Source organism: Pongo pygmaeus, chromosome 3 (genome assembly GCF_028885625.2).
Source record: "Pongo pygmaeus isolate AG05252 chromosome 3, NHGRI_mPonPyg2-v2.0_pri, whole genome shotgun sequence".
Classification (NCBI taxonomy): Eukaryota; Metazoa; Chordata; class Mammalia; order Primates; family Hominidae; genus Pongo; species Pongo pygmaeus.
The window spans coordinates 6,301,019-6,872,897 of NC_072376.2; the positions used below are offsets into that span (position 1 = coordinate 6,301,019).

The 571,879-nt window shown below is 50.8% G+C and overlaps 5 protein-coding genes and 1 long non-coding RNA gene across 15 annotated transcripts in view; 4 read left to right on the plus strand and 2 right to left on the minus strand.

Moving 5' to 3' along the window:
- The first annotated feature begins 1,950 nt into the window (after nucleotides 1-1,950).
- PPP2R2C (protein phosphatase 2 regulatory subunit Bgamma) lies at nucleotides 1,951-249,401 on the plus strand. 6 transcript variants are annotated; one of them, XM_054484751.1, is made up of 10 exons: nucleotides 1,951-2,045; nucleotides 2,122-2,220; nucleotides 188,977-189,074; nucleotides 191,530-191,695; nucleotides 194,091-194,203; nucleotides 197,303-197,480; nucleotides 221,170-221,334; nucleotides 236,356-236,525; nucleotides 240,663-240,754; nucleotides 246,395-249,401. In XM_054484751.1, exons 1-10 carry the CDS (start codon nucleotides 2,030-2,032, stop codon nucleotides 246,684-246,686), a joined length of 1,389 nt encoding a protein of 462 aa, XP_054340726.1. In that variant the 5' UTR covers nucleotides 1,951-2,029; the 3' UTR covers nucleotides 246,687-249,401. The 6 variants fall into 6 exon arrangements, with proteins under 6 accessions (XP_054340726.1, XP_054340730.1, XP_054340731.1 ...); XM_054484755.1 differs by lacking the exon at nucleotides 1,951-2,045 and adding an exon at nucleotides 32,946-33,052 and having other exon boundaries at nucleotides 2,175-2,220; XM_054484756.2 differs by lacking the exons at nucleotides 1,951-2,045; nucleotides 2,122-2,220 and adding an exon at nucleotides 97,089-97,625.
- A 9,657-nt stretch (nucleotides 249,402-259,058) lies between these two features.
- Nucleotides 259,059-260,559, minus strand: LOC134739247 (uncharacterized). The gene is made up of 2 exons (XR_010125859.1): nucleotides 260,293-260,559; nucleotides 259,059-259,533 (listed from the first exon to the last, which is right to left on the minus strand). It is a non-coding gene; the product is annotated as an uncharacterized LOC134739247 (long non-coding RNA).
- Nucleotides 260,560-266,800: 6,241 nt separating this feature from the next.
- WFS1 (wolframin ER transmembrane glycoprotein) lies at nucleotides 266,801-300,311 on the minus strand. 2 transcript variants are annotated; one of them, XM_054484759.2, is made up of 8 exons: nucleotides 300,125-300,311; nucleotides 292,527-292,759; nucleotides 282,866-282,948; nucleotides 280,922-281,066; nucleotides 278,629-278,799; nucleotides 278,037-278,117; nucleotides 274,522-274,670; nucleotides 266,801-269,401 (listed from the first exon to the last, which is right to left on the minus strand). In XM_054484759.2, the coding sequence occupies exons 2-8, from the start codon at nucleotides 292,756-292,758 to the stop codon at nucleotides 267,590-267,592; spliced, it is 2,673 nt and encodes an 890-aa protein (XP_054340734.1). In that variant the 5' UTR covers nucleotide 292,759; nucleotides 300,125-300,311; the 3' UTR covers nucleotides 266,801-267,589. The 2 variants fall into 2 exon arrangements, with proteins under 2 accessions (XP_054340734.1, XP_054340733.1); XM_054484758.2 differs by having other exon boundaries at nucleotides 292,527-292,763; nucleotides 300,125-300,308.
- A 69,470-nt stretch (nucleotides 300,312-369,781) lies between these two features.
- On the plus strand, nucleotides 369,782-548,385 carry JAKMIP1 (janus kinase and microtubule interacting protein 1). Of its 2 annotated transcripts, XM_054484760.2 has the most exons (21): nucleotides 369,802-370,100; nucleotides 460,067-460,342; nucleotides 467,061-467,555; nucleotides 486,636-486,845; nucleotides 487,324-487,443; nucleotides 490,528-490,674; nucleotides 491,968-492,108; nucleotides 493,286-493,345; nucleotides 508,633-508,761; nucleotides 511,215-511,343; nucleotides 513,152-513,235; nucleotides 516,880-516,942; nucleotides 519,430-519,528; nucleotides 522,880-522,981; nucleotides 523,692-523,745; nucleotides 524,642-524,707; nucleotides 531,342-531,410; nucleotides 532,846-532,923; nucleotides 536,519-536,722; nucleotides 544,804-544,869; nucleotides 548,306-548,385. In XM_054484760.2, exons 2-21 carry the CDS (start codon nucleotides 460,214-460,216, stop codon nucleotides 548,354-548,356), a joined length of 2,496 nt encoding a protein of 831 aa, XP_054340735.1. In that variant the 5' UTR covers nucleotides 369,802-370,100; nucleotides 460,067-460,213; the 3' UTR covers nucleotides 548,357-548,385. The 2 variants fall into 2 exon arrangements, with proteins under 2 accessions (XP_054340736.1, XP_054340735.1); XM_054484761.1 differs by lacking the exons at nucleotides 467,061-467,555; nucleotides 522,880-522,981; nucleotides 523,692-523,745; ... (4 more) ...; nucleotides 544,804-544,869; nucleotides 548,306-548,385 and having other exon boundaries at nucleotides 369,782-370,100; nucleotides 519,430-519,819.
- LOC129034919 (uncharacterized) lies at nucleotides 503,606-508,664 on the plus strand. The gene is made up of 2 exons (XM_055019512.1): nucleotides 503,606-503,711; nucleotides 508,633-508,664. Exons 1-2 carry the CDS (start codon nucleotides 503,606-503,608, stop codon nucleotides 508,662-508,664), a joined length of 138 nt encoding a protein of 45 aa, XP_054875487.1.
- Nucleotides 548,386-555,047: 6,662 nt separating the features above from the next.
- Nucleotides 555,048-571,879, plus strand: part of C3H4orf50 (chromosome 3 C4orf50 homolog) — a 96,141-nt gene continuing 79,309 nt past the window's right edge. The window contains exons 1-4 of one of the 3 annotated variants that reach the window (XM_054484762.1): nucleotides 555,048-556,988; nucleotides 561,176-561,577; nucleotides 567,756-567,894; nucleotides 571,209-571,748. In XM_054484762.1, the coding sequence (XP_054340737.1) occupies nucleotides 561,291-561,577; nucleotides 567,756-567,894; nucleotides 571,209-571,748 (966 nt within the window). In that variant the 5' untranslated portion in view covers nucleotides 555,048-556,988; nucleotides 561,176-561,290. Of the gene's footprint in view, nucleotides 556,989-561,154; nucleotides 561,578-567,755; nucleotides 567,895-571,208; nucleotides 571,749-571,879 lie in introns of those variants that run through there. The other 2 variants (XR_008502051.1, XM_054484763.1) reach the window with 2 other exon arrangements.

A 571,879-nucleotide genomic window follows, 5' to 3' on the forward strand; every position in this document is an offset into this window, starting at 1 on the left:
CTTCAAGTCCCTTCCTACCACAAGCCCTTTGCACGTGCTGATCCTCCTGCCTGGAAGCACTTCCTCCATTCTGCGGTGGGCTGCTCTTCCTCCTTTGTGTCTTGCACATGAAAAGCCAAAGAGAGCGTCCATGAACCTCCCCTCCCCATAGCATTGATGGCTGTATAGAATTCAATAGTAATGTGTGCATTTGGTTAACATCTTCCTCACCCGCTACACCATATGCTCCATGAGACTTTTTTTGGTCACTACCAGATTTGGCACCTGGGAGAAAGGAGGGGCTGTCTACCTTCTGTCGAAAGAACAAACGAATGTATTATTACCTGCGTGCCTGTCTCCCTTGCACACTCAAGGAAATGGGCCATGCCCTGGTGCGTGCAGAAAGCTCAGCTGAGGGGCTCATCCCACCTCCACAGCTCACCTGCAGTGTGAGCAAGTCACTTAACCCTGGGGCAGGGACGATGCATCCCGTGGCTCCTGGCAGCCTGATCCAGAGCCTCCAGGTTCTAACCTTTAAAATGGGGATATTTATGCCTATTCATAGGGTTGTTGTAAATATGAAACTAGGCTATGCCAAGTGACTGCCCGGGACCTGACCCAGGTCCACCCCACCTCAGGCTGTAAGGCTGCCTGTGGGACCTGTATTTATCAGGAAACCCCGCCATGCCCTGACGCTGTGCCAGGCGGAGGGCTGGGAACTGAGATAACAGGGGCTGCTGCTGCTGCAGGATGACCTCGTGTTGGAAGACAGGCACTGCCTGGGGGAGAGGCTGCTCTGGGGCTTTTGGGACTCCTGGGAGGACCCTGGAGGCCTTCCTGGAGGAGGAGGTGAAGAAGTTGGACTTTCAAGGCCAAGAAGGAAGAGGGAGGGGGTCAGAGGCTTAGAAGGCAGATCCCTCCTGCTAGTGAGGTGTAGAGGGGCTAGGGTGCAGCTCAGGGGCCTAGAACTGGGCTAAGGTGGGGTGGGGTGGCCTGACCTTTGGCCTGGGGCCTGCAGCACTCTTTCCTTCCCTCTGCTCTCCTTCTTCTGCTCCCTGGAGAGCCTCTCCTTAGCCATCCCCGCTCCTCTCCCTTCCTGGGAGGGGAGGGGAGGGGAGGAGAGAGGGGAGTGGGGGAATTAACCTGTGTCCGTGTGGCTGTCTGCTTCCACTTTGTTCACACTGGCATCACGGGGTTCTGTGCTCATTTAGGGTGAGGCAGCTGGGACCCCAAGAGGGCCAGCGGCCCCTCGTGCCTTAGGATCACCCTGGGAGCATGCTTTCTCCTCCCTCCTTGGATGGGCTTCTCTAGCCCTGGGACGTCCAGCCTCCTCCTCTCGGCGTGGCAGATTGCTTTTCCGCCTTGGTCTGTTGCACGTGGAAGGTCGGAGGGCGTGGCTGTGAAGCTCCCGTTCCTCCTCATGGCATTGATTGCTGTCCCCTTCGCACCCGGTGGGGGGGCGGGGGTGGGCAGCGACCCCGGCTCCCAGCAGGGCGGGTCGGGGGAAGGGCAGGACGCAAAAGGGCTCAAACCAGAATCGCAATCTGGAGCTGAGCCCCGCCTTGGCCGCTTACTCCGCCTGAGTCCCTTTTCCTCTCCGTGCCTCAGTTTCTCCTTAGTAAAATGGGCATCGCCGTCAGGCAGGCGGCCCTCGCGCGGTGACGGCTGGCAGAGGCGGCTGCCGCGGGACCGGTGGGTGGGGCAGAAAGGGACGCTTCGGTCCGTGGCGACAGCCCCGGCGCCCGCACCCACACCGCGCCCCGCGCCCGCACCCCGCGCCTCTTACCCGGTGCCCGGCCCCGCGCCCCGGGATCCGCGCCCTGCCATCCGCGCCTCGCGATCGTCGCCCCGCGCCCACCCTCGGCGCCCGCAGCCGCACCCCGCGCCCCGCACCCGCGCTCCGGGCGGAGCCTTCTGGGCGCGCCTCCCCGCCCGCCCGCCCGCGCAGGGAGCCGAGCCCGGAGGAGGCGGAGGAGGAGCGGCCGCCGCGCCCGGCCCCCCGCAGCCGCCCGGAGGACGCCCGTCGCGGTCGCAGCCTGCGGAGCCGCCCATGGCCCAGCAGCCGGGTTAGCCTCGCCGCGCGCCCCCGCCCCCCGCCCCCCGCCCCGGGCCCGCGCTCACGCGCCCTTGCTGTTTTGCCAGCTGACCGCGCCCCCGCCGCGCCCGCCGCGCCCGCCGCCGACCAGGGCTCCTGGTGCCTGTGCCAGCTCAATGGGGCCGCCGACCTCGAAGTTTCCGAAGGTAAGCGCGGGCTGCAGGGCGCCCGGCCCCGCCGCTCCGGAGCCGCCCCGCGCCCACCCTGCCTCACCCCCAGCCCCGCAGGACCTCACCCTGCCCAGGGACGCGGCCCTCGGGTGCGGGACTCCCGCGACTGGAGGAGAGGGCGCGTCTTCGCGGGCCAGAAGCGGGACTCAGAGAGCCCGGGCACCGACCCCGGGGCGGTCCTGGGGCAGGGCTGGCTCTGCTAGGGTCCGAAGTGCCGGGGTCGCTCCGGAGCCCGTGCTCTCGGGGTCTTGAGGGAACCCGACAGAACCGCTTGGAACCCTGCCTCCAGCGCTTGCTCGCCGCGCGAGCCCGGGCAGATCGCTCCACCGGTGTCAGCCACAGCGTCTCGGCCGAGAACCGGCGCGCTCGAGCACCCCCTCGCTGCCCGGCTGAAGGTGCGGGCGCGGGGTCCGGCTCTGAGTCTGGGGTAAGACCCAATGCGGCGGAGTTCAGTCCCGGCCGCGGGTACCATCCAGCAGTGTCTACGCGCTCCTCCCGCTGCCCGCGCCGGTGGGTGCTGAGTCAGGCCCGGCTGCTGCTCTGGTTTGGAGAAGCCTTTTTTTTTTTTTTTTTTTGCTGGCAGGGACAGTCCATGACAGTGGCGCGCCCAGAGCCCGAAGAGCGTTGGTGGGATGGACAGCTGCTCTCGCACCCTGGGAAGTGACCCGGGTTGGCTTTTATGCGGAGGGTCCCAGGGACAGGGACCACACACTCTGTGGCCCGAGACGCTGCCCCGCCTGGATTGAATCCTAGCTTCACCCTGACCGGCCGGGTGGCCTTCAGCAAGTGGCTTACTCTCTCAGGGCCTCAGTTTCTCTTCTGTGAAATGGGGATGACGTTGCTCAGCGGGCAAGGTTGTGGCAGAGATAAAAGAAGAGGCCTATGGGGGGTACTGGTGAGGGCCCAGGAATCTGTTTTTGCTTTCTTCCCTCCTCCCTTCAGGGGCCCAGTGAGGTGGGTGATGGAAGGTACAGAGGGCTGGTGGACCCGGGCAGGGTGCTGGCCTCTGTCACTTTATATAACAAACACACTGTTCCAAGAGCTTTCAAATATCCACTCCCCCGACCCCGTTGAATCCTCGCCACATTATCCCCATTATAGGATAAGGAAACTGAGGTGCAGAGAAGTTAAGTAACTTGCCCGAGGCCACACAGCTGCCAGTGGCAGAGCTCCAGAGGCTGTGCTTCTCCAGGGCGAGTCCTCCTTGGCCTGTGCTCACATTGTCACAGGAAGACATCACAGGGACACTGTCAGCAAAATGGAAGGGACGGGCTGTGGCAGGGAGTGGGGCCCGTTGCCCACAGGTGAGCTCCTCTGTCTGCTCTCAGTGCCCCACAATCTGCTGCAGCTGCCTTCTCAGTCTCATTGTCCCCCACGCTCTGACCACGCCCTGGTCGCCTGCTCATGCTCAGCTCCCTCCAGGCCCCTGAATGTGTCTGTTTCCCACCTCCCTGCTGTGGAGCGAGTGTTTCTGTCCACCTGGGATGCCTTCTCTGTCCCAGGTGTCCTCACCTCTGGGAATACCCTCACCCCTTGAGGGTAGGGACTTATCTGGTCATGTCTGCAGGACACTGACTGTGCTCGGCAAATCGCAGCTTCTCAGTATGGAATTGTTGACTGTCGATTAGTGAGTGCATGAGTGAGTGAATGCCACATGGCCTTTCTCTTCTTTTCAGAAAAGGGGTAGGCAGGCTCGATGTAGAACCTTCTCCAGCTCTCTTAGGACTCCCTAGAGCCTGCTTGCTGCTGGCAATGGGTCACGGAAGATCTTTGGGCTGGGAGTCAGTCCCTGGGTTCTAAACGCCAGTGTGTGTATGTGTCCATGTATGTATCCGTGGGTGTGTCTGTGTATCTATGTGTGTATCTGTGTGTGTATCCAAGTGTGTCTGTGTATGTCTGTGTATCTCTATGTCTGTATAGGTGTGTCTGTGTGTGTGTTTGTGTCTCTCTCCGCGTGTGTAGCCATTAAGCTCTTTTTGGAATAAGAAAATTGCAGAATGAATGCACGATCACATGCATCTTGGAAAAACATGAAACAATATGGAAATAGTTGGAGTAAAAGGTGCAAGTCCTCCCCTCCCCCTCCCCCTACCTCCTTCCCACCTAGGACCAGCTACATAATTTGTGGGGCTCAGTGCAAAATGAAAATGCAGGGCCCTGTGTTCAAAAAGTAGGGGAAAGTGTGGTTAAAAGTACTCACTTTCTTCTGTACTCTCTCTCCACCTGTCATGGTGGTTTTATTTCCTGTGTAACATCGTGTTCCTCTGGGCATGGGGATGCTTGCAGGGTGAGTGCAGACTCTTGCAAGACACCTGTCTTCTGGCCAGGGACAGGGAAGTTGAGTGTTGAGTCAGGCATTTCCCCTTCCCACGGGTCCACAGGCTGATGCCCCAACCCATGGCAGACAGGTAGCCCACAGGGCATTGCAGCCTTGGGGTCGAGACACAGTTGGTACCTGATGTTCCTGCTGAACTGCCCACCGAACACACAGTGGCACTGCCAGCCCAGGGAAGGGTGGTCACCGCCATGATCCACCCCAGGATGCACTGGGGTGTGTACACTCCTAGACTCCAGACTCCTGCCAGGGGAGGAGGGCAGCAGTGACACTGAGACCGGGCACAAAGAGGAGGAAGGGTGGGGTCCAGGGTGCCAGAGGCCAGGGGAGCAGGCAGCTGAGAACCCGGGTTTGGGAGGTGGCAGGAGGCAGAAGCACATGCTCCATGCCCACAGCACAGGCTCTGCTGTTCCATCAGACATCGCTTAGGAAACACACATTCAAAGATACAGCTATCAGGAATTGTATGACTCTGCAGAGCCTTAAACCCCAAGCACGAGCCCCTTCCAAGCATGAGGCCTGTGTGGCTTCCTGGATCACATACTTGTGAAGCGGGTCCAGCTCCAACCCCATGGCTGTGGATAGGCACAGAGCTCCAGTAACAGCAGCCAACACTGAGACGTGCTTTGTAGGATCCAGGGGCGCTTCCAGTGCTTCCTAGATATGAGCTGCTTTCCTTCCGACCACAACCTGGTGAAATAGGTGCTCTTGGCTCCGTTTTACTGAGGCACAGAGAGATTAAGTGATTTGCCTGAGGTCCCACAGCTATTAGTGGCGGGGAGCCTTTCAGTCTTCCCAGTCCTCCCCCAAGGCTTGTCCTCGGTCACTCTACCTGACCACCTCTCAACAAGGGCCTGGAGCTCACTGCTGCTGTCAGAAAAAAAGCAAATCTTATTTTTTTTCATTTGCCGGTATGGAAACGCCCCTGGCTTGGAGTTGCTTCCAGAAAAACATAGAAGTTCCAGCCCTTAGTCTGGTAGCCAAGAGCCTGGGTGGGCTGGGCCTGGGGGGCTGTGCACTGTCCCCTGCTTGCCCTTCTCCAGGAGTGTTCCCATGAGGCTTTGGGTCTTGCATGGGGCTGCTCCCTGCCCTGGGGCACCCCTGCCCCTGCCCCTGCCCTGAGGCACCCTTGCCCCTGCCTCGCCTGGCTAATGCCTGCATAGCCTTCAAGGGCCCCAGGATGCCTCTTCCTTGGTGGGCTTCCCCTGTGGTTCCCCCAACACCTTAAGGGACATGTCAATTTCAACGTGGAATCCCCAGCGTTTGAGTTGCCCCTTGGGGTCACACACCACATGTTTGAGGAGTGAATGGATGAAATGGCCTGAAATCTGGTTAGCACATGGAACGCAGTTCAGGAAGGGAGCTGTCTTAGTCCGTTGGGGCTGCCGTAACAAAACACCATATCGCCTGGGCAGCTTATGAATAACATAGGTTTATTTCTCACCATTCTGGAGGCTGGAAGTCCGAGATCAAGGCGTGGCAGATTCAGTGTCTGGTGAGGGCCTGCGTTCTGATTCATGGATGGTGCCTTCTTGTAGTACCCTCACAGGGTGGAAGGGGCAAATGGGCTCCCTTGAGTCCATTTTAAAAGGGCACTAATTTCCTCCTAATTGTTTCCCCAGGGCCTGGCTCCTCATATCTCACATTGGGGGTTAGGATTTCAACATAGGAATTCAGGGGGACACAGGCATCCAGTCCACAGCAGGGGGGATTTCCAAGGAAGTTATGCATGGGGCAAGAATGGGGCTAAGGTGTTGGGAGTGTAGTTGGCACAGTGGTCACAGATGCTGCATGTTGCAAATTTGCAGCCCTGGGTGAAGTTTAATCTCTTTGCCTCTATTCTGTGTGTATGTCTGTGTGTGTGTGTGCTGTGTATTTTTTCAGAACTGCCATTTATTGGGCACTTCTGTGAGCCTGGCACTGCACTAGCACTATGCCCTATACCCTCTATCTCACTTATCGTCGTGTCAACCTGTGAGGGTGTGGATGCGCCCACTGCCCCTATTTTACAGAGGAGCACACTGAGGTGCAAGCGATGTGCTCCAGGCTGCTTAGCAGCGAGTGGTGGATCTGAACCTAGTTCTTCCTGCCTTGGCTGGACCGCGAGCTGCTCTCCCAGTGTCTAAATTTAGGTTCCGTTTTGTGATTCCTTCTCAGGAAACTGCTATTGTCAGGGCTGCCTGCTCATCAGAGCCCCTGTCTCAGCGCAGTGTTCCCCTGGCATTGCAGAGCCACAGAGCTGGGAGCCACTGTTGCTCTCTTTCCTGTGCACTCCTGGCTGGAGGCTTGCGTCCCATCAGAGCCGCAGGGCTGGATGGTGAATTCCCAGGATGGGCACCTGTGAGGGTGCAAGGTCAGAAAAAAAGATGACACTGGGCTTTGGGGGCTGTGATGGAGACTCACTGGGTGGGGCATCTTTAGATGGGAGGCCAGGCAGGGAGACACTGTGGAAATTCTTCTTTCCTGGATCTGGAGTGGACCGGTTGCCCAGGTCTTCATTCCAAGCTTGGCCTGGTGCAGGGCTCCATGTTGAGTGGGGTGTGGCTTCATCATGGGGACACTGTTGCACTCTTTGCTGGCACTCTTGCTGAGAGGATGGTGTCCATCAGAGCCTCTTCCACTGTGTGTTTCCTGTCTGCCAAAGAATCTTTCTGCAGCAAGAATCTGAAATCCAACCTAGTTTGACCCAAGCACAGAGTTGATCGGGCTGAGTATTGGGAAGCTCAGGGGATGCCCTGATATTTTAGGAGGCTGAGCACAGGTGGCCTTCTCCTTGTTAGGAGGCAGGCAAAGGTGGCAGGTAAAGGCTCACACACCTGCAGGTCCCAGGAGGAGAGAAGAGGGCTCTCTGTAAGCCCTGAGAAAGGCTTCTCCTTGACCTTGCATGGGTGGCCTTCCCACTGCTGGCACAATTTCCCTGTCCCCATGGATGGGCTCTCCCAAGCAAGGGGATGGGGCCCCTTAAGTGACAGCCCCACCAGCACCCCAGGTCACAGATGGCAGCTGAGAGTGGTGTTAATCTTCGTAGCTGGCATTTATGGAGATCTTGCTGCATGCTTGGCACAGGCAGGGCCTGTTAGGTGTATCAGGCGCTCACTCGGTGATGGGATGCGATCATCACAGACACTTTGCAGGTGATGCTGTGACATGTGGTGAGGTTGGGAGAAGTCACTGCCCCAAGTCTCACCGCCAGGGGCTGTCCTGCTGGGTTTGGGCACCTTTAAGAGGATGGGTGCTGAGGCTGCTCAGAAGCACCTGGCTGCCTCCTTCGTCCTGCCTTCCTGTCTACAGGAGAGGAGGAGAGGTCTGGGGTGGGACTGGGGAGGGTTTGCCTGGAGTCACACAGCAGGTGAGAGCAGAACCAGGGCCTGTGGGATGCACCTCACTCCAGGCCAGCGTCCATTGTGCCCGCCCCGTGTCATCTGGGTCTCCAGTGCCCAGGTGAGGAATATTCTGCAGTAGCCCACCCTCAGATCTGCCTCCTCTCGTTCTTCATCTCTACTACCCCAGGTCAAGCCATTGTCTCCTCTTCTGGACTACTTGAGGGCCTCCCAATCCAGACTCCCCTTTCAACTCCCTAAAATAACCATGTTAACCTCTGCTGTGCCCATCTCCCACTCCTGGTGCTAACCCAGCACTCACTCTAACTCATCCTTCAGGTCGCAGCTTCCATGTCCTCTCTCCAGAGACCTTCCTTGCCTCCCAACTAAATATTTCCCACCCAGGGAGTCTCCATCACAGTACTCCGGGTCCAACGTCATCATCTTTCTTTTTCTTTTCTTTTCTTTTTTTTTTTCTTTTTGCTGACCTTGCACCCAGCATCTCCTGACTATAAGATCTGTAAGAACTCATCTGTGTTCTCAGAGCCTGGCTTATAGTTCCTGTTGTTGTAGATGTTGTTGTACTAATGCATCAGGTATGTTTGGATAACACCAATGGGTGGTTCAAATATTCTTCCCAGATTCTAATGTCAGTGCTGCAGGACCGAAATAAAGTGAATTTAAAGGGACTATTTCACTCTTTCTCAGGAAAGGAACCTATTAGCGAGTACAGTGTAGTTAACAATGACCTCCTTGAAGGCTGGTGCCTTGAATCCTCCTCCGTATCTTCTAAGGAGGCTTGTACCCCTTGTTCCTTTCCAGCCCCAACTTCTCTCTGCCCTGGTCTGTGCCTGGAACCTGATCCTGTCAAATTTACCACCTGGATCTCTGCTGGGGAGTCTTTGGGTGGGTTTCGCCCACAGGAGGCATTGCCAGGAGCTGGGAGGGCAGGTGGAGAGAGAGGTAGGGGTGCCGCCTCCTTCCCCCCTCCCTCCTTTGGAGGAGGGTGCAGTGGCTGCATCCTTCTGTGATAATAACCAACTCAGGGGCACCCGGAAAGATGCTTGCAGATTCTCCCAGGAGGCAAAACTTCAGGGGGAGAATCTGGTTGCTCACGTCGCTGGGGAGGAACCACAGCCTGGAGTAGGGATCTACACTAGTGCATGGGTTGGCAAGCTGGGCAGGGCTTTGGAAAGAACAAGGTTGGAGGATGATGACAAGGTGTCCTGGGGAAGAGGTGTGTGGATGGACCTCTCAAATGACTGCAGAGCATGAGGTATTTGTGCCCTGTAGTAGTCAGGGTTCTTCAGAGAAACGGGGGCAACAGGATCACTGCATGTGTGCGCACAAACATGCACACGGAATTGGCTCACGCAGTTATGGAGCTGAGAAGTCCCCTGAGCTCCATCTGGAAGCTGGAGAACTAGTTGTTCTAGTCTGAAGGTTTGAGAACCAGGAAGGCTGATGTTGCGATGGTGTGAGTGCCAATCCCAGGGCAGGAGAAGCTGATGTCCGAGCTCCAGCAGTCAGGCAGAGAGAGTGAATTCTCTCTTCTCCTGCCTTTTTGTTCCATTCAGGCCCTGAACAAACTGGGGGAGGCCCATCCACACTGGGGATTACTTAGTCTACTGATTCAAATGCTCATCTCTATTGGAAACACCCTCACAGACACACCTGGAAATGATGTTTAGCATGATATCTGGGCATCCTGTGGCCCCGTCAAGTTGACACATGAAATGAACCCCTACATGCCCCATGCGGATGCTCCCCAGAGGCATCCTTCACGCAGGAGGCTCTCGGTCACAGGATAGACATGCTAGCCTGCCTGTGGGTGCTGGGCAGACTCCAGCCAACCCAGGTCTCGCTCTTGGGCTCACACACAAAATATGGCAGAGATGGGGAAACACACAGGCAGAAAATATGGCCTTCAACTCTCCAGGGCTGAGCTGGCCACTGCTATAGCTGAGGTCCCAGTCTCCAACATCAGGGGACAACAGTGACTTTGGGTGTGGCAGCATTACCCGAGGAGACCAGCAAGCACCCGGGGGCAGGTTGGTTCCCTTGTTCTCAGGGGGGCGGATGCATAAGCCAGATACAGAATCGCCTTCCCACCCGCTTCTGTCAGCAGTGTCATTGTGGAATTCCTGATTCACAGTCACCGTCGCCCACAAGCATCACATCATTCAAAGGATTCCTGCGGTGGTGCAGAGCTGCGGCAAAGGGCCCTCGCCCGTGGGGTTCACTCTCATCACCCAGAAGCAGGGAGAGGGGCCTGCGGCTGCAGGCCTGGCTACCACACCAGCCTCCAGACAGCACGCAGCAGGTGGGGCCTTGTCCTGTATGCCTTAGATCAGCGGCTGACTGTTTTGTGACTGTCACCTGCACAGCCACAAGCACAGGTTTGAGGGCCAGTGGATGGAGTTAGGAGGAACCCTTCACTGGCTTATAATCACTAGGGTGTCAAATAATTTATCATCCAAAGTAGGGTACCTTAGAGAATGAAAGGGTGTGTTATGAATGATTGCACAGGGCAGCCCCAGACATGGCCACTGTGTTAGTGTGTTGGGGCTGTCCAGTGGTCTGAATGTTCCCATCTCTCCAGTATTCCTGTGCTGAAATCTAACCACCAACAGAGTATTGAGGGTGGGGCTTTGGGAGGTGATTAGGTCAAGAGGTCAAGAGGGTGGAGCCCTTATAAAAGAGGCCCGAGGCAGACTTCTACCATGTGAGGACGCAGTGAGAAGGCACCGTCCTTGAAGCACAGAGCCCTTGTCAGACACCGAATCGAAACTGCTGGCACCTTGATCTTGGACTTCTCAGCCTCCAGAATTGTGAGCAACCAATTTCTTTCTTTCTTTTCTTTTTCTTTCTTCCTTCCTTTCTTTCTTTCTTTCCTCTTTTCCTTTTTCTTTTTCTTTCTCTTTTTTTTTTGAGATGGTGTCTCACTCTGTCACCCAGGCTGGAGTGCAGTGGCATGATCTTGGCTCACTGCAATCTCTGCTTCCTGGGTTCAAGCGATTCTCATGCCTTAGCTTCCTTAGTAGCTGGGATTACAGGTGTGCACCACCAGGCTGGCTGATTTTTGTACTTTTAGTAAAGACAGGGTTTCACCATGCTGGCCAGGCTGGTCTTGAACTCCTGACCTCAAGTACTCTGCCTGCCTTGGCCTCCTAAAGTGGTGGGATTGCAGGTGTGAGCCACTGCATCCGGCCAATGAGCAATCAATTTCTGTTATTCATAAACTACTTAGTCTAAGGTATCTTGTTGTAGTTTACAGACTAAAGCTGCCTTAACAAAGCACTACACACAGAGTGGCTTGAAGAAGGGAAATTGATTGTCTCATGGTTCTGGCAGCCAGAAGTCTGGGATCAAGATGACAGCTGGGTCGGTTTCTATGGAGGAATTAGAGGGGGAATCTGTCCTGTACCCCTCTCCCAGCTTCTTGTGATTTGCTGTCCATCTTTGGCATTCTTTGGCTTGTAGATGGTGTCACCATGGTGTCTGCCTTTCTCCGTGTGCCTGTCTGTCTCTGTGTCCAAATTTCCCCTTTGATGAGGGCACCTGTCATTTTGGATTAGGGGTCAACCCTACTCCAGCATGGCCTCATTTTAACTAATGACATCTGCAGTGACCTATTTCCAAATAAGGTCACATGCTGAGGTACTGGAGGTTTGGACTTCAATATGAATTTTTTTGGGGGGAGGGCACACAATTCAACCCATAGCGGTCACCCCCTGATAACCCCTTGAACTAATTTTGCTTGTAGTTCATTAGGCGTGGTGTGTTTGGGGGTCCTGGTGCCCCAAGAAGGAAGGCTTCCATCAGGGGGCAGGGCCACAGTCCGTGAAAGTGGACACTGGGACTGAGGCCATTTGGGGCTCCTGCTGCTGCTGGGTGGCATGGTAGAGAAGGGGGCACTGGGATGAGGGGCGACTGCTCCTAGTTACCAAGGATAAATGAGGTCACTTCTTGGTGGTATCTGGGTCCCAGAGGATCCACGGGGATGCTTCTTAGCACTGACATCTGATAAAAAAGGTCTGCTTAGCATGGCAGCCCCGAACATAGAATGGGAGCATAACAGACCCAGATCACGGGTGGAAGCTTGGGTCGTTCCCCCAGGTGGAGAACCAGGTGCTCTGGCACAGGCAAGGTGCCTATCAGTGGGCGGAGGAAGAAGGACTCACTGCTGATTGGCCCTTTTTCCCCCGCCCTCATCTCTCCTGGCCACCTTGAATGAAGGCTACCTGTGGTGGATGGTGTGGTACTGTAAGCTCCAGGCAGGCATCTGAAGTGGCGTCTCCCTCAATGATACAGTTGCTGGTGGGACCCTGTGCCTCACTGTGTTGGGCTGAGTGTTTCTTCCCGGATAGGGGGACGAGGATGTTTGCTGAGTGGCCACAGTGGACTGTGCTGGATTTCTTCACTTGACCCGTAGATCTATTTTTCACCTCTCTCTGTCCAGTGTGGTGCCCTGGAGGCTGCATCACCTGTGGTCCCTGCCCTAAGGCTCCTGTGGAGTTTGGCCAGTGGGAGGCACCAGTCGGAGCTTGCAGGGCAGGAGGGAGAGGGGGAACACTCCCCGTTCTTCTCCCTGCTGTGGCGCTGCAATCCCAGGGTCGGCTGTGCTCTCCATAGTCACAGCTTGTGCCAGTGGATCCTGTCTCATGGTCCCAGTTCTCCTCTCCTGCACCTTTCAGCCCAGGGGGTAACAGCCTCCTGTCCTTGCCCCTAGTCCCTGGGTGCCCCAAATGCTTCCTTGGTCACTTCCTGTAGGTCACCTCTTTGTTTACTTCTCTTCTGTTGAACTATCTGGGGTGAATTCTGCCTCCAGTGAGACCCCAACATCTATGGAGGCCATTGGAACTGGGGCATGTGTGTGGCCATTCATCCTGAAACTGGCTCTTGCCTCTGCTACTCACATGACATCAGGCAATGGCCCCACCTTCCTGAGCCTTATTGTCAAATTAGGACAATAAAGTCCACTTTTGCAGGATGTTTGTGAGTGTAATGGAAAGAATAATGCCCCCCAAAGATGTCCACGTTCTAATCCCCAGACCTGTGAATGTGTTACCTTACACGGCAAAAGGGAGTTTGCAGATGAGATTAAGTTAAGGCTCTTGAGTTGGGGAGGTTGACCTGGATTATCTGGGTAGGCCCAATGTCATCACAGGGGTCCTTGTAAGAGGGAGGTAGGAGGGTCAGAATCAGAGAAGGAGATGGGATGACACAAGCAGAGGAGAGAAAGAGGAAGAGAGGGAGAAGAGAAGAGAGGGAGGAAGAAAGAGGAGAGAAACAGGAAGAGAGGGAGAGAGATTTGAAGATGCTGCGCTGATGGTTTTGAAGATGGAGGGAGGGGGCCACGAGCCAAGGAATGTGGGCACCTCCAGAAGCTGGAAGGTCAAGGAAACGGATCCTCCCCTGGAGCCTCCAGCAGGAACCAGCCCTTCCCACACCTTGACTTTAGCCCAGTGAGGCTGATTTCAGACTTCTGACCTCCAGAACAGTCAGAGAATAAGCTTCTGTTTTTCTAAGCCACTATGGTTGTGGAAATGTGTTACAGCAGCCATAGGAAACTTACACAATGAGAACAAATTAAAAAATTGCAGGCAGACTGCCTGCATTTCAGAGCAGGTGCCATGGTAATGATCACTGCATTTGGGAACAGTGGGCTCAGGTCTCCCCTTGTGGGAAAAGTGGATCTGTAGGCTCAAATGTGTAGCACAGACAGCCCATGCTGTCTTTGCTGGTCCTTTGCTGCCACTTATCTCATCTTCACTCACATCTTTTCCTTCCACTTCCAAAGTCTCTCCACTTTCTCTCCAGTCATCTGTGGCTGCCTAACAAATGATCCCATGATATGCCAGCTGAGAACGGCCATTTCATTGTGTTTCATGGTTTTGAGAGCCAGGAGCTGAGGAAGGGCTCAGCTGGGTGAGTCCTCTGCTGCATGTTGCCTACACTGAGGTTGCTTGTTGGTGTTCAGCTGGAGGATGGACTGGGCTGGGTGGTCCACAGTGGCTTCCTTGTCATTTATTGTGCCTTGGTGGGGACAGCAGGGGCTGAGCTCAGCTAGGACTGTCACCTGAGCCCTGACATGTGGCTTGTCCAGCATGGCAGCCCAGGGTGGTGGGACTCCTTTCATGGTGCTCAAGGCTCCTGGTGCAATGTCCAGGGAACAAGACAGCAGTTATGTGGCCTTTGATGCCCAGCTTTTGATGTCCCAGAGCTTCATTTCTGCTAGACTCTTGGTTGAATGGGTCACAGGCCCACCAGACTCAAGAGGAGGAGGCATAGACCTCATCTCTTGATGGGGGGACTTGTGGCCATACCACAACACTTTACCTCTAGTTTTATTTTCTCCTTTTCCAGCTGGGAGTTTCAGTTACGTTTCTCCCACTGGACTCCTATTGGCTTTGTTCTCCATGCCACGTGTTTGTTCATTCATTCTACAAACATCACCTGAGCACCCACTGCAGGCTGTGGTCTGTGCTGGAAACCCAGAGAGCACATTAGGAGCATGTGACATACATGAGCACTCGTGATATGCCAGGGGCTTTCTAGTTGCCTTCTGAGGCCAAGTAGCCTCCAATCCCCCTGGAAGGCAGGTACATTTCTTATCCCCAGCTTACACATGTGGATACTGCAGCACAAAAGGGGAAGAGGCTCACCTGTGGCTGCTGAGCTAACCTGTGGGAGAGTGGGCTTTGAGCTTGGGCAACCTAACTGGAGAGGCTTGTGCATAACCACCAGGCTCCATGGCCGTGGAGGCGAGGAAGGTATGGCAATTGACCTTCAGGAGGACTCTCTTGCTAGAGAGAGACCAAAACAAAAGTGTTGCTCTAGCTGGGCACTGTGGCTCATGCCTGTAATCCCAGCACTTTGGGATGCTGAGGTGGGAGGATCACTTGAGGTGAGTAATAAGATCAGCCTGGGCAACAGTGAGCCCTTATCTCTACAAAATATTAAAGAAAATTAGCTGGGCATGGTGGCATGCACCTGTAGTCCCAGCTACTTTGGAGGCTAAGGCAGAAGTATCCATTGAGCTCAGGAATTTGAGGCTGTGGTGAGCTGTGATCGTGCCAGATGTGGAGCTGTACTCCAGCCTGGGGAACAAACAAGCAAGGCTCCATCTCTAAATAAAACAGAGTGTCCCCCTAAGATGCTCTGCAAAATATTGTAGACTGGTTGCCCTGGAGCCTCATGCAGGGAGTGAGGAGGGGCCAGGTCTGTCTCTGCTTCCCAGAGTAGAAGATATTAAGCTAGAAGGATGAGGGGAAAGCATTCCCGGCAGAGGAAACAGCACGTGCTTCGGGTTGGCGTTGTAGGAGCGCATGGCTTGTTAGTGAAGGGTGAAGTTCTGTGCAGCTGGGCGTAGCCTTCCCGGGAGGAAGCAGTGGGAGCTGAGGCTGCAGAGGGTAGTGGGGGTGTCTTGGCAAGGGTCTCATGTGCTGGCCTGAGGGCACTGAGGGGAGGGGGCGGACCTGGTAACTGGGCTGGGGGTTGATTGTGTCTATGCTTTGGGATGTGCCGGCTGGTGGCTGTGAGGAGGGGAGCAGGAAGCTTGAAGGTGGAGAAGGTGGGTTGTCATCCATCTCATTCCACCAGTGGGGGACGGGGAGGCTCAGAGAGGCTGAGTGACTCACCCAAGGTCACGCAGGCAGTGAGCATGGAGGTGAGACTGGGGCCCAGGCCCGTGGGATGAGCCATTGGCTGTCCCCCCACCCCGCTGTGACCTCAGCTGCACCTCGTGCTGCGGTGACAAGGTGACAGGTTAAAAATAAAGCACTGTGGTGCTGCCAGACCTTTATTGGCACAGGGTGAGGGCTGGTTATGTCACTTTAAAGAAATACTTCTCTGCAAGCGTCAGTTGAGCATGTTTCTCCCCAGACATTCACCTGGGAACTGAGTCTCGAGAAATAACGCTAGTTACAGCTGCTGTCCCATAAAGACTGTCAGGGCAGGCTCAATAGTGGCCACCACTGAATAAGTGCCTACTGTCTGCCTATGTGGGAAAGTAGCTCATACCTTAAAGCTCATCCGTGGGCTCCAGCTACTGCCCATGCTGCAGGCGCCTCCCGTTATCCTCCCTAGGGATGAGGAGGGGTTACGTGAGGTCACACAGCCAGCAGGTGTCATCAGAGCCCACTGCTCTCAGGGCTGCAAACCTGTGGCCACTTTACAGGAGCAGGAAGGAGCTGGTGTTATCAGTCTGGCTCTGCAGGTGGAGAAGTGGAGGGTCTTGCCCAGGAAGGCACAGGTGAGGGGCATTTCACTCCTGAGAGCTTCACCTGTGACTGCCTGGGACTCGCTTCCCTGTATCTTTCTCATTATTCAGGTCCCAGCTGAAAAGTCACCTCCTCTGGGAGGCCTCCCCTGACCACCCTCCATCTGGAGTTGTCTGTCACTGGATCCAGGTGCAAAGCCCTGGAATGAAATGAGCCTGGCGTGTTCTGTGGCAGCAAGGAGGCTGGTGTGGCCAGAGCAGAGACTGGGAAGGGTGGGGGTGGAGGTGGAAAAACGACGTGGTCCAATTTCCATTTTTACAGTGTCAGTCTGCCTGCTGTATGGGGCATGGACTTTGTGGGGGGCAAAGTGAGAACCAGGGGATGACTTTGGAGGCTACTGCAGTGTGGGAGTGAGCAATGATGGTGGCTTAGACCAGTGGCTTAGCTCCAGAGGTCTGGACAGGATTAACCAATTTATTCAACACATATTTACCAGGCACCTTGCACGTGGCAGGAACTGAGCCAATGGGGAATCTGTCAGTGAAGGGAGAAACACACAAACATACAAGAGCATATTGGGGTGACAGTACTGCTAAGAGGGAAGGCGGGGAGAGGGCTGCCAAGGGCCAGGCACTATTCATTTAGGGAGGCGGGCAGAAAGAGGTGCGAGGCTCAGATCCCCCTTCAAGAAAGACTTTGCTGTCCAGCCTCAGGGCAGGCAGTTGCTTGACTGTCTCTGGATTTTGGCATCTTCAGGATCTGCCTCTGCCACTGAACCAAGGCCATTCTTTCTAGCAGCTCTCAGCCAATGACTGCCCTCTGGAGGGGTTTCTAGGGCCTGCCCATTTCTGCACACCCCAGGACTCTGGCAGGCAGCCTTTGCCCTGGAGCTTGCTGTCTGTTGGCTGAGAGGGTCAGTTACACTTGCATGGCTGTCGGGAAGCTCTACCTGCCCACACTGGCTCTTCTACCTTTTACCTTTAACAAGTGCGATCTCCCAATAAACCTCTTCACTCCTAACTGACTCAGCATCCAAATACAGGGCTGTTTTCAGGAGTTGCTGCGCTGTCTTTGCATCCACAGATGTCATGCACGAGGGTTCCAGGTGCTCTGCACCTCATCAGCCCTTGTGTCTGTGCTTTCGGATGTGTTGGCTGGTGGTTGTGAGGATGGGAGCAGGAAGCTTGGAGGTGGAGAAGGTGGGTTGTCATCCATCTCATTCCACTAGTGGGGGATGGGGAGGCTCAGAGAGGCTGAGTGTTAGCCATCCTAACAGGTGTGGTTGTGCCCCATTGTGACTTCTTCTTCTTCTTCTTCTTCTTTTTTTTTTTTAAGACAGAGTCTCGCTCTGTTGCCTAAGCTGGAGTGCAGTGTCATGATCTTGGCTCACTGCAACCTCTGCCTCCCGGGTTCAAGCAGTTCTCCTGCCTCACCCTCTGGAGTAGCTGGGATTATAGGTGCCCACCACCACGCCTGGTTAATTTTTGTACTTTTAATAGAGACGGGGTTTCGCCACGTTGGCCAGGCTGGTCTCGAACTCCTGACCTCAAGTTATCTGCCTACCTTGGCCTCTCAAAGTGCTGGGATTACAGGTGTGAGCTACCGTGCCCGGCCCCATTATGATTTTAATTTGTAATTCCCCCATGGTTAAAAATGTTGAGCATCTTTTTATGTGCTTATTTGAGACTTTTAAAAGTCTCATGGTTTTAGGCTTCACATGTAGGTGTGTGATCTGTTTTGAACCAATTTTTCTCTGAGGTGAGAGGCCTGTGTCCCGTTGTGTTTTTGCATATGGATGCCCAGTTGTTTCAGCACCCCTAGTTGAAAGATCACCCTTTGCACATGCCCCAGGCCCATTGCAGATGCTGAGTCCTTTATCCTGTAGGAGGTCCTGCCTTCTGGGTGTACCTATGCCTTCCCTGTGGTGTCCCTGGGCACTTCCCTCCCGCCCCTCTATTTTCATAATCAGAAATCCGCAGAGCTTTTATTAGATTGAGCCTCAGGCCTGTTTTTCTTGGCAGGAATGCTTGGTTATTGGTGAGGTGGGCTTCCCAGTGCATCCTGCCAGAAGGCGCCCAGTGTCCAGTTTTCCCACGGGTGCTGGAGCACAGGGGGACCAGTGGGGTTGGGGGTGAGAATCTGCTATTTCCTTGGTTAGCTTCCTTATCATCCCTTCTTATGGTTTCACCGAGACACTCAGGAAAGTTAGATTAGGGACTCTACTAGATGATTCCAAGGAGCTATTGTTGCTTTGTTAGGTGCGATAATGGCATTTTGGTTATGTAAGGAAGTGCCCATATTTTTAGAGATGCATGCTGAAGTGTAAGGGCGTGATTTTACTTTAAAATCTCCAGTGGAGAAAAAATAGGCAAGAGAAAAAAAGGGAGAGATGAAGCAAGTGTGGCAAAATCTTGATAGTCGTCGAATCTGAGTGACTGCATGTTTTGAAGATGAGTAAATGTTTTAATAGGCCGGGGTCTGGGTTGCACAAGTTTCCCCCAAATGCTCCCCCAACCCCAGGTTATCAGGTGAATGTGAGCCGCTGGGAGCATTTAGTGGCTGCCTGCTACCTGTACTTTGGGGCCATTAGCTGTTGCTCTTCGCATTTCTCTTTCCTCCCCTCTTTCCTTTTCTGCCCTCTTCCATCTTTTGTCTCCACCCTTTTCCAAAAATTCCGGGCTGACCCTCGGCAGAGCCCCCGCTTCACGGCCTGCCCTTCCTCATAAAGACCACCAGAGGGCGCCATGATTTAAGTCTGTCGCTGTTCTTGGTGCTGAAATTCTGAAAGCGGGTGGAGCACAAGATGGGCCCGGGAGCTCCAGAGGGCTTCAGCCCTGTTTTCTGTTCCTTTGAAAACAAACACACCTTTGGGTCTAAGAAATATACGGTTTTATATTTCCAAGATGTGGTCCCCAACCTTTGCATCCCTGAGGCTGGAAAGAGAAGGGACGGCTGAGATGCTTAGTGAAGGGTGCAGGCCTGGGAAGGCTTTGTCAGAATCTACCACTCACCAGATGTGTGGCCCTGGGCTAGTCACTGCACATCCCTGAGCCTTGATTTTTCTCATCTGTTAAATGGGAATGATAACCACGGCTCCTTTAAGAAGTTATTGTGAGGATTAATGAGAAGCTGCAGATTTTAGTAATCTCAAGATACTATTATCCCTATTGCTATGACCACTACTAATACTTTTTTTAAAGCACATGCTGTGTGTCAAGGGCCCCTCCAGTGCACTCCCTCCCAGGTGTGAGGTCAGGAGATGCAACGTCCAGCTCAACCCTGCCTTGCCTGTGATCACCGGTTTGACTCTGGCTGTACTGCAGCCACCCTTGAAACCTTTTGCCTTCCTCTTATGGAAGATCCTGACCATAAACCTGACCTTGCAGGGTTCCCATGGATATGTCTCCAAAGCTCTGAATACAGTGGCCAGTGCACCATTGATGCTAAGTCAGCGATAGCTGCTATTATCATTCTCAGGGCACATCTCGTTTAGCCACGTGTTGATTCTGTGCTTTGTGGGTCCCAATAATTCCATCTCTTCATGCTTCTCTGGAAACTGGCCCCCGCAACCCCCCACCCCCCACCCAGGGAACTGTGGTGCTGGGGCATTGCCTTCCATAGCTTTCTACCTCTATTCCCACAACCCTTTGTAGCTAAATCAACAGTCGATGTTGGTCAGCGAAATACTGATTTTGCTACAATATCTTGCTTGAATCCATGTGATGGCCCTAAGAGAGAAGCAAACGTTGCCTTACTGTGTTTACCTTACAGCTGAAGAAACTGAGGCCCTGAAGAACGAAACTGCCCACCCGAGGTGCCCCAGGTAACAAGAGTCAGGCAGGGAATTGGGGATTCTTAGAAGAGGGTTGCTCAGAGATTCTATAGGAGAAACTGATATCAGAGAGGTGCAGCCGCTGGCTCAGAATTGCTGAGTGCATTTATGTCTGAGCTGGGATGGGAACCAAGTCCCCTGACCTTGGCCCAGAGCCTCTTCCTTGGTGTCTAGTTCTCTGCCTTGAGCCTCATGGGTATCATGGAAAAGAGACTTATGTAAAAGAAACATGCCTGGCTTTATTACACTTGAGACTTAAGACAGTAATTTTTGGTGATTAGTCTTCTGGCATGCCTGGCCCCTCATGGCCTGCACCTTTTAGGCATTTGATTTTGTGCTCACTTGTGACTCTAAAGCACCTTGTTAGTGGAGGTAAATTAACTTATTGATTTTGAGCTCCACTGCTACTATGATAAATTATAACACGATTTGAGTCATTTTGTTGTTTACCTAGGCAGTTGTTGAAATACTGGTGCATTGTTAGAACTTCTGAAATGAATTTTTAACAAATCCCTAAAAACTATGTGAGCTTTTCCAAAATGTCTGGAGGAGGCAATAGGCCTGACTTTTTCAGATCTATGTTCTTTGATTAATAACGTATCTCCTGGTGCTGGTATGGTGAGGGTGAGCCCGGGAGAGCCCCAGGCTGTGGGGCCCCCTTTGAGAATGAGCCTGGCATTAGGCAGCAGGCACTGGAAAAAGCCGTCATCCTTCCTGACACTGCATTTACACTCTTGGGGATTTATCCTGAGGAAACTGTCAAAAAAAATTTAAGAAATCTCGTTCTGCCTAAATTCACTGCAGAATTATTTGACAGTAGGAACAACACAAAATAAACCTGGAATCAACCTCAATGTGCAGTGACAGGGACATTGTTTTCCAATTGTAGCATTGGTTTGCTTCTGGGAGTTTGTGTTAATTTGCTTCTTTGGGGCATCCACACTTGCAGAGCACAGGGAGAAGGGAGTTAGCTGGCCGGCGGTTTTTATTTCAAGGGAAAGACTCTTGCTTACGCTTCCTCCTTTTCTGCCCGAGCAAAGGGGGACACTTTGTGCAAAAAATCACATACTATTTAAGAATGCTTTTGGAGCCGGGTGTGCTGGTTCATTCTTGTAATCCCAGCACGTTGGGAGGCCGAGGCAGGAGGATCACTTGAGGCCAGGAGTTAGAGACCAGCCTGGGCAACATAGTGAGATCCCGTCTCTTAAAAAAAAATTAGCTGGGCATGGTGGCCCACACCTCTAATCCCAGCTACTCGGGAGGCTGAGTTGGGAGGATCACTTGAGCCAAGGAGTTTGGGGCTGCAGTGAGCCATGATCATGCCACTGCACTCCAACCTGGGCAACAACAGAGCAAGACCCTGTCTCTAAAAATAAAAATAATAATGATAATAAACTAGGAAAGCGTTCAGCTACAAGTAGGAGGAAAATTGACTAGAGGGACTTCGGTAGCTGGAACTGAAAGATAGGGCTGCAAAAACATTTTCACCATAAAAGGCAAGGGGTCTGCCGTCCAGAGCTCATGGCTTGGCTGGGTGAGGCCAACAGGAACCAGGCTCCACTGTCTTCCTGCTCTGCCAAGCTCAGCCTTGGACCAGACCCTCTTTCTTTGAGTCTGGTTCTTGTCCTTCAGTAAACAAATGGGGCCAGGGTGAGGACGGTTGGGTCGGGGGACACTGGGCTTCTTTTTCCCCTCCTTGTGGGCAGTCCACTCTGGGGACTTGAGGGTCTTCCATGGAAGGCAGATCCTTGGATGAGTGAAGGCTGCTGTATTGACAGCTCTGCTCCGGGGCCGAAAGTCAGAGATGAGATTCCTCATGGGTGTTACGGAGAGCAGACCCATGTAAAAGAAACATGCTCGGCTTTACCACCCCCAGTACTGCTTGGGGCAGTATCTTAGGTGTGGGTTTCTTGCTCATGGTCACGAGGTGGCAACTGGATGTCCAGGCCTGGGATGTGAGGTCATAGGTAGCGGGACGGGCAGGGGAAGGGAACCTGTTTCCTGGCACTCCGCACTCACGCTTTATGTGACAAGCTGAGTGGCCCCTAGCTGCTTCGCCGTCTCCATGTCAACCGCTTGGTTAAGCATGGTTCTCAGGGGTCCCTTGGCCAGCTCTCCTGCTAGCAGCTGACATCAGGGGAGAGGCCTCTGATGCCTTTTCTGGCAGCCAGTGTGCATCAGGGCAGTGGTGCTGGACGCTGCTCCCACAAAGTAGCATCTGGGCTTCTGTTTGGGAGGGGCCTCTGAGCCTTGTGGCCAGCTCCGTGGCATCTCCTCAGTAGGAAAAAAACCTGTGTCCCCAGAGGAGGAATTTGGTCTTTGGGAAAAGACAGACTCATCTGCTGCCCAGGTTGGGGAGAAGATTGGAAGGAGGTGGAGCCTTCCCGGTTGGTTGAAAAGAGGAAGAGCAGAGGCCTCCCCATCTGAATTGCCCTCTGCAGTTTCAAAGCTGGTTCACTAGTGGTGTCTCCTGAGCTTCACCCCACTCCTGGGATGTGGGGGCCAGAGCTACAGCTCACTGTGGGGGCCACGGCGGGCCCAGATGCGAGGCTCTTGGGAACCATGAGAGGGCGTGAGCCTCTGCTCTCCACCTTCCCAGGACAGGTGTGAGAACCGCATCAGCTCCGCCCACACCCACTGAACATCCACTGTGTGCTTTCATTTTTTAGGGGATGCTTTCTAAGAAAGAAACCTGCCTTTGGCCAGGTTAAGAAGTCTTTGTGGTTCTTTTGTAGGTTAAGTAGAGAGACATCAGCAATGCTTCAGAGAGTTAAGCACCTGGCAGGGTGGTGGGCAAACCACCCTCACTAGACAAAACTCCAGAGCTCAAATCTACAAACAGTTTTCTAAAACAAATGTTTTAATAACCATAGCATCCTTTAACAGCATAGTGTGGTCTCAAGATCAATAGTCATCGGGATTATTGTGGATAAACTTCTCCATCTGAAGGAAAGCTTGATGCCTTCTCAGCAAACAGTTCTAGAGGGAAACTTATCTTTAGGACAAGATACAGAATACAATAGACTTTCAATGTCCACCACAGGGTCCAGGGTGTGTAAATATTCCCTTGCCTTCTCTGTAATAGTTTGGCAGAAAGTCCTGGCTGGCCCTGGCTTGGTCTCTCAGGGCAGCTCTGTGGTCTCATTTCTCTGTCACATCTGACCCTGGTTATGTTTTCACCAGCCAGGGCTAAAATAAAGAGTACAGAATGGTCATTTTCTGTTTCCTCCGCACAAAGACAACTTCCTGCTTTGGTCCACTCTCCAGGGTCCGTTAGATCTGCTGTGTTATTCATAATGTATGTAATCCATATGTCTAGCCTAAGCAAAATCACGAAATGAATATCTGTGCACCCACCATCCACACTAAGAGAGAGAATAGAACATTTTAGGATGTTAGAAGCCCCCAGTGGCCCTCCATTGGGCGTTCATCCACTCCACCATCTAAGGCAAGCTGGTCCAACCTGGAGTCTGAGGGCTGCATGTGACCCAGGACGGCTTTGAACGCAGCTCAACACAAATTTGTAAACTTTCTTAAAACATGAGTTTTTTTCTTTTTTCTTTCTTTCTTTTTTTTTTTAGCTCATCAGCCATCGTTAGTGTTAGTCTATTTTATGTGTGGCCCAAGACAATTATCATTATTGTTAGTGTATTTTATGTGTGGCTTGCAGAAGCTGAAAGATTGGACACCTCTGTTCTAAGGGAACTGTAACAGCGATTCTCTGGCTTTACCTTAGTTTTGGTGTTGCTACACAATGTATTGGTTAGTGTTGTCTGCATTTGCAATTTACATAAAATCACAGAGCAGGCCTTGCTTTCAGCCATCTAACACTGTGTTTGAAGATTTCTTTCTTCCTTTCCTTCCTTCCTTTCTTCCTTCCTTCCTTCCTTCTCTCTTTCTTAATTTCTTTCTTTCTTTCTTTCTTTTCCTTCCTTTCTTTCTTTCCTTCCTTCCTTCCTTCCTTCCTTCCTTCCTTCCTTCTCTTTCTTTTCTTCTTTCTTTTTTTGACACAGTGTTTCTCTCTGTCACCCAGGCTGGAGTGCAGTGGCTCACTGCCGCCTCAACCTCCTGGGCTCAGGTGATCTTCCCAACTCAGCCTCCTGAACAGCTGGGACTACTGGTGCACACCACCATGCCCAGCTAATTAAAAAATTTTTTTTAGTAGAGAAGGGGTCTCACTGTGTTGCCCAGGCTGGTCTCGAACTCCTGAGCTCAAGCAATCCTCCCGCCTCGGCCTCCCAAAGTGCTGGGATTACAGGTGTGAGCCACCGTGCCTGGCCTCTTTATGAAGGCTTCTCACATGATGCCATGTGCTGCTGAAGGTCGCTCATTTCCCTGCTCTGTGGCATTTCATTTTGTAAATATGTCACAGGTGTGTACCTGTTTCACTGCTGATGGGTGTTGGGTGGCTCCTTCTTTTTGGTATTTCAGGAATTTCTGTAGGGCACATGCCCAGGGGCAGACTCAGTGGCCCAGAGAACACGTGTCTGTTCAGCTTTACCAGGTCCTTTCAAACTGTTTTGCAAAGTGGCCCACCAGCTCTGTGCCTTTGCCAAAAACTGGTATTTTTGTTGTTGCTGTTGTTGTTTGTTTGTTTGTTTTGTTTTGAGATGGAATCTTGCTCTGTCGCCCAGGCTGGAGTGCAGTGGCACGATCTCAGCTCACTGCAACCTCTGCCTCCCGAGTTCAAGTGATTCTCCTGCCTCAGCCTCCTGAGTAGCTGGGATTACAGGCATGTGCCACCATGCCCAGCTAATTTTTGTATTTTTAGTAGAGATGGGGTTTGGCCAGGTTGGTCAGGCTGGTCTCGAACTCCTGACCTCATGATCTGCCCACCTCGGCCTCCCAAAGTGCTGGGATTACAGGCGTGAACCACCGCGCCTGGCCTGGTATTTGTTGTTGTTTTTTTTAACCATTGCCATTTTTTTTTGGTGACCGTGTTCATTGGCTGCCCTGGTTGGCCCATAGGAGGCAGAGGCTGAGCTGGAATTCAGTGTGTGGGGTGTTGATTAGGAGGTGCTCTTGGGGTCCATGCCTGATTGATGAGGGAAGGCAGCAGGATTGGGCAGAGGAAGAGCTGAGCCGAGCTGTAGTCCAGTGACAGCTGTGGCTGACTGTGAGGAGCTCAGGGGCTGCGGTGGTGCATCCACGCCGTCCTGCCTTGGGCCCAGATGGCTGCTTCTTCACGCTTGCCCAGTCACAGGAGGCGAGCCACCCTGCAGGTGTCTGCTGACAGCACCCCGCCTGCTGCGGCAAAGATCCCTCCTTGCGGGGCGTCTGGGTGGCCCCTCTCTGAGTCCACTCTGTTGGCCAAACAGGTTTCTGTTCTTTGAAATGCAGACCTCCCTGCTTTTTTTCCTGTTGAGTTGTCTTCCAAAAATTGATTACAACATTTTTTTCCTTCTAATATATTCTGCACATGAATCCTGAGTTCATACGGGTTGCATATATCTAAGGTTGTGGCTTTTTCACTTAAACTTTACAGTGGAAGCACAAAGTCTGATTTTCTATTTCTTCTCGTGTCAGTGTTGGTGAGCTGTATTTTTCTAGAAATTTATCTGTTTCTTCTAAGTTTTCACAGTAATCTAGCATTATCTTTTTTCTTTTTCATTTCTTTTTTTTTTTTTTTTGAGACAGAGTCTCGCTCTGTCACCCAGGGGGAGTTCAGCGGTGCGATCTTGGCTGACTGCAACCTTTGCCTCCCAGGTTCAAGCAATTCTCCCTGCCTCAGCCTCTCTAGTAGCTGGGATTACAGGTGCCTGCCACCATGCCACCATGCCTGGCTAATTTTTTGTATTTTTAGTAGAGACAAGGTTTCGCCATGTTGGCCAGGCTGGTCTTGAACTCCTGACTTCAGGTGATTCGCCCACTTTGGCCTCCCAAAGTGCTGGGATACAGGCGTGAGCCACCACGCCCAGCCATTCTCGCATTATCTTTTAAATCTCTGTAATGTGTTCTGTCCTGTCAAATTCATTCTTCCTTAGTTAATGTTGTTGGAGGTTTGTTTACTTTATTAATCTTTTTGAAGATGATCGTGAGGTTTGGGGGAGCATCCACTAGGCATAGGACTGGCGTCTGCCTCCAGTGTGGCCTCTGTCTGCGGCATGCCTTGTTTAGTGCAGATCTCCAGGGGTTATCGTTGGGCGACCAGGGACAGTCACAACACCTCTCTGGGCTTCAGTTTGTTCACGTGATGGCTGGAAGTGAGCACACTGCTCCCTAAGCTCTGTAGAATGTCACTGTCCCTTTTGGAGGGTACCGTGGTCTTTTATTGTGATCACGAGTGCATTTGACTTAGCTCCTGGATAAAGGACAGGAATTTGTCATGAATCCCTTAAAGCACTTGGCAGCTTAGCCCACACTAGGTCTTTGAGAAATATTTGTTAGATGACGGAACCTATGCAGCGAGGGAATCAGTAGCTCAGTCAGCAATTTACGGCCTTCTCAGGGATTCCACTTGGTTCCCCTCCTCCCTTTTTTTAAAGTTAGAAAATGACTCACATGGCTGGGCACAGTGGCTCACGCCTGTAATCCCAGCCCTTTGGGAGGCTAAGGTGGGTGGATCACTTGAGGCTAGGAGTTTGAGACCAGCCTGGCCAACTCTACTACAAATACAAAAATTAGCTGGGCGTGATGGCAGGTGTCTGTAATCCCAGCTACTCTGGAGGCTGAGGCACGAGAATTGCTTGACCTGGGAGGCAGAGGTTGCAGTGAGCTGAGATCGCGCCACTGCATTCCAGCCTGGGTGACAGAGTGAGACTCTGTCTCACCAAACAAACAAAAACAAACAAACGAAACAACTCTTGGTCCCCTGCGAGGGTCTGGTCTGGTGAGGGCAGGGTTTTTGAGAATCTGACCACTCTGTCCACCTCTCCTCCAGCACTCCTGTGTCACAGGAAACCTACGTGATGGACAGCAAGCAGAGAGAAACAGATATTAATTAATTAATTAATTAATCTTGACCTGTATTCCAGTAACTCCCAAACGCTGCAACCCTCAGGTGGCAGCTATTTTGGAAAATGGAACACAGGACAATGCTGGTTGCCTTCCCAATATCCATTCTTCCTGGATTTCTGGCTAACAGCCCTGACTTAAATCAGGGGGCTGTGTGCCTAGGTCTGTAATTCAGCAGAGGTGGCATGGGACCAGTTCTAACCAATGGGACATAAGCTGAGATCACTGGGTGGGGCTTTTGGGAAAGATCCTCCACAGAGAATGACTCAGCTGGCCCCTGCTCTTTCCCTTGTTTTCTTCTTGTCTGGATGTGATGACTGGAGCAATGGCAGCCATTTTGTAATCATGAAGTGACTTGAGGACACCATATGCTAAGGATGGAGAAGCAGATAGACAGAAGGGACCTGGAGCCTTAACCACAACACAGAGTTCTGTTCCAGTGCTGGATTGCTGGCCTCTGGCTTTATTTTATAAAAGAGAAAAACCCTACATTTCTTCCTAGCTTTCTAACACAGCTCCTAACTGATACAGGCTGGGAAGCCCAAATGGAGATTTTTGCTTCCTTCCCATGTATCCCCATCAGTCTCTCCCTGACGCACAAGGAAAGGCCAATCTGAGCACACCCGTCTTCATGCAGAAACCACGTGTGTGGAGCCCTTATGCACTGTGGTGGGAACGTGAAATGGTGTAGCCACTTTGGAAAGTAGTTTGGCAGTTCCTCAAAAGGTTAAACATAGATTTATCTCATGACCCAGCAATTCTACTCCTAGGCATCTACCAAAGAGAATTGAAGACATACATCCATACAAAAAGGTGCACATGAATGTTCATAGTGGCACTATTCATAGTAGCCAAAAATGAAAACAACCCAAATGTCCATCAACTGATGAATGGGTAAACAAAATATGGTCTATCCATACAGTGGAGTATTATACAGCCCTAAAAAGGAAGGAAGCCCTGCCGCATGCTACAACATCAATGAACCTTGAACACATCACGTTAAGATCATGTTAAGTGAAAGAAGCCAGACACAAAAGACCACATAGTGTATGATTCCATTTATAGGAAATGTTCATAATCAGAAAATTCATAGAGGCAAAAAGCAGAGTAGTGGTTACCAGGGGCTAGGGGCTTGGGGAATGACCATTAATGAACATGTGGTTTCTTTTTGGGGTGATGAAATGTTTTAAAAGTAAATCATGGTGAGGGCTGCACAGCTCTGTGAATATACTAAAACTACTGAATTATACACTTTATAAAGGTAAAGTGTATGGTATATGGCTTATGCCTCAATAAAGCTGTGATTAAAGACTGCATATGCTTTAAAGTGAGAAGCTTGGTGTCATTGGAGCCAGGCGACAGAGCAGGGCAGGGCTATCTGCAGGATCCCCACGGGCCTGGGGCAGGTGGCCACGTGGCCGGTTTCTGCCTTCTCTAGTGGAATAGGGTGGCGTGGTGGTTAGGACCCAGACCCCTCTACCCACGCAGCTGCATGGCCTTGAGGAGATCTAGTTTCTGTGCCTCAGTGGCCTCACTTGTCAAATGGGGAGACTCCTGTATCACCCACAAGGTTGTGGTGAGGCTAAGGGAGAGTAATCAGGAATGCCTAGCGCAGCTTCCGCCTGCAGGGACACTCAGCAAACCCCAGATCTCATTCTTCCATTTCCCCACGCACTTGCCACCCTTGACCACTGCCTGGTTGGTAGGCGCTTCTGTAGTCTGGGCTTGAGAAGAACTTTCAGAATGGTAGATTTTTTTATTTTTTATTTTTTGAAGGAGAGAAGGAAAGCAGTGGCAGGAATCGTCCTCTGTGATGTTACAACATATTATAAAGCTCAGTCATTGAAATAGTCTGGAAGTTACACTAGACTTGGGAGAGAGACTGGTGAAGTGCGGCATAGTACATGGGTGAGTGCCCTGTGGCCGCCAGAGCAAAGTCCGTGGACTGGCTGGTTTAAGACAACAGAAATGTATTGTCCCCAGTTCTGGAGGCTGGAACTCCAAGCTCACAGTGTGGGCAGGATTGGTGCCCTCTGAGGGTTATGGGGGGAAACTGTCCCAGCCTCTTCTCCTGGCTTCTGGTGTTTTGCCCACAACCTGTGCCACTCCCTGGCTTGTGGAAGCCTCATCTCAACCACCACCTCCATCCTCACACGGTACTCTCCCTGTGTGTGCATGTCTGTGTGTCCAAATTTCTGCCCTCTCTCTTTTTTTTTTTTTTTTTTGGAAGGACATCAGGCATATTGGATTAGGGACTCAGCTTAATGACGCCATCTCAGTGCATTTCATCTGCAACTACCCTATTTCCAAATAAGGTCACATCCTGAGGTTCTAGGGGTGAAGACTGCAGCATGTAGATTTTAGGGGGAAGCAATCTAGCCCTTCCTGGTGGAAAGTCAGAAGCAGGTTTGAGCCGTATAATAAATCACTCACTGTGTAACGGGCTCAATATTTGTGGAGCACCTGCTCTGAGCAGGTACCGGGAAACAGCACTGATACACCGACAAGGTCCCCGCCCATGAGTAGCTCAAGCAGCAGGGCCGGGAGGACATTTCATGACGGCGCAGGAGAGCGGCCAGCTCCTCGCGTCTGCTGCCTTTATAATGAGAACAAGTTAGAGGGACAGACTGCATTCGTGGCTGGCTCTTTCATGAATGTAGCACGTGGTGTGGGTGGTGCCACCGCTCCAAGGCTGAACCTCGAGCCCCTTCTGCCAAGGGAGCATCTGCTGCCACGGTGGATGACTTGAGGTTTTATTTTACAATTTCATTTGCCGCGTTATTGGCGTTTGGAAGATGACATGACCTCATCTCATTTTTCTTTGCCTAGTGAAAATAGCAGGGGATTTTGTTCCCTTCCCACCATTGGGTGTGTTTAGCGCCATCATAACACAGATTGTTAAATCATCCTTGTATGTTTCCGTTTTGCTCTGAAACACTTGCGTCGCTGGGGGCGATGAACTTGGCTCAATGCACCTGTGTGTCGGTGGAACTTGGCAGATGGGCGGCGGGCACCTCTCCATGCTGATATCTCTACCCCGAGGAAGCAGCCGTGGGGTGGGGTAAAGAGCCAGGAAGAGGCGAATCTGGGTTGGATTCCCATATCTGACGCCCCAGCTGTGGGACCTGAGACAAGTCATTCAACTTGTAGGGGTGCCCGCCTCAGTGGGCTGTCGGGAAGATTAAATGGAATGATGAATGCAGAACTTTTTTTTGGGATTGTTTTTAATGTGGTAAAATATACATAACATAAAACTAATCATTTTAAGCATTTTTCAGTGTCTAATTCAGTGGCATCCGGTACATTCCCGTTGTCGTGCAACCATCTCCACGACCCATCGCCGGAGCTTTTTCTTTGTACCCATTAACACCAACTCTTCATAACCCCAGCCCTGGTAACCCCTATTCCACTTCCTGTCTCTGTGAATTTGACTCTTCCAGGACTTCATATAAGTGGAATCACACAGTATTTGTCCTTTTGTGACTGGTTTATTTTATTTAGCATAATATCTTTGGCCGGGCGTGGTGGCTCACACCTGTAATCCCAGCACTTTGGGAGGCCGAGGCAGGTGGATCACGAGGTCAGGAGATCGAGACCATCCTGGCTAACACAGTAAAACCCTGTCTCTTCTAAAAATACAAAAAATTAGCCAGGCGTGGTGGCAGGCACCTGTAGTCCCAGCTACTCAGGAGGCTGAGGCAGGAGAATGGTGTGAACCTGGGAGGCGGAGCTTACAGTGAGCCGAGATGGCACCACTGCACTCCAGCCTGGGTGAAAGGGCAAGACTCCGTCTCAAAAAAAAAAAAAAAAAAAAATCTTCAAGGTTCGTCTACATGGTAGCATGTGTCAGAATTTTATTCTTTTTTTCAGGCTGAATAATATTTATGGAAAGGGTTAATCTGTAAATTGCCATGCCACTAAAAACAAAGTTTTAGAAGGTATGTAAAAATTAATGGTTGAACCAAACAGAAGAGGTGAACTGAAAGGCACACTCTCCTTTCCCTTCAACCCCAGAGCCATTCCCCATGTAATCGCCTGTGCATCCTCCAGACATTTCTCTGCACTGATGAGCATTTATGTGTGTGTCCTTTGTTTTTAGACCTCCATGCCATGCACCTTGATTTTTTTCCCTTTGGTGTCCTTTGTTTTTAGACCTCCATGCCATGCACCTTGATTTTTTTTTCCCTTTGATGTCATTCTTCCTTTTTTTTTTTTGAGATGGAGTCTCGCTCTGTCGCCCAGGCTGGAGTGCAGTGGAGCGATCTCGGCTCACTGTGACCTCCACCTCCTGGGTTCAAGTGATTCTCTTGCCTCAGCCTCCCGAGTAGCTGGGACTACAGGTGCCCACCACCACGCCTGGCTAATTTTTGTATTTTCAGTAGAGACAGGGTTTCACCGTGTTGGCCAGGCTGGTCTTGAACGCCTGACCTCAGGTGATCTGCCCACCTCGGCCTCCCAAAGTGCTGGGATTACAGGTGTGAGCCACCTCACCTGACCTGATATATTTCCATATTGGCACACACACATAGAAATGCCTCATCCTGTTCAACAGTTGCTTAGCATCCACTGATAGATGGCCGTGTCTTGTTTCCCCAGGTCCATGCTGATGTCCATGTATGTTGTTTACCAATACTTGCCATTACAAACAACACTGGAAATGATTGTTCTTGACACAAGAGTGAGATTTACACCCGAATCCCTAGCAGACAAGGGGCCTGTGCATTGAGAAGCCTCATGTTGTCAAATTGTCCCCTGTGGAGGTGCTCGCTTCTCCACTGCACCCACCCTGCACAAGGTGGGCTTTCCCCACTGATAACACTCCTGTGGGGTATGGGCCACAAGGCCTTTTTTTGGTCACTGCCATATTTGATAAGTGCTACATTTCTGGTTTAATTCACATTCTTTTAAAATGATGAGAGTGGACATACCTTTTTTCACTTGCCTTTCTTCTTATGTGGATTAAAGAATTCTTTCTTTTTCTTTCTTCGTGTGTGTTTCTTTTTATGTGAATGACTGGTGAGTCTCCTTTTCTCACTTTTCTACTGAGCTTTTCATCTTTGTCTTCTTGTTGATTTGTAAGAGTTCTTTACATAGTTAGGAAAGTGCACTGTGCATGCTAGTTGTTGAAATCTGTTCAACTCAGGGTCATCTCTAAACGTCTTACCTTCTTTGAAGTTACCCATAAAACTATGTGTGCCCCTGAAACAGCGATGTTTCCTTTCATAATCCCAACTTCCTATCCTTCACCTTGAGGCTGAGAGGCTCTCCTTCAGTGTCTGTTGGTAATTTACCGAACCCTCATCCCTTCCTCAAGCTACACAGAGTGAGGTGGGGAAAAGATGATGGTCAGATGCTATGGAAGGAGCTGGAAAGAAGCTGTCAGGGGTGGGGGTGGTGCGGGACTAACACTGTGATAAAGGCAGCCAAGCAACCTCAAGGTAAGTATTAGTTCAGTGGACTGCAGTGTGGGGTGTTGTCCCTGCCACAGGGCATCAGGGAAGGCTTCCTGGAGATGGTGACAATTCAGCTGAGCCGCAGTGGGACCTCAGTGGCCATGTGCTCTCATCCGCAGGCTCAGAAGTTGGCCAGGAAAAGCTGTCCCTATGCCCGAGTGGGCTGTGGGCCTGTATGGGGTTGAGCGGGACTTCTAGTTTCATGTTTTTAAGTGGGAGTGACCTGGAGTCCCTAGTGAGGGATTTCGTAGGCTGTGGGGAAATACCTGCTGCGGGGTGAAGTTTGAAGACAAATGACAGATGGGAGATGGGGAGGAGTAACCCCTTTTGGGGCCAAAATAGCCGGAGGGGAAGGTGGTGTGTTGTCCCCATTTCACAGATTTGGAAGCTGAGGCTCAGGCGGCTCCTGCAGCCGGGAGGAGGGAGGCATTTCCAACCCTGGCCCAGGGCTGGCTGGAGCTGCGCCGGGCGGCGGCCAGGGTGGCCGTGGGTGGCGGTGCTCGCGTTGCATGTGATGTGTGGCGGCGTGCATGCACCAAGGCTCTTTGATTGCTCAACTTTAGTTTTTTTTTCTGATTATAGAAGTAAAATAGAAAGAAGACCTTTTTTGAAATGACCTGTGTTAGTCACCTCTCTCAGGATGCGTGAGGCGGACACGTTGAGGCCACCTCAGCTGATGGAAGTTTCCGGTAAGAAGCCCGTTCTCATAGCCGGGCAGCAGCGCCGGTGAGCTTGGGGACGTGGGCTGTGGGTCACAGGCGCCCGACACCGCGCCAGCCTGACAGCGGGAAGCCAACCCCACTGTGCTGGGATCCGGTCCCTCTCCTGCTTTGGCCCCTGGGCCCCCGACTCTGGCTCCTGCCGCCTGGGCCCTGGCCCCACCCCACCAGCCACCATCGCCGCCCCTGTCTCCCAGGCTGATGGGTGAGGCCCCCCTCATGTGCCACCTCCTTGTGGACTGTGGCAGGGTCACTTTGTCAGGCAGCTGGGGCAGGAGCCAGGAGCATTGTTTACTCACTGGGCCAACAGTGTTGAGTGCCTGCTGTGGCCAGCACTGGGCCGGCCCCTGGGGTTGCAGCAGTGGGCAAGGGGACAATGACTCTCGAGGCTCACACTGAGCAGCAGACCCAGACAGACAGATTCAATCTGTTAACTAGATCCCGACTGGGTGCGAGTGCCGTGAGAAATCCACCAGGGCAACCATGGGGAGACGGGGTCACCATGAAGTACAGGGTGCAGGAAGGCGCCCGAGGGAGTGTGCGGGCTGTCCGTGTTGGGGTGTGTGTGTTGGTGTGTATCTGGGGGTGTGTGTGTTGATATGTGTGTGTTAATGTATGTGTTGATGTGTGTGTGTTTAGGATGTGTGTGTCGTATGTGTTGATGTGTTTGTATGGTGGGGTATGTATGTTGGGGTGTGTGTATTGATGTGTTTGTTGATGTATGTATGCTGTATGTGTTGCTGTGAGTGTTGGAGTATGTGTGTTAGGGTATGTGTGTGTGTTGGTGTGTGTGTTGTGTTGTGTGTGTGTTGGTGTCTGTGTATGTTGGTATGTGTTAGTGCATGTGTTGATGTGTGATGTGTGTGTTGGTGTGTGCGTGTGCTGGTGTGTGTTAGTGTATGTGTTGATGTGTGATGTGTGTGTTGATGTGTGGTGTTGGTGTGTATTGATGTGTGTTTATTGATGTGTGTATGTGTTGGGGTGTGTATGTGTTTGGGGTGTGTGTGTTGGAGTATGTGTGTGTGTCACTGTGTGGTGTGCTTATTGTGTGTGTACGTGTGTTGGTGTGTGTTTGTTGATGTGTGTATGTGTTGGTGTGTGTTGTATGTGTTGCGTGTGTGTTGATGTATGTGTGTTGGTGTGTGTGTTAGTGTATGTGTTGATGTGTGTTGATGTGTATGTTGGGGTGTGTGTGTGTTGATGTGTGTGTTGGTGTATGCTTGTTGTGTGTGTGTCGGGGTGTGTGTGTATTGGGGTGTGTGTGTTTGGTGTATGTGTGTTGGGGTGTGTGTGTTGCTGTGTGGTATGCTTATTGATGTGTGTGTGTGTGTTGGGATATGTGTATGTTTTGGTGTATGTTGATGTGTGCCTGTATTGGGGATGTGTTCACACATACCTTTTCACCGAGCAGCCTGCTTTGTAACGGCCACCCAGGTCGATGGGCCTGTAGGAAGATCCTCATTTATTGAACCAATTTCCTGTGTCGGACATTAGAGTGTTTCCTGGTGTGCTCAGTTATAAATAACGTGCTGCCATCTTGAGTTTCTACCCTTACTTGAGGCACAAACAGCATCTTCAGAGAGTCTTAAAGTCCGCAATCCTGCATTTGGATGGCAATGTCAACTGCAGACTTACGGTCCCCAGGCAGCCTTAAGCAGCTGTGCGTCTTAGGCAATAACAACATAAAACAGTATGTTTCTTTAGGCGCAGTGCTGGGCCCTGGATGGCTGGTATGGGAGCCGTGGGTACCAGGCCTGGTATCCCACAGTTGTTCTGCCTGTGCTGGGGCACCTTTTGTTTGGGGCAGGAGGACAGGTCTTTGTGAGGAATTACAGAAGGGACTCTCTTCTCTGCTGGAGAAAGACCTTTGCTGTTTCATTTTACAGCCTTGTTTGAGGGAGGCTGGGAGGCTCTGCAGTTTAGAATCCTTTTCAAAGCTTATGCTCATGGGCCTAAGAGAATTTGGCTGTGACCAACTTGTATGACATGGGCTGTTTGTTTTTACTCCTGCCATGTTCTCTTCTGGGTCTTGGGCATGTGTTCTTATGATTACTTTCATTTACAGCCTGGGATGATTGTGAATTCTTCAATAGCATTCACCTTTTAGAAATAGGAAGCTTTCTAAAGCCATGTTTGCAAGCCCAGCCTTTCCAAATTCTGTGTCATTAACTCAAGACCAGAGCCGTCTTTCTTCCCCCTGCTTACCCCTGCCTCCATGCACCATGCTGAGGGCAGAGCGTGGGCTTCACTGTGCTGTGTAAACTGTGAAGTGCAGTACCCTCTGTGTTGAGCTCGCCTCCCACTCTGAATAGAGCAGACAATGCTGGGGACGCGTCTTCCAGCCTTCCTTGCAGCTAGGGCACAGACACCTGGCCCCCCGGTGCTGCTGCCTTGGGACTTGACTCAGAATGTTGGCTGGCAATGTGAAGAACAGGGACCGGGGGCCATGTGTGTGATGGTGGTGGCAGCAGAGGAGGCAGCCGCAGTGATCCAGATGGCGGCTGCTGGGTTAATTTGGGAAGAACAGGCGCCTTCAGACACTGCTTCATCTTCTAAGCCAGGGGCTGGACACTGTGATCCTTGGACATTTCTGTTCCTTGTTTTTAATGCTTCTGGGAAGTGTCTTTATTTTCCCTTTTAAAAACGCAGAGTGGAATGTGCATTTAAGGGAAGGCAGATCCCCCTTTTCTAGTGGAAATGAGCCTGCGCCTCCCCAGACAGCTGGATTCTGGAGATGCTGCTGCCCATGAGTTCTGCCCCTTTGTTTCTGTGTTTGGAAGGCCTGGCCCAAAATGGGGATTGGGGGTGCCCCAGTCTGGTCTGGAATGGGCAGGAATTATTTCCCAGCAAGGTCAAGGCTGCTCAACGCTGTGAGAACCCTGGCCTGGGCATCAGGAAACATGGCTTCCTCTCCAGCTCTGACTTTGCTGGGCAGCCCTGGACAAAGCCCTCACCCTCTCTGAGCCTTCATGGCCTCTTCTATGGACTGGGGATGATGATCATAACCAAGGCAGTTGTGAGGATCATAGATCACACTTGTCATGGCCAGGCCATCTGTAAAGTGGAGTCTTCAGGTTAGAGAGGACAAGTTGGTGTTATTGGAGGGAACCTGTGGTGATGGGGGAGAGGGTGACCTGGTGACACAGCCCTTGATGGCTAAACCTTCCCGACAATGTCACAGGGCCAGCCTCCTGCCCTTTGCAAAGCAATGGATCCTCAAAGAATAATTTACATTCCAGAAAATGGAATCCAGGCTGGGTGGGTTCTATCACGTGCAGCCTCGGGGGATGAGAGCTGAGAAGACCCATGTGAATACGTACAGGACGGGGCATCCGGTGTCTGCCAGCTGCCACCTGCTCCGGACCTGGGCCACTGGCTCTGCTGTCTAAACCTCTTCACTTGCTCCATTTTAACCACAGCTCACTCATCAGCCTTCTTTGGAGAACACTGGGGACCGAGTGGCAAGGTGGGGAGACTCTGGGCTTTACCTTAGGTGGACATATGTTGGAATCGTAACTTTGCCCCCTAATAATAATAACAGCAACTGAGGAAGAGCTGGGGTTCACAGAGCACCTGCTCTGCAAACAGCCTGCAGGATCTTTCAGTGAAAGTTGTGAAACATGGACATTTAGGTGCTCCATAAATGTTAGCCAAAAAAAAGGAAAAAGGGAAAGAAACCCAGACATGATTCTGCTCATTCCTGCTTTGCTCCTTCAAGTCCCTTGGAGGGGCGTTATCTGGGCTACCAGGGACTGTTTGTTTCCTGGAGGTTGTAGATGTGCGTCAGCCGCCCTCTCCTGGACGCGCTTCCTTTTGGTTTGGGCACACTTGGTGGTCTTCCTGCACCTCAGCCTTTTGCTCTGGGCAGACGGCCTTTGCTGTCCCAGGTTGGCTCTGACGTCCTCTCCTCTGTGAGGCTGCACAGCACCCCTGGGCCCCTGCAGCCTGCCTCAGCCCCTCCTCACTGCCATCTGCACCCTCAGAACATGAGACTTGGTGGGTGCTTCCTCGAGGGACTGAGAGGCCTCGAAGGACACTGCCCCGGAGAGCGGTGCCGGCTGTCTCAGGGTGGGAAGCCTCCCTGGAGGCGCCGTGTGAGTGGAACCCCACCCGCCCTTGCTGCCTTTGGTGCCACTAGGCACAGCTCCCGGCCCCAGGAGGGGTGATCTTTCTTGGGGTTGCCAAGCTGGCTCTGTGGTCCCTATCACTCAGAGCAGGCTCCTCCCCCCCACACCCATTTTGAGACTCCAGAGCACAGTGATGCCGTAGCTGCACTTAAGAAGCAGGAATGCGTCCCTCCTGTTGGTCAACATTTGGGGCATCACTGTGACAGGTACACAGCAGCCTGGTTGAGAACCACTCTATGTGCCTGTAGAAAGGGCCAGATGGCAGGAGCCACCTTGCGTTTTGCCTTGAGGTTTAGTTGGGATGGCCATTTACAGTGGTTACAGCCACTGTTCTGAGAGTTTTGCATGTTCAGTGGGTACAAATCTCATGGTTGCCTAGGAGGTAGGGGATGGGGCAGTGCGCATTTGGCAGAAGAGGAACCTGAGGCTGAGAGAAGTTGTTTCCCCAAAACACAGCCTGTTGTGGGGGGCCAGGGCCCCAGCCCAGCAGTCCGGCTCAGAGTCACACCCTGCTGTCATGTTGTTACCCGCACAGTGGGCAGGCTCAATTGCGTGGTGGGTGACAGTCCAGTGACCACAGCCAAGGAAGGCTTAACGAGGGGATTGTAGGACTTGCAGCAAGTAAGGAGGACACCAGGGATGGTCCCCAAAGCAGCGCCTCCCGGGCAGAGGGGATCCCAGGGTTTCATGGGGCTGCTGGGCTGAACCATCTCATGGGGGGTTAAGGTCAGTGCAGGCGCGGTGGCGGATCACACTTCTACATACATCGCGTGCATGGAAATGGCGGATAAGCTCCTCGCTTGGTGGGGTTTTTAGGATGGGCTTGAAACTTTTCTGAAACAAGGAGAACTCAAGATGCAGTTACATGTGGGTGCTTTTTCACGGTGTGTACCTCAAAACCCCAAACACGGGACCCCGGCTTATGACATCATATTCCATGGGAGGTGCTAAGGGCAGAGCCTGGCCCAGAGTAAACCCTCGAGAAATGTTACTCTTGTTGCTTTCCTGGGGTTCCGGTAAAGCAGGCATGGTGCCTTGTGGTTTCTGAATCTGTGTCCCCAAGACACACGCTGTGGTGAATGATTCTCTGGGACTCATCCAGCTGCTTCCCCCAGCACTGAGTGTGGCCTCACAGCGGGAATAGTGGGCTCCATCACTCATGCGCTGTAGCCTCTCCTCCCATTCACTGCTGTCCCCTCCCAGTCTCCTGGCCATTGTCACTCTGGGGGAATCCTTGTTGTGGGAGGCCTTCCCAAGCAGGATCCTGACAGAGACATGAGTGGTCCTCACCCACTGTTCTTCATTTCACATACATTTATTGAGCACCTGCTGTGTACCCGGCCCTGGGTCAGTGGCTGGGGCCACAGCAGTGGGCAAAGCAGACCTTGGGCTCACGGTCTAGTGGGCAGAGAGATGTGGACCCTCTCAGCCTCGCCTACTTTCTCTCTGGGAGGACTGTGCCAGGGAAGAGGGATGGGGGATGGCGTAGGGGCTTTGGAGTCAGTGGGGCTGCATGTGAACCTTAACCCAGTGGCTTTCCAGCACTTTCCCAGGGGCGCAGGGCTGAGCTTCAAGAATCCTTAGTTTTCTCATCTGCAAACTGGAGGTGTTGGCACCCACCTCACCGGGTTGTCTGGAGGCTAATGGTTGATACATTCCACGGGGCCCGCGCAGCTTGGCTCATGGTGTGCACCCATTGACTATGAGCCCCCTGCCGGCTCCCAGCCTGACCGCTTAGGTGGGCGGCTCAGGTGGTGCCTAGAGGAGAGGCCAGGGCTGCAGGGGAGAGGCCAGTTTGAGGCTCTTTGTCGTGTGTGAAATCCCTGGGTTAATCCCTGGCCCTGCCCAGAGCCTGAAGTGGGAGCTCCTGCGTGGCTGCCTTGACCGTGAACCTTTGCTGGCTGACTAGGCCTCTGCTTTGGCTGCCGATGAGGCTGCCAGGAGTTCAGGACTACGGCCCAGCAGCCCCTCATCCTCCAGCTGCCCCCTTCCCTGTCCCTGTGAGGTCCCAGCCAAGCCATCTGTCTATGGAGACATGAACAGGCCAGCTCTGGGCTGCTCTGCACCTGGTGATGGCAGGAAATAAAGTAAGGATGGGTGATAGGTTGGGCTTTGGTGGCGAGATCTGTTCCTGAGTCTCCCTGGCTGTCAGAACACAGTGGCTCTCAGACGCCAGGGTCAGATCTGGTGACTGGGGCTCCAGGCAGTTTGGGTTGAGTGGAGGAACGCTCTCTGATGATTCATGAGACCTTGCCTAGGTCTGCAGGATCCTGAAGATTCTGAGGCAGGGCGCTCACCAGCTCAGGCAGCCACCCTTCAGCTGTCCTACCTTGCCTGGGCCTGAGCACAGGCCCTGGAAGCCCCCGTTTAGGACATGTTCACAGGCAGGCAGGAAGGGCCCTCCTGGCCCAAGCCAACACCCTCCACCCCAGCCCCCTGCACAAGCTGGCCTTCCGGAGAGCCAGGGCAGGCGGTGCAGACTGGGAAGAGGAAGAGATGTTTGCCCAGGCAGGGGCCGAGGGCTTCCCAGGCCGAGGGTGCAGGGCAGGCAGCAGCCTGAAAACACTGGTCAGTTTCACAGGCTGCAACCAGGTGGTCACACAGGGCCCCGCGCTCAGAAGGGCCCACTGGGGTGGATGCTCTGTGCTCACCGTCTAGAGATTCTTCATCATCTTATCCTGGGCTTGGTGTTCTGTAAGTGGAGTTGCTGGGACTGTGGATCATGTCCTGGGGCTTGGAGTATGGGCTCATGGGCCTCCTTTGTCCCTTCCCCAGCTCCTGGGACAGGTTCTCAGCTGCCCGCTCTCCTCCTGCTGGGGCCCCAGGCCCTGCCTTCTGTCCAGGGTGGCAGCCAGGCCACTTCTCGGGTGGCCATTGCTCAGGGGTGGCCTGTCCTCCATGGGCTGAGGTGGTGGGGCCTGTGGGAAGGGGGCCAACGTCTCTGTTCCCGGCTGGGGCCCCATATTTTGGTTTTGCACCGGGCCTGGAAAATTCTGGAGCCAGTCTTGCCTGAAGAGAGGTGCATTCTGGAAACGGCTGGAGTCCCATGTGGCCAGGGCATAAGGAAGCTGGGGTGGTGCCTGGAGGTGGGGTGGAGTCGGGTGGGGTTACCCAGGCCTGGGCAAGTCCCTGGCAAGCTGTTGAGGAGTGGGGCTGTGTTCTCATGGTGTTGAGGAGTGGGGCTGTGTTCTCATGGCACATGTTGGCTGGGGCACTTGGCAGGTCCATGCACCTTGGCCACAGAGGCTGCATGGCAGGGAGGTGACTGTCACCATCTGGGGCACCAGGAGAAAGAGAGAGGGGTGTTCTGTTCCGCCTGGCACTGCTCAGGGGTGCACAGCAGCTCTGTGGGTTTATCTCACACCAGACTTTTCTTAGAGCCAGAAATGGGCAAGGACTGGAGGCAGCTTGTCCGGTGCATTTCTTCTAGCGGGGTAAACCGAGGCCCTGAGAGGGGACAGATCCCCGCTTCCTGGCCAAGGTCTCTCAGCGAGTTGGTAGCAAATAGCTAATATTAAGCCAGTTCGTTTGGAATTCTAGGCAGAAATGGAAATATTTCAATGGCACAGATAAAAAAACTGAGGCTCAGGGTGGCCGAGGCTGCCTGGGATCAAGCGATTTATAACGGAGCTGAGATTCAAACCTGCAGCTGCCAACACCTACTCCTCCTTCTCCTCCGCATTGGAGCCGTGGCTGGCGTCTCCCACTCTTTGGGATCCTGGAGTAGGCTAGTGAGCAGCTGGGGAACTCGGGGCTGGAGTGTGAGGGTGGATGGGTGGGTGGCAGGGCTGTAACAAAGCCTACCGTGATGGCCGTCCCCCTCCTCAGGGAATCAGGCCTGATTGCACTTAATGAGGCTGGTGGGGAGGTGTTGAGTTTGCATTTTCTGCTCAGTGGGAGGTGGCCATGATGCATATTCATTTATGCAAAACCAGGGTTGGTTCTCTGTACCCTCTCACCCCTCTACCTCTTCCTTCCTCCAGTCGGGTCGCTGGACTCCAAAGACCAGCCCCTGGATTCCCTCCCTCCTTTGCCAGCTTTCAGCCCCAAATAACAGGCCAGGGAGATGGACGGACATTCTTGCTCTCCAGGGTCAGGCAGGCACTGCGCTCAGGGTGCCCTCAACACGGAGCATTCACTACCACCCCCTCTTCTTTTCTTTTCACCAATTTAACCATTTTAGAGTGCACAGTTCAGTGGCATTTAGTATATTCACGTTATACAACCATCACCACTATCTAGGCCCAGAACATTTTCATCACCCCAAAAAGAAACTGTTAAACTTGTCAGCTGAAGAATTGCCAGGACCACGCACTGAGCGCCGAGAGCTTTCTTCCTCATGAAGGGCTGTAGCCTGCGGGCTGGCCAACTGCAGGCTGGGAAGCATAGCCTCTGGCAGGAGCCAGAAGCAGGCATTTCCAGGAAGGGAATTTAAGATGAACGGGTTAGCTAAGTATAAGTATTCAACAGGCTATAGGAAGAGCTATGAATATTCACGGAGACGTGTGTGCATTCGTCATAAGCTAACATGTATGTTACATGCATCCTATGTTGACTTTGGTGTTGAGACTTAATATGTAAGTATTACAGTCAGGGCCCTACACATCAGAAGGTAAAGCAGAGGACAGGAAGAGCCTCTGTGCAGCCTCTGTAGATGAGCCAGAACCACTTCAAGATCAGGACTCTCTTATCAAGAAGGAATGCTGGGCTGGGCAACGTGGCTCACGTGCTGTTATCCCAGCACTTTGGGAGGCTGAGGCAGGCAGATCATGAGGTCAGGAGTTCAAGACTAGCCTGGCCAACATGGTGAAACCCTGTGTCTACTAAAAATATAAAAATTAGCTGGGTGTGGTGACGAGCGCCTGTAATCCCAGCTATTCGGGAGGCTGAGGCAGGAGAATCACTTGAATCCGGGAGGCAGAGGTTGCAGTGAGTGGAGATCGTGCCACTGTACTCCAGTCTGGGAGACAGAGCAAGACCCCCTCCCCACCCCCCCAAAAAGGACAGTCTGTGTTGAAACTGAAAAAGAAAGGGGCAGCACTGAGTGGTTGGTTGGAATCAGCAGTAGGGCAAGGCTTTCGAAAGGGCTGGTTTCTGCTTAACCCTTAAGAGGGAAAGTGTAATGGCATTTAGTGAAGGAGGGGGTATAATGCAGTGTGTCTGACCTCGGGTCCCATTGTGGCCTGGAACTCAGGTTTTTTTTAAAGGTTTCTCTGGGGTCCCTTTGGCCAAGAAGGGGGTCCATTTAGTCATCTGGGGGTGGTTAGGATTTTATTTATTTATTTATTTATTTATTTATTTATTTATTTATTTTGAGATGGGGTCTCACTCTGTTGCCCAGGCTGGAGTGCAGCGGCACAATCTTGCCTCACTGCAACCTGCACCTCCTGGGTTCAAGAGATTCTCCTGCCTCAGCCTCCCGAGTAGCTGGGATTACAGGCACGCACCACCATGTCTGGCTAATTTTTGTATTTTTGTATTTTTTAATTTTTGTATTTTTGTATTCATCATGTTGGCCAGGCTGGCCTCGAACTCCTGACCTCAGATGATCCAACCGTCTCGGCCTCCTGAAGTGCTGGGATTACAGGTGTGTGCCACCACGTCCGGCCTTTATTTTTATTGTTTATTTTGTTATTTATTTATTTGGAAATAGTGTCTCGCCCTGTCGCCCAGGTTGGAGTGCAGTGGCACCATCATAGCTCACTGCAGCCTCAACTTCCTGGGCTTAAGTGATCCTCCTGCCTCAGCCTCTCCAAGTAGCTAGGACCACAGATGTGTGCCACCATGTGTGGCTAATTTTAAAATGTTTCTGTAGACATGGGTCTTGCTATGTTGCCCAGGCCACTCTCAAACTCCTGGGCTCAAGGGATCCTCCCACCTCAGCCTCCCAAAGTGCTGGGATTGCAGGTGTGAGCCACTGTGCCTGGCCTATTTTTATTTTTCAAACTAAATGAAATTTAGCCTGAAGATGCCTCTGTACATGAATCCTTTCTTAATGAACTGCAGCCTAACTTAGTTTGTGACTAACGGAAGCCTGACTTAAGAGGGGCTCTTGTAACAAATAGGTGAAGCTCAGCCCAACCACAGCAGCTGAGCATCTGTCAATCCAGTCCCAGGCGGCCAACTGTTCAAATAAGGCAAAGGCTGAGCTGTAACCAGTCAAGCGGTCTTGACCCTCTCTTCTGTTTTGTGTCCATAAGTGCTGCCTGATCACGGTGCAGACATGGATTCGTAGACCCTGTTCTGGTTCTGAGAGCAGCTGATTCATGGATCGTTTTTTGCTCAATTAAACTCTTAATTTTAACTTGTCATACTCAGTAAGCAGTCACTCCCATTCCTCTTCCTTCTAGTCCCTGGCAACCATGAGTCCACCTTCTGTTGCGGTGGATCTGCCTGTTCTGGACAGTGCATGGAAATGGAATCATGCAGTACACTTACATTCAGCTTCTTTTATTTGGCTGAGTGTTTTCAAGGCTCATCCAGGCTGTAGCTCACATTAGAACTTCATTCCTTCTGACTGGGCACAGTGGCTCATGCCTGTAATTCCGGCACTTTGGGAGGCTGAGGCAGGCTGATCACTTGAGGTCAGGAGTTCAAGACCAGCCTGACCAACATGGTGAAACCCTGCCTCTACTAAAAAAAAACAACAAAAAACAAAATTAGCCAGGCCTGGTGGCAGGCACCTGCAATCCCAGCTACTAGGGAGGCTGAGGCAGGAGAATCTCTTGAACCTGGGAGGTGCAGGTTGCAGTGAGCCAAGATCGCGCCATTGCACTCCAGCCTGGGCGACAAGAGTGAAACTCTGTCTCAAAAACAAACAAACAAAAAAAACCTTAATTCCTTCTCTGGGCTGAATATGTTCCACTGTATGAATGGACCACATTTTGCTTATCCATTTGTCTGTGGATGGATACTTGGGGTGTTTCCATTGTTTGGCTATTATGAATAAGGCTGCTGGGAACATTTGTGTTCCAGTGTTCATGTGGCTGTGTGTTTTCAGTGCTCCCTGATGGACACCCAGGAGTGGAATTGGTAGGTCATAGGATAATTCCAGGTTTAATTTGTTGAGGCGGTACCAAGCTTTTTTGTGGTGGCCCTGCCGCTTCACCTGCCACCAGCAGCGTGTGCAGGTCCCGCATCTCTCCCAACAGCTAACACTCGCTTTGCATTTGGATTCCAGACATCCTCGTGGGTGTGCGTTGTCTCATTGTGACTTTGATTTGGATTTCCCTAATGACTCATCACGTTGAGCAACCTTTCCTGTGCGTGCCGACCATTCAGAGAAATGTCTGTATCCAAGGCCACTGCCCATTTTGAAATTGGGTTGTTTGTCTTTTTGTGGTTATCATCCATGAGGAAAACAAGGATCAGAGAGGGTGAGTAACTTGCCCCAGGGCACACAGCAAGAAGGAGGGAAGACGGCCTCAAAAACCCAGAGGGCCTGACTCTGAAGTCTTGTGTTCTTTCTTTCAAACACAAGGGAGCTGGTGGTTGGAACTAGGGAAGGCCTTTCTTTCCTCTGGAGCAGCTGCTTGGGATGCATCCTGGATTTCTTGCCCCTCCACAGCACTTGCCCCTCTGAGGGCACAGTCCTTGGACATGGTTCTCAACTCCTGGGGAATGTGATCAGGAGGCCCTGGGACCGCACTTGGAGAAACACTGGCTTGGGGTTTGCCATAGGACGTATGACTTCTTGACCCAAGGCTTGAGTTCGGAGCCTCCCTGGTCCACCCCTGCCAGGCTGCTGTGCATCTGTGGCCTGCCTCTCTCCCTGCCTCAGCTTCCTCATCTGTGTAATGGTGAGAGAGGAATGGGATCCCACAGTGATTAGAAAGCCATTAGGAGTGTCAGGGGATGGTCCCTATTGGTGTGTCTGTCTGTCTGTCTCCCTCCTGGGCAGAGTGCCTCCAAAGTAGGAGCTGTGTCTGGCTCAGCAGATATTAGCCAAGAACTAGGGGCCAAGGAGGAGGGCCCCAGGGCAGACCCCTGCTGAGACCTCACCATCCTGTGGTATCAGAAACTGGTGCAGCTGGTCCCTCCGTGCCCTGTGGCCACTTCAGGGTGCTCACGCAGCCGGCCCCTGGGCCCGCATTTGAGCAGAACTCAGTGCTCAATGTGGTTCCTGTGGGGGAGTCCACCCATGCCCAGTGACTCCAGGGGCCCCAGCCCTGCCATCCCCGTGTGGGGAATATGGGGCTGGAGGGAACACAGGGTGGGAATTCTTGGAGCTCTGGAAGCAGGTGCTTGGGAAGTGTGAGGGTCTTGGAATCTCAGGTCTGGATTCATTTGTGTCCCCAGCTGTGGGGTCTGGGGGGGCACATTGTGGACCTCCTCAGCCTCAATTTCCCACCTCTACAGTGAGGATTGGCAATGCCTGAGAGGCTCCCAGCACAGCTGGGGTTATGTTCATTTGAACAACTACTGAATGACATCAGCCTTCCTGGGTCTCAGAAAAGGGTTAAAGGCAGCAACTTTCTGCCTCTGTTGGAGTCCCAGATGCCCTCTTCCCGGGGTAGGGCGGACTCCAGGCCAAGGGACCAGGAAAGGCAGGGAGAAGGCAGGAGAGTGGGCGGGAGGGAGCTGTGAGTGGCCGGGAGAGTGCAGGCAGGAGCGGTGCATTTCACAGAGACAGGTCCATCAGGTGAGGTTTGGAAACAACACATCTCTGTTCCCAGAGCTCAGTGGCCCCCACTTGTCATGGCCCCCAAAGCCATTGGCTTAGGGGCCCCCTTGCCTCTTGGGGAGAACAGAACCCGATAAGAGCAAAGCAGTCACTGCTGGAGGCAGGTTTAACGGGTGGCTCTGGAGGCAGATGGCCTGGTGTGCCTCCCGGCTCTTCCGTGAGCTGTGCCTCAGTTTCCTATTTGTAATACGAGGGTAGCAATAATTCCTCCCTCATAGCCAGCTCTTGGACGGTAGTAGATGCTCACAAATGGGCTGTTCTGCAAGTGTGTGGCAAGGGAGAATGGTCCCCTGGAAAGGAGACCGGTGGCTGGTCCAGGGGAAGCAGCACCAGCACCTGTGTGAGCGCCTCCTATGTATGAACTTACATCACCTTGAGGGAGGAGAGGAGGGCCCTGGAGGGGTGGGACGTGGGTTAGGGCTCCTGAGACGACCCCTAAGAAACACATACGCAGGGAGATGAAGCCACACTCCGAATGGGTGGGCTCCTCTCTGGAGCTCTGGGAGGAAGCCACTGTGTGGGGTGTCCCTTGTTAGGGCCTTGAGGGGGCTCAATGAATGGCGGAAGCTTCTAACCCACCTGAATGACCACCCTACATTGAAGCCCCCGCTTTCTGGCTAGATCATGGGAGAGGGGAGCCCTGGTGAATGAGAAGATCCTGGAGGCGGTTGGTAGAAAGTAGGCGTCTAATTGATGGTAGCTAATGTGAGCAGTGGTTTACGACCAGCTGAACACAACATACAAGTGGCAGGATAACCCCCCAAAATCCCTCACCAGCAGGTTTGCCTAGGGCACAGGGCTGGAACTGGGTGCTGCATTTGCACATTGGAGGCATCCTCTTCCTTCAGACAACGTGCAGTGGTGGGCACCTGGCTTGGAATCAGACAGACACTGTGGCCACTGATGCTGTGTGGCCTCAGGCTGGTTACTTCGCCTTTTTGAACCTTACTTTCCAAGCCTTGTGCATTTCAGACTCTGCTAATTGAGGGAATTGAATTTGCTCCTCATCTGCATTCTGTCCTATTAGGATAAGGAGGTATGTAAGCCCCAGAGGTCATGGTGATAATTAATAAGAACAATGGACAAAGAATACAGAAATCAGTCTCCATTTGGCCACTTCCTGGCCCTGGGCACTTTGCCTCCTGCACTTCAGTTTCTCTGTGTGAAACATGGCTGATAACTCCAGCCTTGAGAGTTGCTGGGAAGAATCTGTGACCCAATGCAGGGAAGACTGCAAGCACACCTGGGCACATGGTGGGCCTTGCATAAATGACAGCTACACCACAGCTCCCAGCCTCCAAGTGCAGTGCTCTCCTGTCCCCCTCAGCCCCTGCATGGCATCTTGTCCCCAAAGTGGAGATGAGGAAGGCTGCTGTTGGGGAGTGAGGAGCTGCGAAGCTCATGTCATACACCACTTGGACTTGAGTCACACAAGGCTGCCAGTTTTTATTGGTTTTGGGCTGTGCTTTGTGCCCTGGGGATGGCCCTGTCATGCTCTGTTTCAGGCAGCTCCTCGCCTGTGTGTGACGTGGGTCATTTGTCACCCTGACAGTATTGACGGCTGCTGCTGGCCTGGGATGGAATCGACTCCACTCAGGGCAGTGCCTGAGAGATCTTGTCCAGAAGGATGTGTGGACAGTGAGCTGCTCAGGGACAGAGTTGCCCTTTTTTTGGGTATAGACCATGCTACCCACTGCGGTAATGTTGGCTGTTGACAGAGGACTGTTGTGAGCCCAGCCCGGGCAGGAGCCCCGCTTGCTGAGTGTCCACTCCATGCCTGCCTCCTCCTCTGCACATCTCCCACCCTGGGGCAGGCATCATTGTCATTCTTGAGGTTCTTAGGACCCCTCTCAACTCCCCAGCGTACCCCTGCATCTACTCACCCCCTGCACCCAGAGCCATTGGTCTAACCTATGAATCTGATCCTGTCCCTCTCTGGCTGTTAAAGCGCCTTGGGGGCTCCCTGGGGAATAACATCCAGCCCATCTTGTCACTCTTCTGTCCCCTCTGAGGGTATCATGCCCTCATTTCAAATAACCAGGCAGAATTGCAGGGGCAAAGCAGCTCACCCCAGGTGGTGAGATACATATGAGCAAGCCAGGACTTCCTGGTTACCTGACTGCAAGCCCGCACCCCCATCTCAGGCCACTCTGTCTCCTCCTTCCTTTTCTGCAGTTTTGTGCCTCTGTGGATCACTTTGAGGTCCTTCTTGCTCTCCCACACTGGTGTCTGAGGGGCTTGGTTGCTGGCACACAGCATGCATATCAGTATTGCCTGGAAGAGGGCAGGATCTCCCACCCTCTCCCCGTTAGCTCCTCTGTTACCCAACTTGCTTATTTATTCATTCATTTAATGAATAAGTGCCTGTTTGTGAATAGGTGCAGGCAGAATGGGGCAGAATGTGCATGCCTCACCACTGAGTAGTGGAGGCACAGAATTATCAAATGGGCAAGGAAACAGCCGATGCAAAGGCCCTGTGGCAGGAGGCAGCATGTCCCAGAGGCCTGTGTGACTGCAGAGGAGAGGGAGGCTGCATGATGGGAGCTGGGGCTGGGGAGCTAGGCATGGGCCTGTCCTGTGGGGCCTGGGTGGACTTTTAGGGTTTTAGCTTTCTCTGTGGCTCTCAAAAGCATGGGGCCTGGCTCTGTTCTCCCTCCTCACACCACAGGGACTGTTTTGGCTTGCACTGTGATTTATCCCTTCCTACCACAGTTCCCTTCTTTCCTAGGTGCTGTGGGGGCTCTCATATGACTCCAGCACTAGGCATCCCCTGTAACCTAAGGCTCCTAGAAACTTTGTCTCCCAACATAGCTGGGGGCCCAACACAGCTGGTATTCTAGGGGAGTCAGAAGGGCGGATGGTGGCAAAATGCTCCCCTCTCAGGGGTCTGCTCACTGTCCTCTCCATTCTGTCTTCCAAAAGAGATGGTGGAGAATTGCTATAATTTCTTCCTTAAATGTTTGTTAGAATTCACCAGTGAACCCATCTAGGCCTGATGCTTTCTGTTTGGGAAGGTTATTAAATTGTTGGTTCCATTTCTTTTTCTCTTTTCATTTCTTTATTTCTTTTTTTTTTTTTTTTTTAAGACAGAGTCTTGCTCTGTTGCCCAGGCTGGAGTGCAATGGCGTGATCTTGTCTCACTGCAACCTCTACCTCTCAGGTTCAAACAATTCTCCTGCCTCAGCCTCTTGGGTAGTTGCGACTACAGGCATGTGCCACTATGCCTGGGTAATTTTTGTATTTTTAGTAGAGATGAGATTTCACCACATTGGCCAGGCTGGTCTCAAACTTCTGACGTCAGGTGAGCCACTTGCCTTGGCCTCCCAAAGTGCTGGGATTACAGGCCTAAGCCACTGCACCTGGCCCATTTCTTTAATAGATATAGGCCTATTTAGATAGTCTATTTCTTATTGTGTGAGTTTGGGCAGATTGTATCATTTAAGGAATTGGCATTTCATCTAGGTTATTAAATTTATGGGCATAGAGTTGTTCACTGTGTTACTTGATTATCCTTTGAATGTCCATGGCATCTGTAGTGATGTATCCTCTTTCATTTCTAGTATTAACAGTTGTGTCCATCTCCTTTTTCCTTGGTAGCCTGGCTAGAGGCTTATTAATTGTATTGATCTTTTCAAAGAACCAGTTTTTGATTTCATTAATTTTCTCTGTTGATTTCTTGTTTTCAATTTTATTGATTTCTGCTCTAATTTTTATTGTTTTCTTCTGTTTACTGTGGATTTAATTTGCTCTTCTTTTCCCAGTTTCCTGAAGTGGAAGCTTAGATGCTTGATTTTAGATCTTTCTTCTTTTCTAATATGTACATTCAATGTTATAAATTTCCCTCTAAGCACAGCTTTTGCTGCCTCTCATAAATTTTGATAAGTTGTGTTTTCATTTTTAATTAGTTCAAAATGCTTTTGAATTTCTCTTGAGACTTCTTTGAGTCATGTGTTATATAGAAGTGTGTTGTTTCAATCCTCTCCATTCTGATACTGTCAGGTGGGGTTTTTGCTTCTTTTTCCATTTTGCATGACAGACTCCCTTCTGCCTGGAGACAGATTTGCTGGCCTCACCTGGGACTGTGCACAAGTCGTTAGCTGAGCCTCAGTTTTCTTATCTGTAGAGCAGGGGGCAAAGTACCAACTTCCCAGGTAATATGGACCTGGAGAGTTTGTAGGTAGGGGAGCTGGTATTGGAACCCCTGTCTACCTGGCTTCCAGACCCCAGTATTTCCCCTTCTTCCCACACTGGGCTCCAAGGTGGGCCTCCAGGCTCAGCATGATGGACTGTTGAAATGATAAACGAAAGGAAGGGGTGCATCAGGGGAGGGGATGCATTTCTATAGGAAGACATCCCAAAGAGCCGCAGGGTAATTTCTTCCGTCTTTTTTTTCCTAGTTGTGCAGGCCGGGCCCTCTCACCTCTTAGAACCTCAGTTTCTTCATTTGCAAAATGGGGAAAATATGTATTAAAGATGGATAATAACAGCAGCACCTGACGTGTAGGGAGTACTTTGCACATGCCAATTTCCACTGTCACTGGAATCTTCATGTGGCTTCTGGGAAGTAGTCCCTCTTATCATTGCCACTTCACGGAGAAGAGAGTGAGGCTCAGAGAGGCTAGGTAATATGCCTGGGCTTTCCCAGCTACTGAGTTGTCCAGCCAGGTTTTGGACCCAGGTAGGCTGACTCCAGGGTGAGCTGTTGGGCTGAGATTCAGTTGTGTGCCCAGCATGGTGCCTTTCACGTAGGGCAGGTGCCGGGCAACGTGTGGTTCTGGGGAGTCAGCATCACAGGGGAAGATCGGTCCCGTCCCTCACTCAGAGACTCCTGTCTACCTTCTGCCAGGCGAGCAACCTGGTGGGCTTGCTGGGGAGGAGGCCACATATTGGCATCAGGGTCTCCCTGCTGCCTAGGGCTGGTGAAGGGGAAAGCCACTCACAGTTATTCCTGGGAGTGTGGGCGTGGGAGGGACCCACTGCAGCAGGGCTTTTTAAAGAAAACTCTGCCTTGTCTATAAATATCCTCCTGACGTGTCCCCAGTTCCTGAGCTTCTGGGACAGTGAGGCAGCGCCCTGCCTACGTGCCACTCACCAAGACTGCTGAGTGATTTCGCAGTGGGAGGGAGCTTGGGGTCAGCTGGGGCAGGGTTTCATGAACCAGTGACATCTCCCACAGACACTCAAGGGGACTGCATTGCGCTGTTTATATTGCCAGGTGAGGACTAAAAACAGGATCCCTTATGATCACTGTCTTGTCAGATATGAAATGGTGTTAACGCCAAAGCATGTAGAAAAGTAAAGTGCAGGCTAGCGAATGGAATATTTTCTTTTAAATGAAAAACTCGCTGCAGGGTCCATGCTGTTTTAATTCCTCCAGAATTTTATAGAAGCCACGACGGGCAGCACATGCTCACAGAGCCTGGGAGGGGGAGTCATGGGCCCGGCAATGCTGCCCACACCTGGGGCAGGGTGGACAGATGGACAGACGGCCTGGCCCAGGAGCTGGGCATCCTATCAGGCCCTGCGGATGGGGAGTTAAAAGCTAGCCAGGCCCTCTCTGAGGTGCAGCTTGCTCAGCTGCACAGAGGAGTGGCGATCCCCACCTTGCAAAGCAGCACTGTGGGTAAGACGAGGCAATGGGCAGGAATTTGCTGTGCACACAAGAAGTCCTTGCGATCATCCTCTTTGTAGGCTGCAGTGCCAAGAAACTCTCCCAGGATGGTCCTGGAGACCCCAGGGCAGGGTTCTGGGGATGTGTGGAGGATGACGGGCAGCCGGGAGCACACCGTGGTGGGTCCTAAGGACGCCTGCCAGAAAAACATCACGTATGTGGATAGGAGTTGAATTGCATCACTCCCCCACACCCACCACCAAATACATGTTGAAGTCCTAATCCAGTTTCTCAGAATGCGACCATATTTGGAAATAAAGTATTTGCAGATGTAGTTAGTTGAGATGAGGTCATACTGGAGCAGGGTGTGTCCTTAACCCAACATGACTGATGTCCTTATAAGAAGAGGAGAGGAGACACAATGACACACACAGGAGAACTCCTTGTGAGGACAGAGGCAGAGATTGGATGCTGCAGCTACAGGCCAAGGAGCACCAACCATTGCTGGCAATGCCAGAAACTGGGAGAGGCGAGGAAGAATCCTCCCCTGGATCCCTGGTAGCTCTGCCGGACACCTCGATCTCGGACTTCCAGTTTCCAGGACAGCATTACAGTACTTTATTATGGCAGTGCTAGCAAACAAATACAAGCACCTAACTTAGTGCTGGCATGCAGTTGGAGCTTGATAAATGCCTGCTGCATGAATGATATTTATTGAGTGCTTACTACATACCAAGCAATAGGCAAAAGGATTAGATGATAGTTAAAATTTCTTGTGTGTTTATATGCAAGGCATTCTTGTAAGCATGTTAGAAGTACTCACTCATTTAGTCTGCACGACAGCTCTTTGAGGTGAGTACTCCTGTGGTTCTCTTTTTGCGTGTGAGAAAACCAGGACACAGAGAGATGAGTCTCTTGCCCAGGGTCACATAAGCAGCTGAGTTGAGATCCAAACCCCATCAGTGTTAACTTCCAAGCTCTTGCTGGTTAGCCCTGCAATGCTGCCTCCCAGCCTTTGGCCTGGCACAGAGTAGGTGCTCGGGAAATGTTCACCATCCAGTACTTGTTGAATGCTCTTCCCAGCTGTGCCAAGAAGGTTCTGGTTTTGTGAGAGTGTTTGGTTGTCAAACAAGAGAAGTATTTTGCTCTCTTCCCCAGTTTGCCAGAGCCTCCAGTTGACTGGTTAAGATTTAACCATTAAGAGCTGATTTGATTCTACCTTTAAAATGACCAGCCCCCACCTGTATTAGCATCCTGTTGTGGGTGGAATTGTGTCCCCTCAAAAGATATGTTGGGGTCCTCACCCCTGATGCCTGTGAATGTGACCTCATATGGAAGTTGGGTCTTTGCAGATGTAATCAGGTGAGGATGCAGCAGGGCCTACTAGATTAGGGTGGGCCCTGATCCAGTGACTGGCATCCTTATAAGAGACACAGTCATACCAGGAGAAGGCCACATGGTGATAGAGGCAGAGATTGTAGTGATGCAGCTACAAGCCGAGGAGTGCCCAGGCTTGCAGGCAACACCCGAAGCTGAGCTAGGTGTGGAGCAGACCCTCTTCTGGAGCCTTCAGAGAAGACACTATGATTTCAGATTTCTAGACTCCAGAACTGGGAGAGAATATGATTCTGTTGTTTGGGGCCACCCAGGTTGTGATGTTTTCATGGCAGCCCTAGGAAATGAATATCCACCCCAGGCATTGCAGAACTGACCTGTGCTTGTCCTGCACTAATTTCTATCCCACATTCTTTGGGCATATTCTAGAACCCGGTGTCTGAATCTCCCCAGCATAATAGTTCAGACCATTGGAACAATCTCTTTTTGAGTTCAGAGCCTGTGGGAGGTGAGTCCTACAAAAACCAAGGGCCCTGGGGCCAGCCACTGGGGGACAAATACTCAGCTCCACTCCTTATCAATGCTGAGACCTTGAGCCAGCCAGATCACGTCTTTGATCACCAATCACCTCTTCCATAAAAGTGGCCGTAACAAAATTGCCTTCAGACCTGTGAGGGTTAGAGGGGAATAGATGTACAAATACCTGGGCAGTACCTGGTCTTACCTGGTCCTCAATAAATGCTACTTGAATTGAACCAAAGAGAATACCAACTCCTCCACTTGGTTCATTTAGTAAATGAAATTAAATTTCTGTTAATCTCATAGGTTCACAAAATTGAAAAGATTAGTTGCACAACATTGTCACCTGCTATTTAGATACATAGGAAAAGAATAACTAAATTATACCAGGTTTTGTACCTTCTGAAAAAAAAGTCAGAGGAAGGTAAATTATTTTTTCCTTACATAAAATGAATTTGGTGCACATGAACATCGTTCTGCTTTTGTATTCTTCAGCTTCCTAAATATAAGAGGCCCAATTATACACCCCATCTGTATTTGAACATTTTTAGCATGCCTCAGAATTAGTGTTGATTTAATTTATTTCCACCAGAGATTTGCAAAATATTTCCTTAAGTTATTCTGAACCGGAGGTGATTCATTCAGGAGAGAGTGGGTGCTGTCTTCAGAGTGCGTGCTCCCCAATGGAGAAAACTGAGCCAAGTGGGAAAGAGATGGGGGCCTCTGGGGGCCCCTCCCTGGCCTGCCCACCACCCCTTCTGGGGTGTGGCCCAGTGCACGCCCTTTTCATGGGTCTGCACTGCTGATGGGGGAGCTCAGCTGAAGCTCCCTGGTTGGGCACAGATACCCTTAACGAACTGGTCTGGGCTTGTTCACCCTCATACCTGACCTGTCCCTTTCATACTCACCCTACCTACTTGAGACTCCTCCAGCTCATCAGGGAGCTGCACAAATAGGGTCTGTGCATGGCAGTTGCTGGCTTCTCAGGCTGGTTGGCATGGCCCCTCCCTCGCAGTGACTGGCAAGCCTCTTGTTTCCTGGGAAGCCTTTCTTTGGCTCACTCTTCACCCTCTGTTCCACCCCTGGGAGGACCCTCCTCTGGGGCTCCCCAGACACACACTGTCTCTCTGCCTCTGCCCAGAGGCTTCCTCTCCATGCAGCAGCACCGCTGCTCCTTGAAAGGAAAACAGCATCTCCGTGCCCACTCTTTGGACTGACTCCATCGTATTCCAGGGCCTATTTGTTAAACTGGATGGAAAACCAAAGCCTGCAGGGCTGTAATTTATTCATTAATATCTTAAGTTCTCAAGATTGAATATATTTACTGGGTAGATGCTTATTAAATGCTTGTGAATGAATGGATGAGTGAGTGAGTGAATGTATAAATTGGATGTTGTCCTTTGGTAAATTTTCTAGCTTTATGATATAATCAAATTATCCTGTCTGCAGCAAGTCTTTAAAAAGCCCATATACTTAGAGCAAAATTAATTGTATTGTTAAATAAAATTCCCCAAGATGCAACGAAGTGCAGTGAAGTATTTTTTTTTATCCTGATATGTGGACCAGCTAAGGCTGTTAAATCAGCATTTTAAATGTGTGGTTTTATTGGGTCTGATTTCACTGGGTTTTATCATAAGATGAACCATTTGCTTTTGAACTGAATTGAACTGAAACCTACAGCTATTGGGTCCTTATCATAAAAGTGTCAAGTGCCACTCTGGACACTGTTATGTACATTATATCATTGTGCAGACCCTGGCCCAGGTGAGGTCTTATCCTCACTGCCACCAATGGCATCATTGTAATTATCAACACTCTCACCATCATCACCACCACCAGTATCACCACTACCATTACCATCACCATCATCACCACCACCACCACCACCACCATCACTACCACCACCATCACCACCATCACCACCACCACCACCATCACCACCACCACCACCATCATCACCACCATCACCATCACCACCACCATCACCATCACCACCAACACTACCACCACCACCACCACCATCACTACCACCACCATCAATACCACCACCACCACCACCACCACCATCACCACCATCACCACCATCACCACCACCACCATCACCACCACCACCATCACCATCATCACCATCACCACCACCACCATCACCACCATCACCACCATCACCACCATCACCACCACCACCATCACAACCACCACCACCACCACCATCACCACCACCACCACCATCACCACCACCACCACCATCACCATCATCACAACCATCACCACCACCACCACCACCATCACCATCACCACCATCACCACCACCACCATCATCACCATCACCACCACCATCACAACCATCACCACCATCACCAACACCACCACCACTACCATCACCACCATCACCATCACCACCACCACCACCATCACCACCACCACCACCATCACCACCACCACCATCACCACCATCACCATCACCACCACCATCACCATCACCACCACCATCATCACCACCATCACCATCATCACCACCACCATCACCACCACCACCACCATCACCACCACCACCACCACCACCACCATCACAACCATCACTACCACCACCACCACCACCACCACCACCATCACCACCACCACCATCACCACCACCACCACCACCACCATCACCACCATCACCATCACCACCACCACCATCACCACCACCACCACCATCACCACCACCACCACCATCACCATCACCACCACCACCACCATCACCAACACCACCACCATCACCACCATCATCACAACCATCACCACCACCACTACCACCACCATCACCACCACCATCACCACCACCACCACCACCACCATCACCACCATCACTACCATCACCACCACTACCATCATCACCATCATCACCACCACCATCATCACCACCACCACCACCATCACCATCACCACCATCATCACCACCACCATCATCACCACCATCACAACCATCACCACCACCATCACAACCATCACCACCACCACCATCACCACCACCACCACCACCACCATCACCACCACCATCACCACCACCACCACCATCACCATCATCACCATCACTAACACCATCACCACCATCACCACCACCATCACCACCACCACCACCACTACCACCACCATCACCACCACCACCACCATCACCACCATCACTACTACCACCACCATCACCACCATCACCACCATCACCACCACCATCACCATCAACACCATCACTACCACCATCACCGCCACCACCACCATCACCGCCATCACCACCATCACCACCACCATCACCATCAACACCATCACCACCACCACCACCACCATCACCACCACCATCACTACCACCACCACCACCATCACCATCACCATCACACCACCACCACCACCATCACCACCACCATCACCACCACCACCACCACCATCACCATCACCATCACACCACCACCATCACCATCACCACCATCACTACCACCATCACCACCATCACCACCATCACTACCACCACCATCACCACCATCACTACCACCATCATCACCACCACCATCACCACCACCATCACCATCAACACCATCACTACCACCATCACTGCCACCACCACCACCACCATCACCACCATCACCACCATCACTACCACCATCACCACCATCACTACCACCATCACTGCCACCACCACCACCACCATCACCACCATCACCACCATCACTACCACCATCACCACCATCACTACCACCATCATCACCACCACCATCACTGTTATGACCATCACCACCATCACCATCACCACCACCATCACCACCACCACCACCACCACCGCCATCACTGCCATCACCACCATCACTACCATCACCATCACCACCACCACCACCACCACCATCACCACCATCACCACCACCACCATCACTGCCATCACCACCATCACTACCGTCACCATCACCATCATCACCACCACCATCACTGTCACCACCATCACCATCACCACCACCACCATCACCATCACTACCATCACCGCCACCATCATCACTACCACCACCATCACTATCATCACTACCACCTTCACCATCACCACCACCACCATCATCACCACCACCATCACCACCACCATCACCACCACCACCATCACCACCACCACCGTCACCACCACCACTGTCACCACCACCACCATCACCACCATTACTACCACCATCACCACCATCACAACCACCACCACCATCACCACCACCACCACCACCATCACCACCACCACCACCACCACCACCACCACCATGACCATCACCATCACCACCACCAGCATCACCACCACCATCACCACCACCACCACCACCATCACCATCACACCACCACCACCATCACCATCACCACTACCACCACCACTGTCACCACCATCACCACCATCACCACTGTCACCACCACCATCACCATCACCACCACCACCACCACCATCACCATCACCACCACCACCACCACCATCACCACCATCACCATCACTACCATCGCCACCACCACCACCATCACCACCATCATCACCACCACCACCACCATCACCACCATCACCATCACCACCACTATTACCACCATCACCACCACCATCACCATCACCACCACCATCACCATCACCACCACCATCACCACCATCACCTCCACCGCCATCACCATCACCACCACCACCATCACCACCACCATCACCACCATCACCACCACCACTACCACCATCACCACCATCACCACCAACACTGCCATCATCACCACCACCACCATCACCACCACCATCACCATCATCACTGTCACCACCACCATCACCACCATCACCATCATCACTGTCACCACCACCATCACCACCACCATCACCACCACCACCACTATCACCACCACCATTACCATCAACACCACCACCACCATTACCATCACTGTAGTTATCAATACTCTCACTGTCATCACCACCATCAATACCATCACTACCACCATCAGCATCAGCATCAGCATCAGCATCACCAGTAGAACAACTAAGATGTATTGAGCACTCATGCCATGCCAGACATCATTCTAAGCATTTTGCTTGTTTTTATCATGTAACATCACTAAACCCCATGCACTGGGTGATTACTATCTCCATTTTACAGATGAAGAAATTAAGAGAAGGACAAATTCAGGGACAGCTAGCGAGTGTTGGAGACAGAAATCAAATAAGATTCCTCTTATTCATTCATTCAACAAACATTTTCTGTTTTTTTTTTTTTTGGTTTCTTTTTTGAGACGGAGTGTCACTCTGTTGCCGAGGCTGGAGTGCAGTGGCGTGATCTCGGCTCACTGCAACCTTCGCCTCCTGGGTTCCAGCAATTCTCCTGCCTCAGCCTCCTGAGTAGCTGGGAATACAGGCACCTGCCACCACGCCTGGCTAATTTTTTGGATTTTTAGTAGAGACATTGTTTCACTGTGTTAGCCAGGATGGTCTCTATGTCCTGACCTCGGGGTCCACCCACCTCGGCCTCCCAAAGTGCTGGGATTACAGGCGTGAGACACCGTGCCCGGCCTCAACAAACATTTTCTAAGAGGGCCTCCTCCGTATCAGGCACCATTTCCAGGGGCTGGGGGTTGTTGGGCTAAGAAGACAGAGGCAGGGGTCTACATTCTGGTGTGCGTGTGTGCGTGTGTGTGTATGCGTGCGTGTGCCTCTGTGTGTGCGTGCGCATGCATGTGGGTGGGGCAGGAACACAGATAGTGAAGAATAAATGAACAGAAACAATTTCAGGTACATATAAGCACCACGAAGAAGTTAAAACAGGATGATGGATAGAAGGTGATGATGGAGAAAGGCCATTTGAGGCTGGGATGTCCAGGGAAGATCAGAGTAGGTGTCATTTGAACCGAGACCAGAGAACAAGGGGGAGATCTGGGGATGGAGTTTCAGGGAAAGGGATGGTAAGTGCCCAGCTGGTCAGCCTTGCTCCAGAGGCAGAAAGAGGCTGGTGAATCTTCAGGGTCCTGAGCAGGGGTGGGGGTGGTGGGAGGTGGTGAGACAGGGCCAGGCCATGCGGGTTGGAGTTTGGGCTTACTCCGTGTAAGATGGGAGGGGTTTGAAGCAGGTGGGTGGCGTGATCCTCTGTAGGTTTTGTAAGGCCATTTGTTCTGCTGAGTGGAGAATGGATTGAGGGGGGCAGGAATGGAGATGGGGAGACCAGTCTGAAGTTGCAGGTGAGAGATGTGGCTGGCCTGACTGGGGTGGTGGCTGTGGAATGAGAGGAAGTTAGAAGCACCTGGGACACTTGTGGAAATGACATAGACAAGAATAACAGATCAGTTACACGTGGAGGGTGCAGGAAAGGGAGGGCCCAGGACCCTGGTGACAGCCCCCACCCAGTGCACTTACTGCTCATGTGCATTGCGTGGAGTTGGCCTTGTGACAGCCCAGGAAGGTGGGTGCCATTGTGATCACCATGGAAACCCAAGGAGGGAACTAAGGCAGGGAGAGCAAAAGTCACTCAGCTAGAAGGTAGGGAGCATGACTCACAGGCATTCCATGAGTGTTTGTTGAACGGATAAGTGAGTTCAGGGTGGCATAGCTCACAGCTTTGCAAATGGGCACAAGGGCAGGGTTGAACTCTCTGAGAGGGTGGCGTCATTGGACTAGAGGCAGACACAGCCACTTGAATATTATTGTGGTAAGGGTAGATTAGTTTGGTTGGATTTCTGGGCAGATTTATTAAACACACCATTTCCCCTGGTGTAAAGGTTTACCTCCTCACTTATTTATTTATTTATTTATTTATTTAGCCAGAGGCTCAATTGATTTTTTTCATTGCAGTTATTGATTTCTGAATGACATTTTGACTTTTTTTCCCCCTGAATGTCTCTTGTGTTTTAGCTAATAAATCTCTGACATGTTGCACTGGCTCTGTGGGTGGAAGGTTATGGGAAGTGCTGAGATGCAGACAGAGATGAAGATACCGCTTCTCAAGAAGGGCTGCCAGGCAAGGCTTTCAGATTTCCTCCTTTGTTTTCAAGCTAGAGTGTTTCAGCTTTGCTATTGTTCTTTCCCAACCATGGGAAAATCCAGTTTCATGTACGGTTTGCTGTTTGAGAAGTTCAAGCTGTTTTAAACCTGCAGTTCAAACAATGATCTGATTATCCTTAAGAATCAAATACTGTTAGCAGCGGCAAATCCGCATGGGTCTGCAGCAACTCAGTGCTCACCTCCTAAGAGGAAAGGATTCATCTGAGGGACAAAAGGCAGAGTGAGAGACTGAGGCAAGTTTTAGAGCAGGAGTGAAAGTTTATTAAAAAGTTTTACAGCAGGAAGAGGGCCAAGTGTGCTGTTTGACCTATGACTTGGGGTTTTATACGTTGGCATGCTTCTGGGATTTTATGCCTCTCTTCCCTTGATTTCATTTTTGGGGTGGGCTGTCTATATGCGCAGTGGCCTGCCAGCACTTGGGAGGGGCTGTGTCTTAATGTGTTTACTGAAGTTGTGCGTGTGCTCATTTGAGTCGTTTTTCCCTTACCAGTGGAGTGTTCCTAGAAGGTCATACTCCAGTTAAACTCCGTCATTTTGCCTCTTCGTGTGCATGTTTGAACCCACTCGCCCAACTGTTAGATCCTGTCAGGAAGCTGCTGGTCACCAGCTTCAAGTGTTTCTTTTTTCTTTTTTTTTTGAGATGGAGTCTCACTCTGTCGCCAGGGCTGGAGTGCAGTGGCGCGATCTCGGCTCACTGCAAGCTCCGCCTCCTGGGTTCAAGCAATTCTCTTGCCTCAGCCTCCCGAGTAGCTGGGATTACAGGCACCTGCCACTATGCCCAGCTAATTTTTTTTTGTATTTTTAGTAGAGACAGGGTTTCACCATGTTGGCGAGGCTGGTCTCAAACTGCTGACCTCGTGATTCGCCCACCTTGGCCTCCCAAAGTGCTGGGATTACAGGCGTGAGCCACCATGCCCGGCCTCCAGCTTCAGGTGTTTCTATTGGGAGACTGCCTTTCCCTCATGCCATCTGCGACCAATTATGATTTTAGAGAGACAGTTTAATAACCGCCTGACCATCACCTGATGGTCACCTGACAGTCCTCTTTTGGGGCAGGCTCTCCTGCCCTGCTCAGGTCTGCCTAACTACCTACTCTAACAATATGATGTAGTTGTTTATTTTTATTTTTAGAGACTGGGGTCTCACTATGTAGCCTAGGCTGGCCTCAAACTCCTGGGCTCCAGCAATCCTCCTGAGTACCTGAGACTATGGGCATGTGTCACTGTGCCCAGCATCGAATGCTACATCATTGTTTTTTGCTCTACAGCTCATCCTAAATTTATTTGTCCTCTAAGGTTACCAGATTTTCAGAGCTGAAAGGTATTTTGGCAATCATGTTCAACCCTCCCATTTCATAGATGAGGAAATTAAATTCTAAGGAAGAAACATGGTTTACCCAGAGGGTCAGAGCTGATCTTGAAGGAGACTGGTTTAGTGAAGACATGAGGAGTGGGCAATTGAATCTTACGTAGTGTATTAGTTAGCTATTGCCGTATAACAAACCACCCCAAACTTCAGTGGCTTAAAACAACCATTTATTTGCTCAAGAGTTTGTGATCTGGGCCAGGCTCAGCTGGTGGTTCTTCTGCTGGTCTCACCTGAGGCTACTTAGTGACTTTCAGCAGTCATCTGGAAGCTCACCTGGGCCTGAGTGATCCAAGGTGCCTCAGCTGGGCTGGTTAGAACAGCTGGAAGCTGGCTCGGCCTCTCTCTCCCCACATAGAGAGTCTAGTAGGGTAGCCCACCTTCTTTACAGGGTAGCCCAGGGCTGCCAGAGGGCAAGAGTGGAAACTGCATGGACTCTTAAGTCACACAGTAACTTCTGTCTCTTTCTATTGCTCAAGGCTTTCCTGCAACGTTGCTGCAGCGTCAGTACATTTGCCCAAGGCCTTGATGTTCCCAGTGTTGCATGTGGTCAGAGGCAGGAAGGTCTTCCAAGATCACCCAGGCCAAACCCTTTAGTTTATAGCTGGGGAAACTGAGGCTCAGGCCTCATCCTTGAGCACCTGTGCTTTTGTTCCCAGCTGCAGCTTGACATTCTGTTAGATGTCTACACCAGGCATTGCAAACTTAACATGACTGAGATGGAACTTTGGAATTTTCTCTCCAGCCCTCTTCCTCACTGGCATTCCCACTGTCCTGGCTGGTCTTTCCTATCTTAGTTCTGCAGGCCCGACACCTAGGACTCATCCTTGATCCTCCTCCTAGGATGTCTGAGGCTGCATCATAAGAAGCCATGGAGCTTCCATTTGGTGATCTGGTGATCTGGGTCTTTTGAGTTTGCTCTTGAGATGCTCATCCTGGGGGAACCAGAAGTCATGGTGTGAGAATGGCAACCCACATGAGAGGCCATGTGTTGACAGCCCCAAGTAAACTCCCAGCTGATGGCCAGCATCGACCACCAGACATGTGAAAGAGCCATCTCGGACATCCAGCCCAGTTGGGCCTTCAGATGAGTGCAGCCCCCACTGCTGTCTGCAACTTCATGAGGAACACCAAGAGGGAACAGCTCAGCTAAGCCCAGTCAGTCTGCACAACCACTATAGCAGATGGTAATGAATTGTTTTAAGGGGCTGTTTGTTACACAACAGTAGGTAACTGGAACACCTACTCAGAATCTTTGCTTTCCTATCTCCTGTGTCCTGAAAGTTCTTTCCCTAGATATTTTCATGACTGAGCCCTTCTCATTGATTGCTCTTTGAAAGTCACTTCTCAGAGAGGCCTCTTATGACCTCAGAGTTGGTTTATTTTTGTGGCTGTGTCCTGTTTCCATGTGAATAAGATCTGTTGTGAATAGCTGTGTTCCATGTGATGTTTATTTTCTGTCTAAATGCCAAAATCATAATACAGAGACCCACGTAAACTTACATGATTTAATAATTTTTAATTGAGGTAGCTATGTTCCGTAAAGTGTACAGATCTTACATGCTCTATTTGATGAGTTTTGACAAACATGTAACCATTACACAAAATAGATATTGGAAGTTTTTATCACCTCAGAAAAAAATCCCTTGCTCCCCTTTCAATCAATTGTCCATTATCTCCCCAGCACCACACCTGAAGAGCCAATTATTTCTGCTTGCTGAAGAGCCAACACATTAGTTTACTGGTTTTAGAATGTCATGTGAGTAGGATCATGTGGTGTGTACTCTTGTGTTTGGATTCTTTTGCCCAGCATGTCTATGAAATTCATCTACATTATTGCAGGAAACAGTATTTCATTCTTGGATTTTTATTTTTATTTTTTTAATTAAAAAATGTTTTTGAGAGGGAGTCTCACTCTGCCACCCAGGCTGGATGGCAGTAGCATGATCTCACTAAAACCTCCACCTCATGGGTTCAAGCGATTCTCGTGCCTCAGCCTCCTGAGTAGCTGGGATTACAAGCGTGCACCACCAAGCCCAACTAATTTTTGTATTTTTAGTAGAGACGAGGTTTCACCATGTTGGCCAGGCTGGTCTCAAACTCCTGACCTCAAGTGATCCACCCACCTTGGCCTCCCAAAGTGGTGGGATTACAGGCATGAGCCACTGCACCTGGCCTCATTCTTGGATTTATAACAATTGCATTTTAATTTGTCTATGAGCTTTTAAATCTCTATCTCTGCATTATGTTTTTAATGGTTGCTCTGGGATTATACTACACATCCTTAACTTTTCATTACTATGAAAAGTTTATAAATTTTCTACCACTTTACATAAATCATAACAATAGGTACCTGTACTTCCTCCTTCATCCTTTTGCTATGGCTATCACATGGATTATATTGATATATACTATAAACCTCACAATACAATGTAATGATTTTTGCTTTAAATAATTATATGTATTGAATGGTCTTTTATGTTTACCCACATGTTTACCATTTCCAGTGTTCTTCATTGCTTCCTGAAAATCTGTGTTTCCATTCTGAAGAACTTCCTTTGGCATTCTTTGTAGTGCAGGTGTGCTGGCAATGAATCCCTTTAGTTTTTTTAAATCTGAAAATGTCTTTACTTCATCTTCATAATTGAAGGATATTTTCACTGAATATAATATTCTGGATTGACAGGCTTTTTTTTTCAAGCACTTTAAAGATGTCATCCCACCGCCTTCTGGCCTCCATAGTTTCTGATGAGAAGTCAGTGGTGATTCAAATCATTGTTCTTTTGTTTGTAATGTGTCATTTTTCTCCGGCTTCTTTCCAGAGTTTTTCTTTATACTTGGTTTTTAGTAGTTTAACTATGACATGCCTTTATGTGGTTTTCTTTGTGTTTTTTTTCCCTGCTTGTGATTCACTGAACTTCTTGGATCTGGAAATGTATGCGTTTCACAAAAATTGGGGTCATTTTCAGCCATACTTTTGTGCCTCATTCTTTTGTCACCTTCTTTGACAACAGTCACACTCATGGGAGACTGTTTAGTGTTTGGCCCACAGGTTCCTGAGGCTGGGTTATTATTTTAACTTCCCTCCTCTGTTTTTCAGATAGAGTAAAAATTCTGTCGATCTCCTTTCACTTTCACTGACTCTTCTGGAATTTGTTATCTGCTTTTTAGTATATCCAGTGAATTTTAAAAATTTCAGGTAGTGTATTTTTCAGTTCTAGATTTTCCATTTAATTTATTATTTAGTAGTTTCTATTTCTTTGCTGAGATTACTTATTTTTAAATTCAATATGATTATGTTTTCCTTTACATTCTTGAGCATAGTACAAATAGCTGCTTAATTTTAAAATGATTGTCTGCCAATTCCAGCATTTGGGGTCTATCTCAGTTGATTTTTTTTCTTTTGGGTTTTATTTATTCTTACATCAAGTAATTTTGATTTGTATCCTGAATTTTTGAGTGGTACGTTGTAGATACTCTGGGTTCTATTATGTTACTCCTAAGAGTATTGTTTTTTTGTTATAGGCAGTTAAGTTGGCTGTACTCAGACTGTAAAACGTCCCTCTTGCAGAGGGTAGCAGCTAAATCCTCCATTTAATTCTTTTAGCCTTTGGTGGACTGTTTGACATCTGTCCTGAGAAGACAGAGATCTGGGTTGACTTCATACATGGGACTTGGTGCTCCTCATCTTTCTTCCTCCTCATTCCCTGCCAGATTCCAGCAGCCAAGATTGCCCCACATGCCATCAGCTACTTCTTAATGCCACTAAGATGGGAGATTTCTATCACAGTTGTAGCTCTCTGAATGGTGCAGGAGGAGGACTGCTCTCAGGCCAACTGCCACAAAGCACGGAACATTTGGTGCTTTTCCCTTCTTACATGAGTTGGCCCCTCCAGTACCCATCTGCTTTTGATTGCCCTTAGGTGCCTTAGGTGGTTACTTTTTACATTTTGTCCAGAGTTCATGGTTGTTATTTGTGGGAGGGTTGGTCTGATAGGACCTACTTTGCATTTATTAGCATTGCTAGAAGCAGAATTCTCAGTTTTTGGGTTTTTTTTAAATTGCCAAGTAGTATTCCACTGTTATGTATATGCAGTGTACTTGTCCATTCTTTTGCTGATGGATGTTTAGGTTTGCTTACAGGTTTTTGTCTGTTAGGAATGAAGTTGCTGTAAACATTATGCATAAGTCTGTATGGACATAAGTTTTTTTTTTCTCTTGGGTCAGTGGCTAGGACTTCACACAAAACTGTCGAATTGGTTATTTATAGGGTCTCCCATGAGCCTGTAAATAGGGGATACAGGGGCTACCATTCACAGGGGATACAGTCATGAACAAAACACATACAGTAAATAGAAACAGGTCCCATTGGTGTCACCTATACTATGCTAGCAGATGCTGAGTGCCAGGGAGAAAAAGAAGGCTAAGAAAAGTGATGGGAGGGGAGGCAGTTGGGCAATGGGCTTCTACTGAAAACTGGCTGGGCAGGGGAGGCTTTGCTAAGAAGGAATATCAAGGGACTCCAGGGTGGTGGCTGAGTGAGTGTATGCATATCTGAGGAACAACATTTTAGGCAGAGGGAACAGTGGCAGCAAAGGCCCTGAGGTGTGGCTGGAGTGGGGTGGGCTGAGGAAGGGAGGAGGTCATGAGGTCTGAGGAGTGCTGGGGCAGGCTATGGGTGGATGACCTGGGGTTCCTGGGCCACTGTGTGGAACCTGGGTTTGCTGCAGTGGACAGGAAGCTGTTAAGGTCTGCAGCAGTGGCATGGGTTGGAAGATTTGGACATTAGTTTAAGGAGAACTGCTCTGGACAGGTGTTGAGAACAGACAGCAGTGAGGAAGGGCTGAGAAGTGAGAGCCAAAGAAGATGCTTCTGGAATGTGCAGCCCAGGGTGACAGCAGTATAGCAGACGGGAGGGGTGCAGGTGGCAATAGCAGCCGGGTCTGGGATACTGTTTGAAGGCAGAGCCAGGGCATTAGATGTGGGTGTGAGAGAAAGAGGCATCCAGGACATCTCCAAGGTTTTTTGGCCGCAGTGACTGGAGGTCTGAATATTAGAATAGTACAAATGTTGGGTATTGCTCGGATAAAATGAAAAGACACCCTCATTGGAAGGAGGGGGTCAGGAAGTGTGCGAAGTCCCTCTATCCTATTACCCTGCCTGGTCTTTTCCAGGGTATCTGGAACTGATTGATTGATTGACTAATTGTCTTTCTATCCCCCTGGAAGAAATGCCAAGACCTAGCACAGGTTGGGTGTGGCATGTGTGGGAACTCAATAAATGTTATGGAATAAAAGGAAGGAGGAAGGAAGGAAGGTAAGAAGGAAGGAAGGAAGGGAGGGAAGGAGGGAGGAAGAGAGGGAAAAAGGGAGGGACAGAGGGATGGCAGGAAGAAGGGAAGGAGGGCAGGGGAGGGACTCACCCGAGGCTGAGGCCAACCCACAGTCGCCATCCTTCAGCACCCCGCCTGTGTTTGCTTCTTCAGTCCACACAGCTACACCGTGCGTCACAGACCAGAGGGGAGGTTTGCTCGTTTCTTTTAAGGCGAAGTCCCAGAGGATTTCCCTGGCATATGGAAAGGCCCTGTGGACTTCAAGTTAGGCTTAGGTGTGGCTTGGCTTGACGGTCCCCAGTGAATGAGAAGCACAGCTCCCAAAGGTGGGACTCATTTACCCCACCCTGGGGGGCTCTCATCACAGAAATGCTTATTCTTACATGGAAAAGAAACACGTTGCATTCATTTGTCCTCATCCCCTAGAAACCCACTCCCCACCCTGCTCCAGATCGTGTGGAACAGGCTGGTTCCTAGTGCTGTTTGGTGGCCCTTTAGACACCTGAGGACAGAGATATGCCCCTGGGCATCTCTTTTCCAGACCAAATCCTCTTCCATCTCCAATTCCTCATTTACTCGTTCAGCAAATGTTTTCTAAGCACCTGCTATGTGCTGGGCTTTCTGCTGACCTCTGGGACCAAAAAGACAAAGATACGGGGTCTCCCTCCTTATGGGACCTGCCATAGGCCATTGTTTGGACCAGGTGCTCCATCTATCCTCTGGAGGCTGAGGTCCTTGTGGTTGAGAGAGTAGACTGAAGGCCAGCAGAGCCAGGCAGAGAGTGAGTATCTGGAAGGCCAGGCCACCCTAAGCCATGGCTTCTTCGTCTGTAAAATGGGCCAACACACATGCCTTCCTCATGGGACAAGGACCTCCTTTCCCCCATTGCTTCCTTCTCTAGAGGCTAGCCCAGTGCCAACCCACTGAATTAATGAATGAATGAATGAATGAATGAATGAGTTACAAGGATTAATGGTGCTAACGTGCATCAACCTCTAAGTGCCCATGAGATTCTCCTCCCTGGGGAATTTCAGGAGGGGCATGGTCCCCCAGCTGACCCATCCCAGGCAATCTTGAGAACTGGGCCGGGAAACTCAGAAGGTCTCCGTCAGCATTTTCTGGATTGAGAGGGGGTGTGATTTCAGCCCCCATTCCTGTATTCTTGGTATCTGCTCCATCCCTGATGCAGATGAGGCTTGTCTGTTCGCAGGGCGCACCCTGTGCCAGCCCATCAGGTCCCACTATCAGAGTGGTTCCCAGGCCCGATGGGTGATTGCCTCATCTGTTTCCAGTGTCTGCCAATTACATTTTATGGCAGCAGCTGGGTTAGATGTGCAGCAATCAGAAAACAGCATCCTAGGCATGGAGCAAATGCAGAGTTTGGGCTTACATTTGTCACAAAACAGCATCCCGGATCACTGAATAATTTATAGTTAATTATTCTAACTTAAAAAAGCCTTGGATCACAATGATTCTCTCTCCCCCCAGAGTTGCGGGCCCTGTTTGGGCAGCTTGCCTGGCTGTGTGGCAGCAGGCAGGCATTCTGCCGTCTTGCCCAGAAAGGCTTCCCGCTCCCTGCCTCTCCCGTGTGGATGTGTGCCGTGTGACGGCTTCGCAGCCCTGTGGTTAATGTGGCCACTCTTCCCGTGTCAGCTTTTATTACCATGAACACCCAGCTCCCTCAGGGCCCTGCAGGGTTTTAGATAATTCCTCAGATTAGAGCAATTTGTCCCCAGCTTCAGGGTGTTTGAACCGTTAATCCTGGGGCACCTACAGGGTATGTACCATGCAAGGACCTTGGGCTATTTGTCATTTGGGGTCCAGGGCCCTGGATGGACCCCAGGACTCAGCTCAAATGAACCCCCCTCTTTCCTTCCTGGTCACACACAACCATGAAAGCAGGTTCTTTGGCAATGTCCTGGTTCCCTCCTGGGATGACTGTGGCCGAGGTGGGGGTCCCCTGTGACATGGGCCCCTTCCAAATGATGGTAGGTCCAAGGCCGACAGCTTGGAGTGGATGAGATCAAATAGGGTTAGGGTGACTCCTGTCTTCTCATCTTCACCCTTCTAGAATACCTTCTGCTGGCTGGGCGCGATGGCTCACGCCTGTAATCCCAGCACTTTGGGAGGCAAGGCAGGCAGATCATCTGAGGTCAGGAGTTCGAGACCAGTCTGGCCAACGTGGTGAAACCCCATCTCTACTAAAAATACAAAGATCAGCTGCGTATGGTGGTGTGCACCTGTAATCCCAGCTACTCGGAAGGCTGAGACAGGAGAATCGCTTGAACCCGGGAGGTGGAGGTTGCAGTGAGCCGAGATCATGCCATTGCACTCCAGCCTGGGCAACAAGAGTGAGACTCTGTCTCAAAAATAAATAAATAAATAAAATACCTTCTGCCACTGCAATCTTAATTCATTTCATGTTGATTAAGGACCTGGTGTGGTTAGGAACAAACAGTTCTAGCCTAGGGACACAGTGGTGAAAAAAGCCAGAAGTTTCCTCCTCCTGAAGCTCACATCTAGTGGGAGCAGGCAGAAATACATGGATCAACAAATAATTCCTGTGTCTAATCACTGGTGGTGTAAGAACTTGGAGGAAGAAAGGGGAGGGAAGCCTGGAAGGAGGAAGGAGAGTGGCTTGGTGGGGAGGGGCATACCCTTGCATGGGGTCGTCAGTGGAGAAAGGCACCTTGGGCGCAGGCAGCCGAATGAAGTAAGGAGGGAGCCCAGCAGGTGTCTGGGGTAGGAGTTTTTTTTTGTGTGTGTGTGGTTCAATGGTCCATTCTGTTTATTCAGAACAGTAAGATAAATATACCTTAAATATTACACATTTTTATATACAGAAATGACCCACTCCCCAGCAAATTTGAAAAGACAAAAAAAAAAAATCTCCTCCTCCTTTATAAAACCCTCGATGACCCATTAGGCAGAGCTGAGCCCTTGATGCATTTTCCTCAGCACACTTTGGCCAACATTGGAGGGAAGGACAAGAATGTGGGAGGAAAACATTACGTTGAAAATCCCTTTCCAACGAGGGTGCCAAGCATCTGGTCTTGAAGGAAGTACCCTGCCTGGGCAGGTGTGAAGGCCCAGAGGTAGGACTGTGTGTGGCCTGCCGGAGGCACTGCGAGAGGACTCATGCAGCCGAAGGGAGAGAAGGATGGGGTGGGGTGAAGCTGCAGGGGGCAGGGTTGTGCTCCACAGTGCTCCAGATGTACTTCATGCCTATCTGATTCCCTCAATATTTCCTGAGCCAGACACCTGGGAGGACTGGAGATGGGTGAGTCAGTCCTTCCCCTGGGCTGCTCATGGTTGGGTTTTTTGTTTAGTCACTCAACACACCCAAGCACTGAACGGGATGAAGGAGTCCCAGCTCCTGAGGTCCCCAGTCTAGTGGGGGCACCTGAAAGCAGGAGTAGCCACCTGGTTTGCTTTTCCCCTCCCAACCTGCCTTGGGCACCACATCCCGGCCACTTTTGCCTGCCAGACTGTCTGTGTGGTCTGCTTTGTCCTGAGCTGTCTAATTTGGGTATGTCTCCCAAGTTAGATGAAGTTCCAGAGGGAGAGGGAGAGGGAGGGGGAGAGAGGAGAGAGGGGAGAGGGAGAAGAATATGATACTGTCTAGCTGCCTTTTCTGTCGCCAAAAAGATCAGAGGTGTAGATTCAGGGACCCCCATTTCAATACCAGCCCCATCAAGAAACATGGTGATGTTCAAGGCTTGAGAAGAGTCCTTTTCCCTATTGATGACTGTTTGAGTCGCTCATGTCCCTGTGCAGGCCCTAACACAACCCGGGAGCTCACTGGGCTCAGTGAGTGTGTTTGCCGTCTGGGTGAGTGAACTGTCGCTCCCCAACATCACTGTGCATAGACACCAGCTCCTCCAACTTGGAGCTCGCACTGCAGGGTGTCACCTCCCATGGTTCCCTTTCCAAACTGCTGACCCTTATTAGTATTCATGGCACACCCAATGAATTATCTCCACCCCATTGCTATTTTTTTAATCCTTGATACTTTAAATTTCTATTTTTATGCATTTAAAATTATGAAATATTTGATACATACAGCAGACTGTATCATCATTTGTGTAGGTTGTGGAGCATGGTAATAAATTGCAGCATCTGTGGATCCGTGCTTAGCATTGAGCCTGTTATTCTCTGAGTTTCTCCCTGCCCATGAAAGTAACCACTGTCCTAATATTAATTCCACCATTGCCTGGTTTTAAGTTGCATCACAAAGATATAGGCTTAAAACCATCTAGCGTTGAGCTGCACAAGGCTTTTGGATTTTTATATAATGGAACATGCTGTGCGTGTTCTTCAGGAACCTGGCTTCCTTCATTTCATGTTCCGTGTCGATGTGTGTAGAGTGATGTGCTACTTTCTATGGCTGTGCCCTGTTCCCTTATTTGCACGATCGTGTCTCCCAAGATTTGGACTCTAAGAGTTTGGCTAGGGTGTTTACTGGAGAGAAATTGCTGGGGTTTGGGTGTGCATGTCAGCTTTACTGTATGTACTGGCACCAAAGCCAACAGCGTATGGATGCTGTAAGTCCTCGCCAGCTCTCCACATTCGCAGGCTTTTAGATTTTGCCAATCTGGTGACTGCTAATGGTCTCTCATGTGATTTTAATTTCCATTTCCCTGCAGAGCTTTTCATATGTTTTGAGGCACTTCTCATGACCTCTTCTAGAAAACACTGTTCCCTGATTTGTGCAAACCCTCTTTTTGGGTCCTTTGACTTCTTGTTGCCATCTTGAAGGGCCTTGTGTACTTTCTCTGTTAATCATTGTTCATTTTAGCTGTGGCAAATGCATTCTCCCTGCATGTAGCTTGTCTTTTTGCTTTGTTTGTGATGATTTTAATGTAGCAGAAGGCATTGCTCTGTTGATGGTTTGTACTTTGGGCTTGCTGAAGAAGTCTTATCCTAGCCCAGGGTTATAATAACAAGTTTTCTATAATGTCTTGCACAAGTTTTTCAGTTGTGCTTTTCATGGTTAAATCTTTAGTTTACTTAGTATTTATTTTTGTCTAGGGTTTGAGGTAGGGATTTTAAATTTTTTTTTTTCCCAAAAGGAAAACAATCTCCCAGCACCACCGAGTGAATGGTTTACCTGTTCCCACTAGTCTGGAACGTCCTCTCTGTACTCTGCCATTTCCTGATATGCACAATGTGGATTCCATTTTGTTCTGTGGACCTGTTTGTCTATCCTTGCACCAATATCACACGGCCTTAAGTATTGTGACAACCTTGCTATCTGGTAGGGCACGTTTTCCCCACTTCCCTGCCACCTCCATCTGTTTCTCTTCTGAAAATAAGTAGCTGGCCACTCTTCCTCCTGCGCCAATGATCACACCCTGCTGCTGGGTGTCCTGCTGGTGCTCATGGTGCTGTTTCCTCGGTTGGGGTGCCTCCTCCCTCTTTTCCCCGAATGACCCCTGCTCAGGTGTGCACTCAGATCAAGCATTGTCCCCTTAAAGGCCTCTGGAAATTCTCCATCCCTCAGGAAGAGAGGGTAGTTGTTGTTTGGCACAGTCTATGGATCACACTCTTATACCTGCCCTGCTATTTACTATGGCCCTCCCACCCCGTCCATACGTATGGCATCATCACATTTCCTGTGTCCATCACAGACTTTATTTATTTATTTATTTATTTTGAGACGGAGTTTTGCTCTTGTCGCCCAGGCTGGAGTGCAGTGGCGTGATCTTGGCTCACTGCAACCTCCACCTCCCAGGCTCAAGCTATTCTCCTGCCTCAGCCTCCCAAGTAGCTGGGATTACAGGCATGCACCGCCGCACCCAGCTAATTTTTTGTATCTAGTAGAGACAGGGTTTCACCATGTTGGTCAGGGTGGTCTCAAACTCCTGACTTCAGGTGATCCACTCGCCTCAGCCTCCCAAAATGTTGGAATTACAGGCGTGAGCCACTGTGCCCAGCCCATCACGGACTTTAATGCACAGAGGGTGCCTAGGGAATATCCATGATTCCAAATGGACTTACACCTAGACTTGGCTCTTCTTCCCCTAACCCTAACCCTTCCCTCCTCCCTTCATCATGTATTGATTGTAGGTGGGCGTTCACTGGAAATACAAAGATGGGTGTCCAAGCAAAGCCTTTGTTGCGTCCATTTCACAGATCAGCTCTCGGTAAATCCCATCCTCAGAGGCCTGGGCTGGTGGGGTCCAGATGGGATGATTCTTTGGTCTGATTATTTTCACACTATGAATGTGTTTCTTTCAAAGTTAGGATTTTCTTTCCATAAATAGAGGGCTGAACTTTGTCCCCCCGCAAAATATGTCCAAGATCTAATTTGCAGTAACTGTGAATGTGACACATTTGGAAATAAGAGTCTTTGCAGAAGTAATTAAATAAGATCTCAAGACGAGATTGTCCTGGTTTTGCTCTCTGGTAACTGGTCCTAAATCCCATGACTGGTGTTCTCATAAGAGAAAAGAGAGGGGGGTTAGGGAGATACAGAGGAGGAGGCAGAGACTGGGGTGATGTGTCCACAAGCCAAGGGGCACCAAGGAATGCAGCCATGGGGAGCTGGGAGGGGTCCCTGGGATACAGTCTCCCCTGAAGCTTCTGGAAGGCACTGGCCCTGCCAACATTTTGATTTTAGCCCTGTAAGACGCATCCAGAACTGTGAGAGGACATGTTTCTGTTGTTTTAAGCCACAGACTGTGTGGTAATTTATAATGGCAGCCTGGGAACTCATACACCATGCAAGGGTTATCCAGCAGGAGAAACTCAGAAGGGCCAGCCCAAGAGCCTTCTCTCCCTCCCGGCAGCAGTTCTGTTTCAAAGCGCCTTGGCATCTTTGAGCTGATTTTCACCACATCCCCTGGAGGAAGGCTCAGTGACCTACTATCTCCATTTCCAGGTAGAGAAAGTATCCTCACCTCCCTCTCACCCTCATGCAGTGTTGCTTTCTCTTGGAATCACTGCCAGAGTGTGGGATGAACCCAGACCCGACCCCGTGCCTGTTCCCTCACCAGGAGGACATAGGGTTTGGGGGCAGGCAGGGATGTGGCTCATCCCAGGTGGGATCCGGCAGCTGTTACACTCATCTCCAGGTCGCGAGCCCCTCTGCATGCCAGGTACTGTGCCAGGCACCAGTGATCTGGGAGTGCCTGGGACACTGTTTTCCTGGGTGCTGGTCTGCAGGGGCCCCAGGCCTGCCCCAGTTGCTGTGTTCTGGGGCCAACTGTCCTTCCAGCCTCCTCGATAGCCATATGGCATTCCCTGTACCGATACTGGCTTGCTGTCACTTGGGTGGACCCAGGTGTGGCAGACATTAGAGTGGCAGAGTGGACCAGGCTGTGTGACCCTGATACTCACCCCACACTGTGGCTCTCAGCCTGAGGACTTCATGCTGGCTGTGGAGGCCGCGTCGTCCCTTGGCAGGGCAGGCTGGATGGGCAGGAGAGGCAGGGCCCTCAGCTGTGGGATGGGGTGTTGGTGGGCTGTGCCCACCAGCTTGTGGGCCTCCTCAAGTTGCTCTTCCTCCAGCAACCTCTCTGCATGGACAGCTTCCCCTGTCACAGGGACAGCAGAGTCCTCCCAACAGTATGTTCCTGGGCCAGGCCCCCACCATCCTGGCTGCAGTCTCCTGCCCCCAGCCTGGTCTCAGGGCAGCCTCTGGACAGGGCAGCCAGGAGAGTTCTCTGAATAAAACTCTTTTACTCAGGTTTCCCCTTGCTTCCGCCCTGGCAGCAGCAGCTGGGCGCAGTTGCATGAGAGTTGGCCCCAGGCTCTCCAGCCACGCTCCAGGAAGGGCCAAGTATGGCCTCCTCCCTTCCCGTGCATCCCTGACCTGTGTCCCAGAATGCCCGTCTGCCCTGCTCCCAGCTGACACCTCCCTGTGCCCAGGGCTCCCACCTGGACAGTGCACCGTGTGTGCTTGGTGCCCTGGGTGCTTGCTGGCCTCTACCTGGGCTGTGAGTGTCTGAGTTAGGGGCTGGGTTTGTGTCACTCCCTCTTGTATTATGGGCATCCGGCACCCGTATGGTCCAGGTGGCCCTCCATCTCGGAGACCAGTGCTTCGGTGTTACATTCAGCTCCTTGCCCCAGTAGGATGCAAGCTCTTGAGGGCAAGGCCTGGCGCACGGGAGGTGCTGTGTTCCTGTCTGTTGAATAAGTGAATGAATGAATGATTGAATGCGTTAGAGGGTCCAATATGGGGGGAGTGAGGGATTCCCCTGGACACCCCAGGAGGGCCTTCACACCCATATTAACCCACCCAGCGGACCAGGTTGATGGCGATTTGGGGACCTACGGTAAGGAACCAGGATCTCCTGTGTCCCCTGTGTTTCTAGATACTGCAGGGCTAGTATGGGCCCCCTGGCTGTAGGGCTGAGACGGAGGCATTCAGGCTAGACCAACAGGTCCTGCCCCAGCCACGTCTGCAGAGCCTGCCTGATCCTGTCCCTGGGTGCTGGCCAGAGTGCCAAGAAAGCTCAAAAGACTCAGGTGGAAAAATCAGACAGACCCTAAGGTGGTTTAAAAAATGTGCAAACCCAGGTATGTTGCAGGCTGGAAGCTGGGTGTAGCCAAGGCGTGGGGCAAATGAGCATGTTTGGATTAAAAAAGGCCAACGCATCTAACAGCCAGGAAGGTTTGCTTTAACATTCCAGCATGTTCTGTTGATTTATGGCTGTTGCTAGGTAACAGAGTACACCGAGACTGCGTGATTTTAAAGCTATGGCTCCCGACTAAAGAGTCGACAGAGAAAACCATTAATTGGGGTGGGGGCTGGGGGTGGATTTAAATGCAACCCAGAAGACAGGGAACTGTTGGGAGCAATGAGAGCGAAGCCAGGTCCACCCCTCCGTGTCTGCCGTCCTTCAAGGGTGTGTTCCACTGCGGGTGTGGAGAGCTGGCTACAGACACTGGCTGCTCCTTCAGGAAGGCACCAGCACAAATTTATCTTTCATTTTGCACTAAATCGATCTAGTATGTGTCAGATTTCTAACACAGCACTGTTAGTGTACCAGATGTACGGAGTGTGTCATCTTGATGGGCAGGATGCATTGTGCCATTTTTATGTTGCACACAACTCCCACCTCTCCCCAGCGCCATGCCTTTGCTAAGCTGTGCTGCTACCTCCTGTTGTGGCCTGCTTGGGATAGGACAGTGGAAAAGACAGAAGCCCCCAGACTCTCCTCCGTGTCCACACGACCCCTGCCCCGGCTCCCTGAAGCTGACATTCTGATTGAGGGAGACAGACAATAGTCATGATAAACAAGAAAAAATTTTAAAGTAAAGCCCAGAAAGGGGGATCACGAGGGGTGTGTGTGTGTGTGTGTGTGCGCGCGCGCGTGTGCATGTGTGTTTGTGTGTGGGTGGGTGGATGGCGGGCGTGCTGGTTGCAATTGTAGGTAGGGGGAACCTGGTTGGCCTCATTAGGAAGGTGACATTTGAGTCAAGTCTTGTACAAGGTGAGGGGCCAAGGCTTGCAGCTATCTGAGGGAAGAATGGCCCAGGGGAGGAAACAGCAGATGCAAAGTCATCTTTGCAGGGGTATGCATGTTGAGCTGGAGGAACAGCTGGGAGGCTGGTGTGTTGGAATGGAGTGAGGAGGGAGACTGGGGAGGGGAAGCAGATCCTATAGGGTCCCCAGGCCACTGGGAGGACATCATTGTCTTGGCAGGTCAGAATCCTAACCCTGAAGTTCAGTCCCACACCTGGGGCCCATGCCTTTGACAGGCCTCCCTCCTGCCAAAGGCTGGCTTGCTCCTTTTGGAGCAGTATGCACCTGTGTCATTGCTGCGTGTTCTCCAAACCCCAGGCCCCTTCTCTGTGGTGTCTCTTACTTTGCATTCCATGAAAGTAGTGCCTGAGCCTGGCATGTGGGTGCAGGCAGTTTATTTGGGATGAGATCCTAGGGCACATCATTCGAGTCCCTGCTGTAGGGATGGGGGCTCCAGTCTACTGAGAATTATACGGAAGGCTCCAGAACTGATCTCTATGAAACAGTAGGGTAGCAGTAGTTCTCCAGGGATTATCAGTTCAGATCGGTGGAGGGTTGGCGTGGGGGCACTGACTTTCACTCACACTTGAGCATGTGCTCCAGGCCCAGTGGTGTGGGTAGAGGCCTTGGAGTGGAATGCAGAAAGACGCCAGAGCACTCGAGGGGAGGCTCTGATGGCATCCCCCTACCCCATCAAGTCTTCAGCACCACGACCCTGGACAGGCCAAAGACCAGACCTCCCTGTCTGTGGGGTTGGCCAGGGGTAGGCAAGGGCCCCGGCTGACCCTGTTGGAGTCCATCCTGGGTTTTTGGATGGCAGTGGGTGGTGATACCTTCTCTGGCTCTGGCCAAAGCACTGTGAGATGTGTCCTCGGAGCTGCTACTGGCTGTGTCCACCCCATGAGAGAAACAGAGAGGAGAGGCAGAGAGGGTCCCATGGAGTTTAAGCCCCAGGGCCCACTGTCAGGGCCTGGAATTGTGTCCCCTTTTTTGCTAAGCTAGTTTAGGCTGGCTTTTTGTCACTTGCAATCAGAGGATCCTGATTAAGCCTCCTTATTGTCCCTGGTGTTACCGGTCCCTGGAGGACAGTAGTTTACTCAGGCCCTGCAGAAGAGCCAGTGGGTGGAACCCGGCCGTATTAGTCTGTTCTCGCATTGCTATAAGGAACTACCTGAGACTGGGTAATTTATTAAGAAAATAGGTCTAATTGACTCACAATTCTGCAGGCTGTACAGGAAATATGGCTAGTAAGCTTCCCTCAGGAAGCTTATAATCATGGCAGCAGGCGAAGGGGAAGCAGGCACATCTTCACGTGGCCAGCAAGAGAGAGAGAGAGAAGGGGGAAGTGCCACATGCCTCTAAACAACCAGATCTCATGAGAACTCACTCACCATCACCAGAACAGCAAGGGAGAAATCTGCCCGCATGATCCAATCACCTCCCACCAGGCCCCTCCTCCAACACTGAGGATTGCAATTTGACATGAGACTTGGGTGGGGACATAGAGCCAAATTATATCACTGGCCCAGTTCCAGCCTGGCCCCCTCCAGAGACCTGTCCCATGACAGCCTGGCCTTGCCACCCTCCTGTTTGAACCAATCATCACTTCCTTGGTTCTCAAGGCCTTGTGGGTTCTGATAGCCCCATTGGACTCAACCCTCTGGTTCCCCAAGGGAATACCTGGACTGGTTCCACCACCCTACATGGCCCCCTGGCTTGGCCCACCATGACACACCCCAGTAGCCTGCCCCATCTTCCATGCAGAAGCTTGTTGGCCAGCCTGTGTCACCATCATGCAGGAGGCATAGAGATGTTGGGGAGGGGCAGGATGAGGGGCTGGCCACCTGAGCCACTTACTGGCCTCCTTGATCATCCATTCATCCACAAATTCATCCAACAAATACAAATTCCTGCCACACACCAGGCACTAGAGTACACAACACAGTGAGCAAAACAGGCAAAAATCCCTGTCCACAGAGATGACATTACAGTGGGGGAAATGGGGTAAAACAGATCTGTGAGTGACACAGAGCAGGGCCCTGGAGCATTGGGGCTGTGGCAGAGAATTTACGTGAGGTGGTGCCCCGCGTTCAGGAGAGGTCTGGGGCCCAGCTCTGCAGCCAGGCCTCCTGGGGTCAGGTCTTATCCACCGCTCATGTGCGACTTGGCTGAGGTTGTTTAACCTTTTTAAGCCTCAGTTTTCCCATCTGTGAAAGGGAGACACTAAGAGTCCCTACCCACAGGGTGTGTGGAAGTGAAATCATGCGTGAGGAGCGTTTTCCCAGGATGTGGTGTGGGAGTGGGGCTGCAACCTCGGCTTCTCGCCATGGCTGATGTTCCTTTTCAGAATATATTGAGAGATGCGGAGCTGCCCTGACACTGTGCCCTGACACGTCCTCTCTCCCTGGAGTGGCGAGACAGGGTGGGTCTTCCTCCCCACCTCACTCTAGGGGATGTGGCTGGTGTGGTTTGCAATCATGTTTCCCCATTCCTCTGTCCCACCTGTCCCATCTGGTTCCCCTGTCCATCTGTTTCTCAGGACTGTGGCTTCCTCGAGCCCTCAAGGCAGGATTGGGTGCTGTTCATTGGTTTCTGCTCCAGTATGTCCTGTAGTCCTGATATTTAATTGGTGAGCAATCGTTTTTAAAATTAATGAATATTTAATAACTGTGGTATGGACTTAGTGATGACTCTAAGCACAGAGGTAATCAAGGAAGGCTCCATGAAGGAAGTGTCATGAGAGGATGGCTTGGAAATGCCAGTGGGAAAGAAGAATGCCATCTCCCTGCTGAAGGCTGGGTAGAGTTCATTCCCTGCAGTCCCTTTATAGATGGAGGACATAAGTCCCAGATGAGCGCTCCCAGGAGCCTGTCCACAAAAGGCTTGGAGTCTTGTTTTCCTGACATGGCCAGGCCCAGGTGGGAGGTGGGGATGAGCATCAGGCCTTTGGGCACCTCTTGAAAAGGCTGAACAAGCTGGTGGGACGGATGGATGCCTGGGGGCTGCACATGTGGCTGGCAAGTGCTGTGAATTATTGATCACTAGAGAGCAATATGCAGGCGGAGGTCATTTTCCTCCTGGGCCAAACTGCTCGATCATGCTTAATTGCCTGTTTTCCAAATTTCCCCAGGGCTGGCCTAGGGGAGGGATTAGCTCTATGCCCATTTATTTTTCTTGAATCCAGTGTATGGGGTAAAAAGTTATACCATCCATTTCTCTTTGGTATTAAGTTCGAAAATAGTGGATGCAATTAAGTCAGGTGTTAACAGGTGGTTTCCTGTCCTACCTGGCGTGGCAAAGAGGTGCTTCTCTGTGAATCCCAATCCCCACAAGACTCGGCTCACTTGTTTGAGTAGTGGGCTGGCAGAATCTGAAAAAGTTAGGGGCAATAGAGACTCCCTGAGCACCCATGATGTGCCAGGCACTAGGTATATCAGTGCCTTCAATTCTCACTGAGATAACCAAATAAAATAAATATGACACATTAAAGTGAGGAACTAGTTGAAGAAATATTTTCAAAGAAAATTGTCAAAAGTTTGTTGCAAGGATGCTCCCACTGTTTACTGACGGGCAGGGTATGAAAGGGTTGAGGGGTGCATAATAAAAGGAGTTTTGTGGAGCACACCGCTTTGGAGAGGGCTATGCTGGGAATCCCATCTCTGCATGAGGAGGAATAGGAGGTACCTGCCACTTACCTGAAGCCCGATGTGGAGGGAGGGTTCAGGGCTTAAAATGGAGCTGCTAGGCTTCTGGCCAAGATGGAATAACAGGGACCAGACTTAGCTTCCCACCTTAAACAAGTAAAAAAATTGGCACAAAACAAATGAAACAGTGATTTCCAAACAACTGGACATCAGACATGAAAGTGATCATTGAATGATGGGAAATAAACAAGGTGAGGCCAAGGACTGCTCCAGCTTACTGCCTTGAGAGATTCCTGGCCACGTTGCAGGGAGAGGTTGCCCACTGGAGTCTGCTGGAACCCCCGAGTTGAAAGAATGAGCTGAGTCTGGGGAGATCAAAGTGGCTGGATTTCACAGGGCAGACTAATGGAATGGAGAGAGCTGCAAAGAAAGAGAGCTCTGGAATTATGCAGAAGTCCAACTTGAGTGCTCAGTTGAGTAATGATCAGCACATGCATGCAAGGAAATTACACAGTCAGGGAAAGAACCCCCAAAAGGACCTGTGATACCAGTACTTAGAGCACGCACACAGTCAGGAGTACTGCCTGCTCTTACCAGCCAGACTGGAAAATCCGGTAATTCACAGGAAATTGGGTAGACAACTCAGGAAAGTCTTGCCTCAGTAGGAGGAAATTATTAGTCCTAGATTGATAATTTCTGCAAGCATGCTTAGCAAATCATCAGAGCAAGACTTTTGAAAGGGTGAAACTGTTTCATTTTTGTTTTTTTAGACAGGGTTTTGCTCTGTCACCCAGATTGGAGTGCAGTGGTGTAATCGTGGCTCACAGCATGATTGAACTTATCTCTCAAGTTCAAGCCATCCTCCTGCTTCAGCCTCCTGAGTAGCTGGGACTACACGCACATGCCACCATGCCTGGCTAATTTTTCCATTTTTTGTAGAGACAGGTTCTCACTATGGTGCCTAGGTTGGTCTTGAACTCCTGGGCTCAAGTGATCCTCCCACCTTAGCTTCCCAAAGTGGTAGAATTAGAGGCATGAGTCGCCATGCCTGGCCAGGATCAAACTGTTTATAAATGTGTTGACTACATCTCAGAACAAAGCTCGGGAATATTTATAGGAATACAAACAAATCCAGCACCCCAAAAGGCAAAAATCACAATGTCTGGCACCCAGTAAAAAATTGCTAGCCATGCAATGAAGCAGGAAAATGCAAATCATAATGAAGGAAAAGTCAATCAGTTAAGACTGATCCAGAATTGACACAGATGTTAAAATTAGCAGACAAGGTCATCAAAACACTTATTATAATCATGTTCTGTATGTTCTAAAAGCTAGAGGAAAGATTGGACATACCATCAACATGGAGGATATAGAAAAGACATAAATCAAACTACTACAGATGAAAATTACAATGTATAATATGAAAAACACACTGGATAGGATTAACAGCAGAGAGGACATTGCTGAACAAAAGATTAGCTAACTTGAAGACAGCAATAGAAACTATCCAAAAAGAAATATAGACAGTAAAAAGATAAAAAAAGAACAAAAATTTTAAAAAGAAACAGAGACTTTCTCATTGAGTTGTGAGACAACTTTAAGAGGCCTAATATATGTATAACTGGAGTTTCTGAAAGAGAGAAGAGGAAGGGACAGAAAAATATCTGAAGAAATAATAGCTGGCAAATTTCCAAATTCGATGAACGTGGTACACCCACAGATACAAGAATTTCATTGCCCTGCAAGCACAATAAAAATGGGAAAAAAACCACACTAAGGCACATTATAATTAAATTGCCCAAAATAATAAAGAGAAAATCTTAGAAGTCGCCAGAGAAAGGTGTGGGGTGGGGAAAAGCATGTTATATGCAGAGCAGCAAAGATATAGATTACAGCAAATTTCCCTAGAAAATAATGCAAGTGAGAAGGCAGTGGAACAATATCCTCAAAGCATGAAATTTAAAAAAGTAGTCAGCCTAGAGTTCATACCCAGAAAATAATCTTTCAAGAATAAAAGCAAAATAGACTTCTCAGACATAACAGCTTAAAGAATTCATCACTAGCAGGCCTGTAGTACAAGAAATGTTAAAGGATGTGCTTCAAACAGAATGAAGGTGATACTAGATGGAAATATGGATCTATGCAAAGGATCAAAGAGCATAATAGTAACTACATAGGTCAGATATGATATTTTCTCTTATTATTTTAATCCCTTTAAAGTATAATTGGCTCTTGACACAAAATAATAACCATGTAGTGTGAGGTTTATAACATATATAAAAGTAAACTGTATAATAGCAAAAAGGCTGAGAGAGGAGAATAGAAGTATGCTATTATAAGTAAGTATAAGTATCCTAAACTATATTTGACATGCTATAATATCACTTGAAGGTAGACTGTGATAAGTTAAAGATGTATACTATAAACCTTAAAATAACTACTAAAACAATAAGAGTTATAGCTAAGAAGCCAGAAAGTAGATAGAATGGAATCATTGAAGAATGCTTAACTAATCCCAAAGAAGACAGAAAAGGAGAAAGAAGGGAACAAAGGAAAATGGAATAAATGGAAAATGAATATCAAGATGAGAGATATAAACCTAATCATACCAATAATCATATTGAGCAGCCATGGTCTAAATATCCCAATAAAAAGACATCAGATTGGATGAAAAGGCAAGACCCAAATATATGCTGCCTACATGCAACCCACTTTAAATATAAAGACAAGAGTTAAAAGTAAAACAATGAAAAAGATATATTGTGTTAACTAACACTAATCAAAGGAAAGCTGTAGTGCCTATATTAATCTCAAAGTAGATCTCACAGTAAAGAATATTACCAGATTAAATAAAGTAATTTCATAATGATAAAGGGAACAGTTAATTAAAAGGGTATGACAATCTTAATGTTTATGCACCTAATCAGAGACATGAAGCAAAAATGATAGAACTGCAAGAAGCAATAGGTGAATCTACAATTATACTTGGAGATTTCAATAACCTTCTTTTACTAATTGATGAAACATGTAAACAAAAAATGTGTAAGAAAATAGAAGATATGAACAACATTATCAACCAACTGGACCTGGCTTATATTTGTAGAAAATGCTACCCAACAACAGCAGAATAAACGTTCAAGTACACACCACAGAACATTCATCAAAATAGGCCATATTCTGGCCACGAAACAAGTCTCAATAAATGTAAAGGGACTCAAGTCACAAAAAGTATGTTCTGTCATAATAGAATTAAATTAGAAATCAATAACAGAAAGAGCTCTGGAAAATCTCCAAATATTTGGAAACAATGAAACACACTTATATAACCCATGTGTCCAAGGAGAAATCAAAAGGGAAATTAGAAAGTATTTTTATGTGAATGAAGATGAAAACACAATGTATCAAAATCTATGAGATGTCGCTAAAACAATACTTAGAGGGAAATTTACAGCACTAAACATGTATATTGGAATAGAAGAAAGTTCCTAATCAATGGCCTTGAGTTCCACTTTAAGAAACTAGAAAAAGAAGAATAAATTAAACCCAAAGTAAGCAGAAGAGAGGAAATAGTAAAGACCAGAAGAGAAATTGGCTAAATATAAAATAAAAACAATAGAGAAAATAAATTAATCCCAAAGTTGGTTATTTATTGATTAAAAAGTTATCTAAGATTTTTATCAATAAAATTGATAAACCTCTTGCCAGACTGACCAGGACAATAAGAGAGAAGACAAAATTGCCAGTATCAAGAATGAGAAGGTGACATCAGTATATATTCAGCAGTCATTAAAATAATAATAAGGGAAGATAATGAACAACTTTTTGCTAATAAATTCAACAACTTAGAGGGAATGGGTAAATTCCTGGAAAGACACAAACTATCAAAGCTTACTGAAGAAGAAATAGATATCCTGAGTAGTCCTATAACTATTGAGTAAATTGAATTTACAATTTAAAACCTTTCCACAAAGAAAACTCCAGGCCCAGATGACTTTAGTGATGACTTTCAGTAAACATTTAAGGCGGGAATAATACTAATTCTACATAAACTCTTCCAAAAATTTGAGAAGAGAACACTTTCCAAATCATTTTGTGGGGCAGAGTTACCTTGATCTCAAAACCAGGCAGACATTATGAAAAAAGAAAACTACGGACCAATATCAATAGTCCTCATGTACATGAATTTAAAAATTATTAGCAAATTCATTCTAACAATACACAAAGGATAATACATCATAGCCAAGTGGGTTTATCCCAGGAATGCATGGTAGGTTTCACTTTCAAAAATTATCAATGTAATTTACCATATTAACAATCTATAAAAACCTATGCTATCATCTCAATAAACACAAAAAGGATTTCACAAAACCAACCTTTATTCTCAATAAAACTGATAAAACCTCTCAAAAAACTAGGAATAGAAGTGAAGTTCCTCTACTTGATAAAGAGCATCTATGAGAAAAACCTACAGGCTAAACGAAAGATTGAATGCTTTCTCCCTAAGATCAGGAGAAGGCAAAAATGTCTACTCTCAGCATACATTCTTCTGGAAGTTATAGTTAGTGCAATAAAACAAGAAAGAGGAAAAAAGATGTTCAGATTAGAAAGGAAGAAGTAAAACTGTCTTTATTCACAGATGACATGATTATCTATGTAGAAAATCCAAAGGTATCTACAAAAAAGCTACCAGAGTTAATAAATGAGTTTAACAAGTTTGCAAGGCACAAGATGAATCAGAATAGAAACTTAAAAACTACCAGTTATAATATGAGGTAGGGAGGAATACATCTGACAAAAGACATGAAAGACTTATGCACTGAAAATTATAAAACATTGATGACAGAAACTAAAGAAGACCTAAATGAGTGGAGAGATATACTATGTTAGTGGATTGGAAGACTCAATATTGTTAAGATGGCAGTTCTCCCCAAATTGATCTGAAATTCAACACGGTGTAAACAATATCTGAACAGTTTTTTTTTTAGAAACTGAAAAACTTATTCTAAAATTCATATAGAAACACAAAGGATCTAGGATAGCCAAAACAACTTTGAAATAAAAGAACAAAGTTGGAGGACTAACACGATCTGATTTCAAGATTTATTATAAAGCTTCAGTAATGGGTACAAGTGATACTGGTGTCAAGATAGAGTAACAGATCAAGGGAATGTAATGCAGAGTCCAGAAATAGATGCATGCATATATGGCAGCTGACATAGCTGATTTTGAATAGAGACTCAAATGCGCTTTAGTGGAGAATATTTAGATAATGGGTGCTAAAACAATTGTATATGTGTAGAAAATGAACTTCAATCCATATTTTGTACCATATACACATATTAATTCAAAATGGATCATAGATCTCAATATAAACCCTAAACTTATAAAACTTCTAGAAGAGGAGGTAAAGAATTTTTTCTTAAAGGACCAGATAGTAAGTATTTTAGGCTTGTGGGCCATATGGACTCTTGTAATGATAGAACTCTGCTATTGTAGTATGAAAGAAGCCATAGAAAATACATGAATAGATATGGCTGTATTTTAGTAAAACTTTATATATAAAAATAGGCAGCTGGTCTGCAAGCTGTAGTTTACCAATCCCTGTTGTTGAAGAAAACAGTGTAAAAACCTTTGTGACCTTCAGTTAGTCAAAAATATCTTAGATATGACACTGAAAGCAGGCTGCATAAAATTAAAAATTAATACATTGGGCCTCATCAAAATTAAAAAATCTCCTTTTTGAAAGACACTTAAGAGAATGAAAAGACAAGCCCTAGACTGACAGAAATTCTCTGCAAAGCATGTATCTGATAAATGGCTTGTATCTAGAATATATAAAGGATTCTCAAAACTCAATAGTAAGAAGACAAACAACCCAATTAATAAGTGGACAAAATGTCTGAACAGACATTTCACCAAAAATGATATACAGATGGCAAATAAGCACACAAAAAGATGAGCAACATCATTAGTCACGGGGGTAATGCAAATTGAAACTACAATGAGATACTATTACATAACTGGTAGAATGGCTATCATTAAAAAGGCTGACTATACCTTTTTAGTATGGTGAGGATATGGAGAAACTGGAACTCTTATATACTGCTGATGGGAACGTAAAATGATATAACCACTTTGGAAACTGTTTGGAATATGATCTCTATAATAACACAAACTATTCTATAAAAACATAAAAAGTGAAAGTTCTTCAACTTATTTTATGATGTTAGTACAAACTTGCTAGAAAATTGCAAGAAATGAAAATTATTAATCAATATGACTTCTAAACATAGGTGCAAAACTCAAATAAAAAATATCAGCAAAACAAATATGGCTCTATCTATCGTCTATCTATCTGTCTGTCTGTCTGTCTGTCTATCTATCTATCTATCCATTTATCTATCAGTCATCTAATTACCATGTGAGGTTCACCCTAGGAATGTCAGGATAGTTAAAGACAAAAAATGTTAACTTAATTCACTTCTTTAATAGATTAAAGGCAAAAGTCATATTATCTTATTAATAGATACCACAAAACAAAGCAAGCAGTCAAACAAAAATCATCCACATTAGACAAATTTTAATGCTTATTCTAAGGAAATGCTCTCAGAAAACTAGGAAAGGAATTTACTCGACCTGAGAAAGGGTATCTATCAAAACCTGATCGCAAACATCATTTTTCATGATGAAACTTTGAAAGCATTGCTAGAACTAAGACAAAGAAACCTTCTACCACCACTGCTGTTCGATACTGCCTTGCATTGGAACCAACTGGACTAGACAGCAAGTGGGTTAAGAACAGCAAGGAAAAGCCAAAATTGTGTTTAATTGCAGATGACATAATTGTCTACATAGAAAATCCAAGAGAATCTGCTCTCAAATTATTAGAAGCATGTGACAGTTCAACAAAATTGCTGGACACAAGACAACATAGTGAAATCAATAGCCTTCCTACTGAACAACAGTACCAATTAGAATATATAAGAAGGGGCAAATCCTATTTACAGTAGCAGTAAAATCTATAAGACACTTAAGAGAAAATCTAACAAAAGATGTACCAGCCCTTTTGGAGGTCGTATAGGAGAGTGGTTCAATGGTTCACAGCAGAGGATCCCAATCCAGATTGTCTGGCTTCAGGTCATGGCCCTACTGCTTCCTGGCTTGGGAAAATTACTTGATCACTTGGTGCCTCAGTTTCCTCATTTGTACAAGGGAGATAATAATAATATTCACCCCACAGGGAAGCTGGGAAGATTAATTGAGTTTACAAATATAAGGTGTTTAGAACAGTAGTTGGCACATATTAACTTCTATATAAATGGCTGTTATTGTTATGAAGAAAATTATAAAATTTAATTGAAGGACATGAAAGAAGGTCTGAATAAATACAGAGATAGACCATATCCATTGATGGGATGATTCAATATCAGAAAGATGTCCATTTTTTCCTGGTTAATTATAAGCTAATTGAAGTTTCAGTGAAAATCCCAACAGGATTTCCTTTTTACTTTTTTCTTTTTATTTTTGAGACAGAGTCTCGCTCTGTCACCCAGGCTGGAGTGCAGTGGTGTGATCTCGGCTCACTGCATCCTCCACCTCCCAGCTTCAAGCTATTCTTCTACCTCAGCCTCCCGAGTAGCTGGGACTACGGGCACGTGCCACCATGCCTGGCTGATTTTTGTATTTTTAGTAGAGACGGGGTCTCATCATGTTGACCAGGCTTGCCTCGAACTCCTGACCTCAGGTGATCCACTTGCCTCAGCCTCCCAAAGTGTTGGGATTACAGGCGTGAGTCACCATGCCGGGCCCCGACAGGATTTTCAATGGGATCTGAAAAACTGAAAATTTGCATAGGAAAAACAAAAGTCCGAGAAGAACCAAGACAATTTTGATGAAAGGCAAAGACTGTGCCATTTGACCTACTTGACACTGTCTTGTTATACAGCTGTCTCTCTAAGGCAGGGTAGTACTGCTACATGGGCCAGAAAGAAAGACCAATGGAACAGAATAGAGAGTCCAGAAATAGAGGCACATGTATATGGGAACTTGGTATAGAAAAGAAGTGGCATTTTAAATCAGTGGGAAAAGGATGGACTATTCAATGAATGATTTGGATATTATTTTCTTCATATGGAAAAAGTATGTAATTTGATCACTGCCTCACCCCAAACAGAAAAGCATACTGTAAATGAGGTAAATATACGTCCTAAAACATAAAGGAAGGACATTCTGTTCACTACCTTTATAACTCAGCAGGTAGACAAGTATTGGTAAAACAGAACACAAAAGGCAAAATGCTTAAAAGATAAATATTGATACATTTCCTACATCAAAATGAATGACTTCTGTAGGACAAGAGTACCATAAACAAAGTTAAGACAAAAGCAGCAAATTAGAAGAGAATATTTGCCACATAGAAACAGACAGAGGATAGGTTTGCAACACATATAAACAGCAGAGGATACAATTATATCAAAAGCTCTGGGAAGCCAGTAAGGAGAAAGTCACACAATCCAATGGAGACATGGGCAATGGGAAAAGACAGGCAGTTCATCAAAGAGGAAATTCAAATGGCCAAGTGGAAAGATTCCCAAACACTAGGAATCAGGAAATGCAAAGTAAGCAATCATCACATACCCGTTCACCCATCAACTTCACATGAATTTAAGTCTATTCCAAGTGTCACTTGAGAATGTGATACACTGCTGTAGGAGTGTAAATTGCTTCTCTATTTGGCAACGAGTAGGAAGTTAAATATGTATATATTCCAGTATGCATGACCCAGAAGGAATGTCACCAGTATGACTCAGTAGTCTCGCCCTCCACCTGTCCATCCTAGGAAACCTTTGCACTGCAGGCTATGAGAAACTAAGTAAAAGGATGTACCTGCAGTGTTGTTTGAAATCCAAAAAGGTTAGAAACAACCTAAATATTATCTGGGTGGGTGGAGAGCAGGTAGAAGAAATAATACATTAATTTTACGCTGGTAAATATTTAACAAACTGCTATCCAGGAAAAAAAGCCTTAATTTGTAGAATTTGCCAATTTCTGGGATGTAAATACTCTGCCATGGCTGATTTCTAGCTACCATCATGACATCATCAAACACAGAGTTGGGAAAAGATATGCATGATCAGCTCTTGCGAGAAGGTTCTTGGAGCAAGCTCCGGCACACCATTGATTGTTTTCTGCCAGCATGCAAGATCAATGAAGAAACAAGGGTAGAGCTGAAAACATAATGCTTAGGGAAAAAAGCAGTTTGTAGTATGGTGTGATCAATATGATCATGTTTATATAAATTTCTAAATTACATAAAATGATACAATGCATGTAGGTATGTTAAGGAATAGAACATAAATAGGAAGAAAGCACTACTTTGGAGATAGTGTTTGCCTCTGGAAAGAGAAAGGAAAGATGAGGACTAGGAAGGGAGGTAAAGGAACTTCAGCTGTATCTCTGTGGTCTCATTTTTCAAATAAAAAGAACTGAAGCAAAGCTGGGCACTTTGGCTTGTGTGTGTAGTCCCAGCTACTTCAGTGGCTGAGGTGAGAGGATTGCTTGAGTCCAGGAATTAAGAGACCAGCCTGGGCAACATAGTGAGACCCTGTGTCTACAATAAATAAAATAAAAGTAAAAAAGAAAGCTGAAGTGAATATGTCCATACTAATATTGATTCCTTTTGAATCAATATTTAAAAGGTCGGGGATTGTAATAATACATTTTAGTCATTTAAAATATGTCACTAAAACAAATAAAATACAAAAAAAAAGGTCTGATCATGATTATGTAAAAACAAAACTCTACCTTGAAAAGGTCCTGGGATAACACACTCTAAAGGGTTTCTGGCAATTATATTTGGACTCAGGACTATAACTTTTATATTTTCCTTTATTTCCAAATTTTCTGTTACAAGCAAGTGTTACTTGTGCAGGGGCAGAAATTCACTAACCTTGAGGGTGTTGGGCTGGATTATGGCTCTGGCCCTTCCACACAGACTTCGTCTTCATTTGCTGGGTCTTGGCATTATCTCAGAATTCCAAGACATTCTCTCTCCGTCCAGAGGCATGGCGACCTGGGCTGTGGGTGGGGTGGGCGGGCTTTCGTCTTATCATTTCACTGGAGGAAAGATCCATTGCGGCACTGTTTTGCCCAGCCTCTACGAGGTTCAAAGTGGTGGAACAAGTCAAGAGAGCCACCTAGAAGCTTGGTCCTGGGACCTGGGTGGTCGTGGAGGGGAATGCTGGCAGAGAAGCAGCTAGGTTAGTACAGCTAGCTGCTGTATTATACCAGTGGTATATGGGCTGACTATACCAGCCCTGGAATCACAGACCTGGGTACATCTCCGGATTGCCACTTAGGAGCTGAGTAACTTGGGAGAAAGGTGCTGTTTGTTCATTTGTAAAGTGGGTCCTGTGGTTGGCTGTATTATAGTGCAACGTATTGTGCAGCCCCATCCTGGAGGGAGACTGTATTTGTATGCTCCGCTGAGGTCACGTGGCCATGTGACCCGCAGTGCCCTCCCTGCCCTTACTGAACTTGCATGTGGTAGTTTTGTGACTTGTTTGGGCCAGTGACGCTGTAGAGTGAGCTCACCGCCCCTGTCTCTCTCTATTACCTCTGCACAAACCCAGCCATGTGCAGCTCCAGCAGCCGGGGTCCTGGGAAGAAGATAACAGGGGTCAGAGCTGTAGCCCACTCGAGATGGACATGCAGCATGAGTGAGAAATAGCCTTGAAGCCGCTGCGTTTTGGAGGGTCATTCATGGCTGTGGTCTTCTAGTTCATTCCGGCTGAGGCAGGGCTGTCATGTGTTGAGGACAGAATGAAGTCACCTATGTGAAGTGCTCAGCCACCAGCTGGCAAAGGGGGAGGTAGCAGGCAGGTAGATGAGGATGTGCTGCTGTTACCAACAACCCACAACTCTCAGTGACAAAACACATCACATGGGTGTTTCTCACTCACTCAGCACATCGAACAGGGGCCCTGTTATTTGTACTCAATTAAGGACTTGGGCTGATGGACAATCTATCTTGATGAGTGCTTTTCCAAGATCCTGAGTCAGGGAAAAAAAGAATTTGTCAAACCCTACAGCGGCCACTGAAGCTGCACTCAGAACAGACGCTAGTCACTCACCTCACCTTGTACTCTGCAAAGCAAGTCTCATGACTACACCTAATATTAAAAGGGATGGGAAAGTGCAAATCTACCGCAGGCACAGAAGGAGGCGAGAAGCAGGATGTGTGTGGTCAGCACATAATGACCTCCCCTGTGGCCATTCAATAAATGCTAGCCGCTGCTAGAGTCACCATTAATCATGGCATTTAGGCTAATTCCAAATGGAGAAAAGGTGAGACGTAGGGATGGCATTGTCGGTGGGAGCATGAGTGTGTGCAGATGTAGAGTCTGGGAGGGGCAGCTATCCAGGGAAGAAGCAACGGGGCACACAGGGAGTTGGCTGGAGACGCAGTTGGGGCCAGACTGTGAAGACCTTTGAGCTGAGATGTTGTCATATGGAGCTGGGAGCCTGGAAACATCTGAACCAGGAAAGGGAACATGGGCCACATGAGGGAGGGGTGAGGCTCTGAATTCTGGCGGAGTGAGGAGGCTGGCTCGAGGAGGGGAAGGGCTGGAGAGGTCTGTGTGAGTGCACGTCGACAGGGCTGGAAGGAGGACAGGCTCTGGGGGGTGACGGCGTGGGAGTAGGGATGACTCCAGTGCATCCTAAGTGCAGACGAAGAGGAGTCCAGTTCCAGTATTTTTTTTTTTTTGAGATGGAGTCTTGCTCTGTCGCCCAGGCTGGAGTGGAGTGCAGTGGCGCGATCTCGGCTCACTGCAAGCTCCGCCTCCCAGGTTCACACCTTTCTCCTGCCTCAGCCTCCTGAGTAGTCGGGACTACAAGCGCCCACCACCACGCCCGGCTAATTTTTTGTATTTTTAGTACAGACAGGGTTTCACCGTGTTAGCCAGGATGGTCTCGATCTCCTGACCTTGTGATCCGCCCGCCTTGGCCTCTCAAAGTGCTGGGATTACAGGTGTGAGGCACTGCGCCCGGACTCCAGTTTTAAGAGAGGATGCTGGGTTTGGCGTTAGAGGTGATGAATAGCTAGAATCAAAATGACAATACCTCATTTAAGGAGGTTGTGGATCAACAGGGACAATCTTCTGTTACCTCTTTGGTAAACTGGTTGACATCCATGACTAAAGCTAAACAAACAGACCCTATCACTTGGCAATTCCTAGAATTTTTTTTTTTTTAAGAGAATCTTGCTGTGTGGCCCAGGCTGGAGTGCAGTGTGGCACCATCTTGGCTCACTGCAACCTCTGTCTCCAAGGCTCAAGTGATCCTCAGCATCCCTAGTAGGTGGGACTACAAGCATGCACCACCATGCCTGGCTAATTTTTGTATTTTTTTTAGTAGAGACAGGGTCTCCCATGTTGCCCCGGCTGGTCTTGAACTCCTGGGCTCAAGCAATCTGCCTGCCTCAGCCTCCCAAAGTGCTGGTGATACGAGCCGCTGCACCCAGCCAGTTCCCAGAATTGTGTACACACAAACGCTGAGCCACAGAAGTGTTGTTCATAATTAGCCTCCACACTGAACAAACAACCTACGTGCCTAATAACAGTGGGGTCAGCTGCAGTGTATTTCTACCATAGAATATTATACAACCATGAAAAATGAATAAATTACAGCTACATATATATAAATAACATGAGTGCCTCTCAGAAAAAAAAAACATTGTGCAAATGAAAGCAGTTATGAAAACATTTCTACCTTACAATTCTACTAGTAAACTAGTAAAACTACAGTGTTAAAAGTCAAGATGGGGGTTATCTTTGGGGTGGTGTCTTAGTCAGTTTGGACTGCTAGAACAAAAATACTGTAGCCTGGATGGCATAAACCGCAATCTATTTCTCACAGTAATGGAGGCTGGGAAGTCCAAGGTTGAAGTGCTGGCAGATCCTGTGTCTGATGAGGGCTTCCTGATTTGTGGATAGCCAACTTCTTGTTGTGTCCTCATATGACAGAGAGAGAGAGGGAGAGGGACAGAGAGGAGAAGCAAACTCTCTCACATCTCTTCTTATAAGGGTGCTAATCCCATTATGAGGGCCCCACCCTTGGGACCTAATGACCTCTTGAAGACCCCACCTCCTAAAACCATCACATTAGGGGACAGGATTTCAATATATGAATTTTGGGAGTCAACAGCTGTTCAGTCCATGGAAGTGGAGAGAGAGGGGAGTGAGGGAGGCCTCGAGAGGTGGCTAGCGCCCTTTCCTGACTTGGTGGTTAGATGAGTGTTTACTTTGTGGTCGTTCTTCAAGCTGAACAGTTAACTTTTGTGCAGTCGGCTTGGGCTGCCATAATTAACAAGATAGGATAGGTGGTGTAAACAACAGAAATGTACTTCCTCCCAGTTCTGGAGGCTGGAAAGTCCAACATCAAGGTTCTGGCCAATCTGGTTCATGGTGAGGCCCCTTCCTGGTTTGCAGGCGGCCACTGTCTCGCCATGTGCCCCCGTGAGCACCTGGGGAGAGAGTGGGCAAGCTCTTTGGTCTCTTCCTATAAGGGCACTAATCTCTCCACGAAGACCCCACCCTCATGGCCTTGTCTAACCCAAATCTCCCAAAGGCCCCACCTGCAAACGTCATCACATTGGGGGTTAGGGCTTCAGCCTGTGCACTTGAGGGGATGTGGTGCGGTGCGCTTTTCATGCATGTTCTCTCTGTCAGTTACAACAAGTTGGGGGCACAGAAGCACAGGGAGACACAGCCTGGTGGGGCCGTCAGAAGGAGTGGAGCATGTAAACCTGCTGAGAAGTGGCAGCGGCAGCGGGAGGTGGTGCCACTGAAGTAAAGGGAAGCGCGTGGTCCACAGGGTGAGACTCATGAGAGCTCAGCATAGAGAGAGGCCAGCATGTGTCCACTGGTTCCAGGAACAGGAAAATCATTCTCATGCCCTCTGACACAAGTTTCTTTTCTGGGGTGGGATGGATGGCAAGAAGCCAGTTTGGAGGGCAGTAAGTGAGGAGATGGCGAGTATAGATGTGCCCTTTGGGCACTGTGGTTGTGAATGGCAGAAATGCAGTGTGCTGGTGGCTGCAGGGACATGGAGTGAGGACAGCTTTTGAATGTGGAAGAGACCCAAGCAGGCTTACGCTGTGAGAAGCATCTGGAGAGATGCTGACAAACTTCACCTTATTGAGCTGTCCTCTACACTCACCTTTATAAAATGGCACCTCCTCCTCCCCGTTCCTCTCCATCTCCATCTCCATCCCCGCCTTCATCTCCATCTCCATCCCCATCTCCATCCCCGTTCATCTCCATCTCCATCCCTGCCTTCTCTGCACCAGTCATGGCCCACACAGTACATGCTCACTTTCTGCTGTCCATCTCACCCCACTGGGAGGCCAGCTCCATGGGAGCAGAGCATTTCTCTATTCTGTCTTCCACACTACCCTAGTGCTGGGAACATGCCTGCACATAGTAGATGCTCAATAAACATTCCTCATGAATGAATGAAAGGACAGAGAGGAGTCTGTACACAGAGGCTGGGGGTGGCAGGATCTGGAGCTCAGGCTCTGTCAGCAGGGGCAGGGCTGTGTACGGATACAGATGAGGAAGCAGCAGACTGTGTGATTGAGTGGGGGTGAGGGGTGGGCAGGGGGCTGAGGGAGAGTCCTTGGTTGTGCTGGAGGGGGAGGGCTTCCAGGAAATGGAGGAGACAGTGTGGAGGAGCCCAGACACTGCTTGTGGTGGGGGTGGGGCAGGATGGGGTGGTGAGGGGTGAGGAGGGGATGGATGCAAGCCTTGAGGCCCAGTCAGGTTGGAAAGACCACCCACTGCAGGGTCCCCAGCATGGCTCAGAAGCTGAGGAAAGGGATGATGTACTGTGTCAGGCCAGAGTGCAGTTGTTTTCATTGCAGTCCAGGACATCCCGGGAGATGAGGCTGATGCCAGCATAGGGTGGGTGTTTTGGCAGGATTGACAGATGGGGAGAGGGGACTTCTCCATGATCAGAGAGGGAGGCTGAGGAACATGCGGGAGGGTGAGCCTCAGCGTGATAACAAGAGAGCTCCCAGGAGGCCTGACCCCTGCTGAGCAGGACTGCCCACCCTAACCCAGTGAGGCCACTCCTGCCATCACATCCACTTTACAGATGAGGTTGTGCCTGGGCCCCCTTGTGGTCAGAACTTGAACCCAGCCTGTCTTTCTCCCACCATAGCCATTTTGCTGGCCCCAGCTAGAGAGGTGAGGGGGTGTGGACAGAGAGTGGGGGGCTGGGCTTAGGATGTGAGGTGGGGGGCATGTGAGCAGACAGGTGTGAGAGAGAGAGGAGAACATGCCAGGTGGGTGGGGGCCAATGTGGGTGTCAGTCACTTTCCTATGGGGTAGAAAGTGACATAGAACAAGCACATCCTTCTGGCCCTTGCATGGGCCTTGAATGGAGTCCGCACAGCTGGGAGATTTTGGCTTGTTCCACAGTGAAAAGGTGGAGGCTGGGACAGGGCAGGACACTTGCCAACGCAGGTGCTGGCAGGGCCCCAGGGCCTCTCCCCAGGCCAGCTCTTGCATGACACCCTGCAGAGTGCTGGTGGGGCTGCTGGGGGGCTTTCTTCTCCTCATAGGTCCATTCTGGGGATTTCAAAGGCACGAAAGCTATAGCTTCAAAAACTCCCTCTCAGTCTCCAAGAAACCTGAGATGGCATCACCTTCCCTCGTCTTTCCCACAGCCCCAGTCTCCCTGCCCCAACACCTTTGGACTCTCCTACCTCCACTGCTGTTTGGGGAGCTGTCTGGAGTTCCCCCAAAACCATTTGAAACAAGTGGAGGCCATTACAGACCAGCCCCCACCTGGAGCATAGCTCCACTAATGCCTTAGACCCAAGAGCCCCTGCAGCCTTGGTTACCCCACTGCACTTACCCCTCCCAGGCAAGCCACAGAGTCCCTCCCTTTCCAAGAAGGCTCTGTTGAGCTCCTAGGGAGGCCTAATGGTTCCTCACCCACACTTCTGAATCCCCACTGGGGCTTGTGCCCCGTGCAGGGGACTTTGATTCATTAGGCGGTGGGTCACGGTGGAGGAGGTGGCAGCTTGGCAAAACAGGAGGCAAATATTTTTTGAGGGCCCACTATGTGCTAGGCTGATGACCAGAGGGAGGTTCCTGTTTGGCAGAGCCCTGGGTTTGGAGGGGAGGGTGGGGAGGGAGGGAAGGGAGGAGGGGGATGCATTTTCCAGCCTGGTTTTGGATGTACGTAGCTCTGTGTTTCTTTAACTTTCTCACTGATCAGGAGAGGTGGGCATGAGGAGAGATCTCAGAGCCCTGCCTGGGGGAGGCCCAATCACCCCTCCAGCCATTTCATCCAGTTTTGCCTTGTCGGGTGCTGGACCCCCTCCACCAGCTTCTTCACATGTACTTAATGCTCCCAACGGGCCCCAGAACTTGCGCGACCCACCCTCTTCTACTAATGAAGGGGGCCAGTGTCCTTCCCCTTCCCCGAGTCCCCATTCTTCAAGTGCGCCCTCTTGAACTGCGACCCCACTCCTTCCTTCCCAGTCCTTTCTGCCTTCTGCCTGCGAGGCTACCCTCCTCCTGTCCCCTTCCCAGCACCCCCGCTCTTGGCCTTCACTCCCATAACTGGAGCACCTGGGCACCCAAGGTACCCTCCCCCCAAGCTCAGCTGATCACCCTCTCCCCGCAAGCCGGCGGTCTCCTTCCTCCCTCCCCCGTGACGCACCTAGCACCAAGGTGCCCACCGCGAGGGCCCGAGCACGGCGGTGCAGCCTCGGCTTGGGCGCCGGCTCCACCTGCAGGGCCGCGGGGGCGGAGAGCGGGCGGCGCGAGGGAGGGGCCTGCGGCAGCAGCGGCGGCGGCGGCGGCGGCGGCGGCGGCGGCGGCGGCGGCCCCAGCCCGCGCAGCCCGGCTCGGCCCCGGCTTGGTCGGCGCAGCGCAGCGCAGCGCCGCGCGCGTCCCCTCGCCGCCGTCGCCGCAGCCAGGCGCACAGGCACCAGGCCCCGCCGCCGGGCGCACAGACGCAGCGCGCACGGGCCGGCCGGGATGCGCGCCTGGGCCCCGGCCCGCCCGAACCCGCGGCCGCCGCCCGCCCGCCGCGCGCTAGCTTGACCGCGGCTCCCGCCCCCGGCCGCCCCCGCCCGTCCCCCTGCCGCGATGCCCTCCCTTCGGGGCCCCGGCGGCCCGCGCCCCTGCTAGGCTGCGGCGGCATGGCCCGCGCGCCCGGCGCGACCTCTGCGGATTGCATCGGTGTGTGGCGGCGGGGCATGCCCAGAGCACCGGGCACGGCCTTCAATGGGCGAGGACACGGACACGCGGAAAATTAACCACAGCTTCCTGCGGGACCACAGCTATGTGACTGAAGGTAACGTACGTGTTGTCTGAGACCCCTCCGGCCGGCCGCGGCGTGGGGATGCCGTCGCACCGAATGCCCTCCGAAGGTTTGGACCGCGCGATGTGTGTCGTGTCCCCCCGCCCCACCCCACCCCACCCCACCCCATCCCACCCTGCCCGGGGCCCAGGAGGGAGGGAGCCCGAGGGTACCAGCCTCCGCTGCCCAGCGCCGGGACAGGGCAGCGCTCTCCTCCGCGCCGCCCTCCGGGAGGCAGCTTTCCTCTCCCAGGCCAGGTGGCATCCTGATTCGGCCCTGACCATAATTTTTTAAAAGGCCATGCCTGTGGCTAATCTGGTGAAGAAATCTCGGGGAAATTTAATGGTTTAAATCCTGGATTTGCCATTTCAGCCCTGCCCAAAGCCCGCAGAATTTTCTAGGCTGCCCTCTCCCTGGAGAAGAAGAGGGACCCAGGGGGGAAAAAAACATAATCCATTGCCAGATCCTCCTGGGAGGCCCGCCTGCCCGGGCCCCTCCCTGTCCTCCAGAGGCAGGGTCCCTGAGTGGGAGGGAGAAGGCGGCTGCTTTGGGGCTGGCCTTTTTATTCCTGGTGAGTTATATTGAGACAGGAGCAGCTGGGCTAACTGTCGGGATTTTCCAAAAAAGTGGGACATGCCATCCCTAACAGGCCCTGTTAAAAATCCCCTAAGTTGGCCCTACAAGCCCAACCCCCACCCTGACCCTACCCCGAGGCTGGTGGGTCAGCGTCCCTCTCTTACAGGCCTGGAACTTCCAGGGCCCCCTGCTCTGCCTGCTAGGGGAACAGTGGGGACAGCTTCCGTGCGCAGGCAGGGCCCGCGGAGTGACCCCGATGGAGGATGGGGACCGGGAGGTCTGGGCTCGGGGCCGCCTGTGCTGGAGCCCTGCCCGAGTGCGGGGACGGTCAGCCGCTAACCCACGGGCTGCCGGCCCGGCCGCAGAAGTGTGCGCGGGTTCCCCGGGTGGGTGCCCCAGTGGGAGGGGCCCTGGGCACGGGTCCCGCGGGGCAGGTGCGCGTGGGTGCCTGTGTCAGGGAGACCGAGTGGACCAGGCGGCGGAGACCGGGCTCCTGCGGCTGGGTCCGCCTCCTCGAAGCCTGGCTCTGCCGGAAATGAGGCCGAGCGGAGCCGGAGCCCCGCGGAGGCCGGGGGAGCGCGGCGCGGGCGGGCTCGGGGCGCCCTGGCCCGGGAGGCAGAGGCTGGGCGTGGGACCTGGGCGGAGGGAGGCTGCGGGGGCCGCGCCCGCTCCCGGCGGGAGAACCGCTGAGTCACGCTTCGCCGCCGGGTGTGTGCGAGAGAGGGGCAGGGCTGCCTGGGCCTCCGGCCCGGTGAGGCTCTGACCCGGCCGCGGCTTTGGGAGGCTCGGGGAGCTGAGAGCGGCCCTTTGTCGCCTGCCTCGGCGAGGCTGAGTCGGGATCAGCGTGGGTCCGGGATGTGGTTTCTGCTCGCAGCCTGCAGCGACAGAGGGTTGGAGGAAGCCGCCGGGTTGCTGGCCCGTGCCTCGGTGGCCTGGTTCGGGCCGAGAGCGGATCTTGGCAGGTTGCCCCGCTGCTCCCAGGCTCGCTGTGGTCTGGCTTCCTGGAGGAAGCCTCTGTTTGCTCATCTTTACGTTGGGGATGATGATGGGTTGGGGCGCAGGGCTCGTTGTGGGACTAGGCGTAAAAAGCGCCATGGTGGACATTTTCAAACATTAATTCCCTCTGCACCCTGCCCGTCCCCTTTTCTTTCATAAATTCACCAGCCCTCAGCAGGGGCCAGCAACGGGGACAGCACAGTTCCGGAGGTCAGAGCAGTGCTATCCAATCCTTCATCCAGACACAGATATTTACCGAGCACCTGCTGCATGCCGGGCACTGTTTTATCCCTGGGGACTGGACAAAGACTCCCTGCCCTTGTGCCGCCTATATTCTATCAGGGAGCTGTGTGACCTTGAGGTCTGTCTTCTCACCACGGCTCAGTCTCCCCATCTGTAAAATGGGAGTGAATCCTGCCTACAGGGTCTGGGGGTTTCTGTGAGGAGCAGGTGCAATGGTGATGAAGGAGCCGTTCAGAGCTATGCATTGCTAAGGTGCAGCCAAAGGATGCTGAGCACCTGTTGTGTGCTGGGACCTCATACGAAGGTTCACCTACGCCTTATCCCCACCTTTAGATGAACAAACCAAGGCCTGGCCTTGTCCCTGGTCCAGACCGAGTGCCAGTGTGTGCAAGGCATAGGGCTCAGGTGCTGCGGATGCAGAGAGCAGGATCGCAACAAGAAACAATAATAATCATTATAATAGGTAGAATTCTGGCCTCCCTAATGAAAAACACGCTTTCACACTGTTGCATCCTGACTATATTTCATGCTCAGAGCACAGGGAAGGTCACAGATTTGAATGTCAGAATGTCAGATTTGAATCATGTTAAAATCCTGCCTCTGACTTCTGACTGCTGTGTAGCCTTGGACAAGTTACTACACCTTCCTGAGCTTCACTTTCCCTTTGTAAAGGGAGAAATAATAACGACCTTTCATACAAGGTTGCTGGGATGATCAGTGATTTTGCTAATATTGAAAATGCCCAGCACAGTGCTTGGCTTGTTGGAGGCATTGAACACATGGCATTGTTATTATTTATATGCCTTGTAACTGGAAGAGCCTGTGGGCAAATAGCGGATGCTAAAATTCAGTTTGCGAAAGAACCAGGTGCACAAACTCCTGTTCTACCTGTGGTTGAGTCTACACTCCCCCACCACACCCCAGCTACTCTGATCTACCTCCTGTTCCTTGAGCAGGCCATTTTCTTTCTTGCTTCAGGGCGTTTGCACTGGCTGTTCCTCTCCCTGGAATACCCACCTCCTGCGTTTCTCACCACTGACTCTTTCTCATCCTTTGGGCCCCATGTCCAATGTCATCTTTGCCCGTGGGAGCCCTGCTTCAGTTCCTGAGTCTCTTATAAAATCTCAAACATCTTGGGAAGAGTTTAGGTTTTGTTAGTCATTCACATCTTGATGTGAATTCGTCAGAGCAGGTTGGATTTTTTTTTTTTTTTTTGTGGTGGCAGGGTTGGGGGGCTTACGCTTGACTGGGCTCAACTGCATTGAGGGTTATGGTGATGATTAGGTATATATGCAGGCCACCTGGGGGCACAGAGAACTTTGCATGAATGGGGTCAGGGTGTGGGGAGAGCAGTGCAGCAGATGGGGCCCTGGACCCTGGAGGGTGCTAGGAAGTCTCCATCTAGTTAGATATTTCTCAGGAGCTGGATACGGTTCCAGGAAGGACTCTTCCTGGCTCTGTTTTTTCTCTTTTTGCGGCAGGCCCCAGCACTTAGCTTTAGAGTGAGTTGAATAAGCATTTCCAGACTAGACTGAACTTACAAAACCCATCCATCCTTCCTTTGCTTAGCACCATTTGCCAAGCACATCCTGCCCTGGGCACGTAGTGATGACCAAGACACAGGAGCTCAGCCAAGGGGAGGTGGCTGAGGCTGACCAGGTAGATCCTGGCAGTGACTGAGTCTTTCTGGGGAGCAACAGTTACTCTCATGTGCCTGACACGTAAGGCACTTCCGGAGCACACTTTTCAGCTGAGGCCAGAGGCACAGCTTCCCCTCATTTGAGCATCTCAGCCATCACACACTGTTGGACACTCGTGGTTTTTGCATCTGCATAAAGGATGTACCCGTGTTTTCCTAACTCCCATCCCTGGATGTCCTGCGTGATTTTAGAGTAGTCTGTTTATTCCCACAGAGTTGTCCTGATTTTATAGTTGAGGAAGTGAAGGGTGCTTGGGAATTGCTAAGGTCAGCATGGGGTCCTGAGGCTGTCTGAACGCAGCAGGCAGGCAGGTTTTCCTTCATGGAATTGTCTGCAGGTTTTGAACTGGTTGTGCCCTGGATACCATCTACTTTCTGCCCAGGAAACCACACTGAAGAGGGGGTGCTGCTTGTGGGAGACTCAGCATTCAGTGAAATCTGCACCCTTATGGTGGACATTGCAGTTGATCTCCACAACAGTTAGTCTCTCTTCTCCCAAGGAGAACACATATATCCTAGTAAGAGATCTCGGGCCATAGCTGGATCTGATCAGTGCAAGGATGATCTCATTCCCCTTGCAGTGACTGGTTCCAGAATGGATGTGGGAGTCAGTTCTGGAGGTTGAGTGGAAAGTAGGGAGAACCGCAGGTAAGTTGGTCCCTGTCTTGTGATGGGAACAAGGAAACCCTGCGATGGCTGGCAGCCATCTGACACCATGAGGGGAGCAAGTCTTAGGCCAGCACTGTTGATGGCAGGGCAGAGAGTGAGTGAGATCCAGGACATTGAGGCCTGATGTCCAGCTTGCCTCTGAACTTCCAGTTACATGAGCTGGTACTTTTCCTTTTCGTTGTGCACTTTCAAGTCTCTGTTACTTGCAGCCCATAATACCCCAACTCATACAGCCCTGACTGCTTATCAAGAAAACCAGGAGGCTGATCTGTAACCCACAGCTAAGACTCAAGATACATAAAACCCAGAGGGATTTTTGTTTGCTTTCTGTTTTGAGAACCCTCTTTCATTTCACTCAAGTCAAGGTTGTCAATTTCTGGTTTTCCCTCCTCAGTCCTATTGAGGAGGTATTTTTGGCCAGATGAGAGAGCTGAAGATCTGGTGTCGGGAGATCTGGATTCCTCGTGGGTCTGACCCTGGGTCTGTAACATTGGGCAGGTCACACGGTTTCTCTGAGCCTCAGTTTATTCTTAATAAATATAATCGGTAAGTGATGATGTCTATTCTTTAGGGGCCAGAGTTAGACTAGCCCTTAGAACTGTCATCAGACTGGCTAGCCTAACTTCCACCCCAACCTATTGGGAAACTGAGGCTAAGAGGGGGGACATTAGTGGTGGTACAGAGGGAGATTAGGGAGAGTCAGCCTTTGACTTTTGAAAATCAAGATGTGGACTGTTCAGATTCTGTGTTCCTTTCGCTTCTGTTTGGAAATGCCACTTACATAAGCTTCCCTTGGGCTTCACAGTGAGTGTGGGCTCCATTTCAGTGCTGGGGTGCCCTCCATCAAATCACATCACTTTCTGAGCCTCAGTTTCCCTGCACCGCCTAGTGCCCTGGGTTGTCATGAGGCTGTAAGGAGCCAAGAGCATGTGGACTCTGAAGTTCTACACGTGTAAAAGGCAACTGCTGTCAATTTCCCCAAACTGTAGTGTAGGCCAGCTCCCACGCCCCTGCTGTAAGCAATGTGCTCGTTTCTTTTTAATCAACCCAAACTTAAAGCTTGGTGTAGTCACAGAGCAGGATTTTTCTCATTTTCTGTCTGGAAGATGAAAATCAAATTCTAATAAAATTTTTCCACTCCATCTCCTGACTGTTGTCATTTGCTACAGTTTTTAGTGTTTATCCTTAAAGCTTGCAGAGCTTAGGGATGTTTGGTAAGAAGTGTTTAGGCCTTGAGACTGGAAGAGCCGCTGTATGAAGCACTAGGCTCTATGGAGAGCGTGGTGGGGAGTAACAGAAGGACAGTGAACTCCTGCGAGTCCACCAAGCAGAGGGACATACTCGCAGCAACTGGGGTATTTCCTTCCAGTCTTTTTTTAATGCCCGTGTCTGTTTTTAATGAAAACTGTAATCTGTATCAACAATTTTGAAGGCTACTTTTCTAGTTTGGCATGAGATTATAGGAATTTTCCAGGGCTTTGCTCCAGGGCTGGCTTCATGGATATGCAACCCGTGTGGTCATCTAGGACCCCACACTCAAAAGGACCTGTGCTTGGGTTCATGCTCTGCTGTTACTATCTTGAAATTTTTAAGAATTTCACTTTGGATCCTGTGTTTTGTAAGTGAAGTCTGATGGGATGGGGGAGCCTGGGAATGAGCAGAGGGGTATGTGCGGCAGGCGAGTCTGTGGCTCCCACAGCACGCTACCCTGTGTTCACTTGAGCGTCTGAGCCCCACGCACAGTGGACAGCTCATGCACCTTCTCAGTGCGTCTGTAATTTCACAGGCAGGGGCCCTGCTTTCAACTGACGCTCCAAGGCATTGATGTTCTCATGCAGTGACTTCTAAGAAACATGAATGACGCAGGAACCCTATGGTGTCCTTTCTTAACATGTGTTACGTGCCCATATTTGCCAATTGCTGACACTGAAAATGATTACACAGAAGGGAAGGGAAAAAGAGGGCACCCATAGTTCCTTTTCCTCCTAGTCCTTCCTTGTTTATTATTGAACCAAGGGTAGAGGGTGTTGGAAGAATGTACACATACCCAAAATGAAATAAGAACAGTTAAGTTAGTTTTCTCTGCTCTGGTAAGAACAAAATCCATATGCGAAATATAACTTGTGCATTTCGGTGAGTCTACATTCCAGTTACATGCTCTTATGTTTGCATTTAAAATTGGAGGTGCACACTAGAATGGTGAGTGATGAAATGCATGCTAACAGTTTAAGCTTTTTTTTTTTTTTAAATTTCAATTGACATTAAACAGCAAATAACGCCATGACAAAATACGGAAGACATGAAAAGGCTTTGTATCTTAGTACCTTTAATGATGCTTTTCCTTTGCTTTTTGAACAAGGGGCTCTGCATTTTCATTTTTCCCTGTGCCCCACGAATTATAGGGTTAGCCCTGCTTTGCTGGAACTCTGGGTAGGGTGAGCTCCTTGGCCCCGCCTTCTACCCCCTTAGCTTTTGTGATTGGTGGAAATGGTGAGAGCCTGCCATCCATTGGGCAGCTCTTCCCTATGGGGAGGGGTTACAATATTAAACGTCCGTGCTCCTCTCTCACCCATTGGGTCCATGGGCCTCTGACTTCCAGGTTGCTCTACAGGGGAGAGGCCAACAGTTCTCTTATTTTACAAGCTAGATGTTAGAGCTACCTCTCCCCACAGGACCAAGGGGTGGGGAGGTAGAGTAGGGGTCCATAGCTCTTTTTTTTCCTACAGGTTTACCATTAATAAAGCAGATTTTTTTATTCCTGTCTTGCGGCCAATGTTTTCTGTGTAATCCCAAGTCCCAGCAAGGAAGAGGGGTGACTGGTTACCTCGGCCCCGCCCCCAAGTCACACAGTACACGTATTGACAACCATCATTTTATTGGCTGCATACTATTCCTGTGATAAATGTGTCATCATTCAGTAGTTCAATTAATCATCTCCTTATGGCTGGATATTTAGTTCCCTCCCTTCCCTCCTTCCCTCCCTCTCTCCCTCCCTCCCTTCCTTCCTTCTCTCTCTCTCTCTCTCTCTCCGCCCCCTTCTTATTTTCATAGCTAACACTGCAAGAATGAACACCATTTGTGTGTGTGAAGACCCGCTACTCCCGTTCTTCCCCCTTAACCTTGGAATGATGCTCTTCAGAAGGAATTCCACACGTGCTATTTCATATAAAGATCACGAGCATTTTTAATGTTGTTGACACACATTGGCAGATTATTCTCCAGAAAGTTTCTCTCTTTTACCACATGCTGATCAACATTAGGTAGTCTAATTTGTTTGACCTTTGCAAATATCAAAGATGAAAAATATTTGTTGTAATTCACGTCTGCATACCAATGAGGTTGAACATTTTTTCCTTTCGTTCAGCGGGTATTGGCTGATCCCTGTTATGTGCCAGGGTGATATTAGATTCTAGACATACAAAGTTGAAGAGCAAGGCTGTGTCTGCCTTGAAATGTGGACTCTCCTCTCCCAGTGTCTTGGGTGCCACTGAGGGACCTAGCTGCTTCTCAGGAGAGAGTCTGGAGCCGCTGGAGGAGTCTGCACATCCCTCAGCACCCTGGGGAGTCCTGTTAGTTACACAGGGCCTTGCAAAGACAGACATCTCACCATTAAGCCCTTGGGCAGAATGATCCACGTGGACTTTAGGATGAAATAATTACAAACCAAACACAATAGCCATTATTATGATTCACCATTTATTGGCTACGTACTATAATACTGTATGCTGCACATGAGGCTGCGTGCATCTCATTGGAGATGCCCCAAACCTGATGTTGTGTATATTATTTCCCCATTTTACAGAGGAGAAAACTGAGGCTGAGGTGCTTTCTCAATGTCACATGGTTTGTAAGGGACAGAGCTGAGTTTTGAATGCAGCCTGCCAAACCCACACTCCTGACTGCTACATTAATTGGCTGGGACCCACAGGGCAGGAATAGGTGGCCTGTTCAGTTCTGATTATGCGCCACACTTAGGAGGTTTTGGGATTTGAACTAGACTACCTGGCTTGGTGCTCTTGCTATCTGTGTTGTGATGAAAGGCAATTGAGAGGGGTCAGCAGGAGGAGAGACTCCCTTCACGGCATAGGTGGACGGCAGTGGCAGAGGCCACAGGTGGACACGTGGTCCAGGGACTGAAGGGCAGGTGGCATTTCCAGGTTTGGGGGTGATGATGTGCTGGGACATGGCATTCTAGCGCATTCTGGGCAGGAGGAATGGTGTGTGCAAAGTGGCATAACACTTGTCCCCTGACAGTGTCCAGCTCCTCTGCTTGAGACCAGGAGGCAGTTAGTTAGTTGCCAGCAGGCCCGGGAGCAGGGCACACCTGGGAGCCCCTGTGCGCCCAGGACGGGCACTGCCCTCCTTGCACAGTGGGGGCCATTGTCCTCCAGAACCCGGAGCTGAATGTCCCATTGAGGCAGAACAAAGGCTGCTCAGAGGTTCCCAGCTGGGGTGTGGGCTGCCCCAAGCAGGGATGGGATCTCCAACTGCAGGCCAAGGGCCTCCTCCATGCTGGCCTGGCCTCCTGCAGCCCCACCCCCACCCCTCCCCAGGACCAGGACTGTTGCTACTAGAGGCTGGACCTGGGCTTGGACTCCCAGGCCTGTGCTCTGGGGTCTGGCACAACTGCCGCGCCCTTGGCAGCTTCTTCATCCTCTGGGCAATTTCCCCATCTATGAAGCAGAGAGAGAGAGAGAGCTCCCAACCAGCAAGGCTTTCAGGCAGAATCGAATGAAATAGTGCACACTCTGTAGCTTAATCTCAATAAAAGGGAGCTCTTTCATCATCATGATTAGCTTCTGAATGTTTTTTTTACAATTTCAAAAAAGTTTTGATGCAAACTTTCAAATTTGTGCCACTTCTGGGCCAAAGTGTTTAAGAAGGGAGTGCACCTTCCCCACTCCCTCTTTCCCAGAGAAGGGAGAGATGCCGCTCCCTGGAGCCCCTCATCACTCTGTGGAAGGGACTGCTGGCCAACTGTTACAAGAGGAGAAACTTCTTTGCATTTGTGAGAAAATAGTCTATTGAACTGCTTCCAATCTACCAAGATCTTGCTGTACTTCCTTCATTTACTCTCCCCTGCTTTTGGCTGAAGAATTTTTAGGCAAATCCAAGACTCCTGTCATTTCCCCGTTCCATCTGCAGGCATCTCTGAGTATTGAGGGCATTTCTTATAGCCCAGTGCTGTTATCCCACCTCACAAAACACATGCAGTTTCTTTGTTACCTAAATTCCGGTCCATTTTATGAACGTCCCCAGTTGTCTCAGAAATGTCTCTTATGATTGGGTGGTTTGGCCCGGGATCCAAAGTCCGGCACCTGCGTTTGGCTGTTATGTTTCTTGTCTTTTCTGACCTAGACTCAGCCTCCATCCCCTTTTCAGGCCACTGACTTGTTGAAGACATTCGTTATTATTTTATTTTATTTTTTTTAAGATGGAGTTTCACTCTGTCGCCCAGGCTGGAGTGCAATGGCGTGATCTTGGCTCACTGCAACCTCCGCCTCCTGGGTTCAAGCGATTCTCTTGCCTCAGCATCCTGAGCAGCTGGGGCTACATACAGGTGCCCACCACCACACCTGACTAATTTTTGTATTTTTAGTAGAGACGGGGTTTTACCATGTTGGTCAGGCTGGTCTTGAACTCCTGACCTCAGATAATCTGCCTTCATTATTATTTTAGAGATTACAGTGTCACTCCCACTGTCCCTAATTTGTGCCTGGATTCCATTTGCCCTGTGGGTCTGGAAGGCTGAGAGGTGGTTGCCGGGACCTGGGCATTGGCCTTGGGGCTGCCCCTCTCTCCTCCAGGACCCCTCTCCGCAGAGTGGTGCCCTCGCCACTCCCTGGCTGAGTGATCTTGGGCAAGTTGTCCAGCCAGGCTGTGCCTGGGTGACCACATCTGAGCTGGGGGTGAGTGTGGCTGCACCATCCTCTCTGGGATATGGTGGGTGTTGAATGAGATGGTGCATGCCACGTGCTCCATGGTCCTGGTGCCTGCGAGTCCCTGTCTTACCCCCATGATGGGGATGTGGCAGGAACTGGGGCAGCCACCGCCTGCCCACACAGTGCTCACTTTCTGTAGGGGAGACACCCCTCAGCTAGTCACTGTATACAGCAGGACCAGCACTTTCTGAGGGAAGAGGGATGTTCTCTTGGGAAGTCTGGTTGCTGAAGACAGTTTGTTACTCTGATTAATACCAGTTACAAAGAAACCCCCACATTCAGGGGCTTGATGCCATAGAAGTTTATCCCTTTGTAACAGTTCATTGTGGATGATCCCAGTTGGCCCAGGAGTCTCTTCCACAGAGTGATGAGGGGCTCCAGACCTTTCTCATCTGTCAGCTCCCATGTCCTCTCCATTCTCCGGGGAAGAGGGTGTGGGGAAGGTGCACTCCCTCCTTAAACACTTTGGCCCAGACATGGCACTTGTCACTTCCCTCACATTCCATTGGCCAGAGCTAGTCACATGGCCCCACCTTATGCAAGGGGTGCTAGGAAATGTAGTCCCTGGCTGGGCAGCCCAGTGGCTACTCTGCAGTGGGAAGAACCTGCATCTTGGTGGATGACTTGCCATCTTTGCCACATGACTCCACAAAACAAACTTTTACATTCTCAGTCCAAAAAAACCCTACTAAGACTCCTGCGCTGGAGACACCCTCACTCAACCCCTGACCCTCCCCTCTCCCTGCTTCAGTGTCCACACGTGCACGGTGCTGTGAGATGCAGAGTCCAGAGTCATGCGGTGGCTAGGAGGTCAGGGACGCCTTCCTGGGAGAGGCGATGTCTGAGCTGTGTCTGTAAAGCCAAATAGGTGGTGCCCAGGTGGATCAGGTAGGAGAGGGATTCCGGAATTCGGCTGCAGCAGGGGTAAAGGCTGGTGTCTCGGGAGAGGGCATCCTGTGTAGAGAGGGGTCTGTGGGCCACTGAGATTTAGAAGATATGTATGGGGTGGGGTGGAGAGAGGAGCTGGAGCGGGATGGGAAGTGGGAGGCAGGACTGTTTGTGAAAGGCTTCAAATGCCGAGATAAGGAGTTTGGATTGTATCCTATTGACACTGTGGAACCAGATGGAGATGGGGCATTTCCTTTTGTTTGAAAGTATTTTGATTTCTATTGGCTGTCTTACTACAAAAAACATATGTAGTCATAGCAAAAAGTTCAGAAAATTTAGAAAGAGAAAAGGAGGAAAAGAAAATCCTACCACTGAAAATATTTTGGTATATGTTTTTGCATATGTGTATACATACTATCTAGGTATATATATATATTCCTACACTTTTTTATTCACTGAAAAATGGTTTTTGAGCATCTACTGTGTGCGTATCCTATTTTGCAATCTTTAAAATTTTCCCTTAATGATGTGGGAGCTTTCTAGCTTAGAAAATACACAGCCCATTTTCTTAGCTTGCTGGGCCTTCTGTAACAAAGTGCCACAGACCGGGCGGTTGAAACAACAGAGACTTACCGCCTCATAGTGCTAGAGCTTGGGAGTCCAAGATCAAGGTGTTGGCAGGGTTGATTCCTTCTGAGGCCCCTCTCCTTGGCTTATAGATGAACATCTCCCTACTGTGTCTTCACATGGTCTTTCCTGTGTGTGTCTGTGTCCTTAGAGGGACACCAGGCATATTGAGTTAGGGCTCATCAACGTGACTGCATTTTACCTTTGTCACCTTGTTAAAGGTCATTTTTGTCAAATACAGTCACATTTTGAGGTTCTGGGGGTTAGGACTTCAACAAAGGAATCTTGGGGAGGGGGCACATTTCAGCCCGAAGCACCCATCATCATTGGTAATATCAGTCACATGCTTCTTCTATGTATTTTAATGAGTTCCATGCTGGTGGGTATCAGAAGTTACGGTTGGTTTAGGATCATGAGCAGTGTTGTGAGGGCATCTTTGCACCTTTTTGCATGCATATTTGGTTATTTCCCTAGGGTGTGGAATGGCTGCTTCTGAGAGTTTGGTCTTTCTGAAGTATCTTCATCTAATGTCAAATTTTCCTGATGACCAAACTTGGCGCTAACAACTCCCTTTCCCCAGAGCATTGCTAGTGGTGACCAGATCCAACATATTTAATATTTGCCAATATTATGGTAAAAATTGCTGTTTTTTTTTTTTTTTTGAGACAGAGGCTTGCTCTGTTGCCCAGGCTGGAGTGCAGTGTCGTGATCTTGGCTCACTGCAACCTCTGCCTCCCAGGCTCAAGCAATTCTTGTCTCTCAGCCTCCCAAGAAGCTGGCATTATAGGCTGTGTTCTTTTAAAGCATTTTTTTCAGTGAGATTGAACTTCCTTTATTATATTTATTGACCATGGCATATATTCAATTGTAAGTATTTTTGTGCACCATTCTTGGCCTGTTTCTCTACTGTAATTGTCATCTCTGTTGCAAATACTGACCCTTGGTTTGTTGTTTCTGGTAGCATTGATTTTATGTGGTTAGATGTCATGACTCTTGTCCTGCTGAGCATGGATCTCCTATTCCACAATCATGAGAAGAACCAACAATATGGAGGAGGTGACACCGTGTAGCTTTGGAGGCTAAGTAAACAATAGGTCATGTACTTCTGCCTTGGAGCCAGCCACCATATTGTGAGGAAGCCCAAGCAGTTTGTGGATAGGCACATGCAGAGAGGAACCAAGGTCCTGGTTGAGCTGCCTGCCTTAATATCCAGCACCACCTTGCCAGCAGGTGAGTGAGCCATCTTACAGGTAGAGCCTCCAGCCCTCAGGCAAGCCATCCATATGGAACAGAGATGAGCCATTCCCACCAAGACCTACCCAAACTGCAGATTCATGAACCAAATAAATGGTTTCTGCTTGAAGCCATTAAGTTTTGAAGTGCTTTGTTACACAGCAGTGGGTAACTGGAAGAGTCATGGATTCCTGACATTGAATTCCTGGTCCTCCTCCTTCTAAGGCTACTTGTCTAGATGTTCTGTTCTCTCAATGATTCTGTGGATCCCTCAGAGCCTTCCAGTAACTTCCTTCTTTGCTTGTGTTAGCCTGGGTCAATCTCTGTTGCTTATAACTGACAGACATGGGAAACCATCCCCAGCAATGAGAGGTGACCCAGCTCAGATCATGAGACAGGACTGGAACCCAGGCCTTTCTGAAACGTAGCCCAGGGTCCCATCCCACAATGTGTCAGTAGACGCCATGCCTGCTGGGTCATGCCTGCTTCCGCTGCACCCTGCACCCAGCTCAGCACCTGCTATCTTCCAAAGGCCATTGCTGATTGTTTGTACACACCTGTTAGTTCATGCACAGACAGCAAAGCATGTAGTTGTGCTGCCTCCTTGCCTTCCTGCTATGATCTGAATGTTTAAGTACCCCCTCCAAATTCACAGGTTGAAATCCAGACCCCCAATGTGAGGGTATTTAAAAGGTGGGGACTTTGGGAGTGATGAGGTTGTGAGGGTGGAGCCCTCATGGATGGCATTAGTGCCCTTATAAAAGACCTTAGAGAACTCCCTTGCCCTTCTGTCATGTGAGGACGCAGCGAGAAGACACTGTTTGTGAGTCAGGAAGTTGGACCTCAGCGGACACCAAATCTGCCGTGCCTTGATCTTGGACTTCCAGCCTCCACAATTGTGAGAAATAAATGCTTGTTGTTTATAAGCCACCCAGTCTATGATATTTTGTTATAGCAACCTGAACAGACTAAGCCACTCCCAGTGATGAGCCTGCATGACGTTTTACACAAACAGATCACTGAAAGAAGGAATTGGCCAACAAAGATGATGCTCAGCAAAGACGTGAAAAATGTTAATGCTGGAAGTGAAATTTAAATTGGAGGTAAATAGAGTCATAGAAGAAATCTATGATATTGGGAAGCTGAAGCTGCCCTTCAAGAAGCTCTTATATGCAGCCAGAGGAGCTGAGTGAAGGTGAACACATTGATGTAAACCAGGAAATGAGTTGTGCCCCAAAGCATGGAGATGTCCCAGAGGAAGCGAGGCTGGGAAAAACGTTAAAGGAACTCTTGAAGATATTTCACAATGTTGAAAGCACAAAGGATAAAATCCTGGAAGCTGATGTGGGGAAAGATAATTCTGCAAAGCATAGAAAGGGTGCTTTTTTTGGTATTGTAAGGTATACAATAACAGTAGCGAGCGCTGCGCAAACTCTCTCCATATGTCTTTTACAAAGAAATAAAGCACTTGACATCTCAGTGTTTCTAATGCTTTAAATTACAATGTACTAAATAAATATTAGTTGTACTATTTTAAAAAAACTTTCCCGGTTGGGCACTGTGGCTCACACCTGTAATCCAAGCACTTTGGGAGGCTGAGGTGGGAGAATCGCTTGAGCCCAGGAGTTCGAGACCAGCCTGGGCAATATAGTGAGACCCTGTCTCCTCAAAAAATAAAAAAAATTAGCCAATGATGGTGGCATGTACCTGTAGTCCCAGCTACTCAGGAGGCTGAGGCTGGAGGATCACTTGAGCCCAGGAGGTTGAGGCTGCAGTGAGCTATGATTGCACCACTGTATTCCAGCCTGGGTGACCTGTCTCAAAAAGAAAAAAAAAATTCCCTATGCATTTGTAACTGTCCATAAAAGATTTTTAATGTCTTCACAAAAAATTTTAAAGGCTACAGAACAATTGTAATTTCCTCATTGATTATTAGGATGGCTTTAAATGGTTTCAGTTTTCATGCTCTTTTTTTTTTTTTTTTTTTTTTGAGATGGAGTCTCACTCTGTTGCCCAGGTTGGAGTGCAGTGGCATCATCTCAGCTTACTGCAACCTCTGCCTCCTGGGTTCAAGCAATTCTCCTGCCTCAGCCTCCTGAGTAGCTGGGATTACAGGTGCCTGCCACCACATCTGGCTAATTTTTGTATTTTTGGTAGAGATGGAGTTTCACCGTGTTGGCCAAGCTGAGCTTGAACTCCTGACCTCAGGTGATCTGCCCGTCTTAGCCTCCCAAAGTGCTGGGATTATAGGCACAAGCCACTGCACCTGGCTCATGCTCATTTTTATGGATCCACACCACCTGTACATCAAGGACTGCCTGCGCTCATTCCAAGTGGTCAGAGTGGTCACTGCGTGGCCCCTCCACGTGGCCAGGCCACAGTGATGTTTCAAACCCTGGCTGGGGGATTGCATTCAATATCCTCCTTATTAAAGGTGGCAATCAAGAATATTAAATCATGGGAATTCCTCACTGTGGAAGTGGGAAGGCAGCCCGTGGTTCACCGTGAGGAGCACCCAGAGCTCCCCCTCTACTGTGTTCAGTGTGCAGCCCTCCAGCCAGCCTGTCTGCTTCGGGAGCAATCCATCATGGAATGAACTGGCCGAAGAAGCCGGGGGCTGAATGATGTGGTTCCTACACCGACTTTCAATGTGAAAGGTGATAAAAACAGCCCTGAATATTTTATAGCCCCAAGGAGAGGTAAGGCTCTTTATTGAAGCTGTGAAAATATAATCCATCATGATAATGTGTCCCATATCGTCAGACTCTGCGAGCTAAGTTGTGTGTATGTTAAGGTGCTCTTTTTGAGAAGATCTTAATTTTATTTCTCTATTTTATCTCATTACAGAAACGTTTGAACGTGTAGGCAGTAGAATAAAGCAGGGGGGCGGGGGTGGGTAGGAAATAACGTCCTTCATTTCACGACTCCAGAAACACTGCTCACATTTTGTTGCATTTGCTTCTAACTACCCCCTGCAGATTGTACTATAAATATATTTTGTGTCTTTTAAAATATTAAATGCACTGTCAACATTTTCTTATATTATCCTGCACTCTGAGTTAACAATTTTTATTGGCTGCATAATATTTCATGATGTAGGTATTATTATTCATTCAATAACTATTTATGGATTCATTGATCTGATTAATGTTGATCGTCTATAACAGGTGTGTGGGTGGGGTAGGGGGATTCAGGAAGAAGGAATAGGGCGCAGCTCTCCCTCCCCAGGATTTCTGGAACCAGGGAGACATAACAGATGGCTGTGATCTGGTGTGAGGGGCAGGGATGCAGCAGGCCCGGTTGCAGCCTGGGAGCAGGTGGTCAGAGATGCAAGGCTGTGGACAGCAGTGGTTGGTGGTCCACAGCAGTAGGCAGCAGGGGGAGGGGGCAGCATTCATGGCAGGAGGGACATTATGGGCACAGCATGGCGTGGTGTGTTCAGTGTTGGTGGAGCATTCACTTACAGTCTTGCAGATCCTGGCAGGTGTGGTGGTGATCTGCCCAGGCAGGGGAGGGAGAGGGAACTGAGAGTCATCAAAAGTCTGTGGGAGTTTGGAAAGGAGAGTGGGGGGCTCAGAGGGGGTGTGAGCACTTCCAGCAGAGGTGAGAAAGCCCCCAGTAAGTTGCCCAGGGTGGGCAGTGGAAGGGAAGTGGAGGTGAACGTTGTGGGGTGGAGAGGGTTTTCAGGCAGGCTGGGAGCTGCCCAGTGTGCTGGAGGAAGGCTGGGTCTCCTTGCATGGTGTTTGGTCAATGCAAGACCACAGGAGTGTGGCTAGAAGGCTGGGGGTGCAGATGGCGGCAGGTGGAGGACGGAGAGAGCTTCTCCCACTGCTGAACGACTGCCCCAACTTTATGGGATGAGCATTCTTATGAATGCCCATTATCCTGTATTCCAGATTATTCTTGTGTCTGTCCAGGTAGGAATGCAATTTCTTGATGTAAGGCTATAGGTGTTTTTAAGGGCTTGCATAAAGATTTGAATATGATGTTGCCTAGTAGAGTAAAAATCAAATTGGGCGAAACATTTTTGTTTGGGCGATTTTTAGAAGAATAAGTCCACGAATGCAACGCAGCTCTGGAGTCATCTGTAGATTACAGCAAGCCCATCAGTCTCTATGTCTCTTGCTTACAACAAAGGACTGATTTCAGCTCCAGCACTAGGTGACTTGTGCTGTGTTCATTATCTCTTGATAGGTGTCTGACAGGAGATGGGGCTTGGGCTGTGCAGGGAGGAGCCGTGGGGTGCACCACCTATCTCCGCGGGCATATTTTGTTTTCATGGCAAAATAATAGCGATGATGGTGATGAGGAGGGAAGCTACCATTTCTTGACTGCTCCTGTGTAATGACATGTTGGTGATCACATTAGGGCTTTGTGTCCACTCTGGGAGGTGGTGAGAATGACGTCACGTTTGCACATCAGGACACTGAGCCTCAGAGAGGTTGAGTGCCAGGACGAAGGCCACACAGTGAGTGCCACACGTACCATTACCACCTAACAAATGACTCTGGAGCTCAGTGATGGGATGACAACCATTTTATTCTGTCTCCTGGATTCTGCGAGTCAGGAATTTGGGCAGAGCTTGGCTGGGCAAACCTTCTGCTCTAAATGGCCACCCATGACTCTTCCACTAGTGGGTGGACTGATCTGGAGGGACTGAGATGGTCTCACTCACACATTTCCTGCGGGGTGGGGAGAGTTGGAAGGCGGGGCTCCCCTCTCCAGCCTGCAGTCTCAGGGCAGTTGGACTCCTTCGATGGCAGCTGGCTTTCCCGAATCAAGTGTCCCCAGATAACCAGGTGGAAGCTGCTTGGCCCTTCCTGACCCCTTGGACATCTCAGCGTCAACTGTGTCACCTTCATTTAGTTCAAGCAAGTCACAGGCCGGCCCAGGTTGCAGGGCAGTTGGACTCAACCTTTGCTTGTGGGAAGGGCCAGGTTACATGGTAGAAAAGCAGATGGGATAGGAGACAGTGCTCTGGTCCTCCCTGGGAAACACGGTGTGCCACAGATGCCCTGGGCAGAGCCAAGACCCCCACTGGGCTCTGTCTGACCTTGGAGCCACTGCCCTGCTCCTGAGCAACACCCTCTTGTCCCCATGAAGAGTCACAGGAAGCACGGGTCCCTCTCTCTGTGCCATTTCCCTGTTCAAAAATGCAAAAGCATCCCATACTTTTGCTCATTTAAACACAGAGGAAAGGAGGTGAGTGAAAGCTTTCTTTAGGGGTAGATTAGATGTGAGGCAGACCGGTGGCCCTGGGTGTGCACCGGGTGGAAATTATTCTTACAAACAGGGCCGGGTGGGAATGTAGCCTGCCACTGCCCCTTTGGCCGTCCCCCTCCACGGGAGGCTTGCAGGTGCCCACATCAGCCAACGTGGCCCTTGGTGGGGCTGTGCTTGCCTTCTTGCCAGGGCCACTGCGGTAGGGAGGACTGCAGAGCGGAAACAGGTGAGCTGGGCTGAGTTTTCTGCTTGGCTAATTCAGTGTGGCTTGACTCCAAGAAGGACACACCGACCTCCCCATCATCTTGTTTGTTCAGCCTTGCAGAAACAGTTTTATGAGAAACCATTACAGCCCCGGTGGTCTGGGCCCAGACTCAGTGCGCACCACACGCCCGCACTAGCGGGTGGGGACCATTCTCGGTGAATATGATGGATGCACAGGAAGCCACCCTCCCATTCAGTGAGAGCTCACCATGTGTCTGCCCCTGGGGTGGGGTGGGGTGGGGTGGGCAGTTTCCAGCCTTTGCCCATGGGATAGAGCTGCTGGAGGTCTCCCTGAGCTGAGGAGGCAGAGCTGGGGTGGCTGGAGCTGGGGGATGCCATGGATACTTCCTGTGAGTCCTGACGCCATTCCTTCCTCTTTGGGGATCCGTCTCCCATACTGTCCCTGCTGCCTTTACATCTTCAGGGTGGAGAGGGACTCTGGTCACCCTGGGGCCAACCATCCTGTGTCACTGCTGGTGTGTGTGACCTGCGGTGGGCCCTCCCTCAACTCCGTATCTCCAGCTCTAAGCCAGAGACAAGAATATCCTCTGGGGTGGGGGTCCCTTCAAGGGTGGTTGGAGACGAGGCGTTAGGTGTGTCTGATGCTCAGGAATGGCCCCGCACCTGCTCGTCTTTATGATGAGCAGTGGGACTGCGGGCGGAGGGAGCCACACGCATCCATCCTGGCTCTCAGCATCCCAGGGAAATACGTTCTGCTCTATCCTGATCAGCCTCGCCCTTTAACCAACCACAGTCTGCCTGCAGTGTGGCCATGGGGAGCTGGAGCCAGGCATGGTGGCAGCCCTTCTAGACAGTAGGCAGTAGGGAAGCCTGCTGATCATGGAGCCACGATTCTCTGTGGGACAGAGCTGGTCCCCAGCATCCCTGTGGCCTTTGGGCCAAGAACTCAGTCGCCTACTTTGCTTCCAGGCTTGGGAACACTCAGGGTAGGCTGGGAGCCCCCGGTCTTACCCTGTGAGCCCCACATAAGCCTGTGGATAGCACCAGCTCGGCAGGTGACCCCCTCATCAAAACCCCAAACTGGGATGCTTCTCTGGCTACATAGGCATGGCCACAAGGGCACAGTGGGAGGGCATGTGATAATTTGGGGCAGCGGCTGAAAGCCTAGGGGTTAGGGCTGCTGTGTCCTTCTAAGGTGGTGCAGAGCGCACAGCCCTCTAGGCCTCAGTTTCCTCTTCTGTGAAATGAGGACTCTATCTTGGGGCCGCAAATGCCAGTGTCTTCTCTGGAAGAAAGGGAGACTGCTGGGAAGCAGCACACAGGTGTGAGGGCCCAGGCCCCAGACGGGATCCCACGAAGACCTAGGACAGTGAGCCAAGAGCGGAGAGAGGGGACGAGGGTGGACTGGGGTGGGCCCCAGGAGCTGGGAAGTGAGGAAAATCCAGCTGTGCCCTGGGGGTTAGACTCCACTGCCAGTGTTCACAGGATCTGGAGCTGATGGGGACCGGACCTGTGGTGTCACCCTGAAGGGACAGATGACCCCCAGGCCAGCAGGAGGTGGCAGAGTCCATTTGGCAGCAACATTTGACAAGCAGAAGGCAGCTGGTCCCTCCCGCTTCCTGTCCAGGCTCTTGGGGCTGGGACCTCACTCCCAGCCCTGTCCTCCCCAACCTCCCCACACTTACACAGGCCACTCTGGGGCAGAGGAGGGGTGCTGTGATTTGTGGGTTTGGGAGAAGTTAGAAGCATAATGGGTCAGGCCTGCAGCTGGGTCCACACTGCCTGTGCCAGGTGGAGCAGGTGAGGGCACCCTGGCTCTGGGGTGGTGTCACTGTTCACACTTTGTCCTATAGCCAGGCCCTTCTCGGGGGTGAGGGTTCCATGGAGCCCTCCATCTGCCTGGCTCTGCCGATCCAACTCTTTTCTCTCTCTTGGGGGTTTCAAACTTAGACAGGAACAGGGGTGTCATTTATTGGGCCCCAGACAACCTGACCAGGTCCCTCAGAGCACTGAGGCTGGGAGGAGGAGGGTGGAAGGAGATGGGAAGAGTTTCCTTTGTCCTCTCTCCCTGGCCATCCCCAAACCTCCACACAAACCTGGGGTGGCTGAGCATCCATTATGCTTTGTCTTTGTAAATAGGCAGCTATAAAAACCTATCAGCGTGCAGCACCTTCTCCATAAAACAGGCTGGACGGATTTATAACCCAGGCCCCCTCCCCGAGAGACACTGGCAAAGCAGGCCCCACCCCGCGCTGGCTGCCCTCACCCTCCCTGCCCCCGCCCCAACTCATGCAAGAAACAGAAGGGAAAGCACATTGAGTTGTAATATGTTTTCGAAGGAATTTGTCACAATAAGAAAGTGGATTTTGTTGGGGCTCATGGAATGTTTAGGAAAGAGCCAGAGAGTGGTACAAGCTGTAGGCCGTGCCGAGAAGCCTGGGCTACAGGAGGGCAGGGGCTGGAGTGTTGGCAGGGTCGGCACAGTGGCTCATCTGGACAGTCCACAGCAGATCCAGCCCACACTGTGTCAGACACTTTGCTGGGACTGGGGGATGTGGCTGTGGGTATGATTGACAAGGTCTGTGTCCTGAGGAGCCCCCAGAGCAGATGAGATGGACATGTGGTCAGTGATGGTACCATGTCGGGTGGAAAAGACAATAGGCTGAGCTGCCCAGAGCATCGCCTGACCAGCTTGGGTGGTGGCAGGTTCAGGAGGGCTTCCTGGAATAAGTGAATTTATTCAGCACATGTTCATCAGAGCCAGCGATGCTTAGGCACTGAGAGTGCTGTCAGGGATACAGGAGAGAATGGGAGAGTCCCTGAATCATTCCAGACTGTGGGGCTGAAGTGTCCGCTGATGGAGGTACCGGAGGGGCACAGCGGCTTCCCACGTGAGCAAGGAGCTATGCAATGTGGCAGGTGGCAGGGCCAGGTGGAGTTGTCTCCACCTGTCTCCAGACCCCACCCCCTACCCAGGTATGGAATTGCTATCTCCAGTTGGCAGAGAAGGAAACTGAAGTGGGGGTTTCACCTCTCAGGAATGGGTAGGCCAGGATTTTAACCTAGGCCTGCAGACACCAAATCTATCCCTCACTCAGGCCTGCACTGACTTCCGTGCACCTCTGGGGCTCCAGGCAGCTGCCTGGGTGGGTGCTGTGTCTGGGGTCTCTCCTGGCGTTCCTTAGGCCCCTCCCCTATCACCTTCCTTCATTATTCACTTGGATGCCTTGATGGCCGGCGCTGGAATCCTCCGAGCTGACCCACCATGCGGCTTATCTTCCTTTTCCTTCCAGTGCTTGGTGAACTTGAGAGTGTTGCTTGATTTTTCTGTGACCCAGATGAAGAACTGGGTAACCATTTGCTTAATAAAGTGAGAGACCCCATGTTCTGGTTAAAGTGGAGGCACTGAGGACCAGCGAGGGGAAGGCAGTACTTGTATTTGTCAGCCTGGAGGAGATGCCAGATACCAGCCAGAGCACCCCAGGCTTTATCTCAACCACCACCTGCGGTTGGTGCTGAACCCCCCACTCCACCCCATAGATGAGACAATTGAAGCCCAGAGAGGCCAGGCTTCTTGCCGAGGGCTGCACAGCCAGCAGGGATGCTGGAATTGGGATTCGGCCCCAGCCTTGTCTGACTCCAAAGCCAATGCTATTTCCACCATACCTAGCGTCTCCCAGAGCTAATTTTGCGGCTGGAACTCCAACCCGCAAAGCTATCTAGGACAGGCAACTTGATGAAAGAGAATTAGGAGGGAATCCTAGAAAAATGGGGCTCAGCAGCTCCCGGGGAAGCCTGGAGAGGAGGTGGCGCTGAAGCCTCTGCCAGCAGATTGGGGTGGGGCTGTTTTCAGTCGTCTCTGGCGAGGCGTTTTGAAGCCTCCTCTGGGAGCCGTGTGCCTCTGTCCAGGATTGGCTGTTTCTCTGGAAATCATACCCTGGCAGCATTTGGCTTTGGGTGAAAGGAGAAGAGAAGATTCTGGCCATTCAGAGCAGGCCCTTGTGTGGGATGGAACCCATTTTCCAGAACTCTTGGGACAGGGACCAGGGTGGCAGGCAGGGGCCCATGGGCTGCCTGGGGGACCTGGTGCTTGGGGACTTAGAGATTTGTTTTCCTGCTGAATATATTGCTTTCTCGTGCCTGCTTTGTGCAACCACATGAGGATGTGGGGGTGAGGATGGTCGACAGGACACAGGAGTACCCCCCGACAAGGGCTGGGTGGCGGCGGGGGTCCACATGTCTCACATCAGCACGGCTCTGTGTTTTCACTCCTCTCCAGCACATATTTAGTGGAAATTAACTCATTTTATTATTAAAAATTAAAGTCATGTATTCATAGGGTAAACATGATTGAGAGCATGCGGAGGTGCACTGAGAAAGTGCAGTTCTCTCTGAATGGGCACTTAGAGATGCGCCTGTTCTCTGCAGCTGCCACAGGGGTCTCATCTTGTTGGGACAGAACACGGTTGATTCATCCAGTTGCCTGTTGATCAACATCAGGTTGTGTCTAGTTTTGTTTTTTTTCCCCTGTTTCGCATGGTGCTGCAAATTCACGGCCGTGCCAGTGTATCTGAGGGTAAATCCCACGAGTGGGCTCTGGAGAGTCAGAGGGTGGGGCCTTCTATGTGGAATTAGCGTGGTTGGGTATGTAGTGCCTGCACAGGGCTATGTGTTTTTAGCCCTTCCTTCTGACAGGTTCTGGAGGCCTCCTCTGTGCCTGCCAGCTGTGCAGCCACTGAGCTGAGCATCACCCAAGGCTTGCCTGAATCTGGCCTGGGTCCCAAAGAAACACTGCTCTGGGGCACGGAGGTTGGCTGGTTGAGAACTAAGGCCACATCAGCAGGGGCACTCCCCCCACCTGCTGGGGTCAGCCCCCCCGGGAATTCAGCAGGACCTCCGTGAGCCTTCGTGCAGGTGGCTCATTGCAGCACGTCCCCTTGGGGTGATGGCCATTGGCTTGTGGTTCCTTTGCTCATTAGGGGGAGGAGGACAGCCAGGCACAGGTGAAAGGGGCTTGGGGGTGACAATTCTAGTCCTTGGCCCGGGGAGTGTCCCTGGGCTTCTGCGGCCTCACCTCCCTTGGTAGTCAGGAGGGTTAGGAGGGTGGGGCCTGGCCCTGGGGACTCCGGCGGTGGGAGAGAGGAAACGGCCCTGAGGTGGAGGGAGAAAAGGACGATCCAGATGGCAGTGGCCTCCTCACCCCTCCGCCAGAGATGCACGATAGCGGTTTTGACGGACTGACCTCAAGGGTCCGCCTGGGAGCCACTTGGAACTCTCTGGGGGTGGGGCCGGCCCTGGTGGGGGCAGGAAGGTCCCAGAGCAGCTTGTTAAGTGGGCCGAGGACAAGTGTCAGGAGACCTGGGCCTGGATCCCGCTCCAGTACCCCTCTCCGTGTGACTTCCAAGGGATCCACCTGCCTTGGCCTCTCAAAGTGCTGGGATTACAGGTGTGAGCCACTGTGCCCAGCCTGTGCCCAGTGTACCCATCAGTAAAGCAGGGATGAAACAGTTCTTAAATCCTGCAGCGGTGGTGAGAGCCACCTGAGGAAACGATGCAAAGGGCTTTGATGGAGTCTGGCACAGAGAAAGCACCCAATAAATGACTGCCGTGATGATCTTTCTTCTTCTCACCCCCAGGTGGTCTCTGGAAGCTCCTCTGTGCGGGGTTTTCTCATTTGTCAGCTGTGCATCCCTGGTCGTAGTGCGGCTCCCACGGGGGTGTGCGCAGGAGCCTCTGCTTCTCCTGTGCTTCCTGAAAAAGGGCCCAGAGAATATTTGCATCAGGAATAACTGAGTGAATCCCAGAAACTTCCTATCACATTTAGGGTGATTAGGCAAATGCATACGATTCTCGCTGTGGGAAGGGAGTTGGCGACCTCGGTGGGTTGTGGTTCCTGCAGGGATGTGCTTGCCCTGCTGTTATTCCAGCCATAGCTGAGGCACAGGAGAAAAGGGAGACTCCGAGAAGTTCAGAGGCTTGCCCAGGTCACACTGTTCCTACGAGGTAGACCCTGGATTTTACCCCAGGCTGTGTACCTGCCAAGCTTGGAGCCTCTTTCTCAAAGGGAGACGGATGGATGTTGTTACAGATGTGATTGCCAGTTTCCTCCTTTTCATTAAATTGCCAAGGAAATGGTCTCTTGCAACCCCCCTAAAGCAGGGGGAAGGAGGAGGATAAAGGGCAGGTTGCCATCTCTGCTGTGTGTGAGTGGGGTGGGGGTGGGGAGCTAGGAGACCGGGCGCTGGGCCCTTGAAATATCCAAATTTCCACAACATCCTGTGTGTCATGAGCCCCTGCCTTCCTCCCTCATATTTATCCGGAGCTCTTCCTCCGCAGGGAAGAACAACAGCCCGTGATGGGGTTATTTCAAGGGGATTTCCATGGAAACGGGAGGGTGGGAGGTTCCTCCCAGCACTTGTATAATGGGAGTTGGCTGAGGTGGCAGCGTGTCCCCACGGAAGGGTGCGAGGGACCTTCTCTGCACCGCAGGCCTCCTCAGAGTGGGAGGCATCAACCCGAGAGGGGCTGGCTCCCCTTACATGCTGCCACCCTCTCTACCCAGCTGAAGACCCCAGGGCTCCTTGGTGTGAGTGAGAGCCAGGCCAGCTCCCCAGGGACCCCCAGGCCTGCTCCTTCCCATGGTCTCTTTTCTCTAGCAGGTCTTTGTCTTGGGCTGCCGCCAGCCACAGCTTCCTGGCAGGACCTCCTGGCAGGACCTCTGTGCTTTGAGCCGCTGTTCCTCTGCCAAGACCTTGCCCCGCACCGTGGCCTGAATCAGCCCAGCACCCCTTCGCCTCTGTTGCAGTGCTCACATTTATCCCTCACTCCTCCGTCCAGCACGGTTTTTTTTTTTTTTTTTGCAAGCAGACACTTTGCTCAATAAAAGAATTCTGCTGTGAGCTGCCATATCCTCTCTGAGCCTCCCGTTTCTCATCTGCTTAATGGGAACAGCAGTGCCTGCCATGCCTGCTTGGTGAGGATTCCATCAAGCAGGGAGACAGTGGGCCGTCGGCAGGGAGTCTGAGCAGGTGTACCAGTATTTCCAGTCAGCCAATGGCTGATGGACACGTTCTTGGAGGCAGGGAACTTGGAGGTCTGCAGACGTGCCCCGGGATGACAAGATTCATCAGTTCCTACAAGCCCTGCCTGAGCCCGGTGCTTTTCAGTGTGTCCTGGGGTTTCCCGTGTGAAATCTTACCTGATTTTTATGCCACCTTGAGGAGAGTGATACTCATCTCCGTTGTACAGATGAAGAAACTGAGGCTCAGGGAGGCAACGTGATCTTTGCAAGGATCCATCTGTTCTCCCCGTGGCCTGGCTGCCCCTCCTGGCAGTGCAGGTGGGGTTAAAACCATACAGGAATTAAAGTGATCCTCGATGGGGGTGGGAAGCTGGGACTGGAAAATGTCCGATGCTCTCCCAAGTCAAATTGTGCTTGGTGTCTGTGGGTGTGTCGGTGTAGGGGAGAGAAGCTCAGCCCTTTTGAAAAGTGGGGGGTGGTTTGACGATGCTGCAGGGGCAGCTCCGAGTTCTGGAGTCTCAGAATGTGGTTCTAGGCGGTTCTTGTGGATCAAGTGCTGTTCTGAGCACTTTAATATCCAGCTTGACCATAAGGATAAGTGCCGCTGTTACTGGCTTTTTTACACACGAGGAAACTGAGGCACAGAGGGATTAGGTAAAGTGACTGGAGTCACTCAGCCAGGATGTGAATCACAGCCCACACCCATGAGCACCAGGAAGCCGTGGCTTTCAGGATCCTTGGAGGGTGTGCCGGGCAGTCGCCTAAGCTGGGAAGCCTTGGGCTTGTCTCCAGGCCGTGTGGCCATGTGAGACAGGAGTCCTCCTGCGTTAGGTTCTGCAACACTGTGGGCAGAGGGCTGAGGACCCCAGCCCTCCCTTAGAATGTTGGTGTGAGACATTTAGAGCCAGGCCTCCCTGCTTAGAAAGCACCTCTTGGGTCACTTGCATTAGTGAAGTTATACATTTGAAGCTCCATTTATTTATTTATTTAGAGACAGTGTCTCTCCTTGTCACTCAGGCTAGAGTGCTGTGGTGCCATCATAGCTCACTGCAGCCTCAAACTCCTAGACTCAAGTGATCCCCCTGCTGGGGCCTCCCGGAGTGCTGGAATTATAGGCGTGGGCCACAGCACCTGGCTAAAACTCCCTTTTCATGAAAAGAAACAGCTTTAACTTTGAGATCTCATCTGTCTGTCTATGAGGCTGTGCCTTTGCGTGAGATGAGAGCAGTCACTGTCACTTGCACTTTGAATATCTGATTAACATGTAAACAGCCTGAAATCCATTTGACATCTTATCCTTTTGCAAACTTGGCTAAATTCTCTTAAATTGGTTCCAGTTGGATTAATTAAATGCATGGTTGCTTATACATGTGTGTGTAAATGATTCTGGCAGGTCATGTCTTAGCTAGATAGTGAACATAAGCATCTAGAATATTCTCAGCTGTTACAGAGATTGCCAGGAATGACCTTGAAAAAGTTTGGGAGAGGGTTTTTTTTTTGTTTTTATTTTGCTTTTTTTGAGACAGGGTCTCACTCTGTCACCTAGGCTGGAGTGCAGTGGTGTGATCTCAGCTCACTGTAACCTCTGCCTTCCAGGCTCAAGCGGTCCTCCTGCCTCAGCCTCCCGAGTAGCTGGGACTACAGGCATGCACCAACATACCCGGCTAATTTTTGTATTTTTTTTGTAGAGATGGGGTCTCACCATGTTGCCCAGACTGATCTGGAACCTCTAGGCTGAAGGGATCCACCTGCCTTGGCCTCTCAAAGTGCTGGGATTATAGGCGTGAGCCACTGTGCCCAGCCTGGAGAGGTTTTTGGATGCACTGGGCCATGGATGTGAAGGTGAACACGTGGAAATGATCCCTGCCACCTGCTTGTGTGTCCAGTGGACGTGTCTCTGATCTATCCAGATTGTTACACTGTGTCAAAGTGAAAACTGGTGAGAGTAGAGCCATCTGCCTGGCCAGGCATCGCTTGGAAGCGTGGAGACGCTTTGCCTTTTTGTCTCATGATTCTCTCTCCATGTGCAGCTTCATTGGCTTAAAGGAAATTAAGAAACTGGGCCCCCGCTTAGGACCTGCTGAAGGGCAGAGTCACTGTCTTTGAAGTGTTGGGGTAGGGAAAAATTAGGAAATAAGGGGTCTGATCATTTTGAGAAACCTCAGGGAGATTTACACCTGGGCTGTGCGAGGACCCCGGAGAGTGGCAGAGTGTATTTGGAGTTTCCAGTAGTCCTCATTCCCCCCTTAATATCCAGGGGATCTGGGGCCTCGGTCTTCTTCTCTGTTAAATGGGACAAGTAACGACTAGGCTTTGGGGTTGTCAGGAAGACTGATTAAAAAAATGGGTATGAAAACAGTGGTCACGGTGCCTGGCCCTCCATCCCTGTCTCCACCAGGCCTACCCGTCTGGCCCAGCCCTCCCTGATCTCTGCGGGAGCAGACCTCCTGTAATGGTGTCAAAGGACCCTTGTTCTATTTATCCATCTGATTTCCATTCTCAGGGCCACTGCCTCTAGCCATGTTAGGCACATGGTGGGTGTCTGTCCCATCGATCCTTGTCGATTCTGTGGTCCTGGGTGGGCCATAGTGTTTCTGACCTGTCCACTCTCTCCTAATCAGGCATTTGGACCTGGTTGGGTTCCCAAACTCTGTCACAGGCAGAGGGCTGCAGGAGGCTACTCACGGGCCAGGGTTGTTTGGACCTGGTTGGGTTTCCAAGCTCTCTCGCAGTCAGGGGGCTGCAGCAGGCTACACATGGGCCAGGGTTGGGCTGCTGGGCTGCTGCTGTGTTGAAGCCGCCTAGCACTTGCCTCGTCGCTGCACCTGAGAGGCTGTGTGGGCTGAGACAGCCAGAAAAGATGCACCCGGGAGCCATCTGTTTGCAGCCCTTGGACCAGATGGTCTGCAAGGACTCCAGCGGGGGGTGGTGGGGTGGGGAGGGAATACATTTGCTGAGCACCCAGCATCTTTCAGAGCCTCAGCACAGCCCTACAAGCTGGGCATTGCCATCATGTTTATACGGACCAGGAACACGAGGCTCAGAGTGACTGAGTCACCGGTGACAGTCACCCAGCCAGGAAGTGGCATAGGTGGGGCTTGAACCCGGGGCTTCCTGAGTCCCAGGCTAGTGTTCTTTGCCTCAGGCTGCTGAGGTTCCAGCTGAATGTTGCAGCAGAGTGACTTCTGAGAAGTACCACGGAAGGGGGTGACTCACGCCGGGGTGGTCTGGCTTCTCTGCCCAGTGCCCGAGGACACCCAGGTCCCTCTGCGGCCTTGGGGCTTTACCCAGCGTCTGCATGGCATCCTGCAGCACCCTGCCTCTGGAGCGCACCCTGTGTGTATCCTAAAGTACGCTTTGCCTAGAAAACCTTTCTAATAAAACTGGTGGAAGATGGAGAAGCCAAATTCAGTTTTCAGAGATGACACTAATCCTATTAAGGTTGATGGGGCCAGAGCATGTGTGGAATTAGTCCTGCCAGGCGGCGGCCGGGCACCTGCCAGGAAGGCTGTAGGGGATCCTAGCAAGAGTGGTGCCTAGGAGAGACAGGGAAGGGGCCTCATCTCTCCCAGAGGTTTAAAAAAACTGAGGCCACCGTAGAGCTTGGTTCTCCCGGGTTCCTGGGGTGGAAAACAGGGCTTCCCACAGCACACGGAAGTGGGAGGTGGGCAGTGGTCACCGAGTGGGGAGGCTGTAGAGTAGTCATTTAGGCCGGGAAAGTCACGCAAGATCTCCATGCTTCAGTCTCCTTAGCTGTGATGCGGGGAATGGGTGCCTCCCTCGGGCGACTTGTGGGACCAGAACTCATCACGCAGAGTGTCCCACTGCTGTGCAGCTGCTCGGTGCTGGGGCTGTGGTATGAGCATGGACTCTGGAGTCAGAATTCCTGCCTTCAAAGCCCCACTCCTCACCTTGCTAGCTGTGTGACCTGGGGTGAGTTGCGTAACCTCTCCATGCCTCAGTTCCTTCATCTATGAAATGGGGAGAGTGAAACTGTACCCCGCACCCTAGGGGTGTTGGAACTTAAGTGAGTTAATTCATATAAAACACGGAGTGACTGCCTGGTACGCAGGGAGTGCTCAGTTCCTCTTGGTGCCTGTGATTATTCCCATAATCATCACTGGTGTCACCTTGTTACCTCTCCCAGTCCTTGGGGCCATGCTATTTGTGGTAGGCAATGGGGCCTGAAACCACCAAACTAAACTGGACTGAATGGTCAGTCGACCGACCACTGCAGTCACGGCTTGGTGGCCCCACGGACTGAAGCAGGTGGCCAAGGGTAGTTTTCCCTTCTCTGTGTGGGTTCCACTGGGTCCAAGTACGTTGTTCCTGAGCCCAGGCCTCTGCCCACTCACCCACCTCCTGCTGAGAGTGGGCAGAGCTGACGCCCCTCTCTGGGCAGAATCAGCCCACGGCTGGGAGGGGAGGCCAGGCCTGCTGCTGGGGGTGCAGATAGGGGGGAGCTGCAGGCCAGCCACTGGAAACCTGGCCTGTGTGCCGAGACAGCACATTAGACACAGTCTGGTGGCCTTCCCATAGATCAGGCCACAGAGTCCTCATCCTGAGTCCACCCAAGGCACTGGCCGTTTCCAGATCAAAGAGCAGGGTAGATTCCAGAGTGAGACGGTCCTCTCTGCTGGCTGCCTTCCCCCACCCACGGACACCATTTGGCTCTGATGGGGCTGTGTCCTAGGCTTGACCCAAGTGGTCAGGAGCCTTCCACTATGCAGTGGGATGTGCTGCAGGAGTAGGGCAGAGAAGGAAGGGAATGGCCGGTGGTGAACAGCCGCCATGCCCCAGGCATTTAATCTTTACAGCAGTGCTGGGGGGCCATACCCAGTAATACAGATGAAGGGCTGAGACTCAAGGGTCAGTGCTTGCCCAGAGACCCACAGTGAAGAGTGGGGCCATCGTGTTGCATGCGTGTGGCTGGGCCCCATCCCCTCCTTTCTACAGCACCACCCCTCTATTCCTTATCAAGTTCACCTTTAAGGCCCCTTTGCCCCTCACTGGGGCAGTCATGAGGGGAGCAGAGGCCTGGGATCTGGGCATGGGTGAGGGTAGAGCCCTGGCTGTGTCCTGCAGGTGACAATGTACAGAGCAGAAGGTGATGCTGGAACCATCTGCCAGGGAAGGGCTGTCCAGGAAGAGGTCACAGCCTGGACAGAGGTGAGGTGGAGAGAGAGTGCTCATGTATGGGGACTGGAGGCAGTTCAGGAGGATAAGACTGTGAATTGCAGGCTGGGAACCAGGGAGGCTGCAGGTCATGGAGGCCCCATGGGGCTCCTGGGGCGGGCTGAGGAGCGTGGCTCCTCCCCTGCAGCTGGAGGGGCCAGGAAGGGCTTTAAGCCATGGAGTGAGGGACCAGAGTTGGGTTTAGAAGGGTCACTGTGGTGTCGGTGTGGAGGGGCTTGAAGGGAGGAGTTTGGAGGGAGGGGCTGTAGCAATGTTGAGATTCCCTGATCCCTTTAGTGTTTTCATGCATGAGGGCCCCAAGGTGCTTTTTTGCAGAGCCTGCACTGGGGTTCCCTGTTGGTGGCTTCCCTCAGGCTGCTGGAACCCTCTTTTCCTGTGTACCTGGAGAGCTGGAGGTTACTGGAAACTCATGTCCTCTGCCAGAGTCAGCCCTCACCCAGTCACTGACAGGTGCAGTGGTATAAATACCCCAGCTCCCTCCATCCTGATCAGGACACTTTGAGATGGGACCTACACTGTCCCCAGAGCTCCCATGAGACTGAACTCAAGTCGCCCTTCTTGAGATTTTTCCTGTTATCACACCCCACTTGGCCTCCTTCATGTCCTGACCCCACTTCCCTACACCCTTCCTGGCTTTCCCAGCAACACTTCCTAATCACTTCCAGAAAAATCTTGGCCTCAGGGTCTGTTTCTGGAGAACCCAGCCTAGCAGAGGGCAGCAAAGGTGTTGAGGCACTAGGAGAAACATGGTGAGATACAGACTCAGGTGGCGTCCATCAGCTATGCCAGGAGGCTCTGAGACGTGCCAGTCAGGGAGGGAGGTGCTGAGGCCACGGCAAACCGGGGGCCAGAAGTAAGCACCACAGACAGCGTCAGGGCTGCCAGGGTTCATCATCTTGGGTCTCCCAATTGGCTGGGCCCAGAGACCAGCCTGCTGGGGTTTACAGAGTCAGCACGTTACATCTATCTGTGTCCCCACTGCTGAAAACCTCTGGTCAGTGCCATGGTGCTGAGGGAGCTTGGGCCTCCCTTAGGGGTTGCTAAGAGCCCCCAACACCTGCCCTGTGAGTTGTTGGCCCCAGGGGACTGTGAGTTTCCCTGCTTCTGGTTTTCCTGCTCATGGGATTGGGAGTCTGACCTGAGCTTGCTGAGACAGATAACTGATCATTCAGATACAGAACTCTAAAGGTTAGAACTCTTTTCTGATAACTTAAATAGAAAATGAATTCATGCAACACGTACTAATCTGTCCATCTGCCCACCCATCCATCATGTATGTATCTCAGTTGATTGTTGACTCCATGCCAGGCCTTGGGGATCTAGAGATGGCTTGGTCCCTATGGTCATACCCATGTGAAGGGAGATAGAGGTGGACAGAAAGACAACCATAATGTCATTTTGACAAATTCTGGGAAAAGATGGGCCACCCAGGCTGTGAGACCTGTATGTAGTGATGGAGGGATGGGGAACAGTGGAGGTGTCAGGGAAGCTCCCCTGGGGAGCTGTTCTTTGAGGTGGTTTTAAGAGCTTAGCAAGAGCTTTCTATGCAGTGAAGTGAAGATGTAGGGCAGGTGGAGTGGCGGGTTGGCACCTAAAGGTCCTGAAAAGGAACGGTGTTGCAAGAGGCAGCAAATAGCATGGGGTGGGCTAAGCTCCAGCTTGTTGAGTTTGGGTCAGAAGTGTGGACTTGGTTGGTAAGGACTCCTGAGAGTGTCATGTCCAGGCACTTGGACTTGATGCTGAAAATACAGCCATTCAACAGAGAAGTATGTATGTCTGAGTGTGCTGTGGTTAGATCTTTAGTTTAGGAAGATCTCTCTGTTCATGGTGGGGAGAGTGGATGAGATGGGGGTGGACTGGAGGCAGAAGAGCAGAGGAGAAGAGCAGACTTTCTAGGAGATGAAGTGGGAGGGGCTGGTCCCAGGGCCTGGCTGTGAGTGGTAGTGACCAGAGCCATCCATCAGCCCAGATCATGTCTCCCTAATTTAGAAGAAAATGAGAGGAAAGAGCCTTTTCATCTCTGCCTCTTCTGGGATGGAAATGAGCTATTTTGAATCACGCTAAAGTTAGATTTCTAATTTTCCTTTTAATCCGTGTCTCATTTAGAGCATTAGAAACTGGAAAAGCATCCCCGTATGAATGTAGTGTCATAAATCAGTGCACGTCACAAACTGCAGAAGGAGTCATTTCTACAAGAGTGTGCAGCCTTACATTTATAATAAATCTAATTCTTTATCTTTTTGGGCTTCAGACTAGAGTAATTAGTCATTTCTGCTGATACTGGCAAACCATTGCATGTGCAGTGTTAATGGAGAGCAAATGTATTTGAACTGTTTTTGCAATTGCTTGTGAGCATTGCTGTGTGTCTCTTCTACCTGTTTCTAGAGGGGAAACATCTTGTCTATTTCATTCTTGCCTCTTCTAGGAATAGGTGTGGTAATAATAGTATCAGGTAACACTTACTGGGTTTCTTCCACATCTCTGGCACTGTTCAGAGATTCAATAAGAAAGGATCCTTTGTCCAAATGGAAGCTGCCGTGTGTGTGCTGAGGTCCTTGGATCAATCTGATCATGTTCTGTCTCCTGCTGTGTGCCCACACTGTGTCAGGGACCACCTGGAAACCACTCATGTATTATTCACCGAATAGATTTCTTTAAATGTTGGCCTTCTACCATAAATGGAAAACCAGTAAATCAGGCCAAAAATAGAAGTAACCAAAGACAAGTGCAGGTGTTTCTGCTCTAATGAAATAGAGACATCCTGAGAAACTTCTCATTCTGCAAAATCCCAGACAAATGACATCAGAGCTGATGGACAGAATGGGGTTGGGACAGATGACTGGAAATCTATGCAATGTGTCACGAGACACCCATAAAAATATTAAGTTTTAGAAAAATCTGGCACAATTAAAGAAAAACATATTAATTCCTGATAAAGAAACATTCCGACCATTATACAATCTTATCTTGAAGGAAAAAGTGAAGGTCATTTAATGGAAGGGGCTGAAAGGAAGGGAGCTGAACTATGGCTGGAGACGTGGCCTGGGTATAGAGGGAGACCCGCCCACCAAACTCTTCCAAACTGAGCTAAGAGGTAGGAGCGCAGGGAATGAGTCTGTTCTCTTGGGCCACATTCCTGTGAAGCTTGATGTTCAGCCATTAGTGTATTTTGCATTCAGTTGCTTCCTCTGGCTGGCACAAAACATTAACACACTGAGAAAGGCTGTGTTTGAACCAACCTAACTTTTACATTACATGACATCATTCCCCTATGTACGAATTGCGTACGACCTACTTTGCAAAAGCAATGGTTATAGTGACCGTATGATGGTGAGTGGGGTTGTTAAATGCAGGCCAGATACTGCTGTAATAGGGCTGTGATTCAGGACTGTCATTCAGGTTGCCTGATATGAAAAAGGACATGAAGGAGAAGGTTTTATGAGAACTCTGGCAAAGACCCATGAAACCACTCTTCTTTGCCCTCCAGAAAACCTGGTAAAACTGAAAGTAAGCCAGCAGCCCCACGGGTTTGGGATTGATCCAGAAGACTGAAGGAATAAAAACAAGCTAATATATTTCTATCCCCTTCCTTCTAAGGCCTGTAGTTCTATTATGATGAGACAGCAGCTGATGCACGTAAAAACAAAGGCCATGCATATACGCAGGGGTGTTGAGGATTGAATGAGATTAGGTCTGAAAGAACACACAGTGGAGACAGTGTTGTCATTGTGGGGACAAAGATTTCCTTCCACAATTTGAATGACACCTGTCATTTCTATAGGCAGTTAGGAGACAATAACTGCATACTGTTGGCTGCTGTACCTTTCCTGTGCACTGAGTCCCTGAGCATATTCGTGAGTCTTTAAAAGTATATTCTAGTCAACATAGAAAACAGTTAGTAAGAGACATGACTCTACCTAGATTAAGCTCAGTTTTGAAGCAGGGCCTAGAGGATTTAGAAGTGACAGAGTCCTGGATTAGGTGACATTTGACAAGAGCTCTGTCCCTAACTTCCTCTTAACTCTGATCAAGCCACTCCCTGCTCTGGCTGTAGTTTCCCCATCTTTAAAATGAAACAGTTGAATCAAACAACTACAAAAGGACTTGTCAGGCCTTCTGTCTCAGATCCTGTGTTGATGAAGGGATGTCTGAGGCCAGAGATGCAGTTTACTTCTGAGCAATTACAGTTGTATTTCTTGACAACTGTGTTCAGCCTAGCCCTTTACCAAGCTTTGTTGAAGAAATGGAGCAAGACGCTTGTCCTTTGCTTTGGTGGTTTTTAAAACTTGGATGCCTAAAGAAACCAGGAAGGTCATATCAGTGAGCAAAGTACAAAATGTATAAGCAAGACACAGTGCACCGTGAAGCTGAGAGTGGCAAAGTAACAGTCCATCCATGCATCAAGGAGTGGTGGGGACTGTGGTGTGCTGGCAAGCATAGCCTTGTGGGATTCTGCATTGGACAGCTCTTAGAATTTCTGGAGAGAAATCAGAAATTCAGGTCTACATGTTGAATCTTTTAATATTGAAATATTCACTTGGCAATGTGTAAACATCATTTGGGTCAAAGCCCATCTGTGAACGAAGTTAGCCAAAGACAACTTGGGCATTTGGACCTCAGCTTTATAGTCTATATAAGGGTTGGTAAACTATGGCCCACACGCTGATCTGACCCACCTCCTGTTTTTGTGAATAAAGTTTAAATGAAGATGCAGTCACACCTGTTTGTTTAGGTATTGCCTGTGGCTACTTTCACACTACAACAGCAGGGTTGAGTAGTTGTGACAGAGACAGTGTGGCCCTGTACTTATTCTCTGGACCTTTATGGAAAAAGGTTGCTGACCCTTGGTTCATGTCAATGACTCATATGGAGCAGCAGGAAACATTCTGAATTTGGAGCCAAATGACCAGGGTTTGAAGCCTGGTTCAGGGAACTCTAGTAACAGAGTAGAGAGTGTTTCTCTTTTCTCCTTTTGGAAATGATCCTGAAGCAACAAATGGAACAAATAGAAATGCAAATGCCATCTTTGATGAAACCATAGCGTCTGGAACCTCATATGTGGGGAAGTGCAGTAAAGGTCAAAAATGGGTGCAGGATGTCTCCAAAGGGAAATAAAATGCCCATGGCTGTAAAGCTCAGACAGAGCAAACAAAGCAGAATTTTCTGCACCTTCTGTGGTGGGCTCAGATGGCAAGACCTATAGTTCCTCTCATGGAGCAATAAGAACAAGGGCATTGGCTGGTGTCTTAGTCTGTTCATGCTGCTATAGCAGAATACCATAGATTGGGTGGCTTGTAAGCAGCATACTTTTATCTTTCACAGTTCTGGAGGCTGGGAAGTCTGATATCCAGGTGTAACAGATTTGGTGTCTGCTGAGGACCTGTTCTCTTGTTCATAGATGGTGCCTTCTTGCTGTGTGCTCGCATGGCAGAAGGGGCTAGGGAGCTCTCTGGGATCTCTTTTATAAGGGTACTAATTCCATTCATGAGCGCTTCACCCTCTAAGATCTAATCACTTCTGAAAGACTTTACTTCCTAAGACCATCACATTGGGGGCTAAGATTTCTATATATGAATTTTGGGGGGACACACATTCAGACCATAACAACTGGTGTGGGAGCCTTCCCAGATCTAGTTTTGCACAAAGTAAAATCAGGGAAGTCTGGGGTGAACAAGATCTCACATGGACAAGCTATATTTTCAAAAAGCAGTCTACTAGAGAGGCAAAGTGGAGAAAAGGGGCTGTGTTATGTGCCAGCCTGTGGCATCTGATCTTTAACAAGAAAGAAGTAAAGGCCACAAGAACTGACTCTCACTCACAAGCTTGTTTTCTAAGAACTAGATTACTCTTTTGGACACTCTTGTGCACGAATCTTGTATAAATAGATGGTTCAGGAAGAACTCATCACATTCAGAGATGGGTAATAATTAGTAAGGACCAGTGCAAGCTCTATCTCAAGATCCTCCAAAAATGAAGACAGTAACAAATGAAAAATATGTGCAAGAAAACATTTGCCATAAATCAGATGAAAATGTCAACTGTACATAATGTCTTGGACTAAGGAAAAAAATAATTGAGCAATCACACCTCTAAAACAAGAGTATAAAGTTGAGATACAAGAACTCAGGAGAAGTGGTAACATGACAGAAGAGAGTGAAACCTGATATGATGAGCTCCACAAAGCAGATAGATTAACAAATAAACCCATCTAAAAAGTGAAGTATGCAATGGAATGATCATGACAGGGAACACAGAAAACACAGTAAGAGATATGGAAGATGGGATTGGGAAAAGCAAGATAAATTAATGTAAAGAGAGAGAGAAAAATATTAGAAAGAACATGATACAGAAGACAGATAAGGGGATCTAACATACACATAATTGGTGTCCCTGGAGATGAGAATGAAAATAATTAAATAAAAAAATTTTAAGGCATAATTCCAGAACTTTCTAAAATAAGATTTGAATTTATGGACTGAAAGGAAATACAGTGAGTGGCTGAGAAAATATTGATATGGTGAGGTCAACAGAAAGGCATATAACAGAGAAGGACTAATTTCCTCATAAATCAAGAACCCCCCAAAAAATTCAATAGAAGAATGGATAAAGGATGTGATGAGGAGACGGTTTACATAAAAGGAAATAGAAATATCTTTTAAACACATAAAAACTCAACCTCATTCATAATAAGAAAACTCCAAGTTAAGATACTGTTTTTTATCTATCATATAGGCAGGGATTAAATAGCTGATATTACCATGATGATGTAGATATAAGGGAAACAAGAACTCTCAGAAACTTGGCTATGGATTTCACTTCTAATCCTTGTCTGATGGAAATACACAAGTAAGGGGCCAGGTATGGTGGCTCATGCCTGTAATCCCAGCACTTTGGGAGGCCGAGATTGGCAGATCACTTGAGGTGAGGAGTTTGAGACCAGACTGGCCAACATCATGAAGCCCCATCTCTACTAAAACTACAAAAATTAGCCAGGCCTGGTGGTGCATGCCTGTAATTTTAGCTACTTGGGAGGCTGAGGCACGAGAATCGCTTGAACCCAGGAGGTGGAAGTTGCAGTGAGCCGAGATCGCGCCACTGCACTCCAGCCTGGGTGACAGTGTGAGACTCTGTCTCAAAAAAAAAAAAAAAAAAAAAAAAAAGAAAAGAAAAAAGAAATACACAGATGAGAAATGACATTTGTCCACATTTGGCATAGCATTGTTGGTAATGGGAAAGAATGGAAATATCAGTAATGGCCATCACAGGGGACTGTTTACATAAATTATTCCAGAGTGTGATAGTGGATAGCAATGAAAAGAACGTGACAGCTCAGGGTGCACTGATGTAGAATGATGTCTAAGATTCCTTAGGTGAAATGAGCAAGGTGCAAAATAGTGGATGATCCATGACATCCTTTATGATTAAAACATGGTATCTTATGACTGCTTGTGCATAGACTCCTTCTGGTAGGATGATGCACCTGAAACTGCTCATAGTGGTTGCCACTAGACAGGAGAGCTGAGTGAGTGGGAGAAGGGCTTAAGGGAGACTTATTTTCACTGTTAGCTTTTTTGTGCCCTTTGCATTTTATAGTCATTTCTTAACCAAAGGTTGCACAGCTTAGGTTATGACCGTAAGCTCTAGAGTCAGCTGTTCGAGTTCAAACCCTGACTGGGCTGCCTACTCGCTGTGTGACCTTGGACAAGTTACTTCACCTCTGTGGGTCTCAGAGGTGTCAGATGGATGTAACAATGGTGCCTATTTCATAAGTTGTTGAGGATGAACTGAGTCAATTCAAGGGAAAGAATGAGGACAGAACCTGGCACGAAAAAATACAGTCAAATTAGCTATTATAATGACTGCATGTATAGTTGAACCCAGGGTCTGGGTTTGGAACCCGTATGCTTCTTGGCCCAATGGGGGAGGATGACTTGGCCACAGAACAGCCACAGCCAGGCAGTAAAGGGCACAGGGAGGGGGCCTTACTTAGCCTGGGGCTTCAGGGAAGCTGCCCAGGGGAAGTGATGCTGCTGGGTCTTACAGAATGATGGGAAAACTTGGCGGCACCGTTTCAGGCGGCGCTCCTTAGATCTGCGAAACTCTTGATGTCTCACAATACCAAGTGTAGGGCGGGGCTGGAGAAATGGAAACTCACACCACCACTGGAAATGGATATGAGAGCAAACCATTTGCAAAGTCATTTGCCAATATCCAGATATGTCCAAGGCCTGCAGCCCCTCTGTTCCCCTTCTAGGTAAATAGCAGGAAAGCCTTCAGCTGTGCACAGAGAGCCATTCAGCAACAGAGCGGACCCTCGAACAACACGGGGTTGGGGGAGCCAACCCCCTGCACAGTCAAAAACCCACATATAGCTTTTTACTCCCCAAAAACTTAACTAATAGCCTCCTCTTGATTGGACTTCCAAAAACATGAACAGTTGATAAACACACATTTTGTATGTTATATGTATTTTATACTGTATTCTAATAAAGTAAGCTAGAGGAAAGAAAACATCATTAAGAAAATCATAAGGAAGAGGAAATATATTTTCTGTTCATTAAGTGGAAGGGGATCACTATAATCTTTATCCTCGTTGTCTTCATGTTGAGTAGGCTGAGGAGAAGGAAGAGGACGGGTTGGTCTTGCAGTCTCAAGGGTAGCAGAAGTGAAAGAAAATCATATATAAGTGACCCTCACAGCTCAGCTCGTGTTGTTTGAGGGTCAACTGTATTCTAAAATCCAAGAGGCTCTGAAAGTCTAAAGATTTTTTCCTAACTTATTTGGCAGTGAAACCCAACCTAAATTGATGTGAAACCATTTATAGCCCTTCTCTATCCCTGTAGTGTGAAGTTTCATATGTTATGTACAGAAATAGAAATGCGTATGCGTGTTGTCCCAGAAGCCCTTGGGGGTGCCAGATGTCCTAGGTGACCTGTGCACTATATTACTGTACAGTCCAAATCCTCTATCCTGAAATACTGGGCCCAGCCTCTGGGATTTGGGTGATGACAGTGGAGCTGGTGTGTGTTCAGGGAATTCCAGGTTGTTGAAGGTGCTGGAGTAGAGGGGAGAGGGGGAAACGAGGCAGCAGGCGCTGGGTCGTGACGGTCCTTGGACACCTACTGAGGATGTGGGGCACAACATTTGTTTCATCCCTGGGGCTCAGAGATGTCTGCTGAATCAGTCGAGGGGCCTTCAGTCCACTCTGAGCCCCGGAAGGCAGAGCTGTGGCCTCCTCTGACTTGTTTCTCAGAAAGGTCACTTGGGCAGCAGGTGAACATGGCTCAGGAGAGGCAAGGGAGGGTGGGGACAGGTAGGAAGCAGAAGCCATTTACTGGGCAAAGACCATAGCTGTGGGGATGGCGGAGGGACTGAGTAGTCAGAGAGGTGGTCATTAAAGCCTACTGCTGTCGTCTGAAGGTCTGGGTTCTCCCAAATTCGTATATTGAAATTAAGCCTTAAGGTGATGTGTTAGGAGGTGGGGCCTTTGGGAGGTGGTCAGGTCATGAAGGTGGAGCCCTCATATATGGGATTAGTGGCTTTATAAAGGGACTCCACAGTGAGAAGATGGCCATCTATGAAATATGAAGAGGTCCTCCCCAGACACCGAAGCTTCCACACCTCGATCTTGGACTTCCCAGCCTCTAGAACGGTGAGATGTAAATGGCTGTTGTTATAAGCCCCCTGAGTCTGTAGTATTCTGTGGGAGCAACCCCAAATGACTAAGTCCACAGCCCATCCTCTACCCACTGAGGCCACACCACTGGGAAGGGTATCAGAGGCAGGGTTGGGGTCTTAGAGGTCCCCAACCTCTTGTCCAGGCTCCCCAGAGGCAGGCCCCGAGGTGTGGACTACAGTATAAGTGGTTTATCAAGGAAGTGTACCCAGGGGAGTTCCAGGTACAAGTAGGAGGGGGTTAAGCACAGAGGAGCCAGGGAGGGGGGGCTCTGTACCAAAACCATGTCCCCTCCACGGCTTTGGACTTAGCCCCTTGGGGACACAGACGTGGCTGGGGATGGGTCACAAAGTAACCAGGGTGACTGCCGGCCTGAACTCTGGGCTCTCCAGAGTTCTGGGGACTGTAGTCTCAGCCTGAGCAGCTTTCTCCAAGGAGGGTCCTGGAAGCCTGGGGCCTGCCCCTGATTTTGTCCTGGGAGCAGGGCCCCTCCATGGTGTTCTGGAGCCCCTCATACTAGCTTTTGAGGTTGATTGCTTAATTTTCAGTTTGGAGAGCCAGCAGACATCTTGTTGGTAGTTTGAAATTGGCCAGGGCAGGGGTATTTACACCACGGAAGCTGGCAGGGGCTGCCTTCCAGAACCCCTCTCCCTCCAGGTGCAGGGAAACACGGACCTGCACACCCTTGTGGCTTTTACACCTTTCCCTCCTCAGGCGGCTCCTCCCCTTGCTCAGTTATACTGGTCCTTGGGCTTGCAGACAGAACCATCTCTGTCACCCAAAATCTCCCCAGTAACCCCAACCCCAAAAGTGGGCTCCCAGAAGGGGCAGATGGCAGTGTCCCAGGGCTGTGGAAGCCACTGATAAACATCTTGCAACAAACACGATCAGGGATCTGCAAAGTTTTTTTTTGTTTTTTTTTTTTGAGACAGAGTCTTGCTCTGTCGCCCAGGCGGGAGTGCAGTGGTGCGATCTTGGCTCACTGCAACCTCCACCTCCTGGGTTCAAGTGATTCTCCTGCCTCAGCCTCACAAGTAGCTGGGATTACAGGTGCCTACCACCACACCTGGCTAATTTTTGTGTTTTTAGTGGAGGTGGTGTTTCACCATGTTGGCCAGGCTGGTCTGGAACTCCCGACCTCAGATGATCCGCCTGCCTTGGCCTCCCAAGGTGCTAGGATTACAGGTGTGAGCCACCGTGCCTGGCCAGATCTGCAAAGCTGTTGAAAGGAGGAATGGATAGGATTACAATGTTGGCCTGATTCTGCTAAATGAACATTTCAACATGTTCCCCCTCATGCACCGAGGAGGCATGCACTCTCCTCTGAGGGTCTGAGGCTTTCTTTACGGAGACTCTGTAAACCACTTCTCCCCAGCACTCTGGAGTGGCGGAGTCACATAGGGAAGTCATTTCTCTCCTCCTGGACCTCTTGGTCCCCTTTGGCTTCTCGCTGATACCAGGCAGTCAGGTGGATCAGAGAAGACATGGACTCTGGAGCTGGATGTCTGGTGCAGGCTGTGTGGCTTCAGGCAACTTGCTTTGCCTCTCTGGGCCTCAGCTTCCTCCCGGAAAATCATGATGCTCATACCTAGGGTTTCGTAGGGGTTGGGCAGGACGGTGCAGGTACAGGTGTGAGCACCATCCCATCAAGGACATAGTCCTGGCTGCTTTCATTGATCTTGGTGCTGGGGAAAATGGGGCTGATTCTCATGGAAGAGGAAATGGATTCATGTGCCCACTTCTTAAATGGGAATTCAAGACCTTGATCGTGGCCCACATAAGAGGTGGGGACTAGTGAGGTTTCAGGTGGTGTCCTAAGATTATAAAACTGGAGCATTCAGTTGGGAGTCAGACCTCTGCTGATGTGCTGTGTGACGTTGGGCAAGGTGTATGACTTCTCTGGGCCTTGTGTTCAGTAGAAGCAGGTCCATCTTCCAATAGACCTCCTTCCCAGACCCTCTCGGATGCTGTGGGCATCCAGCTGGCCCCCATTCCACACCTGCCTTCTCGGGGGCTGGCCTGCATTCTCACACACTTTCTTTTTGGCTCTGATAGGCATTTGTTTCTCCCCTGCCAGCAAACTCCTTTGGACCAAGAATTGATGACTGTTAGCATACAATAAAGCTTCAAGGAGCTGGTGAAACACTGTGAGACGGGTCATAAATTTGGCTTTTCATCCCTGTCGGAGCTTTCTTATTACGGACAACAAGAAGTGCTAGGGAGCAGCGAGGTAGATGCTGCTTAATCTAGCAGCAGGCGAGACTGAGGGGGTCTTGTGCTGTTTGTCACCACCGCCTCTCTGAGGTCATCCTCAACCCATACTGTTGACATTCATTGGGATACCTGACTACCTGTTTTGGGTTTCCTTACAATTTTTTGATTTCTTTAATGGTTTTTATTTTTCAAAGTCTTAAAAAACACAAGTGAATGAAGGTTTTGGTCTTTGTTACTGTCTTCCTACCAGGTACGAGGGCCTGAAAGTCACTGTTAATTGATTATTGATTATCTGATTAGAACCATACATTTACTTTTTAAGGAAATGTGAAAAATAAGCCTAGAAATGAAATCAAAAGTGTGGTGTTGAAGTTAGAAACGGCAGCATCACAGTCAGAATTAAGGCTCTTCTTCTCTGTCACATGGTATACCACAGGGGGTGGTAGCTACAGCCCATGGGCAAAACTTGGCCCACTGCCTGTCTTTGTAAATAAAGTTTGATTGGAACACAGTCATGCCCATGTATCTACACATTGTCTGTGGATGCCTTTGTGCTATAATGGCAGAGTTGCAGAGTTGCCAAAGAGGACACATGTCCCACGAAGCCTAAAATATTGGCTATCTGGCCCCTGGCAGAAAGAATTTGCTGACCCTTGGTATAGAGGAAAGTTTGTGGCACAAGTTTAGATCACCTCTAGTGAAAGACCGTGCAGGACCGGGAGTCAGGCAGACCTGGGTTCGAAACCCGCTCTGCCACTTCCTGGTTGTGACTTCAAGCTGCTTGCCTTTTCCTCTCAGGGTTCTGTTTCTGTTTCTGTCAAATGCAACCAAATACTGCCCAGTATGTACAGCTGTTTTTGGAGACTGAGACACTCAGCAAGGGGTCCAGCCCCTGGTGGGTGGTATCCCAGTGTCACTGTTGGCATTTGCAGTGTCAGTGATGTCTGGCTTATTCATCAGGCCCTCTTGAGTTTGCCCCAAACGAGTCAACCCTCCATGCCCGTGAAACTTCTGCTGCCCTGATATGATGTGATTTCCAAACCAGAAAAATGAAGGAGGCCCTGGCCCCTGATGGTAAGGTCACAGGTGACTCTGTGCAATTGGTTTCTTCCCTGTCTCCTGCCCCTCTAAAAAGAACCACCTGAGCTCCCGGACTGTGCTATATCCAGGCCTAAAGGCTGGTGGACCAGGACACAGTCACCGGCAATCAGCTTCCATCGACTTGGCTGGACCTTGGAAACTTAAGGCTTGCCCTGCTCTGGCTTCTTGCGGTGAGCAGGTCTTGTGGAGTTGCTCTAACCACTGTCCATCCAGGCCGGGGTTAGAGGATCCAAACACAGCCATGTTGATGGGAACCTGGAGGCAAATAGAGGGCATGAGACCCTCCTCTCCTGAAACCTTTCCGGCCTTCTTTTTGGATACCCACCAAACAGTCCTGATCTTAAAACTTTGTGCAAAGCAATAGGATGAACTTGTAGGACATGCATAAAGAGGAAGGTATGGATCATGACATGCGGCTCTTGGGGGTGCTCCTCCTACAGTGCTGAGTGGCCCTCCTCAGAGGCACAGGTGTGGGCACAACTTGTTCTTTCAAATCCTGGCACCCCAGCTGTTCTGCTGTCTAGCTCGTTCCCTCATTGGCAAAACAGGGATAACAGTGCCCACCTCCTTGGGCTGTTAGGGGATCAACTGAGATGGTAAGTGATCCAGGAGGGGGAGCCTCTTTCCCAGAGTCCTGCCTGTGCCCGGCGGCTGTGCAGACCTGATACCCGCAGCTATCCACCTCTAGACCTCATGTGTGTTAGAGAACGCCACTCTGATTTCAGCCTCTCAGACTGGGGGTTCAGTCACTGGCTGCTAAAAGCTTCCTAAAGCCAAGGCCTCTCCCTCCCTCCAGGGGCTCCGTGTCTGTTAGATGTGTAAACAGACCCATCACCGAGCATACTGATGAGTCCTGGCCTAGGGGCAAGCATGGCCACAAATGAGGTGTCTGGAAAGGGCTCACAGGGGAAGGAGCCACTGAGGATGGCAAGAAGAAGGCTTGGCCAGGAAAACGGAGTAGGGCTCATTCCTGGCAGGTCCAGCCTATGTGAAGCCCAGAGGCCCAGTGAGGAGCCTGCCCATCCTTTGACCTTGCTGGAGCCAAGGGTGTGAAATGGGAGCTGAGAGTGGGATGTTAGTAGCACTGGCCTTCTGGGAAGGGCCCTCACGTGGGAGCCTCTGGCCTGGCTGCAAATGGCAGGACCAAGGAGGTGGTTGTTGAGTTAGTTGGAAGGCACTGTCCTGCCAGGATTTCCCAGGTCCTTGTTTGAGCATTGAGATGCTGAACATTAAACTGTCCTTCATTCTCCAGCTCAGTTATTTTATTCATCCAAAAAACATAGAGTACCTACTGTGTGCCAGATACTATTCTAGGCACTGGGCATACAGTGGGGCCCCCAGCTTGTCCTGGCTTCCCAGCCCAGTGGGTGTGGAGCAGTGAGCAGGAGGACCTCGAGTGTCACCCTTGCTCCCCTTGGTACACATTGGCACATGGCGTTGCCAGGTCAGATATTCTCTTCTTGGGGTTCACCAGCATCCCCCTTGGATGCGCCCTCCGTGGTATGTGGCAGCTTCCATCTCAGTCTCAGGCCGATGGAAGATATTTTCAAAATTTACTTAGCTTTTGGAATTGGCTCCTCCCCATTTTGGTGCTCAAGGACTCCCCAGAGGGACAGCTGCCTCTTTGAGCTCTGTGTGTAAAACTTGGGGAGCAAGACTTCCTTGAGCCAGTGTTTGGCCTGGCCCAAGCTGTTGGGCCTGCAGAGCCTCACCTGCCTCTGTGGCTCAGGGCTTGGTGTCTGAAGTGGACAGAGGCAGCTGAACTTGGTTTCTCCAGGGCCTCGTCCAGCCTGCGTTTCCCAGGCTGCCATCCCAGCTCTGCTCCACCCGAGTCTACTCTGCCGCCCCCTGATCCTGACACTGAGTGTGTTTCTGAACACTGCAGGGGGTGCGGAATAAGGTGGACATACTGTAGCTTCAGGAGGTGATGCTTGTGTCTGAAATACAAGGACCACAATTGCCATGCAGGTGTAAATATCTCCAGTGATTATACATTTCCCTGCACCAACGGAGTGGCTGCACCCAGTCTGGGGCTCTGTCTCTCCTGGTCAGTCTGTTCTTCCTGAAGCCAGGAACACAGGAGGGCAAGTTTCTCTCCATCCCTAGTCCTACCCTGGAGCCAGCACACAGTAGGCTGCAGGAAGTGCTCGTGGAACAAACACAGGCAGCAATGGAAGAATCCCCACCACTGGGATTTTCAGCAGCTAATCATAGGAGGGTAGAAGGGAGCTGGACTGCAAGGCCGTCTCCGACCGCCTCTCTCTTACTGCCCAGCTGGCTAGGGTGATGAGTATGGATGAGGAGGGCGGCAGGCTGTGGCTGCTGTCTTATCCAACTAGCCTCTTCCTGACACCCCAAGGCTGGGCAGAGGGACTGAGTTGGTCCCAGGGCGGAGCCTGCTGGGAGGGAAGGCTGTTAGCCGCTGCCTTGCAGGTGCCATAGCAATGCCAGGCAGCCCACCTGCTCCTTGGATTAGATGGGGGATCAGAGCTGTGAGGGAAGCAGGCCTGTACCCGGGAACAGGCTCATCCCGCCCCTGCCCTGGCCCGGTACTGATGGACCTGGAGCCAGAGTGCCTCTCCCCACAACACACATGCACATGCATGCACGTGTGCATGCACACACATTCACACACACACCACACACACACCACACACACATACACACACACCACACATACCACACACACACATACACACACACACCCACCCCCACACACACACCACACACACATACACACACACACCACACACACACACACACCCCCACACACACACCACACACACATACACACACAACACACACCCCCCCCCACAAACACACCACACCACACATACACACACACACACCACACACACACACACACATACACACACACACAGACACACGGCCAAGCATCGATTCTGGGCCCTGTTCTGTATGCACACCGATTTGCCTGAACAGACTCTCCCTGTCTTCTAGTACTCGGGAGGATTCAGAAGTGCCCTGGCTGCCCTGCGGTGATGGGGATGGCAGGGATCTGCATTTTTGTGGGTTCCTGCATGTGATGAAGGGGAAATTGCAACTGCCCAGGCAGCCTGTGCAAAAAGGCAGTGGGTTTCAAGTGTGCTTATAAACCAAAAGCCTCAGGTTCACACGTCATGGGGGAGGCTGAGGGGAACACGCAGCCTCTGAGCTGTGCTCTCAGGCTGATTCTGAGCTCGTGCTGGTGGGGACACTCCTGGGCTTCCAGCAGCACTGGGAGGGGCTGGCATGTTCCTGAACTTCAGATGTTGACTCTGCAGTGAGGTAATTTGGATCAGAGAGGCTGTGCAGGTGCCCAGGACACACAGCAGGCGAGGTGCACAGCTAGGCTTGGCTAGCAGTTGGGCTCTTAATGATGCTCACACTGGACATGTCAGAGTGCCTGCCCCTGGGTGTGCACAGCCTTGTGGGAGGGGCCGACAGGTGGACAGGGAATTATAGGGTGGGGGGACAGGGAGCCATGCTGGCTGTTGTAGGGACACCACAGAGAAGGCCCCCTGACTCTCATGCTCCAGCATTGCCACTTCCTGTCATCCTCTCGGCAACCCTATATGAATGGGAATAGGAGTAAGTGCTCTGTAAAGACCCCTCTGGCTGCCAGGCACGTGCTAAGCTCTTTGCCCACACCACTCAGGCATTCTTCCTGATGGCCCTAAAAGTAGAGACTCTTGTGTCCCCATTTTACAGAGTAGGAAAGCGAGCCCTAAAGAGGCTGCCTGCTGTCCTGTGGCCACGCAGCTAGGCAGTGGCGGCATCCGGATTTGAACCCAGAAACTCTGGCTGTACGGTCTTAGCCTTGGCTCACTCTCACCTCCAAGAAATAGACTCTGAGCAGTGAGGTGACGTGTCCCAGGTCTCATGGGGGCTGAGGGATCTGGGAAGGGTGATCTGCCCCCACCCCTGCATCTCCCACACTGTCCCATCCCTGAACCCTTGGACACATGGCCCCTCTGCCTCGATGCCCTTCCCCTCACTTTGTCAAGCCCCAGCAGCTGTTCAGCAGCCACATCAGAGCCCCCTCTGGAGGAGGCATTGGCTGGTGTCCTGTGTCAATGTCATTGACACTGCCTGGCAAGGTCTGGCTCTCCAGCCTCCCTGTGTATCCACAGGTCTCCCCAGCTCTGCAATCCCTTTACGGCAGGCTCAGGTCAGTTATGCTATGGTCACCCCTCAGTGTCCTGACATGGGTCAGCAGTGTCCGGTGACTTGAATGGAGGACCACAAAGGGTCCTCCCTCTGCAGAGGGGCCCCAGGTCATATCTGCTGACTTAGCACCGCCTATAAGATTTAAAGACCACTCTGTTTTCACCTGGAGGAACCGTCAGCTCACGCAGGATGGCAGGTGGTTTTCCAGGGCTCCACAGTGAGGTCTCCATTTCATCTTTTGATGAGGGTGATGATGGGACAGTGGCCCTGAAAGCACATGGCTCTAGAGTGCTTAGGAGCCTGGCGACCTGCTGCTGTGACTTCCTCTCCAGAGCTGGAGCTCCAGGGGCTGAGGTTCCCCTTCCCTGGACAGCCCCTTCCTCCTAATCCGGCTTTCCCTGTGAGGAAGAGCCTCCTGGCCTTAAGCCGCATCCTCAGCAGCTTCTGCCGTGGCCCTTCTCCAGCCCGGGGAGGGGGGACCCTGGCAGAATGCATGGGCAGGAGGAGGTGCCTTGGCCCCAGGACAGCCAGGTAGGCAGTGAATGGACAAAATCAGTCTGTGCAGGAGGGAAACACTAGCCCTAACCCTAACCCTAACCCTAACACACTCTCAAAACATTTGATTCTAACTTAAAACACACAAGGGCACTCCTTTCCATGGCCCTACTACATGGTCTGGCCCGACCTGCCTTTCTGGCCTCTGCTCATACCGCTACCTCCCTGATCTTTCAGTTCCTCAAACACACCAAGCTGGTTCCTACCCTCCAGCTCCCTCCCACTGACTCCTCCTCACCCTGAGGTCCTCCTCAGCTTATCAAAAAAGATTCCCCCATTTTCTCTGTTTCAACCCTTTTTCATTTCCTCCATAATACTGTATTACAGTTAATGATTATTTTTTGGATCTGTTTACCTGTTTGGACTTTGCCTCCCCACTGGTATGTAAGATCTTTAAGGGCAGGGTGCATGTGTGTTTCTTGCTTTCCAAAATATCCCTAGTGGGGGCCGGGTGTGGTGGCTAATGCCTATAATCCCAGCACTTTGGGAGGCTGAGGTGGGTGGATCACTTGAGGTCAGGGGTTCGAGACCAGCCTGGCCAATGTGGTGAAACCTCATCTCTACTAAAAACACAAAAATTAGCCGGGCGTGGTGGTGTGCACCTGTAGTCCCAGCTACTTGGGAGGCTGAGGCAGGAGAATTGCTTGAACCCAGGAGGCAGAGGTTGCAGTGAGCCAAGATTGTGCCACTGCACTCCAGCCTGGGTGACAGAGTGAGACTGTCTTGAAACAAACAAACAAAAAACGAAAACAAGAAAACCCCCAAAATATCTCCAGTGGGTAGCACAGGGCCTGACACACAGTAGGTCTGCATGAATATTTGTTGAAGGAATGAAACAGTGTCTGGATGAGTGTATTGTAGCCCCTTCCAGGTAGGGCACAGCCATCCGGGAGCCAGCCTGACAGATGTGAGTGCTGGGGCCCTGGGATGCGATGACAGCCCCTTCTCACTAGGGTGTACCCTGGATTAGGGGTGGTGCATGTAGAGTATATGGCATGCTGCTGGCACTTAGCAGGTGCGCTGTCAAGGTTAGTTGTTGTTACTTAAAAACTCTAGTCAAGTAAGCATGACATATACGGAGGTCCTACTGTGTTACTGTTATGGGCTGAATTATGTCCCCTCCAAAACACACATGTTGAAGTCCTAACCCCCAGCACCTCAGAATGTGACTGTATTTTGAGACAGGGTTTTCACAGAGGTACCTAAGGTTAAATTGGATCATTAAGGTGGGCCCTGATCCAATATGACTGTGTCCTTATAAGAAGAAGAGATTAGGACAGAGACACACAGAAGGACAACTGTGTGAAGACACAGGGAGAAGACAGCCATCTGCAAGCCAGGAGAGAGGCCTCAGAAGAAACCAACCTGCTGACACCTTGATCTTGGACTTCCAGCTCCGGAACTGTGAGGAAATAGATTTCTATTGTTTAAGGGGCACAGTCTGGGGCACTTTGTTTTGGTGGCCCTAGAAATGAATACAGTTACCAAATTTAATTCTTCAAGCTCTCTCTAGCAGCAAAGTATTTCCCCCATATAAAAAAATGAGGATGCCGAGGCTCAGAGAGGTGAACTCATTTGCCAGGGTCACAGGGCTTGCTGGCTGGCATTGGCACTGATATTTGAACCCTGGTCCACCAGTGTTCCTTTGGAGACAGTGCAGGTCATGCCCTCTGCCTTGGTCTCACGCAAGTGGCAACCAAGCCCAGAGGCACTTGTCTCCATTTCAGTGCCCTGCTATTGGCTGGTTAGAAAGTCAGTATTTTATGGAGCCTCATCAACCTCCCTTGGGTCTCATTTCCCCCTTTTGGTGTGTGCCTCTGAAGAGTGGTTGAGTATTTGTGAGAAATAAAGGTTTGACTACTTAAGACTCTAGTTTAAAAAAAAAAATTGTACCAATGTGCCATCCGGCTGCAGCGTCTCAGAGGCATGATTCGGTTTTTGCAACAGGGAGTAGCTCTTTTTGAAACATTATAGAATTTCTTTCCAAAGTTGACTTCACTTACATTCTGCTCAGCACACGCAAAGCATTTGGTTATCGGGAGGTGTAGAGTAAGATGACAACCCTATTATTGAAGGTATGCAGACCTGGCCTGTTCACAAAGCCCTTTTTTACGTCCTGTTTGATTCTTACCAACAGGGTAACTGTGAAGTGGGTGGGCAGGAGCTGTGACTTCTTCTATTCAAGTTGCAGAAGGTGTCAGCCCCCCAGGGAGGCTGGCCTCCAAGTGCCAGTGCAGGTGGCTCCCCCTTGGCAGTCCTATGCCACACGTCCCCTCCTCGTCATTCTCAGCCCCCTCGCGTCTGGAGTCACCTCGCTGGTTTATCGTCTTGTGGTCCATCTGCCCGTGAGCATTCCAGCCAGGTCTGTAGGCTTCGTTTTCACGGCCGCCATTTTGGCTGCCAGCAGAGTGCCTGGTGCAAAGCGGATGACACTGAGTATCTAGAGCTGCACTTCCGGGTAATCCACAAACACTTATCAAACACTTAGGTGTCACTTGGGGTGCTCTGAATTGCAAACATGAGGACAAACCCTCACTCCATCTGGGGCTTGCAGATTCAGCAAGAGTGGAAAACCCAGCTTTTTAAAATGGCAGCCTGGGAATCCCAGAAGTAGGAAGCACAAGCTTGTCTTTGGCAGGCCAGGCCAGCTGCTGACCCGCACGGCCTTCAGGGCCCAGCCAGTGCGACCATGATTGAATTCACAGCCATGACCCCTTTGTGGCATTGGCTCTTGGGTCCCAGTGGGAGCATCTGATTGGCCCCCACTGGTCATGTGCTAACCAGGAAGTGGTGTGTGATGGGCTGAGTCTAGGTCTCATACCTGCATGTGTTTTGGGGGGAACAGAGAGAAAGGTGTGGCCCCTCCACTTCTGTGGTGCACACCTAGAGAGGGGACACCCCAAATAGGAAGAAGGGTGCACACAAAGCACCTCTTCCTCCACGAAGCCCTCCTCAGGCACATCGAGGAGAACCAGCTGCCCAAGCTCTTGGCCGCTGCCCTTCTGAGGCCTGCCTGGTAGGTGGCAAAGGAGGAGGCTCGGTAAGCAGATGATGGGACATCATGTACCACATCCCATCAGTAACATCCAACAAGTATTGAGTGAGCACCTATGTGTGCCAGCACAGACCTGGGTCCTGGCATGTCCCAGCCATCATTCCATGTCAAATACTTATCTGTGCCATTATTGTCGAGGTCTGGTTTCCAACTCTATGGCTCCATTGTCTCATGTTTAACCAGTCCTCTTATTGGGCATCAGCTTTTCCATTTTTGCTCTGTGAGTGGTTGTTGAGTTAGTTGGAGGACCAAACCCATAATTTCCTGGATGACAGTTCGTGTCCCCGCAGACAGAGCTTAACCAACAATGGTTCCCTTTCCAGACCGAAGCAGGTGGGAGCCAGAGGTGAGCATAGAGAAAGGGTGAAGGGGTGCCTCTGGGCTCCCAAGGCAGGGACATAGCTAGGGGAGCTGCCTCTGGACTCCCAAGGCAGGGGTGTGGCAGACACTTTGCAGAAAAAGTACATCTGTCTCTGGGTCGAGAGGCCACATATGCAGCACCAAGTCCCTGGACTTGTGAGATCCTGGCTGCCTGCTGTTGATAGAACAGGGCAGGTGGGGGGATGCTTTTGATTCATGTACGGTGAATGATCTTATTCTCACCTTTATCACTGGTGGCACATTCTGATGGAAGGAGACATTGGCAGTGGGACTGGGCAAGAAACAAGTCATTTGTCATGGCTGTGTGCCAGCCTCCTGTCATTGCACAGCCTGTCCTTGGGAAGTCTTGCTAACCTGTCATGTGGAGTAGTTGTATGTGTGTGAGTGTATGTGAGAGAGAGAGAGACATACACATATGCACATACACGCAGAAGTGTCTGTACCTCTGAGAATATAGTTCTCCAGGGGATGCCGAAAAATTGGGGATCGCAGACTGTCGTGGGTTTAAATGTGTCCTTCTCTCAAGAATAATGTCCACTCAGAACCTCAGAATGTGACCTTATTTGGAAATAGGGTTCTTGTGTATGTCACTAGTTAAGATGAGGTCATATTGGATTCGAGTGGGCCTCAAGTCCAATGGCTGGTGTCCTTCTAAAGAGAGGACACACAGAGGCACAGGGAGAGGAAGGCCATGTGATGACAGAGGCAGAGATTGGGGTGATTTATCTACACACCAGAAGCCAGGAGGGGGTCAGGGAGCGGCTCCTCCCTCAGAGCTTCCAGAGGGAGCCAGGCCTGCCCACGCCGTGATGTCACACTCCTGGCCTCCAGAACTAGGAGAGAATAAAGTTCGATTGTTTTCCAGCTGTCTGTGTGTAGTAATGTGTTATAGCAGCCACAGGACACTGATACACAGACACATCCCAGGCCCTAACATCCCAGAAGAGGAGTCCCTGATACTCCTCTTTTGCAAAATGAGGTGTGGGCTCAGAGCAAGTTCGATTTTCTGTGAAGGGCCTGATAGATATTTTAGACTTTGCAGGCTGTGTAAATCTCTGTTGCATATTTTTCTTTTCTGTTCTCTTCTTTTTTTTTTAGACAGAGTCTCACTCTGTCACCTAGGAGTGCAGTGGCAGTGGCACCATCTCAGCTCACTGCAACCACCGCCTCCCGGGTTCAAGCGATTCTCCTGCCTTAGCCTCCCGAGTAGCTGGGATTACAGGTACATGCCACCACGCTTGGCTAATTTTTGTGTGTGTGTTTTTAGTAGAGACGGGGTTTCACCATGTTGGCCAGGCTGGTCTCGAACTCCCTGCCTCAGGTGATCCGCCTGCCTCAGCCTCCCAAAGTACTGGGATCTGTTGCACATTTTCCTTGTTTGTTTTGTTGTCGTTTGTTGTTTGTTTCACAACCCTTTGGAAATGCAGAAAACATTCTTAGCTCTTTGGCTAGATGTCATTGATTTTGTCCTAGTGGAGCCCTCACCGCATGCGAAGCTGAGTGGGCACGGTTTCCTCCCCTGTCAACGGGAATATTGATGGTTTCCCTGAGTGAGGACCCAGGGGAAGCACTGGGCTGGTGCCTGCCCCCTGTCTCTGTGCCCAGGCCTACTGTCTGCTTCACACTTTACTCCCCACAACCAGGCATAGCACTTAGTACAGGGCAGGCTGAGCTTGGGGGAGATTTGCTTGAAGAATGAGGAAAGTTTCTGGAAGCCTCTCTGACCACCCAGCAGGCAGGCGCAGGTCTTCCTCTGAGACCCAAGTCCTCTATGCTTCCCTCCATCCTAGCAGTAACTTCCATGACACGCCTTTGGGAGCTCCCTTTGGGAGCACAGGACTCTGGCTGAGTCATCTCTGAAGTGAGGTAAACCCAGCACAGGGACTGATGGCTGGGGAAGAGCAGCTCGGCCTACGTGGGGGGTGTTGAGGGTGCCCAGGCCCAGGGGCGATTTGATCCCACCCTACCCTAGCGCAGCCAGAATGCTGGGGCTGAGGTTCGCCTGGAAGATGCAGGAGTTTAGAGAAGAGGAGAATGATGTTTAAGCGCGTGAGCTGGTGATAGGACGGTGGAGTTGGAGCTAGACCCAGACTTGAATTCCAGCTTTGCTGCGTGGCAGCAGCTGTGTGGCCCTTGATGAGTGTCTTAACCTTGCTGGGCTTTAGCTTCCTCTCCAGGAGGGCATAGCAAGTCTTGCCTGTCAGGGCCGTCCTGAGGATGGGGTGACCAGAGCATGAGCAGCCGGGAGCCCAAGGGCACCTGGGCAACAGCCCTGTGGGTAGGTGGCTCTGAATGGTTGAGCCCCACGTTTTTGTCAAGACCACTCTCCTTCCAGAGCAGTTCATGTCCACTTGCCCACATCCTTCCTGTCCCAGCACCGTCCGTAGGTTGCTATGATCACCCCATTTTACAGATAAGGAAGCAGATGCCCAGAGAAGCGAGTGACTTCCCAAGGCGGCAAGGCAAGGCAAAGGGCAGAATGAGGACCCTAACCCGGTTTTCCCCACTCCCTCCTTCCCTTCCAGAGCCCCTGCCTGCTGGAGGCATTGTCCCAGCGGCAGAGGGTCAGGCCACATCTGCCAGAGCTAAGGGGAGTCTCCGTCATCTCAGATCATTGGGTCAAGTGGCAGAAATCTGCTGGGATGCTGCCATTTGAGGCCTGGTAACTTCGCTGAGCCCTTCCCGATGGCTGCTCTGGTTGTCTGGAATGAGCTGTGGACGAGGGCCGTCCTCTGAGTCACCGTGCCTCCCACGCAGCCGAGGTTCCCCTCTGCCTGGCTCAGTGCGGGTTCTGAGAAAGCCTGCCTGCCCTCACTGGAGGCACCTCTGACTCACTGCTGCAAGGCTGTGGCCATGGACTGGGGTCCCCGGGGGCCCCCGAAAGCCTCAGCAGGAGAACATGTTTATCCAGAAGCCTGGGCAACACCCAGAGGGACCTGGCATGGGTGTGCCAGGCAGGCTGGGCCTGGAAACATGCCCCGTGGTGTTGTCTTTGGGATCCTGGGAGCCTGAGGCTTGTTCTCAGCATGGAGGGCAGGGGCTGGGTACCACCCGGGGGGGCAAACTGAGCTCACAGAGAGGGAGGCAGGACCCCCAGAAAAGGTGATTCTTCTCATTGGAAGATTCCCAAGGCCCAAGGCCTGGGTCAGCAGACAGTGGAACGGGGGTAATGGTCATGTCCTTAATTCATGTAACCCCGAGGTGGGTCCCTGTGAAAATCCCGTGGACGGGGCCTGGTGATGGCTACACTTATTTTCTCAGAAGCAGCATTAACACCTGGACCCTTCCCTTTTCTCTTACTCTCTCCCCCTCATGGAGTCTGCAAGGGAGTCTGGTAAATGGCATCCCCCTCCCCGCCCAGGGGCTGGACCCATGGAGCATAAGCCAAAAGGGGCAGCAAACAGAGACACGGAACCTCACTGCCACTGCCCAGCTGCCAGTGCTGCAGGACCTGGCTTAGGTTCAGGGGCCCAGTGGGCTTCCCCAGTGCTGGACCTCAGCAGGCAGGCATGGAGGGAGCAGGCGGGAGTGGAGCAGAGTACAGTGGCCCCTGGCTGTTCTCCCCGAGGAAGAGAGGAGCGGCGGGGCTGGGCTCTTTCCCATCTCCCTCCCCAATATTCCAGAGTCAGTCAGTCTCCCTCCCACAGTGGGTGGGGAGAGAGGCCAGAAGCCTTCCCCTGGGGCACACACAGGGAGCCCAGCAGGCTTGGAAGAAGTGTCTCCCTCCTCCTCCAGCCCTGCCAGATGGTCCCAGCCCTCCTGCAGGGTTCCCGAAGTGGAAGGATCTGGACTCAGAGCCCAGTGCTGCTGCTTGGCATCTGTGGTCCCGGGCTGGAGGGCGTGTTGGCAGCTCATGCCTGGCCAGCGCATCGGGGTGGCTGCAGCAGAGTATGGGGGAGGGGAGCAGGGACAAGAGGAGCCTGCAGGCTGCTGGGTGCAGCCAGGGTCACAGCTGCTTTCTGTTGGGAAAGCTCCCCCTGGAGGTATGGGGTGGGCAGTACTGGAGACCCTGGTGGCAAGTGCTGAGCTGGGGCACAGGTGAGGATCAGGAGGAGCTGGGAGGAACATCCGCAGATTGTGCTGATGGACTGCCTTTGAGCATTTTGGTGGGATGGTGGAAAGAGGCTTTGAGTCAGACCTGGGTTCGAATCCTGGCTCCTACTCTTGGTAGCAGTGTGACTTTATGTGACCTTTCTGAACCTCAGTTTTCTCTGTTGTAAAATGGGGAAAACCACACATCGTGGGGGTGGTTGTGTGCACCTAAGGAAGCCACTCCAGGGCTGGGCACATGGGTAGCCGATTGTCATATCCTTGTTACGGAAGGTGAGGGGGGGAGGGAGGAGCGTTGAGCTGACTCCAGCTTTCCGGTTAGGCTGGTGGGCAGAGGTGGTAGAGGAGTAGGTTGTTTTTGGAAAATGGCGGACTTAGTCTTAGACATGTTGTGTTTAAATTGCTTGTGAGAAATCCAAATAGAAAGACCCAGGGTGACAGCAGGGACTGCTTGGAACTTGAGATAAAAAATTGGTACTGGGGTGCTGGTCACTGATCCTGTGGATAAAGGAGTTGGGGTGCTCTGTTTGGGCCCAGCTGGCAGAGTTGGACCAGTTGAGAGAAACTCCTAGGAGGAAGGTTTAGAAGAAGAATGCTTTCACCATCAGAGCTATCTTAATAGCTGTGTAATGTGGTAGTGAGCTCCCCATTGTAGGAGGTTTGTGAGTCTTGGCGGGAGGACTACTTGGAGGTCTGTTGTAGAAGAATTCAGACACCAGAGAGGGTTGGACTGGATGACCTTCAGTTCCCCTCCTGGTTGACCACAGCTCTTCAAAGCCCCTCACTGCTGCCCGCTTCTGCAGGATTCAGGGTTGAATGTGAGAAGTCTGCTGGAATGCTGTCGATTGAGGCACGGTGACTTGGCCAAGCCTTTCCTGGTGGCTGCTCCGGTATCTGGAATGAGCTGTGGGCCGTCTTCTGAGTGACTGTGCCCCCCTCGCAGCTGAGGTTCCCCTCGGCCTGGATCAGTGTGGGTTCTGAGAAAGCCTGCTTGCCCTGACTGGAGGCACCTGGAGGTGGTTTTCAAAGTGTCACTGTCACCGTGACCCAGACATGCTTGGGCCCCAGGCTGGGAAAGCTTTTTTTTCTTTGCTTTAAAAAAGGAGAAACAGTGAAGCAAGCATAAATTTGCCTTTGAAATAAGAGGCTGAATGTCTGCCAAATGCAAATGGATTGAAACGGCCGGCGGTCTGACCTTGGGATGTTCCATTGGTAGTTTCAGAGGGGCTCTGAGCCCCCAGGCCGGCTGTAACAGTGGACATGCTGGCGCTGGCCAGTTTGATCCCTTTGAAAGCTCCCCGATATTCACCTCCAAGAGAGAAGGCCCTGGCAGGTCCTCCAGCATGCAGACGAGGCGCATGCACTGTGAGGCAGCGGCTCTGTGGGAGGACGGGGCCTTTGTCCACTGTCCTGGCATTCCATGGCCCTGTGCCCCCAGATATCCGCACCTGTTCGTGACACCGTCCCTTCCTGTCGTGTGAGCGAGATGCTCTTCTGTGGACCCTGGGTTCCTATGGTCACTAGGAGGGTGACCCTGAGTTCACAGAGAAAGGGGAGCAGGCTGTTCAGGAAAACTAAGCACATGTGGTGAGCATCCACAGGCGGTGGGGGATGGAAGGCTTTTCATCCGGGCTTTCGGATGAGGCCCCCGAAGCTCAGAGGGGTTAGGCAATTGGCCTGAGGTTGCACAGCCAGGAAGGAGTGATGGTGTAGTGATTCCCATTGGGCTCTCCCACCCCCTGTTCCTCCCTCCATCCAGCCCAGGGCCTTGTGGATACATTAGGAGCCCAACAAGAGTTCCCCTCCCTTCCTCCTTGCTTCTCTGAGCCTCAGTTTCCCCATCCATATACCAGGAGGAACCCCCGGCCCATCTCGTAGGGCTCTTTGACGTGGTGAAATGAGATCCAGATACTGGCTCTCTATGTCAACTGTAAAGTGCTGTCCTGAGTGACCAGTTGATGTTGGTGCCTGTAGCCATCCTTGAGGCTAAAAGAGACTGCTGCTTGCCTGATGGCCTGATGCTCCTCCCGCCAGCCTCCTGCTTTCTGCGTGACTTCCCTCGCCCCAGCAATGAACCCTGGAGCCACCTGCAAATCGGAAAGCTCTTTTGTTAGTTTCCACAGAATGCCCACCGTGCACATGATCAGAGAGTTTGCGAGCCTAGCTCAGGTCAGTGGAACTGGTTCTTTTTGTACATGTAGGAAGTAATTCAGGGTGCTGCCGAATAAATCCACTGCCTGCCTGGCCTCTGATGAACTTACCAGCTCACCCCAGTTCTAGCTCCAGCCAGTTCTAGCTCCAGCCAGTTCTAGCTCCAGCCAGGAGGAGGAAGAAGGCATACTAGGCCGTATTTTGTTTCTTTCAATGTTTATTTACTTGTTCACACACACACACACACACACTTGCACAGACACACACACACACACAGGCAAAACTTTTATTACTGTCCCGTGCATAATTCTCTAGATTTGGGCCACATAGATTGACTGGCAACATGGCAGTAGCCAACTGCAGATCCACCAGGGAGCAGCCTCATTCTGATTGAGTATAACAAAGACGCTGATGGGAAAGAGAGACATGGGTGATCAGGGGCTGTGGGGGATCATGAGAGTTGGGAGGGTCCCCGTCGTGGAGCTGGCCAGCCCTGAGTGGGAGCCCCAGCACAGTCCCCTGCTAGCTGTGGCCTCTGACCCCAGCTGCCACCACCAGGATTGTTGGGGTGTCCAAGAATGAAAAAAGGGGTCATCCCTGGCCTTCAGGGGATATGTGGGCTTTCCCCTCATCATGAATGGAACAGGTGCGTGCTGTGGTGCAGGCTGAGAGGCAGCAGGATGTTCTCTCTCGGCAGGGTCAGGTCTTGCTCTGATAACTGCAACAGGACAAACATCCCCAGCCTTTGGGATGCACACCCACCAGCATCTGCCCGGCAGATTTAATTACCGGCTGAGATGGGTTGTGTTGGGCTCACTAAGTGTGCTCCATAAGTGATGAAATTGGGCAAGTTCTCACCTCTGGAGGCTCTTAACCCGAGTAGCTTTGACCCTGAGTAGCTGAAGGAACAGGCAGTTCAGCCTCTGCTTATGGGCTATGTGTGCACACATGCATGAGTGTGAGAGTGTGTCAGTGTATATCGCGTGAATATGTGTGCAGGTAAATGTCCATGCATGTGTGTAAGTACATGACAATGTGTGTGCGAGTACATGACTGTGTGTTAGTATGTACAACTGTGTGTGCACATGTATGTCCGAGCACATTGGCGTGTGTGTGAATGTGAGTGTGAGAGTGTGTGATTTCATGACTGTACATGTTCACTCTGTTTATTCGCGGGGGAAATAGCAGGCAATCTGTAAGAAAACGACTGTGTAAGTTTCATGGGTGGAGGCTTATGATACTGCTAGAGTCTGTCTTAGTCTGTTGGTGCTGCCATAACAAAGATACCATAGACTGGTGGTTCATAAACAACAGAAACTTATTTCTCACAGTTCTAGAGCTGAGAAGTCCAAGATGAAAGTGCCAGCAGTTTTGGTGTCTGTTGAAGGCCCTCTTCCTGGTTCACAGGTGGCGACTTCCTGTTGTGTCCTCACATGGGGGAAGGGGCAAGGGAGCTTTTGTAGGCCCTTCTTCTAAGGGCACTAATCCCATTCGTGGGGGCTCCACCCTCATGACCTCATCACCTCCCAAAGGCCCCACCTCCTAACACCATTATCTTGGGGTTAGGGTTTCAACATATGAATTTGAGGGGACACAGCCATTCCGTCTGTGACCATCCTCAATCAGCCTTCTCCCCACAGGGCTGCAAATGAGGATGCTGCCAGATTCATAAAAGAAGATACATTGTAACATCCACAGCACACAGGCACTAGGTTGGGAGACTTTTCCAGCACTCAGATCAGGGTTCAAACCCCAACTGTGCACTTCAGGAGCTGTGTGACTTGAGCATTCCTTCATTTTTTATTCAATCATCTACGTGCCTGCTGTGTGTTGGGGAGATAGAAATAGAAGGGTGAGCCCCTGTGATATTAGGCAGGCAGCTTTCCCTTCCAGGGCCTAATTTTTCTCACTGGTGAAATGAGGGCAGGGGCTTCTCCCCTGGGGCTACTTTGAGGGATCAGTAAGGTAAACAGTTACAGTCTCTTGCAGAGCCCCTGAACGTTGTTTAGAAGTCAATACTCTGTTCCATCCCTTCAGCTTCGTCTTCCCTTGTTTTGACTGGCGAATAGTTATCACCTTCTGAAGTCATTAAGAGAATGTCTTTTTAAACTATTATGATGCCATCAAAACTGACTTTTGATCCAAAGTATCTTTTAAACAAGCTGATTCAGTGAGGATTTGCCAGGCTCCTGTGTGATCCATCCTTTTGGGGCCAGGGCCTGTGGGGCCCAGAGCTGGACATCATGGAACTAGCTCTGAGGAGCTCATGTTCAGGTGGGACACAGTCTCCTGGAATTACAGTTCTAAGCACTTTCCAACTATTAACTCATTTAATTGTTAATTACTGCCATTTCCCAGATGATGCACCAGGGATGTTAAGTAACCAAGGAACATGGCAGGGCCACTGGGATAGTGGGCTGTTAGAAAAGTCAGGGTGGAGGCCGGGCACGGTGGCTCACGCCTGTAATCCCAGCACTCTGGGAGGCCGAGGCAGGCGGATCACGAGGTCAGGAGATCGAGACCATCATGGCTAACACGGTGAAACCCCGTCTCTACTAAAAATACAAAAAATTAGCCGGGCGTGGTGGCGGGCGCCTGTAGTCCCAGCTACTCAGGAGGCTGAGGCAGGAGAATGGCATGAACCTGGGAAGCGGAGCTTGCAGTGAGCTGAGATCGCGCCACTGCACTCCAGTCTGGGCGACAGAGCAAGACTCTGTCTCAAAAAAAAAAAAAAAAAAAAAAAAAAAGAAAAAAGAAAAGAAAAGTCAGGGTGGAGTACAGACACAAATTAGAGAACTTAAGAGGCACCAACAAGAGTATGGGCAGTTTAGGGAGAAATGGAATTAGCATGGAACAGAGTCTTCCTAGGGAGGAATGATGGGAGGAGACACCTCCTTCCTGCTGCTCCTGCTGCGTGCCAGCCTGGGCTGGGAGCATCACGCCATCAGCTCCAGTATTCACTCCAGCCCTGTGAGGCTGGCAGCAGGGTCCTCCTAGTGGGGCTGAAAGGTGCAGTGGTGAGGAGGAGGATGTCGGGGGCTGGAGTCCTGGCCCCACCACTTCCTGGTTGTGTGACTGTGGGCACATTGCTTACTCTGTCTGGCCCTCCATTTATTCATCATTAGAATGGGATTAGGGGCCAGGTACTGGTGGCTTACACCTGTAATCCAAGCACTTTGGGAGGCTGAGGTGGGTAGATCACTTGAGCTTAGGAGTTCAAGACTAGCCTGGGCAACATGGCGAAACTCTGTCTCTACAAAAAATACAAAAATTAGCCAGGCGTGGTGGCATGCGCCTGTAGTCCCAGCTACTCGTGGGGGGCTGAGGTGGGAGGATTGCTTGAACCTGGGAAGGTTGAGGCTGCAGTGAGTGGAGATCGCACCACCGCACTCCATCCTGGGTGACAGAGTGAGACTCTGTCTCAAAAATAAATAAATAAATAAATAAATAAATAAATAAATAACTGGAGGAATAGTAGTCCCTATTCCATAGGGCTGTTGTGAGGATCTAGTGAGCTCAATGTTCATGAAGGACTTTGGCGCTGTGCACCTGTTTCTGAGAAAGGGTGACCTGGCCAGGCTCACTGGGGTGGTAAGTGGCAGGGATGGGCTTCTCCACGTCTCCCCTGTGATATTAGGCAGGTGTATGTGGTTGCTTCACATCCAACCACACCCCCTCACACACCTGCAGACCAGCCAGCGTGGCACACCAGACACATTTCTGCTGCACCTTTCCCCACACAGTACCTACCACCTGGCGTGCCTCTCTGCCCATCCCAATCTTTTTGATATTTTACCTTCCACCTAAATCCGAACTGAAATCCCAGACCTCACTAGCTGGTGGGTGCATGGGGTCTCTGCTCTGCCACTCCTGGAGCTGCTTCTAGTGCATGCCCCAGTTACTCACTCATGGCCACCACCCCCCAGTCAGGGGTCGAGAGTCCCCTTTGTCCGTGATGGGTGATGAGGGCATACCCAGAACAGAGGGCTAATTAAATCACACGCTGAGGTTTGTAGAACACGGGACGCTTCATTAGGCTCTGTGTGAACGAGTGCGCCCAGCCTGCTCCCAGTACCCCAGCAGACTCGAGCCTGGTGTAATCACAGCTCACACTCAGCTTCATCAGCTCGCTGAGGCTGTGGAGAGGGCTCACACCTTTGGGCTCTAAAGAGAGTGGGCCTGAGGTGTGGGAGCCTGCTTCTGAGCAGGGGTGTCTGCCCTGAGCCAGCTTGCCTAGTGGTGTGGAGCTGGAGCCCCCTCTGCTTAAGTAAAGTCATCTGAGGGACACATGTCATGCAGATGGTGATACCAGACTGGCTCCTCGCTTTAAACTCTACTTCCTGAGAGCAGAAGTCAGGGAAGGTCTCAGTTGGAGGTGAAAATGGAAATTTCACCCACCAGATGTTAGATAAAAGACAGGAAGGGTGTTCCAGGCAGAGGGGAAAGTCTGGGCAAAGGCTTGGAGGATAAAAGGGTACCGCATGTTTGGGGAGCGGGGCATGTTCCCTGGGGCCAGAGACCTGAGTTCTCCTCTTGGCTCTATCCCCAGCTCCACCCATGACTTGGGGTGAGTCCTGAACCCTGACTGACCTCAGTGTCTCCAGGGCTGGGATATGGGGGGTGGCAGCCTCTGGTCTGTGGTCACAGGGAGTCTCGGCTGTGGTGCTCCTGTGCCCAGTGCCCGCCTCCTCCAGTCCTCTTCCTCATGGGCTGGCTGCTCTGGGCACATCTCAGGGCAGCCCCAGAAGGTGGGCTGAGCTGTTATTTGGGGCATGGGGTTCTCAGTTCCTCCACTCCATGCTGGTGGGCCTGGTGCCTGGCACCACTGGCCCGTCTTCCAGGAAGCTCACTGACACCATCCTGGATGGGCCTTGTTTTCTCTCTGGCCTGGAAGTCAGCTGTACTCTCGCAGGTCCTAGGCCAAGGTGACCTGCTTGTTTCATTCTTGTCTTTCTCCTTTGCTTTATGGTATATTTTTAAGCATAAGATATATTTATTTTTTAAATAAAAGTTCATTATAAAATGATGCCTTAATTACCTTCCTGCAATATAGCGATTATTTGGTTGTATAGTTCCTGTTCTCTGTATTTTGTGTAATAAAATGGACCCAATGGGTGCTGCACAATGCTGGGTGCCACAAGGATCACACACTGCTATTTTCTCCTGGATTTTTAAAATTTTAATTCCAGTATGGTCCTTTTATATGTGCTTTCACTCTAGCTGTTTACCTACATCTCCACAGTTTTAATTGTCCAGGGTGGTGAATAAAATGCAACACTTGACATCTTTTAATGTTTAAAAAAAATCAACAAGTGTTTTATTTAAAATAAAATGTGAATATCTGTAATCCTAAAAAAAAAAAAAAAAGTCACAAGATCCTTGAGAGGCCCTCTGAGACAGTGACACCCCTGACCAGCTCCAGCCCCCTGTCCACTCCCCAGGCTCCATTCTCTCTACCCACTGCCTTTGCATCCTCCGCCCTTGGAGTTTCTCAGGGTGGCCCTCAGATCACCTATGGCCCAAGTGCTCAGGGACTTGTTTAAAATTCAGATTCCCAGGCCCCGCCCAGGCTTGCAGGTAGCCAGGGCCAAGGAATCCAAATACTAATCAAGCCCGCTGTAATTGCCCTGCAGCTGAGGTCTGAAACCACTTGCCTGCTCTGGATTATCTGTGCCCCGGGGTGGCCTCAGTTTACACCATCCTACCTCTCCGTAGAATCCTTACTGCTCACGATGGCCCAGGTTCCCACCCATCCTGGGAGAGAAAGATGATTGGCTCAGTTCTCTGGGAGGCCTGGTGATTGGCTGCCTCTAGGAGGGTGTGGCTACCCCTTGATCCAATCAGTGGAGGGCAGTATAGGGGTGTGATCATGCAGCGAAGAGCCTGTACTGGGGGGAGTTAGGCGCCAAGGAAGGGGAGGAGGAGAAACCAGTTCTACCGTTAGTATCAGCTCATCTAACATTTGGCCCCTGGTGGGGGTTTTTGCATCCTTTTGGGGGTCTAGGTCTCTTCTGCCATTTTGTTGGCACTTTAATTTCTTGTTCACCAACCCAAGAGCACATACAACTTAATTTTTAAATTCCCAATAATTTCCAGCATCCTCTAAGTTAGTGCTGAGTGATAGAAATGTAACGGAAGCTGTATGTGTAATTTTAAAACTTCTGATAGCCACGTTAGTCACATAAAAAGAAACAGGTGAAATTAATTGTAATAATTTGTATATCCAAAATAGTATAAACTGTAATCAATCTAAAGTAATTGAGACATTTTACGTTGTTTTTCATATTAAATCTTTAAAATTCGATGTGTATTTTATGCTTACCGTACATCCCAGCTCAGACTAGCCACATTTCAAGGGCTTATTAGCCACCCATGGCTGGTGGTCCCTGTACAGGATGGCGCAGCACTAAGTGATGGCTTTACTTTGTATCCTTGGGGAAGTATGTATTTTTGAATCTATTTTCCCCACTTTTGAATAGTTTAAGAACTTCCCAGTCCATTTGTCTAAGGGTATTTGACTTCCAAATGTTGGGTTTCTTGGCCGGGCTCAGTGGCTCGCACCTGTAATCCCAGCACTTTGGGAGGCCGAGGCAGGCGGATCAGTTGAGGTCAGGAGTTTGAGACCAGCCTGGCCAACATGGTGAAACCCCATCTCTACTAAAAATACAAAAAAAAAAAAAAAAAAATTAGCCGGGTGTGGTGGCGGGTGCCTGTTGTCCCAGCTACTTGCGAGGCTGAGGCAGGAAAATTGCTTGAACCCGGCAGGCGAGGTCGCAGTGAGCTGAGATCAGGCCACTGCACTCCAGCCTGGGCAGCAGAGTGAGACTCCATCTGAAAAACAAACAAAAAAAAAACAGTTGGGTTTCTAGCAATAAATGCTCATAAAATCTGCTGGAGTTTTGGAGGATTAGTCCATTCATCCTGACTTGTTGTGTCCTGTTTCTGCTGGGTCATTGTTGACTTCCCTCACTCGCCTCACACTTTTAAGGCCACACTAGCACACCGTCAACATTCATCTCTGATTAAGGAGCTTGTTTCTTGTAGTGGCTGCCATAACATATTATCACATGTTTGGTTGTTTAAAAAGCAGAAACTTACACTCTTCCTGTTCTGCAGTCCAGAAGTCCAAAATCGTGGTGTCCACGGGCCTACGTTCCCTCTGTAGCCTGTAGGGGTGGATCCTTCCTTCTCTAGAGGCTGCCAGCATCTCTTGGCTTTATGGTCACATCACTCTAAGTTCTGCTTCGGTTTTTACATCACCTCCTCCTCTTTCCCCTGTGTCTTCTCCTCTGTGTGTCTCTTATAAAGCCGCTTGCCACTGCATTTAGGGCTTACTCAGATAATTCAGAATGATCTTCTCATCTCAGAATCCTTAATTATGTCTTCAAAGACCCTTTTTCCAAATAAGGTCACATTCACAAGTTCCAGGGATTAGAGTGTGGACATATCTTTTGTTATTTTATTTTATTTTAAAATTGTATTTATTTATTTATTTATTTATTTATTTATTTATTTATTTTTGAGACAGAGTCTTGCCCTGTTGCCCTGACTGGAGTGCAGTGGCGCGATCTCGGCTCACTGCAGCCTCCGCCTCCCAGGTTCAATTGGTTCTCCTGCCTCAGCCTCCCAAGTAGCTGAGATTACAGGCGCGTGCCACTATACCCAGCTAATTTTTTTTTTTTGTCTTTTTCTTTAGTAGAGACAGGGTTTTCATCCAACAGATGTTAGATAAAATGTTGCCCAGGCTGCTCTCGAACTCCTGGGCTCAAGCGATCCACGCGCATTGGCCTCCGAAAGTGCTGGGATTACAGGCGTGAGCCCTGCACCTGGCCAGGAGTGTGTACGTATCTTTTGTGGGGCACCATTCAACCCATCGCAGTGAGGTGTCAGTGTTTTGACAGGAAGAAGCAGCAAAGAAGACAAATCAGCACTTTATTTTTCTAAGCTTTGAAATGCATAAAATGATAGTGGGTTATGAAAGACCACCTTCCCCACAGAAGGTGCTGGTCCACACTGGCTGGGGTTTAGATCCCTTTGGCCAGGACTGGATGGGAGTCAATTTGAAGAAGAAACACATCAGACACATTCAGGAAGGCAAACCCTAAGACAGCAGAAAGGCAAGAATGTCTCAAATTGTTCAAAAATAAATACGTTAGTTCGTGTAACGTGCTCTGAATAGGGTGAGGCTCAGCACAAGCACTTAATAAATGCTCAGTTTAATTGTGGTAATTGTAATTCTCATTGGTATATATTTATGTCCCTATCCTATACCTCTGTTATTAATGAGACTGATAATAGGTAAGTGAAGGGAGAAAGAGACCCCCCTGCTGCCAGGAAACAAAACAAAGAATCGAGCCAAATGCCAAATCCATAAGTCACCAAAATGGGTTTTGATGACAAAACCTTTCTTTCTGGACTCCCCCTGCCCCTCCGCGAAGCCGTTCCCCGTAGCCACGCTTGTCCATGGCTGGCTTTATAGGCCCATCCTTCTTTTATATGATCATCAAGATGGCACTAATTTGGGTTTGCAAATGAGGTTTTCATGATGTTGTCATGTCAGCATCTGGATTCAAGAGGGGCTGCTTCCCAGACCCTGACCCTCCCCTGTGGCCCAGGAGCAGGCCCAGCCCCTCCCTCCATCTAATCACTCCCCAGGAACCTGGGGGATTTACTAATGGGCCCGGGAAGCCATAAAGAGTAATGAAAGTGCTGTGTGACTGCTCTGCATGGGGTTGCCCTTGGGGTCCCTTCCTCATAATTAAATTGGGAATCCTCCTTCTGCCTTTGAGCTGGAAGAGAGGGTTTTATCCTCCCCGTGGTCTGTTCATCCCTTCTTCCCCCCATTCATTTGTTCAGCACTTATTATCCAGTTATTTGTTTATCAAGCCACAGTTGAATGCCTGCTGAGAGCCAGTTTAGGGCACTGAGCTTCCTGTTCTCAACAGGCAGAGGTGGGAGCAGCCAGGCTGCTGTGGGAAGAGCAGAGTGGCCGTAGAGCCGCCCTGAGCCAGCTCTGCTGTGCGGGAGTTCAGCGACCTGGGGAACCCGCTCGCTTGGCTTTCTCATCTGTAAAACGGGGAGACTAATATAATAGCAGCTACCTTCCAGGGGGGCTGTGAGAATTAAAGGGGATGATGGATATAAACTCCCACACACTGTTGGGCACAGGGCGGTAATAGCAGCCCTGTCTCATGTCCCACTTATTTTGTGCCCGACACACTTCTGAGCATCTTATGTCTATTCACTCATTTAATTTGCCCAGTAACTCTAGGAAGGAGGTCACGTCCATGATTCTTATTTTGCTGATGAGGCAGTTGAGGTAGGCAGAGGTGCGGTGCCTTGCTCAAGATGGCACAGTGAAAGGACACGGGGCCGGGCGGACCTGACCGCAGTTGGCCCTCCCTTGCCTGCCTCTTAGCACGCATGGAGCCCCCTTGCCTGCTCTGCCTGTTGTGTCTCAGAATCTCCACTGCCATTTGCGGGCGCCCTGAATCCACCTCGCTTTTCCATGCCTCTCTGCCTTTGTGCTTGGTGCAGACCCCTGCTTCCTCATGGGCACCTGCCTCCTTAGAACCCCCCTTGGAGTCTGTTAAATACAGATACCTGGGCCCCACGCCAGGGTCCCTCTGCAACTCAGAATTCCCAGGGCCCATAATTTCCTACAGGCCCCTCGGGTGATTGCTTTCTCAGTAGGCAACTTAAGGCAGTCCCTCCAAACCTTTAGAGTGACAAGCGTGCTACCTGGGTGCTTCATAACTGATGTTGCAAGTGTTCAACCAAGTGTAGGAAGTGAACACACTTTGTATCTGCAAAGTGCTGTGCATACAAGTGAGGTCAGGAGCAGCTGGCACCCCTCCCCAATTGTTTCCATGCCTCTGGCGAGATAGGGTAGGAGTATCTGCAAGTAGCTGCCTTCTTGGCCATGGAAGAACAAGTTCAACAGGGCGCCACTGTGTGCCTGCCCCTTGCTGTGCACAAGGACCTTGCACTTCAGGTCCATCAAGGCACCTTCAGCCGGGCTTTGGGGAACTTGTGTATGGGGGGGGGACCTCTAAGGACCTTTCCTGTCCAAAGAGCTCCCCAGAAGCCTGTTGCAGTGCCCAGCACCCCAGCCTCATGGTTAAGTTAGGCAGTCCCCAGGAGTCCCCTTCCTGGGACACCAACTCTCCTGGTGGGAACAAATGCTGAGCACCTCAGCATGAGATGGGTACAGTCAGGGACACCACAGGCAGGTCATGTCACAGACAAGGTCACATAGCTAGGTGGTGGTAGGTTGGAGAGAGAGGGCAGTCCCCTGACTCCCATCCCAGTGCTCTTTTTTCCCGTGACAGTGACGGGTGAAATGGCACAGTGTATCCCTGTCAGGCAGGAGGGGGTTTGTTGTACTTTTTTTTTTTTTTTTGAGGTGGAGTTTCACTCTGTCACCCAGGCTGGAGTGCAGTGGCGTGATCTCTGCTCACTGCAACCTCCGCCTCCCGGGTTCAAGCGATTCTCCTGCCTCAACCTCCTGAGTAGCTGGGATTACAGGCACCCACCACCACGTCCAGCTAACTTTTGTATATTTACTAGAGGCGGGGTTTCACCGTGTTGGCCAGGCTGGTCTTGAACTCCTGACCTCAAATGATCCCCCTGCCTCGTCCTCCCAGGTTGTATTTTTAATCCTCCACAACTAAATACTCATGTCAGTGGAAAGGTTCCAAGCTCTTTAAAGACAGCCTCAGCCAGCGTGCTCCCGGGGGAAGCCAGGGAAGGCTTTGGGAAGCCTCCGTGGGAGTGGGGACCTCCTGCAGCCCCTGGTGCACAGCCCCACCCTGCTGTGAACAGAGCTGGGATTGAAGTGCGATTTCGGTTTCTTTTTCTTTTTTTCTAATCAAATAAAAACACCTGGGGGCGGGAAGTGAGGAGGAAGAGGCCAGGGAGTAATTCTTGTTGCCAGACCAGTTCCTAAGGGGCTCCGCTCCGCTCCCAGCATTTCCGTCTCTGAGGCTCTGACCTCTGAGATGATCAATCCTCCCATTTCAGCCAGATGAGAATTGCTGCAGGCCCTGCCTTTTCTTCATATTTTGCATGACAGCGACAGCCCAGCCAGCGGCGGTAATCTCCCACCCACGTGGGGAGGCACCCACTGTCCTGCCGTGTGCATAATTGAAGTCCTCAGACTGCTCGGTGGTTCTAATTAGCCCAAAGTGGCCCCTTCTGGCCTCAGTGGAAATTACGGCCCTTCTGCCGCCTGGTCTTACTAGCTGGTCTTTGAAGGTGTGAGTGAGCCAAGAGACGTGCAGAGCCTAGCACTCCCTCTGCTGCATCGCTCTTTCTTGGCAGGTCTTCATGGCTTTGCAGAGTGGGGGCAGTTGAGGCCTCTGTCTGCCGTTGAGGTCCTGCCTCCCTCCTCTCTGCCACCACTCTCCATGGGACAGGTGCTCCAGCTGGGCGCATGCATGCCCCTCTCACCTGAATGCCTCCCACTAGCAGCGTCTCTGCTCTTTCTGACCCTTCAGTTATGCAGTGCCTCCTCCTCCAGGAAGTCATCCCTGATCCCCAGGCTGGGCCCTCAGAATCCCCATGTCTCCGTCCATCGCGGCCCTGGCCATGCCGTGTGGTGCTTGTTTACATCCATGACTGCCCCATGAGACTGGGAACCCCTAGGGAGCAGAAGCCGCTCCATGTCCCACCTACTCCTGGCCTAGCGTGGTCTCACAGGACGTGTCTGCGGAAATGGAGGGTGTGAGGGTGGGAGGAAGGAAGGCAGGCAAGAAGGAAAGAAGGAAGGAGAAGGAAAAAGGAGAAGAGAGAAAAGAGGGAGGGTGGGCAGGTAGCACCATGCCCATTTTGCAGGTGAGAACACTGAGGAGACATAACCGGGAAGTGTCAGGGCCAAGCACACCCTTGCCAGCTCATTATACTTTCCCTTCAGCCTAGCAAAGCTGCTGTTCGATTTGGGGAAATGGGGCCGCTTGTATGAAGAGGCGCAGGCGAAGTGGAAAGTGCCGAGGGCTGGAAGTCAGATGAGTGTGGGTGCACAGCCTACCTGTGTACCTGTGGGTACCACTTACCTGCTCCGTGACCCTGGGCAGGGCACCTTTGCCTTCGAAACTTGGCTTTCCTGCCTGTAACATGAAGATCACAGTCGTCCAGGTGGATTCCAGGAGATGAACAGCAACAGCGTATGCTTGTCCCGAACAGTATTCCTCTTATCCTCACTGCAGCCCCAGAAGGTAGCTGATCCTTGCCACATCATTAACCTCAATGCACAGATGAGGATGCTAAAGCACAGAGAGGTTGAGTGACTAGCCCAAAGTCACACAGTGTGTGAGTGACAGAGCCAGGATTTGCGCCTGGGTTCTTGGCTCTGATATCAGTGCCATTGACTCCACTCTGTTATGTGAGGTATGAAGGCATCCAGTACAGTGTCTGGCATCAGCAGGTAGCTTCCATGGCAGATACCCCCCCTCTCCCACCAGGTTCTGCCCTTTGAGCAGCAGGAAGATAAACAGCACTGTTCTCCAGTGTCACTTGTGACTTTCCTCTGTGAGTTCGTCGTCAGGGTGCTCCTGAGCTGAGCTGTGGCCACTACTCATTGGTGTGGTCCCTGGAGACACTTGGATAAAATTATGATGACAGAGGGCTCTCAGGCTCATGAGATCACACAGAGGAGGGTGGAGCTCAAAGGGGTATCTCAGACTGGGATGCTCCAGAGGTTAGGTCTTGGTGCTGTGTTTGGCCCCCAGCTGTTCTTTCAGGCCTCGGTCTTGCCCTTGCCCTTGGTCTCTGGAAGGCTGAATAGCTGCATCTTGTTCATCTGGAAACTCTCTGGGATGAGTGACTCTAGAATCTTGGATGTTGCCATCGTAGCCCATGTGCATAACAACTTACTGTGCAAGCATGTACAGTCATATTGAAAATAAATGTAGAAGTGAAGGAGGCAGTCCAAAGATGGTTCTTGACAATACTCGGAAACAGCTTCATTAGGTATTGGCCAGAGCTTCTATTTGTGGGTTGCTTTGGTGAAACTGCTTCCTTACCATTAGCCACATCCAGGAGGTGGAGGGGAAAGTCTTCACCTGGGTCGGTTTTTCTTAGAGGGGCAGGCAAGCTGAATAATGGGAGTACTAACATTTCCAAGAAGATTAATGATTAAAATGTTGAATACAATTTGAGACTTGTTTTCATGTTCATATTTTATAGTCCAGAAGTTCTTTCTATAATGTCCTCATAAATATTTTATTTGGCCTTAGGTTAAATGTCAGTTTCCATATCCTGCCATGTGCCACTTGACCGACATGTGTATGAGACACGTCTCTACTTTGGACACACTGTCTATATGAGTGGAGGCCCTTCTACCCCTTGAAATGTTCCTCAGCTCCCAGCTCAGTTTCCCTTCCGCATCCCCTTGCCTGCGTGAGTGGAAGCGAGGCATTACAGAGAGGTTTGAGGAGCCAGCCAGCCAGCTAGCAACGGCTTCAGTTCATTTCTGAGATGTTTGCATTCAGGGGCCCCATTGGCCAACCTTAACTTCTCCTTTGAGCTCTAGGCATCTTGTGATGAATGGCATAAGCCTTAGAACATGGGAGAGGCTTGGATGGGCCAGGAGCTCCAAACACTAAGGAATGTTGCTTACATCAATAGATGCCTTAGTTACTTAGGTCAATAGATACCTTAGTTGCTTAGATCAATAGATGCCTTAGTAGATCAAACACCCAAATCACCCAACGTACTTTTAGGGCAATGGTTGCCAAACTTTTTGGTCTTAGGACCCCTTTTTACACTCTTAAAAATTATTGTGGCTCCCAAAGAGGTATTGTGTATGTGGGCTATATCCTTCAATATTTGCCAACTTTGAAATTAAAACTCAGACAGTTAAAAAGATTTATATGAATTCATTGAAAAATAAAAAGAGTAAACCCATTATATGTTAATGTAAATAATATATTTTTTTGGAAAATAACTATGTTTTCTTTTAAAAAGTGAGAAGAGTGGCGTGTGTATCAATCTCTTTAATCTCTAGCTTAATAGATGATGGCTGGATTCTTACATCAGCTCCTGCATTCAGTCTGTTGTGATACATTGTTTGGTTGAGGTATTGTCGAACATCTGTCCTCAAACAGATATGTAGTTGGAAAAGGGAGAACCCCACTATCCCCTGAAAGGATCTTGGGGTCCCCTGGAAGTACTTAGACCGTAGTCTTAGAACTGCTGATTTAGGTGGTGGGTGAAACTCAAGATGAAGACAAAAGAGAAAACATTTCAACCCCAAGAGACTTCAATGCATTGACGTGCATTGACTCAGGATCATTAAAGCCTTAACTGAACCCAACATGGAGACAGAGCAGGAAACACAGCCATGGCTGGCTTGACTTCAGGCTCCCATCAAAGACCCCCATCTTTGGCTCAACTGTCCCCAGTGGTTTCAATCAGCCACAGACTTCCCTTGTCCAGCTGGACTGGATGTTCTGCATTTGACTCTCTGTCAGCTGCCCACTGATTTTCAGGCTGCTGAATTACCCATTAGCTCACCTGAACCCCTAATGCCACATCTAAACGGTCCTCACTCTGCCTTTCTCAGCATCCGAGAATGTCCTATAAAAGGCTTCTTCCATGGAGGTGGGCAGCCTTGGGCCTCTCCCAGGGTCAGCTCAGGCTGCCCACGCTGGCTATGGCTTCCTGCTGGTCCCTGGAAGCTGTGTGCACCTGGGAGAGTGAGGTGATTGTTAATTTCTTCAGCATGCAACTAATGAATCCTACTCTGTGCCTGGCACGACTCATTTCTCATGCCCAGGCTAGGGTGGATCAAACCACCTTGGACAAATCTGGATGAACTTGTGGATCGATCAATGATCTTAGTTGATGAAAAATGCACCAAATGACTGTTTCCTTTAATGTGATTGCTTGGGTGGTCGACTCGATTACTTTTAGGGGATTAAATTAGCAGCTTGCTGGGTTTCAGATGAGAGCAGGTGGCTGCTGGCACTTCTCCCCTCTTTTCTTACTTTCCCTTTTACTGCAAACGAAGACTTTTCAAAGCTTTACTAAGTACAATAAATGCCATCCACTTGAAGTGTAGACTTCCATATTCTTAGAATTGGCAAGCTATGTATATGTTTGTGAAATCACCCCCATAATTAAGATTTGGAGCATGGCCTTCACCCGCAAAACGTTTCCTGTTCTCTGTGTGGTCCATTCCTGTCTCTGCCCTGCACCCTGGGTAGCCAGTGATTTGCCTTTGGTCACTGTAGGGTAGTCTGCACTTTCCAGAATTTCATATGAATAGAGTCATAGATGCATGCATTTTTTGGTCTGGCTTCTTTCACTCAGTGTGGGTATTTTGAGCTTCCCCCTGGTTGCTGTGTGTGTCAATGATTTGTTCCTTTTTCTTTGAGGAGAATTCTGTTCTGTGAATATGCCATGATTTATTTATTTCTTCCCCTACTGGTGAATATTTGAGTTTTTTCTAATTCTGAGCTACTGTGCAGAAAGCTGCTATGAACACATACGTATGCGCCTTTGTGAGTTTGTGAGCTTTCATCACTCTTGGTTACAAGGATGGTTGGTTCGCATGGTAGACATGTGCTTATTTTCACTCTTTAAGACACTGCCCAGCTGTTTCCCACAGAGCTCTATCGTTTTTCATTCCCCCAGCAGTGTGTGAGGGGCTGTTTGCTCCACCTCTTCACCAACTCGATATTATTAGTCTTTTTAATGTTCGCCACTCTGGTGGGCGTACACTGGTATCTCGTTGTGATTTGCATTTGCATCTTGTGATGACTGATGATGTTGAGCACCTTGCCGTGTGCTTCCTGACCATTCTTGTATTTTGGTTTAGGAAGTGTCTGCCCAAATATTTTGCCTATTTTAAATCAAGTTGCTTGTGTTTGTATTATTGAGCTGTAAGAGGTCTTTATACATCTGGGCTACAAGAGGTTTACTAGATACATGTACTATGAATATTTTCTCTCATTCCATGCCTTCCCATTTTCTTTTCATAACAGTTTATTTCACATAGCAAAGGTTTAAGCTTTGATAAAGTTCAATTTGTCAGTTTTTTGTTGTTTTTCATGCTTTTTGTGTCTTGTTTGAGAAATCAAAGTTGCAAGGAGTTTCTTCTATAATGTCTCCTAGAAGGCTCATAGTTTTAGCTATGATAGATATGCATTTCATATATCATATATCATAGCTATGATAGATATGGTAGATGATGCATTTCAATGTCAGTTTGTCAGATGGTGTAAGAGTTGATATTCATTTTTCCCCCAGTCATTTATTGGAAAGACTGTGCTTTCCTCATGGAATCACCTGAGTGCCTTTGATGACAATCTAAGTTCACCACAGACTTGTGGGTCTAGTTTTGGATACTCTGTTTAGTTGTATTGATCCATATGTCTGTCCCTTTACCAGGACCACACTGTCTGTATCACTGTATCTTTATATCAGCTGGGGTAAATCCTCCAACTGTGTTCCTTTATTTATTTATTTATTGCAAAGTCATTTTGGCTATTTTAGGTCTTGTTTTAACAGGAACACATTTTTGCTTATTTAATCCTTAGGACCCTCTGAAGCAGGTGTGAATATTAAGCCCATTTTATGGATAAAGAAACTGAGGTTCGGAGAGGATGAGTAACTTTCCCAGGTAACTGAGGAGGAAGCGAGCCTTGCCCTTGGTAGGTCTGGCAGCTGCACGGCCCTCTCTGTGGGTTCCAGCCATTCCTGGTAGACACCCCTAGCCAAGAACTTGTGAGGCTGAAATGAGTGTGTCGGTTTCCTTGTCTGTCTCCCTGTGGGCCACTGACACCACAAGGGAGAAACTGGACACTGACCTCCACGGCTCCCCACTGTGGACCTGGTGCAGAGTGGACACTGGTGAATGTTGGGGGAATGGCTGAGGTCCCCACCAGCCCAGGATCTCAGTTGGGTGCTGCCATGCCGGTGAGGAAGTGGAGGCAGGACCCTATGGCCTGAGCTGGCGGCGTGGCCACAGAAGGCTGTGGCTGTCCTGGACTGCACATGCACCACCAGGCGTAGGGCCCAGCCTCAACTCCAGACTGGCCCACACCTGCTGATGAGACAGAGACTTCTTACGCTTCTATGAGGGGAGGGGGGGAGCAAAGGAGGGGGAGGAGGACCAGGGCCTGCTCTTCCCTCCCCAGGCTGGCACAGAGCAGGCTGGGCAGGTGGGGTCCTCTGAAGCTGCGGGACCAGATGTCCCTCCCAGAGGGGCAGACTGGAGGGGAGGGGCTCTTGCATGAGGCCTCTTGTCCAACTTCTGTTTATCCCATCCCAAAGAGGTCAGTGAGGGACCCCCAGGGCCACCTCTGTTCCCTCACCCTGCACCTTGGCTGGGAGACCCCCACAGTGCAGGAAGCATCCCTCCGGATGTTTCTTCCCAGGCAACAATATCCTGTTTGTCAAGACAGGCCCCGAGGCTGAGGCCTCCCACTGGCCTGGGGTGATTTTTGGTTCGTGGTGAGGAGCAGCAGGGGTGCCTGGCGGCCTGGCTGTCATCGGAGCCAGCTCCCTGTTCTGGTCTCTGCTGTGCCGGATGGCATGGGTAGGGACTTTGTGCAGGATGAGGGTTGTGCCGACTGGGACGTGGGCTTTGGAGGGGCCACGCTGTCCTTACAGGGGCGCCTGTGGCTGTGTGAGGAGTCCAAGCTCTGAGGTTGAACACCGGGATTGAAGGATTCCTGCCAGTGTGCACTTAGGTGACTTACTTGGCCCAGAGTGAGCCAGAGCTGGCTCACACCAGTGCGCGGGAGTCAATAGTTACATTTTTAGGAATTTTTTGAGCCAGTTGTTAAACTGTGGGTAGCATGGAAATCAGCCCTGGCTTGAGTATTCATGCCACGGACTAGGCAAATGCCACAAATCCGGGCCTTCTCTCTACCCCCTCCCAGCCCCAACCCGAAGACCTGATTGTTAACTGCACTGGCAAACCCCTGGCTCTGCCTCCTGGAGCCTCAGGTTCCTTATGTGTAAGGGGGGAGAATAGTGCCCACCTCTTAAGGCATCATCAACACCCTTAAATGAGATCATGGGTATGAAGAGTTTGAGTGTGACACGCAAGTGTGAGGGGTGCCCACCACCCTGGCCATTGCCATTGTCCTCCTCATGGCAGCAGCTGGACAATGTGCCTGGGCTGGGAATTGGTGTCTCCAGGAAAAACTGGAGGAAAGGAGCCCGATAACCCATGGGCAGCAGCCGGGGTAAGGAGGGCTCCAGACCTGCCTATCTCCGTCAGCCCTGCTGAATGTGCCCCTGTTTGCTCATCTTTACGATGGGTGCGCTGATCCCAGCTAGGAGGGGTGTGGTGTGCTTAGGGGTACAGGCCACAAGGTGTGGCCTGACTGCAGCTCCGTCAGTCTCACGGCTCAGGTGCATGGCTGTCCTACAGTGGAAGGACCAGGGGCTGGCCTGATCTGCACTTCATGGCATCAAGAGCACAGGCCCTGGAGTCCACAAGGCACAGAGAAGCAGCCTGCTCCTGGGTGGAGTACAAGTTCAACCCTCGGGAGCTGTGGTTTCCCCACGTGGAAGCTGGCAGCATGCCACTCACCTGCCAGGGCTGCCGCGAGAGTTCGCGCACAGTGTGTGATGCTCCTGTGTGAGTTCCCCGGTGACCCAGGTCCCACTGGGGTGACCGGCGTGTAACCAGGACAGGAACATCTCCAAAGCCACTTCCTTGTTTGCTGCCTGGTGGCTCAAGCAGAACATCTGTGCCTGCAGGGGGCCCATAAGCCTTAATGCCCTGCGGAGAGGGGTCCTGGGGGAGGCTGGGACTCACACCAGCCGGGGAACAAGGCCTGCAGCCGGGGGGCTACCAGGATGCTCCTTGCCAGTAAAGAGGGTCCTCAGGAGATCAGCCACAGCTCAATCAGGAGGGCCTGCCCATTTCACAGGGGAAGAAAGCGAGCCTCTGGAGGCTGAGCTGCCAGCAGTCACGAGGCCAGCACACAGCCAGAGCTGACCACTCTGTACGACTGGCGGGTCCGCGCCCTTGGCACACGACAGCAGCTCTCACAACAACAGAGGCTGGAACTGCTGATCATCCCCTGCTGTGGGGGGTCCCGCCTCTGCCCACACCCTACCCCACACCTTCACAGGGCTGGACTGTCACCCTCTAGCAGACTGTCCTCCAGAGACTGAGACACGGAGCCTGTCCACAAGGAGGGAGGAAAGGGAGGTGGAAACCAGCCTTAACCTGGACACCGGGTGGTCCTTGCTGCATACCCAACCCTCACTGTTCAGACTGGTCTGGGAGGGCCTGGACATGCCCGCGGGGTCCATTTCTGAATTCCCATTGCCTGGCATAAGCTCTGGCACTTAGTAAGTCCTCAGTTAATACTTGTCAGATAAATAAGTGGCCTCCTTTGGGGAAATGAACAATGTCCAGGCTGGCCACAGGGAAGGGGCAGTGTTAGGAGTGGGGAGCGAGAGGGTGAGCCAGGCAGATGGGGCCTTTATTCAAAGGGCAGTGGGGAGCCATGGAAGGTTTTAGGGAGGGCCATCGGATGAGGTTTTCATTTTAGAAAAGTCCTTCTGGCTGCTGGGTGGATGGGGTCAAGATGAAGACGAGAAACCCAGAGAGGAGGCAGCTGCAGGCTCGCGGGTGACAGGTGACTATGGCCAGGCCAGGGCTGAGGCAGGGAGGTGGGTGGAGGGGGGCTGCTGGCTCTGCCAACTGTGACCCCGGCACCCAGCTCAGGGAATTATGGCCAGAGACAAAGCAGCTTAGAGCCTGACCCCTGCCCTGGAGTAGATAGGCCTGGGAACGGGGCTGATGGACATGCTGATGTGATGGGACCTGAGAGGTGTTCTTGTCACCAGGCCAGTTTGGCCCCCATCGCCCGCCTGCCGGCTGGGGTCTAAAAAGCTGGCTGTAGCCCCAGCAGAGAGGATAGGGCCTGTGGGACCCCAGGTGCTGGGAGCACAGAAGCCAGCCCAGGCCATCTGGCCCGGCTGAGACTCAAGTGATCGGTCCGCATCAGTGTCAGGCCTCCACGCCCCCCATCCTGGGATGGGAACAGCACATCACAGTTTGCAGAGCCCTGTGGCAGGGGTGGCTCTTATTGCCATTTTGCAAATGGGAAAACTGAGACTTAGAGTCTCTCTGACTCACATAAGCAGGACAGGAGACAGTCGAACCAGGTCCCCCAGCTGCAATTAACCACATCTCAAACCCTTTCCCTCTCTCTGTCATTGATTAATCTTTCCTTCAATGTCCACATAGTTCTGTGATTTGCTTTGGGTACATAGTAGCAATAATTATAGCAACAATTTCTAGCAGTTTCTTGGTGCCAGACACTTCTGTCTTTGTTGCCTCATTGAATCTTCACCATCAACCTTGAATATGAAACCCATTTTAGAGATTAGGAAACTGAGGCTCAGAGACTGTTTGTAACTGGCTGAGAATCAGGCAGCCCCACTGAGGTGCTTTACCAGTCTCCCCTTTACCAGTGGTTCTCAAACCTTGGCACACCACAGGAGAATCTGTCAGAATGCAGATTCTAGGCCCCAGCAATTCTGGTCCTATCTGTCTGGGCAGAGCCTTGGGAATCTTCATCTTTAGGAGAGAAGCCCAGGTGACTGGGGGTGGGGCTTTCCGGAGCCTGTGTTGCAAGAAGGAAGGCAGGGAGCATGTGATCTTCTCTCGGTCTCCCTCACCTTGACCCTGTCCCAAGGTCAGCTGCTGGCCTCAGGCTGTCTGGTCGCCTTTGAAGGTCCATGGGGATCCGATGGAGGGTTGGTTGTGCTGAAGCCAGGCTGGATGTCATCCCGGCTCTGAGCACCGTCCAGCCTGGCTAGAGTCAAACTCAGCAGCCTGACCGGATCCTGCTGACCACAGACAAATCCACAGCTACCCCGTCCACCCTCCCCCAAGCCCATCTGCCTCTGTGCCAGCCAGGCTGGCAGACACTCCATCGGGCGGGCTCCGCCTGGCCTGGCCAGGGAGAAACTGGCAGCCACAGTCCCTGGCCTTCCCCGATCCCTGTCCCTTGTGCACTGCCCATGGGAGGGGCAGTGGCCTTCCACGCTGGCTCTGGCTCCTGCAGTAGCAGAGCTGGGTGCAGATACGGGTTGGAGGCCGGGGCCATGGGGGCATTCGTAGGCTCATGAGTCCCTTCTCACTCTCTTCTGGGGCCGGGTTTCTGCTGGAAGAGAAAGGGACCAGTCTTAAAAGACATCATGGTTAAAACGGAATTATTATTTCAGCCTGGAAAAGGAATGATGTACTGATCTGTGTCACAACATGGATGAACCTTGAAAACATTCTGCGAAGTGAAAGAAGCCAGGCAGACCCCAAAGGCCACGTGCTGTATGATTCTATTTATGCAAAATATCCAGAGTAGGCAAAATCCATAGAGACAGGAAGTAGATCAGTGATTTCCGGGGGCTGGGGAGAGGAGGGGATAGGGAATGGCTGCCGACGGATGTGGGGTTTCTTTTCGGGGTGGTGGGAATGTTCTGAGTTTCTTTTTGGGGTGGTGGGAATGTTCTGGCATTAGACTGTGGTGATGGTTCTAGAACTCTGTGAATCTGTTAAAATCCAGTCAAGTGTACACTTTAAAGTGGTGAATTTCATGTTATGTATATTGTATCTCAACTTTAGAAATGCTGAAATAGAAACGACAAAATCATCATGATGCAACGCCTTTCCTCATAGACCTGGAGCGAGGCCCCGAGAGAGAAGCCATATAAGGCAGATGAGGGGTGGGATGAAGGAGAGGTTCCTGTCACCCCCTGCCTGCCCAGTGAGGGTCTGCTCCCTCTGGCACTTACTTAACAAGCCTGAGAGTCACCCATGTGTGAGGCGTGGGCTGGGCACAGAAGGGTCTATGCCCACCCCTGAAAGAGCTTGTCCGTGCTAGAAAGACAGAAAGATGGGGTGGTCATTGAACCTAAGTCAGACCGTGGCTTCCCAGCTTACGTAGAATAAAATCCCCAGGCCTCTCCCGGCCTGCTGGGTGCAGGGCCCCGGCCCAGCCCACCTCTCTGAGCTCATGTCCTGTCCCATCCCTCTCACATGCACACTGGCCTCCTTGCTGGCCTGCAACAGATCAAATTCACCCTACCTCAGGGCCTTTGCTCATGCTGGTCACCTGATATCTGTGAGGCTCCGTCTCTCACATCCTTCAGGTCTCTGCTCAAATGCGTTTCCTCCATGAAGTCTTCCTTGGCCTCCCCAGCTAAAACAGCCCCTCCCACCCCTCCCATCCCATTTACCATACTATAGTTTTCATCTTAGCCCTTATATCTCCCTCCAAGAGCTATTCATTGATATGAAAATTTGCTTATTGGCTGTCTCTCCTGTTAGAGAGTGGGCTTTCTCTGGGGTGTGTGCACTGCTGAATTTCCAGTGCATGCAACGGTGCTGAGGAGACAGTAGGTGCTCAGTTAATGCTTTTTAATTAAATTTTCTATTGTGGTAGAATATACAGACATAGAATTTACCATTGGAACCATTTTTAAATGTACATTTCAGTGTCATTAAGTATATTCATGTTGCTGTGCGTCTGTCACCACCATCCATTTCTGGGATTTTCTCATCATCCCAGACAGAGGCTCTGTGCCTGTTAAACAAGAACTCGCCATTCGTTAATATTCTTTTGAATGAATAATTGAAGGACTAAGTGTATTTCCTGTGTGTCAGTCACATGCTAGGTGATGTGCCAGTAAACCTGACCCCTCGGAGGGTGTGTGTTCCCGTATCTGTCTCGCAGAAGGGCAGATCGACTCAGAGAGGTGAAGGGCTTTGCCCAAGGTCACACAGCTGGTCAGGGTGGGATTCAAATGCAGGTCTTTCCCCCTTTCCACACAATGGCAGTTCCAGGTGATCACTGCATGTGAAGGGCATAGCCGTGGCAGCTCCAAGCCTCCAGCCCCACCCAGGGCTTCCCCTGCTGCCCCTCCCTGCAAGGGTCACTGTGTCGGCCACACGTTCCTGGTGTCCTTGGCTCTGGCAGGCTGACCACTGGTCACAGGCAGGTCTTGGGACCACGCTTGGAGGTTTCAGCATCCCATTTCACCTGGTGCTCTTGGGGTGGAGGCCAGGATCATGGAATCCTTTTTCCATGGCCTTTAAGACAAATCAATACTGTGCCCAGTTTAAATGTTTACGTAACTCATCATCCGCCGGCTCTGCTGTTACGGTGTGCTTTTCTTTTTATAAACCAAGCTCAGGGGAGGCGATATTAAGTCCAGGACTTGCCTGGCGAGACCCAGCGGGTGTGCAGAGGATTCAGTGTGGCAATAAGGGCAAGTTCCCTGCACAGCACCTGCCATCGGGCTCGTCCCAGCCTCCTCCCTCATCTGCTTGTGTCCTCTACACAGCAGGGAGGAGGGGGAGGTCCAGAGAGGGAAGGCGGCTTGCCCAGGGTCACAGCCACAATGAGATGGAACAGGGACTGTCCCCACGGTGTGTGTGGGGGTGGGACTCAGGCTCCTGCCAGATGCCAGGGCAGCAGAGCCCTGATGGGCAGATCCTGGGGTCCTGGGTGTCCAGGTTATGTGGGTGGGCAGGTGGCAGCTGGCACCCACCCCACGCAGACACTCCCCAACACCCCCCAAAAATACTCCCACCAGCCCCTTCACCTTTTCCTCCAGCCAAGTGACCAAAGCACAACTCAGAGCCCATCTGCCCTGGCCACACCGTCCCCACTCTCCCCACCCAACCTCTGACCACAGGCCTGGGAGCTGCCCAATCTCCAACAAGTTCAGGCTGCAGGAGGAAACCTCTCACCAGGCCCGCTGGAAGGCGGGGTGGTGATGAAATGTGGGGGTTCTTCAGCGAGAGTGGAATTCAGTAATAAGGTGATCATCGCTGCCGGGCGGTGCCTGGACCCATGATGAGCCAGGAGGAGGTGAGTGCAGAGGGCTGGTGAGCAGGCCTGGTCTGTGACCTCAGTGGCCCTGCGGCTCTCAGACCCCTCTCATAAAATCCCATCAGGGATATTCCGTTCCCTGGCCCGGAATGAGGTCCTCGTCTTTCTGATCACCCTTGGAGAGCCCAATGGCCTTCCTTCACTCACTCAGTACTAATGTCCAGTCCCGGCAACAGTCTGACTCTGCCCAGACTTGGCGCTTCTCCTCCCGTGTGCCCGCCGCCCAGCATGCTCCCTGCTGGAGGGCGACATGGGGAGGGGCCTGGCTGCAGCCCCTTTCAGGCAGCTCTTGTTGGCTGGGAAGGGAGTCTGGGGACGGGCCGCCTTCTACCTGCCGGTGGCTGTGCCCACTCTGGGTGCTCTTGGTAGGTGATTACAGCTGCTCACAGCTGTCAGGGGTCCTTCACAGGGCAGTCTGGAAGTTTCCTGTAGAGCCGTCTCCTGCAGAGTCCTTACCTAGGGAGACCCCGCTGTATGTCCTGTGGCCAGTAGCATCCTGTGGCTTTGCTCAGTCCCCCAGGCGCAGTGTGTGCACCCCCAGCGTCCCTCTGCTGTGTTCTCCACGCCCCTCTGGGCAGCCAGCACTCAGGACCTAATGTGGTCCTAAGCTAGCTCTCCCCTGCCCCTGGAAGTACCTGTAGCTAGAAGCCCCATCCCTGGCAGAATCAGACCCCAAACTCCAGATCCTTTTGCTGTGAGTCTCAGGCTAGGGTCTCCCACCTGCAGGAATCATTTTGGGCCTTTTGAGGGTCTCTTTCACAGAGGTGGGTGGGGCCTCTGCTCAGCACGTGCTTTCTCCTTCACCAACTCCTCAGTCCCCCATCTCTGACCCCATAAATGCCACGAGGAGAACCAGGCCTGGGGGGCGAGTTCAAGGACTCAAGAGGCAGTGTGCTGGAATCCAGTCTTTCCCCTGCCCTTACTAGCTGAGCAGCTGTTGGCAAGTTGTCTTCTCTGTACCTCAGTTTCTTCATCTGTACAATGGGGATGATAACAGCAAAGAACAACTTCTTGGAGTTGTTAAAAAGATTCAGTAATAGGTGTAAAGTACTAAAGCTGGGGCCTGGCTCCCAGGAAGTGCCCAGAAGGTGTACTGTTATAACCACAGGCGCCACGCCACCCCGCTGGACCTGGACTCTGTGAGGAGGGGGCTCCCCATCTCCTTATCCCAGTGTCAGCCCGCTGCTGGGTAAATTCGCTCGCCAAGCCCATGCCAGGTGCTAGTGGCTGCAGGAGCCCCTTCCTCTCCCTGACATTTCCCTTCGGCAGCAGGCGGACCCCTCCTTCCTCGCCCACCTCCATCCTTAGCAGCCCTGATACCTCTGACAATGCTAATTAAATGCAACAACCTCATCAGAAGGCTCGAGCTGGGCTTGCCTAAGGCCCCCTCTCTGCCCTGAACCCTCATGGATCATTAATGGTGCCAGCAGCACTTCTGGTGATGGACGAGGGGAGCAAGTCCCCTGACGTGCTGGGGAGCAAGTCCCTGACGAGCATCTTCATCTCCTGTCTGCAGGCCTCGGCCAGAGTTTCCAGGGAACGTCCTAGTCCACAGAATCATTTGAATTTCACATTTACCCTGGGAGAACCATGGCCAGGCAGGGATGACAATTCCCATTGTATCCATGAGGCAGTCAGGGCTCAGAGAGGGCGAGAGATTTGGGTGAGGGCACACAGCTGGTAAGTAGTGGGGCTGGGACTGGATTACCACGGCCTTGAAGAAAGCTGCAGGGGGCATCTGTAAGATCCAAGGGTGAAGTCCCCCCAGGTGGCACGTGGAGAAGAAAGCCAGCAAGTGCCACCGGCTTGGAGGTAGCCCAGTTCTTGGGGGCTGGAGCCTGCACACTCTCGTTTCAGCTCTGTGTCAGTTTCCTAGGGAAGCTGACAAAGTGCTACAAAGTGCTACAAACTGACAAAGTGCTACAAACTGCGTGGCTTAAAACAACCGAAATTTGTTCTCTCACAGTTCTGGAGGCCAGAAGTCTGCAATCACGATGCTGGCAGGGCTGGGCTCCCTCTGACGGCTCCAGGGAGGACTCTGTTCCAGGCCTCCCCACCGGCTTCTAGTGGTGGCCGGCAATCCTTTGCATTTCCAGGCATTTCCAGGCATTGGGAGGCCCAGCTAGGCCTCCCAAAGTGTTGGGATTATTACAGGTGTGAGCCACCGTGCCCGGCCTGCCCTTCATTCTTGATGCCTCCCTTCAGCCTCTGCCTCTGTGTCCCCATGGCCTCCTCCTTGTATCTGTGTGTGCTGTGTCTTCATATGGCCTTCTTATCAGGATACCAGTCCTTAGATCTGGGGCCCACCATAATCCAGTATGACCGCACCTTAACTTGATCATCTGCAAAGACTCTATTTCCAAATAAGTTCCCGTTCATAGGTACCAGATGTTAGGATTTTAACATCTTTTTGCAGGACGCAGTTCAACCCACGATACCATCTTTGCCCATCTCTGGCTGTGGCGTGCAGGGACCTGTTACTGGGCGGGTCACTAGGGGTACCACCTCTCACCTCTCTGGGCACCCATTGGTAGGCCTGTGCTGTGCCCAGCACCAGGGGGCTGGCTGAGGCCTCCATGTCCGGTGGCCCCTGTGTGCCTCTCCATTTGGGGGTTGCCCTAGAGCTGCCCAGGAAGGGAGGAGGCACCTCAGGGGGGAAGGACAGCATGAGTTTCCATGTCACCCACACAGAGCGACTTGGAATACTGCACCCAGTGGCTGATCTGGGGCCCTGAGCTCGAGGCTGCAGCCAGTGGCAGCTCCAGGCCCTGCAGTGTGGGGACAGGGATGGCTGAAAAGAGCACATGGCAAAGGCCCTGCCACTTAGGGGACTTTGGGAAAGTTTGACCAAGTTGCCTTGTCTCTAAGTAGAGAATGATAATTGGTCGATGGGATTGTTCTGAGATAAAAGTGCCAGTCCTTGGGAAAGCTTCAGCTGAAATGTCTTTTTATTTTGCCCTTCACACTTTTTTTTTTTTTTTTAAAGACAGAGTTTCATTCTTGTCGCCCAGGCTGGAGTGCAATGGTGCAATCTTGGCTCATTGCAACCTCCGCCACCTCTCAGGTTCAAGCAATTCTCCTGCCTCAGCCTCCCAGGTCGCTGGGATTGCAGGTGCCCACCACCATGCCCGGCTAATTTTTTTGTATTTTTAGTAGAGACAGGGTTTCATCATGTTGGCTAGGCTGGTCTCGAACTCCTGAGCTCAGGTGATCCGCCCGGCTCGGACTCCCAAAGTGCTGGGATTACAGGTGTGAGCCACTGTGCCCAGCCTGCCCTTCATTCTTGACGAATATTTCGACTAAATTCAGAATTCTGGGTTTCCAGGTTTTAAAATTTTCTTTTGGCACATTAAAAGAGTCTTCTGGGTGCCATTATTTCTGCTGACAAGTCAGCAGTTTCTGAGTCCTGGTGTCTCTGAAAGTAATATGTTGTTTTTATTCTAGCTGCTTTAACATTTTCTCATTATTTCAGTTTCCAGTAGTTTGCAGTTTGACCAGGATGTACCTGGGTGTAATTTTCCTTGTACTTATCCTGCTTGGAGTTAGCTAAGCTTCTTAAATTTGTAAATTGATGTCTTTTACCAAATTGAGGAATTTTTCGGTCATTATTTCTTTATGTGTTCTTTTTAGTGTATCTTCTCTCTCCCCTCCCTCTACAACTCCAATCACATGTGTGTTGAACCTTTTGATATTATGCAACAGGTCTTTGAGGATCTTTTTCTTTTAAAAAAAATTGTTTTTCTCTTTATTCTTCAGATTGGGTAATTTCTATTGAAATCATCTTCAAGTTCACTAACTCTTCTATTTTCTCAGACTTTCTGTTAAGCAATTTCTGTTAAGCTGTGATTTTTTTCTGTCTCAAACATGGTATTTTTAAGTTATAGAATTTTCATTTAGTTCTTTTTTAAATTGTTTATATTTCTCTGCTGAGATTTATTTTTTCATTAAGTATGAGCCAATTTTCTTTATGTCTTTTAACACAGTTATCATAGCGACTTTAAAAATCTCTCTTTGCTAATTGCAGCGGCCAGCACATTTCGGGTGAGTTTCCACTGACTATCTTTTATATTAAGTATGGCTGGTTTTCCTATTTCTTTGTATATCTTCATATAATTTTGGATGATATCCTGGGTGTTGTGAATGATAGCATAAGAACGACTTTAGATTTTTGTTACTTCTCTCCAAAGAGCATTTTTGTTTTGCTTGGTATTTGCAAGCAGTTAACTTGGCTGAAAGCAACTGTAAACCGTCTGCAGTGGTGAGTGGTGGGCAGTGGCAGGAGCCTCTGTTCACTTCTTCTAGCCCTGGCTGGGCTGCAGCTGCTGGAAGTCTGTCCTGTGTGTGTGTGGTTTGGGGTCAGCCCAAGACGTGGGCAGAGTTTATTTGCCCCCTTTGGGGATCCGTCTTGGTGGCTGTCTTCATTCCAGGATTTACTCCCACACTTTTCCAGCTGCTACGAGTGTCTCAACTCTGTTTTCTGCTCTATCAAGCCAGTGAGACTCTGGCTTTCTGTCTGAGTTCTGGCAGCCCTGTGACACAGGCTGGGACTTGTCCTCAGGCTGAAAGCCATGAAGCCTGGAAAGCCAACGCTGGCTGTTCCTCCCAATTGCTGGCCGCCTGCAGCGTCCGCTGCGGCCTCGCCCTCAGATGCCGTCAGAGTGTCATTTTGTTGTGGTTTTGTCAAGGGTTTATAGTCTATAGTTATTTGTGAGAGTTGCTGCACTGGGAGCTACTGGGCCATTACCAGAAGCATTTAGAGCAGGGCCTGGCGGACAGTAAGCACTTAAGAAATGTGAGTTAATGTGGTCAACCACAGTGTGGCGCTGTTTCCTCTGGTCAAGGCTAGAGACAACGTGGACACAGACAGCACCATGCAGGAAGTGTCAGTAGCCTGTGAAGGGCACACAGTGGCCTTAAGGCTGCAGTTGTAGGCCCGGCGCGGTGGCTCACACCCGTAATCCCAGCACTTTGGGAGGTCGAGGTGGGCAGATCACTTGAGGTCAGGCGTTTACCAGCCTGACCAATATGGTGAAACCCCATCTCTACTAAAAATACAAAAATTAGCCGGGTGTGGTGGCAGGTGCCTGTAATCCCAACTACTCAGGAGGCTGAGGCATGAGAATCACTTGAACCTAGGAGGTGGAGGTTGTAGTGGGCCAAGATCGCACCGCTGCACTCCAGCCTGGGTGACAAAGTGAGACTGTGTCTCAAAAAAATAAATTAATTAATTAAATAAAAGACTGCAGTTGTAGGAGAGACCACTTAACTGGGGGAGGGGGGAAAGGGGACTATCCAGGAAGGCTTCCTGGAGGAGGTGGTATTGGAGCTGGAAATGTCAGATAATCCAAGATGAGAAGATGGACTTTCTTCACAGAGGTGGCTGCCGAAACAACCAATTTTATGGCCTTACTGATGAGAATTTCTGGCATTCCAGGCAGGCAACTTTTCCTAAGGCAAATCCTGAAGACATTTACCTATAAAAATGAGTAGATGTTAAACATCCACTAGCTCCTTCATGGGCCAGAGGAAGCAAGGCCCTGGCCTGGGCAAGAGGGGATCTGAGTTCTGGTGGTTCTGTAGATGTTTGCAGGGGGCGACTGGCGGGACTGGTAGACGGGACCATCCACAGTGAGGTTTGGCCCCAGATCCATCGCCACATTGCGGAACTTCTGGCTGTTAATTTGGTGGCAGCCAGGAGCACAGGTGACCGGGAGCTTTAGTTTCTGTCCAGTACATTTTGGTGATTCATTATTCCTGGAGTCCTCTTCTTCTCTTCTCCCTCTTACCTCCTTGTCTCACTTGAACCTCTAATCCTGGGAAGGCTCCACCATAAGCACACTACAGATAATGAAACCAAGGCTCAGAGAAGTTGTGTGGCTTACCCAAGACCACACAGCTGAGACACTGGAGCCAGGACTCCAACCAGCATTTCTGTCTGCAAAGAGTTCATGGCATCGTCTCTCATGGTGGGAGCCTCCATCTCCTCTGCTGCCAAATGGAAATCACAGTAGTGTCTCCCGCAGGGGCTGGCGTGAGGTTAAAGGAGGTAGCAGATATGAAAATGACACATAAATTGTAAATTGCCCACAGACATTAGTGTGTGTTGCCTGGTAACCACCCAGCACTTGTGGACTGCATTTGCTTGGGATAGCAATAGTTATATTGGCATTTTAATTTAATAGCATTGTTATGTTCCCATCATAAAAATAATATACACTATGTGTTTGCCCACCCTCATCAAATTATATACATTAAGTATGTGCTGTTTTTTGTATATGGATTGTACCTCAATACAGCTATTTAAAAAATGATGTAACTTCATTATAGAAAATCTAGAAAATATGGACAAGTTAAAAGAGGAGGAAATATTATTTCGTTCCAGCTACCCTAAAGCTACCTCCGTTCACATTTTGGAGAATTCTCTTCCAGCTTTTTTCCCCACTGCCAAGATTCTTTGCTTATTTCACATGGCTATGATCACTGATGTAGATCATTACAAGCATTTTATACCCAATTTTATATCCCACTCCTTCACCCTCAGGGGGTTTTAATATGAAATAGCAAGAACCAGCCCCCCATCGTGGACCCTAGCACAGCTGGGCTGTGGTTCTGGCTTCCGCCCAGACATGTCTGGGCATCCCTGGGCCAGGGCAGGCTGCCCCACGGAGGGACAATGTCAGGACAGCTGGGATCTGACCCTGTTCTGACTCCATGCCCGGTGGGTGTTTCCGTGTTCCCACAGAGCTGCTTTTCTTGTCTTGTCTTTTTAAGTTTAATGACATGTGCATCTGTCTTGATGGATGGATGGATACGTCCAGCCCGTCATCCCACTTCTAACCACCCTCTCTCACTCTTTTCTTTTGCCTCAAAGCTGGCATTGACTCATGGCTCAGAAGGCCAGTGCAGGCCAGGAACTGTCCTAAAAGGCCCGGACTAGAAAAAGAAAAGGCATTTCTTGGATAGTTATCTCTGGTGTGGCTACTGCGTACAGGCACCATTTGAAGCTGTGAATTAAGCCTGAGACTCCTGCCCTCGTGGAGTTTACGTTCTGGCCAGGAAGACAGCCAACAGATGATAAAAACCTTTAGAGAAAGAAAAACATCAGATTAGGTTGGGGCAGGGATGGTCAGGGTGTCCTGGATGAGGGCGCTGGGGTGCAGACAGCAATTTCAGCAAGTCGGTCCAAGTTGTGCTCATGGGGAAGGCAGCAGTCTGGCGGAATTGGAAGAATAGGAAGGAGCTGTGCTGGTGCCCAGGGAAAGCCACTGCAGGCTGAGAGAGCAGGTCTTGGGACAGAAGGTGGCCAGGACTTTTGGGAAAGGGCAAGGAGCCTGGTGTTTGCAGGGGAATAAGTAGGTGGAGAGCAGTAGATGAGGCTGGGCAAGGGGAGGAGGTACCTTTTGCTGAGTTAAAAACACAAGACCCCCTGCATACAACAGTAAACGTTTTCATCATCTTGCATCTGCGATTCTGTGGTCTGGGCTTGGCTGGGCTTGCCCTGCTCTGTGGGTCAGCGGGGCCCTGGTGGAGGCTGGGCTTGGCCGGGGGTGGGGGAGTTCTTCTGCACCCACTCTTCCTCCTCTCCCTCAGGGACCAGTGGGCCAGCCTGCGCAGGTCCTGCTCCTGGCACCGCCAGAGGCGCGGATGGCAACCCCCAGTATGCAAGCCCCTTTGCATCTCTGCTTGCAGCTTGTTGAATTGCCGTTCTGCAGGCCAAAGCAAAACACAGGGACAAGCCCAGAATCAAGGGGGGGGGCAGAGAACAGGTTACCTGGCCCACGGTGGGAGGGGTGGAGGTTTGGCTCTGGATGCGGCCCACCTGGGCCGCGGCGGGTGGGGGCTGATTTTAGAACATTCTGTGCTTTTCTCTGAGTATACAATGGGAGCCGCTGGAGGGTTTTGAGCAGGGGAGTGCCAGGATTAGTCCTGGGTGTTACCAGCCTCTCTCCTGCCAGTCTGTTGAGGCTACGTCATAGCCAGGGAGAAAGAGCTGTGGCAGTCATCCAGTGAGAGGTGGGAGAGTGGCTGGCATCCCGATACGCTGTGAAGGCTGAGCAGGCAGGATTGGATGTGGGGTGTGTGTGTGTGTGTGTGTGTGTGTGTGTGTGTGAGAGAGAGAGAGAGAGAGAGAGAAAACGAGCAACTCCAAGGCTTGGGCCTGAGCAAGTGAACGATAGAGCTGTCATCACCTGAGACTGGGGAAGCTGCAGAGGATGAAGTTGAGGAGGGATTGGAATTCAGTTATGGCGACCAGTGAAGGGTTTTGAATAGAGGGACACAGGGATGCACTGGCTCAGGAGTTCGGCCATCACATTGCCGCCAGAGGGAGAACAGAGGCTGGGACAGGGAACCCTGTGGAGCGTCCTTTCTGTGGCTACAGGGAGCAATGGTCAGATCTGTGGCTTGTTTGAAAGTAGATCCATTTTGCTAAAGGTGGTATCAGAGATTTTGGAGCCTACAGAATCCAGGCCAGGAGAGCAAAGAACGACAGAGGTCCCATTCACAGCAGCGGGCCATCCCGGGCTCCTACTAGCTGTTGCTGCTTGGGCCTATGGGGATGGTATTCTAGAACTTTCCATCTTCCAAGAAATACTGGAAATGTGGGTTTTTATAGGAAATCTTCTACTTTTCAAATATTAAGAATGACTTCAAATTAAAAGTAATAATCATTTTGGGGCTGCAGTAAAACTTGTTGGTGGAGCAGGCCTCAGGCTTCAGGCTGGTGAGCTGTCCTCCAGCGGGGGTTCCTCTTCCAGGCCAGGGCCCCGTCCTCCCCTGCTCTCCCACTCCCAGGGCTGGCCACCCAGAATGTGCAGGCCACTCGTCTCTGTGACTCGTAGAACCTGAGAATGTTGGTGACGGAAGGGGTGTTCCCCTAGTTCCCACATGCAAAAAGTGGGGCCTGGAGATGGGGCTGTCTTTTTTTTCCAAACACTTGCCCATCCAAGAAGGCCAGCCCTGGGCATTGAAGACTCCAGGTATGGGGGTGACTCCATAAGGAAAGGTTCCTGAGTACCTGAAGAAATGTGGTTGGGATGAAGTGCAGGGAGGGTCAGGGCAGGCAGGGCTGAGCTCTGCTTCTGCGAGCAGAGATTAGAGAGCGATCCCAGAGGCCTGCCTGGAGGTGGGGCCACAGAGCAGGAGTCTGAAGGAGAGGGGGTAATTCACCTCTATCCTACTGTGTGGGAAGCCCTGAGTAGGCCCCTAGCAGAGGGTTGCCTTGCTTATCTACGGAGATATTGGGAAGGGCTTCCCTGACCCAGGTTGCTGGAGCATGGGGGCCTGGGTATCAGGGGTGGGGGTGGGAGATTCCAGACAGGAGGACGAGGCCACATCCAGGTGGCTTCAGATACCACCGTGAGTCCCATAGAGTGTCTAGTTACTATAAAGTCTGCCAGCCACTGCAGTCACCCCAGGCCTGTGCCAAGTCCCGAGATCTCTGCCCTGCAGCCAGTGCAGAGGGAAGAGGAGGGCAGGAGGGGACAGGTTAGTGGCCCCTTGCCGATGCTCCTGACTCCTCAGGCTCCCTGCTGCCTCCTGCCCAGGGCTGTGGGGCCTCTGGGAGCGGGGAGCTCACCATTGCTGTGGCACTGTTGAGCACCGGGGAGAGGCGGGTTCTGACAGCCACCCCTTCCCGTCTTGCTGTTCCCCTCCCAGCTGACATCATCTCTACCGTTGAGTTCAACCACACGGGAGAGCTGCTGGCCACAGGTGACAAGGGCGGCCGGGTCGTCATCTTCCAGCGGGAACCAGAGGTGCGAAGCCCTGGGTCTGGTGGGAGGTGGGAGGGGTGGGGAGCAGTCAGGTGGGAGGCGGGCATGGTTGGAGGGGATAAGGATAAGGGGGATAAGGGGTGACGTGGTGAGAGGTGGTAGGGGACTATACTCCAACCCACAAGAGGGCTTTTAACTGACAGGAGGTGTGGGGCGTCCTGTCTGGATCGCATCTCCCAGGGGCACGGATTCCAGGGGTGGGAATGGGATGCTCTGGAATGCCAAGGTGGGAGTGGCGGGCGGTGGTTCGGGGAGTGCACTGGGTGGGCTGGCAAAGCCACGTTCTGAGCCCCCTACCCTCAGCCGATGTTTGCAGAGCTCCCTGCATCCCATGCTGTGTCCTAGACCCTGGATGAATGGTCAGGACGCGGCACAGGCAGCTGCTGCCCCAGCTTGTGCCTTCGGTGAAACCTTCCTCTGCCTGGGTGACCTGCGTTGTCCTGGCCAGACTGGGGAGCGGGAGGACTCCACTCTTGCCCAGCTGTCACAGCCCTCAGACTGAGCTAGGTGGTTTTTGCTCAGGCCTGGGCCCTTGTCCTCACCCCTGTCCTCACCCCCACCCCCGGGGGCTTGTTGTCCAGCAGAACTCTGGGTAAGACAGCAGTGGCCTGGACAACCTGCCCAGGACCACGTTTCTGGAACACTGAAAGAGCCTCGGGACAAAAGCCCATTTACTGAGAACACTTGCTAAGTATTCTGGAGTTGCTTCTCGTTTACTCTGCACTGCTCACCTCCGAGGGTCAGATCCACACCCCTGTGACAGATGCGGAAACTCAGAGAAGCCACCCAGCTAGTGAACAGCAGACCAGGGATGGAAGCCCGGCTGCCCGACGCCAGGACAGTGGCCAGCAACGTCACACACCACCCGGCCTCAGAGAGGGGCGTCTCCCCCAGCAAACATGGACTGTGCCTGGAATTAGATGCAGAAGACATCCAGGAAACCAAAGAGGAGGGAGGAGGGGATGGAGCAGGAGAGGCACGGGAGGGGAGGGGAGGAGGAGAAGAGAAGGTGGAGAAGGGGAGGTAGGAGGGAAGGGAGGAAGCGGGGGCGAAAAGAGGACCTGCGGAATCATCTTTCCCCCGATTCACTCCTGAGCATGGCCTACGAGCTGAGGCTCCTTGAGTCTGACTATCTTGGTGACTCACGTAACCCTCCTCATGGTGACCCTAGGGGTGTAGTGCAGTGCAGCTACTCCCCTCATTTTACAGATGAGGAGCCCAGAGTGCAGAGGGTTAAAATAGTTTACAAGGGGCACATCCTAGCTGCAAATCAATTCCTCAAACACAGCACTCAGCCAGCACCTGTGGGCTTCACCAGATGCACCTGTGGGCTTCACCAGATGCACCAGGTGTCCCACCAGGCACTGAGAAGCTCAGCCTTCTTTTTGCCAAGCTGCAGAAAGAGATTAGATTGGTTGATGCAATTTTCTTCATTTTGAATTTTTCTCCTTTAGTGTTTTCTTCCTTCTGGTCCCACTGACCTTTGTCGTAGCGAGTGCTCGTGGGAAGTGAAGTGAATTAGAGGCAAAAATATTGGAGAACTTTTAAGCTTTTCAAAAGCAAGACAGGGATAGAAAAATAAAAATCGATACTTAAAAAAATTACCAGGAAATCTTGAAATTGTTCTGGGTTGAATGTCTCCATTTCTCCCTGGTTGGGGTTTCATGTTGTCGTGTGAAGTCGAACTCTCTCCTGGGAACGTGGTCCCTGGTGCACACAGTGGACTCACCACCTGACTATTTTGGGAGCTCCACGGTGAGGGGTCTTTATTAGAAGGAGCTCTGCTGCCTAAACCAGGCCGAGCACTGCTGAGGAAAGCCGGGGACAGATTCTAATCCAGGTCTGACATTGCCAGACATTCTGTCCCAATGTTAAAGTCTGCTCCTAAATTCATTTATTCCTCAAATCAGGACTGAGTTGGACACGTGGAATTCAGGAGCAGGTCAGGGCCTGAGACACGAGGGTGGCCAGAGCCTCAGCCTTGGCGTCAGGCAGGCCTCAGCAGAGGGGTGCTGGCCAGAGAATGGCCTCATGGCTCTGGGAAGTCACTTCCCCTCTGAGTCTCTGTTTGCTGGTCTGTGAAATGGGGAGAGTCGTGGTGCTCAAGCAGAGGAGGCCTGGAGGGTAGAATGCAGTGGTGGGGGAAGGACTTAATGGGGTGTCCAGCATGTAGCACGCGCTGGGGAACATTCGCATTAGCAAGTTAGCTGGCTCGGGTGTGCGTGTTTCATGGGACCGCACAGGAGTGGGGCTTATCCCTGGCACACTGCAAGTCACGGGCCGGTTAAGCTGCGGAGAGTTTCATTTGACCCTCGAATTGGATCCCTGGCACGGCTCGGCACTTGGTCCCACGGCCGGCCCTGCTGGGTCCCCGGAGGTCCTAGCCGTCGCCCTGCAGGTCACGGTGCTCAGGCCCCTTCTCCGGGTTTCCCTGCAGAGTAAAAATGCGCCCCACAGCCAGGGCGAATACGACGTCTACAGCACTTTCCAGAGCCACGAGCCGGAGTTTGACTATCTCAAGAGCCTGGAGATAGAGGAGAAGATCAACAAGATCAAGTGGCTCCCACAGCAGAACGCCGCCCACTCGCTCCTGTCCACCAACGGTGAGGCGCCGCTCGGCCTCGCTTGCATGGGCACGGGCCGTAGATGTTTCTACCAAATGCTGGTTTGTATTTCACTTATATTGTGAGCATTTTTCTATGTCTTCAGAATGCCTAGAAAATAATATCCTTTTTGAGCAGCATGTAAATCCCATGAGTGAGTATGCCAGACCCCCTCAGATGCTCCCCGTGGCTGGACACGGGGCTGCCCCTTGCTGTGAATAGAGCCGTCCAAGCCATCTTTGTAGGCCTTTGCTTTGGGGTGAGGGAGTGTGATGGACAAGGATGCAGGTCGCAGACACAGAGGACACTTGACACAAAGTGAACTCCTCCTCCCCACGCCGAATCCAGACCCCCAGACTGGGGCTGTCACCGTGGCCTTGTGGGGCAGTGGGAGGAGCCTTGGTTTAGGACCCTGGCCGGCCTCTTAATCCTCCTGCCTCAGGGAGGAGCATGTACCCCTCAGGCACCGGAGGCTCTCGGCCTGACGCCTGCTTCCCAGGCTCCACTCTGAGGGAGTGGCTGGGGCTGTCCTGCTTGGCTCACCATGGGCCTGGGTCCCCTACTCACGCCCCTGGCCCATCCTCCTTCACCTGGGCCTCCTGCTGACCCAGGCAGCCTGGGGTCGGGTAGGACACACCTGAATTCTTTTTTTTTTTCTTTTTTTGAGAGACAAGAGTCTTGCTCTGTCACCCAGGCTGGGGTAGAGTGGCGCGATCTCTGCTCACGGCAACCTCCGCCTCCCGGGTTCAAGCAATTTTTCTGCCTCAGCCTCCGGAGTAGCTGGAATTACAGGCGTCTACCACCATGCCCAGCTAATTTTTGTATTTTTTAGTAGAGACGGGGTTTCACTACATGTTGGCCAGGTGGATCTCAAACTCCTGACCTCAGGTGATCTGCCTGCCTCAGCCTCCCAAAGTTCTGGGATTATAGGCATGAGCCACTGTGCCCAGCCAGGACCCACCTGGATTCTGTCCCTGCCCTGCCTCCCTTGGGCAGTGGCCTTGCTTTCCTGAGCCCCAGCAGGGTGGACACAGCTCCCTTCTGGGGTCCGTGAAATGGTGCCCACTCAATCCCCTGAGAACAGTAACCACTGCACAAGCACCAGCCAGGCTTCGAGGCGCTGTCACCATGCCTTCCCCGAGGACGCCCACACTCCTCAGCTGGGCCTCCAAGGCTCTCCTGAACATGGCTAGGCTCAGCTCCTGCCAGCCCGCCTGTGCCTGAAGGCTGTCCTCGCCCTGTACCTGGCCAACTCCCTCCTCATCCCATAAGCCTTGCTGGGTGCCAGCCTTTTCTGACCTCTCCACTGAGCCAGGCATCCCTCCTGTGACACCTTGGCTCCTCTTAACTCCGGTTCACCCCCTCTCTGGGCACCTGCTATTCTGATGGTGTTCTCCCGCCAGGCACCTCAAAGGCAGGGTCTGTGTCCCCTAAGGGGTCCTGCCCAGCAAATCTGTCACCTGAGCCAGCAGGGCATGAGAGGTCCTCCCGAAGGGCAGGCCCTGGGGGACGGGAGCCTCGGGTGAGTGCTAAGCCCCACGCACCTGCTCCTTTTAAAAATATTTCAGAAGGACGTGTCAGCCACATGCGGTGGCTCATGCCTGTAATTTCAGCACTTTGGGAGGCCGAGATAGATGGATTACTTGAGCCCAGGAGTTTGAGACCAGCCTGGGCAATGTGGCGAGACTCTATCTCTACAAAAATATAAAATATTAGCCAGGTGTGGTGGTGAGAGCCTGTAGTCCCAGTACTCAGGAGGCTGAGATTGAAGGATCATCTGAGACTGCTAAAGTCAAGGCTGTAGTGAGCTGAGATGGTGCCACTGCACTCCAGCCTGGCTAATGTGAGTGAGACCTTGTCTCAAAAGAAAAAAAAAAAAAAAGACATGTCACTTTCTTCCTGCCTCTCTGGAGAAAAGGTCATCTTTCAGCACTCCCTACACTCTGCTCCCCTCAAATCTTCCCACCTGGGTTTGAATCCTGGCTTCACTCTTTCCTAATGGCAGGGCCTTGCGTACCTTTCAAATGCTCCACTGACACCAATTCTCTTCCCAGTTCGTTCTCATCAACATGGTGCTATTTGTTTTGACTCCTGTAGTAGTCAGGGTTCTCCAGAGAGAAAGAATCAGTAGGGTATGAGAGTGAGAAAGAGAAAGGGGGATTTATTTTAAGGAAGTGGCTCACGTGACTGCGGAGGCTGGCCGGTCCGAAATCTTCAGGGAGGCCGAAGGCTGGAGGCCTTGAGACAGAGCTGCAGTTCTGGTCCGAAGCCGTCTGTTGGCAGAACCCCCTCCTTCCCCAGGAGGTGTCTCATGATCTCACCTTCTAAAGTGGATCTTCTATTCCATCCGGCTGGTTAATTATGTGACTCACTTTATTTTGTTCTGTTTTTAAAGATAAAACTATCAAATTATGGAAGATTACTGAACGAGATAAAAGGCCCGAAGGATACAACCTGAAGGATGAAGAGGGGAAACTTAAGGACCTGTCCACGGTGACGTCACTGCAGGTGAGCTCCGGCGAGGGGGAAGCAGGCACATGCCTCTTTATTACACCTGAGGATATTAGGGCTGGAAAAACCTTTGAGATTTGAGCCAGAGTCACGTGCAGTCCCTGCCTGGGCTGCTGGCTGCTGGGTGGCCACGGGCATCTCCCTGCCCCTTGCCTCAGTTTCCTCACCAGCAGCACAGAGATGACCACGTTTCTTCTAGGCGTCTTGTGAGCATGCAGGGGTGGTGTATGGCTATAAAGTGCTTTTCACCTATAGCTGAGGGTGGAGAGCAAGGCAGATAATCCATTGTTATAAGAAGAGGGAAACTGAGGCCCAGAGAGCGACAGCAACTCACCTAAAACTGCTCAGCTGAGTGAGTAGGCAGAAGGAGAATGGGTCAGCAGAGCTTTGTGGCTCCTGAGTCCTTTACTGAGGGCAGAAGGAAGCCTGGACCATGTGAGCATCTACAAAGGCCTGAAACAGACATACCCTGAAACAGACACACACGTGCCCAGCATCCAGTGAACCGCCATAAATATAAAGCGGTAGTCAGTGCTCTTCCTGAGAAGAAGAAGTAAATGTTTAAATACATTGGCCTAAATGACTGGCAAATTGCACAAATAAATTCTGAGGAAGTGGGCAGCCGATTAGCTTCAATGTTGAGTAATGAGGGTGCTGGTGCCCCCCGTCCCACCCCCAGTCCCAAGAAAGTTTATGAGGGTTTCATCTAGAGGGAGGGATACAGCGATCACATCTTGATCACTCTGGTGTTTGGGGCAGAGCCAGTGGCCTTCATAAAAATCCTGTTTGTGTCCCTCCCAGTGTTGGAGGTTTTTCTCTGTAAGTCACACACATCCCAAGACACTTAACTGTCACTGAGAACATGGGTGCCCTGGTCTGTCCTCATCGTGCCTCTCACCTTGTTTGCTTCCGATTTCACCCACACCATGCCAACCCTGCACAGCATTTCTACCCACCTTGCACAGTTCGCACTGGAGGCAGCTGTTTACTGAGGAGCTGCTCCATGCTAGGCCCTAGGCTAGTCCTTGGGGCCCTAGAGGTGAGCAAGGTTCAACTCAGTACCTGTCCCCAAAGTGTCCCCAGCCCCCAAGGAAACAGACATGGAATCGCCATCACACTGGTGGTCAGTGCGGTGACAGAGGAACACAGAGAGGCCGTGGGCACCCCGGGAGGCCCTTCTCTGTGTTGTCAATTTGGTGAACTCCCATACATCCCATAAAACCCTACTGGCCTTCACCTCTGTAAAGGCTTTCTGCACAGGCCAGATGAAAATTGTGATCTTTCCTGGGTCCCCTCTTGCCTTTTGGATCCGACACTGTCTGTCCTTAGTGTCTGTATCTTCCTTACCCCTCACCTTGACTAGACTGTGACTTCTGCGGAGGCAGCATGTTTTACTCATGAAACCCCCAAACCTTCAGGGAAGGTTTCCTTTCTCTCTTCTTCTCTTTACTGAAAAAACTGGCTTTGAGCCTTGGTTTGGTGAATGGCAGCCGACGGCTGGAGCACTGGATGAATTGGGTCCCAAGGCTGCCTGGAGAAAACAGAAAGCAATGTCGCCAGAAGGAAGGGGGAGGCGGACTGAGATGCCAAGACTTTGCTGGGCCAGTGATGCTCTGCCCTTCTCCAGAGCAGCTGGATCTCTCTCTCTCCTGAGAGTCCAGGGATCCCCAGGGTGGGCAGTGGCTGCACCCCGAAGGAAGGGAAGGTTAGCAGCTTACCTAAAATATCCGACACAGGAATACATGCAGAGAGGACGCCTTGGAGGAGTCCAGACACACTAACACCAACTCCCAGGCACACAGCCTAGAAGCAAAGATGCAGAGGCAACAACGCAAGAACCACCCAGAGCCAGGCTGTCACTCACACCAGTGCTGCGCGCACACACACACACACACATGCATGCACATACACATATACTCAGTCATGCATGCACTCACATGCACACTCATATGCACACACTCATACATGCACTCTCAGCCATGTACACTCCCACACACACATGCTGGGTGCCTTGGTGTGTGGGAAAATTTAATGTGGGCTGCAGAGCTGCCTGTGCTCCAAAGGAGCTCAGTGCTTGTCATTCCGACTGCAGCACCGAGGCTGTCACCTCCCATCTCAGCTGTTCCCTGAGAGCTCAGGGACACAGCCCATTCATTCATTCACTCACACATTCACTCATTCACTGGAGAGTCTCTCTGCTAGGCCTTGGACTGAGCACTAGACAGACGGAGAGATAAACAAGAGGTGACGCCTCGCTCCCATAGCTGGTCCCTAGTCCACTGGGAAAGCTGATGGGACCAGATGACAGCCTCAGGGTCGGTCAGGGCTGTGCAAGGGACCTTCAGGGCTGTGAAAGCTCAATGTCTGATGCCATGGCAAGGACCCCTCACACCAGCCGTCCGAGATGAAAGTTTGTATGAGTCAGGCTAACTCCACCCCTGTAACAAAACAACACCAGCAGTCCAGGGCCGAGCACGGAAATGCATTTCTCACTATGGGAAGGTTCAGTGTGGATGTGCTGGTTGGGACACAGCTCTCCTGCAGGATCCTTCCATCCCCATCCCATGAGTCTCAGTCCCTAAGGCTTGGGTCCTCACCTTCCAGGTGGGGAAGGTGCTCCCGCTGCTTAGCAGCATCAGGGCCAGGTATCACTTTGCTTACATCCCATTGGTCAGAACTAGTCATGTGGCCATATCTGGGCACAAAGGCTGCTGGGAAATGTAGTCCACTTGTAGACAGCTGTTTCCCAGTGACAGCACTGCTTTGCAGGAGGGAGGCGAGGAGGCTTGGCAGACAATTGGCTGGCTCTGCCACAGTATCTTTTCATTTCATTTTAGAGTTGAGGAAATTGGGGTATAGGAGGGTTCAGCCACTTATTCACAGACCCACAGCAGGTAAGCATCCATGCCTCTCTTGCAGGGCTGGTGGGCGGTGGGCATTTGCCATCTGTCACTGCCTATTTCAGACCACGGAGGATCAGGATGGACGCCCACCCCTGTGTTCTGGCCTCCGGTTGGGATCACATGCTCACGGCATGCTATGTCCTGATGCCACCACCTGGCCTTCACCTCCTCCCTGCCTCCTCATCCTCTGCAGGTGCCGGTGCTGAAGCCCATGGATCTGATGGTGGAGGTGAGCCCTCGGAGGATCTTTGCCAATGGCCACACCTACCACATCAACTCCATCTCCGTCAACAGTGACTGCGAGACCTACATGTCGGCGGATGACCTGCGCATCAACCTCTGGCACCTGGCCATCACCGACAGGAGCTTCAGTATCCTTCACTGTGGCCCGGCCGGTGCCTCTCATGCGCAGAGTAGCTTCCAGTGGGTGGCGGGTTTGGTTTGATTGGCAGCCAGCTGGTTTGGGGGTGGCTGCATTGTTTAACTTCTTCAGTGAGGCACCTCTGGCTCCTAGTATGCGTGTGAGGCCCAGATACAGAATCATATGTCATGTCTGTTTCTGAAAACCGCAAAGTCACGGTTGCTGAGCATTGCACACATCGCCTCCTCCAGCGTGGCCATGATCCCCCTCATCCTAGGGCCTCACCAGGGTCCAGGAAGGAGACAGAGTTCAGGGTTCAGCTGCTCTGGACGAGGGACTGCTGGCCTTGCTCAGCGTCCACTGAAGGCCCCTCAGAGCCCTCCCTACTGGGGCCCAAGGCAGGCTGTGTTAGCATAGGAGGACCAGCACTGGGGCCCCAACCAGGGCTTCGGGTGACAACCAGGGTGTCAGAAGCCCAGCTGGGTTGGGGTCCTGAGGGCCCCCTGCTCAGTGTTCTCCTGTGTCAGGGCAAGCTAGGGGGCAGCAGCACTGACGATTCCCACCGACTGCTGGGAAGAGAGCTGGTGATGACATGAGCACCGGCCTGCAGGCAGGGCGAGGCTTGGCTTGCCGGGGGGCTGGTGGGCGGGCAGGCAGGTTGCAGTGATGTCACTATTCTGCATACAACCAATGATAATAATAATTATAATAACACACAGTGAGGCTCTGTGTGCCAGGCTCTGTGATTCACATCAACAAGCATTCATTTTAACTCATTTCATCTTCACAACAACCCTATGAGGTAGGTACTATTATAAGTCTCCTTTACACATGAGGAAACTGAGTCACAGAGCACTCAAGTTAACTTGCTCAAAGCTCACAGCCAGCAAGTGTCAAAGCTGGGCCTGAAACCCAGGCCCTCAGGCCCCACACTTCCCGCTTCTAACCTCCATACCACACTGCCCTTTGTGGAGGATGCTGCCCAGGTGTGTCTTGGAAGGGGTGGGAAGACCCTCCTGAGAGCCTCCATGCAACCGGATGGCCTCCCGACTCCAGGCAGCCTGGGCACCCAGCAGTGGTCAGGAGTGGGCTGTGTCCCTCGAAGCAGTAGAAGCCGGGATAGCTGTGGGGAGCAGGGGAGGCAGGGAGCAGTCCGGGAAGGGTGAAAGAGAGTAACAAATGCCTTTTGTGAATTGGGAGCCAGACACAGCCAGAGACCCCTGGGCAGGGAGACCCTTGGAAAACAGCAGGAAGAGAACAGAGCAAAGCGTCGGATGTCCCCTGAGCCAGCCAGAGGGTGCGGGGCACATGTGTGGGCTTTGGAGGCAGAAAGTCTGTTTGGGTCTGACTGCCACCTTCAAGCTCTATGACCCTGGGTGAGTACACTCACCTCCCTCTCTGAGCCTCTGTCCTTTCAATCATGCCTCCTTATAGAGCTGTGGGGTGCCGTCAGTGAGCCCCTCTGTGTGATGTGCCCAACCCTAAGTCAGCACTTGGTGGGTATCAGGAAGCATCAGCATCTCTCTCCCTTCTGCTCTCCCAAAGGCATGGAGTGCCCAGAGCTGGGAGGCTGGATTGGGCTGGCCAGGAAAGTTCCAGGAAGGATTGGGACCCGAGCCGCTTTGAAGGCTTGAAGCTCAGATTTCTCTGGACATAGAGGGCTGGGCTGGACATCTGTCTGACCCTCCATTGAAGCTGAAAGGCCATCGGGCCCCACCAGTCCACAGTGCTTATAGCAGCAGTTGGTTAGACTCTTTCTGCTGTACAAGCATGTTTGATGTGGATAACTGTAAGAGAGCTGCGGGCCATGTGGCTTCAGGGGCTGGAGCAGCGTGGGCGATGGCTCTCTGGGCTGATTGCCTCTGCTGTCTTCTGTGCTTCAATCTCAGGTGCCAGTAGTTCGGGCCCCACCCTCCCAGAATAAAGTCCAGGAGAAACGAGACCAGTTCTCTCTGAACTGTCCCACCAGGACCCTAGATGGCACCTTGTGGGCTTTAATTGGGGGTGAATGCCTTGTGATTGGCCAGGCCGGACTCCTGTACCTCTCCCTGGTGCTGGAGGGAGTCAGCTCCGCCCCCAACCCCTGGATGTGGGGGAGGGGCGGTCTCCTAGCAGGAGCTCCAGGTCTGCAAATGGGGAGGGTGTGGGGCTCACTGAGCGGCCTGGACAGTACCGTACCGTTTACAAATCAGCCTGCTGTTCGCTGTCTCACTTGGTGCTCAGAGACAGTGGTGATTTGATGATCAACCCATCTCACAGATGAGGAAATGGAGGCTGGGGGACATGAGGGACTGGCCCAGAGTCCCCAGTCGGCAGGGGCAGAGCCAGAGCTCATGCTCGGGCCTCCATGCCTGGTCCAGGGCTTTGCCCTGGCCTCAGCCTGCCCCCTGCAGCCCTGGGACAGTGGCAGCCACCCTTCTCGAGGCCCCGCCTCCTTCCTGCTGGAATTGGGTGGGAATGGTAATTGCTGATCGGTTTTCCTGTCTGGGCTGCTGTGAGGATTCCGTGACACTATGGATTGCTGAAGCCCTTTCTAAAGAACCATAAAGCCCTGGAGTGTGGAAGGGATGCTGCTTCATTTCATTTATTCAACCATTCATTCCCCACGCCTTTCGACTCCCAGGCCCACACTGAGCCCTGGGGACATGGGGATGAATGGGAGAAACTCAACCCTTCCCTGGAGGGCTCAGGGGCTGTTGGGGGACACAGCCCCGCCATGGCAGTGGAATTGAGGGAGTCATCCTTGCTGTAGCCCAGGGTCTGGACAAGCTGCTGTGGGAGACGCCAAGGAGGCCAGAGAAGGAATTTGGGTAGGAAGCTCCCTGGGCTCGAGGAGGCTGCCTGAGGGCATGGGTGTGCGGGAGGCGGATGCATGAGGAGGCGGAAGGTGCTGGAGATGTGGCGCTGCGGATGGTGCAGGCAGGGGGCTTTCTCGTGGGGCGGGGGCCCCGAACGCCAGTCATTCACAAAACCCCCCACAGCTGTGACTGCCTCCGCATGCCACATGTGGTTCCCTTTACTTTTCCCACTTAAAAAAAATTGTTTTCTTTAAGTCAAGTTGCTTTATTTTTGCCGAAGTAATTTTCTTTTGAAAGGGAATTGAATTTCACCATCATGTTAAAGTATCACATACCATAAATAGGAGGTAGCCGCAACCATATGTCTATGCACACAAAACGGTGGGAATAAGATACAGCCTCAGCCCTGTCTGTTGGAACTTTCTGTGATAATAGACTGCTCTGTCTGCACTCATGGGGCGGCAGCCACCAGCCCCATGTGCCTGCTGAGTGCCTAAAACGTGGCTTGGTGACTGAGGAGCGACATCGTTAATTTGATTTAGTTCCAGTTAATCATACTTCAAACAAAATAGCCACATGTGGCCAGTGACTACTGAACAGGACGCTGCAACCTCTCTCCAGGTTGCCCTTAGACCCTGAAGCTGGTTCTCTCTGAAAAGATGAAGGTAAACATGTGCTTCAGTGTTAAGGGGGAGAGTGCAAAACAGAGACATCCCCCTTCATTCATCAGAAGGGTTGAATCCTGTCTCCATGTCTGCATCTATATTACATTACTGGAGGCTGTGCCGACTTCCCACCTGCCTGCTTCCAGAGGACGGGAAGCTATCAAGCTATTGATATACCGTAAACAGGGGTGTGTCACTAGCCAGCTTTGGAGGTATGTGTGTCGTGGGTGTGTGTCATGGGTGGATTGGATTCCAGCAGACAAGGCTGGTGGCTTGGGAACCAGCAAGGAGACCTGGGGAGAGAGAGTGAGAGGCAGGGCCAGAGCGTGGCCATGGGTGGGAGGTGGTGGAGGAGTGAGATTTTAAGGATGGAGATGTCATAGATTTGGGTTGTATCATAACTATTTTTGGATTGGGGTGGCCACAGGACATTCGAACAAGTTGGTTGTGAATAAGAAAAGGGGGTTGGTTCATCCCAGGACTGCAAAGTCCTCCCTGGCCATTACCATGAGCCTTGCCTCCTGCCCCGTCCCGAACACACGGATTGTGCCCTGTCCACATGTTAAAGAGCCCACCATTTACCAGCAGTTATTTATTAAGCACCTACTCTGTGCCAGCCCTCATGGGTGATGCTGGAACTAGATAAAGATTCTACCTCCAGGAGTGGACACGCGATAAACCATTGGTAAAATACCCGGCATTGGAGCAGGTGGTCCATGGGTGCTACAGGGAGTCGGTGGCCCAGCCAGCACAGCCGTGTACATTTCTCTCCAGCCACGCCTGCTGCTGGCTGCAGGCCTCAGGTCTGTGGAGGGTAAGCCAGGGGTGTGGTTTTTGCCAAGTGAAGATGTAGACGTGGAGCTGATGGTGTGTGCAAGAGAGTGAAAATAATGGTTATTGACCAAAGAATCGGAGCCAGGTGGGGAGATAGTGATAAGGGAGGAGTGTCAGCAGATCGGGGGCCCCTGTGGTTCCTGGGAACGTCCCTGGCCGCACACCCTGCCATGTAACTGAGTGTCAGATCTCTGTGTAACTTCCCATTCTGTGAGAATGATTATTAATTCATCAAAATATAAAGCACCCTGGCCTTAGCGATAGAGGAATGTGTGTCTATAGCATGCACAAGATTCTGAGCTGGGCTTGAGGCAGCCCTGACAGGGCAACTTAGGCATTTGGCAGGAGTTGAGTGGAGTCTCCAGGGGCACGTGGTAGCCATGGAAACCTCCCCGATAGGATCTATTCATTGGGGAACCTCAGTGCACCTGGTGCTCCCCGTGGCCTGCTGCTGCAGTGACAAGACACAGACCCAGGGCTCACACCACAGAGAGAAGCCTCACTTGGCAGGGAAGGTGTGAGGACTGTGGGCTGCAGGTGCCACGATGGGGCTGATAGCAGCCGAGTAATGAGAGGAGGCGTTTCATTTCTGACATGGGAGGAGGCCAGAAAGGCAGCTGAGACCCCATGCGGAGCTGGGAATTGCTCTGAATGTTTGAGATACCTTCTGAGCAAGTCTCAGTGGGGTGGATTCTGGCTGTCAGAGGGTGACAGTTCTGATTAGTCCTGACAAGAAAAACCCAGGGTTGGGAGGCCTGCGTCCGCGCAGAGCCAGGGGAAGGCGTGGGCTGGACTTGGGGTTTGCGTCCTTTTGACCCTTGCTCTCTGGGGTCCTCACTTGGCCTGGGGACGCTGTTCAGTCCTCCGTGCCCGCTGGAGGTTTTCCACTGCGTCGCATCTCCTAAGTCCAATCACTAATACTTCCCGTCTCAGCAAAATTGACTTTTAGTAACCATATCAAGAGAAAGGAAGATGTTTTTTAGTAAAGGAGAAAAAGAGGGCATTGCTTTGACTATCGGACAATGAGAAAGGTGACTCAGAGGACGTCTCTGCTGGAATGCCATCATTGGCTCTCAGATGGAGGGAGGGAGCCTGGTGATACTGAGGCTCTGTGACCTGTCTTGGTGTAGTCACCAAGGCTCAAGCAAGAGAAGCCCTCCAAGCCTCCTCCCTCTCCCTCACCCTCAGAATGGAAAGAGGTGCCCAGCCCTCTCTACTCTCCCCCGACACTTGCCCGAATCCCACCCTGCCCTGCCCAGAGCCTTCTGCACAGCTGTGAAATTGGCTCATTGGAACCTCTGGTCTGACCATGTCAGCCCCCCTTAAAACTCTCGCGGGTTCCCCTCTGGCTTCTGGAGAAAGCCTGAGCCCCTCCACAGTGCCCTGTGCCTTTGGTGACCAGCCCCTGCCCACCTCTCGGGTCACACTGGCTCACTCATTCAGCCACTGGGTCCCTGGCATGGGGCAGGGTGGGGTGGAGCACTGCCATCCGCCATCCCTTCTCCTGACCGTGCCATTTGCCTCTTTGGCCTGGCTGACTCCTGTTTGCCCACATGCAGCATCTCACAGCCCATTATCTGGGACAGCCTCTGACCTGTCCCTGCTACACCCCTCCCAGGCTGGTCAGAGCCCCTCTAAGCCTGCAGCTCCTTGGCTGCCCCCGGTCACATTGAGTTTTTTGTTACTGTGACAGCCTCCTCTATTTTGTGGTGGAAGCCCTGAAATTAGGAACCCAGGGTGAGGCCTCTCTGCATCCCCTGCTCCACACAGGACCTGGTGATAGGAGGTACTTATGAACGGTTGTAGGTGGAGTGGGCTGGAAGTTCACCATTTCCATGTGGTCTTAGGATACAGACACCTCCTTGTTGATCTGGGCGCCTGGGAAATCAGAGACCCCAGACCCTAAAGTGCAGGAGAAGGAGCCCTGGCTTTGGGCTCTGGCGGGCCTGGGCTCAGACCCATTGCTCAGCCTTCTGGGCTATCAGCTTCCCTAAATATAAAATGAGAAAATTCTCTTTTATAAGGATATTTGTAAGGAATAAAGAAATCTTTCACATAAAGAGCCTGGTGCCTAATTGGAGCCCAGCAAGAGGATGGTTTATTTTGTCTCTTAAACAACAGCCCTTCAAATATTTAAGGTTGGTTTTCATAAAATCCAACCTTTAAACTCCAACCAACCAGTTTTAAATCAACCAGTTAAAACTCCGTTTTCCATGGTGCAGTTTCAACATCTATTTAAGCAACCTCTCGCGTCCTTTAATACCAATATATTTTGAGACTCTTAATGCAGCACTGGGTGATTTTTCTTGAGTCTGATGCGTCTTAAAGGTAACAAATTGCACAGGAGGTCTCAGTGGACGGACCTCTGCTTTATTTTTAGCACCCAGAGAATTTAAAAGATGGTTCGATTGATTTTTCTCTCCCTTAGTGATTTCTCATGGTGGGAACTGGCATCACACCAAGCCTCGGCCTGGAGCATTTCTAATTCCCATTTACAGAGCAGGTCCGCGCTGCCAGGTGGGCTGGAGGGGGGTGCAGCGATTCACCGCAGGAGGCTCAGAACCTTCATCAGCCCATGCCTGCCTGAAGACTCAGCTTGTCCTCTGTGCAGGGAACAAAGGAGGGAGCAGACACGGTCCCTCTGCATGCAGGCTCTGTGCTGGGCCAAAGGACCCTGAGCCTGGGCTCTATCCCTGCCTCTGCCACTGACCCTCATCAGTCACTCAGTCTTTCTGCACCCCCTTTATCTCATCCACCCCATGGGAGTGCGTCTCCTGTACCAGGAGCTGTAAAGGTGGAATGGCTGATGAGTATGGGGCCTGATGTGGTGTAGACACGCAACCTTCACCAGCCCATGACCCACTGTCGGGCACCTTACAGGAGTGTGGACCCCGGGGTTCTGAATCCAGCTCTGCCGCTACCTGTCTGCGGTTCTGTGCATTCATTGGTTCATTCAGCAGCATTGGCCGAGAGTCTACTCTGTGTTGAGCATTGGATTTTGTGCTAGGGAAGCAGACAGGGTCTCTGCCAGGGCCTACGAGTACAGTTGTATGGGTTATCTGCTGCCCAAAAGAGGTGATGATCTTGGGAAGAAGGGACTTTTTTTGTTTTTCAGTTCTGCAAGGAAGAGCTGTATTTTCATGATTGGCACAAAGGCACTTTTTGAGTGAATGGGGATCCTGATGCTGCCTGGGTAAACTTTCTGGGTGAGCAAGAAGATCTCACCCATGATCCCATTGTCCGAATGCACCCAGAGCCCACCTGCCTCTCTGCCCCCAGCACGTGTCCAGGCCACTGCATGATGGTGACCTGATGGGCCTCCCTTCTTAGGTCTAGGAGCCAGACTGCCAAGGCTCAGACCTTGGCCCCAAGACATAGGGACTCTGCGGCCTCGGTCAGCTCACTTGGGCTCTCTGTGCCTCAGCTCCTCACCTGTAAAGTGAGGAGAAGCCCCTGCTGACACCTTATGGCTGCTTGAGGACTGGGTGCTACGATGACACCTGGGAAGCCTTTAGGGCAGTGCCTGGCAAATCACTGAGCTGCAGCATCATTGCTTCATTAGCTGTGTTTCCCCAGGTGTCTCCTTACAGTCTCTTCTCCTACATGAGAGAAAAAAATGACAAGATCATGTCACTCCTTGCTCAGAACCCTTCAGCAACTTCTCCCAACTTGGGGTAACTCCGCCCCTTTCTCTGGCCTCCAAGGCCCTGCAAGAGCTGGCCCTGGCCCCTCCCTGGCTCACTTCTTGCTCTCTCCCTTTGCTCCCTGGGCTCAGCCTTCCCGGCCCCCTACTCTTCACCATATTTCCAGCCATCTCCTGCAGCAGAGCCATTTTGCACTGCTGTGCATTTCCCTCCGCCTGTGAAGTTTCTCCACCCTCATCCACTCAGTGGACACCTTCTCAGAGACGCCTTCCTTGACCAGTCTGTCGGAACTAGTCCCTCCCTTCCATGACTTCCTCGAGCCCCTTCCCTTGAGGCTTGGCCTCCACCTCGTTCCCTGTTCATTTCCCGCCTCTCCCTCCTGGGCTGGCAGCTTCATGAGAGCAGGGACCTTGTTTGATCTACCTGGAATAATGCCTGGTCCAGAGTAGATGCTCAAATAATGGAACCAGCATAATAAAGTGAGATGGGTGTTAGGATAAGGTGGGGAGGACCCCAGCCTCCTTAGAAAGTCCTTGATGGAAAGGCATTGACACTGAGGCTTCTGTCCTGGGCCTGCCACGTGGTCCCCTGGCAAGTTGCTTCACCCTCCTGGACACCAGTTTCCCCTTCTCTTGGCTGGACTGGTGTTCTGAAACTGGCTTTCATTTAGACAGTTGGGCTATCCTTGCCAGGTCTCTCTTGATCTGGCTATGTGCGACCTTGTGTCTTGCCAGCTGCTAGCATGACACAAGGTCACACACAGCTTGTAACAGCCAGGTGTGCACATCTCTTCCCAAATCCATGTTCATGGGCATCTCTTTGGCAGCTTGAATTTGGCCATGGTGATAGTATTTCTTTCTTTCTTTTTCTTTTCTTTTTTTTTTTGAGATAGAGACTCGCTGTGTTGCCCAGGCCAGAGTGCAGTGGCGCGATCTCGGCTCACTGCAATCTCTGCATCCCAGGTTCACGCCATTCTCCTACCTCAGCCTCCTGAGTAGCTGGGGCTACAGGTGCCCGCCACCACGCCTGGCTAATTTTTTGTATTTTTTAGTAGAGACGGGGTTTCACCGTGTTAGCCAGAATGGTCTTGATCTCCTGACCTCGTGATCCACCTACCTCGACCTCCCAAAGTGCTGGGTTTACAGGCATTAGCCACTGTGCCCAGCCTGGTGGTAGTATTTCTACAGATATCTACAAACACTACAAAATCAATCTCTCCCCTCCCCAGAAGAGAGGGTATTGTTCAAGTTACCAGCACACAACTGCTCTGGGGCCTTCACAAGGCCAGGCAGTTGGTCAGTCAGCCTCAACCATGACTGAGGGCTTCCTGCGTGCAATGGCGCTGTCCATGGTGCTGACCCCGTTGTGAGCCATTGCGTCGAGGTCAGCATCTCCACCTCCCACCCCCCACCCCGCTGTCACTACTTGCTGTGTCACACGGTGTTCTGAGCACGCTGCCGATGTTAACTGGTTGAATCCTCCCAACAACACTATGTGGTAGGCATTATTAATATCCCCCTTTTACAAATGAGGAAACAAAGCCACAATAAGTTTCAGTAATCTACCCAAAGTCAAATGGGGAAAGGGGGTGCCAGGCCTGGGATTCAGACTTAAGCTGCCTGGATGCAGAACCATGCACTTAACTATCACGCTACACTGCCTTTCAGTCATGATGGTAACAACCCCAGTTGCAGCCTGCCTGGCACTGGGGTGAACAAATGCAAGATGCCGCTGGTTGCATTTCCGTCTCATGACCACTCGCCAGGTGGGGGCTGTCACTCTCCCAACTCTGCAGAAGTGGAGATGGGCTCTGAGAGGTAGGCTGTCTTGCCCAAGGCCCCTCTGAGCCCAGTGTCCTTCTGATGGCCTGCCCAGCTCTGTTGAGACAGCCATATTTCTTGGTTCCTGCTTTAGGTCCTGTGGAAAGACAGGCCCAATTGCAGGACAGATTGGAGGTTGTTTTGTGATGAGCATGGCTGTCAGTAGCTGTATGGCAGTCCTCACGTTTGCCCTGCAGGTGGCATGGTAGAGGTGTGCGACCCTGGCTTGCCTCTTGTCCGTTCTCGACAGACCTCCCTGGCACTTCTAGAACACACTCCCTGTTAAAATCCTCTTGATCCCAGGCCTGAGCCCCAGACCCTTGGCCTGCTTCCCTCTTCAGGATGGGTCCTGCCACTCCCAGCCTTATGTCAGGACCCCTCCACCCTCATAGCTCACACTCCATCACCCTGGAGCCTCTCCCTCCCTCTTAGAACTCTTAGAATCCTCTCCTTTTGGACAGAGCCTATGCTCCCTCTGAGTTCTGCTGGCGCCGCATCCTCTCCAGCCTGGCTCTCGCCCTCTCTGCCTCCCTCCCTCATGCTCAGCCACCCAGCCTCTCACACCTCTGAGCCTTGCACTCCCCCTCTTCAACCCCCTCACCCCCTCCAACACACACACACACCAAACACTTTCCCACCTGCTGACTCTGCTGGGATAACTCCTACTCACCATGGGCTTCAGAGGGCCCTTCCCGACCCTATACCATCTCAGGGCCTTGTTACAAATCTCTGATATGAGCACCTGTGTCTCTCTTGGGCCATCGATTGATCGTAGAGCTAAATCTGCTTCCCTGCCAGGCTGGGAGCCCTGGCAGTCAGGGCAGGGTCTGATCTGCTCCTTCTCAGTGCTGTGGGAGTACAGCTGCCTGGGTGCAAATCCCAGCTCTGTCCAACCTTGGATTCCCCCTCTCGGTTCTTGGAAACCAAGGCATGCCATTCCCCCACAGACCCTCCTAGTCCTCCCAGGGGGTGACAAGCACTGTACCTTTTGCATCCTGCTTAGTTGTATGCTTTTTTCCCAGAGGGAGAGAAAGACTCTGGGAATTCTAATTTAACTAACTCAATTTAACTGTAGCCGTGTGCTGGGTCTTTTGACATATGTCATCTGGTGAAATCCTCATTACAGCCCTGCAAAGCAGAAATTATCAACCCATTCTACAGATAAGAAAAGCAGAGCACAGAAAGGCTGAGTTTTCAAGAGGTCACACAGATGTTAGGCAGTGGGGCTGGACTTTCAAGCTCTGGGCTTTGTGGTTCAGAAGTAGGACTTTCTTTCTTTTTCATAGCTTGGTTGATTCCTTTCTAAGCACTTGTGAATCACCTGAGCTGGGCCGTGGCAGAGCTGTGAAGATGGGCTCACCACACAGAGAGCGTGCAGGGCTCGGTGGCTTGTGCAGTGAGCGGTGAAATAGAACAGCACCTTTCCCATGGTTCCAGCAAGCTGCGTTCTGCTCCCTGAGAGGAATTGCATCATCATTAAGGTGTTCTGAGTGGAGAAGGGAAAGAGACTGTTACAGGCTAGATTGTGTCTCCCCCATCCCCATTCATATGTTGAAACCCTAACTCCCAGAACCTCAGAATGAGACTATATTTGCAGACAGGGCCTTGAAGTAAGGGTGATTAAGTTAAAATAAGGCTGGCAGGATGGACCCTAATCCAATCTGACTGGTGTTCTTCTAAGAAGAGGTGATTAGAACCCACAAAGAGATGTTAAGATGCAGGAATGAGAATGTGAGGACACAAGGAGAAGGCAGTCACCTTCAAGCCAAGGAGACGGGCCTCAGAAGGAGCCAGCCCTGCTGACACCATGTTATTGGACTTCGGGCCTCCATAGCTATGAGAAACACATATTGTTTAAGCCACTCGGTCTGTGATATTTTGCTATGGCAGCCAGCAATCCTCCTGTAGGGTCTGACATGCCTTGGTCTGAGTGCTTGCAGCTCATGTTTATAGTCAGGTCATCTTTTGGAGAGGATTTGCTGAAAAAGCAGTTTTTCAAGACGATCTCCGTGTGCAGGAGGCCTTCTAGGGCACCTCCGCATCTGGCGTCCCTGGTGAGCTCATGCGGGAGGCCTTTTGTGGCTCTTGGCAGGGCTGCCTCCATCTCTAACTCTGGTGGCTGGTTGGTTGCCATGGCGACAGCTTCCTCCATCCTTAGAGCAGGCTTCTGCTGAGACATCTGGATGAGCCTCGCTGTGCTCGGTGAAATCTGTGGAGCCCAAGGCTGCAGCCCTCTCTCTCATGGATCCCTGCTCTGCACCCAGCATCCCCCTTGCTGAGGACACAAGCCAGTCCAGCCAGCCAGGCATCAGGGTCCTTGGGCTGCCCACCCCATGGGGAAAGCTGCAGATGGTGTGGAAATGCGTTTACTCCAGAACAGTGGGAGGAACGCTGACTGGAAGTTAGGGAGCCAGGATTTCAGTCCTTACTCTGCCAGGGCTCTGAGTGTGGCCCTGGGCAAATCACTGCCCACCCTGAGCCTCCCTCTCCTCCTGGGTGGGGTTGGCACATGGGCAGTTCCTGCCTGCAGGGGTGAACTATTTGCCTGGCCTGTGCTAGGCACGGCTCTCTGGGGTTATTACCATGTCTCAAAGTTCAATTACTTGCTGTGGTTTTTAGATTAGCTTGTTGTGGGATCTCCACTGGGGCCCATCATGTGAACCAGTATTTGCACACTGCTTTGGCATTTGTGGAGTGCTTTGCATACCTGCTTCTCACTTGAGCTCCTTGCCTGAACCAACCAGTGATGCTTCTTCATTTCATGTACCTGGCTATATTTCCAGTCAGCAGAGATTTGCCCTGTAGAGGAGCGAGCAGCCCTTGGTTCCTGTGCCCACCTTACAGGAGAGGACGACCAGGGGGCAGACTGGTGCAGCTTGGCTGCCGTGGCTCCTGGAGGTGTAGCCACCTCCTCCAGCCTCACATGGGGCTGGTGTGGCTGAGCTCATGTAGCTGGGCACCAGGAGAGCAGGCCATGCCTCTGGTAGCAGGAGATGAAGGAGTTTCTTTTTCTTTTTTTTTTTTTTTTACAGGTGAAATAAATTTTAATGATAAAATTATTTTAGTTATAAAAATCTTAGTAATAAAATTTATTTAACTAAATATACCCCAAATATTATCATTTCAACATTGGCACTAGCTACATTTCAAGTGCTTTTTTTTTATTATTGAAGTTCTAGAGTACATGTGTACAATGTGCAGGTTTGTTACATAGGTATACATGTGCCATGTTGGTGTGCTGCACCCATTAACTCGTCATTTACATTAGGTATTTCTCCTAATATTATCCCTCCCCCATTCCCCCACTCCATGACAGGTCCTGGTGTGTGATGTTCCCCACCCTGTGTCCAAATGTTCTCATTGTTCAGTTCCCACCTATGAGTGAGAACATGCGGTGTTTGATTTTCTGTCCTTGCAATAGTTTGCTCAGAATTATGGTTTCCAGCTTCATCCCTACAAAGGACATGAACTCATCCTTTTTTATGGCTGCATAGTATTCAATGGTGTATATGTGCCACATTTTCTTAATCCAGTCTATCATTGATGGACATTTGGGTTGGTTCCAAGTCTTTGCTATTGTGAATAGTGCTGCAAGAAACATACGTGTGCATGTGTCTTTATAGCAGCATGATTTATAATCCTTTGGGTATATACCTAGTAATGGGATTGCTGGGTCAAATGGTATTTCTAGTTTTAGATCCTTGAGGAATTGCCACACTGTCTTCCACAATGGTTGAACTAGTTTACACTCCCACCAACAGTGTAAAAGTGTAAAAGCATTCCTATTTCTCCACATCCTCTCCAGCACCTGTTGTTTCCTGACTTTTTAATGATCGCCATTCTAGCTGGTTTGAGATGGTATCTCATTGTGGTTTTGATTTGCATTTCTCTGATGACCAGTGATGATGAGCATCTTTTCATGTGTCTGTTGGCTGCATAAATGTCTTCTTTTGAAAAGTATCTCTTCATATCCTTTGCCCACTTTTTGATGGGGTTGTTTGATTTTTTTTTTTTTTTGTAACTTTGTTTAAGTTCTTTGTAGATTCTGGATATTAGCCCTTTGTCAGATGGGTAGATTGCAAAAATCTTCTCCCAGTCTGTAGGTTGCCTGTTCACTCTGATGGCAGTTTCTTTTGCTGTGCAGAAGCTCTTTAGTTTAATTAGATCCCATTTGCCTATTTTGGCTTTTGTTGCCATTGCTTTTGGTGTTTTAGTCATGAAGTCCTTGCCCATGCCTATGTCATGAATGGTATTGTCTAGATTTTCTTCTAGGGTTTTTATGGTTTTAGGTCTAACATTTAAGTCTTTACTCCATCTTGAATTAATTTTTGTATAAGGTGTAAGGAAGGGATCCAGTTTCAGCTGTCTACATATGGCTAGCTGGTTTTCCCAGCACCATTTATTAAATAGGGAATCCTTCCCCCATTTCTTGTTTTTGTCAGGTTTGTCAAAGATCAGATGGTTGTAGATGTGTGGTGTTATTTCTGAGGCTTCTGTTCTGTTCCATTGGTCTATATCTCTGTTTTGGTACCAGTACCATGCTGTTTTGGTTACTGTAGCCTTGTAGTATAGTTTGAAGTCAGGTAGTGTGATGCCTCCGGCTTTGTTCTTTTGCTTAGGATTGTCTTGGGAATGCGGGCTCTTTTGTGGTTCCATATGAATTTTAAAGTAGTTTTTTCCAATTCTGTGAAGAAAGTCATTAGTAGCTTGTTGGGGAGATGAAGGAGTTTCTATAAAAACCTCTGCATACCCAAGGACTATACGGGAGGCCTGTGTGGATCATACCTCCTGTGTCCTTGGCAGGGATGGCTGCAGACTTTACTCTTGGGTGGAAGAAACCCCGCTTTGCTGACTCCCCCAGGGGCAGGCTCTGAGCTCACAGGGGTGGTCTGAACAGCTGGGGGCACCCAGCATCCCTACCCCGACCCACCAGGGTGAGGAGCTCCTTGTACTGTGGATGGGGGACTGGGATAGGCCCACCTGTCCCTCCAGGGCTGCACTTGCTCCATCTGACATTGAACCTGGGGCTGTGTGCAGTAAAGAAGGGAGGCTGTGTGACCCAGGCAAGACTGCATCGCCTCCTCTAGGCCTGGGGCTGTGGGCAGCAGGGCAAATCCACGGTGCATGGGGCTTTCTGCGCACATAGCCGTCCTTTGTTTAGCTAGCACCTCTGGCTGGTTTTCTGTTACAACAGCAGAGTTGAGTCCTTGCAGTTTCGATAGAAATCCTACGTCTGGCTAGGCCTGAAATATTGACTCTCTGGCTCTTTGCAGAAAACACTTGCCAACACCTGTGAACGTTTACTCTCAGCCACTGGAAGGAAAAGGGGGTTCATTTCAAGACATGGGGGGCTGAAGCCAGACAACTGCCAGGTCCCCAGGGCCCTCCAGGGACCTGACAGCCCCTCCTTGCCCAGCACCTCGCTGTCCCTGTCTCATGCCTATGACTGCAGCTGTGACTTTCTCCTCCTGCTCCCTGAGCCTCAGATGACACAGAGTCCAGAGAGGCTGAGACTGGCCCGAGGTGCCACAGCAGATGAAAGGGGGATTTGAGGCTGGGACCCAGGGTCCCACCTGACAGCCCCTCCCTGCCCAGCGCCTCACTGTCCCTGTCTCATGCCGGTGGCTGCAGCTGTGAATTTCTCCCCTTGTTGCCTAAGCCTCAGATGACACAGAGTCCAGAGAGGCTGAGAGACTGGCCCGAGGCACCACAGCAGATGAAAGGTGGATTTGAGGCTGGGACCCGGGGTCCCTGGCAGCCAGGCAGAACAGGTCTGTCATCTGGCAGACCTTCTCAGCAGCTCACCTACAGAGCACCCACTCTGAGCCTGGTCCTGTTCTCAGCGCTTCACGTGGACTACCTTACCCCATCCTCATCTGGGAGCTGCGGAGTGCAATTGCCCTTCTGAAGTTGGGGAAACCGAGGCACAGAGAGGTTCAGAAACTTGCCCAAAGACACACAGCTAGCAAGCAGCAGAGCTGGAGCCACCCCCAGATGGTCATGGGGCAGGGATCGTACTCTGGAGCCACAGAGGGCATATGGAAGACTCTGGAGCCCAACTGAGTCCCGGGCCTGGTCTGACCCTTCTCTCCTTGTCCCTGAACAATTGGCTTCTCCTCACCGAGCCTCTGTTTCCAATGTAGAAGGGGCACATCTCACTCACGGAAGGCAGAGGGGATTGGATGAGCCACAGATGCGAAGCTAGTCCCGTGCAGCCAGCCTGCTGCACGTGTTAGCTGCGGCAGGTACCAGGTGCTTGGCTGGGGTTTGGGGGATATAAACAGTAGAACAACTTTGCCCAGTCAGGTGAATGACATAAGCAGGTCAGCCAGTATTTGCAACCTAAAAAGATCTCGCCTTGGAGCAGGTGCAGTGGAGACCAGAGGAAGTGGTGTAGGAACCAGTTCTTCCTGATGGACTTCACTGGACCCGCAGCACGTGGGACGTGCTGCCCAGACCACAGCAATCTTTTTTATTTTTTTCCCCAGACAGAGTCTCACTGTGTCTCCCAGGCTGGAATACAGTGGCACGATCTCAGCTCACTGCAACCTCCGCCTCCCGGGTTCAAGTGATTCTCCTGCCTCAGCCTCCTGAGTAGCTGGGATTACAGGCGCCCACCACCATGCCCAGCTAATTTTTTTTGTATTTTTAGTAGAGACAGGGTTTCATCATGTTGGCTAGGCTGGTCTCAAACTCCTGACCTCAAGTGATCCTCCTGCCTCGGCCTCCCAAAGTGCTGGGATTACAGGCGTGAACCACCATGCCCGGCCAGCACAGCACTCTTGTATTTGTACCGCAGCAGCAATACTTTCAACACCCTGCAGAGGGACGGCCCCTTTGAATGGCCTTTGTCAGTGAGAATCCACTCCTAAAAAACCCCTCACACCCTGGGGCCTCCTTGACCATGCCTCTTATCTCTACTTTAAGAGCTGCTTCCCCTTGAGATGGTTTGCAACCTCCTGCCCCCTGGGCCCTGATCAGAGGGGACCACAATGGGCTGATTCATTCATTCAGTCAGCAACCACTTACTAAGCACCTACTGTGTGCCAGGCATTGAAGGTGCAGCAGCAATCCTGACAGGCAGGTCCCTGCCGTCACTGGGGGCAGACAGCAACAAACAGGCCAATAATGTAATAAGCAGTGATTAATGCTTGCAAAAAGAGAAAGCAGAAAATCTATAATTAAACAAGGTAAAATAAATGTTTATTCTGAGGGGCAGAGGAGATTTATAGGAGGTTACTTTGTTAAGGAGCATTCAGGCAGAGATCTGAAGGGCATGAGTGTGAGGGCCCTGCAGTGGGAATGTGCCCATCACTCCCTGGGTTGATTGGACACCTCCTCCTTGCGCACAATCTACAGCTTCTTCTAAGGGGCAATGGGGCCCGGCTGTGGGGGGCTGTGGACGGAGGAACCCAAGCTGGATTCGCAATCATGCACCCGGGCTCAGGTATCAGCTCTGCTGCTCACTGTCTGTGGAACCCTCTGAGCCTGTCTCTGGACCTAAAGAAAGCGAAGTGGAACATCAGCTGCCTTCTGCACCCTATTAGTGTGTGTTGGGATGGGGGTGGGGGGCAAATGAGTGTGAACAGAGTTTCTAAATTGGAAGGGCTGTTCCCAGGGAAAGGTTCAGAGTCGTCTCCTCATCTAATATTTGTGCACAGATCAGTCATGCAGCGAACATGTCCCAGGCACCAGCTCTGGGCAGGTCGTGTGTGAGGGGTGTGGGGGCACAGAGGTGAATCAGGAGGGGGAGCTGGCCCTGGAGCCGACTGCAGGGTGGGACAGATGGGCACATACACAGCACGGTGGTCCTGAGGATGAGCAGACGGGTAGGGCCTCGCCGTGGTGTTCAGGCAGAGACTCAGAATGCTCCGGCAGCTTCGAACTGCTGGATATGGCTGGTGGGTACGGAGGGAGAAGCGGCCAAGGTGAGACGGAGGAAGAGCAGGCAGGGGCAGCACGCTGGGCAAGTCCGACCTCCTCGGTGGGGTGGGAGAGGCCACCACGCAGGGTGGTGGGGAGTCCTGCAGCTGTTTGAGGAATTTCACTCTAGCTGAGCTTGGGCACGGACCCCCATGGGGACAGAGATGCTGATGGCCTGGGCTGAGGGGCAGAGCATAAGGGGTTCAGGTGGAGGAGCCCCGGGACCTGAAGTCTGGCTGGACAAGGGAAGGGCTTAGAATGAGGAAGAAGCCCCCTGATGCCTGGCTTGGTGCCCCAGGGCTGGGGATGGGGAAATGGGGAGTTCTAGAGAAGGAGCGGTGTGGGGGGCTGTCAGTGTGGGGGGCTGTCGGTGTGGGGGGGCTGTCGGTGTTGGGGGGCTGTCGGTGTTGGGGGCTGTCGGTGTGGGGGTGTGTCGGTGTGGGGGGCTGTCCATGTTGGGCTGTCGGTGTGGGGGGGCTGTCGGTGTGGGGAGGCTGTCGGTGTTGGGGGCTGTCGGTGTTGGGGGCTGTCGGTGTTGGGGGGCTGTCGGTGTGGGGGTGTGTCGGTGTGGGGCTGTCCGTGTTGGGCTGTCGGTGTGGGGGGGGCTGTCTGTGTGGGGAGGCTGTCGGTGTTGGGGGCTGTCGGTGTTGGGGGGCTGTCGGTGTGGGGGGGCTGTCGGTGTGGGGGGCTGTTGGTGTTGGGGGGCTGTCGGTGTGGGGGGGCTGTCAGTGTTGGGGGGCTGTTGGTGGCTGCCCATAGCACTGGCATTGCGTCTGCTCTTATTTCCCAACTCCCAGGAAGCACCTTGGGTGGGTTAGTGTCCTGTGGCTGCTGTGGCAAATTGCCATAAACTTCATGGCTTCAAAATACAGATATATTCTCACCGTCCTGGGGGCCACAAGTTCTCAATCCAGGTGTTGGCAGGGCCGTGCTCTCTCTGAAGGTTCTAGGGGAGGAGGCTTCCTCGTCTCCTCCAGCTCCGGGGCTCCTGGTGTTCCTGTAGCCATTGCTCCCATCTCTGCATTTGTCTCCACATGGCCTTCTCCTCTGGTGTCTCCTCTTCTGTCTCTTAGAATGTCACTTGTCATTGCATTTAGGGCCCACCTGGGTAATCCAGGGTGATCTCATCTCAAGATCTTTAACTACATCTGCAGAGACCCTTTTCCCAAATGAGATCACACTCCACAGTCTCTGGGGGTTAGGATGTTACGGACATATACTATGCTAACTTATTTGTGGGGGCCACTATTCAACCCACTGCAGTGGAGAAAAATAGCCTGTGCTCAGTTGAGGTGTATGGGATTGAAGAGCGATTTTACCTTCTCTCCTTTTCATCCTCTCTGCGTAACTTGCTCCTCTCTCTGGAATTCCTACCTGTGTCTGACAAACTTTTCTTGCAGGGAAAATGACTCTTAGCTGCTAGAGTGTGATTGGAAGGGAAACAAATCCCACCAGACAGTTGGAGTGGAATTAGATGGGAAAACAGAAGATGAATAATTCAAGCAGCTTTGCCAGGGGAAGGGGGACTCTTAAATGAGCCTAATTATGCTCGTTCCCAAGGGAGGCCAGTCCTGAAATGAACCTTGTGAAGCAGTTTTTCAAGCAGGATTTAGGTGGCTATCATGAAGCTGGGGTGGGGCCACCTGCGGTTAGTCCTGGAAAGGAAAGGGCCCAGGCACTCATTTTGCAGATGGGGAAAGCAAGTCTTGCAGAATGGAAATGATGTTCCAGTGACAGCCAAGACCAGACACCCAGCCGGGGGCCCCCAGTGACAGCCAAGACCAGATACCCAGCCGGGGGCCCTCAGCTTCTGACCTGGTGCTGGTCCTGCCTAAGTTAAAGCCACCGAGTGTGGTCACTGGGCCAAATGCTTCAAAGTCTACACACAGGGGGCCATGGTGTGGGGCAAAAAGGTGTGTTCACAGTAGCTGAGTTTGGGTGTAATTCTCGTGCCCCGGAGGCTTCTCCCACAGCTACTTCCCTTGTCAGGAGTCCATCTTCAGGGCCCTGTGTTATGATGGATTGAGGGAGCGCCAGCAGGGACCACCCCACTCGGTAATTAATTCTTTTTGCCAAGGGCTGGGCTGCGGGCCCGGGTAGGTCCTATGGCCACCTGAGGCAAGGTCTTGGAGAGGCGGTCCGAGGGACCAGGTGAGCATGGACCCAGCCCGGTGCCCACACCCTAAAGGATGCTGTGCTGCCCAGAGGTGCTGGGCACGGCTCTGGGCCTTGGAATTCAGAGGCTCGGGACTGCTTGCCTCCCCAGGGAGCTCTCACCGTGGGGACCCTGTTGTGGGGGGCCTGCCTCATTGGCTGTGACAGTGATTTTGCTCCTTCTGTAGGGTGACGTGGATGCAGGGCCTCTGTGTCACACGGTTGTTTCACAGCAGCCACCCTATCCAAGGACAGAGAGAAACAGCAGGAGAGATTCCCTTGTGATAGCTCCCCCATGGTCCTGGGCTGTTGGTGGGACCCAGGTTTGGGGGACTTTATCTCCCCAAAGCCAGGCCCTCGATCCCTTTGCCTTTGGGGACTCTGTGTCTCCAGCCTATACATGGGGCGCTTGATTGAGTGTTCCTGCCCATTAGCCGGCCCCGGCTTGCCGTGGCTCGGGTGTGTTTGCCACAGGGCTACAGATGTAATGGAGCCCTGCATACTTTTATTAATTAATTAATTTATTTATTTATTTACTTTTGAGATGGAGTCTTGCTCTGTCACCCAGTCTGGAGTGCAGTGGTGCGATCTCAGCTCACTGCAACCTCTGCCTCCCCAGTCAAGCGATTCTCCTGCCTCAGCCTCCCAAGTAGCTGGGATTTCAGGCACACGCCACCACGCCTGGGTAATTTTTTTTTTATGTTTAGTAGAGACGGGGTTTTGGCATGTTGTTCAGGCTGGTCTCGAACTCCTGAGCTCAGGTGACCTGCTCACCTCAGCCTCCCAAAGTGCTGGGATTACAGGTGTGAGCCATGGTGCCTGGCCTCCTACATACTTTGAAAAGTTCTGAAACATCCCCAGGTGGGAAAGGAAAGAGCGTTTGGGTGGACACTGAACCTGTCAGGGGGCTCAGGTTTTGCAGTGGTAGCAAACAACCTGAAGGTCTCCGAGGCTTCAAACACCCACTTTACACCTCCCACTCACGCTGCAAGTGTGTCCGTCACAGGCTGGCTTCGGTGCGATCTCATTGCAGAGGGAACAGTGTCACAGCAGACCACGTGCTGGCTCTCAAAACTTCAGCCTGGAAGTGACATGCCTCACTTGTCTATTCATTGGCAGAAGCAACAAGCCACTGGCCACTCTGGGTTCTGAAAGGCCGAGGGAGAGGTCTCCCCTGGGAGAGAACCTGGAATGTTCAGAGAACCCCCTGGGTGTCAGCGTTTGACTTCATCCCACCGAGTCCTCCTGCACCCACTGCACCCCATGAGTTATAACCCCAGGAAATACAGCGAGAATGAGTGTCCTGATGACGTGAGCAGAACTCATGCGGGACCCACGTTCCTGGGCACTTCTGTTGCCACCAAGCCTCCTGTGGCTTTTGTGTGTCTCAGGGTGTGCAGAGAGAATTTAGCCCCTGTCGTCTGCCTTGCCTCTCTACTGCACATTATCCATGGGCCGTCGCACTAATGTGCGTGATATTTCATCAGTGGCTGCACTTTTTCTGTGGATCCCACTTTAGTGAAGTTCAGTAAGGACCTGAGAGCCGCTCCGAGCGGGCAGCGTGTCCTGGAAAGACATGGGAGTCATTCGGCCCGGGAGGGCTGGGCTGCCAGGCGGACGCTGGTGAAATCAGCATGGCAGGAGGAGGGCTCTTTTCTTGCTTGGCCTTCAGTATCATTTTTCATTATTTAATCACTGCTGCTTTTCATACTGGAAAACTGTAGTTTCCTGGGAAACCAGCCAGGCGGTGATGACTTAACTCATTTTTCCCTCTCTTTCTATTTTTATGTGATTCTCAGTTTCTGGTTAATGATGTGCTTCCGGGAAGCAAGATTTGAGCACGAGGACAGAGACCCTTGTAGGTGCTTTCTGACTGCACAGATCAGCCATTTTTTTTTCCTGGCATTTTATAATCCCTCGTCTTTGGAGAGGTCAGAAAATACTGCTTGCTTGCTTTTTTTTTTTTTTTTTTTTTTTTTTTTTTTTAACAGAGTCTTGCCCTGTCACCAGGCTGGAATGTAATGGCGCAACCTCGGTTCACTGCAACCTCCACCTCCTAGGTTCAAGTGATTCCCCTGCCTCAGCCTCCTGAGTAGCTGAGACTACAGGTGTATACCACCGCTAATGTATTTTTAGCAGAGATGGGGTTTTGCCGTGTTGGTCAGGCTTGTCTCCAACTAATTTTTTTTTGTATTTTAGTAGAGACAGGGTTTTCCCACGTTGGCCAGGATGGCCTTGATCTCCTGACTTTGTGATCCGCCCACCTCAGCCTCCCAAAGTTCTGGGATTACAAATACTGCTTTCTTATTGAGAGAGGCAGCAGCTTGGGTGGAGGAAGAGGGAGGGCAGATGGATTTCAGAGTTTCAATCAGTATTTTCCAGATAGAAAATAATAAAAATGGAAACTGACATTCATTGAGCTTTGCAACGCATCAGGCAGTGTGTGAAGGGCTTTGCCTCTGATGATCTTCACACCAAAGTGATAAGGTTCTACTGCTGACTCATTTTATAGATGAGGAAGCTGAGGCATGGATAGCTGGGAACTCGCTCAGGGTCACACAGCCAGGAGGTGACAGAGCTGGGATTCAAACCCCAGACCTTCTGACTCCAGGGCTCACGTGCACCTGAAGAGTCAGAGGGAACAGACTGTGCAAAGCCCCATGCAGGGCCAGGGAGACTGGAGCCCGAGGTCATTGCTGTGAGAGGGGAGAGGGCCGTTCTGTCAGGGTGATGGGTGGGATCTAAAGCTGGAAAGCCGGAGAGAGGCTCGGGGGCGCCAGTCCTTGCATGCTCCAAGAGATTTTGATCTGCTGTTGGGCAGCAGGGAAGGGACGGGAAAAGAGCAGGTGCTGGGGCTGGGGAGGTTGTGAGACTGAATCCAGCCTTACCACTCACACCTGGGCCACCCCGGACAAGTTGCTCATCTTCTCTGTGCTCCAGTGTAACAGTCAGGGATACTGCCTTTGCAAGCAGCAAAGTTCTTGACTCTAAACAAAAATGGACATTTATTGGCTCCCACATTTAGCAGTCTGTGGGGAATGGCTTCAGATGCAGCTTGATCCGGGATTCCAATGGCATCACCAGATCTTTCTATGCACTCTTTCCACTGTCTGCCCCACCCTCAAGCTCCAGGGTTTCTCCTTGTCCTGGCAGCAGATAGAAGCTCCTTTCTACACCACCCAGCCCAGCAGGGGTGACCAAGCTGCATCCCAGCCTTTTCAGTATTCCAAGTCCTGGGGGCTGGAGGGCACAGATCAGAGCCGAGGTGGGGCCGACCCAGAAACCCAGAAGAACTTTTGCCCAAAGAAGAATCTCCATGCTGTAGACAGAAGAAGGGGAGTGGGTGCTGGGGACAGGAAGGGGAGCTCCCAGATGCCCACACACTCAATTCCAGAAACAATTTGAAAAGGGACTGGGAAGACTTGAAATCATTCACCAATAGCATCCACTGCCCAGTATGCAGTAGGCACAATATAAATGCTCTTTTTCTTCTGCTTGGCAACCAACAGGGGGAGGAGGGCAGAGGAGAGGGGCTCCACAGGTCAGTGCTATGTGTGGCTGGAACTGATGCACCTCACTAGGGTGGGGTGCAGGTGGGGGTGTGCAGGTCAGGAGGGAAGTGGTGGGTCCAGCTTCATGGGAACAGTAGACAGGCACCTAGAAGGGGTGGCCAGCAGGCAGTTCACCATGCAGGTCTGCAGCTCAGGGGAACACTTGGCTGGGATGCATTTTGAGGGTCTCAGGAACAGAGAGGCAGCTCAGACGCAAGGGTGGACGGCTTTGCCTGGGAGAGGTGTGGGAAACCTCGGGAAGGTGGAGCATTGCTCTTCACTGCCCCTTCCTTGACCGCACTGCCCCCAGACATCGTGGACATCAAGCCGGCCAACATGGAGGACCTCACGGAGGTGATCACAGCATCTGAGTTCCATCCGCACCACTGCAACCTCTTCGTCTACAGCAGCAGCAAGGGCTCCCTGCGGCTCTGTGACATGCGGGCAGCTGCCCTGTGTGACAAGCATTCCAAGCGTAAGTGCCTATGCCTGGGGGTGGGGGGCTGTGCATCGGGCAGGCGGGCGGGGAGGATGTCCTGTGCTGGTGCAGCTGCTGCAGGGGTGGTGGGTGTGGGATGAGCATGTCCTGGACTGGCCAAGGTGGGTGGGCCCATTGCTTCTTCAGTGCTGGCTGGTCAGGGAGCCTGGTCTTGCCACCTGCTGCCCCCCAGAGTCCCTGCACAGCCAGGGACAGCCCAGCTTTTAGGGTTCAGGGCTCTAGGGCAAGGGTCAGGGCATCCAGAAGGTAAGGAGGCACCAAACTTAAATGTCACCTCCTGTAGGAAGCCTTCCCGGACCCCTACTTTAGATCTGGATCCTCCTCTGTGGCCCCGTAGCCCCCAAAGCTTCCCTCTCATCTGGAACTAGCCACACCCGGCAGACTTGCTGTGGGCTGCCCATCTTCTCCGGCTCCTTGGAGCAGGGTCTGTAACACGTCCCCTCATCCTAGAGCCCACCACAGGGCCTGCTGTGGGGGTCTCACAGGGGTATCTGTGGAGGTCTGGGGCTGAACCAGTTCCAGGGGACATTTTGTGACACAGCAGCCCCCAGCATAGCAGCTCACACTGAACACTCACTCTGAGCCCAGCCCCCACCAAGGGCTTTACCTGTGAACTCATCGAATCTTCACACAAGCCCCAGGAGGTGCTGTTCGGAAGAGGAAACAGAAGTTCCAGTTATTGGCCCAAGGTCACCCAAATTCAACAGTGGCAGGGCTGGGCTGCCTGGCACTGGGTTGTGGCCATGGGCTGCACACTGCCACAGCCGTCCCAGAGGCGAGGGATCCCTGAAGGCGAGGGATCAGGCCACGGCATTCTCCTTCCCAGACAGCCCTGCAGGGCTAGCAAGGGGCCAGGCAGGAGGCGGGGTGTCCCCCAGGCAGAGGGCAGGGACTTTGCTTATCTGGTTCCCCTCACTGTCTGTCCCCAGCACCTACCACGGTGTCTGGAAATAAACACTTGTTGAATAAATCCCGGAGGAGCCTGACTGAAGCCTGGGTGCCAGCGGCAGAGGGCTATTTGGGAGCAATGGGGCCACACTGTTCCCTTAGGGAGTCTGGTTTTGCTGGGCAGTCAGACAGGGTGCACACCAGCCCCAGGACTCAGGCTCAGGGCCCCCCAAAACCTCCAGCTTCTGCCTCCTTCCTTGGCCAAGTTCTGGCCCCTACGTCCACCCCCTCATCTCCTCTGGGTTTGTCCACGCTCCGTGTGTCATGCTCAGCCATCCAGGCATTCAGTAGGCGCCTATTCCTGGCATGGGCGTGCAGCAGAGGCCCACCCTCAGGAGCTGGCATCTGCGGGGGAGACAGACAGTGAACACACACCTGACGCATGTCTGGGTGTGGTGAGCAATGGCACCAACACCCACAAAGTCAGGTACAGGGACAGAGGCGGTCAGGGAGGGCCTCCCTGAAGAGACCACAGTGGAACAGACACCCTGAGGAGGGGGGCGGTGCCGATCTCTGGGGAAGAATGTTCTAGAAGGAGGGCACTGCAGTGGCTGTGACTCCAGACATTGCCTGTAGGTCAAGGGAGGGACTGGGTTTTGTTCTGGGTGAGCTGAGAAGGAGAAGCTGTGGGTTGTCATGAGATTGGGACTTGAAGAGGAGGAGGAGACGCCACAGAGGGTCCCCGGGGGAGCAGGCATCAGAGGTCCCTGCAGGGTCTGCAGGAAGAAATGGTGACCCCGGTGATGGGGGGTGTTGGGAGGTGGGGCAGGGCTCACCTGGCTACTCCCTCTGGATGTTGCTTGGAGGTCGAGCTTTGCCTTGTGGGGCGTGACTCTGTGGTTTGGTTTGAGCTGTGGGTGAAGGTGGGGCCGTGGCCTGGAACAACAGGGGGTGCCGGGGACCAGCAGGCAGGTTTCAGACCCGTGAGCCTGAGGCCCGTATTGGGCTCCAAGGAAAGGGGTCGAGTAGGCAGCCAGATGTCCAGGCAGCAATGCCACCTGGAGATAAATGTGGAGTTAGTGGCCATGGATGGATAGGAGGTTGGAGACCAGCTGAGATTCCCGGGATGCAGGGGGCCTGGGGCTGCGTCCTGTGTGCCACAACAAAGGACCACACACTTGGTGGCTTAAAACAGGGCATATGTATAGTCTCAGTCCGCAGTCCCACAGCCGGCTCACTGGCTATAATGAAGGTGCCGCGGGCTGGTACCTTCTGGAGGCTCTTGGGGAGCACAGGTTTCTCTGCCTCTTCTGGCTTCTAGAGGTGCCGAGTTCCCTGGCACATGGCCCCTCCCCCATTCTCCAAGCCCACAGCGGCCAAGCCTCTCTCACGTCTCTGACCCTCCTGTCTGTCTTTCGTGTATAAAACCCTTGTGATCACCTTGCCCCCGCCACCCCCGGTGATCCAGGATGACTTCCTCATCTCAAGGTTGGCTGAGTTGCAGCCTTGATTTCATCTTTGGCCTTATTTTGACTTTGCCGTGTAGCATAGCATAGTCACAGGTGCTAGGGATCAGGACGCAGCCGTCGCTGGGGGCCGTTCCACTGCCTACTGCAGGGCACTGCCCCCTCCCCCCCCAACCTACGCCTCCCGCCCAGTGACTCAGGCTGCATGTGCCTCCAGCTGTGCCTGTGTGCAGCCAGCTCTGGGTTAGAATAGAATGGGAGAATATTGGGGAAGAGAGGGGGTTCTTCCTGCTCCTGGTCCGCTGCTGACCCCGTGTGAGCTCTGTGGGAAGGAGGATGGGGCTTCATGGCACCCTGTTGTTTATAGGGGTGGAAATCCAGAAACATTCTCAATATCCTAATCTTAAATGCTAAGATTATTCAACTCTTCTAAAATGAGTGAGGCAGCTTTTCCTTTCTTTTTCTGGAACCGTTAGTGTAATATATCTGCTCCTTGAAGTATTAGGAAAACTTGTGTGCAAATCTATTCGGCGTCCTTTTGAGGGACAGAAGGAAAATTTTAAGCAAGCAGTTTAAAATGCCGAGAAAATGATGTCAACAATGATGACATCCATGTAATAGGAATATTGTTCGGTCATGTCAGCTATTGTTTTAGAAGATTTTTTAATGCCACAGGGAAATGATTACGTTGAAAGATTTAGGGGATAACAAAATAAGGCTATGACCACCAAAAAAATGGAAACAGAGAAAACTCTGGAAAGAAATATACAAGTTGTCCCTGAGTGGTGAGCTATAAGAAACTGATGGAATATTTTCTTTTTATTTTTCTGTGTATTTTTACCATTTGAATCAGAAAACACATGTGTGTGCAGGAAGGGTGGAATTTAGAGAGAACAGAGACGGACATAGGACAGTTTTGTGCACCGCTCAATGTTTGTGTGACATTTTTCAGTGGGCTAGAGGGGGCCGTCAGTCCCCCTTTGGCTCCCGAAGCCTGTGCTATCCAGTTCCGCAGGGCAGAAGCAGCAGTCACATATACCTTGCACATTTCGTGAGTCCAAGCACAGACACATCCATTTCAGCCACGTAATTTCATATGCCTGATGATGTATGAGCCTTGTGTGAATCAGCCAATGAACTCAAGAGTGCAAGAAATATGACTGTTTTCGATGACTCAATTCAATTTCATTCTTCACCCCCAGCTCCCAGGGCTGCAGTGAACGTTAACTTTAGGGCCTTGGCAGATTCCACTCCTCTCCGGATTGCACTGAGGTTCCGGAAGGCTCTGGCAGGCCGAGGTGCAGAGAGAGGGACGTGGTGTCTTCCAGGCCACTGAGGACTTTTGATTGTGCCTGGGCGACCTTGGGGCCAGGTCCTTGCTGACAAATCCCCAAGGGCCTGTTGGCTGTGCCCAGTGACTCACCTGGGAGGTTGGCAACATGCTGACCTCTGGGGGCTCTTGCCCCCACCAGTGATCCCAAGTCTGTAGACAGGGTGGGGCTGCCTGTGATTTACTAAGGTTGTATGTATGCTTTTTGCACACACAGTCATAGGTGAAGTTGGTTTATAATTTTCTTTTCTTATACTCTCTTTGCCCAATTTTAAGATTATTCAACTCTCCTAAAATGAACTGGGCAGCTTTTTCTTTCTTTTTCTGGAACAGTTGATGTAATATATCTGCTCCTTGAAATCTTAGGAAAACTTGTGTGCAAATCTATTTGGTGTCCTTTTGAGGAAGAGAAGTTTTTTTTCTTTTTTTTTAGACAGAATTTGGCTCCATCACCCTGACACCATCTTGGCTCACTGCAGCCTCCACCTCCTGGGTTCAAGGGATTCTCTCACCTCAGCCTCTGGAGTAGCTGGGATTACAGGTGTATACCACCATGCCTGGCTAATTTTTTTTTGTATTTTTAGTAGAGACAGGGTTTTGCTATGTTGGCTAGGCTGGTCTTGAACTCCTGGCCTCCAGTGCTGGGATTATAGGCATGAGCCACCATACCCGGCCAAGAGAAGAAAAATTTTAAACAACCAGCTTAATTTCTTTTTTGATTATTGATTTATGCAAATTTTATTTAAAATTTTTCTAGAATATTTTTCATTCTCAAACTCAATATCCTGTACGGAAACTTTCTCTTTCATGCCAGCAAAAAGATTGTGGAGCAGTTTTTAGCATGCTTTTACAGCTTCCATTTCTCCAAATTTAATTTGCCACACATCGGGGCAAGTGGCTGAAGTGTCTGTCCTTCTGCGTGCCTTGTCCAGGCTGTGTTTTTGCTCTGGGGCTCTCATGGGAAATCAAGCACGCAGCCGATTTCCAATTAGCAGGTGGCGGCGGTTTTTAATCTGAACACAAATGGCTGTTATTTGAGCTAATTTTTTAAAAGAGATTTGGGGATTAGGATTAGTTCTTCACCTCCCACTTCCATCCATGTATCCAATTACTGCTCAAAACTCAGGGAGCGGCTGATAGTGACACCCCAGAGACGCGCTCACAGCATCATTTTCCTAACAGAATCAGATCGCGAATGAAGAGTGTCCTGGATGCAGGAAAGTGCGCATTTCTGCCATTGGACAGATGAGGAGACCGGGGGTCCGAGAAGCTCTGTGACTTCCCTGGACCCCTCCTCCATCAGGGCAGAGCTGGGGGCACACAGGCCACTCTGTTCCCTCTGCAGCTTCCCACCTTTCTCCGAAGCACTGGAAATCCGCGTCTTGAGTCTGCTTGGCAGGGTGACAGGGTAACCATGGAAACAACCATACATGAGTCCTCAAAATAGACAGTTACTTCTGCTTATGACAGCACAGAGCCCGTGGAAAGAAAGGGCCATGCCTGGAACACTGGGATTTCTTAGAATCGGGGCTGATGATGGCCGAGACCCTTCATAGGCCCCCAACGACGTGCCTGGCCCGGTGTTGGGTGAAATAATAACCGCAGCTCATTCCTTGCACACTTAGTGCACACACATGCTGTTTTCAGTTTATATCTCATTAAATACTCAGTACCTATGATGGGTGTGTTATAGTATTCATCCTACAGATGAGGAAATTGAATACACTTGACCCTGGAATGATGTGGGGGTTAGGGGTGCAGACAGTGCCTGAACGCAGTTGAAAGTCCACACTTAACTTTTGACTCCCCCAAAACTTCACTTCTAATAGCTGGCTGTTGGTGGGGAGTATTACCAGTAACATCAACAGCTGATGAACATTTGAAGAGACTGTTGAAGAGACTGATGTCTACGTGGATTTTATGCATTTGTGACATACCTAACTTTTTCTTTTCTCATATATATATGTATGTATGTATATGTATATATGTATGTGTGTGTGTATATATATATGTGTATATATACACATATATATATACATATATATGTACACACATATATATATACACACATATATATATATATATATCCGAGGCTACAGGGTTCATCTGAGTTTTTTCAAATTGTGGCAAATCTCCAAAATGTTTTCAGTATATTTACTGGGAAAATCACACATCAGGGGACCTGCAGGTTCACGCCTGCGTTGTGTGAGGGTCAAGAGGCAACTGTATACTCACTTCTCATCACTGTGGGAACAATTGCCACGAGCTTAGTAGTTCAAAACAACACAAAAGACTGTTGTACATTCTGGAACTCAGGGGCTAAAATGAAGGCGTCAGCTGGCCTGTGTTATCTCTGGAGGCCGCAGGACGGGGCTGTTTTCTGATCTTTTCCAGCTACTACAGGCTTCTAGAGGCTGCCTGCACTCCTCAGCTCATCATTCCAACGTCTGCTTCCATCATCCCATCTCTTTCTTCCATCTTTGACCTTCCTTCTTCCTCCTATACAGACCCTTGTGATGACATTGGGCCCATCCAGATTATCTAGGGTCACCTCCCTACCTCAAGGTCCTTCACTTAATGACATCTGCAAAGCCCCTTTTACCATGTGAGGTAACAGGTGCACAGATTCTAGGGTGGAGGATGTAGATAGACACCTTTAGGGGTCATTGTTGTCTACTACATTGAAGCACAGAGAGATTAAGACATTTGTCCAAGGTCACACAGCTAAGTAGAGCCAAGATAGAGCCTCAGAGAGTCTCATGCCTTCAGCCTGCACTCTTTCTCCCTTACTAATCACAGAAGCCTTGAGAACTAAAACTCTTACAGGAATTCTGGGTGAGCTGGGTTGTTGTTGTTGTTTTTTTTTTTTTTTGAAACGAAGTCTCATTCTATTGCCCAGGCTGGAGGGCAATGGCGTGATCTTGGCCCACGGCAACCTCCGCCTCCCGGGTTCAAGCAATTCTCCTGCCTCAGCCTCCTCAGTAGATGGGACTGCAGTTGCCCGCCACCACGCCCGACTTTTTGTATTTTTAGTAGAGACAAGGTTTTGCCATGTTGGCCAGGCTGGTCTCAAACTCCTGACGTCAGGTGATCTGTCCACTTCGGCCTCCCGAAGTGCTGGGATTATAGGCGTGAGCCACCGCCCCCAACCTGAGTGGGTTCATTTAAAAGGGCTGTGTGGGCTCAACTCCCAGGGCTCACTCTAGTAATGGATCTGCTGCAGAAAGACCAGCCCCAGCCCAGACCCTGCAGCTATCCAGGTGCAGGACCAGGGCAAAGCTCCCCAACAGTGGGAATAGCCCATGTGAAGGCCCTGTGGCTGGATACGGAGGCTGGAGAGAGGAGGTGAGGTCAGAGAGGTGTGTGGCTGGAGGAGGCCTCACAGGCCAGGGCAAGAGCTTCGGGTTTCCTCTGAAAGAGACAGGAACCACAGGGCCTTCTGAGCAGGGAGTGGGCCAGCCTGGCCTTGTGTTCACAGGATCCCTCTGGCTGCCCAGTGGAGAATAAGCTGAGGGGTGAGGTAGAAGTGGGGGCCGGCTGGGGGCTAGTGTGTTCACGCAGGTGAGAGACGCTGGTGCGCAGAGTGAGCGGCCGGTGCAGGTGGGGAAGGTGGTGGGCCCTGCCCCCCATGTCAGGTGGGGCCTGCTGGATTTGCTGCCGATTGGATGGAGAGGGAGGGAGGGTCCGGGATGGCTTCAGGCTCTGTGCAGAGACCAGGCTCCCATCTGTGTGGAGGAACCACAGGAAGTGGACTGGTAAATAAGTAGGTGCATTGGAGTGGGAAGGTTTCCATGAAGGGCGTCAGGAGTCCTCTGATGCATTGCTTCTCAGGGGTCAGGAGAGGTGTCCCTGGATGAGAAAGAGCCTGGGAATGGGGGCGGGGGTGCCCTACCCCACAGTAGTGTCTGAGAGGAACCTGGCTGATGTCAGGACCCGTGTGGCTAGAACAGGTGGAGAGGCGGGCTCTTGTGTGCAAAGATGGGTTAAGGGGAGAGCGTGCCGGGCCTGGGGGCCACAGCTGGGCTTGAGTTATTTTGTTTGATGGGGCTCGATCACATGGTGCTGGGCAGGGAGTGACAACTGTCATCTCTTCATCAGTGAGCACTCATTGTGCTCACCTGTGCCCTTGTAGGAACTCCCTGCCTCCTCCCCACTGAGTACAGCCTCAGGGATGGGGAAGGAGGCCGCACAGGAGGCCCATTCCCAAACAGTGACATCACCTGGAACCCAGGAGCAAGCCAGTGTCCAGGGGTGCTCCGGGATCCATAACCCCCATCGTCCTTCTTCTGCTTCTCAGACCCTCCAAGCTCCTCCTGGAGCATGGCCTGAGGTGAGGCCAGGTGGCTCAGGCCACTCCACCCTCGTGGATGACCTTGTATCCCATCAGATCACAGGAGGGAGCTGTGGCCAGGGTAGCCCAGGGCAATCACTGCCCAGGACCCCATAGGCCCCTCTCCCCTCCAGGCCACCTCCTCCCGTGTTTTCCACCTCCACCCACCTGCAGGTCCCTCCCACCCTCATCTGTTTCTCTGGAGGCCTCACTGAGCTGCACTTGTCCCTGAATGCACGGTGCAAGCCCATGCATTTCTACCATCTGAACCCAATCGGCCTCCACCCCAGCCCCAGAGGAGTGTCGTCCACACACTGACAACGATGGGGGTGGGACACAGCAGGTACCACCAAGAGGGCCACAGAGCAAGTGCCACGGGCACACAGGGGCCACCCCCAGGCTGGTTGAGGCTTCTCCGCCAGGCCTGGAAACTGCAGTGGAACCGCATCAGGTTGGGGAAGAAAGGTGTCAGTGAGGGGCTGGAGCAGAAATGGCAGGCAGCAGCACAAGCTTCTCTCTGCTCAGGGAGCAGGGCAGGGCCATGAGGCAGGGTACGTGCTAGGCAGGGGCGCCAAGATGATCAGTGACTAATGACCAAGGCAGGACCCCTGGCCCGAGGGAGCTCACAGCCCCATGAGGGGACCCTGCCCTCCTGCCAGTGCCACAGAAGAAGGTACCCAGCAGCTTGGGGGCAGCAGAGGGTAAGCACAGGATTTCTTTAGAGAGCATCTGAACAATATGCACGAAAGCAAGGTGTGAGCCTGGGGTTCTGGATGATGTATAGGAGTTGGTAAGAAAGACCAGCTAAAAATGGGAAAGGGATCTCAGGGAGAGAAAATGATGTGAAAAATAACTCCAGGAATCCCTCCATGGTTTTATTGAGCAGCTACTTCAAGCCCCACACTGGGCCAGTGCCTCCAGGCATGACCTCTGAAGATCTCATCGTGTTCCTTCTCCAGATGAGGGAAGCTGGGCTCAGAGACGACCAGGGGCTTGCCTGAGGTCACACACAGCACGATCCACTCTGCTCTCTGCCCAGCACATGGCGGGGCAGGAGCTAGGGGAGGCAGGGGGAGATGCCTAGGGCTCAACATTGAGGAGATGCTCACCCCCAGAGCTTTTGAGTGGATGCAGTGCTCTAGAGGCCCAGCAGGAAGGGGGCTGGAGCGTGCGGCAGAGGGGAACTCGCGTGTGTGGGGCAGCAGCAGCAGGCTGATTGGAACCCATTGAGAAGGAGCCGGTCAGCTACAGGTAGGAGCCTAAACCTTGATCCTGTGGGCACTGGGGAGCCAAGGAGGGCTTTAAGCAGAAGGAGGTACAGTCGGTTGTGTGTGAGGCTGGAAAGGAAGGCGGGCACCCGCTCTCAGGCTTCACCTCCCGTTTCCTTTGATTCACAGGTCCGTCAGAGCCACCCCACACCTTGGTTGGGCTCCCCAGGTCCCCTCCACCTTGGCCTGAGCCGGGGATGGGGGTGGGGAAGGCTCTTTGTGGCCACAACACCGTGCAACACCCAAGGAGGAGGAGGATGTGGTTGTCAGGGAACTGGCTCGAGCCATGAGAGCCCTAATTATGCAAAATCATTAAAAAGAAACAGGATGGAGATTTTGGCTGATTGAGAGCTCTCCAACTTTTAAATAATTAGGGCGTGGGGGAGTGGGTGGAGATGGGACTGGGCCCATCACAAGTGACGGGGCTCTGAGACATGTTTCTTTAAACCCATGGCAGGAATAATTACTGTGAAATGTCCTTAGCGATTCAGTCAATTAGAGGGGAGACCCCTTATCTCCTGTTAGCGCTCTGAAGGAGGTGCAGCGGGGTGTGTGTGTGTGTGTGTGTTCGCGTGAGCACTCGGGGGCAGGGATTGATATGGAATAGTAGATTCCACTATCTTTTGGAAAAAAATCTATTGTATCAAAAATTTCATAGAAATGTCTGAAAAGAAAAAGAGGAACTTTTAGGAATGGTTTTTCAGGCTTATTAATATCCCTTCTGATCTATCGTTTGCATTTCTGTTCCTTGTGTCCTTAAAAACCCTCAGAAATGCCCGAGTACAGCCAGCAGTGGGGCGACAAGGGCCAGCATCATTTGGCTTTCTGTTTCCACCTGTCGATTCAATTGTCCTCTCAGCCTTTGATCTTTGTGGTTTTTCCTCCTGGAGGCTGGTAGGAGACTTGGCTACTCGTTCTGCCCTGTGACACCCAGCGCCAGTGCAGCCTGTGATTCTGGCTGCATCCACCTGCAAGTACTGCTGGGAACCTAGACCAGCCCTCGAGGTTTGGGGGAGTCTGGTCTGAGAGACCCCTGAGCAGGCGAGGGGGTACTAAGGCCACTGCCGAAGTCAGCCTGCGAGAGGCCGCCCTGGCTTAGCTTTGAACTCAACTCTGCCTCACCCCCAAGTGGCAGAAAGCCTAGTTCAGGCCAGACAGCGTTGCCGCCACTCACCTGGGCAGGTGCTGGGAGCCACCAGGTCCTGCTGAGATTCTGTTCCATGTTTACATCCACTTAGCCACCAGGGGTCCCTCTTCTCTCAAGCCTTCTCCCTGCTTCTCCTAAATATGAGGTCTCTACCCAATGCTAATCGAAAGGCAGCACAACATCACCCGTTTAAGGAATCAAGCGTTCAAAGTGATTTTCTTTACTGTAGGCATCAGAGAGAAAAGGGCACTGTGGTTGATCCTTCTTTGGCTTAACAAAGAAAAACTACAAATATATATATATCTATAGAAACAAAAATGCCAATTTAATTATTATTATCGGGGCACAAAACATTATCGTGTGAGATGACCAATTGGAACTCAGAGGTTTCAGAAGCTCAAGGTGACTCCCAGGGAGATTTTACTACCCCTGCCCCTACCCATCCTCCTCCAGGAAGGGAGGGGTTGGAGGGCTAGCAGGAGGGAGGGAGGGAGAGAGGGAAGGAGGAAGGGAGGGAGGAAGGGAGGGAGGAAGGGAGGGAGGGAGGAAGGGAGGGACAGAGGGAGGGAGGAAGAGAGGGAAGGAAGGAGGGAGGGAGGCAGGGAGGGAGGGAGGGAGGAAGAGAGGGAGGGAGGGAAGGAGGGAGGCAGGGAGGCAGGGAGGGAGGGAGGGAGGGAGAGAGGGAGGGAGGGAGGGAGGGATGGAAGGAAGGAGGGAGGGAGGCAGGGAGGGAGGGAGGGAAGGAGGGAGGCAGAGAGGGAGGGAGGGAGGGACGGAAGGAAGGAGGGAGGGAGGGAAGGAGGGAGGCAGAGAGGGAGGGAGGGACGGAAGGAAGGAGGGAGGGAGGGAAGTCGGTAGGGGTGCAGCACTCATTGTGCACTGGGCTCACTCTGCACAGGATCTTTGCTGCCTGCAGCCCTGCCTGTACCCAGGGTGGTGCCAGGCCTGGCTGCAGCCCCTTCCTCCCGCCCCTTCCTGAAAAGCGCCCTTGGCTCCTGTTGTAGGGAGGAGCAAGGCCAGGGCTCAGGGAGGTGAAGGCATTCAAGGCCACATGAGGGGCTCAGGGATTGAGACCCTGGCAGCCTGTTCTCTCCCAGCTCCCTCTGCGAGCGGCCTCACCCTTCCTTCCCATGGTGCTGGTTTTCTTTCTGGTCCTCCCTTCAATGTGCCCTTGTGGAAAGACGAAAGCTCGGGCCACTGAGAAGGGCATCCCTGTGAACGATGGAGGGAGATTGAGGTCAGGAGGCAGGCCTGCGGACCGGGGGCGTGTGGAGGGGTGGGTTGGGCTCCTGGAAAGGGAGGAGCCTACTATCAGTTTTGAGTTTCGTTAAACACCTGCCAGCCTGACAGCATTCTAATTCCAAAATATGACACCACCTATTAGTGGGTAAACTAGGCTCCCTCCCGCCTTCCTGGTCTTGACGCCAGGACTGGAAGGAGCGACCACCTGCCCTCAGGATACCTGGTACAGTGCCGCGGCTTCGAGGGCAGAGGTGTGGGGTTGAAGGCTGCCACTGCTCACCAGAGGCCGTGGAGAGGCTAAGGACAGAGATATAGATCTCCTGAGCTTCAGGGGTCTGCTTCAGAGACAGGTGTTTGGAGGCCTTGCTCTCAAGAGAGGTGGGGGGGACCTTCCTCCTGCTGCCTGCTCTGATTTGGGGGGGATACCAGAGGCATGAACATAAACCTGGGAGCCTTTTCCTGCCCTGTAAGCAGCTTCCCTCCCCCTCCCCTCACCTCCCCTCCCCTCCCCTCATCTCCACCTCCCCCCACCTCCCCTCCCCCTCACTTCCCCTCCCCCTCCCCTCCCCTCCTCCCCTCCCCCTCCCCTCCCCCTCCCCTCCCCCTCCCCTCCCCCTCGTTTCCCCTCCCCCTCCCCTCCCCTCCTCCCCTCCCTCCCTCCCCCCTCCCCTCCCCCTCCCCTCCCCCTTCCCCCCTCCCCCTCCCCCCTTCCCCTCCCCCTCCCCCCTTCCCCCTCCCCCTCCCCCCTTCCCCCTCCCCCTCCCCCCCTTCCCCCTCCCCTCCCCCCTTCCCCCTCCCCCTCCCCCCTTCCCCCTCCCCCCTCCCCCCTTCCCCCTCCCCTCCCCTCCCTCCCCCTTCCCCCTCCCCTCCCCTCCCTCCCCCTTCCCCCTCCCCTCCCCTCCTCCCCCTTCCCCCTCCCCCTTCCCCCTCCCCCTTCCCCCTCTTCCCCCTCCCCCTTCCCCCTCTTCCCCCTCCCCCTTCCCCCTCTTCCCCTCCCCCTTCCCCCTCCCTCCCCTCCCCTCCCCCTCCCTCCCTTCCCCCCTCCCCCTCCCCTCCCCCCTCCCCCCTCCCTCCCCCCTCCCCCCTCCCTCCCTTCCCCCTCCCCCCTCCCTCCCTTCCCCCTCCCCCTTCCCCCTCCCTCCCCTCCCCCTCCCTCCCCCTCCCCCTCCCTCCCCTCCCCCTCCCCCCTCCCTCCCCTCCCCCTCCCCCTCCCTCCCCTCCCCCTTCCCCTTCCCCTTCCCCCCCTCCCCCCTTCCCCTTCCCCCTCCCCTCCCCCTTCCCCCTCCCCTCCCCCTTCCCCCTCTCCTCCCCTCACCTCCCTGCACGCAGTGGCCTGGGATCAGGGTGGTGACACCTCGGCTCTGGAGCCCTGGCCCACCGGGTGCTGGAACTTCCTTCCTCCATGGGGAGGGGACTCCAGCCTCCTGCCTGCCCCTCCCTACCTCCTTGACTGAGATTTCATCCTCCCTGTCTCTGAACCCTCAGTGGCTCCCATTTCCCTAATGGTGACTTCCTCACCCCTCGCCGTGGCCCATGAGATCCTGCGTGGGTGGCCCCTTGAGTCTCTCTTCCCCCTGCTCACTCCTTTCTCTGCCTGCACGGCCCTTGGCATGTCCCTGCCTCAGGGCCCTTACGTGTGTCATCCCTTCTGCCCAGCGCACCCCTCTCCAGGCATCGCCACCGATCTCTCCCCAACTTCACTCAGACCTTGGTCAAACAGCACCTCCCATGGAGGCCATGTCCACCTAAACTGCCAGCCCCCAGTGCCTATCTCCCCGCAGGCTCTTCCTCCCCAGCACTTGCTGCTCCCTGGCAGTGCAGGGCGCCACTTAGTTTTATTGTCTGTATCTGCAAGGAGAATGTTGGCCGCACAGGAACAGTGGCTTTATGCTGGTCACTGCATCATCCCAGGGCCTGGCACAGAGTAGGTGCTGTTTGCATTGGTTGATTGATTGGGTGAATGAATGAATGAATGAATGAATGAATAAGTCCATCAGGGCAACCAGTGGGCCCTGCAGAGGGGAGCTGGACAGGAGTTGTATTTCTGGAGGGGCAGTGGCCAGGCACAGCGTCCACCTTGGACGGGGGGGAGAATGGGGTGCTGCCATTTCCCATGAGGGGATAAGGGGCTGGGACAGACCTGGGAGGCAGGACATGAGCCCTTGTGGCTGAGAGGGGCCAGCAGGGAGGGGCCTCTCGGGAGCCTCAGGGTGCTGTGATCAGCTCTGCTTCCCTGTTTCAGGGGTAGAGACCAGAGCAGGCCAGCAGGCAAGGCTGCCACTCAGCTGGTTTCCATGGGGACAGCTGGACAGGTTGTCATACGTTTAGGTCTTTCCAGATTGGCTGATGAATGGCTGTCAACCCCACCACCTCGTCCTCTTCCCATGGCTCCCTGGGTCTCTCTGTGGCCCAGGTCCCAGGGAGTTAGTACCTGGCCCAACAGGGGTCCTAGTCCCCACGCTACTTCAGCCCCAGGGTCACTGCTACCAGTGAGACAGATACCAGCAGAAATGAGCTTAGAGACCTTGTCCCACTTTGGGAACCTCTGCAGCTCAGGAAGGACAGGTTATGGGGGCAGTGGGGAGGGGATGCTGTCTGGGGAGTCCTCATTGCCCACTCTGTCCCAGTCTGTAATTGTCCAGGATAGGCAGCAAACTGTTGCCTTTAGGGACCAGATAAGCAACTTCCTGTGCGGAGCAGGTGCTCCAAGAAAAAAGGAGATGGTCAGTGGGTGGCACACAGGAGACTGTACCACCTCTGTGGCAGTCAGATTTGATTTTGTTCCAAACCCCATGGCAACAAAATAAAACCTACCTGTGAGCAGGGCTCAGCCATGCCTTCCCAGGACACCATAAACAGAGATAACTACCAGCCCAAGGTCCCAGGGCCAGTTAGTGCCAGAGCCACAAGCAGTGCCCAGCCTGGTGGAGGACATTGTCCAGCACATTCAAGAATGTCAGGACACCTTTGCAATCTGGCATTCAGCATCACCAGTAAGGGGCAGTAGAGGGCAGCACATCAAGTATAGATCTGGCTTCAAATCCCGACTCTACCACCTTCTTCCAGCACTGACTCCCCAGGCATGGGTTTCAGCCAGCTGCTCCTCCGTTTTCTTGGCTATGAATGGGGATAGTAATGGCTATTTCCACACAGCACAGAATCTTACCAAGCTTGTTCCCTGGTAAGTGTTTAGTTCTAGGTTTGAGGAATGAATGAATGACTGAATAAACACAGCATGGGCCCAGGTGCAAAACAGAGTCATCTGTCGTGCCAACCCCAAGGGCGGGAGCAGCCCAGTGACGGCCATTGCTTCTCTGTCTTCACAGTCTTTGAAGAGCCCGAGGACCCCAGTAACCGCTCCTTCTTCTCGGAAATCATCTCCTCTGTGTCCGACGTGAAGTTCAGCCACAGCGGCCGCTACATGCTCACCCGGGACTACCTTACAGTCAAGGTCTGGGACCTGAACATGGAGGCAAGACCCATAGAGACCTACCAGGTGGGCACCACAGCAGGAGACCCCGAATCCCGGGTCTTTTTTCCCCATACTGAGATCCCCGTGGAGGGGGCCTTCCTAGCCAGGCGTGGCTTTCATATGCCCAGTATGTAGGTGAAGACACGGAGGCTGAAGAAATCCAGCAGCTCATCCCCACACGTAGCTTGGCAGAAGGCAGGAGTGCTCAGTCTTGCCTCACAGGGAGCTTCGGATGTCCCTGAACAAGGCCTGCAGTCCAGGGCCCAGGGGCCTCAATTCCAGGGAGGAGAGAGATGTGGGAACAGAGATGAGCGTCAGGCTGGACCCCAGTGGAGTATGTAGACGATGGCTTCCCTCCCCACTCCCCGGGAGCCTGCATCGGAGCTGTACCATTAAAGTGGGTTAAGCGTTGCCCTCCCAGGGTGCATCCGTAAGCAGTGCATGCAGAGGTGAACTGAGCACGTTTCCTTTCCAGATCCTCATCACAGGCCTATAAGCCCAGAGTATAGGTGAAGCCTGGGCCCTTCTTGGACAGTATTATTTATTATCTTGCTATTATCATCCATTCAGATATGTTAGGGGGTAGACAACAAAACTCATGTGATGTTAAAATAAAATGTGGACTTGAAAGAAATGTGGGATGGCTTCAAAGCTGGTTCCAGTTAGGTGGAGAGATCAAGGAGGCTTCTTGGAGGAGGTGGCATTTGTGCTGGGCCTTGAAGGATGAGTAAGATCTGGCTGTGCAAACATGGGTGGGAAAACACCCCACCAGAAACCCCAGCCAGTTCCTCACCGTGTCATTCCTCACGCACGCGGTAGCACGTGCTTGACATCTCTCACCTCCATTCCTTACTGCCCGGTGACAAGGAACCATCATCTCATTTGGTGGAAAGGGAACTCGGGCACTAAGAGGTGGGGAGATGAGGGAGGTGTCTCTCGGCTGGGCGGTGACAGATTCAGAGCCCAGGCTCAGAGCCCTACACTTTCCTTTCCTCCGTGCTAAGACCTAGTAGGGAAGCATCCTGGGTGGCACAGGCCCCGCTGGGAACAGGTGCAGAGCTCAGAGGGTGGGCTGCTGTGATCTGACCTGGGCCCCAGAGGAACAGCACACACTCCTGGAAGCCACACACCCCCAAGGACCGCTATGGGGACCGCCTGTTTGTCAGCGATGTGTGTTTCCTTGAGTTCTTGCGACTGCCCCAGCTCCTCCCTCAGGCCCCCTCCTCACACTGCACACCCCAGGCAGGACTCAGCCCTCCTCTGTCCCTGTGGGAATGGCAGAGACCCCAGACTAGGAGAGGGACAGGATAAGCCTGGCTCAAGCCTGCAGGAGCAACTCTCTGACTCCCTCTGGAGGCAGCTCAGGGAAATGAACATTTCCAACTCCCTCCGGCCCCTCGTCTGGTCACTGACGTCCATCCCTGTGGTCCACAAAGGCCCGTGAACCCCTGAAACTACATGGAGTGTTTTCAATGGGCATTTTCAGGGGGAGGGGGACACAACTTTCCAAAATTCTCATGAAGGACCCCACGAAGGAGGGGAATGACTGTTCCGGAGGGTGAGGCCCTAAGCTGGGCACTTGGCATCTGGCCCAGCTGACCTATTGATGCTAAAATAATAGCAATAACTACATAAAAGCAGCACAACAACCAACATTTTTTGGTGGCTTATGATGTGCTAGAAATTGTGTGTAGCAGGACTGCGTTCGGCTGGTGTGCAGTGCTTAACAAATCGGGGCTGTTTTTCTCCCACCACGGGGAGTCTGGAGAAGGCAGTCCAGGAAGATGGGGGCGCTCCATGACTCCGGCAGTGCCACAGTGGTTCCTTCTGTGATCCAGTCCACCATCATTTGGGCGTTGGTTTTCCACCCTCACATGTGGTACCTCATGGTGACAAAGTGGCTGCCACACCTCCAGGCACTTTGCCTACATTCCAGGCAGGAAATAGGAAGTGCGCTAGATCTCACCCCTGGGGTCTGTTGCGTGTTTCACTGTGATTGTAAAATCTTCCCCAGAATGCTTCTCAGAAGACTTCTTACACCTCATTGTCTAGAATGGGTCCCTGGCAGCCACCACAGTGGCTGGGAAAATTAATAGTTTAACAGCCTCTGTGGTTGAAGAAGGCAAGGGTGAAGGGGCTGGGGATGGTTGTTGAATGAGCCACACTGAGGTAAGTCCATAGTATACGTTGCCTCATCTAAGCCTCCCAGCTGTCCTGGGAGGTGGGGCCGGTATTCTCCCCTTCCATTTTATTGGAAGACAATTGAGTTAAATGGCAAATCTGTGACAGAGCCAGCAAGCAGCGGACCTTAGATTGACATTCAATCTTTCTCCAGAGCTCTTCCTCACCCTGCCACTAGAGGGCAGGAGATGCTTAGTGCACGTTAGAGAGACCAGCACGCGCATTTGGACGCGTGCATCACCAAGGCTGCTGGGACTGAGTAAGGAGGACACACAAAAATGCAGACCCAGGGGTGGGATACGAACACTAAAACCTGCTGCCGTTCATCCCCCTTGATTTTAGTTGTTACCCATACTGAGCCAGTACACTGTGCCCAACACAGTGCTAGACCCTGGGCCCAGAGAGAAGGAAGAACCTCGGCCTCACCCTCAAGGGTCCCAGACAGACAGGAACACAGTGACCTTCAGCATGGTGGGGCTGCAGCAGGGGCCCAAGGGGAAGGCAAGGGTCACCAGGAGGACACGGGGGCTGGGGAGGGATGAGCAGGGCCCCAGGTGGGAGTCAGGTAGCCTTGTGTAACCATCCTGTCTGCAGTGAATAGCAGGCCCCTCCTCCCAATCCTGCTTCCCCAATGCCACTCTGTTTTCCTGTGTAGCCCTTACCACCATATTAGTCAGATGGCTGAGAGAAACAGAACCAACAGGATGGGGATGGAGACTGAGAAAGAGAGGGAGATTTGAAGGAATTAGCTCACGTGGCATGTTCTAAGTCTGCAGAGCAGGCCGGCAGCCTGGCGACCCAGGGGAGAGTGACTGCGCGAGCCCACAGGCATCTAGATGGCGGAATCCCCCGGTCCTCAGGGAGGTCTGTCTTTGTTCTATCAGGGCCTTCGACTGATTGGACGAGGCCCCCCACATGATAGAGGGCAGCTTGCTTTACTCAGTCTATCAGCTTAAATGTTAACCTCCCCTACAAAATGTCTTCACAGAAACACTTAAGTATCTGGGTACCATGGCCCAGCCAAGCTGACACACGAAATTGACGTTCACACCACCCTTCACGTTTTCTGTGTTCATTGGAGTTGTTAATTTCAACTCCTGGGAGTTGAAACCAGGCTCCATGGCACCCAGTTACCTCCCCTTCCCCACCCAGAGGGCAAAGCCCATGCCCTGTTGTCCTGGCAGCTCCAGCCCCAGCAGAGGGCTGGCACTCACGCGGCCCTCCGGGTACAGGGCTTGTAGGACCGGCTGCAGTCAGGTGGATGCAGGTCATGGGGTGTCACCATCTCTCCTGTGGGGTAGAGGAATCCTGGGGAAGGGTCCTGGTCAGCCTCTTAGAGGCTGTGTGACCCTGTGAGCCTCAGTGCCTCGTGCTGTGGATAGATGAGAAACCTGTGTGGGTTCCCTCTTCCCCTTTCTTGATAGCCGCCACCCTGTGTTCTCGGTGATCATTACCCTCAAAAGGCCTGCCCTGCACTTAATCCCAGAACCACTGTGAGGTTCACCCTCTTATCACTTTAAGTTTGAAGAAACTGAGGCTCAGAGAGGTGAAGTCACTTGTCCAAGATCACACAGCCGGGAGGGCGGAGCCAGGATCTGGACCCCAGGCGGTCCTGGCCCCTGTGCTGTGGGAGTTCTGTTTGTCACAGTGGACTCTGCTCCCTGGTGCTGCTCCCGTCTCTGGCCACAGCTCGGAGGTCAGCCATGTGCCTGGTCGTGGGCCCTCCGATAAGACGAGCAGGGCTCTATTGGGCTGTGTCATGGCGGAGGTCAGCCGTGTGCCTGGTCATGGGCCTCCCAATGAGATGAGCAGGGCTGTGTGGGGCTGTGTCAGAGCATTCAGACCCTCGCTGAGATGAGCAGGGCTGCATTGGCCTGTGTCAGGGCATGTAGACCCTCACTGCTCTTTGAGACCCTTCTTGTGGAGGGGCTGGGACGGTCGGGGCGCCCCGTCCACTCACCTCATCCCTTCTCCCACCAGGTCCACGACTACCTTCGGAGCAAGCTCTGTTCCCTGTATGAGAACGACTGCATTTTCGACAAGTTTGAATGTGCCTGGAACGGGAGCGACAGGTAAGCCCTGACCTCAGCCCGCACCTCACCTCGCCGTAGGGAGGGTTTCTCTCCTGCAGAGGTCTGGGCTGGGATTCCGGTGACCCACAGCATGGGGCTACTCAGCCTCAATGGGTCCAGGTGTTTGGGTGAAGCCCACACTTTCCAGAGCAGGTTCAACTCTCAGCGCTCAGATTCAAGGGGCAGGACATGAAACTTTCTTCATCTTCGGTCAGTGAACCTCACAGCCACGTTGGCGCCTGCCCTATGGGCAGTAGTGGGAACATGTTTAGTTAATTCAGGGTCCCCAGTGATGTGCTCCCCTCTCCCAGCTTGTCGGGGGCAAGAGCTGTATAGCCCAGCACCTGGTCACCATCATCGATCCACACCTGTGTGTCCTGAGACAGCCCTGCGCCCCTGTGGCTTTGACCATCGGTCTCCTCACCCCTCCTCCCATCACCACTGCTGTCTCTCTCTCTTCTGGTGACACCCCACTCAGGCCCGCTGAGGCTCGGGGGCACCTTGGAGCTCCTGTACCCTCCAGGGCTTGTCACAATCCACAGGTCCAGCCGTCTCTCAACCCCACCTGCCTGGAAAGTGGCCCCCCCCCAGTGCCAGAAGTGAGTTCCTGTGTCTCCCCAGCCTGGGCTCAGCCCAGGGCAGGCATGGACAAGGGGGCCATGGCAGGGGCCCCTGACCTGACCTCTGTGTCTCTTCTCTGGGATTATTCCTCCATTCTGGAGGTGGGAAAATCCCTCCGCTGCCCTCCCAAATCACATCAGCTTTGTGCTCAGGGTCCTGCCAGGAGTAAGATTCTGAAATGGACAAGCCTACTCTCCATCTGTGAGTTTCGAGCTCAGAAGCTGAGAGGTGGCCTCTCAGTGTCTCCTACAGCTGCTTCCTCAAGGACTAGATTCCTTCTAGTCCAGCTGCCCAGATCCAGAAGTGGGTCTCCAGATGACATACAGTGCGGAGATAAAGACCACACTGGCTGCTAGATCAGAATACCACCTGTCAGGAGCCCATGTACTGTCACCTTCTCCCTGCAGTCCTGTACAATGTGGCGGGCAAGGAGGGTGGAGCGAGAGCCAGCAGCCCTGACTTGGGCGTCACCTGGTGGGGGGCTGTCCACCCTGTGGATGGCATCAGTCACATGACAGGTCTGGGCTCTCCCAGACCTCTGAGAGTGGCCAGCACTATGGTGGTCATGTGACAGCTGCCGCGCTATGACTCTCTGTGGCTTTGGGCACAGGGCTGGGACCATCAGAGTTGGTGTGTTGGATAAGGGGAGGGGCTAGACATGGCAGGTACAGGACCAGGAGGGAGGCCCCTGGAAGCAGGGCTGGATCCAAGTGGGGGGCCAAGCCATTGTGTCCAGGGAAGGAGATTTCTGAGAGAGCTGCCAACATCCTGGAGCTCCCCCAGCCCGCAAGGGTCTCTGAGCAGAGCCCGAGCTCAGGTGAGGGACTGGCATGGTGATCACAGGGGGCCACTAAAAGATGCTTAGAAAACCAGGATGGAGGCCCGGCCTGGGGCTGGGCTGGCACAGCTGGGTCAGCAGGACACAGGACCTTCTCTCTAGGCCCTGCCCCCAGATAGATCCCAGATAGATCCCAGACACCCCCAGCAGACAGGGCTCCTCCCATGCTCCTGAGCTGCAGGCCCTGACACATTTGGGGTTTCCTGGTGCAGTGGGTCCCAAGAGGGTCTATCCAAATCGGACGAGAGGGACCTGCAGCTGTAAAAAGCTGATTCCAGCTTTTATGTGCGTTTTTGGGGGTAGGTCCCCGCTGGCTGCGACCCACTGCCCGTCCTTCCTTCAAGCTGCCACCAGGGGGCACCCGCGGCCAGGTGATGCCTGCTCCCAGGACTGGAGAAGCCGCCCAGCTGCCCCAAGGCTGACAGTGGTGTCCAGGCCTGGGCTCTCCTGCCCTGCCTCCCACCCGCCACTTCCTGCGTGCACTTTACACGCCAGCCACGCCCTGTCCTAGTGGTCCCCCACCCGTCTCAGTCTCTCGCTCCGCACCTGGCTCTGCTCTGCGCGGCTGGAACCTCTGTCCTTGTTTGCCTCCCGCAATGGGTGTGGTGCCCTGGGGGGCTACTATAACTCGACCTGTTCTGAGCCCTTCACTGGGGACCTCAGGTGTGTCCAGTGGCTGTGGATGTTTCTAGAAGGCATAGAGGTGTGCCACCTCCCACTTCACTTTTAGCACTGTTCTGAGAACAACATACCCCATGGTCAGGGGTCCCAAGGTAAACAGACCCTGGGTCCTGCCTTCCAGGTGCTCAGAGGCTCAGGAGAGAAGCAAGGATTCCCCCCAGGTTCCCACATCCTTGCAGACCAAAGCAGACTCGAATCCTCGCGGGCTCCCAGTTGCTGCCCTCGTATTCCTGGTGACCGCTTCTGACAGTTGGCCCGGCCCACAGAGCGCCGCTGCTGCCGCACAGTGGCTGCCCGATGGCCCCTGCCGTGGGGCTTCCTAGCACCGGCAGAACGCGGATGGGCAGTGCGCTGTGGAGAGGCAGCAGCTCTCCTGCTGGACTCTGTCAGTTTCTGGTCCACATTCTACCCTGTCCACCGTGTGCTTGAGGAAGCCCCTAAGTCAACTCAGTAGGAAAGTGGTTCTAGGAAACTGTGGCCTTCGTGGCCGCTTTGGGGATGAGACCATGTGTGATGACTTCAGCAAGATCCCAGTTCATATGGGCAGGGGTGCCGCAGTGATCCTGCGTGGACTATCCTATTGGCAGGCCTGCCCTTCCCCTGGTTACCCACCCGGAGGAATCCTGCAGACCCTCCCACAATCGGCTTCAACGCCCCCTCCTCCATGAAGTTCTCCTTGATCTGTCCTGGGGGGAGGGATTTGTGCCAGCCCAGCGTGCTCGGGTGCAGGAGTCAAACACACCTACACTTGCTCTGAGAAGTCCCGGGCAAGGCTACCCCAGGGGCTCATGCTGTATCCGTAGGGCTGTTTTTTTCTCTCCGGCCGTTTTCTTCTCTCCATGCTTCCCCATCTCCGCTCCTCCCTGCTTCTTACACACTGGCCTCATCCTCTCCCTCTTCGGAGATGACCCCAAAAATCATTCCCCTTTCCATTATCCTCAGCCAGCCAACCCCTCCCAAGGGACTGTGTAAAACTCTCATGGAAGGATCTGATTGGCTCTGTGTGGGTCACTTGCCCACTTTTTCAACCAATCAGCATGGACAGGAATATCACATGCCCCAGTTGGCCAGGCCAGGGGGCGGGGAGAGCACTGTGATTGACCGCTCACAGGGATAGGGCGTGCAGTGGCGCCATCTCGGCTCACTGCAACCTCTGCCTCCCGGAGTCAAGCACTTCTCCTGCCTCAGCCTCCCAAGTAGCTGGGATTACAGGCGCCGCGGGTGGCGGGGGCAGGAGCCTTTCTTTCCCCAATGGAAAGAGGAGCGGAGCACTGGGGCTGAAAGCAGCCGGCATTGTGGTCCCACATGCAGATGAGGCTAGGAGAGGTGAAGCAGCTCACCTGCTCTTTTCCCTGTTATGGGAACCTTCTGGAATTTAAGAAACCTGCATGAATTAAGAAACCTGCAGGCTCTCATGGTGCTGGGGCCTGGTGCTCTAGGATGAGAGGGGCCCCTCCCTCTCCCCCAGAGCACGTGTCAGCTGAATTCCACACCCGAACAGGGAGAGGATCAGGAACTGTGTGGGTTGCAAATGATTTTAATTATGTCGCTCTCCTTCCACTAAATGGATCAGAAGAGCCAGCATTGTGTGAAATCACCCAGGTTCATTCTGTGAACTGTTCTCTGAAGAACAAAGGGGGCTGCCTCCCCGCTGTGCCGGCGCGGGGAGTGTGGCCTCCCCCAGTCAGCCTGTAGCGCCTGGGCAGGCCCTTCTGTGCGACTCGTTCACCCGGCCCCCCTCGCATGCCGCTTTCCTTGTCCCAGGCTCTGAATCACATATAAAGCGGGTGCGGCTTTGGTCACATGGACGATTAGGATCGAGGAGTACCTGGTAACTAACAAGAGGCAAAGTGCCTCAAGCCCAGCACTGTGCGGGGTGTTCAGCCTATGTACCCTGATTCACGCTCACCAGGGGCTGCGTTCCCTTGTTGATCCTAGTTTTTATAGAAAACTAAGATAGTGCACATGTCAGGGTAGGGCAGAGCTGGGATCCGGACCCAGGCGGACTGGCCAGAGCCCAAGACCCTGACCACAGTGCCTGAGCTCACGTGTGAGCTTTTGTCCTCTGTGCATAACCCCTGGAGACCCAGGGATCCTCCTGGTTCTGTCACAGAGCAGTGTCACCCTCAGGAAGCCTAGCTCAGCTTTCAAAAGGGAACGGGATTTCCTCCCTGAAGAGCCTTCAGCAGGACAACTTCTTTATGGTCGCTTTTTGGAACATCCTCTTCCTCCCCGGTTACCTTGTACCCCACAGCTGCTCCAGGGCCCTGCAGAGGCCAAACCCCAAAACCCTCCCTCTGGGAGCAGGCCCACAGAGCTGTGCTTTCTCTCCTGCCTCTTACTATGTGGATGAACTTATCCTTCCTCCCACTGGCAGGAACCCCTTCTCCTTAGGAGCAGGGAGAGCAGAGAAGTGGTGTGGAGTTCTCTTTAGTGGGACGGTGAGGGCAGTGAGCCCCTGCATGTCAGCACTGCTCGCCCCGACCCTCATGGCGATGCATGTTTGTTTATTCGCCCGAGTCCTCGGGACAGGCGGGCCCCTGGAGGGAAGCAGGGCCTGGTGGTTTTCTGTCCCAGCTGCTTCCGTGTCTACCTCCTGCTGTGGTTGCACAGTCCGTTTGGAAGGCCAGAGCTTTCTCTCCTGGACTAACAGAAATTACAGGAGGGTCTTTTCTTTTCTTTTCTTTTCGAGACGGAGTTTTGCTCTTATTGCCCAGGCTGGAGTGCAGTGGCATGATCTTGGCTCACTACAACCTCGCCTCCTGGATTCAAGCAACTCTCCTGCCTCAGCCTCCTGAGTAGCTGGGATTACAGGTGCCCACCACCATGTCCAGCTAATTTTTGTATTTTTAGTAGAGACAGGGTTTCATCATGTTGGCCAGGCTGGTCTCAAACTCCTGACCTCAGGTGATCTGCCCGCCTTGGCCTCCCAAAGTGCTGAGATTACAGGTGTGAGCCACCACGCCTGGCCAGGAGGGTATTTTCATGATGATTGGGGCAGAGCATAAAAAGGATCTTAGCTCCTGGCCTCAAAGTCTGCGTGTTGGTGGCAGCTGACATGTGAGGGGGTATAAGAGACCCCAAGAGACGGGAATAGAGGCAGGTGTGGGTTCCCTTTCCAGGGAGCGATGGCTCTTTAGGCTCTGGGATTGCTTTCTTTTTCATTTGTTTGTTGTTTTGAGACAGAGTTTTACTCTGTCACCCAGGCTAGACTGCAGTGGTAAATCACAGCTCACTGCAGTCTCTGCCTCCCCAGGCTCAGGTGATCCTCCTGCCTCAACCTCCCGAGTAGCTGGGACTACGGTCATTTTTAATTTTTTTGTAGAGGTGGAGTCTTGCTAGGTTGTCTAGGCTGGTCTTGAACTCCTAGGCTGAAGCGATCCTTCTACCAGGGCCTCCCAAAGTCCTGGGATTATAGGCATGAGCCCCCACACCTGGGCTTATTTCTTGAGAAGAGGCTTATGCTCCTCCTCACCTGACACCTCTCCTTCTCCCACCAGCGTCATCATGACCGGGGCCTACAACAACTTCTTCCGCATGTTCGATCGGAACACCAAGCGGGACGTGACCCTGGAGGCCTCGAGGGAAAGCAGCAAGCCCCGGGCTGTGCTCAAGCCACGGCGCGTGTGCGTGGGGGGCAAGCGCCGGCGTGATGACATCAGTGTGGACAGCTTGGACTTCACCAAGAAGATCCTGCACACAGCCTGGCACCCGGCTGAGAACATCATTGCCATCGCTGCCACCAACAACCTGTACATCTTCCAGGACAAGGTAAACTCTGACATGCACTAGGTATGTGCAGATCCCAGCCCCTGCCACCCAGCCTCATGCAAGTCATCCCCGACATGACCTTCATGACCGCAGTGCAAGAAGGGGAAGAAAGTCACAGCACTGATGAGGACAGCTGCAGAGGTGGCAGTGTGTGGACACAGGAAGCTTGGGCCCCATCCCTGCCCCAGCTTCCCTAGGCCAGAATTGTGTTTGGCAGTAATTGTCTGTTTAATAAAATAAAAGGAAAGGAAGCGTTCACCGCCACAAATCATAAAATGGACACGACTGTGGAGTCTTACAGTTCAGGGTTCTTTCATTCACGTCCCTTCCTGTCTCGGTCTGCGGTCTTTACCACATCAATAGGACTTTTTATGCGTCTGGGTTAATTTTTCACTCCAGTGTGTCCTGTTGTGGGGGCCGGAGCTGATGGGAGCTGCTTCTCCCCCATGCCTCACTGGTCCCAGATCAGGGCTCCAGGGACAGATGATGAATCTCAAACGAGCCAGCCAGGGGTTCTTTTGCTTATAAATGGGGCAATTCGCCCTGTCTCAGAGCTGATGATCTCACCTTTGTTTTTTGGATGGTGAATTCATGCTGAGAATTTGCAGATGCAAGCTCCTCTCCTAGGTCTTCTGAATGTCTTGAAACATCCCAGGTCCCAGGTCTGGTGCGGTTTCGCGAGAGGAGCGGAGTGGGGTTTGTCTTCTGTGTGCCTGTGTCCTCATCTGATTCACCTGCCATTTGCTGAGCCTCTGCTGTGTGCCGGGTGTGGTGCTCAGCCCTAGAGGCAGTTGACTTACCCCCTGCAGCCCTCCCTGCAGCCTCACCCTTCAGCATTCACTGGGCACCTTCCCGGAGCAGACACTGACTCCCATGCACGATTTTTTGGAATCTTCCTCCTGACTGTGAGGTGGGTGTTCATTCATTTCCTCCACAAACACCAACTTCTTGAAGCATGCCAGGCTCTGGGCTGGATGCTGGGGATAAGCGGGAACCCTCAGGATCCCCTCTGTCCACAAGAAGAAACTGAGGCTCTGAGCAGATGCACAGGTCACCCATGGCAGGTGCCATGCAGTGGTGTCAGGAACCCGTCTGGGTCTTCGCACAAGGTTCTCTCCAGTCCATCTCGTGGGTGGCTCATGTTACAGCGACATTCGAATGGAAGGTTGGAAAGGAATGCCTCTTTGTCTTGTGAAGTAGGACATGGCAGACTTGGCGACAACAAGGGTCCGGGAGAACTGAGACGCAGGATGGAAGATGGAGAAGACCCCCCAGAGCTCCTCGCTCTGCTTGGTGGCTTCAGGAGTGCGGCCCTCCCCAGGACTCCACTTCACCCTGGGCTTGCACCCTCCTTGAGCCAATGCACTGAACTGCCTTTGAAAGGAAATTGCATGTTCTGACCATTTTAGGATACCTTTATTTAAGGACCACACAGTCCCAGAGGACACATCCCTCGGGAACTCTGCCCCTCTGACAATGAGGGCCACAGAGAAGGTGGTGTTTCCATGGTAGATGCTCCTGTTCTGGTGATACCAAACCTGCCCACCCCTCTGAGTCGTCTTTGCTCATGGGCTTGCAGCAGAACCATGTAGTTTGGCATTTTGATTCAGAAAGTGGGGAGCAGAGACCTAGCCAAATCCAACCTTTTTTTTGGTTTTGTTTTGTTTTTTACAAGATATAACATAACCCAGGAAACAGACCCAGCTGAGGTTATTCTCAGTGGATTACAGTAATACTTTTGTGTGTGTAAAAGCACAAAGTGCATGTGTACTCACTTCTGGCCATATAACATTTACACAGGGAAATGGATCATTGATTTTTTTTTTAATCAACGTGAATGAAGAATGTTTGTTTATATATCACTATAAAATCCAGTTGAGCTGGACAGTATTATATGTACATATCTATTCTAATTAAATTTAACAATCAAAGGATTGGATTACTTTTTTCCCCCTTGTAAAAAGGTTCGAGAATGTGGTCAATTGTATAGATAGCGTGTTAAAGCCAAAACCCAACTCTGAGGGCCTTACCCATTACTTGGATATTTGCTACGATCCATCTCCCTTTGTGAGTCAAATGTTAAGAGAAGAAACTTGTATTTGCAGCTAGAGGTTACTGTCACATCATAGATTTAACATTTACCATCTTCAAAGTACGAATCTTACATATTCTTCAAAAGGAGGTCTTAATACAGTTCCTAGTTCCTTACTTCTGTTTTAAACTTTGGGTACCAAACCAAAAAGGAGAAAAAAGAAAGGAAAAGATCTTCTTTCAAGAAAAGTATGTCTCTGGATCCCTGGAAAATAATGATGTCCAAAGCAAATTGTGAAGATAAAATGTGTGTTAAGAAAAGGTGTCGGCGGGAGGGATAAAACCAGAAACGGTAGAAGGACCAGTGTAATAGTCACAGACTTGCATCCTGGCTCTGCTTACATTTCCTGGTCTTCTCGAATGTACGGGCGTTCACATAGTCATTGTGAAGTTGTTGGGGTTTTTTTGGTTTTGTTTTTAATTTAGCTTTTCTCTGAGGACAAAGCTCTTGGTGGTGGTGGTGGTGGGGGTGGTGGTGTGGGATACATGGTGGTCAAGTTGTCAGCCCTGATCAGTTTGGACTCTGTAACTCATAGGTGCATTCTTTTTTCTTTGGTGTCTCACAAATTACCCAATTGTTGAATAAAACTATAAATATGTTAATACCAGCTTTTTCCAATAAAATAACAAATGTTACATCAAAAACGAGGTCCAGATGCTGTTTGTTTTTAGTGAGTCCAACCTCATGGAGGTGGAGCCCATCAAGAGGCAATACAGTGGGTGGGGATGCCCATGGGCTTTGCACTGGGAAGCTGGGTTCACATCAAGGGTTTGCTCCCTCTAGCTCCTAATGCAGCTCTTAACTTTCCCTAGCTCTGAATTCATCACTGAGGAAATGGAGCTAATAAGACTGCCTATCTTGTAGGTTTGTGGTGGGAGAGGAAGGGCAAGATTAACTTGGATAGTGCAAAACACAGTGCTTGGCACATGACACTCCGTAATGATAGTTGTCTTGTCTTGCAGCAGGTGTGCATAGCCCATCATCATCTCCACACACACTCACACTCTCCATGAGAATATGATACAGATGAGGAAACTGATTCAGAGAGGTTAAAGAATTAGCTCACAATCACACAGGTAGCGTATAACTCCTCAATCAGTGCTCCCCCACAGACATGCCTGAGGGTCCAAGAGAATGGAAGCCCGGGGGCAGAGAAACCACAGGGTACCTGGATTCTTCAGGAAGCCAGAGAGGCCCCGCCCCACCTGCCACAATGGCTGAGCTAAACAGGAGAGTGTGTGGGTAAGTGCCCCACGCATGCCTGGGTTTCCCTGCACCTTGCCCAGAGCCAGGCACTGCCTCTGGCTTTCAAGAGGGAATTCTGGGCTTCAGGTTCAGCAGGAGGAAGGCAGGCGCTATTCTGCGGGTCTGCTGGCAGGGGCTTCATTGGCGCTTAGTTCCACAGCTCCAGGACAGAGCACAGGGAGGAGGTGGCCACTTCCTGGCTGTGTGTCACTGGCCACTCACTAACCTCTCTGACCGTGTGTGTACATAGAGGGAGGGCATGCTGCTCCTCCTCAGTACTGTGGGGTGACTCGACTGAACCCCGCAGTCCTGCTGTGCTGGAGGTCACCCGGCCCCTACAGGGAAGGGATGTCTCGTTGAGGCTGCGCGCTATCCTTTCTGCAGAGCATGGGGATTGCTATTGTTATACCCATTGTACACATGGAGAACAGGAGGCCTAGAGAGATGAGATAATTTAACCGATACCCAAGTTAGTAGAATTAATAAGTGGAGGGGTCAGGATTCACACCCCAGGGATGGAAGTGGCAGGCATGTGCGGAGGCCCAGGGTGGTGATGGATCCTGCAGTCTCAGCCTCCTCAAACCCAACTTCAGCCAACATTGACCGAATGCCAGCTCTGGGATCTTGCAGATGTGATTAAGGTCATGGACCTGAAGATGGAGTTTAGCCTGGATTATCCCTGTGGGACCCATCTAATCGCCCAAGACCATGAAAGTGTAGAACCGTTCCTGGTTGTATTGGAGACAACTGTAGCAACAGAAAAAGGCTCAGAAAGGCATGTCATGAAGACTCGACCAGCGGTGCTGGATGTGAAGATGGAGGAGGGGGCCACCAGCCTAGGAACACAGGCAGCTTCTAGAAGCTGGAAAAGGCAAGGAAATGGATCCTCCTGGGACCCTCCGGAAGGAACCAGCCCTGCCCACACCTTGGTTTCAGCCCAGTGAGGCCTGTGTCAGACCTCTGACCTCCAGACTGGAAGAGAATAAATATGGTCTTTTAAGCCTCTCAGTTTGCAGTCATTTGTCATGGCAGCACCAGGGACCCCATATCCCTGGGCACCTTCGTCCTGGTGACAAAGCCACCCCTTTAGGTAGGGATTTTCCCTGCTCACAGGCAAGGGCCCTCGGGAGGTCCACAGCACGCAGGGAAGCAGCAAAGCGGGGCCTGTAGCCCTGGTGGCACCTCATTGCCTTTCTTGAGCACGGCAAGGGTAGGGCTCTTTCCTGGGGAGCTTCTGGTGATGGTTTATGGGGCTGCAGGGGACAGAGGGGCAGCCAGATGGTGGCAGAGCTAGTGAGCAGGGCTTCTAGAGGGCCAGGCGTGTGAGGGCTGGAGCCTGTGGAGTGGTGGGGAGCTGGCCCCTGGCCAGGGACGGCTTGGCCTGCTCCAGCAGGGTCTGAACACATGGATGGGCCCCCACTCCACACCAGGCCCTGCGCTCAGAGCTGTGGCAGGCAGAGATGGCCTTGAGAGGGCTGGGAGAAATGATGCTCAATGCTCTCCCTCCCTGGACCTCTCCGGAGCTCATCTCTCCCCAGCCCTGCAGGTCCTGAGGTTCCTGACACCCACTGGGCTAGGTCCCGGGCTTGGCTTGGCAGGGGTGCCCCTGGGTGACCTGCCCTCCTGCCTGACCTGCCCTGCCCTCCACCCACTGGGCTAGGTCCCAGGCTTGGCTTGGCAGGGGTGCCCCTGGGTGACCTGCCCTCCTGCCTGACCTGCCCTCCATGTCATTCCTAGTATTCACAGGGGACACACCAGGCTCTATACGGAGGCTCATCCATCCACACAGCCACCTGGTCAAGAGGATTCTGTGATTTTTCCGCGGCTTTTATAAATAAGGAAACTGAAGCGTGAAGAGGTGGGTGAGTCCTTCATGGCCACAAACTGTGAGTGTTGGGTCTGACCCCAGGCAGCGTGTCCGCAGAGCCCCAAGGTCTTAATTACTAAACTGTGTCCTGGACCTTCTGGCTACCTGGGGGGCTTCAGGTCTTGGAAGGTGACATTCTGGTGTGTGTTTTCCCAGTCGCTGCTCACACCTTTCCCCTCCTGAAACCGACTGTGCACCCTTTGCTCCTGAAAAGCCTCCTGAGCTGAGAGCCTCGATTCCTCCTGGCCCCACAGCCCTGGCTCCTCTCCACCACAGCCCGGGCCCCCCTGGCACTGGCACGGACATGGATGTGAGGCCAGGGACCATCATTCACTCACCACCGTGTCTCTGGTGCCCTGCACAGTCCTTAGGGACTACTTACTGAGCAAGGTGTATGTGGGCTCAACACTGGGTCCCCTGCAGGAGCCCAGAGAACCCTTGTAAACACTGCAGATCGAACACCCTCACTCCCACAGGCTCGAGAGTCAAAGAAGGGATCGAAATAAAGAGAATAGGAGCCGGACTGTGGCCTTGAAGATGGGAAGCAAGAAGGCACGTAGGGGAGTGGAAACGGCTTAGAGACCGAGAGAGCAGAGCCCAAGCCCGCGGTGCGGGCATCCACAAGGCAACTGGTTTGCATCATAGAACCCCAGAAAGGCTCTGGGCCTGGGGCACCAGGGACCTCTGAGGGTGGGGAGCAAATTGAGGTTTTCTGAATGTCTTCGTCAGCAAGCATCCCTCTCCCACCCCTGCAGAAGGTGGGAGGTTCATTCCCCAGGGATTGTGCCAGAGGCTGCGGGGACCGGGACCCCAGGAAGACCTGGCGGCAGGCAGCCAACTGAGAACAGGTCACACCCAACCCACCCACACCCCGGGGAAGGTTAAAGGCCCCCTCACTGGGAAGCTGGCCAGCTGGAGAGAAAAGACCTAGGTTTGGACACTTGGCGGTCCCTCAAGATACTGCTCCATCGGCTAGACACGGTGGCTTACCCCTGTAATCCCAGCACTTTGGGAGACCAAGGCGGGCGGATTACCAGTGGTCAGGAGTTTGAGACCAGCCTGGCCAACATGGCAAAACCCTGTCCCTGCTAAAAACACAAAAATTATCCAGGCATGGTAGCATGCACCTAGAATCGCAGCTGGGAGGCTGAGAGGGAGGAGAATGGCTTGAACATGGGAGGTGGAGGTTGTAGTGAGCCAAGATTTTGCCACTGCACTCCAGCCTGGGTGACAGTGAGACTCCATCTCCAAAAGAAGAAAGGTACTGCTCCACCAAAGCATCTAACTGGGAAGCTGGCAGTTTGACACGCATCCCCACTCTGCCACAGGCACACAGAGATTCCAGGCAGCTGCTGAGATAGAAGCAGACAGCCCAGAACGCCAGACACTCAAGGACAGCCCTGCTGTGGAAAAGACCAAGATGAAAACAAGCAAACAAGCCAAGAGGAAGGAAAAGAAGCTGCAACTTTCAGCTACAGTGCCAAGCGGAATACAGTTTTCAAAACTCTGATAATGGATATCTGCATAGAGATAAGAGAATATGGAAAACATAGCCAAGGAAACATGTGGAGACTCTAAGGAAACCAGGGAAATTAGAAGCATGATTGCAAAAATAAAGATCTCTGCAAAGATTGGAAGATACGGTTAAGGAAATTTCTCAGGAAGTAGAACAAAAAAACATCAAAGAGAATCCCAAAGAAAATAGGTGAGAAAAAGAGATAAACTCGGCCGGGCGTGGTGGCTCACACCTGCTAATCCCAGCACTTTGGGAGGCCAAGGCAGCCTGATCACTTGAGGTCAGGAGTTTGAGACCAAGCTGGCCAACATGGTGAAACCTGTCTCTACTAAAAATACAAAAATTAGCCAGGCGTGGTGGCGCACACCTGTAATCCCAGCTACTCGGGAGGCTGAGGCAGGAGAATCGCTTGAACCCGGGAGGCAGAGCTTGTAGTGAGCTGAGATAGCGCCACTGCACTCCAGCCTGGGTGACAGAGTGAGACTCTATCTCAAAATAGATAAATAAATAAACAAACAAAGCTAACCTCAGCACGCAGATACGAGGAGTTCAACAAAGAAAATGGAGGAAAGAAAATATTCAAAATTTTTCTGACCTGAAGAATCAAACTTTGCAGATGGAAAGAAACTACAGTGCCCGGCGCAATGGTGGAAAGCCTACCCGCTTCCAGGGCCATCCCTTTGAGGATCAGAACTCAGGAAGACTGAGAACACTGTAAACGATAGCTTAGGAGAATCAGAATACGTCTTCAGTCTTCCCAGCAGCAATAAGGGAAGGGAGCGCTGCTTTCAAACTCTAAGAAGAAATTCTCGGACCTCGAATGCTGGCTATGCCCCTTCAAACTATTGATTACACTTGAGAGGGAAATGAAGACTTTTTACCCACTCAAGGTTTTGTACCAATTAGCTTTTGGTGTGTAATGAAACACCCCAGAATTTAGTGTCTTAAAAAAAAAAAAAAGAGTAAACATGGACTATTTCTTACAATTCCGTGTGTGGGCTGGGAGGCAGAGCTGAGGATGAATGTTTTAGAACGGCCTCACTCACAGGTTTGCTGGTTGGCTCAGGGCAACACAGATGCCATCAGCAGGCATCTCTCTCACCCAGCGGGCTCTCCCAGGCCAGCCCTGTGATCGCCCCAGTTGTTACCAGAAAGTGGTCTGAATCCAGACTCAAGAGAGGGTTTTTGGTTCTTGCACAAGATAGAATTTGGGACGAGTCCACAGAGTAAAGTGAAAGCAAGTTTATTAAGAGAGTAAAGGCAAGAAGGAATTGCTACTCCATAGGCAGAGTAGGGTGTTCCCAAGAGCAAGAGGAGGAATGCATGTGCCTTAGGTACAGTGCTTGTTTATATATAAGACAACAAAGCCACAAAATCCTGGGGGAGGTGTGCTCTGCTACGAGGGCTGGTGACTAAGGATTGTTCATCTTTGTGCAACTACTGTCTTCTGCAAGAATCTTTAAAGCAAAACTTTTTTTTTTAGACAGAGTCTTGCTCTGTCGCCCAGGCTAGAGCGCTGGAGTGCAATGGTGCGATCTCCACTCACTGCAACCTCCGCCTCCCAGGTTCAAGCACTTCTCCTGCCTCAGCCTCCCAAGTAGCTGGGATTACAGGTGCCAGCCACCATATCTTGCTAATTTTTTGTATTTTTAATAGAGATGCATTTCACCATGTTGGCTAGGCTGGTCTTGAACCCCTGACCTCAGGTGATCTGCCCACCTCAGCCTCCCAAAGTGCTGGGATTACAGGTGTGAGCCACCGTGCCCAGCCACCAAACTTACTTTTAAACTAAGAATGCTTTTGTTCTTAAGGTATCGGGACATCAGGACATCTCCTGGGTCTGTTAAGTCCGGGGTCTGTTCGGTAAACATTGTTCACTTATTCCCCATCTGTAAATCTCCTGTTGACTAAGAATGCCTAACCTCCTGGGAATGCAGCCCAGCAGGTCTCAGCCTCATTTTACCCAGCCCCTATTCAAGATGGAGTCACTCTGGTTCCAATGTCTCTGACACTGGAGCCCCCAATGTCAGTAAGATAAGCCCCAAGGCACACCTGCTTCTCAAGTCTCTGCTTGTGTCATATTTCCTGTCGTCCCATGCGCCAAAACAAGTCACAGGACCAAGCCCAGGTCACCATGAGGGGAGATGACCCAAAGGTATGGACCTATGTTGGGAAGTTTTCAAACTGGCTCCCATTCACACAAAGGCAATTTCTCAGGAAGTCACTGGAGGGTGTGCGCCACTAACACGAAACCAGGAAAGAAGGAAACACACGAGGCAGGGACTCCTGGTTGTCCCTGACATCTGACCTTCCCTTCATATATCGCATTGGAGTTGTTATCTGGACACAGGATCGTCCCCCAGAGCCAGGTGGGGCCAACAGCGAGGACATGGAAGTGATCTGCTCCAGGCACTGCTGTAAGAGGGGAGAAGCCTGTCTTTTACCTGCCCTCCCATCCTAAAGGCTGGCCAGACTGTAGACACAGTGCTGAAAGTGTAACCACCCAGTGGGTTCACCTTGCCCACTGCCTGGACAGAGCCGATTTATCAAGACAGGGGAATTGCAATGGAGAAAGTAATTTATGCAGAGCTGGCTGTGAGGGAGACTGGAGTTTTATTATTACTCAAATCAGTCTCCCCAAGCATTCGGGGATCAGAGTGTTAATTTTAATTATAACTTAATTAATTAATTAATTTGGAGACAGAGTCTCGCTCTGTCGCCCAGGCTGGAGTGCAGTGGCACGATCTTGGCTCACTGCAACCTCCACCTCCTGGGTTCAGGCGATTCTCCTGCTTCAGCCTCCCAAGTAGCTGGGATTACAGGCACCCACAACCATGACCGGCTAATTTTTGTATTTTTAGTAGAGACGGGGTTTCACTGCATTGGCCAGGCTGGTCTCAAACTCCTGACCTCAAGTGATCTGCTCATCTTGGCCTCCCAAAGTGCTGGGAGTACAGGCGTGAGCTACCGCGCCCGGCCGGGATCACAGTTTTTGAAGACAATTTGGTGGGCAGGGGCTTGGGAAGTGGAGAGTGCTGATTGGTCAGGTTGGAGATGGAATCATAGTGGGTTGAAGTGAGGTTTTCTTAATGTCTTCTCTTCCTGGGTGCAATGGTAGGACTGGTTGAGCCAGATTACTGGTCTGGGTGGTATTGGCTAATCCATCGAGCGTGCAGGGTCTGCAAAATATCTCAAGCACTGATCTTAGGTTTTACAATAATGATGTTATCCCTAGGAGCAATATGCAGAGGTTCAGACTCTTGGAGCCAGAGGCTGCATGACCTCTAAACTGTGATATCTAATCTTGTAGCTAATTTGTTAGTCCTGCAAAGGCAGACTGGACCCTAGGCAAGAAGGGGCGTCTTTTTGGGAAAAGGCTGTTATCAATTTTGTTTCAGTCAAACCATGAACTGAATTCCTTCCCAAAGTTAGTTTGGCCTATGTCCAGGAATGAACAAGGACAGCTTAAAGGTTAGAAGGAAGATGGAGTTGGTTAGGTCTGATTTTTTTCACTGTCATAATTTCGTTAGTTATAATTTTGCAAAGGTGGTTTCAGGACCTGGAACAACTAGTTTAGATCTCAAGATAGAAAATGTGGGTCAAAAGAGAGAGAGTGACAAGAGAGAAGAAACCTGCCTGGAGCCAGCACACTAGCCTAGGCCACCTACTCAGATGGTGACCTGAGAGAGAAATACAATTCTGTTTTGCATAAACTGCTGTATTGGGGGGTCTCTTTGTTATAGCAGCCTAGCCTGTTTCCCAGCTAATCCATCTGGGATCCCAGAAACAGGGATACCACGGAGGAGAGACACAAAAGGAACACCCAGGTGACAGTGAGGGAGTCCCCAGGGTGACAGCTGCGTGGTGGGCCTAGAGAGTGAACAGTCCAGATCGACACAGGAAGATGGAAAGTTCCAAACAACAAATCTACGGGGCTGGGGAAGCAGAAATTGAGAGCTTATCTGATAGTTTTAACACATTGAGAAGAATTTTCTATTTTTCACAAATGAATTAGTGATCAACGTGGAGAAAACTAGACAAACAAAAAACTAGATAATTATTAGGCACAGCGTAAACAAAAAGTAATCATAAGCCGGCCGCGGTGGCTCACGCCTGTAATCCCAGCACTTTGGGAGGCCAAGGTGGGTGGATCACCTGAGGTCAGGAGTTAGTGACCAGCCTGGCTAACAGGATGAAACCCTGTCTCTGTGGTAGCGGGTGCCTGTAATCCCAGCTACTTGGAAGGCCGAGGTAGGAAAATCACTTGCACCCGGGAGGCGGAGGTTGCAGTGAGCCGAGATCATGCTACTGCACTCCAGCCTGGGTGACAGAGTGAGACTCGGTCTCCAAAAAAAAAAAAAAAAAAGAAAGAAAGAAACGTAATCATAGTGCCTTCCGTGGCTCAGCAGTGAATCCTATTTACACAGCACAGAAATGATGGACACTGATTTAACAGGACCCAGTCAGATGGTGATACTGGGAAGGTGGCTTGTCCATTAAAGTCTCATTGAAGGAGGCCAGAAGGGCCATATGAGAGATGATTTTTCTTTCATGGTGTCTACACATATTATCTCAAACTGGAAAATCAGAAATAGCATATGAACATGTTATTCCAAAACATGGAGGTAATTAGCAGAAGAAACAGCTGAAAGGGGTGGAGGCCATTCCTCTGAGGCATGGCAACTGGGGGTGAGAGCAAAGGGATAGGGGCTTTAAAATCCATGAGCATTTAATTTAATTTAAAGAGAAAGGAAGCGAAGATGTTGCTGGAAAGGGGTCCCGATCCAGATTCCAAGAGAGGGTTCTTGGATCTCGCGGAAGAAAGAATTCAGGGCGAGTCCATGGAGAAAAGTGAAAGCAAGTTTATTAGGAAAGTAAAGGAAGAAAAGAATGGCTACTCCATGGACAGAGCAGCCCGAGGGCTGCTGGTTGTCCATTTTTATGGTTATTTCTTGATGATATGCTAAACAAGCGGCGGATTCTTCATGCCTCCCCTTTCTAGACCATATAGGGGAACTTCCTGACATTGCCACTGCATTTGTAAACTGTCATGGCGCTGGTGGGAGTGTGGCAGCAAAGACGACCAGAGGTCACTCTTATGGCCATCTTGGTTTTGGTGGGTTTTGGCCGGCTTCTTTACTGCAAACTGTTTTATCAGCAAGGTCTGTGTGACTTGCATTTTGTGCCAACCTCTTATCTCATCCTGTGACTTAGATGCCTTAACCGTCTGGGAATGCAGCCCAGTAGGTTTCAGCCTCATTTTAGCCAGCTCCTATTCAAGACGGAGTTGCTCTGGTTCACACGCCGCCTCCACAGCCCTGCCACATGGCCCCTGATGGGTGGGGTGGAGAGTGTGAGAAGGGTTCAGGGACTGGCAGAAACTGGCTGGGCTGGCAGGAGATGGAGATGCCTCCAAACCAAGGGGTTCCTGGGTGGAACATGCTCTGCTCTGTCTCCACTCTGGAGCAGGGTTTGCTGATGACAGTCCCTTCACTTCCTCAGGCCCCCACTTACCTAGCTGCCCATTGGAAGGGAGTGTGTCTTGACCATGCCCAGCACAGGAGCCTTGAGAACTGGCGAATGAATGGATGATGGACTAAATCCATAAATTCATGAATGATTGAATAAATGATTAAAGGAATGAATGGCTCCATGAATGAATGATTGTGTAAATGATGGTGTGATAGATACTTTATTTCTCAACAAATCATAGCCACCCTGAAAAGCAGATCTTTATAATCCTGATCTCACAGAGGAGCCACCTGAGGCTGGAAAAGTTAGGAGGTGTGCCCAAGGCCCATCCTATAGGATAGTGACAAGTGTGACCACTGATTGAGACCTACTGTGTGCTGGGCCTTGTGTCGCACACTTTGCACTCTATTGTATTCTACACAAACCCGTGAGGCAGGTCCTATTATTGCTCCTGTTCTAGAGGTAAGGAACTTGAGTTTCAGAGAGGTTAGGGAACCTGCCCAGGGCCACACAGTAAAGGCAGAGGCCAGGCTGGAACGCAGGTCTCTGAAACCTATGAGGTCATAGGTTCTGGAGCTGAGGTCTGGCCCCATTCTGTCTCGACCCCAGCGCCTCTGTTCTTCCTCCACTGATATCGCGAGGCAAAGGGTGGTGAACTCCATGCAGCCTTCATAATCTAGGGAAAGTTGTAAGGTTTCTATTGGTACCTATGTTAGGGTTCTCTGGAGGGACAGAACTAATAGGATCTATGTGTCTATGAAAGGGGGTTTATCAGGGAGAACTGACTCACACGATCACAAAGCAAAGTTTCATGATAGGCTGTCTGCAAGCTGGGGAAGAAGGAAGCCAGTAGTGGCTCAGCCCTTGTCCAAAAGCCTCAAAAGTAGGGAAGCCGAGAGTGCAGCCTTCAATCTGTGGCTGAAAGCACAGATTTCGGCAAACCACTCGTGTAAGTCCCAGGGTCCAAAGGCCGAGGAACCTGGAGTCTGATGCCCAAGGGCAGGAGGAGTGGAAGGAAGCATCCAGCATGTGAGGAAGATGAAGGTGGAAGACTCAGCAAGCCAGCTTCTCCCACCTTCTTCTGCCTGCTTAGTTGGAGCCGCGCTGGGAGCGGATTGGATGGTGCCCACCCACATGGAGGGTAGGTCTTCCTCTCCCCGTCCACTGACTCAAATGTCAGTCTCCTCCAGCAACACCCCCACAGACACACCCAGAAACAATGCTTCACTAGCCATCTAGGCATCTCAATCCAATCAAGTTGACACCTAACCATAACCATCACAGTACCTATCGGGATTCATTCTTTATATGCTACAAAAAGTTCCTGTGTAATAACTTCTGCTACTTTTTGCTGAAACAAATCCAAACCGCCTCGAAAAGGGGACAGCCTCCTTGACTTAAACTAAACACAAAGCCCTCCCTGGTTTGGAAATACCTGGAGAAACTTGCCCCTTGGGTCTGAGCAGCCGAAGAGCAAGCAAGGCCAGTGATGGTGACAGTTGACAGCGTACTGGCAGCCCTCGCTTGGTCTCGGCACCTCCTCAGCCTCGGCGCCCCCTCTGGCCGCGCTTGAGGGGCCCTTCAGCCTGCAGCTGCACCGTGAGAGCCCCCTCTCTGGGCTGGCCGAGGCCGGAGCCGGATCCCTCAGCTTGCGGGGAGGTGTGGAGGGAGAGGTGCGGGCGGGAACGGTGCTGCGCTCTGCGCTTGCGGGCCAGCGCGAGCTCCGGGTGGGCGGGGGCTCGGCGCCCCGCTCTCGGAGCAGGAGCAGCCGGCCGGTGCTGCCGGCCCGGTCAGTGAGGGCTTAGCACCCAGGCCAGCAGCTGTGGAGGGTGCGCCGGGTCCCCCAGCAGTGCCAGCACTGCGCTCAAATTCCCCCCCCCCCCGCCCCCGCCCCGGCCTCAGCTGCCTCCCCGCAGGGCAGGGGTCGGGACCTGCAGCCCACCATGCCCGCGCTTCCCCCAGGCCGTGGGCTCCTGCGTGGCCCAGCCTCCCCGACAAGCGCCGCCCCCTGCTCCGCGGCGAGCCGGGTCCCATCGACCGCCCAAGGGCTGAGGAGTGCGGGCGCACCGCGCGGGATTGGCCAGCAGCTCCACCTGCAGCCGGGGTGGGGGCTTCACTAGGTGAAGCCAGCTGGGGTCCTGAGTCTGGTGGGGATTTGGAGAACCTTTATGTCTAGCTAAGGGATTGTAAATATACCAATCAGCACTCTGTGTCTAGCCCAAGGTTTGTAAATGCACCAATCAGCACTCAGCACCCTGTGTCTAGCTCAAGGTTTGTGAATGCACCAATCAGTGCTCTGTGTCTAGCTAATCTAGTGCGGACTTGGAGAACTTTTGTGTCTAGCTCAGGGATTGTAAATGCACCAATCAGCACCCTGTCAAAATGGACCAATCAGCTCTCTGCAAAATGGACCAATCACCAAGATGTGGGTGGGGCCAGATAAGGGAATAAAAGCAGGCTGCTGGAGCCAGTAGCGGTAACACCTTCGGGTTGTCTTCCGCAGTGTGGAGGGTTTGTTCTTTCGCTCTTTGTGACGGCTCTCACTGCTGCTTACTCTTTGGGTCTGCACTGCGTTTATGAGCTGTAACACTCACTGTGAAGGTCTGCAGCTTCACTCCTGAGCTAGCGAGACGAGGAACCCACCAGAAGGAAGAAAACGCGGAACACATCCTAACATCAGAAGGAACAAACTCTGGATACACCGGCTTTAAGAACTGTAACAGTCCCCACAAGGGTCCGTGGCTTCATTCTTAAAGTGAGACCAAGAACCCACCAATTTCAGACACAAAGGAGGGCGCCAGCCTTGCTGCGGGGCCATAAATCTATTTAATTTCCTCTTATCTTCCCCCCGGTTCGAGAGGAAGGTGCTTTCACCTGGACTGTTCCCATGAGGAAAGGAGGCTTCGGGAATCTGATAAAGCTTCCAAAGTCCCGTGGCCGGCAGGAACCGAGGTTTGGATGGCCGGACTTCTCAGCCCCCCAGGCGGAGGAGGAGGAGGAGGCATGACACATGAGGGTGAGAGTGCATGCCAGGTCAAGCCGAAAATGCAGCAATGCCACATGGTCTTTTCCACTTAGCTTAGCTCCAGGATGACTTTGAACAGTGTTGCAGCCCCGTGGGCAGAAAATTGTACTTGCCTCAAGCTTCATTAAAGCAAATCGAGTCAGAAGGGATTGAAACACCTGGAAGAAATACGATGGATTCAAACAGGGAAAAGGTGTGGGTCCATCCCATTTTCTGGCAAATCCAACAGCCTAGGAGACATCACAAAAACATTCCAAGGCTCCTGGACTTTTTTAAAGAGGCTAAGGATGGGGCCTGCCAGGTACAGGATGGCCCATGCAAGTGGAGACGCAGCCACAGGATATCTGGGTTTTATCGCAGCCTCGTCACTTACCAGTGTTGGGACCGTATCAGTTATACTGAATTTAACAGCCTAAAGTCACATTCATCATCTTATACTTTGTGGGGGTCAGGAACCCAGGAGTGGATTCACCAGGAGGTTTTGGCTGGGTGTTTCCCTGGAGCCGCAGGCGAGTGTGGGCAGTGGCAGCCATCCCTGTTTCCAAGCGCACCTTGAGGCAGTTGGCTTGAGGCTCCAGGTCCTCGAAGTGCAGGCTTCCCCACGGGGCTGCTGGTGACATGGCTTCGTCACCCAGAGTGACGGATCCGAGAGAGAGCAGCCGAACTGAAAGCCACAGCCTTTTGTAAGCAAACCTCAGAAGTGACATCTCGTCACTTCTGCCATATTCTACTGGTCACACAGACCCATCCTGCTACATGGAAGGAGCAGCAGGAAGGTGGTGGGGACTACTGGGACCATCTTGGAGGCTGCCACAGACATTCAAGGTGAGTTACTGCCCTGCTCCGTGCCCGGGTCCCCCTGGATAAAGTGGGGACAATAACATCACCCTCACGAGGTTTTCGAAAGCATGTCCACAAAGCAGCCACCAGTGTCTGGCAGGCGGTAGGTGTTCTGCAGGGAGTAGTCGGCTGCCCCGCCCAGCCCTGGGCCCCAGCTCCCTCCTCTGATGAGGCTGGTGGCCTTGGGGCTCTTCCAGCTCCAGCAGAAATGGGGAGCGGGGTACCGGGTCACCTCACTGCCTGGCTTGCTGGGCCAGGCGCTCGGCTCTCAGCCCCAGTTATACACTTAGTCTCAGCCGGGGCTTCCCAAAACGCAGCACCCGAGTTCTTTCCATCTTTGGGGGTGGGATTCAGCACAGGACCCCCACTGTCCTAAAGAGACAGGTTATTCTGTGACTAAAATAGGAAGAAAAGGGCCTTTCTGGCTAACGGCAGAAGAAAAACACATCTAGTTAGAGGAAAGCTAGAAACAGTGAGTTTAGCTGACTGATTTGATCACTTCTGGAAGGAAAGAAAAGGGAACCCGAGTCTTTTCTGTTTTGTTTGTTTTGTTTTGTTTTGTTCCCCAGGCTACCTTCCAAAGTCACTGTAGAAGTTCAACACTTTAGGAACAACTTTAACAATGGTTTGCCAGCCTCCAAGGTGTGGTTTCCTAGCAACTGGGAAGCTTTTAGAGCTCCAAATAATTGATCAAGTTATGAGTGACTCAAGCAACAGCGAAGTCCTTTTTAGAAAAACAACAAAGCACCTTTATCTTTACCTGGGTGCTGTTAGAATTACGCGTGGGGCCCACACAGATGACATCATGAGCCTCAGGGACAGACAAGCTGCAAAAGGCAGCAACATTCAGGGATAACAGGCAGGGAGCAGGAACCCAAAGGTTTTCCAGGAGACACCTCAGAGAGGGGCTCAGGAGCCATGCAGAGGGGTGGGGGCATGGGAATCTGGGACGCTAGAGCCCTGTCAGTGGCCCAGTCTGACGCTATCAGCTATGTCTCTCTGGAGGCTGCAGGCGAGAACCATCTCCTCACCTTTTCCAGCGTGAGAGACACCCACATTCCTTGGCTCATGGCCCCTTCCCCCATCTTGAAGCTTGCAGGGTGGCATCTTCCAATCTCTCACCCTGATCCTCCAGCCTCCCTATTACAAGGACACTTGAAATTACTTTGGGCCCTTCTGGATAGGAAAGTCCAGAATCATCTCCCCGGTATCAAGATCTTTAACTGAATCCCATCTGCAACATCCCTTTTGCCATGCAAGGGAACACATAAGTAGGATTTGGGGATTAGGACCTGGACATCTTTGGGAGCTGCGATTCTACCGCCCACAGTCTTCACAATGGAAATGTCTATTTTGCAACAGTCGCCAGGATGAGAAAATGCATGGTATGTGTCCAGCATATAGTGGGTGCTCCATTAATGTTGGTGAAACTGGGCAGAGCATCATAGCGCTCACGGTGGATGACTGTAGCACTTTTCTCTACCTGCCACTGTTCTATATTCACTGACTGGTGCACGGTCCATCTCCCCACAAACACCCCTCCCAGTGGAGCAGGGGCTCTCTGTTCATTGCTGCATCCCCTGTGCCAGGAAGAGTGAAGCACACAGCAGGTGCTGAATATTTTGAGTCAATGAGTTCATTTTCTTTGTCATGAAGAGGAAGCACCATTTATCAGATAGGGTCCTGGCTGTCAAAGTGTGCTTTCCCTGAGCTGCCGGATGAGATGTGTTGGGCCATGTGGCTGTTTAATAGCTCTGACACCCCATCCTGCTGATCGGGAGCTGGGGTGGTTACAGGATTCTGTCCTCAGGTGGCAGACTCAAGAGAGACAGGTCCTGCTTCATGGGCATCTGCAGAAATGTGGTTTTTTTGTCACCTCACTTGGGAGTGCACTTGCATGATGTAGGATAAAAAAAAAAAAAGGAAAAGAGCACTTGAATAATTGAACTTTGAATGATTGGTCTTTAACAGCATGTCCAAAGGAGGCAGAGAGGTCTTTCTGATGGCTTCACTACCCAAGAATGGACAGTGAAGGCCCCCTGAAAGAACACCCCTGGGGAGCTGGGCTTCCAGAGGGCTTGGAAACTCTGGTGCCAAACCCTCTCTTGGCACTTGAGATGGCACCACCCAGTTGGGTCTTTCCTGACTCATTCTCTCAAATGCTACTACCTCGTGGAAGCAAAGTGAGACCCTGCCCCCGGTCCCTCCCTGGGTGTCCTACAGCTCCATGGGGTGAAGGCCCAGACCAGAGCAGGTGGCCAGGATGGGGTGTTAAATTAACGGCTGTTCCTGTAGACAGCAGGTTCTTTCCTGGGTGGGGTGGTCAGGGGGCCCGGGGAGCCTCTCTGTAAAACCCAGAACAAAAGTGGAGGCTGCAGTGAGCCGAGATAGCACTACACTCCAGCCTGGGTGACAAAGTGAGACCCTATTTCAAACAAACAAACAAAAACGGTGCTGCTAAGAAGTTTTGAAAACCACTAACCTAGCCCAGACTTTCCATTTTACAGATCGGGACACTGAGGCCTGGGCACAGGTGTTAAATGGTGCTGGGTGGCACAGGGGTTTGTGGCAGAATGAGTGGAACCCAGAACCATGCCCATTCTGGACTCTGCCCAAAAGACAGCACCACTTCTCCAACCTGCGCCTCTGCTGGTTGGTTAGAAACTAATTGTGGGTGCTGAGTGGCAGCGTGGTGGCCCAGGGGAAGGGGACAGGCAGAGCTCCATTCCTCCTGCTCTGCTATGTGCCATGTGATAATGTGCTAATGTGCTATGGCCTCCACTCTGAATCTCATTGTCATCTTCTGTAGATGGGGGATGTTGGAGCATCTTCCTCATCCAGGTGTTGTGAGGGAGACGCTGTGTTGTCATCTTTGTACATTCGGAAAGCATCAGGCGACTTTCCTCCTCTGCACAGTCAGTGGGGATCCTGGGGGCAGAGTCACAGGGCAAGGGCCTTCCGTGGCCTCACAAATCCGCAGGATGGGGAGAGGAAATGGGGCTGAACCCCAGCCTCATCTCACTGCCTGGGAAAGAAACCCAGGGGCGAGCACATGGCTCGGAGTGATGACACCTCCTAAGCCTCTCGTGTGGTTTCACGCAGAGGACAGTGTGGGGGTGCAGCTTCCACCACCCGTGGCTTGGAGTGATGACATCTCCTGAGCCTCTCATGTGCGGTTTCACGCAGAGGACAGTGTGGGGATACAGCTTCCACCACCCGTGGCTTGGAGTGATGACACCTCCTGAGCCTCTCATGTGTGGTTTCATGCAGCCCCTCCAGGCAGGACAAACCAGGATGAGAGGACAGTGTCAGGGTGTAGCTGCCACCGCCCAGTGTCGTCCAAGGAAAATGGAGCAGCCACATCCTGCACGGCAACACCAGGTGGCCAAGCCAGAGCATGTGACCACTTGATGCTTCCCACCCACAGCAAAGAGGTGAGGCCTGGTGCCCAGCAGAGAGCAGCCCAGCCTACGGGGGACAGGAGCAGGTACAGGTCACGTCAACCTCAGGGAAGATGCTAAAGACCCAAGGGGCTGGGACAGACACAGGCTGCCCAAGAGAGGTGAGGTTTGCTGAGGCCCACAGCTGCTCGGGTACTCCCAAATGACTAAGTTCTGATTATAATCCCATGGGGTCATCACTGCAGGTTAGGGAACACAGGAGGTGGTTTCATAACATACTCCCGCATGGGCAGCAGCCCCCACACCATCAATGACCCTGTAGGCTCCACTTCATGGGTAACTGGAATTCAAAGATAATTACGATTGTACACTTTACGCTCAGTAAGATCTGAGGATGGCTGGGCTGACACTCCATGGTCACCTTCAGCACAGGTGTCTCTGCACAGGCAGCCCATGCCCAGGCCACCCCACAGTTATGGCAGATGCCCCAGGGGCCCCTCCAGCTGGAGGTGAAGCCAGGGTCTGGCTTTGGCAGGAAGCCGTCAACTGAAACGTCAACCTTGCTCTTTTATAACTCAAATTGCACTTGCATTTCATTCAACAGGAGTGCAGGCTCTGCTGATTCTCACGCACGTACAAGAAAGACTTGTTTTCAGTAAAGAAAGGAAGGAAAGCACTGCAGGTTCCACCAGAGGTTTTTATTTCAGCCACTCAGGACCCTGGCTTTCTGCTCCACAGCACTAAGCACAGTCAGGCTCTTCTAAGCACTGGCAGGGACCTCCCCCACCGCCCCCACAGGGTTCTCTGTTTCTCAAGTCCTGATGGATTCAGGCAAGACCTTCACACATTCACCACCTACCTGCTGGACAGGAGGGTCAGGAGGCAGCCTGTGGTGCTGAGCTCAGTGTGACACACTGCCAGTGTGCTGCCTCCCCCAGCCTCTGATGGGGCCGGGCCTTGACCACGTGACAGGCTCAAGCTGCTGTGCACATCCCCCAGGAAAGGGGAAGAGCTACTAAGGTTTAGCAGTGACCAAAGAAATAAGAAATGCTACTGTGGAGGTTACACAGATGCTTATTTGGTTCTTTAAACAAATCTAACACAAAAGAAAGAGGCAACAGGGTGCTTGAAGGTGGGGGAGGAGAGGGAATCTCATCTGTAGTGCTTTTTGAGACACGGGAACCTCCTAGTCTAGCCTGGCACACCCACGTCACTCGGAAAGGTCGGGCTCGGGGTGGAGATGGCATGCAATTCCCAACACACTTGGTATTCACAGTGGACAGAGCTACACAGCAGTCTCCCCTTTGTCAGGGTCCACGCAATCTACACATGGACACAAGGTCTCTGCAGCCACGGTCTGCACACGTGGGCACAGACGGCACTGGTGGATGCCTGTGGGGCTGGGGCCACACTGGGGAAGGGCCTCATGGCAACATGCACTGGAAGCTCCTCGTGGCAGACCATCCTCAGGCCGCCGACAGGAACGGGAAGAAGAAGAAGTCGAAGGCGAACTTCACGGCGCCATGCACGGTGCTGCGCCAGTCGTGCTCGATCTTCACGTGCCGCCTGGCGGGCGAGAGCTGGGCCATGCAGTTGAGGCAGCTGATGGCCTTGAGCTCGAAGACAGGCCACTTGCTGCCCAGGCGGCCCTCCAGGATGGTGCTGAACTCAATGAGGCTGCCCTGGCGCAGGCTGAGCAGCACACTCTTGAACTCGCTGCTGGCCCGCAGCACGATGTCCTTGGTGACGTCGTCCTCCTCGCGGCTGCGCGAGCCCTCGGCGCCGCTGCTGAATGGCATGCCCACGGTGATCTCAAACTTGTAGCGGTCAAATTTCTTGATGTGGCAGGGGTGCTTGGCCAGCAGCTTAAGGCGACAGAGCTCCTCCTCAGCTGTGGAGGTGTTGCCAGGGCTGCAGGCGGGGTAGGCCTCGCCGTAGAGGCAGCGCATCCAGTCGCCGATGAAGAACGGGAGCATGTTGATGGCAGACTCGGCGCTGTTGTCGATGTCAGTCACGCGGACGTACTTGAAGCGGCCGGTCCACGTGACCCTGTGGCCCTCCAGGTGGCTGCAGAGGATCTGGGTGCGCGCCATGTTGGTCTCCTTCCAGGCGCGTGGCCCGCACAGCACACCATACTGCTGCCAGGTCAGTGTGGAGTTGTAGACCTTCATGCCCTCTGAGCGGTACACATAGAACCAGCAGAACAGCACGATGGCCGTGAGCCACACCAGGATGAGCTTGACCATGGAGCTCCGCGTCAGGGACTTCACCATCCCCACCACAGAGAAGCTGGCCTTGGTCCACCAGCGCAACAGCAGGGGCACACTACAGACCGCCATGGTGACTGCGATCTTGGTGAGCTCCAGAGACATGAACCACCGGGCAAACTGCAGCACGCCCACCAGGGCCAGGCCGGCCACCAGGATGGGGAGGGCAAAGAGGAAGAGGAAGTAGCCGATGGAGGCGCGGAGCAGCCCCAGGCCGGTGGACTCCAACAGGATGACCACCGAGAGCTCACACCACATGAAGCACACCAGGTAGGGCACCAGGTAACAGTAGGTCCCCTTGAAATTCCTCAGCTGCGCCATGCGGAAGAAGAGATAGAGCAGGTAGACGTACAGCAGGCAAGGGACGCTGACGTTGAGGACGACCAGGTGGCCGACAGGCATGGTGATGAAGGTCTGGCCAAGGAACTTCAGGTAGGGCCAATTCAGGGGCATGGAGGGCAGCAGTGACAGCAGGCCAGCAGTGACCTCGGTGGCCAGGGCCCTGCGCGTGTAGGGCTCTGCGTGGGTGCTCAGGCTCAGGTAGCTGGTCACAGTAAAGAAGCCGGCGATGACAGCCAGCTCCGAGCAGGGGATGCAGTCCTTGCTGGCGATGGGGAAGGAGAAGATGACGAAGACAACAGAGAGCAGGAAGTGGGCATAGGGCTCCAGGTGGTTCCAGCCGAAGTTGACCTCGGCCTGCTCCACATCCAGGTTGGGTTCGAAGCGCAGCAGCAGGTCAGTGAGGGTGCGGAAGTTCTCCCAGGCCTTGCTGTCCTGGAACACCTTGAGGGTGCAGATCACCATGGAGATGAAGGACAGGTAGAAGATGACCAACGGGATGAAGAAGGCGAAGAAGTCGATGGTGAGGTTGCTGATGATGAAGAAGAAGATGAGGGCGTTGATGTGGTGCGTGGGGATGATGGTGGACAGCCAGTGCATGCCCGCCCTGGAGGCCATGTCAATCAGGTACTCCTTGATCTCCATGATAGCGTGCAGGGGGTACTTGACCACCTGGAGGAAAGATGGTACGTGGGGACCAGGCTTGGACAGGACCCCCACTGCTGCCATTTCAGGCCTCCCTCTGACCACCCTGCCTCTGGGCAAAGGGAACACGCACCCCTGTGTTTTCCCATCACCAGCCCCATCCTAGTGGTCCTCCCTTCCACCCTTCTCCAGGTGGCCCTCCCCACGCTCGTGGTCCCTGTGGGCCCTCCCTCTTCTGGGCCTGGAGCCCCCTTCTGCCCCCCACCTACCAGCGTGACTAGATGCATGCGTGCTTCTCTCCCTGCAAGACCTCCAGCACCTGGAGGGACCCAGGGGCTCCCCACTTCCCTCCCCTCAGGGTCACCCACATGAAGAGATGACAGAGCCCTGAGATGCCTGTCTGGGAGCTGGTTTTGTGACCCAGCTCTGCACTGCAGCAAGGCCGTCACCTCCCTGAGCCTCCATGAAGGGAAATGGCAATCCTTACAAGGAGGGGAAGCCGCAGGTAGTCCCGGGAGCGGCGGCAGAGCAAGCATTAGGGAAGGAGTTCAGTGCAGACACAGGCAGAGGGACCAGCACCACTCTCCCAGCAAAGACACCGTTCAGCTGCACGGGGCGGCCGGGTGAGCTGCCTTCCCTATGGCAGGAGTCCCTGAGAAGCAGCTGCCAGGCCACCTTCCGCCCCTACACACACGTGCACACTCACACACACGCAACCCACCCCTACACACATTCACACATTCACACGTGCACACGTGCACACCCACCCCTGCACACTCAAGGGCACACCCACCCCCACACGTGCACTCTCACACATGCACACCCACCCCTACACATGTACACATATGAACACCTACCCTACACGTCTGCACCTACACATAAACACCAGCACACCCCCGCCCCCCATAGTGCTTATAATAGGCGCACGATCCCACAGTCACGGCCAAAGGCTGCCTTCCCCCAACCTGTGGGTCCTGCTCCCCTGCTCTGCATGCAGCGCTAAGGTCAGAGAGTTCTTGGCCTTCACCACAGCCAAGAGGAGCAGAGGGCTGAGGGAGGCATGCTGGGAGCAGCCTCGGGATGGGGTGAAGCAGTGCTGCCACCCAGGGCCGGCCCCGATGCCTTCCTGGTCTGTGCAGAACTCAGAGGCCTTGAGCCCTGCCAGAACACGGGGCAGCCAGGCAGAGGGACTGGAGGGGATGGGGGAGAAAGTGGCCATGGTGCCAGTGCTCACGCAGCATGGCGTGGCATACAAAGCAGGGTCTGTGCATCTTCAGAAGTGCCAGGGGCCTGGACCAACACCAGGAAGTGGACGCCTAGGGGGCGGCCCCACATGGGGGTAGGGAAGTCTGGCTGCGTGTCCAGAGCCCACTGAGGGGCTATATGACACAGCCAGGCTGCAGTACCAACAGACAAGAAGTGGCAGCCACACCCCATCAGCTCAGGGCCTCGGGCCAGCACCAGACCCCACAAATCCCCTGGGGTAGGTTCTCTCCACCTGGCCCACCAGAAGGCCAAGGAGGGATCCCAGGTGAATGGCAACTAGGTGACAACACCAGAATGTGGCCCTCATCTGCCAACAGCCTTGGCTGTCAGCTCTGCAGGACCAGGACACCTGGAAACAACTGGAAAACTGAGTCTTCCACAGATGAGAGGGACAGGCTCATGGAAGAAACTGAAGTGTTTAGGAGTGCGTGCATGCACATCACACAATCTTCTACAGATGAGAGGGGTAGGCTCATGGAGGAAACAAGTGTTCAGGAGTGTGTGCATGCACGTCTACACGTGTGGGGGAACAGCTCTGCTGCTTCATATATATTTGTGACAGTCCACTTAATCTCTGTTTTATAACAAGCAAATAAACGATTAACGCAGCTAACAGCTCCCCCAGCTCTCTGGGGTCAACAACCTTCTACACAAGCAGAGAGGCGCTCACACTGCCAGGAGATGGCCAGGGAAGACCAGGCACTACAGGATTTGAGGGCATTTCCAATGCTTGCCAGAGAGCCAGAGGGCATTTATGAAAACCAGCCTACTCCAGGGTTTGTTTGGGGCGAACCCCTGTAGTATGACGCCAGGCCAGCTGGCTAAAATCAACAGCTACACATGAGTCAACATGTACGTCAGCTGGCAGGCTGCTCAGTTAATCCCTGTGTGGGGGCCTTGCTAACAGCAGCACAACTAAAGGTGGCCCGGGCCGCCACTGCTCACTACCACTGTCTCACGTACAACCGCCAGGGTAGCAAGGGGGTGGCCTTGGTAAAAAATCTGAAATCCTGTCTTACTCAAAGCCATGCACATTCTTTTGCCTAGAGGAACACACACAACCGCCTGGTTGAGAGGGCCTTTAAAAGACAAGGAATATTCTAGAACATTACGTTGGATGGCATCTAGCCTCTGCTCGGACAGTGTGGAGGGGCTGGTCCCCCACCTGAACTCAATGACCAGGGAACGATCCCCTTTTTAAAGCCCCAATTTCTGCTCCCTGCAATGTCCACCCAAGACCTTCCTCTGACATGGGATTAAAAAGTTCAGCCTCCTTTTCTGCAGAGAAGGTCCAAACAAATTCAACTCCTGAGATGGAAAAAGAAGGAAATTTTAAAAATATGAGTGAGGAGTCTGCCTCTATGAATAGAACACTGCAGAGCTCTCTGTTTGGGCCTGTAGTGATCGGCCCTTCTGCTGCCACGAGAAACCAGGCAGCAGCGTCACCACACGGGTGGCCGAGCGGACCCGTGAAGAAGGCAGGCTGGGGAAGGGAGCCAAGACGAGATTCTGCTCAAACCTGTGGGCAAAAATGTTCCCGTGTCGGATCTTCCAATTATGTAACGTTAAAAATGTTAGGATTTTAAGATATTAAGTTTGTTTTCATAGGATTTTATCTACGATGACAGCTTGCACCTCCAGGCTCCAGAAGAGAACTGTGTGGAGTCTGGAACATTCTTTGTGGGAGTAAGGCTGGCTCACAAAGAGGCGTCTGTCATTTTCACTTTGAGTGAAGACCTCTCCTTATTCTACAAAAGGCTACTAAAAGCTGGGACAGCTCTCAGCCCTGGGAGATGCTTGTGACAATTCATTACCTCCCTCAAAAGAGACTTCTAAGAAGACAAACTGCAAAGGAATCAAAGTGCTCTGACAGCATCAAAAACTGAAGGGAAACAGAGTCTTGTTTACTTCTTGTCAAAACAGTTTAAATCTCTCCCTTCTAAAAAGGACTTTCAGACTGGACACAGTGTCTCACGCCTGAATCCCAGCAGTTTGGGAGGCCAAAGTGGGAGGCTCACTTGACCCAGGAGTTTGAGACCAGCGTAGATAACAATAGTGAGACCCCCATCGCTACAAAATGTTTTCAAAAAATCAGCTGGGTGTGGTGGCACATGCCTGTAGTCCAGCTATTTGGGAGGCTGAGGTGGGAGGCTCACTTGAGTCTGGCATGTTGAGGCTGCAGTGAGCTGTGACCGTGCCACTGTACTCCAGCCTGAGCAACAGAACGAGACCCTGTCATTTAAGTAACATAAATAAATAGGACTTTTAGATGCTACACAACACTGGACTCACCATCCATAACTAGGTGACATAATTTTCCGAACAGGATGCATACGCAAGGAGGCATTATTATAATAGTACTTACACCAGATGGCATAAACTGCGACACCTGGGCCATGGCTGCCTGACCCAAGGGTCTTCTCCAAGTTAACTCTTTCACCTGTGACCCTCTCTCTCATTTCGGGAGTGTCTTTGCCAAAACCATGCCAGCACCCCAGCTTCCTCATCTCCTGTAAGGAGATGATGGCACCCAATCTGTGAATATGCTCGCCCAGTGCCAGCTCTGAGCAGACCATCAGTAAAGACCATGTGCTCCCTTGGTTCAAGTTCTTGGCCATCCTGGCCCATGTCTCAGAACCTCTGCAGAGCGGTCGGTGTCAGACCCTGGACATACAGCCTGTCCCAAGTGGGAGGAGCAGAATCTTCCACCTGCCACGCTAAAGGACTCGCAGCTCTGGGCACTCAGGGGGCTCACACACAGACCCGTCTGGCTCCGAGTCCCTGGAGCAGGGCTGCTGTGCCTGCTGCTCTTTGGGCTGAAGCTGCTCCTGCAGCACCTGCGTTCCTGCTCTTCCCCACTGGAGGGCGGGCCTACTCTGACCCTCTCCCTGGCTGGAAGATGGTGACCTTTCAGCCTACTGCCTGCCTGACAGCTGGTGGCCCAACCATCTCCTGGTCTTGGCCCTGACTCACGTGCCCATCTGAATACACTGAGGGCAGTTCCTCCAGGTTCTCAGTCAGTTCAGAAGACAGAACCCCAGGGTGTCTGCATGATACTGCCCGCAGCCTCTGTGACAATCATCTGCTGGGGCCCCTTGTGCTGGCCTCAGCTTGGGGATACTGGGTCAGGAGGCCAAGCTTCTGGAAATCCTGGTGTTCTCTGCAGAGTGAGACAGGCACACATCTAATTCAACCATGCGAGCTGAACCGTGGGCAACTCTGTGAGAGGCCATAGGGCCACATGGCCAAGAAAACAAGCTGTCAGGCCAGGAGTAGGGGCCGCACTGCTGGGCTTCCTGCTCCCCGCTTTCCTCCTGCCGCCCAAGCTGCTCATGTCCTCCAGGTGTGCCCAATGGCACCCTGCACAAGTGCCACCCACCACGCTCCCACACTGGCCTCACTCCCTGAGCCCTTGCAGATCCAGGGACAGTAGGCGCCTCTGCACGTCCTCCCTGGCCTGACGGACACGGCACTTTGTTTTCAGGGAAGGCATCTTCAAGGCACTGGCCTCCACTCTGGACCATACATGGAGAAATCCGCTAAGTGATGAAGTCTAGATGGAAGTCGGCGTCCAGCCCGCCCCACTGCCCCCTACACTCTGCACAGAAAGACCCGAGGGCCCCTTGCTTGCCATCCCAGCACTCCTGCCCAACACTGACCCTGGTTTCTGAGCCTGACAGCGCAGAAAAGAAAGGCCTCTCTCCCGAGGGCACATCCTTATGAGGATAGATGATGCCCCAAAGGTACCAGCGGCATGGCTGTAAGACACTCTGTGTTAGGCGAGAACCTCCCCACCTGCAACTTCCTGGAAGGTGCCCCGCCTGAGGTGCACAAGTCCCTGGGAGGCAGGCTCCGGCCTGACCAGGGTCTTGGTTACTCACTTTCAGGCGCAGCGGCAGGTCCTCAGGGCTCTTCCCCGCCAGCTCGTCATCATCTTCGTCATCCTGCAGGAACAGGCTGCTGGGGATGACGCCCTTGGCATACTTCTTAGTGATCTCCACAAAGTCATCCAGCGCGATGTAGTTCTTGGCTGAAGCATGAGAGAAAACAGCATGGGCGCCCCACACTGCAGCCCCACTGCCGCCCTCACACAGAGCAATGGGCTGGGGACGGTGGCGTGGGGCCAAGCTAAGAAAGGAGCTGAGTGGGTTCAGGTGGAGGAAACCCTTCCCTGGGCGGCCTGAGGGTTGAGGACCAGGCTGGGTGAGGAGGAAGGGGGCAGGTTTGCCGAGTACCAGCCTCCACTCCTGGCCCCCGGCCCCTGGGTGTGCTGTCCCCCACCCTAAGTGTCCTCTGCCTAGCTCCTCATGCCTGGGGCCACTCACCCACACCTTTCACCCAGTTTACCTGCCAAGCCTTACAACCTGCATCTCCAGTGCATGCTGACGCCCTCCTCTTCCAGCCAGCATGGGGCTTCTCACAGCACAGGTGACAAGCCGCCCTGTAGGCCAGCACCCTGCCAACTGCGCCATCCAACATGATCTGCGCCCCCAACCCCTCCATTCAACATGATCCACCCAGGGCCTACTGTGCACCTGCTAACCGCTCCATCCAACATGATCTGCCACACACCTACTATGTGCCTGCTAACACCTCCATCCAACATGTGTCTGCCATGGGCCTCCTACATGCCTGCTAACACCTCCATCCAACATGTGTCTGCCATGGGCCTCCTACATGCCTGCTAACACCTCCATCCAACATGTGTCTGCCATGGGCCTCCTACATGCCTGCTAACAAACACCTCCATCCAACATGTGTCTGCCATGGGCCTCCTACATGCCTGCTAACAAACACCTCCATCCAACGTGTGTCTGCCATGGGCCTCCTACATGCCTGCTAACAAAACACCTCCATCCAACATGTGTCTGCCATGGGCCTCCTACATGCCTGCTAACACCTCCATCCAACATGTGTCTGCCATGGGCCTCCTACATGCCTGCTAACAAACACCTCCATCCAACATGTGTCTGCCATGGGCCTCCTACATGCCTGCTAACACCTCCATCCAACATGTGTCTGCCATGGGCCTCCTACATGCCTGCTAACCCGTCCATTCAACATGCGTCCTGCCATGGGCCGACTTACCCCTCCATCCAACATCTTCCACCAAGAGCCTGCTACGTGCCCACTGATCCCTCCATCCAACATGATCCACGAGAGCTACATGCCCACTGACCCCTCTATCCAACATGATCCCCTAGGAGGGAATGAGGCCCCTGAAGGACCCCAGCTGCCGTGGTGAGATGGTGACCAGGAGGGCCTCCATGGGAAGGATGGGAAAGAAAGGACCATGCTCGGGCAGGGCAGAGGGAGACAAGCCAGGGTGCTGCAGAAACCCTAGGGAGGAGACAGGCTGCATCCAAGATGGCAGCCACGATAGTGGGCGCTGACAGACCTCCTAATGGATCAGCTGTGTGTGCAAGAGGAGAGGAGTCGGGGCAGCACCCAGATGTAGCGGCAGCAAAGAGAGATGAGGCAGCCTTGGGGGGGCCCACATAGGTGGCAGGTGGCACAGGCCTCAGCAGCTCACTGTAGACCGAGCTGTGAGCTGACCATGGGACAGCCAGATACAGGAGATGTGGAAGGAGCACGGGCTGGATGCAGCCTGGGCGGGCAGGGTGCTTGCGGGTTGAGGACGGCGTCTGACACACGAGAGTGGTCACCAACGCCACCCATACATCTCCCTACCAGGGCACAGTCCCTATGGGAAGACCCTGGTCCCCACAAGGAAGGCCCCTGTCCTCATAGGGACGAATACCGTGGGCAGGATATCCTGTCCTGAGAGACAGGACATCAGTCTAGGGACCCCAAGAAGGAGCAGCCAGTGTGCCATCAAGGACCCCGGGCCTGGTTGGGGAGAGGGCTCGAAGGAGAAGAGCAGTCATCTCTGCCCACGCCACTGACGGATCAAGTCAGACAAGGACAAGAAGTGACCAAGCAAGGGGGTCACTGATGGCCTAGACGAGCCGCTTTGGTGGAATAATGTGGGAAAGGCCTGAGAGCAAAGGACGGGGGACGAGAGAAGGGGACGACAGACGCCCCTTTCTGGGAGTTCTGTTGGAAAAGCGGGCAGAGAAACAGATGATGCCTGATGGGAACGTTCTGATGGAGGGGAAACAATGGAGGTGCTGGGGCCCTGTCCCTGAGGGCCTGGTGGAGGGGACCACAGGCTGGCGGCGCTGACTCCTAACTCACTCCCAGCAACAGCGACTGGGCCCAGCAGCAGGTGTGCCCGGCTCATCACAAACCCCTGTGGGACTGGGAAGTGAGGTTGGGGTTCAAACTCTGCCTGCAGTGCCCCCCAGGATGGAGACCCAGGCTGGGCTGCTCCTGCCCAGAGGCGCCTCACTTCAGGACAGCAGGCACCATGCCACCTCAGCGGCAGGACACTGTCACAGCCTCTCTGGTCCTCGGGCTTCCGAGAGTCACAGATTTCTTCCCATTTGCATGTGAGGTGTTTCTTTGTCTCCCCCAAATGGAGCAGGAAAACAGCAGCGTATGCACCCATGTCCACCCACGCAGAAGCAAGGGCTCTGACCACACCCTCTGGACGGCTTCCTCACGGGCCCAGCGGGAAGGTGGGATCTGTGCTCCCACCTGTACTCTGCCCTACGTGCCACAGAGGCTCCTAGGACGGGCGAGGTCCTTCAGTCCCCTCGTCTGATCATCTTGCTGTTCAGAAGGGGAAACTGACACCCAGAAAGAAAAATGAGACCTGCCCGTGTCACAAGAGTCTGTGGCAGACCTGGGTCTTGGCCCATCCCCGCATTGATACTGAGCCCCCGAACCCCTAGCCTATCTTCTCCAGGACAGGAGCTCCCAGTGCCTCAGACTGCAGAGTCTACCCCATGTGGATGGAAGACTGAGGCTGGCCAGCTGCACGTGGAGGATGTGAAGTCTTTTCTCATTCTTTGACCACAAACATCCCAGAGGCACCCCCAGCTCAGTGTGCCCCAGAGACTCTATCCCCCCGCCTAGGCTCTGCCCGCTCCGTTCCCTGCCGACCTACAAAGGGCCTGTGCTGGGGCAGAGCCCCTTCTACAGCCTGCTGGGTCTCCTGGGCCTTTGCTCATGCTGTTCCCTCTGCCCGGAGCCCCCTCTCCTAACGCCCTCCTCATCCTTCCCCACTCAGGACTCCCCCGCCAGTCCCCACCCCCAGTATTTCCCTGTCCAAGAGGGACTGGCACATCATGGTTTCTGTCCTGGGTCTGCCTGCCCTCCAGTGCGTGTGCTCCAGGTGGGCAGGATCCACTCCCAGCGTCCAGAACACTGACCCCCAAACGGACTGCCTGAGATCCTAGCAGGGCCAGGATGGGGTCGCACAGGAAGGAGAGGTCGCCCTGCAGGTGCAGGCTGGGAGGCATGGGTGAGATGGGGCAGGGGCTGCACTCACACTCGCTGCTGACCAGGCGCTCCAGCATCCGCCTCTGCTTCTGCAGGGACTTGGGCACAGGGCCTGGCTGCACCCCTCCATCTGCAGGGGAGAGGGTGGATTAACAGTCAGACAGGTTGACTATCCCCTCGTGCCTTGCAGCCCACCAGAAACTGGCGCACTGTTCCTAGGGCATGCCAGTTCCAGGGGCATCCTACGTTCTGGGGAACACAGGGCCCCCAGGGCAGGCAGTGCAGGGGCCACCACACCTCTGCACTTCCAGCTGCTAGGGTGAACTCAGCACCCTGTAGCGTGCTCCCACTTGGTGACGGGCACAGTCCGTCCCATTGGTAGATGTGGTCACAGAGCACTGGGCAGAATACCCGCTGGTTCAATGAGTGAGCACTTGAGCCAGGGCAGATGCTGTCAAAATGCCATCCACACACCTCACCACTAGGGCATGGTCTCTACAGGAGGGTTCTGGTCCCCTGGTCCCCACAAGGAAGGCCCCTGCCCTCACAGGGAAGGTCCTGGCTCCTATGGGAAGACCCAGCCCCTGAGAGAAGGTCCTGGCCCCTGTGGGAAGGCTAGCGCCCAGGGTGAATCCTCGCACCGTGCTCATTGACCTGGCCGACGTTCTCCAGCAGCTCCGCCACGGCCACCTGCTTCTTCTTCTTGGGGTTGAGCTTCCAGTACATGACCAGGGCTGCCTTGCGCACAGCCCTCTCCAGGTCGGTCTCGGAGGAGAGCTGCCTCACCTCCTGTTCATTCTCGGATGTGATGCCTGAGGGACAGGATGTGGTCAAGGCCTTGTGTGCCCTGCCTAGAGCTTTCAGTGCCGCTCTGATCCCGCCAACTCTGCCTGGAAGGCTTTCAAGGGAGACTCATACAAGGTGTCAGGACTTGGTTACCAGGGAAGGATAGATGGACACCTGACCTAAGAGGACATCGCGCCATGCCCCTGCCACGCCCACTCTCCAGCTGGGAGGCCAGGCTGGTCTCGCACTAGACGCCCCTAAGTGCCCCCTACGTGCTGGCGGGAAGAAGGCAGCCTCTTCCTGTTCCTCCTGCTCTCATTTCACCCTCCCAGCAGGTGCCGCTATCCCCCTCTCAGAGGTGCAGACACGGAGGCACAGGCCTGTGCTCTGGCTCACCAAGGTCACACAGTCAGAAAGAGGCAGAGCTGTCTTGAACCCAGGGTGGACTCACTGCAGTCACCAGCCTGGGTGCACTGGCAGGGCCACCCCTGTGTCCACAGAGCTTTCCTCTGTTTCACACACGGCCCAGCCCCTTCTAAGGAAGGCTTGGACAGTGGGGAGAGTGAGAGCAGGTTTTACCGCTGGTCAGCAGCTGCCTTCCTCCCTTTACTCTCAACGGCCTGGGACACAGGCACAACCAAGCAGAGGGCAGGAGGACTGGCACGGAGGTCTGGATATTTTCTCCTTTTGAACATTTCCCAAATTTTCCACGTGAGCATGTATTTCTTTTCAAATCAGAAAGCACAACTGCACATCAGAAGGTGTGTGCAGCTGGGGGAACACGGGGCCAACCGGCCTCCTTGCACACTCTGCCCCAGCAGCCTCTGGGCTATCCCTGGCTCCCGACAGTGAGCTGTGTGGGCCGCCTGAGCCCCCTCCAGGTCATTCCACCTGCTCTGGAATCAGCAGGCCGAGTTGGTGAGAAATTCTGGCTAACAATGCCACTGTTAGTTTTTTCAAAATCATCAGTTTAATTTTCAAAGAAAGACTCTGTATAATAAATGTAACTCTTAAAATATTACGATACAAGCTGGGCGCGGCAGCTCACGCCTGTACTCTCATGGCTTTGGGAGGCCAAGGCGGGTGGATCACCTGAGGTCAGGAGTTTGTGACCAGCCTGGCCAACCTGATGAAACCCCGTCTCTACTAAAAATATAAAAATTAGCTGGGTGTGGTAATGCACGCCTGTAATCTCAGCTACTCAAAAGGCTGAGGCAGGAGAATTGCTTGAACCAGGGAGGTGGAGGTTACAGTGAGCTGAGATCACACCACTGCACTCCAGCCTGGGCGACAGAGTGAGACTCCATCTCAAAAAAACAAACAAAACAACAATAACAAAAACCAGAAGGAAATACACCAAAATATGGGGAGCTGCTTCTGGGCTTCAAGGTTATAAGTAATTTATATCTTTATGTTTTCTACATAGTCCAAGTTTTCTATGATAAGCATAAAATACTTTTATAATCTGAAAAAAAAGGTATCATTATAAAAAATACCTTTGTGACACCCACTTTTATCTTTCCCTGAGGCGTGGAACCTTCGGGAAGCACGCTGCCCCATGGCACCAGGGACAGCCACTTCCCTTGCATAGGACAATGTCCTAACTGACCACCCATGGCCTGAGCTGCATCCCTTTCCTCCCCTGCCTCTCTGTTTGAAAGAGATTATCTATGAAGGGTCAGCCTGCCTCCTCCCAAAGTGAGCACACCTGCCCGGGTCTGCGTGAGCCCACAGCCCCTCAGCTGGTCCGCCCAGACTGGATGGACATTAGCTCAGGGGCATGGTCCGCTCTGACTGCAGGCCACATCACAGTCTCCAGCTTTGCCTCAGGGAAGCTGCCTCTCAGCTGAACCCAGGATCGATGTCTCAGTTTGGATCAGAACCCAGCAGGGAAGCAGGATGTATAGTTACCGCTTGGAGACACCAACACAAGCCAAAGAGAATGAAAATGGCTTGGTCTGTTAAATATCCCATGTTAGGTCCAGAAACCGTGTCTAAAATGACAAGGCCACCAGCAAAACAGAAACTGAAATTTCCCAACAGCATCACCAGCATTAGGTTTGGTAAGATTTTAGTTGTTCAGTTAGCAAGCAGCATTACAAGCTGCTCGACCCTCCAGAGGCTGTTCTAAGCCTCATGCAGACCCACCTTTTCTGTCCGCCAAGCACCGGCGAAGCAGCTTCACAGCCTCCCGACGGCCCTGCTTTGCGGCGAGGACCAGCCAGTCCACAGCGGTGCAGCTGTTGAGTTCTTCATCTGTGTTGCCAGCCAACTGCAGGTAGTGCTTCCCCACCTGCAAGCCAGACACCAGCCAGCCTCCAGCTTCTCAGACCCTCTCCCACCCCACGCTCCCAGCCAGCCTACCACCTCCTTTCACCCACTTCCCTTTGTCACCCAGGCCAGGAAGGAAAGGGCGGAAATGGGGTCACACCAGGCATGTCCACTAGGCTAGGCCCTACTGAGCCTCCGGCCACTCGCTCCTCAAAACACGGTGAAGAAGGTGTGGCCACCCCATCCACACAGTGAGGGAGTCACGGGCTCCGACTGGTACAGGTTCTCTTCCTTGAGTTGCTCCCGCCTGCCAAGGCTCACCATCAGTGCATGGAAATCAGAACCATGACTGGGTCCTTTACACCTCTCAAAACAGGGGACCACAGAAAGCCACGGCTGGAGAGAGGCCAGCTAACCAGGGGTTGGCACTGGCCCACTGCCTGTTTTTGCAAATAAAGTTTTATTGAAATACAACCATAACCACTCATTTATATATTGTCCATGCTGCTTTTATGTGCTCCACAGCAAAGCTGAGCAACACGGCAGAGATTGTGCGGAGTCCAGAATATTCACTATCTGGCCCTTTGCAAAAAGAATCCCTGCTGAAATCATCCAGTCTTCTCATCCTACAGATGGAAAAAGTGAGGCGCAGGGCACAGAGAGCCCATAAAAAGGCTCACTATGCTCCCCCAGCCTCCAAATGCCTGGGCAAAAGGATGTGGGAGGAACTTTAAAGTACAATATGGCTGTGAGGTCAGGAAAGAAATTTTTTTTTTTTTTGAGATGGAGTCTTGCTCTGTCGCCCAGGTGGGAGCGCGGTGGTGCGATCTCGGCTCACTGCAACCTCCACCTCCTGGGTTCAAGTGATTTTCCTGTCTCAGCCTCCCAAGTAGCTGGGATTACAGGCATGCACCACCATATCTGGCTAATTTTTGTATTTGTAGTGGAGACACAGTTTCACCATGTTGGCCAGGCTGGTCACGAACTCCTGACCTCAGGTGATCCACCTGCCTCGGCCTCCCAAAGTGCTGGAATTACAGGCGTGAGCCACCGCGCCCGGCCAGAAATTCTTAATTTATGGTTTCGCGTGGAAGCTTTTCTCCTCTTTAGGGAGAAGAGGGGGCAGGAAACTGCTCAGGATAACTGTGGTCACTTGCTCGAGCCCTGTGCAAGGGGACAGAGTGAGGTGGTGAGAACTTGCCTCCACAGAGGACACAGGACCCCCGGCCACCTCCCGTCTCAGCGTTCTGCTGGCTTCTCCCCTCACCAGAATTCAAAATCACTGTATTTCTGTGTCTTGTCTACTTGGGTTTTTTGGGTCTGCTTCTTCCACTAACCTGTCACCCATGAAGAGAGGGCCACATCACGTCCCCAGCACTGGCACAAAGCCCAGCCCTTGGCTGATGCCCGAGTGAATGGTCACTGCTCTGAGGGCCCCGTGCACACAGCTAACAGCCAGGTGAAAGGCCAGTCAGGGAGACAAGAGTGTGCAGCATACACAGTGTATGTTGAGGGGTGGCACTGAGCAGGTAGCTGCAGGAAGCCAGGAGGTCATCCTGGAGGAGGTGATGCCCAAGATGTGGTGTGAACTGGACAAAAGGGGGATGAGCGCTGCTCCCCAGAGGGGTGCCAGGAGGAAAACTGGCACAGTGAACATGGGCACCCTACCAACATGGGGCTCAAGTGGGGTAGAGTGCACCATGCTGGCTCCTGACCCCGATCTCAGGCACCAACACTTCTCTGTGGGCTGTGGGGCTCGTGGACAGGCCCGTTGTGCTGGGGGCCGCGTCCCGAAGTCCCCGCCGGCACCGCAGTCCTCACCTCAGTCTGTGCCTTGGGGTCCCCGGCCTTGGCCCTCTCCAGGACTTCTTCAAAGGGGATTTCCATGTCTCCCTTTGTAGGCCCTTTAACACAGAAGAAACAAACACAAATGTCACAAAGCCAGACTTTGTCGCTTGTCAGGATGGACGGGACAAGGCAGGAGGGTCTTCAGATCTGCTGCTGCTTGTCACTTTCAAATCCAGGCCAGAGTACAGAGAGACACAGACACAGACAAGGAAGATGCCCAGAAAGCCACTGTTTGCCTTCCGATCACAAGCAGCCCCAGAGCAAGATGAGCAAACTGTACACGGATGGGGTGGTTCAACAGCAACTCAAAGCCCTCGGGGTGGGAGGCATGGGAAGGAGGGGAGCACAGAGCCAAGTCCCACCATCACGCCCCTTGGCTTAGGCCTGCTCTAGCTGGGGCTCTAGAAAGATCCAGGGACTCAAGTTTGACAGCCCATGACCTAAATAATACAAAGAACCTGCACCCAAAGCCCAGAACCCCAACAAATCAAGTTCATGTTTTCCATGATTGTACCAACAAAAAACACAGTTTTTGGAAACTATAATCAGTGTATATACATCTTGATATTACCTTTTCCTTCTTAAGAGTGAATGCCTTAGTCTGTTCGAGCTGTTATAACAAAAATATTAATACCATAGACCAACCTGGTGGCTTACAAACATCAGAAATGTATTTCTCTCGATTCTGGAGACTGGGAAGTCCAAGATCATAGTGTTGCAGACTCCGTGTCTACTGAGGGCCTGTTTTTTGGTTCAGGTCTTCTGGCTGCATCCTCACAGGGTGGAAGGGGCAAGGGAGCTCTCTGAGGTTTCTTTTATAGGGGCACTAACTCCACCGTAAAGCCATCGCTCATGATTCATCACCTCCAAAGGCCCCACCTCCTAACACCATCGGACTGGGGGTAAGGATCTCAGCACATGAATCTGGGAGAGACACAAACTTTCAGTCCACAGCAGTGGATTGTTCTCTGGTTTCCCACGATGCGCTGCAGTCAGCTCACCATTTTGGTGGCTCCTAGAACCGTCAAGGAGACACAGTCAGGTTACTGGGCCTCTCCTCTCCTCTCCATCAGGTCTGTAGGTTGCTTCCAATAACCTCTTGTTTTCTACAATGGTGCCATGAACCGTTACTTCTCTTTTGGGAAGTCACTTTCCTAGCACAGATTCTCCAGTTGAATTATTAGACCAAGGGTCCAAACATCAACTACAGTTTGTGCTGTATTTTACTTCCTAAGAAGTTATCTGAATTTACAAAAGCATCATGCAGTCTTACCCGTTTCACCCAAGCCTGGCTGACAATGGGACAGGCTGCATGGTTCCCAGTAACACCACACTGAGGACCAGCCTTTCTGGTCCAATTCACCCAGGGCTTTTCCAGAACCATCCCATGCCAGGCTCTGAAATGGCTCTGCAGCACCAAATGCTGCCTGGCCACTGCCTTCAGATGACCCAGGTGTGCGGGAGACAAGACTCCAGTGGGAGACAGCATGGGACATGGCCAGGTGCAAAGGCAGAGAGGAGGGGTCACATCCAGTTTGGGGAGGGTAGAGGGAGGCTGGGACAACTCAAAGTTGCAGGCGGCAGGTGAGGCTGTGTGGGTGAGGCATGCGTTTGGAGAAGGGAAGAATTAGATGGATTCTTCACAAGCTCTTGTGGTGAGGCACACACACTCCAGCCCTATGGATGGACAACTTGCCAACACAAAGGCCCCCCTCCCTGGATGCCCCCATCCCTGGACACCCCTCCCTCGATGCTGCTTTCCCTGAACACCACCCTCCCTGGAAGCCCACCTCTCTGGATGTACCCTTCCCTAGAGGCCCCTCTCCCTGGATGCCCCCTCCCTGGATCCCCCTGTCCCTGGAGGCCCCTCTCCCTGGACGCCCCCCTCCCTGAATGTCCCTCTCCCTGAATGCCCCTCTCCCTGGACATCCCTCTCCCTGGACGTAACTCTCCCCAGATGTAACTCTCCCTGGACGCAACTCTTGCACAGAGTTTCGGGCTCTGCTTCCTTGCCGGGGTCCTCAAGGACATTGCTCAGAGATGGCATCAGGTCCCGCAGGGCAGCCCTTTTGGACACCCACCCTCCCCAGAGCCCCCAGACCTTGGTGCTCCCTGAATCCATCAAGGACAGTTCTCCCTCCTTGCTGCCGTCGCCCTGCCAGCCCCCCAGTGTGCTTTCTGGCTGCGGGCTCAGCAGCAGACTCACTATCCCTAGAGGAACTGCAGACACAGAGCCTGCAGGCACCAAGGCCATGGGCCCACAGAGCAGCGTGAGCGATCACAATGACACAGACGCACGTGTGGATCCACGCTCCACAGTAAAGTGCTGTGTGACCTGCTGCAGGTCACATCACTGCTCCGAAACAGCTTCAATCTGATCGTTAACATCAATCTGATAGGATGGTTTATGATGAAAAGAGATGCTTTGTAGTGAGTGGTCCAAAGTTGCTGTTCACAAGAGGAGGCTTTCTCTTCCCTCCCTACTTCCCCAGGAGACCCCAGGGCTGTTGCTGTACTTCCCACCACAATGCCAGCACCTCTAGTGAATTCAAGTCTCTTTACTTGACTGAGTTCACAAGTCATATTATTCTTCCCTTTTTCAAAAAAATCAAAACATGGAAGGTCCAAGTCTATATGGTGGTCTAAAAAGATTCTTCCAGTCCATAATTTATTTTTCACAGAAGTTATTCACAGCCTGACATTTCAAGACATCTCACCAATATACAGAATCTCTCTTTTTTCATTTTTTTTTTTTGAGACGGAGTTTTGCTCTCATCGCCCAGGCTGGAATGCAATGACAAAATCTCGGCTCACCGCAACCTCTCCCTCTTGGGTTCAAACGATTCTTCTGCCTCAGCCTCCTGAGTAGCTGGGAATACAGACGGCCACCACCATGCCCGACTGAGTTTTTTTTGTATTTTTAGTAGAGACAGGGTTTCACCATGTTGGCCAGGCTGGTCTCGAACCCCTGACCTCAGGTGATCCGCCTGCCTCAGCCTCCCAAAGTGCTGGGATTACAGGTGTGAGCCACTGTGCCCAGCCCAGAATCTCTTTGAGATGGACACACACCCTCTTCCTTATTCCAGCTTCCATGTGGCAGTGGTGGGCTCGTCCTGCAGACCAGTTAGCTCAGTCCATGAAGCAGGAGGCTTCATGGGCTCAAAGGCAAATCCCAGCATGCTCACTGCTTGGTGTCAGAAACATCACCCCTAGAAGCCGGCTGCATCAGTGTGGACCACCAAGAACCATCAAACACACGTGTTTTCTGTGTGCTCGACCTCCGTTCCTTGCTTTTCTGATGACTGCACCTTGATGCCCCTTTTGGGGTACCCCCCTCCCACTCTCAGTCCTCATGGTCTGGGTGGCACTGCCCCCTCCCCTGTGCTGCACAGAAGGCCTGCACCCCCACCTGGCCAATCAGAGTTCCCGGTCATCTCCCCGACTACAGCACCTGGTTCAGGGATGGACACGGCCCAGCGGGGTTTGTGCTAGAACTGCTGGGAAATGGGCTTTCACCTTCTGCTGATCTTGGCACATGGATGCCAGCTTGAACTGTGGAGGGTCACCCTGCGGGCAGAGCCCTGAGAGACAGGCAGCACAGGAAAGCAGAGTGGATTGGGGGCGGGGGACTACTTCCTGATGACATCATCTGAGCCCCTGGATCCAGCCATGCCTGAAGCAAACTACTCTAGGCTCTACAGATCTATGGACTCATCAATCCCTTGCCCCTCTACTTTTTTGGCTTGTGTCAATTTATATTGAGATTTTGTCACTTGCAACTAAAAGGGTCCTGAATCTAACTCATTCTTTGAAAGTGTGCCTATCAATCACAAAATAGCAGTGTGATCAGAGCTGGATACCATGGGCAGGTCTCCTTCCCTCTGTGAGGTTCCATGGAGAACACCCTTCATCTTTTTAATTATTTGTCATGCACAGGCCTTATGGATTTGAGAGATTCATGGATGCCACGCGGAATCAGTCAATGACTCTCACTTTCTCAGGCACTACCTAGGGCCTCCTCCAGGATGCGCCCCTTCCCGGCACAGCCCACTGCCATTTCTTGCTGGAACCTGGGTCATCATTCATCGTCTACCACAGGCTCCGCCAGCCTTCGTGGATGCCATCTATGTCCATGGGTCTCACCTGTCTCGCCCCCAGCTTCCACTAGGACACTGGACAGTACACAGCAAGCAGACGGGGATTCCAGGAGGGAGCCACTGCAAACAGGGCCTGCAGCTGCCCTCTCTCCTCCTGAAATCCTAGCATAGTCCAGGACACAGCACCTGCCTGGCTGAGCAGCTGAACTGCCAAGCTCAACTCCCTGATTGAGCAGATATTCTGCAGAAATAGAAAAGGATGGAGAGAAGGCTTCTTCTCACACAAAGAACATCAAACCCACCCGAGGGGCAGTGGCTGGGAACTCCCTTCCCAAACAGCTGGCTCAAAACATGCACAAAATTCTCCCAAAGTGGGCTGGGAGCAGGGCAGCTGGCTTCCACTTTCACATTACTGATGCATCCAGACATACTTCCATAGTGTTTAAAAATTTTTGGATGTATGTCAAACGCTCTTAAGAGTGCAATCTTAGGCATGTAGTAAATAAATACGATGTAATCCTCCCGTGTCCAAGGGTGCTGCTGCCCTCTCCCTCCCTCACTGGTCCTGGGCAAGCCCTTGACCTCCACGATCTCCCTGCGCCTCTCGTGACGCCCACAACAAGGGGCTGTGCCAAAGGGAAAGGTGGAAAGAACAGAGGATGTGCTGTGTGCTGTCATCATCCCTGCGCCAGAGACAGGGCACAGGGTGGTGGCCTTGCACCACCAGCGCATCCCCCACATGGGGAAGCTGCGGTCACCCTGCACCACAGGCATCCCATCAGCCTCTGTGACACTGACAATGGTTCTCGTGAATGAACAGGCTGAATGGTCCTCGGCCCTCTCTTTCTAGGGCTGGCTGAATTCTGAGGCGGGAACAGGGCAGACAGTGGTCTGGAGGCCCTGGCAGGGAGGGCACCCTTCTAACAGGCCCTGTGTAGCCGAGGGCACCAAACTGAGAGGCAGGACCCCTGAGCTCACTACGGCCTGCCCGGGGCCAGGCGAGAACGAGCACGTCCACCCGTGAGGGTTGGGGCTGTGTAGGTGACTGCAGACATCACCTGCAGTGGGAGGCTTCCTGGAGGTGACATCCAAGGCTTGGAGCGCAAGTAGGACAGGCACACTGCCAATTTCCCAGAAGACTGAGCCCCACCAGATCCTGTGGCCAGTCCTCACAATGTGGTGTGGGGGGCTCAGCAGGAGCACAGCAATCAGATGGGCCAGGTCAGGATAAAGAACAGGTGCCCTGAAAGCTGCTTCCTAAATAATCAACGGCAGGTGACCCAAGCAGCACCTCCTGCCGTGCCTGTCCCCAGGGCAGCGGGGGCTTGGCACACTCCCACATCTGCATCAGAGCCCCAGCCCCTCCTGGGCCCCCCTGTACCCCCCATCTAAGACTAAGCTCGGACCCTGCTGGGAACCACCCCCAGAACCCTACCTCAGGCTGTGCCACCACCGTCCACCCAGCAGCCCCAGCCAGAAGCCTGGAGGCCACCCTGGCTTTCTCCCCTCCCTGTCTACCTGTCCCTCAGCCTTCTTGTGGCCTGGCTACTCCTCTCTCTGCTCCACCTCCTGGCTGGCCTTTAATGTAAACAATCCATCTAACAGCTGAGCCCCACTCACAACAACACCCTCTCCTTTCCCTGACCCTCAGGGCCCTGCTTGGCCTGGCTGAGCTCTTGACACCACAGCCAATTCCTCATGGGTCTTGGGTGCCCCCCGCTGGGCTCGCTCTCTGCTCAGGGCGCCCTCAGTGTAGGAGCTGGGGTGCCTGCTTTCCCCACACCCGAAGGCCCTTCTTTGTCCCTCCCCCAGCAGCTCTGACTGGCAGTGCAGCCTCAGTCAGCATTGGTGGGTGCTTCCTGGTGGGGTGCACCTCCTCCCCAGGGCTCCTGCTCCTGTGCGCATCTGTGTCCCTGTGGCTGCCAAAGCAATCCCCCTACCCCCAATGGCTGGCAGGCCTGGCAGATTCAGCAGTCGTGTGGGCTGGCCGCCCACTGGGGTCAACAGAAAGGGCATATGACTGCCCCAGAGTCTCACAGGGAGCTGGGCCACCTCACAGTAGGGTGGGCCCCCCGGTCAAGGTGGTGGCAGCACTGCTGTAGAGACTTGTAGAGATGAGAGAGCTGCTGCTCGGAGACGGAGTGGCGGGTACGACTCGGAAAGCTCCCGAATCTCGCCTCCTTCCTCCTCCACCAACCCCGGGCCGTGTCCTACCAGTAGACCCGTGAATGACCGAGGCAGCAGGAGAGCTCAGGGCCACATAGTGGGAAGGGGTGGGGCCTCAGCTGGTACCCAGGAGGCCTGAGTGCCCGCCAGAGCCACATGCTTAGCACACACTTAGCACAGGCTAAGCACATGATAGCCACAGCCCGCCCAGCCTGAAGCTGAGAGGACAAAACAGTCTGCTTTCCTTCCTCCCACCCGCAGCAGGCCTGTCCCTCTGTGCATCTGAGCCCGCCCTTTAGCCCCAGGGCTAAACAGAACAGGCCCAGAACAGGCTCTCTGCCAGGGCGTGGACTCGAACAGCAGTGTCATGGTGGCTGAGTGGGGCTTGGCGTCAACTCTACCTCTCTGTGCCTGCTGGGTCACCTAGGGCCAGGTGTGATGAGCCCAGCTTTATTCTCTTGTTGAGCAGAACAACAGATCCCCCCAGGGCTGAAGACAACACTGAGGTGATCACAGGACTCACCACAGCTACCTGTGAAGAAACGGCCCCCGCCCATCAGCCCTGGGGCAGCCATGGACAGGCAGCTGCTGGCCCTGGCCCACTGGCACATCACTTGGGCTGCTGTCAAAAATCAGAACAGACAACACCTCTCAGCACGTGGGCATCCACACTCCACACAGGACACAGTTTCCCCTCTCAGGGCTGCCATGAGGAGTCCCGCCCTGGCACAGGGACGCCCAAGAGCCTCACAACTCCCTGCAGTCTCCTTTCTAGCCTGAGTCACTGTTTTCTTTACCTGTCTGGGCCCAGGAGCCCCTGAGTTTCCAAGCCCTGACCCATCGGCAGTGGTTCCCCAGGTGGCAGGTGACTTGCCAAGGCCACAGAGCCAGGATGGGAAGGAAGTGTGGGGCTCCAGCCCAGTGAAGTTTCTGAAGCAGCCCCTCCCCAACCTTGCTGAATGGAGTGCTGAAAAGGGGGTCAGTTCCTCAGGGAGGCAACCAGAGAAGGGCGACCCCAAGGCTGCTCTTCTCGTGTTTCCCAAGTGTACAGGCCAAGGAGCAGCTCAGATAGGACCGACGGTGCCTCCTCCAGACAGTCCTCCTGATGCCCTGAAGAGTGACCAGACTCTCCTGGGGGGCCCCTAGGGGACTGCAATGTGGGTTGTCCCCCGCGCTACATGAGCCCCCAGAATGTAGTTCCTTGTTCACTCCTGTCTCCCATATTGCTCAGGGCTCCTGGAGGGCAGGACTGAGCCTTCACTCCTGTCACCAGGGCCTGGCCAGGCATTGATCTAGGGACAGGCCAACCTGCTCTGTGCACTTCTCTGAGCCTGGGACATGGGGATCCCTGGGCACAGCTAACCCGAGGCCCATAGTGAGCACAGGCTCTAGGGTATGTTCAAATCTCCCCTCCACCCTTCACCAACCACGGGACGCTGGGTCATCTACTTAAGCCCTCTATCCCTTGGTTTCCTATCTGAAAAACGGGGCAGCAGCAGAGTCTGCCTCCCAGGGCTGTTAAAGAAGCAAGTGGGCTAATGCCCTAAAAAGATGCCTGGCTCGGGGAAGTGTCAGTTAAATAGCCACCCTTGCTGTCACCTACTGGTATTTTAACTCATGCTCACCCACCTATGTTGGCTGGACGGGGAGCTAAATAACAGATTCTCGCAGCAGCTGCTACTGGCAGGGACCCTGGGCTCTGCCCTCCCTGCGGCCATTGGGCATGCAGGGCCAGGCCTACTGTGGCCACATCAGTGACCAGTGACTGGGGGACGGGATGCCCACTGCCCCCAGCTGCAGGCCCAGTGTTGGGGGCTGGGCTGTCAGGCGGCGCCCAGGGCTTGCTCTTCACCACCCCCACATTGGAGACCGAAGCCAAACAAACCACAGCTGCTTCCTGACTCTTCTTATCTGAAACACACAGTCTTGGACTCTGTCCTTTGCGGGCTGTTCTCATTACCCAGATTGAAACCAAGCTTCCGAGCCCTGGTCTCTGTTCCCCTGAAGCCGTGAGGCTGGGCCCAAATCCCAGGGTCAGGCCCTCGTCTGCCCAGAGGCCTCCAAAACAAAGCAGAGGAGCACAGTGATCTTTTAAGGAGACGCAAAGACAAACAGGGCCCAGGGCTGCGGTAAGTTTCCAAGGGCACGCCCAGCATAAGTGGTACATGGGAGCCTCAGCGTGCTGCGACCACAGCAGGGAGGCCCCACGGTCCTGCCAGTGAGGTGACTAGGACAAGAAGGAAACCTGGGCCACTCGAGCACCTCGTCTCTCACCTGCTGGGTCTCTTGGGCAAGTCACCGAGACTCAGTGCCTCAGTTTCCCCTCTCAGGACTGCCATGAGGAGTCCTGCCCTGGCACATGGACAAGGCTGGTGTACACAGCAGGCACTCACCATGGGTCTGGGGCTTCTGCATGGGCAGGAGGGGCAGTGATGAGCTGGGACTGAGCCTCCCTGGCAGCGGCCTCTCTAGCAAAAGTGAAGGCTGACCGAGGCCTGAGTGAGCTGGAGAAGGTGCCCAGGGGCCGGACTCCCCTGGCTCACACCCACCACCCTCACATCACCACCCGGGAACCAACAAGCCTGTCAGCTCTGCCTGTGAACACCAAGGGCCTCAGCTCTGCTCTGAACACCCAGGGCCTCAGTCAGCTCTGCCTGTGAAGACCAAGGGCCTCAGTCAGCTCTGCCTGTGAAGACCAAGGGCCTCAGTCAGCTCTGCCTGTGAAGACCAAGGGCCTCAGTCAGCTCTGCCTGTGAAGACCAAGGGCCTCAGTCAGCTCTGCCTGTGAAGACCAAGGGCCTCAGTCAGCTCTGCCTGTGAACACCAAGGGCCTCAGTCAGCTCTGCCTGTGAACACCCAGGGCCTCAGCTCTGCCTGTGAACACCCAGGGCCCCAGCATCACGCCTCAGGATATAGGTGAAGGACGCCCGTCCCTCATAAGTCTCCCTCGGGGAGAGGAGAAACTCAGCACCAAGGGCTTCACCCGCAGGTGGCCTCACTCCCGAGAGTGTGGCTGTCACCTCTGGCCTGCCACCCTAGTTGGTTACGGAGGGCCCGTGGATTTACTCCACACGTTTGGATGCTGTTGCAAACGGAAGCTGTGAAGTGCTGCAGAGGCCCTGGGAAGAGAAGGACTGCAGAGGAGTGGGGGCACCAGCACCACCTCGAATGGGTGCCACACAGGTGACAGGTGCAAGGCTCTGAGGAGGTAGGTAGCCCCAGTGGATGGACGCCTGTGCACAGCATGGGAGCTGCACAACACTGAACTGCAGAGGACCTGGCAGGGGGACCCTCCAGGGGTGGCTGAACCCCATTCCCACCCAGCTATCCCTGAACATCCCCAACCTGGGCTTCCCAGCCTGCCCCCTTACCGGTGCCGTCTGCTCTTTCCCGGCTCCTGGTATGCTGGGCCTGGGGCTCAGCGGGGGCCGCTGTGTCTCTAACACCAGGGCCAGGGCCAGCCTGGGGTCCGGGTGCTCGGGGCCTTTCGCTCCTCTCCTGCTCCAGCGAGGCCGTGGCATTGAGTCGGGAACGTGCCTGGGGCTGCGGTGCTGGCGGGGGCTGCGGGCAGGAGGGGCCCAGCGGAGCAGTGTTGGAGTCCATCCTGCCTGGAAGAAAAGTCAAGGTCAGGCATACCCAGCCCTGGCAGAGCCCGCTCTGGCACTTAGTGTCTGCTGGAGACAGAAAAGCAGAGGGAGGCAGGTGGGAGCTGCCAGACACTCCATACAGGATCTCGCTAACACTCAGCACAGTCCCCATGGGCCAGCCCTGCTTCCAGGGAGGAAACCATCAGAGGACACTCACCCATGTGACTCTACAGATGCCACGGCACTTACAATCTCAGACCTGCACATGCCAAGGCCTGGAGTCCCTGCCTCACCGGGCATGAGCCACACAACCCTGGCCTTCCCTCATCCAAGCAACGGGGATGATGATAGCAACACCCAGAGCCCACCCATGTGGAGCCCAGCTGCAGGGGGCTGAATTGGGCCCCACATCACGTGCCCATCAATGTCTGTGAATGTGCCCTTATTCGGAAAAACAGGTCTTTGAAGATGTATTTAAGGATCTTGAAATGAGATCAGCCTGGAGTAGGGAAGCCCTGGCTCCAACAGCTGATGGCCTATAGGAAGAGGAGCATAACAGAGCCATGCGGAGATGGGTGACAGTGGCCAAGGAGCAGGAGGACCACTGGCCACTGCCAGAAGCTGGACAGAGGCGAGGAACTGAGCCTCCCTCAGAGCCTCCAGGAGGGACCCACCCTGCCCACACCTCGACTTCGGACTTCTGCCTCCAGAACCATCAGAGAACAAACCTCTGTTGTTTTAAGCCACCAAGTTTCTAGTAGTTTCTTACGGAAGCCCTAGAAAATTAATACACTGGTACTGAGTAAAGTTAAGTAAATATGAGAGGGGAAGGGAGCTGGGGAGGGGAGAAGAGGGCAGGGGAGAGAAGAGGGGGAGCCAAACGGGTGGAGCCGGGATTCATACCCAGATCTGCCGCTCCACAGCCCCTACCCCAGGCCCAAGCCACAGCACCAAAGTCACAGGACTGATGCCCTAGAAATCAACACACAGAGTAAAAAGCAAACTAAGGCAAACAGTGCGGTGGGGGCATCAGAAAAGACTAGAGTGCGCAGAGATCCCATGACCCGTGTCACGCCGGAGCAAGGGCTTTATTTTATTCAACAGAGGCCCTCACATGCTGCTTAGCAACATGGAAAAACACCACCATCCCTGTAATGAAGGACAACCACCGGCCACAGACACAGAGCTGAAAGTGCTGCAGGACCCTGAGCCCCGGACCTGGATGGGCCCTGGATGAGCGGCGTTAGGGGTGGGATGCAAACCCCTGGCGCTGCTGGACCTTGAACCTGCTGCCATGTGAGGCTGTGGAAACTTTTCCTCAGATTCCCAAATGACCCTTCCAAGCTCAGGGCCACAGCCATCCTCTGAGGCATGGAGCAGGGAGAGGCTGGTAACAGAGAGTCTCGCTCCCAGCCCCAAGCTGCCATGGTGCTGTGCTCCTGACTCTGTGCCCACCAGCTGTGTGGTCCTGAGCAGCCCACATCCCTCTCTGCACCTCAGCCTCCTCATCTGAAAATGGGGATGGGGCAACTGTGAGGACCAGTGAGACCAGACACCATGGGCAGCACGAGGGAGTCCCCTGGTCACCTCTGAACACCCAGCACTTGGCATGGAGCCAGGTCCAAGTAGGTGCCCAGAGGTCACTTTTGGGGACAGCTGTGACTGGAAGAGTCAGGAGTGGCCCCAGGCTCCATACACAACAATTTCTGCTCCATTCCCAGCTGCAAATGGGCCCTAAAGATCAGATTGGTGCCGCTCAAGAACTCTGCAGACTTCAATCCACACATTCCTCCCTCAGAGGGACTGAGCCCTTAGTTTAAAACATCCCCCAGGTGCAAACCATGCATGGTCAAACACCCCCAGGTGCATCCCCCAGGTGCAAACCATGCATGGTCAAGCTTGGGAGCCTGCTCCGTCCTGTTTCCAAGTTCCAAGCTCCCGGGAACTGGCACCTTCCACAAAAGCAGCCATTTAACTGCACATGCAGACCTAAGTGTCCCCTTAGTCAGCTGTGGCAGAGAAATACAGGATCGCATGTAGAACCCACACGCTGTGGGCAAACAGAACCATGGTCCTGCAGGCCACCGGACCACCTGAGACGGTGAAAAGTCAGGTCTTCAAATGACACGTGGCCATGTCTACCTTCTCTCCCATCATTCCCACTGCCCCCAAGTCAGGTGTCATTTTCTCAGACAGAGAGAGAGGGCACCTTTACTGAGGGCTGACCTACGCCAGGGCATCTCTGCCATCAAGACCAATGGCTCTGTTCTCGGTACTTGTCTTCTCTCATGAGTTTCTCGTATGGCCCTGGAAGGTAGGTCCTATTGTCATGAGTTCCTCGCATGGACCTGGAAGATAGATCCTATTGTCATCCCAGAGTTATAGATAGGGAAATGTTTTATCCTTCAACCCCACTTCACAGACAGGAACCCAGGTGCAGGGAGGGGAGGGACCTGCTCAAGGTCAAACAGCTCCAGGTACCAGACTTGAAATTCAAATCCAGACCTGCCCAATTCTAACGCTTCTGCAAGCTCATTTCTGAAAAAGACGACTTTGAAATCCGACTGCCACTGCACCCTCTCTCCCGGGGCCCATTCACTGCAAAACACTGGCTACCCTTCAACATCAGCACACAAATGCCGACCTCCACACTTCTGTTTCCACGGGGCCCTCTTCCCGGAATGCCTTCCTACCCCCTCCTCCAGCCTAGACCCTAAGCACCCTTCAAGTCAAGAGCTCCAGCGATACCTCCTTTGTGGGAGCTTCCAAGCTATGTCTGTCCCGAGTCCTTGTCTTCCTCACCTGCTCAGGTAAACACACAGCACTCAGGCGATCACCTCTCCATCAGAGCCCTCCCTCTGCTAGAGTTTACAGCTGGAAGCAACATGGCATGGGGCGTCGGTTACCCTTACTAGTGGCCACATTACCTCACTGTGTCTGTTTCCCCATATGTAAAATGGGGATAGCACCTCTCACATAGGGGTGCTGTGGGGATTACGTGTGTGGCAGAAGAGAAAGCAAACTATTGGGCATTAAGAAAAACCCTAAGCCGGCCAGGCGCGGTGGCTCACGCCTGTAATCCCAGCACTTTGGGAGGCCGAGGCAGGCGGATCACGAGGTCAGGAGATCAAGACCATTCTGGCTAACACAGTGGAACCCCATCTCTATTAAAAATACAAGAAAAATTAGCCAGGTGTGGTGGTGGGCGCCTGTAGTCCCAACTACTCGGGAGGCTGAGGCAGAAGAATGGTGTGAACCCAGGAGATGGAGCTTGCAGTGAGCCAAGATCGCGCCACTGCACTCCAGCCTGGGTGACAAAGCGAGACTCCATCTCAAAAAAAAAAAAAAAAAAGAAAAACCCTAAGCCATTACTCCCAGGCGCTAAACAAAGGCATGTTCAGTTGGAAAACACTTCATAAAAGGAATTTCAGGAAAACAGATTCTAGCTGGCCTATGTACCATGTATGTTACACTGCAGTTAAAAAAAAAAAAAACTGTTTAAAGTAAAATCTCTGGTTAGTAAGAATGGATGAATACAGGAGGATTAATTTTCAGGTTCCCTGAGGGTTGGCCAAGTCTGGTTTGGATCAAAGGGCTTGTTATTTCAAAACAAGCACAACAATTTCTGGTCATGGTTGGTCACAGGGACAATGAAGATCAGAAAAGATCTCCCGGTGGAAGGACCTGCTGTCTGGTCCTTCCCTCTCTGAGTCCTCCTGCGTGTGACAGCCACTGTGAGCCCTGAGGGCAGGGCTGCAGCTTATCCACTCAGAAGACCTGCTGCCTTGCCAGGAACACGTTAAGCACTTAATGCACGTGGGCAGAAGCCTGAGGCAGCCTGGCGTAGGGCAGGAGCACCATCCAGGCCATAATGCTGTGGGACCTTGGCAAGTCCCTCCCCCAGACCCCAGCATCCAGGCATCTCCAGCTGCATCCACTCTGCACCCTCAGATCCCTACCTGCACGGTGGGGCACTCAGCCCCAACTCCCTACTGGTGACCAGAGCAATGGCTTAGAAGCCGTCACTGTGTAAGATCCACAAAAGCAAAGTTGCTAGCATTCTTTCCCCATGAGCACTGAGGCGTATTTTTATCTCATCCAAACACAAACGCCGGCACCAAGGAGTTCAGCTGAGAGGCCATCACCTGGAGAGGGCTGCAGGCACCATGCATCCACTCAGACCCGCACCAGAATGCCCACACGTGGCCTTCTGCCCTGAGGGCTCTGACCCTCACCCAGGCCGCCCCCATTCTGTTCTCTCTGTGGGGGCAACCCCACCTCCCAAGCCAGTGCCTCAGAAACAGCCCCCTTGGGAAGCCGAGATGATGTTCACACTCTCTCTGATCAGTGCCTCTGCCTCCAGGATGCCAGTCCAGGGGAGTCACTGGAGATGCCCTCAGGGCTCACACACAATGTCACATGGCACTTTCAGCACTGTCCAGAAAGGGGCTGGCTATAAAGCCTACATCCCTCCATACGGTGCAATGCTGTACAGCTGGTAAACGTGACCTCACGCATGAACGTTTCGAGACAAGGAAAAGGCGGGCATAACACTGTTAAGGCAGGATTTACAGCAGCAGAAGATATTAGCCGGAGTCTGTTTAGGATGAAAACAAAATTTATCTGCCAAAAAATGGAAGAAAACGCCCCCTAAAAAAGATACTTGCTGTCTCTGGGGATAAAGCTTATGCGCGGTTTCATTTTATTCTTCTTTTAAACATATTTTCCTAGTTTTCTATAATGAATGTGTAATGTTTTTGAAATTAAAGCAAATGTTATTTTAAAACCCATCTGTGAGCAAGCCCTAAGGGAGCAGGCCCAGGAGGTCCCGGCCCTGGGATGTCTGCTCTGGCCTGGCCTGACCCAGCCCCCTGGCACAGGGCTGCTCCTCAAGACAAGGGCACAAAGCCCTTGATGGATCTCAGGTACCTATTTTTGCTCAGAGTATTAAGGGACAAACCAAGGACCATTCCAGCTCTATCCAATGTGGCACATTCACAGGAACAGAGGGATTTGAATTGGGACTGCCCCAAGCAGCAATCATGACAGCCATAGTGGCCAAGCCCCCACCACACACCTGGCACCTGCTCCAGCCCTGGCCTGGATGGGCAGCAGGTGTGGACTGAGGGTAGGTCCATCTTGTGCCAAGCACTGTGTTGGGCCCCCCTGCCCTAGAGAAGTCTTGTCCAGGGCCAGCGTTGGAGCAGCTTCATCTAGATGGGAAGGGTAACACCTAAACAGACACCCACAAAGATGGCACAGAAGGGGGCCCTCACACCACTGTGGGAAGAGGCAGGCCAGTAATCCTGCAGGAGGCCTTGACTGAGCCTTCTGGACAAGCAGGCAGGAGCCAGGCAAGGTGGGAGGTGGCTGGGCATTCCAGCAGGGGTTGTGCCCAGAAGAGGAGGCAGCAGAGGGACAGTGAGCCAGCCTTGTGGCCAGGAACACGCAGGTGGCTGGGAGGTGACTGCTGGGGAGAAGACACAGGAGGGAGAGGCTGAATGAGCAGCGAGGCGGGTCCCTGAGGGCCCGAAGGAATGCCGGCTCAGGAGGCGGACCTGACCTGATAGCCCAGAGGGAAGTGGCAGCTGAAGAACCAGCAGGGCTGTGTGCAGCCAGGCCTGGATCGGGACCAGGGAGGAGCCTGGGGGCCGTCCAGGGAGAGGCGAGGGTCCTGAACCAGGGTAGGCATCCGAATGAGGTGCAGGAGCCAGGAGAGACAGGAGAGAACCAACTGGGATTGAGGAATGAAGGGCACAGGGGGTGGTCTGGTTTGTGGCTGGGGCTGGCTGGCTGTGGTGGTACCACTTCCGGAGGTAGGGAAGTGGGAGAGGAGGGGAGCTGTGTAGGCATAAAGCTCCCGACCTATTATGATTCTTATTGCCACCGTCAAGGATGGGTGTTTTGGGTCTGTCCGGCAGTGCAGACATCTCTGGGGGTTGAGACTGAGCTGGGGTCCCCTCTGTGACCAGCCCCAGAAGACTGTCCAGCCCTGGTCCGGGATGGGCAGGGAAGGCCTAAGTCAGAGACGCCCTCCATGCTCTTCCATCCTGGGAAAGAAGGTGAGATGGGGTCTCCCAGCCAACTTTTCCTGTGTCTGCGAAGGGAGGACGACAAACCAGCAGGCAGGGAAAAGAGGCTGAAACGTGGAGGAGCCGCCCTTTAAATCCCTGGTTGGATATAACGGAGCCCCCGTGAGAATCACAGACCCTTGGAGATAGAAGTAAACAGGTGGGGACAGTGGCAAAGGTGGCCTCTGGGCTTCCCGTGGGCTCCCTCCCCTGCTGCAGAGAACAGGCAGCCAGCACATGGGGTACCCAGGGCACAGCTCCTTGAGTGATGGATGCTGGCAGAAGAGAAAGCCCTTTACAAACTGCAAAGCCCTGGGCCAAATGCCAGGAGTCATTGTCCAAGGTGAGGAGAGGCGGAGCTGCTTCTGGAGAGATGGGGCAGAGGCCTCATACCAGGCTCTGCCCCGATCAGCCTCGTGGTCCTGGGCTGGCACCAAACCCTGCTGAGCCTCAGCTTCCTGGGGCGTCAAATGGGGACTATAACTTCTCCGTCTAAGGCTACTGAGAGGGTTAAATCTGGGTGGTGGGGGGTTGCACAAATGCGACTTCCTTGGAATTCATAACATCAACTACTAAGTGGGTGAGAGGCCAGGGCGCCATCACATCCAAAAGGGCTGGGCAGGATTCTCCAGAAAGTTTCCGTTGATCAAACAAAAAGCTAATGATGCAGAGGGTGGAGTTCATACGAGGCAGGGTCCAGGTGTTGCCACTGAAACCCCTCAACTCTCTACTGAGGGGCCCGGAGAGGGAGAGGAACTGCCACGGCGCTCCTAAGTGGGCTGTGGGGATTCAGAGTGACCCCTAAGCTGCCCCTCGGGCGGGCCGGGTCCCCCTGGGGGACTGAACCCCCCTTCCCCCCACAACACCTCCCGGGGGCCCAGGCGCGTTCCAGCTGCCCGGTGGGCACCGAGGGCGGCCGTGGGTCCCGGGACCGCGGGGGAGGGGCATGACGGGGCAACTCGGGGGGGATGGCGCGGAGCGCGGGGAGGGGGCCTGCCCGCCGGCCGCTCCGCCTCTCAGGCCTGCTGTCCCGCCCGCGGCGGGGCTCCAAGAGACAGCGCGCGGGGGACCGGGGCGCGCCCCCCGGCTGACCCGTTCGGGCCCGGGACAGGGGTCGCTTCGCGCGTTGCAGAGCGGGCGGGACCCCCGGCCCTCCAACTTCGGGGACCTTGCCGGGACTTTGGGACCAGCCACCCATCAGCTCGGAAGGGGAAACTGAGGCCCGAGGCGGGCAGTGCCTCAGGGCTCTTGCCCGCCTCCTGCGAGCTGCCCACAGCCACCGCGCCACGGCCCCAGCCCCTAAGTACTCACCGGCCCGTGAGTGGGCCGCACGCGGCGCTGCGACGCCCTGGGGCCTCTGGGCCGGCAGTAAAGTTGTTCGGGAGCAGCTGAACGCGGCGCAACCGGGAAAGCGGCGGCCGCGAGGGAGCAAACTGCACTGGCTGCTGAAGAGCCGGCTAGCGCGGCCTTCTGCACGAGGGGGCGGGGCAGGGGCGGGGCCTTCGGCCTCTCTCCACTCCAGACGCGGCCCCCCGGATGCGGCGCCAGCTCGGCCTGCTGAGTGGCCGGTGCGACCGCCAATCACTTCACACCTCCGCCAATCACGGTGCGCCTCGCCTAGCTGCGGCCCGGCTCTCCCCCTGTGCGGTTGGGCCCGAGGGGCCAGAGGGCGGGTCCGGCTCGCCCACAGCGAAAGTTTCCGAGTGGACTCGGGTCCCGGCCCCGCCCCGCCCGCAGAACGTCCAGTTGCTAAGCCGAGGCCGCTCGCCTTCTCCTGTAACAGGTGGTTTGGACCCGTGGAAAAGGCTCCGGCCACCTTTCATCCACCACTCCGGCCTCAGCGGCCCCAACTGCAGATTCATTATATATGCTGTTGCAATATTAACACACGTTTTGAGCGCCTATTCCGGCGCTGCAAGAGAGTCTAAGGGCTCCCCTAATAACAGCAGCAGAGATGGAAAAATGGGGCCTGTTTGGAACGGGTGTCTGCAGCCAAGTACTGCTTTCAGTGCCCAGAATCAAATGCAGTGTAGCAAGCTTTTCACACGGTGACTGTGGGATTCCTTTAAAGCGTGTGTTAGCCCAGGGAGTGAGCAAAGCTCAGGCAGTTTGGAGACTCTCTCGTTTGGTTCCTGTCTGGGAGGCGTGGTTTGGCGATGAGGGCGAGGGTCTATCCTTGAGAGGCCCTCGGGAATGTGAGACCCTGCCTGCTCTGTCTCTGGTCCCCGCAGCCAACCTGAGATACCAGTCCTAGTTATCACAGCAGAAACTGCGGCTCGGAGTGACTGCCAGAGATAATGCTTACCAACATTTTGGGAGCAAATATTCCAGATGGCTTTGGAGATGAGTTCTGAACACACTACTTCGGAGGACTTTTGTCAAAGCGGCGTAGTTCACGTCAGTCACCTCATATGATTCTCCAGCTGCCCCCACTGCCCACCCCGGATCCCCAATGTTCACCTGTGACCCTGTGAGGCTCACAGAGGAAGGAAGAACACCTGCCGTCAGCCTCGCCTGCTCTGTCCAGGTTGGCGTAGGGGCTCTCACAGCTTTCAAGGGCCTCTCTAGTGACCCAAGGAGGGAGGTGGCATTGGGCCCATTTTTTATTGATGTGAAAATTGAGGCTCAGACATAGTTATTTGCCCAAAGTCTTGAAGATGTCTTTCCACCTTATCATACACTAACTGTAGAAAATTTGGAGAATTACTAAAAGTAGAAAGGAGAAAAAAAAATCACTCAAAGATGATCACTGTTCACATTTTGAGATTTATGCACATTTAAGAAAATAATAAATATTAATGTGAACACACAATCACAGAGAGGCTGAAGCACTTCACAAACCCTTTGCAGAGGCTCATGAAGCAGAGAGAAGAGGACAGATTGAAAAGTTCCTCCTGTGGAGGTCTAAGGGAAGAGAGAAAGTGCAACAAAAATCTACAAGACAGCTTAAGGAGCATCTATCAGAACACAGCAACACTGAACATACTCCATGGAGCTAAGAGACTGAAAAAGCAACAGGCAAATTCAGAAAGAGAGGAGTGGAGGTGAGGACAAATGAGCAAACTGGAAGATAATGTGGAGTAAATGCTGCATGATGTAGAGGAAAAGCACATGAAAATCATCAGGACAAAAAGCAGAGACTGGAAAGACAGTTCCAGGAGGCGTATTGTGCAAAGGACAGGTACTCCAGGAAGAGCTGGAGGGGAAACAGAGGTTAGCAAAGTGCCAGAAGAAAAGTGTCCCTGAGAATCCCAGACCAGCCAAGGATAAAGAGACGGTCTTACAGAGTTCCAGAAAGAACAGGTCACATCTAAGGGGAGGAAAGTCGAAGTGGTTCCTAGGGGACTTTGGAGCAATGTCCAGGGACTCTGATGATAGAATCAAGGATCCTTACCATGGCTACTACAGGATTCATCTGTCTGGACTAAAGAGAGAAAATATCCAATGTGGTAAGACAGAGAAAGGACCCCAGCCATGTCCCCTTTCAGAGGAAGATATTCAGAGGTCCTCCGTCACCGAGACAGTTCAATCACAGTAGAGATTTCAAGATAGAGGAAACGCTCAGAACAGGAAGTGGTGTTAAGCAATGACCCTTGCAAAATATACAGTATGGCTAATCCACATGTGCCTATGATTTTGTACTAGCAATGCCACATAAGGATTCTTAAAATAAGCTACATGCTGCAAGAGGAAGTTGTATTAGCCTGGAACTAAAAAAAAAAAAATAGAATCTTATCATGGAGAAGTCAGAATATTTTAAGATCACATTTGGTTGAGGGGAGAAGGAGGAAGTAAAAGGATCTGATTTGGCGAGTGGGGAAGGAAAGCCTTATTGGTGGTGGGGAGGGGGGCTTCATTACCGTTTACTTTTAAAACATTATCAGGGAAAGATTGATTTAATTATGACTCTCAGGAATTGGAAGGTAGCAACTCACAGGAAAGAAGCAGAGTAGAACTCCTAAATTACTAGGTAGAAGTTTGGGGAGGGGTGGAGGGAGAGTAAGAAAGCAAAATTAAGGGGGAAAAGTAAATAATAGCAAGAACAATAAGCTTAATAATAGTAAACATAAGATGAGATAAAATAAATAAAGCCATGGCTACCAGCCTTCATAACACGGTGAATGGGCTGAATTTCCCATCCAACGTCTGTAAGACTGGGGCAAAAACTAAAGTCCAGTTAAGCGCTATTTACAAGAAACACACCAAAAATATTGAGAAGTAGAAGCTCACAGCAGACATTTGAAAAATGGCAAATTACTATTGATAAGGAAGAACGCATGGTGGAAAGCATTCACGGGAACAGAGTAGTATTATGTAAGGGTTCCAGGCACAATCCACAAAGATTTCATTGTCATGAATCTGAATGAGCCAGAAAATCTGGTAGCCACACACTTAAAGCAATAACTGCTAGAAATACTAGAACTTATTAAAACACAGCTCTGGTGGGAGAAAGAGCCAGCTGTTCAATGCTATCTCTTCTAGGACACCTGTCCTCATTCCCCCAAGAGCTGAGCTCTGCATGTTGCTGCTGAGTATTGAATGAATGAATGAGTGGATGGATGGATGAGTCACCTATGCAAGGACTTCATATAAGCTCTTTCTTGCCCATAGGACCTTGTCCAAACTCTTTAACCTGACATCCAAATATGCCCCCCCACAATTCAGTCCTTTGATGTCTGCCCATGATTTTCAGACTCTGCATTGAAGTTCTCGCCCACTTCCTTCCCTACACCTATTTAAAACCTACTTCCATTTACTCAACAAACATTTAGTGACTTTTGGCCGGGCGTGGTGGCTCACGCCTGTAATCCTAGCCCTTTGGGAGGCCGAGGTGGGTGGATCACTTGAGGTCAGCAGTTCGAGACCAGCCTGGACAAAATGGTGAAACTCCATCTCTACTAAAAATACAAAACAAATTAGCCGGGCGTCGTGGCACATGCCTGTAATCCCAGCTACACAGGAGGCTGAGGCAGGAGAATCACTTGATCCCAGGAACTGGAGGTTGCAGTGAGCAGAGATCATGCCACTGCACTCCAGCCTGGGCGACAGAGTAAGACTCCGTCTCAAAAATAATAACAATAATAATAAAATAAAAATTAAAAAATATAAACATTTAGTGACATCCTACGTGTTCCAGGCATTGGACTACATGCGAAGTATTCAAAGAAAATGAAGACAGAGGCTTGGTGAGTTATCATTTGAAAGAGAGCAGAGTGTGGGGGTTTACAGGCTATTGGTGTACCAGGCCCCCAAAGAGATCACTTTCTGGAGCCTGTGAATGGTATCTTATTTAGAAAAGGGTTTTTGCAGAAGTGATTAAATAAGGATTTTGAGAAGGAGCCATTAGCCTGGCTTATCTCCTTGCAGGAGAGAGGCAGACAGAGATTTGACCACACACAGAGAAGTTGATGTGGACATAGAGCAGAGAGAGATTCCAAGACGCTGGCACTGAAGATAGGAATTATGTGGCCACAAGTGAAGGAATGCAGGCAGTCCCTGGAATCTGGAAGAGCAGGGAACAGATTCTCCTTGATTTTTGCCCAGTGATACTGATTTCACACTTCCGGCCTCCATAACTGTGGCAGAATCCATTTCTGTGGTTTAAGCTACTGAGTATGGCAATGAGTTTTTAGCCCACTGAGTTAATGAGATAAGAACAACATGGGCCAGGCATGGTGGCTCACGCCTGTGATCCCAGCACTCTGGGAGGCCTGGAGGTGGGGGTGGATCGCCTGAGGTCGGGAGTTCGAGACCAGCCTGACCGACATGGTGAAACCCCGTCTCTACTAAAAATACAAAATTAGCCGGGCTTGATGGCGCATGCCCATAATCCCAGCTACTTGGGAAGCTGAGGTTGCGGTGAGCCGAGATCACACCATTGCACTCTAGCCTGGGCAACAAGAGCAAAACTCCATCACACACAAAAAACAAAACAAAAAAACAACATGTGGGGCTGGTTGGGCGTGGTGGCTCACACCTGTCATCCCAGCACTTCGGGATGCCAAGGATTGCTTGAGCCCAGAAGTTCAAGATCAGCCTAGGCAACATGGCAAAAACCCATCTCCACAAAGAAATTTAAAAATCAGCTAGACGTGGTGGCACGTGCCTGTAGTCCCAGCTACTCAGGAAGCTGAAATGGGAGGATTGCTTGAATTGGGGAGTTTGAGGCTGCAGTGAGCCAAGATTGCACCACTGCATTCCAGCCTGGGCATCAGAGTGAGACCCTGTCTCAAAAGAAGAGAAGAGAAGAGAAGAGAAGAGAAGAGAAGAGAAGAGAAGAGAAGAGAAAAAGTAAAAGAGATAAGAAAAGAACAGAACATGTTGGGGCATGTCGGCCACACATTGGACTTCTAGCACAGTGAAACCCTAGGACTACCCTTGTCAGTATCCCTGGGAGCCAGGCCCAGGAATCTGCATTTTAACAGGTTCCTGGGGGGTTTGTGAGACATAGGAACATTTGAGACCCATGACTATAAAGCAGGGTGGTTCATAGTGTGATGGGTCCACCAGACCAGCAACCTCAGCATCCAGCATTCCTCAGTCACCTGGACGCCTGTTACGAATGCAGAATCCCGTACCAACCATGGACCTCCTCAGTCAGAATTTGCATTTTAATAAGATGCCCTTGGGATTTGCATGTACATTAAGGTTGGAGCCAGTGGTGGCATATGCCTGTAGTCCCAGCTACTCGGGAGGCTTGGGCAGGAGGATTGCTTGAGCCCAGGAGTTCAAGACCACCCTGGATGACATAGTGAGACCCTGTTTCTAAATAAATAAATAAAGCAAGCTAGAGAAGCCGCGCTCCAAGCCGGAGGTGCTTAGCTCAGGCTGTGCACCTGGAGAGCTTGTCCTGCCCAGGCCAGCTGGACCAGAAGTCTGCATTCTATGGGGAGTCCTGGATAGGGGTGCAGCAGAGGAGCCGCATGGGTGCCTTTGCAATTTAGCAAGGTCTGGAGCTCACTCAGGCCATGTGCCCCATCCACTGCTTCTTTCCTGAGGCCATCCCACCAGGCCTTGACCATGCCTAAGGTAGGAAACTCTCTTTGCTGTTACACCCCGACGGATCTTCCTAACACAATGTGACACACAGGGCGGCCTCCCTCACTGTCCGAGGGTCTGAGGGTATGGAAGTTTCTCAGGATCACACACCCTGCAGCTGCTGAGCCGTAGAGCCTCTGGGCTCCCATCCCCCTTCTTCCTCCTCCCCCACTTCCCTGCTCATATCCCACCCTGGGCCCGCCACTCCTCCCTCCTTCCCAATGTTCCCTTTATAAACCTGCGTTCCCTGCCCACTCTACAGCCTCCTTGGAATCACAGCCCAAGTGGCTGGAGTTGTGGCTGGTGGGGGTGTCGTGGGGGGCTTGGTGCTGGTCACACGGCTCTATGTCACCAGGGCTGGTGCCACATCAGAGGCCCACGCCTGCCAGCACCTCCACACACACCCCCGTGCACACGCCCACCTGCCACACACACGTACTGCATTGTCGCCGGGTAGTTCTGAGCCCTCCCATGGGTCTGAGTCGTGATGTGCTCATCTCTGAAGGCAGAGAGCGAATGCCACTTAACAGCCCGCAGATGAGTCACCAAGTGCATTGGGAAGTTTCATTTGGGGAATTAAAAAAAAAAAAAAAAAAAAAAGCCAGGATGCAAAAGCAACTGAGGCAGAAGAAGGAAAATGCCCGTGTGGGGAGAGACACTGCTCCCAGGCCTGCCTGTGTCCCAGTCATGCCCCTATGTCACTGAGCAGTGCCAGCTGAAATCCCCCACCTCCCTCAGCCCTCACCTTCGAAATGGGCCCAGCCTGCCCTGGATGCAGGGAGGAGTGACCGTGACAGCAGCCAGCATGGGGCCTAGGCACAGGTCTCAGGTCCCAGGGCTGTGTCACAAGGACTGGACACAGGACATGGCAGCAGCAGGGGCCTCATTTGCTGAGCACATCAATGTGCCCACACCGTGCAGCTGTCATTTCATGCTGAGTCTTTCTTACAAATGTCAGTCATTGGCAGGAAGGGGCAATCGTTCAACATCTGCTACCCGCTCCCTCACAGGTCTCGCTGGGTGCCCTGGTGTGAGGTGGAAGGGTCTAAGGCACACAGCCCTGTACCTGCCCTGGAGGGGCTTGTTAGGTCTGGAAGCTGGAAACCCCAGCCACTGTTATTCTGGGGAGGGGCTAACCAGAGGAGAAGTGATGACAGCCTGCAGATTCCTGGCAGGGGGTGAAATTGCAGCAGGTGATGGTGCTCAGGGAAGGCTCCCTGGAGAAGGTGCTGGCTTTATTCTGCCCCCTACCCCCCCCCCCAGGTTTTTTTTGAGATAGGGTCTCACTCCATTGGAGTGTAGTGGTGTGCTCTTGGGTCACTGTAGCCATAACTTCCCAGGCTCAGGTGATCCTCCTACCTCAGCCTCCAAAGTAGCTGGGACTACAGGCACACACTGCCACATCTAGCTACTTTTTGTATTTTCTGTAGAGAAGGGGTTTTGCCATGTTGCCCAGGCTGGTCTTGAACTCCTGAGCTCAAGTGATCCTCCCATCTCTCTCTGCCCCCCAAAGTGCCAGGAGTACAGGTGTGAGCCCCCACACCCAGCCACCCCCTACCGCTTTTTAATAGACCTTATTTCTAAGAGCAGTTTGGGGTTCCCAGCAAAGCTGAGTGGAAAATGCAGACAGTTCCCGTAGACCCCACACCTCCCCATGCAAAGCCTCCCCACACCTGTTCCAATGGATAACCTGCACTGACACATTGCTATCTCCTAGAGCGCAGCATTTACATCGGGGTCCACCCTGGGCATTGTGCATTCTGTGGGTTTGGAAAAATGTAGAATGACGTGGACCACCACTGCAGCATCATACAGAGCAGTGTCACTGTCCTAAGGCTCTTTACACTCCACTGATTCATCCCTCCCTCCTGCTGCCTCCTGGCAACCACGGATCTTTTCCCAGTCTCCATGGTTGTGCCCTGTCCGGAATGTCACAGAGTTGGAACAGTGCAGTGTGTAGACTTTTCAGCCTGGCTCCCTTCACTCCGTGATATGCAGCTCAGCTTCCTCCATGACTTTCCATGGCTTGATAACTCATTTCTCTTTATTGCTGAGTAATAGTCCATTGTCTGGATGGACCACAGCTTACGTATCCACTTATGTATCTGCCTACCTCCCGAAGGACACTGTGATTGCTTCCAAGAGGCACTGACTTTAAATCAGGGAACTGAGCATGAGGAGGGGTTATGACATGCTTAGGCAGTGTCATTAGACCTGGAGCAACTCATTGGACCTCCCTGAGCATCAACTCAGTAAATCCTTTGCCCCAAAGGGTTATTGGGAAGACCTGGGAGCTAACTTGTGTGGAAGTGGAGCTGGTGGACATCAGCTTCCTCCGTAACCACACCAGAGACCATTACCACCCCTTCCTGAATACTGATTACACCTGGTGCCTCATTAAATCCACATGACAACCTGGGAAGTGGGATCGTCCCTAGGCTATAGACCAGGAACCAGAGGCTCTGAGAGGTTGAGTCCTGTGCCCATGGCCACTCTGGGTCACCTCTTTGGTCCGACGGCCTCCAATCCCTGCTGCAATGCCACCCCACACTTACCCATGTCTAAAACCCAGCAAGCTCCCTTCTGCGTTTCAGGTGGCTGTAAAGAAGATAACACACAGGTCACAAAAGATGTTTCCTTAGACAAACACCCCCGAGGTGTGGTTTGGGGTGGGGGGGCATTTGCAGCATCTCCTCACTTCTTTTTTTCTTTTTTCTTTTTCTTTTTCTTTTTTTTTTTTTTGAGACAGAGTCATGTTCTGTCACCCAGGCTTGAGTGCAGTGGCATGATCTTGGTTCACCACAACCTCAGCCTCCTGGGAACAAGCAATCCTCCCACGTCAGCATCCAGCCACCTTGTAGCTGGGGCTACAGGCATACTCCACCATTCCGAGATAATTTTTTTTTTTTTTGGTATTTTTTTGGAGAGATGAGGTCTTACATGTTGCCCAGGCTGGTCTTGAACTCCTGGGCTCAAGCAATCCAACTGCCTCAGCCTCCCAAACTGCTGGGATTACAGGCAAGAGCCACCACGCCTGGCCTCCTCCCTCACTTCTTTCAGCCCTGAGTCCCTCCTGTGATCACTTCAAAACCCAGAGCTAGGCCGGGTGCGGTGGCTCACGCCTGTAATCCCAGCACTTTGGGAGGCTGAGGCAGGCAGATCACGAGGTCAAGAGATCGAGACCGTCCTGGCCAACATGGTGAAACCCCATTTTTACTAAAAATACAAAGATTAGCTGGGAATGGTGGCATGTGCCTTTAGTCTCAGCTACTCAGGAGGCTGAGGCAAGAGAATCATTTGAATCCAGGAGGCGGAGGTTGCAGTGAGCCAAGATCGCACCAATGCACGCCAGCCTGGTGACAGAGCAAGACTCCGTCTCAAAAAAAAAAAAAAAAACAAAACAAAAAACAGAGCTGGTGGGAGAGGGAACTTCTTGTTCACTTTAGCAGGAAATAATAGAACAAAAGTTTAGGCATCACGGCACTTAGGAAATGTCAAGAAGAGCCAAAAATTACCCAACTCAAAATCCTCCCCAAAACTTTCCGGACACCTGCTTGGCTTGGTAGCAGTGATCAGAATAGCACAGCTCCACGTTGCCATAGAGACGGGCAGAGAAAGTGGGGGGCGGGGTGGGGAGCACTTTTGATGTTTGTGGGAGCAATTTGAACAGTTTTAGCAAAGGAGATATTGTTTTTGACAATCTTTAGAAATATAAATTACCCAGAAGCTTGCCGTGATCACAGATCATTGTTTTCCTTAATTGTTCAATACAATGGAAGCTGCCAGACTCTGGTTGCAACTTGCTTTGTGAAATGCCAAAGAGCTTCTGGTAAGAGAAAGAGAAGAAACTTGGGTATAGGAATTCTCTTGGCACTTTCTCTAGGGCTGCTGTTCTGGTGGTATCCAAAATGCTACATGAACTCATTTCAAGTTTTTCCTGGGGAAAGTGTAGTCCTGGTGGTGATTCTCGATTCTACTTATCTTTGTCCTGCCCCAGTGCAGGGACCACAGGCTGGCACCTTGAGAGCTCATCCTCTTTGTCCCTGAGCAAAGAGGGACAGTCCGGCCTGACATCTGTGCAGAGACCCTGCCTGGAGAGACACTGGGGGCCCAAGACATGCTGAGCTTTGAGGGCAGCACAGGCAGGTATTTTCAGAATGAGGCTCAGGGTGGCAAGTGTGGAGCATGGACAGTGGGGTCCGGAGATGGACTGCAAGGGGCTGGGGAAAGGGTGACACCAGAGCTCTATCTTAAAGAAGGAACAGCTATCAGGTGGGTTCCATCGCTCCCCCTATTTTACAGTTCAGGAAACCATACTGCCTTGTCCGGGGTCAGGTGGTAGTTGATAGAGGTGGAATTCATGCCCAGCCTGACCCGACTCTTTTTTTTTTTTTTTTTTTTGAGACAGAGTCACCCAGGCTGGAGTGCAGTGGCGCGATCTCGGCTCACTGCAAGTTCCACCTCCGAGGGTCACGCCATTCTCCTGCCTCAGCCTCCCAAGTAGCTGGGACCACAGGTGCCCGCCACCACACCTGGCTGATTTTTTTTGTATTTTTAGTAGAGAAGGGGTTTCACCATGTTGGCCAGGATGGTCTCGATCTCCTCACCTCGTGATCCACCCGCCTCGGCCTCCTAAAGTGCTGGGATTACAGGTGTGAGCCACTGTGCCCAGCCTCTTTTTTTTTTTTTTTTTTTTTTTGAGATGGAGTCTTGCTCTATCTCCCAGGCTGGAGTGCAGCGGCGCGATCTTGGCTCACTGCAACCTCCACCTCCCGAGTTCAAGCAATTCTTATGCCTCAGTCTCCCAAGTAGCTGGCGCTGGCGCTGGCCACCACGATCAGCTAATTTTGTATTTTTAGTAGAGATGGAGTTTCACCATGTTGGCCAGGCTGGTCACGAACTCCTGACCTCAGGTGATCTGCCCGCCTCGGCCTCCCAAAGTGCTGGGATTACAAGCGTGAGCCACCGTGCCAGGCCCAGCCTGACCCACCCTTGACGGCTCAGAGCCTCCCGTGAGAATCAAATAGAATCGATCTTTTGCAGCTGAGGCTCAGAAAGGTTAAGATGCTTGTTCAAGGCCACAGAGCCAAGGACCAAATCTTGTCTTCTCCCTCCTGGCAGGGAGCTCTGTGCCCACAGACACACCCTGACCACCAGCTCATTATCAATCTGCCACATTTTAGACTGCTGCCTCTGAGGTCCCTCTGGGAGTTGAATGACGGGTGAACGTTTCACATCAGTGCACCTGGGCATGTGTCTCTATGCTGGCCTTGCTTTGGAACTTGCACAGCGGTTATCTTTTATGACCAGATGGAGTCAGACCTTCCTGAAGGTGAGATAAGATCTGTGTGCACATCTGCCTTCTCCCCACACCTCTGGGTCAGGGAAGGGCTATTGCACTGAATTGCAGAAGGGCTTTGCAAATTATAAAGTGCTTATAAGGCCAGGCTTGGTGGCTCACACCTGTAATCCCAGCACTTTGGGAGGCCAAGGAGGGTGGATCACTTGAGGTCAGGAGTTCGAAACCAGTCTGGCCAACATGGTGAAACCCCATCTCTACTAAAAATACAAAAATTAGCCGGGCATGGTGATGCGCACCTGTAGTCCCAGCACTTTGGGAGGCTGAGGCGGGAGAATCACTTGAGGTCAGGAGTTCAAGACCAGCCTGGCCAACATGGTGAAACCCATCTCTACTAAAATTACGAACATCAGCCCGGCGTAGTGGCACACACCTGTAGTCCCAGCTACTCGGGAGGCTGAGGCATGAGAATTGCTTGAACCTGGGAGGAGGAGATTGCAGTGAGCTTTTACCACTGCACTCCAGACTGGGTGACAAAGCAAGACTCTGTCTCAAAAAATTAAAAAATAAAAAAAAATAAATAAATAAGTGCTTATAAAACTTCTTGACTATAACGATTAAGATCCGTACCGCCTGAGGAACGATTGAGCTCTTTGATAGAAAGCTGAGAGCATCATTATCAGGAATTTCTCGCAAAATGAGAAAGTCGTGAGAAGTAACTGTGGGAAGCACCAACTCCAGCCTGGAGGAGAGATGGCTTGCAGGGGTGTGAGCTGCCAGCCGGCCTTTGTGCTCGCTGCCCACCCTGGAGCACCCTTCCCCAGCCCTCCCATGGCTGTTCCACGCCCCTGCTCCAGGTCATCTTAGAGGGGAATTCTCCGACAGCCCTGACTCCCCAAGGCTGTGATCTCTTTGCCATTTCTTTCATCCACAGGCCTGGTCATGGTCCTGAGGTTGTTTGTATTATTACTTGTTGAAATGATGAATGAATGAATGAATGAATGAATGAACGCTTTCACATCCTCCACACAGCAGTCCAAATGACATCAATCCCATCATGTCACTCTCTTGCTTAAAACCCCCAAAAGACTTCCTGATGCACTTAGAAGAAAATGCCCACTTCTTCCTGTGGCCTCCCGGAGTGACCCTCCCCGCTGAGCTCAGGCACCTGTCTGTCCCTCCCACCCCCTCAGCCACACCAGCCTCCTTCCTGTCCCCTGAACACACCAAGCTCTTTCCCAGCCCAGGGCCTTCGTCTATGCTGTTCTCTCTGCCCAGAGTCCCTGCTTCACGCAGGTGCTCACTCTCAGCCCTCCTTCCGCACACCCTCACACAGCGTCCTCTCCTGCTGCCCTCCGCCACACCCTCCCACCCCTGCTCAATGCAGGCTCTCTTGGTCTCCCTTGTTTGTGTTTTGTTTGTGTCTTTGCCTGTGAATTGCGTCTTCCTCTTTCTCCGTTCCTGGCCTGCAGATGGCTCACCCGCTGGTCTCTGCCCCTCGCTGGTGGTGCCCTGGCTGCCATAACAAAGCGCCACAACGAGTGGCTTCAGACTACAGAAATGCATTCTCCTAAACAGTCCTAGGGTCAGGAGTCTGCAACCCAGGTGTGGGCAGAGTTGGCTCCTTCCTGGGTCCGTGCCTGTCTCCTGGCTTCGCTGGTTGCTGGCGGTCTTTGTGGAGGTGTTGCTCCCATCGTGTCCCTGTTGTTCCACAGAGTCTTCCCTGTCTCTGTTTACACGGCATTAGCTTCTCTATGTCTGCATCCAGTTTCCTCTTTTTTTTTTTTTTTTTAGACAGAATCTCGCTGTGTCTCCTAGGCTGGAGTGCAATGCCGCAATCTTGGCTCACTGCAACCTCTGCCTCCTGGGTTCAAGCGATTCTCCTGTCTCAGCCTCCTGAGTAGCTGGGATTACAGGCAACCACCACCATGCCTGGCTAATTTTTGTATTTTTAGTAGAGATGGGTTTTCGCCATGTTGGCCAGGCTGGTCTTGAACTCCTGGCCTCAGCCTGCCTTGGCCTCTCAAAGTGCTGGGATTATAGGTGTGAGCTACTGTGCCCGCCTCCTCTTCTTAAAAGGGCACCAGTCCTCAGAGTAGGGCCCCTTCTAGCTGCTACAGGTGGTGAGACAGACATGAGCAGGGCAGGAGAAGCCTTCCCCAACCCACTAGGAATGTCAGGGTATTTGCCGCCGGTCACATAATGAACTCAGCTTCCCTTGCTTACCTCTTCCAAGACCCTATTTCCAAATGAGGTCATATTCTGAGGTTCTAAGTGGGCATGGATTTAGGGGCCACTCAACCAGTACACCCACTGTCCCTAGCAACCAGGCCAGGGTATCTGTTGATTGATCAATGAATGAATCAGATAATCACTGTGACCTGAGGAGGGTGAGAGGTGACTGGGAGGGCCCGCACTCCCACCTTTCCTCGTTTCTCGAACCACTGGGCTTCCCGGTCAGCCTCAGGTCAGCCTGGAGGGCAGAGGTCAGCAGCATCCCAGAAACGCAGGTCCCAGGGCAGCAGCCTTACCAGAGGATGACTCCAGGTCACTGGGCCTGCTGTGGCCTCATGTCTGGCAGGGGCTGGATGATCATCTTGCCAGCTTTGCAGAGCAGCTTCAGGTGCCGGATGGATGAACAGAACCTCAGAGCCTTTCTCACTCCAAGGCTGTGTGATTTTTCAACATCACAACCCCAGCCAGGTACGGTGGCTCACACCTGTAATCCCAGTGCTTTGGGAAACCAAGGTGGGAGGATCGCTTGAGCCCAAGAGTTCCAGACTAGCCTGAGCAACACAATGAGACCACGTCTGTATTAGTCCATTTTCGCACTACTATAAAGAATTGCCCAAGGCTGGGTAATTTATAAAGGAGAGAGGTTTAATTGATCCACAGTTCAGCATGCCCGGAGAGGACTACAATCACGGTGGAAGGTGAAGGGGAAGCGAGGCACCTTCTTCACAAGGCAGCAGGAAGGAGAAGCATCGAGCAAAGGGTGAAGAGCCAAGCGAAGGGAGAAGAGCCCCTTATAGAACCATCAGATCTCATAGAACTCACTCACTGTGACGAGAACAGGATGGGGGAAACAGTCCCCATGATCCAGTCACCTCCCTGGTCTCTTCCTTGATATGTGATGATTATGGAGATTACAGTTCAAGATGAGATTTGGGTGGGGACACAAAGCCCAACCATATCACCGTCTCTACAAAAAATATAAATACACAAATAATTAATTAGCCAGCATGGTGGCCTGCACCTGTAGTCCCCACTACTCTAGAGACTGAGGCTGGGGGATCACTGGATCCCAGGAGTTCAAGCCTACAGTGAGCTATGATTGCACCACTGCACTCCAGCCTGGGTGACAGCTCCCAGTGCTCTCACCCTGCGTGTGACCATGTGACTGCTTCTCACCAATGGGAAGCCTGGGAAATGATGAGTCCTGCTTCTGCGCTATGGGTTTAAAGAAGCCTCTATCATCTCTACACAGTCATCCTCCAACTGCCAGCCAGGAGGGGGCTCTCTGAGGCCCTGGGGAGAGTGACACCACAGGCTGGACGCAGGTTGTATCCCTGAGTCACCATGTGGAGGAAGGTGGCCCACCAACCAGGAGCATCAGCTTGCACTGTTAGGGAACAAAAATGAACTTCTGTTTGCCAAGCTCTTGCAATCTGGGGTTGATTTGTTGCCACAGCTAGTTTTGCCCCATCTGACACACAGACAAGCCTGCCTTCAATCCCAGTCTCACCCTCTGCTAGCCAGCTTGCCTTGGGCAAGTGCCTTTCCTCCTCCCAACCTTGGTTTCCCCATCTGTAACACAGTAGTAATATCTGCCTCCAAAGGCTGCTGTGAGGAGTACATATGGTAACTAGTCCAGGCGCAGTGATCTGCACAAAAGCTGGCACCCAGTAAGCAGCCTTAACCAAAGTTAATTTCCCTCTCTGCAGAACCCACACCTTTCCCGGGCCATCGCACACCCTCTGTCACTCCTCCACTGGGGGCCAGACATGATTGCACACACTCACATAGGGCTTTTGTGGAGCAGACTAGGAATTATCTGAATAACTCAATGTCTAACAATAAACCAAGAGGCACTCACAGTTATCGAAAGAAGACCAGAATGAAAATGCCCTCTCTCTAGGGCATGCTGAACCCCAAAATAAGCATTCTTCCAAGTCTCTGCACTGGTAATTCTCAAACATTAGCGTGCAAACGCATCTCTTGGAGATAGTGTTACATTGCAGATTCTACGTCAGTAGGGCTTGGGGCTGCAGTCTTGCTACTCAAAGTGCCATCTGTGGACCAGTGGTGCCAGTATCACCAAGGACAAGCTAGAAATGCAATCTTGGGCCCTGCCCTGGACCTGCCCAAGAGAATTTGCATGTTAACCCAAACCCCATCTGATTCCTGAGCACAGTCACATTTGAGTCCCGTGCTCTAAAGTGACAGAGTTCAGACTTTGAGAGTCTGAATGAGGCAAGGTAAGGATTTTCATAGCTCCGAGAGAGGGTTCTCCTGAGAGGGGACAGACATGGCGTTTGCACGGGCTCACATGCTGTGGTATGAGATGCATGATCACACTCACGCATTTCTCTCATAAATCTTTGCTGCCCTAGAACCTACCCTCCCATTAGACACTAGCTGTGCCTCCTTCAGCCCGACGGTCCTCTCCAGATGGTGTGCGTCTGTCTCTCAGCCCAATTCAAAGAGGTGGGAGAGGTGGCCACAGCCCCTGTTGGCCTGCTGGGCACCTGGGGTTATAGAAGAGGGACCAAGGCTCAGGAAGATTAAGTGAACACGTCCCACAGCTGCTATGGCTGCTGCAGGATTTGAATTTAGGACGATCTCGCTGGGCCCTACTCCCAGCAAGACAAATTAACACAAAGCCCCAGGGAGACAAATTAACCCAAACCCCTGGAAGAACTTTAAAAGCAGAAGCTCAACCCCCCCCACGCCCCAACACAGATTTTGATTCCGTTGGTCTGGGTGAGGTTGCCCAGGAGGCCCTGCTGGTGGCTTGGGGGCCTGTGCAGAAGGCCAGGTGTACCGCTCCATGGTGGCAAAACCAGCCCAGCCCCCTGCTCTCTTGCAAGGGCTCAGCATCCAGTATCAGAGCAGGAGACGCTCACAAGTGAGAATTTCTGTAGGGATCTACAAAGCAGGTGCTTTCAAAAACAGTGCTCAAAGAAAGCGGGAATTGAGAGGCAAACGAGGGTGTTTCTACCTGGGGTGCAGGAAGGAGCAGGCACGTGGCATTTGAGCTTAGCTTTCATGAACATATAGGCGTCTCCCGAACACAGCTTGCAGGGAGGGACTCAGGTAGATGCAACGGCATCTGCAGGGGTTCAGGTTTGCGGAAATGGGTCACCTCCCATGGTCTGCCCACTTCCTCCCTTGTCTGCCCTCCAGGCTCACTGGAGCAGCCGGTGATGTCTGGGCTCATCAGTCCTTGGACAAAGCCCTCCAGGAGCTTCTGTCTCCTCCATGTAAAAGCCAAAGTCCTTCCAATGCCCCCAAGATCCTGCGTGGCCTGGCGGTGTCACCCGTGGGCCCCATCTCCCACCTCCACCTTTATTTTGCTCATTGGCCTCAAGCTGGCCTTGCTGGTCCTGGAACATGCTGAGCCCAATCCTGCCTCAGGTCCTTACACTTGCTGTTCCCTCTGGCTGGATGCTGCACAGCCAAGCCCAGAGTTCATGATCCCAACACATGTGCCACCTTCTCAGACACCCTCCCTGGCCACCCTAGGGGACACTGCAGCCCTCCCATCCCGTCCCCCTTCCTTCCTCCCTGCTGGGTGCCATAAGCTTAGCTGTTGATTTCTTCGCCTGCCTCCCATTAGAATGTTGAGTCCAAAGAGGGAGGGCTCTGTTTGCTCACTGTTGCCCCCCAGTGCCTAGAGCACTGCCTGGCACCCGGCAGGGGCTCTATAAATAGAGATGGAAAGAGGGAGGTGGGCAGGCAGGCTTGGGCTTAGGTGGGCCCAGCAAGAGATTCCCTTGGGCAGGACAGCTTGGTGTGCATGGCCAAGGAGGTTGGGTCCCAAGCCAAAGGACATTGAACACCAGGCTGAGGAGTGTGGATGCCACCTGCTGTATCACCCAGGCAATAGGGAGCCTCTAAAGGCTTTTCTTTCCCCCAAGATGAAGTCTTGTTCTTGTCGCCCAGGCTGGAGTGCAGTGGTGTGATCTCAGCTCACTGCAACCTCTGCCTCCCAGGTTCAAGTGATTTTCCTGCCTCCCGAGTAGCTGGGATTACAGGTGGGTGCCACCAGGCCTGGCTAATTTTTGTATGTTTAGTAGAGATGGGGTTTCATCATATTGGCCAGGCTGGTCTCAAACTCCTGGCCTTGTGATCCGCACACCTCGGCCTCCCAAAGTGCTGGGATTATAGGCTTGAGCCACTGTGCCCAGCCCCTAGAGGCTTTTAAGCAGGAGAGTGGCCTGATCAGAGCCATGCTCTGGGATGATATGGCCTACCACTGTGGCCCAGCGGGCTTGAGGGTCCCAGTTAGTGCCCCTGGAGCCAAGCAGAGGACTGGACAGGACCCAGCGTGGGGAGGGAGCCCCCTTGCTCTTGTTACCTTGGCAGAAACCCCCGAGAACACTAGGACCGTGGGCAGCCCCTGCGGGCCTGTCCTGCTCTGCTGGCCAAGGCTTGGAGCTCTGCCCAGGGCAGGAGGTGCCCATGAGAATGCCAGGAAGTGCGAGCTCCCCCAGAGACCCCGGCAACGAACACCCACTCGACTCCAGGGCTCACAGCCCTCATGAGGACACTGTCAGCCTTTGGGCTGCCGCCTTTTGCACTCCAATACTTGAGTTCAAGTCCTGGCTCCACCACTGACTCCGGGCTACAGGAACCCGGGCTGCAGCCATGTCCTCCTCCGAACCTTGGTTTCCCCATCTGTGAAATGGCTGGATTTGTGCCCTCAGCTCTGCCCTCTCTTACCTCACACGTCCCTACCCATGCCCAGAGCCTCCTTGACACAGACAAATGTGCCATCGCCTCTGGGATGCTGGGCACCTTAACAGTCCAGGCCTGGCAGACACTCCAAATTCTAGGGCCTCCCAGGGCGTTAAATGACAGGAAGAGAAGGCCATCTTATCTCTGGAGACAGAAGCTTGGGGCTTGGTTCTATTTCCCTGGCAAATTCTGGGGCACAAACCAGAAAGCTGCAACAGGAAAAGACCCATACTTATGTAAGCCTAGGCTTTAAAACTGAGAGGGACCCTGGGAATCTCGCGCCAACTGCCTGCACTTTAAGGATAGAGGCACGCGGGCTAGGAGAGAGGTGACTTGCCCAAGGTCACCTGGTGGCAGTGAGCGCCGTGCAAGCCCCCAGCCCCCCAGTCCTGGGTTCCCACATCCCCGCAGGCTGGCTCATCTGTAGGGCCTCCACTGTGGCAATCAGTCCTCCGACCTCAGATCTGGAGGCCGTTGGCCAATGCACATTTCCCATTAAACATGCCTTTGAGGCTGGACACGGAAGCTCGCACCTGTTATCCAAGCACTTTGGGAGGCTGATGTGGGAGGATCGCTTGAGCTCAGGAGTTCGAGACCAGCCTGAGGAATATAGTGAGACCATGTCTCTACAAAAATAAAAATAAAAAAATTAGCTGGGTGTTGTGGTGCACACCTGTGGTTTCAGTTACTTGGGAAGCTGAGGGGGAGGATTGCTTGAGCCCGGGAGGTTGAGGCTGCAGTGAGCTATGATCACGACACTGCACTCCATCCTGAGTGACAGAGCGAGACTCTGCCTCAAAAAAACAAAAACAAAACCTCCCAAACAAACAAAAAACCCAACCCTCACCTTGGCCCTCCCAAAAAAACCCATGCTTTTGAGGAGGTCAGCAGAAAGCTCTCATCTTTGGGGTGGGGATCAGGGGTGTAGAGGAGGATTTGACTCTTGGAGGTAACTCCCAGACCTGTTTGTGACATTTTATTTTTCTCTTTCCAAGTTCCTGGTTGGCAAATCAAACAACGAATCACTTGACTCTTGTGCCCTCTAGTGGTCATACTTTGAATAGCAATAGTTAGGACTAAATTTAAAGGGCAAAGTACTCAGGTAATACTGCCCCAAGCCGTTTGTCTAGGGCCACGCTTCTTAGACACTCCCAGGCCTACAAATCATCTTGGAATATTATTAAAATGCTGATTCTGTCTCAATAGGTTTGGGACGAGCTCTAGATTGGGCATTTGTAACCAGTTCCCAGGTGATGTCGATGCGGCTGGTGCTTAGAGCACACTTTTGCGTAGGGAAGATATTCAGCACTTAAGAGTCACCTACATTCCCCTCTATGCAGGTGCCCACAGGAGGCGCTTCCCTGTGCCATCTCACTACCTGACGCGAAAGAAAAGGTGCAGAGGTGACTTCCCCAAGGACACATAGTGGTGAGGCAGGGGTTTTCACCAAGGATCTTTTGATTCAAAGCCAGTACTCCCCACATGCACAGTAACATATTGGAAGACATTCTATGTTAGCAGATATCACAGACAGCATGGCACAGTCCACTCAGAGCTCAGAGCTTTCCACCTGTGGGGTCATCCCTTGCTGCATAATTTGAAAGGCCCAGTGCAAAAGAAAAATTCAGGCCCCTTATTCAAAAAGCAGGAGGAAAGTGCAGTTACAGGGGTGAAATAGAAAGCTTTTCCCTTGAAAAATTTATTACTTATACAATGTAATAGGGATAATAGTGATGCATGAGTAACAACATAAACTTACAAATTTGTCAAAACAATATTTTGGGTGTGATTATTTATACAATACTTTGTTAATGTGATAACTTTATCAATAATACTTTATTAATGTGATAACTGGATTAGAAGCTTTCTCTGGCTCACTTTTCCACAAATTCATTTATAAGGTTATCAAAGCTTATACTTTTAGCAACTTTGTTTTCAGTCGATATAACTGAATGTGACATCAGTTGCTCTTGGCAAATACAAGCTCACAAATCATTTTAGGACACTTTCCATTTTAAGAAGGACCTTTCTGCTGATGCATTTTTTATTGGAGCTATTAAGAGTATCTTATAGGCTATAATAACTTTGAGATACATTTTTTATAATTTTGAAATACAAATGTTAGTATATCTAGAGCTGATGATTCTTGCAGAACAATTTTTCTAAAAATATTTAACTCTTTATACAAATCATTTTTATGTGAATCTGAATTTAATTTTAAATGTAGGCAGACAGTGGTATTTTAATGCTTCATGGCTGACCTTCCTGTAACCTGTGAGGGTTATACAAAAAACTAGCAGTGGCTTTAAGGATTGAATGCACTATAGTGTAATTGCGCGTTTATGCCTTGTATCACTGTATCTTGAATCACAAGGGAAATTTAATTTTAAAATTATCTTCCCCATTAATAATTGTATCATCAAAGCTTGGTATGAAAATATTGTTCTTTTGGTCAAATGTGACCATCTTTATCTTTAATTTCTATTTCTAAGCTTTTGGATATTTGTTTATTATAATGTGGCAATAGTTTTTGAAACCAGAGATTCTAAACTTGTTGGAGAGTTCCAGTAACTTCCAATATGCTTTATTACAGTGTCCCTGTGTACACTTCTGTTTTGTAATAACTTATAAAGTTTACTGCTTGAGCCCTGGCAGTTCCTATCCTGGCCTGAGAGTTCCATATTTATGCAGGGGCCGCAGGAGCCACAGGGGCTGGCTCTTGGGATGGAAGGGCTGGCCGGCCCTCCACTGTGGTCTAGGCACTTCCCAGCGTGAAGAGAGGAAATAGTTCACAGCCTGCGACTTCAACTCGTCTGGCCATAAAAGTGGGTCATCAAATTTAAAGGGGCTGTGATGAGGATTGTCTAAGATTTTAAAGCTACATCCCATGCTTTATTAGGAAGTCCTGAAAGCAATTCAGTGGGCTGTGTGCAGTAGCTAAAACATATGAAATAGAAAAAGAAAACAAAGGGTCAGAGCGCACCTCTGAAGTGGAGTAAATATTGTTGGGCAAGGGCTTGGTCTTAGTTATATCTGTGTGCTGGGTCATATGTAAAATTCATTTCTTACCGTGCCTCCTGTCCTAGCAGGGTGACTCAGACTGTGATGCCACAGCTCTGCTTGCTAGGGGGCACACTCGCGGCTCACCGATGAGTGCAGTCATCTCTCCTTCTGTTGCCAGGGAAGCCTTCCCACCCGGCTCATTCCTCTTTGTCTCAGGGCAGCCATGGTCCTGTTTTGTGCTCCGTTACCCCTAGTGATTTGGTTTCCTGGAGCACTTTACATTTGCCTAGAGAAGAATGTCCTGCTGAGGCTTGGGACCCAAGCTCCAGGTGCAGGCCAGGCTGGCATCGATGACCCGACCCACTAGGAGGGGGCGCATGTGCACCAATGTCTGTGTCCGTCACTCCTCTCTGCTCCTCAGCCTCACCCGCAATGCTGAAGGCCCAGGTTTGGCTGTTTCATCCGCAATGACCCAGAATGGTGGCCCTAGGTCCTGTAAGTGCTGGCTCATTGGGTGGAGATGTGTGGGCGCCTCAGCTGGGGGGCTTGCTTGCTGGCCAGACATGAAACCCAAGGCCCAACCTGAACCCCAAGGTGCACTGTGAATTGAATCACTTTAGCAATAAGGCTCAACCACGGGGATTACACGAGACAGTCAGCCCAGGCATGGCACATGCCAGGCAGTCCATCTGGGTTTTATTATCACTGCATCTCCCAGCATTGATCGTGGGAGAGTGACTGTCAATAACAACATGAATAACAGGTCTAGAGCCCCTGCAGGATACAAGCATCACGCAGGGCACTTTAAAAAAATGCATCTGCTTTCATCCTTGCAGTAACCCCATCAGGTATTGATATCCCATTTTATACATCTGAAACCTGAGGCTCAGAGAGGGAGTGCCCTGCTCAGTGCCCCACCTGAGCTAAGGTGGAGATAAGATTGAGTGTGGGGATTGGGCGTGTCTGCTGACATTGAGACTGGAAGTATTAGATCCCCCAGCTGTTCTAACTCGCTTGTAGCAGTGGGGAAAAAAGGCGAAGGGGTGGGCTTCAGGTCCTGCAGGCTTCTGGAGGTAGCACCAAGGCCAGAATTAATGCTGCCCACCATCTGCAGATAAATCTTTCCACTTGCGGCCCGAGACACGCACTGCACCTCCTGGACCATGGCACTGCTCCCTCCTCACTTGGAAACTGCCACTTTAGTGTTATTTTGTGGAAAAGCCCTGTCTCAGTTCCAGGTGCCTGGGGATAGCTACTACCAATTTGCTGTGTGTCGGGAAGGACCCCTTTCCCCCTCTGGGCACCTGTATTCCCTATGGTGACAGGAAGGGGCTGAGCTAAATGAGCTACATAGTCAGTGTTAGGATTGCCAGATAAAATACACGATGCCCAGTGTGATGGTTAATACTAAGTGTCAACTTGATTGAAGGATACAAAGTATTGATCCTGGGTGTGTCTGTGGGGGTGTTGCCAAAGGAGATTAAATTTGAGTCAGTGAACTGGGAAAGGCAGACCCACCCTTAATCTGGGTAGGCACCATCTGATCAGCTGCCAGTGAGGCTAGAAGATAAAGCAGGCAGAAACATGTGGAAGGAGAGACTGGCTTAGCCTTCCAGCCTACATCTTTCTCCCATGCTGGATGCTTCCTGCCCTCGAACATCAGACTCCAAGTTCTTCAGTTTTGGGACTCGGACTGGCTCTCCTTCCTCCTCAGCTTGCAGATGGCCTATTGTGGGACCTTCTGATCATGTGAGTTAATACTTAATAAATTCTCCTGATATATAGATCTATCCTATTACTTCTGTCCCTCTAGAGAACCCAGACTAATACATCCAGTTAGATTTGAATTTCACATAAACAACGGATAACTTTTATATAAGAATATCCCAAATATTGCAAGGGATATACTTACATTAGCAGTGGCAAATCCATAGGGGTCTGCAGCAACCTCAATTCTTTGCATCCTCAGAAGAAATAATTCAACCTAGGGGCACAAGACAGAGTTTGAGACTGAGGCAAGTTTTAGAGCTAACGTGACAGTTTATTAAAAAGTTTTAGAGCAGGAAGGAAAGGACGTAAAGTACACTTGGAAGAGGGCCAAGCAGGTGACTTGAGAGATCAAGTGTGCGGTTTCACCTTTGACCTTGGGTTTTATGTGTTGGCATACTTCTACGGGGTTGTGTCCCTTTTCCCTGATTCTTCCTTTGGGGTGAGCTGTCTGTATTCAGTGGCCTGCCAGTACTTGGGAGGGGCTGCAATGCAGTGTGTTTACCAGAGTTGTACGCATGCTCTCTTGAGGCATGCTTCCCTTACCAGTGGAGTTTTCCTAGAAGGTTACAGACCAGTTAAACTCCACCATTTTGCCTCTTAGTGTGAATGCTTGAGCCCACTCGCCCAACTCCTGTGATCTATTCGGAAAGCTGCTGATCACCAGCTTCAGATGTTTCTACGGATTGGGAGACCGCCTTTCCCTGGCACTGGCTGTACGGGGGGCGGGGGTGGCTCTCCTGCCCTGCTCCTGTCTGACTACCTACCTACTGTAAGACTTACACTGAAAGTTGTTTATCTGAAATTGAGATTTAGCTGGTGGTGTCTGTATTTTTATCTGCTTTATCTGTCAATCCTATTCATAGTCTAATTTGGAGAATCTGAGTGTTAATCACTCATCAAGGTCGGCCCAGCTGGCACCAGGGGCCGGGCTCTGGAAGAGCTCCCAGCCCAGAGGGGAAGCAGGGAGAATGCCCGATACCGTGGGGAGTGGGTAAAGTGGGAAGGCAGGGCCGGTAGGGGGGAGGTGGTAACTGACCGGAGGGAGAGACTGGTCTGGAAAGAAAAGGGTGCCCTTCCTCCTGCAAATGGGGCTAACAGCCCTGCAGGCCCCGCGGTCAGAGCAGAGAACAGACACAGTCAGGATGGAAAAGAAGCCCTCGCCTTTGCTGACGGCGCCTCCAACAAGGTGTCGGGCTCCTCTCTTCCATCTGTAAACGGCTGGACCTGCCCCGCCGGGGGGCTGGGTGCAGGAAATGCAATCGTGTGTGCAGGGCGCGCGGCACAGAGCAGGCCTTCGAGGCACCGGGAACTGTCATCCACCTGGCTGGGAGAAGGGCGCTGGGGCTCCTGGACTAGGCGGCCTTCGCGAGGCCAGAAGGAGCTGCTTTCCTCCCGCAGACGCCGCGTCCACGATGGCTTTTTGCTCTGGAGCCCACCCTGCTTTGGCTCTGGGCAGCCCCGTCTTCAGCGAAAACTACACCTCCCAGCAGGCTTTGCAGCGCCCGCCTGGCCCCTGGGATGCGCGAGGGGTGCCCTGGGACTTTCTGGAACCTCTAGTCCTGCCTGGAGAGCAGGGGGGGATGCCCGAGTCGCGAGGCCCCGCAGGGCGATGGCTGCAGGCACTGCGGCCGCGCACCCGGGGGTCTGCACGGAGAGAGAGCGCCTCCCGACTGCGCAGTCCCTGTGCTTTCGCTGTGCTGCGAGGCCACCGTGGCCAGGGCTCTGCCCCAGACAGCTCCCGTCCTGGAAGCTCCTCCCGCGCTACGCAGGAAGCCTCTCTCCCACTGCGGGGCGCGCGCCCTTGATCGGCTCCCAGGCGCGCTGGCGACCCCCACACCCGAGCACCCAGGGCACAGCCTCCCAGGGGCAGCACCGCACTCCCTGCCCAGGGCCTCTTCTGGCCTCCTGTGCGCAGGTTGCCACTGGTGCAGCAGGCCGGAAGTCCTCCTGGAAGCGGTCCTCTTGCAGACTGGAGGGAGCCGCTGCACAAACACCCTGGCTTCCTCGCCATCGCGTGTTGACTCTCAGATGCACGCGCTGCGCTGGCTTCAGGCTTTCCCAGCTCCAGTGGCTAGGATAACCCCCTAACTCACAAAGCTGTCTTCCCTTCCCAGTTTCTCTTCCCTTATTCCCTACAGCATATAATAAATTCCTCTTCAAAGGTTTTAGCCTGTAAATTGTTAAGTACAATGGGTTCTGAGATCCTCTCCAAATAACTAATGTATCAGTATGTTCAGCTCCCCTGTTCTTTGTTCTTCGTTTTAAAGTTTAACTTCCTCGTTTTTTTCGTCTCCTTGCCCCTAGTTTCAGTAAACAACCCCCTCCTTGCCTCTATCACCAGCTCTGTCCTGAGTTACCCCTGGTCACCTGCTCTGACCTGAGTCATCCTGAGTCACCTGTTCTGTAACCATCTTTCCTGCCAAACTACTCACCCCGCCACTCCAGCTCGTACCCCTGCTCTCTTTGAAATGGTCAACTGGAATTAGCTTAGACTGTGCAGTCCAACACTAGCCAATAGGGGAATGACACAGCAGGAGGGGCTACTTGAGTCAGGAATAAAAACCCCTTCCCCTCCCTTGTTCAGGTGTGCTTTTGCCATTGCTCCATCCACGAATCACACCCTTCTATAGAAGTAAAATTGCCTTGCTGAGAAAATTAAATTTATGTCTGACTGCCATGAAAATGTATTTATAACATCCCCTACCTGGGATTACCTCCCAAATAACCCACTTGCAGGCAAATGCTGATCTCAGGGTTGGTTTCTTGGGGACCCAAACTTGGACAAGTTGATTGCCTTACTCCATCTTCACCCCACCATTTGAGGCTGACAAGTAGCGATTATTGTCCTAATGTTGTTGGTTGTCTCCTCAATGGAGAAAACCAACTGTGCCCCAAGTCACCGTGATGGCCCACAGGAGGTAGCAATGGGCTCAAAATCAGGGCTCCAGAGGCCAAGACCATAAGTGGTCTGGTACCCATGGCTGCTTGTCGCCTGTGCACATGGTCAGAGTAGGTGCGTACATGTCCCTCTAAGGGATGTCAGGTGTGGAAAGATGGAGCCATGTTACCAAAATCTTCCCAAATCAAAGCTGCCCAGGTTATAGTCCACAGTAGGAACAGTTACAGTGCAGGTGCTCTGCTGAGCCCCAGACACAGACACAGACTGAGCTAGCTGGTTGCTCACACACACAGACTCACACACACACACACACACACGCACATGCATGCACACACATGCACACTCATGAACACACACACACACAATTTATTTTCTCCTTGGTCAGCAAAGCCGTCTGACTGTCCATCTGCAAAGCCCTGGGACTTTGCGTCCTTCCTTTGCTGCTATGGAAGCTACCCTTGAGCACCTGGGAGGGGTCCTGGAGGCTGGTCCTGGGGCAGGACACGGCCTTATGCTGCAGAGTTGGGAAGGGAGAGGAAGAGTTACTGCCAGGACAGAGCTGGGGGAGCACCAATCTCACTTGATCTTAATTCATTCACTCTCCTTTTAAACCCTCCTGGAGACCTACTGGGCCTGGGAAAGAACTCGGAGGCTTGCTTTGCCCTGGGACTGGGTCTTGAAGGCTGAAGCTCTGCTCCCCACCTTGGCACCCCCGGTACCCCTGCTGTACATGACTCAAGGTCACCCCAATGCCTTGACCACACCAGTACCCCTGATTCACTACCCCTGTGCCACACTTCTGAGACTCAGAGCCCTGTGAAGTCATAAAACATCTCTAATTTCTGGACTTCCAGCACCAAGCCCAGGGCTTGTCATACAGTAGGTGCTCAGAAGATGTCTTCTGGAAGGAATGAACTTAGTTAGTGGACCAGAGTGGGAACTGCAGGAAGTAGAGAGAGTGGCTGGAGCCAGGAAGGAGCTGAACCTGGCAAAACTGCTTTCTGGACATTACTTGATGCTAGATGCATTTGTAGTTCTGCTTTCTGAAAGCCAGGTTCCTTTCTCATCACACTGCCCAGGTACCAGCTCTAGCACCTTCCATCACACCTTTCCTGTGAGGATGCTCATGTGAACGCACCTGACGTTAGCCAGCCCCTCCACTGCCCAACAGCCCATAGCATTCCGCAGCTGCTTCCCAAAGCGGCCAATGTCATGACTGCAGGAATTGCATCTGAGTGTCATGGAAGAAAGAATGGGGGCTGGTGGGTTTATTAACACTAAAGAGCATGCCTCCTACCTGCTCCCTGCATCCAGTAAGACCCAAGTCTGCCTATTCCTTCTTCCTTAGTAGCCCTCGAGCCTGACCACTTTTGTCCAATCCTACATGATGTATGTGTAAAATTTCACATGGAAATCACTCCAAGGCCAATGATCTCACTCAAGGTCGGGGGAATGGGAGGGGCATGGAGGGAAAGGGTCTCTCCAAGCTTCTGCAGCAGCAAGACCCACCCACCCCTCTCATGCCAGGGGCCTGGGCCTGAGCTTCACTGTTTGAGAGCAGGAGTGCTCCAGCCTGTGTCCAGCCGTGGTGTGCCCTAGGAGTCACTGCACCATCGTGTGCTGGTGTAACCCTAGGCTGTCCCCACTGCAGTGTCCATCAATGGGGACGGGGTGCTGGGGTTGGCTGCATCACACCATACACAGGTGACAACAAAGGGGACTACGTGTAGATGGGAAGGAGTGCTAAGTCAGGCACAGAACAGCACACCAAGAACAATATGAACAGTGCCCTCCCGTGGGTAAGAAATAGGAATCACGCAGCTGACAGGCGAGCTTCTCTGCTAGTGTTTGTACGGTGCTGACGGCTGGTCAGAAACGCACTAGTGAGGCCGCATCAGGTCTGTTTGGCAAATGTCCCCCAGACTATCCACCACCTAAGGTGTTGAAACCTGGCTCAGCACATGACCCCCAGGGACCCTGCTCCAAGGACAAAGCCTGCTTGCTGGTGGTGTTCTGAGAAGTTCCAGTTTTCAACTATTCAACTATCAACCCATTCATCCATAAATAGAAAAATGCCTGGAAGGAAAGATGCACATGACGATGTTAACAGTGAAAACTTCCAGGGAAAGGAAGGGGAATGGCTGCAGTTTCCGACTGTCCAAAGGATTGCGTCTGAATATTTTAGGATGAAATGGCATTCATGAATTTTTCTTTAAAGAAAAGAGTGTATCCGGCTGGGCATGGTGGCTCACGCCTGTAATCCCAGCACTTTGGGAGGCCAAGGCAGGTGGATCACGAGGTCAGGAGATCAAGACCATCCTGGCTAACACAGTGAAACCCCATCTCTACTAAAAATACAAAAAAAAATTAGCTGGGTTTGGCGGTGGGCGCCTGTAGTCCCAGCTACTTGGGAGGCTGAGGCAGGAGAATGGAGTGAACCTGGGAGGCGGAACTTGCAGTGAGCAGAGACCACGCCACTGCACTCCAGCCTGGGTGACAGAGCGAGACTGCGTCAAAAAAAAAAAAAAAAAAAAATGCGTGTATCCTCCAATCCTGCACAAGGATGCATCATCTACTGCTCTCCTCCCTCCCTCCCTCCCTCTGCGTTTCCAATCTCCTTCCCTTTGCACACACAAGTTTTCCTGCCTGCATGCTGGTGTCCCCTTTGATGAAGGAGATTGTAACTGTCCCCATGGGCCCCGCTGGAAGGCTGTGGCCTCCATCTGGCCCTTCGCTGAGCCACCCTGCTGCATAACTCATTGCCTCCCACCTGAGTGCCCACAGCACCTTATCCATGGAGGCAGACTCCCCAGCCCCCTGCCCCTGCCCCCTGACAGGCTCCTTACCAGGGGCTCCTTCATCTCTGCATTCCTCCGCCCAGTGCCCAGCTCAGGGCCCGGCACCCATGGGGCTGGGTTAGGGATGACCGGAGTCATTGTCTGTCTCCCCATCCTCCGGCACCCAGCATAGCTGGGATGTGCTGACACACAGGAATATTTGTTGAGTGAAGAAAAGAGTGAAGCATGCACAAATAAGTCAGTGGACAGGCAGGAGTCTCCCAGGGCCTTGGCTGTATGGCCTAGTGAGGACCAGACAGAGCATGTGGCAGGAGACAGGGGAGAAGGGAGAGTGGAGGGGGAGTGAGCGCCCTCCACAGCCCGGCTTACCTGGTGTCCATCACTTGCAGGCCGAAGTGAGACAGCATCAGCACCATGCTGAGGGTCTCAAACTCCTTCTCCAGGACCCCTCCCCTGCCACCGCCCATAGGTCTTCAGCCCTGCCAGCTCCACCTCCAGCCTCTACTGCTGGTTCTGAAAGGAGCATGAGAGGTGCATGCCCTGGCCTCGACTGGGAGAGAGACACTCAGATGTCATGAATGGACGGGCAACAAGTGAAAGAGTAAATAAGAAAGGGAATGAATTAGATAAATATGTAAATAAATACAGTCATGCCCTGCAGAGCACCTGAGATCTACAGACATTGCCAGGATCTCTGTTCCTCTCCAGGAAGTGGAATAATGGCCCCACCCATACTGTCTCCACTCGTTAAAATCCTATTACTTTTGGCCAGGTGCAGTGGCTCATGCCTGTAGTCCCAGCACTTTGGGAGGTCGAGACAGGCAGATCACTTGAGGCCAGGAGTTTGAGACCAGCCTGGCCAACATGGTGAAGCCCTGTCTCTACTAAAAGTACAAAAAATTAGCTACTCAGGAGGCTGAGGCAGGAGAATCACTTGAACCTGGGAAGTGGAGGTTGCAGTGAGCTACGATTGCACCACTGTGCTCCAGCCTGAGCAACAGACTGAGAATTTGGCTCAAAAACTCCTATTACTTCACTCTGGGCCCTTTGCAGGAGCTCAAGAGCTCACCAGACCCTCAGAGAGGCATGCCTGCCTCATTTTATAGGCTGGGGAAGCGAGGTTCCAAGGGGCTCAGGGACCTGCCCAGAGGCGCCCCAGCTGGGGAGGAGGGCTGAGTTCCACAGTTGTGTCCATCCAATTCTGGACCTGAGCCTTTCCCGAGTTCCCTTTGCGTGGCTTCATCAGGGCTGTGCAGGTGGAAATCGGGTCCCATCCAGCCAAGAGCAGAGGCAGCCCAGGGGTGAGGGTTCTGGAGGCTCTAGCCCACTGGAATACAAGCTGTCAGCCAGGCCTCTCCCACTGCGGCCTCTGACCTTTGGCATCCTAGGAGGGGGCACCTGCCTTCAGGAGCTCCTGTCTTCGGGAGCTCCACCAGGTGAGGCACCTTGCTCAGAGGGTCGTGGACGCAAACCCTAAGGACCCCTGTGGGCTGTTTTTCAGGGACCTCTGTCGGGTGGGCCGTTGCGTGATGGCTTTGGATTACTGGAATGTTTTCTTTCTTTTAAAAAATTTAACACCCACTGTTCTTCAGAATTCTTTAATAAGCTGCAGGGAAATGAATAAAGTTACTCTCAAAGGAAAAAGGATTTTGATGGAATTTGGGGTGCACAAAAGTCTGGGCTGAAGGGCCTGTGGGAGGGATGGGAGTGGGCCAGCTGCGACCCTGATCCAAGGTGACCCTGGGGTGCCAGGTGCCCTGCTAGGTACTGCTCTAGGTGGTCCACACGGACAAGTCTCTGTGATCACCATGACAACCCTATGGAGCAGGAACTACCTGTATCCCTAGATGACAGGCAGACGGTGAGGAAAGGTGCCTGAGGCACATGGCTGCGAAGGGCACAGCCAGGATTCCAGCCCCCAGTGGCCAGGCCAGGGCCTGGGCTCCTAACCACGACAGACACCAACGCCTCTCCACGGTCCCAGCAAGGCTTGTGTTTTTACATAATCATTGAACTTCCAGAAATCCCTCTAAGGAAGCCAACAAGAACGGGCACAAAGACACACACAGAGCAGAACGTTCAGCAGCCCAATTTCTAACGTAAGAACCAGGTGTTACCAAAACGGACAGTCATAATGGCCAGGCGTGGTGGCTCACGCCTGTAATCCTAGCACTTTGGGAGGCCGAGGAGGGCGGATCACTTGAGGTCAGAAGTTCAACACCAGCCTGGTTAATGTGGTGAAACCCCATCCCTATTAAAAATACAAAAATTAGCTGGAAATCACTTGAACCCAGGAGGCGGAGGTTGCAGTGAGTCAAGATCATGCCACTGTACAGAGTGAGACTCTGTTTCAGAACAAACAAACAAACAACTACACAGTCAGGAACTGGGCAGCCAATGTGGCTCACGCACATGATGAAATATTATGCAGCCAGGAGGGGCGATGCCTAAAAGAACGTCGAAGGAGATGTGAAAATGCTCACACTCTTCTGCAAATGGGAGCTGCAGGATGGATTTTACCTTCATATCCATCTCCCTATCTCTCTTTCTCTCCATCTTTCTATCTCTATGTCTATATAGAGATATAGTTAGATATATTTATTTAGATAAATATAAGATAAATATGCAGATATACAAATAAAATGCAGATATATTTAGGTAGAGAGATAGAGAAATAGGCGGGTAGATTCAGATATTTATAGAAAATTAGACTAGAAACACTGCACTGAAATGTTAACAATGCTTCTCTACTGATAGTGTTTACATTTTCTTCATATACTTTTCTGAAATTTCAAAATTTTCTTCAATGAATATGTTATTTTATTTTATTTATTTTGAGACAGAGTCTCGCTCTGTCACCCAGGTTGGAATGCAGTGGTGCAACCTCAGCTCACTGCAACATCTGCCTCTTGGGTTCAAGTGATTCTCGTGCCTCAGCCTCCTGAGTAGCTGGGATTACAGGTGCCCGCCACCACACCCGGCTAATTTTTGTATTTTCAGTAGAGATGCGGTTTCACCATGTTGGCTAGGCTGGTCTCGAACTCCTGGCCTCAAGTGATCTACCCGCCCTGGTCTCCCAAAGGGCTGGGATTACAGGCGGGAGCCACCATGCCTAGCTTCAATGAATATGCTAATTTTATAAGCAGAATAAAACAATAATTTTTTTTTTTTTTTTTTGAGATGAAGCCTTGCTCTGTCGCCCAGGCTTGAGTGCAGTGGTGCGATCTTGGCTCACTGCAACCTCCACCTCCCAGGTTCAAGTGATTCTCCTGCCTCAGCCTCCCAAGTAGTTGGGATTACAGGCATGTGCCACCATGCCCGACTAATTTTTTTGTATGTTTAGTAGAGACAGGGTTTCGCCATGTTGGCCAGGCTGGTCTCAAACTGCTGACCTCAGGTGATCCGCCCACCTCAGCCTCCCAAATTGCTGGGATTACAGGTGTGATCCATCTTGCCCGGCCCTTGAAATTCCTTTTAATAGAGTTTGCTTGTTCCTCTGATAATTTAAGTGACATCTATCCATTGGGGAAAATGTGGCAGACACAGAAAAGACTGAAGAATTACATAACATCTTATTTCATCTTGCTGGCCAGAGATTCCTACCATTACCATTGATGTGGGTTTATGTATGTGTGTCATTTTACATAGTTGACATTGTTGAGAAGTAGTGAAGAACAGAGTTCTTGGACCCAGACAGCCTGGATTTAAATCTCAGACTGACCACTCACTAGCTGTTCAACCTTGGACAAGTTACTTAACCTCTCTGTGCTGCATTTTATCTTTAGAAGGAGATGATATTATCACCTGCCTTGCAGTACTTTTATGAGAATTAAGACAGGTTATTTGTATGAAGTGCTTAGAACTGTGCCTCACTGAAAACTTTATTCTTCATCTGATTGTAATTTTTACTATTGTTATTCCTCTAGCGACTTTTCTGTTTTGTTCTGATTAATATTATAACCTCTATGTAGGTGATTCTGACTAGGATTACAAACCGTAGGTCATCACAGATGCCAGGGAGCTGCTGAACTTGATTACTCATTTTTCAGCAATTTATAGATAAACTCTTGCAAGAAACACAGGTTGAGAGAAGCAGAACTCCTCTCTGGATGCGGACATCTGAGCGGAAGGGACTTGCGGCCCTCAGCTTCCTCCTCTGACTTGGCCTCGTTAGTCCCTCCTCTTCCGCCAGAGGCTCTGGGTGCTTTGAGTACGTGGCAGGATCTTTTTTGAGTTCCCGTAAAAAGCAAAGAAATCCTGTCACAGAGGTCAGCCCACAAGCAGAGAATGAGCAGTACTTCCAGGCCTGGCCCTCTGTCCAGATGTGGGCGAACCAGCCTCTGCCTCAGGGTCCCCTGTTTGGTGGACAGAGAGACAGACAAGCAGAGCACGCCAGGACCAGGCAGGGGCAGAGGCCAGCAGAGGAGGCCTCCTGGTGTAAGGGTCCTTGATTGAGATGGTGTTTTTTTGTTTTGTTTTGTTTTTTGCCTAACAGCTTTATTGAGATCTAGTTCACACATCATGGTTGGGTGCAGTGGCTCACGCCTGTAATCTCAGCACTTTGGGTGGCCAAGGTGGGCAGACCCCTCGAGTCCAGGAGTTCGAAACCATGCTGGGTAACATGGCGTAAAACCCATCTCTACAAAATAATTAGCCAGGCATGGTGACCAACGCCAGTAGTCCCAGCTACTCGGGAGGCTGAGGTGGGAGGATCACCTGAACCTGGGAGGTTGAGGCTGCAGTGAGTTGTGATTGTATCAGTGGACTCCAGCCTGGATGACAGAGTGAGACCTTGACTCAATAAATAAATAAATAAATATAAATAAATAAAAATGAATAAATAAATAAAGTGTGTGATTCAGTGGTTTTTAGTAGATTCACAGACATGCAGCCATCACCCCAATTTTAGGACATTTTCATCCTTTAAAAAGAAACTGTCAGCCTTTGGCTATCACTCCCTTATCCTCCCGAAACCCAGCCCTAGACAACCAGCAATCTCCTTTCTGCCTCTACAGATCTCCTGCTCTGGACATCTGGTGTGAATGGAATCACACTGTGTGTGGTCCTTTGTGTTTGGTTTCCTTCACTTACCATGTTTTCAAGTTTCCTCCACATCGTGGCGCATATCACACTTCACTCCTCTGTATGGCCCAAGGTTACGCTGTTGTAAGGATGCACCACGTTTTGTTTATCCATTCAACCCTTGATGGGCATTTGGTTTGTTTCCACCTTTCGGCTATTACGAACTGTGCTGTGATGAGCATTCATGTTCATAGTTTTGGTTGATGATACATTTGCAGTTCTTTGGGTATACACATAGAAAGTGGTAAAGAACAGAGTCCTTGGAACCAGACAGCCTGGATTGAAACCTCAGATTGGCCACCGGAGCGGAATTGTTGGGTCACACGGCAAATCTATGTTTAACCTTTTGAGGAGCTGTCAGACTGTTCTCCAATGCAGTGTGCCCTCTGACACCGCCAGAGCAGCAGGGTTTCAGTTTCTCTGCATGCTTGCCAGCACCTGTTATTGTCTTTTTGGTGGGATTTTGAGGCATGAACAGGAGCAAGACTGGCACACAAAGGTGAAAAGCCACAGCAGGAGAAGGGCAGTGTGCAGGGAGCCACACAGCAGGTGCCTGTGGGGTTCCTTAGCAGCCTGCCGTTCCTAGAGAGGGGATGGAGGCAGAAAGTCACTGATCCCTCCAGCCCCCAAACCCACCATCGTAACCATGGGCACCCAGAATGTGCCACATGGTTAGAGACCGTGACATGAAGAACATCAAATCCTACAGCAGCCCTTGAGGTCAGCATGATGATCCCGTTTTCACCTGAGGAAACCAAGGCAAAGGGTGAAGAATTTGCCCAAGGTAAAAGAGGCAGTAGGTGACAGAGCGGGGATTCAGGCCCTTGATGGTGACACAGCACTGTCCACTAAGCTGTCCCTAAGGTGGAGATGCCTGCTGGACTCCCCACAGAAAGGAAACATCAAGACCTGCAGAGGCAGAAAGCTTGTCCTAGGCTGCTGGGCTGGGGATGCGGAGCGGGGGGAGTGACACCAATGGAAACGGGGTTGCTCTTTGGGGTGACAGAGATGTTCTAAAGTCTACCACAGTGATAGCTGCACATATCTGAAAATATGAATGAATAGAATATGAATGAATAGAATATGAGTGAATAGAATAAAATAGAAACCACTGAACAGTATAGACTGTCAGCCGGTGGGCACTATGGCATGGGAATTATATCTCAACAGCCCTGCTGAAGAAAACGCTGGACCCCTGCTCCCATCTTCTCAGCACCCTTGTTTTGCAGACGAGGAAGCCGAGGCCTGGGCTGGATGTGGAAGAGCAGGGAAGGTTCTTCCGGGATGGAGATAGCTGAGTCCTGGTCTTGCTCCTCAGATCCCACGGCTATAAGAGCCATTTGAGACCTGAACCCCAGAGAATGCAAGCTTAACACCCCGTCCCCAATCAGGGCCCCACCTCAGAGACTGCAGCTGCCAAAAGCACTGATTTCCAGCAAGATCCACCAAGAAAAGTGGAGATGGGAAAGCTCTCAAGAGCCTGACTGCTACTGTAAAATTGTAGGTGATTTAGAGGGAAGATGAAATGAGGTTTGCCCATGTCTGTTTCCTTTTAAATAGTCACACAGGCCGCTAGAGAGTTACACTGGTTCACTGCCACATGCATCTACAACTTTTCATGGTCCCCCAGCACAGGTTTTATAGATTTTGAAATACGCCTGAATTCTCTCTGGTGAGTAATTTACACAGAATAACTCTACGCATCCAAGCACACATGTTTTGCTCCAGAGCAGGTGATAAGATGCATTTTCTGTCTTCAGTGCCATTATTCACCCTAAACAAGACATTACCAAGAACAGTTCATTTCCTTTCAAACACCAGACGTAGCACGAGTCTCCTGGATATTCCTTCAGCAAATATTCAGTATCTGCTATGGATCAGGGATGCGCCTGGAGCCCCACACAACACCACCCTCCAGACCTGTGTGTGCATGTTTGTGGTATGAGTGTGTTGTATGTAGTATGTGTTTGTACGTGTGTGGAGTGTTTGGAGTGTATGTGGGTGGTGTATGTGTGTATATGAGTGTGAAGTGTGGGGTATGTGTTGTGTTTGTAATGTGTATAGTGTGTGTTATATGTAGTACATGTGTATATTGTGTGTGTGTAGAATGCATGTGTTTGTATGGTGTTGTGTGTAATGTGTGTTGTGGGACAGTAACAGAGGATGATCATTGCAAAGTGAAGGGTAGGTGGGGAAGCCTTAGGAGCCCTGGGGAGGCCCAACCCCAAGTCTAGGTCAGGAAAGTCTTCCTGGAGGAGGTGACCTCTCAGCTGCACTGGGCCCTGCAGGAGGCACTGTGTATTCTCAGGAGAGCCCTGCCAGGCAGGCAGCATCATCCTTATTTTACAGATGAGGCTGGGGAAGCACAGGGTGGCTGCGTAACTGGCCCTGTGTGACTCAGCAAGCAGGGTGCAGAGCAGGGGCCTACGTGAGATCTATTTCTGTTTTAACAACCCTAAAGGATAGGTGGGAAGAGAAAACCCACTGTCACCCCTTAGTCCAGCACCTGCCACGGCTGTTTTCATGATCTTTCTCTTGATTTTACACAGATGCAATTGTGGTCAGGCCTCTCTGTGTCCAATGGGTCTCATTTCACTAGAATGCAAGACGTTTTAATGCCAGGATGTTCGTATTCACCCACACGCTTGGCCCTTAGTTTCGTCAGCACGGAGCTCTGCCTCATCCTTCCTGTGTCCCTAGTACCTCGCTCTGTCCCTGGAAGGAATACATGCCCTAGGGTCATTTGTTGAACACATTCATTCATTCGTCCACTCATTGGATACTTACTGAGCACCTACTGGGAGTGCCAGGCGTGGTTCTAGGCCTGGGGTTCACCACAGTGAACAAAACAGGCAAAACAATCGCTGAACTCGAGGGCCTTCTCTTCCAGTGGGAGACAGGCAGTAACACCAGGAATGAGCAAGTGGAAGAGGCTTCGAGGTGGCGATGCAATCATGGAGAGAAATGGGCAGGGGCTGGAGGTTTGCACCGGTGACCTGGGTGGCATCCCTGGGCAGGAGACAGGTGAGCAAAGACCTGGTTGAAGGGTGGTCTCAAGAGCCCTGAGGCCACATGGGCACAGAACCTCGTCATAATCATGGGCACCCAGAATGTGCCACATGTCAGAGAATGCGGCATCCAGACCCGAGGTGGCCACTGGCCTGGGGTGCTCTGGGATAGTTAAGGAGCTCGTAGAGATGGAATAAAGTAAGGAAGGGCTCCAGGAGAAGCTGAGGTCCGTGTCCTGGGTGGCCCAGAGCAGGCGGGCCTGGTGAACTAAGAGGAAAGCAGATACAGTGGAAGACCTACCCTGTCCTAAACACCCAGCTGGTGGTAAGCGGGCTTGACTAGAGTCTGTCTTAAAATTGCATTTTAATAACAAGAGGCATCACGTGGGCTGCCCGTTGGTGACCTCTGGCGCAGGTGGAGCCAAGACCAGTGTTTGCAGCTGAGCGGCCTGGCCCAGGCTGACCGTTGGTGACCTCTGGCACAGGTGGAGCCAAGTCCAGTGTTTGCGGCTGAGCCGCCTGGCCCAGGCTGCCCATTGGTGACCTCTGGCGCAGGTGGATCCAAGGCCAGCGTTTGCGGCTGAGCGGCCTGGCCCAGGCTGCCCATTGGTGACCTCTGGCGCAGGTGGATCCAAGGCCAGCGTTTGTGGCTGAGCGGCCTGGCCCAGGCTGCCCGTTGGTGACCTCTGGTGCAGGTGGATCCAAGGCCAGCATTTGCGGCTGAGCCGCCTGGCCCAGGCTGGTTACCTGAGAGGCGCTGCAGGTGCTGCCTCTGCAGTAGGTTCCTTCTTGTTGTGCAGGGAGCTGAAGAGTTGCCTGCAGGTCCCGCAGTAGAGGTTATTGAGTTCATCTCCCTGAGGACAGAAAGGGTTTCAGGTGAGCAGGGAGGAGGCTCAGGCAATCCAGCCTTCTCTGAACATAAAGTCAGCTGAAAAAGACACATGGGCTTTGTGTGGACAGGGCCAGGTCCTGCAACTCCCTTTCCCCACTGTAAATTTCCTTGCTAGGTGTGACGCCTTTCTGAGCACAGATGAGAATTTCAAGTCATCTCAAGACCTCTGTCATCGGGTGAGAGAGAAAGTGCTAGATCCTCAGTAGATAGAGGTGCATTTTCAGAATTTGTCTCAGGAAAGGGCTCAGCCCTATTTGGGGGACACCAATCAGAGGATCAGAGGTGACTTCTTTGATTGCAAACATCATCTCAAGGGGTCTTCATGTTACCTGCTGGAGAAGGATCAATGCTGTTCAATTTAATCTGAGGTCTGAAAACCCCAATGAGCCAAGAGGAAACACCAGGTACCTCTGATGTCAATGTATAAGCACCTGGCTAGGTATGGCATGAAGATGAGGGAGAAACAAGGAAAAATGGAAACTTCATTTTTTAGCGTGGCAGGTTCTAGGTGATACTTTTAAAATGGATATTGACTACTAATATATTTTTATACAGCAAACTCTTAAAATTACTATGTTTTAAATAAAGCAGTGATATATTTTATTTGTTTAAAGACCAGGCTGCTGTGTTGGAGTGACCTTTCCTTGTAACACACCAGGTTTTTGCATGATGACAATTTACAAACAATCCCCCAAATAAGGAGAAGGCCGCAGGGCCTCAGCATGAATGAAGAATTCAGCAAGATGTGCTGTTCTCTGCCAAGCTCGGACAAATGGCATTTTGGGAGAAAACCAGGAGCAGGAATGACAGCTGTTCTCAGGCACCCTCTGCTTAACTCTGGTACCAAGAGATCTGACATTCATGATGAGGACCAGAGGCCTTGCAGCTCCCCTGGAACCATCAGAGATGCCACCATGCGTGGGTATATCTGCTAGTTCTATGCCAGACCAGAGATTTTCCAGGTGATTATTTTTATCTACAGGCACTTGATTGAAAACAAAGGTTATGTGGAAACCCAATAAGTACGACGGGCCAGAGTAGACCTACCTGTGGACCAACTCAGCCCTCTGTATGTTTTTATAAATAAAGTTTTATTGGCACGCAGACACGGCCCTTTGTGTACATATTGTCTATGGCTGCTTTCCTGCTACAAGCATAGAGTTGAATGACTGCAATGGAGGCCATGTGGCCCACAAAGCCTATGACAATTGCTATCTATCCCTTTCCAGAAAAAGTTTGCTGACCCCTGCTTTGGAGGAAGCTAGGGTGGGGGCCGTGCCCCAGCGCACAGGGAAGGGCACTAAGTGTGAACACTTACTGCACACTTGCCATGTACCAGGCACTGAGTACCAACCTCTCTGTGGTTTAGCTCACTCATCCTCACTGAGCCCTAAGGAGAAGGGCCTGTGACAGCCCCATTTTTCAGATGAGGAAACTGAGGCAGTGAGTGTTCCAGCAATTTGTGCACGGCCACAGAGCCACCAAGTGGTAGAGCTGGCATTCCAACCCGGGCACTTGGACTCTGGAGCCCACACCCTGGTCACTAGGAAGTTAGCTCTCTCAGCCAGTCCCAGTGGGAACATGGGACACACGTGGCTGGTCCTGGAGTCTCGTGGATGGCAGAGCTCCTGATGCACGCTTCCTTCGGTGCTCAGCCAGAGAGGCAGCAACGTGAAGGATAGGCAGGCCTTGCTGTGACATCCTAGGGACACGGGCCAGCCCCGACCATGGAGAGCACAGGGCAGGAACATGCAGGGCGAACAGGGGTGGACCCAGGACCACTGGGAGGAGCCTACCTCTGCCCTGGAGCAGCCACTGGTGGGGCCAGAGACTGGCGCCTGGACCCCCACTAACGAGGATCCCTCAATGCTGCCCTGCGGGCCTGTGACCCTCAGAAGAGACTGGAATCCTGGTGGCTGGTGGCCGCCCTGTGGGTCTCAACGTAAATGTGCCTCTGATGGGCTCTGCAATTGAGAATACTTTCAAAAAGGATGAAAAAGAAAAATGAGTGGAAATTGTCCTGCATGGTGAAGGCATAGTGAGTAGACAATGGATAGCGTTCCCTCCTCTGCCTCAGGCTCTGGCTGCAGAGCAGGGTCCCCCAGATGAGGATTTTGGTGTCAATGGTTTATTTGGGTATTGATCTCAGGAAGTACCGGTAGGACTGGGAATGAGTCAGGTGGCTGGGCAGGGCCATTACAGGAATGGGACTCAGTCCATTGGGAACTCTCTGGGGTATGGAACCCACCTGGGATTTGTCTCACTATGGCGGTGGTGGTGGAAAGCTGTCTGCATGGGTTTACATAGATGCTCAGTTTGCTAGCTCTGCCCTGCACATCTGGCCCCATGGCCATCTGAGAAAAGCCCATGGCAGAGATGCTGGGCTGTGGGAGGGTGCCGCAGCATGCAGGAGTGGTGAGTGCTGCAGGAACCAACCTGCAGCATAGTCAGTGTGGGCCCTGAAGCAGCAGCAGCCATGGCCCATGGGCGTGTCAGAAATGCAGACTCCCAGGCCCCACCCTGAACCTGCTGGAGCAGAAATTGCCTACCAGCAAGACCCTCGGTGACCGTGTGCATGCTGGAATTTGAGAAGTGCCAGGCCCGTCACTGTGATTCCTTTCCCTTTTCTAAACACTACAAAGTAACCGCTGCCTCAGCACTCCCTGAATGTCCACTGACCCTCCCAGGTGGGATGGAACAAGCTGCCTCTTATCTTTAATCTTTAACCGGTTCAGGACGGGCTGAAAAGGAAGAGACTGGATGTCCAACTGCTTTGGCTCTTCAATCAAGGCGACTGGTGTGAGCGCTGAAGGAGGTGGAGTAACACCAAGGGCTTTCCCAGCGTACTTTCTGCTGCATAAACATTCCAGACCCCGGCTTGGGAGAGGTGAGCTCCAGTCCACCCCTGCATCCCACACAGCACCTTGTGGGCTGCACACCTCTGCAGGAAAGCTCGGTAGGCCTCAGAGCTCTGGAAGGCCTGCAGCTCGCAGACATAGCCCTACTTGTCCTCGTCCACCTGAGACACATACCTCTGGAGGAAGGAACACAGAGATTCTGAGGCGCTCCAGATTTGGGGTTGGGATGGGGATGGAGGCTGGGCATCCTCTTGTCCAACCTCCCTGGGGCTCTTTAGGATGATGCCAAGAAGCTACCTCTTAGCTTCTGCTTGCACACCTCCAGGGACAGGGACCTCACTACTTCCAAGCAAATTCATTCCTTGTTTGAATGGCACTGTTTTCCTTCCCATCAACTGGCATCTGCCTTGCTGTGGCCACTACCATTCTCCAGGTTTGGTCTGATGACTGCAGAGAAGGGCAGCGTTATCAGCTCCTGCCCGGGGAACCTTAGACTTCTCTCCAATGATCCCTCATGCAAACATCAGCACTTTTCCCTGCACAGGGTCCTGGGCTGGGCACAAGTGACAGATGAATCAGATCCAACCCCAGGCCTTGGGATGCTAAGTGGAGCCCCTCCCTCTCTCTTTGCCCCTGCCATCCGCTGGCAGGCAGCGAGGGCTCTGCGCTGCTCTTGGCCACATGCTCAGGGGCCTGCTCTGACCTAGTACCAGGAATTGTCCGGCACTGCTAGCAGCTGGAGCCACTGATCCAAAGACACCCTCCACCTCGCTTTGCGTGAATACAGCTGACATTTAATCTCCATCTGACTGGCTACTGGATAGTTCCTACTTGGTTGGAAACGCGGGTAGGAAGGAGAGGGATGTTACTATCTGAGCCCCCCACTAGGATTTTGTCAATTGTAAACAAGAGTTTTCTATGACTAAAGCAAGATGAAATTGTAGAGGTTTAAAGAAGTTCACGTCAGGGTCTTTGTATTTGACTCAAGAAAATGACACTCTGGAGGCAGGGTGCTGTTCTGGAGAAAGTATGGGCTTTGAGGTCAGATATTCTTAGGGGTGTGGGAGGGCTTATTGTAGGAGGTGACACTGAGGCAGGCATGGCTTGAACAGAAAATGACACGTTTGTTCAGTGTGGCTGGAAGGTACAGCTGGGGGAGGCAGAAGTGATATTGGAATGTAACAGTATTTCATGCGAAATGGGCTTTGACCTTATGCCATAATTTGGTGTTCCTCCCCTGGCCCCCAGAGCATGCTTCTGTAGGAGGTTAACAGGTGCTCTGTGAAAAAGAGGCTCCTTGGTAAATTAGTTTGAGAAACACCGCGCGCCAGTGCTCACACGTAGAGACTCTCATGCCCATTTACATGCTTGGCTCTGCCTCTTCCTCCACAGCCTCACTCCAGGACAGCAGGGGCCCCATCAGCCATGCTTGTGGCTGTATCCCCAGCACCTAGCATGGTGCCAGCCATAGCAAGTGCTACACAAATATTTTTTAGATGCACCAAAAATGTCCTGTTGAGGGAGAAATCTACGATCTTGATTTCCTCCAGAATTTCCTAGACTTATTTGACAGCTGGCCCATGTTTCCTGGATGGGCCATTCTGCCTGACCCAGTTTAGGAGATGCTGCCAAAGCAAGGGGACCCATTAATTGCTCTAAATGGGTGGGTGAGTGGCACCTCATGTCTGCACTCTAGAGGGTTCCCTCTGTCTCTGGTGTGAGAAATGGATTAGGAGGGAATGGCCCCTGGCAGTGGCTGCGGGCTGCCCAGGCCCCATCTCAGGGAGGGACTCGCTTTGTATTCACCACATAGAACAGGACTTACCCCTTTTTGTCCTGAGACAGCTGGGCCCACTGAGCAGCCAGCATCTTCGTGATTTCTGTGAAAGGCAGATCGGGGTGTGTGGCCCTCAGCTGACTTCTCTGCTCCTTCAGGAATATCATGTACCTGTACCACGGAAGGGATATACGTGGCTCTGGGAATCGGCAGGGAAGGGAGCCGGCCAGGGGCAGCTCATTCCACTTTCCAGTTTTCATAATGGGTCATGGGTTTGCCCATCTTTTTCAGTCTAGCCAGAGAACTGAAGGCTAAGAGGGAAACATCCTCCAATGGCTTGTTAACCCAGAGTATCTTAAAAGGCCTAGGAATGAGAGGAGGGGCTCCCCACAGGGCACGAGGTGTATGAAGGCTGGGTGGCTGTGTCTGGCAGGAGACACGTTCAAATAGCCATGCTGCATTATATGGACAAACCGCTTAACCCATCTGAGCCTCCATTTCCCCCTCTGTATAATGAACATAATGCCACCTGCTCACAGGTGTGGCCTAATACTCCAGGTGCAGGCCCCTCCCCCTCCTGCTCAAGGACTTCTTTTGAGGGGGAGGGAGAAAGGCTGTGGCCAAACCAGTTTCACCCATATGAGCCACAGGAATACTGAAGGAAGCCCCTCAGCGTTAGAGCCATGTGAACCCTGAGGATAAAGTGTACAAGCTTCCAGATGGGGCAAGGTGACCCTCAGAGCTCTGGTCAGCAGCTGGCATGGGACCTTTCTTCTACGGCGCAAGATTTACGGGAAAGGGACAAGGTCCCAGGTGCTGAGAAGGGTGGCTTGAGCCCCCTGAAGGTTAACCAGCTTACCCAAGGCCACAGAGCACCCATGTCTTCAAGCCTAGGATGGAAAGCAGATCCACCAAGCCCACACCTACCCCTTTTCTTGTCTGGAACCCAAGCCTGGTTCTTCTGTCCTCTCTCCCCCAGGACCAGGACCTCATTACAGCTTAAAGAACTAAGCAGCCCACCCCACACTCCCAGTGGTGTCAGGTCCCCTAACTAACCAAGCGCCCTAAAAGAACAGGTAAAGGCTGAGATGGGATAGTACCAACCCAGCCACGTGGCCCAGGCCACATGGTGAGCCCTGCAGATTACTTCAACGTTGGGTCAGAGTAATCTCCCTGCATCTTACCCTGTCGTAGGAACATGGAACAGCAAGGTCCCTCGGGGGGTTTCTCTTCTTGCCTTTAGGCCAGTCCCCTTTCCTTTTCTGAAACAGAAACACCACATAGGAAAACCTCAAGACCATCAATAATGACTGATCATATTCATATCACAGCATACAATCATGCCACTACAGGGCCCTGGGCTTCACACAGATGGCCTGTGACCTCCTAGCAGTTCCACAGTGGGAGTGAGCCTCTCCCTGAAGTTAAGGGAACTGAAGTATGGAGAGACGCAGTGATTCCCCCAAGCATCGCCCAGCAGTGTGGGAGCCAGGACCTTCCCTCCCATCCAAGCTGCGTGACGGTCACTGGGCACAATCAAGAAAGTCACCCAAAGTTTTAGTTACTAGGTCCATGGGGGATGGGACAAAGCCTTGGCACCGGGACTGGTGGTGCAGAGGGTTGACAGCTGAGCTGGCAACTCCGCTGGGGTTCTCATCTCAGCCCTGCAACTGACCTGCTGTGTGGTATTTGGCAAGTTATGCGTAGCTCTTTGCCTCAGTTTCCCCATTTGTAAAATGAGGATCATAGTCCCTATCTCGTGGGTTTCAGTGAGGATTGGAAATATTGATATTCATGCAGTTTTGAGAGCAGAGCCAGAAGCCCAGCAAGTGCTCGGTGAGTGGAGAGGCTGGCGTGACTGTGTACAGAACCCTCTCCCACAGACGCCAGTTCTCAGGACAGAAATCCAAGTTGTGGGCTCACCCTTCCATCCATTTCATTTCTGGGTTCATCAATGGTGACTGAGTCCCCACTATCATCAGGAGCCTGTGCCAGGCTCAGAAGCTAGACGGCTGGATAAGGCACAGGCTCTGCCCTCAAGTGGCTCACAGTGCCATGGGGAGGGTGATTTTATAGAAATAATTGTAACAGTCCAGTACAGGGGAGTGGGGTTATATAGGATGATAGTCTGAATGCCCCTGTCCTCGCGGTTCAGTTTCAAATTTTCCTGAACCAAACACACATGACAAAAATGGTAGAGAATAATCAAAACGTGACCTTAAGAACCTCAGCTTCCAGTTTTCCAAGCTCCCTCACAAACATGCCCATGTCAGCCTTTCCAAAGCCAGGAGATATAAAGCAAGTCGGTAGCCCAGCAGGCTGGCTGGGTGGCACTGCCATAGGCAAGCCAGTTGTGCTAGAGACCAAAGGACAGAGGCGGTCAGGCCACACACAGGTTGGGGCAGCGGCTGGCACTGGGGGCTTCAGGAGTAGGAGGGCCAAGCTGAGGCCAGGCAGAGGCAAACAGCCTGGTAGCAACCATACGTGTTAATGAGATAATGCTGCGGAGGAAGCCAGGCGCCAGGCACACAGTAGGTGCTCAATGAATGACATTCTCACTGGCTCACTCCTTTGCACAGACTATGCTGATCCTTGGAGTCTGAGGACAGTCCTTTCAGCACCCCGGAGAGCTCCCAAGGCCCTGGGTTGGCTCTAATTTCATCTGCTAAAGATGGATTCTGCTAAAGACCACTATTTCTACAGCTTGAGTTCACCAGGGCTCTCAAATACACACATATCCCTGAATCTGAGTCTCGCCTTTTCCAGTTGAAGCAAATGTCATCATCGCATGTCACAAGAAGACGCTCAGAAAGATGATGTGATTTGATCACTGAGCAGCAGTGCCAAGCAGAAAGCCCAGAGCACACCCACAGCTCTTGTTAGAGCCCGTGCCTCCCGACAGAGGCCCCACAATTCTCTGGGGTCAGGGGAAGGTGGGCCAGGTATCCTCTGCCCTGGAGCACAGTGGCCATCTTCTCCTCTTTTCTTGGTCAGCCTCCCTGCTCTGGCACAGAGAAGGTTTTTTGTTGTTGTTGTTGTTAATTGGAGGGAATATTATATTTATTGTAATTCTCTATATGCTTGTATTATAAGTAAAAAATCAAAATAAATGTGTTCATCATTTTGTGCCCATTTGAGGCTCTGTGCTTCAGCTCCATTAAAAAAAAAGAAAACCTTCTTGAGTGTTTTCTTAATTTGCCCGGAAACCATAGTTACTGAGACAAAGGGGAAGCCTGCAGGATGTTTTTCTCTGAAGCTTTTTGTTCTTGTTGAATTCCTCATGCAGGATTTACACGAAGCCTTGCCCTAAATAGAGTCACGTAGACAGTGCACTCATCATTAGTACAGGGTGTTACTACGTGGAGAACATTGCCCACACACAGGAGTGTGTCAGCTACAGAGGAAACAGAGGAAGAGAGCATGGCCCAGCAAGGGAAGGCTGAAAAACCTATTATTTTGAGACAGGGTCTCCCTCAGTCACCCAGGTTGGAGTGCAGTGGCGTGATCTTGGCTCACTGCAGCCTCAACCTCCCAGCTTCAAGTTTTAGAAAGGCCAGTAGCAGAGCCGCAAATTAATTGATTGGCAAGATTCCAAGGAGAAAAATCCATTCCAACAGGAGTTTTCACCAGCACAACCCTTTTATTAGGTTGGTGCAAAAGTATTTTCAGTTTTAGCCATTACTTTCAATGGCAATTTCAATTACTTTGAAAACCGCAATACTTTCGCACCAACGTAATACATTGAGATTGCAACAGATGGTGAATTTTGGGTATTTAGTTTTTTTTAAAAGAATTTTGTTTTACAAAGAGAAGCTCCTTTGGGGGTCAGCAGGAGCAAAAGCAAACAGGGGCTTGAATGACAGCTCTGGGCTCACCCCCAGCTCTGACATGGTGTGACCCTGAGAGCTCCTTTACCCCAAAGCCGCTAACTGGGAAGCAACAAGGAGAAGTGGTGGGGTCGGGGAGCTAATGTTTGCAAAGGGCTTGGCACATGGCTGAACTCGACACATGCCTTCCCTCTCTCTCTTTACCAGGAAGGGAAAAAACTCAAGTACAAACCGATCAACCAGATTCTGCAGCTTGCTGAGCAAGCCTCAAAGGGAAAAGCATTTTAGTTTAGGCAATGTATCATTTGGGAGCCAGATCCAAGCTCGGAAGATGATTACAATCACTGTCAGGAAATGGCCCATAGCCTCTGTGGGTTTACAAACAACTGCCCTAGCAAAGTCTAGGTCCTGGCTATTCCCAAGGACTTTGTCAAGGGCACTCAGCACTCTCCCCATCTGAACAGTGGGAATGTTGATTACATCGTTCTAGACACCATGAGAAAAGTTAAACTGTTAAAGGCTGGGTTCTCACCTTTTGATACTGTAGTCCTGACTTTGAAATTCTAGTTCATTTATTTCTGAAGTAAACTAACCCAGTGCTGTGGACTGAATTGCATCCTCCATTCAGCCCCCACAAATTCAGATGTTTAAGCCCTAACCCCCAATATGGCTGTATCTGTAGATAGGGTCTTTAGAAGGTATTTAAGGATAAATGAGATCATGAGGGTGGAGCCCTAATCCAATAGGACTGTCACCTTCTAAGAAGAAGGCAGAGAAATCTTTCTCTCCACCATGTGAGGACATAGCGAGGCAGCCAGCAAGCCAGGGAGAGTTCGTTACCAGAACTGGACCCTGCTGGCACCTTGATCTAGGACTTCCAGCCTCTAGAACTGGGGGAAATTTCTGTTGTTTCAGCCACTCCGTCTATGGCATATTGTTATGGCAGCCCAAGGTGACGAATACAGTGCAAAAGAAGTACTTTATTATTATTATTATTATTTTTGAGAGAGGGTCTCACTCAGTCACCCAGGCTGGAGTGCAGTGGTGTGAACTTGGCTCACTGCAGCCTCAACCTTCCAGGGAGGTTCAAGCGATCCTCTCACCTCAGCCTCCCAAGTAGCTAGGACTACAGGCACACACCATGACGCCCAGCTAATTTTTATTTTTTGTAGAGACGGTGGTCTCACTATGTTGCCCATGCTGTACTTTATTATTTTTGAACACGGGACTGTTAGACACCAATGGCCCTCCCTTGCCTCATTTCTCATCTCAACTTGAACCAGGTTTGCAGACAGGATTCCAAGGGGAGCGTTTACAATGCTGAGTGACAGTGGAGGGTGGTGGTCAAAGCGTGGATTCTGGAGTAGACTGCCCGGATTGGAGTCCCAACCTCTCCTTGTACTGGCTCTGAAATCTTGAGCACATCACCTACCCTCTCTGAGCCTCAGTGACCTCCTCTGTACAATAGGGTAACCAGCTCTTCTCTCACTAGCTGTGAAGATTAAACAACTAGGTAAGCGCTGGATAGGTGCTGGAGTGCAGGGAGCCCTCCGGTTGGCTGCTATGGTACGGATGGCAGCCCACTTACATTTGAATCCTGCTCCCCCGCTGCACACATTACCTTCTGAGAGTCATCAGACCTTTTGGAGTCCACCTCTGCCTGTAAAGTGGACTGGCTTCTTGTGATCTACATGAACTTCTGGGACATATTCATAAAGAAATGGCATCTTTTTTCACTCTTACCTCCTTCCTGCTGGCTAGGATGCAGACACGAGGGCTGGTGCTCAGCAGCCACTTTGGACCATGAGACAGCATGCCAAGGATAGCAGAGCAGTCAGATGGAAGGAGTCTGGTCCCCTGCTAATGGAGATGCCTCCATACCAGCCCTGATCCTGTCTCACTTGCCCTTAGGACAGGAGTTGCCTGTGACCGCGCGTCGCCGTCCGCCCGGAGCAGCGGCCCTGACCCGCGCGCCGCGGGCCTGGACTTTGCAGAGATAGGCTCCGGAGCCCGGGGCGTGGCTCCTTCATCACCGGCGGCGCCGGGCGGGGATGGCGGGGCACGGGCCAGGCACCTGCACTGGGGAACGCGCAGGGAGGCGGCCAGGCCAGGTGGGCAGGCCCGAGCCACGTGCCAGCGCACGGGAACCGCTCGGGTGTTCTCAGCCGCTCTGCGCCGTGCGCCCAGATCCCATCCCGGGGACGCCCCCACTGGGAAGCAGGGCACGCGCGACAGAGGAGGTGGGGGACGCAAGTCCAGCCACCGAACCGCAGCCTCCCGCGGTCCCGCCGCATGTCGCTCGCCCGCCGGGGCAGCTGTCCAGCGCCCGCCGCTGCGCCCGGGTCGCGTGGGCGGGACCACCAGAGGGGCCGGGCCGCTCCGCGCGTTGCTATGCTCCGGACTCCGGGCTTTCCGAGCAGCCCGGGGCTGGGCGGGGACAGTGGGCGGGGGAGAGGGGTGGGCGGGGACAGTGGGCGGGGGAGAGGGGTGGGCGGGGCAGAGACTCCGGGCAGCCCCGCCCCCGCCTACTGCTCACCCCGCGGAGGCCTGCGCCCGCCCCGCAGTTGCGTAAGTGCCCTCAGCGGGCTAGAGGGGGGCCTCGCTCGCGAAGGGTCGTCTTCTACATTATTATATGACTTTTAACATTTTCGAATCACACAAGAATACATGATACATCACCAGTGTAGCGAAATTAGAAAATTCAGAGCAGCTGCTCTCCGGGAGTCCTTTTCAGAGTCAACCACCTGTTAACCCTTTGGTGCACCTCCTTTACATAAAAACATTCAAAGTATAATTTAAACGATAGTTTTAAACATTAGAAATGGCCACGAGCTCCATCCCTCCTTCCAATGGCAACGCTTCCATGTTTGCACATCCCCTTCCCACCCGAGACAGGTGAGCTGGTGACAATCACAGGGTTTGCCATATCTGTGGGTGGTAATTTTTGCGGTTGCCTAGAGACGGCACAGTCCCTGGAGCCTAGCGGTCTGGGCTCATCAGCCACCTCTGCTGGGTGCCGGTGGGCTGGTGACTTCACATATCTGGGGCTCAATCTCGTGGTCCGTACACTGGAGATAATAATAGTGCCTATTAGCTAAGAAGGTTGTGGGATTAATGATTTAATATTCCTAAAGTACACAGGAAGCACTCAACAAACGAGTAAGCTATTATTACTGAGGTCTTCTTCATGTATCAAGAACAGTGTGCACTAATTATGTAATAACATAATTTGGTCTTTGCATACTCTCGCAAAGCTCGCCACTCCATTCCCTTGTTTCCTTTTTTAATCAACCAATATCTTCAGCAAATAAGTCACTACAGCTCTGTATTTTTTAGTTCCTTGCTCTATAGAATGGAGATAGTGTGAATAGCACCTGCCTTCCAGGGATGTTTGAGGATTAAATGAGATGCTGAGGGTGAATGTACATAACTGGTTGAGCAGGACGCCTGACATGCGTTACCCGGCCAATAAGAACACAAAAAAGCTGGGTGCGGTGGCTCACACCTGTAATCCCAGCACTTTGGGAAGCCAAGGTGGGAAGCATCACTTGAGGTCAGGGGTTTGAGAACAGCATGGCTAGCATATCAAGACCCCATCTCTTTTTAAAAAATTAGCTCAGAATGGTGGTGCATGCCTGTAGTACCAGCTTGGGAGGCTTAGGAAGGAGGATCACTTGAGTCCAGGAGTTTTGATGTTACAGTGAGCTATCTTGGCACCATTACACTCCAGCCTGGTCAACAGAGCACGACTTTGTTTCTAAAACAAACAAAAACACACACACACAAACAGCTGTTCTTACCACTGCATGTTGTCCAGTGCTTAAGGAGAAGCCAATCTGGGCTGGGATTCTAGAGCAGACAAGGAGCCCAGAGGTCTAGGGCACTAGCCCATCCTTCCTCAGTGGCAGAAACTGAGTCTGGAAGAGGGTAAGTGGCTTGTCCAAGTGAAATTCCATCTACCTCCCTATGAAGCGTCTCAATTTAGTCCAATTAAGTGTAGCAAATACATGCTGAGACCACCTCCTTACCAAAGTGAGTACAAAATAGTCTCTGAAAATAAATCCTTGAGAATAGTTAAAAAATTACAAAATGTAAGAACATTCAAGTGAGATTCGAGTGTTGCTACATCAGAGGATACAAAGAACCACTGGAATCTAATCAGTAATTGGTGTTGATATACGAATGGACAAATAGATGAGTCAAACAGAAGATGGAACTGGAATTAAATCTAGAATATGTGCTAGACTACTTTATGACAAATCTAATGGTTAAATTCAGTAAAAAAGAATAAATTAATAATAAATATTGCTGGTAACTGGCTAGCCATTGGAAAGGGGAAAATGGACTCTGGCCTTACGCCAAATACAAAAGTAAATTTTAGAAAGATTAAATACCTAAATGTAATGAAGTAAACAATAAAAAAATTGCAAGAAGGCTTTGGGATCCCAATGGTATGCTCATCTGAAAATGTCAACTGAAACACCTTTGCAGATTAAAATATGGAGATGGGAAACTATTTACAACAAACTCAAAATGCCCTGCTAAACTCACGGGAGAATCCAGAGAAATGCCCAAAGATTATGCCTCTTCACAAAAAAGAGGAATAATCAGCCCAAACTAGAGTGGCTATGAAAATGGAAATCCAGGCCCCAATGAGTACAGGCACCTGCAACAGGAACTTCAAGCTGGAGAGTTTCATACAGATATAGAGGACAGATGAACAAAGCCATCTCTGCTGCCTCTGGGTGGAAACACGTACACAGTGCTAGAGAGTCTTTCCTGAACTTTTGTAGCCAGAGGACTGCTCTGTTGTGTGTCTGAGGTTCAAATTTATACTGCCCCTAATGTCAAGAAACATCTTCCAGGCAACGAAATTAAAATATTTTAGTTACAGATTGGTAGCGCCTCCTGGAGCCTAGAAGAAGCAAGTGCCAGTGCTGTCTGGAGAAAAGCATCCTCAATCTAGTCCCATCACCACATATCCTGCCTGAGCTCATAATAAAAATTACCCAACATACAGAGAAATGGCTCAATGTAAGCAAGAATCAGCTGAATAATAAACAATATATTTAGGTCCTCAGGCATTTCTGATAGTAGACATCTAATTCAGAGAGCAAAAATAATCATGTATAAACATAAACTGTGTTAAGAAATTAAAAATGGAATTTAAAAGTTCAAAGAGCAAAAGTCAAACAAAATGACCAGGAAGAATTGAGAAAGAACCAACTAAAGCATCTTGTAGTAAGAAATACAGTGAATGTGCTAGGCGTGGTGGCACATACCTATTGTCCCAGCTACTCAAGAGGCTGAGGCAGGAGGATCTGTTGAGTGCTGGGGTTTGAGACCAGCCTAGGCAACATAGTGAGACTCTGTCTTTAAAACAAACAAAGAAACAAACAAACAAAGAAATTTAATGATTGAAATTGAAACCTCAATTGTTGTGTTATATAGCAGATCAGATTGCCTGAAGACAGAATGAGCCAGAGGACAGATCCGAAGCTATTACCGAGAATGCAATGCAAAGTGACAAGAAAAGAGAAATAAGAGAGGTTTGAAGACATGCATGATAAAATATGAAAGTCTAACACTTGTCTAATTGGAGTTCCAGAAGATTAAAATAGAGAAAGCCGAGGAGAGGCAATATTTGAAGAGATAGTGCCTAAGAATTTTTCACAACTGTTCAAAGATGACAAATTTCAAATCTAGGAAAAACAAAGTATATCAAGCAGTGTAAAGAAAAATAATCTACATATAATAACTTCAGATGAAATAAGAAGACATCAAGAGAAATCAAGAAGCAACAAAAACAGAAAAGATACTCTACAAAAAATAAAAGTGACTGTATTTCATCAATTCCAAGATATGTATTTTCCCACAATTTAACACATTTGAAATTGGGACTAATCTTATCATTGATGGAGTCTTATAATTATAATTGGCAGTTTTTTATTTCTTACTGTTAATAAAATAATGATGGATTGCATATTCAGTGGTATCTTATGAACATTTATGAATGAAATATGGTAAACTGGCCACAGAGTTGTCAACAGCAACAATAGAAACCCAAAGACAGAGAACTAATATATTCAAGATGCTGAGAGAAAATGAAGAGTTGAGATTTCTGTTCCTATCCATGAGGAAAATTGGACAAACTATATGAAAAAAATTTTTTTTTCAGATCTTGGGCAACAAACAGAGCACAACAGTAATCTCTGAGAGAAGAAACGCAAATAAGGTGAACTCTATGATGAATTGGCACTTTCTCAACTGTAATATAAGAAGAGGAACTGAAGCAGATCATGGTGATTTTGCTGAGCTGAGGAGAGGTAGAAGTCAGAGAAAGCCAAGGAAGCTGGGATTTGAGAGGCAGAGTATCAGACAAGAGGGAGCCATGCACATAAAAAGCTCTAAAACTCTACATTTGGGTCCTCTTGAGTCTCTGAATGAATATTAAGCCAAACATACAACAGATGAAACTTTTTGCATTTAGGCAAAGACAAGCTACAAGGGAGCTGAAAATTGAATAACTACTGGATCTCTCACAAGGCTGGGAGACATTTGGGTTCTAATCAGTCAGAGTGGAAAGATCTTGCTGAATTCCCTTGGCATTCAGTAGAGAGCCCAGAATGGTCATGACTTAGGTAAAGGGCTGACCAAGTGCTCATATAAGAGCAACCCTAGGACTGAACCTAACAAAAATTAAAACTAAACTGCAAAGGCATCAAACTGATCTGCAATTAAATTAAGTGTTGGACAGAAGAAAGCCCAACATTCTTTAAGGGAAGAAAACAAAACTAAACACTCAATGGCATAATGTTCACAATGTCCGGTTCCATTAAAGATTATTAGACAAATGAAACGTGAAAATGTAAACTTTTTCAAATTATTCTTTGATGATAGTAGTTTGAAATTGGACTTTAGTAACAATGAGATGTCTACAAAACTCCTCAAAATTAGGAAATTAAGCAAAACACTTTTAAATAATACATGGGTCAAGGAAGAAATCAAAAGAATGATTGAAAAGAGGAGAAATATAATAACATATTTAAGAGTGAATGATAATATGTATTGTGCATATAAAATTAGTGGTCTAATTTGTATGTTAAAAATGTAGATGTTAAAACTAAAAAACTGGACAAAAAACACAGATACTGATTACCCCTCCCTCCACCCCTTGGCAACCACCATTCTTCATTGTACCTATGAATTTGACTACTCTAGGAGCTTCATACCAATGGAATCATAAAATATTTGTCCTTTGTAACTGGCTTATCTCACTTGGCATAATGTAATTTATGTCATAGCATGTGTTTTACACATGCTTCTGTGAGAAAAGAAATTGAGGTTAAAGAATTTATTGTTTGAGATGACAATTGAGATTTTGATTCCTTTAGGATTTGATTTATTTTACCATAAAATAATATGGTAAAATGTCTATGTTAGTCACTGAAAATATAGAAGAAAACTGTATAACTTTAAGACAGTAGAGGAAAAAGAAATAAGAAAAAAAGCTCAAGCAATCCAAAAGAAGAAGGAAAAGAGGGAGAAAAGGACGTAAAGAAAAAGCAAGACAAGTAAAAATACAAAATCAGATGCGTATAAAGAACTCCAAAAATACCTCTAATTATAGTCTGTTTAGGTGAATACGCTGGCTGGTTATCAGGTTGGATAAAAATACAGAACCCAACTGTATGCTGTTTTCAAGAGATGTACCCAGAGCACGAGGAGGACACAGAAAGGTTGAAAGTCAAAGGATGGAAAAAGGCACGTGAAGTAAAAGATAGCTGCTGCAGCTCTGAATATTGGACAAAATCATTAGATTAAGATTAGATTAAGTAATAATTAGGATAAAGAGGTTTACTACCAAATAATAAATTCACCATAAAGAGATCCCAATTCTAGAACTTCATGCATGACACTGTATATGAAACAAAAATACATAAAATGAAGATTGAGAGAACTAAAAGGATCAATTGACAAATTCACTCTTTTAGTGGAGCATTTTAACATATCACTTAAATTTTTTTTATTGTGGTAAAATATACATGACATAAAATCTGCCATTTTAACCATTTTTAAGTGGTTATAAGTTCAGTGGTATTAAGTACATTCACATTGTTGTGCAACCATCACCACTACCCATCTCCTTAACTTTCAAGTCATCTGAAACAGAAACTCTGTACCCATTAAACACTGACTCCCATTACCCCTCTCTCCACCCCTTGGCAACCAGCATGTTACATTGTATCTATGAATTTGACTACTCTAGGAACCTCATATCAATGGAATCATAAAATATTGGTTCTTTGTAACTGGCTTATGCCACTTAGCATAATGTAATCCATGTTATAGTATGTCAAAATGTCTTCCTTTTTAAGGGTGAATAACATTCCATTGCAGGTACACGCCACATCATATTACTCATTCATCTGTTGATGGACACCTGGGTTACCTCCACCTTTCGGCTGTTGTAACTAATGCTGCTATGAACATGAGTGTGCAAATATTTGTTCAAGTCCCTGCTTTCACTTCTTTTAGGTATACCCAGAAGTGCAACTGCAGAATTGTATGTTAATTTTATGCTTTTTTTTTTTTTGCGAGATAACCATGTTGTTTTCCAGGTGACTTAACCATTTTAGATCCCTATCAATGGCATATGAGGGTTCTAATTCCTCCATATGCTCACCAACACTTCCTAGTTTTTGTTTTTGTTTTTTAAACAATAATAGCCATTGCATCAGTCTGTTTGGGCTGCTATAAAAAAGCACTATAGACTGGATAATTTAAAACCATAGAAATTTATTGCTCACAGTTCTGGAGGCTGGAAAGTACAAGATTAACTCACCAGCAAATTCTGTGTCTGGTGAGAGTTCTTTGCTTCATAGATGGCGCCTTCTGGCATTGTCTTCGCATGGCAGAATGAGCAAACAGACTCCTTTGGGCCTCTTATTAATCTCATTCATGAAGGTCCCACCTCCATACTTAATCACCTCCCACAGGGCCCCACCTCTTAATACTATCACATTGGGGATTCTGTTTCAACATATAAATTTTGGGAGGACACATTCAAATCGTAGCAACTATCCTAATGGGTGTGATGTTTCAACATACCTCTTTCATTGACAGGCCAAAGAGTAAAAAAGAAAAATTGGTAAGAATAGGAAAGATTTGAACAACACAATTAATGTTCTTGATTTAATGAGCACATGCAGAATCCTCTGCCTCTCATATAAAGAACGCATAATTTTAAGAATGATACCATTTACAATAGTGAAATAAAATGTACTGAAAATAAATCTATTGACATATGTGCAAGACCTTTGCACAGAAAATTATACTTCCATATAGAAAGATGTTTAAGAAGACCTACATAAATAGGAGGATTCATAAATGGGGGAACTCAGTCTTATAAGATGTCGTGCCTCTCCAAATTGTGTGATGGGTTCAATGCAATTCCAATCAAAATCCCAACAGGGTTCTTTGCAAAAGTTGCCAAGCTAGTTCCAAATTTTATAAAAAAGAGAAAAGAACTAAGAATAGCTTAATTGCTCCAAAGAAGATGAACAAGTTGGGGGAACTTACTGTGGCAGATATCAAGACTTGCTATAAAGCTAATGTAATTATGCCAGTGTGATATTAGCATGGAAATAGACGAATGGAATAAAATAAGCAGGGCATGAATTCATGGAAGCTTAATATATGTCACAGGTTGAATTGAGAAAGGATGGAGTTCTAAATAAGTAATGCCAGGACAACTGGTTAGGCAACGGGTTATTACCATGAAAGAAAAAATAAATAGACTCTCTAGGTCCCATTGTACATAAAACGCAATTCCAGAAGCATTTATTCTCAAAACAAGCAGTAAAACTTGAAAACATTTAAAAGGGAATATGGGAGAATATTTTTATTGCCTCAAGAAAAGGAAGCATTTCTTTAACAAAATGCAAAAAGCTCACATCACAAAGGAAAATATTGACTATATTATTATCATTATTAGTTTAGAGGCAAAGTCTCACTCTGTTGCCAAGGCTAGAGTGCAGTGGGTTTACCGTAACTCATTGCAGACTTGAACTCCTCGGCACAAGTGATCCTCCAGCCTCAGCCTCCCAGGTAGCTGGGACTACAGGCGTGCACCACCATACCTGGCTACCTTTTTTATTTTTTATAGAAATGGGGTCTCATTATGTTTCCCAGGCTGGTCTCAAACTCCTGTCCTCAACTGATCTGCCTGCCTCAGCCTTCCAAAGTGCTGGGATTACAGGTGTGAGCCACTGTGCCTGGCCCTACTATATTAAAGTGAACATTTCTATACACCCAAAGGAAACTATAATATGAAATGAGAAGCCCTTAAAAGAATATATGTGCAAGGGGCCAGGCACAGTGGCTCACGCCTGTAATCTCAGAACTTTGGGAGGCTGAGGCGGGTAGATCACCTGAGGTCAGGAGTTCGAGACCAGCCTGGCCAACATGGTGAAACCCTGTCTCCACTAAAAATACAAAAATTATCTGGGCGTGGTGGTGGGCACCTGTAATCCCAGCTACGCGGGAGGCTGAGGCAGGAGAATCACTTGAACCTGGGAGGCGGAGGTTGCAGTCAGCTGAGATCATGTCATTGCACTCCAGCCTGGGCAACAAGAGCAAAACTCCATCTCAAAAAAAAAAAAAAAAAAAAAAAGAATAAATGCAAAACATGTACCTACCTTATGGTCACCAGGTTGGCAAAAATTTAACATTTAGCCAATACTATATATTGGCAAATATGTGAAATAACTGGTTTCTTATAGATTGTTGGCTGATGCCTTTAATTGGGTGGATTGAACAACAAAAATTCACTTCTCACAGTTCTGGAGGGTGAAGTCCAAGATCAGAGTGTTAGCATGGTCAGGTTCTGGTGAGGGCCTTTGTTTTGGCTTGTAGATGGCCGCCTTCTGGCTGTATCCTCCACATGATAAAGAGAGGGATCATCTCTCTCCTGTCTCTTCTTATAAGGGCACTAATCCCATTTGTGAGGACTCCATCCTCATGACCTAATTATCTCCCAGAGACTCCATCTCCAGATACCATCAGATTAAGGATTAGAGATTCCACATATGAAGTTTAGGGGGACATAAAAACTCAGTCCTTAGTAGTTGGATAATAAATTGGTATAAACATTTTAGAAAACATAGTATCTTGTAAAGTTGAAGATGTTCATGCCCATGACTTAGCAATTCCATCTCTATAACGTATACTCCAGAATAATGTTTCTCAATCAGGGGTGACTTTGCCCTCTGGAAGGCAATGTCTGGAGACGCTTTTTGTTGTCGCATTTTGAGGGAAGGATGCAATTGGCATCTCTTAAGTAGAGGCCAGGGATACTGCTATGCATTGTACAATGCACAGGACAGCCCCCCTTTATAAATTATTATCCTGCCCAAAGGTCAATAGTTTTGCAGTTGAATATCTCTGCTCTAGAAATATCTTATGCATGTGCATCAGAAGATAAGAATGCAGGGGGTCTATAGTGGCATTGTGTAAAATGAATAAAACTAATGTCCATTCCTAGTTCACCCACAGATATCAAAATCGATTTTAAAACTTGATATTAATTAAAAAGTAAAATGTGGAAGAAGACGTATGATACCATGTATATGAAACTGGGAAAAGATAAACACATGCTTGAAGATAATGGTTACCAAATGGGGAGAGGCGTGTGGGATATGGCTAATACTCTATGTGTTAAGTTGAATGGTGGGTCCATCTATGCTTGTTTATTATTTTCTCTTCTTTGAATATAGTAAAAACTTGAAGTCATGTCCCAGATAGCACAGATATCACAATTCAACAATTAGTGATTGGATCCTGTTCTCTGACCAGCCCCTGTTCTCAAAAGGGATAATCAGAACTTCTCACTGTCTGGAGGGGCAGTGAATATAGATGTGACTATTATCATTCAAAGCTTTCTTGGGTCATTCCAGGACCACTTGCACATGGCATAATTCCACTGCCTTTTGTGTGTGTGTGTGTGTGTGTACACATGCCTTTCCTTAGAGGCAGTATATGGATGCAAAGGAAATCCTCTTATTGTGCTTTAGAGAACATATATGTGTTATATATATGATATTTGGCATTCTTACAACATTTCATACTAAAAACATTTTTAAAATAATAGAAAACTTATTTACTTAAAGGTATTTTATAAGGTCATATTTGCCAGCCAAACCACTTTTAAATTTTTTTGTACTGCAAATAAGCACTGTATAATAACTGTCTGATGGAACTAAGTTTTCTTGTACTCTCAAGAAAATCTTGGAAGCTGCATAATGAGTCTATGTGTCCTGGAGACTTTCTACCAAGAATAAAACTCAGAAGCTATTTTTAAAAAGTGAGACACATATTTAACTATATAAAAAGTTTGTTGTTGTGTGGTAAAAGATGCCATGAAGTCAAGAGATGAATGCTGGATCTGGAAAAAGTGCTTGAACATTGGCGACAGGCAAAGGGGTAATTGTTATGCTGAGAGCTGTAAAAGTGGACAAGACAAAATGTCCCAACTAAAAATGGGCAAAGGATAGAGAATAGACAAACCTCAAAAGTGCGAATCAAATCTAAAAGAGCAAATCATATATATATATGTATATATATGTAATATATATATAATGTGTGTATATATATACATATATATATATACATATATATAAAATCAGGTGCTCAAATCCACCAATGGACAGAGAAACGCAAATTAAAATAACAAGGACACATCACTTTGCACCCATCAGAGTGACAACATTTACACATGCTGCAGCGTGGGTTGAGGTTGGCAATGCAGGAAATACATTGAAGCAGAAGGATGTGTGTTAGAGTCTTGGGAAGGAAATACATTGAAGCAGAAGGATGTGTGTTAGAGTCTTGGGAAGGTAATCTGCCTATTTTTTTTTTTTTTGAGACGAAGTTTCGCTCTTGTTGCCCAGGCTGGAGTGTAATGGCGCGATCTTTGCTCACTGCAACCTCTGCCTCCCGGGTTCAAGCCATTCTCCCGCTTCAGCCTCCCGAGTAGCTGGGATTATAGGCACCCACCACCATGCCTGGCTAATTTTTTTTTTTTGTATTTTTAGTAGAGACTGGGTTTCACCATATTGGCCAGGCTGGTCTCGAACTCCTGACCTCAGGTGATCCACCTGCCTTGACCTCCCAAAGTGCTGGGATTACAGGCATGAGCCACCACGCCTGGCCCCTATTTTTATTTTATTTTATTTTTTCCAAAAGGAGGATTTTGAATAGTCCCAACACAAAGAAATGATAAACATCTGATATGATGGCTATGCTAATTGCCCTGATCTAATCACTGCACATTATATGTATCACAAAATCACTATGTACCTCCTGAATATGGACAATTATTATTTGCTAATTTAAAAATGTAAATTAAAAAGTTTAGACCTTTTTGGCCAGGCATGGTGGCTCACACCCGTAATCCCAAAACTTTGGGAGGCCAAGACGGGTGGGTCACTTGAGGTCAGGAGTTCATGATCAGCCTGGCTAACATGGCGAAACCCTGTCTCTACTAAAAATAGAAAAGTTAGCTGGAGGTGGTGGTGTGTGCTTGTAATCCCAGGTACTTAGGAGGCCGAGGCATGAGAATCGCCTGAACCTGCGAGGCGGAGGTTGCAGTGAGCTGAGATTGCACTCCAGCCTGGGTGACAGAGCAAGACTCTGTCTCAAACAAACCAAAAACAAACAAACAAACAGACAAAAGTTTAGACCTTCCAACCAGCCATTCCACGCCTGGGAATCCATCTCAAAGAAATAAAAGTAGTCCTGCTATCTGAGGGTTTGTGGAAGAATATTTAGTGCCCATGGCTGTTGGTAATGACAAAGGGACATTAACCCATAGGAAAAGGCTCTGTGAACTGTGGGGTGGCCTCAGCCTGTCAGTCTAGAGATTTCCCCAGATGCTAGCAGGAATTTGCACGAGGTGTTGATGAGTGTGAAAAGTGAGAAGCAGAAAATGTGATTATCATGAATTCGTTTTGTAAAACAATGACCCCCAACCCCCCATATGTATGTATGTATATATGAATGTAGTTATTTATTCTTATGGAGAAAAATATAAAAAATATGAAATAAAACAAGCTAGGTTGTTAACATGAGCTATTTGGTGGGGGATATGATATGGGAGGGGGAGGAGGAAGTATCCATAATAAAAACATCATGCATAAAATAAGCGCATTCCTGGAAAATTACACACATGTATCTGCTCATGAGCAGAAGCACGAAGGGAGGGTCACCTGAGTGTTCGCAGGATTACCCTTGGCTAGCAAGATTCAAGGTGACCTTTGGTTTCTTCTTTATATCTGCCTGTACTGTTTGAATTCTTTACAATGACATGTATTATTCATGGAACCAGAAAGAGCCCACAGAAAGCTGTTTTCATTGAAAGGTAGAAAAGAAAGAAGAATGCCCAGGCCTAGGGACGCTGTCACTGGCCAGACTCCCTGTGCTGGTCTGTGATGGAGAACTTGGAGACTCAGCCTGCCTCACAGCCCTCATGGCTGATCCACCCTGGTTTTTGTTTTTTTTTCCTTTGAGACAGAGTCTTGCTCTGTCACTCAGGCTGGAGTACAATGGCACGATCTCGGCTCACTGCAACCTCCACCTCCTGGGTTCAAGCAATTATCCTGCCTCAGCTTCCCCAGTAGCTGGGACTATAGGTGTGTGGCACCATACCCAGTTAATTTTTTTTTTTTTTTTTTTTTTTTTTTTTTTTTTTTAGTAGAGATGGGCTTTCGCCATGTTGGCCAGGCTGGTCTCAAACTCCTGACTTCAGGTGATCCACCCTCCTTGGCCTCCCAAAATGTTAGGATTACAGGTGAGAGTCACCTTGGCCAGACCCACCCTGTTACTGGAGGAAAATCCCACAGGCCCCTGGTCCCATCTCCCTGCCCCAGGGAGGAGCCCTATGCCATGCAAAAGCCTAGATCAGCTACCTTCATGTTCACCAAAAGAGGGACAGTGTTCACCATAGTCTTTTAAAATTTTTGAGATAGTTATAGATTCACATGCAGTTGTAAGAAATAATACAGAGAGATCCCATATCCATACCCTTTTATTCAGACATCTCTGGTTTAACATGAACTTGTGTGTCCATGTTTAGTGCTATGTCTCTTATCACGTGTAGGTTTGTGCACCCAGCACCGCAGTCAAGATACAGAACAGCTCTAAACAAAGAAGGCTCAGCTACCCTTTTATAGCCACAGCCATTTCTCTCTTCCCTTCTCCAAGTCCTGGCAACCACGGATCTGTTTTCTGTCTCTATAATTTTGCCATTTTGATAAAGTTATATAAATGGAATCATACTTTTTCACTCGGCATAATTCTCATCCCTGTCTTTTTGGAACTGAAAGTGAACTGATGGAGAATATGAACTTGGTGTGGTTTTCCGATACTTTTTGTCTGAGTGAACATGGCCAAGTTACCTATGCTCCCTCTGTCTCCTCTGGAACATGGAACTAGCGCAGGGATGGAAGGAGGGAAGCTTTTCTGCCATGAATGCTGGCAGTGTTCACCAACTGAGCACATTCGATGTGCCAAACTCTGTTTTAGGTGTGCCATGAGTGTCATCTCCTGAAACAGCCTAACTAGCCTATGAAGTAGGTTCTGTTCCTTTCAGTGCTCAGATGAGGGAGCGGGGGCTCCAGGTGATGCAGGGAGTGAGCGGTGGAAGCAGGATTCCAGTCCCAGACTGCCTGGCAGGCCTGGGGTGTGGCACCATCTCTATTTGACAGACAGAAGTCTGAGGCTCAGAGAGGTGAAGGAACTCGTCCTAGGGACACAGCTAACTTATGCTGAGCCAACGACAAAGCCTGGTACTCCCCTTTCCTCCCCCAGCACTGGGTTTACTGGGTCCCTCTGCCTCAGGGGCTTGCCTGGAGCTTTCCCAGAAGCACAGAAGTGGGTCCCTGCTGCATAGGAGATGAAAGGAGGGGAGTAGATATTGCTAGCTGGGCTGACTGGTGTGAATCCTGGCTCTACCACTTTCCGGCTGGGTAAACTTTGGCAAGTTATTGAACCTTCACATCCCTCAATTTCTTTTTTTCTTTCTTTTATTTGGGAGAGTCTTGCTCTGTCGCCCATGCTAGAGTGCAATGGCATGATCTCGGCTCACTGCAACCTCTACCTCCCGGGTTCAAGCAATTCTCCCGCCTCAGACTCCTGTGTAGCTGGGACTACAGGTGCGCGCCATCACCCCTGGCTAATTTTTGTATTTTTAGTAGAGACAGGGTTTCACCATGTTGGCCAGGCTGGTCTTGGACTCCTGACCTCAAGTGATCCACTTTCCTTGGCCTCCCAGAATGCTGGGATTACCGGCATGAGCCACCATGCCTGGCCTATATCCCTCAATTTCTAAGGGTAGGGTGGGGATTAAAATGAGTTAATATATATGGAGCTCAGCCCAGTACCTGGCACACAGTATGTGCTCAGTCAACGCTATTGTTATTAACAATATGAGTTTTTATTTACCCCTGGAGCCAGGCTTTCTGGGCTCTAGCCCTGGCTCTACCGGTTGTGTGATCTTGAGCAAGCTCTCCAACTAGGGCTGTTGGGAGGATTAAGACTTGGAGGTCAGCCAGAGTAGCTCAGGTCTGTAATCCCAACAGTTTGGGAGACTGAGGTGGGCAGATCATTTGAGCCCAGGAGTTTGAGACCAGCTTGGGCAGCATGGCGAAACCCTGTCTCTACAAAAAATTAGCCAGGTGTAGTGGTGCACACCTGTAGTCCCAGCTACTTGGGAGGCTGAGATGGGAGAATCACCTGAGCCCGGGAAGTTGAGGCTGCGGTGAGCTGTGATCCTGCCACTGCACTCCAGCCAGGGTGACAGAGACCCTGTCTCAAACAAACAAATAACAACACAAACGATAAACCCACAATGAACTTGGAAAGTATTTAAATCAGTGCCTGCTGCAGCTCAAGCTTGGCCATGTTTGCTCTCTGTATCATTGCCATCCTCCCTCTTGCCCCGGAAGCACAGCCCACTGCCCAGAAGGCAGGACTCACAAGGGGGATCAGTTTCAACCACCCAGTGGAGGGGAGAGTAACGCCACTTAAAGAGTCCTGGCCTGTCCTTCTGGGACCGTGGCTCAAACTGCCCTGGCTCTGGCCCTCGACCTCCCTCATCTGGATCAGTTCAAAAGCCTCTAGTGTCCACCTTTCCATCAGCCTCCATGCAAAGGTTGCACCAGCTTCAGTGTGCAGTGCCCTGTTCAAAATTCACAAATCAGCAGATGTTCCAGTGTGGCCTTCAGGGCTCCCCATGATCTGACCTTGCCAGACTCTCCAACCTTGTCTGCCCTCTCGGGGACGCAGGTGGGAAATTCATGGCATGGTCCTCATGCTTCCAGCCCTTTGCATATGCTGGGCCCTCTGCATGGCTTCTGCTCTCCTTGTCCGACCTCAACTCAAGGGTTTTCTCCTCTAGGAAGCCTCCTGGACTCCCTAAGCAGTCCTTACTCTGCAATTTTTTATTTTTTATTTATTTTTTGCCATGGTCTCACTCTGTTGCCCGTATTGGAGTACAGTCGCATGATCATAACTCACTGCAGCGTTGAACTCCTGGCCTGGCCTCAAGTGAATTTCCCACCTCAACCTCCTTCCAAATAGCTAAGAGTAGAGGCACTTACCACCATATCTGGCTAATTAATTGTAATTTTTTTTTGTAGAGACAAGGTCTCGCTATGCTGCTCAGGCTGGCTTGAACTCCTGGTTTGAAGGGATCCTTCTGCCTCAGCCTCCCAAAGCACTAGGATTATAGACATGAGATACTGCACCTGGCCCCTTCCTCTGCACTTTTATAGTCCAGGGCTACCCCATCATAATGATCCATGTACTCTTCTGTCTCTCCCACTGGCCCATGAGCCCTTGGGGGCAGAAACAGCTGTTTCCCTGCTGTGTTCCTGGTGCCTAGGCAGACGCCAGCACAGTAGATGTGCACCGGTTTTGGTGGGAACTTCCACGGGGCTGGTGAGGTCAGATTGCTCTTCCACACATGCTCACAGGCCTCCTTTAATCCTGCCACTCACGCCCTGCCCCAAGAGCCCCCAATGGCTCCCTTTCAACTGGAAGGTCAAATCCAAACTCTGGGCTTTTATGCTGCTGTTCACCGGCCCTGGGACATTGTTTCTCTTCCTCCTCTTCTAGCTAGCTAATACTCAAGCTAACCTCCTCAAGGAAGACTCTCCGCCCCTCAGACCAAGCCAATCTCCACGTTACATGGTCTCCTACCACCTTCTCTTCCTCCTTTAGAATTATCACAGCTGTAGATAAATAACTGTATAATTCATAATAACTAAAGTTATGTCCACATCCTGGAAACTGTGATATGGGAACTCAATTTGGAAAAAAAGTCTTTGCAGGTATGATTAAGTTAGGGAGCTTGAGAAGAGATCCTCCTGGGTTATCTGGGTGAATCCTCCATCCAATGACAAGTGTCCTTATAAGAGACGCTCAGACAAAGAGGAGGAAGCCATGTGAATACAGAGGCAGAGACTGGAGTGATGCGGCCACAAGCCAAGGAACTCCTGGAGCCACCGGGAGCTGGAAGAGGCCAAGAAGGATCCTCTCCTAGAGCCTCTAGGGGAAGCACAGCCCTGCCAACACCCTGACTGTGGACTCTGGCCAGGCATAACTGTGAGAAAATAAATGTCTGTTGTTAAGGGCCTCCCAGTCTGTGATAATGTATTAGGGCAGCCCAGGAAACAAACCCAGAGTCACATATATTCACTCACTGAATCCCCACCCAAACCTATGCAGTTATTATGATTAGAAGATTAAGCTTACAGATAAGAAAACTAAAGGTTCACTTGCTTGCCTAAGGTCACCATGGGTACCTGGCAAAGCTGGAATTTAACGCCGGCAGCCCAGCCCCGCAGTGGTGGTGGTGACCACACTCTACTCCGCAAGAGCAGCAGTAACTGAAGTTTCTTTCCAGCATCTTTGCAAGTGGTCATCCCATCACAGGTGTTGGGTGCTCGCAGCTTCCCAGAGAGGAGCCCCTCTGATAAGAACGTTTATCTTTATAGGAAGCTGAAACCTGCCTCCCTACCACTTCCAGGTGTGGACTCAGGGCACACGGGGCGGGCAGAGCAGCTTTGGCTTCGAAAGACTTGTGGCTTCCACGCTGCTTGCTGTGAGTGAGCCCCTGGGCCCCAGCCTCTTGTCCCTAATAGGGAGATCTTGGTGGTACCTGCCCCCCTGCCTTGTAGGTCGTCCTGAAGGTTATGTAGTGACCATGTGGTGGCAGTGGGGTTGAATTCCTTGTGAAGCTAAGTACAGACCCTTCCAAGGCCTGGGAGAGCCTGAGCTCTGGGTTCATGTGGTCATGCGTTTGGAAATATTTTCCAAAAGCGAGATATTTTAGCTGTAACTGGCCAAGCTGGCTGCCAGGGTTTCCAAGACAGGGTTCCACAGACTGAAGAGCTTTAACAACAGAAACTTATTTTTCACAGTTCAGGAGACTTCAAGTCTGAGACCAAGGTGTTGGTCTCAGTCCCCTCTCCTTGTCCTCCAAGTCCCCTTTCCTTGGCTTGCAGATGGCCATCTCTTCACTGTGTTTCCACAGGGGCTTCCTTCTGTGTCTTAACCTTTTCTTATAAGGACACCAGGCATATTGCATTAGGTCCCACCCTAAAGACCTTATTTAAGCTCAGTGACCTCTTTAAAGGTCCAATCTCCAAATACAGTCACATTCTGAGCTTCTGGGGGTTAGGGCTTCAGCACTCAAGTTCTGGAGGACACAATCCAACCCATAACACCCTCTGTCTCTTTCCCTATGCCGCCCTCATCATAATTCCTCCCACTTGGGAGCTGCTAGGGAGGCCAAGGGCATTTTGGGGATGTAGATGAAGGGGGATTGAGTTGGGGATGCCTTGGTTTGGGTTTAGTGGGGTGTGTTTATGTAGGTCTGAGCCAGTCTGTGTGGGTCAAGCTGTTGCTCCCTGAACAGGCTAATGGCTCCCAGGAGTGCCCGCCTTGCCATGGCTCTGGCAATGTGTGCTATGGTGCCTGGCACCAGGAGTCTATGGGAAGGGGAAGAGACATAAGGGTTGAAAATGTAATTCTTCCAACAGGAGAGGTCTGGATTTGCAGACCCTCAGAGTCACAAGGCAACTGGGGGTGTTGTATAGCCCAGGACTGCTCAGCAGGAGTCACATGGGGCATTTAGTAAAATACTGATTCCTGGACCCTGCTACTCTGAGGTTTCAATTCAGTGGGATGTGGAGGAGCCTGGGCATCTGCATTTCTCCTATGCCTCTCCAGGTGATGGGCACCAGCACTGAGGTTTAGGAGGTGTTAGTCGAGTCATGTTCTGGTTCTCAATTGTTCAGTTGTTTTTCATCATGAAAATTAATAACATCCCAATAAGAAATCTGGAAGAAATAGAATTCTTCCAAGTATTAGCATTCATTTATGAAAGAATGATAGACCTTTCTCCAAATTTGAAAACAATCTCAAAAAACTACATGACATTACCAATAATGAGTTATGAGGCTGACAAAGTTTTCCAACCAACGTTAAAATTTGTTCCCATCATTATAGGAGTACTCTGAATTATCTAGTTTCTCCACAGGAAAAATATTATAAAATCATTGGCTTCCAAAGAGGTAATCAAAAATGACGAAGAAGCAAAAAATGTAAAAAAAAGATATTATAAATGTGGATGTCAGGTATCCAATTAATACAATTTTATATTAGTTTTATAATGTTTTTGCAATTTTTTGATATTTATCAACTTAAAATATTTTAAAATTTGTTGTGATTTATTATTCTAAATAAGTTTTCATTTTTGTACCAAGTCTTGGTTTTTAAATTCTTCTTCCTAAGGGGGACTGTAGAGGCTCCAGGTTTTACAAAATCTGGATCTACTAACCACTAGTTACCTGTTCAAAAGTCATTCTTCTTCTTTTCCTCACTAATGGAACCCTGACTTCATTTCAGGCAGCAATGTACCTTCAATTAAAAAAAAAAAAAATTCTTGGCCGGGCGTGGTAGGTCACGCCTGTAATTCCAGCAGTTTGGGAGGCCAAGGCAGGTGGATCACCTGAGGTCTGGAGTTCGAGACCAGCTTGGCCAACATGGCAAAACTCCATCTCCACTAAAAATACAAAAATTAGCTGGGTGTGGTGGTGTGGGCCTGTAATCCCAGCTACTTGAGAGGCTGAGGCAGGAGAATCGCTTGAACCCGGGAGGCGGAGGTTGCAATGAGCCGAGATCATGCCATTGCACTCCAAACTGGGCAACAGAGCAAGACACCATCTTAAATAATAATAATAATAATCCCAGCCTCCTCTGAAGCCAGGGCTGGCCACGAGACACCGTCCCAGCCAATGAGATAAAACAGAGTTCTCTGGGGAGAGTTTTCAGGAAAGCGGTGAAGTGGAGCTGACCTAGTGTGGGTATGACTTTTGTTCTTCCCCTTCTTGACTGGAATAGTGATGAGATGTCTGGGAAGAGGCAGCCAACTTGCCACATAGAAGACATTTTGAAAAAGAAAATTACATCCTGAGGGTGAAGGAGTGAGAGAGGATAAAGTGAGGAACAGCTTGCCTTTGGATTTCTTGTTAAGAGAGAATAAAAATCTGTTTAAGCCGCTGTCTAGTTGTGATCCCGATTACTCACAGCCAGACATAACCCTTAACCTATACACATGTATCAAAGTACCACCAGCTGGGCTTTTTAAACAACAGAAATGCACTGTCTCACTTCTGTAAGCTAGAAGTCTGAGATCAGGTGTCAGCTGGTCCACGCTCCCTATGAAGCCCTGGGGAAGGATCTGTCCCAGGCCCCTCTCATGGCTTCCGGGGGTTTGCTACCATCTTTGGCATTTCCTTGGCTAGCTGATGCCTCGACCTGATCTCTGCCTTCATGATCACACGGCATGCTCCCCTTGCTTGTGTCTCTGTATCCAATTTCCCCCTTTTATAAGGATAGAAGGCAGACTGGATTAGGGATCCAACCTACTCCATTGTGACCTCAGCTTAGCTAATTACATCTACAACGACCCTATTTCCAAGTAAGGTCATATTCTGAGGTCCTGGGAGTGAGCACTTCAACATATGAGTTTTTTTTTTGGGGGGGGGGTGGGGGGAACACAATTCATCCCACGATACCTGGGCATTGTCCCTGATTGTCCCTCCCTCCCTCCTGTCCACGTCCAAGCCATGAGCATGTCCTGCCAATTCTGCACCCAGATTGCTCTGATGCGCTGATACTTCACTGTATCAGCGTGAAGGAGGCCCCCACACTGCCTCCTTGTCCCCACTCTTGACTACTTCAGCCCGTGCCCCAAGGGCAGCCAGGGCATCTGCTAAAGATAGTCTCACATCTGCTCACAAATATCCTAGTTCCTCCTGACCCCCTGAACTTTAGAGGTCTGTACTTCCTCCTCTTCTGAAGTTAGGCATGGCTGTGTGACCTGCTCTGGCCAATGAAACGTGAGCAGAAGTCATGAGAGTCCCTTCGGGGCGGAAGCCTTCAAAGCCAGCATAATTGTCACCTTTCATTCACACTGCTGCACCATGTGGGTGCTCGGCTGGGAGACAGCCCCAGTAGCTTGGGCTCCCAACCACTCTGATGAACAGAGCCCCACTGACTGAGGCAGGATGTATGATGCGGGCAAGACACACCAGGGAGATTTGGGTTTGGTCGTTACCGTGGCTAACATAGCTTATCCTGACTGATGCACTTTAAAAAATATCAATCTGACAATGGTCCATGGGATCACCTTCCAGGTGAGACAGTCTCCAAACTCTCTCCAGCCTGCAAGACCTTGCAAGCGCTGCCGCTCTGTGCCCCCGCCCCCCATCTTCCACACGCTCTCTCTCACCGTTCTGTGGCCCAGATACTTTTATCAGATTCTCAAACATGTCCCGTTCACCGCAGTCGGGGTGTTTCCCCATGCTGCTCCCTTTGGTCGGTGCTGTTCCCTGCCTTCTCCTTGCTAGAAAGTAAGCTCTGGTGGGCAGCGGCTTCCTCTCTGCTGTTCACTGTGGTGTCCCCACATCTTAGTGACTACCTGGCACACAGCAGGTGCTCAATAAATATTTGTCTAATGACACTGAATGAATGAGTGTTTGCCCAGCTGAGTCCTGCCCCTCCCAAGTCTCAGCTCGACAGCACATCTTTCATTTGGCTATGACCTGGTGATGTGGCTTTGCTGGGGGCAGCCTGGGCTGGTTGGGGGAGGCTCCCTAGGCTGGCATCCGCCCAGCTCTGCCGCTTGCTGGCTCTGCCGCCTTTAGCGCGCGCTTTAACCTCTGACCTTCAGACCTCTCATCCGTACAGAGGGGGACATGGATCTCCGGGGTCGCTGCGTCCTCCTGACCACTGACGGCCGGGACGGCCCCAGCCCCGCTTTACCTGCAAGCCCCACTCCAGGCTCGAGCCCCAGAGGGCAGGGATAGCTTCCCGGGGCCCGAGCCTTGACCAGAGCCTGAAAGCTCCTGCCGGGGGTTGCTCCGACTCAGTGAGGCGCCAGGGTGCCCGGCGCGGCTGGGGGTGCTCAGCGCCGGGACCCCAGCCCTGCCCCGGCCGCCGGCTGTCCCAGTGCGCACGCTCCAGCAGCTCAGCGCCCCCTCCCGCGGCGGCAGGAGCGCTCCCGGCATCTGCCCGGGGCGGGGGCGGGGGCGGGGCGGGGCGGGCGCCTTGCCCTCCTGCCTGACTGGCAGGAAGACAGGCCAATCGGAGGGGCTCCCCTGGGGAGGGGCGGGGCCGTGCCTGAGCCGGGCGCCGGCGGCCGAGGGAGCTGCAGCCACCCGCGTGCGGCACGCGCCGGCCGCCTGCCCCGATCGCGGCCACCAGTGCCGCGGCCTCTCGACTCCCGCCCCGCCAAGCCGCGCGCGCGACTGCCATCCTCCTCAATTGCTTTTTACGATTTTTTTGTGCATGCATTCATTTTCTGTTCCGTTTTGTCCTTTTTAAGGCGGTGGCGGCGGCGACAGTGGCGTAAGCTCGCAGCGGGGAGGGGGCGGCCGGAGGATGCGGCGCGGGGCTGCGCTCGCTACGCCCGCTGCTGCTGCCCGGCTCGGGCCTGAGCGCCGAGCAGGTGGGTACAGGTGCGCCGGGGGGCGGGAGGCGCGCGCTGGCCAGAGGGAACCCGTGGACCCGGCGACCGAGGGGCGGACCCGGCGGCGAGGGACGCGGCGACCGGTGCCGCCCCGCCCCATCGTCCATCTCCCCCTCCTCCGGCCATCGCGCCCCCTCTGGGTCCCTCTTCCACTCTCGCATCCCACCTCAGTGGTCCCCCACCCTTCCGTACCCATCCCCCACTCCTCTTCAGACCCCCTTGCAAAATCTCCCAGCCGCTGCGTCGCTTCCCCCAACACCCCCTCCCGGTCCCGCCCCCAGCCCCCAGCTCTCCTTCACGCCACCCCTATTTCCACTCCTCTCCGGATTCCGCCCCCAAGCCAGGGAGCGGGAGGGGGACCCACCCGGTGCCTGCCGGAGTGGCGCGGGGGGTGTGGCCGGCCGGTCCCCTCCGTGTCTTCCGCAGGGTAGGTCGCAGTCACCCAGATCCCCGCCCAGGTGGCAAAGAAGATGGAGCTGGGGGCCGCGCCCCGGCGGCTGGGGACCCGAAGGCGAGGCCTCCCAGCCCGCACCCCACCCCACGCACGGCACACGCCGCCGCGGCCCCTGCCACGCACACCCTCGCGCTGCTCCGCCCACGTGGGCGCCGGGGAGGAGGCTGAAGAGATGGGAAGAAAGGCTGGCACCCACCCTCCTGCCGGGCCGGCGCGCCCTGGGCGCACTGGCCTCCGGAGATGGCGCGCAAGGATTGACTCCCGTGGTGCCAGACACCTTGCCGGGCGCCCTGCGTCGGGGCCAGCGGCCTCGCTGGCCTGCGTCAGTGCGCTGCGGACTCGCCTCCCAGTCCCTCGGTCCTTCGCTCCATCCCCCCTGCTGTGGGCTCCTGAGGATCCGGCCTGGGCAGCCCAGATAGAGGCCGCTTACGAGGCTGGCGCTTCTTTTCGCCTTAGAAGCATCCCGCTCCCACACACCCCAGCTCGCCGGTCTCCTGAAGGCTGGGCCAGCCTCGGCTCTCCGCCAGCCTCTGCCCGGCTCTCGGCTCTCGGAGCTCCAGCGATACTGTATCTAACCGCCAGCCCTCCTCCGCCGCCCGCCCCATCTGCGCACACTCACAGGCACACTGTCCTTGGCCTTTGCCCGTGCTGTGCTCTCTCCGGGAACGCCCTAACTTCAGCTGGCCAGCTCCTTGTAGACTAAGGTCAGGGAGATCCCCTTGCCCCTCCTGAGCTTTCCTGGACCGTGGAGCTGTCCCAGGATGCTGTTACCATCTGATGGCCTCTGCCTTCCAGAGCAGAGGAGGAGGTGGGGAGGAGGGCAGGGGCAGCCTCAGCCCCTCTCCCAGGGCTCCACCCACAGTGAATGTTGGGCATAGCGGGGCCATCCCCCCTAAGTCAGAGCAACCCGCTGGTGTGGAGGGCGAGGCCATGGGAGGAGTTGGCCCTTCCTGTAGCACCCTGGGCTGGTGGGTGGTGGCTCCACTAGCTGGGATGGGCAAGGAGGAGGGACACATTCGGGGATGGAGTGGGGGAATTAGGATCCTTTCCTAGCAGGGCATTGTCACCCTCCTGGAGACCTGCGGCTCTGCAGAGACTGATGTTGTAGCACACAGTGGAGGCTTGTGGCTTGTTGCAAGATTTTTGTTGCTGTTGAGGTGTGTACTGGTCTGTAATGCTGAACATCTCCGCTCTAGAGTCTGGGGTAATTCTTACGTGTAGTCTTTTTGCTGTAAGCAGCTCCCAAAGGATCACAGTGTGGACCCAATGCATGAGATGACTGGCATTTTCCTCCTTCCCAAACCACCCATGACCTCCTTCCCAAACCACCCATGACCTCCACCGCCCCCAGGACCTCACCAGTTCCTCACATCCTGGCTTCCCTGGCCCATCTCTCCGCTCTCCCTGCCACGATGTCTCAGCCACGCCTGCTGCCTCTGTGTTGTGTAGACATGTCTTCACACTTGGGTTTTTCCCCCACATGCTTTTTTTCCCCCTCTCTAAAACAATGCTCCCCTTCCTTGAGTATCTGGAGAACGATTCATGATTAAGCCCAGCTCTTAGGTTCCATCATTGTGATTTTCCCAGACTCTGCCGGAAAGACTGTGTGGTTCTCTCATTTGTGTTCTCAGAACTTTTTATACACATACAGTGTGATATTTGTTTGTGTAGTTTTTCCTTAAGCAGATCTTGCCCACTAGAGACTGGGGACACGGGACACAGTGAGGTGGCCTGAGAGATGGTCCCAGTTTGGTGGGGGCTCTGTTTTCCTGGGGAGGTGACCACACAGACACTGCCCGTGCTGTCAGAGAGCCGTGTGCAGGGAGAGAGGGGGACAGGCCCCCCTTGGCCCAGCCAGGAAGGCTGCATGAGGAAGTGGCAGGACTGTGGCCCCACTCTCTTGGTGTGTAAGGCTGGATTGGGCTGTGGGACAAGTGGCAGAGGGAACAATTTCTAATGTGTAAGCCAGCAGCGATTGCTACTGCAGGCTATGGCTGTCTGTTTAACTCCTCGAGGGTGGGGCCTTGCCTCTCTTCAGGCTCTGAGCCAGACTGCCAGGGTTCCCATTCAGGCCCTGCCTCACTTAGCTGTGATTGGGCAAGTGCCTCCCTGCTGGGCTTTCTAACTAAATGGGGGCTTCCCTTGGGGAGTCTGAGGATGACTGCAGTGTGTCCCAGTTCTCCTGGGTCACTCCTCTCCCCATAGTGGCGATGGGATCAACCTGCAGGGCTTCTGAAGTTGGACTCGCCTGTAGTTTATCCCTTATCATTGTGTGATCTTGGGTAAGAGGATTAACCTCTCTGAGACTCCATTTCCTGTATAAAAGGGGGCAGTGGTAACTTTAGCTAGGTTGGTGTGGGGATCAGAGGTGTGGTCCCTGAGCAAAGGTAGCAGCTTTATGAAGGGTGATGATGATGAAGAAGCTATGAGAATATTTATTCATTTAGCTTTGTCACAGAGCAAACTCCCACACCCACATTTGGGGTCCTTTTTTAGCTAACGATGAAACTAATGATCAGAGCAGCGGCCACCGTTGTGGTGGGCCGAGCGGTATGAGGGACCAGGCTAGGTCAGTGGAACTGTGTTGAGGACCAGCTTCCACCCTACTGACAGTGTGACCTTGGGCAAGTCACTTAGCCCCTGTACTCACTTCCTTTGTCTGGATAAGGGGAATGAGGGCCACATAAGGAAATATCATCACTGAACCTCCCTCTTCTGCCTCGGGTTATCTCATCTTTGCTGCACGGCACCACACAGGGTGAGGTCTGCGTGAACACCGGAGAGGGAGCCGAGTCTCAGGACACTGGGGGACTCAGAAGTGGGGCTCCCTGACTCCGGGCCTCAGGTGTTGCCCCACGGAGCACACTGACCCTTGTAATGGAAAATGACCTTCCAACAGGGATGGCATGAGAATAAATCAGAAAGCCTTCTTGGTGCTTTTTTTTTTTTTTTTTTTTTTTGACAGAGTTTCTTTCTTGTTGCCCAGGCTGGAGTGCAGTGGCACAATCTCGGCTCACTGCAATATCCGCCTCCTGGGTTCAAGTGATTCTCCTGCCTCAGCCTCCCAGGTGGCTGGGATTACAGGCACCTGCCATCATGCCTGGCTAATTTTTTTTTATTTTTAGTAGAGATGGGGTTTCACCATGTTAACCAGGCTGGTCTCAAACTCCTGACCTCACCTCAGGTGATTTGCCCGCCTCGGCCTCCCAAAGTGCTGGGATTACAGGCGTGAGCCACCGCACCTGGCCCCTTCTTGGTGCTTTTAACGGAAGCATGTCACCATCGTGTCCACAGTGGCCATTGGTGTTGCTGTAAGCGGAGGCTCAGACAGTGACCCCAGGGCTGGCCACTGGTGGGACCACAGCATCCTGACTCTAGCCCTGGATGCCTTCAGAAAGTGTTTTCTTTGCTCATTCTTTTCTGGGGCCAGGTGGACAGTGCAGGGGGCCATGGATCAGCAGGGAGGGGCAGGGACAGGGAAGGAGCTCTGGGGGCCTCATGCTGTGAAGGGCTGAGTTAGGAACCCCTCCCATAGGAGGTGGGAAGCAGGAATGCTTGCAGGGAGTGGCCACAGAGGTCACTGTTAGATGCAAAAATCATCGCGGTTTTTGCCATTACTTTTGCACCAACCTCATACTGGAAAGTAGAGGAGAACGGGCCTGTGGTGAAAGCACCTAGGGGCAGCTCAGAGTGTGGGAGGGGCAGGTCCCCAGTGGGGCTGGGGGCTCCCTCCTGCCTTTGATGTTAGTATTGGTTTTCAGAACTGCAACCCGAAGTCTTATGCCTTTCATAAGTCTGTAGAGGTGAATTGACAGAAAGGCTGTTTTTCTTCATTATGACAGTTAACATGTGTGAATGGCACTTAGCAAGTGCCAGGATCTATGCCAGGGGCTTTTGTAAATAAAGTTTTATTAGAACACAGCCACGCCCATTTGTGTATGTATGGTCTGTGGCTGCATTTGTGCCAGACTGGCAGAACTGAGCAGCTGGGGGAGACATCTGTGAAGCCAAAGACATTTACTCCCTGGCCTTTTCCAGGAGGAGTTTGCCTCCCGCTGGTCTGTGCTGTCCCTGGTCTGACTGAACCCATTCAGTCCCAGAGGAAGGCGCGCACCTGCATTTCTATTTTATAGATGTGCACAGAGGGGCTCCGAAGCTCGCCAGGGATTATAAAGCGAGTATGTTCCAGAGCAGGGATTTGAAGCCAAGAAGCCAGTGTTCTTTTTTTGGGGAGGGGAGGACAGGAGCAGGGAGATTTATATTTTTATTAGCTTCTAATTTAATTTTACCATGTTTAAGAGAATGTGGTATGTGTGATATCTATTTTCAAAAATTTGTTGACAATTCCTTGATAGCCTAGCACCTGATCATTTTTTAAAATATTTTTTCATCATGGTTAATATACTAAATATATTAAAATATTTAATCATGGTTAATATATTAACCATTTCTAAGTGTGCAATTCAGTGGCATGAAGTACATCCACACTGTTGGGCAACCAGTGCTACCGTCCACCTCTAGAACTCTCTATTGTCCTCACGTGCGGCCCACATTCTTCACTGATGCCCTGTGCTGTCTTGTGGGAGTTTTGTGGAATAAAACAAATGTTACTGGCATCATAATTTAGCAGAGAAGGCTTTGACATCAGACTTGGGTTTGAGCACCGGCTCTGCCATTTACCAGCTAATCTTGTGCTATTGTCTGCAGCCCCCTGAACCCTCTGCAACTCAGGTTCCTCATTTGGGAAATGGGGATCACCCCAGTCTGGTCCCTGCACATCCCTCGGTTGTGAGGATGAGATTAAAGAACGGGGGTGAAAGGCCTAGTCTAGCATCACGCCGTGGACAGCAGCTGCATTGGCGGGTCCCTTTGTTGGGCACCACCACCCACTTGTGTTAGGTCAGCCTGTTCCCCTCTGTGTGGTTTGAGGTGGCCCCTTTATCCTTTCCAGGGCCTGCAAGCATCCTCAGGACCCACTGCACATCCTTAAACTCCCAACTGGCCTGGGAGGACCCGGGTACAGGCTGCCTGCTCTCCTGTCTCCCGCCGTGGCTTAGACTGGCTGAAGGGCCACTTTAAGGAATGAAAGGGGTTCTGTGTGCACCAGCCAGGGACTGCCAGTGGGTGCTCATTGTGGCAGAAATACCCTTATGCCTGCCAGGTCAGAGGGGGGCACTGGCTCGGTGTGCTGGCCTCTGAGCTTCTCCCTTGGCTGCATTTTGAGTCAGGAGCCTGGACTGGCCCCGGGTCCCTCGTCAGCGCTGGAGGGGGTGGGACACATCACTACGGGGTTTCCTTCCGTGAGGACTCTAAGGAGTTGACAGTGGAGGCAAGGAGTGAGCTGGTAAGTAGCTTTCCACTATCTTTTACCCTGGGAGCTTCTGTCTCCTGTCTTCTCCCACCCTGTCCTGTTGCATCTGGTGGCTGGTTGCCCCTCTCTGCTTGTTCTGACATGGGACTGTATTGAATGAGATCATAACCTGTGTCTTCCATTGAAGCAATTCTTTTTCCCCTTCTTTTTCTTAAAAAAATTGAGGTGAAATTCATTTACTCTAAATTAACCATTTTCAATTATACAATTCAGTGGCATTTACTACATTCACAATGTTGTGCAACTATCACCTCAATGTAGCTGCAAAACATTTTCCTCACTCCCAGACAAACCCTGTGCCCATGGGCAGTCACTCCTCACTTCCTCTCTCCCAGCCTTGGCACCCATCCATCTGCCCTCTGTCTCCTTGGATTTGCCTGTTCTGGATATTTCATAGACGTAGAACCAGATCGTATGTGGCTGGCTTCTTCCACTTAGCCTGATATTTTCAAGGTTCACCCATGTTGTAGCAAGTGTCAGTGCTTCCTTCTTCTTTATGGCTGAGTAGTATTCCATGGTGTGTATATAACACAATGGTCTATTCATCTGTGGATGGACATTGGGGTTGTTCTCACCTTTATGGCTGGTGTTGGAAGCAGTGCTCAGGGTGTTAACATTTTCTTCCCAGGGCTTTGGCTGCCCAGGTCCTGTTCTGCAGGCTCTTACACCCTCTCCTCCCCTGCTCACTAATGCATCAGTTCAGCCTCTCATGATCAGCACTGTGCTGGGGGCTCGCAGCCTTGACTTGTCCTTGAAACCTGCAGAATGGTTGTTGGCTTCTCATTTTCCAAGCAAGAGTGTGGGAGCTCCCCGAGGCAGGAGGGACGATGCAGGGGCCAGCCGAGTGCCCCAGAGAGGCAGCTGGCACAGCGCAGGGAGCCCTGGCTGCCTTTCTTTCGGTTGCAGAAACATGCTGGATTCTTGCTGCTCAGAGCGCTTGTGTGAGCTGCTTGCTGCCTGGAATGTTCATCCCTGCCCTGGCCCAGACTGGCTTCTTTTCACCCCTCATGTCTGTATTAGTCAAGGTTCTCTAGAGGGACAGAACTAATCGGATATATGTGTATATGAAAGGGAGTTTATTAAGGAGAATTGACTCACCAATCACAAGGTAAAGTCTTACGATGGGCTCTCTGCACGTTGAGGAGCAAAGAAACCAGTGGTGGATCAATCTGAATCCCAAAACCTCAAAAGTACAGAAGCCAACAGCACAGCCTTCAGCCTGTGGCCAAAGACCCGAGAGCCCCTGGCAAACCACTGGTGTGGGTCCAAGAGTCCAAAAGCTGAAGAACTTGCAGTCTGATGTCCGAGGGCAGGAAGCATCCACCATGGGAGAAAGATGGGACCGGAAGACTCAGCAAGTCTGCTCTTCCATCTTCTCCTGCCTGCTTTATTCTAGCCACGCTGGCAGCTGATTAGATGGTGCCCACCCAGATTGAAGGTGGGTCTGCCTCTCCCAGTCCACTGACTCAAATGTTAATCTCTTTTGGGAACACCCTCACAGACACACCAGGAACAATACTTTGCATCCTTCACCAATCAAGTTGACACTCAATATTAACCATCACAATGTCTCAGCCTAAATTTCTCCTCCTTGGGGAGGTCTTTGACTGTCCCAGATAGCGGCTGTGCCCCTGGTCCCCATCAATACCCTGTTTTCTTTTGAGAATCATCATGATCTGAAATGATTTTGTTCTCATTTCCCCTCCCCAAAAGCTAGAATCAAGCACTATGAGGGCAGGAACCCTGCCTGTGGGGCTTCCCCTCCTCTGTCAGCCTTGGGCATTGGCACAGAGCAGGTGTGCAGTAAGTAATCACTGCTATTGACTTAATTTCCGAACTCCACCCTGCTAGCTCTGTGATCGAGTGCTCATTCCTTCATCTTTCTGAACTTCACTTCCTTCTTTTGTGAAATAAAGAGAATGTCCCTATCTCTTGGGGTTGGTTTTGGATGTAGACCAAAACCAAAACAGGCTCAGTGGCGTCTGCGTGCAGTGGGTGTTTGTCAGTCGGCGCTGCTGCTGGTGTTACTTGTGGAAGTCATGGTCATTGTGATTGTGAATGAGTTTCCTCATGCCAGGTGACTCATACGCTTGTCCTGAGGCCACCAGTGGACCTCCTGGAGCTGAGCTGTCCCATTCCAGTAGCCACTCACTGGTAGGGGCTATTGAGCACTGCAGTGTGGCTCCTGTGGCCTGAGATGGACTGTGAGTGAAAAATACACCCTGGCCAGGCGCAGGGGCTCACGCCTGTAATCCCAGCACTTTGGGAGGCCGAGGAGGGTGGATCACCTGAGGTCAGGAGTTCAAGACCAGCCTGGCCAACATGGCGAAACTCCGTCTCTATTAAAAATACAAAAATTAGCTGGGCATGGTGGCACATGCCTGTAATCCCAGCTACTTGGGAGGCTGAGGCAGGAGAATTGCTTGAACCCAGGAGGTGGAGGTTGTAGTGAGCCAATATCGCGCCATTGCAATCCAGCCTGGGTGACAAGAGCGAAACTCTGTCTCAAAATAAATAAATAAATAAATAAATAAATAAATAAATAAATGCACTCCTGGGCTTGAAGACGTATGAAAAAAATGGACTGTAAAATATCTTAGTGATAACTTTCACATGAATTTCACTTCAAAATGATGCTATTTTGTGTATATTCGGCTAAATGAAATGTATTATTAATTTCATCTTCTTTTTACTTTTTAAAATGTGGCTACTAAACTGTGAAATTACACATGGTGTGCATGTTGTATTCCACTGGGCCTTGCTGCTGTAGCTGTAAGCTCCAGAGGGCAGGGTCCCAGGCTCAGGCCTATGGGGCTCACCCTCCAGCTCTGCCTTTTATGAGGTCTGTGACCTCAGGCAAGTTAATGAAATGGTTTTTGTGCTTCAGTTTCCTCCTCTGTAAACAAGAAGCTCAGCTTGATGACAAACAATGACAATGCACCTTTGAGGGCCACCTTGTGCCCTGCTAGGATCTGGGGCCCCATGAGGACAAGGGGTGGCAAGGTCTTTGCCCACAGCAGCTTACGTTCTGGGGGAGGGGAGACCCATAGCCTCCACAGGTGAAATACAGAGGCTGACCCAGCCACTAAGGCCTGTGATGAGTTCTCTGAGGGCCTCAGGAGGGACATGCAGGGGACAGTCACACTGGCGGTGGGAGCTATGTCTCTGGCTGTGAGCCCTCCAGAAGGCCTGGTGAGGAGCGCAGGGGTAGAGCTGTCTGGAGTCTGGAGCCTGACACACACTGGGCTCTCACTCACTGGCATCCAAGCCCATGACTTTGGCGTGGCCCAAGAGTGTCAGGCCACTCTATTGCCTCTTGGCCACTCAGTGGCTCTAGCCTGTGTAAGCCTTTTGCAATATTAATTGCACCAGGATTTAAGAGTTTGCAACCTCACGTTCATTTTCTGCACTCCCTGCATCCCCCAGTGTGGGCAAAGCTGCTGTTTGTCCCCATCCTGGAACTGCCCCACACCAGCTCTCATTGCCGTGGGTGGTTGATTCTCAGGATGTGGTGCAGGCTGCCTGTGCTCTTGTTTGATGCATCCCCTCTGCTCTGGACCCCATCTCCACTGCTTTCTGTCAGACCCAGGAGGGGACTATGGGCTGAGTTTCCAACCCAGCCAGGAGCCACGAGGGAGACATGTCACATCACCCTGGGAGCTCTGGCGTCCTGGGGTATCACCCCATCCCTGTCACTGGGTGTGTGTGCTTGTTCCACATGGAGAGATGCCTGGGGGCAACTTTGTCCTGGGATTTGCAGGGGTCAGGTAACAGTGTCATCCTCATTTTCCTTGTGCACACCTGCCGTCAGGTGCCTGGCATTGTGCCGCCTGCTGGGGTTGGGGGTGGGAGGCGGGGTGTGCTCACAAATCAGCAGGAAGAGCCCCAGGTGATTATCGGGGATGGCAGCAGACGTTCCTCCCCAGGCCTCTCCCTGGACCTCCACCACCTCCTTGCTGGGGAATGAGTGACTTATCTGAGCTCGCACAGGTGGAATTGGCAGTGGCGGGTTCAGCCTAGCTTTGGCTACTCCTAAGGGTGCTGTTCACTTATGGAAAGAGTGTAGGATGAGCAAGTCTAGAGAGGAAAAGTGCAACATGGGGACTTTGTTAATACAATTGCATTTGTTGGGGATTTTTGTTGAACAAGTAGATTTTAGCTGCTCTTGCAACAAAACATGTGTAACTATGTTAGATAGAGATATGTTAATCGGCTTCACTATAGTAACCATCTTATGATCTATATGCAGCCTGTAACATCATGTTGTAAATTTAGCCTGGCATTGCAGCCCCCCATGGCCTGCTCCCAATTCAGCTCCCATCATTTCCCCCATGAACCATAGCCCTCTCCTGAGCACTGCTCCTCGGGTGCCACTTCTCCATCCTTCTTGGGCCCCAGGAGTGGAGAGAGACCCACTTACTTACTCTACAAATGAGGATTGAGTGAATGAAGTCACTGGGGCTAGATTCAGACAGGCCCAGGGGCAGGGGAATGGACTAATGGGGCTTCCTTCTCTCCTCTGATTTTCCCAGTGTGGCATGGCCCACCCTGCCTCCCTCTCCTGCCACGCCTGCAGCAGAGCCTGTGTCTAGCTACACAGTCCCCCGGCTGCTCTCGACTGAGCCAGGCCTTTGCACATGCTGTTCCCTTTGATAGATCTGCCTGTTTGCCTCCCCCACCCCATCCACTTGTGCTTAAGATCCATCATGCGCTTTCCTCCAGAAAACTCCATCCCCAGGTAGGGCCAGGCATAACCCCAGGGCCCTCACTGCCCCACACCACCCTCTGCCCTAGCCACTGTGTATTGCAGCTGCCAGTGACTCGTCTGACTCCTCCACTAGACAGAGGGCTCTATGACGGTAGGAATGCTTTCTGATTCACACTGGGACTTCCAGACTCTGGCCAGGGCAAGGTGCACAGTAGGTGGTTAATAGATTTTCGGCTTTTAGTCTCAGGTTCCCATAATGTCAGTGTTGGGAGGGACCTTAGCAGGAGCACAGTATGTTCTTTCTATTGCTTGCATCAGGTCCACTCTGCGCTTAAAAAAACATCACTCTGTTCTCTGCAAAAGCCACCTCTAGTGACAGTCAATTTTCTGAGCCTCAGATACTATAGTGCTTGGGGTGGGACTACCCCTGATTGTTGTATCAGTCCAGAGATGACATTTGCGAAGGTTCTGTAAAACTCAAAGTTTCCCTTTCCCTCTTCAGACTGGGATTTCACTACCTTATGGTGCAGCCTGCTTTTAGTTTAAGGCAGCAGAAAAATGTTAGAATGCTGTTCTTCAGAAACAAACTGCATTCCTGTGGTCCCGGAAGGTCACATTTCTTATTCCATTAGCCTGGTTTTTCTCTTTCTCCCAAGCCATACCCTCCGAATGCACTTTGGAAGACAAACCTTCTTTCTGGATGTTGGCAGGACTGCTTTGTTGGGCCAGGGCGCTGGGTGAGTGAGCTCATTATGCCCGGCGGTAATTGGATTTCTGCAGCAAGTCTTGGAGCCTTCCAGGCTCAGGGCTTGGCGAGGTTCTTTTTGCAAACCAGATATCTCATTTTGAAAAAGGGCCTGGATGCCCCCACATTGTGCCTAATCTATTTAAACCACTGGGCAGATGCGTGCTTTCCTGACATGATCTATCTCTCCCAGGAAGTACCATAGGCACCCAGGATGAACCAAGTCTGTGAGAGCCTGTGCATTGCAGAGCCCCGGATTTTTCTATAGGGACAAATGCAAGACACTTCAGACTGAAGACACAAACAAGTCTTATTGCTGGATAGGATATTAGAAATTGGGGTGCTCTAGCCAGAAGATGGGGGAGGGATGCAGGTGCCCCAAACCTCAGGTGCCCCAAATTAATAAGTTGTTAATTTGGAATTTCACGATTCATTTGCTCCTGGGTTGTAGCTTCCCTTCATCATTGTTAGTGAGCAGAGGGCTTTGGGGGTATGCTAAGAGGTCAAGTGGCAAGGAGGTTTGGGGTGTGTTACACTCTTAGGTAGGGATGTGGGCTGAACAGTTTGGGGTGGTGTCTTATCCGTTTAGTGTTGGAAGTGGAGAAAGGACCTCTCCTTATCAGAGCCTCCTGAGCAGGTGTCTGTGAGAACAATGCCACAGCATTTGAAAACACCATCATTGTGGACTCTGTTCTGAATCCTGACCATCCCTCCCCACCTTAGTCTGAAGCACTGAGCTGTCTCCACACTTCCAGTCACCACATGTCACAAAGGGGATCTCGAAAATATAATGGCCCCATTCTGCCTCCTTGTAAGAAGGTCAAGCTGTAGACTTCCAATCTTCCAACCCAGGAAGCTGGTAGTGGACATTTTTGTAGATGGTGTTCAGAGACTATTGGATAAATAATTGATTGGCTTCCATTTACTGGAACCAAAAAGAAAAAAAAATGACAGATTTGAAAATTAGCCATTTAAGAAACTTAACATTGTCAGAAAGGTAATTCTGCTATCTAAATTTAAAAGAAATACCTCTTTGAAGTCCTTCCTCCTGACTTACATGGCAAACACAGTGTCTGATTCATTTAGTGCAAAAGAAGGCAGTAATGGAAGAGTAAAGGAGCAAAAATGACGTGAGGCATATTGAAAACAAAATAAAATGGAAGACTAAAGATGAATAGGTTAAATAAGCCAATCAAAAGGTAGATGTTGTCAGGGATGAAATATATGATCCAAGTATATGCTATCTTGGTCCTTTCAGGCTGCTATAACAAAACACCTTAGACTGGATAGCTTATAAACAATAGAAATTTATTTCTCACAGTTCTAGAGGCTGGGAAGTCCAAGATCAAGGTACCGGCAGATTCAGTGTCTGGTGAGGGCCTGCCTCCCCATTGACGCCAGTCTTCTTGCTGTGTTTTCACATGGTGGAAGGGGTGAGCTAGCTCCCTAGGGTTTCTTTTACAAGGGCACTAATCTCATTTATGAGGGCTCGCCCTCGTGACCTAATCACTTGCCAAATACCTCACCTCCCAATGCTATCATACTGGTGACTAGAAACATATGAATTCTGGGGGTACATAAACATTCAGATCATAGCACTATCTATAGGAGATACACTTTAGATTCAAGGATACAAATAGTTTGAAAGTGAAAGGATGAGAAAAAATATATCATGTAAATAGCAAACATAAGAAAGCTAAGAGGCTATACTGATATTAGACAAAATGAGTTTAAAACAAAAAAAGTTACTAGAGATAAAAAGCAACATTTTATAATGACAAGAAGTTCAATACATCAAAAATATACAACAATTATAAATATATTTGCACCTAACAACAGAGGACCAAAATATATGAAGCAAAAACTGACAGAAGTGGGCTGGGCATGGTGGCTCATGCCTGAAATCCTAGCATTTTGGGAGGCTGAGGTGGGCAGATTGCTTGAGCCCAGGAGTTTGAGACCAGCCTGGATAACATGATGAAACTCTGTCTCTACAAAAAAATACAAAATTAGCCAGGCATGGTGTTGTGTGTCTGTAGTCCCAGCTACTTAGGAGGCTGAGGTGAGAGGATCAGCTGAGCCTGGGGAGGTTGAGGCTGCAGTGAGCTGTGATTGCACCACTGCACTCCAGCTTGGGTGACAGAGTGAGAGACTGTCTCAAACAAACAAACAAACAAAAAACCTGACAGAAATGAAGGGAGAAATAGATAATTCAACAATAATAGTTGAATATGTCAACACCCACTTTCAATAACAGATAGAACAACTCTACAGGAGGTCAACAAGGAAGCAGGGGACTGGAACAACACTGCACACCAGTTAGACCTAGTGGAAACCTATAGAACACTAGGCCAAGGACATCAGAATAAATATTCTTCTCTAGTGCTTATGAATCATTTTCCAGGATAGACCATACGCTAGGCCCTAATACAACCTCAATAAAATTAAAAGGAGAGAAAACAAGCAAACAAAAAACCAAAGCACGTTCTGTGACTACAATGCAATGAAGTTAGAAGTCAGTAGCATCAAGCCATGCCTGGCCTGTAGCTGATGTTCGGTTCTTGCCAGTCAGACACCGGAGGCCCCCACTTTTCCCTTCCTGTCTCATCCTCCATCACTCCTGCTTGCCCCTTCACTTTCCTTTGCAAACTGACTACTTGACTACTTCCCTGACTCTAGCCACCTCGAGGCTTTTCCAACTTCCATGCTTTTGCTCACCATCCCACTTTCTTGGAATGCTCGTTCCTCAGACTTCCCCACCCTGCGGTGCCTCCTCAGTCTGCATCCTGCCCATCAGCCTGACCTGCCTCTGGCAAGCTCCAGGGAAGCCTCGTCTGCTGTTCCTCCATTCCCCTCACTTCAGCTGGGAGCTTTCCCTGCTTGGGACTTGTGTAATTCTCACCACACCTTGTTCGTTCTCCTTCCTGTGGCCCCTAACCAGACTCTGTGTTGAGTGGCTGGCCGTGTCCACTTTCATCTCCATTACTGAATGGAGTGTCCCTCTTCTCCCTCTTATTGTCCAGCACAATTGGGAAATGACCTCCACACTGAGGTGATTAAAAAAAATGTCCAGTCTGAATTAGTCTCATATTTAATTGTAGTCTATAAATATTTTCTCAATGTAGTTTTAATAGTTCAGATAGAAAACCTGGCTGTGGGCTGTTAAAGGTATTGTCTAGAACACCTGCCTTAATGAGCCTTAATCAGGAGGGTTTGTAATGAACAGATCTGAGACGTGGTTCTCAAAATGAGGTCCCGGGCCGGCAGCAGCCTCACCTGGGAGCAGCTCAGAACCACAGGTCCTCTGGCCCCACCCTGATCTCCTGGATCGGGGACTCTGCAGCTGGGGTCTGGCTTTTGTTGTTTTGAGATAGAGTCTTGCTCTGTCACCCAGGCTGGAGTGCAGTGGCGTGATCTCAGCTCACTGCAAGCTCCGCCTCCCGGGTTCACGCCATTCTACTGCCTCAGCCTCCCAAGTAGCTGGGACTACAGGCGTCTGCCACCACGCCCGGCTAATTTTTTGTATTTTTTAGTAGAGAAGGGGTTTCACTGTGTTAGCCAGGATGGTCTCGATCTTCTGACCTCATGATCCGCCCACCTCGGCCTCCCAAAGTGCAGGGATTACAGGCGTGAGCCACCGCGTCCGGCCTCTGGGGTCTGGCTTTTAACGAGCCCTCAGAGCAATTCCAATACACTCTCCAGTTTGAGAACCAGGGCAGACAGGGCTGGTTCCCACTTGTATTAGTCAGGGTTCTCGAGAGGGACAGAACTAATAGGATAGATGTATATATGAAAGGAAGTTTATTGGGAGAATTGACTCATAAGATCACAAGGTGAAGCCCCACATTAGGCCGTCTGCAAGCTGAGGAGCAAGGAAGCCAGTTCGAGTCCCAAAACCTCAAAAGTAAGAAAGCCAACAGTGCAGCCTTCAGTCAGTGGCCCAAGGCCTGAGAGCCCTGGCAAACCACTGGTGGAAGTCCAAGAGTCCAAAAGCTGAAGAACTTGGAGTCCGATGTTCGAGGGGAGGAAGCATCCAGCATGGGAGAAAGATGGAGGCCAGAAGACTCAGCAAGTCTGCTCTTTCCAAATTCTGCCTTCTTTATTCTAGCTGTGCTGGCAGCTGATTAGATGGTGCCCACCCACACTGAGGGCAGGTCTGCCTCTCCCAGTCCACTGACTGAAATGTGAATCTTCTTTGGCAAGATCCTCACAGACACACTCAGGAACAATACTTTGTATCCTTCGGTCCAATCAAGTTGACACTTAATATTAACCATCACTCCACTTATCCTGTAGTTATGCATTCTGTCTGTTTGGCTGTTTCTAAAATAGTTGACAATCGGTTACTTCCCTTCGATAGGCACAATCACCCTTGCTCTCTTGCTGAATCTACAGGTGAGCGCAGGGGACCCTTGTTTCCTAGAGTGCAGACAGCAGCTCTTCCCGTCCATATAGCACACATCCCACACTGGCGCTCAGGGTGAAGGGAGTGCTTGGCTTCTAGTACTTTCTTGAGGAAGAGGGAAGGCGCCCTGGCTCTTATACTGCACTTGCCTTGCCCCCTCTCCCTCCTTGTGATGCTGAGTGTGGGCTGTGTTGTCATTTCTAGGAAAGGAGGGAAGGCGGCAGAGTCTGAAAACCAGCAGTGGGCTGGGAGTAGGGAGGCCTGTGTTCGAGGCATGCCCCCTTCCTGGCTGTGGTGCCTGGGAGGGGTCCTTCCTTCCCTAGGGCACTTGTGGAGTGTCTGCTATGTGCTGGGCACCTGGTTTCTGCCTATTGAGAAGGGATGATACTCACAGGACAGTGTGATACCCTCAACTCTCTTTGGGTTTGTTTTCCCATCTGCAAAATGAAGTCTTTTCAAAATAAAATTTTTACATAGCTAAACCACCCTGCTCCAATATACAAAACAGAGAAGTGATGGTTTATTCTCACATTTATCTTATGACTTTAAACTGACAACATTTACTAGTTATAAGGTCAGTCAATGAGGATAGTGAGGTTGCTCTGATGAATTCAACTTTCAAAACGAAAAGTATAGGGTGACAGTTGCAATCTGAAGAGCTGTGGCATCTTGAGTATTAATGGACTTTGTTGTGGTTGTGAAAATATTCTGTTGTGACGATTTGCATACCGCATTTGTGATTCCGTTTTTGGGAGTGACTTGCTTTGCATTCTCAGAGTGCATTTCACTGGAGATGACAGGAGAGGCTGTCCCCCGAGCCCTGCACAAAGCTGAATGTTCACCTGGCAGCTCAGGTCCCTGCAGTGGGGTCTACCAGGGTTAATATTGGGTTTGCAGCCCATTTGAGTTGGTATGATGTTTTCATAGTTTAAAATTATTACACCTAGAAAAAAGAAGTCAAGCATCTGTTGCTCCAGACCTTTGACTCCTGCCCCCCGCAAACATCTTCAAGGAGCACCAGGGCTCCATGGAAGGTGGTTTGAAAACCAAGTCCCAGCACCCTAAGTGCTGGTTTCTGTTCCATTTTACTTTCATTTTAAAAATTATTGATTTATTGATTTATTGAGACAGAGTCTTGCTCTGTCACCCAGGCTGGAGTGCAATGGCACGATCTTGGCTCACTGCAACCTCAGCCTCCCTGGTTCAAGCGATTCTCCTGCCTCAGCCTCCCAAGTAGCTGGGATTACAGGTGCCTGCCATCATGCCCAGCTAATTTTTATATTTTTAGTAGAGATGGGGTTTCACCACATTGGCCAGGCTGGTCTCGAACTCCTGACTTCAGGTGATTCACCTGCCTCGGCCTCCCAAAGTGCTGGGATTACAGGTGTGAGCCACCGCACCTGGCCCTGTTCCATTTTAGACATCAGTCAGCACCCCTTCACAGGGCACCTGTGTCTGTGTGTCTAGATATCTGTGGTATTGTTATCTGCCTGTATCATGTTTAGCTCTTTGTTGGGTCTCAACCTTCAAGAGTCCTTGTATTACTAAGATGGGACCTGGGAACCTGGAGCCTCCAGGACCATCACTGGCTCAGCTGAGCTGAGCTGAGCCGGAGGAAGGGCTGCCATGGGAGCTGGCACTGGCCTGACCTCCAAGTCTCTGCGAGCAGACCTTGAGGGACCAGTGCCTTCCTAGGCATCTCCAGGTCATATCTGCTCCTTTCTTCCTTGGGATGGCTGTGGAGTTATAGGGAGTGTTTGGGAAAAGGAGCAGTTGTATCTAGAAAGGGTGATATGTTTCTGAAACTCACACCGTGCTGTCACTCCACTGCTCCAGGGGCTCCCCTCTGGCCCAGGATAAAGCACAGATTCCTTGTTGTCACACACGTGGCCTTATCTCCTGATAGTCCTGCTGTTACCTACTGTCTCAGACTATTTGGCTGCCATAGCAGAAATACCATAGACAGAGGGGCTTAAACAACAGAAGCTTATTTCTCACCATTCTGGAGGCTGGAAGTCTGAGATCACTGTGCCAGACAATTTGGTTCATGGTGAGGCCCCTCTTCCTGGTTCGCAGGCGGCTGCCTTCTTGCTGTGCCCTCACATGGTGGAGAGAGAAAGGAAGTAAGCTCTCTTGTGTCCACTTCCTGTTTTTCTTTTCTTTTTCTTTTTCTTTTTTTTTCTGAGACAGGGTCTCACTCTGTTACCCAGGCTGGAATGCCGTGGTGCAATCACTGCTCATTGCAGGCTTGACCTCCCGGGCTCAAGTGATCCTCCCACCTCGGCCTCCCAAGTAGCTGGGACTACAAATGTGCACCACCACACCTGACTAACTTTTTTATTTTTTGTAGAGATGAGGTCTCATTATGTTGCCCAAGCTGGTCTTGAACTGAGCTCAAGCAATCCACCTTCCTCGGCCTCCCAAAGAGCTGGGATTACAGGTGTGAGCCACTGAGCCTGGTTTCCTGCCCCTTCTTATAAGGTCACTAATCTCATCATGAGGGCTTCACCCTGATGACCTAATTACCCACCAGAGGGTTTCAATGTATCAGTTTGGGGGGACATAAACATTCACTCCATAACACTGTCCCTTACCTTATGGAATCGTCTGCTTTCCCTGAACTTGCCCAGACCCCTCCTCCTGTCTGCACAGGCTCATCTCCTTGGGCATTACCCATCCTCCCAAGGCCAGGGCGGGTCCCTCCCTGTACATCTGTCACACTCATGGTCACAGTGTGTGACTGATGCCTTTCACAGTCTTCTTCCCCACTGGCTGGAGCTCTGTGAGGGAAGGGGCTGTGTGAGATTCATGTTCGAGGCTCAGCACAGGGTCTGGCATGGAACAGGCACTAGGATGCTGTTGAATGAATGAATGAATGAACGGAGCTTGCGTTGCTGCTGCTCTCCCTCTCTGATGCCGATCGACTTTTCTTTGACCCCTGCTCCTCCATCTGCATATCCTGATTTCACCCCTGCCAGAGCCCACTTTGGATGTCCCTTCCTTCACCACGCTGGCACCCATAGGCCCTGGTCTCCCAGTTATCACCTGGGCTTGTTACGGTGTCTCCTGTGCTTGGCTAGGAGCTCCTCAAGGGATGGGGGAGCCACTGGGATATTGAGGGACTCTGCAAATGTCTGCACCTGAAAAGGATTTCCTTCTGTACTGAGCTGGTGGTAACCTGATAGTGACCTGGTAGTAACCTGGCAGTAAGCTCATCTTGGTTTATGTACTCCAGGCCTGTAATTAGTGTTACTCTTTGAGCCCCTGGTCTCTTCCTGTCTCAGCATGACCCTCCCCTCCATCCTTTCTGGAACTGCTTTCTTGAGAGGAAGCCTGAGAAATGTGAACTGCGTCCACCAGCACATCTCACAAAGCCTTGTGCACACAGGAGGTGTTTGGTAGGTGTCTGTCAAGGAGCGCCCTGTTCAGCATCTAGACATATCAAGCCCACACAGGGTGGTGGGTATAGAAAGGATGTAGAAACCACAAAAAGAAGTTGCCCTTTGCTTGGAAGTCATTGACTACCCCTTCTTGTTCTTGGTGGTGTGGTTACTTGCTAGTCTCTTGACTCATTTCAGCAGAGGTGAGACAGAAACGACCTGACAGCTGGGGCCTTTTCTGGGACTTCTTAAGGGGCCTTTGCACGTTAATAAAGGGGAGATTCCAAAATGATGCAATGAGTTGGCCAAGAGCCAGCAAGTAGCAGTTGAAAAAGAAAAAGTTTTTATACTAAGCTTGGGACTTGAGCAGCTAGACTCCTCCCTGCTCAGTGTGCCATGGCCCTCTGAGAACAAAGCATGTTGACAGAAAATTAAATGTCACTGAATTAGCTGCAACATCCACTTGCTACAACCTCCACCCCCACTTGCTAATTGGGTCATGTTGGTCAAAGTACTTCACCCCTTCCTGCTGGTCCATTAAAATGGGGGTACTAAGAATACCCTTGTCACAGGGCTGCAGAATACTAGGTAATTTGGAGAGTTTGAAACAGTTCCTGCTACACAGTGAGAGCTATATAAATGGTGACTGTTATTACTTGGTGCATGTTTGTTGAATTGTAGTAAATTATCTGATGGGAGAGGGGTGTCTGTGTTGTTATGGTGCTTAATTCTTCTTGTAGCACAGGTATTGGACCCCATTGCCTATCCTCACCTCCAAGTTTCTCTCCTGTTCAGCGCCTGATAAGATTTTATAATGAAAACCTCAATAAGAAAGAAGAATTCACGTGCACAGAATGTTGTAAAGGAAGGTTCATTATGTTCTCTTGAATGTTGATAAACAACTCTCATTTCTATTTGATGAGAATTTTTTGTGGGTTCTGAATGTTACGAGTAGCAATTTTATCAGAAATTATTTCTGTTTGTGGGTGTGTTTGGTGGTGAATTGAAGTAGGTGTTTTTCTGATATTGGAAGCATTTCATGAACTGGGATATTTCGAAACTGCTGTTTTATGAAAGTGTTGGGGCTAATTCAGTGGCACTTAATTTTCTGTCAATATGCTTTGTTCTAAGAGGGTCATGGCTTGTTGTGCAGGAAGGAGCCTGCTGTTTATCCCTGAAAATGTTCTTGCATGGCTTCTAAGAGGATGTCAGGCATGCTCCTGGTCCTAGGGATAGAAAACAAAACAGACACAGTTCTTTGGGCAGCTGGGAACTGGTCTTAGATTCAGAGAGACCTGGGTTCAAGTCCTGACTCTGTCATTTACAAGCTATGGATTTTAAGAAAGTGACTTCACCTCTTTGAGCCTCAGTTTCCTTATCTGTCAAATGGGGATACTATTGCTACCTGTTTTACAAGGAGGCTTTGAGGATGGATTGAGATGAGGTGTACCCAGCACACTACCTGGTACAGAATAGTCTCTTTTGAGTGGCAGCTCTTGGTTTAGCTGTTGCTTTTGGTCTGGGGGCAGGAGTGATACCCCAAGAGACCCATGCAGCCTGACTCAGGGCCACTGCTGGGCCACTTCCCTTCCCTTGTTCTCTGCCTGGTGCAATGAGCAGGGTCACCTTTTGCAGAGGAGGTAGGTTTGTGTCAGGGCAACGGGCTTGGTTTCCTGTGGGTTTGTGGCTTTGCAGTGTTATCCCTTGACGGTGCCTGTAGGGGGTGTCAGGAAGGTAGAGGAAGGAGGTGGTGGTGGATGGGGCAGGGTCTCCCTGTCTGGGGCTCAGCCTTCCTGTCCTGTTCCATCCAGTCTGCCTCTTGGCTGTTGCATTTACTGAGTACTCACCTGAGCGGGTGCTTTAGGTTCCTCTCTAAGCCTCCCAACCACCATACAAGAAGGTAGGAGGAAACCAAGACCCCACGAGGTTAAGCAGTCATTTAGGGGTTAGAGTTAGTGAGTCTGGGGCTTTGAGATGAGAATCTCACCCTCTCTCCAGCCACACAGGGCTGCCCAGGTGGTTCCAGCAAAGGTGGCATGGGAGACCTAGGTGTGCCTGTGGGTCCTTCTAAGACCATTTCATGAAAAAGAGCAACAAAGGTTTGAAAAGCACATTCTAGTCTTTTCCCAACCACTCTCTGGACATACAGCCCAGTTTTATTTTTTCCTGGGAACCAGCTTTGTAACCTGATCTTTTCAGATGTAGCAATCCATTCTGAAGACATTCCAGAGAAACAATTCATAAATGAATGATCGAGTGTGCTCTCCGAGCCAGGCACTGTGCCGGGGCAGGGAGACAGCTGGTGAACAATCCCATGTGAAGAGGGAGGGACCTTAATCAAGTACGAGGTGCTCTGAGGTTGGGAGATGGGGGAGGTTTGTGTGGGGATGAGGTCAGTGGAAGCCTCTCTGGGGACATGACCTAGAGAATATGGTAGGGTATATTAGTCTGTTGTCACATTGCTAATAAAGACATACCTGTGATGGGAATTTATAAAGAAAAGAGGTTTAATTGACTCACAGTTTTGCATGGCTGGGGAAGCCTTAAAAAACTTACAATCATGGCATTAGGGGAAGCAAACACGTCCTTCTTCACCTGGCAGTATCAAGGAGATGCAGTTTCGAAATATCCCAGTTCGTGAAATGCTTCCAATATCATCAGAAAACCACCTACTTCAATTCCCCACCAAACACACCCACAAACACAAATAATTTCTGATAAAATTGCTACTCGTAACATATTCAGAACCCATGTAAAATTCCGACCAAATAGAACTTACTCACTATCATGAGAATAGTATGGGGTAAACTGCCCCCATGATTCAATTACCTCCTGAGAGGTCCCTCCCACCACACATGGGGATTATGGGAACTACAATTCAAGAGGAGATTTGAGTGGGGACACAGCCAAACCATCTCGTAGGGTAACAAAGGAAAAGCTGCTTACCTGAAAGGTAGCCACGTCTTTCAATTCAAAAATGAGACACAAAACATTAAAGGATCATTTTTTTATACCCATGGGGGACAAGGCTAATTATATCAAAACCTTGGGTTTCTGTTTCCTTCTTTCCTATCCCTCCCCTCCAGGGAGGAGGGGCGGGGACAGGAAGCATGAAGTGGGCGTGGCCAAGGAGGCGGGGTTAGGGGCTGGACAGGAAGTGGAAAGGGAGGAGTCATGTTTGAGTTTAAAAGCCTGCAGCCGGAAGTGAAGCCAGATGCACTTGGGGGTGGAAGCGTCAGGTTGAGCGGTTAGGGTTAATCTCTTCTGTGCAAAATTAACTTTGAGTTGAGGCATCTTGGCTGGGGCTGGAGAAGAGAGGAGTTGTGGGCAGAGCCAGGGACCGCCCAGGTCACTGTGGAGATGGTGGCTGTGATGTGGGTAGTGGCATTGGGGGTGGAGTGGAGGGGGTTGCATTGATGTTTGGGGGATGCAGCCATTATTAGTATGGCTATTATCTGCCTCAGTCTGTGGGAAGGGCTGCTCTGCTTCAGACCCTGCAGTGGATGCCTTAATTCGTTTAATCCACACAACAGCTTCAGGACAGAGAAGTGAGATGGTGACGCAGGTCACACAGCAGAAGGGCTGGATCTAGGATTTGACTCTAGGTCCAACTGACAGGGAAGCCCAGGCTCTTTCTCTTACACCCTTCCCAGGAGGCCCAAATGTTCAGAGGCAGAAGCCGTGGCAAACATGGAGGGCTTGCTGGAGTAGGTGATGATGTGGCTTATAAACCTTCACTAGGCTAAGTTTGAGGCCCAGAGTAATTAGAGCACAGGACTGGCAGTAAAAGGGCTGGGTTCAAATCCTGTCTTTCTATGTACATTTGGATTAGCCATGCCCTCCCTGGACTCCACATCCCATCTGTGCAATGGGGAGGTTGGATCAGATGGCCTTTCTTAAAGTCCTCTCCAACTTTGGAGCTCACTTCTTCTCTACATCAATATTTGCTAAGTGTTTTTTCCCTTTGGGAAGATTGACATTTGTCTACCAACACCCTCCTACCCGAAGCTCCCTTTTGGTTTCAGGATGCCGGTGGGTGTCTAGGCATGGTCACATGGTCACTGCTCATGACAACAAGGTTTGTACCTTTCCCACCATTTAAAAAAATTTTTTTTTGAGACAGGGTCTTACTCTGTCACCCAGGCTGGAGTGCAGTGGCACAAATCATGGCTCACTGCAGCCTCAACCTCCCTGATGCAAGCGATCCTCCCACTTCAGCCTCCCCAGTAGCTGATACTACAGGCACATGCCACCATGCCTGGCTAATTTTTGTATTTTTTGTAGAGGCAGGGTTTCGCCATGTTGCCCAGGCTGGTTTCTAACTTCTGGGCTCAAGTGATCCGCCTGCCTCGGCCCCCCAAAAGTGCTAGGATTACAGGTGTGAGCCATGGCGCCCAGCTTTTCCCACCACTTTGATATAGGCTCCAATTTCTTCCTGGCCACCCAGGCTGGCAAATCCTGGGTCCTTTTGCATGTTCAGTGGAACCTTGGGTGAGTCATTCTACCACTGCAAGCCTCAGTTTCCCCATTTGTAAACATGGAGTTATCTCCCAGTCCTTAATTCCCTGACCCCATTGCCCCATTCTGAGTGTGTCCGGGTGATGTGGTACAGTGCCGCGTCTTCTTTCTGCAGAACAACAGTCCTGTGGTAGGAGTACTGAGGAGCTTGGTAAATAGATTAAAATGTACAATACAGCTGAACTTTGGAAATCCTTCCTTGGTCCCATTCAGCTAGGCTGGAGGTCCTATCTGGTTTTGCCTCCTAAAATGTTTGTATTCATGAGATACAAAACATTTCAGCTGGGGCATCACCTCCTCCAGGAAGCCCCTAGGCTCTCAGCTCCAACCTCATCCCAGTGCAATCATCTGATTACCAGATTCCTCCTTATCTTACCTGCAACCTCAGGGATCTTCATACCCCACCAGACCAGGACACAGCCTAAACACTGTCTCTGCCTTCAGGGGCCCTTTGGAACCTGCTGCCAGGCAGTCCTCCGTGTTGACTCTGGAGCAGCTGGTCTGAAACGCATGAGGGAGCGATTTGTCCTTTTCCACCCAGGTGTAACCCTCTCCATGGCTCCCCACTGTGCTCAAAGTCAAACTCAAGCCTGTTAGAGATTTGTAGTCTCTTCTTCTCACTAGCTCTCTGACTACTCCAGGGCGGCATTACATCATGTTCATCTCTGTATCTTTAATGCCTGGGAAGTATCTGGTACTTAGTAGGTTTTTCAATAAACAATGGTGCTGACTACCATTGTATTTATAATGAGCAAGGGACCTCATCTGCTGTAAAGATTCTCAATTTACAGCCCTGTGGACAGTGGTAGCACCGTTATCTCTGCTGTATGGAACCTCAGGAAACTGGTTCAGAGAGGACAAGGGCCTTGATGGGTCAAGATGATTGTTGAGTAAATTTACATTTAACCATTTAATCTCTTTAAAGAGAGTTCCAAGGCATCTGCTACTTTAATTGGAAAAAAACAGTCTGAGTTTTGAATCCTGTCTTTTCCAGGTGCCGAGAGAGCCACGGATTGGCTGGCAGGCCCCAGGCACAAGCAGGGTGCTGGCGTTCCGAGGCAGCATCCATCTTCCTGGGTGGAGCTGGGTAGGTGGGAAATCCTGCCTGGTGCCAGCCATGCTGGAGTGAGTCCTCAGCTGAAAGCAGGCTACCATTTTTATCTCCTGTGCAGAGAAGATCAGTGATGAGTAATGAGTGAGATGCTTGGGGACTCCTTATCCCTCAGTGTCTGCTGACTTCTAGTCAGTATTGCTACTGGGAACTTTGAAAATTGTCTACCAAATACATGTAAGTGTTACAAAAAGGAAAAATGGCATTCACCTGTACTCGCAGCACTGAACTGCTGTGTTGCTGTTCTTTCAGGCTTTGTCCAGAGGCAGCATGAATGTAGAGACCGTTGGTAGAGATGAAACATTTTACTTTTTATTGCGGTATGAAGGGACCCCATTTGGAGCTCACTTACTTGTGTCCCGGTTCTATCACATGGGAGCTCTGTGACTTTGGGGAGATTCCTCAACCTTTCTGAGACTTCAGGGCCTCAGCGGGCCCGGAGAGTGTCACTTGCCTGTGTGTCAGTGCTGTGTTGCTGCCCCCTGATGTTGGTCAGTTTGGCAGGTGAGGGGAGTTTGGGAGCACTTGTGGGAAGGGGAGGTGGGGGCTTAGATGAGGAAGGGCCTTGTCCAGGCTAAGGAGTTTGGTTTTTACCTGCAGGGCAGTGGGGAAACCAAGGATAGTCTGCGGATATGTTTTACTGTTTTTTGTTTCTCAGAAAAGCAGTGGCCATCACCAGGATCAAGAGACATGGGTCAGAACTCCACATGGCTGAGGGTGGCCACAGTCCAGGGGCAGATGGGGCTGCACGGGTGGGCAGAGGGTGAGGAAGGGGCCAGGGTGCAAAACAGTTGGAAAGACAGAAGGAACCAGTCCTTGACATGATGGGGTCACTTGGAAGCTGGGTGTCGTGGTCTAGTTTGGGGTGCTGAGGTATGAGCAGGGAGGGGGTGGGGCTTTACACTCCCAGGAGCCCTTTCAGGAGAGCCTGGGGTAATGGAGCGTGTTTTAGCTGCTCCAAGGGGTTTCGGGGAAGACTTAAGGCTCTAGAGATGGGGAAACTGAGGGCTGCAGCAGTGTTGCGACTTCTCCACAGGACCCAGCAGGTTGAAAGCTGCGAGCCCAGGCCTGTTCTTCTGCACCCTGGTTCACTCTGGTGCATGTGGCCAGCTCCCAAGGACAAGAGGGAACCATCGGGCCTGAGGGCATGTGACCTCTGATTTCTTAAACATGGAGCCGAAGGCCAGGTCTGGCATCAGCCAAGGATTCACGGTCCTTTCTCGCTGTGCCTGGACCCTCCCAGCAGCCCTCCCTCATCATATGTCACATCTGACTCTTGCCCTGGTGATGGCGGTTATTCCTGATAGTCATTAAATTTTACTTTTCCACTTACTTTGGGAGTTTGTAGTTGACAATACCTCTGACAGACCTGGCTGCATCCTGTTTACAACTGCTCTTTCATATTAATAAGTGTTCTGAGGCCTGGATCAAGGCCTCACATCATCGTTTTGCTGTATAGGGTATTATTGCAAAGATTGGTGATGTTTGAATAGGAAATGCATCAGTGATAAAATTTCTGATTTTGATCATTATGTTGTGATTTTATGTATGTATGTATGTACGTATGTATGTATGTATTTTGAGATGGAGTCTTGCTGTGTGTTGCCATCTTGGCTCACTGCAACCTCCACCTTCCAGGTTCAAGTGATTCTCCTGTCTCAGCCTTCCAAGTAGCTGGGATCACAATGCCTGGCTAATTTTTTTTTTCATATTTTTAGTAGAGACAGGGTTTCACCATGTTCGCCAGGCTGGTCTCGAACTCCTGGCCTCAAGTGATCCGCCCGCCTCGGCCTCCCAAAGTGCTGGGATTACAGGCGTGAGCCACCATGCCCAGCTGGTGTTATGATTTTATAAACGTCCTTTTCTTCAGAGATAAAAGTCACAACATTTAGGGTGAGATGTCATCGTGTCAAATGGCCCACAAGGATAGAAATACATACATCTATCTTTATAGATAGATGAATGGGATGAGGAAAAATTAAACAGTTGGTGAATCAAGATGAAGGTGTAAAGGGATTCATTGTTTGCTGTCTTTGGAACTTTTCTGTAGGTTTTGGAATTTTGCAATGAGACATTTTTTAAAAGGTGTTCCTAGTGGCCAGGCTGTATGCATCTGTCAGTCCTGTGGTCTTGGTCACCTGAGGCAGAGTGGAATGCTTGCTCCATAGTTCATATTTGGCATCCTCTTGGAGAGCAGTTTTGACATAAAGCCAGAGGCTTTTGATGAAGTTTGTTCCTCTCCCCATAGAGAAATCATTACATTTTTAGAATCTTTGCTTTCAGACCAATTTTCCTTCAAATTTTCATTTCTTTCCTTCCCCTACATTTTTATTAAAGTTTGATTGCCTTGTAAGATCACTGAAATAGTGTTTGTAGTCGTAATTATTCAATTAGAGAAAAGACTAAGGACATTAACAGATCTTCTTTCTTTGCATCCCTCCGGATTCTATCCCCCGTATGGTAACCAGTGGGAGGTGAAATCTCCTGAACTTTTTCCTGTGCTTGCAGGAACCCACACAGATAGGCGTGAACATCTTGTAGGGCTTGGTTTCTTCTTTTCATTGTTTATCCTTTGTTAATCAGGTTAGCCTCCTGCTAACCTTGAAGTTTCAGCTGGGGCATCACCTCCTCCAGGAAGCCCCCAGGCTCTCAGCTCCAACCTCACCCCAGTGCAATCATCTGATTACCAGATTCCGCCTTTGACTGATCTTGGGTAGTGTGAGAGCAGCAGCTGTTCCTGTTTCACCCTCTGCGCTCGATTTGGGGGCCAAGAGATACACAGTCAGTGTTTGTGGCGTGATCATGCAGGCAGGGTGGGGCATCTTGGGCAAGGATGCCACATGAGCTGAGCATGCAGGTAAGATAAGTTTTCTCGATCAAGCATCTCTTCCAGTTTCTGGGAACAGAGTCCTAGGGCCCTGAGCACCTGGGGACAGAAGGTCACTTTGGGGACCTTGGTCACTGCCACTAGGGGCTCCCATCCCCTGGCTGATTCTGTCCCTGCACAGTGTCCTGTGTGGGTGGGGCAGATGAGATGGCCGTGATGGGGCCATCTCATCTACCTAAAGATGGGGCCAGGGCCGCGTCCTCTCTCCTCCCCAGGGGTCAGAACAGGCTGGGGTTCTCGGGGGTAACTGGAAGAAACCCAGGCCAGAGCTGGAGCAGCATGGGATTTAGACATGGGCTGGCCTGGGTCTCTTGTCTTTCCAGGATACCCAGTCCTTCCTCATTACAGGCACTGTTTTCTGCAGCTGGGATTTATTAATGTTATCTGCAGATCGTCTGGTGGGTGCCAGGGGACCAGGTCACTGCCAGCTGAAGGAAGTTGAAAGTTGAACAGGACGTAAAGCTGAGGGCTGGCTTCTCGGCCAGTGCTCAGGCAGCATGGAGGAAAGCATCCTTTGCCCTGAGCAGCTTTCCTGCCAAGTCAGACCAGAGAAATCTGTGCTGGCCTGATCACAGGATCCTAGACATTAGAAGCATTGGACCAGTGTTTCAGAAGGATTTACCTTAAGAGAAAAGAGTGGGACTGAGAATTCCTGCGTGGCCTGGTGTGAGATGTGTCCGGGGAACAACAATCAGGTATCACGTGGGGAGCTTGTGGGAAGATGGAAGGAATTCTGCTTTCTGTTAGTTGTTGCTTATTAATAAAAAATATCAGTAATGCTTGGCTGTTAAATGTCTGCATGGCTTTGCAAGAATATACACATCACTAGGTTTGAAACAGGCATTGTCCCCACTTAATGGAGGCATAAACTGGGTGGTGAAGTAATTTTTGTGCAGTCAGGGATTGTTAACACATTCAGCCAATGAACGAGCCTCGATTCTGTGCCAGGCAGGGAGTTGGCATTTGAGATGAGAGAAGCACAGTCCTACCTGCACGGCACTCCTGGGTTCGGTAGTTTTTGAGGGTGAACCGCCAACCTTCAAGACATGTAAAGACTCTGTCTTCCCACACCTATCACTGTTGTGCACTCATGCTCTTGGCATTCCCTGCTAGACACATACTTGGGGGGGGATCGAGATGGTTTACATCACAGTGGGCTCTGGATCCTTCCCTCTGTTTCTCATCTACCTTTCCACTATGCTGATGTTCTTTGATGGCTGGACACATATTGGCAATGCCTGCTGGTGGTGATAGTGATAATGGTGGTGGTGATGGTGATGGTGGTGAGAATGGTGGCAGTGCTGATGATGGTGGTGGTTGGTGATAATGGTGGTGGTGGTGATGGTGGTAAGGAGGGTGGTGGGGCTGGTGGTGGTGATGGTGGAGATGATGATGGTGTTGATGTTAATGGTGGTGGTGATGACAATGATGAGGACAGTGGTAGGTGTGATGGTGATGGTGGTATGGTGGTGGTAATGGTGATGGTGATGATGATGGTGATGGGGGTGGTAATGGTGATGGAGATGGTGGTGGTGATGATGGTGGTGCTGGTGATGGAGATGGTGGTGGTGATGATGGTGGTGCTGGTGATGGAGATGGTGATGTGGTGGTGATGATGGTGGTAGTAGTGAGAAGGGTAATGGGGGTGGTGGTGATGGTGGTCAGCATGGTGATGATGGTGAGGGTGGTGATGGTGGTGATTATGGTGATGGCAGTGGTGGTAAGGGTGGCAATGGTGATGGTGTCAGTGATGGTGGGTTATGGTGATGGGGATGCTGGTGGTGGTGGTGATGGTAAGAAAGGTGGTGGCAGTGGTGGAGGTGACGGAGGTGATTGTGATGGTGGTCATGCTGATGGGGATGGTGGTAGTGGTGTGGTGGTTCTGGAATGGTGGTGATAGTGATGGAAGTGTGGTGGTGGTGGTGAGGGTGGGATGGTGGTGGGGATGTAGTGGTGGTTGTGGTGGTGAGGGTGGTGATGGGGATGGGGATGGTGGCAGTGATGGTGATAAGGAGGGTGACAGTGGAGGTGAGAAGGGTGGTGGGGTTGGTGGTGGTAATGGTAGAGGTGATGATGATGGTGTTGATGTTAACGGTGGTGGTGATGACACTGTTGAGGACAATGGGTGTAATGGTGGCAATGGTGATGGTGATGGTGATGGTGGTGATGATGGGGATGTGGCAGTGGTGGTGGAGTGGTAAGGATGGTGGTGAGAGTGATGGTGGTGGTGGTGGTGATGGAGGTGGTGGAGGTGGTGATGGTGATGGAAGTGGTGGTGATGGTGATGGTGGTGATGATGGGGATGTGGCAATGGTGGTGGAGTGGTAAGGATGGTGGTGAGAGTGATGGTGGTGGTGGTGGTGATGGAGGTGGTGGAGGTGGTGATGGTGATGGAAGTGGTGGTGATGGTGATGATGGTGATGATGGGGATGTGGCATTGGTGGTGGAGTGGTAAGGATGGTGGTGAGAGCGGTGATGGTGGTGGTGGTGATGGGAATGTGGTGGTGGTGGTGGTGAGGGTGGTGGTGATGGGAATGTGGTGGTGGTGAGGGTGGTGGTGGTTGTAGTGGTGGTGGTGATGATGGTGAGGGTGGTGGTGATGGGAATGTGGTGGTGGTGAGGGTGGTGGTGATAGTGGTGGTGGTGATGGGAATGTGGTGGTGGTGAGGGTGGTGGTGATAGTGGTGGTGGTGATGGAATGTGGTGGTGGTGGTGACAGTGGTGGTGGTGATGATGGTGAGGGTGGTGGTGATGGGAATGTGGTGGTGGTGAGGGTGGTGGTGATGGGAATGTGGTGGTGGTGAGGGTGGTGGTGGTTGTAGTGGTGGTGGTGATGATGGTGAGGGTGGTGGTGATGGGAATGTGGTGGTGGTGATGGGAATGTGGTGGTGGTGATGGGAATGTGGTGGTGGTGATCATGGTGAGGGTGGTGGCGATGGGAACGTGGTGGTGGTGAGGGTGGTGATAGTGGTGGTGGTGGTGATGATGGTGATGGTGGTGGTGATTGGAATGTGGTGGTGGTGAGGGTGGTGGTGACAGTGGTGGTGGTGATGATGGTGAGGGTGGTGCTGATGGGAACGTGGTGGTGGTGAGGGTGGTGGTGATAGTGGTGGTGGTGATGATGGTGAGGGTGGTGGTGATGGGAATGTGGTGATGGTGATGGGAATGTGGTGGTGGTGATGGTGGTGAGGGTGGTGGTGATGATGGTGATGGTGGTGGTGATGGGAATGTGGTGGTGGTGAGGGTGGTGGTGACAGTGGTGGTGGTGATGATGGTGAGGGTGGTGGTGAGGGGAATGTGGTGGTGGTGAGGGTGGTGGTGATGGGAACGTGGTGGTGGTGAGGGTGGTGGTGATGGTGGTGGTGATGGGAATGTGGTGGTGGTGAGGGTGGTGGTGATAGTGGTGGTGGTGATGGGAATGTGGTGGTGGTGAGGGTGGTGGTGATAGTGGTGGTGGTGATGGAATGTGGTGGTGGTGGTGACAGTGGTGGTGGTGATGATGGTGAGGGTGGTGGTGATGGGAATGTGGTGGTGGTGAGGGTGGTGGTGACAGTGGTGGTGGTGATGATGGTGAGGGTGGTGGTGATGATGGTGAGGGTGGTGGTGATGGGAATGTGGTGGTGGTGAGGGTGGTGGTGATGGGAATGTGGTGGTGGTGATGGTGGTGGTGATGGGAATGTGGTGGTGGTGATGGGAATGTGGTGGTGGTGATCATGGTGAGGGTGGTGGCGATGGGAACGTGGTGGTGGTGAGGGTGGTGATAGTGGTGGTGGTGGTGATGATGGTGATGGTGGTGGTGATTGGAATGTGGTGGTGGTGAGGGTGGTGGTGACAGTGGTGGTGGTGATGATGGTGAGGGTGGTGCTGATGGGAACGTGGTGGTGGTGAGGGTGGTGGTGATAGTGGTGGTGGTGATGATGGTGAGGGTGGTGGTGATGGGAATGTGGTGGTGGTGATGGGAATGTGGTGGTGGTGATGGTGGTGAGGGTGGTGGTGATGATGGTGATGGTGGTGGTGATGGGAATGTGGTGGTGGTGAGGGTGGTGGTGACAGTGGTGGTGGTGATGATGGTGAGGGTGGTGGTGAGGGGAATGTGGTGGTGGTGAGGGTGGTGGTGATGGGAACGTGGTGGTGGTGAGGGTGGTGGTGATAGTGGTGGTGGTGATGGGAATGTGGTGGTGGTGAGGGTGGTGGTGACAGTGGTGGTGGTGATCATGGTGAGGGTGGTGGTGATGATGGTGAGGGTGGTGGTGATGGTGGTGGTGATGGTGGTGAGGGTGGTGGTGATGATGGTGAGGGTGGTGCTGATGGGAACGTGGTGGTGGTGAGGGTGGTGATAGTGATGGTGGTGGTGATGGTGGTGGTGACAGTGGTGGTGGTGATGATGGTGATGGTGGTGGTGATGGGAATGTGGTGGTGGTGAGGGTGGTGGTGACAGTGGTGGTGGTGATGATGGTGATGGTGGTGCTGATGGGAACGTGGTGGTGGTGAGGGTGGTGATAGTGATGGTGGTGGTGATGATGGTGATGGTGGTGGTGATGGGAATGTGGTGGTGGTGAGGGTGGTGGTGACAGTGGTGGTGGTGATGATGGTGAGGGTGGTGCTGATGGGAACGTGGTGGTGGTGAGGGTGGTGATAGTGATGGTGGTGGTGAGGGTGGTGGTGACAGTGGTGGTGGTGATGATGGTGAGGGTGGTGGTGATGATGGTGATGGTGGTGCTGATGGGAACGTGGTGGTGGTGAGGGTGGTGATAGTGATGGTGGTGGTGACAGTGGTGGTGGTGATGATGGTGAGGGTGGTGGTGGTGAGGGTGGTGGTGATGGGAATGCGGTGGTGGTGAGGGTGGTGGTGATGGGAATGTGGTGGTGGTGAGGGTGGTGGTGATGGGAATGTGGTGGTGGTGAGGGTGGTGGTGATGGGAATGTGGTGGTGGTGAGGGTGGTGGTGATGGGAATGTGGTGGTGATGGGAACGTGGTGGTGGTGAGGGTGGTGGTGGTGATGGTGGTGGTGATGGGAATGTGGTGGTGGTGACAGTGGTGGTGGTGATGATGGTGAGGGTGGTGCTGATGGGAACGTGGTGGTGGTGAGGGTGGTGGTGATGGGAACGTGGTGGTGGTGAGGGTGGTGGTGGTGAGGGTGGTGGTGATGGGAATGTGGTGGTGGTGACAGTGGTGGTGGTGATGATGGTGAGGGTGGTGCTGATGGGAACGTGGTGGTGGTGAGGGTGGTGGTGGTGAGGGTGGTGGTGATGGGAATGTGGTGGTGGTGACAGTGGTGGTGGTGATGATGGTGAGGGTGGTGCTGATGGGAACGTGGTGGTGGTGAGGGTGGTGGTGGTGAGGGTGGTGGTGATGGGAATGTGGTGGTGGTGACAGTGGTGGTGGTGATGATGGTGAGGGTGGTGCTGATGGGAACGTGGTGGTGGTGAGGGTGGTGCTGATGGGAACGTGGTGGTGGTGAGGGTGGTGGTGATGATGGTGAGGGTGGTGCTGATGGGAATGTGGTGGTGGTGATGGTGGTGGTGATGGGAATGTGGTGGTGGTGATGGTGGTGGTGATGGGAATGTGGTGGTGGTGAGGGTGGTGGTGATGGTGGTGGTGATGGGAATGTGGTGGTGGTGATGGTGGTGCTGATGGGAACGTGGTGGTGGTGAGGGTGGTGGTGGTGATGGTGGTGGTGATGGGAACGTGGTGGTGGTGAGGGTGGTGGTGATGATGGTGAGGGTGGTGCTGATGGGAACGTGGTGGTGGTGAGGGTGGTGGTGATGATGGTGAGGGTGGTGCTGATGGGAACGTGGTGGTGGTGAGGGTGGTGGTGATGATGGTGAGGGTGGTGCTGATGGGAACGTGGTGGTGGTGAGGGTGGTGGTGATGATGGTGAGGGTGGTGCTGATGGGAACGTGGTGGTGGTGAGGGTGGTGGTGATGATGGTGAGGGTGGTGGTGATGGGAATGTGGTGGTGGTGAGGGTGGTGGTGATGATGGTGAGGGTGGTGCTGATGGGAACGTGGTGGTGGTGAGGGTGGTGGTGGTGATGGTGGTGGTGATGGGAACGTGGTGGTGGTGAGGGTGGTGTTGATGATGGTGAGGGTGGTGCTGATGGGAACGTGGTGGTGGTGAGGGTGGTGGTGATGATGGTGAGGGTGGTGCTGATGGGAACGTGGTGGTGGTGAGGGTGGTGGTGGTGATGGTGGTGGTGATGGGAACGTGGTGGTGGTGAGGGTGGTGTTGATGATGGTGAGGGTGGTGCTGATGGGAACGTGGTGGTGGTGAGGGTGGTGGTGATGATGGTGAGGGTGGTGCTGATGGGAACATGGTGGTGGTGAGGGTGGTGGTGATGATGGTGAGGGTGGTGCTGATGGGAACGTGGTGGTGGTGAGGGTGGTGGTGATGATGGTGAGGGTGGTGCTGATGGGAACGTGGTGGTGGTGAGGGTGGTGGTGGTGATGGTGGTGGTGATGGGAATGTGGTGGTGGTGACAGTGGTGGTGGTGATGATGGTGAGGGTGGTGCTGATGGGAACGTGGTGGTGGTGAGGGTGGTGATAGTGGTAGTATTGGTGGTGGTAGAAAAACTTAAAGATTACAGAGTGCATTGTAGACACTCTTGTGAGCACTTTACCTATATTAATCTGATGTCTACTCATAACAACATGGGGTTGTTGTACCTGTGAGGTAGGTACCACCACTAGCCCCATGTTCCAGGTGGGCATCTGAGGCACAAGGCCACATGGTTAGTACATACTAGAGTTGGGATTCAAACCCTGGTAGACTGGCTTCAGGGCCTGCACTAAGCTGGGGTTACCCTAGGTGTGATTCTTAGACCAGCAGTTTCGTCATCTGAAAAAAATTCTCTCTCACTCACACACACACACACACACACACACTTCCTAGGGCTGGTGTAACAAATTTCCACAAACTGGGTGGCATAAAACAAATGTATTCTCTCACAGTTCTAGAGGCCAGAAGTCTGAGATGAAGGTGTGGGCAGGGCCATGCTCTCTCTGAAGGCTCTAGGGGAGGATCCTTCTTCACCTCTCCCAGCCCCTAGTGGTGGCGGCGGTCCTTGGAGCTCTTTGGTTTGTGGCTGCGTCACTCCAGGCTCTGCCTCCATCGTCATGTGGACTCCTCCTGCTGCGTCTGTCTGAGTATCTTTTATAAGGACCCCAGTCGTACTGGATAAAGGGACCACCCTAGTCCATCATGGCCTCCTCCTAACTCATGACACCTGCAGCAACCCTACTTACAAATGTGGCCACAAGCTGAGATTGTGGGAAGGACATGCCTGAGATTGAGGGAAGCAGTATTCAACCCAATACATAAATATTTTTAAAATAATAGCATTACTGAGATGTAATTCATGTACTATAAAATCTGGCCTTTTAAAGTGTACAATTAAGCTATTCTTAATATATTCACAGTGTTATGCAACCATCATCACTATCTAATTCCAGAGCATTAAAATCTCCCCAGAAATAAATCCAATGCCTATTAACAGTCCTCACCACTGACTCTTCCTTCCACATGACCCCTGGCAACCACTACATCTACTTCTTGTCCCTATGATTTTTTTTTTGTTTTTATTTTTTGAGACAGGCTCTCACTCTGTCACCCAAGCTGGAGTGCAGTGGTGTGATTATGACTCACTGCAACCTCAGCCTCCCAGGCTCAAGTGATTCTCCCACATCAGCCTCCCAAGTAGCTGGGACCACAGGGGCATGCCACCAGTCCTGGCTAATTTTTGTGTTTTTTTGTAGAGACATGGTTTTGCCATCCTGTCCAGGCTGGTCTTGGACTCTTGGACTCAGAAGATCTGCCCGCCTCGCCCTCCCAAAGTGCTGGGATTACAGGTGTGAGCCACCGCGCCTGGCCATCCCTATGGATTTCCCTATTCTAGACATTTAATCTAAATGGAATATTCAATCCGTGGTATTTTGTGACTGGCTTTCTTCATTTAGTGGAACGTTTTCCAGGTTCATTCATGTCGTAGCAGGTGTTGGGACTTCATTCCTTCTGATGGCCAAATACTATTCTGCTCTATGGAATATCATAGACCACATTTTGTTTATCCATTTGTAACTGATGGACATTTGGGTTGTGTTCACATGTTGGGTGTTAGGAATCGTGCTGCCATGAACGTTTGTGTACATGTTTTTGTATGCACATATGTTTTCCCATCTTTCAGTTACATACTTAGGAGCAGAACAGCAAGGTCACGTGGTGATTCTGCGTTTCACATTTTGAGGAACCGCCAGACTGTTTTCCAAAGTGGTTGCATCATTTGGTGACCCCACCAGCAATGCATAAGGGATCCAGCTCCCCACATGCTCACCCACACTTGTCGTTGTGCGCTTTTTTGATTGCAGCCATCCTGGGTGGTGTGCGGTGCCATCTCGCTGCAGTTTTGATTGGTATTACCCTGAGGGCTGCTGACGTTGAGCATCTCTTCAGGTGCTCCTTGGCCATTTGTGTGTCTTCTCTGTTGAACACGGGATGATGTGGAGGATGGGCGGACTCCTCATTGTCTGCGTGCTGTCAGCTCTGGGAGACAAAGTCTCACTGGTGCAGCGATCTGGCGCAGTCAGCCTTACTGGTCCTAGCCAGCTCTGATTTCTGGTGTACTCTAAACCAAAGCGTTCAGTGCACTCAGTTGTCTTTTAATTTTCAAGTTGAGATGCTCACAAGTGAAATTGAAGACAACCATAGAGCTGTGGAAAAGCTGTGTGCCTTTGGGCAGGTCACATCTGTAAACTGAGGATAGCAGTACATTCATGGTGGGGTGGAGGGAGCTGACATGTGTCACTCTAAGCTCAGTGCCCGGCCCATGGAAGCCCACGGTTAAGGCTGGTGGTTGTCAGAAACGGCTATGTAGTTTTTGGGGCTCCTTGTTGAAAAATGGTTAAGAATTTCAAGATGGCATCAGAAGAGCACTAAGCATGGGCCCTTCAAAGCTCAGGGCCCTTTGCAGTGGCCCAGGTTGCACAGCTGTGACACCATCCCTGTCTGCATCCTTAACCACTATTAGAGGCAGATTTGCCTTGTGGGAAGGTGGCTGTCCCAGGGTGGAGGAGGAGAAGTTGAGGGTAGGGTGATGAGTGAGGAGGTGGCTAGAGTGGTCCAGGCCAGAGCAGAGGAGGCTGGAGGCAGACAAGGTCCACTGTCAGGAGGAGGAGCCACATAAAAGATGAAGTCCCAGCTCTGATGGGACCTGGGGACTAGCAGGATGCAAGAGGCAGGGAGGGAGTTCTCCAAGTGGACTCACAGGCCCTAGGTCTGGATGAGTGGCCAGAACATCGTGCTCTTTGTGGAGGCAGGGCCCTGGAAGGAGGAGCAGGTCTAGGGGAAGACGATGAATTTCAAGAATTTTAATAATACCAGCAGCCCACCCTGAGTACCCCCTATGCACCAGGCACTGTTCCAAGTACTTCATGTGGGGTAGCACATACAGTGTTTGCAAGACCCTAGGAGGTAGGGGTTGTTATAACCCCTATCCTGAATGACGATCAGAAGCAGGTTTGCTTTGTGGAAGGGTGGCTGTCCCAGGGTGGAGGAGGGGAAGTTGGGGGTGAGGAGGTGAGTGGGGAGGTGGCTATATGGGATATCACAGAGGCACGCAGAGGGTAAGAAACTTGCCTGAGACCACACAGCTGGTGAGGTGAGCCTGGAGCCTGTGCTTTAGCCTTTAGGCCCTGTGGCCATTTGAGCGAAAGTGCGCAGCACCCCTGCAGCTGCCACAGACCTCGCCTGTCGTTTTCCCATCTGTAGATGATGATGCTCGTTCTACATTTGGCTACACCATGATAGAGAGGATTCACATAAAATGCCACATATGCTGCCTGACATAGTAGATAATGAAAGACACACCTGTTGTTCTCATTATTATTCAGAGTTATGCATGGAGATTTCAGCATGGCTGCAGGAGGTCCTGCCACCCCTATGACCTCAGGTAGAGAGCCCTGGCCGCCTGGGCCACCTGGGCCTGCATACATCCTGGCTCCTATATCCCTGGCCACAGTCATTGCTTGGGTGGGACAGGGAAGGGGCATCTTCACTTCAGGCAGCTTATTGACCTTCCTCCTCTGGCCATTGCCTTTCCAGGAAGTGGCCTGGGCCACTCCCCACCTGGGCCAGTCTTGCTTGGGGAGGGTAGCCCAGGGGGCCTTCAGGCAGGCTCCTGGCCGGGTTTATCTAAGGTGGCTGAGGCTTTCACGAAGCTGGACATGATACTGGATTTAGAAACCAGGGTTCAAATAGGTTGGCTTTTACATGTCAAATCTGTCATGGGCTGAATGGAGACCCCCGGAAGCTAAGCCCACATGCTTCTTGGAACCTGTGAATATGCCTTATGTGGCAAAAGGTGTGATTGAAAATTTTGAGAAGAGGAGCTCATCGTGAGTTTTCTGGATGGGACCAGGATTCTTCTAAGAGTGAGGCACAGGGAGACTGGACAGGAACCCAGGAGGTGATGTGAAAGAGGAGTGGAGAGCAGAGTGATGCATCTGCAAGCCCAGAAATGCCGGCAGCCCTCAGGAGCTGGGAGAGGTGAGAGTGGACTCTGCTAGAGCCTTGGGGTGGAGTGAGGAGGTGCTGACACTTTCATTTTGGCCCAGTGATAAGGAATTTTGACTTCTGGCCTCCAGAACTGCGAGAGAGTACAAATCTGTTGTTTCAAGCCACCAAGTTTGTGATAGAGGCTGACCTTCGAGATATTGTAAGTTCTGTTCCAGACCACTCAATAAAGCAAATATTGCAATAAAGCGAGTCACATGAATTTTTTGATTTCCCAGTGCATGTAAAAGTTACATTTATACTCTGTTGTAGTCTCTTAAGTGTGCAATAGCATTATGTCTAGAACAACAGTGTACATACCTTAATTTAAAAATACTTTAAGGCTGGGCATGATGGCTCATGCCTGTAATCCCAGCACTTTGGGAGGCTGAAGTGGCAAATCACTTGAGGTCAGGAGTTCGGAGCCTGAGCAACATAGTGAAACCCTGTCTCTACTAAAAATACAAAAATTAGCCATGTGTGGTGGTGTGCACCTGTAGTCCCAGCTACTTGGGAGGCTGAGGCAGAATTGCTTGAACCCGGGAGGTGGAGGCTGCAGTGAGCTGAGATTGTGCCACTGCACTCCAGCCTGGGCTACAGAGCCTCTGTCTCAAAACAAAACAAAATAAAACAAAACAACTTTGGCTATTTAGCTAAATAATGCTGGTGATTATCTGAGCCTTCAACATAAACTTTTTGCTGGTGGAGGGTCTTGTCTTGATGTTGATGGCTGTTGACTGATCAGAGTGGTGGTTACTGAAGGTTGGGGTGGCTGTGGCTATTTCTTAAAATAAGACAATGAAGTTCGTCCCATCGATGGACTCTTTCACGAAAGATTTCTCTGTAACACACAATACTTGACAGCATTTTGCCCACAGTAGAACTTCTTTCAAAATTGGAGTCAATCCTCTCAGGCCTTGCCACTACCTTATCAACTAAGTTTAGATAATATTTTAAATCCTTTGCTGTCATTTTGACAGTGTTCACAGCATCTTTACCAGGAGTAGATTCCATTTCAAGAAAGCACTTCATTTACTCCATAAGAAGCAACTCCTCATCTGTTCAAGTTTGATCATGAGATTGCAGCAGTTCACTCACATCTTCAGAATCTAATTCTCCTTCTAATTCTCTTGCTTTTCTCACCACTTATGCGATTACTTCCACTGAAGTTCTGACCTTGAAGTCATCCACAGGGGTTAGAATCAACACCAAACTCCAAACTCTTGTTAGTGTTAATATTTTGACCTCCTCTCATGAATCATGAATGTTCTTAATGCATCTAGAATGATGAATCCTTTCCAGAAGGTTTTCAATGTACTTTGCTGAGATACATCAGAGGAATCACTATCTACAGCAGCTATAGGCTCACAAAATATATTTCTTAAATAATACTACTTAAACATCAAAATTATTTCTTGATCCATGGGCTGCAGAATGGATGGTGTGTTAGCAGGCATGAAAACAACATCAGTCTCCTCTACATCTCCATCAGAGCTCTTGTCAATGAGCCATAACGTTGTAAAGTAATCTTTTTTTTCTGAGCAGTAAGTCTCAACAGTGGGCTTAAAATATTCAGTGAACCGTGCTACAGACAGATGTGCTGTCATCCCAACTTTGCTGTTGCATTTTTAGAGCACAGGGCCCTAGGATCTCCTAATGGAAAATGAGCATTGGCTTCAACTTTGGCACGTCATCAGCTCTGTTAGCCCCTAGCAAGAGAGTCAGCCTGTCCTCTGAAGCTTTGAAGCTAGGCATCGACTTCTCCTTTTTAACTCAAAAAGTCCTAGATGGCATCTTCTTCCAATATAAGGTTGTTTCATCTGCATGGAAAATCTGTTGTTCAGTGTAGCCACCTTCATCAATGATGTTAGCTGGATTTTCTGGGTAACTTGCTCTGCTTCTCCGTCAGCACTTGCTGCTTCACTTTGCACTTTTATGTTATGGAGATGGCTTCTTTCCTTAAACCTCCTGAGCCAACCTCTGCTAGTTTCAGACTTTTATCTGCAGCTTCTCCACATCTCTTAGCCTTCAGGAGAGTTAGGGCCTTGCTCTGAATTAGGCTTTGGCTTAAGGGAATGTTGTGACTGGTTTGATCTTCTACCCAGACCACTCCAATTTTCTCCATATCAGCACTAGGGCTATTTCACTTTCTTATTATTTGTGTGTTCACCAGAGTAGCACTTTGAATTTCCTTCAAGAACTTTCCCTTTGCATTCACAACTTGGCTTACTGATGCAAGAGGCCTAGCTTTCACCTTATCTCAGCTTTCCACCTGCCTTCCTCATGAAGCTTCATCGTGTCTAGCTTTTGATTTAAAGTGAGAGACATGCAACTCATACTTGAACACTTAGAGGCTATTGTAGGGTTATTATTTGGCCTAATTTCAGCATTGTCATGTCTCAGGGAATGGGGAGGCCTGAGGCCATGGGGAGTGATGGGAGAATGGCTGGTCAGTGGAGCGGTCAGCATATACCCAGGATTTATCCATTAAGTTCTCTGTACTACCCTAGTTACAATAGTAATATTAAAGATCACTGGTCACAGATCACCATGACATAAAATGAAGATGTTTGAAATATTGCAAGAATTACCAAAATGTGGCACAGAGACACAAGGTGGGCTGTTGGAAAAATGACATGGATAGACTTGCTCATCACAGGGTTGCCACAACCCTTCAATTTGTGAAAAACATAATATCTGCGAAGCATGATAAAGTTGAGTGCAATAAAACAAGGTATGTCTGTGACTTATCACAGCAGCCACAGGAAACTAACATAGCCTCCATCGTGGGAGCCTCAGGGTCTGAACTCTGCAGAACCCTGGGCTGGCAGCTCTCATGGGTACAGCTGTTTTCTTCTGTTGAGAGTCATGTCAAACCCTGAAGCTGGATTTGATTAGCAGACAACAGAGCCAGATATTCCCAGCATCTTCCCGTGTCTGATGCTGTGGCCTCACATGGTCATGGTGAGGCTTTGCCTGGAAGCCTTGCTGCTCGCAGGCTAGTACAGATGTGCTTTCTTTGGTGATGGGAGGGAGTGGCAGTGAGTGGCTTTGGATTCAAGAGAGTCTTTGATAGTTAGGGACCCAGGCTTTGGAATCAGGAACACTTGGGTCCCACACCTGGCTCCTGGATGGGTGACCTTGGGCAAGTCGCTTAACTTTTCTGAGCCAGTTTCGTTATCTGTAAAGTGGGAATGATGACAATGATAGTAATGCTATGCCCTTAACAGGTTGTTGTGACTGTTAAGGAGCTAACAGATGGGCAGTGCCACACTGAGCTTGGTAGGTTGAACGAGATGGTGCCTTTGTCCTGTTGACATGACTGCCTAGTGCAAGTTAACCTGCTAACCAGAATACTCATACTGCGTTCTCTTTTTGGAATGAAACATGTGTAACCTCATCTGGATTGTGTGGAAGGGACCAAGGGCCCTGGCTCCATCTGCCCCTGTCACTTGGCTCACGTGGCCTCTGGAGGTGACTTCCCCAGGACCCTCACCAGCAAAGACCAGGGTTGGGCTGAAATGGGTGCTGAGAGTTTCCCAGGCTCTGGCTGCCTTAGCTGCACAGATGCAAGCTTGGCTGCAGTGCAGTGTCCTGGTGAGTCTCTCCTCTGCTGATCCTGTCACCGCCTAGGTAGGCCTTCCAGCAGCTGAGAAGTCCCATTCCTCATAAGACCAGTGGTCTGCAGTAGCTCCCACTGCCCTCCAGCAGGATGAGGTCCAAGCTCACAGCCCCTTGGTGACCCTCCCTGAGGCCCTGCTGACCTCTTGGCCCCCTGTCTGGCCCATAATCTACCCCATCCCAGACATGGCTGAGCCTGAGCTCATGGCTGGCCTGTGCAATCTACCCCTTTCCTTCCTGCTCGGCTCCATCAAGGAGGCACCATGTACCCGTGGTATGAGGCAGACACCGTGGAGAACTTTGATCCCACCTATTCCTTGATCCCATGTTCAGTACATCACCAAGTCCTCCCAGGTATCCCAGCAAGAAAGCTTTCAAACATAGCTCGTTCTTCATCACCTCTGCACCGTGAGCTCAGCCCAAACTTGCACCATTTATCTCTGGGACACAGTGACAACCTCCTGGGTTCTACGTCATCTAATCTGGCCCTCCAGTTCCTCCTCCACACAGCATCCAGCATCCAGAGTGGACCTTTTCAAATCCCAGGACCAATGACGACACAGTCCTGCTCAGAGCACCCGGTGGCTCTGGTCACCCTCGAACAGCAAGGTGGACTTCCTGAGTCCAAGGCCCTGAGACCCAGGCCCTCCGTGGGTTCCTTGCCTTCCCTCTCCTTGCTTGTACACCAGCTCTCTCCATCTGGAATGTTCTATTTTTTTTTTCCCACTGGGTTTGCCTTCTTTCTTCTTTGGAGCTCAGCTCAGCATAACTTCTTGGTCAGAGTCTTTGGGGACCTCCCCGTTCAGGCAGGTGTGGCTCTCCCACCTTCCCACTGGACCAGCCTCCTTTCCTTTAGCACACCTGCCAGCTATGCCAAAGCCCACGGGGCAGCCAGATAGGTCAGACCACAAAAAGTGGGCTCAATCTTGCAATGCGGAGGCTAGGGGAGGTGAGTGGAGGCCATAGAAGTCAGTGGAGATCGGGGAGGTGAGTGGATGTTGGGGAGGTGAGTGGATGTTGGGGAGGTGAGTGGAGGTCGGGGAGGTGAGTGGAGGTCGGGGAGGTGAGTGGATGTTGGGGAGGTGAGTGGATGTCGGGGAGGTGAGTGGAGGTCGGGGAGGTGAGTGGAGGTCGGGGAGGTGAGTGGATGTTGGGGAGGTGAGTGGATGTCGGGGAGGTGAGTGGATGTCGGGGAGGTGAGTGGAGGTCGGGGAGGTGAGTGGATGTTGGGGAGGTGAGTGGATGTCGGGGAGGTGAGTGGATGTTGGGGAGGTGAGTGGATGTTGGGGAGGTGAGTGGAGGTCGGGGAGGTCAGTGGAGGTCAGTTGGTCATGGGAGGTGAGTGGAGGTCAGTGGGTCAGTGGAGGTGAGTGGAGGTGCGGGAGCTGAAGCCCCCTCGCAGGGAAGTGAAGAGGCAGTGCAGACTTCAGACGACAGGTGGAGACCATCTGGAAGGACTGTAGAGCGGCAGGGAGGGGTGGAGGCTGGCCTGTTGGGGACACAGGAAGACCTGTTCTGTTTGAATGGGGATGAGCAAGCGTGTTGAGAGTCTGATGATGAGGGGTCCTGGAGGGAGGGATGCTTCAGGAGCCAGGATAAAGGAGGGTTTGGGAAAAGGTGGGAATGAGAAGGGGCCCAGAGCCAGGGAGCAGGGCATGCAGCATGCGGGAGGGAAGCGAGGGCTCGAGGGTGATCCCATCTGGCTTGCACTTCAGTTTTCTTCTGTGTCCTTAATAAAGAAATCACATTTTGTTCTCTTTCCTGAACATTCTGTGCAATGTATTCCTAGCTCCTTTTGATTCGGTTATAAATGGGATCGTCTTCCAGTTTTATCCACTAATTGGTTGTTGCTGGTATAGAGGAAAGAACATTATGCTTTTTGGCACTTTCCTTCACCCAGCACCTTGGGACGACTCTACAAATCCCATCAGTTACATCTCAAACCTGACATTTTGACTTTCACCTGCTGGGTGCCACTGATGTTTTTCTCTCTGACCTAATTTCTTCTTTGTTTTCTTGGCCTGAACTTACCCTCTCCTGTTTCCTCAGTTCTTTTTTACTTTCCCTGTCCTTGTTAGGAGCATTCCACCTTCTCTTTCTAGGAATTCTCTTTTTTTCAAATAGCCTAATTCCCTTACTCCCAAAAGGAAATCACCTTCTTGCTTTAATCCTGATCATTAGGGTTGTGACGTCTGTGAGTGTCTGATGTGGGTTTTTCTCCATGAAAAATGGGATCATATTGTTTGTGACCCACTTTCCCTACAGCAGGTATGATGAACATCTCTCAGGTCCCCATGGTTTGGATCTACTATGATTTATTTAACCAGTCTCTTGCCAGGCCCATCTTTGTGGATTATTTCCTTAGGATAGATTTTCAGAGTGAAGCTATTAGTGAAAGCAGTCCACATTGAAGAGAAATTGCCCAGCGGCACCCTAGAAAACATGTGCCAGTTTGTACCCAAGAGTGAATGAGAATAGCACTTTCCCAGAACCTTGCCAACAGCAAATCTTTAAAATTTTTGCCAATGTGATGAGTGAAAATTTGTATCCTGGTTCTTATTTCTTTAGTTACCAAGCAGGCTGAACATCTTGTCTGTGTATTGGCCATTTGTGTTTCTTCTTTTGAGAATTGTTTCTCCATTATTTACACTATTTTTTTCCACTTGCATGCTGCTTAAAGCAATTTTGACTTCTGAAACCTCTTAATCTATTAAGAATATTAACCTGGGGTTTGTTATGTGTCACAGATTTTTTTCTTCCAACTTGTAGTTTTTGATGTTTTTGCTCTATGATGATGATTGGCTATACAGAGATTTAAAATTTTTGCCTTTTGTAGATGCTTACACCTTTTCTCTCCTCCTCCAGAGTCTTTAAGTATTTTTTTAAGCAGATTTGTGGTTTCTCTGTTTGTATTTAAATTTGTAATCCACATGAAAATTGTTTTGCTGTGAGGCTGTAGGTGGCTATCCAGTTTTATTTGTTCCTAAATAGCTAGTCTTTCGTCCAGTGTTAATCCAGTGTTTGTTGGTCAGCTGTTATTTTTTCACCATTATGTGTGTGTTTTTTTTATTAATTTTTTTTTTTTTTGAGACAGGGTCTTGCTCTATCACCCAAGCTTGAGTGCAGTGGCACCATCATGGCTCAATGCAGCCTAGACCTCCAGGGCTCAAGCTGTCTTCCTACCTCAGCCTCTTGAATAGCTGGGACTACAGGTGCATGCCACCACGCCCAGCTAATTTTTGTGCTTTTTGTAGAGATGGGGTTTCACTATGTTGGCCAGGCTGGTCTCGAACTCCTGAGCTCAAGCGATCCTCCTGCTTCAAACTCCCAAAGTGATGGGATTACAGGTGTGGGTCACCACGCCCGGCCCATTATGTGTTTTAAATTCCTGTGTACATCCTTGGATCTGTTTTTGGACTTTCTCTTCTGTCTCATTGATCAATCGAATTGCCCTATTTTTATCCAATAAATTTTCAAACCAAATTTTCTTTCCTAACCTAAAAAGATGGACTTCCTTTGTGGAAATGATGACTACTAGCTGGGGCTGGTGGGGGTGGGGGGTGGAGAAATGGCCCTATGGGATGCAGTTGACCACTCCCCCAGGCCCTCTGGAATATCCTCATCCTTTCTTGCCAGTGAATCATGTTCCACCTGTGACTTCAAACCCAAGCCCCAGCCCTTTATTTTACTCCAAAATTTGCTCTCCATCTCATCCAGCCAGGCCTGTGCCGTGGGTGGCCAGGTGAACATCGCAGGGGTCCTGCCTCTGGAAGCCTTCCTGGAGCCACGTTCACTTGTGGCCATCACTGAGATTCCTACATGGATACAGACTGGGAGGCAGACACCACCCCATCCCACTACCATCCCTATGATGTTAGGTTCTGGGCTTTCAAGTGCTTCATAGCTGAGCTTGTGACTCCTGGTGAGAAGCATGTAGTGTCCACAGGGCAAAGTTGGGATGTATGGAGCATGCACTGCATGACCTACAGCATGGTCTGCCCTCCACACTGTGAGGCGATCCGTTCTCCCCATCCTTGCGTTCCAGGTCAGGAGAGGAGGTAGAGAGAGCGGGAGTAACTTGACCAGTGTCTCACACAGGGAGAGGGACAGCGCTGGCTGACAGCTTGAGCCCTACCTCATAGCACATAGCCCTGGAAATGTGGCCCAGATAACTCTTCTGAAGTTGTAGAAGCTGTGTTCTTTGGGAGAATGAAGTGATCCATAGAAAGAAAGCTGTTGCATCGGGAGTTAGTGCTGCTGATGCAAAGCAAGACACCCTTGGTTCTAACAGAGCCCAAGGAAAGGAAATAGACAACAATCTGTTAGCTGTGTTGGCATCTAATTTAAGTTTTTTCATCAGAATTCTCGACTCTACGGTCCCTCACTCACACCCTAGTGGGTGTGCTGCTTCATGGCTGGTGTTTACGGAGAGGCAGATCTAACCTGCTCAGTGAATGTGAAACCACAGACAACTGGCACCAGTTTAAACAGGAGAAAGCAGGGGTTAGGTAGCATGGCCAGGGCTACGCTGGGGAAGATGGCTGAGCTGGGATTCTGGCGGGATTGTAGCTTGGAGATCCTGATTCTGAGTTGTGATGGTCTGTGCCAGTGGCTCATGAAAAAGTTAGGAAAATGATGGATTCTTAGTCAAAAAAGGTGTTACAGAAAGTGTACACTGAAGTTTGATTTGAAAATTTGAAGATTCTTATGTCTATAATTTGTAGCTTCGTAAATATCACAAATTATCTGAATTACCACAGAAATTGCTGCTTTTCAGAGAGTTTTCAATTTAATCTCATTTGGTTCTTGGGACAACCCTGTGTTGTGGGCCGGCTTCCCATCCCGTGCGCCTTTTTGCAGAGGGAGTAACCTGCCCGGGTGCACTCGTCCTAGTCCATTTTGTGTTGCTGTAACACAATATCACCACCTGGGTAGTTTATAAATAAAATAAATGTGTTTCTTATAGTTCTGGAGGCTGGGAAGTCCATGGTGGAGGGGCCTGCATCTGGCGAGGGCCTTCTTGCCACAACCCATGGCAGAAGGCAGCAGGGCAAGAGAGTTCCAGAGAGAGAGCCGAGAAGGGGGCTGAACTCAGCTTTTTATCAGGAATCCACTCCTGCGATAATGGCATTAATCCATTCATGAGGTTAGAGCCCTCATGACCCAATCACCCCTTAAAGGTCCCCCCTCTTAACACTGTTGCACTGGGGATTAACAGTGAACTTTGACGGACACATTCAAACCACTAGCCATGGAACTTGTTACAGAAAATTCAGGGCTGTGGCTGTTGGCCAATGGGATGTGGGTCTACTGAACAATTGTAACGTGACCAACACCTGTCATGGGCAGACCATGTCCATGTGCCAGGTGTGGCCATGAGATTCCCAAGACCAGACATCTGGGGACAGTGGAGCTGGGATGTAACCAAGGTCTAGCCCAGAACTGACCTTTCTTGTACATCCTACAGCCTTCAATGAAGGACATATTTTAGCTCCCACATCTCAGCAGATGCTGTCAGATGTTTCCTGGGTGAAGACAGATGAAAGCCTTCCACATGCATCAGATCTTTGAGTTGCATCTCAGTAGCTAAGCCCTGGGTCACCAGGATGACTGGGGGCTGAAGCCGAATGCTCAGAACAGATGGCTCTGGATTTATTTCTGCAAATTATAAGAAAGGAAATGCACAACAATCTGTTAGCTGTGTTGGCAGCTAATTTAAACTTTTAAATCAGAATTCTGGACTCTGTTAGGTACCGTATTTTATTAAATTTAAGCTGCTGTCTATTGGGACATGCATCATTATTTTTGTACCACTAAAGAAATGGGAAAAAGTGCTGTTCATTAAATGATGATGGGGCATTGAATGTGAGATGAATCTTGATTTCAGAAACGTTAACTTAGGATCAGTGTAATACGGTGGCATTCACTTGTTCCGGTGTTGGTGGGCCACTTCCGAGGGCTGGCTTTGCGCGTGGCTGGCTGGCTCTGTGCCAGGCGTGGTACAGTGAGATGTTCCTGGTCTCTGCTCCCAAGAAACACACGGATGGGTCAGGTATTTAGAAATGCCAACAGATTATTTCAGAATAGTTTGTTGATTGATAGGTTCACTGGATCACCAAATATTTCTTGAAGATCCATTATTGTGCTGGGCACTGTTCTAGGCACTGAGGAACCCACCACAGACAGAAGTCACAGAGCTGACCCTTTCCGCGGCAGTAGATATTCATCCCCAGCAGCGGTTCTCACACATTACCGCACAGAAAAATGTATGTGCAAACTTAAGATTGCCAGGCCCCGCCTCTAGACAGTGCCATTCATGAGGTCTAGGGCGGAACCCAGGAAGGCTGCATGTTAGCAGGCACACTCGGGAATCAGGATACACAGGCCTTCAGACCAAAATTTGAGATGATAGAACTTCAGCTTAAAGGACTCCATAATATCCCGTTCTATAAATGTGCCATGGGACATGCAGTTGTTGGTGAACATCTAGCAAATATTTAGTTGGCTGCTTATTTTCCTTGTTGTAAACAGCACATCCGTGCATGTCCCTGCAGCTGAATATGCGCGTAAACCCTCCGTGAGTTCTTTAGGGGAAATCAGGTAGCAGCGCTGGGCGTTTAGAAGTTTTCAGAGCAAGTTAGGAGTTTGCCGTCATTTTTCCAACCACCATAACCCGACCCAGAACCAAACTGTCTGGATTTGAGTCCCGCTTAGTAGCTGTGCACTTTTGGACAAGTGTTTTAGCCTTTCCATACTTTTTAAATCTCTAAAATACCTACGTTTCAGGGTTCTCGTGAGGGTTAAATATAAAGTGCTTGGAGCAGAGCTGACGCAGGATAAGGGCTGGGTAAACATTTGTGGTGGTGGTGGTTGAGTGGTGATTGCTGGTATTAAAAGGCATTGAGCGCAGAGGAGGGAATGCCGTTTCCTCCTCAGGAGGAGCATTCGTCCTCCTCTTGGGCACACCAGGGTCACTGCGGAGGGAAGCTCCAACCAGGCATTCATGTATAGGCCTTTTGATGCTGGAGAGTCGACTGCATTGTCACAGATCCAATTTCAGCACACCCCAACACTGTCACCAGAGGTATCTTCCCAGCAGGCTGGGCTGGCATCTCCCGACTGTCTTCCCACTGCTCGGGAATGAGCTTTAAATTCCTTTATCCACAGAACAAGGAAGGAAGCCTCTGAGGCTCAGGCTCCACCCCAGCTAAGACTCCCGCCCCGACCCCGCACCTTTTCCTGCGTGCTCTATGTTGGTTTGTGGAGTGAGAGGGTCTCAGGGGGCTTCCTGTGGGAGGTGATGGGTGAATAGGCCTTCGAGGAATGAATAGGAGCTTCCCAAGTGGAGGAGGAAGGAAGGACTGTCCACTGGATATGAAGGCAGAAGAGGATGTTTAGGGTGCTGTCTGTAGTTCATGATGGCTGGGGGTGGGGAGTTAGGAGTGGGCTGGGTAGTGAGTAAACTGAAAGAGGGGTTCAGTGGGCCAGGTTGAAAAGAGCTCCATTTGCCAGGGCTGCAGAGTTGGGCACGGTCCCTGCGTGCAGTGGGCTGTGCGTGTAGGGCTCTTGGAAGCCTTACTAAGTTTCTTGGTGTCTGCCTTTTCAGTGTTGTCTTTTTCAAGGCTGAAATGCATCCTCTTCCTTTTATATCCCCCCTGCTTTTTTTTTTAAAGGACTATAGACATCTGACAAATTCCTTGTCCAATCACTCAGGGAACTAAAGGCTTCTGTTTGGTTTTTAGCTTGTTGTGAAATGGGGACTTGGAAGGAGACCGCTCTCTTCACACTCTTTGTGGTGAATCCCTTCTGGGCACGCAGATTTAATGTCCTAGGGGGTTTTCCTTGCAATGGTTTGATGTGAAAATGACCGAATTATTAAAGTAGTTCAATGGCCTAAAATAGGAGCAACTCTCCCCAGTGCAGCCTCTCTGCACGTCCAGTGATTTGCTTCTTTCTTCAGCCTCCGCCTGTGTCCAGCTCCGCTCTGTCTTCCCTCCTGCAAGGGCCAGTGTCTCCCTGAGTGCAGTGTTTATCAGCTCTGCAGGACACAAGCCCATGCCTTCTCACCATGGGCAGCAGGATGCAGTCAGCCAGACATGGTCTGGGGGCTGCAGTGATGGCCTTGAACTCTCACTCTGGTTCAGCAGCCAGTATTTAGTAAGCATCTGCTGCATACAAGGCCTGGACAGACTCTGTGACAAGTAAGAGGCAGGATCCAGACTTTCCCAGACGAAACGGGCCTCAGGGAGCGGGTAGCTGGTTCCGCATTTCTCGGTGGGAGTCCTCACCAGTGTTGCGATGTGAGATTTTAGGTGACAGTAGCCAAACATAATTTATTTTAATAATACTTTAGTGTGCATTAAGGAAAATATAACTATTTTATAGTTAGAAAATATAGCACATGAAGCCTATGATTTGGGGGATATTTTTGCTTAGAATAAGGCTGAAGTAGTGTATAGGTTTTTCAAAAGTCGGTAGTGTTAAAGAAAAGTACTAAGCACATAAAGGTAAGGTGCCGAGGGGCACACGGGGAATGTGATGGCCTTCCACAAAATGTTCTGTGTCCGGATTGTCAGGGCTCTCTGAGGTGCACCCTCTTACAGTGCAAATTACACCTCCGGAAAGCTGATTTTAAGAAAAGAAGAACGATGCATTTTATGCAGAAGTCACAGCGGCGGCAACTGATGACAGGTTTGGGAAACACCATTGGCTTCAATGCTCATTTTTCAAAACACGAAATTGAAGCCTAGAGAGGGCCAGGGTCACAAGGCTGTGGAGAGAAGAAGGTGCTTCAAATCCCAGGTCTCCTGATGCTCAGCGTGGCTCCTCTTCCCACCCAGATCTGCCTGAGACCAAGGCCTGTGTGAAGGAGGCCAGGCTCGGGGAAGACCCCTGGAGCTGAGGCTGAGGGGCAGGGACGGCGGGGCCCCTGAGTAGGAATCAGGGTGCTGTCGAATGGTGAGCAGGTGTCAGCCTCTGGTGAGCTGGACGCCAGGAGCATCTGGTGGAGCTTGATTTTGAAGTCTTCAGGCAGGTAGGGGAGGGGGATGTGCATGGGTGGGGCTGGTCGCAGAAAAACAGACTGAGCTCAGGTTAACAGGAAGGTGATGTGGGTTTCCTAGAATCGGGGCTAAGGGATGCCCACTTCTTTTTGTTTTTTTGAGACAGAGTCTTACTCTTGTTGCCCAGGCTGAAGTGCAATGGCGTGATCTCAGCTCACTGCAACCTCTGCCTCCTGGGTTCAAGCAATTCTCCTGCCTCAGCCTCCTGAGTACCTGGCACTATAGGCACCCACCGCCATGCCCAGCTATTTTTTTTTTTTTGTATTTTTAGTAGAGACAGAGTTTCGCCATGTTGGCCAGGCTGGTCTCGAACTCCTGACCTCAGGTGATCCACCCACCTCAGCCTCCCAAAGTGCTGGGATTACAGGCATGAGGCACCACACTCAGCCAGGATGCCCACTTCTGTGAGAATATTGCAAAGATCTACTGCAAGAGTGAAGTGTTGAGTATTGAGATCAAAGAACTAGTGTTTAAATATAGGGGTTAAAGGGTCACATAAATATCCCCCGGCATCAGGATCAGAGGTCGGGTTTTCTCTTAGAAACTGCCTGCCTTTTATTCGTGCGGACACAAACTCTTCCAATGCCAGGTCTTATCTCTGATCATAGGATGCAGAGCAGCAGGCAGCTCCCCAGCCAGTTGGTGGTGGGGCTGGGTGAGGGCGGCTCTAGGAGCCAGGGCTGCAGGCTTAGGTAATGCAGCCTCCACCAAAGAGGAAGAAAGGAAGGCTTGGATGAGTGAGGACTCTTGATCAGAGTCCCAGTGGGAGGTCATGGCCTCAAGTGGAAGAAATTTCACCTTTTTACTCCCATTTAGAGCAGCGTTTGCTGGTTAGATAGTTTTATTCCGAGTTGATTTGACTTCCTGCCTCCCTGCTCTCTCTCACTCTCTCTCTTTCCCCTCTTTTCCCACCCTCCCTCTCTCCTTCCTTCCTTTCTCCCTTATTCCTTCCCCTCTCTCTTTCTTCTTCCCTACCTTACTTCCTCCTTCCCCCGCTTCCTTTCTCCCTTCCAACCCTGAGACCTTTATTAAGTGGTTACAGTGTATCAGGCAGAGTGGCGAGCCCTGTAGTGGTTACCAAGTAAAAGTCATCATAACAACAGCAGCTAATGTTCAGGGAAGGTCAATGGCATGTACCTGGCATGGTGCTCACTGCTTTTACTTATATTGTCTCGTTTAATTCTCGTAACAACACTATGAGTTTGGTATGGTTATTGAATAATCTAATTTTACAGGTAAAGAAACAGATCTAGACAAGTGGAAGGACTCACTGGCCTAAGGTCTCACTCCATACCCTTAGCCACTTTGCCGTCCAGCTTCAATGGCTATTGAGATCCACCTTCAACTCTAAGTTTCAAAGAACTTGAACAGCAGACAGGAGAACAGGCGGTTCCAGCCAGGAGGACTGGAGGACTCCGAGCTTAAATGCGGCTGTGATGGTCACAGTGCTGTGAGTGCAACTAGGTTGGGGGTGGGAAGCTCTAGGAAGACTTAGGGGAGGTGACATTGAGGCTAGAGTTGGCCAGGTCTAGGGTGGTGAGAATGGTGGGTGAGCGAGCAGAGGGCCTTCTGGGCAGAGAGAACAGCTTGGGCAGAGGCGTGGAGGCACATCAGAGAGGGCGCTGAGCATTTGGGGATTTGGAGGCAGTATTTTGTGGTGCAGCGAGGAAGAACATGGGAGTCTGATCTCGTCTTTCATCTTGGCTCTGCCATTGCTGGGCTTGAGATCTTGAGAAAGTTGCAGACACTCCTTAAGCCTTAGTTTTCCCATAGGGAAAATGGGAATAATTATAGAAGTCACTTCATAGGGTTGTTGAGAGGATTAAATGAGGTCCTGTATGGAACATAGACATGGTGGCCATTGTTTTCATTTTTGGCATGTAGGGTGGTATGGCCGTGTCACAGTTGGGAGGGCAGCAGGAGACAAGCTCAGGAGCTTGAATGCCAGGCCAAAGTACTTGGGCCACAGCCTGGAGACAGTGGGGAACTGGGGAAGTATGGCAGGGGGGCTGCACAAGGTCACATAGAAGCCAAAGCTTGGGGAGAAAGAGCTGCCATCCCCAGCAGCCTTCACCAGGTGTTTTGCTTTTGGTGGATGACAGGGACCCCCTGATGGGGCTGTAAACGTGTGTCACCTGGGCACACTCAACGCTGACTGCTTCAGGTGTTGCACTGGGTGTCTTCCGGTGGCAGACATTATTACTATCTTGCTCAAGTGGAGGAGCTTGAGGCTGGGATGCGGAAATTTCTTGCCTGTTTTCTTCTTCCTGCCATGGTCTAGGAAGCTGATTTTAGAGGCCTGCCTTTTAACGTGATTTTAAAAGATTTTTCTTCCTACCTGTAGCATCAGGGCAGTTTTCTGGGGCCCAGATGGAGTCTGTTGGGTTTCAAAGAGGAAGCCAGACAGACCTGATGCAGGTGCTGCCGGCCCCGTGGTCTGTTCATGAAGGTCAGGAGTCGGTTGAGCACCGTGGGAGCTGCCTCCGAGGCAGGGATTAAGAAGCGGGTGTCTATTCCTGGATGCAGAAACCACTCAGTTCAGCAAACAGGGCTGTGTACCTGCTGTGTCAGGCCCCGGACGGAGCCCTGGGGACATAGAGGCGGATGAGCCGTGGACACTGTCCTTGAGAAGCCCGCTGCACAGTCAGGGTTTTAGATAGAAGCTGATGCTGGGGGCCAGCCCCAGCCCCTGGTCTCCGCAGGCTTCTTGCTTTCTCTGAGGCATTTCTCCTTCTCTGTACTGGGAGGTTGGGTGGGAGGGAAGCTGGCACCTCCTTCAAAGAATTATGAAGATTACTGAGCTAATACACATAAGCCCAGAGCATGGGGCCTGTGCCAGCACTTTCTTCTCTCTCTCTCTCTCTCTCTCTGATGGAGGAGAATGTTCTGTGCTGTGGGGAAGTAGCCGAGGGGGGCACTACCTGTATCATTCACTTTCTTCCCCAGAGCTTGGCATATGGCAGGCGCTCCGCAAACTTGTAGGCGTGTTTGTTGGAAGAATGAGTGTGTAATTGACCTTGGAGGATGTGAGATTTAGGCAAGGGGAGATTTGGAATTGGCGGGTGACGTTCCTGGTAAGCAGGGGCAGTGGAAGGTGCAGAGCAGGGGCAGGAGGAGAAGCCCGGCTGGAGGGTGGGCCATGGGTGGGGAGAGCTGGGAGTTGGAAGGGAGAGGTCACGGGGGCAGCCTTCTAGGATCTTGACCATCAGCCTGATGCAGTTGCTGAGATGCTTTTGAGCCTGGGCGAGAAGCGTTTGGCCTCATCTTCCCCAGCCCCATAGCAAAGGAGGGCTGCTTTGTGCTGGTGGGGGGTCAAGAGGTATGGGGCCCTGGCCAGATCAGGAGAAGAAAACCCTGCAGGGAGAAAGGGAACTTGATATACTTTGGACTTTATGAGCCGATATAAATATTGAATGTTAAATTAGGAACTTTTTGCCCTATTTCTTTAATCTTCAGAAGAGAGATGAAATGGACATCCTTTCTATCTTGAGCATGTGTGTAGCAAACTGGGATTTCGAGTGCGAGTTGGTTTCAGGTCCCAAATTCAGTATTTCTTACTCACTGGTCTCGGGCCACATCCCTAGATTTCACTGGGACTCCATTTTCTCACCTGGATCTGGTGAGGTTTCTCCTGCGACAGATGGCGAGGGTCAGCTGTGGGTGGCCTGGGTGGGCCTGGGCCAAGCAGTTCTTCCCCCTTGTCTTTTCCTTCTGGGAGAAAGCCCTTACTGTTGGCCTGTGGGGAGAGTAGACACTTATTTTGTCTTCTCTTCTGAAACTCTCACATTTTTTATTTGATTAGCATGATTTTACTTTTATTAAAATTACTTATTTTAATTTAATTGTATGTAGTTAAAAAGCTTACTTATTTTAAAAAGACCCGACAAAGCATTCAGCTCAGTCCTGCCCAGCTGTCCAGTCCCAGTGGCCCTTCTCCAAGGCCGTGGCCGAAGTCAGTGCAAACCCAGCCACTGTTTCCTGGGGGTGTGTTCTTGCCGGTTACACGGCCTCTTGGAATTCAACTCCCACCACACCCCTGCAAACCTAAAGCATCCGTGGCACCACCTTGTCACCTGGGCCAGAAACTCAGATGTCTTCCTTGACCCCTCCCCCTCTCACCACACCCAGTCCCCATGCCCCGGCTAGAAAATACTCCTCCTTTTTTCTACATGTCTGTGCGTGGACCTCCATCTGTCCATTCATAAATAAAATGGGTGCTTCTTCTAGGCCAGGCCTGAGGATGCTGTGGTCATGCTGGCAGACGAGGTCCTGGCTGCCTGGGCCTTGCAGCCTCGGGTGTGATGGGTGTGCGGGCGGGAGTTAGAGGCACGGTGATAAACAAGTAACAATAAACAGGAACACAAGGCTGCCGTTTATTGGGGCTCCTGCAGGCTCAGCCTGCAGCCTCCCTTCTTCCCCTGCTCCTGTTTCCCACAAGTGGAGGGCACCAGGAAATGCTGGTGAATGGAACTGGGTGAAAAAGCGAAAGAAATTGGCTCCTGCCACTTTGAAAAGGAGGACACGCCCGGCGCAGAGTCTGTGCCCACACAAAGCATTCCGATTCCAAGTGGTGTCCCGTGTATCTCGAAGGACTGTGGGGAACAGTAATGAGTGTATGTGTTTCGTGGAGCCCTGAGGCTGAGGCTTGAAGTCCTCATTTGCTTAGGAAGAAAGAAATGCAAAATGGTGACTCTTCTGTGCTAGGAAACTGTTCTGGGCATGAGCCAGCCTTCAAGACTAGGTAAATTGCCTCCTGGGGCATCTCACCAGGACATGCAGTTGCCCTGCTCTTGGTCTGAAACAGATGCACCACAGCCATCACATCACTCCACTCCAGCTGCTATTCAACTTGGGGGTACACGAGAGTCCAGTTAGCAGGTACATGTTACCCAACCCAGGACATCTTCAGAAAGCTGCTTAGCAGTGGAAATCAGGCCTAATTTTCACTTCTGCACTTGCTATTCTCTGAGCACCTGCTTAGTACCTAGGAGCACAAAGATGACTAAGACGTGGTCCTTGCTCCTAAGGAATGAAAATTCAGAGAATGTGAGCTCAAGGCTGATAGGGATTTCTGTCTGTTTTGTGTTCCCAGTGCTGAGAACAGCATCCTCCACACAGAGGGGAGGCTCAATGAATATTTGTTGAATGAATGAACAATTGGATGGGAACAAGTCTGATGCCAGCCCTGTGGGGCCAGGGTGGCCATATCAGAGGGAAGCACAAGAGCTTGGGTGCCCTGCAGCAGATGATGGGAGAGACTTGTGAGCTGAGGAGACAGCGTGTGGACCCAGGCCGGGTCCTTTGGGCAGAGGGAGATGCGGAGACAGAACCCACACCTAGGTGGCCTGAGAGTTGGTGTGGACCCGGTGGGGGAGAGTGAGTGTTCAGAGGCCGTGGATGCAGATGGTTAGGGCTTTGTTTGCCTGGCCAGCAGGCTTGAGCTGGACCCTGAGCCTGGGGGACTGTTTGGAGACATCTAGTCACAGGAGTGACACAATGGGAGGCTCTTGAGGACCACATGGAAGACAGTTGGGCCAGCAGAGCCCGGGAGACAGACGAGGCTGTCAGTCAGAGCCCAGCCTGGCCTCAGATCTTAATTCACCAGGCCCTTGCCCAGACATTCTTCCATGTTTCCGCGACTGGCACGGATGTGTTCTGCGTGGACAGCCAGTTACTATTTCCTTGTTACTTACTGATGTGTGCCTTTAAAATAAAAACCCAACCCAACCCAACCCAACCCAACCCAACCCAACCCAACCCAACCAAACCAAAACAAACAAACAAACAAAAAACACAAAACACAACTGAGTTAAGGCTTGGTGTGGTGGCTCACACCTGTAATTCCAGCACTTTGGGAGGCTGAAGCAGGTGGATCACTTGAGGTTAGGAGTTTGAGACCAGCCTGGCCAACATGGTGAAACCCTGTCTCTACTAAAAATACAAAAAAATTAGCCAGGCATAGTGATGGGCGCCTATAATCCCATTTACTCGGGAGGCTGAGGCAGGAGAAATCACTGGAACCCAGGAGGCAGAGGTTGCAGTGAGCCGAGATCATGCCATTGCACTCCAGCCTGGGCAACAAGAGGAAAACTCCATCCCAAAAACAAACAGACAAAAAACTGAATTAGGCTCATAAATGATTGTATTTCAATAGCTGGTCTTTTAAAAATTCTCGTCCTTTAATCAGGTAGAGAAGTTTCTCATGCCATCTCCTCATGTCACCTCAAGTGTACAGTAGGGAGAGAGAGGACTTTGGAGTTCAGACTCAGGTTCAAATCCTGTTCCACCGCTGGAATCACCTTGGCTGCTTTAGAAAAATACCAACATCTGTGCCCCACCGCAGACCAGACCACCTACGTCAGATCCTCCACATGTAGCATAACATTGACCATCTTAACCACTTTTCAGTGTACAGTCCAGTAGTGTTAAGTACATTCACACTGTCATGCAACCATCACCACAGTCTATTATCAGGACTTCTTCAGCTGGGCACAGTGGCTCATGCCTGTAGTCCCCACACTTTGGGAGGCTGAGGCGGGAGGATCGCTTGAGCCCAGAAGTTCAAGATCAGCCTGGGCAACAGGGTGAAAACCTGTCTCTACAAAAAATAAAAAATTAGCCGGGAGTGTTGACACATGCCTGTAGTCCCAACTACTTGGGAGGCTGAGGTGGGAGGATCACATGAGCCCGAGAGGTCAAGGCTGCAGTGAGCCATGATTGTGCCATTGCTCTCAGCCTGAGCAACAGAGTGAGACCCTGTCTCTAAATAAATAACTTTTTCATTAAGCAAAACTGAAACGATACTGTTAAACAACAATTCCTCATCTCCTCCCCCACCTCCCCCCAGCCCCTGGCAAGCTACCATTCGACTTTCTGTCGCTATAAGTTGGACTTCTCCATTATTTTTATGACTGGCTTATTTCACTGAGTGTAATGTCCTCAAGATTCATGCATCTTATACCGTGTGTCAGGATTTCCTTCCTTTTTAAAGCTGAATATTCTACTGAATGTATAGACCACAGTTTGTCTATTCATCTATTGAGAGACACTTGCGATGTGTTATGGGCTGAAATGCGTCCCCCCAAAGTTCCTATGTCAAAGCCTTCATCCTCAGTACCTCAGAATGTGACAGTATTTGGAGATACGGCCTGTGAAGAGGTGGTTACGTTAAACCGAGGTCATTAGGATGGTCCCTAATTCAATATGACTGGTGTGATTATGAGGAGATATTAGGACATGGACATACACAAAGGGATGACCATGTGAAGACACAGGAAGAAGGGAGGGTCTACAAGCCAAGGAGGGTCTTATACTAAAACCAACCCTGCCAATACCATGATCTTAGACGCCCAGCCTCCAGAACTGCAAGTAAAAATATTCTGATATTTAAGCCACCCAGTGTGTAGTGGTTTGTTGTGGCAGCCTAGCACACAAATACAGGTTGTTTCCACCTCTTGGTTATTGTGAATAATGCCGCAGTGAGCATGGTGCACAAATATCTCTTCGAGACCCAGCTCTTATTCTTTCGAATATATACCCAGAAGTGGAATTCTGGGACCATACGGTAATTTTTTTTTAGGTATGGATATTTTTGAGAGCACCCCAGGCTAAGAACCACTGGGACTATGAAGGCTGTGTGAGCTCAGTGCAGGGACAAGGCATGAATATTGGAGTCAAACTGTCTGGGTTCAAATTTTGGTGCCTCCACTAATCAGCTCTGTGACTTGGGCAGGTTACTTTACCTCTTCACCCCAGAGGTTCTGTATATGTCAGATGGGGAGAACTCCATGTCTTGTGAATGTTGAAGGAGATGCTGCATGGAAAGGGCCTGGCTCAGTGCCTTGCATTGGGCTGGTGCCTATGCATAGTGGCTGTTTCTACGATTCATTATTAATGATCATGCTGATCCAGTGGTGATGCAAAAAGGTACTTGCATCCTCTAGACTATATCCGGTTGTTTTCTTATTTCATTTTCACGTTGTTCATTGCTGGTATATAGGAATACAATTAATTTTTGTATACTAAGTTTGTATCCTTCCACATTGCTGAAATTGTTTATTAGTTCTAATAGTTTTTTTAGTAGATTCCTTAGCATTTTCTATATACAAGATCATGTCATTGGGAAATAGATAATTTTATTTATTCTTTTCTGATCTGGGTGCCTTTTATTTCTTTTTCTTGCCTAGTTGCCCTGACTAAAACCTCAAGTCCAATGTTGAATAGAATTGGCAAGAACAGACATCTTTGTCTTGTTCTGGATCTTAAGGGAAAGCGTTAATCTTTCACCATTGAGAGTGATGTTAGCTGTGGGGTTTTGGTAGATGCTCTTTATTGGGTTGTGAAAGTCCCTTCTGTTCATTCTTAGCTGACTGAGTGTTTTTATCATGGAAGGCTGGTGGATTTTGTAACATGTCTTTTTTGTACCTATTTACTGGTCATGTGGTTTTTATCCTTTATTCCATCAATATGGTATAATACATGGATTGATTTTGGGATATTAAACCAACTTTGCATTCCTGGGATAAATCTCCTTGCTTATGGCATATAGTTCTTTTATATATTGCAGGATTTGGTTTTCTAGTATTGTGTTGTGAATTTTTGCATCTATATTTGTAGGGGATATTAGTCTGTAGTTTTCACATGATGTCTTTGTCTGGTTTCAGTATCAGGGTAATACTGGCTTCACAGAATGAGTTGAGAAGTGTTCTTTGCAGTTCTACTTTTTGAAAGAGTTGGATATTCATTCTTCTTCAAACATTTGATAGAATTCACCCCTGCAGCCATCTAGGCCTGTGCTTTTCTATGTATCTAGGTGTTAAGTATGTTTAGTATACTACTGTGTTCAACTTTTTGTTGTGGCATTACAGTTTTACCTGAATGGGAAGGGAATGGCTGACAAGGCCAGGGCTTTTAAAGGACAAATTTGCATCAGATTTGCACTTTTTTTTTAACATACAGGATGTGGGGGCCAGAAGGGCCTATGGTTTGTCCAAAGCAGACCTCTGTGTCATGATGCAGCTCTTCCTTCCTGAGCCTCCTCCCCATGCCAGGCTCTGAGCTGGGCCCGAGTGAGCCTCTCTGCTTTGACCCCCTGGCATGCCTGTGAGGCAGACGCTGTCGTCCCTGCTCCAGCCCTGGAGACTGAGAAGGAAGGAAGGCACTCGCCCAGAGCCATCAGCCAATCAATGGAAGGGATGGGGCTTGCCTGGCCTGGGTCCTACAAGCCTTCTGTTATTCCCTGATGACCAGAAATTGTTCTTTTTTCTCCTCTATTTAAATAAAAAACTGTTCTAGAGCAGCGTGTGTTAGCATCACTCAGAGGACTTGTTAAAACCCACACTGCTGAGTCCACCCCCAGGTTCTGTTCAGTAGGTTACTGTTGAGGCCAAAGAATTTTAACTCCTAACAAGCTCCCAGCTGATGCAGATGCTGCTGGTCTAAGGATCCCACTCAGAGAACTGCTGTTCTAGGGGAGGTGCCAAAATTAACTGAAAAGTTTAAAAATATTATCCAGGGGCTGGAGGCGTAACTGAAAGAGGCCAGGTGGGACCCAGACCGGATCCAGCAGGCCTGCCTCTTGTCCCATTGTGGAGTGTGAGGTGGCACATGCTGGCTCCGGAGGGGACCCAGTGACTCTTACCAGCCTGGGTTCAGACACGGCGCCAGAGAGGAGTTGGTGGCAGCTGAGTTTTGAGGACTTACTGATGGCAAAGGAGGCTTCCCACACCCAGATCCCAGAATTGGCTGAGATTCAGACAGGAAGTCAGGAAGCCCCCAAGTCTGTTCATAAAGCTTTTAGAATGTATCCAAAGGAAAATAAAAACAAAAATTAAGATAGTGCTTTCTGCAGACTCTACCACGCACCAGGCACTGTGCAAGGTGCTGTGCGTGGGTTAACTTAGCTCGTACTCACAGGGGAGAGCTGTGCTGCTTTCCGCTTAATAGGTGGGTGGCAGAGGCTCAGAGAGGCTGAGAAACTTGCTCAGAGTCACACAGTGAGGCAGAGCCAGAGTCTGTGTTGAACTTCAGCCTTCCAGAGTCCACCAGGCTGCCCCCAGAAGGCACTGAGGCAGTTTTTCTTTTTATATTGATAGTATAGTCAGAGATGAGAGGCCACAAACACACATACACAGAGTGCTGGACTGAGGGGCCCCAGGTCTCCAGGCTGGGCTTTGTCATTGCCGGCCATGTCCCTTAAACCTTTCCATCCTCCGTTTCATCTGTAAGCAATGAAGTTGTTGAAAATCCTGTGATGCCATTTGTACCCCTCGGAGGATCTGTCACATAACCAGCTCTGCCTTTGTGAACTGATCTCTGCCTGTGGCCAGGCCCCGTGGCCAGAGCACCCCATCCATTGCCATCTCCTGGAAACCTCAGGGCGGCGGCTGGGAAGCAGAGCTGTGCCTGTCCAGAGGCCACACATTTGATTCCCATGCCAGCTGCCTCTTAAGTCCAAGAGCAGAGACTCCAGCTATATTTTAAGGATTTAGGGCTGGAATTCTGATTATTGTGATATGGTAGCTTAAAAAAAAGTGCCAATAATATGAAATAAAAGCAAAATCCCTTGGCTTTTTCATATTGCTGAGTATACGTAGGACTTCTATCATGTGACAAATTCACGTAAGACTTTGGCTGGAGGTGCAAAAACCAGTCATTTAAAAAACACTGGACTCGGGAAGGACGGAACACGAGAAACTGCCCTTTTAAAGCACAGAGCTCCCGGGGGCTCCCTTTACCCCTGCCTGTGCAGGCATACATGGGTACGAGCCTCTTTGAAACTTTGCAGCATTTGGCCAGTGAATTGGAAAGGGAATCTCTCCATGGGGAAAAATTCTAAATCTGTACAAAATCCTCAGAAATAACCAAAATGTCCCTAAATCCAGGATGGAACGAGGTAGGAAGGCCTCCACCACTCTTCAGAGTGTCTTGGAAAATTCTTATTTCATGATGTGAAGAGGAAAAGACAAGCTAGAAAATGACTGATAGACATGAGTTTAAGTAAAAACTACCCCTGTAAAAGCAGCCCAGAAGGAAGTCAGCAGAGTGTTCACAGTGGGTGGGGGTGGGGGATGGAAGAGAAGTTTCTTTTTCTCTTCCTTTTCCTTTTCTGTGTTCTCCCAGGTTTCTTTCTTGGAGTAAACTTGATTTTTAAAATGAGAGAGAGACGGTTAACGTCCTTAGGAAGCGTAAGCTCCTCTCCATGCCAGAGCCTGACGGCAGAAATGAGTGGTTTCCACATCAACTTCCGCTCCCACCGGGCTGCTCAGTGGCGAGGGAGGTTGCCGAAGGGTGGACAGTCAGCATCCTCGGCAGCAGTGTCCTGGGGCCACTTTCCATTTGGTGCAGAAATAGCTCTTGCGTTTCTCCACCTGGCTTCTGTGGAAGAGGGCTGGGCCAGCTACCGGCGGGTTAAGATGGAGAATCGTGTGGATTTGGGAGTGGAGGAGAAGAGGCATTCACAGGCCAGGCCCTGGGGCATAGGTGCTGTTGCCCTAATTTTGTGGGGGTCCTAAGGACTGTAGTCAATATTTGTTTTGTAAAGCAGTAACTCAGGAAGGGTTTCATCTACCACTTTGTTTTTTGTTTTTTGTTTTTGAGACAGGGTTTCACTCTGTCGCCCAGGCTGGGGTGCAGTGGCGGGATCTCGGCTCACTAAAACGTCTGCCTCCCAGGTTAAAGCAATTCTCCTACCTCAGCCTGTCAAGTAGCTGGGATTACAGATGCACGCCACCACCCCTGGCCAATTTTGTATTTTTAGTAGAGACAGGGTTTCGCCATGTTGGCCAGGCTGGGCTCAAGTGATCTACCTGCCTCAGCATCCCAAAGTGTTGGGCTTACAGGCATGAGCCACTGCGCCCGGCCTCGTCTACCACTTTGAATGTTGGTAGCTGCTTCTCATTCTACACGATACAATTAGAAGGGTAGTGACTGACTGAGGCTTCTTCACTGGGAATGCTGGGCAGGGGGCCCATGCTGGCTGCTGAGGTTACAGGTCCCAGATGCCTGGCCCACAGGGCTGGCTCTGCCGTCACCCAGCTCTGGGGTCTTAGGCAAGTGATTTTCCCTCTTTGGACCTCAGCTTCTGATTTTGTGAAAAGAGGGATCCCGCCATTCTCCAGTGTCTAACATACACCAGGCACTGTGCTGAGGACAGATGAGCTCCAACCAGTGCCTGTGGCTGACCTGAGGTCAGTAATTTTCTTTATTACAATTGCCTACTTAATTGCGTCTTTCTTGTTGCCCGAAGGATGACACCAGATGAGAGAAATATTATTCTACCAAGTTGTCTGGGATGCTTTGTCATCCCTTTTCCAGGTAAAAGCATTACATTTTCATTGTGGAAAATGTCTTGGAGAAGACAGATCAAAAGGAGATAAAAAAAATCACGTGTTTCTCCACCCCTCCAGGAGCAGTGGGGACAGATGTCCTCACACTGCAAACCACTGTCACCTAGCGGGCAGACTTCCCTCTGACCCTGCAGAAAGACCCAAGCCACATTATTGGAAGGAGCCTTAAGCTGGTCAAGGGGGACCAAGAATCACTGACCCCCCAGTGTTGATGAAGCAGGCCCTGAGCACACACTCCTGGGGTGGGTCTGTGGTGGGCCTTTTGGGGGAACAGGGACAGTGCTCCCGCTGAGCGAGCCTCGCCACGTGGGGGGATTTATGGTCGGCCCATCATCAGGTGTGCATTGTGATTTATGTGGGAAGATGTGTATCACGCAAATGTTGGTGAAAGTCCCTCCCCACAGGAAAAAAAAAAAAAAGACGAAAAAAGAAAAATAGGGAGCAGCACAAATGTCCGGGTGGAGAGCCACGTGAACATTGATTGTTTCTGCCGCCTTCAGCCTTTCTCCCCTGTGTGTATGAAATTGGTCTCCAAAAAACTGGGACAATAGTTCATAGCTATTCTCAGTACATCTCAATACATCTAATAAATATATTCATTTCCTAGGGCCACTGTACTGTGGAATACGCAAGAGAAATAGATGGTCTCTTAGTTCTGGAGGCTGGAAGTCTGAGATCCAGGCATGCGCGGGGTTGACCCCATCTGAGGCTGTGAGGGGACTCTGCCCCAGGCCTCTCGCCTGGCTTCCTGTGCTTTGGTGGCAGTCCTTGGTATTCCTTGGCTCGTGGAATCTGCCCCATGACCTCCTCCTTCATCGTCACATGGCGTTCTCCTTGTCTCTGTGTCTCTGTGCTCCCATTTCCTTATTTTATTTTATTTTATTTTATATTTTGACATGGAGTCTCACTCTGTCACCCAGGCTGGAGCGCAATGGCACGGTCTTGGCTCACTGCAACCTCCGCCTCCTGGGTTCAGGCGATTCTCCTGCCTCAGCCTCCCAAGTAGCTGGGACTACAGGTGTGTGCCACCACACCTGGCTAATTTTTGTATTTTTAGTAGAGATGGGGTTTCACTATGTTGGCCAGGTTGGTCTGGAACTCCTGACTTCATGATCCACCTGCCTTGGCCTCCCAAAGTGCTGGAGTTACAGGCGTGAGCCACCATACCCAGCCCCATTTCTTCTTTTCGTAGGAACACCCATCATATTGGTTAAGGCCCACCCTCCTGACTTCATCTCAATTCGATGACCTCAGTAAAGACCCTGTCTTCCATAAGACCACCTTTGAGGGTACTGGGGGTTAGGACCTCAGCGTATGAATTTGGGAGTGACACAATTTAAACCCTTTAACATAAATCAAGAATACTTTTCAATGTCCTTGAAATGCTCTTCTGATGCTATGGTTCTCAAATGCTTTTTAACTGGGGCGGAACCCTTTTAAATAGTGAAATTTTCTGGAGCCCATGGGAAACCTCCCAAAGCAGGTTAAAATTCAGGTGGAAAGTGGGGCTCAGGCATAAGAGGAGACCAGGGCTAACCTGCTGGTGTGTGTGTGTGTGTGTGTGTGTGTGTGTGTATGTGTGTGTGTGTTTCTGATGATGTCACATGCAAACAATAACAGCTTGACTAAGGCCATGGAGGATGAACAGACAGGGTTGGGTGGGGAGACATATTCCAGTCAGAAGGAGGCTCGCGAGAGTTCAGTAAGCCCAGGAATCAAGGCAGTAAGCAGTAGTTGCTAGCCCCCATCTGGCCTTGCTCTGTTGAAAGTGCTCTGTGCGCGTTCACTTTTGCCGGGGCAGGTACTATGATTTTCCTCATTTTTCCAGGTTGGGGGAAACTGAAGCTCAGGGAGGACAAGTCACCTGCCCCAGGACAAACAGCTAACAAGTGGTAGAGTCAAGATTCGTACCCAGTCTGAGACAGAGCTGGCAGTTGAGAACACGCCACTGCACAGCCATTCCGTGGTTCTAGAACGTGAAGTTCTGCCAGTGGATGTAGGTGTGTGGAGGGTCTGTCTGTAGTTAACATTGTCAAAATATTTGGTTTTCTGCTTCTGTGTTTAAAATGGTTTCGTATGTCCCTCTTTAATTTTAATTTGGGTCCTAGGCCAGGTGCAGTGGCTCATGCCTGTAATCCCAGCATTTTGGGAGGCCGAGGCAGGTGGATCACCTGAGGTCAGGAGTTTGAGACCAGCCTAGCCAACATGGCGAAACCCTGTCTCTACTAAAAATACAAAAATGAACCAGGTGTGGTGTAATCCCAGCTACTTGGAAAGCTGAGGCGGGAGAATCACTTGAACCCAGGAGGCAGAGGTTGCAGTGAGCCAATATTGTACCACTGCACTCCAGCCTGGGTGACAAGAGTGAGACTCTGTCTCAAAAAAATAAAAATAAAAAGAAATAAAAATTAAATTAACTTGGGTTCTGGGGTATCCCAGCTTTCATCTGTGTTCAGGTGTAGATAACAGAAGCCACTCTGTCCAGCTACTTTAAGTAGAGGGATGGAGCACAGGGAAGTAGGTGCCGGTAGTGGAAGGTCAGGAAGCAGAGTCTTGTCTGGGCTTAGGCTTGACCCCCAGAGTGTCACCCCAAAGCTGGCCTCTCAGGAGCTGCCACCTCTGCCACCTCTGGGAGCTGGGGGATTGGGAGCCACTGTCCCAGAGCTGGTTACAGCCTCAGCTGCAAGCCAGGAAGGAGAAGGCCATGGTTGGACCCCCAACACCAGAGCACACCTTGTCTGCCAGGCCCATACCAGCAAGTGGGCATCTTGTCCCATCACCACCTGGCTCTCACTTGTGTTCAGGTCAGGCCTGTGTGATTGAAGGACTGATGAATGAATGATGGAACCTAAGTGATGTGCAGAGCCCTAGCTCCAAGGGAGTCTCGGAGATGTGGTTTGTGGCTCTTTAGCCTCCGCATTTCAGGATAGCACATATGGTCCCCTGTGGGGGTCATGTCCTCCAGGTGCGGAGAGAGTGTGGATTGGCTGAGAAAGAGCATCTCTCGAGTGAGGCCATCTGGAATGTTCAACCAAATCACAGCTCCTGATTTCCCTGAGCAAAGGACTTGAAGGGGGTTCCTACTTAGCACGTCTGCTGTCACCCAGGGTGTGAGACGACTTTTCAGGAACTGTATCAGGTATGACGTAATTAAGGTTCCGTGGGCCAGAGCCGTGAATTTCCTGAATCCCAGCGAAGGCACAGGAACAGCGCCGTCTAAACCTGATCCGTCTGTTAGGAAAATGCCAGCGCGTGCCATCTTGCAGCCAGTGTGGCTGCTGTGGCTCAGTGGGCCCTGGTGAGCCCGGCTGCTGGCATGGGGAAGCCAGGACCTGGCATAGCACATGTCCTGTCAGGTGGAGCAGGCAGAGCTGCATGTGGCTGGATTCCAAGTCCCTGTGGGGGAGGGTCTGCAAGGCAAGGGAACATGCAGCACCTTACCATGAAAATGGGGAGGGGGGTGTTGAGGAGGAAGAGTGATTATTCCCTCGGTGGGGGCACATCGGAGGGGACACCGTGTGGGAATTTGATTACTGGTGCAGAGGAGGACTGGAGGGAGTAGGCTGCAGAGTCCCAGGGGCCTGGTGGAATCCTGGCTCCCCACGCCACCTCCCTGAGCCTCAGTTTCCTCATCTTACAATGGCATGGTCAGTGGAATACCATGGGCTTGCCAAACTTCAACGCAACTGTGTCTAAATGCCTGTTATGTGACGGGTAGTGCTGCTGCTGGTAACTAGCATTTTGTTTTCTGCCAGTGGCTTTCTGTGTAGTCAGGACCCCCACCATGTGGGTTGTGGTCAGCTGGCTGGACTGGACAGGGAGGAAGTTCTTGTTATTTATTTATTTTTCCTGGGCAGGCCATTTCTTGGAATTCCAGGTTCTTTAGCATGGCTCCTGACTGGGTGCTAATCACCATCAAAAATCAGGAAAGCAGGCAAGGAAAGGATAGCTGAGCAAGGGGCAGGTGACACGAGCCATCCTTGGCTGTGTGACCATGGACAGAAACTTAGCCGCTCAGTGCCCAAATTGTCTCAGATACAAAATATGGGAAGTGAGGCCTCCCTCTTGCGACCTTGAGAGGTTAAATAGATCACTGTGGGCTGACACCAAGTTCCTTCCAGCAGATCCCTCCATGTCGTGGTTTTGCTTCCTTCATTCCTGCTCCCAATGGGAGATATTATCACTAGGGTACCGATTTGTCAGAAGTACTTAAATATTCCCATGGTTTTTTGGGTTCAAGCAGACTGAAATATGGATTCACAGATGCCTGCATTTAGACATCAAACACTTTGGTACGTGTTATTTATGTATTTATTTATTTACTTTGAGTCTCACTCTGTTGCCCAGGCTGGAGTGCAGTGGCGTGATCTTGGCTCACTGCAGCCTCCATTTCCTGGGTTCAAGTGATTCTCCTGCCTCAGCCTCCCTAGCAGCTGGGAATACAGGAACCCACCACCATGCCTGGCTAATTTTTGTATCTTTAGTAGAGATGGGGTTTCACCCTGTTCGCCAGGCTGATCTTGAACTCCTGACCTCAAGTGATCCACCCACCTTGGCCTCTCCAAGTGCTAGGATTACAGGTGTGAGCCACTGTGCCCAGCCTCGGTCCATGTTGAAGGGACACGTCATTCACTCCTTAATTTGCTGCCCCCCTGCCTCCCCCCCGCCCCCCGCCACCATTTCTTAAGTCCTGTGACACCAGCCTCTGCCAAGGTGTTAGGTGGCTATCTGAAAATGTTAGTAAGAAGTTCTGTGTGAGCCAGCGTTGTGCTGGGCAGTGTGGTTTGGGGGAACAACCAGTGGGATGGGCTTTAGAAGGCTTGGATTCAAGTCCAGGCTGGCTGTGGCTCTCAGAGCCTCTGGTTTCTCATAGGTAACACGGGGCAAGAAGCAACTTCTCAGCAGGGGTGGTATGGTTGATGTGGTGGTATGCAGGGGACTAGATTATTTTAATCTGCAAAATGCTGTGTACATGATTGGCTTTTTTATCAAGGCTAGGCCAGGCTGAACCTGGGAAATGCCCATCCCTGGAGTGGGGTCGGGCAGCTCAAGGAGCATCTCTGTGTCAGTCTGCAAGGGCTGCCATGATGGAGTCCACAGACCGGGCGCTCACACCACAGACATTTGCTCCCAATTCTGGAGACTGGAAGTTCGAGATCAAGCTGCCACCAGGGTTGGTTTCTTCCGAAGCCTCTCTCCTTGGCTTGTAGATGGCCATCTTCTCCCCGTGTCCTTGCATGGTCTTCCTTCTATGTGTCTGTGTTCTATTTTCCTCGTGTTGTTAGGACATCCGTCATCTTGGATTAGGGCCCACCCTAATCCACAGCCCCATTTTACCTAACTTACCTCCCTAAAGACCCTGTCTCCAAACACGAAGTCATGTCCTGAGGTGCTGGGGGTTGGGGATTCAACATAAGAATTTTGGAAGGACATGAGTCAGCCCATATACCATGGCTTGAAAATGGGAGAGGATGGGGAGGACTGGCCTCCATGGAGACTGAGCAGCTCTTCACCAGCTATACCAGACTAGAGACTCATGAGCCCTACACCAGCCGTCTCTACATGTCTAGGGCCTGCCGGGGAGCCCAGATGCTGTCTTGTGTGTGGAGTCCCCAGCTAGAAGACACTTCTCTTGCCTCTGGGCATCCACAGTGGTTTATCTGCATCTACACTGCGTGTTTTGGGCTGTCTTTATTTACGCATGTGCCACCCTCCCATGCTGAGCTTGAGGCTCTGGTGGGGGAGAGAGGATGTGGCTCATCTCTGCCTCCCCAGGCCTGGTGCAGTATTTGCATGTGTGAAAGAGGGCATTGCAGCACCATTGTGTGGACAGACTGAGTCCATTTCACAGGCACTCAAGAGCTGCTTTGATTCTGGCAGACACTGAGCCAGGCTCTTGGGAAGTTGAGGCAACAGGCCTGGCTGTCATGGGCACCGAGTCTGGTGGGGGAGGATGGGCAACACCAGCACAGCATGATCAGAGCTGTGAGACAGGGAAGCTTGAGGAACTATGGGTATGCAGAGGAAGCCCTTGACCCAGCCTAGGGGTGGGAAGTGGTGCCAGCTAAAGCATCCCAGAGGAGGTGATGCCCAAGCTGAATTTTAAAGAAGATGAACAGGTGGAAAAGAGGGGGAGGGGGATTTCAAGAAGAGAGCATCAGTCAGGTTTGATGAGGCAAGGCTGCAGTAACAAAGAAACCCCAAAAGGTCCGTATATTAGTCTGTTCTCACATTGCTATAAAGATACTACCTGAGACTGGGTCATTTATAAAGAAAAGAGGTTTAATGACTCACAGTTCCACATGGCTGGGGAGGCCTCAGGAAACTTACAATCATGGTGGAAAGGGAAGGGGCATGTCTTATATGGCGGCAGGCAAGAGAGAGCGAGTATGTGAAGGAGGAACTGTCAAACACTCATAAAATCATCAGATCTTGTGAGAACTCATTCACTATCATGAGAACAGCACGGGGGAACTGCCCCTGTGATCCAGTCACCTTCCGCCAGGCCTCTCCCTCGACCTGGAGATCAGGGGGATTGCAATTCAAGATGAGATTTGGGTGGGCACACAAAGCCTAACCATATCAGTCCATTCTAATTCACACATGCTCTAGCGCAGGCCCACTCCAATGGGTGATTCAGGGATCCAGTCCCCTCAGTCTGGTCATCCAACCATCTCAATGCATGGCTTCAAAGGTCCCTGCAGCCAAGAAGAGAGAGAAGAGTGATGTGAGCTTTTAAGAGCTTTAGCCCAGAAGTGACACAGGTCAGGTCTAGTCATATGACCCCTACCTCCTGCAAGGGAATCTGGGAAATGTCAGGAACTGTGTGGAGGATTTCCCAAGGACACTGTGGGGAACACACTTGCTGGGGTGCCAAGGCCAGGAGGACACAGTGTTGATGGGAAGCATGGTCCCAGGGCAAAATTAGCTTTGCAAGAAACTTGGTAAAACAATGATTCTCCCTCCATTCACCCACTGCCCACTACCCACTATCAGGTATTAACATCATGGCTAGAAACTAGACCCACAGAAGGAACAGAGTTGCAGAGGGGAGATGAATGAATCTGCTTGCGTCAGGCTGGGAAGGATTAATTTCTTTGAGAACTCTTGTTCATTTGCTTTTTAAGGAATTGAGTTTAACATGGGCTCCGTCCCTCTATTGCTCTCCTTCCCTCCCTCTGAAAGTATAAATAATACAGAGTACTTGTTCTAACCTTTTTCATATGGAAGCAAAATGTTTATGGTTGTATGTCTTCTAAGGCTTTCAGAGAGCTTGTGCTCGGAGTCACCATCCCCATTATCAATGGAGGTACCTTGGCACTGAGCAGGAGCGGAGGTCTGCCTATAAAATATTCAGGAGCTTAGCTAACTTTAAAATTCTGGCTGGCACGGGCATTGTCTTTGTGATTTTCATTCAGATTCACCATTATGAGTTTTTTTGGTATTCTGCTGGGCCATATTATTTCATTATGAGCTCCTTGAGTATCATTTTTATAATGACATTTTTATCTGATTGAATTTATTACAAAGATTTTTTTTAATTAAAAAAAATAAGGCTTGCTTTTTTGGTTGTAGTTTAGAGATTGTGTCAACACCAAGAGATGAACAGTGGCTGGGAATTAATTGCTGCTTGCATTTCCCTTAATTGACTATGAATGTGTAGAAGTTGGCTGGCTTTGTGCATGCGAGTCTTGAAATGCAGTGCTTTCTTGTAGCACAGAAACAAATAACACAAGTTGGGCCTTGTTTTTTGATCCACCCCACCAGTCTCTTTTATTGGTATATTTAGACCGTTGACATTTAAAGTGATTATTGATAGAGTTGGATTAATATCTATTGTATTTGTTACTATTTTCTATTTGTTACCCTTAATCTTTGTTTCTATTTTTGTCTTCTACTCCTTTTCTGCTTTCTGTTTTTTTTTTTTTTTTTTTTTTAGGCAGAGTCTGGCTCTGTCACACAGGCTGGAGTGCAGTGGTGAGATCTCAGCTCACTGCAACCTCCACATCCCAGATTCAAGCGATCCTCCTGCCTCAGCCTCCCAAGTAGCTGTGACTACAGGTGTGCACCACCACTCCTGGCTAATTTTTGTATTTTTAGTAGAGATAGGGTTTCACCATGTTGGCCAGGCTGGTCTTGAACTCCTGACCTCAAGTGATCTGCGCGCCTTGGCCTCCCAAAGTGCTAGGATTACAGGTGTGAGCCACTGTGCCCAGCTGCCTTCTGTGGTTTTAATAATGTTTCCATGCTCTGTCCTTCTGAACATATCAAGTGTACTTTTTAAAAAACTTTTTTTTAGTAGTCACCCTAGAGTTTGCAATATACATTCACAACTAATCCAAGTCCACTTTCAAATAACAACACACTGCTTCCTGTGTAGTGGAAGCATCTCATAACACATGAGTCCCGTTTTGTCTCTCCCATTCATTGCTCTTATCCATAAGCTGTACCCCTCAATTACACTGTTGCTGTTGTTATTTCAAACAAACTGTTCTAGTCAATCAATTAAGAATAAAAAATGATTTTATTTTATCTTCACATATTCTTTCTCTAAAGTTCTTCCTTTCTTTATGTGGGTCTGAGTTTCTGACCTTTGTCATTTTCCCTCAACTCTGAAGAGCTGCTTTTAATCTTCCTTTTTCCAAGGCAGGTGTCCATGGCAAATTCTTTCAATTTGTATTCGTCTGAGAAAGACTTTATCCTTCATTTTTGAAGGATAATTTCACAGGCTACAGAATTCTACGCTGGTGAGTTTTTTCCTCTTCTCAACACTTTAAGTATTTCCCTCTCCTCTTTCTTGCTTGCATGGTTTCTGCAGGGAAGTCGGATGTATTAATTATTTTTTTTAGACAGAATCTCACTTTGTCGCCCAGGGTGGAGTGCAGTGGCACCATCTGGGCTCACTGTAACCCTTGTCCCCTGGGTTCAAGCGATTCTCATGCCTCAGCCTCCTGAGTAGCTGGAATTACAGGCATGCACCACTGTGCCTGGCTAATTTTTGTAGTTTTTGTAGAGATGGGGTTTGCCATGTTGCCCCTAGGCTGATCTCGAACTCCTGGGCTCAAGTGATCCACCCACCTCAGCCTCCCAAAGCATTGGGATTACAGGCGTGAGCCACCATGCCAGGCCCCAGTATCTTTTCTTTATCTCTACTTTTCTGCAGTTTGCATATGATATGCTAAGTGTAGGGTTTTTTTTTTTTTTGGCAGTTATCCTTCTTGCTATTTTCTGAGCTTCCTGGATCTGTGGTTTGGTGTCTGACATTAATTTTGGGAAATTCTCAGATACTATTGCTTCAAATATTTCTTCAATGTCTTCCTCTCTTTCTCATCCTGTTATTCTTTTTTTTAATATGTGTTTATACCTTTTGTAGTTATCTTATAGTCTTGGGATATTCTTTTTTTTTTTTTTTTTTTTTTTTTTTGGAGACAAGGTCTTACTCTGTCATCCAGGCTGGAGTGCAGTGGTGCAATCATAGCTTACTGCAGCCTCAACCTCCTGAGCCCGGGTGATCCTCCCACTTCAGCTGAGGTGGGAGGTGTATATCCCCACACATAGCTAAGTTTTGTATTTTTTGTAGAGCCAGGATTTCGCCATGTTGCCCACACTGGTCTCGAACTCCTGGGCTCAAGCAATCTGCCTTCCTCAGCCTCCCAAAGTGCTGGGATTATAGGTGTGAACCACCGTGCCTGGCTGTCCTGGGATATTTGTTTTATTTATTTATTTATTTTTAGTCCTTTTTTTCATTGCTTTTCAGTTAGGAAATATTCTATTGACGTATGTTGAAGCCCACTGATTCTTCCTTCAGCTGTGTTCAGTCTACTAATGAGCCCATGAAAGGCATTCTTCATTTCTGTTAAAGTGCTTTTTATCTCTAGCTTTTCCTTTTTATCCTTTTTTTAGAATTTTCGTCTCTGCTTACATTGCCCATCTGGTTTTGCATGTTGTCTGCTTTTTCCATTAGAATCCTTGGCATATTAATCATACTTCTTTTAAAGTTCCAGTCTGATCATTCCAGCTTCTCTACCATGTCTGCTTCCAATGTTTGGTCTCTCTTTTTTGCCTTTTAGTATGGCTTGGAATGTTTTTTTGTTGAGAGCCAGACATGATGCATTTGGTAAAAGGAACCTAAACTGGTTCCTGTGGAGGTTTTTGCTGTGGTAAGTTGTGATTCTGTGTATCTGCCTTTCTGCCTCCCCAAATGTTGGAGCAGTAGTTTGTCCTATGACCTCAGTTGTCTGATGGATCCAAGAAAAGTTCTTGATTTGCATTCTGTTTAACTTGCCTTATTTAGACGGGAGTCATGCTTCTAAGCTCCTTATGTGACAGACCAGAAACTAAAAGTTTGATTCAATTCTCATTGCGTCCTCCCTCCCTCCTTCTTCCCCTGCCTGCCTTCCTCTTGTATAGAGTCCCCCACTTCATTGGGCAGGACTTTGCCAAAGTGGCCTGGGGCAGGTAAGTGCAGCAGAGTATTGCCCTAACTGGAAGTTTCTCTGATCTTTTTTGGGTTGGCATGATGAGCTTGGACCTGGGCTCTGTGGATCTCTGACCATGAGGCCAGAGGTGTTCCAGAGTCTTCCAAATTTAGAGAGGCCTCCTCTCCTGAACTTGGCTTCACTGGGACATATCAAGATGGACTTGTTAGGACCAGGAGAAGGAGGCTGTTGAGGGCAGGGTCGTCGTGGTGTTCAGCTGTTGCTGTGTCTCCTGCAGTCCTCCACAGCAGAGGCGAACGTGATGATTCTTTGACTGGGGACAGTGACAGGTGATGGTGGCAATTGAGGCTGCCAGAAACAGGAAGGGTGTTTTGACCTCAGAATACTTTTCTAGGGGCAGGAGTGGTACTCCACGGAGAAATCTCATCATAACCTCTTTGGTCATATTTACAATGCAGAGGGATGGTTTCCTCCTGATCTGTGTAGGGAAATATTGAGAACAGCAGCTGAGTGGGAGTCTGGATGAAGGAGCTTTCAGCAGGAATGGCCATCAGCATCATGAGGGCAGGGCATGGTGGGTCCTGCTTGGTATCCTGGTCCCCATACCAGCATGGCACCTGGCTTTCAGGAGACATGGCACAAACTTGTGCTGAATAGATAATGGGGTGATGTGTTTAACCGGTCCACTTCAATGTGATCTCAAACCTTGTAGATTATAGAGATCAAACACTCATGGCTTTGTTTATCCAAGAGCAAGGCCAAGGACCCTTGATGGTCAGTACCTTACCATTTAGCCAAAGGCCATATTTAAATATCAACGGCTCCTGGCTGGCATGGGGTGGGGCCACGCCCAGTGTCTGACCACACATGTGCCACCTCTTGTCCAGTTGTACTTGACTCTGCAGAAGGGGAGACTATTTTTATCAAGGAATCAGGAAACCTGTGCCCCTTGATGGCTGGATGGCGTGTGTCCTCCTGCCTGAACTCTGTAGATGTGAAGACACCCCACAGGGTGAGAGAGAAAGTGGGGTATGTGATGTCTTCATCATCCAGCAGGCATCCAAAAAGGGCTCCCAGGGGTACTGACACCTGCTCAGGGCAAGGCACCTTACCTGGTACTGGAGACTCAACTAAACCTGATGGTGTGGAAGGAGCTCTGAAGATTGCAAGTGAACCCGACATCCGGGTGAGATGGCCAGGGGCTGGGCAAGGCACCCCCTGGGTGTGGGGGTTCTGGGCAGTGGGCCGCCACAGGCAGGTTTCTGTTACTGCTGTTTTATCTCTCTACCGGGGGGCGGGGGGCGGGGGTGTGTGTGGCTGATGCTTGCTATAGGTGGTGCCTTCTGGTGGCCCTGGGGGGGGGGGGTGGCTTGGAGGAGGAGAGGCAGGGAGATCCTGAAGGCCTGTGAGGTCAGCTAGCTGCAGGTGGCAAGGCTGGGGGCACCAGAAGGACTCTAGAGAGGACTTGGCAGGTGGAGCATGGGACTTGGGCAATGCACGTGGGGAGCGAGCCCCGGAGGGAATGGACGGAGGAGGCACGTGGCTCCCGTGTTTGCTCACCCGGGCTGGGGCTTTGTCAGGAAGACAATGGATCCATTCATTTTTTTTCCACTTGAAGAAGCACATTGAAGACCAGCTGGGTCTCCTGTTGTGGGGACAAATTTCCCAGGCCATGGGCTTGGACCTTGTGCCAATAAAGACTCCCCTTCCCTCCCTCGTCGCTCCTGGTCCCTTCTGAGCTCATTCACTGCTTGCAGCCCCTGGGCCCCAGCTACGGAATCAGGTGGCCTTCTGTCCACCCGTTTGGAGAACACACCTGTGGGGACACTTCCCTTGCTCTGACTCCATGGAGAGCCACCACTTGTGGGGCTCTGATAGTCCAGGAGCCTGGATGCAGTGAGAGATCCTCTTTTCACAGATGGGGAAACTGAGGCCCAGACAATTTAGAGAACTGACCCTAGACCCCGAGTGACCCACCTGGGAGGTGAATCCATGTCTGTCTGGCTCTAAAGCCCTTTTCTAGCCACATGGCTGTGGCCAGTTTCTGTCTCGGGCCCCAGCGTCTTCACCCGCAGGTGGAGGTAGTGGTAATCCTGGCATCACAGCCTTTACAGGGCATCGTTGTGGGGGTCAAATGAGATTGTCCTGTGAAAGGCAGATGGGGCACCTGATACATAGCAGGTGTTACCCAGAGACGGGGGCAGTGGGATGGGAACTTTCCGACCTCTAAAGGGCTCCTGTGTGCAGGAGGGGGAGTGGACGCATTTTGGGGGCTTCCGAGTGCCCGGAGGAGCTAAGGGCAGAGGTTAGACGGGCGTCAGTTTTTGTTTGCATCTTTTTGGTTCAAAACGAGAAGTGCTTTCTGAAGTGGGAGCAGCCAAGGGTGAGCCCGAGGGGGGACTCCTGTCACTGGAAGGACTTTTGAGAGAGGCTGGGGGACCACATGTCGGGGAGAGGGGATCAAGGAGGGAATCCCACAGGAGTGAAGGGGAGACATGGCCTGTGGGGCCTTCCCAGGTGTGCACTGGCCTTGTGTTCCTTCTCATTGTTTCTCTTCACACAGTGCGGGGCCACCTCCCAGCCTGCCAAGTCCTGTCACAGCTGTTGCCCTGTTTGGGCCTCACCAACGTGCCAGCGAGGTCCCACCAAGCCATTTGCCAGGGAGCCTGAGGCTGACAACTGATCCTCCCCTGCTGGGCCCAGCCTGTGCCCCTTCTTGCTCCCTCAGGCACAGGCTTCCCCTGGCACAGTCTCTCCCGTCTCCTCTGCATCCCATCTTTCCTTCCAGAATGGCCAGCTTTTCAGCAAACCCCACGGTGTGAGTTTTCAGTGTGTGGGGTGTGCCATGCTTGTGGCTCTGAGCCTCAGTTTTCTCATCTCTAAATTGGGGGAACAGCCTATGCCTTGCCTGCCCCCGGGCTTGCTGTGGCTCAGATGGGTCAGTTGGGCAGAGTGGCCAGTGCGTAGTGAGGTGGACGGGGCTCGCTGGCCAGGTGACCTGCCAGGCTCTGAAGCCCCCCGGCCCATTTTCCCCCAGAAGAAAGAGAATGACGTCCCTTGGCCGGGGATTGCTGGGGAGCCTGCCCTGCTCGGAGCCACCAACTCTGCGCTGCCGGGTGTGGTATGGGGGTGTGTCTTCTGTGTGTGTGTGTGGCATATGTGGTATGGGTTTCTGTATGATGTGTGTGATGTCTGTGTATGGTGTGGTGTGTGTGTGTTGTACGGGGTGTATGTTTGTGTATGATGTGTATATTTGTGTGTGGTGTGTATCTGTGGGGTGTGTGTGTGTGTGTGGCATATGTGGTGTGGGTTTCTGTAATGCATATGTAATGTCTGTGTGTGGTGCATTGTGGTGCATGGGTTGTGTTTCTGTATGGTGTGCGTGTGCATGCACTTGTGAGTGGTGTATGTATGGGTGTGGGGGGGCGCGTGTGTTGTGTGTTTCTGCCTGGTGTGTGTGTGTGCATGTGTTTCTGTATGGTGTGGGCATGCTTGTGAGTGGTGTATGTATGGGTGTGTGTGTGTGGGGGGGCGTGTGTGGTGTGTTTCTGCATGGTGTGTGTGTGTGTGTTTCTGCATGATGTGTGTTTGTGCATGTGAGTGTTTCTGTATGGTGTGTGTTTGTGTGAGTGTTTCTGCATGGTGTTTGTGCATGTGTGTATTTCTGCATGATGTGTGTGTGTGTTTCTGCATGGTGTGTGTTTGTGTGTGTGTGTTTCTGCATGGTGTGTGTTTGTGTGTGTTTCTGCATGGTGTGGGTTTGTGTGTGTGTGTGTTTCTCCATGGTGTGTGTTTGCGTATGCATGTTTCTGCATGGTGTGTGTTTGTGTGTGTGTTTCTGTATGGTGTGTGTTTGTGTGTGTGTTTCTGCATGGTGTGTGTTTGTGTGTGTGTTTCTGCATGGTGTGTGTTTGTGTGTGTGTGTTTCTGCATGGTGTGTGTTTGTGTGTGTGTTTCTGCATGGTGTGTATTTGTGTGTGTGTTTCTGCATCGTGTGTATGGTGTGTGTGTGTTTCTGCATGGTGTGTATGGTGTGTGTGTGTGTTTCTGTATGGTGTGTATGGTGTGTGTTTCTGCATGGTGTGTATGGTGTGTGTGTGCTTCTATATGGTGTGTATGGAGTGTGTGTGTGTTTCTGCATGGTGTGTATGGTGTGTGTGTGTTTCTGTATGGTGTGTGTGTGTGTGTTTCTGCATGGTGTGTGTTTGTGTGTGTGTTTCTGCATGGTGTGTATTTGTGTGTGTGTTTCTGCATCGTGTGTATGGTGTGTGTGTGTTTCTGCATGGTGTGTATGGTGTGTGTGTGTGTTTCTGTATGGTGTGTATGGTGTGTGTTTCTGCATGGTGTGTATGGTGTGTGTGTGCTTCTATATGGTGTGTATGGAGTGTGTGTGTGTTTCTGCATGGTGTGTATGGTGTGTGTGTGTTTCTGTATGGTGTGTGTGTGTGTGTTTCTGCATGGTGTGTATGGTGTGTGTGTGTTTCTGTATGGTGTGTATGGAGTGTGTGTGTGTTTCTGCATGGTGTGTATGGTGTGTGTGTGTTTCTGTATGGTGTGTGTGTGTTTCTGCATGGTGTGTATGGTGTGTGTGTGTGTTTCTGTATGGTGTGTATGGTGTGTGTTTCTGCATGGTGTGTATGGTGTGTGTGTGTGTTTCTGTATGGTGTGTATGGTGTGTGTGTGTTTCTGTATGGTGTGTATGGTGTGTGTGTGTGTTTCTGCATGGTGTGTATGGTGTGTGTGTGTGTTTCTGCATGGTGTGTATGGTGTGTGTGTGTTTCTGCATCGTGTGTATGGTGTGTGTGTGTTTCTGCATGGTGTGTATGGTGTGTGTGTGTGTTTCTGTATGGTGTGTATGGTGTGTGTTTCTGCATGGTGTGTATGGTGTGTGTGTGTGTTTCTGTATGGTACATGCATGTTTGTGTCTGTAACATGCACAGCATCACCCTCTCCGGGACACATGAGGGACTCTCAGGTGTTTGTTGGGTACAGAATGAACAACCTGACCCAAAACCGGAAGTCCGGACAGTGTGGGTCACTGTAGCCATAGATGGAGCTGGGAGAGTGGCATTGGGTGGCCTGTGTCCCAGCTTGGTGGGGCCGTGTGGCCCTGTCTATGGGGAGGGGCTTGAGGGTCTTTGCCCTTGGGGTGGGAGGGTCCTAGGTGAGGGGTCAGCCAGCCCAGGTGGGGGTGCTCCGGCTGCTGCAGTGCTGATAACATAATTGACCGGGGAAGTGGAAGCTGAGGGCACCTCAGAGAGCTGGGGCTGGGGACTGTGGTGCCTATGTGGGGTGGCACACTCACCATACACACCATGCAGAAACACACACATCCCCCTCCCTGACCTCCACATCACGTGGGCTGGGTGCTGTCCTCCTAGTCCTATGGCCTTTGACCATAGCCTGGCTGACCACTGGTGGGGAAGAGGCAGGTTCTCCTCTCCTACTCACTCTGTGACCTACAGCCCCTGACCTGTTAGGCCTCAGTTTTCTCATCTGTAAAATGGGTCTGTCTCCTGTGGCAATCTCAACCCAGCTGGCCTCATAGTCCTGGAGATAGATGGTCACCCGATGGTGGCCTCAAGTCAGGCTTGGGCCTCAGGGACGCCCGACCTTGCTTGCAGAGCAGAAGAGGTTTGCCCAAAAGAGGTGTGGCCCAAGCCAAGTACTGGGGGCAGTTAGGAGGTGATCCCAGGTGGCCTGTGAGCTAGAGAAGGGCACATGCAGAGGCCTGCAGGGGACAGCAGGCGTGGCCCAGCCTGGAGCAAGGAGCAGGGTGCAGTGCAGAGGCCTGGCTGCTGTAGCCATGGACACTTTTTCCCCTACAGGGCATCAGCAGGGAACGGTGGGGAGGGTCACCCCCCATGGCCCTAGAGCCTGGATGGATTGGCATGTAGGCCTACACCATGGGAGGCCACTGTGTCACGTGAATGTAGACAGGCAAGGATGAGGGCTGGCTGGGGCAGTGGCAGTAGGGGACACCTCTGAGAACTGGTGATAGGGGACAGCTCTTGGTGGCTGGATGTTGAGGGGTGGGGAAGCCTGAGGCCCATTTGCGGATTAAGCTGCCACACTTAAGCGTGGAACTGGGTCCAGGTCACTAAGTGCTCCTGAATGTGCTGGTGCAGGTGGCTGCTCTGTCGTCATTTCTATGTTGATGAGACCCACCAGCTGTGACCTCCTGGCATCAGTGATGGGACACAGGGCTTGGGATCCCTGGCCACAGGTGGCCCTCTCTGGGATTAGCAATGGTCGCCAGCCCTCGTTCCACATGGTGCCGTCTGCACGGCCCACCCCTGTTATGGATGGAGAGTCCTGCGTGGAGAGAACACAGACCGGCCAAGGCCATGGGGGGGATGGTGGCAGAGCTGGGGCAAGTGACTAAGCCTCCTGCTCCTCATTCCGGGTCCTCTCTGTGGCACCTCACCTCCAAGCCCAGAGTATGGGTTAGGAAAACCTGACTTGGTTGACATTATTGATACGCCTTATGGAAGTTTCATTTAAAACCCCTCTAACTATTTTGCATCAGTATAAAAAGAGACAGCAAGCACCTTGTTAATTTCCTGTAACTGGAAAATGAGGTCTCCTAAGAAAGTTAATTTCCTAGACTTCCCAGGCCTTTTCTTTTTTGTGTGTTTTAGGGACAGGGTGTCACTGCTGTGTCGCCCAGGCTGGAGTGCAGTGGCGCCACCATAGCTCACTGCAGTTTTGAACTCCTAGGCTCAGGTGCTCCTCCCACCTCAGTCTCTTGGGTAGCTAGGACTACAGGCTTGCACCACCACATCCAGCTAACTTTTAAACTTTTTTGTAGAGACAGGGTCTTCCTCTGTTGCCCAAACTGGTCTTGAACTCCTGGGCTCAACCATCCTCCTGCCTTGGGCTCTCAGAGTGCTGGGATTACAGGCTTGAGCCACCATGCCTGGCCTGAGGCTTCTTCTTTTTAAGTATTAAAAGACTTTATTTTAATCTCCTCTCTGTCTTTTGGGGTGGTGGCATGGTGAAAGATCTTTGCTTTCTAGAAAGTCTTTGCTGCCTTCCATTTTCCTGCCTGTGTCTTCGCCTCTTGCATGATGGTGTCTTCCAGTTCCCTGTGTCCCTTAGGCCCTGGGCTGGAAGAACAGACAGCGCAGCTGCTAGGATTACGTGAAAATCCTGAGAATCAAGCTGTGCCCATGGGACGGGGGCTTTGCCTACTGTGTGGTGTGCACTGGCTCTGGGTGAGGGGTTTGGGCCCCCCAGAAGCCATGCCTCCTTTGCCAGTGGCAACAGCTCTGTTCCATGGGACTGTACAACCTCAAGATAGGTGTGCATTTTCAGGGGTATGTTGCAAACTAGTAGCATTGGTAGAAAATAGAAAAACTAACAGAGCCTTTTGCATTTCCTAAATTATTAGAATGTTAACAAGTGACATCTTTCGTTTAAAGGGTTTTGTAGTTTGCAATTAAATCATTATAATTGTTAACTGTTACCGAGTCCTTATTACGGTCTGGTCCCTGTTCTGAATACCTTAAAAGTATGAAACCATTTCATGCCCAAAACAACCTTAGGAGGAAGGAATTATTACTAGCCTCATTTTCTGATCAAGAAGTTGAGGCACAGAGAGGTGAAGTCTCCTGTCTGAGGTCACACAGCTGGTAAGTGGCAGAGCTAAGAATCCACCCAGTCACTCTGGCTCCTGAGCCTGTGCTCTCGCCCTCCACATCCCCCTCCCTGACCTCCACATCACATGGGCTGGGTGCTGTCCTCCTAGCTTTGCAGCTGACGAAATGACAGTTCAGGGATATGAACTGACGTCTCCCACATCCTAGAGCCGGCACTTGCTTGTGTGGGACTTGAATTCAGGTCAGCAGCTGCTCCCTCTAACCTCTATTTATATCACATTATGTTATTTTTCTTCATAAGGCCTCTGCCATGCCTTGAATCTCAGCACCATCTTTTAAAGACAAGAATCTTTTGTGATTTCATGCTAAATACGCAATGCAGAGTCTTTGTAGTTCCTTTAGAAAATGTATCCAGGCAAAAATCAAATCCAAAAAGAAGGAAAAACCCAAGTACCCTTACCTCTTTCAAAGATGTCCACTCTCAATAGATTGTAAATATTTGTCTATGCTATTTTATTATTATTATTATTTGAGACAGGGTCTCACTCTGTCGCCCAGGCTGGAGTGCAGTGGTTCAATCTCGGCTCATTGCAACCTCTGCCTCCTAGGTTCAAGCGATTCTTCTGCTTCGGCCTTCTGAATAGTTGGGATTACAGGCTAATTTTTGTACTTTTAGTAGAGACAGGGTTTCACTATCTTGGCCAGGCTGGTCTTGAACTTCTGACATCAAGAGATCCGCCTGCCTCGGCCTCGCAGAGTGCTAAGGTTACAGGCATGAGCCACTGCATCCGGCCCTTGTCTATGCTATTTTAAATGCCTACACTTAAATATAAGCCTGCCTACAAATGCACATATATACAGTGTATATTATATGCAGTACATATACACATTATATGTACGTATACACTGTAGTATGCTGTATGTACGATTGTATAAGTTGCTTTTTCCATTTAATAGGTGGCAAACCTCAGAGTTGGCAGAGTGATGCCCACAGGTCAAATCTGGTCCACAGATGGCTTTTGTTTGGACTGAAAAATATTTAAACAAATGTATGTGAATTCATTCCTAACGTATGCAAATTGGAAAATTTCACATAAAAATCAACGTCAGCTTTCTCTGGAAAAATCAGATCTGGCTCCTCTGTTTAATGCTCTTGAACATCGCTGGAGCCGCGTTGCGATCACTGGAGTAGACGGCGTGTGCCGAGGGCTCACTCCAGTGACTTCCTGCACGTTTGCTGTGTGCTCCCTGCTAGGTCCGGGGGCAGGCCGCATGTCTGTGATGGTGTACACTGCTCCACTGCATACCCATCATGGGATTTACTAGTGCAGTTTTGTAGTACAAGGAATTCCCTATGGCGGGACATTTAGGTTTCTTCCAACTTTTGCTCTCCTGAGGCCTGGCACCGTTCTTCGGAAGGTGAGAGGGAAGTTGAAGGCAAGAGAGTATTGGCCTCCAAACAGTCACGTTGTTCCGGGCCTGAACACTGAGGACCATTTGACGCCCTTGCTCCTTACGCAGCTCACTGTTGATAGAGTCAGAGGAAAAATCCTGGGTCAAGCTATGGACATTGTTGGCAAATCTGGCAGCACATGCCAATGAGAATGATGATGATGATGAAGATGAAGCTGCTGCCATTTTTTTTTTTTTTTTTTGAGACAAGGTCTGGCTCTGTCGCCCAGGCTGGAGTTCAGTGGTGCAATCTTGGCTCACTGCAACCTCTGCCTCCCGGATTCAAGCGATTCTCCTGCCTCAGCCTCCCAAGTAGCTGAGATTATAGCTGCGCACCACCACGCCTGGCTAATTTTTGTATTTTTAGTAGAGATGGGGTTTCACCATGTTGGCCAGGCTGGTCTTGAACTCCTGATCTCAGGTGATCTGCTTGCCTCGGCCTCCCAAAGTGCTGGGATTACAGGTGTGAGCCACTGTGCCCGGCCTGCTGCCATTTTTTGAGCATTGTTTTGTGCCAGGAAGTGTGCCAAGAAATGCCCAAACCTGAAGGCACTTAGCCTCCAGCAGCTCTGCGGAGTGGGGACTCTGACAGCCTCTGAGTCTCCACTTGGGCCATAAAGGACTCATGGAAGGAGCTGAAGCTGGCCTGGGGTGTGAGCTTCACTCTGGTATTTCAGTTCTGCTCAAAAGAGAAGCCAGTACCATCTCTTTCATTATTTTATTGATTGCATAAACAGCATGGCCACCATCACTGGATTTAAAGCAAAACTGAAAATCGCAGGATGTGAACTGATGAGAAGCACATTCCCCATCTCTCCAGGTGCTGCCCGGCAGGGCTTACATGCCACTGTTGTCCGTGGGCCTCCCTCCCTGTCTCTGCCTGGGCTGTTTCTGAGTTAGCTGATGTGCCTTTGCTCATTCAGCCATCAGTAACTTTTGGGTCCTGAGGTTATTTCCAGTCTTCCATTACCATCAACAATTCAAATTATGCTACTCGCAACATCTTTAGGCAGATTGCTCTTTCCTTTCGGGAATTACTTCCTTAGAATAAATTTCCAGGAAGTATATTACTGAGCCTGGGGTAGGAATACGGTTGTAGCTTTTTAAGTCAGCACAATCAATTTGGATTTAGATATTTAAACCAAAGTCATGTACTTACTCAGAGAGAGATTTTTTCCTAAGAGCTCATTAAGTAATGAATCTTTGTTTAAAAAAAAAAAAGTGTGGCTAGATTCTTTAGGATAAACTGTTTTCTGTCCACAGAAAGGATTTGACTCTACTGACCTACCCTATTCATATTTTCCCCAGGGAGACCCCTGGGATCTCCATGTAATTTTTGGTGAAGTTTGCAGGAAGTGTTACAAAGACCTCTTGGTGATGGGCTGGAATTTCTGCTTATCAGGTATTATCTGGACTTGAGGTGTCTTGAAGGAGCTAATTTTCTTTTTGTGCCTGTGTTATTTGAATCCTGCTATAAAACTATCAGGCCGTGTGGGGCTGGCGGCAGGAGACCTGAGTTGGAAAGCCCATGGCAGCCACCAGGTCATCCAACAATCTTGGGCAACTCACTTCTGCTTTCTGAGCCTTACTTTTTTCATCTGCACCTTAGAGGCAAAGGTCCCTTCTAATCTCACCTTGCAGGTTGTGAATTGTGACTGTAGAGGGATGTGAGCGGCCCTGTTCAGCCGGGAGGCATTGTGGTGTCTTGATGATATTACACACAGTGTGGAGAGGGGCAAGGCAAGTCTTATTCAGACTCGTGTTCTGAGGAGCTGGTTGCCTTCGGGCATTAAACAAAGTGCTGACTGTGTCCCAGGAGTGGTTTTTCGTTGTTGTTGTTTGTTTGTTTTTGAGACGGAGTTTTGCTCTTGTTGCCCAGGCTGGAGTGCAATGGTGTGATCTCGGCTCACCACAACCTCCACCTCCTGGGTTCAAGCGATTCTCCTGGCTCAGCCTCCCAAGTAGCTGGGATTACAGGCATGCGCCACCACGCCCAGCTAATTGGTGTATTTAGCAGAGAGGGGGTTTCTCCATGTTGGGTCAGGCTAGTCTCGAACTCCCAACCTCAGGTGATCCACCTGCCTCGGCCTCCCAAAGTGCTGGGATTACAGATGTGAGCCAACGCGCCCGGCCCCAGGAGTGGTTTTTTCCTGCATGCTTGGTGTATTCATTTCCTGTGGCCTCTATAAAGCATCACCACAAACTGGGTGGTGAACAGAAATTTACTCTCGCAGTTCTAGAGGTCAGAAGTCCCAAATCACGGTGCTGGCAGGGTCGCATTCCCTTAAAAAAAGCTGTCAGTCCTTCCCTCCTCCAGCTTTGGGTGGCTGTCGGCTGTCCTGGGCTTCCCTGGTGTGGCCGCAGCGCTCGGGTCTCTTCCCTGGCTTCGCGTGGGCTTCTCCTCTGTGTGTCTTCTCTGCGCATCTCCTAGAAGGACTCTTGTCAATGGATTTAGACTTCATCCTACTGCAGGATGATTTCATCTTGAGATCTTTAACTTCGTGACATCTTCAAAGATGCTTTTTCCTAATAAGGGCACATCTGCAGGTTCTGGGGAGCAGGATGTGATCGTATCTTTTTGGGGGCCACGATTCAGCCCGCCTCAGTCCTCATCAGCCAGAAGCTGGCTGACGCTGGCCAACCAGAGCTCTGCCCTTGCCTCCTGTGGCTTGAGTCCAGGGTCCCAGCCCTTCTGCTTGCCTCTGCAATGTTGTCACCATGAAGCTGTGCTTTAATGAAGAGAGGAAATTTTGTAGCAGGCCTGAGAAGGCCAGACAAGGCCCTGCACCCAGTGCATAGGCAGATGTTGGTGGTGGGCATTGTGGAAGGCTGTGGGGTCAGGCCAAGAGCCTGGCATATAGGTCAAGGTTGGCGAATATCCACCTCCTGCGAACCAATCCCGTTGGCTCCAGAACTGAAATATCTCTGCAGCACACCCATCTCTGACACCACATGCCCCTTGTCCCAGCTTCCATGTCATTTGTGTCTCAGCAGCCCAGCTGCCCTTTAAACAGCAGGATGATGGTCATAGAGCCTCTGCAATGCTTCCTGCGTGACAGGCAGGGACCCATTTCACCCTCGTCACCACCAGTGGGGTACAGCTATTACCATCTGCACTTCAGTGAAATGGAAATCCGAGTCGCACCCTGCTAATGGCTTCCCAGCATGCTCAGGGCAGGGCTTGAACTCTGTCCAGGGCCAGCTTCACGGGCACATGAGCTGTGCTGTCCTGCAGGGCCTGCACTCAGAGGGCCTGGCTGTTGGCTTAATGCTCTGCTGTTGCCGTCATGCAAGTCTTAATAATTTTGAACAAGGAGCCTCACGCTTTCATTTTGCACTGGGCTGCAAATACATAGCTGGTCTTGACTCTGTGCTTGGTGTAGAACCCCCATGTGGTCTGGCAGTTTGCCCTCCCCACCGCCTGCCCGTGACAGGTGATATTTGATAGCTGTGTATCACAGTGCCCTATAGACTTTTTCTTTCCAGCACCTACCACAAGCCATCATTGTTTTATGTATTCATTTCCATAGTGGTCTTCCTGACTAGGTAGTTCTGTGATGGCCGGGACCTTGTCTGGTCCTCCTGCATGCCCGGTGTTTTAATTTCCTGTGGGCAATTAAAGGGCACCCGCACTGCCAAGGCACTGACAAATGACATGGAGGCCGGGACAGGGGACATGTGATGTCAGAGATGGGTGGGCTGCAGAGATATTTCAGTTCTGGGGCCAACAGGACTGGTTTGCGGGAGATGAATATTTGCCAACCTTGGCCTATATGCTAGACAAGGTCCAGGGTCAGCAGCGGGGGCTCCCCGTGCCTTCAGGAAGGAGCCTTCTCTGAGGACTCCGCCTCCTGTGTGTCCTGAGCAATCACCCTCCAGCCTGCGGCGCTGAGCCAGTGCTGTGCTCCTTCCTCGACAGTGGGCTGTGCCATCTCCTGCTTGGTGGGCAGCGGGCTCAGAATGAAAATCCCTGGGTGCAGCAGACACCAAGCTAAGCTCAGGCAGGAGAGTTCCCTGCTGTTGCCCCTGCCGACGAGACCTTTGTGCAGCCCGCAGCCAGAGGGGCTGATTACAGTGATGCTGTGTGGCGCTGTGAGCGTCAGGGCTATCAACAGTGTGTCTGTGGCACAGAGGCCGGCTGCTGGGGCCCACCCTGAGCTCTGAGGTTGACTTGGCCCAGAACTTTGGACATCTTCCCCTCCTGCACTCCATTCATCTCCACACTCACTGTTGCCCAGCCCGGCAGTGTCTGGCATGGGGTGTTGAGAGTACCAAGCTTGGCATCAGCCCATGGAGATTTATTCATCCCGGAATTGGATCGAGCTTGGACTTTGGGCTGGGCACGGGGTGGGGTGCACAAAGATGGGAGCTAAGGTTCTGACCCAGAGGAGCTGAGAGTTGACACACAGGGCAGGGCAGCCCTTTTCCCCACCAGCAGCCCAAAGAGTTGGCAGACCTGCAGCCACCCCATCCTGCCTGTGAGGCCGGTGGGCCGCTCCTGTGGATGTGGTCCTTTTGCTTTCTCTTCAGCTTTTTAGTGGTGTCCTTCCTGGCTAATTGCAGATATTTTTCTTGCCTTTCTTAAAACACAAAACAAAACAAAAAAACTGCACTGTTTCCTCTTAAAAGCAGTCATTGAAGTAGAAAATTTTACTTACCTAGAAGAGTCTAAAGAAGAGAATAGATATCACCTATAATTGCATCCCCCAGGTGGTCCCTGTCAGTATCCTGGGGGCATGGCTGCCATGTCCTTTCCACTGTATCCCCAGGGTGCAGGGCTGGCACCTTGCAGGTGCTCAACACATATTTGTGACTGAGTGAAAATAATGACCAAATATATATATAGCAGAAAATTGAAACTATAAATTGTATTTATTTTTTATTTTTATGTATTTATTTATTTATTTTGAGATGGAGTCTCCCAGGCTGGGGTGCAATGGCACGATCTCGGCTCACTGCAACTTCCATCTCCCAGGTTCAAGCAATTCTCCTGTCTCAGCCTCCTGAGTAACTGGAATTCCAGGCGCACACCACCACGCCCTGCTAATTTTTTGTATTTTTAGTAGAGAGGCAGTTTCATCATGCTGGCCAGGCCGGTCTCAAACTCCTGACCTCAGGTGGTCTGCCCACCTCGGCCTCCCAAACTGCTGGGATTACAGGTGTGAGCCACTGCACCCGGCCTGTTTTTTTATTTCACCTTTCTCACTCTTTGTGGTACTGACCTTTCCCCATGTGGACTTTTCTGTCAGGTCTTAGACGTCATTTACTTAATCTATCCCTTCTGGCTGAGCATTGTGTTGTTGGGATGAACATCCAAGTGTTTCTGTCAGAGACTGTATCTCTGGCATTTCCTTAAAGCACATTCCTAGAAGTGGCCACAGAAAGGAATAAAAAGGAGCAAGCTTCCTTGTTTGGTGTTGTATTTTGTGTGTCTTCCTGCCCATCAGGGTATGGGGAGGTGCAGTTCAGACTCGAAGGCTGATTTCTGAGAACTGCTATGGTTATAAAAGCGGCAGGTCAGCGGAGGCGAGGAATGAATTATGTATCAAGCTCTAAGTCAGATCAAGGCAAATGGAGTTCATACTTATCTGAAGACAGAATGTACCTTTCTGGAATCGATCAGTGGTGATGTTGATTAGCCCAGAATAATCCTTCACGGTGTGTTGAGAAACACCACTCTCTCCTGTTCAGGAGGAAGGCAGCTGGCCTCCATCACTGCCTCCCAGATTTTGTAGCTTGGAGGGATGTCCCAGGGCCCCAGGGCTAGCAGGTCCCCCCTGACTTCAGTTCATGGCCACTGAGCATCTGCAACTTGCTGGATGCACTGGCGTTGTGGAGACCCCACCCCAGACCATTCCTGGGCACCCCTGTCCTGTGCTTCCTGCATCTCCTGTCCACAGGCTGAGGTCACATGGACTCCAGGAGGCCAAATCCAATGTCCAGCTTCAGATCCTCACCTTGACCTCTTTGGGGCTGCCCGCTGTTGGAGCCTTCCTTCTTCTAGACACACGATCTTCTGCAGCCTCCCTGGTGCTTTCTCTCCTTCTGTCCTGTTCATGGCCTTCCTTGCCAATTTTGTCTCATCTGCCCAACCTCCCAAGTTAGCATTCCTCGACACTGGAGTGTTCCCTCCTCGCTCTGCATTCATTCCCTACGTGATCTAATCCCAACGCCACAACTCACTGACTGTGTGGATTTAGGTAGCTGACTTCACCTCTCTGTGCTTTCATTTCCTCACCTGTAAAATGGGCCTAGTAAAATCCTCTCTTACCAGGTGTTCCAAGGATGATAGGACAGGATTCCCAGCTGCTGTCACAGGCCCTGGCACATGATGGGTGCCTCATGACTCTCCTGCTGTCACTCACTCACTCATTCATTCACGCACTTGGCGGATCCTGATGGAATGCATCTTACGTGCTGCCCTCTGTTCTAGGCATGGAGGACACAGCAGGGGCAGAGCAGGCCCAGGCCCTGCTTACTGGGAACCCATCCTCATGTAGCGGACATAGATGAGAACTAAGTCAATTACAGTTTGTCAGATGGAAAATGAGAAGATGTGGTGAAGGGAAGGGAGAGCAGAGGCGGGCTTTCCGAGGCAGCTTGGGGCGGTGATTAGGCTCAGTCCTGGCTCACCCGCTTCTAGCTGTGGACCTTGATCAGGTTCATACTGTTTCCTCTCTCAGTAGTTGAGTGACATCACCTGCAGTCAACCTCTGTGTGTCTCAGTTTCCTCATCTGAGGTGACATCACCTACCTAGTAGGGAAGGAAACCACTAACCTCTGAAATCGAAAAGTCCATTTCTCTAAGTGTGGTCCTCACACCCTGCTCCAGAATTGCTGGGATTGTGGATGGAAATGCAGATTCCCCGGCCCACCATGCTCCTCATGCTTCGAGCTCTGGATGAGGCCCAGGGCCCTGCTTTTTGGAAGAAGCACCTTGGGAGACACAGGCTCACTGATGTTGGCAGACCATGGTCTGCAGGCTGCTGAGATGGGCTGGTCTCATCCTGACGGGAGCAGGATGGACTGAAGCTACTCCAGGTGTGGCCACCTGGGAGCCTCACCTGGGAGCTTGTTAGAAATGCAGATCAGATTCTCTAGGGGTGGGCCCAGGACTCCACGCTTTAACAACCTCCAAGCAATTCTGCTGCAGCTCCCATTGGGAAGGCTCTAGGTCAGTCTGGGAGTGGCAGGTCATGCTCCAGATGAGGCAGGTGCCTGGCCCAGGGTGCCCGAGGCAGGGACACCAGCTCCCCACCCTTCTCTCTCTGCTAACTCAGTTTCCCTCCTTCCTTCAGGATCCCAAGTGATGGTGGTTTCCTCGGAGGGCGAGCTGAGTCCTGCGCGACTGGTTAGCACGGTGGAGCTGGTAGCCACGCCTGCTGGCTGGCGTGCGTGAACGGGTGTGGACCGCAGGATCTCAGCACTCTGACCCACGGGGAAGCATGTCGAAGAAAGGCCGGAGCAAGGGCGAGAAGCCCGAGATGGAGACGGACGCAGTGCAGATGGCCAACGAGGAGCTGCGGGCCAAGCTGACCAGCATTCAGATCGAGTTCCAGCAGGAAAAAAGCAAGGTGGGGGCTGGCGCCAGCTCAGCAGCGGCTGGGCTGCAAATGTCCCTTTGGGCAGTGTTGCCCCTGAGGCATGTGTGTGGAGAGCCTGTTGCAGGAGCGGGGCTGAGGGGGGGCACTTCACCTCTCTGCCCTGCTGTCTGTCCTTTTGCAATACAGAGACTGCTGGGCAGGAGTCTGGGCCCTACCAGTGCTTGCTGTGACCTTCAACAAGCCACTGAACACCCCATTCTTTGATTTCTCTTACCTGCAAGATGGGGGTTGTTAGAAGAAAAATGTTTGACAAATTCAGTTTAGCAGAGATTAACTGAGCAAAGAACGATTCGAGGATGGGGCCGTCCCCAGAACAGAACAGATTCAGAGAAACCGGCAGGTGGTCAGACAGCATTCATTATGCGGACAGAAAACAGAAGAGGTGCTGAGGCTACTTGATCGGTTACAGCTTGACCCTTGATCCGTGGGTCACCTGTGATTTACTGATGCTCAGCTGCTGTGATTGGCTGAGTCTCGGCTATTTGTTTAAAAACGCTCCTAAGTCAGGGCTTCGGTTAGTTTGCCTGCTAAGTTAGGTTGCAGTTCATTATATAGGAACTCATGCATGAAGGCATCCTCAGGCTGAGTTTCGTTTAATTCAGCAGGGTCATGGCGGTACCAGTTTTTCCTAAATTCCAAAAGGGAGGAGGGCATAGTGAGGCATGTCCCACTTCCCCGCTTCCCATCATGGCCTGAACTAGCTTTTCAGGTTAACTTTGGAAGACCCTTGGTGGAGAGGAGGGGTCCATTCCGATGGTCAGGAGGCTTCAAAGTTTATTTTTGGTTTATGCTGCCTTGAGGTCTTGTAAGCCATATATGTGCTTTCTTAGATGTGATGGTGCTGTGGTCTGGACTCAGGGCTCTGCTAGGTAAAGAGCTTGGAACAGAGCCTGGCTCTGGGATATGAGCTACTTTCCTCTCTCCTAAGGCAGATTTGAACTTTGGAGCTGGTCAGGACAGTGCCTGGTTGGGTGCTGGAAGTCTAATTAAAGCACGGGCTGTCACAGAGGGGAGGAACACAGGCTTTCTAGGCAGACCCAGCTTCAAACCTCAGCTTGTCCCCTAACTGGTCTCATGATCTTGGCCAGGTGACTAAAAGTCTCCGAAACCTCTGTCTTCTCATCTGACACCAGCTATTATGGTGTAATAATAGCTGTCTGGTTTAAGATGGTCATGAGGATCTGATTAATGGATGCAATAAAAAGCCCCATCAACATCTGGTGCCCAGGCACAGCTGCAGTCCTGTTTGGGGGCCTGGTTCTGACTTGGGTGGGCTTGAGGGTAGACCAAGCCCAGGGCTCTGTGAACCCAGAGAGGAGCTGCCAGCCAGGCTGAGCACAGAAAGGGGATGGAGATGCAGGCTTGCTCCTGGGTGGCTTGAGCAGTTGAAGGTCTACCTGAACCCCTGAAGGTGCCCTCTGGCTCCTGCTGTAGTACCTGGAGTGATGGGTGGAGGCTGCTTGGGGAATTGCAGCAGGCCTCCCTGTCTTGTTGAGCTGGGACTCAGGCCGCCAATGGAGTGCTGAGCCAGATCCAGCTTCCAGGTGGGGACGGGGCTGGGGCCTGGGATCTGGCTCCAACCCCAGCTCAGGATGGCCGCACAGAGCAGAGGCTGAGTTTTGGACCAGGGGACTGGGCTTCTGGAACTTGGGGACAGATGCATCTGTCTCCATCCCTAGGTGTTCAAGATTCCAGGCCGAGTGCATCCAGCCTCTTTTAGACATGGATGCTGGTGATGCTGACCTGTTCACCCTTTAGCCAGGTCAAGAGGCCAGGTCACCTCTGGGGCTGGGGCTGGGGCTGACTGGCTGGGGGTGTAAGGGCTGGCAGCTTGTGTCTGGACATAGCCACAGCAGCTATGGTGACAGAGAAAGCTGCTCACTCACATCACACTGCCTGGGCTCCATCCCCTCTCCACCACCACCCCTGCCTGAGGTCTTATAAGCTGTGTAACCCCCTGCCTCAGTTTTCCCATCTGTAGATGGGGACCTCTAAGGTGTCTGCCTCCTAGGTTGTTTGAGACAGTCACACACAGGGCCTGGGTGCTGCCCGTCATACGCTCACATGACTATCAGGGTGACCTTTACATGCCTTCTGTGCAGATAGCACCAGGTGCTTTAGAGGGTGTCATGACCCTGGCGGTGACCTGAGAGGTCAGGTGTGGCTTCCCCCGTGTTACAGGTGAGCAAGCCAAGGGCTGGAGAGGGCGGGGACTTGCCCAGGTGTGCTAGCTTGCCAGGGCTGTAGTAACCAAGTCCCACAGATAGGGCGGCTTACACAACAGACATTTGTTGTCTCACAGTCCTGGAGGCTGGCAGCCACAGATCCAGGTGTCAGGATTGGCTCCTTCTGAAGCCTCTCTCCTTGGCTTGCAGACAGCCACCTTCTCCCTGCGTCTTCACACGGCTTTCTCCTTTGTGTGTGTCCATGTCTGTATTTTCTGTTCTTACAAAGGCACCAGGCAAATTGGATTAGGGCCCACCCTAATGACATCATTAGGATCTATCTCCAAATGCAATCACATCCTGAGGTCCTCGGGGTTAGGGCTTCAACATATGAATTTCAGGGGGACACAGTTTAGCCTCACACACAGTGTGGTGGTATTGGAGGCCAGCACAGCAGGTGGTATTGCTGGGTTGAAAGCCAGGCCCATGCGGACCCCAGGCTGGGCCTCCCCATTACCAGGCTGCCTCCCTGCTTCTGGGACGTGTGGCAATTTCCACTTGGATGCCCCCTGGCTGCTTATTTTCTCAATCCAGGAATCCCTGTGGCCCCTTCAGGTTGACTTTACCCATCTGGCTGCTGGGAGAATTTCAATTCTCTGAGAATTCAGCAGTGTGCTTATCGACTGGTACAAAAAGCATAAATGCAAACTTTACAATTGCATTGAAGTGTTACTTTGATACGATCTCACAATCACTGTCAATGTCCCATTTAAAGTGCTGGTATTTTAGCAAAGCATCCCTGTTGAACACTGTAGGATGAAAGAGGGTGGTAAACGTGTCTGTCTGTTCATCTGCAAGCCCCTGGCACGCATGTTCCATGCCTGGGCTGAGTGAGAAGTGTTTGGAAGTAACTCAGAGACAGCCCTGTCCTCAAGTCAGATGGGTACAGAGGCTCACAGGAAACCAGCAATATAGCAGCCCTGGGCACATTCCATCAGAGGTTTTAGAAAATAGTGCAGGGACAAGCCGAACCCAAGGCTTCACAGGGGCAGTTTTGTGGGGGTTTTGTGGAGCACTTCCTTACTTTCTGGCATTATAAGATGCCCCAGGCTCCACAGTGGCTCACACCTGTAATCTCAGCACTTTGGGAGGCCAAGGTGGGTGGATCATGAGGTCAGGAGATTGAGACCATCCTGGCTAACACGGTGAAACCCCGTCTTTACTAAAAATGTAAAAAAATTAGCCGGGTGTGGTGGCAGGTGCCTGTAGTCCCAGCTACTTGGGAAGCTGAGGCAGGAGAATGGCGTGAACCTGGGAGGCGGAGCTTGCAGTGAGCCAAGATCGTGCCACTGCACTCCAGCCTGGGGGACAGAGTGAGACTCTGACTCAAAAAAAAAAAGATGCCCCAGGCTCATCTTGTATATTTCCTACCCCAGCCCTAAACCCAGCAATTTCTCTAGGGGTCCTGGTTCCTTTTATTGGAGAATGGCATTAGAAACAAAGATCCGGGCACCAGGCGTGCCCATCACTGCTGCGGTGTCATTGTTTCTAGGTCCTCTAAGCTGCCAGAACAAGGAATATATATGTGTATACTGACCTGCATATGTACACATACCTGTAAATATTTCCATATATGACATCTATATCTATACAAAGTCAAACATGAGTTCTTACAGATGTCCCAAGACGCATCAACTGCCACATGGCTCACCTCAGCCTCCTCTTGCTTGTCTGTAACCTCTTACTCCAAGTGGGAAACCTGGCTTCCCCACCTGCCATCCATTTTCTTTGTTCAACACTATACATGTTTGATGGTTTCAGAGTAGTGAACTGGTACCCATGAGATTTAGAGGGCTTTGAGCATGGAGGGTGTGGTGGGAAGGGCTGCTGCAGGTGGCTTGGGCAAGGGGGAAGTGGGGAAGTGGCCAGGCCTGGACATGGAGAGGCAGCATTGCCAGATTGGATGAGGATGGGGATGGAAAGGGATGAATCTGACTCACTCTCTGAGTGGGAATGGCAAGTGAGGGTGGTGCTGGTGGTTCAGATAATTTCTCCATGCCAGCCCCCACACCCCCAGGGCATGCTCCCTCTCTTGGCCTTTGTGTTATGGCTGCATTTAGAGTCCAAGTGCTGAGGAGTGGCTGGTGTGGGTGCCTCTACACTTGGGGTAGCTTGGAGGCACCTGGAGGTAAAGTACTGGGCAGCTTTTTGGCCTGCTCAGCTGGATGGAGTGGTGGTGGGAGGGAGTGCTCTGTGCCCATCAGGGGTCACCCCAGCCTCACTCTGTTGCTTCTGTGGCATAGGTCGTGTCACCTGGGCTTGGCCCTCAGCAGCTTTGGGCAGAGCTGGACCCAGCAGGGCCCTGTCCCCAGGCCCCTGCCTCTGTGTCACCATCCCTGCCCTACACACCTGGATCACCAGCCTCAGCAGCACCTCTGCCCCTCCCAGGAAGCAGCCCCTAGACCCCCCCAGGCTGCCCTGCACAGGCCTCTGCCCACCCTTCCATGTTCCTCACCCCCTTTCTACCTGTGTCTCTCACACGAGGCTGCCCACCCCGATGCACAAAGTCAGAACCACGATAACAACAGACTTCCATTCACCCACCCACAGTCACCTCATCTTCCTCCTCCCAACGGGCCTTTGAGGGGCAGCTGTTGACATCCCTGTTTCCTAGTAGAGGAAACTGGAGCTCTGGAAGGTTGTGTAGTCAGGGTTCTTCAGAGAAACAGAACCAATAGGTTGTGACACACACACACACACCACAGAGTGAGAAGTTGTTTGTTAGTTTTAAGGAATTGGCTTATGCAGTTGTGGGGCTGGCAAATCTGAAATGTGTAGGGCAGACCAGCAGGCTGGAGATTCAGGCAAGGGTTGATCTTGCAGCTTCGAGTCCTAGTGCAGTCTGGAGGCAGAGTTCTTTCTTCCTCAGGGGACCTTGGTCTTCTCTTAAAGCCTTCGACTGATTGGATGAGGCCCACCTACATTGTGGAAGGCACCGTGCTTCACCCAGAGTCTACTGATGTAAATGTTAATCTCTTATAAAATACACCTTCACAGCCACATCTGGACTGGTGTTTGACCAAATGACTGGGCATTGTGGCCCAGCCGAGTCGACCCACAACATCAACCACCATAGAGGTAGAGAAATTTGCCTGAGGAAACGCAGCTCATCAAAGCAGATTAGGATCTCATTGGATCTGACCCTGCTGGCCCCAGATGGCTGTCGGCATTAACCAGAGACTTAAGACAGTGTTGCCTCACAGGAAGGAGAACAGTCAAAAACATTTTGTCTATAACTAGGACAATTCTGTTAAATACTTAAAGTTCTGGCTTCCTGCTACTAAATCCACTAGGAAAAGATGCTGATTGCTGCCCCCAGGGTAAGGTGGACAGAGCATGGACTGGTCGCCTGGCTTCATTCCTATGATTGTGAGTATCTGGTGAAAGGAGATGTTGATCTTGTGTGTTTGCCTGGGTTGGTTTTATTTTCTTTTTTACCTGCTGTTATAAGTAAGGATTTATCAATACTGAGGTGCCATTGTAAAACTTCTCACCTAAAATTAATTTTAACATGTTACTATGCTATCAACAGTGTGGTCTGGGGAAAAACATTGCCATTTTCCCTGGAAGCAGCTTGTCCATCAGAGGCAATTCATTTCAGGTCTTCAGAGATGGGCAGAATTCAGGAAATAAGGGCTTGTCAAGCGTTCCTGTGGAATGTGTGTTGAGTGATATTTGAAACAAAAAGGTTAAAGAAAGCATTTTGAAGTGTTTTAAGAACACACTCCCTTGGGATGTTTTATAAGTAATGTTTGGAATTGTTTGCTGATAAAATGAATAGGCTCAAGGCGGGGTGAGTTGCCTGGCAGCAGCAGGGTCCTCATCCCTCACCCTGGGCAGGTCACCAGACTGTCTCTGATCCTTGGCTGCCTCATGATAAAACAGAGGAGAGAGAGAGGAAGAGAGAGGGAGAAAGAGAGGGAGCTCGCTACCTTCTTCCCAAGACCGTGAGGGGTTAATGTGGCAATGTGGGTGATGCATTGGAGCCCCCAGCCCAGCTAGGGACCCCGCTTAACAAGAATGGTGCCCCCTGCTCACTGTCCCCCAAGACTTAGAAGCCTGGTCTGTCTTCTCCAACTCCAGAGTCCACGCATGGGGCCCTGGAAATATATTTCTGGTTTACAATCTTTTGGGTCTTGGTGATGATTTCTGCAGGGTGTGTTTTGTGATTGAGCAATTGTCCTTCCTCATATTTCTACAACCTGGAAGAGATGTCAAAGGCTTGAATGCCTCTCCAACATCCTCAGGGGGTTTCCACCCCCAGGGAAAATCTCAGGGAACTAGCTGGAGAGATGCTAAGTGGGGCTGGCAGGAGGGTCAGGCCTGCAGGGCACTGCCGAAGGGGGAATCCATGGGAACGTGGGCCCAGGTGGGTGTCTTGGGCGTGGGGAGGCTGTGGCCAGCTCCCCCAGCTGTGACCCTGATCCTGACCCTGACCGGCTCTCTCGCCGCTCTGGCTGCAGGTGGGCAAACTGCGCGAGCGGCTGCAGGAGGCGAAGCTGGAGCGCGAGCAGGAGCAGCGACGGCACACGGCCTACATTTCGGAGCTCAAGGCCAAGCTGCATGAGGAGAAGACCAAGGAGCTGCAGGCGCTGCGCGAGGGGCTCATCCGGCAGCACGAGCAGGAGGCGGCGCGCACCGCCAAGATCAAGGAGGGTGAGCTGCAGCGGCTGCAGGCCACACTGAACGTGCTGCGCGACGGCGCGGCCGACAAGGTCAAGACGGCGCTGCTGACCGAGGCGCGCGAGGAGGCGCGCAGGGCCTTCGATGGAGAGCGCCTGCGGCTGCAGCAGGAGATCCTGGAGCTCAAGGCAGCGCGCAAGCAGGCAGAGGAGGCGCTCAGTAACTGCATGCAGGCTGACAAGACCAAGGCAGCCGACCTGCGTGCCGCCTACCAGTCGCACCAAGACGAGGTGCACCGCATCAAGCGCGAGTGCGAGCGCGACATCCGCAGGCTGGTACGTGCCGCCCCCTCCCCCGCCCGCGGGCACGCAGCCTTCCCTCCCTGCACGCATGGGGGAAATGCGGAGCTCCGAGGACCTGCTGTGCTGCAGGGGTTGTTCAAAGCACTGGGGCCCCAGCAACGTCCCTGTCGTCTTAGGCGTGGTAAGGAGGCTTTGGGGCTGCAGGTAATCGGCTCAAAAAACAGTTTCCCCATTTGTCAAAGGAGCTTAATGGAGACTAGTGAGGGTTGTTGCAAATGCATCGTGATAGCATATCTAAGTGCCGGGCAATTATTGATTCATTTACTTCAACAACCATGAGCAGACTTCCATCTCCAGGTAAGATGCCGCAGGTCAGGGCAGGCCCGCCAGCTGGCTGCAACAGTAAGGGAAAAATATAAATTACAAATAGCCCTGTTTTGAAAGATACTGGAGATCTGTGGAAGCTGTGGAGTGTGGATGAACTAAAATACCAAAGGGAAGGGGAAAGAGCCCTGCCTAGGCGGCCTAATTGCCAACTGCTTTCTTCCCTTGGGTCATTTGTGGATTCTGGGTGTGGGCTGAAGATTGGATGTCCTAAGAGAGATGAGTAGGACTTTTTGCCATCTCAGAGTGGGCATGAAAGGATGGAAACCCGAGGAGCCCCACCTAGGCCAGCTTGCTGCACAGGAGATCCTCCTGAGTCCTGGAGTGAAGGGGGAGGCTGGCGAGCCCAGCTGGAAAGGCAGAGTGACAGCTCCCATGCCCTCACTGGACGTAGGAGACAAAGGGAGGGGGCCTGCCACAAACACATGACCAGTCTGCCCCTCGGGGCGTTTGTCACACTTTGAAGCTGTGTGGGGCAGGAGGCTAAGAAGTAAAGTAAGCTGAGGTTTTCAGACTGGATCAAACAGTAACAGTGATATTTACAAGAGAGACATCTTAATTATGAGGACATGGTGACATGGAGCATAAGAGGATGGGGAAAGATACACTGTGCAAGCACTTCCTAAAAGCAAAGCTGGTCTGGCTGTATTAACGTCAAAGGCTCTAAGGCAAGAAGTAGTACTAAAGACACAAAAGGACAGTTCTTAATAATAAAGGGTCAATTCAGTGGGAATGCATTCAATAACAAAACCTCAAAATGTATAAAAGAAAAAAATTATCAACACTAAAAGGAGAAGCAGACAAATCCACAGTTATGTATGGGGATGAACACACTTCTCTCAGCAAACAGTAGAACACACAGACAAAGACTGAATAAAGACATGATTTCACCAACACGATTAACCAACGTGAACTTACCTGACAGAGCACTCTATTCCACAACTGCAGAATACTGTGGACGTGACATACTTTTATCATTATAGACCACATTTCAAAATTTGTGGGTTGTAATTAGTCCTTAGAGCAAAACATATTTTAGACAAAAAGAAGAAATGCTGAAAATCAAGCATCTAAGCTTCTATCTCAAGAAGAAAGAAAAAGAACAGCAAATTAAACTCCAGAGAGTAGAAGGAAGGAAATTTTAAAGAGCAAGAAACAGTGAAATAAAATCAATAAAGAAAATCGACAAATTCAAGAGTTAATTAAAACTGATAAATTGACAAACATTTAGCAATATTGATAAAGCAAAACAGAGACAATAAATTACTAATATCAAAAATGTAAAGGGGGAAATACCACAGCTCCTACAGTCAATAAAACCACAGAAAACAGCATATATCAATAAACTTGAAACCTTGATAAAATGAACATATTCCTTGAATAAGCACAATGTACCAAAACTGACATGAAACAAATAGAAAATCTAAGTAGTCCTATAGCTCCTAAATATATTAAATCTGTAATGAATAATTTTCCTATGAAGAAAGGCCCAGACCTAGATGGCTTCACAAGTAAATTATTTCAAGTGTTTAAGAAAGAAGTAAAACTAATTCTAGCCAAAGTCTTCCAGAAAATAGAGAATTAGGAACACATTTTAACTAACTTATGAAGCCAGTGTAACTCTGATTCCAAAAGCAATAACATTACAGGATAAGAAAACTTTTGGATTACCTTTTATGAACATAGATACAAGAGTACGGGCAAGATATTAACATATCAAATCCAGCAATACATAGAAAGGCTAATAAGTCATAACCCGGCTGGGTTTATTCTGAAAATACAAAGATTGGCTTCATATTCTAAAATCGCTGAATATAATTCAACATAATAATATGATAAAAAAGAAAAAGACCATGTGGTCATCTTAATAGATGCAGAAAAATCTGTTGGTAAAATTCAACTTCATGATATAAACTCTCAGAAAACCAGGAATAGAATGGAATTTCTCTAATATGATAAATGGTTCTATCAAAAATCTGTTATAAGCAATATACATAATGATAATATTGAACATTTCCCACCCAAGTTCAAGGTCAAAACAAGATGTTGACTATTACCACTTCTAGTCAACATTGCACTGGCCAGGATGTCATCTACAAAAGACAATAAAATAAATAAAAGTTTTAGAGAGGGAGAAAAAAAGGAAAACTCATTGTTTGCAGGTGCTATGGTTGTGATGTAGAAAATCCAAGAGACCTGTTTTAGTTCATTATTGTTGCTGTAACAAAATAACACAGACTGGGTAACTTATATATAATAGAAATTTATTTCTTACCATTCTGGAGGCTGGGAAGTCCAAGATCCAGGCACTGGCAAGTTCAGTATCTGGCGAGGGTCCAGTTTCTGCTTCTAAGATGGTGCCTTGAATGCCATATCCTCACATGGCAGAAGGAGTGGAATGACAAAAGAGAGGCAGGCAGCTCATATTTCTCTTATACGGTCACTAACTCCCTTCATAAAGGCTTTGCCCTCATGACTTCATCACCTCTTAAAGGCCCCACCTCCTAATACTATCACATTGGTGATAAGTTTCAATGTATGAATTTTTGTGAGACACATTCAGAACATGGCAAGACCCTACAAACTATTAGAATTAATAAGTGAGTTTATCAAAGTCTATATATACAAGGTACACACACACAAATAAGTTGTTTCAATATATCAGCAGTGAACAATTAGAAAATGAAATCTTAAAAAATGTAATTTACAGTACAGCACCACAAAATTCAAATACCTAGGAATAAATCTAAGGAAAGTTGTGTAAGATGTCTCTCCTTAAAACCATAAAACATTGCTGAGAAAAACTTAAAGAGATCTAAATCAATGGAAAGGGATATCATTTTCATTGATTAGAAGACTTAGTATAGATATCAGTTTTTCCATGATTGATCTACAGATTCAGTGCTATCCCTTACCAAAATCCCAGCAGACTCTTTTTTTTTTTTTTAACTGAGTCTTGCTCTGTTGCTCAGGCTGGAGTGCAGTGGCGTGATCTCTACTCACTGCAACTTCTGCCTCCTGGGTTCAAGCAATTCTCCTGCCTCAGCCTCCCGAGTAGCTGGGATTACAGATGCCTGCCACCATGCCTGGCTAATTTTTTTTTTTTTTTTTTTTGTATTTTTAGTAGAGATGGGCTTTTGCCATGTTGGCCAGGCTGGTTTTGAACTCCTGATCTCAAGTGATCCACCTGCCTTGGCCTCCCAAAGTGCTAGGATTACAGACGTGAGTCACCACGCCTAGCCGCCAGCAGACTTTTTAAATGCAGACATCGGCAAGCAGATTCTAAATTTGATGTAAAAATTGAAAGGATGTGGAATCACAATCTTGAAGAAAAGAAAAATTGGAGGTTTCATACAACCTATGACAAAGTTTACTACAAAGTTACAGTAATCAAGACAATAAGGCTGAAGGTTAGAGAGACATGTCAATGGAACAGAAGAGCCCAGAAGTACATCTTCACATGTGTGGAAAAAGATACTGTGGCAGTTCACTATAGAGAGGATGATCTTTCAATGGACAATATTGGACTGGTCAGCTATCTGTAAGAAAAAAAAAACAGGAAATACGCACACACACACACACCACACACACACTCTATATAGAGTATGAAGTCTATATCATACTACCCACAAAGATTAATTCAAAGTGGTCCATAGACCTACAGGTAAAAAGTAAAACAATAAAGCTACTAGTAGAAAACAGACTATTTTCATGATCTTGGGACATGGTAAATATTTCTTAAGCAGGATACAGTATACTGTTTACATAAATATACTATTCAGAGAGGGTTGTACATTGGACATGAAATAATCATTGTTCATCAAAAGACACCAATAAAAGACAAGGCAAATTACAGACTGAGAGAAGACATGTTCAATACCTATACCACAAAGAACTTTTGTGCAGATTATAAAAACTATAAAACAATATGAAAAATAACTCAAAAATGGGCAAAAACTTGAAAGAATATTTCAAAAACAGGATAATTAAATGACTAACAAATATGTGAAAAGGTGTTCTACCTCATTGATCATCAGGGAACCAGAGTAAAATTACAACTAGATATAAATTCTCATCCACTAGAATGACTATAAAAAAAAAAACAACAGACAATAGTAAATGTTGACTAGCATGTGGAGGAATGGGTACTGTCATTCTGATAGGACTTTAAAATGGTATAACCACCTTGATAAATGGTTTGGTAGTTTCTTAAAAAGTCTAAAAAAAGGACACCTACGGACTCTGTAATTCTAAGTATCTACCCAAGAGAAATGAAAACACATCTATATAAAGATTTGTACGTGAATGCTTATAGCATTATAATAGTCAGCAAGTGGGAGAAGCCCAAATGTCCTCAGTTGGTGAATGGATAAATGTGGCATGTCTATACAACACAATGTGATCAACAATGAGAAGGTATGAAATATTGATATATGCTTCAATATCTATAACATTTCTGAACCTCAGAAACATTATGCTAAATGATAGAAGCTAGACACAAAAGACCTCATGTTGTATGCTTGCATGTATATGAAATCTCTAGAATAGCCAAATCTATAGAGACAGAGAGTAGGTTAGTGGCTGACAGGGACTAGTTGGAATGGAGATTAGCTGTAAATGAGCATGAGGGATCTTACTGGGTGAGGAAGATTCTGAAACAGATTATAATGATGGCTCCACAACTTGGAAGACTTACTAAAAATCGGTGATATATAAATTAAACTCTAAAATGTGTAAAACAAGAAAAATTGGAAATTTAGGATTGATAAAAGCTTAACAGTGGATCTTGTATTTGCATTTAAAAAGAGCATATTTATAAGAGGAAGAAAAGCACACAATGAGACAACACTGCCCAGGCACCAGGATGGCTAAATTAAAAAGCTAACAGTGCTGAGAAATGGCAAGGACGTGGAGCAGCTGCGCCCCCAGTAGCATCCCATACACTAAAGTGCCCTAAAACAAAACAGAGACATCTGTTAACTCAGACTTTCTTATCCAGCAAAAAATATTATTTTACAATAAGAGTGAAATAAAGACATTTTAGGTAAAAGGAAGCTAAGATTATTTGTCGCCAGAGGCTGCACCACAAAAATGCTCAAGGAGGTTCTGCAGGTGAAGAGAAACAATGCCAGATAGGAATTTAGTTCTCTTGGAAGGGAATAAAGAACAGGAGAAGTGGGTAAAGGAGAGTCAATGTCTGAGACGATCTCTTTTTCTCAATGTATTTAAAACACAAGTGACTGTTTAAAGCAAAAGAATCACGTTGTATTGTGGGATTTATGACATATGCAGAAGTAAAATGCATAAAACAATCTAGAAAGGATGGGGTGGGGTGGTTGGTGGTAAATGGATCTGTGCTCTCGCACAGTCCTTCAGTCTTGTCCAAAGGGGTGCGTGACGCTATGAATTCAAGGAGGCTGTGACAAATCAAGGTTTAAAAAGGCAGCGCAAGGAGGCACAGCTAAAAAGCAAATAGGGGAAATAAAATGAGAGACTAAAGAAATCTGTTTGCACTAAAAGAGGGTAGCAAAGAAGGACCAAAGCAGGGGGAAAAAAAACCAGACGGGACAAATGGAGAAGAGACAGCAAAACTGTGGACTTAAACAAGTCATATCAGTAGTTACATTAAATGTAAATGAACTAAACCAGTTAAAAGGCAGAAATTGTCAGAGTGGATACAAAAGTCACACTTTAAATATAAAGACCCACTTTCCCTGAAGGAAAAGGATAGAAAATATGCTCTGTGAGCAATAAATGTAACAATAGGATGGATAAAGGTGTATTTAGTCAATGGGATATTACACAGCACTGGGAAAAAATGAATTTCCAAAACAGACAAGAAAATGAATGAATTTCCTAGACGTAGTGTCAGAACCAAACCAAAGAAGATGTGCAGAAAAGCTACATACTATATGATTTTACTCACATGAAGTTTAAGAAGGGTAAAAACTAATCTAAGGTGCTAGAATAAGAGTGTGGATGACCTCTGGGTGTGGGGTTGATCAGGAAGCGGCAGGAGCCAGCCTTCTCGAGCATCAGGAATCAATCTGTCTTCCTTCCTTCCTTCCTTTCCTTTCTTTCCTTTATCTTTTCTTTCTTTCCTTCCCTCCCTCCCTTCCTCCCTCCCTTCCTTGTTCCTTCAGATGAGGTTTCGCTCTTGTTGCTGAGGCTGCAGTGCAATGCTGTGATCTCGGCTCACTGCAACCTCCACCTCCTGGATTCAAGCAATTCTCCTGCCTCAGCCTCCCGAGTAGCTGGGATTACAGGCGACTGCCACTACGCCTGGCTAACTTTTTTGTATTTTTAGTAGGGACAGGGCTTCGCCATGTTGACCAGGCTGGTCTCGAACTCCTGACCTCAGGTGATCCACCTGCCTTGGCATCCCAAAGTGCTGGGATTACAGGCGTGAGCCACCACACGCAACCAGGAATGTTTCTTTTCTGACCTGGGTGGTGGTTGCGTAAAGTGTGTTCAGGCAGGCGTGGTTTTGGACAGCACCTTGTTAAACCAGACTCATGTGTATCAGAACCATGTTCTCGAACTCCAAACTCGACACTACACTTTCGTTATCTGTGATTCAAGTCACAGTCACTGCTTTTCTGTCCCACAGTGTAAGTGAGCCATAAAGGGCGTTGCATTTTAATTATTCTTTCCGGTTCCACGGAGAGAGCTTTCACTACCTCTGAAATATTCAAAGCCAGACAAAAACCTGATATCCTGGTCTTGAGTGGTTTTGATCAAGGGAACCAGATTGCGTTTCTCCAAGCTGCCTAAGCAAGCACGGGCCTGGCTTTTCCCATGGAATGGTTGACTCACACCATTTGTCAAATGATGATGAGAACAAACGCTTCTTATTGCATTTATTGTTGCAAAATGGGGCAGTGATCTGTAAAGCTTCCCCCGTCCTTATGGAGTTTTCCAAAGGTGGTATAGGAATAGATTGAGCATCCCTAATCCAAAGTCCCAAATGCTCCAAAATCTGAAACTCTGTGAGTGCTAACATGAAGCCACAAGTGGAAAATTGCACACCCAACCTCCTGTGACAGATCGCAGTCAAAATGCAGGTGTACAGCGCAGTGTATTCAGCATACCCAAGGGGGAAAAAGATCCCCCAGCCCCCTTCAGCTGTGATATAGCTTCCATACACACCCAGACTCCCCATGCAAGCATGCTCACATGTTACCATGAACACATTATCTTCTCCACTGTGTCAATGGTATGTGTGAACAAGTGTAAGAAATGATTGCATATTGGTAGCATGTAAATTCAGAGTCAGAACTGGGTGAGATGGCTCATGACTGTAATCCCAATACTTCAGGAGGCCGAGGTGGGAGGATTGTTTGAGGCCGAGAGTTTGAGACCATCCTGGGCAGTGAGGTCTTGCCTCTACAAAAAATGTAAAACTTAGCCAGACATGGTGGCATACCCCTGTAGTCCTAGCTACTCAGGAGGCCCAGGTGGGAGGATTGCTTGAAGCCAGCAGATTGAGGCTGCTGTGACTTATGATCATGCCCGTGCACTCTAGCCTGGGTGACAGAGAGAGAGTCTGTCTTGAATAAATAAATGCATTCACTGTCAGGAATGATGGTGATGCCAAACAACCCCAAACTGTCCACTTGGGTGGCTGAGACAGTGAGACCTTTGCTTTCCGATGTTTCAATGTACACAGACTTTCGTTTCATGTACAAAATTATTAAAAATATTATGTAAAATTACCTTTCAGCTATATGTATAAGTGTATGTGAAACATAAATGGATTTTATGTTTAGGCTTGGGTCCCATCCCCAAGATATCTCACTATGTATGTGCAAATATTCCAAAATCCAAAAATCCTCAAATCTGTAACACTTCTGGTCCCAAACATTTCAGATAAGGGATACTCAACCCGCACTCCCATTTTACAGGGTAAAAGTTAAGTGGGAATTTTATACTCAGCCTCAGGCCATTGATCCTCTTTAAAAACTCAATTCTGAATGATACAGGATTAAAAGCAATGTCCAATGGGATCTGAAAATGAACTTGTTATAATGATAATGACAAATATTATTCTACCCCCAGTTTCCTCAACAGAGTATTTGATGCACAGATGGCATGAAGGCCTTTCGAAAAATGGAGAGTGAAGATATAGCCTGGGAAAGAGTCTTTAAACAATGTGGCAGAGGGTTAATATCCTCAGTATATGAAAAGTTTGTCAAGTTTACAAGAGGAACGATGGGAATTTATAACTAGTCAAGCCATGGGAACACACAGTTCACAAAGAAGAAAAGCAATGCCTATTAAATATAAAAATTAGTTTAACCTCACCAGTCATGAAATGCAAATTAAAACAGCAGGATGCTATCATTCCCAATCAAATTAGCCAGAATTTTTTTTTAAAGGTAGGGTATAATTTAAGTGTCAAAAGAGAAGACAGCAGGTGCCTTTGGCAGGTTGTTCTCAGCCCCAGGGCCTTTGCAGAGGCACTCCTGTGTCCTTGGCCGGGAGTGCTCCACCCCCGATCTTTGCACCGCTGTTTCTTTCTCACTGAGTAGCTCCTACCTCAGTGTCCCTTGTGCAGGGAGGCCTGCCTGAGCATCATCTAGACCAGCCCCGAGTCACTCAGTTATATGCCACCTTTTCCCATCCTTGCCACAGCACTTCTCATCTGATATTTTTATCTCTCTCTCTTTGATTATTTCTTGTGTGTTTCCCCCTACTAGGATCCAAGTTCTGGAAGGACAGGGACTGAGTCTGTCTTGTTCACTGTGAAAGCCCAGAGCCTGTGCAGTGTGGTACATAGCAGACGCCCCCCACCTCTGTGAAAACAACAGCTTTATGCACGCTCCTGCCCTTTAGTGTGCTAATTCCACTTCCAGGAGTCTACCGAAGGAAATGTGCAAAAGCATGCACAAAATCTTACGTACACATCAGATGGCGCCGTGTGTGTTCTGCCAGTGGTCTCTTGCATCCGCATTTGCTGCCTCGAGTTTCTGAGTCAGGACAATGACTCAGGCATTTATGACAAGCTACAGGGACTTGGGAAAGTGAACACAGAAGGTTAAAAAACAGGATGTATGGCTGCAAACAGAACTCTGTCTTGCAGAAGTAGAATGAGGGGAAGCTGGTGACAGGTTGGCGGGGGCTGCCTCTGGATCCTGACATCATGGGGGCTTTCTGTTTCCTTCTCTGTTCTTTGTTGTATTTTTAGTTTTCCTTCCTTCCTTTCTTCTTTCTTTCCTTTCTTCCTCCCTTCCTTTCTTCTTTCTTTCCTTTCTTCCTCCCTTCCTTTCTTTCTCTCTCTCTTTCCCCTTCCTTTCTTCCCTCTCTCCCTCCCTCCCTCCTTCCCTTCCTTCCTTTCTTCCTTTCCTTCCCTTTTTCCTTTGCTCCTTTCCTTTCTTTTCTTTCCTTCTTTCTTCTATTTCCCTCCCTCACTTCCTTTCTTCTTTCTTTCCTTCCCTTCTTCCTTCCTTTGCTCCTTCTTTCTTTCTTTTCTTTCATTTCCCTCTTTCTTTTCTTTCCCTTCCTCCCTCCCCCACTCCCCTTCCTTCCACTTTCCTTCTTTCCTTCCTTCCTCCCTCCCTCCCTTCCCTCCCTCTTCCTTTTTATCTTTCTTCTATCTTTTTTCTTTTTTGACAGGGTCTTGCTCTGTCGCCCAGGCTGGAGTGCAGTGGTGCAATCACAGCTCACTGCAGCCTCTACCTTCCAGGCTCAAGCAATCCTCCCACCTCAGCCTCCTGAATAGCCAGGACCACCTATGCCCAGCTAATTTTTTGTATTTTTTGCAGAGACAAGGTTTCTCCATGTTGCCCAGGCTGGTTTTGAACTCCTGAGCTTAAGCAAACATCCCACCTCTGCCTCCCAAAGTGCTGGGATTATAGGCATGAGCGACTGCGTCTGGCTGTATTTTTCATTTTCTATAACGGATCTGCATTCCTTTCCTAATAAGAGTTAAAACTTTATTTTTAAAAGAGTGCCACTGTTGCGAACTAGTTTCACAAGGTAGGAGGAATCAAGGTACAGCTTAAGGCCTTGGCCCTCAGGATCTCAACTAGGAGAAGAGGGGCCGATGGGCCAGCCTAGGCTGGGTGCCCGCAGCTCCTGAGACCCCAGGGGCCCCGGAAGCTGGTAGGTTTGTTTACTCGCATGGCTGTCTGCCAAGCCCTCTCCCTGGGGCCAGGCTGTTTTCTCAGCAAGATTCCTCCTGTCAGTTGGGTAGGAGTGGCCCATTTCTGGCCTTCTCAGTGACCCTTTCACATCTAGCTTCAGGCAGCTGGGAGATAAAGGAGAGTGTTTTCTTTCTTTTTTTGCCAGAAAATTACGGAAGAGAGGCTATGTATTTTCCGGGCACTCCATTTGGTGAGCACCTGCTGTGAGCTAGACCCAGGGCTAGCACAGATTGTTTGAGATTTTATTTTATGCTTTTATAAAACCATAATGGTTGTTTTTAAAACTCATGAACTGAGAGTGGCATGTGTTCGATGCATGTTCCCTATATAGATGCCTGCTGGGCCAGCCTCTCGGGGGAGTCATGGGGGGCCTTTGCTAAAACCCTGCCTGGCCATCTGCAGGGAGCTCGCGGTCTACTGGGGTGACAGGTGATACCTGCTCCCATGTGATCTCAGCTTGGGAGGTGAAAGGCAGGACATCTGGGGACTGCCCTGCCCAGCCCAGCCAGGGCAGCAGAAAAGAGGGAATATGCAGCCTTCCTGGGCAGGTGGAACTCTGGAGCCCTGCGCACAGGTTGACCAGACACATTGAGTGGTGGTGGGCAGAGGCACCGGGGCAGGACTTATCCCACACCGCCTCCCACCACCTGCAAACCTGGCTCCTTCTTTGAGGAAAGTGACCTCTTCCCAAGTAAGCATCATTCCTCTCTGGAGACAGGATACTTTTCAGGGCACGGCAGCCACACCTCCCTGTACAGGTGGACATCATTCATTGTAATACAGGAGGTGTCTGGTTCAGGACCCTGAACTTTTAAGAGACTGCTGACCTTTATGAGGCAACTGTTTTGCATAAGAATTTGAGTGATTGTTTCCAAAGCTCTCTTTTTGGGACATCTCGGGTTGGCTATCAGCCTTGGAAGCAGCACATGATCTGGACTCGCTGCCAATTGCTGCATGTTCATAGTAAACAATCAGTTTAATGGGAGCTGGACACTGTTTACAGTCATCCACGGCGAAGAAATTTGCTGTCAGTTAGAATGGCCCAAGAACACATATAGCCCTGGGCAGGACAGTTCCCCCTCAGTTGAATATTTATTTACTGAATTATAGAGAAAAATAAGACATGATTCCAGGCAGCAAAGAGCTTACAGTTAATAGGAGTGTGAGCAGATTATTCTAGTGTGAGCAGAACGGTTTGGTAATAGGACCGTGCAAGCCAAAGAGGCAGCAACAAAGAAGAGGATGTGATCACTTCTGTGGGTAGATGCAGGAGTCATTTCACAGAGGAAGTGAGGTCTGAGCTGAGTTTTGAAGGATGCATAGGAGTTCGTTAGGTGATCCTATGCAGAGGGAGAAACACTGGCAAAGGTTTGGAAGTAATAGGGGCATGATGTGATCATTTCAACCATAGCTCTAAAATAGCCATGATGATATCTGATACTTGGATTCCCAGTAAAATACAAAATAAAAATATAATGGAATCCTGTTGTCAAGTATTGGAGACTTTATTTTCTTACTTTTAATAGGAGTTTTCAAAGTGTGAAATATTTCTGGCAAAAGATAGAGATGAGATCACAAGCAAACACCTTGTGCCTACCACACAGTAGATGAAGCATCACAGGTAGAATCGAGGCCCCTGCACCTGAATCTGGGGGAATGATTTCCAGGAATGCGTTTCTGATTCTATCTCCTATGCATGTGATGATGACCGATATAGTGGGTCTGCATGAACACTGAAAAGATTTTCTATTTTCTGCCTTCCAATGACTTGGGGTCAAGGACCCACTTAGAAGGGGCCATGCTTCCCTGCAGACCTCACTACGCTGTGCACTGAGAGCTTCAGTGACAGAATAACGACGAAGGGTATTTTGCTTATATTCTATCTTTTCCTCCTATAGACTTTCATAGCTGGGCAGAACCAACAATGTTCTCTCAATGGCTTAAAACCCACCTCTGCCAAGCCCCGTGCATTCCCAGAGGAGCAGGAAGGGGGTGTGGCCATGGGGAGGGGAGCCTGCTCCGGTTTCCTCTCGGGGGCGTCAGTACACAAGCCCATTGGCAGGAAATGGTTCTTTGCCCAGTGTCTCATTTTGTAGCACAGGAAGGAGATCTAGGGAAAGTGAATGACTTCAGAGAGCAGAAGTGCTTGTACCCACACTGGTCCCCTCTCACTGACAGTACAGGGCTCCTCTGCATGCAGGTTGTGGGCTGGCCGGGATTCCACCACACCTGGAGTGTGCTCTTCAGGTGAGGATGGCTGGGAGGAAAGGGGCGGGACACCCAGTGAAAGGCACTGAGGGTGTTGCTGGGGAAGAAGGGAGTTCTCTCTTTTCTTTTTCTTACCTTTTAAAAAGTCCTGATGATTTGAGGATATATTCATTTATTCCCCACCCTCAATATCGAAAACACTCTGAGATTCCAAAGGTTCTTAGAAACTAAGAGCCTCCTGGGGAGGTAGTGAGTGTCCCAGCATGGGGAGAGTGTAAACTGGGGCTGGGAGCCCTCTGTGGGAGACGAGATGCTGGAAGAGATTTTGGGACTGGAGGCAGGTGACAAGGCACCCTTTTAAAGTCCTCATCCAGCTATAGCCTGGGTCCCACAGTTGGTGACAAACCACCAGTTCATGCCTTAACCCCATACTGTGCCAAGAATGGCAGAAAAGCTGTGTGTCAGTTTAAAATTTCTGATTTATAGACAGTGCAAGCACACCAATACTGAGTCCTCAGGAACAGTCTCCAGCCCCTTTTCTCTATCACATGTGTTCATGGGTGTGTGTTCAGGGGAGACGTCATCACATGGTGGAAAGAGAAGCCTTTGGAGAGAGGCTGCCCTGAGTGATTCTGGGCTCCCCATTTGTTTGCCGTGTGACCCTGGGACCAGTGGTTACTGTCTCCAAGCCTCTAGCACCTCACCTATAAAATGGGGGTATTCCCATATCTGCCGAGAGTCAGAATTAAACAAGCAAGTGAGCTAAAGCATGTAGCAGCTTATAGTTTCTGTAATAGGATACCTGTAAAATATGTTCCTCTGTTATAGAAAAAATGTATATGTAAGACAAGTAAAATGGGGGAAGAAAACCCTGTGTATTTGCACAAGAGATGGTTTGAGCTTAATTTAAAATGTGCCAGGGATCCAGCGTCATAAAGGCTCCATTTCCATTTCAGTGCCAAACAAAAATCTCCCCCCCATTCAGGTATCTCATTGTGTGGATGGTTTTCACCCAAAATGGTCCACTTAGGAGAAAGAGTGAAAAAATCAAATGTTCATTTCTCCTATTCACCCACACCCTGTCTGATAAATGTCACTCCTTAAGCAAACCTGTTGCCCATGGCAACACATTCAGAAGATGGGCTGCTGGTTTCATTCCTTTGTCAGCTGGATTGGATTAGAAATGCAAGAAGGCTTTTGGACTTTTGTCTACACATTAGGATGCCTCTTAGTAAAAGTCAAGAAGAAAAGGTGGTTATGGCCAACATGGGGAGTGACACTCTAGTTTAAAGTGGTTATGGTCAACCTGGGATGGCGATGCTCTAGTTTAAGGCAGTCATGGTCAACGTGGGGTTTTGACACTCTAAGGCGGTCATGGCCAACGTGGGGCAGTGACGCTCTAGTTTAAGGTGGTTACGGTCAACATGAGGCAGTGACACTCTAGTTTAAGGTGATCATGGTCAACATGGGACAGTGATGTTCTAGTTTAAGGTGATCGTGGAGCCCGTACTGCGTGGCCTGTGGCTTCTGAGAAACCCTGGTGTGGTGCTCTGTTAGTTTCCTGGGGGCAGCTGTAACAAATTACCACAAACTTGGAGGCTTACAACAATGACATTTATTTTCTCTACAGTTCTGGAGTCCAAGGTATCGGCTGGGAAATGCTCCCTTGGAAAGCTCTAGGGTGAAAGTGTCTTCTGGCCTCTTGCAGCTTCTGGTGTGGCCGGCAGTCCTTGGCTTTTCTTGATTTGCAGTCGTACCACTTCAGTCTCTGCCTGCACGTGGCCTTCTCCCCTGCATGTCTGCAGCTTTTCTTCTTCTTCTTCTTCTTTTTTGAAATGGAGTCTCACTCTGTCACCCAGGCTGGAGTGCAGTGGCGTGACCTCGGCTCACTGCAACCTCTGCCTGCCAGGTTCAAGCAATTCTCCTGCCTCAGCCTCCCGAGTAGCTGGGATTACAGGCGTGCACCACCTCACCTGGCTAATTTTTGTATTTTTAGGAGAGACGGAGTTTCACCATGTTGACCAGGTTGGTCTCAGACTCCTGACCCCAGGTGATTCGCCTGCCTTGGCCTCCCAAAGTGCTGGGATTACAGGTGTCCTCTTCTTTTAAGGATGCCAGTCAGTGGGTTTAGGGTCCACCCTAACCTGGTATGACCTCATCTTAATGTGCATCTTCATTTCATCTGCAAAGGCCCTATTTCCAAATAAGGTCACATTCTGATTTTCGGGGTAGATGTGACATTTTGGGGGACATTATTCACCCCACTACGGGTACCAAGAATGAGAATGGATGTTGAGGTAGTGGCCTCTGCTTCAGTCTTTGATTCCCCCAAACTCTGCAATAAAGTGGAGCTCACCAAATCAGTCATGGGTCGGTGGGCTTGTTTTCACTGAGATACATTTCCTGGTGGACTTGACTGCCAAGAAACAACCGGACTCTGTTCCTTTGGGGCAGAGGGGACAGGGAGGGCTTGGAGAGGACAATCTGCATTTGAGTCATGGTTCTGCTGCTAACCAGAGTGTTAGCACATTCCCCTTTCTGGGCCTCAAGTTTGTGTGTAACTTGGGATAAATGATGTCCACTTTGAGGATCTTTTAAAGACTCAGAGAGTGTCTCTTAAGTACAAATGAGTACCTAGCTCACGCTATAGCATTAAGAGAGGAGTGATAGCCAACATCAAGTTTGTCATTCTTTCCTGAACTCTGTTGATTGCGATTCTTTTGGTCACAAGTGACAGAAATTCCATCAAACCAGCTTAGGCCATGGGTGTCTGTTGGCTCCCCTAACTGAAGTCATGGGATTTGCTGTAGGTGCAGCTCCAGGTGCACTAACGATGTCATCCAGGATCCCGGGTTCTTGGGCTCTGCTCTGCCTCCTGCTGCGTCATTCCCAGGCTGTGTGCTCTCATGCTGTGCTGGGGGGATGCCACCACTGTGCCAGGTTCCGTGTTCTTACACCACACAGCCCAGAGTCCCTTTCTTAGCTCCTAAACAAAAACAGGAGGATCCTGGTGCTGCCTCCTTCCGGCCTTTGGTTCTGATTGGTTGTGCATCCTTCCCTGAAGCAATTGCTGTTGGGACAGGGACATTTGGGTGGCATGAGCCAATCGGGGACTGCCCTGGGAACTTGCAGTGGTATTCGTTCCACCCCTTTCCTACTGCACATGCTGAGACTGGGCTTGTGGGAGAAGGGGAAATGGATGCGGGAAGGAAGCTGAGGGATGTTCCATACTGTCAGGTGAGCAGTTCCAGGAAGCTCGGGATTTCATCAGCATCCCAAGGGCAGCGAGGTAGGATCACTAAGAGCTCAGCTTGTGATCCAGGAGTAAAGTCAGTGAACTGTGAGTGTGCCTGCCTCTTGCTACGTGAGCTTGGCTAGTGTCTTAACCACTGGGGCCTCAGGACTCTCATGCTGGCTCCGGAATTTGTTCTGCATTGGCCGGCCATCCGTTTCTAGACGCCGTCTCTGCTGTTTGAGAATATTTTTAGGGAAACATTCTTGTGATGACTGGGGCAGAAGCCCTCTGTCTCTTACTAGGACAAGGGGGAATTGGTGCTCTTCCAAGTGGAGAATTTGGGATCCTGGAGATGTCTTGCTTGCGATGGTGCTGCCTTTTGTGGGGAGCTAGTGGAAGGCAGTGGTGGGGGCTTCACTGCAAAGCTGATACTGAGGGGCAGACGAGAACCCTCCCTTACCCGTGATGGACAGACCGTTGGCTTGCAACACCCTCAACTGCCCCTACCGATTTCCTTTGCTTTGATGTTGTTATTGTTTTTTTTTCCCCCCTCATAGCACAAATCACTCTCAATCACTACAATGTCTGCTTATTTATTATGTTTATTGCCTGCTCCCCCCTCTAGCAGAATAGAAGCTCCCAGGGCAGGGAGGCTGATCTCTTTTGCTCACTAATGTTTCTCAGCACCCATTGATAGTGCTCAGCTCAGTATGTGTTGAGTTAATGAAAGCGTGCTTGAGTGAACTAAATGAATAAACTCCTTCTGCATAATGATTTTTGCTTTGGGGTTGGCATCTGCATTGGCAGTGGTGTTTTCAGCATGTTTAAAGATTCCTCCTGTGGAAGGGACAGTGCTCCTACCCATTTGGAAATTGCATTACTTGGGATTTGGCCCAAGCAGGTAGATGCTGGTGGATCATCACCAGGGGGAGCAGTGGGTACATTCAGCGGTTGCTTAGGAGAAACTGCATGGAGCACCCATTGCAGGGGCCAGGAGATCATCCTGGCAGATGGAAACAGCCTTTTGTCTTCCAAAGAAGGTGCCTCAGAGAGCTCTTAGGTACAAATTAGTACCTAGCTCACAACTAGCACATAAGAGAGAAGTGATACCACTGGCAAGTTTGTTGTTCTTTCAATTAGGATTATTTTGGTTTCAAGTGACGGAAATTCCACATCAGAACTGTAGCACTGTGGTACGTGGCTGGAAAACCTCTCAGTCTGGAATCTAGGGGTACCATTTCCTTTCTTCTCTCATCTCTATGATATTTTTTAGTTTTTAGTGGTCTTCTTTTAAAATAAGATAGCCTCGTGTTACCTAGGTGCTAGAAGAGATTAAGAGTGGCAGCGAACACTGATGGCAGGCTTGCGATATGCCAGGCACTGTACCAAATTCTTCCAATGGTTGCTCTAAAGCTCCTCAACAGTTAGACAGAGTTAGTTCTAAAGTCTTCTTATTGTCCACATTTTACAGAGACAGAAGTTGAGTCAGAGAGGTGACCCAACCTGCCCGTGGTCACATGGTCAGGGTTGGGGGGTGGGTGGGATTTTAGCTTGCTTCTCTCTGCTATCAGAAGAGGGCCCTCCCCCTGAATTCTCTGCTGTGGTAGTCTGTGTCTGAAATCGAGGTTTATGATTTAGAAGTAAGAGCTTTGGCTTGTAATCCACTGAAATGTAACCTGCCACGTGAGCGGGCTGAGCGGGAGGAGCCTTTGCATCTGTTTCCTTGCAGCTGCCGCAACAAATAATCTCAAACTTCATGGCTTAACATGACAGAAATGTGTTCCCATACAGTTCTGGAGGCCAGGAGATTGAAATCAAGGTGTCTGCATGCCCACACTTCCCCCTAAGGCTGTGGAAGAGGATCCTTCCCAGCCTCTTCCTGATGCTGGTGTTGCTGGCTGATCTTGAGTTCCTTGGCTTGAGGCCGTGTCCCTCCAGCCTCTGCCTCCATCCTCACACGGCCCTCCCCTCTGTGTCTCTCTTCTCCTCTCATAAGGACACCAGTCATAAGGGCCCACCCTGCTCCAGGATGACCTCATCTTAACTAATTGCACCTGCAGTTACCCTGTTTCCAAATAAGGTCCCATTCTGAAGTTCCAGGAAGGCCATGGGTCTTGGGGGCCTGCTATTCAACCAGGACAGTGCCCTCACTGGAGCATCCAGAAAAAGCTAGAGTGGATGACCTGGGGCTGACACTTCCTCTACATATTTTTTTTGGTGTGGTTCCTCACTGTCACCCAGCCCACTGTGTTGAGCCTGTGTCCTTTCTGACACTCCCCAGTAGGAAGGCTGGACAAGACAGGGCTGGGGGTGAACTGAAGATTAAGTTCAGGTTTGTATGTGGAGAGGTTGTGGTCCCTCCAAGATCCAAGCAGAGGTGTCAGGCAGCCAGCTGGTTCTGTGATTGTGGAGCTCAGAGAGAAGCCAGGGCTGAGGCATGTGTTTAAGATCTGCTGCATATGTGGGGTTGATACCATTGGGGAGGACCTGGCTGCCTGGGAGAAGATACAGAGTGAGAAGAGGACCGAGCCTTGGAAACTCCAGGCTTCAATGAGATCCAGAGAAAGACAGTCTATAAAGAAGACAGAAACTGGGAAGTGGCCTTGGGGAGAGGGAGCAGGAGGTCGTGAGTCAGGGAGTGGGTGACGGAGTCAGGTTGTGAGGACAGAACGTTGTCCGGTGGGTGCGGTGGCCAGGAGAGCACTGGTGACCTTGGCAGAAGCTGTGGCCAGGCAGGAAAGGGTCAATGACTGAGAGGGAGACATGGGCCTGGAGACGGAGAGAGAAGCCAACTCTGCCAAGAAGCTGAGCTGCAGAGGCGTGGCTGGGGGTCGGCAGTGTTTTATTGTATTTCATTAAAGTGAGAGAGACAGGAGCATACATTGATGTCAGTATGCATGTCAGGTTGAATATATACGTGCTTCAACTCCTAGCTCTGTCTCCTCTGTCTGGTGGGAGTGACGGGGAACAAGCCCTGGGCTGTGGGCTATGCTTGCTCTGTGTCTGGAGTTGACTGAATTCGGTTGACCCAGGCCCGAGAAACTGTTTTGACCTTTCCCTGTGCTGAAGGCCCTAAACGGGGGAGAGATTTCCTTGGTCATGAGCCCCTAGGGCTGACTGCTTATTCTTTCTCCTTTTCAGATGGATGAGATCAAAGGGAAAGACCGTGTGATTCTGGCCTTGGAGAAGGAACTTGGCGTGCAGGCTGGGCAGACCCAGAAGCTGCTTCTGCAGAAAGAGGCTTTGGATGAACAGCTGGTTCAGGTCAAGGAGGCCGAGCGGCACCACAGTAGTCCAAAGAGAGAGCTCCCACCTGGGATTGGGGACATGGTGGAGCTCATGGGCGTCCAGGTGAGGGGCAGCAGTTTGTGCCAGCCTCAGGCTGATCCCCCACCCATTTACGGCGCATTCTTCTGGTCAGCCACAGAGGACACTGAGGCAGCATGTATTCACTCACTCATTCATTCATTCATTCATTCATTCACTCAGTATTGGAGGGGATGTTATAAATTCTTTGTGCTGGACACTGTGTGAGGTGCTGGTGCGTGGTGGCCTTTGTAAGAGATACAGGGTGGGAGGGGCCTGACCACAAGGTCCCCAGGGAGCCATGGAAGGGTTTGAAGTCTCAGTGGCCTTCTAGATGGAGTCTTCTGCAGGTATGCAGTGGGCTTGGGTGTTTCCCACCTTGCGGTGTGGCATGTGGGCCCCTGAATAAGGATCTCACCCATTATGTCATGTGAATTTTCTAAGAAGGCTCCACACAACTTCTTCAAAGTACATTTACGTCTTGACTTTTTTTTTTTTTTTTTTTTTTTTTTTTTTTTTTTAGGATCAACATATGGACGAGCGAGATGTGAGGCGATTTCAACTAAAAATTGCTGAACTGAATTCAGTGATACGGAAGCTGGAAGACAGAAATACGCTGTTGGCAGATGAGAGGAATGAACTGGTAAGTAGCCCTGAGAGACAGGCGGTGCCTCATAGGGTGCAAGGAACGGGCCCTGAGTCCCTGAAACATGCCCCGCACAGAAAGTTAATGCAGAAGCCTTCTGGTTCTCTGAACTTTCTGTCTTACTTCTTTCTGATTAAAAATCTAACACATGCTCATTGAAGAAATCTCTTACTGCCATTTGTTTTTGCAGGAACTTATCTTTAGCAAACAACTGGAGAAGCTCCATGAGAAGCGTGGAGAGGAAGTTCATTGCAGTGTTGTTTACGTTAACAACCCAAATTGAAAAAAATCAACAATTAAAAAACCAAAAAACCCAATTGTTCAATACTAAAGCATGGGGCAGAGTGATTACGGAATATTTATACAATGAATTCTAGACTATCATTAAGATTGATGATGGAGACCCTATTTAATTGAAATGGAAACGTGTTCATAGTAAATTAAATGAAAAATGCATTTTATAGAACAATAATACATTGTCATCATCTTGAATATTAGAAAGTATTCTTTTTTTTTTTTTTGAGACAAAGTTTCACTCTTGTTGCCCAGGCTGGAGTGCAATGGCACGATCTTGGCTCACCGTAACTTCCACCTCCCGGGTTCAAGTGATTCTCCTGCCTCAGCCTCCCGAGTAGCTGGGATTACAGGCATGCACCACCATGCCCGGCTAATTTTGTACATTTAGTAGAGACAGGGTTTCTCTATGTTGGCCAGGCTGGTCTTGAACTCCTGACCTCAGGTGATCTACCCGCCTCAGCCTCCCAAAGTGCTGGGATTACAGGTGTGAGCCACCACGTCTGGCTAGAAGTTATTCTTTTAGGTGGTGTAATTATGGGTAATTTTAATTTGTGCTTATCTATTTACTTTTTTGCATAAAATTTTATATACTTGTAAACTAAACCTTCCACATTAATTTTAAAAATAATGAACATGGACTTCTGGTTAAAAAAGAAATCTCCAGTAAAAATAGCAATTTCATGAATATGTTTACATTTTCTGGATAATAGCAAAACTAATTTTTATGTACTGGCAGTTGATACATCAACTTCTTGACAGATGCCTCATAATTTTTATGTTTATTCTAATTTTTATTATGAAGAGAAGTATATCCACAGAATATTTGAAAAAAATGAGTGGTGAAAGTGTCCATAAGTATCACCTCTTCACAACTTTAACAGGATCAAAATAAATTTACTTCCTTCCAGTATTTTTAAAGGTTTTTTTTTTTTGGCTTTAATCAGACTGTACATCTAATATTATGTCTCTACTCTTCATTTAAATATTTATAAGCTCATAAATACTCATGAGCTACATAATAGTTTACTCAGTGGATTAGGAAAAAACACAGGCTTCTGGAAACATGTCAGATCAGACTGAAGTAGTTAAAAATAGAAACTAATAAGTTTGCCAACGCTTCAATCTTTTTTTTTTTTTGAGGTGGAGTCTCACTCTGTTGCCCAGGTTTGAGTGCAGTGACGTGATCTCAGCTCATTGCAACCTCTGCCTCCCGGGTTCAAGTGATTCTCCTGCCTCGGCCTCCCAAGTAGCTGGGACTACAGGTGCCCACCACCACGCCCGGCTAATTTTTGTATTTTTAGTAGAGATGGGGTTTCATCATGTTGGCCAGGCTGGTCTTGAACTCCTGACCTCAAGTGATCTGCCCGCCTCAGCTTCCCAAAGTGCTGGGATTACAGGCGTGAGCCACCGCACCTGGCCTTAATCTTAAAATCATGAGGTAACTACTGCTACTTTGGAGTGGTTCTTACGTGTTCTTAATGTTTAAATAGATGCCTTGAAACTCACCAAGAGACTGTTTTATTTTATGGTTATGAATTGGGATTTTTTTCCCTGCTGTGTATTGTTCTGCAACTTGCTTTTTCACTTCGTTGATCAATTACATCACTCCCCATCAGTGCTTAGAGATCTGTCTTTGTCTTTTTACCAGCAGCTTGGTAGTCCATTGTGTGGATATACCATGGTCTGTTCAACTGTCTTCCCAATGGTGGATCTGTAGGCTGTTGCCGCTTTCTGGATTTCTGTGAGGTGCCACATGCCTGTAATCTCAGCACTTTGGGAAGCCAACGTGGGAAGATTCCTTGAGCTCAGGAGTTCCAGCCCAGTTTGGGCAGCATGGGAAAACCCCATCTCTAAAAATACAAAAAAAATTAGCTGGGCACAGTGGTGCACACCTGTAGTTCCAGCTACTTGGGAGGCTGAGGTGGGAGATCACTTGAGCCCAGGACGTCAAGGCTGCAGTGAGCTGAAATCACACCACGGCACTCAAGCCTGGATGACAAAGTGAGACCCTTTGTCAAAATGACCCATGTCATTTTACCTACCTTCTGTCTCAAAAAAAATGCCATGTAGAAGATACATATGGGTCTTTACTGACTTCACATAAAGGTTCAAGTCAGTAAAGACACATATGTATCTTCTACATGGCTTTTTTTTTGGCGGGGGGGTAGGTTTCTAGAAGTAGAATGCATGGGTCATGGGTCACATGGTACATTTTATATTTCAACTTATACCTTCAGAATATTTTACCTTAACATTTACAGCCTGGGGAGTAAACGCAGGGGTCTAGAGTCCGTCCCTTGTGTTTGATTCTTGGTGAACTCAAACCACGAATCTTTGCAAAAGTGCAAAGCATTCTTGGCACTTTCTTTGTGAAGTTGGGCCCATTGCCTCCTCTCTTTGGGCTCAGGTTCTTTGTCTATAAAATGGGGATGGGGAAGGTGGCCCCTTCACATGTGTTGGCTGTGCCTGTGGTTATCATAATATTGACATATTTAAGTTGTTTCTAATTCTTTCCATGAAAATAACACTGGGAGGCTACCGCTATGCATTCAATTCTCACCATGTGCCTAGGAGACAGGAGCTGCCATGATTCTCATTTGATAGATGAGGAAACTGAGGCTGAGAACTTGCCCATTGTCATGCAACTAGCAAACAAATGTGTCACCTAGGACACTGGCCTCAGAAGGGGTCCTAACCGGGTTGAGTCTCTGCTCACCTCGGTGCTGTGACCTCGGCCATCTGTCGTCAAGTTGTCTGAGCCTCTGTGTCTGTTTCCAACCACAGCTGAAACGCTCGCGAGAGACCGAGGTTCAGCTGAAGCCCCTGGTGGAGAAGAACAAGCGGATGAACAAGAAGAATGAGGATTTGTTGCAGAGTATCCAGAGGATGGAGGAGAAAATCAAGAACCTCACGCGGGAAAATGTGGAAATGGTGAGCCGTGGGCCCCTTGGGGCCAGCCCTGACACTCCCGTCTCTGTCTGGGATTCTTCAGCTCTGAACCTCCCGATTCACATGTTCTGGGATGCACCTGCTGCCCACCTCCCCACGAAGCACCAGGTGCAGTGTCAGTCACAGATGGCTCTCCTTTCTCTCCACCTGTCTCACATTCACTGTGCTGTGGGTGTTTGTGCCCGGAGGGAGTCAGACAGCTGTGTCCTTAAACACATCCCCCATTCTCTCCAAGCCTCTGTTTCTTCATGCATAAAATGGGAATGAAAATATCAACATTGGAGGATCATCAAGAGGATGAAATAACAGTGTGTAAAGACCTCACAGGGAACGGGCCCAGAGGACACCCAGCACGTGAAAGCCATTATGATGATCGCTGGTGATGCTCTGCAGAGGGGTTTCTCCTCCAGCTAGGATGCCTGGTGTTTGTGGTCAGGGCGGGTGTCTTGTAGTTGACAGTTTACAGAATGATTTCAGGTTCATTGTTCAGAGTAGTATCAACCCCCGCTTTACAGCCGGGAAGACGGAGGCTCTATCACCACATATGCTCTGCTGTCTGCACCGTAGCAGGTGCAGATGTGTGTGTGTGTGTGTGTGTGTGTGTAATTGCTGTTGTGTGGAGTCCTCTCCTTCCCCTGCCTTCCCCTCCCAGCTTTCTAGGCTCATTTCAAATGTCGTCTTCCATCCCCAGGCCCTGCGCACCCCTTCCTGTCAGCAGTGTACATGGTCAGCCCCACTTTGGGCTTGGCTTTGGTCTGCCCTGTCCCCTCTTCCAGCACAGGACAAGGTGGCCACGTATTAGTCCATTTTCACACTGCTGATAAAGACATACCCGAGACTGGGTAATTTATAAAGAAAAAGAGGTTTGATGGACTCACAGTTTCACGTGGCTGGGGAGGCTTCACAATCATGGCAGAAAGCTAAAGGCACGTCTTATGTGGCAGCAGACAAGAGAGATTGAGAGCCAAGTAAAAGGGGAAATCCCTTATAAAAACATCAGAGACTTATTCACAACTACGAGAATAGTACGAGAGAAACCACCACCATGATTCAATGATCTCGCACCTGGCCCCTCCCACAACACATGGGAATTATAGGAGCTGCAATTCAAGATGAGATTTGGGTGGGGACACAGCCAAACCATATCAGGCCATCATCTCTTTCATCCTCCCGTCCATCCTTCTGTCCCTGCACCCCTGAGCTCCACTCAGCACTATCCCTAACAAACATTGTTGGCGGGTAACCGTGTGGTGGTCTGTGTCCTTGTGGCTGCAGAAAGAAAAGCTGTCAGCGCAGGCGTCTCTGAAGCGGCACACCTCCCTGAATGACCTCAGCCTGACGAGGGATGAGCAGGAGATCGAGTTCCTGAGGCTGCAGGTGCTGGAGCAGCAGCACGTCATTGACGACCTCTCACTGGTACATCTAGCACAGCTGGCACGGCTGCCCCTGGCGGGGGTGGCACCGGCTGACATGGGTGTCAGGAATGGGCGTTGGGGCTCAGGGTGATGCTGCTGAGCTGGGTCAGGGTCAGGGTCAGGCAGTGCTGACTTTGGGACTCACCAAGCTCACCCTGGTGTGTACATTCCTGCTTCATTCTGCCACTAAGCAGCCTTGGCTTAAATGAGATCACTGGTACCTGGGGACAGTTTCCATGGCTACCCTTTTCTCACATCTTCTCTCTGGCTTGCTGTGGTTAAGAAGCATCAGTTTTAAGGATGTCTTTTGGCCTTTAGAGACTGGGCATGATCTGTTCCAGAGAAGGCTTTTTGTTTGTTTATTTGGTTGGTTGGTTGTTTTTTAGCTTAGCAGTTGCAGACTGTGAGTTTGGGCCCACAAACTTGAACCTTATAACCAGACCAGCACCTTGCTAAGACTGCCTGTGTGAGTTTTGGACGTGCATATGGGGCTTGCATCTATCAAAAGGGATTGAGCATGTCCTAAGCAGGTGGGGAATTGCATCCAGATAATTCCACAGCTCTCTGCGAAAGGAACTCAGGCAACAGGCAGAGAATACCTGCAGGGAGCTTTAGTTGGATCTTAGAAGCAGAACGTGTTCTGCTCACCGAAGTGGGTGTGTGATGGTTCCATGCACTGGTCTTCAAAGAATAGAAAAGCTAGTGATCAAAATTCTAGAAAAGGCTTTGATTATAATTTTCATGTTCATTTTGCCTGCCTCCATCTCCCTCTACCTCTTTAACTTCTCTCTTTCTTCCTTTCACCCATCCATCCATTCCATCCACCCACCCATCCGTCCACCCATCCATCCATCCACTCACCCATTCTTTCATCCTTCCATCCACTTATCTATGCATACATCTATCTATCCATCCATCTTTGCTTCATTACACAAAAGACTCAATGCAGCTTAGGATGAAAAATACATTTCAATGAAATAACAATTAAGTCAAAAGGTGGATAATAAACTCTCCCTGTAGCTCTCAGTTCAGAGAAGCAGCCATCTCTTGGGCACTTAGAACTTGAACTAGCCGTGCCTGGTGCGGATGGGCAGGCCCAGCTCCCTTTGAGAGCCAGTGGCTTTGGTTCATGAGATGTGAGGCTGGCTAGAAATGCCAACCGTTGTGTTTCCTCCTAGGAGAGAGAACGGCTGTTGCGCTCCAAAAGGCATCGAGGGAAAAGTCTGAAACCACCCAAGGTGAGCCTGCGATGGTGCACCTGCCCTGCCTTGCCGCTGTGTCACGGATCTGCAGGGCAGATGGGTTGTGGAGTGGGGAGGTTTTACAGAGGGGTCCTGAAGCAGGCACACACATCTCTGCATGCCTGATGATGAAAAGCCTGTCATCACTGTCTCTCGAAGCAACATAAATATGGCCATGTCATGCGACCCAGTTATTGTAATTTATTCATGGAAAACTTCCTGATGAATTCTCCACTTAGGCCTCAGGGTATATTCACCCAAAATTAAAAACATAAATACTTAAACATTTTGAAGGATTTAAGGGACATTCAGGGTTGGTTTATATCAGAGCATATCCTGTTCTGAAAAAATCAGGAGCTTTGTGTTTTTTTGGAATCATGCAGAACTGTAGTCTTTTTGGAAAATATAGGTCTTTTGCTATTTCCTAGTAACAGTGTCTGAAGGAGCTGGGCTTATAAAATTCAAATGCCCACAGGGACCAATCTGGAATGTAAAGAGCACACTGGAGCTGATACCAATAAAAAAAAAAAAAAGTGTAGTTTGCCTTTAAACCTGTAAACCTATTTTGGCTTCCACAAAGACACAGATCTCCCCTCCATTTTTTTTTTTTTTTTTTTTAAGACAGTCTCACTCTGTTGTCCAGGCCGGAGTGCAATGACACCATCTTGGCTCACTACAACCTCCACCACCCAGGTTTAAATGATTCTCCTGCCTCAGCCTCCCAAGTAGCTGGGACTACAGGCACATGCCATCACGCCCGGCTAAATTTTGTATTTTTAGTAGCGGCAGGGTTTCACCATTTTGGCTAGGCTGGTCTTCTCTCCTTTTTATTGAATACAAGCGCCCCGTTTGGTTTATCTTTTGATCGAGATGTGGTTATAGAGAAATATTTCTCATCTATAAGGAAAACAGCTGTGCAAATGTGATAGTGAATGGCCAAAGACATGTGGTCTTGGTGTCACGGTGACAACAGGGAATGGTGGGGACTGTTGCAAACTGGGCCTTGAATCCTGGTTGCTGTAAGATGGTGGACCAATGGCGTCAGATAGTCCAGTTTTTCCAGAGAAATATAAATCCTTATGTGTTAGCTTCCTAGGGCTGCCTTAACAAAGTACCACAAAATCAGTGGCTTAGAGCCACAGAAAAAGGCCGGGCACAGTGGCTCATGCCTGTAATTCCAGCACTTTGAGAGGCCAGGGTGGGTGGATCTCTTGAGCCCAGGAGTTTGAGATCAGCCTGGGCAACATAGCAAGACCCTGTCTCTACAAAAAATTTAAAAAATTAGCTGGATGTGGTGGCACCTGAAGTCCCAGCTACTTCGGAGGCTGAAGCAGGAGGACTGCTTGAGCCCAGGAGGTCAAGGCTGTAGTGAGTCATGATTTTGCCACTGCGCTCCAGCCTCAGTGACAGAGCAAGACCCTGTCTCAAAAAAAAAGAAAAAAGAAAAAAGAAAAGGAAAGGAAATGTATTATCTTACAGTTCTAGAGGCCAGAATGCTGAAATTAAGGTGTCAGTAGAGCCGTGTTCCCTCCCTCTAAAACCTATAGCAGACCCTTCCTTTCCTTTTCCTAGCTTAGAGTGGTTTCCCAGCAATCACTGGTGTCCTTGGTTTGCAGCTGGAACTCCAATGTCTGCCTTCATTGTCGGTGACATTCTACCTGTGTATCTGTGTAGCTTCACGTCTAAAGCCACCACTCATGCGGGATTAGGAGTCCACCCTACTCCAGTGTGACCTCATGATAAGTTAACTACATCTGCAATGATCCTATTTCCAAATAAGTCACATTCTGCGGTACTGGGGTTAGGACCTCAACCCATCTTTTTGGGGGGATACAGTTTAATCCATAACACCTTACTTTATGTGAAATTGAAGGATTTAAATGTTGGATTTTAAATGTCTATAATTTTAAATGTCCGACTACAGGTTGAACATCCCTAATCCAAAATCCAAAAATCCGAAATCCAAAATCTGAAACTTTCTAAGCACCAACATGAGGCCAGGGAAATTTCACACCTGGCCTCATGTGACAGGTTGCAGTAAAAACACTGTCAAAACTTTGATTCATGCACAAAATTATTTAAAATATTATATACGATTCCCTTCAGGCTATGTATTATATATAAAGTGTATATGAAACAAATGAATTTCATGTTTAGACTTGGGTCCCATCCCCAAGATACATTATTCTGTTTATGCAAATATTCCAAAATCTGAAAAAACATCCAAAATTCCTCCTGGTTCCAAGCATTTCAGATAAGGGACACTCAGCCTGTAAAATATATATACCTGTGGGCCACATAAAATATATCTATGGGTGCAATTTGGCTCCCAGGCTGCCTCCTGGTGGCCTTTACTGCAGTGTTCAGGTAATGCCACTTAGAGTGGCCTGGCTCATTGATGATTTGCTAGGTCCTGGATTCTCGGATGAGTGGGTATTTATACAATCTCATTGAATTCTCACAGCCACCCCATGTAGTTGGTATTATTTTTTCAAATTTACAGCTACAGAAGACATATAGATATAAAATATAGAAAAAACTCAGAGAAAAATTAAATTGACAAGGCTGAGTTTCAAACTCAAGTCTGAGACTGCAAGGCCCAAGCTTTTCCCACCAAGCCAAGTCGAACACGGGGTAAATCTCTGCACATTGACATTAGAAACTCAGAAATGGGAAGTGGTTTGAGTAGAACTTGTCTATATGTATTTATTTGTTTGTTTATTTTTTATTTATTTACTTATTTTTTTGAGATGGAGTTTCGCTCTTGTTGCCTGGGCTGGAGTGCAATGACATGATCTCGGCTCATTGCAACCTCTGCCTCCCAGGTTCAAGCGATTCTCCTGCCTCAGCCTCGCAAGTAGCTGGGATTACAGGCATGTGCCACCACGCCCGGCTAATTTTGTATTTTTAGTAGAGATGGGGTTTCTCCATGTTGGTCAGGCTGGTCTCGAACTCCCGACCTCAGGTGATCTGCCCACCTCAGCCTCCCAAAGTGCTGGGATGACAGGTGTAAGCCACCGCGCTCGGCCTATATTTAAGTATATACTTCTATAGAAGACATAGAACCACATTATAGAATATCTGGGAAATAAAAAGTGATCTATCACCGCAGTGCCTCCCCGGCACATTGGTGTTGCTGTTTTAATTCATTTCCCCAGCTGGAACTGCAGTATACATATTTGCACCCTGGATTTTATTTAACGTTAGACTGCAAGCCTTTATCCTGTGATAGCTGTCATTGTAAATATAAATTTTTATGGCTACATAATCTGTGGAGGAGATGGACCATAAACTGGTTTACTGTTCTGCGATTGTTGGGCACATTGCTTTCAGCTCCTCAGCCCTATGAGTGATGCTGCAATAGCTGTGCTTCTGTTTACGCAGACAGCTCTTTCTGGCCCAGCTCTATTTTATTCCCTGACTGTTGAACATGTCATTAAGTGACTATACCATTATTTAGCTACCCTTTCCCCTACCTTTGGACTTGCTATTTCTGTAAATGTCGCCACAGCAACCAGCTTTTGTCTGGAAAGCTGTGTCCATAATCAGAATCGTTTCCATGCATAGATTCCCAGAAGTTGAAATGTGGCTCAGAGGGTGAGAAGGCTTTGACCAGAGAGCATCGCCCCCACCCCACCCCACTGCCTCACGGAAGAGTTGCACCATTCTGCACAGCTGCTGGGAGTGTGTGTAACAGCCATTTTCACCATGGGACATATGTTTAAAAGGCACAAATCTAAAGATTGTGCAGTTTGTCCCATTAACGGGATGTGCTGTGGCATTACACACCCCATAGAGCTTCCACGTGGGGTTTTGAAAAATCCATTGTTGAGCCAAGACTTTATTTTTAAAGTCTATGTCAGAATGCCTGGAATTAAACAGAGGTTTCTTTTTCCCCTGTCCCCCGTCTTCCTGACTTCTTTCTTTCTTCCTTCCTTTCTTTCTTTCTTTTCTTTCTTTCTTTCTTTCTTTCTTTCTTTCTTTCTTTCTTTCTTTCTTTCTTTCTTTCTTTCCTTCTTTCCTTCCTTCCTTCCTTCTTCCTTCCTTCTCTTCCTTTCTTTCTTTCCTTCTTTCCTTCCTTCCTTCTTTTCTTTCTTTCTTTCTTTCTTCCTTTCTTTCTTTCTCTTTTTCTTTCTTTCCTTCTTTCTTTCTTTCTTTCTTTCTTTCTTTCTTTCTTTCTTTCTTTCTTTCTTTCTTTCTTTCTTTCTTTCTTTCTTTCTTTCCCTTTCTTTCTTTCTTTTTCTTTCTTCCTTTCCTTCCTTCTTTCTTTTTTTTTTTTTTTGAGACAGACTTTTTGCTCTTGTTGCCCATGCTGGAGAGCAATGGCATGATCTCGGCTCGCTGCAACCTCCGCCTCCCAGGTTCAAGTGACTCTACTGCCGCAGCCTCCGAAGTAGCTGAGATTACAGGCATGTGCCACGACGCCTGGCTAATTTTGTATTTTTAGTAGAGACGGGGTTTCACCATGTTGGCCAGGCAGATCTCGAACTCCAGACCTCAAGTGATCCACCTGCCTCAGCCTCCCAAAGTGCTGGGATTACAGGCATGAGCAACCGCAACCGGCCATTCTTTCTGATTTCTGAATGTGTTTATGGGAGGAGAAATTCACAAAGGGTTAGAATTGAATCGTGATTTGCTACATTGCCTGTACAACAGGCAAGGACAGGGGCTGTGTCTGTCCTGCCCACTGTGGCCTGTTCACTGCCTGGGACAGAGTAGGTGTTGACTAAATAGTCCCTAAATAGTTGTTGGCTAAATAAGTGAATTGCCTTTACTGGAAAAATGTACTTGTATGACACTGGATTGTCCCAAAAGAACGGTGATGTGTGGTCACTTTAATGAAGATAGTTCCGTGTCATTAGGAGGCCGAATTTGGGGATCTGTGTAGAAACTTTCCTGAGTGGGTTTAGGGTCTTTGCTATTCACTGTTTCCTGGGCCCACCAGCATTGTTTCTTTTTCTCAAGATTCAATGTAGACTTCAGTGTGGACCAAATTTTCTCCCATGTCTCTACTTAATCCTGGCGTTGGGCAGGGCTGGATGGAATTGATACTTGGATCCTTCGGGGCCCGAGCAGGTTTTGTAATCCAGGGTTGCCTTTCAGGCCTAAGAAGCTTCTCTTTCTTCTCTACCACAGGCCACAGGCATTCAGTACACTTGGCTTTCTGTATCTGTGGGTTTCACATCTGTGGATTCAACCAACCACTGATTGAAAATCTTCAGGAAAAAAAAAATGGATGGTTGCATCTCTACTGAACATATACAGACTTTTTTTCCTTTTGTTTTTGTTTTGAGATGGAGTCTCACTCTGTTGACCAGGCTGGAGTGCAGTGGCGCGCTCTTGGCTCACTGCAACCTCCACCTCCCGGACTTTTTTTCCTTTTCATTATTCACTAAACAATACAGTCTAAAACTAGAGTCATGCATTCCTTAACAACAGGGACACATTCTGAGAAATGCGTCATTAGGCGAGTTTGTCATGCAAACATCATAAGTATACTTGCACAAACCCAGATGGTCTAGCCTCCTACACACCTAGGCTATTCAGTCTAGCCTTGGCTTCTAGGCTGCAAGCCTGTGCCGCATGCTACTGTACTGAATACTGTAGGCACTTGTAATCCAATGGTATTTGTGTGTCTAAACATAGAAAATGTACAGTAAAAATACAGTATTATGATCTTATGGGACTGTTGTTGTATACTGTTGGGGATTGAGATGCTGTTACGTTGCACATGACTGGGTTTACAGGGCATCTGCATTGTATTAGGTACAATATTATAAGTAATCTAGTTAAAGGGTACAAGAGGATGTGCGTAGGTTATATGCAAGTACTACATCAATTTGTATAAGGGGCTTGAGCAGCCGTGGATTTTAGTATTCGTGGGAGGTTCTAGAACCAGTCCCCCATGGATACCGCAGGATGACTAGACTAGTTTCTTTTTCCCCTGAAATGCCCCCATCACTCTCTGTCCGTCACACATGGAAGTGTTTTAACACTTTGCCAAAGGCTTTGCTTGACGGAGTACTGTGGTGAATGCATTGAAAGTTCCAGAACTTTCCAGAAATCTGACAGCCCCATCCCTGCTCTCCAGCTCCTGACTTTCTGTCAGAAAGACCCTAGCAAACCTCCCTGGACTCCCTGCAGGAGGGCACCTCCAGTCCACTCCCACACCCCATCTTGCAGAAGATGTAGTCAGGGCAGAGCCTTGCAGAAGATGCAGTCAGGGCAAAGCAGAGGGTGTCCACTTTTGTCTTCCCAGAGCGTTTGTGTCACTGAGGGCCATGACTCTGTCTTACTGGCCTGTCCAACAGTCCCCTTATGGGATCTCCTCCAGGGACAAGATTGGTGTCGATTATCTCATTTCCTGGGGAGCCCGCTGGTTCAGCGTGGGCTCACGTTAGCCCCAAAGGAGAAGTTGGGGGAGAAGGATCCTGAGTGGTTCCTTGGGCTGTGCCCCGGGGACTGGGGTAGGGGGCTTGCTCAGGACCTGGGCCTCTGGCCATGTGGCAGTAAATTGTGTTGCAGGCTATTGGAACTTGCACAGAAGCTATATCATCATAGAGTTCTAAGCATATGCATAATGGCTAAAAATCAGTACAGTTTACTCACACACCTTGGTTGAAAGTAGGACCCATCATTTTGGATAAGGTTGGGAAATTGTAGCCCCAAGCAGTATGGGAGTCAGACCCTAGCTACTAGCTGGATGGGATTGGCCAAGTCATCTAAACTCTCAGAACCTCAGTTTGATTCTTAAAATGAACATTATATCCATGGGATCTAAGGAAGCTTCTGGTTCTTTGCTTGGTGTATAGCAGGTGATCAGGAAGTCAGAGTGTCTCCTTCTTCCTTTACCTTATAGCTCAATAACTTTCCTTTGGAGGGCCTGTGAAATGCAGATTCCCAGGCCATGCCCACACCCTGCCTCCCCCACTAATTTATAATCGTGAGGTGGGATCTCAATACCCTTTGCAGTAATCATCCTTTAAGGGAGGGCTGGGGACTGCACTGGGAACCATCAAAGCACCATCAGAAGGAGAGGCCCTTTCTTGGGCCAGTGCATCAGTGCTGTGTCCCCTCCTCCCCGAATGACCTTGGGTCTGCTGTTGCCAGGGGTTGGAGGATACCTGAGGTCTGGTGGGCCATTTTTGTCTGTGACTCTTGCATCCATTCTGATGGGACCTATCAAAACACGCAGGACCTATCTAAACTTGACTCCTAGCCCAACGCCCCTGAGGCCAAGCCTGCTGCCTGGTGGAGGGAAGGACACCCCTGAGGCCAAGCCTGCTGCCTGCTGAAGGGAAGGACAGACACTGGCAGCTGGTTGTACAGTACCTTTGCCTGCCTAGGAAGCTCAAGCCCTTTTTTTTTTTTTTTTTTTTTTTTAAGACAGAGTTTCTCTCTGTCGCCCAGGTTGGAGTGCAGTGGCGCGATCGATCTCAGCTCACTGCAACCTCCGCCTCCCTGGTTCAACCAATTCTCGTGCCTCAGCCTCCTGAGTAGCTGGGAGTGTGCCACCAGGCCTGGCTAATTTTTTTTTGTATTTTTAGTAGAGACAGGGTTTCACCAGGCTGGTCTCGAACTCCTGACCTCAAGTGACCTGCCTGCCTCGGCCTCCCAAAGTCAAACATTTTTTCATCATGTGCATCCATTTTTCATTTGCAAGTTTTGCCAAAGCTACCCATTTCTTCCTTCGTGGTTGTTTGCAGTTGATCTTATTCCTAGGCTGCCTTCCCCACGGCTGTCACCAGTCTGTGAGCTCATGAGGGCTGGATGGTGCCCTGGGATCCAGCTACTCAAAGCTGCTGGCACAGTGCCCTGCATTCAGGGGGGCTAATAGTAGTGACTGCGTGAAACCGGGGGCTACTTCATGTCTGTCTACAGGGCTGGCCTCGGTTGGTGTGTAAATGTGGGCCCTTTGCTGGGAGGGGCGAGGGCTTGTTCCCTTCTGGCTCAGCAGTGTCCCTGTCACCTGGTCCCTCCTCCACAGCAGCCATCAGGACTCATTTCATGCAGCTCTGATCAAAGGTGAAGAGGACATGGGCAGCAGGACTTTGTGCCAGCCTCACCAGCTGAGTGGCTGATGTAAATCAAAAAGTCTCTGAGGCAGGTCTCAATCAATTTAGAAGTTTATTTTGCTAAGGTTAAGAATGTACCCTGGAGACAGATCTGAGCCTTTCTCCAAAGATGATTTTGAGGGGTTCAATATTTAAAGGGGAAAGGCGGGCTGGAGGGGAAAGAGGGGGTGTGTGGTCACATGACTGAATCCACAGGTTGTGAGAGAAAAGGAGCAGGTAGGGGAATAGTCCAAATTATGTAATTGTCTTGTGCTCAGTAAATCAGCACTTTACATAAGATAAGGTGAACATGGAGCAGCTACCTGTAGAGATGCTTAACCTTTTCTCTGCAGCTCTCTGCTTAGGAACAAAAGGAAAGGCAGCTTTTTGCATGACTCAGCTTTCAGCTTAAGTTTTTATTTTTGGTGGAGTGAACTGGGGTTCAGAGTTTTTATTTTCCTTTCACAGCGGGCTCTGTGCCAGAAGCATGGGAGGCCCCTCTGAGCATTGCTCCGTGTCCCACCTGCTGGGGGCCCTTTGGTAAAGGACTTGGGGAAGATGTGGGTCCTGGGGATAGGACACTGGGATGATTATGAAGAGACAGGGGCTGTGTCCTGGACCACATGCAGGCGGCTCAGCAGACAAGCACACACACCGTCTGTGCCGGTCCTGGAGGCACCGCCAGAGGAGCTGCAGCTGGTGTGGGTGGAGCAGGGCTTGGGAGCCTGACCTGGCCACAGAGGCCGGCTAGGTACCTTGTCCAGGGTAGCAAACACCGTGGGGACATCTGGCTCCCATTTGCAGACTTGGGAAGGGACAGGTGCCATTACCTATGGTGGTTCTAGGTAATTTGTTCACACAGGGCAGGAAACCCCAGCGCCACAAGTGAGCAGGGTGGTGAGTCCTGGTCTCAGGGAGGAGCTGCTGCAGAGGCTGGGTCTGTAGGCGCCTGGCCTCCTGCCTGGTTTCAGGAGGTGACTTCAGGCCCTGTGGGGAGGGGCTTGAGGCAAAGGTTCCAGATTGCAGCCCCGCCTCTCCAGGCCCCTCTGTCTCAAGTCTGCACTGCCTGGCGCCAGGCCCAGGTGTCTCAGGTCTGCACTGCCTGGGGTCAGGCCCAGCTGTCTCAGGTCTGCACTGCCTGGCCGGGTGGTGCCTCATTAGGAAACATGGCTTAAATGGTAGTCGGCGCTAAATTGAGTAGCACAATCCAGTCACACAGTTCATCTGATGGATACTTCCAAAGGAATAGAGCATCATGTATTGTTGAAGTTGAAACATACATGAACTTTGCTATGTACATTTCTTCTTTTATGAATTGCCCATTGCCCTTTAATATTGCTTTGGTATCTGTCAAAGTACAGACGTTTTACTTTTTTATGGTAAAGTCTGTCCATTTTTTCTCCAGCATGAGAGTTTTTGCTTTTGATGTTGTGTCTGGTGACACTTCTCCAAGAGATGGAAGACTCTCAGAGACACCCCTTCTGGGCAGGGGAATCTGAAGACTTTGATCTAGTTAAAAAAATTAGTTTTTCTGTTAGATAATGATTTGTTTTGGCCTATAAAAATGGTAAAATGCTGACAAAATGATGGTAGAGAAGCCAATGAATTTGGCACGTCTAGGGTGCATATGAGGTGGTCGGGGAACAGCAGAGAAATTTCCCAAACACATGAGGACAGAGGCAGCTCCTTGGTTTGGGTCCTGAGGGAGAATCTCTCGTGGCCTTGCCGTTGCTAGTGCTGCCCCCGGGGCCTTGTGATTGTCTGGGGACCCAGGGCCTGTGCCATGGTGTTGACAACAGGCTCTCGGCTCAGGGAGGACAGGATCTGGGAGGAAGATCCCCACAGAATAAACTGGTTCAGAAGCTGTCCTCTGTGACGAATGCACCCCAGCCCGCCCCTGGAAACCTCTCCCTTCAGCCCACGGTTGGCGTGGCCAGCATCTGGGCTCTGCCCTGGAGCTGGCTTCCCTTTTACTGAAGGTGCGTCTTCCAGCACACTCCTGTTCTCGGGACTCTGCAGCAGACGGATCCACAGGAAGCCGTGGAGATACTAGGGCGGGTGTGTTAGAGGAAAGGGGAGTGCGTGGGGAGAGAATTGGTGCCTTTTCCTCGGACTGGAGGAAGCTATGAAAATGGGTGCCGACGAGGTGTCGTTTGCCTAAGCCCACGCACAGGGGCTGGTGTGTCTGCAGCATCACGCCACCATGGAATATGTCCTCTTTGTGCTGTACTTCTCTTTCTTCCTGTGTCTCTGTGCCCTGGTGTGCCTGTACTTCTCTGGCTGCCAGGAGATGACCTATAAGCATGAAGGTAGGCAACTGGTTCGGGGTTTTGTTTTTTGAGGTTCTCTGGCGGTCCCTGGCTGTGACCGACCGATGCTCCTGCCTGTGACAGGCGGCTCTGTTGAAAATGATAGGAAGGTGAGAAGACAGGTGACTGAGAGAGACTGGATTCGGTTGAGGGGCTATTTGTTTTGGGGGTACCTCCTCTTTTTCCCTCTGCTTCATTTGACCCGCTAAGGAGGAGCACCTCTGTATACGCAAAGTGTAAATGGAGGAGACATGTTTACTCTTCACTCATTTTGCCAAAACTGAATATTTTTTTTTTTTTTGAGACAGGATCTTGCTCTGCCACCCAGGCTGGAGTGCAGAGGCACAATCACAGCTCACTGCAGCCCCAACCTCCCAGGCTCAAGTAATCTTTCCACCTCAGCCTCCCAAGTAGCTGGGACTACAGGCGTCAGCCACCATACTCGGCTAACTTTTTAAATAACTTTTTGTAGAGATGGATTCTCACTATGTGGCCCAGGTTGATCTTGAACTCCTGGGCTCAAGTGATCCTTCCACCTCAGCCTCCCAAAGTGCTGGGATTACAGGCACTGTGCCTGGCCAAAACTGAATCTTCATCTGAATCTGGATTCATCTGTAGAAATGAGTCAGCAAGGAGAGGCTTTGGTTGCAAGGAACATGGAAGGCTAGAGGAATTACCTTTTTATTCAGTAGATGGGCTCAGAATGAGCAAATGGTGGACATTTTTGCTCCTAATGTATCTCTTGTGAGGAAAAACCTAGAGACTCTTAAAAGAGTGGAGACACAGAAAAATGAACAGTTTCTTTCATGTTTGCCATTTTTTTTTAAATCCCACTATGTGCCAATCATGAGAGGAAACAATGTTTTCTAGGCGGTTCTCCCCTCATCCCTTGGGAAGCAGGTGGTGAATTATTTCTTGCATTTTTTGAAAATGCAGTGCAAAACCGGTTGCATTGCCTTCAAGGAAGACAGTCACTGTGTTTTCACTTTAAACATTAATGTATCTTTCCTATTTTTTATTAATAAAGGCACAAATATATCGAGATATCGAGTATATGTAGGCTTCCTGCATAATACAATCACTCAACAAAACTTTTCTCTAAAGGAAACAAACTAACCCAGTGTTATAAAATGTTATAAACACTAATCCAGTGTTATAAAATGTTATAAAAAAAGTTAAGGCCGGGCATGATGGCTCATGTCTGTGATCCCAGCACTTTGGGAGGCCGAGGTAGATGGATCACTTGAGGTCAAGAGTTCGAGACCAGCCTGGCTAACATGGTGAAACCTTGTCGCTACTTAAAAAATATATATATATGTATATACAAAAATTAGCCAGGTGTGGTGGCACGCACCTGTCATCCCAGCTACTTGGGAGGCTGAAGCAGAAGAATCACTTGAACTTGGGAGACAGAAGTTGTAGTAAGTTGAGATTGCACCACTGCACTCCAGCCTGGGCGACAGAAGGAGATTCTGTCTCAAAAAAAAAAAAAAAAAAAAAAAAAAAAAAAAAAAAAAAAGTTAAAATGTTTTTTTAAAATACCCAGCATAAAAACCTGAGGGGTTGGGTCCCAGAAAAATCCCTGCTGCTATGGGAACTCTGTGTGCACCGTGCCTGGCTGTGGATTCCTCTGCATTGCTGCAGGATTCAAATTGGACTGCCCTTTTGTGTTTGGTTTCTGCCCTAAGAGCTGCTTCCTCTTTCCCTCAAAGCAGCGTAGTTCTGTGGAGTCTTGGTCTCTGGGGCCATATGATATGATACTGTTGGGGACTCCACTGGGTCTGGAGTTAGGCTGTTTGTGAAGCCGGCTCTACTTTAAACACAGGTGGCAACATCGGTAGTTAATGCCCTGTATTAGGGCTTAGGAGTTGAGTCCTTAACTAGCAGTCCTGTAGGGTCTTTGGCAGCATTGGTAGTTAATGCCCTGTATTAGGGCTTGAGAGTTGAGTCTTTAACTGGTAGGCCTGCAGGGCCTTCACAATGGATCGTCCTAGGTAATTGAGCACTAAGTCGTTGCCCCCAGGAGGGTCCCTGATGCTGACGTGGATGGTCACAGCCCAGCAGTATGTCCTAAATGTTTGGAAAGTGTGTAACTTGATGATGCTTCCTGGGCTACAGCAACAAACAGACCCATCCCCAGAGGCCTTGCAGTTAGCAGTGTTTGCAAGAAATAAGGTCAGCTCAGCGGCTGCTCAGAAAAATGTGGAACCTGGAGCTCAGGGGGGTGACCTGTGTGTGGAGAAGAGCTTGAGTGAAACTGGAGCTCGGGGGGGGTGACCTGTGTGTGCAGAAAAGCTTGAGTGCTGCAGATGCATCACTCCTGTGGGTGCCATTGTCACCATGGGATGTCACTACCACTGCTCTCTAGAGCTCGTTGGAAGAGTCCATGATGCCTGAAGTCAGGTGGGTTTCTCATCTGGAGGGGAGATTTGAATAGATGATTGTCTCCAGCCTCTGCGAGGAGAGAAATGACATTGAAGTCGATGGTGCCCATAGTCCTCACATACCTGCCAGTGAGACTTATCTGGGGCATGTAACCACATGGTGCCCAGCTGATGCCAGCTGTGTGAATGAATGGAAAGGGTGTCATGTGCAAAACAAAATCTGTTTGTGGATAGACAAACTAGTGTGGCTTTGAGTTCATTAACACTAGGACACAGTCAGGAACAAAAGGGCCAACTCCCCTTGCCTTCATGGAGCTTCCATTTCAAGGGGTAGGGGGAAGACCAGCAGTAAACACAACAGCTTGCCAGATCTTACGTCAGGTGAGAGACGTGCTACGGAAAGGAATAAAGAAGGAGGCCCGAGAGGCTGGGGTGGGGATGAAGCAGGAGAGACCTGGGCATGGTGGCCAGGAAGCCTTTTCTCATATGGTTGCATTTGTGCAGAGACCTAAGGGAATCTAGGGAAGGAGCCATGTGGATTCTGGGGAAAAGCATCTCGGATCACAAAGGCCCCGTGGCAGGTGTGTGTGGGGTATGTGTGTGGGGTATGTGTGTAGGGTATGTGTGTGGGGTGCAGGAGCCTGGAGCGGAGGAGGAGAGGAGAGGAGGAGAGGGAGGGATGATGCCAGGGCAGGATGGGAGGTAGATCCTGCAGGGCCTTGCAGACCACTTGTAGTCTGCATGGATGTTGGTGGTTTTAATAATTCGAGAGAGAGAGATATTGGTGGCTGGGACCAAGATGAAGGTCCCAATGGAGAGAGGGGGTGAGAGGGCTGGATTTTGAGTTGAAGGTGAAGCCAACAGGGTTTCTCCTAGGGAGGGCAGGCATGAGAGGTGGAGAAGAGAGGGGAGGACTCCTGGGATTGGGGCCTGGGCAACTGAAGCATGAGCTGCTGCTGCTGGTCTGAGGTTAGATTACGGAAGGTGCGGTGTTGGGGGTAAGTCACTGCCCACTAGGATTCCACGATGCCATAAAGGATGCAGCTGACATATGAGTCTGGAGTTCGAGGGAGAGGCGTATTCCCCATGCATATTAAAAAGCAAGGAGGAATGTGGGGGTTGGGGGATGCAGTGCGCAGAAAGACAGGTGCCAGATGCAAGAACGTTCTGGGTGACATGTGGTGGTGGGTGCCTCCCTTGCAGCACCTTCAGAAACTGTGTAAGGTGACAAGGATGTCCCTGCATCTTCTTCCTTGCCTTATGTCTGAATTATTTTCTGATCGCATTATTAATTCTGGTGCCAGTCACATTTTTCTCACATTTACAGATATTTGGGTAAAACACTCGGGCTGGGAGGGGCCCTTAGTATGTGGGGAGTGCCTGGCTTTTCTCTGTGGGTTGGGGGAGCTCTGGGTGAAGTCATGTGTTGGATGAGCCAGCAGAGCCTCGGGCTGGGCTCTGGAATTTAGTTTTGATTCATTCTTCATGGTCCGAAAGGCATTCATTGACTGTAAAAACAAATAAAAATCCTTGTCAGGGGCTGTTTGGGAAAAAAAACAAAAAAGCTATGTTCCTAAAATAAGGGACATTGATCTGGTGATTGTGGGTTGAGGTCTGCAGCCCCTAGGGGATGCAAGCTCCTTGGGGCAGGGACCTGGCCTGGTTATGATCCTATTGTATTCCCCAGGCCTGCCCCGTGTCTGGCCCATAGAAGGAGCTTTGCCAGTGTTTGCTGAGTGAATGAATGGATAGACAGATGAATGAAGCCCCATATCCTGTGATATTTGGGTGGGAGAAGTGCCAGCAGGGCAACTCAGAGGCCGGCACATAGAGCCATACAATTTGCCTCTGGATCGGAGTGATGGTTGGTGTGAAGGTCTATTTCATGATTCCTTCTCATTGTGTGACTCTTCCCAGTTTTCTATAATAAAAAGTTAAGCAGAGATTGCCTCTAAGTGTGGGTCTGGCCAGGACTTGGGCCACACATTTCCCACGCTAGTCAGAGTACTAGGACTATGGCTGGGCTCGCCACTCCTTCAAGCTGTTGCCCCCTCTGCTGTCCATATTCACCCAGTTCTTCTCCTTGGAACTGAGCCTCTCCCTGGGCCCTGTCCCCCTTCTCCTTGGTACAGCCAGTGCGCTGCTCATGGAGCGTGACAGAGTGCTGAGCTGCTTTCTGGGCGCAGGGCACGCTTGACCCCCTTTTGTGCTCACAGATGAGGTGGCTTCTCAATCCATTTGCTAGAGAAGGAGGCTGGCGCTCCAGGGGCCAAGTGGTTTGCACAGGTCTACAGCTGGAGAGCCAAGGCCAGGGCCAGACTAGCTCGCTTGGGCTGTAAACCCTAGCATCATCCGCCACCTGCTGCCACCTTTTATCCCACCCAGTCAGTTACGAAGCCCACCAACTGCATCTTGGGATGCCCCAGTGGCCCAAATATCAATCGTCACCCCCCCGCACTGGCATGCCCACGACCAGGGACTGGCAGACTCTGGCAATCCTCAGTCGTTGCTAACATCATACAAATTGCGTTTTACAGAAGCATGTTGTGGAGACATTTTTTGGATTTGATGAGGAGTCTGTGGACTCAGAAACCTTGTCCGAAACATCCTACAACACAGACAGGACAGACAGGACCCCAGCCACGCCCGAAGAAGACTTGGACGATGTAAGCAAACCTGCAGAGGGGGCGGGACCTCACCCAGATGCTCTTGGGGCGGCACCTCCTGCTTTTGATAGTTGCAAGTTTCGCTCCCTTGCCTATAGTTCTGAACCCCAGATGGCCCGTTCCTACCGGTGCATTATCAAAGCCAATGGCGTGAAGGGAAGGCGGCCCCCACAGCTGTGGGCTCCATGAATGGCAATGGGAGGGCAGCACGTGGGGACCCTTTCTTTCCCCAGCACTGATTTCCCCACCAAGGAAATCTGTGGCTGCCAAGTTCAAGCTGAGTCATTGAGGGATGTTGCCTTGGGTTTCCTCACCATTTGCAATTAAAACTGCTGCGTAATGGTCTCTCCCTGGTCCCCACATGTGTGCACACACACACACACACCCCACCAGGCAGAAACAGCATCATTGCTTTCTTGACTAAGATGAAGCATGTGATCCAAAAATATATAAAGAAGAAGGTGAAGAGCCCTGAAGTCCCATCACCCTAAGGTCGCCACCTCACCCTGTCCCGACCACCTGTGCCCATCTGGGTGCATAGCCAGGTTCTTGAGCAAGGTGGATTCGCGAGGGAGCAAAGACCAGCTTCGTTCTCACTCACCTTCCCCAGGTGACTTCTTTCAGGAGTGCTGATTACATCTCAGGCAGACCTTGTGGGCTTCTATGCCTTCCAGTGACGGGAATAATCACATCTGATTAATTTCCTAAACAGCAGACTTCATTCAGCGCAGACCTTCCCCTTGCTCCCCGCCGGGGCCTGCGTCAGGCTTGGCTGATGTTTCCCTACCTCGCTTTTCTGCCTCTTCCCATGCAGGCCCCTGGTGGCTTTTTCTGAGCCCAGGGAAGGGCAAGAGTGGGAAGGGGGTGCGGATATGCCGGGGCAGCTGGCCCTCAGGGCAGTGCCCTCTGGCAAGGGCAGGTGGATCGCGCTGCCTCTCGGGGAAGCACTTCTCCAGGTCTCCACGAGCTCCCCTTGCTGTGCTGCACCCCACAGCTTCCTGGTGAGGGACTGGGCACTGCAGCTCCTTGTGCCCCCACGTCCCAAGACTCTGAATGGTCTGCCTCCCACACACCCCCGCTTGTTGTCCTTGTCCCCTCCTGGTGGCCTTTTCTATGGAGTCCCATCTGGAATGACTTCTAGGCTGGTTTCCTCCCATGGGTCTATTTGCCATAGGAAAATGTGGCACGTGCTATGGGTGCTGGCACATCCGACCCCAAGGTGGCCCTCTCTTTGCTCTTCCATCTTGTGCGAAAACTCTAGGGGACACCTGTCACCTCTGCAGGTCATCCCCTGGACATCCTTTCTCATGCCGGGAGAGACACACCATCCTCCCCGTCAGCCCACCAGCCTCAGCCCAAGTGCCGGCTGGAGGGAGGGGCCTGGCCGGTGCTGGAGACACACCACAGTCCATCAGCCTGTCCTGCACAGGGGTCTGGACTAGGCTACTCAGCCTTTAGGGTCTTGTTCTCAGCCATGGGCCTTTTCTGTTTAACTTAAAACAGGACGCGTGCTTTTCAGTTTGCCTTTTCCCAGCCAGTGATATGTAGTAGGCATCTTTCAGCACCAGAACATGGGATTGCCTCACCCTCTCTCACGGCCATGTGGGGCTTTCCCATGGATGAGCAGCACGCACTGATGAGGGTTTTATGCTGTGTCGTTTTCCACACCTGTGAACCATGCATGGCGCTCCTTCATATTTGTGTCTTTACAAGCTTACGTGGCCTTTTTTTTTTTTTTTTTTTTTTTGGAGACAGAATCTAGCTCTGTCGTCCAGGCTGGAGTGTGGTGGCATGATCTTGGCTTACTGCAACCTCCACCTCCCAGGCTCAAGGAATTGTCCTGCCTCAGCCTCCCGAGTAGCTGGAATTACAGGTGCCCACCACCATGACCAGCTAATTTTTGTAATTTAGTAGAGATGGAGTTTTACCATGTTGGCCAGGCTGGTCTTGAACTCCTGACCTCAGGTGATCTGCCTCAGCCTCCCAAAGTGCTGGGATTACAGGGGTGAGCCACCATGCCCGGCCATCTCTTTAGGATAAATTCCCAGAATGGGAGGTGCTGGGTGGGAGGGGACACCCTTTACAATGGAGACCTTTGCTTCTGGAGTTGTGGCTGGTTCCATAGTACCAGCCCTTTCTCTCCCACCTGCTCCCACATAACTCAAGTGATTCTTGTGGGTGGGAGCTCCTGGGAGGAGTGCTGATGGCTGAGGAGGTACCTCCTCCCGGCAGCCCTTTCCTTCAATGCCCTAGTTGCTTCCTGGCAATTCAAGGCTCCTTAAGCACTTGATGGCAGCACTGTGAGATGTGGCCGTTTGATGTCTAAGTTGACCCTGGCACTCAAAGCCACAGCAAGTGTTTGATTATTTATGTTTATTATTAAAATCAATCATAAATCATTTATTATTGTAATTATGCACTTGATTATTTGTTTTCTTCTCCATTATGTGAAGGCCACAGCCCGAGAGGAGGCTGACCTGCGCTTCTGCCAGCTGACCCGGGAGTACCAGGCCCTGCAACGCGCCTATGCCCTGCTCCAGGAGCAGGTGGGAGGCACGCTGGATGCTGAGAGGGAGGCCCGGGTGAGTGCAGCCAGCCTCAGGGCTCGAGGAAGGGGCCGAAGGCCAGGTCATGTAGGTCCTTTCCAGAAGTGTGACATACCCTGGCTTGGACACTCAGAGGGGATTCTGAGAGGTGGTGGGGAACCCACAGCAAGGTCTTTGCTGCAGTGACATTCTAGATCCCTCTCTGTATCCTCGGTGTGATGGCAGGCACTCTGGAACATTGAGCTGTTAGAGGAAGCAACGCTACACATCACCTGTGCCGTCTGTTTGGAGGACAGCGTATGTTCAGGATTTAAGACTAAGTGATGAAATCATAGACTTGGCCGGCTTGCAGCCTTCAGGCTCCCCTCCCTCCAGGGCTGCCAGCCCCCCGCCCTCCGGGACATCCACCAGAACACTTGCAGGGACTCTCAGGGTGCTCCCCAGCCACCAAGGCACTCTGGGCCCTGTGACCACCTCAGTCCAGGCCACACCATTCCTCAGGCTGGGCTGAGCTCTGCCTTCTGGAAACTTCCACCCACTAGCCCTTCTCCCACCTTTGGGAGTCACATAGACTGGGGCCTGCTCTCCCTTCCTCCTGGGAGTGCGGGGGACTCTTGGAGAGCACACACAGGTGCTTCGCTCCATCCCCTCCCCCATCTCATCCCCACACTGGCCCCCTGAGGCTGGAGGAATTAACCTGATCTTCCGAATGAGGAAACAGGCTCAGAACCAAGCAACTTGCCCCCAAATACCCAGATGATACTGAACAGAGCTGGGAGTCAAGGCCAGGTTTCTCGGACTCAGGGCCTGTGCTCTTTTTCAGAGCCCTGTTTGGGAATTCCACAAAGGGATGGATTTTGGTAGTCTTAAAGGCAATGGGCCAGAATGGGGCATTGCCTGGCAAATCTGATGGCAAAGGCAGAGAGGAGAGGCCACGCCCACGTGGAGTTTGTTCCAGGGGCAGCAGTGGCCTTGTAGGGGGGAGCCAGGAGTAAGAGGGAGGGAGGTCAGCAGGGAGAGAAGCTTCTTGTCCAATCATAAGACAAAGACCCAGTCTTTGTCATCTAGGTCAGAGGAGGAAAACTGTGAGGCTTTGTGTGGGCTGAATAATTTTTGTTTTGCTTTTTAAATTTCATCTACCTGCCAACATTTAAAAGTCAAGAGATTCCATAGAGAAATCCAGGTTCCTGACCTCTCTTGAAAGGTCGGCATATCTGGCAGCAACAGGCATCCCATTTCTTGTGGCTACTGCTGGGTGGCAGCGTATCCCTGAGATGGGACATGTGCCTCTGGCTTGCCACAGTCCCCACCACTCCCTGTTACCCCACACCCAGTTGACTTCCCTTATTTATATGACTTGCTTGGTGCTTGAAGTGTTTTGCTTTGCAGACCCTGCTGTAGGCGATAAGGGGCCTGGGCTGGGGGCTACGCAATTGTGCAAGTGTGTTGAAGTCTGATGATGGCTGAATGAGCTTCAGGTTCAGTAAGGATTGGACTTGGTCAGAGAGCTGGGCCTGGGCCCCGAGTGTGGCTGGGTTCTGGCTCACTCACCCCCTTCAAAAACAGGTTCCCTTCTCCAGGCTTCATTTTCCTTGCCTGTAAAACCAAGCAAGTTTTGGTTTGTAAAACCAAACAAGGCTGTTCCGTTCTTAATGATTTTTATGTTTGAAGCTGAGCCATGCTGCTAGTAGACCAAGGTTGAATATGTGCTCCTAAAAGTGAACTTGTTCCTAAGGTTTGCCTATAAGGACTCTAGGCAGTTCTTGCATTGGGGCATGACGCTTTCCACTTCTCTGTCACCCATTGAAGGTGACCTGCTCACTGCCTGGTCTTTTCCCTTCCAGACTCGGGAGCAGCTACAAGCTGATCTGCTGAGGTGTCAGGCCAAAATCGAAGATTTGGAGAAGTTACTGGTTGAGAAGGGACAGGTGAGCAGGAGTGATCTGTGCTCTGTGAATCTTTGCCTTTCTGTCCCCTCGGTGGTATCCCTGGGGCTCGCCTATGTGCCGAGGGGGACGTTCTGTGGGGCTGGATCAGGAGCTCCAGAGACACTAGAGGAAAAACACTAGCAGAACCCAGGCATGAATGTGCTTCCTACCATGCCTGTGTGCCGAGTTAAAAAATCAAAGCAAGGTATGGCAGTCTAACTCGGCCTTTTCTTTGTTTGTTTGCCAAATGCACAAAAAAGAGGTAATTCCAAAAGCAGAGGTGTGATCAAAGCTGTTTTTGACTTGAACCTGAAGAAGAGCTGTCATTTCCTATCAAGATTTTAATTGTGAAAATGAACCAGCACCCATGACTAACCCTGGGTTATTGCAGAGGCCCCACCTCTGGCCTCTGATTGTGTCTTAGAACAGTCTGGTCCTGTGCTGCTCAGGTTAGAGTCGACTGCACCTACCCATCCACTGCATTTGATTAGGCGAGGCCTGGTTGACAGTAAGACACAGCAGAAAAGCAATGCCTGGGCCTAGACCTGTCCCCTGGAGTAGGGGAGCCAGAGAGGGCTCTGGGTGGAAATCTGGCCTCTCAGGGGGTGGCATGCAAAGGTTAGTATGGGTCAGCCTCCTCTGTGTCCGAAGTGCTGCTGTGGTGACATAACCTGGACGTCTCCCTGGATCCATGTGACAAGGTGTATTCTGTTCACACTCCTGTTTCTCCCCGGGGCCTCTCAGGGATGCAGGGCAGGAGGCACCACCATCTTGGAACTGCCCCTTCTCGAACTTTTCCTCTGCTTGGCTGTTTGCTGCCTCAGCGAAATTCATCAGTCACGTGGCCCCACTAACAGTGAGGGTGCCAAGGAGGGTGTGGGCAGACGGAGGGTCTGGTGGCCCCCACCCCCACCTGCAGAGAGGCATCTATGGGGGGCTGAGGAGGCCAGGGGAGGTCTACCACAGTTCCTAGGCCCGGTGGGACACAGTGGGAGGAGGCGGGTGTGAAGCAAGGGGTGCAAGAGGTTCCAGGCAGCTTAACAGAAGCAGCTCCGGAAGAGCACTGCAAAGCTGCAAAGCTGCAAAGCTGGCAGCTCAGAACGGCTGCCGCAGGGCTCGGGGTTGAGACTGAGGTTCCCATGGAGGCGGACAGCCAGCAACCAGCATGCATGCCTGGCACAGAGCAGGTCACCACAGCAGACTTTACCGATGGACTGCGTGGGGGAATGTGAGTGCCCGGCCCTCTGGAATGGCTTCTCTAAATCGAGGTCCACATCCTCCATGTGGTGGGATCATGACGCAGAGCTCACATGCTATAGCTGGCCACCTGGGTCGGAGGGCAGCTCTGCCACTTCCTTGTTGCATAACCTTGGGCAAGTTACATAATCTCTTTGTGCCTCAGTTTCCTCATCTTTAAAGTGGGGCTAATAATAATACCTAACACATTAAGCAGGAGGACAGAGGAGAACCCAGGCGTAGCTGGGGCAGAAATCCAGGTGTGAGATGATAAGGCTTTGTTTTTGAGGCTGCTAGCCTCAGTTTCCCTCTTCCAGGCTGAGCCCACATATCTGTAAGTTGCCTGATCACATTCTATAACTAACTTAGTGTTGTAAGTAAATGCTTATTCCTTGGCACTGCAAGGAAAAGAAAAAGTTTTCTCAGCAAGGCAATTTTACTTTCTGCAGAAAGGGTGCTGCCTGTCAGCAGTCCTGCCATGAGAGCACATTGAACAAAGAAAAGCAGGGATATTTATTCCTTATGCATTGGGTCCTTACTGCTGTGTCCTGTCTCCATTGGCTGGAGCTGGACCTCACAGTCTAAGTTAGACCCAATTGACTAATAACCTAAAACTTTTCTAGATAGGTAAAGGTAATAGAGAACAAAGGAAAAGAGGAAGTTGCTTGTGAAAAGACTTAGAGAAGTAATAACATTTCCAAATAAGGAAGGGACATAAGCTGTGAGCTGGGACATGCTTGAGCATGTCTATAACAAATATCTTGGTTAAAGTAGAAAGACGTAGAATGTACTTATTCCCTTATATCTAACAGCTACATAGGAGGGGCTTAACAAAGAGTTATTAGTATAAAGGCAAGGAGGCTTGAAGGAAGTTAGTTTTTAAAAAGAAACTATTACTTATGATTTATTCTTTCATAAGTAGGGAAACTTTGAAGAGGAACTTTTTTACTTTCCACACTTAGCCTCCCCCAGGGGGGTAGGACCTCTCTGTGTGGCCTGCTCTGCCCTCCATGCCTGCTGGAGGATGGCACCTGTCTGAGGCAGAGCCTGTGGCCGTTCATCCAGCAAGCACTTCCCAGAACTCTCACCTATCCCAGGCCCAGTGCTGGTACCTGGGACGCTGAATCAGTTTGCTGTTGCTGAGTAACAAACCACCCCAACACTTAGTTATTTAGAACAGCAGGGATTCTATTTGCACACAGTTCTGTGGATCAGCATTTTGGGCTGGGCTCAGGCTGGGCACAGACTGCTAGCTCCTGGCCAGGTACCTCTGCTTCAGGGAGGCCCACCTGGCTTCTTTCCCCCTGGTTTGGGGACAAGCCCAAGGCCCAAGGATGGTCCAAACCTCTGCTCAGGTCACCTCTGCTAACATCCCAGTAGCCAGAGCATGGCATGGCCCAGCCCAGCTTTGAGGTTGGAGAAATGGACCCCCTCACCTGCTGGGAGGAGCTGCCAAGTCACATGGCAAAGGGGATGCACACAGAGGTGGGAGGGAGTGTTGCAGCCATTTTTGGCCACAATATGCCACAGACAAAAGGTGGGTGGAGCATAGCCACTCCTCACAGGTGCTCGCAGCCTGGTGAGGCCCACACATGGGTCAGCATGGGGGTGATGCAGGTGCCAGGTGCCAGGGAGACAGAAGCCTGGAGGCAACCAGGGCCTCTTCTGTGCATTCCATGTGCTTGGGATCAGACCCTAGGCCAGGCCTCTGCTTCTCAGCATTCTAGAACAACAAGACTCAGTGAGCCCGGCCCAGCCTGGTGCTTGGGAGGGGCCTCAGCCCAGCCCCAGCTCTGTGGCTGACCAGCAGAGAAGGGAGGAGGGAGTTGGAGAGGGCTCCCCATGCCTTTACTTATTCCTTCATCCATCCATTCTGGGATTCACAGAGTACCCCTGTCCCCGTGTGACAGGCACTGTGCCGGGCTCAGAGTGCCACAGCGACAAGATGGACTTGGTGCCGTGTGCTCACAGGACTTATGCAAGAGGATATGACCAGGCAAAGAAACGTGGGAAGGGCGTCACAGGCAGAGAGAGTAGAATGAACAAAAGCATATCAGTGTGGCTCTGGCCAGTCCGCGGGGTATGAGGTCAGCCTTCCGCATGCATGGAGGGTCTGCCAGTGTGGACCAGTCACCCTGGAGCCATGTTTCTGTCAATTAGACTGACAGAATGGAGTCATTGTGCTTTTGGGAATGTGAACGCAGTGGAGAAGGGATGCCCCACAAACCAGCCGTTTCTCTTTTTGGGGTTTAAAAGTTGACAGGGACAATGAGGACACATCACGGTTGTCATTTTCTATGACCTTTCCATAGTCAGTTTCATAGAAAGTGACCTTTCTCACTAAAAGTTTGTTACTTGACCGTCTGTTTGGTTCCATGAATGTGACCATATTTAGTGCTTTTCCTTAGGATTCCAAGTGGGTTGAAGAGAAGCAGCTGCTCATCAGAACAAACCAAGACTTGCTGGAAAAGGTGCGTGACCCCACTTCAGGGAAGCACAGAGCCGCAGGGCAGTTGGGACCCCGCAGGCCTGCTCAGACCACACGGGTCGTGCCCAGTGCCATTTGGGCACTCCAGTGACCAGGGCCTCGGGTCCTGCACACCTCCCATGAGGAGAGATGTCTTCCTCACATGGAATCAAAGCACATCTGTGGTTCTATCCTCTGGGACCAGGTCTGCAGAGCTGGTTTAGATCATCCTCCTGGGGTACTCCACAGAAATGGAGAGGGCTGGCCTGTCTTCCCAGGCCACTCTGCAGAAATGGGGAGGGCTGGCCCCAACTTCTGGGGATACCCTGCAGAAATGGGGAGAGCTGCCCTGTCCTCTGGGGACACCTGCGGAAATGAGGAGGGCTGGCCTTGTCCTCTGGGGACACCTGCAGAAATGGGGAGGGCTGCCCCATCCTCTGGGGACACCCTGGAGAAATGGGGAGGACAGGTCCCAACCTCTGCAGACACCCTGCAGAGATGGGAAGAGCTTCCTTGTTCTCTAAGGACACTCTGCAGAAATGGTGAGGGCTGCCCCGACCTCTAGGGACACCCTGCAGAGATGGGGAGGGCTGGCCTGTCCTCTGGGGACACCCTGCAGAAATTGGGAGAGCTGCCCCGACCTCTGGGGACACCCTACAGAAATGGGGAGGGCTGCCCTGTCCTTTGGGGACACCCTGCAGAAATGGGGAGGGCTGCCCTGACCTCTGGGGACACCTGCAGAAATAGGGAGGGCTGGCCCTGACCTCTGGGGACACCTGCAGAAATGGGGAGGGCTGCCCTGTCCTCTGGGGACACCTGCAGAAATGGGGAGGGCTGCCCCATGCTCTGGAGACACCTGCAGAAATGGGAAGGGCTGCCCCATCCTCTGGAGACACCTGCAGAAATGGGGAGGGCTGGCCCTGACCTCTGGGGATACCTGCAGAAATGGGGAGGGCTGCCCCATCCTCTGGAGACACCTGCAGAAATGGGGAGGGCTGGCCTATTGTTGGGCTGGTCCATCTTCCTGACATTGGGCTCCAGGCCACCTCTGCTGTGGCTTTATGGTCCAGAGCCCTTCAACCACCAGTGTGGTGGGCACCTGAGGCAGATCCATGGGCAGATCCTCAGTGCAGCTGACCCATAATGGGAACTGGGCCTCTGTTCTTCTCTTTCTGGTTGTGGAACTTTCCAGAGCTCTCAGAGAGTCTGCTTGGGGAGTAGCTCTAATGCTTTGGAATTAAAATTGTAGCTTATTTTTTCCTAATTGGTGTACAATTCACTTATTCTTTTTGTAAATCTACTGTGTTGTGTAACCATCACCACAATGCAGTTTTGGAACATTATCAGCCTGATAAAGACCCCCCCCTGCCCATGTGCAGTCCCCCCTCTGCCCTGCCTCCCGGCCCCTGGCAGCCTCCAGTCCACTGTCTCTGGATGTTGCAAGTAAGTGGAGCCAGACCCTAGGTTAGGCCTTAGCTTTTAAGCATCCTGGGGCACCAGGACTGGAGGAACCTGGCCTGGCCCTGGTGGGGGCCTCGGCCCAGCCCCCTCTCTGCTGCTAATCAGCATGTGGCCCCATTCCCTTCCCTGCATTTATCAAGGGCATTTGGGACAAGGGCATTTAGGACAGCGAGCAGCCCCGGGCCTTGGGAGAATTTTAGCATCTTTGGTGTCTTGTTCACTTAATTCTGGGAGCCATGGAAAACCCTCACCCCCTCATCCCATTTCTAAAGGTCTCCCGGAGATGGGATCACCTGGCAGAGGGCCCCCCTCTAGCCTTCTGTAATGGTGCTATGAGGCTTTACTCAAAGCCCTCGTGTACATGGTTATTTTAGTGACTTCTTGCTGCTGCCAGGCGATGGGTGCTGCTGTTTCTCTTCTTGGACAGAAGCTGAGAGCTGGAGTAGTTGGTTAAGTGATCCAGCATCTCCCAGCTGTGTCTGGGATGCAGGCAGTGTCACTTCCCACACCGATCTGCGCTCTCAGGGAACTCCTGCCTTTACGGCTTCTTCTGCAAGCTCTGTGGGGGAAGCAGGAGGGGGCCTCCCTGCCGCAGCTGGCTGGGTCTCTGTCTGGGTGGGCTGAATCTGGTGGGGCTTGAGTTGGAAAGACCTGGACAGGCTTTGGGTGTGGCACTCTTGCTTCCCAGTGTTTGGCCGCAAGGGAGGGACTTAATAGCTCCATGCCTCAGTCTCCCCATCATTCATTTATTCAGCAAATATATAAGTAGCCCCTACTCCACTGGGCCAGGCTCAGAGGTGCAGGGGTGAACCTGGCCCAACCTCTGTCTCCTTCATTCCCAGCCGCATCGGCAGAAAGGACCTGCAGTGCCTACCTCATTCGTTTGCTTGCTGCAAACCCTGCCCTCTCCTGCCCCTTGCCTCCATGGCCGGTCCTCTGTTTCCCTCCAGCCACTCAGTCAGGTGGCCGGTGACCAGGGGACCCCAGTGCTCCCGCCCATCCTGTTAATCCGCAGGTATCTTTGCTCTAGATTTACAGACTAGAAATGGAAGAGAACCAGCTGAAGAATGAAATGCAAGATGCCAAGGATCAGAACGAGCTGTTAGAATTCAGAGTGCTAGAACTCGAAGTAAGAGACTCTATCTGTTGTAAACTCTCAAACGGAGCAGACATTCTCTTTGAACCCAAACTGAAATTCATGTAAAGCTCCCAGATGTTTTCAAGCATGTGTAAAGGGGACATGTTATAGTTTCTTTCTTTCTTTCTTTCTTTTTTTTTAAATCTGTATGTTCAGAATAATTTCACTGCCTTAATGTGTTCTGGAGAGCGTGCTCACCCAAGTCTATGGACATGTACCAGAGCTAATATATTTATTGCCTATGGCTTGTTTTGCACTTAATAAAATAATTTGTTTTTGCAATATTTTGCCTTTTTTATTTGTGTTTCATTTCCATAACTACTTCTTTCCTGCATGCGTAGTCACCGGGTACGCATTCTGCACACCCAGACGGAAGCACTGTTGCAATTAATAACACACCTTTTTAAGTGATCTTGCATGCAGTAAATCTCACCTTTTGAAATAGCAGAGTCTGACCTGAGCCAGCAGTTGACTCTAGAATGTGTTTAATGCCAGTTTGGGCCCATTTTCTATTTGCCAAGGTAAACACAAGGTAAGTAAAGACAGGGTAGAAGGATGTATTTGCATAGGCATTTCAGAAAACTAGTTACGTTGTTCAAACTCTTTTATCCAGTAAATACAGACCCAGGCATTGCAGCAATATTGGACTAAAGAAATTACTATTTGCAACTCAAACTGCAACTCAAAACTACTGGAGGGAGATCAGTTGCTATTCACATGTAGAAATCCTGTTCCTTCAGGAACCGCCCCAATGCACCGAGTGAGATTCAGTGAAAGAATACTAATGGTCTTACTGCTTCCAGCTGAAATCTTACCTCGGGTGTGTTACTGTATTGCCTTGCTCTCATGGTACTTCATAATCCTTTTTTTTTGTTTCTGTTGAAAAATCATTGGCATTTTAAACATCACTTAAGTTTGTGATGAGTTTCTCTAAGCACCTGTAGTGGCGCGGCTCTGCTGTCTCTCAGCTGAAACCTTTGCATGTGTGAAACCCTCAAAGTGAGCACCTTCACAGTGTCTGTGGCTTCCCCAATTTTGTTTTCTCCTCCCGGCTTGAGTTACAATTCTGTCTGCATTAGAACTGACCGTGTGTACCTTGTCGTGTGGGCAGGGACCTGTGGCCTGGGTATTTCTCACACCAAGAGTGACTCAGCTCTTGGCTCAGCATGACATGAGCATTTTATTTGTGCGACAGAATTGGAAGTTATGTGAGGTCATTGTTAATACTCCTGCTGCTGTTAGAGAACCTTTCACAAATCCTTGTTATGAGTCTTTCTCATGAGAATTCTATAAGCACTACCCAGTTTACAGTTTTCCTTAATGGTCTCCACCATCCTTCAGAACCACCAGAAACAAAATAGCTTTTTTTTTTGAGACAGAGTCTCGCTCTGTCACCCAGGCTGGAGGACAGTGGCGTGGTACACTCTTGGCTCACTGCAACCTCTGCCTCCTGAGTGCGAGTGATTCTTCTGCCTCAATCTCCCTAGTAGCTGGGATCACAGGCACACACCTCCTCACCCAGCTAATTTTTGTATTTTTAGTAGACACAGGTTTCACCATGTTGGCCAGGCTGGTCTCAAACTCCTGACCTCAAGGGATCCACCTGCCTCAGCCTCCCAAAGTGCTGGGATTACAGGCAGAAGCTACCATGCCCGGCCTACTAAATGACTTTTGTTCATATAAAATCTGAGGTTTTGGGGCCACTTTTTCTATGGAGACACCATTTAAGTAAATTTGCTGGTAGAAAGGCATCTGTGGAATGGAACCATTATGAAATTTGTTTTTTTGCCTGTTTTTTTATTTTTTAATTTTTAATTTTGGCTAATAAGAGAAATAAGGTTTTCTTAGTAGACTGTTTCAAACCTAGGTTAGTCAGGTTAAGGCTTCATGGAAATTGATTGAATTAGTGCCCAGCCCTCCCTCTTTCCTTCAGTCTCACCCCAGAGCATCTTCTTAAGCCCTGCCGTCTAGATTCGTGCCTCTCTTGGCTACAGCTCTTAGTAGAATTATTCAAGAAGCCCATTGGTTCAGTAGCTAGATTCTTCTAGAATGGCCCAAAGCGTGTTATTTTTTTACCTCACCGTAACTTTGCTCAAACCAAAGCAGTTTGATTTAAAGGTGTAATTTGAAAAGGTCTTCTCTGCTGCCCCACCATGACAAATCTGTCCATTGCTAAAGTGTTTAAAGTCCATTCGGTGCAGGAAACACATCTGAGACCTGAGTCCTGTTCTGCCACTGTGCTTTAGCCCTCCCTGTAAGTAATTAGGTTTTCCCGACCTTTTAAAAACTTGTCACTTATGTATGATTAATAAATACCTCTTCTGGGAAAAGGCTTGCTCTGCTTCCTCCCTTAGCAATTAATTGAGCTTTGCTGTAAGTCTAAGGCAGGGGTAGAATGATCACTTGTTGTGTTAGTGTGGTTCAAAAAAAAATTGTGAATGGTATTGGCAGATTGTACTGGAAGGAACACAAAGTCAGCCTTTGGGGCCGGGCGAGGTGGCTTACGCCTGTAATCCCAGCACTTTGGGAGGCCGAGGCGGGTGGATCACCCGAGGTCTCTGGAATTCAAGACCAGCCTGGCCAACATGGTGAAACCCCGTCTCTACTAAAAAAGAAAAAAAATCTAAATACAAAATTAGCCCGGTGTGGTGGCGTGTGCCTGTAGTCCCAGCTACTTGGGAGGCTGAGCAGGAGAATCACTTGAACCCGGGAGGTGGAGGTTGCAGTGAGCCAAGCTTGTGCCATTGCACTCCAGCCTGGGCGACAAGAACGGAACACCCTCTCAAAAAAAAAAAAAAAGAAAAAAAGAAAGAAAGAAAGTCAGCTTTTGGGGTCCTGGCCCTGCCGCTTGCTAGCGTGGGACCTCAGACACAGCCTCCCTGAGCCACCACCTTCTCTTTGTCTACGGAATGAAAGCAATGAGCCTGCCTCCTAGGGTTGTCTGAGGATTAAACAGGAGAGTGGTGTGCCTGGCACAGAGTAATAAACCATAATTGGTGGCTTTTGCTATCTATTCAAATTTAGTGCAACTGTGTTTTTAAATTTTGTAGTTCTGTGATTTCCTGGGTTTTGATCTCACAATGGATAAAGCCATGGTACCCTGTTAACCATTTCTCCCTAGATGAATAGGGAAGAAGTAAACATATTTCCATGGAGAACTGCTGCGTGGGAAGGTGTGAAAACGTCGTAGTTCACGGAGAGGCTGCTTCTAGTCCGAACTCGTGCTTTTTAGTAACATCTGTGCCCACTGGAATTCCTTGGTTTTTGCTGAGTAACGTGGGAAAATGGCAAGTGGTAAATAATCCGGTCACATTCTGTTTTTAAACCGAATCTTTTCCCCAGGAGAGAGAGAGGAGGTCGCCAGCATTTAACCTCCAAATCACCACCTTCCCCGAGAACCACAGCAGCGCTCTCCAGCTGTTCTGTCACCAGGAAGGAGTTAAGGTAGCGTGCCTGGGGGGTGCCTCTGCTAAATGCCAGCCAAGGGCTCACTCAGTGCCCGGCTCAGCTGTAAAGGGGGAGTGCTGGGATAGAATTGATTTTCATGAGATACCCCTTGTGTTGAAAGTCACAGTTTGTCCATTTATTAAAGGGTCACCAAATGTGACTCTATTTTGACCCATGTGTTTAAAACAGCAGAGGCTTGGCATGTAGCCCTGAGCGTGAACCCCAGTTCCACCACTGCTCTGGCCTGTAAACTTTCAGAGCCTTAGCCTCTTCGCTGTGAAATCCAAATGACAATACCCACACCACGAAGCTGGGGTGATGATGAAATTAGATCATGAACAGACTCCAAGTGCCTGGCCCTGTGCCCGGCGTGTAGCAAGGTTCTGTAGATGGTGGCTGTGGTTGCTAGAAGGGCCCGGGGTTTGCCGTGTTCTAGAGCCCTGCTCGGCCCCAGGGACAGCGTCCTGACTCACCCGATTCCATGGCCTTTCTAGAAAGCAGTGTTTGTGCTGGTGTAACACTCAGCAAACGAGCAGCAGTTATGCCTTCTCTCCCTCACTCCCCAGAGGAACGGCTGGGCGCAAAACTTGGCCGGAAAAGAAAAGAAAGAGCGCGGTGTCTTGTCGAGAGGAAGGCCGTGGTCCTAGAAATTGGTATGGTTGGTCTCTGTAGCTCACACAAAAATGAACGTTGGAAATCTCTTCCAGGATGTGAATGTTTCTGAACTTATGAAGAAATTAGATATCCTTGGCGATAACGGGGTAACTATGAGCGATCGGTTTCTGCTTTCGTGTTTTTGTTTTGATCTGGGTGTATGCTGTGTGACTTTTGTTTTGTTTTGTTTTTAATTTCTCTCTGATGTAAGAGATCTAAGAAGTACAATGTAAGGCTTTTGTATGGCCATGTTCCTGTGTGGGTGGTGGGGTTGGCATTTGTCAGAAGTGGGGTTCCGAAGTTAGGTTCCCCTGGCCTGTTGATGAGGAGGGGACGGGAAGGCCTCAGAACCCCTACCCAGAATGCAGGTGGAGTCACACGAGATTGCTGAAATGAGAAAGGGATCTTTTTGCCGTCCTGAAAGATGAGCTTGCATGTAGCCATGTTTCACAAAAGCTCAGTGCCACTCTGTGAAATGTCCTCAACCAGAGGGACAGGAGCTGTCTGCCTGAGGCGCTGGCCCCACTAGCGAGAAGGAGCTGACCCTCGGGTGCAGCTCGGAGAGAAGCTAGGAAAGTTGCTTGGTGTTGGCGGGGCATGGTGGCTCACGCCTGTAATCCCAGCACTTTGGGAGGTTGAGGCAGGTGGATCACCTGAGGTCAGGAGTTCGAGACCAGCCTGGCCAACATGGCAAAACCCTGTCTCTACTAAAAATACAAAAACTATCCAGGCGTGGTGGTGTGCATCCCAGCTACTGTAATCCCAGCTACTTGGGAGGCTGAGGCAAGAGAATCACTTGAACCCAGGAGGCAGAGGTTACAGTGAGCTGAGATCACACCACTGCACTCAAACCCAGGTGACAGAGAGAGACTCTGTCTCAAAACAAACAAACAAAATAAAACAAACAACAACAACAACGAAAAAAAAACTTGCTTGGTGCTGACTGTCTGCACGTGGATTTGGGATCCAGTGTCAAATGCCCTTGCCCATTTTTGTGTTTTAGAATTTGAGAAATGAAGAACAGGTTGCAATAATCCAAGCTGGAACTGTGCTTGCCCTGTGTGAAAAGGTAGAAGCCAGCAGCATTTCTGTGCTCACACCTTGTCCCAGCTTCCCAGCACCATACAAGAAACTGTACATTGGCATCTTGCTTTGCGTGGGAGCATGCGTTCCAGTCCGTCTGCGTCTGCACGTGCACATGCATGCTTTTCCGTTTTCTTCATGACGGAAGTCCCACATGCTCACTGTAGAAAACCCCGAGATGCAGGAGGAAATCAAAACCCAGCGGAGGACACAGTCTGTCACTTTTGTATATTTCCTTCCAGTGGTTTCCCTGCGTCCATTGTTTTTAAACTTAGTTGAAATGATACTTGACATCCAGATTTCCATCAGGCTTTAGAAACATCCTCCATACCATTTAACATGGTTCATAAACGTGTTTAAATGGCTGTGCATCTCTCCATCACACGGTTATACTGTTAGTTACTTAAGCCCCTCTTAGCTGTTAGATATTTTTTTCCACCATCATGCAGTGATAAACTGCACATTTTTTACACACAAATTTCTATCTACATCTTAAAATATGCCCATAAGATGTATTTTAGAAGCAGAATGACTGGGCCAAATAGTAAGAATGTCTTGAAGGACTTTGGCATTGTCAAAACAGTGTCCAGAAAAGCGGCACCAGATACCCTCCTACCTGCAGCCTTACACGTTGTTGATTTATGCTTGACATGGCATGTTACCGCTGAACAGAACTTTTCCGATTTGATGGTGAAAACCGTATCACGTCATTGTTTTAATTTTTATTTGAGTGCTAGTGATACTGAGTTTTTTTATGTGTATTATCTATTTTCTTCTTCCTTGTGAATTGTAATTGCATTTATTGTGAGGGTTTTCCATTGGATTTGTTCACCCATCCATCCATTCATTCATTTGACAAATATGTATTCATTGTCATTGTCTTTCTTACTGACTTCTCTGAGTGCTTTACATATTAAAGATATTAACTTTTTGACCTGTTTGTTACAAAACACATTCCTGATTTGTTTGCCTTTGACATTGGTTTACGGTGTGTTAGAAATACACAACTGTTTATGGCTAAAGACCTTTTCCTTTCAAAGCACATGAGTTCAACTTTAAAATGCTATTTTTGCAGTGATGAGGTCTTAATGATCTTAGTTGGGATTCATTCCAGAATCTCTGGAAAGTCATTTAAAATAGAAATAGTTTCTTTCCCAGGGCATCTGTTCAATCCCTCAATCAAGTAAAGGATATTAAATGTTGGTAACAGACTTATGGCCAAACCTTGCCCAAGGTCACACTGGTAGGCAGTGAGAGGATTGGAACTCAGCTTTCTCCTGTTCCTATCATCACTAAACCTGGCTGAGCTTGTGTCTTCAGGTGAACCGTGGGACGGGGATGACTCACACCTGGCCAGCTGGTGGCTATCAGGTGCAGGTGCAGGTGCAGGTGCAGGCACGGGGCAGGGCACATGGAGCACATTCAGCACACCTTCCTTTCCAGCGGCAAACCCTCGGTGGCTGTCTAGGCTCCTCCAACAGTGCTCCGTGTAGTCACACAAAGTGCTGATTAAACACTTATGACTCAGCTTATTCAACATCTACTGGAACATTTACTGAGAAAGAGCATCTTAGCGTCAAGTGCTGAGCACGGCCCTGAGAGACGTGGAGATGTCACATCTACCAGTGTCCACTTTGATGTCGGGGAGGCCTCTCCTGGCTTGGGTCTTGGCCACACCACGTGCCAGCCGCAGGGGTTTCTGCCGGTTTCTCGCCACGTCTCTCTCAGCCATGACACCGAGCATCCTGGTGGCTCACAGTGTCTGTCGGAATCCGGGAGGCTGCATATTTCAGTAGGATCAGGCATTGCCATCTGGTTCAATCAAGCACCTGGGGCCATGCTTGCTTCCTGGAGATGCTTGTTCAACGCCTGTGGACTGGGTGAGCAAGGAGCAGGAACCTGCTGGTGACTCAGGGTGGCTGGTTTGTCATGGGGCTGGGGCAGAGGGTGTTGGAGGGCCAGGGCACCAGCTGGCAGGAGGCTTTCAGCCTCAGTAAGAGCAGCCCTCTGCAGGCCGCTGAGTTCTCCCAACTGAGCCGTTCCTGATGTGCCACTCCCCACACTCGACCCATAGCAGGTGTTCCAGGCCCACACCTTAGGTCCCCAGCGCTCCTCATTCTCTGGGCATCTGTGAGATTAGCAGCCCTCTAGGACAGCTGAGGAGGTGGAAACTGTCTGGGATTCGGCCACTGTCTGCCTTGACCCTCACCATGCTCTGCTCGCCTAGCAGCTGCCCACCTCCCCGCTTGCACCCTGCCCACCCCCACTGCCGCCCGCCTGCCCCTGACCACCAACCTCCCCAAGCTGGTCAGCCTGGTGCCGTGCCTTGTGCCCTACATGCTAGAGAGCTGTGCCGGCTGCCTTAGCCTGCCAGCCCCTCACAACCCCTACTGACGGTTATGGGGACCCGATTCGGAGCCTGGCACAGAGGTGCCCATCTCCGCATCTTTGAGGAATGGACTTAAACCAGAGTTTTCTCAGGTTGGGTTCTAGGAAACACTGGCCCTGCCATTTGTCTGTGGATAAAGGTCCAGTAAGCTTGGGAGTTGCCGCTTGTCTTCTCCCAGCTTGGAGAGGATGTTGGTGTAAGAGCTCCTCAGGTCCAGAAGTGGACCTTCATGTGGGGTGGGAACTGCATCAGCAGGACCCCCTGAGAACCTGGCAGGACTACTAGGGGACTGACGGTCTGCTTTGCCTGGAACTGACAGCTTTCCTGGGATGTGAGAATTGCAGTGCTAAAACAGGGACAGTCGTGGGCCAACAGGGACAAGCTAGTCACCCTAGAGCCGACAGGCACTGCAGGGAAGTTTGCAGAGGGGGCAGGCACCTGCAATGTCACTGCCAGAGAAGGCTTGCTGACAGGCCCCAGTTAACCCCCGCTCCACTAAATACTCCTTATTTTAAAAATTGTCATTCCATACTAGTATCCAAATAAGTGGAAGTCAATGTCAATGTTTCCTTAGAGGCATTAATTTTTTTTTTTCGAGACAGAGTCTCACTCTGTCACCCAGGCTGGAGTGCAGTGGCACGATCTCAGCTTACTTCAACCTCCACCTCCCGGGTTCAAGTGATTCTCATGCTTCAGCCTCCTGCAGCTGGGATTCCAGGCATGCACCACCACGTCTGGCTAATTTTTAGTAGAGACGGGTTTCTCCATGTTGGCCAGGCTGGTCTCAAACTCCTGACCTCAAGTGATCTACCCACCTTGGCCTCCCAAAGTGCTGGGATTACAGGTATGAGACACCTCACCAGGCCTCGAAGCCAATTTCTTAGTGTGTAGGTGAAGTGCAACCTGAAGGAATGTCCTGTGATGTGCCTGTGTTGATTTCGCTGCAAACAGCATCTGGCCCTGGGCATGTGCTTTCCTCATCTCCGCCCACTGAGGCCCTGCCCAGTTATCGGGGCACAGGCATCCGTCCTGGTGCCCATCAGCCCCACTCCAGTTAGCCACGTATAGGATCAGGGCAAGGTCTCACTCACCTCGGCACATGGCACGTGCCCCGCAGAGAAACTGAACCATGAGATGTTGGAGGGTTTATAAATCATAGCAGTCATATCTCTTCTCCCTCAAGTTCAAAGTGGACTGAGAAAAAGACACCGGCCTCAGCCAGGTGGGAATGTCTTAAAGGCCGTGTTCTCACTAGTAATGATGGATAGGAGAATGAGGCATAGGTCTGAGCCATAGTCTGACTTTCTAATAGTTGGCCCTGAGTCGAAGCCTTGGGACCATCCCCAAAGGGAGAGGGGAGAGATGAGCCCCACCAGTTGCAGGGGATCCAGGCTCTGCACCTGAGGGGCCCTGGGAGTCGGGGCGCAGAGAGCGGCTCCACCCTGCAGCAGGCCGCCCCCATGAGGCTGCTCAGTTCCTCATCAGCACCTCCCTGTGGGTGGACTCACTTCTCCTTCCCAGCCCGAGACCCCCTCTCCTGGGGCTGGAGCAGAACCATGAACATTGTTTCTCCCAGGAGTGACTGAGGGTCCACAGCTATCTGGCCAAACTCATTGATATTAAATTTCTGATCTCACGTGGTCGGGGGTCCTCATGGCCAGCTCTCTCTGCTCTCATATTCTCTCCCCGTTGCTGAAGAAGTCTCATTAAATTTATTTTTTATATGCAATTTTTTAAACGACAGCAACAACAAAGCTCAACACTGTGTTCTGCAGAAACCGTTCTGAGAGCAGCATGTTGTAATCATCCAAGCCTGGATTTCCCATTTTAATTTTATTCATTTTATGACTGCTTGCATGAGGATATTAAAAATGAAATACCTGTAACTCCCCATCCAAAATATGCTTATCTGTTTCTAAGAAACCACGCATCTTGTCTGAGTCTTGTTTGAGGAAGTGCTGGCCACGGTGGCTGGCACAGGGTGCTGGGTGCTGCCACCATGGCTGGCATGGGAGCCCGTACTGGGGGCTGAGCTCACTGTGACATTAGGGAGGGAGTTCTGTGACAGGAGCTGATCAGTTCTAGTCCCCTCTGTATGGACAGCACGCACCACACCAACCTGCACAGCCTCAATTCTCCTTCATTCAACAGAAGTTTATTAGGCCCCTGCTTGTATCAAGCCCTGTGCCAGGCAAGGAAGTCCAACAGGAGGCAAATGTGGTCCCCACCTTCAAGGGGGGCAGCGGGGTTAGGGGTGAAACAGACAACAGTGCTTGTCAGGTGAGTGCTATGACCAGGCATTCACAGGATGACTGACATGGGCACCATGGAGGTTAGCTGACCCCATGGACTCAAGCAGGGTAGGCTTCCTGGATGAGGTGACAGCTAGCTCAGGGCCTGAAGACTGAGTGATGCTAGCTCATTAAAGGCCTGGGGCTGAGGCTGGGGCCAGGAGAGGTAGGGACAGCACATGGAAAGGCTGGGCATGTTCGAGGAGCTCTGTGTAGTTAGGATGACCAGGGCCCGGGATTTCAGTGGGGACAGGAGAGTGCTGACTGATGAGGCTGTGAGCATCACAGGGGCCACCCCAGGCTGGGGCCTTGCCAGTGTTGCTGGGGGTGCCGGGATGTCTTTGGAGGTCTCTGAGCAGAATAGGGATGTTCCATGAGGCCATGTGTGTTTTTTAGGGAACTTGCTGGCTGTGAGCAGAAAGGGATTTGGGGTGTGTGGGGAGGATTCAGATATGAACCTGGAAGCTGAAAGAGGAATGGGGGGTTGGCGATGGAGAGGAAGTGCTGTGGGTGGATTTGAGAACCAGAAGGAGGCAAAGCCAGTATGTTGGAAGTGGATGGAAGGAAGGAGGGGGCACTCTTCCCCATCAGGGGTCCTGGCAGGCCCTGGAGATGCCTTGAGGCTTAGGAGTGGAGGTGTGCAGGAGGCAGCAGCATACAGGGCGTGGTGGGGCAGATCTGGGTATGAGACATTTCAGAGAGGGTAGGGAGGGTGGATCCCGGGGGAGGGCAGAGTAAGGTGTAGAAGGCCGAGGGCAGGGCTCCAGGACCTCACGAGTGCAGGGTGACCTGGCGAGGGTGACCAGCTGCCACCAGAGGAGGGGGAAAGCAAGGAGTACAAGGAAGCTGGGGGAGCCTGGGGTCGGGAAAGGGGGCTTTCTGCAGCCAGGGCCTGGAGTCAGGAAAGGGGGCGCTCCACAGCCGGGATCTGGTGTCAGGAAAAGCACTCTACAGCGGGGCCTGGGGTCAGGAAAGAGGGCGCTCCGCAGCTGGGGCCTGGCAGTGGGAAGCCATCCGACAGCCTTAGCAATGAGGAGGTCAATGGTATTGTCAAACCCGGACACCCTTCGGTGCCTTGATGTCCCCGCAGCCCTCCCCCACAGGGCAGCCACCCTGTGCTGGCCTGGACTTCCTCCCGTTTTAGGGGCTCCTTGTAGAGGCACATCCACGTATGACACCTGCCTCCGTGCTCATCCCCAGCCCAGACCCCAGAGGGAACGTGGACAGAGCTCCCACTCCCTTACCTGCTGCTCAGGTGCACACCCCGCCTGTTCACCCCGTACTCTCCGTGCCTGCGCCCTCATGTCCTGGCATGAACCCTGCTTTCATGCTCCTACACTCCCTACCCTGTGTGTGATTCCATCTCCTCTCATGGTAGCACCAGGCACTCTGGGCTGCTCCAACTCACGTTGCTGGAGGGATGAGGGCAGTGGCTTTGGCATCCTCCAGGCTGGGTTCCAAATCTCCATTCTGCACCCGTGTGACCTTGGACAAGTTACTTAACTCAGCCTCCATGTCTTTACCTGCAAAATGGGGGTGACGCTGCCTACTGCTTGGGGTGGTCATAAGAGAGTCAGATGAGGTCTCCTGCGTGAAGCATCAGCACAGAGCAGGCACTCAGTGACATCAGCTACACCACACCACATCCTCTGTTGCATACACTCGCAGCCTCCCACACTTGGGTCCACCCAGGCTCTGAATCCAGCTTCCACACCACGTACATGTCGCACTCACACCTATGACCTCCTGCACATACAGGCTGGACCATGCACACACAACCACACCATCCACAGTTCAGGCGTGTGTGCTGTGACCTGACCCATTCCTAAGCACACTCTGAGGAAGCCGATCTATGAAATTCATACACCTGTGAAATTCCACAGCCCCTTGGGTTCTGACTCTCACTTTGCTGCACCCCTCCTGTCCCTGCTGTTTTCTAGTGGCTGAAGCAAATAGAGGGGACCGAGGCCGCCCTGACCCAGAAGATGCTGGACCTGGAGAAGGAGAAGGTAAAAGATTCGACTGCCTGGGGTGGGGGAGAGGGTTCAAAAAGCTCAGAGAGGTCGATTTGCAGGAAGGCTTTGCATGTGTTTTCCTAGTGATTTGCATGTATTTCTCAATTTTGTTTTTGCCCCGGTGGTTGTTCTAAGTAATTGTCACCCATTTACTTACTCTTTCACTCGCTCAATTACTCATCGAATACATATTTTCAGAGCCTCTGCTGTGTCCCAGGTGCTATGCCAGGATTAGAGGCTTAGTAATGAATAAGTGGGGTCCCTGCCACCAGGAGCAAGCTCCTGCAGGGTCATGCATTCGTGAGCTCACGTGAATGCAGCATAAGGATGTTAGGAGAGACACAGCCCAGATATGGAAATGCTGGCGCAGTGACTCTAGGAACACACGGGCAGGGCTCAAATCTTTCCTGGCCATGAAAGCTTGGGAAACTGGACTTTAGTTTTCTCATCGATGAATGGGAAATTCCAGTCTGTGCTTTGCTGGGTTGTGGGATGAGAAATGCTACATACATAACCAGGGTTGCACTGTGCTTGGCACCTTGGGAACCTGATAAACAGTGGTGGTGGTTATTCACTGGGACTATGGATGTATGGGGAGCCTGGGGAGGACAGAGAAGGCTTCCCAAAAGACGTGGTTCTTGAGTAGTCAAAGGCCAATTCGAGTTCTCCAAGGAGAAATGGAAATGGGAGGAGAAGGAGGAAGGTGGAAGGACTAGTGTGGCCTAGGAGCACCGTGTGGTGTGGCAAGAGCCCTGACTGGTGCCAGAAGGCCTGGGTTTCTACTCCCACCTCTGCCATCACTGAACTGTGGCATCTAAGGCAAGGCTCTGGTCCTCCTTGGCTCTCTCCTTCCTTGTCTATAAAAGGAAGTGGCTACAGGAGATGAATTCTAACCCCGAAACCCTCAAATCAGTCATAAAAAGAGATTTGCACTCTGGAGAGATCATGCTTGCAGGGTCTTAGAGAGTGACCCAGGTATGTGGGAGGCAGGGAGAAGTGTGCTCAGTGAGACCAATTGGGAGGTGGGTGATGCAATTCAGGCAGGAAGGAAGAGCCACATCTGAGAACCACGAAGACAGTCTTCAGGGGCCACTAGGACGTAGCAGGAGGAACCTAGAAGGACTCCTGTGACTTGCGCCTTGGTTTGAAGTGGTTCCCTTCTTTACAGTCAGGTACCCAAGAGGCAGGGAAGCAGGAGGAATGGGATAGTCTTCACCAAGGATCCAGGTGTGGCTGTCAAGGGTGCCCCAGGTCAGTGAGGCTCCTGCTGGGTGGTTCACGTGGGGGCAAATGGGGAAGACCACCAAGTCCCTTCTCATCTGAGTGCCCCCAATTCGGTGAGACTGCTACTCTCTAGCAAACCGGCTCTGAAGCTGTCATGGATTCCTGTTCTGAAGCTGGTCCCTGATGGCGCCTCCCTCTTTCTCAGGACCTGTTCAGCAGGCAGAAGGGCTACCTGGAAGAGGAGCTCGACTACCGGAAGCAAGCCCTTGACCAGGCTTACCTGGTAGGACCAGAAGTGGGTTTGACACTTTGGCTTCTTAGACTCCACATTAGAGGCTGCTTTTTCCTCTGGGGCTGAAACTGCATTTAGGGCGCTCCCCAGTGCCAAACAGGAGCGATAAAAATGCCATCTCCATCTTGTGACTGGAATGACTGTACAGATTGTCCCTTTTTCCAAATCAATCGTGATTTTCAAAAATATTCAAAGTTACTTTAATGGTTTTCTTAGACATGCTTCTTAAATTCTAGTAATCATTTGCGATGAATGAGAAGAAACTATATTTCTTATATGTTTGATTTTACTTAAATATTTAGACTTAAAGTCCCAAAGCAAGTTTTCCTATAAATAGGAAAAAGAGATGATCACAAAGGAATGCAGAGGTAAAGCAATTAGATGAAGCCAGGTGATTTTCAGAACCGAAGGGACGAGGTATAAGGTCGGATGCAATATTGCATTTGGGTTACAAAATTGGTTCTGGGTATCCTGGTGATTAAAGTACAGTGGGATGATGTTCAGGCTCCTGTGTCCTCACACTCAAAGCTAAGTGCTCCTGGCACTGAGATAAATTCTCCTTGGGGGTGACGGGGAGTTGAGTAAGATCATAGAAACTTGTCCCTGCAGGAGAGAGAATTGAGTTCAATGTCATTCCTTGTAGGAAGAGGCTAGTGTGGTACAGAGTCTTGAGCAAATCTCTGCCCTGATCATTTGTAGTTAAAATCATTTTACAAAAATGGGTTTGCACCTACAAAATGCAGAACCAATCACTAAAAAATATGACTTTAAAACTCTACTTCCCATGACAGGCTCCAGGAAGACAGAGAGCAGGTAGCCTGGGCTTAGCTCAAATGTACAGGAGATTTAGACGTGAAGGCCGGTGCAACTAGCTATGACCCTTGGCCCTTCCTGTCGAGACTGTGAGGCTTGAATCCCTTGAGACTAGGAGCAGGAGATGTAGAAGATCAGAATGAACTAAGCCTTATCAAGACACAGCATTTCCCTCTGGGCTGTTGTTTCTGGTTAAACGACGTTTCAGTAGTGTTGAGGGCAACTAACGAATGGAGACATTCTCCATTCGTGTTTTGGTCCAGGCTTGGTCCTTTTGAAAACACCCTGCAGGCTGGGCCATCCCCGTCGTGCATCCCTGTTCTTCCCTAGTGTTTCCCAAAAAAACTCCAAGGAATGTGATTTTAGATGGAACTTAGGGTTCCACAAAGCGTAGTGCAATAGAGTAAGTTGGAAAACTCTGAAGGACTTCTTGGGGTCTTAGCATGCTAAAGGGTGAGTTGAGGCTCCGAGAGGAATGTAAGCAAGTGGTGTGCCAAGTTCAGTGGATCACTGGACCTTTTTTCAAGGGATATCTTGCAGAACTGGCGTTTCCCAAAATGCACTTTGGAACACCTTGGGGTCCACCCTTCCTTTGTCTAAGCACCAACTCAGGAAGGTCTGAGAGGCCTCTCAGAGTGCTGAATCTGCAGAAGTGGCCCCTGCATGCTGGTTCTGCCACCATATAGAAGCTACCTTCACACCTGGAGTATTTGAAAGCCTGCCGTGGGCACTGTGCTCCCAGTGGGATTTCAGTTGCATGGATAGACAGGAGTTCTGATGCAGCCCTGGATTCTCATGAACAGTCAGGAAGTGAAATGCTCTGAGAGGGTGGCAGGGCCATGTGTCCATGCTGGGGCCAGGAGAGCAGGTGCCAGATGCAAGCCTGTGTCCCTTTGTCGCTGAGCTGAGTGAGGCGGGGCAGGCCTGCAATGGGATTTCCAGAATCGAGTGGTGCGTTTCCATCTGGAAACTGACCACGCAGGGGTCTCCTGGGAGCTCGGCTGCTGAGTAGAGAAGGGGTGAGCCTGCAGGCACCAGCAAGCTCTGCTCCATGTGGAGCCCACCTGGGGGCCCCACAGCTCTGCCGTGGAACAGATTCCAGCCTTCTAGTTCCCCAGGGGCAACTGTTGGGGTGGGCAGAGCTGAAGGTGATCGTCTTTGTTGGTTAAAATCAGTCTGGCCCGATGGGCCTGGATCCCAGCAGGAGAAGCCAGAGGAGACTTGAAGAGCAAGTGGCCTGATGGTGATGGAGGGCTACTGGGTTAGCCTCTGCCTTGGTGATGGAGGGCTACCGGTTAGCCTCTGCCTCGGTGATGGAGGGATACCGGTTAGCCTCTGCCTCGGTGAAGGAGGGCTACTGGGTTAGCCTCTGCCTCGGTGACGGAGGACTATTGGGTTAGCCTCTGCCTCAGTGATGGAGGGCTACTGGGTTAACCTCTGCCTCGGTGATGGAGGGATACTGGTTAGCCTCTGCCTTGGTGATGGAGGGCTACTGGGTTAGCCTCTGCCTCAGTGACAGAGGGCTATTGGGTTAGCCTCTGCCTCAGTGATGGAGGGCTACTGGGTTAACCTCTGCCTCAGTGATGAAGGGCTACTGGGTTAACCTCTGCCTTGGTGATGAAGGGCTACCGGGTTAGCCTCTGCCTCGGTGATGGAGGGCTACTGGTTAGCCTCTGCCTCGGTGATGGAGGGCTACTGGGTTAACCTCCGCCTTGGTGATGAAGGGCTACCAGGTTAACCTCTGCCTTGGTGATGAAGGGCTACTGGTTAGCCTCTGCCTCGGTGATGGGGGGGCTACTGGGTTAACCTCTGACTCAGTGATGGAGGGCTACCCGTTAGCCTCTGCCTCGGTGATGGAGGGCTACTGGGTTAACCTCTGCCTTGGTGATGAAGGGCTACCAGGTTAACCTCTGCCTCAGTGATGAAGGGCTACCAGTTAGCCTCTGCCTCAGTGATGGAGGGCTAATGGTTAACCTCTGCCTCAGTGCCATGTTTCTATTGAAACTCATGGTTCCTCTATACCACCTGTAGTTTCTTTGGGAGAGAAGTAGCTGCTCCTTAGTAAGGAATGTGGGTGGGGATTTAGGAAGGCAGAAAAGAAGGTAATTTTCTTTTGTCCTTAGACATTCCCATAAGATAGCTATATTTAAGTGTCTTGCTGTGAAAAGGAGTAACATCCTGTAATGATGACAACTCAGCTTTCACAAGGATCCCTAGTTGGTCACTAATGTCTCATTCAGCTTTGCCAAAAAGGGTGTCTTGCTTTTGTTGGGGGTTAGGGGCAATTAAAACATTGCCACTATTTGCTTTGGGCTAGAGTTGCATTCTTAAGGCAGCTGAAAACCAAATGTGTGCAAATCCAGACATATTTTCCCATTGGCACCCATTAGAAAAGAGGAGATTTGTTTCCAAGGTGAGGAGAGCCAATTGGAAACCAAGGATGACATAAAACCCAGGTGAATTGCACCTCTGTTTGAGTCATGCATTTTAAGGGAATGTTATGATTACTTTTTCTTCTTGCGCTTGTCCCCTCTTGTGCATAGTAGGGGCATCTGGGTTGAATAGAGTAAAAAATGACAAGTGCGCGGGGCTGAGTTGCTCCCTCACAGCCTGCTTCCCCAGGCACTGCTGGCCCTGTGCTTGGCCCCTGCCAGTTGCCCCTCCCTGCCCAAAACCCCCCTCCCTGGCTCTGCCTCCACTGGCAGCAGCCTTCTGGTGGTTCCTGTCCACCTCCTTGTGACCTTCCTCTGTCTGTGTGATCTGGGGTCCTCAGAAAATCCAAGACCTGGAGGCCACACTGTACACAGCGCTGCAGCAGGAGCCCGGGCGGAGGGCCGGTGAGGCGCTGAGCGAGGGCCAGCGGGAGGACCTGCAGGCTGCTGTGGAAAAGGTGCGCAGGCAGATCCTCAGGCAGAGCCGCGAGTTCGACAGCCAGATCCTGCGGGAGCGCATGGAGCTGCTGCAGCAGGCCCAGCAGGTAGGCGGCAACAGCTGCCGTGCCCACAGCACCACCCCTGGCACCCTTGTTGTCCTGTGTGCACCTTGGCACCCTGATGGGCCTCTGAGTGCCCCAGGCTCGTTCCAGGGAGAGTTGGTGGTAAAGCAAGTTTCCAAGAAGCAAGATTTCATAGATGCCTGTCATAACTCCCTGTGACGGGGCAAGACGTGGGGCACTTGGGCATTCTATAGAGCAAACGCTGAAACATTCATCCAAACCAAAGTGCCTTCTCCCTCGGCCCTCCTTCTCCAGCATCTGCACGCTGTTTCCAGGTCAGATGCTGGTTACAGGGAGGCATCTGCTGAACGGTTTGCTTTTTTGCTGCCTTTTGTGATGGCGGCTCATTGGAAGATTGGGCCTGGAAGCTGTACCAGTTGTAGGTCTGAAAACCTCAATGTCTTCCAAGGTTCGATGTTGTGTGTGAGTTTCATGTGCTACTGAGCACATGGGGCGCTGGGGGCTTCATGACTCCTGATTGACGAGGAAGGGAAAGAAGCAGCAGCATCATGCAGAGCATTTGTCGGGCGCTCACCGTGTGTCGGGTGGTGGCTCCCTGCACTGCAGATCCTTTATCTCATGGACCCTACGGGTAGGCACTATGACGTCCATTTTCCAGATGAGAGAACTGAGGCTCAGGGAGGTTAACTCATGTGCTGAAGGTCACCTAGATAGTAAGTATCTAGATTACCAGTGGGGAGAGATGTCACAGAAGGAAAAAAGAAGGGGGATTCGGGCAGAGAGAGAGAGAGAGAAAGAGAAAGACAGAGAGAGAGAAAGAGGTTGACTTACTTTAAGAACTGCCTCATGCAACTGTAGATAAAGATCGGCAAGTTCACAATCTGGAGGGCAGGCCAGAGCCCCAGGGAAGAGTTGTTGTAGTTCAAGCCTGAAGGCCATCTGCTAGCAGCATGCCCCTCTCCTCGGGGAGCTCAGTCTTTTTGTCAAGGCCTTCAGGTGATTGAATGAACCACACACACAAATTATGGAGGCTCATCTGCTTTACTCAAAGTCTACTGATTTAGATGTTTATCTCATCTAAAAAAGACCTCCACAGAAACATCTAGTTTGTTTGTTTGTTTGTTTTTTGAAATGGAGTCTCACTTTATCACCCAGGCTGGAGTGCAGTGAGACGATCTCAGCTCCCTGCAACTTCCGCCTCCCGGGTCAAGCAATTCTCCTACCTCAGCCACCTGAGTAGCTGGGATTACAGGCACCCGCCACCATACCCAGCTAATTTTTGTATTCTTAGTAGAGACAGGGTTTCTCCATGTTGGCCAGGCTGGTCTGAAACTCCTGACCTCAAGTGATCCACCCACCTAGGCCGCCCAAACTGCTGTGATTATAGGTGTGAGCCACCGTGCCCAGCAACATCTAGAATATTTGACCAAATATCTGGGTACCATGGCCTAGCCAAGTTAACATAAAATCAATCATCATCACCATCAAAGGGAAAGGGCATTCTGGGCAGCAGAGCAGCATGGTGTGGTTCAGCTTAGGGCAGCAAAGAAGCTGAAAACACAGACACTGGGACCAGACGGCCAGGCTCTGAACTCTGGCTCTCCCATTTAGTTGTGTGGCCTTGGACAAATTACTTAACCTCTCTGGGCCTCACTGTCTTCCTCATGGGGATGATGACAATGCCTGTCTCATTGGGGCACGGTAAGGTTTAGATAATTATTACTTGTAAACTGCTCTCAGTAAGTGCAGACCACTATGGATTCTTGCTGAGTGTAGACTGTGGGTGGAGGTAGCGGGAGCAGATGAGGAGTTAGGAGCCAGGTGCCGGCTTGTCTCTAAGGCCAAGCACTGTACCTACTTTTCAGGACTTGCTCACTGAGTGTGCAGTTGTGTTCAGGAGATCCAGCTCAAAGAACAGAGTGACGTTTGTGTGTTTGAGCCAAAAAAAAAAAAAAAAAAAATTGTTACCCCACTCAAGGATTCAAATCTCATGGAATGTGCTGCTTTCGGTGGTCTAAGTCTGAAATGTATGACGGGTTAGAAAGGACACCGTAAAGATACAGGGCAATGCCACATTCCACTGTGACTCCCGGAAAAGCCCCCATGCTGCAGATGCTGAGAAATGAACCCAGGATCTGGGTGATTTTTTAAAAAGCCAAAAAGCAAGCCATGGCAGTGTCTGCCTGCTGGGCAGTGGAGGACAAACATCCTTTAAAGAAAAGAGTCATTTAAAATGCAAGTGTTTTGTGGTGTTTCTATAAGATCATATGGGACAAATCACTTCCTTTTACCAAACTGTGTAGTCAATTGCATGGAGAAGCTTGAACAGTAGTTTAACCAGGGTTGGTATTGCTTTTCCTTTATCTTTGGATCATTTTCAAATTAGGTGAGAATTCTGCTGAAAGTAATTAGTAGACACTCCTTTCTCCCACTGAATATTGAAACTTCCCTGAGCTCAGTTTTATTAAAATACAGTGATACATACATATAAGCTGAAGTCAATACATTTATTCAACAATACATTGCTCTGAGGCTTTAATGAGATAAGATATGCAATCAATTCACCTGGTACATAGTAGGTGTTCGATGAAAGAGGACTCTCTTTATGTCATAATGCATGGATGTCAATACCCAAGGTAGCGTGCTGCCTCCTGGCCACTCAGTGTGGTTCATGGACCAGGGACATTGGCATGATGCTGAGGCCTGCTAGAAATGCAGGATCTCAGGCCCTGTCCCAGGCCTATGGAATCATATGCCACATTTAAGAAGATCCCATGGTGATTTCTGTGCAACTTCAAGTTGTCAAACCTTAGTCTTATAGATGCGTGGCTGTGAGTTCTAGGGGGATGTAAGGGTCTTGTTACTTTTTTGGTTTAGTATGAAAATGAGTTCTTATTCCTTCCCTTCCCCATCACCCTGTCTCCCTCCTCTAGCACACCACACAGCAGAATCCAGGGCAAAGGGTTCTACCTCCTCCCTGCTTTGAGTTCAGCTCCAGAACTGTCAGCAAGGCTTAACTTTTGCTGGCCTCAGCTTCTTCATCTGTACTATATGGATAGTTCTGAGCGGCTGCACCTCCGGGCATTGCCTTGAGGCTCCCGGTGTGGTTCTGCAGGTGAAAAAGCTTGGCCAAACTCTCCCAGTTTAACTGATGATGCCATGATATGTGCTGACTCTCTCTCCCCTTCCCCACGGAGTGTTGCATGTGTGTAGTAGCAACAGGAGCCCGGAGCCCCCAGCCAGTAGCCTGGAACCTTCATAAAAGAGGTGCAGACTTAGCAGCGCATCTGTTTTACTGGATGCTTCCTTTAACAGGTCTTCCTGGAAGTGGGTGGTCTAGGTATGACTCCCAGGCAGAGGGGAGACTTTCCAGCCAGCCCAGTGGCCACATGGTGCTGGGGAAATGAGACGCTGCTGCTTCTGGCTTCCATTCAACAACTATGTGTAGAGCACCCACCCCATGCCAGGCACAGTTCTGGCTGTTGGGAGTGGAACAGTGGACAAAGTCCTGCTTCCATGGAGAGAATGTTCTTAGATTCTAGGGAGGGGAAACAAGCAAGACTCGAATAAATACTGAGGAAGTCAGAAACAGGCAGAGGCTGAAATGGTGCAAGGAGGTGAGCCGGGCAGCCACCTGGCAGAGAGAACAGCAAGTACAAAGTCCCTGAGGTGGGAACAGTTGATTGTGGTTGAGGAAATGCTTTATGTTTTCTAACAGCTGCAATTTTCAAAAGTACTGCCCTGTATATAGGATTTTACAGAGAAACCACCACCCTGGAACAGTGGTTGTAATGAGCCTCATTAAAACATCTGTTTGAAAACAGGTGTTTGGCTACCTAATTAAGTCTTCAAACCAGCTTAAACAGATGGAGAGATGAAGGCACAGAGACAAAACAGCTGAATGAAGGTCAGCTAGCCACAAAGTGACCCTTCCAGGCCAGGCCCATCCTGAATCCACTGCCAGAGGCCTGGTCTTCGCACTGCATGATCCCCTGAGGGTTCACTATTGATGTTTTGTGATTCTTTGCTAGTTGCTATCATTTGATAGTCTCCAGAAATCTGGTATTTTCAAAAGAGTATTGCAAAACCTACATTTTTTTTTCCAAAGAGAAGGAATTCAAACCTGCATTACAGTGATTTTTTTCCCGTCCAGGAACATAAAAATTAATGTTTTAAAGTTTATATATGGAAAGCTATAGATGCAGCATTAGGAGCCATAGGCTCTCGGGTCAGACAGGTTTTTATTCAAATCCTGCCCCTAGTTATGGTGTAACCTGAGGAAAGTTAGTTCACCTCTGTGAGCCTCAATTTTCTTGTCTGTAGAATGGGTACAATCAACGCACACAACTTGAAGTGTTGTGGTCAATGGAGAATATATCTAAAGTGCTCACAAAGTAAGCATTCAATGAATATCAGCTAACATTTGCTGCACTTGGCTTTTCTAACCCAACCTAATCATTATCATGTCTTCTCTTACCTTTATATTCATAATAATCCCTAACACTCATGTATTCAACACGGGCGACACTGCATAATACAACCAGGTGCTCTGGCAACACTCACCCCACGTCTGATCTGGCCCAAGCACAGGCTGCCCGCTTCAACCATGGCCAGACCCTCCCAGTCTCCCAGTTTGCTGTGGACATTACCATTGTATTTCGCCTGGAATCTGGCCCACAGGGTGCAGTGATGTCCCCTGCCCGGCCCCAGCTGAAATTGGCATTTTCCAGCCCTGTTAACTAAGAGGAAAAGAGGATGTGAAAACATCCATTAGTGAATGGCACCTTTCCCAGCAGAATGATTCTGCACTTTTGTAAAAGGTTCTGCCTGAGTGAAGGTTGGAGTGAAGCCACTGGTGTAAATTCACTTTGTCCTGACCCTCTCTGAGGGTTCAGTAGCACTGGTTTCACTTCCTAGCCACAGTTGGCCTACAGAGACATCTGCTGGGACGATTCACGATGGCAATGCCTTCTCCATTGTCTCTTTCTCTGCCGAAGCCTTCCTAACACAGAGCACCACCACAGCACCTCCCCTGAGACCCTCACTGGCTCCCTGGTGCCCAGAGTACAAAGTCTGGGTTGCTTAGTCTAACCTTCGAAGCCCTCTAGGGCCCCTTCCAACCGCCACAGCTGCATTGTCCGCCTTTCTCAGAGCTGCCCCTGCTGGCCATCATGGAGCTGTGTTTGTTTTGTTTTGTTTTGTTTTGTTTTGTGTTGTGTTGTTCTAACATTCGTGTACCAAGCACTGTTCTAGGTGCTGTTGCAATATTCCAGCCCAGGGAGGCAGACTGGGGCTGACCCACAGAAGGGGCTCAATAGACATTGGTTGAATGAAGCTCACACGAGTCCTTTGAGGACAGGTCATTGATGTCATTTTTCACAGGGGAGGAGAGTGAGACTCAGAGAAGGTAAGCAACTTGTCCAAGGTCACACAGCCAGGAAGCAACAGAGCTCAACTGTGAACCCAGGTCATCAGATGAGGAAACTCTTACCTACTGCTCTTTCTGGCCTCCCACACTCTGATGAGAGACTGTTTCCTAAGCGTGAATATCAAGAAAGATTAGAATGAGAGCCAGGTTGTCAGGCTGATTTTCAAAGCCCAGAAGTTGTTCCTGGGGGATTCTCAGAAGTTCTCTGGAAGCTGTAAAGCCAGACATTAGATTACAAAGCATTGTCCTACAGATCCCATTTCACCCTTGGTGTCACGGGGTCCCACACAGATATTACAGCAGAGGGGTCCAGACACAGAGAGATCATGTCACTCACCCATAGCCCAACAGCTGCTACATTTGGGGCCCAGAATTCAAGCCAGGTTCAGGCCGCACGCCCTGCTTACTCAGCAGCTCTCGGCCACCCTGCACGTGAGGGGGTTGCCAGGAAACTCTTGCCACTACCAGACTGAGGTCACACCGTTCCCTTTGGGTGGGAGAGAGTAGAAAATTACCAGTTTAAAAAAATAACGTATGGAGTGCTCAATGCCAAGCTCTGCTCTGAACACTTGGTACAAATTTGCTTGTTAAATCCTTTGATGTGGGCAGCACCCATCTATAGATAAGGACACCAAGCCTCAGGGAGGCAGAATAACTGTCCAAGGTCACAGATCTGAGAGAATCATCTTTTTTTCTGTCTCCTTCATGGAATCCATTCTGTTTGGCTGCCCCTGTGATCATCCTGAAATCAAAAGCTCATCATTTCCCTGCTCAGAACCCGTCACTGGCTCCCCATGGCAACCCCAAAGCTGTGAGCACCTCATCGGGACACGGGCCATTCCAGACCCTCTGAGCTCTGTCCCCGACCCCCCGCCTCAGGCCCCTTGGCCTCCTGCACATGCCGTTTCCTCCGCCTGGAATTCCTTTCCCCTCTTGTGCATCTGGTGAACTATCGAAGGTCCCTGCTAGGTTCCACATCTCTTCCAGCCCACGGCTCGATACCTCACCCCTCCTCACGCCTCTTTATTTATTTATTTATTGAGATGGAGTCTCTCTGTGTCACCCAGGTTGGAGTGCAATGGCGCGATCTCAGCTCACTGCAACATCCACCTCCCAGGTTCAAGCAATTCTCCTGTCTCAGCCTCCCTACGGGAGCGCACCACCATGCCCAGCTCATTTTTATATTTTTAGTAGAGACATTTCACCATGTTGGTCAGGCTGGTCTTGAACTCCTGACCTCAGGTGATCCACCTGCCTCAGCCTCCAAAAGTGCTGGGATTACAGGCTTGAGCCACCGTGCCCAGCCCCTCTTGGTTTTCTTGATGGCGTTTGTATTCATCTGATGCCCCTTCTATTTATTTGTATGCTGCTATTGTCTGAACCGTAACTGGACTATAAGGGGAGAGACTTTGTCTTTCTCCCCAGGACCGAACAGGCCCAGGCATATGGAACCCTATTTACAGAGTGACTATATGTGCCCACAGTGGTGGTTCTCAAAGCAGGGGCCCCGGACTGTCTGCGTCCTCGTCACCTGGGAGCTTGCTGGAGTGCAACATTCACTCAGGTCCCACCCCAGCTGGGCTGAGGCAGAAGCTCTGTGGGCGGGGCCTGGCAATCTGCATTTGAGTAGGCTCTCTGGGTGTTGCTGACACAGGCTGGAGAATCACTGCCCTACAGAATGTGAGATGGCTTCTCTGGGCCTGAATAAAGGCCTATGGTGACCCCATGTTTAATTTTTGCTGGCTGGAATCATCCACCCTTCTGCCTCCCAGCATTGTCTCAATGTACGAGGTCTCTATCCCGTTCAGGGCAGACAAGGGCCAGCAGTCCGCTGGGCAGAGTTGCCCCAGGGGTACCCACCTTGGTGGGACCCTCGATAGGATGGAAGCCCTGTGAGCACATGAAGATCTGGAAACAGGGGAATTCACCAGATTCCCTCAGTGGAGATGCTGTGTGGGATGGGAAGGAATGATCGGTAAACCACCTGGGGAATTAATTCTGCAGGTGCAGCGCCAAGGAAGGTAACTAAGAGTCCCGGTTGGCCCAGGACTGAGGGTTTTCCTGGGGCTCACACCAGGAAAGTCCTGGGCAAACCAGGTCTGTCGGTCACCCTGGTACCACGTGCTGAGTGGGGTTCTAAGAGGGCAGGGTGGATGCTGGTGCAGTGGCTCCCACCAGCATTGACCTCCTCTGCCCTTCTCCCTCCCTCCCCCCTGCCCCCAGGCTGCAGTTAAATAAATCTTAGACAAGTACGTGACTTGGTGTCACATCCCACCCATGCCCTTTATTAGCTGCTCAGGGTGCCTACATGTTTTGGTCCAGTCTCGATGTTTTATTTTTAAAAGATCCCCTCTTAAGAATGTGTACTGTGTAATTCTATTTCCACAAACTTCTAGAACAGGCACGATCCATTATTAGCGATAGAAGTCAGAACAGAATTCCTTTGCAGAGCTGGAATTGAGCCGGGGGACCAAGGCCTTCTGGGAGCTGGGACGCTCTCTGTCTTGCTTTGGGCGGTGGTGACACGGGCTTGTGCACGTATCAGAGCTCATCAGGCTGCCCACAGTGTTTGTATCCTTTACAGCTTCTGTACTAGACCACAATAAAAAATAAAAACAGGGGTTTTAAACCTGGAAAACTTACTTTTTCTGACACACAACCTGGTGTATTTCAGAGAATCCGAGAACTGGAGGACAAACTGGAGTTTCAGAAGCGGCACCTGAAAGAACTGGAGGAAAAGGTAGGTGACTGCATCTCAGACCGTCCCCAGGTTTCTTTCCATGAAATGTTAGTGCGGAATCATTTTATTTCATAACGTCCAAAGCATAGACTCTGTCTCCAGCCCTCCTTTCTGTGCCCTTCTTCCCCTAAATCAGCACCTCATGGAAATCGGTAGTTCCTCAAAATTCCTTTCTGGTAAAGGCATTTCCTTCTCAATGGCTGTCAAAAATTCTGCAGGCCGGGGCCAACTCTGTGTGTCTTTTTCACAAAAGACTTTCCCCTGAATCCCTCCCCTGCTGTCTCACTAGGAAAGAGGTGAAGCACGTTAGCCCGATGAGGTCAGTGGCATCCCCCTAACCACAGACACAGGTTCTCCTCCATGGACTCATTCACTTTTTAAATACCTTCTATGTGCTCCAAACCAGTCACATGTTCTTGGAAGATGCAGCCTCTCCCATCCCAGAGGACATGAGGCTGGCATCTCACTGGGCTTTGGGTATGTTCCACCAGCCCATTTACCGTGATGCCCATTTTATGGGTGTGGAAAGTGAGGCAGAGATAGATTAGGACACCTGTCCATGGTCCCACAGTTAGGAAGGGAAGGCCGGGATCTCCATGGACGTCATAGACATCCCATCCTGCCCCTCCATATGACATTGGTCCAGACAGACACATGAGTCTGGCTCAGGACACACACAAAGCAGTTTTATCATGGCATTGCCCTTCATCTTCTTCCCCCTGATGTCTGTGAATCCTTGAGGACAGGGACCATGTGGTATTCATCTCTTCATTCAAGACAGTTCTTGCCACAGGATAGGGTATCATCAAATGTTTGTGGATGAGTAAGCAAATGATTCTAGATTAGGGCAGAAAAACAATAATTGCCTATTTTATGTCACAGAGGTAAGTTCAAGTGTGGCAACAAGATGAAGAGCCGCTGAACCCATCCAGGAAGTCTGGGGCCGGCATGCCTGTGTTCGAAGAGGGGGTCCCACCTGAATCTCAGAGGGCACTGTGGGATCAGCCCTGGGAAGAGGAGGTAGCAAGGGCATCTCTGGCATCTCTGGGCTTCATGTGTCTGAGGCCGGTCTTGTGAGAGAGGAAGCTGACTCATTTCAGAGACAAACCAAGGCAGAAATCTCTGGAAGGCAGATTCCAGGGCTGTCCAAAAATGGGATGACAGCCTTTCCAGTCCTGTAGGGAATCAAACCATGTGCCCAGAGAGATGGGGCAGCTCTTAAGATTCCACCTCCATTTCAGATGTTTCCTTTCCCTTCTCTCATGAGAGTCGGCTCCATGTGGATGAAATCACCTTCCCATCTCTGCTGGAGGCACAGGGCCCTGCCAGGTCGCAAGTGGACCGAGGATCTGTGCACAGTGGTGGGGGCAGGGCTCGCCTGCCATTTCCCTTATTGCCCTCATGGGAACCCCAGTTTTAGCTGATTCCTAGAGTCCCCGTCTGCCAGATGCCCAGGCCTACCAGCCTCCCAAGGATATTTTGAGAAACCAAAGGGGTCTCAAGTACAATTGAATTTAAGAATTGCTTGAGGGATGAGCTGGCTTTGTAGATAGATGAGCCTGGGCTCTCCTCTGGCCTTGCCCAGGTGGGCCCAGAGAGCCTGGGAAATTCACCCCTCTGCCCCACGGAATTCACCCTTCTGCCCCAGGCCTTGGTGTTCTCATGTACTGCTAGGAATGGTGCTCTGTCTCTGAGGGTGGATGTAGGGATGAAATTAGGTTGAGGATATGAAAGTTTGCAGCCCAGGGCCCAGGCAAGGCGTGTGGACTGGCAGCACCGGTTCTTCCCATCTCCCAGGTAGCTCTACCACTTCTGTTGGTAAAATGGGTCACAGAGCCAGATATGATAAAAGAAAGGCTTAAAACATGCCCAAGGTCATCCTTGCTGATTAAAATGTTAAAGGTCAGGTGGAATGAGCGCGCACTTAAAATAACACTCACTATATCCTCGGCAGTGAGCATACCTGGGAAATGTTGGAATCGTCTTTCTGGCTCTTTTTTTGACTCTTTTCTCAAAGCCAATGTTTGGGGACTGGTCTTTCTCCTTTTGCCACAGAAGGGAGTTGCAGAAGCTGGCATGTAGAGCAGGAGGGACTGGCCAGCATGGACGCCTGACGAGGCCTGTAGGGCTGGAAACCTTCCAAGATGCCTCATGCCACCTTCATTTCCTTATAGGCATTGGGGCCTGTGACTATGGAAATAGCTCCAGCCACCACTATCCCTGGTTCCTCGGTCCCTTCATCATTGCCAGAAACTCTTTCCTGCCACACCCCCACTAGATGGTCTTAATGAATCCTTCCCTCTCCCCAGGCCTCAGTTTCCCCATGTGGAAGATGAAGGGCTGGGTGACTTCCAAGGCCCCTTCTAGCTCTGACTTCCAATGATCCTACACCTTGTTTAGAAGTTGATGGCTGTTAGTTTGTACTTTTCCAATAAATGATATAGGGAGATATTACCTTGTTTTAGGGGGGAAAAGAACTCAAGGATTGTTTTCAAAAGCCCCAGTTGATGTTCAGATATGTTTCCCCCAATGACTTGCAACTCTTTTTGAACAAAACAAGTCCTGAGCAGGGTAAGAAAAAAATTCTACTTTTAAGCCAACGTGTTTAATGTTTCCTCCCGTTAAGACCATTTTTCCCTGATTTTTTTTTCTCTATAAGTAGACTAATCAAGTGGCATGAAAGATTTTTAATGGTGACTCTCTTGGAAGAAAGAACCCTGGTAAAGATGGTGTAGGGCCGGGGTGTCCAATCCTTTGACTTCCCTGGGCCACATTGGAAAAAGAACTGTCTTGGGCCACACATAAATTACACTAACACTAAAAATAGCTGGTGAGCTTAAAAAAAAAAAAAGCGAAGAAATTTCATAATGTTTTAAGAAAGTTTACATTTGTGTTGGGCCACGTTTAAAGCTGCCGTGGGCCACATGGGGCCTACGGGTAGAGGGTTGGGCAAGCGTGGTGTAGGCAGAAGGGCTCTACTTGTCTGCAAGTTGGACTGGGTGACCTTGTGTGGAATTTACCCTGATCTTTGGTGCACACATCATGCCCCCGTCTCTTGGTGGGAGCCGCTGACCGTGACTGTTGGCTGGGCCTTCCTCTATTTATACCGGCCTGCCCAAGTTCTGCATGAAGGCCACATCACAGCACCAAAAATCCTGTCCCGGTCCAGAGTGTCAATCTCCCCTGACTGAGTTAGCCCCGTGTTTGGGGAGCGGGTCGGGATAATCCACCCTGAGCGTGGAAGAGCCCAGGATGCGTTCCCAGGGGAGATCACTTCCTAAAGCCTGTTAACTTCCCATTTCTCTTTCCGAACCCAACAACTCAGTGTCATAGTTCTTGTAAAATGCTGCCATTGAGTTCCATACTACATATCTTACATCTGTTTTCTTTTCTTTTTCTTCTCTTTTCCTCGTTTTCTTTTGGTGTTATTTTATAGTTTTTGTTCCTTTTTTTGTTTTTCTCGCTAGCATTCATTCTCTGGCCTTGATGACTTCAGTGAGCCGAGAAATCGGGTTGGTATCTCCTCTCCTTTCCGCAGATGACAGTGACGATTCTCTCAAACATGAGTCCTCCCAGTCCCTGACTGTCACGCCCCTTGAGAGATGAGGCACCGTGGAAGGTGGCCTTGTGTTGGTATCTCCTCTCCTTTCCGCAGATGACAGTGACGATTCTCTCAAACATGAGTCCTCCCAGTCCCTGACTGTCACGCCCCTTGAGAGATGAGGCACCGTGGAAGGTGGCCTTGTGTTGGTATCTCCTCTCCTTTCCGCAGATGACAGTGACGATTCTCTCAAACATGAGTCCTCCCAGTCCCTGACTGTCACGCCCCTTGAGAGATGAGGCACCGTGGAAGGTGGCCTTGTGTTGGTATCTCCTCTCCTTTCCGCAGACGACAGTGACGATTCTCTCAAACATGAGTCCTCCCAGTCCCTGACTGTCACGCCCCTTGAGAGATGAGGCACCGTGGAAGGTGGCCTTGTATTGGTATCTCCTCTCCTTTCCGCAGATGACAGTGACGATTCTCTCAAACATGAGTCCTCCCAGTCCCTGACTGTCACGCCCCTTGAGAGATGAGGCACCGTGGAAGGTGGCCTTGTGTTGGTATCTCCTCTCCTTCCGCAGATGACAGTGACGATTCTCTCAAACATGAGTCCTCCCAGTCCCTGACTGTCACGCCCCTTAAGAGATGAGGCACCGTGGAAGGTGGCCTTGTGTTGGTATCTCCTCTCCTTTCCGCAGATGACAGTGACGATTCTGTCAAACATGAGTCCTCCCAGTCCCTGACTGTCACGCCCCTTGAGAGATGAGGCACCGTGGAAGGTGGCCTTGTGTTGGTATCTCCTCTCCTTCCGCAGATGACAGTGACGATTCTCTCAAACATGAGTCCTCCCAGTCCCTGACTGTCACGCCCCTTGAGAGATGAGGCACCGTGGAAGGTGGCCTTGTGTTGGTATCTCCTCTCCTTTCCGCAGATGACAGTGACGATTCTCTCAAACATGAGTCCTCCCAGTCCCTGACTGTCACGCCCCTTGAGAGATGAGGCACCGTGGAAGGTGGCCTTGTGTTGGTATCTCCTCTCCTTTCCGCAGATGACAGTGACGATTCTCTCAAACATGAGTCCTCCCAGTCCCTGACTGTCACGCCCCTTGAGAGATGAGGCACCGTGGAAGGTGGCCTTGTGTTGGTATCTCCTCTCCTTTCCGCAGATGACAGTGACGATTCTCTCAAACATGAGTCCTCCCAGTCCCTGACTGTCACGCCCCTTGAGAGATGAGGCACCGTGGAAGGTGGCCTTGTGTTGGTATCTCCTCTCCTTCTGCAGATGACAGTGACGATTCTCTCAAACATGAGTCCTCCCAGTCCCTGACTGTCACGCCCCTGGAGAGATGAGGCACCGTGGAAGGTGGCCTTGTGTTGGTATCTCCTCTCCTTTCCGCAGATGACAGTGACGATTCTGTCAAACATGAGTCCTCCCAGTCCCTGACTGTCACGCCCCTTGAGAGATGAGGCACCGTGGAAGGTGGCCTTGTGTTGGTATCTCCTCTCCTTCCGCAGATGACAGTGACGATTCTCTCAAACATGAGTCCTCCCAGTCCCTGACTGTCACGCCCCTTGAGAGATGAGGCACCGTGGAAGGTGGCCTTGTGTTGGTATCTCCTCTCCTTTCCGCAGATGACAGTGACGATTCTCTCAAACATGAGTCCTCCCAGTCCCTGACTGTCACGCCCCTTGAGAGATGAGGCACCGTGGAAGGTGGCCTTGTGTTGGTATCTCCTCTCCTTTCCGCAGATGACAGTGACGATTCTCTCAAACATGAGTCCTCCCAGTCCCTGACTGTCACGCCCCTTGAGAGATGAGGCACCGTGGAAGGTGGCCTTGTGTTGGTATCTCCTCTCCTTTCCGCAGATGACAGTGACGATTCTCTCAAACATGAGTCCTCCCAGTCCCTGACTGTCACGCCCCTTGAGAGATGAGGCACCGTGGAAGGTGGCCTTGTGTTGGTATCTCCTCTCCTTTCCGCAGATGACAGTGACGATTCTGTCAAACATGAGTCCTCCCAGTCCCTGACTGTCACGCCCCTTGAGAGATGAGGCACCGTGGAAGGTGGCCTTGTGTTGGTATCTCCTCTCCTTTCCGCAGATGACAGTGACGATTCTCTCAAACATGAGTCCTCCCAGTCCCTGACTGTCACGCCCCTTGAGAGATGAGGCACCGTGGAAGGTGGCCTTGTGTTGGTATCTCCTCTCCTTTCCGCAGATGACAGTGACGATTCTGTCAAACATGAGTCCTCCCAGTCCCTGACTGTCACGCCCCTTGAGAGATGAGGCACCGTGGAAGGTGGCCTTGTGTTGGTATCTCCTCTCCTTCCGCAGATGACAGTGACGATTCTCTCAAACATGAGTCCTCCCAGTCCCTGACTGTCACGCCCCTTGAGAGATGAGGCACCGTGGAAGGTGGCCTTGTGTTGGTATCTCCTCTCCTTTCCGCAGATGACAGTGACGATTCTCTCAAACATGAGTCCTCCCAGTCCCTGACTGTCACGCCCCTTGAGAGATGAGGCACCGTGGAAGGTGGCCTTGTGTTGGTATCTCCTCTCCTTTCCGCAGATGACAGTGACGATTCTCTCAAACATGAGTCCTCCCAGTCCCTGACTGTCACGCCCCTTGAGAGATGAGGCACCGTGGAAGGTGGCCTTGTGTTGGTATCTCCTCTCCTTCCGCAGATGACAGTGACGATTCTCTCAAACATGAGTCCTCCCAGTCCCTGACTGTCACGCCCCTTGAGAGATGAGGCACCGTGGAAGGTGGCCTTGTGTTGGTATCTCCTCTCCTTCCGCAGATGACAGTGACGATTCTGTCAAACATGAGTCCTCCCAGTCCCTGACTGTCACGCCCCTTGAGAGATGAGGCACCGTGGAAGGTGGCCTTGTGTTGGTATCTCCTCTCCTTTCCGCAGATGACAGTGACGATTCTGTCAAACATGAGTCCTCCCAGTCCCTGACTGTCACGCCCCTTGAGAGATGAGGCACCGTGGAAGGTGGCCTTGTGTTGGTATCTCCTCTCCTTCCGCAGATGACAGTGACGATTCTCTCAAACACGAGTCCTCCCAGTCCCTGACTGTCACGCCCCTTGAGAGATGAGGCACCGTGGAAGGTGGCCTTGTGTTGGTATATCCTTTCCTTTCCGCAGATGACAGTGACGATTCTGTCAAACATGAGTCCTCCCAGTCCCTGACTGTCACGCCCCTTGAGAGATGAGGCTCCGTGGAAGGTGGCCTTGTGTTGGTATATCCTCTCCTTTCCGCAGACGACAGTGACGATTCTCTCAAACATGAGTCCTCCCAGTCCCTGACTGTCACGCCCCTTGAGAGATGAGGCACCGTGGAAGGTGGCCTTGTGTTGGTATCTCCTCTCCTTTCCGCAGACGACAGTGACGATTCTCTCAAACATGAGTCCTCCCAGTCCCTGACTGTCACGCCCCTTGAGAGATGAGGCACCGTGGAAGGTGGCCTTGTGTTGGTATCTCCTCTCCTTTCCGCAGATGACAGTGACGATTCTGTCAAACATGAGTCCTCCCAGTCCCTGACTGTCACGCCCCTTGAGAGATGAGGCACCGTGGAAGGTGGCCTTGTGTTGGTATATCCTCTCCTTTCCGCAGATGACAGTGACGATTCTCTCAAACGGGGGTCCTCCCAGTCCCTGACTGTCACGCCCCTTGAGAGATGAGGCACCGTGGAAGGTGGCCTTGTGTTGGTATCTCCTCTCCTTTCCGCAGATGACAGTGACGATTCTCTCAAACATGAGTCCTCCCAGTCCCTGACTGTCACGCCCCTTGAGAGATGAGGCACCGTGGAAGGTGGCCTTGTGTTGGTATCTCCTCTCCTTTCCGCAGACGACAGTGACGATTCTCTCAAACATGAGTCCTCCCAGTCCCTGACTGTCACGCCCCTTGAGAGATGAGGCACCGTGGAAGGTGGCCTTGTGTTGGTATCTCCTCTCCTTTCCGCAGACGACAGTGACGATTCTCTCAAACATGAGTCCTCCCAGTCCCTGACTGTCACGCCCCTTGAGAGATGAGGCACCGTGGAAGGTGGCCTTGTGTTGGTATCTCCTCTCCTTTCCGCAGACGACAGTGACGATTCTCTCAAACATGAGTCCTCCCAGTCCCTGACTGTCACGCCCCTTGAGAGATGAGGCACCGTGGAAGGTGGCCTTGTGTTGGTATCTCCTCTCCTTTCCGCAGACGACAGTGACGATTCTCTCAAACATGAGTCCTCCCAGTCCCTGACTGTCACGCCCCTTGAGAGATGAGGCACCGTGGAAGGTGGCCTTGTGTTGGTATCTCCTCTCCTTTCCGCAGATGACAGTGACGATTCTCTCAAACATGAGTCCTCCCAGTCCCTGACTGTCACGCCCGTTGAGAGATGAGGCACCGTGGAAGGTGGCCTTGTGTTGGTATCTCCTCTCCTTCCGCAGATGACAGTGACGATTCTCTCAAACATGAGTCCTCCCAGTCCCTGACTGTCACGCCCCTTGAGAGATGAGGCACCGTGGAAGGTGGCCTTGTGTTGGTATCTCCTCTCCTTTCCGCAGACGACAGTGACGATTCTCTCAAACATGAGTCCTCCCAGTCCCTGACTGTCACGCCCCTTGAGAGATGAGGCACCGTGGAAGGTGGCCTTGTGTTGGTATATCCTCTCCTTTCCGCAGATGACAGTGACGATTCTCTCAAACAGGGGTCCTCCCAGTCCCTGACTGTCACGCCCCTTGAGAGATGAGGCACCGTGGAAGGTGGCCTTGTGTTGGTATATCCTCTCCTTTCCGCAGATGACAGTGATGATTCTGTCAAACAGGGGTCCTCCCAGTCCCTGACTGTCACGCCCCTTGAGAGATGAGGCACCGTGGAAGGTGGCCTTGTGTTGGTATCTCCTCTCCTTTCCACAGATGACAGTGACGATTCTCTCAAACATGAGTCCTCCCAGTCCCTGACTGTCACGCCCCTTGAGAGATGAGGCACCGTGGAAGGTGGCCTTGTGTTAGTATCCTCTCCTTTCCGCAGATGACAGTGACGATTCTCTCAAACAGGGGTCCTCCCAGTCCCTGACTGTCACGCTCCTTGAGAGATGAGGCACCGTGGAAGGTGGCCTTGTGTTGGTATCCTTTCCTTTCCGCAGATGAGAGTGATGATTCTCTCAAACATGAGTCCTCCCAGTCCCTGTCACGCTCCTTGAGAGATGAGGCACCGTGGAAGGTGGCCTTGTGCTGGATGCCTCAGCTTATGGGTCTGGGTCACCAGAGGAGACCCGCCCTGAGGAGGGGGATCAGGGATGCTCACGGTGAATAAGAAACTCCTCTGTGGAGTTTCATCCACAAAGGGGGACTGTGTTTTATTCCAAAGGTTCTCTCCAGTCTGGCGTCAGTCCCTGGTGCTCTCTGTTGCCGTGTGGACCAGTAAGTCCTCTGTAGGGTCCAGGGTCTTTGGCTTCCAGGGCCAAGGGCTGCAGGAGCAGGAGGTTGCTGGACAAACGGCTCATGAGCCTAGACTACCACTTACGTGCAAAGTGCCCAGGGAGCCTGTGTAAGAAGCCACCCAGCTCCCTACCCCTCTCACCCCTGTCCTGTGCTGGGTTGTGACACCTGTGCCATGCTCAGGGACCTCTGGAACAAGACCATCTCAGCATCTGGTCCTCCTCTGACCACTGAGCCCTGTGTGTCCCCAAGACCCAGCTCCCACCTTAGACACCTGGATCCTTGCACATTCTCCCTGAGAGTGACCATTTCAGAGCCGGGGGCTGCCAGGACCCCTAGACTCTAGAGTTCTGTCTTAGAATCCAGCCCAGGCTGAGGGCCCTCTGGATTCCGGGGATGCCTGCAGCACCCACTAGCTACCTGGACCCCTTAGGCTGAGCTCTGAGGCCAAGGCCCTGCCTGATGTCCTCATAGGCGTCCCTGAGGCTGACCCCAGTCCACAAGGGCTTTGGTCTGGTACCTTCTGTACCCAAGTGTCTGGAACAGTGCTGGACACATGGTCGATATTCATTCAATGTTTATGGACTGAGTAAAGGAAGGATCTCAGGTCTTAGAGGACAGCTGACAGTCCCATCTGAGCAGAGCTGGGGGTGGCCACAGGGGTGGGTGGGTATTGGGGGATGGGGGATCTGATCCTGCTGCTGCTGCTTCTCCTGGATTGTAGGGGAAGGTCCCTCAGGGCTCAGCTGTGGGAGCAGGGGGCGGATAAAGCCAAGAGGTCCTCCAGCCATTTTAACCCTTGGTTCTTGTGTCGTTTCAAATTATGTTTTACTCTTACAGGATAGGAAAAGAGTTTATGGAATAAACTGAGTCCCTACGGCAACCCCAACCCCACTCAAACCAAATTCAACAGCGAAACAAGCTATTCAAAGTCCAGAGACTGCAAACAGAATTTATGTATATTTGACAATAGCTTTAAGGGGAAGCCTTTGGACGCACGGCTGGGTCCTGGCCAGCCCAAGCCATAAGGACTCTGCAGGGACGATGGGGATTTTGTCAAACTTGGAACCACATCCATGTCCCAGCTCTGGCACCTTGAAGGCCCAAGGGGGCAGAGACCTGAATGCCAGGAAACTAAGTGCAATTACCAGAAACCAAGGGATCGGCAGCCACCGCACTGTCTGGGGACAGGCCCGAGTCCTCGTCCCCACACCAGATACCTCCCCAGGCCGCAGTGTGCGTGTCCAGCTGGACCCGGGTGGGTGCCGTCTCTGCCCTGTGTACATAAATCTCCACGAACCGTGCTGTGTTCGTCCTGGAGTTTGTCTGCCGGAGCGACTTGCAAGTGTCCTTGTAATGTGAACCCCAGTTCAAGTCCTGGTCAGCAAAACCTCTGAATCTGTGCACAGCTGGATGTAGCAGCTGGCAGCCAGAGAGAGAGGGCAGGACTCTGATGAGGGGCTGGAGCCTTGCCCATCATGGAGAAGCCGACCTCAGGGACCCCAGATTTCTGAAGGGAGGCCGAGGGCTCTGTCACTCTTGTGGGCGTGACACGGCAAAAGTCCCAGAGCATGATTGTCCCTGGAACCTGGTGGACTGAGGACTGATAGAGCAGACGTGACCACCAACCAGGCCACACTTGGGCCTGCGTTGCATCTTGATCATAATTTGCAAGGGGCTGCCAAGGAAGAGATGCTGAAGCACCTGCAGGAACTAGGTTATTTGCATAGTGGTCTCAAGACCAGGTCCTGCTGTCACCACCGCGGGGAGGAAGTGAGATCTTCCTGCCTTTGGAGGCCACCCCTGGATGGAGCTGGGAGAGCTGTCAGGGTGTTGGAGACCTTGCTGGAGAGTGGATGGAGTGGAGCAGCCACAGAGAGCTGGATGCCAGCTGGGGACGGTCAGCCCAGGAGGAAATTCCCCAAGTTCCTTTCTGATGATGTTCCTGTTGTTATTCTAGGCTGGGTGGGGTGGAGGCATCTCCAGAAGAAGCCACCTGCTCACAGGATGCCTCTCCCAAACTTCTGCACAGGAAGACATTTGGAATTAGAATAGATGAAGTGAAATAGAAGACTGAATGTGACGAGGAGGCTGGCTGTGTCTGCATGGGAAGAGCTGGCTGAAGGCCAGGCCTGACCATCCTCAGCTGGCTGCAGGTGGATGGGCTCAGGCCGTGCTCATCAGGTAGAAGGAGTGGTTCTGTGGTCTCTGGTGAGGAGGACCTTTGGACAAAAGGGAAATGACTGAAATTTAGGCAGTTGAGGGAACTCATGGGGTGAGGGCGACAGAGGAGCTAGAAGTCCTCAGAAGGCCAGATCCACAGATGGAGAAGGACACAGTACCCTGCACAGAAGGGGCCCTGCCAGCCGGGGAGGGCTGCTCACACCACATCCCAGGATCCATCTCTAAGCAGACATGCACCAGGATGGCCCAGTATTACCCATTCTCTTTTGAAGTCAAAACCCCAAAGCACCCACTGGCTCAGCCTCTGTGACTTACCAACACTTGGTGATGAAATACGAACAGACTGATGTCGGTTGAAAACACAGGCATCCTAGCAGCCCAGGGGGCGATGGGAGTGTGGGGTCACTCAGTGAGTGAAAACAAAGGCACGCTTACTCTTTCTGGCCAGGAAGCACAGGAAGTGTTGCTGTGCTAACTTCTGTGGGCAGAAGTCTAGGGGCACCCGTAGGTCTCTGGAATGTCGGTCCAGCACCCTTGCAGCCGCTGCAGGAGTGCGGTCCTCATGCCTGCCTGTCCCCGTCCTTCAGCGGGTGAAGGGTAGTGTCTGTGTCTGCTGGGCCCTCCCACTCAGATCATGCGACCGAAATGGCCTTGGCTTTGAAGTCAGACCTATTTGTCCCTGCCAGCCCGGCCTCTTCCTGCTGCATTGCATTGGCAATGTCCTTGCCGCTCTGAGGAATGGTAGTGATAGTTCCCATGCGTGGCCTTGGGAGAGGTCTGAGCTGGACGGTTAGACCTGCAGGCTCCCACAGGCCACCGTGGCTGCTGGTGGGAGACATAGCATCTGCTATTCTCTCCTTGGGAGTTGTCCTCAGAGGAGTCCATACGGCCGGCCCGGGGCCAGGACCCGTTCTCTTTGGCCCTCCGGGAGGCGGCGCAGAAGGAAGCATGAGGCTCACACTGGCAGGTACGGGGGTTTCCCTGCATAAAAATCCAGAGTCCCTGTTAGGAACCAGCATTTCTTGTCACAGTCCCAGCCGTGGCTTCCCGGCTCCCTGCTAGGCACAGTCCTGGTTGCAAGGACCCCAGTATGCAGGGAGCCTCAGAGCTGTGCTGCGCCCCGGTGCACTCACCCCTCATCCACAGCCCTGTGCCCAGGTCAGAGCTGTGCTGCGCCCCAGTGCACTCACCCCTCATCCACAGCCCTGTGCCCAGGTCAGGCGCATCTGCCAGGGCTTTGGATGTTGTTGCATAGTAACACATATGTGCTTTCCAGGGCAGCAGAGTTACAAAGCTGGGGGAACCCAAGGTCACTTCCTCAGGTAGAAAGGAGAAGTGTGGCTCCACACTTTAGCGCAGCCCTGCTCACAGGTCAGCTGGGAGGTTTAGCAGAGAGCCAGCCCTGAATGTTCCTGGCACAGAGACGTCCGTGGTACAAACATAGGTTTCCGCCTCTCTCTCTTACACCTCAATCCTCTGTAGGCCAAAGGCAACTAGGGATGAGCTGGGGCACAGAAGTCGAGGGATCAGACAGCGTTCTGGGGGTTGAGGAGCCGAGGCCAGGGCTGGGGCCGGGAGACCAGCTGTGCAGGGACAAGCCATGCTGATTTATCCAGGATGGCGGGGGTTTCCGGGAACAGAGGACTTCCTGTTTTAAAATGGAGGAGGTTCTAGGCAAACTGGGAGGTCGTTCCCCCATGGGTGCAAGGCTTTTCTTGCCAAACCCCACTTCCCTTCCAGATCTCCAGCTGGCCGCAGGTGTTTTGGCTGAAGTGCACAGTGCCCGTGCCGAGCACCTTAGGTGAAATGAGCTTTGTGCTTCACACGGATGCCCTGGGAGTCAGCTCACGCTCAAGGGTGTGAGATCCTACGCAGCCTGGCTCCAGCTCGGTGCTGGGCCCAGAGGGGAGGGAAGGAATACAAACATGTGGGCAGGTGGACTCCTCCCCCAGTCAGGAGCAAGGCTCACCCTGGCTGGTTGCACGCCCCGCTTCAGCTCCGGCTTCCCTATCCTTCCCAAGCAAATTCAACATCTGCCCCCATCCGCTGCTCCTCTATCTGCCGGGAGCATCCAGGACTGTGGCCCCTGCTTCTCCCTCGCCTGCCATAACCCCTCTGTAACCAGTAGCGACCCTGCCTGACACTCCCAGGACAAACAATGGCCAGTTTGATATTTGGTTATGTTCTCACATTTAAACAGGGTTTGCCAGGGGTCTGCCAAATTGGGTGGGAAATAGCAAATGTGCCGTTGTGGGGTTCTTTTCCCACCCCGCCCGGTTGTCTGGACTCTTGGGGCCTTCTGTAGGGCCCTTCTCTATGCCCCAGATTCCGGCTCTGAAGTAGGGTGGAGCCCAGGTCTTCACACGGCCAGACCTCCCTCCGTTCCTCCCAGCCTCCCCCCAGCTCTCAGGGGCTGTTGTTCCAGCAGAAACGGGGACTTTTGATTTCTTCCATGGCCTGTGTCCTCCCTGTTACCACCCTCAGTTTCAGGGAACCTCCCTAAGGATCCCAAGGGGCAGAACCCCATCCTTACATCTGCACATCAATCTGTCCCCTTCTCCTGCCGAGGCCCTGCCGCTTCTGAGGAGCCTGCAGGCTCAGATCTCCACCCCAGGCTACCACAGATGTTGGTAAACCATGGGCAGGCCACGATTTTCTCTGTTTGACCTTCTTCTTCCCCCAAGAGCCTCTGTCACTTACCTAAAAAGCCTGAGAACACTTTCCCAGGAGAGGCCTTGCCTGCTTCCCTGTCTTTAGGCGAGAAGGAAGGAGGTACCCTCCCTCAGGGCTGCTCCCAAGGAAGGGCTGGAACAGCTCCTCCTCCTTGGTGGGCCTGGGGTAATTTTTTAGTCTCTTGCTGTTGCCTTCAGCTGTCACTCAGTCCTCCTGGTCTGCACTGGCTCCTCCTGGCTGATGTTCCTGGAGGCTTATGGTGCGGTGCAGGTACAGGACCAGCCACCACCCCCCACCACCACCCCAGAGCTCAGTTAGTCATTGCCACAGCAGGGAGCGGGGACTGCTGTCAGTTTCATTTTGCAAGGGGCCGAGTCACTTGCCTAGGATCATGTGGCAAGTAGGCGTGAAAGCTGGACACGGCTGGACAGTGTTGCGTCTGCCCCCACCCAGCAGACAGCATGCTGTATTTAGTGTGTGCCAGGTGCTCTGCTAAGGGCTTTGCAGGAATTGACTCATTTATTCCTGAACAGCTCTTCACTTAGGCACGATTTTTACCCTCCTTTTTTTGAGAAGTTAAGTAATTTGTCCAAAATCACATCTGAGAAGCAATGGAGACAGGCCTGGAACCCAGGCAGCCTGGTCCCAGCGCCTGGGATCTGAGTGGCTCCACTGCACCCCCGTCCCCCGCCTCCAACTGCCCCAGGTCCACGGAAACCCCTTGTGGCCAACAAGATATTGGCCACTGTTGGGAAAATATGATTAAAGAGAAAAGCTTCTCCCAGCGCAGAAAACCTCATCACAAAGAAAAGAAAAAAAAGGTTTATTACTGAATAAGCATTAAACCAAGATATGAGATGCATTACAGGCAACCCACTGAGAGATTGCAAAGACAGAAAGAAGTTTCGCCCTTTTATATAGCCAGGCAGGCACAATCCATGCACACATCCTCTCTCATCCCTATGGAAAAGGACTTGATAGCGTTATTGTTTCACATGGTTCATCCTAAACTCACCTGGCAACGAGGGCAACCCTCTGTGTTCATTAATTTGTTTTATACAAAGGAAAAAAAAACTTCTGCACCTGAGTTCCACCCTTCTGTCACTTCCTGTGACTGGTTTTGCATCTTGGAGCCAGGCGCCTGCCCAATTTGTCTCCTTCCTCCCACTGAACACTAGGGGCGCTGTTTTCCTTAGAATTTACATCTCAAAGAGGCGGTGCCCAGGTCCTTCAGGGAAACATTCCTGAGTCATAAAGCTGGCAAAAGGCTTATTTCGCTTTAAAAAGGATTTACACATATTTCAAAGAGACAAAGAAAGAACTTACAAATTTTCTAAAGTAGATGCTCTAAGAAAAGAGATGGGGGACGTCTCTTATTTTTAGCAGGGAGACAGAAACCTCTTATTTTCTATTTGTCTTGGTCCTGACGCCTCTTTGCACCAGGCCTGGCCTGTGGCGCTGCCTCCTCCTACAGGTCCAGTTGCCTCCATCTCGCTCCTGCAAACCCCAGAGTGCTCGATCCTCAAAACGACATTTGACCAGGCACCTCCCTTCTCCCAGGGGCCCACAGAAACGCCAGAGTCCTTGAGTGCCTGAGAGAAGATGCCACCCAGTCTCCTCTGTCCACACTCCTCACTTCCTCCTTCTGTGTGTCCACCGGGCCAGCTCAGTCTGGTCCTCCTGTTCCCTTCACTTGTCCTGCCTCTCTGTGCGGGGCTGTGGCCTGAGGATGCTCCCCACCTGGGGGAGTCTCCTCACCACCTCTCTCTGCTGTAATTCCCCATTCCTCCTACAATCTCTTCAGCCTCAGACTTCCTCCCCCTCCTCAGGGTGCCCAAAGGATGTGTTTGCTCCTTTTTTGGGATCTTGTTGCTCACCTATTACTGTATCTCCTGTGTCAGAACACACACACTTCAGTTTGGTAGTCAGATCCATATTTGAATCCTGATTCTGCTACTTCCTATCCCACCCGTGGGACCCGGATAAGCTCCTTCACCTTCCAGAGCCTCCATCTGACCTCTGTATAATGGTCATGTTAATGCCCACCTCATAAGGTCACAGGGAGAATTGGACTAGGTAAGGCATGAGAGGCCCCTGCCCTGGGCACAGACGGCACCCAGGGCAGCATAAATTTCCCGTCCTCTTCCCCTAGCAAACTCTAGGTCCTTGAAAAATACGTGCTATGCTCAAAGAGGGAGTGTGGAACCTTATTCATTATGTGGTAAAAAGATAAGCTTCATTGACTACTGGGAGTCTCTAACATCTGATGGCCTTACCTGGAGGTCTTATTTTTCCTCTCTGTGTTCATCACTAGGCATTTCATCTCAAGTGATTTTTCTGCAATTTTTTCTTGCTTTGCGTGAGTTCTGGCATGCTGACTTGTAAAACGAGAGGCTTTCATTCATATTGTATGACGCTTGTGCAGATGAAACCCAAGTCACCCACTCATGAATAATCCACCTGTTCTTGCCCTTCTCAAAGGATATTTTCCTGAACAATCTGAAGTCACAAACACCACCTTGAAATCTCCAGGAAGTCAATGTTGCAAACTCACTTAATTTTATTATTAAGTCTTGCCCCATGAAATATTTCTGAGATGGAGCCAACAGCCAAGGGACGGACTGAGAAGAGTTTCAGCTATGTCATCAGAGCCCCCAGCAGTGAGGGGTTCGACATAATGAACGTTGATCTGAAGATTGACACATCCTGGATATTCCAGGACATGGAAGATAGTGCTGAGGAACGGGAATGTCTTCAGGAAGAAGCAGCTGGTCACCCAGACATGGATATGGGTGCGCTCAGGAGGCAGCTGGAGTCCTCCGAGCAGAAGCTGTCAGCAGCGGAGGACAAGTACGTGACATCGGAGTCCGGGCTGAGAAGCAGGTAGCGATGCCATTTTGATCTCTCTGTGTGTATTTCACAAACCCCGGGGCCATCAGAGTGTGTCACCGTGGTGTGTTGAATCACACCACACAGCTGGGGAAACTGGCTCACCAAAGGCACGTAACCTGCCCACGCAGTCACTTGCCTTCTGCTCCTCCCGCCCTCCTTCTTCTGCTCTGTACCTGCAGATGACGCTGCCTGGGCTCCTCTGCTCAAAGGCTTCCATTTAGGTGCAGCCAATGGGAGGCCCTGAAACGGAGGGAGGCAGGGAGAAGCCAGGTCTTCTCCCTCTCTTCTTCTCTGGGTGACTGTTCCATGAAAGGGCCCTATGTACAAAGTGACCTGGAAGTGCAGAAGGAACTGAGAAACCAAAGAAAGAGGCAGACAAATCCAGTTTGTCAGTTTGGGATGATTTTTTTAGGGGAACTTGCAGACAGAAGCTTGGTTTTAGGCAGCCGCCAGACAAGTAGATGTCCACACAGCAAACCTTCCACCCCCAACCCAGGGCTTATATCCTGGGGAAAAAGCATGTGTGCTCTGCTTGCTTAGGTGGCTTGCATGGGTGGCTACAGGCATCACAGCCTATGGTTTCTGCAATGACAAGGGTTGTTTTGGAGGAAACCCACAACGAATAGATGTTTCTACATAAACAGAACTACATCAGCTCCACATCTTGGAGGCATTTGTGGACTCAGGATTAGTCAAGAGTCACGTGCTGGATTAGCATTTAAAATAAAGTCACTCTTGTTCCCACAGTGACATCTCCCACTGTGGCTGTAACTCAGACGTGCTCTCAGCTTCCTCTGTGGTCCCAGCTCCCGCTGGGTGGCCTGGCTGCTCCGCCCTGCCCCGGTAACATCATCTCTTCCCTGTGTGGCTGTCCAGCCCCAGGGGCAGAAGTGACTTCCGGCAGTTGCTAATCCAGGCTGCTTGTCATCTCTGTCTGGCCTTTGGACTCTGCTGTCGTCTTTGAAATGGGTTCTCTGCATTCGTTTCTCTCTGTAGAACATCCTGGTGTAGGCTCTGTTTGCCTGATGGAGCTGACCTGGTCCCAACGTGGGGCATTTGAATCCAGGTCTTTCTCTAAAGCCCATCTTCTTTCCTGACGATGTCTTGACACCCAGACTGGCAGAAGGAGGTTGGGCCTTGCATATCGATCAGAGAAACCCAGCATGGAAGCACAATGCAGTGACGGCGGGGATCGATTCTGACAGGTTACTCATATCCCAGCAGCCACGTGCCTTGGATTTTTGCGGGACTTCCCCATTTTCTTGTACTTGCCTTTGTTTTAGTAAAGGCAGACCATTGAACGTGTATGCACATGTGATTTACTTTTCTTCCTTTTGGTAAAGTTTTATGCATGAAGAAATTCACAAATCAGAAAAATTCTTCTGTTACTCTATGTGATTGCCCATTCTTTCCTTCATTCTGCAACGCACTTACCCTCCGAGAGTCATGTACAAAGCTATGTTAGTTTGCCTGGGTTGCCATGACAAAGCACAGTAAGTCCTCACTGAACATTGTCCATAGGCTCTTGGAAACTGTGACTAAGTGAAGCAACCTACAACAAAACCAATTTGTTTTTGTTTTTTATTTTGCTTTGTTTTGAGATGGAGTCTTACTCTGTCACCCAGGCTGGAGTGCAGTGACATAATCTCGGCTCACTGCAAACCCCACCTCCTGGGTTTAAGTGATTCTCCTGCCTCAGCCTCCTGAGTAGCTGGGACTATAGGCGCCCATCACCACACCCAGCTAATTTTTGTATTTTTAGTACAGACAGGGTTTCACCATGTTGGCCACGCAGGTGTCGAACTCCTGACCTCAAGCGATATGCCTGCCTTGGCCTCCCAAAGTGTTGGGATTATAGACGTGAGCCACCACGCCTGGCCACAAAACTAATTTGACCATAGGCTAATTGATACAAATAAGAGTTAAGTTCCTACAGCATATTTCCGGTCAGAAAAACATCACGAAACTTTGAGATAAAGACCCCAAACACTTCTAATGTTAAACACCGAAATAAATGTGAAAGGCTCAAACAAATTTAAATTTAAGAAAGACAAAAAAACACAAGTAAGGTGATTATTTACCCAGTTGTTCCAGTTCAGGGTCACAGGTGGCTGGGGCCTCTCCCGGCAGCTCAGGGTGCAAAGTCTGAACAGGACACTCACACCCACACGCACACTCACGCAGGCTGGGACTATGTCGACATGTCAAGGATGGTGACATGGGGACATGGACCCGGATTCACTGGCTGGTCTCTAAGACCAATCACAAGTGTCCTTGAGAGAGGGAGACAGAGAGGGTTGAGTCTAGGGATGGCAGTGTGGCCACCAATGTGGGATTGCATGCAGCTGGCTCCAAAGATGGAGGCAGGGCCAGGAGCCCAGGAATGCAGCTCTAGACCTGGAGAAGACCAGGAAATGGATTTCCCCTCCAGCATCGGAGAGGGCTTGGCTCCACTGACAGCTCGACTAGCTCAGGAAGACTGATTCCGACTTCTGGCCGCCAAGCTTGTGGTGACGTGTTACAGCTGCGGGAGGAGACCAGGGTACCCCGAGAAAGCCCACGCAGACACGGGGAGAAGGGGCAAACTCCACATACACAGTGGCCCTGGCTGGGAATCTTTTTTTTTCTCATTAACATGATAATGAAATGGCATTACTTGCAGACCTGGGTGACTTAACAAAAACTTATTTTCTCACACTTCTGGAGCCCAAAAGCCCAAGCTCGGGGGGTCGGCAGGGTTGGTTTCTCCTGAGGCCTCACTCCTTGGCTTGTGGACTCCACCTTCTCCCTGTGTCATCACGTGGTCATCCCTCTGTGTGTGTCCGTGTCCTCATCTCCTCCTCTTACAAGGACCCCGGTCGGATTGGATCCGGGCCCACGCTCATGACTTTCTTTCAACTTAATTCCCTCTTTGAAAGGGCTTATCTCCAAATGTAATCACATTCTAAGGAACTTGGGGGTTAGGCCTTCAACACAGGAACTTTGCAGGGATGTGTTGAGCCCGTAACAGAAGTCCTGGGTGCTGAGAGCTGGGGAAGGCAGGGCCCTGGCCTGAGAGACTAGCAGCGTAGGCCCATACAGGGTTGTACATTCAAATCTTCTAGAAAGGTTGGTGGTGGAAACCAGAAGATCAACGGACCCCAGGAAAACAGGCAGGGAACCCCAGCCAAAGGAGACCCCTCCATGGGGGAGGGAAAGACAGAGATTCCCAGGGGGACACCATGAGCCATAGGGAGGAGGGGCCTCTGTGACCCGGCCTGTGGGGGAATGTGGGCTTGAGTCCTCTGTTCTTTTTAAAGATGGGTACACCATCTTGCAGAAGACGGATCAGGGGAGGAGAAAAGGGAGCTGGCACAGGGCTAGGCCCTCCCATACTTGCCCCATCTTGGCTCTCTTAGACCCTGTGATGCATAGGGTGACATCATCTCCTTTGACAGTTGAGTAAACTGAGGCTGAGGGATGAAATACTAAGTGATCCAGGGCTGCTAAAAGCTGAGGCCAGGGTCTGAAAGCACAATTCTGAGCACAGATTTCAGGTGAATGTCACAATGTGTTTGGGTCTAGCTGGGGCAGGGGAAAGGCTGGATAGTATGTCTTGGGTTCACTTTAATTAAAGAATTGAAGCACAAAAGTATTTCTTCTCAAAATAATATAACAGCTTTGTTAGAAATGTGAGGAAGAAAATCCCACTCCCGTCTTCATAACACTATCATTTTGCATATTTATTCCCCATCTAAATGCAGTAAAATTAATAACAGCTAAGCACTTACTGAGTACTTGTTCAGTACCAAGCCACTGTTCACAGGCTTGACAAGTATTAACATAATTCATCCTTAAAACAATACTACTACAGCACAATGGCTCGCGCCTGTAATCCCAGCACTTTGGGAGGCCAAGGCGGGCCGATCACCTGAGGTCGGGAGTTCAAGACCAGCCTGACCAACATGGAGAAACCCTGTCTCTACTAAAAATACAAAATCAGCCAGGCGTGGTGGCACATGCCTGTAATCCCAGCTACTCAGGAGGCTGAACAGGAGCATCGCTTGAACCCTGGAAGCAGAGGTTGCGGTGAGCCGAGATCGCGCCATTGCACTCTAGCCTGGGCAACAAGCACGAAACTCCATCTCAAAAAAAAAAAAAATACTAAAAACACAGTAAAAGTATCATCCACAGTTGTTATTGGTTTAATCAGGGAACAGTGTTCCTTCACTGTCATATTTGTGAGTGTATTAGCTTCCCGTGGTTGCTGTAACACATCACCACAAGCTTGGCAGCCAGAAGTCAGAATCAGTCTTCCTGAGTTAGTCCAGCTGTCGGTGGAGCCAAGCCCTCTCCGAGGCTGGAGGAGAAATCCATTCTCCTGGTCTAGAGCTGCATTCCTGGGCTCCTGGCCCTGCCTCCATCTTTGGACCCAGCTGCATGCAATCCCGCGTTGGTGGCCACACGGCCGTCCCTAAGTTCAACCCTCTCTGTCTCCCTCTCTCAAGGACACTTGTGATTGGTCTTAGAGACGAGCCAGTGAATCTGGGTCCATATCCCCATCTCACCATTCTTGACTTAATCCTATCTGCAGTCTCTCTTGCATTTTAAGGTAACATTCATAGGTTCTAGGGATTAGGGCCTGGATAAACTTGGGGCCAAAATTCACCCCGCCAAAGTGAAATTCGTCATTTTCTGCTCCATTTAAGATTAGGAATCGTATCAGAATTAAATACTGTTCTCATATTTATTGTTACAGATTTGTCTCAAAACTAGAAAGAAAGGCTTTTGCTTTTCCTAGCAAATCTCCCCATATTGTAGAACTCATCGGAAAGTGCTCAGCCTGACTGACTAACTGGAGCTGCTCCTGTGGTCCAGTTTGGAAAGATCTTGATTATGATCCTCACGAAAGAGAGCACACTCTCGTCTGCTACCCTTGAGACCTTTCCTCAGGGCATGAAAACTGGGATAGGAGAGGGACTCTTGGCCTTATCGTTAATAATAATGCATCATGTAATTTAATCTTCATGAAAACCTGCTGAACAAGGTTAATGACCTCTATTTTATAGATAAAGTTACTGAGGGTCATAGTGCTGAACTAGCCCTGTTAAGACCCCATGGCTGGTGAATGGCAGAGCCAGCAGGCAAAGCTAGTTCTTCACCCAGGGCAGCAGTATCTATCCTGGATGTGCAGGTGCCCAGCGTGGACTTGGGGAAGGAGTGAGGATATGTAGAGCTTAGGCATGGAGGCTGTGAATGCACCTTCACATGTATCATGGTTTCTATTATACAGGCAAGATTGACACATTAAGGGGACTTGGAAACTAGGCACAATGGGAGACAGGCCAGTCTTTGCAGTGCCTCTTCTCCCCGTGGGTCTGGGAGCCTGGGCTTTCTTTTCGGACTTTCTCCCCCGACCCTGCGTGTGTCTCCCTCCCACAGAGCTGCAATCAGGGTTCACATCCAGTCTGGGTTCTACGTCTATGTCTGCTTGTGACATAGCCCCAGTGTATTTGCAAGACCATGCAAAGTCTTCCTGTGACTTAGCCATTCCTAATAGACAGTTAAGCCACTTCCAGCTTCTCATCTGGAAGACTAAGTAATACAGAGATTCATTTTTTTCAGTTGCAGAAACTTTTTTCTGAATTTTAATCATTTCCTTAGGTTTATAAGAATGTAGCTAAAATGGGAGACAGCAGAGCAGAGGCTGCCAATGCTGAGTCCGGAAGTAAGACCGACTAGATTCTATAATGCTGTGTGACTTTGGGCAAAAGTCTGCCCCCTCTGATCCTATTTCCTCATGTGTGAAGTAAGGGTAGCAGAACCCACCTGTAGGCTGTTAATGTGAGGATTCATTGAAACCACCAAGTTAAAGCTCTTAGCCTAAATGGCTCAAGCTCAGGCGCTCTGAGTTAGCATTACCTGAATCTGCAATTACTGGCTTCGGTGTGAGGACGTTGAAGATTTCTGATGCATGGTACCTAATTGTTCAAATAACATCTTTGAAGTATTGTAGATAATCTTTAGAACTATATACATGAATATTATGCAAAATGTAATTTTGTCAGAACATCACATTGGCCCAATGACAAAAACAATAATAATAATAGTTTGGCCCTGGTGTCTGCAAAAGCCCTAGGCCATGTTGACTGCACCCTGAGCAAGTGCCTCCCTGCTTTTCATGCTGCAGAATTCAGGAGCTGGAGCTGTCAGAGAGGAAACTCCTCCGGAAGGTGGACCAGCTGAGCACCCACGTGGCCCAGGAGAGAAGCGCCTGGCTCCAGGCCCAGGAGAAGCTGGCGGCGCTGCAGGGGGAGCTGGCCAGCCAGGTATCGTTTCCTTCTCCTTTCCAGTCCCTGTTTCCTGGCCTGCAGAGCTGTGGGAACTCAGCAGCAGCTGCAGCTGGGCAAAGACAGTATAGGGCGGGCCTGGGAGAGCCCAGTCAGGAGGGTTAGAGAGATCCTAAGTTCATGGTGCATGGAGTGACTGCGGGGCCTGGGGCGTGCAGGGATGTGGGGGTGGGGGCTGCACACTTGCTGGAAGCTCTTGTGCCTGAGGACCTCAGCGCCAGGCCACAGCCTGAGGACAGGAGTTGGCTGGTGCAGGGCTCCTGGGGTCTGGAGCTCTTATGCAGATGGGGGAGATGATAAGAAACAAGTAACTCTAAACCTGGATGTGGGGTGCCATGGGGGAGTGTGGGATTCCCCCATGCTGTGTGTTCAGGGGGCTGGGGGAGTTGAGGAGAGCTACAGAGAGCTGAGGCCATGTGAGTTGGGCGTTGTTGGGAGGGGCGTGTGAGGCGTGGCTGACAGCATGGTCCATAGCACAGAGGTGTGGGAGAACACAGAGGATATCACCGTGCTGGGGACGGAGTGGGTGAGTCAGAAAGTTCCAGAGGGGCCAGGGTGGCCAACTCCGCTGCATGGCCCAATTCTGAATACAATGGGGAACAAGCTTTAGGGGATTTAAGTAGGGAAGCCTCGGAGTCAGATGTTCATTTGGGGAATGCCATTCTCCCTGCATGGGAGAGAGAGATGATGGAGGCAGGGGGAGAAGTTCGAGAGCTCCCTGGAGAAGCAGTGGGCAGTTAAGGGTGGGGGGCTGTGGAGGCAGAGCCTGGAGCCAAACCCTGGCTCTGCCACTCACTAGCTGTGTGACCTTGGGCAAGTGACTTAACCTCTCTGGGCCTCAGTTTCCTCATCTGTGAAGTGGGAATGATATAGTACCAACCCCCTCAGATTGTTGTGTGGGCTGAGTTGATACATGTAAAAGACTCCCAACAGTAGGTATTTAAATGACACTATCTGCTTTTATAATTATTAGCCGTTGCTAAAATTTTCCAGGGGAAGGACGATGGGGCTGGAGGGCAGGCCACTTTTAGGAAAGGCTGCAGAGGCAAAAACCACAAAACTCCAAGGTAGCCGCGTGCGGCACCCAACGACCCCTGGAGGCATCCTGTTCTAGTCTGCTGCTATTTAGAATGCAGCCAGGGATTTTCCAATTGCAGGTTGCAACCCATCTGTGGGATGTGAGATCGATTCTGGGGCTCACAACTAGCACTTAAAAATCAAATCAATATAGACTAAGAAATATACAAGCACATCGCATGTGCTAGAGGGAGTGCTGTTTTGAGAAACTTGTTTCAGCTGTACACAGGTGTGTATAACGGGCATGATGTTCATAGGTGTTTCATACATGTTTCTTATAGTGGGAAACTGAGAAAAGCTGGAAAACACTTGACATTGCTATTAGCTGAAATAGAAGTAGACGTGGAAATATAAGGATTCCAATTAAATTGAAAATAGTCCTTGAGATGCCAGGGAGATATCCTAGTGGAATTTTTTTCCCCTTTATACTGAACTTCAGGCGCAGAAAATCGACTTACTTCTCCTTGGCTCATAGTACCTCATCATTACCATCCTGAGGGGAGTTTTATCACAGGTAGAGTGCTGTTGAGTGGGACTCCTCCACCACTGATGTGATGTCTCTGTGGAAAATGTTCATAAATACTTTTTGAGCCGTGCCCTATGTGAATATAGGATTTCCGAGGTGAATTGGACCTAGCCTTGTAATGGTGTTCACAGTGTGATGAGGGGCAAAAGATGAGGGTGACAGCAAGTGACATGCTGTTAGGGAGTGAAAGGTACTGCAGGGACCAGCAGTTTCTGCAGGGGAACACTAAGCCCTTTTCTACATGTGTTGTCTTATTAAATCTGTCTCATGTGCTATGTATGCTCCTGGGAAGGACTCGTCACAAAACTCCATTTCCAGACGGGCAGCAGATGTTCAAAGTGATAGGGAAATTGCTTAGGGTCTCTCAGTTGCCCCTTGGCCCAGCTGCCACCCAGCCCCCAACCCTCTAACCCTAAATCTTTCGCTACAAACATCTGTATTTTGAAGCGAGTTTTGCAGGAGTGCATGAGGGAGTTTTCCATGCCCTTTGCACCTGTATGTACCAAATAGCAGTTTTGCTTTGTTGCTGTCAATGTTTCCAGTAAGCATTTGCACATGAAGATGCCTTGTTTCTGTAGTGACCTGCGGTCATTGTGAAAGCCGTCAAAGGCAGACCATCTAGGCTCTGAAATCCCTCCACCGGGAGGATTTCATCCTCCATGCAAAGATCATTACAGAATACCCGCCTTCAGGAAGACCAGGAGAATTCTCCTCCCAGGGAATCTGACCCCGACTTTTATCTGCCCCACGTTCCCCAAAACTATCAAACAAAGCTTGTCTGAGCTGTTCCCAGGTTTCCCCTTTCACGTTTGCTCTTAGCTTGTTTGTTTTTGTTTTCTGGAAGCTCCCTGGCAGAAGAGCAGCGGCAAGTGACGGCAGTTGAAAGATTAACGTAGAGGTAGTTCTGTCCCTTTGCTTGAATTAATTCTGAAAAGTAGGCGACGGCTCTAATTTTCACAGTGGGTGGGGCACCCCCGTCCAGCTCACCGCCCGTGGCTGGGAGGAGGCAGATGTGTTCCCTGGCCAGGCAGGTGGGCAGATGAAAGAAGAAAAGGCCTGAGTCAGATACAAGGCGCTTGGCATCCTGGCCGCAATGAATTTTAGCTGCGTGATATGCAAATCACTTCTGAGCTTCTCTCAGGCTAGTAAGGTACCTCCCTCTAGGTGGAGTATCCACCGTAATGACAGCTGCTGTGGCACTGGTGTCGCGACTCACCTGCTGGGGCCAGCTGACCCTGGGTGGGCCAAGCACTGACCCTGTAGGTGGGAAGTGGGGATCTCTGGGCAGTTCTGGGGTGGAAGTGGGGACACCTGGGAGGCTCCGGAGCAGCTGTGTGCAGTCAGGTGCGGACGTATTCAGTATCCGGACATCTCCAGCGGCCCTCAGGGTGTGTACTCGCTGATGGCCATCCTGCCACCTGCACAGCTCCCTTCCAGGACTCAGGGAGCTCTTGAAGGTGCAGGGCCCAGACTAGGGTGGATGAAGTGAGGGAGACACTTGCCTCCGTGCAATATTTAAGAGGGTGCCAAAACAGTCAAAGAGATAATACTTTGATGCACTATTATAATGCACAAAATGCAAAAACGCACCATGCACAAAATATGGAAATGTTAAGTCAAGACAGGATCAATGTGAGCCATGGTGTGTCCTTTGGGCTTGCTGACTCCCTCATCCACCGCCAACTTGTAGATCCGGGAGAAGGAGAGCGTGGCCAGGCAGCAGCAGTGGCGGCTGCGGCGGTTGCAGGAGCGGTTGCGGCGCAAGGACGAGGCACTGGGGCAGCAGGCGGCGGCCCTGCAGCGCGGCCGGCGGACCCAGCGGCGCCAGCTGGGCCTGGTGCGCGAGCAGGAGCGCGTCCTGCGGGAGCAGGTGCAGCGGCTGGAGCGCGACGTGCAGCGCCTCTGCCGCGCTGCGGGCCTCCTGCTGGCCCAGTGGGACACCGCGGCCCCGGGCTCCCAGGGCGCCACCGAGGCGGTCGCGGAACTGCGTGCCCTGCAGGCGAGGGCAGAGCGCAGCGAGCGTGAGCGGGAGGAGGCGGCGCGCAGGCTGCAGGAGCACCGGGCCACCGAGCGCGAGCTCCGCGGGCAGCTGGAGGAGCTGCGCTGCTGCATCTATGGGCTGAAGCTGTCAGAGATCGGCCTGCAGGGCCAGGTGGAGGACCTCACCCAGCAGAACCAGTGCCTGCGAGAGGAGCTGGGAGCCCAGGCCCCTATTGGTCACTGCAGCCTGGTAAGTGGCGGGAACCCAGGGCAGGAGTGATCTTTTGCCTTTCTCCTTCTCCTCCAGCCACTTGGTCAAGTCATTGACCCATCCATTCCCCGGGCTCCTCTTCCTACACCTGTCCAACCCTGCCAGCCCTG

What these genes read in the sequence shown, in the direction of transcription:
- LOC129034919 (XM_055019512.1), top strand. Translation starts at nt 503,606, where the DNA reads ATGGAATATGTCCTCTTTGTGCTGTACTTCTCTTTCTTCCTGTGTCTC. An exon ending in GATGACCTATAAGCATGAAG is followed by an intron (nt 503,712 to 508,632) that starts GTAGGCAACTGG and finishes TGCGTTTTACAG; the next exon opens with AAGCATGTTGTGGAGACATT.
- PPP2R2C (XM_063663510.1), top strand. Translation starts at nt 110,293, where the DNA reads ATGTACTTCTGCCTTGGAGCCAGCCACCATATTGTGAGGAAGCCCAAG. An exon ending in CATCACCGACAGGAGCTTCA is followed by an intron (nt 197,481 to 221,169) that starts GTATCCTTCACT and finishes CACTGCCCCCAG; the next exon opens with ACATCGTGGACATCAAGCCG. An exon ending in GACCCATAGAGACCTACCAG is followed by an intron (nt 236,526 to 240,662) that starts GTGGGCACCACA and finishes TTCTCCCACCAG; the next exon opens with GTCCACGACTACCTTCGGAG.
- WFS1 (XM_054484759.2), bottom strand. Translation starts at nt 292,758, where the DNA reads ATGGACTCCAACACTGCTCCGCTGGGCCCCTCCTGCCCGCAGCCCCCG. An exon ending in GGAAAGAGCAGACGGCACCG is followed by an intron (nt 282,949 to 292,526) that starts GTAAGGGGGCAG and finishes TCTGTGTTAAAG; the next exon opens with GGCCTACAAAGGGAGACATG. An exon ending in ACCTGCCGCTGCGCCTGAAA is followed by an intron (nt 269,402 to 274,521) that starts GTGAGTAACCAA and finishes TCTTTCCTCCAG; the next exon opens with GTGGTCAAGTACCCCCTGCA.
- JAKMIP1 (XM_054484760.2), top strand. Translation starts at nt 460,214, where the DNA reads ATGTCGAAGAAAGGCCGGAGCAAGGGCGAGAAGCCCGAGATGGAGACG. An exon ending in CAGATGAGAGGAATGAACTG is followed by an intron (nt 487,444 to 490,527) that starts GTAAGTAGCCCT and finishes TTCCAACCACAG; the next exon opens with CTGAAACGCTCGCGAGAGAC. An exon ending in TGCTTGCCCTGTGTGAAAAG is followed by an intron (nt 524,708 to 531,341) that starts GTAGAAGCCAGC and finishes GCTGTTTTCTAG; the next exon opens with TGGCTGAAGCAAATAGAGGG.